At 45.5% G+C, this 503,462-nt stretch overlaps 11 protein-coding genes, 1 long non-coding RNA gene, 1 other non-coding gene and 4 pseudogenes across 62 annotated transcripts, besides 51 other annotated features; 7 read left to right on the top strand and 10 right to left on the bottom strand.

Annotated features, from left to right (window-relative positions):
* Positions 1,529-1,823: a silencer, noted in NCBI's record as "tiled region #385; HepG2 Repressive non-DNase unmatched - State 21:Repr, and K562 Repressive non-DNase unmatched - State 20:ReprD". NCBI's record gives its function as "represses a minimal TATA promoter and a strong SV40 promoter by Sharpr-MPRA in HepG2 and K562 cells {active_cell/tissue: HepG2 | K562}" and the evidence as "EXISTENCE:reporter gene assay evidence [ECO:0000049][PMID:27701403]".
* Positions 15,820-16,649, bottom strand: FAM204DP (family with sequence similarity 204 member D, pseudogene; annotated as a pseudogene).
* Positions 24,741-102,438, top strand: TMEM63C (transmembrane protein 63C). The gene is made up of 24 exons (NM_020431.4): positions 24,741-24,837; positions 56,389-56,451; positions 61,744-61,906; positions 62,441-62,520; positions 62,949-63,030; positions 68,367-68,404; positions 74,531-74,673; positions 76,395-76,443; positions 79,567-79,675; positions 81,637-81,710; positions 82,355-82,435; positions 82,546-82,669; positions 83,418-83,551; positions 85,290-85,412; positions 85,846-85,999; positions 87,292-87,398; positions 88,883-88,969; positions 89,552-89,617; positions 91,290-91,452; positions 91,710-91,815; positions 92,234-92,401; positions 94,732-94,841; positions 96,248-96,319; positions 99,469-102,438. The coding sequence occupies exons 3-24, from the start codon at positions 61,757-61,759 to the stop codon at positions 99,667-99,669; spliced, it is 2,421 nt and encodes an 806-aa protein (NP_065164.2). The 5' UTR covers positions 24,741-24,837; positions 56,389-56,451; positions 61,744-61,756; the 3' UTR covers positions 99,670-102,438.
* Positions 25,062-25,191: an enhancer, noted in NCBI's record as "active region_8796". NCBI's record gives its function as "activates an Ori minimal core promoter by ATAC-STARR-seq in GM12878 lymphoblastoid cells {active_cell/tissue: GM12878}" and the evidence as "EXISTENCE:reporter gene assay evidence [ECO:0000049][PMID:35858748]".
* Positions 42,968-43,482: an enhancer, noted in NCBI's record as "H3K27ac-H3K4me1 hESC enhancer chr14:77666368-77666882 (GRCh37/hg19 assembly coordinates)". NCBI's record gives its function as "activates a minimal SCP1, AML or CMV promoter by ChIP-STARR-seq in primed H9 embryonic stem cells {active_cell/tissue: H9 hESC(primed)}" and the evidence as "EXISTENCE:reporter gene assay evidence [ECO:0000049][PMID:30033119]".
* Positions 56,259-56,488: an enhancer, noted in NCBI's record as "active region_8797". NCBI's record gives its function as "activates an Ori minimal core promoter by ATAC-STARR-seq in GM12878 lymphoblastoid cells {active_cell/tissue: GM12878}" and the evidence as "EXISTENCE:reporter gene assay evidence [ECO:0000049][PMID:35858748]".
* A 323-nt stretch (positions 102,439-102,761) lies between the features above and the next one.
* Positions 102,762-106,770, top strand: LOC124903351 (uncharacterized). Its single transcript, XR_007064276.1, has 2 exons — positions 102,762-104,085; positions 106,333-106,770. It is a non-coding gene; the product is annotated as an uncharacterized LOC124903351 (long non-coding RNA).
* Positions 106,771-108,425: 1,655 nt separating this feature from the next.
* On the bottom strand, positions 108,426-114,149 carry NGB (neuroglobin). The gene is made up of 4 exons (NM_021257.4): positions 113,792-114,149; positions 112,158-112,269; positions 111,409-111,528; positions 108,426-109,613 (listed from the first exon to the last, which is right to left on the bottom strand). The coding sequence occupies exons 1-4, from the start codon at positions 113,878-113,880 to the stop codon at positions 109,479-109,481; spliced, it is 456 nt and encodes a 151-aa protein (NP_067080.1). The 5' UTR covers positions 113,881-114,149; the 3' UTR covers positions 108,426-109,478.
* Positions 109,161-109,233, top strand: MIR1260A (microRNA 1260a). Its single transcript, NR_031661.1, has one exon. It is a non-coding gene; the product is annotated as a microRNA 1260a (primary transcript).
* Positions 117,899-163,826, bottom strand: POMT2 (protein O-mannosyltransferase 2). 12 transcript variants are annotated; one of them, XM_047431312.1, is made up of 23 exons: positions 163,377-163,826; positions 154,892-154,976; positions 149,280-149,384; positions 147,635-147,743; positions 145,778-145,886; positions 144,033-144,192; positions 142,398-142,504; positions 141,632-141,714; positions 139,107-139,216; positions 134,257-134,323; positions 131,705-131,774; positions 130,176-130,214; positions 129,687-129,765; positions 128,424-128,575; positions 127,893-127,984; positions 126,740-126,816; positions 123,335-123,406; positions 122,964-123,023; positions 122,627-122,871; positions 122,480-122,529; positions 121,672-121,812; positions 121,337-121,451; positions 117,899-120,424 (listed from the first exon to the last, which is right to left on the bottom strand). In XM_047431312.1, exons 1-23 carry the CDS (start codon positions 163,622-163,624, stop codon positions 120,319-120,321), a joined length of 2,481 nt encoding a protein of 826 aa, XP_047287268.1. In that variant the 5' UTR covers positions 163,625-163,826; the 3' UTR covers positions 117,899-120,318. The 12 variants fall into 12 exon arrangements, with proteins under 12 accessions (XP_047287268.1, XP_047287270.1, XP_011534977.1 ...); XM_047431314.1 differs by lacking the exon at positions 154,892-154,976; XM_011536675.3 differs by lacking the exon at positions 130,176-130,214.
* Positions 144,135-144,194: a silencer, noted in NCBI's record as "silent region_5968". NCBI's record gives its function as "represses an Ori minimal core promoter by ATAC-STARR-seq in GM12878 lymphoblastoid cells {active_cell/tissue: GM12878}" and the evidence as "EXISTENCE:reporter gene assay evidence [ECO:0000049][PMID:35858748]".
* Positions 145,941-146,442: an enhancer, noted in NCBI's record as "H3K27ac hESC enhancer chr14:77769341-77769842 (GRCh37/hg19 assembly coordinates)". NCBI's record gives its function as "activates a minimal SCP1, AML or CMV promoter by ChIP-STARR-seq in primed H9 embryonic stem cells {active_cell/tissue: H9 hESC(primed)}" and the evidence as "EXISTENCE:reporter gene assay evidence [ECO:0000049][PMID:30033119]".
* Positions 146,443-146,942: an enhancer, noted in NCBI's record as "H3K27ac hESC enhancer chr14:77769843-77770342 (GRCh37/hg19 assembly coordinates)". NCBI's record gives its function as "activates a minimal SCP1, AML or CMV promoter by ChIP-STARR-seq in naive and primed H9 embryonic stem cells {active_cell/tissue: H9 hESC(naive and primed)}" and the evidence as "EXISTENCE:reporter gene assay evidence [ECO:0000049][PMID:30033119]".
* Positions 150,209-150,503: a silencer, noted in NCBI's record as "tiled region #2495; K562 Repressive non-DNase unmatched - State 23:Low". NCBI's record gives its function as "represses a minimal TATA promoter and a strong SV40 promoter by Sharpr-MPRA in K562 cells {active_cell/tissue: K562}" and the evidence as "EXISTENCE:reporter gene assay evidence [ECO:0000049][PMID:27701403]".
* Positions 163,313-163,362: a silencer, noted in NCBI's record as "silent region_5969". NCBI's record gives its function as "represses an Ori minimal core promoter by ATAC-STARR-seq in GM12878 lymphoblastoid cells {active_cell/tissue: GM12878}" and the evidence as "EXISTENCE:reporter gene assay evidence [ECO:0000049][PMID:35858748]".
* Positions 163,593-163,972: a silencer, noted in NCBI's record as "silent region_5970". NCBI's record gives its function as "represses an Ori minimal core promoter by ATAC-STARR-seq in GM12878 lymphoblastoid cells {active_cell/tissue: GM12878}" and the evidence as "EXISTENCE:reporter gene assay evidence [ECO:0000049][PMID:35858748]".
* On the top strand, positions 163,979-174,540 carry GSTZ1 (glutathione S-transferase zeta 1). 7 transcript variants are annotated; one of them, NM_001312660.2, is made up of 10 exons: positions 163,979-164,126; positions 165,490-165,675; positions 167,813-167,864; positions 169,781-169,848; positions 170,415-170,495; positions 170,855-170,980; positions 172,066-172,144; positions 172,698-172,750; positions 173,253-173,302; positions 174,012-174,540. In NM_001312660.2, exons 5-10 carry the CDS (start codon positions 170,445-170,447, stop codon positions 174,136-174,138), a joined length of 486 nt encoding a protein of 161 aa, NP_001299589.1. In that variant the 5' UTR covers positions 163,979-164,126; positions 165,490-165,675; positions 167,813-167,864; positions 169,781-169,848; positions 170,415-170,444; the 3' UTR covers positions 174,139-174,540. The 7 variants fall into 7 exon arrangements, with proteins under 7 accessions (NP_001299589.1, NP_665877.1, NP_665878.2 ...); XM_024449551.2 differs by lacking the exon at positions 163,979-164,126 and adding an exon at positions 164,210-164,506; NM_145870.3 differs by lacking the exon at positions 165,490-165,675.
* Positions 164,053-164,322: an enhancer, noted in NCBI's record as "active region_8798". NCBI's record gives its function as "activates an Ori minimal core promoter by ATAC-STARR-seq in GM12878 lymphoblastoid cells {active_cell/tissue: GM12878}" and the evidence as "EXISTENCE:reporter gene assay evidence [ECO:0000049][PMID:35858748]".
* Positions 164,053-165,061: a biological region, named in NCBI's record as "H3K27ac hESC enhancer GRCh37_chr14:77787600-77788461".
* Positions 164,200-165,061: an enhancer, noted in NCBI's record as "H3K27ac hESC enhancer chr14:77787600-77788461 (GRCh37/hg19 assembly coordinates)". NCBI's record gives its function as "activates a minimal SCP1, AML or CMV promoter by ChIP-STARR-seq in naive H9 embryonic stem cells {active_cell/tissue: H9 hESC(naive)}" and the evidence as "EXISTENCE:reporter gene assay evidence [ECO:0000049][PMID:30033119]".
* Positions 164,593-164,642: an enhancer, noted in NCBI's record as "active region_8799". NCBI's record gives its function as "activates an Ori minimal core promoter by ATAC-STARR-seq in GM12878 lymphoblastoid cells {active_cell/tissue: GM12878}" and the evidence as "EXISTENCE:reporter gene assay evidence [ECO:0000049][PMID:35858748]".
* Positions 172,545-173,744: an enhancer, noted in NCBI's record as "CDK7 strongly-dependent group 2 enhancer chr14:77795945-77797144 (GRCh37/hg19 assembly coordinates)". NCBI's record gives its function as "activates an origin of replication core promoter dependent on BRD2, BRD4, P300/CBP, MED14 and CDK7 cofactors, with strong dependence on CDK7, by STARR-seq in HCT116 cells {active_cell/tissue: HCT116}" and the evidence as "EXISTENCE:reporter gene assay evidence [ECO:0000049][PMID:35650434]".
* A 3,423-nt stretch (positions 174,541-177,963) lies between the features above and the next one.
* On the bottom strand, positions 177,964-220,037 carry TMED8 (transmembrane p24 trafficking protein family member 8). Of its 5 annotated transcripts, none has more exons than NM_001346134.1 (6): positions 216,634-216,852; positions 194,616-194,694; positions 189,292-189,421; positions 186,640-186,766; positions 186,121-186,426; positions 177,964-184,931 (listed from the first exon to the last, which is right to left on the bottom strand). In NM_001346134.1, exons 3-6 carry the CDS (start codon positions 189,412-189,414, stop codon positions 184,714-184,716), a joined length of 774 nt encoding a protein of 257 aa, NP_001333063.1. In that variant the 5' UTR covers positions 189,415-189,421; positions 194,616-194,694; positions 216,634-216,852; the 3' UTR covers positions 177,964-184,713. The 5 variants fall into 5 exon arrangements, with proteins under 5 accessions (NP_001333063.1, XP_016876713.1, NP_998766.1 ...); XM_017021224.2 differs by having other exon boundaries at positions 186,640-186,781; positions 189,292-189,423; NM_213601.3 differs by lacking the exon at positions 216,634-216,852 and adding an exon at positions 219,879-220,037 and having other exon boundaries at positions 177,972-184,931.
* LOC100422225 (ATP binding cassette subfamily G member 2 (JR blood group) pseudogene) lies at positions 202,359-202,942 on the top strand (annotated as a pseudogene).
* Positions 215,400-215,449: a silencer, noted in NCBI's record as "silent region_5971". NCBI's record gives its function as "represses an Ori minimal core promoter by ATAC-STARR-seq in GM12878 lymphoblastoid cells {active_cell/tissue: GM12878}" and the evidence as "EXISTENCE:reporter gene assay evidence [ECO:0000049][PMID:35858748]".
* Positions 219,615-220,044: a silencer, noted in NCBI's record as "silent region_5972". NCBI's record gives its function as "represses an Ori minimal core promoter by ATAC-STARR-seq in GM12878 lymphoblastoid cells {active_cell/tissue: GM12878}" and the evidence as "EXISTENCE:reporter gene assay evidence [ECO:0000049][PMID:35858748]".
* Positions 220,095-220,304: an enhancer, noted in NCBI's record as "active region_8800". NCBI's record gives its function as "activates an Ori minimal core promoter by ATAC-STARR-seq in GM12878 lymphoblastoid cells {active_cell/tissue: GM12878}" and the evidence as "EXISTENCE:reporter gene assay evidence [ECO:0000049][PMID:35858748]".
* SAMD15 (sterile alpha motif domain containing 15) lies at positions 220,322-235,106 on the top strand. Its single transcript, NM_001010860.4, has 3 exons — positions 220,322-222,050; positions 223,326-223,424; positions 233,951-235,106. Exons 1-3 carry the CDS (start codon positions 220,362-220,364, stop codon positions 234,185-234,187), a joined length of 2,025 nt encoding a protein of 674 aa, NP_001010860.1. The 5' UTR covers positions 220,322-220,361; the 3' UTR covers positions 234,188-235,106.
* Positions 223,438-223,618: a silencer, noted in NCBI's record as "fragment chr14:77846838-77847018 (GRCh37/hg19 assembly coordinates)". NCBI's record gives its function as "represses an EF-1alpha promoter that drives an FKBP-Casp9 reporter gene in an ReSE screen in HepG2 liver carcinoma cells {active_cell/tissue: HepG2}" and the evidence as "EXISTENCE:reporter gene assay evidence [ECO:0000049][PMID:32094911]".
* Positions 233,225-233,425: a silencer, noted in NCBI's record as "peak2207 fragment used in MPRA reporter construct". NCBI's record gives its function as "represses an SCP1 promoter by STARR-seq MPRAs in K562 erythroleukemia cells {active_cell/tissue: K562}" and the evidence as "EXISTENCE:reporter gene assay evidence [ECO:0000049][PMID:32103011]".
* Positions 233,227-233,371: an enhancer, noted in NCBI's record as "145 bp enhancer 277 fragment used in the MPRA reporter construct; PK_construct_490". NCBI's record gives its function as "activates an SV40 promoter by MPRA in HepG2 cells {active_cell/tissue: HepG2}" and the evidence as "EXISTENCE:reporter gene assay evidence [ECO:0000049][PMID:23512712]".
* Positions 233,292-233,305: a transcriptional cis regulatory region, noted in NCBI's record as "HNF1 motif; enhancer activity is reduced when this motif is scrambled". NCBI's record gives its function as "necessary for full MPRA enhancer 277 activity {active_cell/tissue: HepG2}" and the evidence as "EXISTENCE:site-directed mutagenesis evidence [ECO:0005528][PMID:23512712]".
* Positions 235,107-236,963: 1,857 nt separating the features above from the next.
* On the bottom strand, positions 236,964-268,956 carry NOXRED1 (NADP dependent oxidoreductase domain containing 1). 6 transcript variants are annotated; one of them, XM_011536428.4, is made up of 7 exons: positions 267,114-267,148; positions 265,678-265,849; positions 256,877-257,070; positions 250,408-250,588; positions 249,667-249,818; positions 248,856-249,078; positions 236,964-237,748 (listed from the first exon to the last, which is right to left on the bottom strand). In XM_011536428.4, exons 2-7 carry the CDS (start codon positions 265,830-265,832, stop codon positions 237,574-237,576), a joined length of 1,080 nt encoding a protein of 359 aa, XP_011534730.1. In that variant the 5' UTR covers positions 265,833-265,849; positions 267,114-267,148; the 3' UTR covers positions 236,964-237,573. The 6 variants fall into 6 exon arrangements, with proteins under 6 accessions (XP_011534730.1, XP_005267387.1, NP_001381909.1 ...); XM_005267330.5 differs by lacking the exon at positions 267,114-267,148 and adding an exon at positions 266,414-266,466; NM_001394980.1 differs by lacking the exon at positions 267,114-267,148 and adding an exon at positions 266,401-266,466.
* On the bottom strand, positions 269,618-300,544 carry VIPAS39 (VPS33B interacting protein, apical-basolateral polarity regulator, spe-39 homolog). Of its 21 annotated transcripts, none has more exons than NM_022067.4 (21): positions 300,438-300,544; positions 300,038-300,308; positions 296,953-297,045; positions 296,242-296,344; positions 294,130-294,276; positions 292,657-292,695; positions 292,236-292,300; positions 291,437-291,493; positions 287,192-287,284; positions 286,062-286,095; positions 285,503-285,605; positions 284,009-284,036; positions 280,751-280,824; positions 278,787-278,862; positions 278,202-278,336; positions 277,205-277,246; positions 276,785-276,874; positions 272,624-272,710; positions 271,949-272,038; positions 271,313-271,417; positions 269,618-270,579 (listed from the first exon to the last, which is right to left on the bottom strand). In NM_022067.4, the coding sequence occupies exons 3-21, from the start codon at positions 297,043-297,045 to the stop codon at positions 270,559-270,561; spliced, it is 1,482 nt and encodes a 493-aa protein (NP_071350.2). In that variant the 5' UTR covers positions 300,038-300,308; positions 300,438-300,544; the 3' UTR covers positions 269,618-270,558. The 21 variants fall into 21 exon arrangements, 20 of the variants coding, with proteins under 20 accessions (NP_071350.2, NP_001387255.1, NP_001387256.1 ...); NM_001400326.1 differs by having other exon boundaries at positions 300,038-300,356; NR_174476.1 differs by lacking the exon at positions 300,038-300,308 and having other exon boundaries at positions 278,109-278,336.
* Positions 300,342-300,864: an enhancer, noted in NCBI's record as "H3K27ac hESC enhancer chr14:77923742-77924264 (GRCh37/hg19 assembly coordinates)". NCBI's record gives its function as "activates a minimal SCP1, AML or CMV promoter by ChIP-STARR-seq in primed H9 embryonic stem cells {active_cell/tissue: H9 hESC(primed)}" and the evidence as "EXISTENCE:reporter gene assay evidence [ECO:0000049][PMID:30033119]".
* Positions 300,342-300,942: a biological region, named in NCBI's record as "H3K27ac hESC enhancer GRCh37_chr14:77923742-77924264".
* Positions 300,483-300,942: an enhancer, noted in NCBI's record as "active region_8801". NCBI's record gives its function as "activates an Ori minimal core promoter by ATAC-STARR-seq in GM12878 lymphoblastoid cells {active_cell/tissue: GM12878}" and the evidence as "EXISTENCE:reporter gene assay evidence [ECO:0000049][PMID:35858748]".
* On the top strand, positions 300,810-312,415 carry AHSA1 (activator of HSP90 ATPase activity 1). Of its 2 annotated transcripts, none has more exons than NM_001321441.2 (9): positions 300,810-300,925; positions 302,559-302,749; positions 305,103-305,185; positions 305,585-305,702; positions 307,541-307,629; positions 308,482-308,610; positions 311,026-311,127; positions 311,400-311,451; positions 312,020-312,415. In NM_001321441.2, exons 4-9 carry the CDS (start codon positions 305,636-305,638, stop codon positions 312,190-312,192), a joined length of 612 nt encoding a protein of 203 aa, NP_001308370.1. In that variant the 5' UTR covers positions 300,810-300,925; positions 302,559-302,749; positions 305,103-305,185; positions 305,585-305,635; the 3' UTR covers positions 312,193-312,415. The 2 variants fall into 2 exon arrangements, with proteins under 2 accessions (NP_001308370.1, NP_036243.1); NM_012111.3 differs by lacking the exon at positions 300,810-300,925 and adding an exon at positions 301,036-301,212.
* Positions 300,865-301,387: an enhancer, noted in NCBI's record as "H3K27ac hESC enhancer chr14:77924265-77924787 (GRCh37/hg19 assembly coordinates)". NCBI's record gives its function as "activates a minimal SCP1, AML or CMV promoter by ChIP-STARR-seq in primed H9 embryonic stem cells {active_cell/tissue: H9 hESC(primed)}" and the evidence as "EXISTENCE:reporter gene assay evidence [ECO:0000049][PMID:30033119]".
* Positions 301,113-301,292: an enhancer, noted in NCBI's record as "active region_8802". NCBI's record gives its function as "activates an Ori minimal core promoter by ATAC-STARR-seq in GM12878 lymphoblastoid cells {active_cell/tissue: GM12878}" and the evidence as "EXISTENCE:reporter gene assay evidence [ECO:0000049][PMID:35858748]".
* Positions 312,416-317,336: 4,921 nt separating the features above from the next.
* ISM2 (isthmin 2) lies at positions 317,337-341,759 on the bottom strand. 2 transcript variants are annotated; one of them, NM_199296.3, is made up of 7 exons: positions 341,596-341,759; positions 327,620-327,862; positions 327,266-327,508; positions 325,265-325,610; positions 321,518-321,658; positions 321,185-321,268; positions 317,337-319,055 (listed from the first exon to the last, which is right to left on the bottom strand). In NM_199296.3, the coding sequence occupies exons 1-7, from the start codon at positions 341,734-341,736 to the stop codon at positions 318,538-318,540; spliced, it is 1,716 nt and encodes a 571-aa protein (NP_954993.1). In that variant the 5' UTR covers positions 341,737-341,759; the 3' UTR covers positions 317,337-318,537. The 2 variants fall into 2 exon arrangements, with proteins under 2 accessions (NP_954993.1, NP_872315.2); NM_182509.4 differs by lacking the exon at positions 325,265-325,610.
* Positions 320,357-320,526: an enhancer, noted in NCBI's record as "experimental_36801 CRE fragment used in MPRA reporter constructs". NCBI's record gives its function as "activates a minimal promoter by MPRAs in K562 erythroleukemia cells, with activity observed for both the introgressed and non-introgressed 14:77943842 variant alleles {active_cell/tissue: K562}" and the evidence as "EXISTENCE:reporter gene assay evidence [ECO:0000049][PMID:34662402]".
* Positions 327,505-328,005: an enhancer, noted in NCBI's record as "H3K4me1 hESC enhancer chr14:77950905-77951405 (GRCh37/hg19 assembly coordinates)". NCBI's record gives its function as "activates a minimal SCP1, AML or CMV promoter by ChIP-STARR-seq in naive H9 embryonic stem cells {active_cell/tissue: H9 hESC(naive)}" and the evidence as "EXISTENCE:reporter gene assay evidence [ECO:0000049][PMID:30033119]".
* Positions 333,601-334,102: an enhancer, noted in NCBI's record as "H3K4me1 hESC enhancer chr14:77957001-77957502 (GRCh37/hg19 assembly coordinates)". NCBI's record gives its function as "activates a minimal SCP1, AML or CMV promoter by ChIP-STARR-seq in primed H9 embryonic stem cells {active_cell/tissue: H9 hESC(primed)}" and the evidence as "EXISTENCE:reporter gene assay evidence [ECO:0000049][PMID:30033119]".
* Positions 334,103-334,602: an enhancer, noted in NCBI's record as "H3K4me1 hESC enhancer chr14:77957503-77958002 (GRCh37/hg19 assembly coordinates)". NCBI's record gives its function as "activates a minimal SCP1, AML or CMV promoter by ChIP-STARR-seq in naive H9 embryonic stem cells {active_cell/tissue: H9 hESC(naive)}" and the evidence as "EXISTENCE:reporter gene assay evidence [ECO:0000049][PMID:30033119]".
* Positions 341,243-341,302: a silencer, noted in NCBI's record as "silent region_5973". NCBI's record gives its function as "represses an Ori minimal core promoter by ATAC-STARR-seq in GM12878 lymphoblastoid cells {active_cell/tissue: GM12878}" and the evidence as "EXISTENCE:reporter gene assay evidence [ECO:0000049][PMID:35858748]".
* Positions 341,343-341,552: a silencer, noted in NCBI's record as "silent region_5974". NCBI's record gives its function as "represses an Ori minimal core promoter by ATAC-STARR-seq in GM12878 lymphoblastoid cells {active_cell/tissue: GM12878}" and the evidence as "EXISTENCE:reporter gene assay evidence [ECO:0000049][PMID:35858748]".
* Positions 341,823-342,012: a silencer, noted in NCBI's record as "silent region_5975". NCBI's record gives its function as "represses an Ori minimal core promoter by ATAC-STARR-seq in GM12878 lymphoblastoid cells {active_cell/tissue: GM12878}" and the evidence as "EXISTENCE:reporter gene assay evidence [ECO:0000049][PMID:35858748]".
* Positions 342,383-342,442: an enhancer, noted in NCBI's record as "active region_8803". NCBI's record gives its function as "activates an Ori minimal core promoter by ATAC-STARR-seq in GM12878 lymphoblastoid cells {active_cell/tissue: GM12878}" and the evidence as "EXISTENCE:reporter gene assay evidence [ECO:0000049][PMID:35858748]".
* SPTLC2 (serine palmitoyltransferase long chain base subunit 2) lies at positions 348,940-459,580 on the bottom strand. Of its 2 annotated transcripts, NM_004863.4 has the most exons (12): positions 459,391-459,580; positions 440,129-440,323; positions 421,898-422,052; positions 419,710-419,858; positions 413,327-413,451; positions 405,339-405,432; positions 399,984-400,089; positions 398,243-398,462; positions 395,039-395,165; positions 364,389-364,524; positions 360,981-361,110; positions 348,940-355,346 (listed from the first exon to the last, which is right to left on the bottom strand). In NM_004863.4, exons 1-12 carry the CDS (start codon positions 459,520-459,522, stop codon positions 355,227-355,229), a joined length of 1,689 nt encoding a protein of 562 aa, NP_004854.1. In that variant the 5' UTR covers positions 459,523-459,580; the 3' UTR covers positions 348,940-355,226. The 2 variants fall into 2 exon arrangements, with proteins under 2 accessions (NP_004854.1, XP_011535686.1); XM_011537384.3 differs by lacking the exons at positions 348,940-355,346; positions 360,981-361,110; positions 364,389-364,524 and adding an exon at positions 378,543-378,948.
* Positions 385,497-385,998: an enhancer, noted in NCBI's record as "H3K27ac hESC enhancer chr14:78008897-78009398 (GRCh37/hg19 assembly coordinates)". NCBI's record gives its function as "activates a minimal SCP1, AML or CMV promoter by ChIP-STARR-seq in primed H9 embryonic stem cells {active_cell/tissue: H9 hESC(primed)}" and the evidence as "EXISTENCE:reporter gene assay evidence [ECO:0000049][PMID:30033119]".
* Positions 390,509-390,801, bottom strand: RN7SL587P (RNA, 7SL, cytoplasmic 587, pseudogene; annotated as a pseudogene).
* Positions 397,291-397,550: an enhancer, noted in NCBI's record as "active region_8804". NCBI's record gives its function as "activates an Ori minimal core promoter by ATAC-STARR-seq in GM12878 lymphoblastoid cells {active_cell/tissue: GM12878}" and the evidence as "EXISTENCE:reporter gene assay evidence [ECO:0000049][PMID:35858748]".
* Positions 397,821-397,880: an enhancer, noted in NCBI's record as "active region_8805". NCBI's record gives its function as "activates an Ori minimal core promoter by ATAC-STARR-seq in GM12878 lymphoblastoid cells {active_cell/tissue: GM12878}" and the evidence as "EXISTENCE:reporter gene assay evidence [ECO:0000049][PMID:35858748]".
* Positions 426,795-426,995: a silencer, noted in NCBI's record as "peak2208 fragment used in MPRA reporter construct". NCBI's record gives its function as "represses an SCP1 promoter by STARR-seq MPRAs in K562 erythroleukemia cells {active_cell/tissue: K562}" and the evidence as "EXISTENCE:reporter gene assay evidence [ECO:0000049][PMID:32103011]".
* Positions 449,155-449,654: an enhancer, noted in NCBI's record as "H3K4me1 hESC enhancer chr14:78072555-78073054 (GRCh37/hg19 assembly coordinates)". NCBI's record gives its function as "activates a minimal SCP1, AML or CMV promoter by ChIP-STARR-seq in primed H9 embryonic stem cells {active_cell/tissue: H9 hESC(primed)}" and the evidence as "EXISTENCE:reporter gene assay evidence [ECO:0000049][PMID:30033119]".
* Positions 450,469-450,970: an enhancer, noted in NCBI's record as "H3K27ac hESC enhancer chr14:78073869-78074370 (GRCh37/hg19 assembly coordinates)". NCBI's record gives its function as "activates a minimal SCP1, AML or CMV promoter by ChIP-STARR-seq in naive H9 embryonic stem cells {active_cell/tissue: H9 hESC(naive)}" and the evidence as "EXISTENCE:reporter gene assay evidence [ECO:0000049][PMID:30033119]".
* Positions 450,748-450,837: an enhancer, noted in NCBI's record as "active region_8806". NCBI's record gives its function as "activates an Ori minimal core promoter by ATAC-STARR-seq in GM12878 lymphoblastoid cells {active_cell/tissue: GM12878}" and the evidence as "EXISTENCE:reporter gene assay evidence [ECO:0000049][PMID:35858748]".
* Positions 450,858-450,917: an enhancer, noted in NCBI's record as "active region_8807". NCBI's record gives its function as "activates an Ori minimal core promoter by ATAC-STARR-seq in GM12878 lymphoblastoid cells {active_cell/tissue: GM12878}" and the evidence as "EXISTENCE:reporter gene assay evidence [ECO:0000049][PMID:35858748]".
* Positions 450,971-451,470: an enhancer, noted in NCBI's record as "H3K27ac hESC enhancer chr14:78074371-78074870 (GRCh37/hg19 assembly coordinates)". NCBI's record gives its function as "activates a minimal SCP1, AML or CMV promoter by ChIP-STARR-seq in naive H9 embryonic stem cells {active_cell/tissue: H9 hESC(naive)}" and the evidence as "EXISTENCE:reporter gene assay evidence [ECO:0000049][PMID:30033119]".
* Positions 458,837-459,046: an enhancer, noted in NCBI's record as "active region_8808". NCBI's record gives its function as "activates an Ori minimal core promoter by ATAC-STARR-seq in GM12878 lymphoblastoid cells {active_cell/tissue: GM12878}" and the evidence as "EXISTENCE:reporter gene assay evidence [ECO:0000049][PMID:35858748]".
* Positions 459,227-459,426: a silencer, noted in NCBI's record as "silent region_5976". NCBI's record gives its function as "represses an Ori minimal core promoter by ATAC-STARR-seq in GM12878 lymphoblastoid cells {active_cell/tissue: GM12878}" and the evidence as "EXISTENCE:reporter gene assay evidence [ECO:0000049][PMID:35858748]".
* Positions 459,227-459,907: a biological region, named in NCBI's record as "NANOG-H3K27ac hESC enhancer GRCh37_chr14:78082775-78083307".
* Positions 459,375-459,907: an enhancer, noted in NCBI's record as "NANOG-H3K27ac hESC enhancer chr14:78082775-78083307 (GRCh37/hg19 assembly coordinates)". NCBI's record gives its function as "activates a minimal SCP1, AML or CMV promoter by ChIP-STARR-seq in naive H9 embryonic stem cells {active_cell/tissue: H9 hESC(naive)}" and the evidence as "EXISTENCE:reporter gene assay evidence [ECO:0000049][PMID:30033119]".
* Positions 459,567-459,616: a silencer, noted in NCBI's record as "silent region_5977". NCBI's record gives its function as "represses an Ori minimal core promoter by ATAC-STARR-seq in GM12878 lymphoblastoid cells {active_cell/tissue: GM12878}" and the evidence as "EXISTENCE:reporter gene assay evidence [ECO:0000049][PMID:35858748]".
* Positions 459,947-460,006: a silencer, noted in NCBI's record as "silent region_5978". NCBI's record gives its function as "represses an Ori minimal core promoter by ATAC-STARR-seq in GM12878 lymphoblastoid cells {active_cell/tissue: GM12878}" and the evidence as "EXISTENCE:reporter gene assay evidence [ECO:0000049][PMID:35858748]".
* Positions 485,279-485,358: an enhancer, noted in NCBI's record as "active region_8809". NCBI's record gives its function as "activates an Ori minimal core promoter by ATAC-STARR-seq in GM12878 lymphoblastoid cells {active_cell/tissue: GM12878}" and the evidence as "EXISTENCE:reporter gene assay evidence [ECO:0000049][PMID:35858748]".
* COX6CP11 (cytochrome c oxidase subunit 6C pseudogene 11) lies at positions 495,648-496,073 on the bottom strand (annotated as a pseudogene).

Consider the following 503,462-nt stretch of genomic DNA (forward strand, 5'->3'; position numbering starts at 1 on the left):
CTCCTCCTTTTTATTTATTTATTAATTATTATTTTGTAGAGACAGGCTCTCACTATGTTGCCCAGGCTGGAGTACAGTGGCTATCAACAGGCACAATCCTCAAGCCCTGCAGTCTCCAGCTCTCAGGCTCCAGCCATCCTCCCACCTCAGCCTCCTGTGTAGCTGGGACTACAGGTGTGTGCCACCTGCCCAGCTTCCAGGTCCTTTTTAATGAGTGCATGGTCCTCCATCATGCAGATGCGCCATAACTCCTGTGATGTGTCCTACTGACTGACCAGATTGTTTCCAGCTGTTCACTTTGTTGCTGCTACCTGGCGTCTTTTTTTTTTTTTTGGAGTCTCATTCTGTCACCCAGGCTGGAATGCAGCAGCACAGTCTTGACCCACTACAACCTCCATCTCCTGGGTTCAAGAGATTCTCCTGCCACAGCTTCCCAAGTAGCTGGGATTATAGGCACCCACCACCACGCCCTGGATATTTTTTTTTTTTTTTTTTTTAGATGGAGTCTTGCTCTGTCGCCCAGGCTGGAGTGCAGTGGTGCAATCTCAGCGCGCTGCAACCTCCACCTCCCGGATTCGAGCAATTCTCCTGCCTCAGCCTCCTGAGTAGCTGGGATTACAGCATGCACCACCACGCCCAGCTAACTTTTGTATTTTTAGTAGAGACAGGGTTTCACCATGTTGGTCAGGCTGGTCTCGAACTCCTGACCTCAAGCAATCCAGCTGCCTCAGCCTCCCAGAGTGCTGGGATGACAGACGTGAGCCCCCACGCCCAGCCTGCTACCTGGGGTTCTTTCATGAGTGTCCCTGCCCGTACCCTTTAGCCCACGTGGGTGTGCGTATCTGTCAGAACTGCATGTGAATGAATGGCTGGCCCAATGACTTGGCCTCTCATCCCTCACGTTCTCAGTTTGTGGATGACAACAGTCAGAGCGCTGGCTTCACGGGGTGAGGATGAATGAAGTCCTACCGTAGTGCCTGGTACACGGGAACCCCCATCAGTGTTAGCTGGGGAGGGGAAAAGCAGCTGGAATGGGGAGGGGGAGAATAAGGGGCCTGTGCAGCCAGGGGAGGCTGGTCAGCCCCCTCCTCAAGGCCACCAAGGAGAGATCACAGGGGCCTCAGCCCAAGAAGTCCCCGGCTCTTGCAGTTGGGACCAGCCAGTGTGGCTGCCACCAGGAGGGGAAGCAGGGGACAGGGAGCGGGCGGCAGCTGCATCACAGCCAGAGTGAGGAGCAGGCCAAGCAGGGGACAGGGAGCGGGCGGCAGCTGCATCACAGCCAGAGTGAGGAGCAGGCCCGGCTTCCCTGCTGAGTCATCCCCGCTGGAGTGAGAAAGGGAGGGAGTGAAGGAGTGAGAGAGGGAGGGAGGGTGTGCGCCAGCACCGCACATCACACACACGCACACATGCGTGCACACATCACACACACACATCACATATCACACACACATCACACATCACACACACATCACACACACATGCACACACACATCACATACATCACATATATCACACACGCACACTTACACCACACATACACACTCACACATGCTCACATGCTCACACACCTCCTGATTTAGGGAAAAGGAGCCCCTCCCAGCAGAAAGAGGCTTTGTTCCCCACAAGATGTGAAAGCCGTGGAGACAAAGGAGAGGCGGCACTCTCTCCTTTGAGGCTGTTCCCAGCTGCGGTCTCTCCAGCCTTGCTCTGTCCTCACCCCATGCCGACCAATCTTCTCCTCTGTCAGCCCGAATCCTGCTGCCAGGGTGACCAACCCTCCTGGATGGCCCAGGACTGAGGGCTTTCCCCAAATGACACGAGGACGAGTTGGGCACCCTGTCTGCCCCTCTCCAACTCCACCCTCACCTTCACCACCCTGCTGGCACCAGATCCCTGCAAATCACCCCCACCTGGCTTCTCCAGGGAGGCACAAAAGCTTTCCTGGCTCTGCAGTGATGTTTTGATGCAACAGACATTTATGAGACTGGTTCCTGAGCTGCACAGAACAGGCATGAGTGAGGCTGCGTGCCACTGGATAGGGGCTGCCCATCACTGGCAGGGGTCCAGAGGAGATGGAGACTCAGGGGGCAGGCTGGAGGGAGGGTAGCACATCTCCCTTCATTAAAAGCCACTTTTTGTCTTAGTACAAAATCCCAACACCCAATTGGTGCCTAACGCCCTGCTCTAATTCCTTCTGAATGTATTTCTATTCACATGGAACTGGCTTTGGAAAAGTCTGAATTTAACAGGATTCAAACAGGAAATATTTTTGCTCTGTCTCTAATCACAGCCTTCGACCATGCTTTGCCAAATCTCCTTTTCTGACCCTGAACAATATTCCTGGCAGATTCCTAGCTTTCTGGTCACCTCCAGTTATTAAAAATCCAGGTTAGTCTAGTTCAATTTAAAAGTTCAGGCCAGAGGCGCGGTGGTTCATGTCTTTAATCCCACCACTTTGGGAGACCAAGGCGGGCGGATCACCTGAGATCAGGAGTTCAAGACCAGCCTAGCCAACATGGTGAAACCCCCATGTCTACTAAAAATAAAAATATTGGCCAGGCGCGGTGGCTCATGTCTGTAATCCCAGCACTTTGGGAGGCTGAGGCGGGCAAATAACAAGGTCAGGAGTTTGAGACCAGCCTAACCAATATGGTGAAACCTCGTCTCTACTAAAAATACAAAAAAAATTTAGCCGGGCACGGTGGCATGGGCCTGTAGTCCCAACTACTCGGGAGGCTGAGGCAGAAGACTCGCTTGAACCCGGAAGACAGAGGTTGCAGTGAGCCGAGATTGCGCCATTGCACTCCAGCCTGGGTGACAGAGTGAGACTCCATCTCAAAAATAGATAATTGAAAATAAATAAATAAATAAATAAATAAATAAATAAATAAATAAATAAAAATATTAGCTGAGCGTAGTGGCGCGCACCTGTAATCCCAGCTACTCAGGGGGCTGAGGCAAAAGAAATGCTTGAACCCGGGAGGCGGGGGTTGCGGTGAGCTGAGATTGCACCACTGCACTCCAACCTGGGTGACAGTGGGAGACTCTGTCTCAAAAAAAAAAAAAAAGTTAAGGCCAGGCGCGGTGGCTCACGCCTGTAATTCCAGCACTTTGGGAGGCCGAGGCCGGTGGATCACTTGAGCTCAAGAGTTTGAGACCAGCCTGGGCAACATGGTGAAACCCCATCTCTACAAAAAATACAAAAATTTACCAGGAGTAGTCGCATGCACCTGTAGTCCCAGCTACTGGCTGAGGTGGGAAGACTGCTTGAGCCCAGGAGGTCAAGGCTGCAGTGAGCCATGATTGTGCCACTATACTCCAGCCTAGGCAACAGAGTGAGACCCTGTCTCAAAAAAAATAAAATAAAATAAAAGTTAAATACCATGTTCAGCTAGGCACGGTGGCTCACACCTGTAAACCCAGCACTTTGGGAGCCCAAAGCAGAGGATTGCTTAAGGCCAAGAGTTTGAGACCAGCCTAGACAACATAGCGAGACTCTGTCTCTACAAAAAAAATCAAAATAAAACATTAGCCAGGTGTAGTGGTGTGTAGCCTGTAGTCCCAACTACTTGGTAGGCTGAAGCAGGAGGATTGCTTGAGCCCAGGAGTTCCAGGCTGCAGTGAGTTATGATTGCACCACTGCACTCCAGGCTGAGTGACAGGGCAAGACCCTATCTCTAAAAATAATTTTTAAAAATCATGTGCAATTATAGGACGACTGCCGCCGCCCCATGTCCATCAGCATCAAGCAAGGCTAGGAATGGGGGGCAGAGGTTTCTCTTCCTCCCCTCCCGCATGGAGTCCTTTCATTTCCAGGATTTGAGGTTGGTGTGTGATGGGTTGGGGGATGAGAGCTGGAGAGGAGCAGCCACAGATCTTGTTCTCTTGGCCACCACTGCCTGATAATCAATGCCTTCTGCCGCAGGCTTCCAAGTGGGGTATGTGGTTGAGTTGTCTAGGGAGAGGGTTACTCTGGCTAGATATCTTCCCTCTCAGCTCAACCTCCCAGAGGCCCACCAGTGAAATTCCTCCCCAGCCACCTCCCCAGTGTTTATGGGGCCCCCAGGAAACTGATGCACCCTTACCTGGCCGAACAGGGCATGCGGGCCCCTCCATTGCTGCTGGCTCTGTGTGGCTGCCTCTGTCCACTCTCCTTCCCATTCCTGCCCCCCTTGGGCCATGGGATGCCAGCCTCTTCCTTTACAGGCACCCCAGTTTCTGTGAGCAAGTCTCCAGGAGTTCACCCCTACTTCCAGAAAGCGGAGGGGGAAGCAGAGCCCCTACCCTCGGTTAGGAACAAGGGCAGTTTCAGGGGTGTGTGGTCTGTGCACTTCCATGAGGCCTCAGGTCAGAAGTGCTGGCGGTTGGTCCAATGCTCTTCTGTCTTGAAGTCTCTTAATTTTTAAATTAGGGGCAACTTGTTTTCATTTTACACTGGGCTCCAAAAATTATTTAGGCGGTCTTGACTGTTCTCATCCGCTTATAGAAAGGAGGAGGGTTTCTGGCAATGGTGGGAGTGGAGAGCTGGTTCTGGAGGCTGTTGAAGCCCCAGGAGGTACACAGTGGTTTTCACCTCTCTTTAGAGTGGAAGATGCTCCACACACATTATCCCGCTTTGGGTTCCAGTCATCAGCTTCCAGGCAATAGGATCGAAATGCATCAGCATCCTCCTGCAAATACAAACATCCCTCAACATCTAAACACTCACTACCCCCAAATGGGAATCGAATAGATTCAGATCATCTGCTTTTGTTTTTTGCAACAATGAACTCGTGTTGCATTCATTGTTTTATAACTTCTTTTTTTTCACTTAACAATATGTTGTAAACATATCTTCATGCTGAAAATATTAATCTACAATCTAATATTCAGCATCTGTTTCAGGGATATACTGCCTTGTAACAAACCACCCAAGAAACCAATGGCTTAAATCAATGATGATTTATTGTTTCTCACTCTTCTATGGGTTGGCCAGGCAGTTCTGACCATCCACAAGAAATACAGCATCTTGAGAGAGAAAGACTGGGTTCCGGTCTTTGCCAAGCCTCTTCCTGCTCATGTGGTCTTGGCCAAGTTATTGAACCTCAGTTTCCTCATCTATAAAGCATTACAAATTATAATAATGATGTCTCCCTTACCTGTGATATTTTGAAGATTAATTGAGAACTATAATAATAGTATATACCTGTATCTATCTATCCATGTAGATAGATACACGTGTTAATGTGTGTGAGGTATAACAAATATTAGAGATTGCTGTTACTGTTGTTGTTGTTTGGAATGCCTTGGCAAGGGCTAGGCTAGTAAGGAAGTTGCTGGGGCAAGGGGATAGCTGGCTTTCCAGCTCATCACAATGTGAGGCATCAGAGAGAGGGAGGATCCCTGCTCAGGATAGAAAGATCTGAAAGGAAACAATGGACAGAGCTGAGAATATTAAGCATTGCTCAGCCAAAAGGGTACTGAAGGCGAGGAAAAATCATCTCACTGTAGCCTAAAGGCACTTAGTAGTTAGCTATATTTTCCTACAACTAATAATATGCTGGCAATAAAGTCAGGATAATATATGCTCAAAAGCGGGTAGTGCCAGCTTAGAGGCATCAGACTTAACAAATGACCATGGGCGTCCACAGCCTCTGTTCCTGCCCACTCCACCAAGAGCCCCTTAGGCTGTTCCAGGATACAGAGGAGCATGCAAGGACCAAGGGAGCATCTTGGAAGGACAGGAGAAGCGGTATCAAGGAGCCCAAGTCTAGACCCTGATGATTTCCTGATATCTTGTTTCAATTCCCAAACATCCTATATTTCAGTTCTTTCATTTTCACTTTCAGAGATTCCAACATGTAGAGATTCATGTCTTTGTGTCTTTTGAAAAATGAAATATTTAAAACAAACAAAAAAATATAAAAAATAACCCATCAAAAATCCATGCTCCTATGGCTCAAGGTTGTAAAAATAAAAATAAAAATAAAATCCATGCTCTTGCCACCAGCATAAGAAAGAAAACAGTAAATTATCTTTGATGTACTTCCTAATCCCCTCCTCCTACCTTCCCTCAAGAGGCAACCACTCTCCTGAACCCTGGCATTGACTATGCATGGGCACTCTTTTTAATTTTTTAAATATATAAATAAATCTGATAGGAAAATTGAATTGCTTTACAGCGATTTGAGTCCCTGTGAAGGGCTTTTGGGTACTCTGCCAGGGTGTAGATGACGTCTGAAGAGGCTACAAGGGAACCAGAGAGAAAAAAGCCTGATGAAAGGAACAGAGCCTACATGATCGGTGACAATATCAACTGGAATAACATACATGTAATTAGACTTGGGGGGCATGAACTTTTTTTTTTAATAATGGCTAAATTGTTTTAATCCAAAATAATCTAGGAATTATTAGAATTACTAAGAATTAATAAGAGAGTTTAGCAAAGTTGCTGAATTAAACAATCAATATATAAAAATCAACCAGCCTGGGCAACATAGCAAGACCCAGTCTCTACAAAAAAATACAAAAAAATTAGCTGGACAAGGTGGTATGCACCCGTTGTCCCAGCTGCTTGGGAGGCTGAGGTGGGAGGATCTCTTGAGCCTGGGAAGTTGAGGCTACAGTGAGCCAAGATCACACCACTGTACTCCAGACTGGGCGATGGGAGTGAGACCCTGTCTCAAATAAATAAATAAAATAAATTAATAAAAATAAAAATCAATTACACCCTATATAGCAGCAACAAATAATTTGAAAATGAAAAAAATTCAATGTATAATTTATATAATATAAACGTATTAGAATTTGGAAATATATTTTTTAAGGGCTATGCGAGACCTTCATAGAAAAAATTATAAAACTTTACCATATTCTTGGTATGCCAATACACCATATTCTTGGACCTGAAGATTTAATAATTTAAGGATATCAATTCACCCCAAATTATTTATAGATTTAATCCAATCTGAGCCAAGATATCATCAGGTTTGTTTTTAGAACTGGGCAAGCTGATTCTAAATGCAAAGAGCTAAAAAAGGACAAGATATTCTAGAAGTTGAACAAGGTAGGAGAACTTGCTCTCTCAGATTTTAAGTTTACAGTAAACTTACAGTAATGGTGGTTTCAGGCATAGACAAATAGGCCGGAAGATCGGAGAGCCCAGAAACAGACCCCACTTATTCAGACAGTTGACTTATAACAGAGGTGGCGCTGCAGAGAGGTCAGGAAAGATAGTATTTTCAATAAATGATGATGAAGGTCCACAGGTAAAAATTGAAATTGATTCCCTATCGCCCATATACACAGAAATCCACTCCAGTTGTACTTTTTTGTTGTTGTTGTTTGTTAAGACAGAATTAACATAAAATTCACCATTTAAGCCACTTTTTTTTTTTTTTTTTTTTGAGACGGCGTCTTGCTCTTGTCACCCAGGCTGAAGTGCAATGGCACGATCTCGGCTCACTGCAACCTTTGTCTCCCGGATTCAAGCGATTCTCCTGCCTCAGCCTCCCGAGTAGCTGGCATTACAGGTGTGTGCCACCACACCCGGCTAATTTTTTTGCATTTTAGTAGAGACGGGGTTTCGCCATATTGACCAGGCTGGTCTCAAACTCCTGGCCTCAGGAGGTCTGCCCGCCTCGGCCTCCCAAAGTGCTGGGATTACAGGCGTGAGCCACTGCGCCTGGCCTTAAACCACTTAAAGAGTCTTTTGAAGCATAAAAAAAAAAAAAGAAGAAGAAATGTCATTCCCACTTCCCACTTCCAACCTATTACTCCTGAATCCCCAGAAACAGCTTCTTTAAGTGCTCAGTTGTTTTATCTGGTACTTATCTGCATATTTCTAGAGACAATACCATATTTATGCTGCTATTTCTCTATATATCCATTTCTAGATATTACTTTTCTATACCCTATTATAATCAATTATGATTTAGCTCTCTTATACCACCAGTAGTAATACATCACAACTTCTGTTCCATATTTCCAAAAAAAAAAATGCAATTCAGTGTTTTTTGTGTGTGTACTCACAGAGTTGTGCAACCATCACCAGTAATTACGGAAAGCTTTCATCACCCCAAAAAGAAAACCCTACAGCCATGAAGCAGTCAGTTCAGTGCCCCCTTCACTATCACCACCACCATGACCACCACCCAACACTTCAGCTCCTGCCAGTGAACAACCTACTTTCTATCTCTGTGGATTTACCTATTCTGGACATTTGTATAGACAGAATCATACAATATGGGGCCTGTTGTATCTGGCCTCTTTCACTCAGAATAATATTTTCAAGATTCATCCATGTTGTAGAACATATCAGTACTTCGTTCCTTTTTATGGCTGAATAATAGTTCATTGTATATCACATTTTATTTATTCATTTGTTGATAGACATTTGGGTTGTTTCCACTTTTCGGCTGTTATGAATAACGTTGCTGTGAACATTCATGTACACATTTTGTTTGAACATGTTTTCAATTTTCTTGCATATATATCTAGGAGTGAAATTGCTGGGACATATGTATTTCCATATTTAACTCTTTGGAGAACCACGAAACTATTTTCTACAGTGGCTGCACCATTTTACATTCCTATCAGCAATGTATGAAGGTTTCAATTTCTTTACATCCTCACCAACGCCTGTTATTTTCCATTTTGTGTCCATCCTAGAGGGTGTGAAGTGGCATCTCATTGTGGTTTTGATTTCTGTTTCCCTAATAACTAATGATGTTGAGCATCTCTTCATGTGCTTATTAGCCACTTATATATCTTCTTTGGGAAAACGTCTATTCAAGTCCTTTGCTTGTTGTTAAAAATTAGGTTGTCTTTTTATTGCTGAATTGTAAGAGTTTAAAAACAATATATTCTGGATACGGCCGGGCACAGTGGCTTATGCCTGTAATCCCAGCACTTTGAGAGGCTGAGGCGGGTGGATCACGAGGTCAGGAGATCAAGACCATCCTGGCTAACACGGTGAAACCCCGTCTCTACTAAAAATACAAAAAATTAGCCGGGCGTGGTGGTGGGCGCCTGTAGTCCCAGCTACTTGGGAGGCTGAGGCAGGAGAATGGCATGACCTCGGGAGGTGGAGCTTGCAGTGAGCCAAGATGGTGCCACTGCACTCCAGCCTGGGCGACAGAGCAAGACTCTATCTCAAAAAAGAAAAGAAAAAAAGAAAAAAGAAAAAAAATATATATATATATATTTTTTTTTTCTGGATACTAGTCCCATATCTAATATGTGTTTTGCAAATATTTTATTCCATTCTGTGGGTTGTCTCTCCTGAGAGTGTCCTTTGATACAAAAAAGTTTTAAATTTTGATGAAATTCAATTTTTCTTTCATTTCCTGTACTTCTGGTGTCATATTTAAGAAAACGTCTAATTCAAAGTCACAAAGATTTACACCTATGTTTCCGTCTAAAAGTCTCAGGGTTTTAGGTCTCTTATATTTAGGACTCTGATATGCCCTGAGTTAATTTTTTGATATGGTAAAAAGTAGGGTATCCAAATTAATTCTTTTGCATATAAATATTGAATTATTTCAGGACTGTTTGTTGAGAAGACCATTCTTTCCACCATCAAGTGGTCTTGTCACCTTTGTTGAAAACTAACTGACCATAGATGTATGGGTTTATTTCTGGGTTCTCAATTCTATTTCATATAGAAATGGAATTGAGATTATACCAGTACCACATTGTTTCAATTACTGAAGCTTTGTGGTAAATTTTGAAATTGAGAAATGTCAGTCCTTCAACGCTGGTTTTTTTTTTTTCAAGACTGTGATCGGCATTCAGGTGTCTTGTAATTCCATAAAATTTTAGAATTAGCTTGTCTATATCTACAAACAAGTCAGCTGTAATTCTGATAGAGATTGCACTGAATCTGTAGATCATTTTGAGGAGTATTGTTATCTTAAAAATATTAAGATTCAGCCTGGGAAACATGGTGAAACCCCATCTCTACAAAAAATACAAAAATTAGCCAGGTGTGGTGGTCCCAGCTACTTGGGAGGCTGAGGTAGGAAGATCACTTGCACTCAGGAGGTTGAGGCTGAAGTGAGACATGACCAAGCCATTGCACGCCAACTTAGGCAATAGAGAGAGACCTTGTCTCAAAAAAAAAAAAAAAAAGTCTTCCAGTTCATGAATGTGGGATGTCTTTTATTTATTTTGGTTAAAAATTTTTTTTTAACAGTAGTTTTCAGTGTACAAATCTTTTTTTTTTTTTTTTGAGACAGAGTCTCGCTCTTGTTGCCCAGGCTGGAGTGCAGTGGCGCAATCTTGGCTCACTGCAACCTCTGTCTCCTGGGTTCAAGCAATTCTCTTGCCTCAGCCTCCTGAGTAGCTGACCTCAGGTGATCCTCCCTCCTTGGCCTCCCAAAGTGCCAGGATTACAGGCGTGAGCCACCACGCCTGGCCTCAGTGTACAAATCTTATACTTACTTGGTAAAATTTATTCCCAATTATTTTATGTTTTTCAGTGCTACTATTAATGAAATTCTTAATTTTATTTTTAGATTTTTCATTGCTAGTGTATGGAATTACAACTGATTCTTGTACACTAAAACTTCACTAAACTTGTTTATTAGCTCTAATAGTCTTTTCTTGTAGATTCTTTAAGGGTTTCTATATAAACGAGTATGTGATCTGCAAATAGAGATAGTTTTACTTTTTCCTTTCCAATCTGATTATCTTTTATTTATTTATTGACTAATTGCCCTAGATAGAATTGCCAATGCGTTGTTGAACAGAAGTGGCAAGAGCTGACATGCTTATCCTGTTCCTGATTGTAGGGGGAAGGCTTTCAATCTTTTATTATTAAGTATGATGTGAGCTGTGGGTTTTTCATAGATGCCTGTTTTCGACTGAACTGTATCCCTCCCAAATTCATGTATTGAGGCTCTAACCCACAATGTGATTATATTTGGAGACAGGACCTAAAGGTTAAATGAGATCATAAAGAGAGGGCCTTGGTCTGGCTCAGCAGCTCACTCCCACAATCCCAGCACTTTGGGATGCCAAGGTGGGCAGATCACCTGAGGTCAGGAGTTCAAGACCAGCCTGGCCAACATGTGAAACCCCGTCTCTATTAAAAATACAAAAAATTAGCTGGGCATGGTGGTATGCGCCTGTAGTTCCAGCTACTTAGGAGGCTGAGGCATGAGAATCCCTTGAACCCACAAGGCAGAGGTTGCAGTGAGCCAAGGCCACACTACTGCACGCTAGCCTGGGTGACCGAGTGAGACTCCATCTCAAAAAAAAAAAAAAAAAAAAAAACAGGATCTTAATTGGATAGAACTGACATCTTTATAAGAAGAGGAAGAGAACCACCTGTGGTGGCTCGTTCTTGTAATCCCAGCACTTTGAGTGTCGTTGTTGAGTGGAGTGCTCCATAAATATCTGCTAGGTCTAGTTTGTTTATAGTACTCTTCAAGTCTTCTATATCTTTGATGATCTTTTTTATTTTTTCTTTTTCTTTTTGAGATGGAGCTTTTACTCTTGTTGCCCAGGCTGATGTGCAATGGCACAATCTCATCTCACTACAACCTCCACTTCCCAGGTTCAAGTGATTCTCCTGCCTCAGCCTCCCAAGTAGCTGGGATTGCAGGCACCCGCCACACTCCTGGCTAATTTTTGTGTTTTTAGTAGAGACAGGGTTTCACCATGTTAGCTAGGCTGGTCTTGAACTCCTGACCTCAGGTGATCTGCCTGCCTCGGCCTCCCAAAGTGCTGAGATTACAGGTGTGAGCCACCACGCCTTGCCTCCTTGATGATCTTCTGTATAGTTGTTCTATTATTTAAAGTGGAATATTAAAATCTGCAACTGTTATTGTTTGTCTATTTCTGTCTTTAATTATCTCAGGTTTTGCTTCATGTATTTTGGGGTTCTGTTGCTGGGTGCATATATCTTTATAATTGTTATGTTTTCTTGATGAAATATCCCTGTTATCATTATATAATGTCATTCATTGTCTCTTGTAACAATTTTTGTCTTAAAGTCTATTGCTTCCAATATTAGTATAGCCACCCCCACTGCCTTTGGTTACTGTTTTCATGGTATACTTTTTTCCACCCTGTCATTTTCAGCCTATTTGTATCTTTGAATGTAAAGTGAGTCACCTGTAGATAGCACATAGTTACATCATTTTTAAACACTCATCTGCTATTATCTGCCTTTTGATTGGAAAGTTTAATTCATTTACATTTAAAGTAATTGAGGAAGGACTTACTTCTGCTGTTTTGCTATTTGTTTTCAGTGTTTCATACCATTTTTGTTCCTTATTTCCTTCATTACTGCCTTCTTCTGTGTTAAAGATATTTTTTTTTATTTTATTTCAGTTTATTTGAGACAAGGTCTTTCTCTGTCACCCAGGCTAGAGTGCAGTGGCACAATCTTGGCTCACTGACACCTCCACCTCCCAGGCTCAAGTGATCCTCCTGCTTCAACCTCCCAAGTAGTTGAGACTACAGGCGCACACCACTGTGCCAGCTTAATTTTTGTATTTTTGTAGAGATGGGATTTTGCCATATTGCCTATGCAGGTCTTGAATTCCTGGGCTCAAATGATTCACCCACCTCAGCCTCCCAAAGTATTGGGATTACAGGCGCGAGCCACCATGACTGGCTGATATTTTTTAATATACTATTTAATTTCCTCATCTTTTCTTTTACTATATATTTTTAGTTATTTTCATAGTGGTTGCCCTGAGGATTAAAATTAATGTTTAATTTATAACAATCTAGTTTAGATTAATACTGTTTCAGTATAAGAACTTTGCTACTATATAGTTCTACCCCCATCTTTATGTTGCTTTTGTCACAAATTCCATCTTTACACATTTGTGTCTATCATAGATATATATCAGTAATTTTTATTTATATAGTTGCCTTTTAAATAATATGGGAAAAAAGAACAGATACAGACTAAAAATACATTAATATTGACTTTTATATTTACCTTTACCAGTGTTCTCTATTTCTTCATGTGAAATCAAATTGCTGCCTACTGTCCTTTCATTTCAGCATGAGAGACTCCCTTTAGCATTTCTCGTAGGGCATTAGTGACAAACTCTTTTTTTATTTGGAAATTTCTTAATTTCTATTTCATTCCAGAGGGATAGTTTTGCTTGATATAGCATTCTTGGCTGACAGCTGTTTTTCTTTCAGTCCTTTTAATGTTCTATCCCATTGCTTCCTTACCTCCATGGTTTCTAATGATAAATAAGCTGTTAATCTTATTAAGCATTACTTCTACGTGATAAGCTGCTTCTCTTTTGCTGCTTTCAAGATTCTATCTTTGTCTTTATCTTTGAACAGTTTAATTATAACGTGTCTCAGTGTGGACCTCTTTGAGTTTATCCTACTTGGAGTTTCTTAGATGTATAGACTAATGTTTTCCATCAAATTTGGAAAGTTTTTGCCCATTATTTCTCTCAAGTATTCTTCCTATTAGACCCCACTACCTCCTCTGGCACTCCCATTATGCATATGTTGTGGTATACTTGGTGATGTCTTTTAAAGTCTGCTCATTATTCTATGTCTTTCTTTTTTATGCTCCTCTGACTGAGTAATCTCAATGACTTATCTTCAAGTTCACTGATTCTTCTGCCTGCTCAAATCTGCTGTTGAGTCTCTCTAATAAATTTTTCCTTTCAGTTATTCTTTTAAGCACTAGAATTTATATTTGGCTCTTTTTTATAAGTTTGGTCTTTTTATTGATATTCTCTATATGTGAGACATCATTCTCATGGTTTTCTTTAGTTCTTTGTACATGGTTTCCTTTAGTTTTTTGAGCATATTTTAAATGGTTGAATTAAAGTCTCTTAAAAGTAAGCCCAATGTCTGGGCTTCTTCAGGAATAATTTCTATCAATTGTCATTTTTCTTGTGTAGGGGCCATACTTCCTTGTGTTTTTTCCATGCCTTGTAATTTTTTGTAGAAAACCGGACATTTCAAATATTATAATTTGGCAACTCTGGAAATCAGATTTCCCTAGGGTTTGTTGTTCCTGCCTGTTGTAGTTGTTGCTGTTTGTTTGTTTAGTGCCTTTTCTGAACTAATTTTGAGAACTCTTTGTGTGTGTGTGTGTGTGTGTGTGTGTGTGTGTGTGTGTGTATGGCCACAGAAGTCTCTTCCATTAGCTTCACAATCAGCTAGTGATTGGACAGAGATTTCCTTAAACACCTGGGACAAAAAACAGTAAAATTGCCCTGTCTTTATAGATAAGCCTGTGTATGTGTATTGGGACATGCCTTCAGAGTTCAGTTAGGCAGTTTATAACTCTGCCTTAGTCTTCAATTTCTTCTTGCTTAGAGACTGAAGGTCATGCAGAGGTGAGAGCTTAGGGCTTTCTCAGGTTTTTCTTGAGCATGTGCTTATCCTCTAGATTCCCAGGAATATGTCAGGGCTTTTCAAAATCCTTATTTTGAATAGAATCTCACAAAGTGCGAGAGGAGACATCTTCCTGGAAAGGGATTCTGGATGAACAAATAACATTTAGAGGCTTTTAATAGATTACCTGGCTCATAATCTGTGAGTGAACTGAAGGAGAATGACTGACCCCTCAGAAGCAGCTGCCACATTACAGTGATACTGACCAAAGTAGTAAAGAAGTAAGGAAGCAAGTCTGAAGAAGGGAAGAGGGAGTTTTCCTAGTACTACTTCCATACCATGTGTTTTTTATGGGGCTGGAGTATGAAAAGGAAGGTTGCAGAATGAGGTGTATCAAAACCATCTGGAACCAACTTGTCCCCATTCCAGGGAACCCTCACCCACAGCTCCAACCTGCTCAGGCAGTAACCAAGATGGAAAAAAATTTTTTTTAACATTCGGCCCCTTTCTTTATTGTAATAGTTTATCTGGAAGTACACAAAAATTAATAAATTGCTTTTACTATGCAATTCTGAAATATCAGGTCTACTGCCGTCAATAAAAAAAATTAGTAACTACTTTTATGACATTAAGGTCAAGTCATCATTTGTAGACAGAATCAATTGAGACTCTTTGGCACTTACGACTAATCCATTGTAAACAATTATCAATCTTAAAAACACAGCTCCAGTAAACGTGTAATTATACTGGGTACAGATAAGGAAGTACAAGGCCGGTATGATCGCTTATGCCTGTAATCATAGCACTTTGGGAGGCCGAGGCAGGTGGATCATATGAGGCCAGGAGTTCAAGACCAGCCTAACCCACATGGCAAAACCCTGTCTCTACTAAAAATACAAAAAGAAATTAGCCAGCCATGGTGGTGCTTGCCTGTAATCCCAGCTTCTCAGGAGGCTGAGGCATGAGAATCAGAGAATCACCTGAACCCAGGAGACAGTGGTTGCAGTGAGCCAAGACCATGCTACTGCACTCTAGCCTAGGTGACACAGTGAGTGAGAATCTGTCTCAAAAAGAAAGGAAGTACAAGAAGCTCACTGGCTATGCTAAACCAAATAAATGAAAAGCAGCAAAACTGATTTTTTTTTTTTTTTTTTTTGAGACAGAGTCTTTGTCACCCAGGCTGGAGTGCAATGGTGCGATCTCAGCTTATTGCAACCTCCACCTCCCGGGTTCAAGCCATTCTCCTGCCTCAGCTTCCCTGGTAGCTGAGACTACAGGCATGCGCCACCATGCCCAGCTGCTGGGGTTTCACCATGCCAGCCACGCTGGTCTCGAACTCCTGAGATCAAGTGATCCACCCACCTTGGCTTCCCAAAGTGCTGGGATTACAGACATGAGCCACCGCGACTGGCTGCAAAACTGATTTTATACTGTGGGTTTATACAAATAAATAAACAAAATCCTTTCCTTTTTTTCTATATTTTTTCTTACATTTCTTATAAAAATAACAGAATGCTTCATTTTATTCACTTCAATGGGACAAAGTCCTTAGAGAAAGATTGAAAAGAGCTGATAATCAAACTCCCAAATTTTATGCTTATTTCTTTTCTAGTGCTCTCAATTTTCTGACATTTAACACAGGCAGGAAAACGTTCTCGGTAAATTGAGCATTTGAGTCTATAAATGTCTTCAAGCACTCTGGCAAGTTACATATATCCCATTGCTTTTGGTTGCCCATCTCTTCTTTGCTTCAAACCCCCATGCGAGTTTCTTCTTTTTTCAGGCAGCCCTGTGAATTTTTAGTCTCCATTTTTGGCTTTTACAAACTTGTGGCAGACAACTGCTTTGGCAATTTTTACACCAAGCTCTCGAGTAGCTAGCTAGTTGCTGAGTTCTTCAGCCCTCTCAATATTCCACTCCTCCACAGCCTGCTCTATCCTCTTTTCGAGGCCTTCTCAGTGGTTTTCCTTTTAACAGGGGGGTCAAACCTATCATTGACTCCAACATACTGAGTAAGCTCCTTCCACTGGGCTGCATTTGAGGACTGTTCAATTCCACATATCTAAGGGAATTCCAGAAGGACTCTCTTCTTAGGCATTTACATTTGACTCTGCTTCACTTTTTGCTTCATCTTTTGAGAAATCTATGATTTCTGCTTTTCTGTTGCTCCCATCCTCTTTATCTTCCTGTAAGTTAAGCCCAGAGCTCTCCAATGTAGCTTCATCTTCAGAGTTTGACTCAACATCACTTTCATTTAGGCCAGGAGGTACTAGCCCACTCAACATCTTTTCTTCTGTCAGGATGCAGCCGCCCGGCAGCCATCTTAAGACCCTGTCAACCAAAAAATTTTTTAAGAAATAATTTTTGTGTGAAATCATTGTTGTGTATTATTTCAGTGTATTATTTCAGGGCTTTGTATAAAATAATGTGGACATTTTACTTCTATTTCTATGCTCTGGAACAGTTTAAAATGATTGAGTTCTTGCTTGACCATCTTTTTCTTTTTCCTTTCTTTCTTTTCTTTTCTTTTTTTTTTTTTTTTTTTTTTTTTTTTTTTTTTTTTTTTGAGACAGGGTCTCAGTCGCCCAGGCTGGAGTGCAGAGGTGTGATTTTGGCTCACTGCAACCTCTGCCTCCCAGGCTCAAGCAATCCTCTCATCTCAGCTTCCAGAGTAGCTAGGGCTGCAGGTGCATGCCACCATGCCCAGCTAATTTTCGTATTTTCTAACAGATGGAATCGCACTATGTTGCCCAGGCTGATCTCAAACTCCTAGATTCAAACAATCTGCTGGCCTCAGCCTCTCAAAGTGCTGGGATTATAGGAGTGAGCCACCGCACCTGGCCTATATTTTTCAATTAATTAATTTTGGAGGAGACAAAAAACATTCAAATCATAGCACTCACTATTAAAAAACTGGAAATAAAAACAAATGCCAAACAAACCAGGAAGGATTAATTTATGGCACAGTCAAACAATAGAGTAATGAAAATGAATAAACTCCAACTGCATACCACAGTGTGGATGAATCTTAAAAACACAATGTTGAGGCCAGGCATGGTGACTCATGCCTGTAATCCCAGCATTGTGGGAGGTGAGGCAGGCAGATCACCTAAGGTCAGGAGTTTGAGACCAGCCTGGCCAACATGGTGAAGCCCCATCTCTGCTAAAAATACAAAAATTAACTGGGCGTGGTGGCGCACGCCTGTAATCCCAGCTACCCGGCAGGCTGAGGCAGGAGAATCGCTTGAACCTGGGAGGCAGAGGTTGCAGTGAGCCTAGATTGTGCCATTGCATTCCAGCCTGGGCGACAAGAGTGAAACTCCATCTCAAAAAAACAAAACAAAAAACCAATGTTGAGTTTTAACAGCCCAACATGAAAGTATATTTATACTCCAATTCTCTTAATGTACACTCAAAATACAGACCAAACCAAACCATATTGATTAGGAATGAATAATCAGGTGGTAAAAGTACAAAGCAATGCAAGGAAAGACTGAAGTCAGGATAGGGCTATCTCTGTGCAGGGAAGGGACTGAAAGAGAAAGGGGTGGATTGGGAAACGATACAGGGAAACTTCTGGTGATAATGTTCTATTTATCGACTTAAACAGTGTCGCTACACAAGACTTTGCTTTATGATTATTCATTATCGTGCTCACTTGCGTATGGTATATGCTTCTCTGTATATGTATTATATTTCACAAAGTTAATAAAGCTTATACAACAAAGAAAAGGTTCATTACTGAAAACAGACACCAACTCCCAGGGGAAGGAGTACAACGGAGCTGATTTCAAGAGCCTGGACATGAGGCCCTGAAGAGGAGATCTTCACTTTCTGGCCCAGAAGAAACCCATATTTCTGCCTCATGAGTATCATCTCGGGGAAGCAGGGGAGTTCTATAGCCTCAATAAAATATCAATGCAAGGACCCGTGCGTGTGTGTGTGTGTTTTTTTTTTTTTTTTTTTTTTGGAACAGAGTCTTGCTTTGTCGCCCAGGCTGGAGTGCAGTAGTACGGTCTTGGCTCACTGCAACCTCCGCCTTCCGGGTTCAAGCAATTCTCCTGCCTCAGCCTCCCGAGTAGCTGGGATTACAGGTGCCTGCCACTGTGCCCAGCCAATTTTTGTATTTTTAGTAGAGACGGGGTTTTGCCATCTTGGCCAGGCTGGCCTCGAACTCCTGACCTCGTGATTCACCTGCCTCGGCTTCCCAAAGTGCTGGGATTACAGGCGTGAGCCACCACACCTGGCCAACCCATTTATTCTTTAAGGATCTAATTCTGCAGGGCATCAGCCAGGCTCAAGATAGAACTGAGGTGAGGCTCTGCAGGCTTCAATCCCCAGATCTGTCTGAAAATGCTCAGTTGCGCTCAATCCTAGGTGAAGAAATGGTACCAGAATCCCAGAGTTCCAGCACAACACAGTGGTGTTTCTTTTGTGATGTCATCAACACCTGCTTCTGACCTCACCCGCCCAGAAGTTTCCAATATCATTCAGTGATAGTGGCGGTGGATAACAATGACCTCCTACCAGCTGTGAATTTCTCGTCTTCCACTAGTACTAGTAAAAGAGATTGCTGCTGGCTAAGAATACCCACCGGTGGGGTCTTGGTGAGTGGGGCCCAGTCTGAGGCCAGGGGTAAGAGAGGGCAGAGGGGCCAGGGTTGCCCCAGAAGAAGGGAAGCCTGGATTCTCTTCTGTGGCAGGGCTGAGTGATCATAGGGCCTGACTCCTCCACTGGGGAATGCCAGCTTCCAAGTAGAGACAGTGCTGTGTGTCTAGACCTAAGCCTGAAGTCTTCCTCTCTCTAGAAATCCACAACCCTGTGTCTGGTCAGGCAGAAGACACTGGAAAAATGGTTTTCCATTCCAATACATTTCCCCACTACTTTCTGCACAGGAAAACAAATTCACTTCTGTCTGGAAAGGCAGATTAGAGCATGTGATAGGAGCTGAGCTCCCAAAATGTATCCACTTTCTTAGAGAGTTTTTATTTGGCTCTTGGGATCAGGGATACCCTAGAGTATGTGGCTTGCCACTTAAAGTATAAATAGTGTCTTGGCTTTGCCTTGAAAATACTGTCCCTGTCAGTGGCATATGTTTATATTCTGGGTCTTGTAGTAAAATCTGTGGTCTGACTCCCATCATCTCCAACCCCATGGCCCCCTGCTTACCCTCTGCCTAGCAGCCTCACCCAGCACCAGGCCTTGGGGTCATAGGGACACTGGTGTGTGGCTTTCACTTCCTGCCTTTTCTCTCTCATTTTGATTTTTCCTGAACATCTCACCTGGGTACCACAGAAAACCCATGTACATTTGCGTAGGCTGTGCACAGTTGTGAGGTTTTTTTAATTGTTACTGTTGTTTTTGCAATTGCAAACAATTCTGCAATGAGCATTCTTGTGTGTGTAGGTCTTTGTGAGCTTGAGTGTTTATGATGGAAATTATTTCTAAATAGCAGAGACAAGTTCCCAGGGCCACCATAGGCTCAACAAAACTATGAGGGTTGGGTCCCTGCAGTTGTTCACTGGGCTGGTTTAAGATCTCAGACAATTTCACTGATCAATCAATACAGGCAGTCCAACTTACAACGACTCTACTTACAATTTTTTGACTTTAAAATGGTGCAAAAGCCATATGTATTCAGCAGAAATCATACTTCAAGTATCCATACAACCACTCTTTTTCATTTTCAGTATTCAATAAATAAAATCCTCTAACACAAAGCCCATTTTATAATAAAGTGTTGAAATATGCAACATTTTATTATACAATAGGCTTTGTGTTAGGTGATTTTGCCCAACTATAGGCTAATGTCAGTATTCTGAGCACATTTAAGGTAGGTTAAGCTATGATGTTTGGTAGATTAGGTGGTGTGTTAGTCCGTCCTCATGCTGCTGATAAAGACATACCTGAGACTCGATAATTTATAAAGAAAAGAGGTTTAATTGACTCAGTTCCACATGGCTGGGGAGGCTTCAGGAAACTTACAATCACGATGGAAGGGGAAGCAAACCCATCTTTCTTCACATGACAGCAGGAAGAGAAGTGCTGAGCAAAAGGGGAAAAGCCCCTCCTGAGTAGTTGGGATTACAGGCGCCCGCCACCACACCTGGGTAATTTTTTGTATTTTTAGCAGAGACAGGGTTTCACCATGTTAGCCAGGAGGGTCTCGATCTCCTGACCTCGTGATCCACCCGCCCCGGTCTCCCAAAATGCTGGGATTATAGGCGTGAGTCACTGCGCCCGGCCTTTTTTTTTTTTTTTTTTTTTTTAATCGTTGTTCTCTCTTCTCTTGCTCTTGACTTTTGCCCTTTTCACTGTGCTTGCTTTCTTATTAGTCCTTTCCCCTTCTAACATGCTCCTGCTCATCTGCTGTGGTTTTGAAAATCAGGAAAGTGGCTTCTCCTTTAGGCTATTGGTTCAGCTGCTGCAACAGAGACCAGACAATAGTGACTTTACAAGGTTATTGCTCTCCCGTGAGAAAAATGCAAGGTGGTCAACATTGTAGGGCACTTCTCCAGGTCATCTTGTGACTCAAGTTCTTCCTGCCTTGATGCTTGACTGTCTCTAGGGAGTTGTCCTGGTCAGCATCATCAAAGCTGCCCTCCCCTCCACCCCATGTCCACATCCCAGTCTTCACAAAGAGGAAAGAGGAAGTAGAGAACAGCCAGCTTCCTTTTAAGTATGTGGCCCAGAAATTAAACCTATTACTTCCACTCATATCTCACTGGCTAGGACTTAGTTCATACTTCCACCTGGCTTCGAGGGGTTCTGGGATATGTGGTCTATAGTAGGAGAGCCATAAATCCAGGTTTTAATCTTGGGAGCTCTACTGCAAAAAGGAAGAGGGAAAGAAAAGGGGCTCTTAGCAGTCTCTGCCACACTGGATCTATTGAAATTTTGTGTGGAGTAAATAAAGGTGGGCACCAATTGAAGACACAAGGTGATCTGCAGAAAAAGCCCCTCCCCTCCCCTCCTCTTCCCTCACCTCCCCTCCCCTCCTCTTCCCTCCCCTCCTCTTCCCTCCCCTCCTCTTCCCTCCCCTCCTCTTCCTTCCCCTCCCCTCCTCTTCCCTCCCCTGCCCTCCCCTCCCCTCCTCTCCTCTCCTTTCTGATGTAGATCTCTCTATATTGCCCAGGCTGGTCTCAACCTCCTGGCCTCGAGAAATCCTCCTGCCTCAGCCTCCCAAGTAGCTGGGATTACAGGTGTGAGCCACCACACTTGGCTTCCATCCCCCTTTTCTGTACCTCTCTCTCTGTCTATTTTTTTTTTCTTTTGAGACGGAGTCTCGCTCTGTCGCCCAGGCTGGAGTGCAGTGGTGCCATCTCAGCTCACTGTAAGGGTTACTCAGAGTCCTTTTGTTTCTTTTATATTGTTCTGGATTATGTTCCCAGACCAGACATTGGAGGTTAACAACGCGGTCATGAAGACAATAACAGGCATAATCTTTCAGATTTGACAACTCAGGCCAAAGGCACTCCCACCCCAATCCACAAGTGAGAGCATGATAAGTGTTTTCAGTGTCACAGACCAGAAGGGCCTTTCTTTTGAAAGCCTCAGTTATTCATACCCATACACCTTTACTGAGAACCTTCTACAAGCTGACACTCATCTAGGTGGTTGGTTGGGACATTGGGGTCATCTCTTTCCCCACCACACAGCCCACCTGGCATCTCCATGGGTTCTCCTCCTTCCATGGGTTCTCCTCCCTTCCTTCCCTTCCCTCCCTCCCTCCCTCCCTTCCTTCCCTTCCCCTTCCTTCCTTCTTTCCTTCCTTCCTTCCTTCCTTTCTTTCTTTTTCTTTCTTTCTTTCTTTCTTTCTTTCTTTCTTTCTTTCTTTCTTTCTTTCTTTCTTTCTTTCTTTTTCTTTCTTTCTCCTCTCCTCTCTTCCCCTCCCCTCCCCTCCCCTTCCCTCTCCTGCCCTCCCCTCCCCTCCTCTCCTCTCCGATGTAGGTCTCTCTATATTGCCCAGGCTTGTCTCAACCTCCTGGCCTCAAGAAGTCCTCCTGCCTCAGCCTCCCAGGTAGCTGGGATTACAGGTGTGAGCTACCACACCTGGCTTCCGTCCCCCTTTACTGTATCTTTCTTTTTTTTTCAAGACGGAGTCTCACTCTGTCGCCCAGCTGGAGTGCAGTGGTATGATCTCAGCTCACTGCAACCTCCGTCTCCTGGGTTCAAGTGATTCTCCTGCCTCAGCCTCCCAAGTAGCTGGGATTGCAGGTGCCCGCCACCACCCCCGACTAATTTTTGTATTTTTGGTTGAGACTGGGTTTCATCACATTGGCCAGGCTGGTCTCGAACTCCCAACCTCAAGTCATCTGCCCGCCTCAGCCTCCCAAACTGTTAGGATTATAGGCGTGAGCCACCACACCTGGCCTCTCTTTACGGCATGACCTTGATGCTTATCAGGTTTCTCCTCTAGGAGGTGGAGTGGGTTGGATATGGGCTTACAACAGCTTCTGTGATGATGAAGCAGAGAAGGAAAAGACGAACTGCTTTTGTTGAGAATTTATGCTGTCCCACCAGACTGTGAATAGCATAACTACAGCAACAACAATGAATATTTGCAGAGCATTTATTTTGTACATGGTATTTCATTTAATCCTCACAATCACCCTTTAAGCTTATGATTATTGTTTTCCCCCATTTTCCATATGCCAAAAAAAAAAAAAAGCACAGAGAGGTTAAGTCCCACATTTAGGTGGCCCAGCTGGGACTGAAATGCAGGCAGCTAGCGTTCCCAGCACTATTCTTGTATTGATCTGATTTGTCTTTGTACCCGCCAGCCTTTATCCTAGAAGAGAATAAAGGTGTCAGAGCAGAGGGGTGTGAGACCTCAACTAGCCCAGCCCTCTCAGAATTACAGATGAGAGGGAAAAACAAAGAGAGATCAAGTGAGCTACCCAAGGTTGCACAGCATGATAGCCGCTAAGCAAGGGCTGGAACCTAGACCCTGATGCCCTGTTGCCACTGCAGAATACGTGTTCAAAAGTCTTCCCGTCCCGTGAATGAAAAAGATAATGAGTGGGCCGGCGCGGTGGCTCACGCCTGTAATCCCAGCACTTTGGGAGGCTGAGGCGGGCGAATCACGAGGTCAGGAGATCGAGACAATTCTGGCTAACGCGGTGAAACCCCGTCTCTACTAAAAAATACAAAAAAAAAAAATTATCCGGGCGTGGTGGCGGGAGCTTGTAGTCCCAGCTACTCGGGAGGCTGAGGCAGGAGAATGGCGTGAACCTGGGAGGCGGAGCTTGCAGTGAGCCGAGATCACACCACTGCACTCCAGCCTGGGCGAGTGAGTGGATAATGGATAGACTTCGACAGAGTCTGTCTATGTGGCTCACCCTTGGGTCTTCGTGGGGTGGTTGGGTCATGAGAACCAGGGGGTCAGGGGAAGAGGGAGATGACTAGAGTGCGCCAGCCTGATACGGTTGTGTGGAAGGGGGTGCTGTGCTGCTGGTTATGGGGAAATCAACCCATGAAAGCATAACCAGCCTTTGACCCCCTCCTCTGGCACCTCATGACCTTGTGTTCACAGGGCTTCCTCTATGGCATTCTTATCATATTGTTAACAGCCCTAACTGGTGAAAGGGAGTCACTTTCAGAGAGCATTGGGCAGTGGCTTCTTTCCCATCAGCTATTGTACTGCAAGTGCCAGATAATGTCGATGACATAAATGTGCCTAGGCCCCTGCCTGGGAGGGAGAGGCTGTTTACTACTGCCCCTTGTTTTGCACACTGGTCTTTGGGGGTTGCAAACACTGGCACCTGTCCTCGGGGTCAAAACCAGTGTCTATAGCAGAGTGGGCAGGACTTTGATGAAACTCTGATACCTGCAGGATTGTGGCCCACCGCAAACCGGAAATGACCCAGCTCACTCCCTTGGCCCTCCCTGGTGGGGCTGTGGCCAATTGTAGATCACTCCTTTGCTGTAGAAGGAGTCTGGGTAGCAGCTGGGTACCAGCCACTAGGCTGGTGCCAGGACCTGGTCCTTGGGCGGGGCAGAGGGCTATCTTTGTGGGAGTGGAGTGGCTTTTCTTGCTTCTGGCTGATGGGACTAAGGAGACTGGGAAAGGCGACATGCCTCAGGGAGGGCGAGGGGAGGTGGCAAAGGAGCTGCCAAGGCCCAATGCATCAGGGCAGCTGGAGCAAGCTGGAACCAGGGACCGGCAGCCTTGTGTGTTTGAGATAGTAATTTGCAGATGGTTCCTGGTAGCGACAGGGTCTCTGAGGCGGAGCCTGGGTCTTCGCGTAGGATCTGCCAGCCTGGGTTCCCCGGCAGGTCAGAGAAGCTTTGGGGCGGGGCCAAGGTTGGCCCCTGCTTGGGAGGAGCCGGGATGCCTCTCTCACAGTGATGCAGAGAGGAATTTGCTGACAGTCCCTTGCCAGGTGGGGCTGGCTTCGCCCAGCCGGCGAGGAGGAGGACCCGCTGGCAGTCTCCTCCCAGGTGGGGAGCGTGGAGCCTGTCACTGCAGCCTGGCGGCCTGAGCGCCGAGCCTGGGGCTGGGGCCGCGGTGCTGAGGACGCAAATGTGGTGAGCACGCGATGCGGGTGCGGTGACCGGGGCTGGTCGGGCCGGGAAGAAGGGGCGCCGGATCCAGGTCCCGCACGGGGAGGGGGCGGGGAAGGATTGCTTGTTTCTGTGCTTTCTGAGACCTTGCATTGGGAGGGATGGGGGTAGGGGAGACTGCGCCACAGTCCCTTGCCACGCTGGCTGTCTCTAGCTTGTACCCAGGAAAGGGTGGCCTGAGCCGCCCACCCGGGAGGGCGTGGCTTTAGTAGACCGGTCTTCACTGGGTTGGGGGAACGGAGGTGGGTAGGAGGTTTGCTTGGGGGGTCCCCGGCCTCCTGCCTGACAGCCAGGTGGGAGTTACCGCTCGGGGCTACCCTCTCCCCCACCCAGGGATTCCCCGGGGCTCTGCCGCCCACTCTCTGGGCTGGGACGGGAGGGGGCAGTCTGCTCCGCCGTTATGGGTTATGACAACGTCACTGCTGCGCTGCTGCCTGGCGGGCTGGGCTCCTGGGCCCCCAGGGGAACAATGCCACCCTTTCCCCATGTGCTTCCAAAGAAAGGCTCTTGCCTCCCTACTCGCCCTGGCCTTGAGAGAGGAACGTTGTGTTTGGATGAAGGCCCTGGGGAAACTGAGGCCCAGGGGTGCTGTGGCTTGACCAAGGTCACTGAGCAGGCCCTACAGAGCTGGCCTCCCAGGCACTGCCTTCACCGAATGCCCTCTGGAGGGGCAGGGGCCCTTCTTCCTCTCTAGACCCCAGGACCTCCCCCCACCCCAGCACCCCATTTCCTCATCCCTGAGAATGCAGGGAGTTGCAACTTCCGCATGGGGCTCCAGGGTATCATGGGTGTAAGCAGCAATTAGATTGTCTGGGGACAGGAGAAAATTGCTCATGAAAAACACCTAAGTGAGCAGAGGGGGTGTGAGCGTGTGCTGTTCTTGTGGGTTCAAGGAAAGAATGAGAGTTGGCTTTGAGGAGAGGAAGGCCCGTGCTGATGGGAATGAGGAGATGAACTTTCTCCTTCAACAGCCTGCAGCGCTCCAGGAAGATGTGTTTTCCCTCAAGAAAGGGTCCATCTCTTAGCACCACCCTCTGTTATCACCTTATCCTTGTTCTCTCTCCGGCCCCTGTCCCTGGGAGAAATGGGCTACATTCCGTCTATTGCCCTTAGAAGTGAACTTTCCCCTTAGAAGTGAATTCACCTTGTTCTTCTCCCTGGGACAGATGACCTTCCCTGGAGGGAAACTGAGGCAAGGAGAGAGCGACATTTTAGAGCCAGAGCCAGATGAGGAAACTGAGGCACAGAGGGTGGAGTGAGTTCTCCAGGTATCTTACCTACATGCAGGTCTTCTGACTCCCCAGCCACCAAAGGGCAGACTGGAGGGGCCTCTTCCTGTCTTCTCTTCGCACCCCACAGTCCCAGCGCTGAGAAGCTGAGGCTGCAAGGGCCTCCTGATGGGTGTGGAGGAGGTCGGTGACAGGGAACAGCACCAGCATTTTCTCCTCCTTTAAGATATGTTTTCTAGTTTCTTGGGAAGGAAGCAGCTTGAAGACGGGAAGTGAAGTCTCTTGGTTACCTTCCCATCATGCCCCCACAGGGATACACAATTTCTGTGGGCCTATCGGAGCCAAAAACAGGCATCCCTCCTGCCCGAGTGCCAGCAGCTGTGAGCATAGCCAGGGAGTGGGGATCCACAGGTAGAGGGACTTCATTTATCTCCCTGACAGCATCTCCGGATCGGGGGTTTGGGCCAGCACCGGTTTACTCCAAGTGAAAGGAGTTGCCATGTGCCTGGCTCATGAATTGCTCCTTTTCAGACACCCTCTGAGCACAGAACCCCTGACGCTGGCCCCTGCTGGCTTCACAGGAGCCTTGGGTTGCATGATGACCACCAGGAGCTGCTGGGGTGACCTGTGGGAAGGGATGGGGTTCCCAGTAAACCAGATGAGAACTAGCTGCTTGTGGGGTGACAATATAGCACCAGAGAGGAGAGGGCCCACCATACTGGAGGGAAACCACATGGTATGTGTCCCTCCCAGCTAGCAGAGAAAGGGTCAGGCCTCAGAGAGGCCCCGTGGTGAGAACCAGACTTAAAGAGCAGAGAGCTGGACCGAGTGCCTCTATCGGCAGGCACTCTGCCCTCAGCATCTCTACCTGATAGCTAGGCATGAAAACACCTTCTCCAGATGGGTGGGAGGGCTTTGGAAACTTGTCAAGTGTTTATTACAAATGGGAAGTATTATTCCTGGAGTCTCTGGTCTAGGTGGAAGCCATCTGTTTCCTGCCTTGATGGGGGAAACATGGTCATTTCTTCTTCAGAGGATGCTCTCTCCCTCTGCGGCCAGCCTAGGGCATCCTTCTAGGCTGGGAAGGCAGGTCAGCCCTCCCCAGCCCGCTTCAAGTTGTGCTTGGGCCCTTGAGGAGTTTCATCCCCTCCATCCCCAGCTGCCCATTATAGTTAACATATTTAACAGGATGTTCACCCCCGAAAATGCAGGTGTCTAGTGGCACCGTGGAGCTTCCTACAGGCCTGTACCCTCCCCACTGCCTCAACTCTCGAATTCCACGACCTCTGCTCTGATTCTTCCTGGGAAGAGGCGGGTGGAAGAACCATAAAGATAATGGGTGTAAAGTGCTGGGAGCTGTTTGCACAGAGCGTCCAGTTTGCAGGAACCCACGTGGTGCTCAGGCCATGGGCAGGCTCACACTGGGAAAGGCTGTAATGAAAGTGCTCAGAGGAAGTGCTCAGCTTCCAGTGAGATCAGCAGCTTTTAGTGCCCTGTTTTGCCTGAGGTGGGGCCCCAATGCTCACTCTTCTTTCCTCTCGTGGGAGAGCAGTGGTTTTCACAGCTTACACATCAGCATGGGTGGTGTAAATGGAACTCCACATTCTTGCCCATGAGTTGGCTGGTGCAACTCCTGCAAGGTAGGGTTACAGGAGGAGCTGAGATGAGAACGTGGGCAGCTCACGAAGTATGGTGTGTCCTTGCTCTAGATCTGTCTGCATTGCTTAGGCCCAACTGAGGGTGGCTCTTAAGAAGAACAACGTGTGGCCAGGACTCCATGTTCTGTGTTTCTAGGGCAGGATATGTACTCAAGCTGCCACATTCCTTGCCAACACCCCTGGGGCTGGTGCTGAGACATGCAGAGGCAGAGTGGGCGGGGAAGGGGCGCCTCATTGTCACCTCCTGCCTCCTTGTAGTCATTAGTAATGCTCCCCAAAGGGAAACCGAAGCATAGACCTGCTTAGAAAGCTAGGACTAGGACCCAAGTGTCCTGGGCTCCCACCTTCTGCTTTTCCCAGCCTTTCACTCTGCCATTTGACACGAGCACCCTCAAGATGAGATGGGAAGAGCTGGGCTGGAGGTGAGTGAGTCATGCCCAGCCCTGTGCCTGTAGACCTTCATTCCTGCCAAGCCAGGGCCTCTGGTGTCCTTAGAGGATCAGAGGCAGAAAGATCAGCTTCCAACAGGAAACCAAACTGTCCCCTCCCCATTACTGAGTGGCCTGGCCAAGGAAGGTCCTGGAGGCAGAAGCCTTCTCCTCACTCTGGCTGAGTCTTCTCAGAGTTGTGCCCAGCAAGGTGCATGCTGGCCTCAGGCCATCGAGTCCCAGCAGAAGAGCAAGTGACCCTAAGGTCTTTGGAGAGATAGGTGGGCAAGATGGAGCTGTGGCCAGTCCGCTGGGATACAGCTGTCCATTGGGTTTTGGGTGTTGAGGACTCATTGCCTTAGGGTGTCTGAGTGGCAGTGATTTGGCCATAGGGTAGAAACACTACAGAGGGCAATGGAACATGCACCCAGGGCCCTGTGGGGAAATCAATCCTGCTTTGATGGGGGACATGGAAGCACAGAGGACCTGTCATACATGGACACGCTGCCTGGGGGAGTACTTGGGAGCTGCGTTCCCACCTATTTCATTACCTGCTCACTTCACTTCCGTGAGTCTTCCATTTGCAACATGGTGAAGCAATCCCCTCCACACAGAGCCACTGGAAGGATGAATGGGAGGAAGCGGAAAGGTGCCCAGCTTGGGGCCTGGTGACCAGGAGTCCCCTTCTTTCCATTTGCTCGTCCCTCTGCTTGCTGAGTGGCCAGCTGTCCAGGGACCCCTGGGATGGCGACCATGTTTTGTTGTTGTTGTTTTTTTTTTTGAAACAGAGTCTCGTTCTGTTGCCCACTCTGGAGTGCAGTGGCACTATCTCGGCTCACTGCAACCTCTGCCTCCCAGGTTCAAGCGATTCTCCTGCCTCAGCCTCCCGAGTAGCTGGGATTACAGGCGTGCGCCAACACGTCGGCTAATTTCTTTGTGTTTTTGGTAGAGACAGGGTTTCGCCATGTTGGCCAGGCTAGTCTCAAACTCCTGACCTCAGGTGATCCACTCATCTCAGCCTCCCAAAGTGCTGGGATTACAGGAGTGAGCCAACGTGCCCAGCCAGACCATGCTTTTTTGATGACACCAAACAATGTTCAAGAATGGCTGACCAACAATGTCGACTGCTCCAGGCACTGTTAGAACTGAACTGTCACCTTCAAAAATGCTTCAGGCCATGCATGGTGGCTCATGCCTATAATCCCAGCACTTTGGGGGGCCTAGGAGGGAGGATTGCTTGAGCCCAGGAGTTCAAGACCAGCCTGGGCAACATAGAAAGACCTTGTCTCTACAAAAAAGTGAAAAAATTAGCCAGGCCTGTAGTCCCAGCTACTCAGGAGGCTGAGGTGGGAGGATCACTTGAGGCCAGAAGGTTTAGTCTGCAGTGAGCTGTGATTGCACCACTGCACTCCAGCCCAGACGACAGAGCAAGACCTTGTCTCAAAAAACAAAACAAAATAAAAAATCAAAAAGGCTTCTCACATCCCTGAGGACCTGGCAGAGGGGGAATCTTCTCAGAACCAAAGGGGTGTGTGTGTGTGTGTGTGTGTGTCTGTGTGTGTGTGTGTGTGTCTGTGTGTGTCTGTGTGGTGTGGGCAGGGAGTGTCCTTTCATACAATGAGCAAGCTGTTGCTGGACCAGGGATCCTTCCTTGGCTGGCGCCTCATGTGCCCAGGCGTGTCAACTAGGCCTGGCTTGGGGAGACCTTCTCAGGCAGCAGAAGAACAACAGCCTGAACAATAAGCCTGGCTTGAGGCCCTGGAGCCACTCAGCAGCCTCACATTCTCTGTCATTACTCTTTAATCCTCTCCACGCCTTGGGAGAGAAAGCAAGTCTGAGTCACCCGCTCAATAGGTAAGAAAGCTGTGGCTTGAGAGGTTGTGACAGCTGCAACCACACTCACACACCAAAGCAGCAGAACCCAAACTGGGGCCATGGCCAGTCTGTGTCCAGGGGAGCCATCTGTGTGCCGTCCTCCCAAGCACAGCTGACACATCCTGAGCTCACCTCTTACTGCTGGGGCTGGTGGTTTTGCTGAAGTTGCTTGAGACGAAAAGACTTGGAAGAGAAGGTCGTGCGTTTCTCCCCTTCCCCTCCACTCTGGGCAGGGCGCCCAGAACCAGATTCTGCTGAAGGACATCTCGAGTCACGGGAGCAGGGAAGGTAGAAGGCTAGGATTCCCACCCCGCCCCCACCAGGTTCCGAGGGGCTGAGCCGAGGCAAAGGAAGGGGACTCGGCAAGGCCAGGCCCAGGCTCCACACTCCATGGAGGGGCTTCTTGGGGCCCTGGCCCAGGCACATACATGCAGCTTGTGCTGCACGGAGCAGCCAGGGAGGAAGGGACAGGAAGCCCCTGGCCTGGGTCACAGAGCTGCCAAGTGGAGGAGCAGAAGGAGCCCCAGTCCCAGCACCCTCCTGTGTGGCTGGGGAGAGAACCCAGACCATCGCAGCCCTGATCTGTTCCCAGAGACAGAGGAAGGGAAGTGAGTGGGAAGAGCAGGCTTTCTGACCCAGCCCTATCCCAGGGCCTGGTGTCCCCGTGACTCTGCCTGCTTCCCCTGGGAGTTACCTTTGAACCCAGCTCTGACCCAGAGCCTGCCATTGAAGGCTCATCTTGGAGTAAGCCCAACCCATCTTCTCCAGTGAGGCTCCCTTCCCACATGCTCTGTTCCCACTCAGGGGTTATTTGTGTGTGGGGCGGGGGGATGTGTCAGATGCCCTTGAAGTTTTTGCAAAATACACATGCCTGGCTTTTCTGCCCCATCTCACCCCAGCTCGGCTAAGAACCATTGCTCTGGCAAATCAAACGTGCCCTGGACTGTCTGAGCCACTGCCTCTCCCCATCCCAGTCCTGGTCCTTATCCCTATCCTCATCTGTTCATCTTCCTGTCCGTCAAAGCCCAATTCAAATGCTACCTCCTTGATGAAGCCCTCCCTGGATCTCAGCCAGATGAGATCTTAACAGCCTTGAATGCCCTTAACACTTTGAGTCTATCTCTTCTGCTAGAAAGGACTTCATCCTTTCACTTTTCAAGTGTTCTTTGAGTGCCAGTCACACACAGGTCCTCCAGTAGTTCATGGGGAATGGTGTGGGTAAACAAGGAAATGGCTTAATGACAATAGCTTGAGAAAAATAATAACATTCTGTGAAAATAGCAATACAAAGCTCCATGAGACATTCTGGCAAGAATGCTAGTAAAGCCAAATGTGTATATGCTTTATGACCAACGATTTCACATCTAGGTATACATTACCTAGAGAAACTCACACATGTGCATAAGGAAACAGCTCCAAGGGTATCTAGGGCAGCAATGCTTGAAATGCAAAAAAGAGGTCTTGGCTGGACTCTGTGGCTCACGCCTGTAATCCCAGCACTTTGGAGGCCCAGGTGGGAGGATTGCTTGAGCCCAGGAGTTTAAGACCAGCCTGGGCAACATAGCAAGACCCTGTATCTACTAAGAAAAAAAAATAGCCAAGTGGGGTGGTGTGTACCTGTAGACCCAGCTACTTGGGAGGCTGAGGTGGGAGAATTGCTTGAGCCCAGGAGTTTGAGGTTTCAGTGAGCTATGATTGTGCCACTGCACTATAGCCTGGGCAACCAAACAGAAAAAAAAAGACAGACCTCAACCTCAATATCTGCAAGAATAGAATAATGAATAAAACTATGATACTGTGCAGCAGTTAAACTATGTGTAACTGGGGAGTTTTATTTTTTATAAATTATACCTTAGCAAAGTTGATATATGTGTACATACACATATGGATACATCCTGTATTAACATGAATAAATTTCAAAAACAATGTTGCAAAAAAAGGAAATTGCAAAATAATACCATTAAGTGAAACTTTAATTTTCTTTTTCTTTTTCTTTTTTTTTTTGAGACAGGGTCTTGCTTTGTTGCCCAGGCTAGAGTGGAGTGGTGCGATCTTGACTCATTGCTGCCTTCACTTTTCAGGCTCAAGCGATCATTCCACCTCAGCCTCCTGAGTAGCTGGGACTACAGATGCACACCACCACACCCAGCTAATTTTTTTTTTTTTGCATTTTTTGTAGAGATGGGGTTTTGCTATGTTTCCCAACCTGGTCACAAATTCCTGGGCTCAAGTGATCCACCCATGTGGGCCTCCAAACGTGCTGGGATTACAGGTGTGAGCTACTGTGCCTGGCTGAAAATTTAATTTTCGCAAAAAACACAAAACTGTACTAGCTATGATTTATGGATTTACTAATTTCTGTTGCAATGCCTACCAAGATCATGTGTGTAGTGCCTTGGAGAGAGTAAGAGCTGAGACTGAAAGGGGAAAAGGAAGGACTTCTAACTTGTCAGTAACACTTCATTTAACAAAGAACAGCTGAAGCAAAAATGACGGAATGTTTACATTTGTTAATTCAGTTGGTTTAAATGAATTGTTCAAAGTTGAAGAAAAGTAATCTGAGATGTCTATGGAAAGGTGCTGACATCTCCCTGGGGAGTCAGGAAAGGGTCCAAGAGGAGGTGACAGCTGGGTGTGAAGGACTCAGGGAACTGGCAGGTTTCACTGGGGTGGGGGAGTTGGGAAAAGCAGCCGTGGGTGCTTAAAGCCAGGGAATACCTGTGCCGGCTCTTTGCACGTCTGAAATGTTTGTTGACTGACTTTGTATCAAGCTGTCCCTCTGCTGCCCTCTCATCCCCTTCTCTGATTTCAGCTGTTCTATTTCTGAGTTGTGTACATAGTAAATAGGGTCCTGGGGGGAAAATCATGTGTCATTTTATGATTTTTTAGAGATGAGATAATCTAATAGGGGTTAGGAGAGGATTAGAGGCAAATATACAAAATTGAACATTAAAATGGGGAAATAGTCACTGATACAGAGAAAATAGAATTATGATTATTATTATTATTATTATTGGTACTGTGTTTGGCCATATGTAAATCCAGTTGAAAACTAGCTGAAACTGATGATTTTTTGGGAAAATGTAAATCATCAGTTTGACATCAGGAGAGGTAGAAAGTCCCAACAGACCAATAATCACTGAAGAAACTGAGTTTTCATAAAATTCTCCTCCAAAAAAACTAAGGTTCAGATCACTTCTAGTTTCTATCAAACCTCCAAGGCACAGATAATGCCAATGTTATTTAAACTGCACCAACTACACCAAATCACAGAGAAAGAGAGATTCTAAATTATTCTATGAAGCACGAACAACATGGATACCAAACCTTGACAAAGATAGCACAAAAAGAGAAAAATAACTAAAAAATCTTATGAATAGTGGTGCAAAATTCATAAATAGCAATAAATGGACTCACAGCATTATGTTACAAAAATGAACATACCACAAGCAAGTGGGGCTGTATTCCAGAAATATAAATTCCATAGTAGAAAAACTATTAATGTAATTGAACAAACTAATAGCTCAAAAGAAATAAAAAATCATACAAGGAACTTCATAAGTGCTAAAAATGTCTAAAATGCATTTGATAAAATTCAACATGTCTCTGATTTTAACTCTTACTTCATAGGAATAGATGGATATTGCTTAACATGATTTTGTGTATGCCTATGTGTGCTTGTGTGTGTATTCAGACATAAACACACACAAGGAAAGAATAATCATGACTGTAATTCTTTAATACCACTCTAGAGGTACAAGCCAACACAAATTTTGGAAATGTAAGTTATAAAAGTGCTAAATTTATCAAAATTGTAGACGGTAAGATTGCCAACCTGGAGAAAAAAGAACAAGATTGTCAACTGAAAAAAAATTAGAAATAATAAAAGAATATACCAACATGATTGGTAATAACTATTAGAAGCAAAAATATATAGCTTGTTTGTATATAAACAGACTTTAACCTTTTAAATATAATGGAAGAAATTGAAAATATCAGTAAAAGGGCTAAAATAACCAGTACTAAGTCTAACCAGAGGTGGCAGGAGCAGCTCTTAAGACTACTTCATTCTTGATTCCCTGGCACTTGGAATAGGGCCTGACACATAGTAGTAGATATTTGTCAAATGATGGAACGGCTTCACAGACTGATAAACAAAGCACACCTAATATGCAATAATAATAGTAGTAAACACCACCATATAGTAGTTCCTCTGTGTGGCCACTGTCCTATTCTTTACCTGTAGCCTAAGGTGTGAGCTATCCTGGAGAATGTTCCGTATGTGCTTGAGATAATGTATATTCTGCTGCTGTTTGGAGGAGTTTTTGCATATGTCTATTAGGTACAATTGGTCTATAGTGTTGCTCAAGTTCTCCATTTTTTTTTTCTTTTCTTTCTTTTCTTTTTTCTTTTTCTTTTTTTTTTTTTTTTTTTTTTTGAGACAGAGTTTCGCTCTTATTGCCCAGGCTGGAGTGCAATGGTGCAATCTCGGCTCACCACAACCTCCACCTCCTAGATTCAAGCATTTCTCCTGCCTCAGCCTCCCAAGTAGCTGGGATCACAGGCATGCGCCACCAAGCCTGGCTAATTTTGCATTTTTAGTAGAGATGGGATTTCTCCATGTTGGTCAGGCTGGTCTCGAACTCCCGACCTCAGGTGATCCGCCTGCCTCGGCCTCCCAAAGTGCCGGGATTACAGGCATGAGCCACCAAGCCTGGCCTAGTTCTCCATTTTCTTAGTGATATTCTGTCTGGTTGTTCTATCCATTATTGAAAGGAGTACTGAAATCTCCAATTATTATTGTGGTGTGGTCTATTTCTCCCTTCAGTTTTGTCAATATTTCTTCATATATTTGGGTGCTCTGCTGTTAGGTGCATATGTATTTATAGTTGTTATATCTTCCTGGTGAATTAACTCTTTATCATTATGTAATAGCCTCCTTTGTCTTTTGTGGCAGCTTTTGACTGATATAAATACGGCCATCCTTGCTCTCTTTTGGTTACCATTTGCATGGAATGACTTTTTCCATCCTTTCACTTTCCACCTATGTGAGCCTTTACATCTAAGGTTCAGCCTCTTGTGGGTAGCATAGATTAGTTGCATCTTTCTACACCCTTTACCTGTAATAACTCATTTAATCCTCACAATAACTCCATGCAGATGGCGTTACTGTTACCTCCATTTTTAGATGAGGAACCTGAGGCACAGAAAGGGTAGGCAACTTATCCTAGGTCCAGTAGAGTGGAAATTTGAACCAAGCACTTCACTCTGAGTTTATGCTCTTTGTATCCATCCTCCTACATAGTCAAATCGGAATTTTGAATTTAGAGGGAGGATTGTTGGGTAGGGGAGCAGGAAATGGATTATTCAAACATGACTTTAGGACAACTGTGTAGCCCTTTGAAAAAAATAATAAAGTTGGGCCCTACCACAATCCCTACATCAAAATAAATTCTAGAGGGGGCAAAGATATTTTAAAAAGAAAGAAGAAAGCCAGGGGTGGTGGTGCGTGCCTGTAGTTGCAGCTACTCGGGAGGCTGAGGCAGGAGAGTCACTTGAGCCCAGGAGTTCAAGGCTGCAGTGAGCTATGATTGTGTCACATAAGTACTCCAGCCTGGGCAACAGAGTGAGACCCTGCTTCAAGAAAGAATAAGACAAAGACGAAGGAGGAGGAGGAGGAAGAGGAAGAAGAAAAAGAAGAAGAGGAAGAAGAAGAAGAGGAGGAGGAGGAAGGAGAAGAAGAACAACAACAACAGGAGGAAGGAGAAGAAGAAAAGGAGGAAGAAACCTTTAAGAATACAAGTTGAAAATATGGGCAAATACTTTCATGATTCTCAAATGGGAAAGGCTTTTTAAGCAAGTCCAAAGGATGCCATAAATAAACTCAAAAAGAGATGAATGACAATTTGCAATACACATGACAAGAAGTAAGTTGCCTTAATTTAGAAAAACTTCTTTAAAAATCAATAAGAAATTAGAAAGGATGGACACAGACAAGTCACAGAAAAATAAGTGCAAAGGCCATTCAGTCAATAAACATGAAAATACGTCTGTCTTTTTTGACAACCGAATTACAAATTGAAACAAGATACCATTTTTAAACTCACTGTAAAAATCCAACAATCTGATAATGCACACTTGTGAGGGTATGAGTTGCTGGGGCAGAGCAAACTGGTTCACCCTCATTGGAGGACAATTTGGCAAAATGTTAGGTTCACATAAGTTTTGACCCAGGGATATCCTCTAGCTGGCCTCATATATGTGCACAAAGATATAAAGTCAAAGATGTAGGCTGGGCACGGTGGCTCATGGTTGTAATCCCAGCACTTTGGGAGGCTAAGGCAGGCGCATCACCTGAGCCCAGGAGTTTGAGACCAGCCTAGGCAACAAAGTGAGACTTCATCTCTACAAAAATTAAAAAAAAATTTAGGCCTGGTGAGGTGGCTCACGCCTGTAATCCCAGCACTTTGGGAGGTCGAGGCGGGCGGATCACCTGAGGTTGGGAGTTTGAGAGCAGCCTGACCAACATGGAGAAACCCCGTCTCTGTTAAAAATACAAAATTAGCCGGGTGTGGTGACGCATGCCTGTAATCCCAGCTACTCGGGAGGCTGAGGCAGGAGAATGGCTTGAACCCGGGAGGCAGAAGTTGCAGTAAGCAGAGATTGCGCCACTGCACTCCAGCCTGAGCAACAAGAGCGAAACTCCGTCTCAAAAAAAAAAAAAAAATTAGCCGGGCATGGTAGTGGGCACCCGTGGTTCCAGCTACTTGAGAGATGGAGGTGGAAAGATCACTTGAGCCCAGGAAGTTGAGGCTACTGTGAGCTGGGATCGTACCACTGCACTCCAGCCTGGGCAACAGAGTATGACGCTGTCTCAAAACAAATAAACAAGAAAAAACAAAGATATTCATTACAGAGTATGATGCTGTCTCAAAACAAACAAACAAGAAAAAACAAAGATGTTGATTACAGCTTTGCTTGTGCAGCAAAAAATGTAGAAATAACCTAAATATCAATCAACAAGGACAGATTCACAGAAAGTGTAGTGCATCGGTTCAGTGGAACACTATGAGCTATGAAAAGAATGGAGGGATCTGTCTGTGCTGGTATGCAGAGATGTGTGATGTATGTTAATTAGCAAAGCAAATATAAGTACTGGGAATATGTTCCTGGTTGGGTTTAAAATAAAGATGCAGGCATAGATATATATATATGTGTGTGTGTGTGTGTGTGTGTGTGTGTGTGTGTGTGTGTGTGTGTATGTTCATATTTCTGAAAAAAATTCTCGAGGAAAATTTAGGAAATGATACTTATGTTGGAGAGTGGGGCATAGATCTGAGATGGCAGGGACATCCATGCCATATTTCTTTTTTCTTTCTTTCTTTCTTTCTTTCTTTCTTTCTTTCTTTCTTTCTTTCTTTCTTTCTTTCTCTTTCTTTCTTTCTGTCTTTCTTTCTTCCTTTTTTTGGAGACAGGGTCTTGCTCTGTCACACACGCTGGAGCGCAGTGGCACTATCATGACTCACTGAAGCCTCAACCTGCTGGGTTTAAGTAATTCTCCCACCTCAGCTTCCCGAGTAGCTGGGACTACAGGCGGACACCACCACATCCAGCTAATTTTTTTTTTTTTGTACTTTTTGTGGAACCGGGTTTTTGCCATGTTGCCGAAGCTGGTCTCTAACTTGTGGGCTCAAGTGAACCTCCCACCTCGGCCTCCCAAAGTGCTAGGATTACAGGTGTGAGCCACCATGCCTAGCGTGGATTTCGTTTTCATTGTGTATTATTTTGAATGGTTTGATTTTTTTCCCCCTAAGCATGTTATTTTCAGAATTTAAAGAGCATATTTAAAGCTGGGCATGGTTGCATGTGCCTGTAATCTTAACTATCTAGGAGGCGGAGGCGAGAGGATCAATTGAGCCCAGGCATTGGAGACCAGTCTTGGCAACATAGTGAGACCCCATCTCAAAAAAACAAAACAAACAAGAATATTTAAGAAGAAACAAATTATAAAGGGGAGAATACCAGTTAAAATGCCTCACCCTGAACTTTGTTTTTAAATTCGTTTCTCAGTGGGTTCACCTCTCCTTGCATTCACAATTTCAGATGTGGGCGGGCCCAAGAGTTCACCGCCAATCTTTATTTTATCCATGAGGAAAATGAGAGCTAGAGAGGATTGAGCAAGCTGCCGGGGCTCCCTGGCTAGCTGGCTGCAGAGACTGGGCTCCTGTGATGCTGCTTTCAGGAAAGGGACCGATGATCCCTTTATGTGGATTATAAAATCATCCTTGGACTTTTCTGCCCTTTCCCAGTGTGTCATCTACTGAGTCTTACTTCATGGGCACCCATGTGGGGAACTTGTTAAAATGCAGGTTCCCAAACACCCTCCTGGAGATTCAAGTTCAGTGGGTCAAGGTAGCGCCCTTCCACCTGCATTTTAGCAAACCCTCCCCTCCTCCTGCAGATGATTCTGAAGTGGGTGATGTGTATGACCCCTTTGACCTCCCCCAGCTCAACCCTGCTGGCATTGTCTGTGCATCTAGGCTGAACACCCCCACAGCAGCAAGGGAAGGTGGGGTGCTCCAGCTCAGCAGGGGAAGTGACAGAGCTGGTGCCTGGACTCCCAGTGCCGTGCTGTCTCCATGGCCCGCTCCCCACAGCTGCTGCTCAGCTGGGTTGAATGGTAGCTCCCAGCTCACCTACCTCAGGGGTGGGCACTGGCTGGCCTGGATTTGGAGCTGGGGCAGGCTGGGGGTCATGGATGCTTCCGGAGTACCCCTCACCCCATCACAGCTCCCCAAGGCAGGCCTTGTGGTAGATACTGACAAGCACGTTGGAGTTGGGAGGGGCTTGGCCAGCCTGGGCTTGGGAAGGAGCTGCAAGGAGGCCAGGGAGGACTGGGATGCATGCCCGCCTGCACTGAGAGGGTTCTGTTGTCCCTGTGCTATAGAGCCTTGGAGGAGCCTCCCTCGGGGTCAGGAATCGAGCGGGGACACCGCTGGGCCACTCAGAAGGACCGTTTCCTGGGGACTGATCAAGAGGAGGGAAGGTCCTATTACAGCCCAGAGGCCACGTGGGGCCTGAGCCCCAAACCTCAGCTGCTGTTCCAGGTAGGTGCCCCGGCATCATCCCATCACCCATCAGGGCTAAGCCCTAGTGCCAGCTCCCCACTTTGAGCCTGGGAAATGTGGCCATCCTGGCCGCCCATGGCCTGCAGCTCTCTAGCCAGCACTTGGGCAAAGACCCTCCCTAAGCCCTCCCAAACCCACAACCTGCCAGGAAAGGGGCAGAACGGCCTAACCCCATTCTGAAGGGCGCTGTCCCAGGTGACCCTGCCCATGAGGCCTGGGAAGGGGCAGAAGATGCTCTGGTTTTGGTTAGGATGTCCTCTGTCCCCTGGAAATTCCCCCGGGGCTGAGCTGCTAGCTGGGCCTCCTGGTGGTTCTTTGCCCAGCTGACTCTGGTTTGGGGCAAGCCTAGAATCCGGCCAGATGTGGCTCTTCCAAGAGTTCCCTAACTCTTGACACTTTATCCTCTAGGAAAGGATTAAGACAGATGGTATCTTCATAGACTGCTAGAGCTAGGGATCTTAGAGGCAGAATCCAACCGCAATCTCTTTTTACTTCTCAAGTATTACTTGTATCAATAGTGTAGTTTCCAATGTTGTGGTTGAACATCTCAGAGGAATCAGGTGTAATCTTGTCAAAACAGCGCGGGAAGCCCTTTGGCTTCAGACAGCCCTTCCTGGGCTCAGTGGCCTCCCCTTGCCCCTCAGCCCAGCCTGTGCCCCACGCTCCTCTTCCTCTCCTTCCACCTTCCCAGTTACCTCCAGCAACTCCTCCCCACTTTGCAAAAGGAACATTGACAGTGACTGGACATCCCAAGCTAGAAGGTATTGAAGCTAGGTTAGCATCTAAGTGAGGCTTTCTTCCCTATTTAAGTAAGTAAATACATTAATAAATAAATCTTTGAGGAAGGATTAGAGAGTCCAGGAAGCTTTCCAGAGGAAGCTCTAACTGTGTTAAGATTTCTCTATTTGAGAGTGTCTCAAATCTCTCTTACATGAAAGAAGATACTATCCTGCATGGGGTGTTGGCCAAGAGCATCGTGATTGTTGCTGTTACTGATAAAAATAATCTTAGATATGGTTCTTTATGTCCCCTTTATAATTTCCTGGTCCTTTCTTGGGAGAGCCCTCCAGGGCAGGGAGCCTTAGCCACAGGCAGTGTTTCACTTCTGTTCCTCTGGCCATTCCCAGGGCCCCAGCCCTACGCCAGACTCTTGTTCAAGATTATTAGAAGAGGCAGCAGTGGAGCCAGATGGGTTCACAACCCAGCTCAACCACCTACTGGCCTTGTTATCTCTATGAACTTCTGTCTCTTCATCTGTAAAATGGGGTTAACAATAGTACCCTAGGGTGAAGATTAACTACGGTAATATCTGTAAAGTACTTGAAACAACATCTAGCACCCAGTAAGTGCTTAACACATTAGATCCGATCACTGCAAAAGTCTGTTCTCTCCCAGCCATAGTCTGCTGCCTGATCAACCTCCCTAAGACACAGTGCAGTCATCCAATTCCCTGGCTCTACAACCAACCATGACTCCCCATTGTCTAGTTAATGACTGTGCCCTAACTTCACTTTAAGGGCTTGAAGGCAGAGAAGAATATCATTTGCCTTGCATGTAGTAAGGAATCAGTAATGTTTGTTGGGAGAGGGTTTCCGCTCTCAGAGTGGGTGAACTGAGTCCCTAAGGAATGGAAGTGCAGTCACCTACAGCCCACATCTGGGGGTTTGATCCAAGCTCTTCTGCCTCCCCAGCCATAGCCTGGCCAGGAGCGGACCTGGATCTGGGGCCCTGCATCCGCACACAAGGCTAGGGTTGGTTTCCCTTGGATCCACTGGGCCTGCAAATGCAGTGAGCCCTATTTTGAGCTCCAGCCTTGGTCCACATCAGAGTCAAGAGAGGACACTTGGCCATTGCCCAGACAGGCAGTGACCGCAGTTATAATGTGTACTCTGATGAGTTCAGGCCAGGCAGCAGACGTGACGTCATGGTCCTCATTCATCATGGGGCTGTGGCCAAAACCTTGGCTCCCATGGCTCAGGTGGGAAGCCTGAGGCCAGCAGAGACTACCCATGATCTGGCATCTTGGGACAGAGAACTCAGCTAGCTCCATCCTGCATCTCAGCCCCTCTGGCGGAAGAGAGGCCACACACTGTGGAGGAACAAGCCCTGGGCTGGGGCAGGACAGAACAGCATTTGAGACCAGCCTCCTTATCTGGTGGAGAGACCTTGGCCACATCAATGAACTTCTGTATTTTCCCGTCTGTGAAATGCGGAGGATAACACCTGCTTCGTAGAGTCAGGGTGAGGGCAAAATGGAGCAAAATGCCCAGAGCCACTGCACGCATGGAGAGGGCACTTGGGAATTTGCCGCGATTCTGATCAGACCATCAAAGTTGTTCTCCAGGCTGCCAAGTGGAGCTGTTTCAGTCCTGCAAACTTCTAGCTTTCCTTAGGTGGGGAAATTGTCCTCGCCTGGCCTCCGCTCTGAGATACAGGAAAATAGTGGTGGTTTTTGGCAGGAGCAGGAAACAGTTCAAATGTTTCCTGGCAAGGATGGGAAGTGCAGGAGGGAAGCAGCGCAGCTCTGCTTGGTTTTCTCAGAGATTTTTCCACTTGGAGGCTCGGTGCTGCCAAGCCCAGGAAGCCAGCAGTAAAGGGACAGGGAGGGGGCAAACCAGAGCATGCTGGTTCCCGCAAGGTGGTATTTTTCTCTTTATCCACTTGAAGAATGAATGAATCTGTTGAGATTCCAGACACTGGACTAGGCAGCAGCAAGTAAAACAAACATGACCCTGCTCTCAGGGGGCTTTCATTCAAATGGGGCAGATAATGAACAGCATATTATGGATGATGTATGTTAGAAGGAGATAAATGCAATGGGGGAAATAAAAAACACAGAGAAAGAAAGGGAGGGCAATCAGGGGTGCCGGAGGAGCTGCGTTATTAAGAAGAATGGTCAGGACAGACCTCACTGGAAAGGCAACATTTGAGACACACAGATTGTTTGCTCCCCTTGGGGATTCCTGAGAGGCCCGGGGGCTCAGAATCAAGGCCAAATGCCTTTCATGAGATTCTAGGATAGGAGCAAAATCTAGAAGCTCTTCTAGTCCCAGCCCAGATAATGCCATGCCCTTCCTCCAAGACCTTCAATAGCTCCGCACTGCCTACACAGTCAAGTGCAAATCATTCAGCCGAGATTCAGGGCCTCATGATCTGGTCCCAACTTGCCTGTTATCTCACCAGACCCTTCTCATCCCACCTCTTCAGCCAAGCTAGTCTGCCTGCCATTTCCAGAACAGTCCACTCTCTGTTTCCCTCTTCCTCTCATTTGTCCCTCTGCCTGGACTATCCTTGTTCCCACTGGTTTCTGTCAGTATGGAAATCTCGCCCAGTCTCCAAATGCCACCTCTCCGAGGCCTTCCTTGACCCCCCGGGCTGTGGTCTCTGAGCCCCACAGCTTGGCTTGTTCCCTTCTCAGTGTGCGGCTCTTACTCTGCCTTGGGTGTAGGCACCGGTTTTCCTGTCTTGTGTCTCCACCTGGCTGGAAGTGCTCCGGGCAGGGCCTGGACTCCTTCACCTCCAGCAGGTGTGGGACTCATCGAACACTGGCTGAATTGTGTCCCTGCTCAAAGGCTCCCAGCGACACTGTGATGAGCCGGGCCCACTCAGACAACGAAGGCAGAAGTGGAGGCGGGCAAGAAAGGAGGGGAAACTAAAATGTAGGTGAGAGATGAGAGAGGAGCCGGTGAAGGACGAGGAGAGAGAAATCCCCACCATCCTTTTTCCAGAGAAGCAGATTGTCGCAGACAGAAGGAGGGATCCCTCTCTTCCCCCAGAAATAGCTAGTACTCCCTTCAGTCTCCCAGGCCAGTGCCTCCTTGTGTCTAACTGAAATACCTCTTGCTGCAGCTGTAGTTCACTTTCTCTTTTTCCATCATCTGGCTTCAGGTCTCCATTCAAGTCCTCATTCAGCCTGGATCAGTGTGGCTTTCCTGATCCCCTACCCAAGGGGCAGGAGCAAGTTCAGAGGAGGCTGGCTCCTGCCCTGGAGTTTGTGCTCTAGTTGAGGAGGCTCTGATGATCCCCAGAGCCACATGGAGACTGCCAGGGAGCTAAGATGTGGATCCACCACGAGTCATGGAGGTTGTGCCAGCCACCACCCCTCAGCCCCTCGGCACAGCCTCCCTGCAGGGCTAACCTTCATCACAAGCAAACCTGTGAATAGAGAGCTCCCACTATGGTAGCAGGGATTCTCAGGTCCCTCATGCCCCCCAGGCCCTGTGAGGCCCTGTGAGCCAGACCCACAGCCTCTGCCATCTGCCTCCCACCCATCACTGGACCAGCTGTGCTCAGAGAGCACACGAGGCAGCCAACGTGGCTCTGGCCCTATTTAGACAGATGGCGCCAGAGCCCAGAAATAGGCTTCAACCTGGCCCCCATCCTGGCTCTGCTGCCCCTGAGGGGTGGTGCATTTCCATCCAGGGGACCTGAACTAGGCTCACATCTTGTCCTGCCCCCGCTCCCCATCTGCCTCTCGGCTTTTATGCATGCCCAGGTCTCCTCCCGGAATGTTCTGCCCTGTCCTCCACATGGTAGGAGGCCCATGTGTCCTCAGGCTAGAAATGTGATGCCTTGAGGCCAACTGGCTAGGCTCAAATCTCACTCAAGGACAATAGTTCCCCTCTTGGTGGTGATGTGAGGACACAGGTGCTCTCGTGCTTCCAGAGTCTTAGCACAGCAGCTGGCAGGTAATAAGTGCTCAGTTAAAGTGATCTAGTGCTGTTTGTCTTTTTTTTTTTTTTTTTTTTGGTAACAGTTTAATAAAGTGTTCATAAAATGTTCCCAATAGGCTGGCTAAGAGCAAGGTAGCAGATAGAAAACCAAGTGGGAAACGTTTTGTGGCCACACCCACAGCAAAAGAGAAGCTATCCATCTTCTAAGAGTTGCCTTGGCTGGCACCTCCTCCAGGCAGCCTTTGTGGATTCTCCAGGACTGAGGCAGGAGCTCCTCCTCTGTGCTCCCAGTACTCCTTGAACAGAGCTCCAGAGTGCAGCTATGCGGTCTTGTTATGGTCTTCTTAGGGGTCTGTGTACCCACTAGAGCCTTGTGTCTTGCCTGTAGGCACCTTGAGTTCAGGGAACAGAGTCTGGACTGTAATTTGCTGAATAAATTATTTTGTGAATGACAGGTGGGAGAGACAGTGAGACGGAAAGAATCAGCTTGAGGCTGCCTTTTCCAGGGCCTATCCTGAAAACACGAGGCTGCCCACACCAAAGTCTGGGGGTCAGATGAGGGAGCTGAAAGAGGAGCCTCCCTCTCCTGTTCTATGGTCTAGGATAGTGATTCTCAGTGTGAGGTCCCTGGCCCAGCGGCATCAGCATCCTTCAGGGACTTGTTGGAGACAGAGATTCTCAGGCGCTACCCAAGACCTGTTGTGGCAGAAACCCTGGGGCAGGGCCCAGCGATCTGTGATGTAACAAGCCCTGCTGCTGATTGTGACCCACCAAAGTGTGAGACCCATTGCTGTAATGTTTCAAGGGTGTGCGTTCACTTTCCCATAAACTAACACCAAAGAGGAGAGGAAGTAGAGTGTCTCTGGGAGTAGCGGGGGCGGTTTCTTCTCTGCTGAAGGCTTCCAAGAAGGCCCTGGGGCTGGGCCCCCAGGACATGGCTCCTACTGGACCCCCACTCCTGAGGCTGAGATCATTGCACTGACAGGGCAGGTGTGATGGGGACACTTGAGATGCCCCTGCCCTCTCCCAGGTGGCCCTAGACCAGACAGGACGCTGCTCCCACCTGCTCTTGAGTCCATTCCATCCCCACTGCCATTGCCCAGCATCCCTTCTAGGTGCTCCCTGCAGCAGGGGCCCCAGGGCAGACTTCTGGAATGACACAACTAAGGGAGACCCTGGAGATCATTGGCTAAAAACACATAAATTCACACAAGCGCCAAAACACACAAGTGTATACAACTCAACATGCACACATATGAACACATAAATATGCATGCAACCCAAAACACAAGCATCTAAAACCCAAACTATAATCACAAACACATTCCTAAGCACAACCAAATACCCCTCAAAACATACTCAGATACACACACACACACACACACACAAACACATTGACAGACACACCTCAAAACACACAAGCACCAATGCATAGACCCACTGTATTGGCTTCCCAGGGCCCTGCAACAAATTACCACAAACTGTGTGGTTCTGAACAACAGAAAGTTATTCTCTTCCAGTCCTGGAGGCCAGAAGTCTGAAATCAAGGTGTCAGCAGGGCCGTGCTCCCTCTGCAGGACCTAGGGGAGCATCCTTACTTGCCTCTTCCTAGTTCCTGGGGGTTGTCAGCAGTTCTTGGCATTCCTTGACTTGCAGCTGTCTCATTCCAGTCTCTCCCTTTGTCTTCTCATGGCCTTCATCTAAGGACACCAGTCGTTGGATTCAGGGGCCACCCTCATCATGTATGACCTCATTTTAACAAATTACATCTGCAAAGACTCTATTTCCAAACAAGGTCACATTCCATGCTTCCACGTGGACATGCATTTTGGGAGGATACTGTTCAACCCAGTAGCGCTGCACATCCCAAACACATAGCTACAGAGGCAGACAGGCAGGCGCACACACACACACACACACACACACACACACACACACACACGCACACACACCCCTCTACCTGGCACATGGAACTGAGCTCCTGAGAGGAGAGAGAGTCCCTAAGTGTCAGAGCTATCCACTCCTCCTCTCTGGGTGTCCAGCACTGAGAAGCCCACATCCTTATTACAACACTTACCCAGTGATGCTGCTTTTCAGTTTGGTTTTGTTGTTTTGTTTTGTTCAAAACGGTTAGGTATGCATATAGTACAAAATTCAAAAAGCAATAAAGACGCTGGGCGTGGTGGCTTATCCCTGTAATCCCAGCACTTTGGGAGGCCGAGGTGGGTGAATCACCTGAGGTCAGGAGTTAGAGACCAGCCCGGCCAACATAGTGAAACCCTGTCTCTACTAAAAATACAAAAATTAGCCGGCCGGGCATGGTGGTGGGCGCCTGTAGTCCCAGCTAATCAGGAGGCTGAGGCAGGAGAATCACTTGAACCCGGGGGGTGGAGATTGCAGTGAGCCAAGATCCTGCCACTTCACTCCAGCCTGGGCAAAAGAGCGAAACTCCATCTTGAAAAAAAAAAAAAAAAAAACAATAAAGAGAACAGAGTGAAAGGTAAGTCTTCCTCGCCACCTAGTTCCCTACCCAGAAGACAAGCACTGGCAACAGTTTCTTGTGCATCCTTCTAGAGGAAATGGAGACACACAGGAGGCAGCATTCTCCATGTGCCGTCTGCATCTTGCTTTTCCTGCCTGGCCATGCACCCATTGTTCTTTATTCTGGCTACTTTCACACCACTTGGATCTCCTCCACCTGACTGTGTGCTTGCTGAGGACAGGCCATATGTAATGGATCCCTGCCTCTTCAGCACCTAGCTCGGGGCTGGCCCAGAGCAGGTGTTCAGTGCAGGGTGGCTCTATCTAGACAGTAATAAATTGTCAACAGCTGGTTGGATCTGAGTGTGACTGGCTGCAGAGCTTTGGTTGATCAGAGCCCACCCTGGCAGCAGCAGGAGGTGGGGTGTGATGGCCCCAGTAGGCTGCTCCTGCTGGTAGGCACCTCCCCATTGGCAGCCTCCAACCCGGCTCTAGCTGGAGCTGACTCTGGGGTCAGAGCCTCTGCTGCTATATCCCTATGGCTGCTTCACCTCCTTCTCCTCCTTCCTGCCCCCTCCAGACTCCTGCAGAGGAAGCAGTCAGGGGAGAGGCTGGAGGGAGAACCATGCTGGCTGCCTGCCGGCATCTTAGCCCAGGGGCCCTGCAAAACAGGAGCTGAGCTGAGCCATTGCCCAGCCTTGCTGGCTGAAGACTTAGTGGGGACTTGTTACCACGGAGACAAGAATTGCAGCAATAACTCAGGGTCAAACTGGATCCCTCAGCTTCACCCAGTTGTGGTGAATGTATTTGCTCCACAACACTCAAATATGAGATGCGCCACATTTTTTTTTTAAATCAAAACAGAAACAGATGCCTCAGTCTGAGATTTTGCCATGATAGGCTTTGAGCAAAGCCCTAGGGGGAGACAGAGGTGGGCAAGGGCTGCTCAGCCCCCTGAGACTGGAAACCCAGGGAAATGCTCACCAGCAGCTCCCTTTGTCCCTCTGTGGAAGGAGGGCTTAAGTTAGATGATTTGTAAGATCTCCTCCAGCCAAAACACTCTCATCACGGGGGCCAAATGAGTCCTACCCCAACCCACTGCCAATCTTTCCTTTCTTCTGCAAATATTTGTAAAGCACTCAACCCTATCCAGCACAGCAGAGGAAATAATCAGCAAACACAGCCAAGGGCTCTGTTGTCAAGGAGCTTCCCTTTGCGGGGAGGTGTGGGGAGTCAGCCGTCTGCTACGTCATCCCGTAAACAACATCGAATGTACTAGGTACAACAAGGAAAATTATACTTAACTTTATTGAGCCATTGCAATGTGCTAGGCACTGCTCTAATGTTTCATGTGAGTTGGCTCTATTAAACCTCACATCTACCCAATAAGTAGGTGCTATTAACATCTCCATTTTACAGACAAGGAAACTGAGGCATAGGGAGGTTAAGAAGCTTGCCCAAAGACATGGGGCTAGTAAGTAGCAGAGGCAGAACTTGGGCCCAGAGAGTCTAGTACTAGAAATCCACATTTGCTGCATACATGATGCCTGCCTCCCAAGATGCTCAGAGGCACAGGACTTGGGGAGCTGGGCCTGGCCTGAGCTCTTCCCTAAGGAAGCAAAAATGGAGCTGAGATTAACCAGGGGGAGAATGAATCAAGTAATGGGAGAGAGAACCTTCCAGGTGGTGGGACTGGCATATGCAAAGGCCCTGTGGCAGGAGGGAAGGTGGCATGCTCCAGGAACTGAGGGAACAACCTAGGAGGCTGGAGATGGAAGTGAGGGGGAAGTTTGACATGATGAAGCCAGAACACTAGGCAGGGCCCCACACCCAGGCCTTGCTGGCCAAGTTAAGGAGAGCGAAGAAAGCCCTTCTAGCTGATTCCATCACAGCCTGGTCCAGGAGGCCTCCCCAGGCACTGCAGATTGGGTTCGGTTCATCTGTGAGCCCTTCTCACACTGCGTTATCACTGCCTTTCAGCCAAGGCCTTTCTCATTCACCTAGAATGAGCTTGAGGAGGGGAGGAACACATCTCATCCTCTTTAGCAACCCCTATCCAGTAGAGAACTCAGGAAAGAATAAGTGAGAACAGTAGGATGGAAGGGAGGGTGAGATCAGCAAGACCAGGGGGTGTACCCAGAAGGCTCCCTGAAGAAAGCAGAGTTGAACTGGGCCTTGCCAATGGAGCATTCCCGTTGGGGGAGGATCAAGGTCCTCCACAGAGGGGAGGAATGGAGGGGGCAGAGACAACCAAGGCCTTTGATGGGCAAGGGGCCTTCCATCGGCTGGAGCTGAGATTCCTCGTGGGGAGCTGGGGGAGGTGAGACTGGAGGGGCTCCTGGGGCCAAGAGGGCCTCCCCTGGTCCCAGCCTCTGCCCAGGAGCAGGCCAGGAGCAGAGAGCTCAGATGTCAAAAGGAGCAGGGAGCTGTGCAGAAGCTCGGGCCTTGGCTTTAGATCTCCACCCCTGCTGTTCAGCTGCTAGCTGTATGACCCTGGGCAGGCTACACACCCACTCTGGGCCTCAGCATCCTCATTTGTAAATGGGGACAGTTGCCACCTCTTCTCTGGCAGGACTGTTGGGGGCCAGGTGAGATGACTTTGTAAACATACTTTGTCACCTGGAGGAGAGTGCACATAGGCCCTCCGTCAGGCTCAGAGGTAATCCAGAGGCCAGGCCCATTCAGGACCCCGCCCCCTACCTCCTGGAGGCTACCATTTCTCTTTTGTTCTCTTCCCTATAGGAGTCTAGGTTTAGACCACCCCAAAAAATGACTAGAGGGGCCTCAGTAGCTACCATCTTCCACTGATCCATTGAGGGGGTGGGGAGGTGGGAGGGGCAGGGCAGGGGGCTGGGGAGGCTGCCCCTGCCTGCCCTAGTGAGAGCTGTGCCAGGGAGGCCTCCAAGTCCTCTTCCTGATCTCTGCCCCTGGGACTTGATGCTGTAGTCAGCACAGTACCACTGCTGTCAGGAGGAGCCACTGACCTGGGGTGGAGCAGGGAGGGAGGCTTGCCTCTGGCTTTCAGGCAGACGCCCAGGGACCTGGTGGCCACTTTGGCTTCGATGATGCACCACCTTGGCTTCTTGATCTGCCTGCCCATGGCCCAGCCAGGCCCTGACAGGGGAGAGAGAGGAGATGGCATTGGATTCAGGCTTTGATTCTTCTTTCTGAGTAGGCAGCCTGCACAGGAACCACTGGGCTGCATGTCACTGTGAGAGCTCAGTCCCTCCACCCTCTCCTCCCCATCAACAAGTCTGAGTGGGAGCTGATCAGAATGAGGGCATTTGAGGAAGGGAAGAGGGATTTGATGCAGGAGGAAAGCTTGATTACATGGATATCTGTCAATCTCAAGCCTTCCTTTTAATATATGATCTTTTTCTAATTAGAAGCAACAATACATGTTCATATTAAATAGTTTTTCAAACTCAGAAAAAAATGTTAAGGACTGTTAAAAGAATGTGATATAATTTTAGTTTTTTTCTTTTATTTTTTTTTAGAATCCAGATCATTTCATTTAACAGCATTGTATCCTGCTGTTTTTATTTCCTATTTTACCTTTTTAACACAGGCATGAAGTCACCTGTCCTCCTCCCCGTGTCTCCCTGAGTCACTGCCCAGCTCCCAGGGGCCTGGGTGACTGTGACAGCCCCACAGCTGCCTCTGCCTTCTGTCTCCAGCACCCCCTGGGCACCATCATGGCTGCTCACTTACTCAGGGGCATAGGCAGAAAGCCATGGGTTGGGGTCCAGGGTCTGGAGGACAAGGAAAAGAAACTTCCTGGCAAGGAGAGGCATCTCTGTGGGGGTCCCAGAGGTGAGATGGATGGGGTGGGGAAGCCAACACACTCAGCTTCCAGCCTGAGTCCAAGTGGCCACCTTCTCCCCTGATGGCGTCCCAACTCCATCTGCCACCCACAGAGGTGTTAAGAGGATAAGTTTCTTAACCTCTCTGGGCCTGAAATTCCTCATTCATAAGATGGGATAAAAATAGAAGCTGCCTGGTCCTTCTCTTTAGCTGAGAGTCCCTTAGATGTAGTACAGATGTGGGAGGCCATCCTCCTGTACCCCAGAAATACAGTCCTCCTGGAATTGGGCAAAGCTGCTCTGTTCCTTCAAAGGCTTGTGCCTTCGGAGGCTGCGTGATGTAGTGGAGGCAGACACTTAGATTCTAATCCTGCCTTTGTCTCTCTCCAGCTGTGTAACTTTAGGCCAGTTACTTAACCTCTCTGAGCCTCAGTTTCTGTACGTGTAAGATGGGGATACTGACTCTTACTTCTTAGGCTGCTACCTCTCATGTTGCTTGTGAGGAATAAACGATGTTCAGTGGGATAGCCATAAGAAGGCCTGGCCCATCACAAATGCCCATGTCCTTTCCTGCCCCTTTCTTCTCCTGAGGCCCCCTCAGGGGCTACACCCATAGGAGCCTGGAGTGTGGTTCCAGTATTCTCTATCAGCCTTTCCTTTTTTCAGTGTACTTCTGTCTTGAGCCTAGCAGCTTCATTCCTGCTTGTTGGAATCAGCGTTCTCTGCCTCGAGGGTGGCACATAGCAAAGTGATCAGGAGGGGGCTGTGGAACCAGCCCCCCAGCTCAGGCCCTAACTTCACGGTACTAACTCCCTGATCTGGGCAAGTCTTTTAACCTCTCTGGGCCTGAAATTCCTCATTCATAAGATGGGATAATAATAGAACCTGCCTGGTCTTTGTACAGGAAACAAAAAACACTCTAGGAATCTTAAGCAAAACCAGGACTGGGACATGATGCTGTAGTCAGCTTGATTCATACAGGGAATCGCAGGGTCTCGAAATCACTGGAAGAATTAGAAGCTGGGTCTTCAGAACAGAGCAGAACTGTCCCTCCAGACAAATTACTCCTCACCCAGTCAGGAGGGCCATTACTGGAGCCACAGAGTTCACGTCCTTTCACCTGCTATCTAGGGATGAGAAAACTGCTGCAGCTTTTGCCACAATTGCCTCTCACACCACCCCCTCCCTGGGAGCCAGAGACTGGGCATTGAACTTCCTGCAGAGAATCCCTTCCTGTCCTCGGCATGGCTTGTCAGCAGAACACGGCCTGAGCACCAGGGAGATCGCCTCCTCCTCCCTCTCCTCCCTTCAGCCTTGTAAATCTATCTCCAGCATGTCTAATTGAAGAGCTCTAATCTGTATCCAGAACCCCAGCTGCAAGGGAGTGTTGGAAATGTACCTTTTAACTTTCCAGCTTCTGCAATATAGGAAGGCACAGAGGTGGGAATGGATGCTGAGGGTATCAACCGTGTCCCATATGCAACCTGATAGGTTTAACCCAGTCGACACCTGAAGAGACTTGGCACAGGGCCTGGCATATAGAACTCACTCAATAAGTGTTAGCTGTTATTCTTATTCTTGGGCTGGGGCAGCAGCGAGAATTGCCTGGCCCTGCCCACGAGCCCTGGCAGAGAGCAGCAGAAGCAGAAATGCCTTTGCCCAGCATGGTGCTGTCCATGGTGCTGAGAGCCCAGCTGGACCCAGCCAGGGGCAGCGGGATCATTGCTCTGCTTGCATCGTGGGCCCAATGGAAGGTGGAACTGCAATCCTCTCACCCCATGCTGAGGCTTCAGGAGTGACTGCAGCGGAGGGACGTTTGGGGACCTCTCGGGGAAGGCTGGCTTCGATCCTATGAAGAGGACAGCAAAAGCAACAACTTAGTTTGTGGCACAGTTTACAGAAAGAGTCTCCATGCACTATGCCCTTTAACTAACACTCATAATCACCCTGGTATAGGCAGGACAGATATGATCTTTAAGAAAAAACTGAATAGCAAGAGGTTAACTAGCAGCTGATAAACAATAGAGCCAGATTCACACCCAGTCTCCTTACCTGCAGCTGTATGCTCCCTCCACTCCCTGCAGCGACTGCTGGAGGGAAACTTGGTAGCCAATGTGCGCTATGTGGGGGCAAAAATTTGGGATTCATGTACTCTGTGCACTGTGCAAATGTGTACAAACCACCTACATTTTATTCTTTCCTACCCTTGAGTGTGTCTCTGGGTAAAGGGCCTTCTGTCTCTCATTGAGGCCTACTACGTGATGGTCTTTGGGAGAACCATGAAAAGTATAAGAGAAAGATATGGTCCCTACTATCAAAGAGCCCATGGATTTGTTGGTAAGCTGGCTGCTCACGTGCATGGGAAAATGAGAGGATGGTCCCAGGCAGTGGTTGCAAGGCCAGCTGTGTAAAGAGGGTGGGAACAAGGTTCAGACAGGGCTGGTAATCTGAAAGAGGGTTCAGAGGAGTACAATATAAGCTGGACTCAGGGGCTTTAAATGCTGATGAGACCAAGGCTCACCCAAGTCCAGGAGGAAGTGGCTCAAGCTGTGTAGGGGTGGGGCAAGCAACTCTGAATAAGGGGGCTAGTGGGGCAGAACAGAGGGTACCATGAGGAAGTAGCCAGGCCAGTGGCCTCTAGGGTAATGGGAGGAATACCAGAGCCTGGAACTTCCAGTGAAGAGGTGGTGTGGGCCTCTGTAGATCTTCAGCCAACTCTCCACAGATTCGGGACCAGCTGGGGGTGGGGGCAGAGATTGCATGGGAGGAGAATATAAGGACCAGCCTCACGAACTGCCACACTGTGACATGGTTTAAGAGGCACTGAGGTATCATCCTTTATCCCCAAATCTCTCCACCCTCTCTCCTTATTTAGGAGGAGTGACAAAACTTTTTGGATCATCAAGAACTCCTTCTCTAGGTGCAAATAACCCTGGAAATCTCAGTCTGGTGCTTTTATGTCTTGGCTGCACACAATAATTGGAGATTCTCATGCTTAATGTCTGGGGTGGAACATGAGTATCTAGATGTACTAAACACTGTCTAGGTGATTCCAGTGACCCCCTCCCAGGCTAAGGAGTCACTGAAAGCACTGAGTGGGGAGCCAAAAACCCCCAGTTCTATCCCCAATCCACCACTTTCCCCAGCCTTAAGCAAATCTCCATGTCTGCTGGAGACTCAGTTTCTCCATATGTAAAGCTGAGCAAACCACTCTTTGTTGTGAAGAGTTGAGGAGTTTGAGGATGGTATGGGGCAGGGAAGGGCTTACTGATATTTAGGGAAAGATTTATGGCCAGCAGACATGTCAGTGGTGAAGGACGTGAACCAGAGCCCTTCATTCCAGTGACACACCCTTCCTCTCCCCACACTTCCTCCAATAGTAACCAGCCCCCTAGCCATGAGAGTAAACCTCACTGAGAGGGGGTCCCTCCGTGAGAAGGGGCAAGGGGTGGTGGGGGCAGGGCAGGAGACCTGGAGAAGAAGGAAGAAGGGGAGGTGGGAGTGGATGCCCATGACCAGGAATCCCAGCTTGTTTGTTTAAGTCCAGAACCATGGGAGATAATCTTACCTGTTGTTAACAAAAAGATGATTAATTATTGAAGCTACTGAGAAGGCTAAATGGCAAGGGGGCAGGGTGGGAGCTGTGGCTTTGTGCACTCTGGGGGTCATGGGGTTGGAGAGAAGGTGGGGGTGGCTCCCCAGCCATAGCACCTTTTCCTAGGGCATGGCTTGTGGCTATAGTGATTCTCTAATCCAAACCAAAACACATGTCCTATGGACCAGTTCCTGAGAACTCATGGGGATGGTGGAGCAGACTGGGCCCTGGGCTGTGCTGGGAAATGCAGGCGTAGTGGCTGCAGATCCAGCCTGGGTTCCTGGCTCAGCCCACTCTGCTCTCCGCTGCATCACCCTAAAGGCTAGGGAAGCTGCTGTCCCTGGACTAAAGTTTGAGCAAGGTCATCCCCTTCCTCTGCCCCCTGCTCAGCATGTCCAGAGCAGCAGAGGCTCAGGGGCCAGCAAAGCAGAGGGTTACAAATGGTCTGGCTTCAGGGCCAGCTCTGCCATTCACTAGCACCGTGACCTCGGGCCAGTTAACTTCTCTGGGCCATGACCTTGAGCCAGTTGTTTAACCTCTCTAGGCCTTAATTTTCTCTTGCATTTAGGGATGGTTCTCATACCCTAGGGTACTTATGAGAATTAAATGAGCTAGTACTTAAATAGAAAATATTTAGCTCATATTACTTGCTCTGTAAACGTTAGCTATTAATAAAATTTGTCCCTCCCTGGGCCCTCCTGGACCATCCTAACTCTGGGGTCATCCCTGAGATTTGGCTTTGGCCTTGAGATGTCTAACTCATCTGGAAGGGGAAGTGGGAAGCAAAGTGCTGGCCTTGTTAGTTAGGGCAGCAGTGGATAAAACCAGGCTAGGTCTGGAGGCCTGGGAGTGAGCAGTAGGATGGGGCAGACAGAAAGGCAAAGCTAGCCCTTTTTGAAGCCTTTGCCCAGTTGCCAAAGACAACTTTGCCCAAGCCTAGAACAGCTGAGCTGCCAGCTTTTGGCATAGGAACCCAGGATGGAGGAGAAATGGGACAGGAAGAGGGCCACACACTCTCCCATCAGATAAGATATGCAGCTAGGAGGGGCCCTGAAACCCTGACTCACCAACCAGAATTCACATCATCTCCCACTGCCCCTCCTTGGCCCACAAAGCAAGGCTGACATTTATTTTTTATGCACAGGAAGGACAGAAACAACCACCACCTACCAGCTGCAGTCTGTGGGATAGTGGATGGACCTTTCCATCCTCACATCTCTCCTCTTGCCTGCCCCAGAACAGAGAGGCTGGAAGGAGGAGTGTAGGGACTGTGCAGTCTGGGCCCCTCACCACAGCCTTACAAATAAGCTGAGGAGGAGGAGGATGGCAGCGCTGGCGAATTAAGCAGTCATATTTCTCAAGCACTGTGCAAATGGATTTATGTGAATTATCTTACTTCCCCTTTGCAATAACCCTGTGAGGCAATACTGTTATTATACCCATTTTCCAGATATGGGAACTGAGGCTGAGACAGATGAAGTCACTGCCCCTGGTCACACAGCTAGCAAAGGTGGGTCTGGGATTAAGTCCAGTCAGTGGCTTCAGAGAGCCTGATCCTTCCCATTGCCCCAGACAGCCTTTGTCCTATACTGTGAAAGTGATGTCTAAACAGATGAGTTCTTTGATGCCCCCGCTACGCCCTGCTGGGCTGGTGGCCCTGCTGTGTTTTCTGTTGACATCCTAGAGTTTCTAGCTTCATTCTTTCCAGTGCTGGTGCTTTAGTCTCCAGTAAGCCAAAATCTGGATTTTCTGCCTGTCTTCTTCACACCCAAGAGCTAGCTCTCCCTCCAGAAAGAAGTATGGTCCAGGGAGGGTGAAGGGATGCAGAGAAAAGGCTTGGTGCTGCTTTAGGTTTCCATGGCAACAGCCTCCCTCATTACTGCCTCTGCTTGCTGCCTGGGAAAGCTGAGGAGGGTGGTGAGGTGGGAGAGGGTGAGGATCTTGTCTCCTTTCTTTTCCTCCCTCACTGCCCTGCAGGTTGAGCAGCCAGGTTGAGCTGAAAGCCTGCACCTGACCAACCTGCTGGATGGAATTCCCCACCTCCTGCCCAACTCCAAGCTTAGTGGCTGGGGCCTTGTAACTAGGGGTCCTCCCAGGCAGAAGGGCCACCTGGTCCAAGCCGCCCAACAGCAGTCCTCTCCCTAACCCCAAAGGCTGGGATGTGAACTCCCTAGAGAGGACCTCATGTTTGTACTTCCAGGGGAAATAGATACTCAATGAATTCTTGTTGAATGAATGAATGAATGAACCAATAGTGGTCTATTCTACACTGTAGCCACTGCCATTCATTTTCATTTCCTCAAAACGTTATATTCAGCCTTCCCTCTAGGTCTTTGCCAACACGGGTGCCTCTGCCCACGCTTGCCCATTGCACAGGACTAACTCCTACACCCCTTTCACATCTCAGCTTGGAGGTCACTTTGTCAAAATTCAAAACTTTTACACTTCAAAAGACACCATCAAGACAATTAAAAGAAAAGCAATAGGCCAGGGGGAAACTATTTGCAAAGCAGAGCTCTGATAAAGGACGTGCATTTGAGCATAAAGATGACCAAAGGGGCCCTGAAGGAGGGTGCTGCCAGCAAGGGAGTTCCTGGGTCTGTAAGTCTTGTGGTCTCTCCACCGCGTGTGTTCTTTTGCAGCAGCCCCGTAGCTGGGTGGAGCCTCCGGGCCTGACGTGGACCTTCACTGGAGAAGTGACTCAGGTGGGAAAAGTCTCCCCGGGCCTCTCCACCTGCAGGATCGCCTTCCTACACCTTCCCCCGCCCGCTTCCTTCGCGCGGGCTCCTCCCAATGACCACCAGCAGAACTGCAGCCTCCTGCCTTAGCTGACCTGGAGCCCGAGGTAGCTCAGATGCCAGCTCCTTCCTCCAAGAGACCCTAGAAATGCCATTGGCTGCTACTCTGATGCTCTGGCAGAAGGCATGCCGTTGAAGTGTACTGTGTTCGATGTAAACTATTATGAGTTTGCATCTGGCTAAACGTGCTAGTGAGTTAATTAGCCACCTGGGGTAGAAACAAGAAAACTATGGGTGGCCTAGGCAGAGCTCGATGGAGCAGGAATTAGGGGAACTGAGAAAGACAGGCAAGAGACTCCCGGATCCTGCTAGATGCTAATCTAGAGGGTGGGAGTGGGAGGAGTTTTGTGCACCCCTTCTGTTTCCAGGACTACTCTCAGGCCCTCCATCGCAGGTTCTGGGAGTGAGCACAAGCAGCCCAGACTCCCAGGCCACCTCCTGTCCCCTGCTTCAATCCCTTTACCTTCATTCCTTCTCCATCCCCATCTCTCAGCCCTCCCCAACTCCTGAAACCTTTCCATGGTGCCCCCTGGATCTCCATTCTTCATTTTGCAAATATTTATGTGATGCTCCTTGTGTTCCAGGCATTGTTCTACAAGATGAACACATCCTAACACTCCTCTTAAGAGCCCTGTGAAGTGGGTACTAATGGCTGTTGCCATTTCCACTTTACAGAGGAGTAAAGTGAGGCATGGGGACTGTAAGTGCCTTGCTCAAGGTCACCCGATGAGCGATGAGTGAGCGTTGGAGCTGAGATTCAGTGGCACGGAACCTGTAATCCCCAGAAGCATCCCCAGCTCCTCGGTCTCCTCACCCTCCGACTGGGAGACTCCCCAGTCCAGCTTCCCTTTCCACCCTCTCAGAGGGTGGTTCCTGCTTCCCCTCCAACACCACTGGCCTGGGGATGGAGACGTGTCTTTCTTGTTCCCCTTGGCAACATTGAGACTCTTCCTCCCTGCTTTCTAGAGCCCCCTGTCTTGGACCCACAGGTGTCAACCTAGACATCTTGCTGCCCATCGTTGTTAGTCATCAAGGAGTCCCCCAGGCCACTCTCCCCTTCCCCCCTCACTGTCTCCCCAGTTTTTTTCCTGTCTTCATTCTTGCTGATGTCAATGTCCACATCTCCACAAAGATGATCCTTCTGATACTCAGCCGCTCGCTCCCACGGTCATGTCCTAGACCCGATCACCACCGATAGCCGGAATCTCTTTCATTTCAGCACCAAACATCCCACTTTCAGCATGCCACTCCCTCTGCTCTACACTTACTAGCCGTCCACAATTCTTCTACCTCCCCTTGGAACTCCAGTAGCTTTCCCTGGTCCTCACCCATCTTGCATCTTATTTCTCTCCTGGCTCAAATTCCACAGCAAATCATTACAATTATTCACCTGCTACACCCTCAACCCTCTTGTGTTATGCTCATACTTGCTGGGGGGAAGCCTCTACCCCTACTAAGTCTTCCACACCTGCAACCATACAGGTGAATCCAGCACAGCAAGTCTGGCTGCTCTCGTCAATTCAAGATCATGAGCCTCCACAGGCCCCATTGTTGCCTGGCAATCCTGCTCCATTTCCGTAATCCATCCTCTCTTATTCCCCTAGACTTCTATTTCTACCTTTTTTTCCTGTCACCAAACATCCAACATCCGCCCACCACCACCACCTCACACTGGGCTGAGACCTCATTCCTTCTTTTACTGAGAAACCTGAAGCAAGGCTGGGCATGGGGGCTCGCACCTGTAATCCCAGCACTTTGGGAGGCCGAGGTGGGTGGGTCACCTGAGGTCAGGAGTTTGAGACCAGCCTGGCCAACATGGTGAAACCCCATTTCTACTAAAAATACAAAATTTAGCCAAGTGTAGTGGTGGGCACCTGTAGTCCGAGCTACTCAGGAGGCTGAGGTAGCAGAATTGCTTGAACCCTGGAGGCAGAGGTTGCAGTTAGCCAAGATGGTGCCACTGCACTCCAGCCTAAGCGACAGAGTGAGACTCTGTCTCAAAAAAAAAAAAAAAAAAGAAAAGAAAAGAAAAAGAAACTAGAAGCAGTAAGGACAGAACACTCACTGGCTGCCGCCGCCACTCCTGGGACCAGCCAGCACCTGAGCATGTGTGCTGCCTTCCCTCCCACTCACCCAGCCAACAGCCTGACTCTCAGTAAACATCTCCACTGTGCACTAGTTCCCAAGCCTCCCGCAGTCTCACTTTGCTCCAGCAGTTCCCCCCTCCTCCTACTTCTTCTACTGAATCATTCCCACCACTATACAATGTGTTATTTTTCCCGTCTTAACCACTTTCACCTCCAATTACTCTTCCAGAGAGCTGTTTTTGCCCACTGGCTCCAATTCCTCTCCTGTCATTCTCTCTGGAGCCTATTCCAGTCTGGCCACCTGCACATGGCTTAAACCATGGCTAATTTGGCTGGGCGCAGTGGCTCGTGCCTCAAGTGAAAGAGAGATAGAGAGGGAGATAGAGAGAGAGGAAGGAAGGTAGAAAAGAGAGAGGAAGGAAGGAAGGAAGGAGGGAGGGAGAGAGAGAGAGAGAGAGCAACCATGGCTCATTCACAGTTGTCATCTTTCTTGACCACATCAACACTGGTTCCTCCCTCCTCCTGGAAACATTGTCTTCATTCAACCCAGGACACCACCCTCTCCTGCTTTTCCTCCTTCCTCACTGGCTGCTACTTCTCAGTCTCCTTCTCTGTTTCCTCCTCCCCTGCCCTGTAGATATTGGCGCACCCCGAGGCTCCCACCTTGGATCTCTCCTCTCACTACATTCTCTTCTGTAATTCAGGGCTTTGCCTCGAAGAGTTGTCGCTATGCCAGTGGCTTTTGTCTCACATTTATGTCTCCAGTCTCTTTTCTGAACTGCAGACTAACCTATCCAAATCCCTGCTCCCCGTCCCCACTTAGCATGTTCCAAACTCAACTCTTGGTTTCACCCTTGCACGCACTCCCCCTCCACCTCTACTGTCCATTTCCATCCTGCACTTTCTGCCTCTCCCATTCCATAACAGCAACTCTATCTTCCAGTGGCTCAGGCCAAAAACCTGAGAGTCATCCTCGACTCCTCTCACTCTTTCACATCCCCTATCTAATCTGCCGGCAAATCTTGTTGGCTCCACATTCAGAATATTTCCAAAATCTGAGCACGTCTCTCACCTCCACTGCGCCCATCCCAGTCCAGGCTACCATTGTCTCCTGCCCGGACCCTGGCCGAGCTCTCCGCATCTACTTCTCCACTTGTTCACCCCTCCTGCTCCCCCACCTAGTCTCCATATGAGGATCAAAGAGATCTCATTAAAGCCTGTAATCCCAGCACTTTGGGAGTCCGAGGCAGGAGAATCACTTGAATTCAGGAGTTTGAGACTAGCCTGGGCAACATAGTGAGACCCTTGTTTCTATCAAAAAATTTTAAGAATTAGCCTGGTGTGGTGGCATGCACCTGTAGTCCCAGCTACTCTTGAATATTGCTTGAGCCCAGGAATTGGAGGCTACAGTGAGCTATGATTGTGCCACCGTGACAGAGTGAGGCTCTATCTCTCTCTTAAAAAAAAAAAGTCATTTTAATTCACTCCATGGCTCACTCCCCATGCCCTTTGCCCTGCCCTGTGCAGCCCACTGGTCTGCTTGCTTCCCCAACTCTCCGGGCAAGCTCGAAGCCCAGGGCCTCTCCTCCACTTAAAGTGCTCTTTCCCCAACAGCTGCATGGTTCACTCCCTCAAGTCCTTGCTCAGATGTCATTCTCTCAGTGAGGAATTCCCTAATCACCCCTTTACAATTCTAACCTCACCCTCATCCCTCCACTTTGTCTCCCCAGTAGAATCCCACAAGGGAGGGATTTTTATTTATCTTGTTCACTGGTGCATTTGTCTAGCATAAAGCAGTTGCCCACCAAATATTCAAATGCATCAATGAATGGATGAATGAGTCTACTTTTCTCGAATGGAAGTGAAGGGTTTCCAGGTAGAGGTGAGGTCTGAAGGCAAAATGAATGATCTTTTGAGAGAACAACCACCTTGCAGATAAGTTCAAGTAGCTACCGGACACCTCCCATTTTCACCTGCCCTTCCCACTGTTATCCATGCCTGAGGAATGTGATGCCAGGGACGGCAGGCTCTGCATTGGTGTCTCACCAAAATGTTCAGGCTCACGGAGTTGGCTCAGGTCCCTGGGCAGGTCCTGGTCTCCCTAGTTCAAATGCCTGGAAGACAGAGACCTTTCTAAGCCAGGCATAGAAATAACAAACTCCACATATTTCCAGCTATTTGTGGGGGCAAAAAAATTAAAACAATTGAACTCATGGAGATAGAGAGTAGAAGGATGGTTACCAGAGGCTTAGAAGGATATGAGGGTGGTGGGGAGTGGGGATGCTTAATATGTACAAAAAACAGAATGAATAAGATCTAGTATTTACTAGCACAACAGGGTGACTATAGTCAAAAATAATTTAATTGTACACCTTAAAACAACTGAAAGAGTATAATTGGATTGTTTGTAACCCAAAGGATAAATGCTCGAAAGGATGGATACCTCATTTATCCTGATGTGCTTATATCTCATTGCATGCCTGTATCAAAACATCTCAGGTACTCCATAAATATATACACCTACTATGTACCCACAGAAGTTAAAAAAAAAAGAGGGGGGTGTTTCTTGAGTCACTGCACATGCCAGGCACTGCATTCCCTAGGAGCTATGGCCCTTACCATGGCTGGATGGTGACTGCATCAGAGATTGCTGAATGCAGAGATGATTGTCATTGAGCCCCGTCTGCATGGGCGTTCCGTGAACACAGCGGTTTTGACTTCCAACCTGAACATTTCCACACTGGGGTCTGACCCACATTTGTGAAATTTGTTCATTTATATACAACAAAAACTTCCCAAGGTAGAACTGGAAAAATGCACATTTGGATGTGCATTTTACAACTCTTGTTTCAGGGATCCAGTGGTACAAAATAAGAACTCTCCCAGGAAACGAGAACCAGTCTGTCATCCCGGCCTTGGGTTTGAGGCAGCTGTTCTCTTGCAGGACAGGGCTGTGTGCCGTCTCGTGGGCTGGCCCTCCTGTCTTGGGTCTGAAGTGGCCTAGCCTGGCCGAGGCACTCGGTGCCCATCCCACAACTCCCCATCGGGCTTCTGTGTTTTGCAAAATGCAAGGGAGTCTTTGCATCTGACCTGGATGCCCTCTGTTTCCCAGGGATCCTCCCAGGATGTCTGCCTCACCAGACGACCTGAGTACAGGGGGAAGGTTACAGAACATGACAGTGGATGAATGCTTCCAGTCTCGGAACACCGTCCTCCAGGGGCAGCCCTTTGGGGGTGTCCCCACCGTGCTGTGCCTCAACATCGCCCTGTGGGTGGTGAGTCCTGGGCACTGCAGGAGGCAGACAGTAAAGCCTCAGACAGGGTCGAACTTTCACAGGTGATGCAGTGGGGGACCCAGTTGTCCAAATGGACAACAACAACATTGATACAAACTGCCTGAATGTCAGTCCTGCCTAGGGTGGCCCCGGTAGGTGGGCCTCAAAGAGGCTGGAGGAACAGGCAGAATTCCTGGGATTCTTTTCTGTGCATCATTGTCCAGAGGTTCACCTGGCCTCCTTCCTCTTTCTCATTGCTGAGGTCTTCAAGGCACATTCTGGTCCCATAGATCTGAACATGCCTCCAGCTCCATTCAATGAACTCTGAGCATCCACTCTGTGCCCAGAAGCTGCTGGGCGCTGGCAACCTACAGTTGAAAGGAATGGCCCCTACTCCAACAGAGCTCACCTTCTAGTGGAGGAGCTCCCTGGGGACCTCAGGGACAGGGTCTCCCCCAAGGGAATGCAGGGGGCCAGCCAAGGGGAAGGGATCCATGAAGTCTCCCACCCCACATTGCTTTTCCTGGCCTGTAGCTCGTCCTTGTGGTTTACTCCTTCCTCCGGAAAGCTGCGTGGGACTATGGGCGCCTGGCTCTGCTGATACACAATGACAGGTGAGGAGGGGTCGAGATGGGTGAGCCGTTGCCCCCTTGGGGAAAACCTGTTGCCATGGCCAGGACGCAGCTCTGCCCAGCGCCCGAGCTGCAGCAGGTGTCTCGCCAGCAAGTGGCCTCTGCCCCTGCTCTGCCCTCCCTGCAGGAAGGGGACTTGGAGGGCAGCCATCCCTGGGCACAAGGCCGTGTTTTTCTCTGGTCTTAGACTTTCTGGATCACGTGGCTGAACTCCCAGATGCCTGGTGTACCTGGCACAGGGGCGATTGCTGTCTGTGCCCAGAGCTGTGTGCTCAGCAAAGGAGCTGAGGAGCGCCTGCCCGTGGCAGAGCAGAGGGCAGCCCTCAGCCAGGGAGTGGGGAGGGAGCAGGGCAGGCAGCTGAGAACTTTTCTCTCCTTTCTTACCTCCCTGCCCCTTCCCTGGCTGGCAGCCTGACCTCGCTGATCTATGGGGAGCAGAGCGAGAAGACATCTCCCTCGGAGACTTCCTTGGAGATGGAACGCAGAGACAAGGTGAGTGCTGGGAGCGGTCTGGGCGGTGGGAGTCCCAGCACTGGGCAGGCAGGCGTGGTGTGCACAGGAAGAAACACGGCTTAGACCTTGGGGCTTTGTAATCAGCCAGCCTCAACCACTCTGGCAGTGTGACCTTGAGCAAATTCCTCAGCCTCCCCCAGACTCAGTTTCCCCACCTGAAAGATGGAGTTATTGACCATACCTACTACTAGGGTGCCAAGTAAGTGTTAACGAATTAAGATATCTTAGAGAGATTTTTAACATTAATTTGTCTTCTCTGCTCAAATCTCCAACCCTTCTCACAGTCCCGTCCTGCCCACGTCCCTACCTCTGACTCTGAATCAAGGCCTCACCTCCCATTTCACATAGAAGATTCTAGTCATGTGGTAGGGATTCCCTCAGCCTCAGGCTTCCCAGCCCTGTTTAGTGGAGCGCAGTCTGCTGTTTCCTCCTCTTCCCTGGTGAAGGCCAGCCCTCCACCCGACTCATGCATTCCTTCAGCCACTTGCTGTGTGCCAGCCACTGGTCTGGGAGCTGGGGACCAAGTCCTGCCTCATGGCGCTGTCTTCCCCAGGCAGGGGAGACGACCAGACAGAGGCATGGTGGAGAACGCCACAGGAGGAGGTCAGAGATGGTCTCGGGTAGTGGTGACATTTCGGCGGGGCCCTGAATACTCTGAGAGGGAGCCCTGAGAACGTCCTCCCTCCCCACCCCCACACACAGCTGAACTGACAGTGGCCCATGCTGCTGTCACCACTTCCTCACCTCTCACTCACGCCCCGCCTCCCACTCACGCCCCGCCTCCCACTCACGCCCCGCCTCCCACTCACGCCTCCTCTCCCACCCACGCCTCCCCTCCCACTCTCGCCTCCCCTCCCACTCTCGCCTCCCCTCCCACCCACGCCCCCTCCCACTCTCGCCTCCCCTCCCACTCTCGCCTCCCCTCCCACCCACGCCCCCTCACACTCACGCCTCCCCTCCCACTCTCGCCTCCCCTCCCACTCATGCCCTGCCTCCCACTCACGCCTCCTCTCTCACTTACACCCCACCTCCCACTCACGCCTCCCCTCCCACTCATGCCCCACCTCCCACTCACACCTCCTCTCTCATTCACACCCCGCCTCCCACTCACGCCTCCCCTCCCACTCACGCCCCACCTCCCACTCACGCCCCGCCTCCCACTCACGCCCCCCTCCCACTCACGCCTTCCCTCCCCCTCTCGCCTCCCAATCACGCTTCACCTCCCACTCACGCCCCCTCCCACTCACGCCTCCCCTCCCACTCATGCCTCACCTCCCACTCACGCCTCCCATTCATGCCTCCTCTCCCACTCACGCCTCCCCTCCCCACTCACCTCCCACTCACACCTCCCCTCCCACTCACGCCTCCCATTCACGCCTCCCCTCCTACTCTCGCCTCCCCTCCTTCTAGCGCCTCCCCTCCCCCTCTCGCCTCTCACTCATGCCTCCCCTCCCACTCATGCCCCCCTCCCACCAAGCCTGCCCCCCACTCACTCGTTGCCTCCCACTCCTCCCACTCTCACCTCCCCTCCCTCTCACACCTCCCCTCCCACCCACGCCTCCTCTCCCACTCATGCCTCCTCTCCCACTCACGCCTCAACCTCCTCAAATGTGAGCTCCCGTCCCTCACTCCACCCAGACAACCCTGAAGGTCAGCAGTGGTTCCCCCCACCGCTAAATCCAATGGACTTTTCTCAGTTCACATCTTGCCTGCGTTCTCTGAAACGTCTGACCCTGTAGACCGTCTTTCTCTCTTGCACAGGTGCTCTCCGTTGCATAGGTGATGTCACATTCTTTGGGTTTTCCTTCTGCCTCTCTGTCTGCTCCTCCTGTGTCTCCTTAGCAGACTTCTCCTCCACACCGGGAGTCCCCCCAACCAGCTGATCCCATATCCTTCCCCTCACCCTGACTCCTGGGCAATGACACCCACACTGACAACTTCCTTTGCCATCTCTACACATAAACTTTTAAATTCCTGTCTCCAGCTAATCCTCTCCCACTGGGCCCCAGCCTGATTATTCAATGCCTTTCAAAATACCTCCATATGGATATTGTAGTCATTTGGGGTTCCATTTGTCCAAAACATTTCATGATATCCCACCACACACCCACCTGTTCCTCTGACCTTGGTCTCAGACCTCCCACCATTCTCCCCAGGGTCTCCTCTCCCTCTTACCCAGGTCCCCAAGCATAGCCAATGTGTCTCCACGTTGTGTTGCTTTGACCTTCCCAGCTTTCTTTCTCTCCATCACTCCTACCATCCCCTGGTCCAGGCCTCCATCAGCCTCTTGCCTGGACAACTGCAGTAGCTCTAACTGATCCCTTTAGGTCCACGCTCTAGGGCCCTTATCCATTTTCCACCTGCATCCAGAGAGATTCCCCTGCCTGGGGACATATATTCTGCTGCAGAGACCTTCACTGTCTTCCTAGGGCCTGTGGAATCAATTGCAGATGCTGTGCCGTGGCCTGGTAGTTTGGTCCATCCTCCCTTACTCCTCCCAACTCCCCTATCCCTGCCACATGAGTCCACCGTTTAGCTTCTCAACAGGGCCACCTGCTTCCCTCCACCAGCCCTTTCCCAGGCTCTTCCCTCTCCCCCTTCCGCAGTGGCCCTTCTCTGAGTCACTCACCTTTTGTTGAGATTTCAGCTTAAGCACACTTCCCCAGGGAGCCCTGACCACCCCTCCTGGGTCCAGATCTCTTGTTATATAGCCACAGAAAATGCATTCCTTTTCTTCAACATTTTTAACCCTGTCTGTAACGATCCCTCATCTGCAAGATCAGTCTAGTGTGTCTGCTTTCCGCAGGCCCTGAACTTGGATTTGCTCACCACTGCACCCCACATCCAATCCAGCCTGCCATGTACTTAGCATCTGATGCATATTTGTCAGTTGCGCTAAGTAAGCGGAGCCAAATTCCTTCCATTGTCATCCCTCGAGAGGCGGGGTCCTTCACTTGCTAGAATCTGCCCTCTCCAAAGTGCAGAGCCTCAGACAAGTGACTTCATCTCTTGAAGGCTTCCTGGATAGAAAAAAGGCAGCAACATCTACCTTGCAAGGTGGCTCGCAGGTTTATTCTTGGAAATATCACTTTGATTTTTTTTTTCTTGTTACAATGACAAAAAAAGTTTTATTTTTAAAAATCTAAGAAGATAAATCCTTATGGCAGCAGTGAGGGGGACAAACTGAAGAGGGCGTAAATTAAATTAAATGGAGAACAGAGAGTTCAGTGAGGTGGCCCCCACAGTGTCCAGCCAGGATGGGGAGCCTTCAGCCAGAGCCAGGTGGTGTGGGTGAAGAAAATGGGTCTCACCATGGTTCCCTGAGCAAGTTGGGTCAGGTACTGTTACCCCCAGGTGGCGGGGGCTCAGATAGGTGAAGTGAACTGACAGCTGTCACTCTGTCACGTCAGCTGAGCTGGCTCCTGGGAACTGCAGCCCTGTATCTGCCTCTCATGTGGCTGTTCAGCTGCTGAGCTTTCTGAATGGTTTATGCCTTCAGAGCGATAATGTGTACTCAGGGGAGGGAGTGTGTGTGTGTGTATGTGTGTGCACACACACATGAGAGAGACAGAGAGAGAGAGAGAGATCCACACAGGATATTCATGGCCACGCTTCTACTCATGACCTCTGCCCTTTCCTGGATGACCCATCCTCTGTCTATTCCAGTATACACCTGTGCACCTGTAGTGGAAGGGGCAGAAACACATTCCCAGGAAGATGTGTCCCCAGTGGTACCTAATCATGAGGGACCATCAAGAAAGCTACTTGTTCCCTTAGTCAGTTGCACCCTGTTTGCCCAGCTGAGCCATGGAGACAGACTCTTCATGCAGGAGGGGTGGCTGGACCTCTCTCGGCCCAGCTCTGCTTTGCTAGTTACCCCTCCCTGGGGATGCTCCCCACTGCTGCTGCCACCACCATGCTATTTCCCTTCCTTGCTCTGACTCACACCTGAACATTTATCCTTAATTTAGCTCCCCAGGGCATAGCTGGAGGAATGTCCTGCTGTGAACACCCTCGAGTGGCCATTGTCACCATCAGCCAACCCAACACAGGGAAGGGGACTTAGAAGGTGGGACTTATGCCGAGGGGAGCAAGGGACTTCTATTTCTTTTGTGCCTTCTCAAAAGGAAGCAACGAGGACAGGCAAAAAAGAAACAGATGTCCTTTGCTCCCCTCGGCATAAGGCCCGCCTTCTAAGTTTCCTTCCCTGTGTCAGGTTGGCTGATAGTTGCTTCCTTTTGGGAAGTACCTCTTCCCCAGTCCATGTGGTTCCAGAGGACTATCAATCAAGAGGTCTGCCTGGTTCACAGAAGTGCACATGACCCAAATGGGGCCAATCTAGAGCTGTAACCTTGTGCAAGGTTTTGCTAAGTCCTCTGGGATCCCAGAAGGAAGCAGGCACCAGAGTAACTTCACCAGCTACCAGAGCTGGCAGCTTTTAGAGCTGCAGGCCCCAGCCCCCTCTCTTACACACCGTTCCAAAGATGACTCTCTCTCTAGTCCCCCACCAATCTCCCCATGGCTAAGGCCACCTTTCCCCACCACCCAGAAACTCCAGACAGCAAGACCCCAAGAGAAAGGCCTCAACCGGACAGGACCCTCAGCACATGGCATCAAAGATGCCACCAAACCACGCCAGGTTTCATGATGTTTACTGAGGTGCAGGAATTCAGAGGGAAAGAGACCTTCCTCCTTGCAACACCCATATCAATCCCCTTAAGGGATTTTTTTTTTTAATTTTAATAAGTGGGGTCTTGCTGTGTTGCCCAGGCTGGACTCAAACTCCTGGGCTCAAGTGATCCATCTGCCTCAGCCTCTTGAGCTGCTGAGATGACAAGTGTGAGCCACCATGCCTGGCTTCCTTAAGGAAATTTTAATTGGCCCCACTTGGGTAAAGTTCCCATTGGCCAGTCAATCACTGGAGGCAAACTCCCACTCGGACAGAGTAAGAGTAGGAGCCCACTGGACCACACGCATCCAGTGAAGGACATTTCCAGAAGGAAGCATGAAGGACAGACAGAGAGCAACAGACGTTCACCCCAGAAGCAGTCACTTCTCCCCCTCCAGTTCAAGGGTCACCTTCTAAACCCCATTTCCTATAACAGGAGGGCAGAGATGTCCACTCATTTCCAGGGAAGCATCTCCCTCCACAGTCACCACTGGTTCCCAGCTGAGCCTTCAGACTCTTTTTCCCAGGAAGGAGGCCCCGGACGCTGCCGCGGCTGCCTCAGATGACCTGGCCGCCTGGGTTCCCAGAGCTGGGCAGGGCAGGCCAGGACCTGGGTTTTCTCACAGTTTCTCTCCTTTCCCCGCAGGGATTCTGTTCCTGGTTCTTCAACAGCATAACAATGAAGTAAGTGCCCGGGCTCTGTGAGCTTGTGACCGTGTTGCCTTGGGGGTGGGGGGTGGAGGCTCCTGGAAAAGTTAGCAGCCCCCAGCCTGGGAAGACAGGGCCTGAGCTCCGTATCCTCCCCGCCACCTCGGCCCATTACCAGTGAAGGATGCTTTCCTGGGGTACAGTTGGTGACGTGAGAACTGGGCACAGCCCACTGCCCCTGTTATCTCTGCCTCAGTCCTTAGGGAAGGACCACTTTTAATAGCTGAATCATTACTCGCGTGCTTATAGAAATGCTTCTGTGAACTCCACACCAGGAAAAAGAAACCCTTCCTTTGTGCTATCTGCTTGATTTCTGTGAACATCATTCAACATATCATGTGTTCGCCCTTCTGCCCAAGCAAACATCGGGCAGAAGGGCAGGCCTCGCTCGGCCTCAGTGCCTGGAGAGCAGAGGGGCAGCCCTTGCCCACCTCACCTTGTGGGTTTCTTGAATGCCAGACCCCACTTTGCAAGCAAGCAGCCCCCAAGTCACCTGTTTTCTCCTGCAAGCTGACCTCAAGTTACGTGTTTTCTCCTGATTCCCCAACACCAGCCAGACGCTTCAGCAGAGCAGACACTTACCGGAACTCTATGTTCCCACTGCGTAGGCATACACACATGCACACTCATACATACACGCACACACACGTACACGTGTGCACACAGCTCTGCCTCCACCTCAGACCCCACACACTCATGGGCTCTCCCTCAGTGTGCTCCACCTGTCCTGTCCTGCCCATCCTTTAAACCCCTCCACCCCACCCCTACCCAAAGACTCCTATCACAGAGGCCCCTCTGTCAGGGACCCAGCATCTGGGAAAGCAGGAAGGCAGGGCATTGCACCGTGCATCCAGCAGCTCTTGAGAGCAGTGTCATAGAAGACAGCTTAATGCGTTTACTGAGCAGCAATAAGTCAAGTAGCGTCCCCGTGCACAAACCCATGCGGTCTGGTTGGAGAAACAAAGGTGAACAAGACTCCCTTCGTAGCATTCAGAATGGGAGGGTTATAATTGCTGTGCAGACGGCATGTGGGGAAGAGAGAAATTAATTCCAACTGGAAAAGTATAGTTTTGAGCTGGGCATTGGAGGACAGGAAGAGTTTCGACAGGCGCGATGTGGGATGTGGAGGGCACATCAGAAGTAAAGGACCGTGTGAGCCAGTTTGTTGCAGAGATGAGTAGGGTGTGCACAGACATGGTAAATCTGGTGTGACTAGAAGCAAGGTTTCATGGTAAGTGTGGCGGGGGAGGGTAAAAGATTGGGCTGGAAGGATCAGTTGGGATTTTTTTTTTTTTTTTTTTGAGACAGAATATCTCTCTGTCACCAGGGTGATGTGCAGTGGCACAATCTCAGCTCACTGCAACCTCCGCCTCCTGGGTTCAAGCAATTCTCCTGCCTCAGCCTCCCGAGTAGCTGGGATTAGAGGCACGTGCCACCATGTCCAGCTAATTTTTGTATTTTTAGTAGAGACGGGGTTTCACCATGTTGGCCAGGCTGGCCTCAAACTCCTGACCTGAGGTGATCCACCTGCCTCAGTCTCTTAAAGTGCTGGGATTACAGGCATGAGCCACCGCACTGGGCCTCAGCTGGGACCTTGGCTGGCATACTGAGAATCTTGGGCTTTCATCTAGAGACAGTAGAGAGCCAATTAGTATTTTTAAGCTGGAAACTCAGAACAATATATGTGTGTAGGCAGAAGTATGGAGAGTGAATGGCATTAGAGAAAGTCCAAAGTCAAGGTGAGCAGTTAAGGAGGCTATTCCAATGGTCGAGGTGGGAGGTGCTAGTGACCTGAACCGGGGCAGTGACTAGAGAAACAATGGGAGGGGAAGATGGGAGGGAGATCATAAGGCTACAGTCAGTAGGTTGTGGCCTAGTTAAGAAAGAGGGAGAAATTGAGGTCTGGTTTCTGGGGAGGGTAGTAATGCCATTAGGTGGGAGAGGAAACACAAAATGATGAGATGTAGTCAGGGCAAGTATGCAAGCTGACAAAGGAGCTGTTGAAAAAACAAGATTGAAGCCTAGGAGAAAGGTCAGAGTTAGAGATTTCAACTTGGGAGATGGTGCATGGAGGCTGTAGTTGAAGTCATGGGAGCAGATGGGTCATCCAAGGATGTAAGACCAGAAGCGGCCCAAGGGAGTGCCTCATCGAGGCGGGAGGAAGAGGCATCCTCTGGGCTGGACTCAGTGAAGCCAGGCCAGGACAAGGCTCCCCTCTAGGGTGGGGCGACCCAGAAACCTCTAGTGCTACAGAGGTGGAGTAGAATGGGGGTTGAGGAAAGGACATTGACTTTGGTGAGTTGGGTCTCTGTTGGGAGGGCAGGCCGAGGATAGGATGTCCAAGACACAGAGGCAGAGAAGGAAGGTCACCTTTTTCCAGAGGTGCATGGAAGGAGGGAAGTGAAGCTACTGGAAGGAGGAGGGAAAACAGGTCAGGGAACAGATCAGAGAGTGGATCCTTGAGGAGCTGTTTTATTACAGAGGAACCAACAAGCACTTGAGCCTGGTTGTAGTTTACAGGGAAGAGGTGTGGGTGGACGCAGGTGCATGCAGAGAGAGGAGGATGCCGAAGATGAGAGAGCAGAACAATGGATCCAGCACGTCTTCAGAAAGAGGTGGAAGGAAGGGAAGCAATGAGAGCAGAGACAGAGAATTAATTGTGAGTAGGAAGAAGGGCGATTGGCTGGAAGGTCAGGGTGGGGCACTTACAAGAAAGATGGAGAAAGGAAACAGGCCTAGTGGTGGAGGCAGGAATTCCTGGCCCAGGAAGAGAATTCTAGTGCTCTCAGTGCCATCCAGTCCTGTCCAGCCCTCTGCTCTCTCCACCTGATTGGAGGCTCCTGGACCTCACCCCGCCTCAGGCAGTGCAAGAGGACCTTCCCCCGCTCTCCAGAAGTTCTCATCCATTCCACTTCTGGCATTTCATTCTCAAGTCCAGGGAGGGAAACGTTTAGCCGCTCAAAGTTAAAAAATCAAGAGCTCTAAATAATTCCTCAAATGAGAACATTGAAAACCTTGAAGGTGTGCCTTTTGTAGTATTGTTTAAAAATAAATCTTTTTTTTTTTTTTAAGACGGAGTCTCACTCTGTCGCCCAGGCTGGAGGGCAGTGGTACGATCTCAGCTCACTGCAACCTCCGCCTCCCACGTTCAAACAATTTTCCTGCCTCAGCCTCCCAAGTAGCTGGGATTACAGGCACGTGCCACCATGCCTGGCTAATTTTTATATTTTTAGTAGAGACAGGGCTTCACCACGTTGGCCAGGCTGGTCTTGAACTCCTGATCTCAAGTGATCTGCCCATCTTGGCCCCCCAAAGTGCTGGGATTACAGGCATAAGCCACTGCACCCGGCCTTAAAAATAAATCTGAATCCCAGACTGGATGCTAGTTTTGCATACAACCTACAATCCTGACAAGGGGGCAGGGGTGGGTAAACCATGGTGTGTCCACCAGTGGAGTGGGGAGGCCTGCATGGTGCTGAGCATGAACCAGTGCTCCATCAACAGAGGCCACTGTCACCATTACGTAAAACCATCGGAAAATGCTTGAGATTAAATGCCAAGCAAAAGAGCAGTGCATCAAATGCTTTTTATAACTATAATCACCAAGTAAAATGAACACAACAAGAAAATAAAGGAGGTTGGGCATGGTGGCTCACACCTGTAATCCCAGCACTTTGGGAGGCCAAAGCGGGCAGATCATTTGAGATCAGGAGTTTGAGACCAACCTGGCCAACATGGTGAAACTCCGTCTCTACTAAAAATACAAAAATTTGGCTGAGTACACACCTGTAATCCCAGCTATTTGGGAGGCTGAGGCAGGAGAATCACTTGAATCTGGGAGACAGAGGTTGCAGTGAGCCAAGATCATGTCACGCACTCCAGCCGGAGCTATAGAGTGAGACTCTGTCTCAAAACAAACAAACAAACAAAAATTAAGTCCAAATGCTTATTATTATCATTATTATTATTTTGAGACAGGGTCTTGCTCTGTTCCCCAGGTCACCCAGGCTGGAGTGCAGTGGCATGATATTGGCTCACTGTAGCCTCAACCTCCCAGGCTCAAGCGATCCTCCTACCTCAGCCTCCAGAGTAGCTGGGACTACAGGCACATGCTACCACACCCAGCTAATATATATATATATATATAGTAGAGATGGGGTTTCACCATGTTGCCCAGGCTGGTCTCGAACTGCTGGGCTCAAGCAATCCACCTGTCTCTGCCTCCCAAAGTACCGGGATTACAGGCGCAATCCACCATGCCCAGCCACAAATGCTTTTTAATCATTGTCTTAGGTTCAATGAGATTGTAGATGAATTATTTACTTCTTTTTCATATTTTCCAAAGTTTCTATGAGCACTTGTTGCTTTTAAATTGTTTAAATTGAAGTATAGCATGCACATGGAAAAGTGCACACCAAAAAATGTACAGCTCGGCCCGGCATGGTGGCTCACGCCTGTAATCCAAGCACTTTGGGAGGCCGAGGCAGGCGGATCCCCTGAGCTCAAGAGATCAAGATCATCCTGGTCAACATGGTGAAACCCCGTCTCTACTAAAAAATACAAAAAATTAGCTGGGCGTGGTGGCGCACACCTATAGTCCCAGCTGCTCGGGAGGCTGAGGCAGGAGAATCACTTGAACCCGGGAGGAGGAGGTTGCAGTGAGCCAAGATCGTGCCACTGCCCTCCAGCCTGGGCAACAGAGCAAGACTCTGTCTCAAAAAAAAAAAAAATGTACAGCTCAGTCATCACAAAGCTAAGGCTGTGCCACCATCATCCTGATCCACAACTAGAACATCGCCAATACCCAGCAGCTCTCTTCCTGTCCCCCAACCTTCATCCCCATCCCATTCTAACTCTATAGCTCAGTATTGCCTATAGCTGAACTTTATGTTTGAAACCACACAGTATGTGTTGTTTGTGCCTGGTAACTTTTACTCAGCATTGTGTTTGTGAGGTTCAGCTATGGGTCATTCATTTTTATTGCTGTGTAACAGGGGTCCCCAACCTCCAGGCCACAGATCGATACCTGTTAGGAACCTGGCCCCGCAGCAGGAGGTGAGCGAGCATTACACCTGAGCTCTGCCTCCTGTCAGATCAGCGGCGGCATGAGCTTCTCATAGGAGCACAAATCCTATTGTGAACTGCACATATGAGGGATCTAGGCTGCCTGCTCCTTATGAGACTCTAACTAATGCCTGATGATCTGAGGTAGAACAGTTTCATCCCAAAATTATCTGCCCCCCCACCACCCCACACCCAGGTCCATGGAAAAAATTGTCTTCCACAAAACTGGTCCCTGGTGCCAAAAAGGTTAGGGACCACTGCTGTCTAGTATTTCATGATTTATATATCACAGTTCTTGTGTCCATTTCACCTTGATAGACATGTAAGTTGTTTCCAGTTTGAGGACGTTACAAGTAATGCATCTGTGAAATTTTTATACATGTCTCTAGGTACACATGTCATGCATTTCTGTTGGGTATAAACCTAGGAGTGAATTGCTGGGTCATAGAATGTGCATGTATTCCATTTCAGTAGATAATACCAACTGTTCTCCAGTGTAACTGGGCCAGCATATACACCCATGAGAGCAGGAGAACTCCCAGCGCCCCACACTCTCACCAGCACTTAGTGTTGTCCAACTTTCCAACTTTGGCAAATCTGGCAGTGTGGAGTGATAGCTCATTATCTCGTCATGGGTTTCAGGTGTTCCTTTTTTCCTAAGAGTGCCTCTCAGTACCACAAGTGCTTTATCTGGTGCCTGCACCATAGCAACCACTCAAAATGTTTGAAGAAGTAATAAAAGGATGAATGCATGCTCTATTTCAAGAGTGTTTCTGGATTCCTGAGTGTGTATCTGTAACAGAGCCCCTATCTTTGATATGTCTGTGAAATTCAGTTAAAGTATACTTCAAGGATAACCGAGGCTTTGAGATATAGGGCAATTTCGAAGTTGCCTTATATATGAGATATAGAGATAGTAAAAAAAAAAAAAAACTTGGGGAGGGGGTGATCATTTTCTGCCCTTCCCTCTACCTCCCCGCAACAAGTGGTGGCCACGCTGGCTCCTGAGGCACGTCCTTGTCTGTGTGTCTCTTCCAGGGACGAGGATCTGATTAACAAGTGTGGGGACGACGCGCGCATCTACATCGTGTTCCAGTACCACCTCATCATCTTTGTGCTCATCATCTGTATCCCCTCCCTGGGCATCATTTTGCCCATCAACTATACTGGATCTGTTCTGGGTAGGCAAAGCTCAGCTGGCCCTGGGGCAGCAGCTGGACCTGAGAGGCAGCCAGGCAAGCCAGTCAGGGCTGGGGTTGAGGGTCTAGACATCTATTTTAATCCTGCCTCTGGGAGTTTGTTGTTGTGTGAACTTGAACAAACCATGCTTCGCTTCTCTCATGTGGAGACTGGAGACGATTCCTCCTTTGTCACAGGTTTGGCCCAGAGCCTGACACACAGCAGGCACATAGTATTAATTCAGTTTGGAACTGAGTGTTCATTCATGGCCCCACTCTGGCTGGGCGTTCCTGGAGACCCTTTTGTGACATGTGACCCACTGCAAAGATCCCTGAACCCACTCTGTTGGACATAACACCATAGGTGCAGAATTTGTCTTGTAGGACCTCTACTCCCACTCATTGGAACAGGGTGAGCCCTTTGGAGGGAACAGCATTGTGGATGAGACCTTGGCTTCTAAAACAGAAAAATCATGGCTCCACAATGTTTACCCACACCTGCTCCCCAGAAAATACCTTTGCCTAGCTAATATGTTATTTTATTTTATATTTTATTTATTTATTTATTTAATTTATTGAGACAGAGTTTTGCTATTGTTGCCCAGGCTGGAGTGCAATGGCGCGATCTCAGCTCACTGCAACCTCTGCCTCCTGGGTTCAAGTGATTCTCCTGCCTCAGCCTCCTGAGTAGCTGGGATTACAGGCACCCGCCTCCACACCCGGCTAATTTTTGTATTTTTAGTAGAGACGGGTTTTCACCATGTTGGCCAGGCTGGTCTCAAACTCCTTACCTCCAGTGATCCGCCCGCCTTGGCCTCCTAAAATGCTGAGATTACAGGCATGAGCCACCGCACCTGGCCACTAACATGTGATTTAACCTTGTATATGGCAAATCAGTCTCCCGAGCTTTACTTTCCTCAACTGTCTTAGGGATTGGGAGATCACATGCCACATACCTATACAGTGTTTGATATACATAGTAGGTGCTCAATGAATAGCAGCTAGTATTTCATTTAGAATCATGAAGCTGAATGGAGCTGTATGAAGACTGTACAACTGGGTGGTGCAGAATAGCACCGTAAATGCCCCAGGGGCAACCAGCTTTCCCCTGATTCCTCAGGTTTCTACCTGTTCATCCTTGGCCAGAGGTAGACCTTAATTAATTCAGTTTAGCACACTGAGTGTCCATGCCACCAAATGCCACTACTAGAGTAATATCTGAGTCTTGTCTCATCCCAAGAGCTGGTATGTTGGCAGTGATAATATCATGCAGGATTTTTAGACACATTTTATAAGGGGGTGTCTGAACCGTCAAACTAATGCACATAGCCAGAAGGATTTCCTCTGAATGAGGCAGTGTTGCCTTTTCTGGACGTTGCCAGTGGTAATAGTGTTGCTAATTTCATCATTCTGCTCGTGGCTGGATGGCTGGTGCCTCCAACAAGCATTCACTGGGTGTCCATTATGTGCCAATTATGCCCTGGAGATACCACACAAAGAAGTGTTCTCGCTTTCCTCCCGAGAGCCCCAGTCAGCAGTGCCAGGGAAAAGAGGCCTCTGATGTCTTTGTTAAAAGTTGGGGAGAAGCTCTGGGGAACCAGAAGGAAGAGGAGGTCAAAGGCAAGCATCTCCAGACCCCACGCATTTGTCCAGGAACCTTGAATTCTGGCGCCCCCAGCAACTGAGGAGCCAGGCTCGAGGTCAGCAACTTCTTTCTCTTTCAGACTGGAGCAGTCACTTTGCTCGGACCACCATTGTCAATGTCTCCACAGAGTAGGTACCTGATCTTAACCTCCCATTCCATTGGCTGGGGGTGTTGGTGTGGAGAGGAGGTCTAACATGTCAGTTTGCAACATGGGCAGCGTTTTGCTGATAAGAAAGGCCTGGTTTCCCTGGGAATCGGGTCCTGAGTGAGATGCCAGAAGCTGCATCCTCTTGGTGGGGCAGGACTCTTGGTGTGAGATGAGGCCCTGTGTCCTCATCTGTCATGAGTGGAGCTGCCCAAACTGGCCACTCATGAAGACGTGGAGAAATGGTCCTATTTGCTTAGTGTACCCAGATCCCAAGAGGCAGAGACCATGTGCTGAAAGAGATTGAAGATTGTTTTCCTGCCACCAATAGGTTCCAGTCAGCCGTCATATACCCGAGTGAATCATGTGCCTGACAGTCCCCCTCAGAGTCCCACAGCAGACTCGTGCCCCACCTCTGCCATTAACTGGCCCTAGGTCTGAAGCAGTGCACCCCCAACACTGAGCTTCAGTCCTTATTCATGTCCATCATTGGGGAAGAGCTGGTGGACATGCTCTCTAAGCTCCTTCCCCTCACAGGCCAAGAACCTGTGGGTTTCAACTTCAGCCAACCTGACTGGAGGCCATATCAATTTGCCCCGAGCCAAATGTGGCCCCGTTGGTCCATGCCATGGCCCAGGTGTCTAGGCCAGCTTGGCTGATTCCTGACAAAGCTGCAGAAGCAGCTCCAGCAAGTGTGAGTGGGGTTCACACACCCCTGCCCCACCTCGCCTCCCCCAACCCCTATCCCTCTGCCCCTGCTCTCCTGCAATACACCTTGGAGCAGACTGGCTTAACCCAAATTCTGAAATGAGCGGAAAGGGGCTATGGCATCCTCTCACCTCTGCTTTGACCATATCCTCCCCTGAGGATGCCAACCAGAGCAGGGATATCGGCTCCTTCCCGAGGCCCATTGCTGGCCCGAGGTACCTACATCTTCCCAACAAAAAGTGAATTCTAGTAGAACAGCAAAAAGCCATCAATCTCCATGAATCTATCCTGGCAGAGAGCTGGAACATTCTGTAGAGACCATGTAGCCTTGCCCTTCTGTGGAAACTGAGGGTGGAGCAGCATGGTGGATCCACCATCATAGCAGATGGCAATGGCGTGTGAGGTGCCAGGCACCAGGGGTATTTTGAAACAAGGTGACCTTTCTCCCCTCTAACCATGTAGAATAAAGTGGGCCCTATTTCTGAGTAGCAATCCTAGCCAGGTGCTTTGGGATGGCATCATGTGGGTTGAAAGCAGGGATGGCAAACATGGTCCAAGTGCCACGACTCTCCTACCCCAGGGGCGGTGCTGCAAACCGTCTGGTCCTCCTCCCCCGAGGCCTGCAGGTAACACAGGTTCTTCCTCACTTGGTCTGCTGTGCAACCATGGGGGCCTGAGCCACAGCAGTTGGCAGGATGGCGTAGCAGTGATGAATCTAAGTACTTCAGCAGCTCTGGGCTCACCTCCCAGCGCACCATTGCTACAGTGACCTTGAGAGGGGCACCGACCCTCTCTCACCCTCCTTTCCCTATGAGTGAAGTGAAGATAACCACATGCATGGCTATGTGTGTGGTTGAGTCTAGTGAGAAAATGCACACCATGCACTAAGTCCCACTTGGATCTGGCTCAGAGTAAACACTCAATAAACGTTCCCCCCATGAGCTGGAGCAAGACCCTTTCTCACCACTGATGCCCCTTCCAAGGCACCTGAGTGTCTGGACTCCAAGAAGGTGTTCCTGGAAAGACTGCATGTGGGCTGGGAGAGAGGGGTCCAGGGAGATTGTGATCGGTGGGAGGGGAGGGTCTGAGAAGACTGCAATGGATGGGGAGATATTTGGGGAGACTGTGATAGGTGAGAGGGGAGGATCCAGGGATACTGTGATGGGTGGGAGGGAGACCTGGGAGACTGTGATGGGTGGGGAAGGTGTCCAGGGGGACTGCAGTGGGTGGGGGTCTGGGGAGACTGTGGTGGGTGGGGGGTCTGGGGAGACTGTGATGGGTGGCGGTTATGGGGAGACTGCAATGGGTGGGAGGATCTGGGGAGACTGTGATGGGTGGGAGGGAGCAGGGAGCCCTAGGAGACTGTGATGGGTGGGGAAGGTGTCCAGGGGGACTGCAGTGGGTGGGGGTCTGGGGAGACTGTGGTGGGTGGGGGGTCTGGGGAGACTGTGGTGGGTGGCGGGTATGGGGAGACTGTGATGGGTGGGGGTATGGGGAGACTGTGATGGCTGGGGGTATGGGGAGACTGTGATGGGTGGGGGTATGGGGAGACTGTGATGGGTGGGCGGTATGGGAAGACTGGTGGGTGGGGGGTATGAGGAGACTGTGGTGGGTGGGGGGTATGGGGAGACTGTGGTGGGTGGGGGGGTATGGGGAGACTGTGATGGGTGGGAGGGAGCAGGGAGCCCTAGGAGACTGTGATGGGTGGGGGAGGTGTCCAGGGGGACTGCGGTGGGTGGTGGCCTGGGGAGATGGTGATGGGTGGGGGGGTCTGGGGAGACTGTGATGGGTGGGGAGTCTAGGGAGACTGTGATGGGTGGGGGTCTGGGGAGACTGTGGTGGGTGGGGGGTATGGGGAGACTGCGATGGGTGGGGGCATGGGGAGACTGTGATGGTAGGGGGAGTCTAGGGAGACTGTGATGGGTGGGGGTCTGGGGAGACTGTGGTGGGTGGGGGGTATGGGGAGTCTGTAATGGATGGGGGTATGGGGAGACTGTGATGGGTGGGGGTATGGGGAGACTGTGGTGGGTGGGGGGTATGGGGAGACTGGTGGGTGGGGGGTATAGGGAGACTGTGATGGGTGGGGGTATGGGGAGACTGTGATGGGTGGGGGTATGGGCAGACTGTGGTGGGTGGGGGGTATGGGCAGACTGGTGGGGGGGTATGGGGAGACTGTGATGGTAGGGGGAGTCTAGGGAGACTGTGATGGGTGGGGGTGGGGGATACTGTAATGGGTTGGGGTCTGGGGAGACTTGGATGGTTGTGGGGGTCTGAGGAGACTGTGATGGGCTGGGGGGCCCCAGGAGACTGAGGGTAGGAGGAGGCCCAGGGGTCTCTGTGCAGTGGGCTCTGGGGAGCTCACAGGCTGACCTCACTGCTGCTGCCTCCCTCCCTGCAGGAGCAAGCTCCTGTGGCTGCATAGCCTGCTGTCCTTCTTCTACTTCATCACCAACTTCATGTTCATGGCTCATCACTGCCTGGGGTTTGCACCCAGGAATAGCCAAAAGGTAAGTAGCCTACAAAGCTGCTTCCCACTGTGGGAAGCTGGGGTCCCTCCCCACTGGGCTGACCACTTCCAACCCTCAGAGAAGCCCTCAGAGGGTCCAGGGAGACTGTGATAGATGGGAGGGGGCGGTTTCACCTGAGCAGGGGCCAAGCTTCCTCCCTTCAGTCCTAGTAACAATCACCTGGCCCCCACCTCTCACCCTTCTCCACCCTCTCACCCTCCTCCACGCTGCTCCACCCTCTCACGCTCCTCCACCCTCTCACCCTCCTCCACGCTGCTCCACCCTCTCACGCTCCTCCACCCTCTCACCCTCTCACCCTCCATCCTCTCACCCCTAATGAAACTTTCAGACTGGTTGGTAAATAGCTGCTGCCCAGGTACCTCCTATCCCTGCCCCTCTGCTGCCCCGCCCCTCCCCAGGGACTCTTGGACTTCCCACCATCTGAAAACTAAAGGATTAACAAGGCCCAGTGGACCAGCGGGGGCCTCCATGCTAAGTGGTCTGGGCCCTGCTGAGCTGCTGCTACTTAGTGTACCTGGCCCTGCCCACCCCTGCTAGGCCCGTGCCTCGCCCTTCTGCAGTCTCTCGGAGATCAGAGACCCCCGTGTATCCCCACCGTCTCAGTTTGGGTGACCCCATCCAAGCAGACCCTGAGACTTGGAATGAGTAGCGCTTGTTTATGGGAGGTGATCCCAGGAAAGGCCAGTAAGGGAGTGAGGATGCAAAGGCAACCAAAAAAAGGGAGCATGGAGGGGCAACTTACCCCTGTGGGCAAGTGGAGCTTCATGACCAGGGAACTCTGGGAGCTGGTGTAGAGCACATGCCCCAGAATTTTCCTGGAGGTGAGCAATCGTGGGTATTTTCCACCAGCTCCCTGTCCACCGTTCATTGAGGGTTGCGCTTGGGGGCTTTAACTCCTCCCCTACTTGGCCCTGCACAAAAGCTGAACATGCCCCAAGGCCGGGAAAGAGCAGTCGCAGTATTTGAAGCATGCTGCAGGTGTTGGTGTGCAGAGATGACTGACGGGGGGCCACGGGCAGGCACCAGCAGTGCCACCCATCTGGACCAGCACCCATGCTCTGCTGGGGATGGGCAAGAGTGAGGAGCATCCTTAGTTCCCGTCCTCAGCCTTTCAAAGGTTCAGTGGTGTGGAATCAGCTCCTTCCAGGCCGTCCATTCAAAAGGACTGATTCACTTGAACCCACCCCAGAGTGCAAATCCACATTCCCTGAAAAGTGAACCCAAATGCTTCAGCCTGCCAGGCATGGAGGCTTGGTCACCCTTGACCAGTCTGGTGTCTGCTACTTCAGCTTTCCTTCTTGTCACCAGAAGCCTCTTTCAAGACCCCTGATTCTTGCAGCACAATTACCAGACTGTCATCTTAAAGGTGACGACCCAGGAAGATATTTCCCATTCACAGAATAAAGTGTGAAGTTTAGGGAAGCTTCCCTACCCTCTCCCCAGAGTCTTGTTTACTTCCCAACTCCCCGGCCCAGTCTCACGTGAGGGATTTCCCTAGAGATGTGAGGCTTTACGCTGGAACAGTGGAAGCTACAGGGAGAGCAGAAATCACTGTGGGGTCGCTCTGGCAGCTCTTTCCAATCATGGAGCTCTGATCCTCCACCCCAGCCTGATGGCAGCTTTCCAGTCCTTCCTCCCTTCACCACAGCAGTCCGGAGCAGGGCACCCACAGCTGGGCACAGAGGAGAACGGAAGCACAGTTGACCAACCTCAGAGCTGCCTGGCTCAGCTGGGACGCTGTGGGCTAAGGCAGCTGGCACTTCCTTGGCCCACAGTGTCCCAGCTTGGCTCTGGCTTTCTTGGCTCTCTCAGCAAGGAGGCACTGGCATCAGCAGCCTGCTGTGAGCAGAAGGCCTGCTCTGAGCCACCAAAAGACTGAGGTGTCTGGAATTCCTATGCAAGCACAGTCTTCTTTCTCCATTTTTATTTTTCCCACCCAGGTCACAAGGACACTAATGATCACCTATGTGCCCAAGGACATTGAAGACCCAGAACTCATCATTAAGCATTTTCAGTAAGTGGGTTGGGGTAGGCCAAGGCGTGGATTGCTTCCTCCCCATAACCCCGCCTGGGTCCTCAAGTGGGTAGTGAGTTGGTGCAGGATGGTGGGACTGGGACACCCCGGGGTGGCTCTCCCTGGACTCAGCTCAGGATCAGCTTTTTAGAATGGGGAGGGCCGCTGGAGCTGGAGCAGGGTGTCTGAAGTCAGGGACTTCCTGCATGGCATGGCTGTGATATGGGTGATGGGAATTTTTCTTTCTCCTGTTGCTTCAACTACTGAGCACAGGGAACCTTGGATCACAGCTATTTAGAGAAGATCATCTGGAGACATCCTTTGTGACCCCAAGTTCCCAGCCCCAAGGACACTGTTCACTGAGCTAATTATCTCTTCGTGAACAGCTGTCTCCTGGGTTCCCCAGTGGGTGGAGCTCCGCCCTTTTGCCCTGTTCTGAGTTGTGTAGGAAGGATTTGGCAGCTCTCAGATTGCCAAGGTTCAAACCCTGAGGTTCAGCTTTAGGAGCAGAGATGGAGTATCCCATCCAGGAACACCAGGCAGCTGAGCCACCCAGCCCTCAGGGCCGACATGCTGGGCAGGGGGTAGGGGCAGCACATCCCCAACCCCACAGGCCGACTCAGCACCCATGTTTGTGGCTGCAGCGAGGCCTATCCAGGCAGTGTCGTGACAAGAGTCCACTTCTGCTACGACGTCAGGAACCTGATCGACTTGGACGATCAGAGGTGAGGCTGCAGCGGGGCCTTTTGGGGCCCGGGGTGGGGGTAAAAGGGGAGGATGGGGCTCTGCTGGCCCCTGACCTGCAGGTCCTTCTCCTGTTGCCCACCGCTGGCAGGCGCCATGCCATGCGGGGCCGGCTTTTCTATACAGCCAAGGCCAAGAAGACTGGGAAGGTGATGATCAGGATCCACCCCTGTGCCCGCCTGTGCTTCTGCAAGTGCTGGACCTGCTTCAAGGAGGTAACTGGCTTGAGCGTTGGGAGCACAGCAAGGGAGCGGTGGGGTCCTGGGGCTCTAGGCTCTGTGCCTTTGCCCGCACTGTTGGGCCCCAGGCCTCACTCAGGTCTGCTCTAGTGCTCCCCACCCAGCTCCTTCCTCCCCATCCACCATGTCCTGCCTCCCTGTTGAGATGGGAGCCTTTCTGGAGGCCACCTTCAGAACAATCCAGGGAAGCTTGCTGCTGTCTCCTTTCTGGTCTTGGATGGGAGAATGAGAGAGAAGGACCAGAGAAAACACAGCAGGCTACACGAGGCTGCCAGGCCTCAGGCTCCCAAAGAGATAGGACAGAAACATTTGAAGGCAACAGCTTGTCTTATCACCTGACCACTGTGGCTCAAAGAGGGCGTCGAGACTCAGACACCTGCTTCAGGACCATGCCGAACTTCTGCCAGCCCAGAGATTCACCCTCTCTCGTGGAAATGCGGCAAACACATTCTCTCACCTCTCTGGGGTCCACCCCAAGCCTGAAAGCCCCCGGGTACCCCTAGCTATGCCTCACTTTCCCCAGATCTAAGGGCAGGGGTGAATGGCAGTCATCGCCTCTTCTTGTTCTAGAGGTGGGACTTTGGAGGCCAGCCAGGGTCCTGGGCTCCTTGAGGTGCTTCAAGGCCACCACAATCCAGGGAGGCTTGAGTGGGGAGGAACCTCGTGACCAGGGAGGCCTTCCTGGGGCTCTGGCCCCAGCCCTGAAGGCTGCCTGCCACCCCAGGTGGATGCAGAGCAGTATTACAGCGAGCTAGAGGAGCAGCTAACGGACGAGTTCAACGCCGAGCTCAACCGCGTGCCGCTCAAGCGGCTGGACCTGATCTTTGTCACCTTCCAGGACTCCAGGATGGCCAAGCGGTGAGCACCAGGCAGGCGCCCCACCCAGCCCCAAGCATACTCCTGCTTCTCGGCACTCTCCTCCCTCTCCACCTCCAGTTTCCCCTTCTGCCTCCCCTGGGCCCTCCATGCTCGTCACAGGCAGCTGCCATCTGGCTCTCCAGTGGATGAGATGGCCATACCTGCTTCCCCCAGCTGCTGGGGCCCAGCTGCTCTCAAGGGGTGCCCAGGCCGGGGCTCCTCACTCCCTGTCCTTGCTTTAGCACAGAGGTGGTCAGAGAAGCCTTTGACCTCATGGTCCCTCTTCTGCCCTTGACAAGAATGACATCCCTTTTCCCTTTTTCTTTTTTTTTTTTTTTCTTTTTTTTTTTTTTTCTTTTTTTGAGAGAGTCTCGCTCTGTCACCCAGGCTGGAGTGCAATGGCACAATCTCAGCTCACTACGACCTCTGCCTCCCAGGTTCAAGCGATTCTCCTGCCTCAGCCTCCCAAGTAGCTGGGATTACAGGTGCCTGCCACCATGCCCGGCTAATGTTTGTATTTTTAGTAGAGACGGGGTTTCACCATGTTGGCCAGGCTGGTCTCGAACTCCTGACCTCAGGTGATCTGCCCACCTCAGTCTCCCAAAGTGCTGGGATTACAGGTGTGAGCCACTGCGCCCAGCTGACACACACATCACTCCCTCCTCACCATAAGAGAGCGTCAGGATAGAGCAGCTCTGTTTGCCCTTCTCCTGCCGCAGGCCTCCCCTAATTCATAGCTCTACAGTCCCCTCTCTTCTCTGCCCCAGCCTCTGGCAGCCCATGCGTTGACAAGGAGTGAATTCAGTCCACTCTGGAATGTTCCAGAAGGATCCTTAGGACTGGGCCAAAGTCCTAAAGGAGCTCCAGAATTTATCTCTTAAGAACTGTGGGGGGCAGGGGGGCTCTTCTTTCTGGGGGAGGCTGATCCTGTACAGCACATTGTTCCCACCTACCCCAACCCTACAAAGGAAGAGCAGAACTACCTAGATTTTGCTCACAAACAATGGTACACAATTTTGCAAGTTCCTTACACTCTCAACTTTTTATCTGGCAAATTTGGTTACTGATATCTGTCCTGTTCACCTCCCGGAGGGTTGACAAGTGATATGCCTTCTATTCAGTTTCTGTGTTGTTTAAAGCAATACACCTACCTAAGGTTATATTGTTCATTCTTTGAGACATTGCCATTTGGTAGAGAGGATCCGGGGCTTAATTACAGCAGAATATGAGCTAGCAAGCCAGAGGTGGGGCTCCAGCACCTGCTCCTCTTTGGTCACATCTCTAGGCACCTCGATTTAGTCATCTGTGCAATGGAAATGATACTGGTCATCAATTAGCACAGTGTCAAGCACACAGAAAGAACTCAATAATTAGTAGCTATTGATATTAAGATGAGGCTAAAAGTAGTACCTCCCTTATCAAATCTCAAAGAAAGAGTGTGTTTATGTGCTGTCACTGCTGTTAAGGGGAAAGGCAGAAACAGAACCACGTGGCACCTCTGCCCTGCCTGGGCAGTCTAGGCACCCTCAAATGCCCTTTCCTCCAGATACTGGGCCTTAGGAACTGTCCACCTCTAAGGTCCTGAAGACATATCCAAGGCTTCAAGAATCCCCAGGAAGGGGATGAGCCCCCATCTGTAGGACCACCATAGTGGCCCTGAGCTCCTGGCATGAGACCCTCCTAAGCCCATCCCCCCACCCCCAGACCCACATTTCTTCCTCTTCTCCCCTCTCTGCAGTGTCCGTAAGGATTACAAGTATGTCCAGTGTGGTGTGCAACCCCAGCAGTCCTCAGTGACCACCATCGTCAAATCATATTACTGGAGGGTCACTATGGCCCCACACCCCAAAGACATTATTTGGTAAGCCTCCTCCATCCCTCCCCTCTCCTCTGAGCTCCTCTGAGACTGAAGAAGGCAGCAGGACAGGGCCTTCTCTCCCCATGTCATTGCCCAACAGAGACTCCAAGGGGACTAAGTTCCATGCTCTCCTAAGCACCACAACCTGTGTGTATGCCCAGACTCATTCCCACAAGTGTGGGTGGCATCCAACCCTTAGCAAAAAGGCTTTTCCTGCAGAGGGAACTCAGGTCCATTTTTTTTTGGCTCTATGCTCTGGATCCTTTATAAATGGTGTGACAGGGGACGGTCCAGGGTCCTGTTGCATGCAAGTCTGGGCCCAGGAGGCTGGATTAGACCAGGGCAGGCTGGGTCCACAGCTGGCCTGCAGCAAACAGCACGTGGGCTCTAAGAACTGATGTCTCTAAATGTGCCTCCTTCTTCCATCCTTCCCCAGGAAACACCTGTCTGTCCGCCGCTTCTTTTGGTGGGCCCGCTTTATCGCAATCAACACCTTCCTCTTCTTCCTCTTCTTCTTTCTCACCACGCCTGCCATCATCATGAACACTATCGACATGTACAACGTCACCCGCCCCATCGAGAAGCTGCAGGTGCCTCCTCTGCTCAGGCCAGGCCTGGGGACCCCAGGGAGATCAAGGAATAATTCAGGCGAGGATGGGATGGGGGGAGCCCCCTGGGAGGGGGCTGTGGAGCCCATACAGTGCGAACATTGTGGAGGTGGCCATGGTGCAAATGGCGGGGTAGGGCTTGCTTTGTTCTAAAGGGATGAAGGTGGGTGACTGCCAGTCTTAGGGACCAGGGCTAGAGTGGGAAGGGAGAGTGGGGAGTCCACAGGCAGGTCCTGGGGTGAGTTGGAGGGGGTGTCGTCCTGTCAACATGGGCTCAGAGGTCTTCATGAACGGGGTCATCCCAGGCCAGCTTGGGGTCCAGAGGGTGTGGCAAGTGTGAGTGGCTCTGCTCTCTGCAAGTTGTCCGAGGCAGCAGGCTCCTGGTTTGTGTAGTAGGGTTAAAGGTGAGGAAGAGTGAGGTAAGCCCCAACGCAGCCCTCTCAGAGAAGTGGGAGCTCAAGATCTGCCTCCACCTCCCTCATCTCCAGACACCTGCACTCCAGGCTGGGAGCCCTCAGCCCTGGAGGAACCATCTCTGAAGTTAGGGGATGCCTCCTGCTGATGGTGCAGGTCAGAGGGATCCTAGCCCATTTCCAAATTCTTTAGCCTCAAGACTGTTACTAGGAGCCTAGAAGGTCTCTTCTTCCATATTCTCGCCATCCTCATTTCCAACAACACACATGTGCATGCGCACATGCACACACTCACACAAAGTCAACACACACGCATGCACACACACGCACACATGCACAGTCAACAGACGTGTGCATGCACGCACACACATACAGTCAACATGTGTGCATGCACACACGTACACACACACACAAGTCAAGCCACACCACTTCTGCTGCTGATTTTTGTTCCCCTTTGTCAACTTTGTAATAGGCCCCAGACCCCACGCATCCTGGGAGGGCCACAGCTCTCCCTGGGGACTCCTCCATCCTCCCCTCCTCCCCCGCTCACATGTCATCACAGCAAAGGCAATTTGCTGGGGTTGCACTCCTGGCTAGCTCTGGCCTTAGGAGGAAGTCACTCAAGAAAGCTCAGGCTGCCGCTCCAGTGACCTCAGCATAGAAGGCCTAGCTGCTTGGGGACTCCACTTGACCTTGGGTGTCAGCCTCTGCCTGGCCAGGAAAGCCAGTGAGAAGGGCCAGGCCCCTTGCAGCCTCCAGGAGAGCAAGCCAGCCCTGGGAGTGAGTGGGAGGAGAAGAAGCAAGGGGAAGAGGATGCTTGCATTGACGTCTCTCCTGCCGTCCTCCCCTCTCCCCCTGCAGAACCCAATTGTGACCCAGTTCTTCCCCTCTGTGATGCTCTGGGGCTTCACAGTGATACTGCCTCTGATTGTCTACTTCTCCGCCTTCCTCGAGGCCCACTGGACCAGGTGACCTGGGGGCCTCCTCTCGTAGCCCTGTGGTTTCTCCAGCCTCTTCCCCTGCCCTGGCTTCCCCGCCAGCCTGGCACTTGGGCCTCCCCTCTAGCCTAAGAAGGAGAATTGATAAGGGATGGTTTTGATACCTGAAACCATCCCCAAAGACCAACAGGTGTTCTGTCTTTGGAAGGAGGGTCTGGGTTGACTCTGGGCCCCTGGGTTGCTGAGATAGAGCCACTGTCTAAGAGTGTGGGGCCAAAGCCAAGCCCTCCTTGAGCTTCTCCCTCAGCCCCCAGCCATATCCTGAAGGCATGGAGCTGTAGGCATGAGCTAGGCAGTCCCAGGCATTCCATGCAGAAGGCACAGGAGGAAAGACTTGTGTGGGAATGTCAATAGAATGCTTTGGCCACACAGAGGGGCCCACAAACTCACTATGACTGTCATCACATATGGCCCACACCATGCCAACCTTTTACCCAATCAGGAGCGTTCCCATTTGTTAGCCTTGATGGTTCTATGGTGGCTGCTCACTGGGTAGAAAGTATTTGCCATACCCTGGGCAGGTGGCAGTACTTTGGCTTGAAAGCTGCATGCATCTCAAAAGTTATTTTCCGCACCAAAAGTTCCTACTATTCCACCAGGCAGCAGCCAAAAGGTTTGTCCTAACGGAAATCCTTCCTGGCCTTTTCCTCTGGCCAAGAACAAGACTTATATTGATGACTGAAACTGCAGGGATTTTTAGTATTCTTGGTAATGTCTCTTTAACACAGAGACATCAACTATATGGCACATCTGTGCCTTCCCATCCCTTCCCATGCCCAGCACAGACATCACTAGTGGATCATGCTGTTCTTTCCTGATGCTCCCAGATGCAGCACAGCTCACAGTGGTGTATGGAGATGGCATCGGTATGCACAATTAAACCAATTTCCCAGCCCAGACCTCTACTCTGCGTATGTCTGTATTAGCCAGTTTTCACACTGCTGATAAAGACATACCCGAGACTGGACAATTTATAAAAGAAAGAGGTTTCATTGGACTCGCTATTAGTCCATTTGCACTCTGCTGATAAAGACATACTCAAGACTGGGTAATTAACATAGGAAAAAGGGTTTATTGGACTTGCAGTTCCATGTGGCTGGGGAAGCCTCACAATCATGGTGGCAGGCAAGGAGGAGCAAGTCACATGTTACGTGGATGGCAGCAGGCAAAGAGAGCTTGTGCAGGGAAACTCCCCCTTGTAATACCATCAGATCTCACGAGACTTATTCGCTATCATGAGAACGGCATGGGAAAGACCCACCCCCCATAATTCAATCATCTCCCACTGGGTCCCTCCCACAACATGTGGGAATTATGAGAGCTACAAGATGAGATTTGGGTGGGGACACAGAGCCAAACCATATCAGTGTCTCTCTTCCTCTCTATTACATAGTTAGGCCTTTGGTTCTTATTAGGCCACGTCCATTGATGAATATCTCTCTGTTTCCTTCTAGATCAAGTCAGAATCTGGTCATGGTGCACAAGTGCTACATCTTTCTGGTGTTCATGGTAGTCATTCTGCCCTCTATGGGACTGACCAGGTACCTCACTTCCAATTATCCCTTCCTTCTTAGCCAGGCTCTCTTAGAGTTAAGACCTCCTCTTTCAGATACTGTAGACCTGCCTGTGATTGCTGCAAACCCACTCCTCAAAGACAGCCCCATGCCTGTCATGGGTGTAGCATGAGCCGGGCTTCCTGCAGACACTAACGTGTCAGCCGTGAGTTCAGCCCACATAGAGCTTATCATCTGGCTGGGGACACAAGGCGTGCTTACCAGTTGCCTGACAGCCCCACATGGGAACAACACAGCCAAAAAGCAGTGGAAATTCAGAAGAGGGAGAGAGTACTGTGAGAGAAATGAGTGAATATTGTGAGAGAAATGTCTGCTTACAGTTTTGCAAACTGGCCCAGGTTTGCTGGAGGAGGTGGCCTTGAGCTGAAAGGCCAAAGGGCTCGGGGCCAGGACAGCCCAGCACTAAGAAGGAAGAGGGGAAGTGTGGACTGGCCAGCTGGAATAAAGCAAGGGTCTTTCTTTGGAGATTGGGCAAGGGAGGATGGTTGAACCCTCAGCCTTAGCTCATAGGTTTGCTAACTAACAGACCTGCCTTGTTTTTGCTTCTAGTTTGGATGTCTTTCTCCGCTGGCTCTTTGACATCTACTATCTAGAGCAAGCATCCATCAGGTTCCAGTGAGTACTCCCATGTGTCCACCAGGGCTGCTGTGTGTGCACACAGGAGTGGTTATATGTGCTCTTCCCTGAGTCCAGCACCTGAATTTGCTCACAGAAGTGTAGACAAATGCTTGTGAACACCCTCACTGGGCAGACTTGTTACCTTTCCTGTGCTGGGATCCCTTTGGCAATCTAGTTAAGCCCAGGGACCCCTTCTCAGAATGATATCTTTGAAATAATTGTATAGTCACAGGAAGTTGCCCCCAAACTGTATGCAGGGTGGGTGTTCCATGAGCCCTTTATCCAGTTTCCCCCAATGGAAGCACTGTGCATAACTATAGTGTAATATCAAAACCAGGAAATTGACACTGGTCCATCCACAGAGCTTATTCTGATTCTGCCAGTTTTACGTGTACTCTGAATGATGTCTTTATGTGCACAAAATACATGGATTACAAAGAAAACCAATTATACAATTATACTGAATTACAGTTATCAAGATATTTTAAAAATCAAATTTTTGACATAGTCTTTATAAACACAAGATATTGCTTTTTTTTTTGAGACCAAGTCTCATTCTGTCGCCCAGGCTGGAGTGCAGTGGCGCAATCTCGGCTCACTACAACCTCTGCCTCCCAAGTTCAAGCGATTCTCCCACCTCAGCCTGCCGAGTAGCTGAGATTACAAGCACATGCCACCATGCCTGGCTAATTTTTGTATTTTTAATAGAGGTGGGGTTTCACCATGTTGGCCAGGCTGGTCTCGAACTCCTGGCCTCAAGTGATCTGCCCACCTCAGCCTCCTAAAATGCTGGGATTACAGGCTTGAGCCACCACACCCAACCAATATTGCATTTTTTATATAAGCAAGCTAAAGTTACATTTTACTGTCTTAAAAACATCAGTATAAAAACTGATATTACTTATTGGAATAAGAATATTAAACTAGGGGGGATCATTGACAAAGCAACATGCAGACCACGTGGGACATTCTGCCAATTTCGATTTTTTTGTTTTAGTGATAACAAGTGTTGAGAATCCCAATTTTCAAAGATATGTTGCAAATGACATGCAAACTTCCATAACTTGCTCTATAAGGCAAGGACCAGAATCCTTCAAGGTATTTTTTAGTAGAGATGGGGTTTCACCATGTTGGCTGGGCTGGTCTCAAACTCCTGACCTCAGGTGATCTGCTCACCTCGGCCTCCCAAAGTGCTGGGACTACAGGTGTGAGCCACCATGCCCTGCCGTATTGCCCACATTCTTAATGCAAGAAAATGCTAAATTTCAGTTAGAGATTAGTGAAAATAAAGATGTTATTTTTTCCCATCCTAGTTTACAGACCCCCCAGAAACCCACTCATGGATTCTCCCGAGTCTTTGGACCTGGCTCAGACACCCTTGCTTTGGATCAAGCCAATGCATGTATCCCCTAACACACCCATGCTTTATGTGGTCCCTGCCCCTCCCTGCTCAGGGGACTGCTTGTTAACTTCATTGGGTTGGGGACATATATATTATAGGAGAGAGACAGAGAAAAAGAAAGAGAGGAAATGTTATTCTCCTTGTCTGTATCTGTATCTCCACTCCGATTCCCATTCCCTCTGCTGCTCTCCTCTCTCTCCTCCCTTTTAACATCTCTCCCTCTCCCTGTGGCTTCTGTTGCCACCTTCCCTCTCCCTCACTGCCCAGGTGTGTGTTCCTGCCAGACAACGGCGCCTTCTTTGTCAACTACGTGATCACGGCAGCTTTACTTGGCACAGGCATGGAGCTGCTGCGTCTGGGGTCACTCTTCTGCTACAGCACCCGCCTCTTCTTCTCTAGATCAGAGCCAGAGAGAGTCAACATCAGAAAGGTACAGACTGGCTCTCCGCTGAGCACAGCCCTCAGTTTCCTTTGGGAGGGTGTCAGGGATAGAGCCTGCTAGAAGCACCAAGGGGGTTGAGGTGGGAGGGACGGTGTGGATGGGTGTTGGTGGGGCACCTTGGTCTACAGGGTTGGAAAGGAGGCTGCCTCCAGGCCTGAGCTGCCAGGAGGCTGATGAGGAGCCACAGAAGTAGTCAAGCCAAGGGGACTGGGCCACCTCAGGGTGACACCTGCCTTCTGCCCCAGAACCAGGCCATAGACTTCCAGTTTGGGCGTGAGTATGCGTGGATGATGAACGTGTTCAGCGTGGTGATGGCGTACAGCATCACTTGCCCCATCATTGTGCCTTTTGGTGAGTCATCTCCAAGGCATGCCCAAGGGCTGCACATCCGCAGATGGGGAGGAGGAATTGAGCCTCACAACATCAGTCCACCTCCTGGAGCATGGGGAGACCTGTGGTAGGGAGGGGTCAGGGCCAGGGCCAAGCTGGGGGTACAGGGCAGCTGAGGTTGGATGGCTGCCGATGGGGGATGTTTGTTGAATGAACGCATGAGAGAATGACTCTTCACCAAGCTGAAACAGTCAGTTCTCGGGGCTCAAGGGAAGCTGCTGGCTCCGGAGGTCAGTACCACGGAGCTCCCCCAACCCATCCTTGGTTGTTGTGACTCTGACAGCCGTGGATCTGGCTTCTCAGGCCTGTGGAGACACTGGAGCCACAAAGGTCCAGACTTGAAGGGGCCACTGAGTAAGTTTCCACCTTTGTCCCCCAGGGTTGCTCTACCTGTGCATGAAGCACTTGACGGATCGCTATAACATGTACTACTCCTTTGCACCCACCAAACTGAACGAGCAGATCCACATGGCTGCCGTCTCCCAGGCCATCTTTGCGCCACTCTTGGGTCTGTTCTGGATGCTGTTCTTCTCCATCCTGCGGTTGGGTAGGTACCAAGCCAGCCTGGAGACCCCACCTCCACCTGCCCCACTGTTCTGTGAGTCCCTTAACACTGACCCTGTTAGAGGAGAAAAGCCCAGGCAGGGCAAGACGCTGCTCACCAGACCTGGCCACACCCAGTGACTTCTCTGGGCCTAAAGGGCCTACATTAGAGTCTCAGCTGAGCTTCAAGGCTAAGAGGAGGCCCTGGACCAACATGGTCCCCAGGTGTGGATTTGGGTTTCCAGCGCTCAGGGAAGGAAACCTCATATTCCTTCTTTCTAAGTCTAGACGGGTGGAAAATAGAGTATCAGCTATTGGGAGGCTCAGTTCCCATGACATTTCCTCTGGGATCCCATAAGATGCCTGGTTTTTTGTTTTGTTTTTTAATTTTATTTTTTGAATCAGAATCTTGCTCTGTCGTCTAGACTGAAGTACAGTGGCGCGATCACGGCTCACTACAGCTTTGACCTCCTGGTCTCAAGCAATTCTGCCACTTCCCCCTCCCCAGTAGCTGGGACTACAGGCGTGAGCTGTCATGACTGGCTAATTGTTTTTAATTTTGTAGAGATGAGGTCTCACTATGTTGCCCAGTCTGGTCTGGAATTTCTGGGCTAAAGCGATCCCCTGGCCTAGGCCTCCCAAAGTGCTGGGATTATAAGCGTAAGCCGCCGGTGCCTAGTGGTAGATGCCTGGCTTTATGGGTTGCCAAAAAACCTGGAAGAGGAAACAGAGCCTGCAGTAGGGGCCAGCTTTTTCCTCACTCTTTAGCTACACACAGCTACTGCTCCTGCCCAGGGGAGCTCAGAGACACCCTCCCAGAAGCAGTCCCTGCAGGCCACAGATTAGAAATCTCTCAGCTTTCTCCCCGTTGGAGGCACCTTAACCCCCAGCAACCCCCAACCCCACTGCCCTTCCCTCAGACACCTGACCTTAACCTTCTCAGTGGTGGGAGAAGGGAGACGCGGTGTTTTCTTTCTTTTTTTTTTTTTTTCTTTTGTTTTTAGAGACGGAGTCTCGCTCTGTCGCCCAGGCTGGAGTGCAGTGGCCTGATCTCGACCCACTGCAACCTCCGCCTCCCGGGTTAAAGCTATTCTCCTGCCTCAGCCCCCTGAGTTGCTGGGACTACAGGCGGGTGCCACCACGCCCCGCTAATTTTTTGTATTTTAGTAGAGACAGGGTTTCACCATGTTGCCCAGGCTGGTCTCGAACTCCTGAGCTCAGGCAATCCGAGGCAGTGTTTTCTTTTCTCTCCCTGCCATGGTGGCATCCATACGGTCGACTCTCAGTCATTTATGTGGCTTACCCATTTGCCATCACCCCCAATTGCTTATCCCGCTAGCCTTTCCCTGCCACCCCAGAGACTTCATTTTTTCCATAATGCTTTTTTTCTAAGAATAAAGGACTGCATGTTTATCATCAAAAATAGAAAAAATATAAAGACCAACATGTAAATGACCCATCATCTTACCCAGAACCTGATGTCTTTTGTTCCCAGCCCCCTTTCCAGGCATGCGCTTTGGGGCTTTGGGCATGGGAACATTGAGAGGGAGCAGTTGGTCTATTGTTACTTTGCAAAACTGCGATAGTCCATATTGTAACATTCAGTCCTGTACCCTGAGGTTTTGTACTGAACACAATGTTCTGAGCAATTTCCTAGGTTGTTAAAAGACTGAACACGTAGGTGCCTTTCAGCGGTTGCATGAAAGTCTACCAGTTTTAGTCAGTTCTCCGTGATTGGATATTGAGGTTTGCCACTTTTTGCTACTATAAAAACACTGCAGTAAGCATCATTAAGCAGTGATTTTTGGCTGTAAAGCATAATTTAAACAACATTTACCTAGTTAGAAAACTGCTGCCGTAAAAAAGGGATCAAATATTCCCAAATGTAATGTAGGTGACTTTTACCTTCTAGATTCCCTCTCTGTGCCATCGGTGCAGATAACTGAGCATGCTCACTTCAAAAGGGCTTGCAGGGAAAGGTGTAGGTCAGAGATGGCGTTGGGGGCACTGGCAGAAATAGTCACTCAAAGATACTTCCCAGGGACGATGGTGTTGGAGGTGACCAGCAGGTCAGGAAGGACACATTTAATGGGCACTGCAGTGGGTACTGAAGTCAATTAAAACATTTTTTCATGGACTCCACAGATGCCAAATTCTAACAGAGCAAAGGGATGATGTTATTTTGTCAGACTCCTAGATGCCAGTTGTTATCAGAGGAGGACTGGCAAGGTCAAAGCCCTTGCAGTGGTGCTGTGACGGTCCCTGGCATCTGCCAGTTGGGGTGGCATCTCGGCTGGCAGACTCCTGCCCATGACTTTTTCTCCTCCTCGGCAGGTTCTCTCCACGCCATCACCATCTTTTCCCTGTCCACCCTCCTCATTGCCATGGTGATTGCCTTTGTTGGCATTTTTCTGGGGAAGCTTCGGATGGTTGCCGACTACGAGGTGAGTTGCCAGCCTGCCCCTCCTCCTGGTTCTCTTGGTCCCTGGGGGACACAGCTGTAGGATACTCTCCAGGTCTGGGCTCCCATAGCACCACAGGATGAAAGGGTCTCGCCTTTGTCTCTGACTGTAGAGCGTGGAGCCCAGTGTGCATGCGTGCATGCATGCGTGCATGCCTTGCGTGCATGCGTGCATGCCTTGCACTAGCTTAGGCTCTGGCCCCCATCCAGAAGACAGCTATCCTCTCCTTTTCTGCCCTCTGACACCTCCTCCAAACTGCAGGCTGCTGCGATGTGAGTCCAGTGCAGCCACTGAACTGTGAGCCTCCAAGGACTGGAGGCCAAGAGAGAGGATGGAGCAAAGGAGGTTGCGGGGGGAGTTGCTGATGATTCAAAAAGAGGGGGGATTGTCATTTTCTCTCCTTTAAGACCCCAGGCTATTGAACTTGAGGTGGCCATGTTTGGAGGTGGCCCCTGCCCCACATGACTCCTTTGGTTGTTGGCAGTGGGCCCAGCCTAATCATTAGGAGAGGGGAGCCAATCCATGCCCTTTTAGAGCCATGCCAACAACTGTGTGTTCTAGCTCAGCATTTCCCAGAATGGATGTCTATCCTGGGGCACTGGAATGATTTCCAGTGGATCACAACATAATTTTTCATTTTTCATGGTTACGTATTTAACATTAACTTTCTGCCTATGGCAACTGAAATACAGTTTTCTGTTTATAATAGTGAATTGTTTCCTTTTTAAATGAATGTATATAAAGAAAAGAAAGCTGATTTTAAGGACTGACACACTACTGAGCCTGAGGAGGGACTCGGAGGAGGATCTCTTTGCTTCTGGTGTCTCTGTCTGTGTCCAGGGCTCTGGGCACAGGTGCCCACTGCCCTCTCCGCCCAGCCTTCCTTCTCCACGCCTGGCTGGAACACCACACTAGTGAAGGGTCTCGTGAAGGACCCCGCTGACTCTGTCTAATACAGCAGCATTATGTGATTGGGTTGGCCAGGTGTCCACTCTAGAGAAGGAGAATGGCCAGGAACCTAGGCTGTGTTGGTGTAGGACACTTTCCAAATTAGAGGGGAAGCCACAGGAGGAAAGACGACAGTGCTGAAGTCAAGGCTTCTCCTGGAGTCAAAGCAGGCTCATCTTTGAACTTCAATTCCAGCTCTGCTTACTTCCCCCAGTGATGGCCCTTGGGAATAGAACATTCCAGAAGGGACTCCCTTGCATCCCAGCCTTCTCTCTGTCCCCCTGGGTCTCAGTCTTGCCAGGCTGAAGGTCTGGAAAGACAGAAGATGAGTTGAGTTCCAAGGTGGTGAGAAGCCCAGGTGTGGAGTTGAGGCTCCTCTGGATGAATGGGGAGGGGCAAAGAGCAGGCCTCCTGTAACCCACCACCTCTCCCTGCTGCAGCCCGAGGAGGAGGAGATCCAGACAGTGTTTGACATGGAGCCAAGCAGCACCTCCTCCACGCCCACCTCCCTCGTGAGTCCTGAGTCCCAGGGACAGGTTGGGAGGGTGGTGCTTGCAGGGATGGTCTACTCTAGTGGCATTGTGGGGGATGCCAGCTTTGCTGCCCACTCTGGGTATGGGGAAGGAGATGGGGGACCCCTGGGCTCCCTCCTCTAATGGAGCAGGACTTGGCCCAGGTCCAAATGCTGCCGTGGTCCTGGATGAAGAGTGAGAAAAAGAGAAGAGCCACCGTGTACTCGGCATTGTCTGGAAGGCACCTAGAGAGGAAGTACTTGGTCAGGGAGGCCGAGACCACAGCGACCTCGGTCATGTAGACGCAGGGGGGCCTGCTGAGGATTGGCCTCGGGACCAAAGGCTGCCCCTGAGGCACAGGTGCAGGCAGAGCGACACAGACAGAGCTTCAGGGAACTATTAGAAGTCTGCACTGATGGTAAGGCAGGGACGCCGAAATGAGCGAGCCTGTCTGCGTGCAGAGAGGCTGGCTCAGAGTGCAGAGTGCAGGGCCTGCAGGCTGGGTGCTGTCTCTCACACAGTGGCTCGGCCTGAAGGGGAATGGGCACAAGCACCCACCCGCATCCCTGCCACAAATGCAGCTTCAGAGCCACCAATGCACACACTGAGGTGGGTACTGGGTCAGCCTGTGCCCCAAGGCCAGGGCTCCTGGGAGGAGCTCTGAAGAAGGGTGCCAGGCTGGCACTCGGTGAAAGCATCCCAGAGGAGGGAGCATTGAATCTGACCCCAGGAATGGGCATACGGGGTGCCAGGTGAAGTAGGGTGTGGGGCAAGAGTTTTCAAGGAAGAGGAGCAGCCTGTGCGAAGGCCTGGAGACAGACCGGAGCTTGGGGGACTCAAGACAGTTTTCGGCACGGTGGAAATGCGGAGTGGGCGGCAGGGCCCTATGGGAGACAAGGCTTTCTTTAGTTGTGGGCAGAGCTGGGAGTGAGTGCACGGTGACAGAAGCACAGACAAAACACCAGCAAGTGGACAGAAGTCACCGGAGTGCCAGGTTTGCCTCACTTTGAAAAACCCTACACACAGGCACAGATTATCTCTGAGAGGGGACAGGAGTAGGTGCTTCCATAATGAAGAGACCACAAGGATTTCAAAGCAAGAAAGTCTCTCTTTTCTTGGGACCCTTCCAAAAGGACCCCTCTTGGAATATTGTTAGCAATAAGTTTTTGAAATCTTCTTATGAGCCTGGCGCTTTGCTGTTTTCGCTCTTAATCTTTTGATAAACCCACACAGTAGGGATTTTCATCCCCAAATGGAGGCTCAGAAGTTCCGTCAATATAGAGTCCAGGGCACCAAGCAAGGGAGTGTCAGGACAAAGGTCGAACCAGGTCCATCTGACTCTAAAGCCTATGCTTTTAAAAAACACGACTAGGATTTATTTTTTAAATCTTGCCTTATTACCACAGGGCTATATGAACATCGCACATCATTATAGGGGGAAAGGATAAGCAGAAATAAGAAAATAAAAAGTCCATATTCCCACCACCCAGAGATGACCACTGATAGTGTATTTTCTTGCAGATATTTATATACTATGTATCTCTTCCAGATAATTATGTATGATTTACATAGTTTTGCTAAAATGAAATAGTACTGCACATACTGTTTTATAACCTTTTTTTGTGGGGTGGGGAAACAGAATCTTGCTCTGTTGTTCAGGCTGGAGTGAAGTGGCACCATCTTGGCTCACTGCAACCTCCATCTCCTGGGTTAAAGCAATTCTCCTGTCTCAGCCTCCCGAGTAGCTGGGATTACAGGCACATGCCATCACACCTGGCTAATTTTTGTATTTTTAGTACAGATGGGGTTTTACCATGTTGGCCAGGCTGGTCTCGAACTTCTGACCTCAGCTGATCCACCCGCCTCGGCCTCCCAAAGTGCTGGGATTACAGGCGTGAGCCACCACGCCAGGCCTATAACCTGCATTTTTAGTTAACAATCTTTTTCCATATATATAAATTTTTTATCTCTTTGAACACCCAGCCGGTATTCAAATTGCCTTAATTGTTCCAGAAGTATCTTTTAGAGCTTGTCCAACCCAATATCAAATCTAGCACATGTGCCTCAGGTTTTCATGTCCCTTTTATTTTAGCACAGTGCCTTTTAAATGACTTGGAGAGACCAAGCCAGCAGTCCTGCAGAATGTTCCACCTGGATTTTTCTGGCTGTTCATGATGTCTTATGACAGGTTCCATGATCTCCTGAATGCTGGAAGTTAGATCTGATGGCTTGATAGATGCAAGTTCAACATGGGGCTAGAACACATTACAGGTAGTGCTGCAATTTACACTCAGAGAGATGTAACATCCTGTTAATTCCCATTCATTAATGATGCCGTCATGACCTTCTAATTAGGGGAATGACAGGTGGATTTTTCCATGGTTCAGTTGACATTTACCCCTTTATGACCAAAAGGTCATCTAGATGGCTTACTTTGGCACCACGCAAATGTCTAGATTCTTTTGTAGGAAAACCGTTCCTTCAACCAGGGCTGTTTGGTTTCACTGAAATAAACTCCTATGGGAAAGGTTTCATTCCATTCCCTAATAACCTATTTTCTAAGTAAGGAGATGGTTTAAGAGCCACTTCAGAGGATGACAATTGCTCTTCTTCCTAGTACATCCTGTGTTTTTCTATCTGCTGCCGTCCCAGGCATGGGGACCATTCCTGGGTGTGACAGGTCATGTGACCAAAGTCTCCGCTAGCAGTTCCACATCTTGAGGACAGGCCAAACCAGTGACAGATCCCGAGGGAGTTCTGAATGTGCTGCTGAAGCTGTATTAGAAGGTGCACTAGCTCAGGAAAGAGGGTCTCTCCAGACCTCAGCTGAGGGGAGCCTCATGTCACCTCCCCTGGATGCAGCTTGACTTGGAACTGAGAGTGAATGGGACATGTTCTAAAGGAGCAGTGGACTAGGAGTGGGGAGTCCTGCCACTGAACCAGCCCTGGGAGCACCTAGATGCTCATCAAATGATCAAGAACAATTAGGTGGGTGGGACAGACAGGACCCAGGCTGCTGGGGAAGAAGGCAGGCTCCAAGGTCTGGAGGAGACAGAGGCGATGGGGGTGGGGCATGAGGGGAGAGGGTGTGCCCAGGGCCTTGCCCCCAACGTGACCTTGCTCCTGTCCCCTGTCTCTATCCCAAGCAGCTGTATGTGGCCACCGTGCTGCAAGAACCGGAGTTGAATCTGACCCCCGCCTCCTCCCCAGCCAGGCACACCTATGGCACCATGAACAACCAGCCGGAAGAGGGAGAAGAAGAGAGTGGTCTGAGGGGCTTTGCGAGGGAGCTAGACTCGGCCCAGTTCCAGGAAGGGCTGGAACTGGAGGGCCAGAACCAGTACCACTGACCGGGACCTGAGGCCTCCACTGGCGACTTGTTGAGGGGTCAGGGGAGGGCCTGGCAAGGGGAGGCAGGAGGGTGGCCTGGACCTCCCCACTACCTCCTGCAGACTTTGAGAAGCCCACAGTGGAGACATCCACCACCCCAGCCATGGGCCATACGGGGGTCCTGACCTGCTGCCCGGCTGGAACTGGGGGTGCTCGGCAGTGCTGAAGGAGCCTGGGAAGGGATGGGAGGATACAGGCAAGCACATGTCTTGAGAGAGGTGGCTGGAGCCCCGGCACAGAGACTGAACGCTGGGGTCCCTTCCTGGGACCAAGATGGAGAAGGTGTTCCTAAGGGAGGAGACAGAAGGAGGCTGCCGAAGGCTCTGTGGGGTCATCACCACTCTGCATCAGCTGCCCTTCCAAGGAGCTTCTGCTGCTGCTCCTCCTCCCAGCCCCGGCCCATTCCTCCCCTGCAGTCTGAGGAGGCAAAGGTATGTGCACGGGGCACATTGACAGGACACGGAGGACCACCTCATCACAGGGTTCCCTGCATGGGGATCTGTAAAGAGAAAGTTTCTGCACCCACCAGAGCAAGAGCCAACTGAAAGCGTAGACCTGAGAAGAGGTAACTCAGCCCCTTCCTGCTCCTCTGCCCTCATCAGATGTCCCCAGGAGCAGCAGGGCAGAGGCCCTTCTTTCTATTCTTACAAGGGTAGCTAGAGCGTGATCACTCAGGGCTCATCAAATGAGACTCGTGTGCATTTTTCAGAAGGAAACCTTGGTTAGTCCTTGCTGGGTAACACAAAGTGGGGTGAGACGACAGAAGCCGAATTCATGGAAGGGGGGTCTTCTCCCCAAAACTCTGTGTGGTGGGAAACCAGCTATACCTCCCCAAGCCCCAGGGCCTAAAGAGAAGACCCCCGAAGCCAAAGATGTGGCCACTTAAAAGCGTCTCCTGCCTCCTACCCAACTGAGTGCCTGGGCCCCCAGCTTGGCCAAGATGGGCAGTACGTTAGGGTAAGAACCCCATGCTTCAAACTTAAGGACTGACCATCACCTGCGTCCCAAGTAGGACCCTTCCTCCCTTCTCGGGGCTGCCCCTGCACCCTGCCTTGAAGACCACCCAAGCGGCCTCCAGTGTGGGCCTGGTCCAGACATTGCAGATGCTTCAACCGTGATGTCGCCCCAGGCCTGCCAGGGGTGTGGTGGAGGGGAAGGCCACGTGCTCCAGGGAGAAGCCCTTTCTGGAGAAGCAAGGCTGTCCTCCCAGGGCTGCCACTACCAGAGACCTGGGGGAGCTGAATTCCGAACAGTGATGGTGACACTCAGCACCTTTGCCACAGCCGGGGGGAACCGGCTTCTGCCTCTGGGATGGGCTCTCATCAGGACCACCGTGCAGCCCAGCCAGGGAGGACATGAGAAGGGCCAGTGGGGGCCTCAATGAACCAGAACAAGCCAAGCTGAATGGGGTCTGTGTGCTCCAGGGCCCTCTTCAGCCCCCTCCCCCAAAGGTCTGGGTCCCTGCCACCAACCTACTGAAGGCCGGCCCCCGGCTCACCTCACCTGAGCACCTGCACCAGGCCCCAGGCACATGGCTGCCCTGAACTCAGATCACCTAGACCTTGTCCCTGCCCCACCTTTGCCCCATCCTAGCCCCAGAAGCTCCAAGCTTCACCGCAGGTGAGAAATTGTGCTCAATGGGCAGAAACTGCTATACCCCCAGGGCATGGCCCACATTTTGGCATGAGGGTGTCTTTCCAGAGAGCTTGGGTTGGCTGGAGAGAGGCTGTCTTTCCCATTCCTTGTCCAGCTAGGAATAAAGGGGAAATGGTCCTAGCCTGGCCCCTACACACCCAGGTCCCACAGGCCCCCTCCCCACTGGAATTTCACCAACCAACAAGGGGAAAGTACGCTGTTACAGCATAGCGGTCAGGCCCAGCAGGAGCTTGGCACATGATGGGGAGGTGGCCAGCTCCAGGCCCTGCCCGACCCCATCATGTGTATTTGGTGTATGGGGTGTGGGGGGTCACACCAGAAGCTGGCCTGGGGTCTCTTCTTTGCTGGACACAGCTCCCTGGCCCCTGCCCCCAGCCCCTGCAGCCCCTGCCGGACTGTGGAAGCCACATATGGGAAAAGTCCTGGCAGACAATGTGGCGGGATGACTGGGGGCTTCTCCCTCTGAACCTGGGTCCAGTGTAGCCTGGCTCTGAGAGAAGGTGGTGAGCATGTGGAGAAGGTTCCATAGTCCACTCTTAGGGGAACCAGCAAAGCCTCATGGCAGTTGGCTCCATCTGGACCTCCCATGGTCACTACAGGATGGTGGAGCAGGGGGCATCTTTTAGCCTCCCCCCGCCACCACATCCAGGCCCTCTCAGGCACCTCCTGCCTCAGCCCACACCTGCCTCACCCATTGCCCCCCTCCCCCCACCTACTGCCATCCCACTCCTCTGCCAGCCACTTCCCAGCCGCCCCACCCCACTCCATCCACCAAATCACCTCCTGACTTAATCCTTTCTGGAAGGAGCTGCCGCCCAGGAACCGGTATTGCCTAGAGCCTCCAGGAGGGGCCCTCCTCAGGCCTCCAGTGGCCCCATGCCCACCTGCCTGACCCTCCACTGCCCCTGGAAGCAAAGTGCCTATCAGCAGCGTTGCGTCCTCTGGGGCCCCCGGTCGGGGGGGAGGGGGTGTGGGCTAACCTTGGCCACCACCACAAAAGGAATGTGCCAGAATGCTGAACCTTCTTGTTAATGCTATGACCGTGCCTTGAATAAACAAGTCCTCCCAACCTCTCCTGGCCCCTGCCTCTCTGCCTGTGCATCTGGGCCAGCCTGGCCTTGCTCCGCTGTGCAGTGGAGAGAACTTTCTGGTCCTTGAGCTACCCAGGAAGCCAGCAGGGCAGCCCCGAGGAGCAGCAGAAGTCTCTGGTGAGTGCTGAGCCCCATGAGCAGGCCACTGGGCTAGGCTAGTGGCCAGACTTCAAAACACACAGATTTCAGGTGAGGCCCCAGGAAGAGCGGCAGACAGGGCTCAGGTCTGCAAGAGGATGAGGGTGGGGGACTTGGGGGATGGGGGAGGTGGAGGAGAGGTTGGGTGGAGGAGAGGTTGGCACGAGGGAAGTGTGTGGGGCAGCCAGGTGGGATAAGAAACACCCGTTAGCAAAGGCTGTTATAACTGTGGCAAGGAGACAACAGTTCCCTGCCCTGGCGGACACATCTCAGGGTCAGGAGACTGGTTCTGTCCCTTCCTCCAGCAGCTGCATGACCCAGGCTGGTCACCTCATCCAGACAGTAGGGCTGGGAGGACATGAAGCGGACTGTTCTGCTTCGTGACTGAGCAGAGCAGATTTGAGGGCAGAAGATGGGAATCTTGTGGGTGTGTTGAGTAGGGGGAGACTTCCTCCCGCAGTGCTCCCTATGGGGACAGAGGATGACAGTCTCAGGGTGGCTGCCTAAGGACTCTTTCCTGCATCATCCTCGCTGGGTCCTCTCCGCAAACTTCTACGGTCCATCAGTGGCCACTGACTCAAAGTCTACCAAGGTGTGGGCCTGGGCGTGGGATCAAGACCCGTCCACTTGTCCCCTCTCCCCCTCAAAACAATTATTTTCCAAGTCAAGTCAGCCCTTAAAATCCACAAGGGCTGCTTCGCAGGAGAGAAGCCATGAAGACTCCCTGACTGGACGGGACGGGGCTGCGCCCTGCTGCTGCCTCTCATGGTCCCCTCCCAGGGGCCGGCAGCTCCAGGGTCCCCAGATGGCAGGCCTGGGACACTCTGTGGTTCAGCAGACCTTTCGAGGGCCTTTTATCAGGCAGAGACTGAGAAAGAGACAGAAAAACAAGCCGAAGAGGGAGGGCGGTCTCCCCAAGGATGGAATGTCCTCCAGGGAGGTTAGTGTTGGTCAATCCTCTCTCCACTCAGCAGGCCAGGATGGACCGGAGGCCTGAAGGTGGATTTACCTGGGCTGGGGACGGGACTGGGGCAGGGCAAGAGGGAGCCCCAGGAGGCTGGCTCCACTGGGCTGTGCCCAAGAAAGGATTGGAGCACGTGACCGAGTGCTGCGCAGGGAGGAAGCAGCGGGGCCTGAGAGTGCCCCATGCCTCTGCCCAGAAACCAAGCCTGGGGCTGCACGGGGCCCCGCCAGGGAAGCCTGAGGCAGCTCACTTCTGTCCTGAGGAACCTCCTTGCTGGCCAGATTCCAGGTTTCTAGGTCTGCTCTGTGGAAGGCCTTGCAGAGGCGAGGAGAGCCTGGTCTATGGGGAGACAGGTTCCCAGGCTTTCTGAACAGAGGCTGCTTTCAGAACATCTGACAGTCCCTCGGCCTGGACAAGTGGCAGCCCGGCAGCTCTCAGCCTCAATTCCCAAGGTTCTCCAGCCCAGCTGCAAAGGAGAGTCACTCTCAATGTCCAGGCCCCATCCCTGAAAAACCAAAATTTCTCAGGTGGGGCCCAGTACCCTGTATTTTACAAAAGTCCCCCAGGTGATTCCAGTGTGCAGGGAGGGGTGAGTGGATAAGGAAAACAGTCCCAACCTCAGGCACTGCATGCCCTGGGTGGCCTCAGCATCTCACCATCGCCAGCTTAGAAATGACAACTCCCTAGCTCAGGCACGCTTCTGCCATCTTTATCTTCTTTTGCAATAAGTATGAGTACCATGTGGGCCCGAGGGCCACACACCAGGTGTCAGGGGCACTTCTGGCTACCTTGTCATCTTCAGCAAGGGTTCAAAGACTGTCCCTCTTCCCTCCCCTCCAAACACAGAGCCCAGTGGCTTCCATGACCGCCTGCCCATTTCCGTGCAACAGAACGTGACAAGTGCAGTAAACAAATAGGCCTACATAATGGGGTGTCAGGGAGAGACAAAGCCGGATAGGGGCAAGGGGTGCCTGTAGGTGGGGAGAGGATGCTTTGCACTAGAGAGGCCAGCACAAGCTCTGTGGAGGTGAGACATGAGAGCCAGCAAAGGGTCTGTGGGCACACATGCGGAGCCCAAAGAACCAGGCAGAGTGAGCGAGGGGAGGAGAGGGTGGGGCGAGGTCTGAGTGGGCAACAGGCTGTGCAGGCCACGCTGGGACTCCAAGTTTCACTCATCATCTGAGAAACTATGGGAGGATTCTGGGTAGGAGTATGATCCCCTTATGTGTTTGTTTTCCAGGTTTTTTTGTTGTGGTGGTGGTGGTAAAGTACACATAATCATATTCACCATCTTAACCATTTATGGGTTTTTTGTTTGTTTGTTTTGTTGTTGTTGTTGAGACAGAGTCTTGCTCTGTCACCCAGGCTGGAGTGCAATGGCGTGATCTGGGTGCAGTGCAACCTCCGCCTCCCAGGTTCAAGCAATTCTCCTTCTTCAGCCTCCCAAGTAGCTGGGATTACAGGCATATGCCATCATCATTTTTGTATTTTTTAGTAGAGATGGGGTTTCACCATATTGGCCAGGCTGGTCTCGAACTCCTGACCTCAAGCAATCCGCCCACCTTGGCCTCCCAAAGTGCTAGGATTATAGGCGTGAGCCACCGCGCCCGGCCACCATCTTAACCATTTGTAACTGTCCTGTTCAGTGGCATGAAATACATTCGTAATGTGCAACCATTACCACCAGCCATCCTCCACAACTCTTTATCTTGCAAAACTGAGACTGTATACCCATAATCAATAATTCCTCATTCCCTCCTCCCCTTAGCCCCTGGCCACCACCCATGTAACTCTTATGTGCTGAAATGGTCACTGTCACCAGGGTAGGACAAGTAGAAGCAGAAAGCCCAGCTGGGGCCAGGTGTGGTGGTGCACACCTGTAATCCCAGCATTTTGGGAGGCTGAGGTGAGAGGATTACTTGGGGCCAGGGGCTTGAGACCAGCCTGGGCAACAAAGCAAGACCCTATCTCCACAAAAATTTTAAAAATTAGCTGGGCATGGTGGCATGCACCTGGAGTCCCAACTACTCGGGAGACTGAGGCAGGAGGATTCCTTGAACCCAGGATTTCAAGGCTGCAGTGAGCAATGATCATGCCACCACACTTCAGCCTGGGCAACAGAGTGAGATCCTGTCTAAAAAAAAAAAAAAAAAAAGCCCAGTTGGGACTGTGTCAGAGGCATTCAGGAGAGAGAATATGGTAGCTTGCACCAGGATAGGGAGTGAATAAAGAAGCAGTTAAACTTGGAACAGAGGTTGAGGATTCATGGATGATTAGATGTGGGGTCTGAGGGAAAGCAGGAACGCAAGGATGACTCCCAGATCTTCAGCATGAACAACTCAGCACACTCTGGTTTGAGGTGGAGAAAGCTGGGAAGAAAAAGGCCAAGGGAAACCCCAAGAGTTCCATCTTGAGTGTGTTCTGGTTAAGATGCTATGTGGGGATGTCAAGAAGGTGGCTAGATACAGGAGTCGGGCTGGAGATGTCATCAGCACCTGGGTGGTGATTAAAGCATGGGACTGGCTGAGACTTTGATGGGAGCAGGTGCAGGTGAGGAGGTCTGAGGGCTGAGCCAGCACAAAGAGATGGGAGGAGAACCGGCAAGGAAAACCAGGAGGGACTCAAAAAGGAAGGAGGGTGTCCCCAGCTCTAACCACGCTTGGCAGTAAATGCGGTGCATAGAGGAATAAGTCAAAAGATGCCACGAAGCAGCTTCAGCCAAGTGGAGAATGCTGAACAGGCCATTAGACAAATGACCCACTTCTCCCACACAGCAATGGTGAGGGGAAATGGCAAGAGGGGCCAGGCCAAAGTGAAAGAGTGAAGAGACACAATCAAATGCGAAGTGTGCATCCTGAGTTGAACAAACCAACTGCAGAGAGACGTCTGGGAAATCTACACGTGGATGAATGTGGGCCATCAGGGAATTTGAATTAGGTGATGATGAGAAGATACCGTTCATCTTGTTAGATGTATTGATGGCGTGGCTTCATATGTGAAATAAAGTGCCAGCTAGAAATTCATATGGAAGAATTTACAGGTAAAAGAACATGAAGTCTTGGATTTGCTTTAAAACTCTCCAGCAAAAACAAAGAAACAAAAACAAAAATGGGAGGGGGGTGTGGTTGGGGGAAGAGGTGCATGGAGATTCCCTCATCTCTTGATTCTTGTGTATGTTAACATTTTTCCATAATAAAAAGTGTAAAAATAAAGGCATGACCAACTTTTTCGAGTGCTGCTGAGCAGGAGAGGAAGATAAGGACTAAGATGTGACTCTACATCTGGCAAGATGAGGGTGGTTGGTGACCTTGACTGTAGTAGATTGAAAGTGGGGGCAAAGCCTGGTTGAAGCAGGTTCCCATCCTCCCATAAGAAGTGAGGAGATGAAAACAGCAAGGAAAGACTGCTCTTTCGAAGGGTTTTGCTATCAAAGGAAGAAAAGAACCAAAGGGGTAGCTGGAGAGGAAAGGAAGTGAGGGGTTGTTCTTTGTATAGGAGGGGAGATGTGGGCTGATAGAGGAGGGATGCAGGAGAGAGGGCTGAGCCCTTGAGCAGAGGAGGAGGTAAGGGATACTCTCCCCTGATACAGACGTGCGTGCATACACGCACACGTGCACACACACATGCATACACACGCGTGCACACACACCAGTGCATGCCCATGCACACACGCACTCACACCTAAGTAGAAGAGTGGCTTTCAAAAAAGGTGAAAGCATCCATGCTTAGGATGACTCAGACACAGGTCAGAGGAGGGCATTAGACCTTTCCAAAGCCAGGCCACCTAGAGAGCTGTGGGCCAGACATGGACACCTGAGCCTGACCCATTAATAGGTCACACAGCAGATGAGGCCCTCACTCACTGCAGCCTGTAGGGCTCCAGAAAATGCTCTGGGCACCACAGCGGCCAAGGCGTTCCTAACATGCTGCAGACCCAGTGCCTGCAGTCACATAGCCTGGCAGGCCTGGCATCTGAGCTTAAAGAAAATGAGGCCCCATCTGGGAGCTGGCAAGGCCCCGTGGGCATCTGCTACATTCAGTCTTGGCTGAGAAACTGGAAGCCCAGGGCGAGGACAGCCAGCCCAGGCACAGGCCTTGCAGCCATGCGTGGGCTTCGGGCCCGCCGCCGAGGCTGGAACACATGGAGGTAACCCCAAACCTGCTCCAATCATGCCTACTCAACACAGCTTCTCTTCCCCACGTCCCTGGCTGGCTTTCTAGCCCACAGCCTGTGGGGTCCCAAGCCCCCGACCAATGACCTGCTTCAGACCATGGATCAGTGCGGGTATGGGTTTAACTAACCCCAAAATGTGTAATGGCATAAACACAAGAGAAGTTTGTCTCTTTCATATAAAATTCAAAATGGGTGATTCTGATTAATAGGCACCTTCCTCCAAGCAGCGATTCAGGGTCAGGACTCCTTTCACCTGTGGCTCTGCCATGTTCAACACGTGGCCCTCATGGTCTCTGTGAGGTCTGTATCACACCAGCAGAAGGATGACAGAGCATGGAGGAGCATGCAGGAGTTTTGGGGGACCAGGCCTCGGAGTGGCACACACATCTGCACGGTCCAGCGGCCAGAGCCCAGTCACATGCCCCACCTAATTGCAAGGGTGGCTGCATGACATCCAGCTGTGTGCCCAGGAGGAAGAAGAGCTGGTTTGTGGTCTGCCAGCCAGTTTGGGCCACAGACCCCACAGATGTCTGCCACTGGCTTCCCAGAGCTTCCTCCCAGGCCCCTCCCTCCTGTTCCACCCACTCCAGCCTTGGCCTCCCTGACTCCATCCTCCCATCCTGTCCTGAGATCCACTGCCCTGCAGCTTCATCTGGCACAGGCCAAGACCCAAGAAAAGATCAGGCCCGAGGGTCAGAGAGGCACACAGAACCAGTTTATTTCTCATGAATTTATAGGACCACAGTCAGCACAGAGCAAATGGTACAAGTGCAGATGGCTGGGGTGAGGGCGGGGGCCTCTGCTGCTGCCTTCTCTTCTCTCCAGCTGCCTGAGTACTGGCACACAGCGGGCAGTGAATCTGAGGAGCTGTGGCCTCACAGTCGCTGCAGGCTGAGCCAGAAAGGAGGGCCAGGGGAGGTAAGACTCACTCCTGCAGGAGCGGGTTGGTGATGAAGGGCTGGGGGAACTCGGGTCTCTCTGGGATGAAGTCACCCCTCCTTCCTGGCCGGTCCCCAGCCCCTCCCCACCTGGCCAGCTAGCTGGGTTCCTGCAGCAGCGGAATAGTCAGGGAGTTCCCAGCAGAAGTGCTGAATGAGGGAAAGGGAATGCCGCCAAAGGAAACCGACTCTGTCAGGGCATCTGCACAGCCCGCGAGACTCAAATGAGACCCATTGAGACCCAGGTCCCCCTTCCCTTCCCTGGCAGTTCTGATTCTGCTCCCACTGCCTGGGATTCCACCAAGAAGGCTAAAGCTGCTCTTTCTCTTTATTTGTGAAAAGCAAGCCATCTTGGGGCAGGAAAGCAGTGAAGGGACTGGGCAGGCAGGACAGAAGGCGCTGGAAGCTCAGCCATCTCACCCCCGCCTTGGCCTGCACTCACCTGAAGAAGCAGGACAGACAGAAGAGCCCCATCCTCTCCCACCTCCATACCTTTCCAGCTCATCCCACCTCTGCCACCAAAACACTCATCGCGGGGTCAGAGGGAGTGCCAAAAAAGGTAAAAAGAAACGCAAGAAAGAGGCTACTGGGGATGAGGGGACACCCAGAAGCCCCTTCCTGGAGGAAAAGCCACTCCTTCTGCAGCTGGACTCTAGGATACTGAGACCCAGCCCTGCCCCATCACCTCTCCAGTGTGGCCAAGGGGACAAGGACCAAGATGCAGGGAAGCTTGGGGAGCCTGGGCTACAACAGATACAGGCCAACAGACAGACACAGATGGATGGGGGCTGCCGGGCGGGGTCGCCTCTTACTCGCCATCCCAGCCTCGACTCATGGCCTGCACTACGGCCCCGTAGAGTTGGCTCCAGGCAGCCCGTGTGGCTGGTGTGAAGGCAGGGCCCAGACACTTCTCCAGCATGTAGAGCAGAGACTCACCCACTGTCTGCAGAGGCAAGGGGCACCTTGTCACTTCCAAAGGCAGAAAGGCACTGCTCCATTCCACAGGTGAGAAAACTGAGGCCTAGGACTGATTAGGGCTCCTGGGCCTTTTTTCCTCTCCTGCATTGAGTCCATGCTTCCTGAGCAGGGTCCTACCCAAATCCTTGGGTATCACATTGTGTCTACCTTTCCCTCTAAATGTGAGGCTTTATATCCTCACATTTTTCACCCCTGTCTTGGTCTTGCAACCACCCCATGAGTGGGGCCAAGACATTGCCTGGGACCTCCCAGCTTAGACCAAACCAAGTCATTGCTCCCAGACTTGAGTTTCCTCATCTGCAAGGCAGCAATGATGGGGTTAAGAGCCTGGGCTCTGGAGCCAGATAGACCTGAGTACAGATTCTGACTCCACCCTTCATCAGCTGGGTGACCTTGGGTAAGTTATGTAACCTCTCTGAGCCTCAGCTGCTTCATCAGTGATACAGGGAAAGTAGAAGCTCCAACTCCTGGGCCTGTTGGGATGATTAAATGGGATAATCCAGAAAAAGCTCTTAGCACAGCATCTGTATACAGGAAACCTACAATGATAATAGGCCAGGTGCAGTAGCTCACGCCTATAATCCCAGCACTTTAGGAGGCTGAGGTGGGCAGACCACTTGAGCCCAGGAGTTTGAGACCAGCCTGGTAAACATGGGAAAACTCCATCTCTACCAAAAATACAAAAATTAGCTGGGCATGGTGGTGCATGCCTGTAGTCCCAGCTATGAGGGAGGCTGAGGTGGGAGGATCACTTGAGCCTGGGAGGTTGAGGCTGCAGTGAGCTGTGATCACATCACTGTACTCCAGCCTAGGCGACAGAGCAAGATTCTGTCCCCAGAATAAATAAGTAAGTAAATAAATAAATAAAGATAATGGCTCTCATTTGCCATTATTACTCATAATAAAATAAGGTTTATTTATCTCACAAATATTAACTGAATATCCACTGTAGCCCTGGTAGATCAGGCACTATGCTGGTGCTGGGGATGGAGAGGAGGACAAGACCAACACAGCTCCTTCCTCAAGGTGCTCACCATCTGGCAAGGTGACTGGACTGTGTGGTGTACTGTCATATCAGTCGCCCCCAGTGGGCTACACCTCAAGGATTCATGCCCTTGAGTAGGGTCCTCCCACATTGACACTGGGCTTATCCATGTGAGTGGCTTTGGCCAATGGGACATTAGCAAAAGTGATGCAAGCAGAGGCTTTATAGGCACTTTCACACTGGGGCTTGTCCTCTAAAAACTCCCCCTTGGAACTCAGCTGCTATTCTATAAAGAAGCTCAGCTAGACTAGTGAATGACAACAAATCACAGGGACAGAGCTCAAAGGCTGACAGGCCTTGGACATTCTAGCCTCAGTTGAGCTCCCAGCTAAACATAACACACAAGTAACTCCAGCTACACCATGTGGAGCAGAAGAGCTGCCCAGCTGAGCCCAGCCATGAGAAATCGGAAAGCATTGTCATAGTTCTAGGGTTGTTTGATACATAGCAATAGAAAATTGAGCAGACCAGCTGATCCCAAAAGCTTGTTAATTTTTATGGTTTTAAAAGAAGCCATATCAGAAAAGAGAACTTGGAAGCTCAGAGAGGTCAAGCCCATGTCAGGGCCACACAGCAGGTAACAGATGCAGGCCCGCAGCCCTGGTTATCTAAGGATATGGGAATGGGAGAGAGAACAGGTGGCAAGGGGAGGTCTGGGAGAGAGAAGTGGCCCCAGGCCAGGAGCTCTGGAGAGAGTCAGAGCTCCTTTACCCACCGAGAAGGAGCTGAGCTTCACACCCACTGCCCGGTGCTTCCTGCCCAGGCTGGCAAGGTACTCCTCCAGTGAGGACAGGTCTTCCACATTGGTCACTGCAGCATCAATCACGAGCATCACCTGCCAAGGCCAAGGCAGCAGTGAAACAGAGAGGCCAGAGCAGCCCCATCTGCTCACAATCACAGCCCAAGGCATGAGGGTCCCAAAGCAAGAGAGGCCAGTAGGACCCTCAGTTCTCCAAGATCAGGGGTCAAAGGCAGCCTGTGTCTACTACATGTAGGGGGCACCCGATACGTGGTGGCCAAACTACTAATGTTATACCCATGAAGGAAGCCTCTCTCCTCTGAGAAATTCACATCTCTAAACACACCTACTGGAGAGTGTTGTCTGCTGGGACAAGGAGAAACTGAGGCCCTTTGAGAATCATGAGATTCTAAGAAAATCTCAGCCTGATTTTCATAGGCAGATAGTTCCCAATTACCAGGATCTGTGCTAACACAACCTATGGGAGCCAGAGGACAAAGGCAATGACACAGGCTGGGACCAGCTCTCTGAACGCAGGGTAGGGGAAGAGGCTGATTCTGATGTCCCAGACCAATCCAGCCCAGAGGGAAAGGAGCTGTACCCTGCTTGGGGGAACTGGAAGGGAGTAAGACTAGACCTGGGGCAGAAAGTCATTTTCTCCATTCTCCACCAGGGAGGTGCTCTGCTGGATCCCAGAGGTCACAGCAGCTCTGCCTCCCTCTCACCTTCCTGATGTGGTCCAGGAACTCAGGCGAGGAGAGACAGTCCTCTGGGCTGGAGAACTGGCGGCAGTTGTACTGGAAGAGGGGCAGCAGGTCAGGCTCCAGGGCAAACAGCCTGTGGGAGTGAGGCCCAGGTGTTAGCCCTGGGGTGTGAGCTCCTGCAAGCCCCAGCAAGCCTGGCTGTCCTGCAGTCAGCGGGCGGGGGTGCCAAGCCAGGTCTCAGCTGCAAACCACAGCTGACTCTCCCACCTGGCACTGCTCCCCCGCCAGCTTCGGTAGTGCCCTCCTCCTCATGCCTTCTACTGGCTCTGGGCAGCATCCTAGAAAGGGCAAATGTGTCCCAGGGCCTCTGGTAAGCAGGGGTCCCTCGGTGAATAGCTGAGGGGTGTGATTTGGGACAGGAAGAGGTCCCCAAACAGGAAACCTGGAGTTACGTTGTGTGGAGAGGAAAGCCCTTTCTCTCTCTCTCTCTCTCTCTCTCTCTCTCTCTCTCTCTCTCTCTCTCTCTCTCTCTCTTCTCTCTCTCTCTCTCTCTCTCTCTCTCTCTCTCTCTCTCTCTCTCTCTCTCTCTCCCTCTCCCTCTCCCCCCCCCCCCCCCCCCCCCCCCCCCCCTGCGCTGAGTACTTTCCGTGTGGTTAACTTTTAACTGTATTCCTCACTGTCCTAAGCAGTGGGTACAACTGTTATCCCAGTTTTATAGAGGAGAAAACAGAAGCCCGGGGAGGCTAGAACTCGCCTAAGGTCACACAGCTTGGATGTAGTGCAGCCACAGCGGGTGCCTGAGAAAAAAGTGAGCTGGGGGGAGTCCGGAGGCAGAAGCAGAGGCCCTCCTCGGCATTTGGGAGGTCTCACCGGGTAACTGAATGTTTTCCCCTTTTGTCTTGGGGGTGGTTTTGCGGAAGCCTGGGTAGAAGTTCTGGACTGTCCAAGGGTGCCAAGGATAGGTAACACCACGGTGAGGGAAGCAGTGCCCGGTTGGTGATAGCGGAAGGGTTACCAAAACTGCGAGCTGAGGTTGGAGACTGGCCTTCCCTTCCCACCCGGCCTGCACACCCCCCACCCCTCTCCCCTGCGGTGAGGCTCCCGCATCTGTCACCCCTTCCCCGGCTGCTCTCTGGCTCTTTCCTCGGAAAGGTTTGTCTTGTTGGTTGTCAGGGATCCACACACCTGGAGCCAGACCGCTCACACGCGGGCGCAGGAGCTCGCCCCACACATCTCCCTTCCCCGGCTCTCGGGGCACCCCAGTACCCTGATACCGGCAGCGGGGTGCACCCCTGCAGTCGCTACCTAAGGAAGACGCAGGAGGCACAAGGCGGGGTGGAGGCGCCGCGCAGGGACGGAGGTCCACCCGCCCAGATGTGGGGAGATCCGCGGGAGGGGATCCCGCCCGGCCCGGTGAGCCCCGCTGGGAGAGTGGTGTGCGGCGCTGGTTGGCAACAGGCGCCCACGGTCGAGAGAGAGGCAGAGGGGCTGTGCCACCCGTCGCCGCGCCCCGCTCCTCTGGCGCACATCTGGCAGGCGCCCCAGCGCCCCGGCAGCGGCCAGTTTTCCCTCCTTCGGGGCCGGTCCTGCCGCGTGACCCCTTTCCCGCCGAGGCAGCCTCCACCCGCATCCCCGGGCGCTCGTGTAGCCCTCACCTGGCAAACAGGACGGTGCCGTGCTCCAGCGGGCTGCGGCTCACTGCCCGCCAGCTCTGCCGGATCAGCTCGGGCTCCGGGCGCTCCATGCTGTCCCGGGGACGCGGAGCGCGGGGCTGGGACCCTCAGGGCTCGGGTGCCGTCACCGCACGTGCCGCGCCATCTCCTCCGCGACGCGGTCCCCTCCGCCCCTCGTACGCCCCCCGTGCCTCCGCCCGGCGGGGGCCGCAGCCGCTCCTTCCCTGGCGCGGGAGAGAAAAGGCGCGCGGCCAGTCGTAGGTGGAGACACCCCAGCTGTGCTTCCGGGGACCCCGCTTGGCCGCTGCGCCCTGCGCCCCGCAGCCGCCAGAGCCGCCCCACCCCGCGACGCCTGGGCTGGGCGCTTTAAAGCCGCCACGGCCCCCGCCCCCTCCAGGCCAGCAAGGCGCGCGCTCCCTCCGCCAGCCGCTATGGTGGCCTGGGAAAGGCCCGGCCTGCAGAACGTAACTGACATCGCGGAGGCTCTCTGGGCCTCAGTTTCTCCTCCCGAGCCCCGAGGGCACTGTGTTGAATTTGGTCGCCTCAGGTAGGCGCTGCATGCGCCCCCTCTCCACAGGCCCCTCAACTCACGCATTGCCAGAGGCATTTGAGTTTGCCACCCACCTGGCCTGCAGGTCAGGCCTGGGGAGGCGGCCTAGGGGCCTAGTTCTCGGTCTGACTAGGGCACCAGCACACGTTGGGGGCCACCAGGGCTTTCAGCCGTAGGGACAGGGCCAAGACCACAGCCATTCCCAGCCAGGCCTGGGTTTTTTTGAGACTCCATCTTTAGAAAGCCGTGAGATCCAGTTCTAATCCCAGCTCTGCTTGGCCAGGGTGGAATCTTGAGGGAGTTCAGCTCTAACATTCTACCGTTCCATGATTTAATTTTAATTTTAATTTTAATTTTTCACCTCTTCCCTCCCTGGGCCTTCCCCACTTCCATGATTTTTCATCTTTTTGTTTGTTTGTTTGAGACGGAGTCTCACTCTGTCGCCCAGGCTGGAGTGCAATAGCGTGATCTCGGCTCACTGCAAGCTCCGCCTCCCGGGTTCACGCCATTCTCCTGCCTCAGCCTCCCGAGTAGCTGGGACTACAGGCGCCCGCCACCACGCCAGGCTGATTTTTTGTATTTTGAGTAGAGACGGGGTTTCACCGTGTTAGACAGGATGGTCTCGATCTCCTGACCTCATGATCCGCCCACCTCGGCCTCCCAAAGTGCTGGGGATTACAGGCGTGAACCACTGCGCCCGGCCTTTTTTTTTTTTTTTTAACGGAAGTACTGTTTAATTTTTTCAATAGAAGTTCAGATAATAGAATCCATGCTCCCCACTCAGGGTGTGCAATTGGCCACCTGCCAATTACAACTAAACTTTTCTCTTTCAAGCAGAAAGTTCCTCAAGCCCCAGCCCAGTGCTGGTGGCCCAGGTTTGGGAGAGCAAGCCCGTTTTCACCTTTATTTCTCTCTCATTATTCCCTCAGGGGTCTCCGAGCCTATCTCCTCTGTCTGTCCACGCCTCTCTGGCCCTGTTTCCTCAGTTGTGCAGCAAAGGGGTTGGGTGGTGAGGTCTCTGGGACCTTTTAGTCCACCTCCTTTAGTTCCATGGGTAGAAGGTGGGTGTTCTTGAGCCCCTGGTTATGAACAGCTGGGGCTCCATGCCCAGCCCTGTGCTAGACATGGAGTGGCGAGTCCTGGTCTTTAAAATTTCTCCTTCTGGCCCTGAATCAGAACTGAGTGCCTCAGCAGAACTTTTCTTTCCTACTCCTAGCCATGCCCCAGGAAATCATCTAGCTGTTCTCCCTCTTCCAAGGACTCAGGAGTTTGTGGTAACCCCTATTCTATTTCCCATTTCCTCACAAATCTCTGGGCTGGAGCAGGAGAGCAAGGCTATAAGGCAGCCTGGAAAAGCTGGTGTCCTAGGGTCCAAGAGGTCTCCAAGCAAGAACACAAAGTGATTGGGGCTGAAGGAACAAGACGTGACTAAACTTCCAGCTTGGGGTCCCGTGGACCTGCAGCCAGGTGCAGCAGGTCACAGGGCAAGGACACGTGTCATTGGTGACCTTCACTATTCAGTGCCCAGATGCTCAGTGCTCTGTGCAGGCCACCTGGCTGGTCTCAGGTACCCCACTCTACCCAGCTCACGCTTCTTGCCAGCAATCTATACTTAGGACCCATCTTGCTTCCTCTCTCCTCTGGCCAGGGTCTGGAGTCTGATGAGGTAGTGGGAGTTAACGGCCCTAGCTAGTAAGTAGAGTCAGTACTCAAACCATGGCTTCACTCTTTGTCTTCCTAGAGCCAGGAGATATGTGCTAAGATAAGCCAAGGTAAGTGCACTCTATCCCTGCTCCCTTCAAGAAAGGCCTGAGAATCTGGATGGGCCTAAGCGATGAGAGTGATGTATTCCCATCAGTAGACCAAGGGTCCAAGCCCACATTTGAGGGGCTCAGTAAAAGTCACAGGAGTCTCCTCCCTGTGGGTCATCCGCCCAGGAGGTAAGAACCTAGAGGAGAATTCAAGTACTGTCCCAGAGCCAGTGCTGGTCATTGAGGTTCATGTATCATTAATAATACAGAGCTGGCATTTATGTCTAGACAGTGTTCCGGGCACCTTACTTCATTTCCTCTTTTCATCCTCACAATAACTACGAAGTAGGTGCTATTTATCATACCCTCGTTTTACAGCTGAGGAAATGGAGGCAAAGAGGTTAAGTAACTAGCCCAAGCTCACATAGGTAATAAGCGGTGGGGCCAGGATTTGACCTCAGGTCTCTCTGGCCCATCCTGTAGGCCTCCATGCCTCCCTTGCTTTAATGGGCTGTGGCCAAGAGCCCCAGCCATAATTCAGACCAAGCCATGGTCACTGGGTCTGGTTCAGCGGTGTGCTGGAGCCAGCTTTCATATGGCTTTCAAGAACCAACTGTATGCATCTCTTTCCAACTTCTCATTCAGTGACATCAAGTTGGTAGCTTAAAAAAGAACATGTTGGGAATATTTACACCATGGAAATTGGCAAATGCTATACACACCAGTTTTTCCTCCCAGAACACCTGTTGTTAAACATCTACCAGCACACACTGATCTGGGTGCACCTGGGGGAGCCAGGAAAACCTGGGCCCTAGATGAGCGGCTGCTGATGCATTAAGCAGAAGGCCCACGGGAAGGTGCTGCGTCAGGGACCTCGGGCTGAGTGCTCAGGCCTTCTCCCCAGGGTATCTAGGGCTGCAGCTGTTCTGGGAAGGTGCCTCTAGTCCCAGGACAAGACTAGAGAGGCAGAAAAACCCAAACTTGGCACTGAGTCCTGGCTCTACTATTTACTTGTTGTGGGACCTTAAGACAAGTCATTTAATCTCTCATGGGTAGAATGGGAACAAAAACATCATTGACTTCACTGGGCCTTTATGAGGATTAAATGTCAGAGATGTGTTGAGACTTTGTAAACTAAGCTGTGCCACTCAAGGAAGAGTGACTTGGCCCCTTCCTAAACTGCCTGTCGTAGGCATGTTCCACCTCCTGAAGATCCACATGCCCCTCTCTCCCCACCAGCCCCTACCAGAGGGTGGCTAGGCAGCCCAGAAGCCCCCCAGTTCCACAGCACAGTGCTACTCCCCTCCCCCATCCTCTGTCCAACACTCAGGTCAGCTCCTGCTGCCTTCAGCTCCTAAGCATCACTCCTGATAACAGGAGACACCTGTCAAGATGGGGACCTCTGTTAGGCAGAATGGCAAGTTGCTACAGCACTGGGATACTCGGCTGTCTGGGAAGGGGACAACTTCTTCTTGCACTCCTTTCTATGCCATGTGAACAGGTTAAAAGAGGACAAATCAGAGGTCCAGCTTCCTACTTATTTTGGAATCAGTTTAAATATACCAAAATGACGACCAACATTACTCAAGTAACTGTACACATGGGGAGATCCAAATGCCTCCTGGAGTAATCAGGCTCACCTGCCCAGCCCAGGTCTTCTGCTGGAATTAGATCAGCCTCAGACATGACACACGGGGTGGTTCCTGCACTCAAAACATTCTTCTCAGGGAGGCCTTTCTGGGAGCAGAGGGCAAGTCGGATTCAATTAAGTACAAGGACAACAAGGCATTCAAAACAAGTGTTATTTATTATAAAATCAGTGGCTTCTGATTAGAAGACTTTTTTTTTTTAAACCAAATAGGCTCAAGAAGCTGGCTGGAGGTTGAATTGGCTGACGAACATCTTCTTCCTCCACCAGCAGTTTGTGGGACACATCACGTTTCTGCCAAGTGCTACAGCTGAAGCCCATATTCATAGAAGCACCCTGACAGCCCTTCTCCAGCAACTTCCAGAAAACAGAACCTGAGCACTCAAAGCTGCATCAGCCCATGTGGCCTTGCTCCCAGAGAAGCATCTGCCAGTTTGGGCATGGAGGAACAGAAAGTGGGCAGGGAATTCTCCTTGGCTCCTTAGAAGGCAGTGGGAGCCCAGGGAAGCGTTCGGCCCCAGTGCAGCCTAATTGGGAGGGAGGGATGGGTAGAGGCTGGCTGGGCTTCTCCTTCCTCACCCTCATGCAAGGTGGCTGCCCCTCTGGCTCCTTCAGAGCTCTTCCCTTCCAAGTTCCTACTGAGAAATAAGAAGGCACAAAGGAAAATCAGCCACCTCCTGGAGGTCACTGTGGGCCACCTGCTTTGCTAAGAGCCAAGCACAGACCCCTGCATTCTCCCTGCAGGAGAGCCCACCCGGCTCAGAAGAAAGCAATTCCGCCTGTGGGGAGGAGAGGAAGGGAGGGGAGGGGAGGACACACGGTGAGGTGGAAGCAGCGAGCAGAGCTTCTCCATCCCTCCTCTCCTTCCCTGCCAGAAATGCAATTAAGCAAGTGGCCCAGACTCAGCCGCACAGACAGCGCTTCCTGCTGGGGGAAGTCAAAAGGGCTGTAGCAGTGGGAAAGGGAGGTCATCGGGCCCCAGATCTAATTAACCAACCTGCCTTGCTTTTGACGTTGCTGCATTTCCTCTATTAACATTAATGATGGTTGGTCTGAATGCCCAAGCATGGCCAGAAGCTTCCCTCCCCACCACCCAGTAGGTAGCACAGCCTGTCCCTGGGACCAATATCCAGTCTCCGTGGCAACCGCCTCCTGAAGATGCTTTAAAGAGATCTGACCCTGTCAGAGTTGTTGGGAGCTTCAGAGGAGGGAAAATGGAGTGTGGCGGATTCATCATTAAATATTGAAGCATCAAAGTCCTCTGAGACAAAAGAAATATTTTGTCATGCACCAGGAAGGTGGAGGCAGGCTTAAGGGCTGGCCTTGGGTGGTTTGGTTCTACCACAGGGTTTTCTTCATCCCTTTTGGGGAGGAAGTGGAAGGGGCAGCTCTGAGCTTCTTGTTTGAGCTGCAGAGTGGTAGACGCAGGAAGCTGGCATGCATTTCTAGGTGCCATGGGTCTTCACTGCTGAAGCAGTGACAGAGAGAAAGGGAATTGCCCACGGAGTGAGGGAGGGGTGAGCAGAGGAGGACTGCAGAAGTGACACTGGGAAAGCTCAGCAGGTGACAGGAACATTAGTCTGGAGAGGCCAGAGTCCCCACATCCCAGCACCACGCAGATTCCCTGCCCTGTCTCTCATCTACCTTGGGCGCTAAGCAAGGTTCCCATGGGCTCTCCCAGCAGCCAGGAGAATGCATCTGCCTTGCCCTCCAGGCCAGGCTAGATGCACTTGGAGAGACCTGGCCTCTGGCACACAGGGCCTGGGAACACTGAGCAGCCCAGGATAGGACATCGTTCCTCCCGAGTGTCACAGTGTGACAATCCCAAAAAACGAGGAACCAAGGGCTAAGGCAGGCTGACGCTCCGGAGTCCGCTGCTCTCTGTGCGTCACAGGCAGGAAGTCCAGCTACCTGCAGCCACTGGGGGGCATGGTGGGAGCCAGGCCCTCCAGCTCGGGGCGGCGCGCCTTCCTCCACGCTGGATTCATTTGTTTGTGGGAGGGAGGGCAGCACAACTTTGACAGTCCCATCTGCTCTGCCTTTGGTGACATCCCAAGGTGAGGTCAGTATTCTCTGCCCTCAAGGCCCTCTCAGAGGTCTGAGAATTTTTGATGGATCTTACAAACCAAAACCAAAGAAATCCAACAGAAAAAAATACCAGAAAATATTACTATAGCCTGGACTATTTTAGAGTTTATGACACTCAGCTGTCCAGTTACACGGTCTGTATTCCACAGGGATATGGACAACATGCCCTCACATACACACACGCGCACCCACTCCCACCCTCTGGCACCCATCCTCCCCTGCGCTGTGCACGAGGGAGCAGCCCAAGAGGCGCTGTCCTCTCCGTGGTGCTGTGGACGGAGCTGCGGCTCTCTCCCGGCTCTCTCCAATGCTGGGTTCCATTCCAGCTGCACTCCCAGAGCTGGGTCCTGGTGAGCAGCAGAATTCTTCGGGCTCCTTAGGCAGCTTCCTCATGGCCGGATGGTCCAGTACTGCTTCCCAGCTGGCTCTCCTGGGAAGTTCCTGGACCCAGGCTGGAATCTTTGCAGTGGCCTCAAAAGTCCCATGAGTCCAGCCACCTTAGTCCTGCCATTGGACTTTGGGGGTCCTGGGCCAGGGGACCAACCATCCCGTAAGCCAGAGGGTGGAAGAGGTAGAAGCTGTGAGAGAGAACCAGTAGGAGGCAGTTGGCACCCCCAGTGCCTCAGCTGAGGGGCTTTGAATTCCATTCCTCCTGCTGGAGCTCCAGAGAAATTCCCCATCGCCAAGCCCGGTTCTCTTTCACGGCCTTGTCTGTCTGAGTCCCACTGGGGCACACTGTAGCTGGAGAGCTTAGTAGATGCTGACTCAATGACAATCATGGAAAGGGCTCTTCCCAAGAGGCCCAGGAGGGCAACCCTTCTAGGGGTCTTGTCATGGGCTATTTGGCCAGGGGTGTTTGTCAACATGTGAATGTAACCCTCTTAGGCAGGCATGTGCTCACAGGCCACAGGCCCAGCACCAAGGCCAGGGACTGGGGAAGCGGGGAGCCTTCCAAACAACTCTCCCTTTCAGCCACTCAGCCACACACTTCCCATTCCCACCCTTCCCACCCCACCCGTCGAGAGCTCTTCCGGCAGGGGGCCACAGTGACTAAAGAGGGGTGCCCTGTCCCCCATTGCCCCCCGGTTCCCCCCTCCCTCACCCGGAGAGCTGTTCTGACAGGGGGCCATGGTGACTAAAGAGGGGTTCCCTGCCCCCCATTCCCACACTCCCCCTCTGAGAGCTGTTCTGGCACAGAGTCACTGTCACTAGAGGGGTACCCTTCCAGGTGCGCTGGGATGGCACAAAAGCTGAACCACCGGCAGAAGGGGAAAAGGCAGAGTTAAGCCCTGCTTCTCCTACCTGGCTGCACATTAGGATCACCTGGGGGACTCTGGAAACCACGGCCCCACCTGGGCTTGGGTGACGCAGAACCTCCAGGCATGGGCACTGGTGGTGTTAAAAGCACCGCAGGGGATTCTCGAATGCATCAGGGCTGAGGCACTGCTGAGCCCACACTGGGAGGGCATGTGAGGTGCAGAGATGCTCACCTGTAGGCAGTTCCCAGGAGCAGGCTCAGGATTCCCGCCACATGTATGCCCCTCGCCAGGGGCCATGAGGCCAAGCCCCAGGCACAGAGCCGCAGGAGGGTGTCCCACAGAATGCCTAGAGGAGAGGAGAGAAACCTGGAGTCAGCCAGGCAGGGGGTGACTTCTGGGCTACAGAAGAAGGAGGCACTCCAAGTCAAGGAGCAGAGAGTCACTCCCAGCACTGCTGCCCCACAGTGGCCTCCCGTCAAGGAGCAGAGTCACTCCCAGCACTGCTGCCCAACAGTGGCCCGCCCTCCACCTGCTCTGTCTCCCAAGTCCAGGTGGGTGGCACTGACCTGTCAACATGCTTGAGAAGAGCATGGCTGGGAAGTAGTGGTGGAAGTAGAGGACCCGGCCCATCAGGAAAAACGGGAAGTAATGGAGTGTCCAGCCGAGCAGGACCTGGCCGCCTCCTCGAAGCAGGACCTGGGACAACCCTGGGCCCAAGCAGCACAGCCCAGTCAGAAGACAAGGAGCGGGCAGAGATTCCAGGCTCTGGTCCAGCTCTGCCCCTTCCTTGCTGTGTGACCTTGAATATGTCATATCACCTCATTGGACCAACCCAAACCACGCTACAGAAACTGGAGAGGAGCAGCTGGGGCTCGAGAGCTCTGGTCAGGGCCCAGCCTAGTGAGGCCTGGGCACCAATGGCAGGTGCACCAAGCACCAGCAGGAGGCAGCCCAGCCTCTAAAGAAACCCTTCTGCGCCTGCAGACAGCTTCACTCCCTACTTCCACCTCCCACATCTTTGCTGCCACACAGATCTTTGCAGCGGCAGACAGGCGCTAAGGTGAGGTTACAGGTGAGGATGGAGTGAGGAGGTGTCTGGGACTATGACTGTTCAGACAGAGAGCTGCAGAGGCAAAAGGGCCTGTGTGACTGTCTCAGGTGCTGTGGCCCATGGTCTGGCAGCCAAAGTTACCAAGAACAGCACTGGGATGGGAACTCAATAACCCTGGAGGCTCCTCTCTAGCCCATGAGAGGACAGGGCCATGGAACAAGGAGGTGGCAGAAAAGATGGGCAGCTCTGTACACAGCATGGGGCTAAAAGTGAGGGCTGTGGAGTCAGATTGCACGGGTTTGAGCCTCAGCTCTATCACTTACTAGCTGTATGTCCTGGGGCAAGTTTCTTAATCTCATGGTTCCTTGGTTTCCTAATCCATAAAATGGGGGTCATAATAGCCAACGCTCTAGTGTTGTTGGGAGGAAGTAAAGTGTTTAACACAGCACTGGGTACTTGGGGGTTGTTACCTTTCAAAAGCAAAGGATAAGGGAAGGTGTGGGGTGGTAAACGCAAAGGATGGCCCATCAGCAGGCAGCCGGCCCTCCCCAGGGGTGCAGGTGCCCTGCTGCCGCCAGGTCAGGGGAGGGAGAGCCCAGAGGACCTGACCTGCAACCTCCGCTGGCAGCCGTGCCCCTCTCTGCATGGCTACAGCAATGATGCTCCCTGAGAGGAGGTAGAGGGCGATGCTCAACAGATTCAGCCACCAAACCACCTGTGCAGAAATGGGAATGGGCAGATGAGAACGCAGCCGCTCTCCACGGGCAAGTGCTCCAGGGCCTGAGCCGGGAATGTTTAGGCACTCACCGGGTTGCCAAGCAGATAGACTCGGAAATCTGTGTCATTGACCCCTGAGAAGCGTAGGCCCTGTGGAATAGAGACCACCCTGCTGACCCAGGCCCAGCCCATCCTCGGCCACACCCATTAGGGGGAGGAAGATGGTCACCTTCCACAGACAGGGAGCCTGGACACGAACCTCAGGCTGGCAAATTCTACACGAGCTCTCTGGGAAGCAGGGTCAGAATTAGGGCAGAAAACAGATACTCCCACCTCTGGCCAACCCATCCCAGGAGGCCCCTCGCCCTGCCGCCCTAGTACACCCACCCCCGCCTCCACCGGTCTCCCTGCTCTTGTTCTTGGCTCCATTTCCTGGGAGGAGCCCCAGCCTTGGATCCTACCTGATAGTTGATAGGCCAGTGCCAGGGTTTGGACGTGAACTCATTGTCCTTGGGTTTGAGGCCACTGTTCCCCTGCATGAAGGTAGCAAAGAAAGCTAGTCAAGACAGAGATCTAGAGGGCTGACAGAAATGTGGGGCCCAGGTTTTTCTGATATAGGGCCAAGCGCCGAGCAGAACCTTCTCTCCTTCCCTTCCCTTGCAGGGAAGAATCAGGCAGCTGCTGTCTGCCTACCTACGACACTTGCTTTACTTCTCCCAGACAAGCCTCCATCTCCCATAAGGGGTCCATTCCAACCTTCTAGGGAAAAAGAAGGGAAAGAGGAAATTGTTCCAATGGGCACAAAATATATACCCATCTGCCAAGCTAAGGACAAGGTGTGAAAATGGTGGGAGAGAGGGGATATAAAATGAGGCTTACAGCCGGGTGCAGTGGCTCATGCCTGTAACCCCAGCACTTTGGGAGGCCGAGGCGGGTGGATCACCTGAGGTCAGGAGTTCAAGACCAGCCTGGCCAACATGGTAAAACCCCGTCTTTACTAAAAAATACAAAAAATTAGCTGAGCGTAGCGGTGGGTGCCTGTAATCCCAGCCACTTGGGAGGCTGAGGCAGGAGAACCACTTGAACCCAAGAGGCGGAGGTTGCAGTGAGCTGAGATCATGCCATTGCACTCCAACCTAGGCAAAAAGACCAAGACTCAGTCTCAAAATAAATAAATAAATAAATAAATAAATAAATAAATAAATAAATAATAAGGCTTACTTATTTGTTCCCTTCAGGGGCCAATTTCAAACAGAAAAGCAGAAACTCTCATGCGTGCCTAGACTTGGAAGAGGTTGCTTTAGCTTAGTGCTTCTCCACCTTTTTTTTCCACTACTGCCCCTCTACCAGGAGCCTTTGTAGACAAGTTTCTCCCTAAACACACTCCATGACATTTTAATACTTTATACTGTACATCTTACTTGTGCTTTATACATAAAAAATTAGATATTTTGCCCTCCAAGAACACATTTCATCTATTGGGAGAGAAATCAACCCTAATGCATGCTTTGGTTTGAAGGACCCAGACTCAGCCTCCCTAATCCAGCAGCCAAGAACATCTGCTAACCTTTCTCTACAGGGCAAACCAGGTCTTTGCTAAAACAGGAAGGAGTAGGGTCAGGATCCAGGATATTAACCACTAGGACTGGGTTCTGCCTTATCACTGGGACAGACTGAAAAGGCATTTCCCCAGAAGGGGAGTCAGCTGCCATGACTTAGGCCGGAGCTTCTCCACCTCAGCACTCCCAACATTTCGGGCTGGATGAGTCTTTGCTGTGAGGACTGTCCCGTGCATTGCAGAGTGTTTAGCATTCCTGGCCTCCACTCACTGAATGCCCGTAGCACTCCTACCCTCAACCCCTCAGTTTCCCAGCCAAAAATTTCTCCACAGATGGCCAAAAGTCCCGAGAGGCAAAATCACCCTCAATTAAGAACCACTGGTATAGCCTAAGAAAGACCCAGAAAGTTCAGTGGACTGCCACCCAGTGCCTTATGAATCCAGTTCAGCAAGGGGCTGGGAATAGTTTACAGGCCTCTACATGGTGGAGAGGTTGTGCCTCCAAGGTCAAAAGTGCATCCAGGGCATCAGACACAAAGGGGACAGCTGCACGGCCCCAGCGTCACTGCGGCCCTTTGAAGGACCTGGGAATGAGGAATGAATCATTCTGGACCCCTGCGGCAGTTGCTGAGGGAAACCAATTCCTTCAAATTGTACAGTTTGGTCCCAAACCCAAGGACTCCAGCCAGAACTGTACCAAGCCAAGGGAATCTTATTCACTACATTAAACTCTGAGAAATCCTGCTCTGTTGCTAAACTAAAAGAGGAAAGAAAAATCTGCAACCATCACAGGCATATGTACTTGTAAGTTGTTCTCTATGGCTGAAATCTGGATGGGCTCATTCCTGTAACTGCACCAGGCAAGGCAGCCTTCTCCTCCAGGTCCCGGGCCACTACTCAGCCAGCGGAAGAGCCCTGCCCCTGCAGTTTCTATAGTCTGGACTCACTGTTTTCATCTCTCTCCCCTCCCTGACTCTTTGTTGGCTGAATAAGAAAGCTCTCATTACTTCCCTTTTCTTCTCTGACTCTACTTCTTAGATAATGAAAGACAAAATGAAACTCGTAGATTTAGTCTTAAAATTTGACCCAGGCCCAGAATGATATTCTGACTGACAGGCACATGTTCAAAAGAGCTATGTCATCAGGCCACAGTGACAGCTACAAGCAGAGAGTCAGAAAGGAAGTGACCCAGAGATGCTTAATGTCAACTTATCACCTCCCAATGCGCAAAAATGACAAAATTTGAATTTTTAAAATTTAATCTGGTGAAATAAGTCAACTATATGTACTGAGTACTGCTTACATAATCACTTCCAGGGAAGTCCACTTGACAATGGCTTACCAGGGGAAAAATAACAAGTGCTACACCTCCCTGCAATGCTGTGGGTAGAGTGATAATCACATATCTGGCTTGAGATAGTGATTCTTAAACATTATTCCTGCAGAACACAGGTTTTCCATAAGCCAGAATAAGGGGGTCTTCCACTAAACAGCAGGACTACAGCAGGGGAAAATTTAAGCTAGTGAGTAGAATTTTCTCAATTTAAAGATTTCTTCTCTGAATTTTTCTTAAACCTTTGATGCTACAACTGCTGTCAGCTACTAATGATAGAGAGTGCAAACAATGTCTTAGAAAACCTTAAAAAGAATCAATCATGCCCTGCCTAAGCAGTTTCTGTCCAGGAATATGAGTGGGCTCGTGGCTGGGATTTCATGCTGCATATAAACAACACACTCAAATTAGCTATCCATCCTAACTGATCCTGATTTCATATGATGGAATGAACTATCAGTATCTCATGATCTTCAACCAAGAGCACTATGATTTTCAGGGGCTCTGCCACTTGGGCAGATTCACAAATCACTTAGAGGTGAAGGAGTGTAGTGGTAACTAGCAGTAACTCTAAAAGCCTACCAGCCTGGCTCTGAGGGCTGGATCTACCTCTTACACTTAGCTGTGTGACCCTGGGCAAGTTCCCTGACCTCTTTGTATGTCAGTTCCCTCTCCTGTAACTGGGAATGATGGCAACCTCCATATGATTGTAATAAGTATCAGATGAGTATAGTGCTTAGCGTAGTGCCTGGCACATGAGCTGTACAAGCAGTCACTGGTATCACCATCATCACCACCATCCTCATTCTGTGGTGAGGGAAATGCCTTTGAGGATCACAGAAAACCGTAGTAAAGATGCTTTCAAATTCCTCCACAAGGGGGAATGGATCTGTAGCATGGCATTGACTTGTGATCCAAATTCATGGCTGCCCAAAAGCTCTTAGAGACGCCATGAAATGAGAAGGGGACACATACCCGGATCATGACCATGTGGGATTCCAGCAAGATCTCAGGAAAACTGGGCTGTAGCACATCCAGGCTGATGTTTGGCACTAGGGGAAAAAAATGCAGGAGAAAAGCCTTTGTCATACATTCTTTCCTCAGTCTGTCCATGGTGTCCACATTCCCACCAGAATCCAAATGCAGCCTTGCTGACAAGTTCACAACTGTTGAGGAGACAGAAGAAAGCTTGGCCCAATTCTTGATCATTTACTTAGCTGTATGAAGAACTCATCAGGCATTCTAAGAAATGCAAAGGAAATAGACAACAAGGTTTCACCTGCTTGGTGCTCCAACAGCTCCCAGCACCATTGCTTTTCACTGTGGTACTGGCTCAAATGCTGCTCTCCTATTAGGCATAAGGGACAGCTGCACAGCCCCCGAGTCACTGTGGCCCTTTGAAGGGCCTGGGAATGAGGAATAAATCATTCTGGACGCCTGGAGCAGCTGCTGTCGGGATGGGGACCAAGTCTGTCTCCTCGCCAATATGTCCACAGGGCCCCATGTGGTTCCTGGCATACTTGATAAAGAGTTGTTGAATTAGTTGATTAGTGGGTTTGGCTAGATTAGGTGGGAAGAAGAACAAAATGAAGGCACACATAAGCTTGAGGTGGGTAGTTTAGGAAAACAGATGATGAATCCAAATACTTATTGAGTTGAAGCTGACAACGCAGTGGAAATATCAAATTGGAGCTTGGGTGTAGAGATGTGGGGCACAGATCAGGGCTGTGGCAGTCACTTTCTATAAAAGCATTGGCTGGATATGTGGGGGGGCGGGGGAGCGACTCTACACTGAGGCATAAAGGGAAAGTAGCAGCTTGCTCCAAGCCTGGAGGCTGGGGAGGTGCCCATGGTGCAGGGGAGAGAGGAGCCCAGAGGAAGACGAGACAGATGGATCTGCAGATGGCCACTGGCCACTTTAGGGAGAGGAGTTTACGGAGGGAGTGGATGAGAAGGAAAAGGAGTATGCTATGTAGGTACAGACAACTCATAGAAAGAGAGTGTTAACAAGGAACAAACAGCAGCAAGTTGAAGGGATAGCACAGTTTACAAACGCTTACTTTTCTAAGATAAGGGTTTCTTATAAATGCTTCCCTCCAGAGCCAGCCCAGAAAGTGACCTCACTCACACTTGGGATTGATATGGTCCTCCACATTCCAGATGGAGTTGAGGGTTTCTTTCAGGTATGGGGTGCAAGTAACTTCCAACTGCTCCCAGCCCCTGTGAAAAGCAGAAGTCACAGATGTCTCTCAGAAGACGTGAAATCCACCAGAGAGTGACACTGTCTTCTGCTCTTAAATCCACAGGCTCCTTCTCTTTTCCACATGGTGGCCATTATTTCTTCATGTTCCATGTTGGACAACTATCCTAGGATAGTCTAGCATACAGTATTCCCATTTTAGAAAAAGACATAGACCCAGAGAGTTATTAGCACCAGCCAGATGTGAAAATGTTGAACTATCAGAACACATAAAACACCGAAGCTCCCCCGGAGTTCTGTGCTCCATAATACACCTGATATCTACTCTCCCTCCATCTGCCACTAAGAACAAGCAGACAGCAGGTGAACACAGGAAAACAAAAGCTTCTGGCATACTCCTTGTAGAGTGAAAGGAAAATCAGGACCCTCGATTGGGACAGCAAAACCCTAGAGACTTACCACTTGGGCAGAACCTTTCCCGAGGAGCCCAGGACACAACCTGTGACCAAATGGATGAAGCGAATTCGACTTCTCAGCACTTTGATCCGGTTTCCAAATTTCCTGTTTACGACCTCAATCCGCCAGAAATCATTTGAGTCCCCTGTTCCATTCTGCCATAAAAGCCAAGAAAAAAATACAAAGAAAGTGAGGGGACTTTAGAGAAAACGTGTCAGAAAGGGAAATGGCCACCCAGATGCCACCATGTTATGAAGGTCAAAGACCAAATTAGGCTCAATGATAGAGATGGGCAAGGTTACAAGAAGGCCAAAGAAATATCCCAGGTGATTGGCATTGTCCCAAAACTCACTATTACAACCAAAAAACAGTAGTATGACTCCTGGAACCAGAAGTCCAGGAGTCCAACTCTTCACTTCATAGAACTAGAGTTCAAGTTCTAAATACCTGTCTTTGCCCTTCAACCAAACTCAAGACATCACTCTGAGCCAACAGAAACAGATCTGGGCCATTTGCATCCATTACCTTGGCTATCTAGGTATTCACTCATCTAAGCCAGAAAGGTCTGGCCTGGCTATTGCACTTTGGAAATTAAGACATGTATGTCTAATTCTTCTCAGAAGATGCCCACAAAGAAGATTAGAATGTTCACAGTCTTGACCTAGCACAATGTGGAATGAGCAAACAGAAAGAGGGCTGGGAAATCCACCTGAAGGCCAGAATCTGTATACAGTTTTCCACTAGTAGTTTTTGTCTTCAGTTACTCCCAAAGCCATAAGTACTCATAGAGCTTTTATTTATTAGCTGCATCTCCTTGAGGTAGTAAAATACAAAAGCTATGGATAATATCCCTCTGCAGAACAGGGAAATGATACTTAAAAATAAAGCTAATGAGAATTTGGGATCTGGCAAAAGATAAACATACATGTTGTTCATCTGGGGTCATATTGTGGGTCCTTGGCTTCTATGTCCAATGTGATTTTAAAAGAGATCCAAATAGTATTCATATTTGACATTTATTAAGTATCAGAGCATGTAAATGGCATGGTTATTATGTGAGGAGAGAGATGGAGACAAACAGACTTCATAGGCTGCTTTTCCCAGAGCAGGCCTAGCCAAAAAGTGCCCAAATGTTAAGAGAGTCCCTGTGCAGCCTCTTATCCTCAGGAACATTCCAGAATTCTGGGGAGGAGATATCCCACCACACAGCCCTGAGCCAAGGCCCATAACTTTTACGTCCTACTCACATCCCCGTTGCTTACTTACTATGCCATAGCCGGTGACCTGATAGTGCTTCCGGGTCATGGGGGCCTCATGATAGTGACTGTGCAAGTTCCGGGAAGTTCTAGAAGTTAGAAAAGAGAAGTGTCATTATCCTATAGAAAGATGATGTGCAACATTTCTTCTTTTACCAAGGATGTTCAGAGTCAACTGTCAGGATAAGAAAAATTAGAATCTGAACTATTAAATCCAACATATCAGGAACTGGTTTCCTATTTACTCACAAGAAATATCCTGAGAACTGGAGAAGAGATGAGCCCAAACCAGGAGAGACAGATGGTAGGAGCACTGGACGGCATGCCAAGAAAGGGGCTAACTTTAGGTGCTGGCAGGGAGGTGGGGGGCGACTTTCACACATTTAGTAGCTTTGAAGCACTTAGCTTGCCTGACTTAGGAGGCAGGTTTGAGGAGAGGAAAAATTAAAACTTGTAATCTGCATGGCCTGAGCTAGGTAACCTCCTCACTGCCACTTACTCTTTCTGCTCCCATCGCCAGATTTTTTTAAGTGGACATCTGTGGAGGATGAGAGGGGTTTAATTTAGCTTTTATTTAGTTTTATATAACAACTCTCACTTTTATCTGGAACAAATAATAAATGTTCATTATAAAATTTCTGAAAATTTGCAAAAGTAAAATTTAATTACAATAAATTTTTATTAATGACAAATGAAATTTATTTAATAAAATAAAAATTTTAAGTATTCAAAATCCAGCTGACTCAAAAAAAAACCATAGCTAATTGCTTCTCTCTCTGTCTCTGTCTCTCTCTCTCTCTCTCTCTCTCTCTATATATATATATATATACCCACACACATACACACCTCTGATTTTTAAAAATTTGTATCCGATAATTCCAGTCTATGAAATGTTTACGGGGCTGCTCCTGCTGTCTGTCGTTTCAGCTTGTTCTTGCACACAGTGCCCTATTTCCTTGTGTGCTTTGTTACTTTTGGGTGTGTACTATTGTCACTAAAAAACTATGGGAACAAATGACAACGACTTTCCCCAAAGAGGGCTTACATTTGCTTTTAGCCATGCACCTAGGAGACACGACCAATCTAGGATCATGTTCATTTAAATTCATGTCTTGGAGATTCTGAGATCACCCAGGCAACATGAATTTGAGCTCCAAGTTCATGTGAGGATCAAATGGTAGTTCCAACTTCTCAGGAACTAAGGACAGTTCACCACCCAACCCCCAACACTTAGCTGGGTCCTAAAGTGGACCTGGGCATAAGTGGATAGGGCAGATTTACCCTTACCCCAAGCCTTTGGGGGTTCCAAATATGGGGAAGGATAACTTAATAAATTTACCACTTTGGGTGAGCCTAGGTTTGACTTTAAAACCTCTTCTCTCAAGAGACAGCCAAAAGTCAAGATTGTGGGATCAAAGCAAAAGTGGCTTCAGTGTCTCACTTATTTCTCTGGATTCCTCATTTCACTTAGGCTTTGGCCTGGTAACTCTTTAATATCTTGTCAGCCTTTTTATGCTCTTAAGAAGTCTTTATATTATTCCAGCATTTTTAGTCATTTTCAGTGAGAACACTGGTTAAATAAGCTAGCTTGCCATATTCTCAGAAACAGACTCCTACGTCTTTCTAAAGGCAGCCACTTAAGAAGAAGCTTTGGGAGCTGGGTGTGATGGCTCATGCCTGTAATAGCAACCATTTGGGAGGCTGAAGCGGGAGGATCGCTTGAGCCCAGGACTCTGAGGCCAGCCTGGGTAACATAGTGAGACTCTGTCTCAAAAAAAAACAGCAGCAGCAGCTTTCAGCAACTCAAATTTTCCTCTAGGAAATGGGAAATTGAAAGGTCCCCAGAAGGCAGGCAAAGGCTGGCCTGCAATTTCATCACCTTCATAAAATGCTTCTCCCATTCTCGCACTGTGGCCTTGCTCCATTGACCAGAGCCTCATCAAAATCTAACTTCTGTTTACTTCTTAAAATAACTCCCTCCCCTTGGTGCCCGTACCATTTATTTATCCAAACTGCAAATTGACTTACTCTTTGTGTTCTAGTCGAATAATGTCTCCATGTCTTACAAACTCCACTGGGAAGGAAGGGTCTAGGGGATCTGCCAAAAAGAAACAAGCATTGATATCCAAAATCACTCACCAGGCTAGTATTAATCAAGGGCCTACTGGTAAACAGTTATAGTACCATGTGGTATCTGCTAGAGGTACTAACCAGGTACTCTGAGACCAAAGAGGAAAGACCCCTAAATTGCTTCAGGGTATTAGAGAAGGGTGTCCCAGAGATAATGCTCGAAAAGACTCTTAAGGGAAAGGGAGAATTTTGTCAGGTGAACAAGCAGGAGAAAGGCACTAGAAGTGTGAAAGAAGAAAACTTCTGGCCGGGCACAGTGGCTCACGCCTGTAATCCTAGCCCTTTGGGAGACCGAGGCGGGCAGAACACCTGAGGCCAGGAATTCGAGACAAGCCTGGCCAACATGGTGAAACCCCATCTCTACTAAAAATACAAATAATAGCCGGGCGTGGTGGTGCACGCCTGTAGTCCCAGCTACTCGAGAGGCTGAGGCAGGAGAATCGCTTGAACCCGGGAGGCGGAGGTTGCAGTAAGCCGAGATTGCGCCACTGCATTCCAGCCTGGGTGACAGAGCAAGACTCTGTCTCCAAAAAAAAAGAAGAAGAAAAACTCCTTCGATGAATAGCAAATGGGTTTCATACTGTAAGGGTGGGTGGGGTGGGGGAGAGTGGGAACAGATGAGGCTATGAACGAGTGTGGCCAGACTGCATATTCCAGGCTGGAATGTGGCCTTTACCCGATGAGGCACTGAAGCCCCCACTGGAGCTTAAGCTGGGAAGCTAAATAGTAAGACTTTAGTAGTAATAACAGCCTTCTAAAAAGTAATTCCATACAAATGACCACTTGCCCAACTCTCCTCAAAATCAAATAAACCCTGACAATCTTGCCAGCGAGTATCTTGTCTCTGGCAATAAACTTGCTAAATGTGAGGTGAATAATGATGAAATGATTAAAGGACTACTTCTGTATCATCTCAAAATCAAGACCAATCAGGATCTAGAAAGGTGATGACATGGAAAAGGAGCTGGCAGTAATCATAGCAACACAGAATGGATCCTTGCAAATTTCTGTCCCAAACAGTGAGATACCAACACACTATAAATTGATCAAGGTCAGGAAAGATAAATTTGCCAGTGCAAATCACTGGCTCTCAAGAGAATCAGAGAACTCAACCGCAGAGACACCCATTTCCATGCTGCCTGTTAGGGTCTCTTAAAAGCATTAATTAGCAAGATGACAAATCAACTAAGTCAATAGGGAGGGAGGTTTTATTTCATATGCATTTGGTGGGGAGGGGCATTTATAGCCTTCAAGAACACAAAGACCCTAGTCTATAAAGCTCCCACAAAATCCTTAATCACTTCGATGAAATGCAACCATCTTAACTCAGAAGTCACAATGGAATAACAGACTAGGAATGTTCAAAGACTTGGTTCATGACCACATGACGGAAGTAAAACTGGTCTTCCCTCGTAACTCCTCACTGTGATAGAACACTCACGTTTGGCCTGCTGAATCAATCAATATCCATTATAAAAGTATAGAAACAGACTCTGCCCAATGGTGTCGTAATTTATCCCACTAAGGAGCAGGATGTAGAAAGTGGTTGTATACGCCACGTTTCTAGCCTACACAGCAATAAGAGGAGGTGGATTTAGGTGAGCAGCTGCCCATTTCTCTACAAAGGCCTAGGAGCAGCTGAGCTGGGATAGGCTAAGCCAGGTGGGATTTGCTGAGGAGTCACAGAGATACCTGTGGCACAGGACTGTCAGCAGAGATGACAGGCTCGGAAGGTGAGTGGAAGATGCCCTCTGTTCTCTTAGCTGCAGCAGAGGCACAGCCTGCAGGTAGCTAGCTGTCTGACCAAAGAAAGGAAGATCTGGCTCTAGCTCTTGCTCTGTCATAAAGCCCTGAGAGCCTGATAGGTGTGCTTCAGAGCGCCTTCACCCAGGCCAGTTAGAAGCAGATCAGCAGGCATCGAGTCACATCTCAGGAATTAGCCTAGACAAATTCCAGTCACAGGACTAGTAGCCCCTCAGATCAACTGACTGACTCAGGCCAGGGCTGAGCAGTGGGCAGGATTCTATCTTATCAAGACGACTTAAGCTGCACCACATGCTAGAGTGTGCAATGTTTGGTGTGCTCTATGTAAGAAATGAGAGCAGCAGCCAGGTGCCCTCAGCTGGGGCCACTCACCAGCCCCTAGTGGCATGCTCAAGTAACCTCTACTTAGATTAAATCTGGGCTCCGCTATCTGTCTTCAAAATGACAGCTCTAAGAGCAAGTTCTTACCTGTTTTGCTCAATGCTTATCCCCTATGCCAACAACAGTGCTTGGAACACAGTAGGTGCTTAATAAATAATAATTGAAAGGATAATTGAGATAAGTAAAGGTGTCAAAGATGCTCAGCAAAGCCCATCTCAGGATCATTCTTTTGCAGGCATGAGAAATCTTAAGGAGGGCTCAGAGGGAGTAACAGCACAAGAAGCATCAGTCTCTGACCACATTACCTGAGTTTGTGTTATGTTTCTTGATAATCCACAGGTTGTTGTAGTCCTTGTGCAAATAGGTGGTGACCTGGGTGGGGGGTGGGGGCGGAGGGAAGAGGAAGCAGGAGGGAGAATACCATCACTATCAGCACAGCTGGCCAAGGACAATCAACCTCAAACCAATGTTGCTTAAGCCAATTTCAGAATCCCCAGCCACCAACCTGAGGGGCCATGTTTCCCAATGGGGCTCATATGTAGCACTGGTGAGTGAGATTCTCTCCTTCCTTCTGCATTTAGAAGCTTTGTCCCACAAGAGCCTTTTTGTTTCTTTGTATCTTTCTGCATCTTGTCCTAAAAGTTCCATCCAGCCTTCTAGAGGGAGGAACCATGAGGCCTTATATAACTGACTCCAACACAAAAACAGAATGAGGATTTAAGTGCATTTTCAAAGTAATTAAGGCCGGGTGTGGTGGCTCATGCCTGTAATCCCAGCACTTTGGGAAGCCAGAGTGGGCGGATCACCTGAGGTCAGGAGTTTGAGATCAGCCTGGCCAACACGGTGAAACCCCGTCTTTACTAAAAATACAAAAATTAGCCGGGCATGGTACGCGCCTGTAATCCCAACTACTCAGGAGGCTAAGGCAGGAGAATCGCTTGAACCTAGGAGGCAGAGGTTGCAGTGAGCTGAGATCGCGCCACTGCACTACAGCCTGGGCAACAGAGCAAGACTCTATCTTGGGAAAAAAAAAAGTAATTAAGATCATGCCTCAAACTTTCTAAATGAAAAATTCATGCTATTATATTTTCTATAATGTGGCCAAATGAAACGAAAAAGCTCCACAGATATCCTGTCCTAGAATTTAACTCACGTTTTATACAAAAAATCTGGAAACAGTATGACTGTCTAGTAATAGAAAAATAGTTAACATGATAGTATGTCCTGGGATAGAATATTATACAGCCATAAAAAATGTTTCAGAGCATTTTTTTAGCAACATGGGAAAAGGCTCATGAAATGCTGATGCTGAAAATGGCTACCATTTATTACCAGGCACTGTTCTAAGCATTGGGCAAGTCTTATCTCATTTAACCATTATTACAGCTCTATGCCATAGGTACTATGGTTATCCCCACATTACTTACAAGGAAACTGAAGTTAAGTAATTTGCTCAAGGTCACACAGCTTATGCGTTGGGGAGACAGAATTCAAACCAGGGCCGCAAAATAAATGCTCCCAGGATAGAGACTATATACGTCCAATTATGCCAATTATGTAGACAAGTAGAGAACTCTCACAAATGAGTTTTTATAACCCCAATTGGATAAAATATGACCAATTTATAGTCATATGCCACATAAAGACATTTTGGTCAACAACAAACTGCATATATAATGGTTGCCCCATAAGATTATAATACCATATTTTTACTATACCATTTCCATGTTTAGATATGTTTAAGTTAATACAAATACTTACCATTGTGTTCCACTGTGTTCCAACTGCCTGCAGTATTCAGTACAGTAACATGCTATACAGGTTTGTAGTCTAGGAGCAATCAGCTATACCATGTAGCTTAGGTGTGTGGTAGGCTGGACCACCTAGGTTTGTGTAAGTACATACTATGATGTTCACCCAACGATCAAATCACCTAATGACCTGTTTCTCAGAAGGTATCCCCCCGATGCATGACTGTACTTACAAAGAGATTTAGAATTAGCATTTAGGGGAAAAATTATTTTGCTTGCATTATGGCTGCTTCTTTTGAGTGGTATTTGCTTTGTTCCTCAGGAAAAAAAAATTAGGGATAATGTTATTAAGAATATACAAGAAGCTAAAAAGTTTTGGTGCTCATAAAGAAATTAAAATGAAGTCTACATTCCTGAGAAAAAGCTCGATATCGTCCATCCAGCCTGGATTTGCTCAAGGAAGTTAAGGTTCTATGATGCTCGTGTGTGTACTCTGTGTAGATGTGTGGTAGGAGAGCAGTCTTTGTGTGTCTGTTTTACAAGAGCAATTATGATTAAAATTCCTACAAGAAAAATTATTTATTTATCATGAGTACAGTCCATGGCCCCTTTTCCCACTGAAATGTTTGTTTTGACAATGGAGATTTTTATACCATGAGATTTCCTAAGAACACAAGTATCCAATTATAGCAGAATGTTGTACATTAAAACATTCAGATAAACACTTAATCTTCTGGGATTACATGTAGCTTTTGTTTTCTTTTTTATACTTTTCTACATTTTCCAATTTTATAAATGCTATGCTTTAAAAACATTCTAAAATAGAGACCTAGACATGTTAACAAGACATTAAACTGCATGGCAGGAAGGGCCACTGGAGATTATTTAGTCCAATCCCCTCAATTTACAGATGAGGAAACAGGATGAAAGGCTAAAAGATCTGGTCAATGACAAAGCCAGACACTTTCGTCCCTTGGCGCAATGCACTTTCCCTATACCACCATCACGTTTCACACCTCCACACATGGGCTCTACGTACATAACACTAGCTTAACAGAGCCTTTCAGAGTTTGGCCTTTCTCTCCCTTTGCACAGTGTAGATGTTCTGGTCACCAGGTCTGTAACTGTAGTGTCTTCTACATGACACCTGCAGCAATTTATCAACACATGAGAACACAGAACATCTAGTTTTCTCTGCCCTGGGTGTACATGACTTAGAATAATTTGGACAGCTTAAAACCAAACCAAAAATGCATAATGCATGGGCCTCATCCTAGATCAATTAAATCATAATCTCTGCAGTGGAGTCCAGGCATCAGAATTTTTAAAAATCTCTCCGTTGATTCTAAGTGCAGCCAGGGCTGAAAACCACTGGGCCAGACATGAATGGAGAATTAAGGATAAGAAACTGATACTAAAATCCAATACCCTGTAATATGGTTTGGCTTTATGTCCCCACCCAATTCTCATCTTGTGGCTCCTCTAATTCCCACGTGTTGTGGGAGGGACCCGGTGGGAGATGATTGAGTCACGAGTGAATGGGTCTCACAAGATCTGATGGTTTTATTTTTTTATTTTTTGAGATGGAGTCTCACTCTTTTGCCTGGGCTGGAGTACAGTGGCGCAATCTCAGTTCACTGCAACCTCCACCTCCCCGGTTCAAGTGATTCTCCTGCCTCAGTCTCCTGAGTGGCTGGGATTACTGGCACGTGCCATCAAGCCCGAGTAATTTTTTTGTATTTTTAGTAGAGATGGGGTTTCACCATGTTGGCCAGGCTGGTCTCAAACTCCTGACCTAAAGTGATCCGCCCACCTCGGCATAAGCCACCGCACCTGGCCAGAGATCTGATGGTTTTTAAAACCATTTTTAAAATGGGATTTTCTCTGCACAAGCTCTCTCTTTGCCTGCCGCCATCCACATAAAATGTGACTTGCTCCTCCTTGCCTTCCACCGGGGTTGTGAGGCCTCCCCAGCCATGTGGAACTTTAAGTCCAATTAAATCTCTTTCTTTTGTAAATTGCCCAGTCTCAGGTATGTCTTTATCAGCAGCATGAAATTGCACTAATACATACTGAGTCACTTTCTAGCAACTAAAAGGGAAATAAAAATAAAGCATTTGGAGAGAGACAACTTTTTGCAAAGAACAAATCTTTGCAAAGTAAAGATTCCATGCTTTTTGCCTCTGTTCACTGTCCTTTGTCATAATTATTGCCTCCAAACTGGTTCCTTGTGAGCTATCACATTTCCACTAAAGTTACCTTTCTAAACTAGAGATCTAATCATAATCATAATAATTTTGATTGCCTCCCTAATGTCTATGGAGCAAAGTCAAATCTACTATAACACAGGCCTCTCCCCAATATGGCCCCACCAACCTCTTCAGCATCCTGCTTCTCCCTCTCAGGCACCATCCACTGCAGCCACACAAACACTCCTTAACATGGACACAGCATCGTTCACTCATTCAGATGATACTCACATGGCTAATCTTTCATAAGCACTTCACATTGTTATCTCATTTAATCCTCACAACTGCCCTTTGATGGAGAGAGGTACTACTCATTTTCCCCAACTTAAAGAGGAGGATACAGGCTGGGCGCGGTGGCTCATGCCTGTAATCCCAGCACTTTGGGAGGCCGAGGCAGGTGGATCATGAGGTCAGGAGATCGAGACTATCCTGGCTAACACGGTGAAACCCTGTCTCTACTAAAAATACGAAAAATTAGCCAGGCGTGGTGGCGGGTGCCTGTAGTCCCAGCTACTCGGGAGGCTGAGGCAGGAGAATGGCGTGAACCCGGGAGGCGGAGTTTGCAGTAAGCTGAGATCACGCCACTGCACTCCAGCCTGGGTGACAGAGCAAGACTCCATCTCAAAAAAAAAAAAAAAAAAAAGAAGAGGATACTGAAGCACAAGAAGATGAACTTGTCCAAAGTGACACTCTATATGAAAGCAGGCTTCACACCCCGATCATCTAGTCTGGTTCCCAGGTCTGTGTTCATAAATACCACACTTTATTCATCACCCATCCCATAGCAGGCACCGTGCTAGGCAATTGAGCCTTCCAGGAGCTAGCAATCAAGTACCAAAGAGACGGCGGGAAGTAAGCATGCACAGTTCAATATGAGAAGGTTTACCACGTAGGCATGTGGAAGGTGCCACCAAGCCTCTCATCAGAGGGGCACCCCACCCAGCACCATGGAGAGGTGGGACATGGTTGTCACTAAAGAACACCTATGCTGATGCCTAGAGAAGCTGGGGTTAGCCAGAGAAAACAGAAGGGTGCAGGGCTAGGAAGAATGTTTCAAGCAGGGCGAACAGGATGAGCAAAGGATAGGAGGCAAGAGAGTGAACTGTCATGGCGAACAGCATTGCTGCCGTACAAGTGCACAAAAGGCTCACTGACCTGCTGCTGACGGGCACCAATGCCCTCGGGGTAGAGGTGCCTGTGGGAGTGCAGATAGCCGATGGCCATCCGGAGGTTCTTCACAGTGATCACAGAGCCGTAGGCCAGGTCTGGGAGGAAGGGAGACAGCAGAGGGGTGAGCTGGCACAGTGCCAGAGGCTGTCCGTGCCTGCGAGGAGCCTCGGAAGCCACAGGGCTCACTAACCCTCTGCGAGACTCCCCTGGGCCCTGGACTGAAGCCCAGCTACCTTCTCACTCCCATGGAGCCGACTCAAGACAGAGTTCACCACAGGGCCCACTTACTCCCCCGCCTCCTGAGGGCTTCAGAAGAAGCTTGTGTTAACACTGTCATTATCAAAGCACTACGTGTAACAGCAAAAGACGAAAAACAACTTGTCCTTCTCAAGGTCTCCACATGGATTCAATGGAATAAAGAAGGAAGTATCTTCTGTCTTCGCCTGGAATGTTCTCCAAGATACAGCATTTTGACAAACCATTTTTTTCACTCTATATCCTTTCGTGCCTTTTGAATCTAGTACCATATGAAATAACTGTTCAATGGTGTTTTGTTTTACTCTGAATTAAAAAACAAAAAACACAGAAAACCACTTCTCAAGAGCATCCCCTGCTCCTATAGGCCCTGAGTTATTGAGAAACCTTTTTTCCTTAATACTGTCCTTCTTCCAATCCGCTGGAATGACCTGCTCCTGTTTTTCTTTGTTCATTCAGTGGACCAGAAGAATTACACACTGGATCCAAAGGTGGAGGAGGCCTGCCTGTGGCCCTGGAAGAGCCCTGTCTACAAGGAAGATGGCTTCACACACTGACAAGTATAGGACAGTGGGCAAGTGCCCCACAAAGGCGTGACAATGTGTGACATGGTGGGAATGGTGGGAACTCGGAACAGGCCAAATTCTCTCCCAAGGATTAAAGAGAGGACGACTTGATCGAAGAGGTGACAGCTGAACTAGGCCTTTAAATAATGAGCAGGAATTTGCTAAACTCCACAGCTGTGTTCTTCTGAGTTCTCAGGCAGGCCAACCTCGGCAGCCCTGCACATGGCTGACCACCTTTATTTCTTGAAATGCTCTCTGTTCCCACTTCTCGACCGCACACTCTCTCAAGGGCTGCTCCTCCGCAGTCTCCTCTCCTAATTCCTCCTCCTCTTGCATTCCCCAGTGATCTGACCTCAGCTCTATTCTTTTCCTCTTTCTACAGTTTCCTTACAAATCACAGCTACTGCCACAGCATCAATTACCGTTTTACTTGTCTGATTCCTCCTTTGAAAGCATCAGCCCCAAATCCCACTGGCCCCATGGCAACAATTTCCCCAAGCAGCTCACTATCAACCCCTCTCGCGTGGAATTCAGTATCTGCCCTTCCAACCCAACTTCTTCTCCTGCTTCCCTATTTCTCATTCTTCCCAGTCTGGGAGAGTCCGCTGTATTTTAGGCACTGTGCAAAGTCCTGGAAAGACTAAAATGAGTAAGATGCAGTCTCTGCCTCCAGGAAGCAATCACCTGCACTCAAGTCCTTAGTGACATCTTTCTTCCTCTCTTGCTGTGTCCAGATCTCCCTTGTATATGCCCATTTGCCTTACCCTGTGGCTGCCCCACCATACCCAGCTCAGGTTCCTGCAATAGCTTCCCAGAGGGTTTCTCTTGCCTACAATCCTGTCCCCTCCCCAGCCAGCCTCGACTCTCCCACCCATGTCATCTCCCTATAGCACAGCCTTCCTGGCCTCCTGGCTGCTCAAAGACCTCCACTAGGTCTCCACGGCCTGTTTTAGGAAGTCAAATACCTCATCCAGACACCTCAAACCCTCATAGTCTGGGCCCAACCTAACTTTTCACATTTATCTTCCAGTAGTTTTCTGCATATACCTGTGCCTCAAGTTTTACTCTGTCCTCAGCTTTGATCATGTCATCCCTCCTGCCTGAGATGCCCTCTCCTCTGTTGAAAGCCACACATTCTTCCAGGGCCTGACTCCAAGGCAACCCACATCACGAACCTCTGATGCCCTTAACCGCCCAGCAGCCATGCTCCTTCACGCCTGTCAATCCCCAGAGCTGTGCTCCCTCTTTACGTACTTAACGCTTCCAGCCACACCGTGTGGAGCTCCTCTACACCAGGCTCCATCTCTGGAGGGTGAGCACGCGCTCCACTACCATCTGTCATAGATGAACGAATGCAACACTCAGAAAGCGGTGCGGGAAACCAAAAACTGGCTCTGAAGGGCCTGGTGCTGTCACCATATTCTCTCTGAGTGACCTTCCCACAGAGCTGGCTTGGAGAGCCACCAAGGAGAAGTCATTCTTTAGGGTCAGAGAGCTTGCTGCTCAGGATGTCTTCCTCTCCTCTGTCCTGATTCACTCTCGAGTATTTTCACCAGATCTATCTGGGTCTTTCTCCCACCGTGCCATCACAGGCTAAAATAACCCAAAGCCATCATATTTGTCTTTTCCAATTCAACTCCCAGGACACCCCTCTGCCTTCTACCTTTGTAATGGCCCAGAGACACTCACGTTCAGGGATGGAAGCATTGTGCAGGTTGTTCCCTGAAAGCCGGGCCTGGAAGGCAGAACTGAAGAAACCGTCACCAGGGCCACTGTGGGGAGAGGAAGAGCAGAAGAGAGTCAAGTTAAAGGAGTGAAAGTGTGATTTCCCAGGAGCGCTGGGAAGAGCTCTGCTCAGATAGTTTAAGGAAAGTAGAATCAGATCATGGGACAGAGGTGGGTGATGGAGTTGGAGAAACTGGGGTCCAAATCCCAACTCAGCCACTTACTAGCTGTGCGACCTTGGGCAAGATAACCTTGTTTAGCCTTAGTTCCTCATTTATAAACTAGAGATTTAAAGAAACCAAGAGAAGTCACAAGTGATTCTGATTAAATGAGATAATGTGTACAAAATGCGGAACACAGTTCCTGATTCTCAGTAGCTACTCATTAAGTGGGAGCTGTTGCCGCCGGAGTTACTGTTATTGTTACACTCACTCCTACTGCACATCTTATTGTGGCCTATCCTTGCTAAGTACAGGGGACTCTGTTTAGAGATAAGGGACAATTTGGCTATAACGAAAATAGCTTCTTCCTTCAGGTTAGGGTGCTGGCCTTTCTGAGCCCTTAGCATATACCCAAAGGATAGAACATAGCAGGAAAGAAACAGGAAAAAGCCCCTGGGGTCCCTCACCTATCATTTTAACCACAGACCCAGAAAATCATCCGACCCCTCCACAGGCTTAGGAGCAAAAGGAAAACCAGAAGCAAGATGCTGCAAAGGCTCTGTCTGTACCTTTTACTCAGCACCATGAAGTGAACAGCAAAGGTGGCTGTATAGAGAGCCAGGGGCAGCACTATGAGGCACAGGACACGAGCAGTCAGGTGTTTTCCCACAGTCACCTGCAAACAGAGGCCAGCGTGGGGTGCTAGGCATGTGAGACCTCATTATTCCTTAGGCACTATGCATGCATTATATATAGCTTTTAATATATCAGTCATAATCATAAAAAATGGCCAAGAGGAGAGAGAAGAATATGTGGAAACCCTAAGCCTTTCTGTAACACCCACCACCCAAGCACTACACAAGATAAACATGGGCCAGCCCTCTGCTACCTCTCCAGGCTCTACACCCAAAACCCCAGGATGTTACTGTGCCAAGGACAAGGCACCTGCATCTGCAACACAGTTGCTCACCAGTCCGCTCCATGTTCCAGGTACACTAACCTCCTTGAACTTTCCCAGTGCTTCCTCTACTGTCCCAGCCCAACCCATCACATGGCTAATGGCTCCTTATCTTAACTTCGCGGCTTCCTTCCAGAGGCCTTCCTGGATTGCCTGGGACTGGCCGAGTGCCCTTTTCTGTGCTCTCCCAGCACTCCTGGCTGACTGTAACTGCCTGCTTCCTTATTTCTCTCTCTCCATTGACCACAGAGGGTGGGGACCATATTATATTCATCTGTATATTCCAGCACCTCACACACAGTGGCTGGATGATCTTTACACATTTTCTGAATAAATGAATGAATGAATGAATAAACTTGTTAGGAGCTGGTTTGGAGGTGATGGAGCAGCACCACAGCAGAGTGATGGCCTGGGGCCAACCTAACCTGGTTGTGACTCCTAGATACACCTCTCACTCCCCGATGGCCTCGGGGAAGTCATTACCTCTGTAGGTTTTGATTTCCTCATTTGAAAATCAGGGTAATAACTCCCTACCTCATAGGACTATTATGAGGGGTAAATGAGATAATGAAGGTAAAGCGTTTCGCATAGTGCCTGGCATAGAATCAGCCCTTAATAAATAATAAACTGTAAAGGCCCTTACTGGCCTCCAAATATGGAGACCGTGGGTCAGGAAATGAAAATTGTGAGTTCAGACCGGGCTCGGTGGCTCATGCCTGTAATCCCCGCACTTTGGGAGGCCAAGGCGGGCGGATCACTTGAGGTCAGGGGTTTGAGAACAATCTGGCCAACATGGTAGAACCGCATCTCTACTAAAACTACAAAAATTAGCTGGGCATGGTGGTATGTGCCTGTAATCCCAGCTACTTGGGAGGCTGAGGCAAAAGAATCACTCGTACCCAGGAGGCGGAAGTTGCAGTGAGCCAAGATCGGCCCACTGCACTCCAGCCTGGGTAACAGAGTGAAACTCTATCTCAAAAAAAAAAAAAAGACAGACATTATAAAACAAATGCAAAAAGAGACTTCCAAGAATGTTAATCTATCCTCTCCCTTGAACCCTATCCAGTCCTCAGCCGGGCCCACTCCCTGATGTCCTGCTGTCTGCGGAGGTTGGGGGGTCCAGCCCACCTGGGACCCAGAACACAGCCACTCTGCCACCTGCAGTAGAGACAGAGAAGGCCACCAGCTCCTACTCAGCAACATCAGGGAGCAAAAACATTTCCACAGCAAACCCTTGGGTGCTCACCAATGAAAGACTGAGGTCTCCGAACAGGTACCAAAGGTCTGCAATGGTGTTCAGCCCCACTTGAAGGATGATAAAGAGGCCAACAAACTTGACCCCTAAAGCACCAGCAAGACTAACGCCAGTCAGGCTGAGCCAGAACCACCAGGGGGCAGAGAAGGGCCTGAAAATCAACAAGACGGAGTTCAATTTGGCAGCTGGAACCAAAGCCAAACGCAAGCGCAGCAGGGGACAGGGCAGTTCTCAGACTTGGAGCGGCTGTGCTGTGCCCTGTCTTGGGGGCTCTTAGCCTCAAGGGACCATGGCGTGGCTCCATGGAGGAGGCGGCCTGTGAAACCCCTGGAACGGCAGGAAAAGCACTGTCTGAGGGCGCAGGGTATTCTTCAGGGGAGAGTGTCCATAGTGCTCCTGGCTAAGTACAGGGCTCAGGGTAAGTGGGGGCTCCTTCTTCACAAGTGACCAGTCAGGCAGGAGTAAAAGGAGAATCCTTAGGTGCCCCTGGACTCAGGCAGCCCTCTCCTTTGTGTCACCTCTGCCCTTGTCGAAGGCAGCATTTACCGAGTGCTTACTATGTATGCGTCACGCATCATTCCAAGTACGATGCATATATTAACTCTTCTAGCCGTCACTACAGCACACAGAGGATCCTGTCACTAGGTCCTCTTTTTGCACAGGAGGAAATCAAGATACAGAGAGGTGGAGTAATACAGCTAGCAGGCAGTGGGGCACAGTTTTAACCCAGGCAATTGGGTCAATGTTAGTGCTCTTAACCATTTTGCTATTCGTATAGCACCTAGTACTCTACACTATGATTCTCTGGCTCTCTGGCTGCCTCCTCTGCCAGAGTGAATATTCCTTAACAGCCAAGCCCAACAGAGCTCAGTACCTCCAGCTCCCCGCATAGTACCTGGTACACAGTATGTACTCAAGAAATGGTAGATGGAAGTGGATGTGGCATAAGCACAACAACCAAAGCCAGAGTGGGCTGAGAGTCACTGATCAGGTTTGATTAGCACAATGGAGCTTAATGAGCCTGGCTGTGCAAAGTTAACTTCCAGAAAAGCCTACGAGGGGCCAACTCTTCTGGTTTGAATAGAATGAATGACTTATTCTACTTTCTCAGAAGTAGAAGGATGATCTGGAAAAGACTATTCTGCAAGTAGACCGGACCCTCCAAGTCAGCTTTAGAACTGACCAGGACCTGGAAGGATCCTCTTGGCTGGTATGGACCATTCAAGCCAACCTTTACATATGCTATTCCCATCATTAGGTCAGGACTGGATGCAACCACTGACGAAAGGGAGATAGTTTCCAGGCAGCATCTACCCTGGTGCCCTCCCTTCTAGGACAGAGTATGTGAAGGACAGCCCTGTCCCGGGATTTCCTAACCAGCACTGGTTACAAGAGGTGGGTGGGGAAAGTATTAGGACCCCCCATGATATCCCAAAACCCCTACCCAATTGTACTCCATTGTAAACATGATAATAATAATACGCTTGAAAAAGACAACTGACATTTTCTCGGTCTTGAATATGGCAAAAATAAAATCACCTGTAGAAAACTTTTTAAAATCTATTTTTATGATCTAAAATGGACAATCTAAGTTAAAAAAACAAACAAAAAGTATGCTTGCCTTAAAATCAGCTTCAAGACAAGTCTCTGGGCACCCGCCCTGGCCCTGGCCATTACAGAAATTTTGGAGTTGCCACAGCTTCCAACCCTCCCCTCCCGGGGATGGAGTTTCTGACCTGTCGGCGCAAGAGTTGTACTTGACCATGCTCAGCATGGCAGCCATGATGAAGAACATCAGGATGGGGTCAAGGAGGATGTACTGGGACAGAGTGAGGCATCCCGTGTCTGAAAAACATGAGCTCGCTGGTGAAAAAGCGAGGTAAGAGAAGGGCCCCCTGAAAACCAAGCACCCCAGTAGTAGGAAACAGTCCCTCTTGCCACTTAATTGAGTGTAAGCACTTGTGCAGTCAGGACTAGAGTCAACACTGAGTCATCAGGGAGGTAGAAGGCCACAGCTCTGGGAGACATCAAAGCCCAATGACAAGAAGCAGTAACTCACACTGCCTCTAGGCCCTCAACCCAAGAGAGGATCATGTCATTCGCTCCCTCAGACCAGCCCTGAGACAAGGTGTCATCCTCATTTCCACCATCAAAAAGGGAGTCCTACCACTCTGCTCATGTAACCGCAAACTATCTACACCTATGATAGAATCTTATCATTTTACATGAAGTCTCTCTTGGGGGTCGATTCTCCAGACAGATGGCAGAGTGATGTTTTTTAATTTAAATCCTTAAATCTCATTATGTCATGCCCCTGCTTAAACCCTCCAATGTCTTCCAACCTCACTCAAAGTAAAAAGTTCTCATGACAACTGCCAGAGTCTGTGCGGTCTCCCTACCCATCTAACCTCATCTCCCAACACCCTCTGCCTCACTCACTCTGCCCTTTCCACGCCAGCCTTCTTACTGTGATTTGAACCCACAGAGGTCCACACCAGAACTACAGTACATGCACTTCCCTCTGCCTGAATGCTCTTCCCTCAGATCCCTGCAGGGCCTGATCCTTTGTCTCACTCAGGTCTCTGCTCAAAGCTCCCCTCTCAGAAGCTCTTTCCTGACTATCCTGTCTAAAATAGTACTGATCTCCATTATTCCATCCCTTACACTGCTTTATTTTCTACACTGCACTTGTGGCTTAGGACATCACATGACAGACTTATTCATTTACTTGTTTATTTACTGTCTGCCCCACGATGAGGTAAGCTCAATGAGACCAGAGTGACTCATCAGTGTATCCTCTCAGACTAAGAAAAGTGGCCGGGAGCTGGGTAGGTGCTTGAGAAATAACTATTGAATGAAAAGTACATAAATGACTAAATGAATGAATAACTGAAGATGGAAATTCAAGATACAAGGAAAAAGCCACCAGTCCTCTATAGAGAAAGCCAATAATCTTGCAATCTATCTGTCAAAACAAAGCAACATATCTGTCAAAGCAAACCCCTAAAGTACCCCATTTAAATTGGTCTAGACTTCTTTAAATGTTAAGCTCCACAAGGTCATGAATTCACTTTCATAGGAACAAAGCTAGCAACAGGATCAACTTCTACGATGAACTCTCATTTATCCATGTGAAGATTATTATCCAAGTTCCCATTTTGCTATCTCTTGCCACCCAGCTACTTCTGCATTTACCTTTATATTCAGTTGAAATTAGTTAAGGAATGCAAACTAATCTTAACTTAAGAGAAGCAAAATTAGAATTATAAGCTTCCTTCAAAAACACACATACTCACATACAAATCTATCTTATTACCCATTCCAAACTCAACCGTGAATAACGTGGAGGTAAATCTATTCCTTGGGATTACCCACGCCGATTCTCCCCTCCAATAATATAAAGGCTTGTTATATATAACTATTGATATACATTAAGTATTACTAGTGAATGAGATTTGTAGTACATTTTACCCAATCCTAAAATTAATTGAACTGGACCCACATATAGGGCCCTTGAATGTACTGATTTTCAGCTACATTCACGGAGTGGCAGCCCATTTCCCAAAAGCCATGGTATGGCTAAGACAACTTACCAAAGGTGAGGAGGGCAGCTGTGAGCAGTGCTGCCGAGAGGGACTTGGACAGATCCAGTACAGTGAGGTAGGCAAAGGGGACCAGCCAGGAGCCAAGGAATGCACAGAACTGTGGGAGGAATAGAGAAGCTGTCAAATAACAAGCTGAGCTAGGTCAGCGACCTACTGGACTCAGTACAACCTAACATTTAAGACAGGGGACCTGATGAAGGCATGACTTTGGTGACCTAAAGTCACCTAGGATATCTATAACTAAGAAAAGAGTATTGTAATAGTGAAGAGCCAAATCAAGCAATATATATGTTCCCATTAAGCAGCAACTTGTGCACTGACATGAAATCAGCAAGTTCAGCCAGGAAGGTGTGGGTAGGAGACAGGGAGAAAAGCAACCAAGTAGCTACACACCAGGAATAGAGAGAAGGGAAGAAAATGAGTGTTATTAACACACAGATAGTAATTGATAGCCATTAGCTTCTATTACACAACTGTAGGTACAAGTTGAGAAAGACCCCTCTGAAGGTATTTCAGAGAATTTTAAGGAACCCCTAGTTCTTTTCTTCATTTACACCAGAAACCAGTCTTTAATCTACACAATGTATGTATTTTGATTTTGGGAAAAGGGATTGCTTGATACTTCAGTAGCTGGATACCTGTTTGGTTTTTTGTTTTTTTAAGCTGCTGGCCCTCTTCCATCCCCTACCTGTCCATCAAAATAAACAGACAAGCCAGAAGAATGGGAAATTCTCACGTTTGGTTGTCACATCCAATTATGTATGGTATGTGGTGTTCAAAAGTTATTAGGAAGACACAGAATCACTTAAGAACAAGAACTTGAGGGTAGGATATACTCCTTGTTTAATATACCACGATATAGCCATGCAAATCATCTAACGATGAGGCCAAATAAGCACACAGCCATTTATTTAAATGCTGTGAAATCCTCAAGGAAAGGGGCTTGTAAATGCAAACTTCTCTGAGAGGTCCACACTGGAGGTCAGCTTCTGCTGGCTTCATTCAGCCACACGTTCAAGGTTCCCAAAGAGTTGGGTGTTAAGGCCCTGCCATGTTCCATCAAGGCTGGTGCTGTAAATCAGGACACAGAGGGACTGCAGCAGACATTTGGCCTCCCTTCAAATAAGGCTGGAAAACTCTTTCTGTGTGCCTGAAACCTTCATGGGGAAAGACACAGGAACATGGTGACAGGGTGTGGGGATGCCAAAATCTTCAGAAAAGGCTCTGAGATGTAGGCAACACTCCAGCAGCTGTGGCTGTGAGGGGAGGAGCAGGCAGCGTGCCAGTGCATGGAGGCACTGCTGGGGCTGCAGGAGACTCCTGATTGCCCGGGTTCCAGGCTGTTCTCCAACCTGAGGTCTGACAGTATACCGGGGCAGGGCAGCAGGTGACAATGCGTGCCTGCTTCTATCTATGTCATCTCTGTATTATTTGCAGCCTCCTCTTCCCTTCTTCCTCACCTCAGTTCTGAGTATCTACACCACAGGGGAGGGTCTGATCATCCTCCCCTCTCCTCACCACCCAAAGTCCCTTTATTTGCACCTGCCACCACGCCAGGGCTGCTAACTATAACATTTCTGGTTTAGTGTGGCCCCAGGGTTCAGTCAGTCCATTTCAAGTCAGGAAGCCTTACTCCTCTCATTCCCATGTAGCTGTGATGCTCATATTTATCCCCAGGCTTCTGGAACAAAAAGGTACCATCATATCCACTCAGGTAGCCAGCAAGACCTATCAGCATCTGAGGAGAGAAGAACAAACAAAAAGATGAGAAGCCTTTGGGAGAAGATTCCTCTGTCCTCTGAACTTCCCTCCAGCTGCACCCACAGACTTTGGGTTCCCTTGACAACTGTCCATAGAAAATGTTGCCAATGCAACATTTTCTCCTGCAGCTGCCACAGAGCAAAGAATCTTTTGTCTACAGAGCTCACTGCTTGAAACAAATCCTCTCTTGTATTATGGCCGAGGTCTAGGAACAGCACAACCTAAACACTCAGGAAGGAAAAAGAGCCCCACAATTTGAAGGGTAGAGTCAGTAAGGGGCTCTCTGATTCCGCTTTCCTTCAGATGGTATAAAATAAAACACGGCAGCTCTTGGACAGAGGCTGATTCCTGGGGAATTGGCCTTTTGAAAGGAAAGTGAGATTCCAAGTCACAGTGAGAGAGAAAAGAGACCAAGGAGCTACATACCAGGAATAGAGACAAGAGAAGAAAATCAGACAGAGGAATGCAAAGACAGATGCTTTGCCCAGAGGGGAAGAGAAAAACTGCCAAAGGCCAGAGGCTGGTTTCTCCCATTCCTAATATTCCAAAGGAGGGCATCCTTGGTACCTCCCAAGCCAGAACAAATCAATTAGAAACTGAGACTGTGAGTCATGAATCCTTCAAAACCTTTGACAAGATCGGCCGTGTCTTTTGTATATTTCCTTGGCCATCAACATTATAAAATTCTATTTTTCACACAAGCAATCAGAAGCAGCTGAAGTATAAAAACTGCTGGCAAATGCCAACCATCTGGGACAGCCCCAGGCTGCTCCAGCCTGACCCCCGAGCTCTGGCAGGCTGTGTTGGGGGAGGGAATACACTGGCTGTGTGGGGAAAGTCCCTCCCAGCCACACTTGTGGGACATGGATTTAGACTACTAACCAACCCACTTTTTTCTCTAAGTAGTTCTAAACAGAGCCAGTCTCTATAGCTCCAGGTCAAGGTATAGAAGCCAAAGTCTGGCAGTAAAAGACAACAAAGACTTGTTTTTAAAAAGGAAGGCAGGGACCCCAGGGTTCAGACAGGGTCATCCAAATAGCTAGATGAACTAAAGCTGCCAAGTGGCAATCAAATGGATCCCTCTTCCCACCTGGGATCTCGCAGGACAAGCTCGCCTGGTATTGGTCATACATTTCCAGACTGCTTGGCTGGTCTAGAGAGAAGAAATGTACAGATGCTTTGGATCTCAGTACCCTATATTCTAGTTCTCTGATCACGGACAATATTTAGTATCTCTGAGCTATAGGTAATAAAAACTTCCTCACAGGGGGCATGAGGATTAGAGGTGCTATTAAGTAAACACCTAACACTATACCAAGCACTTGGAAGACACTCAAAATTCAATTCTCTCTCAGTTCCCTTAAGGTTAAAAGTAGCCCCAAGTTAATTTCTTCTTTTTTTTTTTTTTTTTTTTTTGAGACAGAGTCTCGCTCTGTCACCCAGGCTGGAGTGCGGTGGCACAATCTCAGCTCACTGCAACCTCTGCCTCCCAGGTTCAAGCAATTCTCTGCCTCAGCCTCCCGCATAGCTGGGATTACAGGCATCTGCCACCACGCCCGGCTAATTTTTGTATTTTTAGTAGAGGCGGGGTTTCACCATCTTGGCCAGGCTGGTCTTGAACTCCTGACCTCATGATCCACCCGCCTCAGCCTCCCAAAGTGCTGGGATTATAGGCATGAGCCACCACGCCTGGCCCCAAGTTAATTTCTTAACTAAACAACTCTTTCAAATCAATAGAAAAAAAATGAATTACTAGAAAAAAATGACAAATTCATAGAAAACAAAATACAAATGGCTAACATATGAAAAAATGTTCAACCTAACTCATACAGTCATGCAAATGAAAACAGTGATATGTCATTTTTTACTCTCCAATTGACAAAGTTTTTTTGTTTTTTTTTTTTTTTTGAGATGAAGTGTTGCTCTTGTCACCCAGGCTAGAGTGCAATGGTGCGATCCCAGCTCACTGCAACCTCCGCCTCCTGGGTTCGTGTGATTCTCCTGCCTCAGCCTCCCAAGTAGCTAGGATTACAGGCACCTGCCACCACGCCCGGCTAATTTTTGTTTTTTTAGTAGAGACGGGGTTTCACCATGTTGGCCAGGCTGGTCTCGAACTCCTGACCTCAGGTGATCCGCCCGCCTCGGCTTCCCAATGTGCTGGGATTACAGGCGTGAGCCACCGCGCCCGGCCAACAAAGTTTTTAAAGTATGATCGTACCAGTGCTGGCAATGATGTGGGGAAGAAAGCACTGTCATACACTGTTGGTGGGAGTATATATGATTACAACATCTTTGCAGGAAAACTTAGCAATATCTAACTCAATTTTAAATGTGCATATTCTTCGATTTTTTAGCTTGGCTGCTGGGAATTTTTCATATATACCTGCGCAACTATACAACGATATATGTACAAGGATGTTCACTGCAATATCTTTTGTAATGACTAAAAACTGGAAATAACATACATGCTGCCCACCAACTGAAGAGGGATAAATACTTACGGCACATCTACATAATAGAATGACACACGGCCATTAAACAGAATGAAGCGCATCTTCATGTGCTAATGTGGAAAGAAGATATATCATGTTTCAAACACAAGCTGCTGAACAACTGTAGACTTATCCCATTTGAGTTTTTAAAAAGAATTGTGTGTATATATAATGTGTTGTTCATGTGTACATATATAAAAACATACACGCTTGTATTTGTATAAAAGAATTCCTAGAGGAATGTAAGAAACTATTGACAAAGATGACCGTGGTTACCTCTGCGGACTAGAAATGTGGTGGATGAGGCTTCTGACCCTGTACTTCCTTCTGTCTACTACGTGCAGGCTTTTTTATGTTTTAAGTTCCTGTCTTATGTTTTAAGTTCCTGTTTAAGTTCCAGGTGCCCAGGGTTGGTAGGCAATGTGAAGTGGCAGGTCTTGGCCTCAGTAGCAAAGGAGAAAACTTCCTGCTTGCTACTTGGAGGGGTTTTGATTCCTTGACTGGCTTGGCCTCAGAACCTGCAGAAGCTACTGCACCCTCTCACAGGTTTCCAGTTTGCTCATCACTCTCTTTCAACCAGACAGAACACAGAACCATCAGGAGCTAAATTAGGGGTGCAGATGGGCCGCATTCCCTGAGGGCAGCCTTAGAAGCCTCACACTTCTCCCTTCACACGGGCAACCAGATGTGAGGAAGGCAAGGCTTTGATATAATATTATTATATTTATTTATTTATTTATTTTTGAGATGGAGTCTTGCTCAGTCGCCCAGGCTGGAGTGCAGTGGCACGATCTCAGCTCACTGCAACCTCTACCTCCCAGGTTCAAGCTGTTCTCCTGTCTCAGCCTCCCAAATAGCTGAGACTACAGACGTGTGCCACCATGCCCAGCTAATTTTTGTATTTTTACGTGGAGTTTCACCACGTTGGCCAGGCTGGGCTCGAACTCCTGACCTCAGGTGATCTGCCCACCTCAGCCTCCCAAAGTGCTGGGATTACAGGCATGAGCCACCACGCCTGGCCTAAGGCTTAGGTAAATTAAACAAATCAGCCAGTCCTGTGCACATGTCCACAGTGCGCTGAGAACCAGGAAAACTCCAAAAAAGAACGGGCAGTCCCCACAGAAAGACTGGGCTGGGTTTCCTATGAAAAATCTTCATCAGAAATCTGGTTCCCAGGCGAGCTCCATGCAAATACTCAACATGTTCTGTTGTTTAATTCTATGGTAGTAACAGATGTAGTCTGAGGAGTGAGCCAAGGCAAGCTTGTGAGGCACTGTGGTGTCATGATTAAGAGAGAAGGCTCTATGCCAGCCTGACCCTTGAATCTGCCACTTACTAGCTTGGTTCCCTATGACGAACTACTTATCTTCCTTCAGTTCCCCATCTGTGTAATGGGGATGAAACAATACCTACTTTATAAGGTTGTTCTGAGGCTTACATGAGATAATGCCTCTAAGGTGACTAGAACAGAATAAATGTTTTTAATTGTTCTTGTTATTGTTGTTATAGTATAAAAGAGATAGGAAGAGGCATAATATGTTCTACACTTTTCTTGGGCTCAGAGCCAATTTTGAAATAGGCTACCTGTTCTACCTCGCTTCCCATCCCTCCACGCTGTAGGGCCCCCTGCTCTCATGCTTCCTTAAGCCCAACCATAGGTGATCTTTGTGATCTTTGATAAAAGATTACACTCCCTGCCTCCTCCTGCCTTCCCTGCTCCTGCCTTTATCCCCCAAGTACTACCTGCTCCAAGATCCCTCCCCACTTAATCACAGGAAAATTCCTGTCCCCTTGGTGCCCAAGATCTAAGTCTCCAGTTAGGAAGAAAGCCTTGAGTGAATTCCAGGGCTAATCCGAGAGCCTTCTCAGAGGTTTTTGTTTTTAAAAGACTAAAATGGGCCAGGTGCGGTGGCTTGCCTGTAATCCCAACACTTTGGGAGGCCAAGGCGGGTGGACCACCTGAGGTTGGGAGTTCAAGACCAGCCTGGCCAACATGGTGAAACCCCGTCTCTACTGAAAATACAAAAATTAGCCAGCGTGGTGGCGGGCGCCTGTAATCCCAGCTACTTGGGAGGCTGAAGCAAGAGAATCACTTAAACTTGGGAAGCAGAAGTTGCAGTGAGCCAAGATTGTACCATTGCAGTCCAGCCTGGGTGGCAAGAGTGAAACTCTGTCTCAAAAACAAACAAACAAAAAAAGAGTAAAGTGAATTCTAATTGGTTGAATTTCTAATGGTAAAACATGTGAGAGAAACAGATCAAACCATGTGTATGCTGGGCATGGGAAGGGAGAAAGAAGTCAGCCCCATATGGATATCAGCCTCGTAAGCTATTTCTGCTTCATGCAATGTATTCCTATTTCTTTTTTCTTTTTTAAAATTCAGACAAATTCACATAACATAACATCCACCATTTTAAAGTGTGCAATGGGTGGTTTTAAGTATATTCACAAGATTGTGCAATCATCACCACTACCTAATTCTGTAACATGTCATCACCCCATAAAGAATCCCCACACCCATTTGCAGTCACTGCCTAATCCTCCCTGCCCTGAGATCCTGGCAACCACTAATCTACTTTGTGTCTCTGCGGATTTGTCAGTTCTAGATATTTCATATAAGTGGAATCACAGGGTATGTAACCTTTTGTGTCTGGCTTCTTCCATTTAGCATGTTTTCCAGGTTCATCCATGTTGTAGCATGTATCAGAACCTCATCCCTTTTTATGACCAAATATTATTCCACCATATGGCTGTGCCACACTTTGTTCATCCCTCCCTCAGCTGATGGGCCCTCTTTCCATTTCTGAGCCCAGAGGACCCTTAAAAAACACCAGAGATTTTCCATGAAAGTAGCTGGTCTGAAATGTCAGAAAATTCTTTCTACAAGTCCCAAATTCTTTCTAGAAGCCCCAAATCCAAAATCAAGATGTGGCTCCAGCCCTTAGGAACAATCCTCTGGGACCAGAGAGCTGCTATTCACCACACTGCTCACCTTTCCCAGGGGCGGGTGCACATCAAAGAAAAATGTACGGTTGATATAGTAACTTCCCATTTTTCCAAAGTGAGTCTCATCCCAACTAAAGGAAACACAGAAAGAGAAACAAGAATTTTAAAATTATCATAAAATCCAAATGGCCTTCATAAAGCATGGTTAAAATTAAAGGCTATGCATTTCAAACAATTAATGCAAAAGTCTGGATTTAAAAAAAAAATATTTTGACACAAGTGATTTTAGGAAGAAAGACATCAAGCTGGCCACTGGTCTTCATTTAGATAGATGAGAAAGGCGAGCAAATATTCACTAGCCAGTTACCAATTGAGTTAAATATACATATACTTACTCTGTATCTTGAGTTTCTATTTATTTTAAAAGGACAAGATGTTTTCTCATAATATGGAAAGGTTTGTAGTAAGAGTTTTCTTCTGGCCGGGTACGGTGGCTCACACCTGTAATCCCAGCACTTTGGGAGGCCGAGGCAGGCGGATCACGAAGTCAGGAGATGGAGACCATCCTGGCTAACATGGTAAAACCCTGTCTCTACTAAAAATACAAAAAATTAGCCAGGCATGGTGGCACGTGCCTGTAATCCCAGCTACTAGGGAGGCTGAGGCGTGAACCCGGGAGGCAGAGCTTGCAGTGAGCCGAGATCGCGCCACTGCACTCCAGCCTAGGCGACAGAGTGAGACTCCGTCTCAAAAAAAAAAAAAGTTTTCTTCCTATCTTCAAGTAGCTAGTGTAAACAAAAATTTAAATTAAAAAAAGTTTCTTCCAAGTCTGCTAACTTCTGAGACAACATTTGCTATTAGAAGGTCCATTACGACGCTGTTGGGCTGCTGGTCAGAGTTGAGTCTATAAACCATGAGTGTCACAGGAGTCTCATTTTGCTCAGCCACCCTGTGACAAGTAAGCTGCTAACTGTGATCTGGCTGATCTTATACTAACTAGTATATAAAAGTTGAAGGCTTTCTTACTAAATTAAGACCACATCTAAAACCTATCCTCATTGCTTAAGTTATTTTGCAAGTAAATAAGTGATTTGAATAAACAGGCTTTCAAACACAATGCAAAGTCCTCTTTTATACAACCACATACACCTTTCTACACCATACATGAGGGCTTTGGGAACGCAGCCAAGTCATCCAGCAGAGCCTGGCCTTTTCTATTTGTAATTTTCTCCCTGTAGCTCAAAAGAAGGGTTACTTTCTAGTAGTCATCAATCCCCAGGTCATGAGCAGTCATTATTGACCTACTACATAAGGGGAAAACATGCTTTACCTAAGAATCTAAGGTTCTTTTTATATCTTACTTGGTGGGTCCAAGATAGGCAAAAGAATAGGTCTATTTCAGCATCTGCTAAACACCTTGACAGGCAGTGAGGACATTGGCATGGTGAGGTCGAAGACAGAAATAACTTCAAAGCAGGGTAATGAAACTGATTTGCAGAAAGAGAGATCCAGTCCCAGCTCCACCACTAATTAATGGCACAACCCGCCAAAATCACTTATTCTCTCTAGTCCTCTTATCTCATCTACAAAATGAAGACAATAATATTATCTGCCCTGCCCACCTCCCAGGGAGGCCTTAGGGCTCAACTCAGATAACACATGTGAAAGAATTCTGTAGATTATAAAGTACCATCCCTGCTGGGCCCTCCTTAAACTGTCCTGACATTTGTGGTTAGTTTTTAAATCTGTTTGGGAACATACTAACAAAAGGATTCCAGTTTTTTTGTTTTGTTTTGTTTTGTTTTGTTTTTGCTTGTTTTTTGAGACAGAGTTTCACTCTTGTTGCCCAGGCTGGAGTACATGGACACAATCTTGGCTCACTGCACTTTTCACCTCCCGGGTTCAAGCGATTCTCCTGCCTCAGCCTTCCAAGTAGCTAGGACTACAGGCGGCCGCCACCACACCTGGCTAATTTTTGTATTTTTAGTAGAGATGGGGTTTCACCATGTTGGCCAGGCTGGTCTCGAAACTCCAAACCTCAGGTGATCCACCTGCCTCAGCCCCCCAAAGTGCTGGGGTTATAGGTGTGAACCACCGCACCCAGCCTGGGCTCCAGATTTTTACTTCAAAAGTTTCCCAAGTAAAACCAGTTGTAACATTCATATTTCCTCCTGGCTTTTATTGCTTGTGTTAGGAGAGACAGTCCTCCGTGGCTCTCTTGTGCTCCTCCAGGCCTTGCAAGGTATGCCAAGAATGCTGTTTGCAGTAAACAACCTTGAGGGAAGTTAGTGTCTCCCTCTGAGACAGAGGGCTGTCTTGTTTATTGCTTGCCATAAAACAGCAGATTCCCTAAGCTTAATATTACTCAGCTGTGATGCAAGCTACTGCATGTGCAAGCATTCATCCAGTCCCTCAGCACCACGTGGGACTTAGGGGCAAAGGAAACTGATGCCAACATGCTGATGCACATCCCACTTGCTGTGCCATGAGAAATAAAGTCCTCTGTCTCTGACCCAAGACTTTGTCTTCTGTCAGCATGCAAAAAACAGTGACAGGCTAACTTATTAGCTAATAAGTAGGCTAAGATAAAATCACAGCCCCTGACAGTGTGGAGACAAGCATAGGATGAGGAGAGACATAGTCTTTGGTAAGAGAAAGAATGAGGGCCTCCATGGGCAGGCAATGGGGTAGTGAGAGTCCCCCACTGTCCCACTATTAGAGAGGCTGATGGAAAGAGGTAGGATTGAAACAAGCCACTGAATGTCACCCTGGTTACTGCCCTGTCCTCTGGGCAAAAGGAGGAAGAGGAGTGATCATGACAATGGCAGCAAGCCCAGCAGCCCCTGCCAAAAGGCAATATGGATATGGCTGCTCAATCAACAAGTCTCCAACGGTGCGGCAATAGGACCCTGCTATATAAGATAGAACTTTGAGTAAAATGAAACACTGAAAGATCCTTGGGGGAGCTGTGTACTCAAGCCAAAAGTAAATATAAATATGACTTGCTTTGTGGCTCGGAGCCACTCTCTCCCTTTATGTCCCAGGATCCCTCCCACTCTACCACAACCTCAGCTGCATTAAAGACTGAGATGATTAAAGGTTGGGCTGAGGTTTCCATGTCCCTAAAGGGGACTGAAGGTCATACACACCCATCCTAGTATGCTGGAGAGCCCCAGGGAGGAGAGGGGCAAACTCAGGGCTCTGCTGGATATGAGGTCCCACATCTCCACCCTACCATGTCTCATGGGGGGAAGGATGTACTACACACAGAGGTTACTGCAGACACTCAGGACTGCAGGGACAGCCATAGCAGTGCGCACAAGGACTAAAGGGAAAAGGGCCCCTAACCCTGAGGGAGCGACACTGGGGAGGTCGTGATGCAAGCCTAGTGAAGAGCTAAAGGAGCAGAAAAAGCTTCTCCCCACTCCCTGCAGCCAGCACCGCCACACTCTCCGACTGGGAAATGGCAAAATCTCTGGCTGGCTGTCACCATAGCCCCTGATGCAGGCCTTCTAGACGCATTAGTTCGAGGGGAAAAAGTGTCCAGATTAAACTGGTAATGTTTGAGCCACGCTCCCTGTAGGGAAGGGAAGTTAAAGTGACATTCCAGGCAGAGCTCTTTGGGCCTCTTCAATGTACTATTCCTGTGGCTTCCAGTGCTGAATGTATAGCTGATACTGATCCCATAAGTGTCGAAGAGGATTATCCTGGGCAAGGGCTGCTGTGTGTAGACAGGTGATCCTGTCCTCTCCTGGTGGTCCAGAAGAAAAAAATCTACATCCCTGGAAGGGAAAGGAAATAAATCACAGGCTTAAAAACTTCGTGGCGGCTGGGTGCAGTGGCTCATGCCTGTAATCCCAACCCTTTGGGAGGCCGAGGCGGGCGGATCACCTGAGGTCAGGAGTTTGAGACCAGCCTGGCCAACATGGTGAAACCCTGTCTCTACTAAAAATACAAAAAGGTAGCCAGGCGTGATAGGGGCGCCTGTAATCCCAGCTACTCGGGAGGCTAAGGCAGAGAATTGCTTGAAGCCAGGAGGCAGAGGTTGCAGTGAGCTGAAATTGCGCCACTGCACTCCAGCCTGGGCGACAGAGCGAGAATCTCAAAAAACAAAAACAAACAAACAAAAAACAACTTTGTGGCTGCTGGAGTACTGAGAGCCATGCACCAGAATCACAGTGCCACCTGCTGGACATAGGTACCAAGCACACCCTTTTTAAAAGGACAGCTATTAACTCCTTAGTTAACTACTCAACACTTTGAAATTGATTGCCAGACCCATAAAGGCCTCAGGACTCCCTGGCCTAGTATTCCCACTTTGGGGTGGGTCAATGGGAATCTACTGATAACAAGGGAAGGGTTTAACAAGCCTCACTGATCCTATGGAAATAGTACATTCAAGAGTACAGCTGGTAATCCCAGCTATTCAGGAGGCTGAGGCAGGAGGATGGCTTGAGGTCAGGAGTTCAAGACCAGCCTTGGCAGGATAGTGAGAACTCAGCTCTTAAAAAATCTGTTTTAATTAGCTGGACATGGTGGCACGTGCCTGTAGTGCCAGCTACTCAGGAGGCTGAGACAGGAGGAGCCCAGGAGTTTGAGGATGCAGTGAGCTATGATTGTACCACTCCACTCCAGACTGGGCAACAGAGTCAGATCTCATCTCTAAAAAAAAAAAAAAAAAAAAAAAAGAGTATAGCTAGCCTGGCCCTAGAGGCATCTTGGTTTTACGTGAAGAAGTGGCAGCTCCCACTCTGGGAGAAACAACCTTCTCTGCTACCTGAAGCCGAGCTGCTGTTCAGTAGGGCCCTTGATTCACAGGGGTTCCTGTAAATGCTTAGGCCTGGCTCACCAATGATTAGGCTGAGTTAAAAGCTGATGTTGCCCACCAAGCAGCAGCAGGCACTTAGCCCCAATGATAACTCTGGATGGCTGATGGCAGTAAGGATTGAAGCATTTGGTATGCCACTTGGAAGACTAAATACTGAGAGATGAAAGCTGAGAAGTGTGGAAACACATCATGGCTGCCTGCCAATAGGACAGACTGGATCACTCACGTAGGTGCCCACACTAAGGGCAGGTACTCTCGTAAGACTGACTGGAATCAAACTGCTGATCCAGCCTGCACCACCAAGACTGCTGCCATAGCCACCTGGATTCATGCAACCGGTGTGGAAACATCTACCATCATGGGCTAGGCACAACGTAAGGGACTACATGTTTCTGAGGCAGAAGCCACCACTGCGTGCCAGACTTGTGACTCCTGCCAAAAGTTGGCCTGCTTGTCTTGCAGTAAAGGAAGCCACATTGCAAGGGGCACTGACCACACCTGCTCCTGGGAGATTGACATTAGGACTTTGTTCCCTTCTCTAGGCTCTCATCAGTACCTTGCTACTGCTGATACTTTTTCAGTTTACAGTGCTGATGTTGCTTTTCCAGTCCAATTATCTGACTCTGTGTATACCACTGTGGCCCTTGAAACTAAACTGCCAGGTTTTCTGCTTTCCAAACCATCTACAGTCTGACACTGGCATATCTTTTTGTCGCAATGGCCACCCAACAGTGTCAACAGTCAATAGCCAAGGTATTCGATGGACCTCCCACACTCCCTACCATCCACAGGCATGACATTGTCAAGTACTGAACAGTTCCCTCAAAGATCAACTCAAAAAGATTTTTGATTCTATGTTTTTAACCTCCTCCTGGTCTGCAAACCTTACTGAAGCAGTTTGGTCACCTAAGGCAGCCATTCTCAGAAATGGGTCATCTCCTTTTGCCTACCAACTGGGTAATGATCAGGAAAAAGGGGTGGAGGGTTATATAAACCTATTTTGAAAATGTGAGATTCTCCCCTGACCATTTCTGGCCATGATTCATCTTTCTTCCCCCTTACAGAAAGCCCAGATCAGCTGGGAGGAGGAGGCTATCTATGTAATTCAGACTTAATTCTAGTTCAGTCACTAGATTGTCTTGTTGGAATGGCCTGGTGCCAGAACATAAAGTTAATGATCATTTGGTTGGGTATAGTGCTTTTAAAGTCCCCCTACAGTGGCCCACATGTGTCAAGGTAGAAGACATAATGGGCCTCTGTCAATTTTCTAACAATTGGATATTAGAAGGCCTGCGTATTGGTAGGGGATAAATGGAGAAAAGGTGAAGTTATAGTTACTAGGGTAGGACACACTCATTATGTAGCAATGGAAGGAAAGAAACAATCCTGGCATCTGGGGAAGGAACACCACAGGACCCTGGAGATGTAAAGAGAAGGGAAACAATGTTCTCTTTGTCCCTATCCAGCACCAAAGCCTGGCAAACATTCACATGGTCCATCTAGGTCAAGCAGCAACTGTGGCTGGCAATCTGACCTGTGGCTGAGTTTGTCATCTCACTATGAAAACATAAAAACTTTATCTAGCAGGTCAGTATAAAAAAGAAAATAAAAAAAGAAAACAAAAACTCACATGGACACGGCCAGTCTTGAACTATTCCCACGTGCCTGATGACATCAACACCAACTCCCAAACGCAGACCTCCCTCATAGGTGTGCAAACACACAGATCAGCACCACCTTCTATCAATGCGGCTGATACAAATCACATGCTTCTCCTGAGATCCTAAGGGCCTTACTTAGGTTATGCCTTGTCTAGTGATTGAGGCTGCAACTGTTCAGTGACACTGCCCATGTGGTTTAAACCACTGTAATGGTAATCAAATTTGATGGTGATCCAAATAAAAATCTAACAAAAATCCTGGAGTGGCCTGCACTCCTCCAAGTAATATGTTAGTGTAAGGAAGAATGGGTCACAAAATATCTTTCCATTAATCATGGTAGTTAATTTTTTTTTTTTTTTTTTGAGACAGAGTCTGGCTTTGTCGCCTAGGCTGGAATGCAATGGTGCGATCTTAGCTCACTGCAACCTCTGCTTCCCAGGTTCAAGTGATTCTCCCACCTCAGCCTCCCGAGTAGCTGGGATTACAGGCACCCGCCATCATGCCCGGCTAAGTCTTGTATTTTCAGTTGAGACGGAGTTTCACCATGTTGGCCAGGTTGGTCTCGAACTCCTGACCTCAGGTGATCTGCCCGCCTCGGCCTCCCAAACTGCCGGGATTACAGGTGTGAGCCACTGCGCCCAGCCTGGTAATTACTTTCTTAAAAAAATTTTTACAAGGGTAGTGGGCTATTGTAATTACTGGTAATGACACCAAAGATCAGAGATCAATCTGAACCCCTGTGCACAGGTCACAGTGGTTAATAGACTGGTCTTAGACTGCAGCCCAGATGTCTGAAATAAGATTCCTCGGTGCCCCCAGGACTTATTCACAAGTGGCTGAATCCAGGACCCTGGAGGGCATGGTTGAGGTAAATACTGTAAGCTGGCCTTATTCTGCTGCTTAGAGTCCCATTGACAACAACCTTAATTAAATGCTGTAAGGGACAAACTGAAAAGATGTGAGTAGCCAGGGGAGTTGTATATTCATGTGAAAATCTGCTAGAAGCCAAGACCATAGAATCGAGGAGTGAGAGAGGCTGTCAGATTGCTCGTGCCTCTACACATCATTCTGGGTATACCAAGAATGCAAGGCCCTGACTGCATCTCACCTGGGCCATTTCTCATGGTTGTGTTTGCAGCAAGCAACTTTGAGAGAAGAGGCAGTGTCTCCCTCCAGGACAAAGAGGAGGTCTGCGTACTGCCTTCTATAAAACAGCAGATTTTCCAAGCTTGTCGTTCCTTCACTTGGATGCAACCCACTGCCTGTGCAGTCATCCATTTAAACCCATAGCGTCACCCTGTGGGACTTGGATGGCAAGGGAAACTGCTTCTAACATGCATCCTATTTCCTGTAATAAAGTCCTTTGTCTCTAACCCAGGAGTCTCATCTTCTGCCAGCAGTCACGACACAATAACAAGCTAATTTATTAATTTCTAAATAAAGCAACCCTGACAGTCTGTTTTCTTGCCTGCTTTTTGCTTAAAGAATTCCATTTCTGACACCCAGTATCTGGATAGTACAAGCTAAAACCTTTAAGAAAATAAATCTCTTCTCACAAGAAGAGTTCTGCCTCATAAAATCCTTTGGTCACCATACCTGAACACCCAAACTGTCCTTGCCCTATAGGATAAAGGTACACAGTTAGGTATTTTCTCCTCTGTTGATGCCTGAAAATCCTGCAGACATAGGAACTCAGGCCTTAGAAAATTCTGTACCCAAAAATTTGCAATTCTCTTTGGAAAGTTGAAAGCACCTTTAAAAGCCACAATTTGCAAGCCAGGTGATGCACTGTAGCATAACCTGGAAGACATGAGGGCTGCTTCCTCAGATACTAAGAATCCCACTGCCCCACCACCAGAGCAAAACGATCCCCCTCCCAGAGAATGCACCTCGCCAGAGGCCAACCCACCCGATACCTCAAGTTCCCCTCCACCGTGGCCCTCCTCCTATAGATCCCGCCCCCTCCGTACCCTCGGGCCAATCAGAGGGCGGCGTCCCGTCGCGGTTGCCATGGTGCCCGCCGAGTCCCTCCCATCACTCACCAGATGTGCGGCGGCTCGTCCAAGCGGTGGAAGCGGGTGGCGAAGGACAGCAGCGTCACCAAGGCCAGCAGGGCCCACCAGCCGACCGCCTCGAAGCGCCGTGAGCCCCAAGCAGGCCGTTTGGGGCTTCGCGCCACAGCCTCAGCGGCCACGTCCCGGCCTGCGGCCCTAGCAGCCTGGGGGCCACAGCGGCCCCTCCGGGGACGCAGCTCGGACTCTGCCAGGCCTCCGCCCGTGGCCGGCGGCATCTTCCCCCTCCTCTGGGTCGCCCTCCGGCCCGGAGGCACACTTTGTCTGACCAGCCGCCCCGCCAAGGAGTCACAAGAGGGCAGCTCGGGGTACCCCGGGAAATGCAACGCCCTTCACTGCAGCGGAGCGCGGGGCCCCGGGCTCGGGGCGGGGCGGGCAGCGTGGTCGCGGCCCGGGCCGCTAGGAGGCGGCAGGAGGCGCAGAGCATGTCGGGACCGGGAGGGCCGGCCGGCCCGGGGCGGGGGGGACTGGGCAGGAGGGGTCGGGCTCAGGGAACTGCAACTCCCAGCAGCCCCCAGGTACGGGGCGTGGCGGGAGAGCTGGGCGAGCCAGAGGCGACCGGAAGGATCTTTCTAGTCCAGCCCCTCGCTTTACCCGGACGAAAGACACGGGCCTGATTCGTCGAGTCTCACTGAGCCTTAGTCGTCGGCAGGTCCCAGGCGCGAAGTTTCTCGGCCTGGAGGAGGGGGTCGCGCGAAGTGCCAGATGCAGGCGGGGAAGGTCTGTGACGCGCACCCGGGTGGAGGGAAGCTGGTTAGACACCTGGAGACCCTGGGGGGCGGGGTCAGAAGTGAGCTGCACCGCCCGCCCAGGCCGACAACGACTCCCGGCATGCAGTGCTTTGCGCCGGGCACGCTCTGCGCCTGCGTGCTGCGCGCTGCCCGCTGGGGCTCGAAGTTCCGGGAGGGTTGGGCCAGAGGAGGCGGTCCTGGTAGGGAGTGCGTAGCAGGGTGGAGTCGCTGTCCGGTCGCGCTTCACTTCTGCTCCGCCCTCCCTGCTCCCCATAACAGACCCCTCCCTCCACTAAGGCTTCCAAACGTCGCCCCAAGCCTCCCAATTTCTCGCAGCCCTTCATGCTCTTCTCTTGGCCCTAGCAGGAGGTGACCTTCCAGTAATGTTTGTATTTTAAGAGTCCCCGGGCCGGGCGCGGTGGCTCACGCCTGTAATCCCAGCACTTTGGGAGGCCGAGGCGGGCGGATCACAAGGTCAGGAGATAGAGACCATCCTGGCTAACACGATGAAACCCTGTCTCTATTAAAATACAAAAAAATTAGCCAGGCGTGGTAGCGGGCGCCTGTAGTCCCAGCTACTCGGGAGGCTGAGGCAGGAGAATAGCGTGAACCCAGGAGGCGGAGCTTGCAGTGAGCCGAGATCGCGCCACTGCACTCCAGCCTGGGCGAAAGAGCGGGACTCCGGCTCAAAAAAAAAAAAAAAAGGCCCCGAGCGAGGAGAGGCAGTCATGACAATCACCTGGGGAGCTTCACGGCTTTCACATGTTCTTCCCGGGGCCTGCTCCAGAGCCACTCTGTTCATCTCTGGTGGAACGGGCTCGAGAATCTGCATGTTTTTATAAGCGGTCTAGATGGTTCTTAACGTGCCATGAAGTTTGAGAACCACTTTTGTGGCACTAAGGAAGGTGGCACGTTAGATGGGACTTTGCGTCACGTTAATAATGTATAGTCCTCCCTCTTCCAAATGGGATTTTAGGAGTCTTTTTCTCAAATCATGTGTAAGACATGGTTTAAAAATAAAATCTGCTAAAGTAATCAGAATGCATATTTGAATTGGAAACACAGGTCTTCTAGGAGTGCTGATGAGATGGATACTTGGGCTTAAAGTTTAGTTCTACAAGTGCAGAAAGGAACGGGGCATGGTTTACATAGTTATCACTGGTAAGAGAAGGCAGAAATTGCCTAAGAGATTTCAGGTTTCCTGCTTGTGGGTCGTGACGGAGGGCAGCAGCATTTACCATGCTTCTGGTCACTCGTAGTACAGATCCAAAGGTGTAATCCAAAGGCATTTAGCCATTAGGTAAGGCATTTCTTCAGGGATTCTAAGCTAATTAATGTCTGCCACACTCTAGTGGTCACCAGCAGTCCCTGTCCCTTGGCACCAGGAGTCCCTGTAGCCTGGCTAGGTAAGGAAAGGGAGTTGCATCTCCAAATAAGGAAGATCCAGTTGTGGCCACCCAATTCCTCCTCTTCGAAAGACACTTTCTGCCCATCACCTGCTTTCTGTGCCAGGACCATCTTTACTTTCTCCACAAAAGGTACCTTCAGGACAGGCTGGGACTGCTGGGCTTGGGAACCATCTTGGAAGGGCCTAGGTTCCCACTTACACCCTTGCCATCTAGCAGACTGAGTTGGTAGTACAGGGATGGCAATAGCAAGTTCAGAGAGCAGCTTAATATGCTAGGGGTGGCAGAGGGGAGAGGGAGCTTTGGTGAAATGTCTATAGTCAGAGGGGTAGTAAACAGGGCATCTGAGAAGTTCTTTCAAGTTCTCCCCTATCCATAGGGATACACATGTTTTGGTGGGAAGATTCATGAGTGCTAATCACTGGCGAGTCTTTCCTGGGTTCCACTTTGAAATGCTGGCTCCCGAAGAAGTACCAGAGAAATTAACTTTGAGCCCCTTAAACCTTGGAGTAGAGATCGCACACCCAGCTGCCCCCAAGGGCCCAAAGGTAACAAAAATGAGAAAAGTGGGCCAGATATGGGCCATGGCAGACCTGAGAGCGCATACGCTGGTTGATGGGGGCCATTAGTCTGTTCCCATCAATTGCTGCTATTTAGGAACCCAAATCTGTCTCCAGATTTTTTTAAAGAAAAAAAACAAACAGGTGTTGTATATAAAATATCATGATTTTTATTTTTATTTTATTTTATTATTTATTTATTTTGAGATGGAGTCTTGCTCTGTCCCCCAGGCTGGAGGGCAGTGACACGATCTTGGCTCACTGTATCCTCCGCCTCCTGGGTTCAAGCAATTCTCATACCTCAGCCTCCCAAGTAGGTGTGATTACAGATGCACACCACCACACCTGGCTAATTTTTGTTTAGCCATGTTGTTTCGCCATGTTGGCCAGGCTGGTCTCGAACTCCTGACCTCAGGTGATCTGCTGGCCTCAGCCTCCCAAAGTGCTGGGATTACAGGCATGACCCACCATACTAGAATGAAATGTCCTGATTTTTAAACATTGGCAACTACTTGAAACATTTTAAACTACTGTGTTGAGCAAACAGAAATTCTGAGGGCCAGATAGGGCCCCAGTGAGCTGCCAGCTTTTGACCTCACCTTTGGGGTGAGTGAGCATATCTGCCAGCTGTTTTTATGGGGACAGCCGAGAGCCCGGAGGACTGCTGGGAGGTGGGGTTGAAGGAGATATGTACCAAAGCGTCAAAAAATTAGAATTCCTTGTCTTGCTGCATTGCTAGAGGATGCCCTGCCATCATTTTAGGGCAACCTTTGTTTTACAAATGAGGGAGCCGAAGATTTAAAAAGGCAGAGGTTTGTCCAAGGTCATGCAGAGCTGGTTCCTGCACCAGGTCCAGACTCCAGATGCCAGCTCCCAGCCCGCTCCACCACTCAAAATACTGCATCAAAACCAGGCCACGCTCTGTTGGGGGGACACCAAACCTGGCCCCAGCAGGAGCGTAAGAAACTTCCTGCGAGTTGGAAAAAAATGCCTTTTTTTTTTTTTTTTTTTTGAGACGCAGTCTCGCTCTGGAGTGCAGTGGTGCGATCTCGGCCCACTGTGACCTCCACCTCTCAGGTTCAAGCTATTCTCTTACCTCAACCTCCTGAGTAGCTGAGATTACAGGCACCCACTACCACACCTGGCTGATTTTTTTTTGTATTTTCAGTAGAGACAGGGTTTCACCATGTTGGCCAGGCTGGTCTCAAACTCCTCACCTCAAATGATCCACCCACCTTGGCTCCCGAAGTGCTGGGATTACAGGCGTGAGCCACTGTGCCTGGCCAGAAATGCCCTTTCTGACCAGAGTCAAAGTTCCCCCAATGCCTGGGTAGCCCAGCTTCCCCATTGGCTCCTGAAATCCACCCCTTTAGGTTTCCTTTCCCTGCTCAGAAGCTGTGCCAGAGGGGACATTTCCTGGGAGGCTGAGGGTCACCACGATACCATGACAGAGTCTGGCAAGGTATGGAAGGCACTCTCAGGCTAGCTGCCCCTTTGGGGGCCTCTTGGACCTCAGGAGCTCAAACCAGCATAATTTTGGAGCCAAGGGACCTCATGAGCCTCTCAGAGAGCTTGGAGTCTGCCCTGATTTGCACAGATGCAGGCCTGAGAGAGGAGGCCTGGCAGGACAGGAAGAAATGGTTGACTCCTCCCAAGCTGGAGCCCACCCAGCATGGGTTAACACGCGCCTTCATCCTCTCTCTCCTCAGCCCATCCTCTATTCCTATTTCCGAAGCTCCTGCTCATGGAGAGTTCGAATTGGTAAGAGATGTGCCTCCTCCAGGATGAGTGCTGGAGTGGGGTGGACTGGGGCGGATAAGCCCGGGTGCAAAGCTGGCCTGGGATGGAAGGGTTGCTCTGTCAGAGAGGACCTCACCCCCAGCAACCAGCATCCCCCGGCTCCTAGAACCCCCATCCCTGCATGGCATCTCCACCCCGGAAACACAGGGTGAGGGTGGGAGGAAGGGGGTTGTTTTTTCCCTTGGGACTGACACTTCTCCCAACACTGCTCTCCAAAGCCCCTTGGCAACCATGTTTAAAGCAGGGTCACAAAATCCACATGCCCCTGGTAACTGGCAGGGGAACAGCTGGCCCTTCTCAGTTCTTATTTTATTTGAACTGGCAAAGCAAACAGAACGGGCCAGCATCAGCCTCGGAGGCTTCAGAAAAGCAGAAACAAGGGCCCTGTGGCTAGTCCTTGTTTGACCCTTCCCTCCCTTGGCTTAACACAGCCTTTGGCAAAGGTCATAACCAAAGCAGCCTGTACTGAGGAAAAGCTCTGTGCTGAGTGCTTTTGTGTGCCTGATTCCATTTAAACCTCAGCAACCCTAGGAGGGAGGTACTATTATTACTGTCCCCATTGTATAGAGGAGGAAGCTGAGGCACAAAAAACAGGCAACATTCAGTAACTTGCCCAAGATCTTTCAGTTACTAAGAGGCAGAACTGGAATTTGAACCAGGTAGTCTGGCTCCAGAGGCCCATTAAGTTACTTGCCCAGGGCCACACAGTTAGCAAATGACTGTGATGAAATTTGAACCCAAGAAGCTTGCCTCCAGAGTGTGGAGGCAAAGCCATCCTCCGTGACCCCTCCTCCATCCCATAGTCACTTGGTATTTGCTGGGATCAGTAAGCAAGAGCACTGGGTGCCAGGAGAAACTTTCCTCCAAGAAGATGAACCCATCCCTGGGCGCCAGTACCTCTGCCCTGGCTGAGCCAGAAGCCGGAGCAATATAGGTGCTGTCTGTACGGCCTGTGTGCTTTGGCCTTCCCTCCTCCAGGTGTCTCCTCCAGCCCCAAACACTGTCACTCCCCAGACTGGAGCTGACCAACACTAGGAGGAGCCTGGTATTGCCCAGGCTCTCCACACCATGACATGTCTGGTCCTCCTCCCCTCATTCCTTTGCCCTTCCCTGAGATTGGCCATCACCATACTTGAATGCCCAAGTGTGTGTAATACACACATGCATGCACACGCACGCAGTCTTCTCCACTAGTGTTGACCCACCCAAGTTTTTTTTACCCTCAGCTTGCCAGGGGAAATTATCAAAAGGGATGGAGAGGAAATCTGGTGACTGGAGTCACGGCAAATGCTCTGAGGCCACCAAAGAGCCTGATGCCTGTCTAGAATCTCTAGTAAACAGCCCTGAGAACAGAGAGAATAGATTGGAAGAGATTCTTCTCCAACAGAACAAGAGTGCCATCTGTCTGTGTGTGCTGTGTGTGGCCACCTGAGCTCCTTCCCTTGGCCCTTAGTTGCCTTCTTGAGGGAGTAATTGCATGTCTTCAACCAAGACACTGGTCACCACTGTTTAAGGCCCTGGGGGGGCAGAGTTAAACACAACACAGCCTTGCTGAACTCCAGGAGCCCACAGAGTGCCAGGGCATACACCTTTATCACCATCCAGGGGGCATGAGGGCCCCATTGGGGGGGTCCAGATCTTGAGGTCTCTAAGAGTTCAGGGGTGAGTGAGGCAGAGCATCGTGCATCTGGGGTAGGGAGCACGTGGTGACAAGGAAAGCTGAGAGAAGGGGATAGTGCCACGGTGAGCCTTGACCACCCAGAAGTGTTAGAGAAGCCTCCCCCTCTTTGGCCTTAATGTCACCTTAGAAGGGCTCTTTCCTTTAAGAGTACGGCGAGAGGCTGTTCTTTGACTCCGCTATGTGCGGTCTCTCCTAGCTCTGGCCTTGAAAGGCATCGACTACGAGACGGTGCCCATCAATCTCATAAAGGATGGGGGCCAACAGGTAAGAAGGCTGTGCCCAGACCACAATGTGGGAATTGGAGGCCTTGAACAGGCACCAGGCAGGGGAAAAAGGGGAGGCTCTGCCCCAGAGAAGTGAACCTGTGTCTTGTGGACTATCACTGCAGGAGGCTGCTGGCTCTCCCTTGTGGGACAAGGTGGCAAGGTGTGCAGTAGCAGGAGGCCTGGGAAGGGCCCAGGTCCAGACTGTGTACCCTAGCCTGGGCTCTCCAGTGCCTGACCCTGGGAGGGTGGGTGGCTAGTGGGTCCCCACCCCATACTGGGCCCTCTGGATGGCTGACTAGGGTAGGAGCTGCCTTGGTGGCCACGGTGTGAGATGCAGGGAAAGCCCATAGCCAGGCTGTTAGGATGAAGCCTATGGCTCAGCAGCAGCTGGGCTTTGGGAGACTGCATGGATCCCCCAGGGATTACCCTGGGCCTAGGATTTAGGGCCTTCCCAGGGAAGGGAGATGGGGGTGGGTGGCAGGCCTGGGGTTCTCCTGCTTGCTTGGCTTTCCTCTGGCCAACTCAGGCCAGGCCACCCAGCCCACCAGGGCCTTGTCTCCACAGTTTTCTAAGGACTTCCAGGCACTGAATCCTATGAAGCAGGTGCCAACCCTGAAGATTGATGGAATCACCATTCACCAGTCAGTGAGTGCAGGGCCTGGGGGAGGGCCCTCATGAGAGCAGTGCCCTGAATGAGAGCGCCTGACATCTCTTCCTCGCCTGTGTACAGTCAAGGTGCCTAGCACATAGGAGAGGCTCAATACAAGACTCGTGGGGAGGGTGCGAGGTTATTTAGGAAAATAAGGGAAGATTCAAGCACATGGAGAACCAAGTTCTGCATGATAAGGTCCAAAAAGGCTTATAGGGCTTGAGCTGAGCAGAAGCAGGGGGGAAGAGGTGTAGTGATGGTGCTGGAAGAGGAGAAGGAGGAGTTTGCTGGCCCTGTCCCCTCTGGTCCAGGGGTCCTGGGCCCTCTCCCTGCCTCACTGCTCCCCTCTGGACAGCTGGCCATCATTGAGTATCTAGAGGAGATGCGTCCCACTCCGCGACTTCTGCCTCAGGACCCAAAGAAGAGGGCCAGCGTGCGTATGATTTCTGACCTCATCGCTGGTGGCATCCAGCCCCTGCAGGTGTGGCACTTGTACACTTGCACCCTTGCACACCTGACACACTCTTACACTCACACATTGGCTGTGAGCTGCCCAGTGTGGGGGCGGGGGTGTCAAGGGAGGGAGGGGGATTCTCAGGGCCTCTGACCTGGACCATGTGAAAGAAGGGGGTGAAGATCGCAATCTCAGAATTCAGCCCCCCAGCGGGTCCCCCGCTGCGTTCCGAGAAGCTCTAGTTTCCAAGGACGCATGTACAGGTGCTTGGGGTGGGGAAAGGGCCAGAATGGCAGGGGAGAGACTGAGCAGGCCCCAGTCCAGGCCTCCTGCCTTTAACCAGAGCAGCTTCCGTTTCATCTGTGCTATCTCAGTCATATACTGGGATACTTGTAGGATTTTATTTTTTAAGTGTCACTGTTAAAACAGACAACTAAGTATTAAAAACAGTTCATCTGTGCCAGCTTCTACTCTGAATGAGGAAATAGCCCCAGAAAGGTGGAGTGACTTAGGAGTCCCACAGGTAGGTCATAACAAAGTGGGGACTAAGTCAGAATCCCTGCATGCCTATGCCCTCTACCCGCATGTCGCTTTAACAAAGGATGTTGGAGCAGACAGACATCTCCATTTTATAATGAGGAAACAGAGGGAAAATGGCTCCAGGGGTGCCAAGATGGAGCCAGGCTGGAAATCTCTGGAAGCCGGTCTTGTGGACCTCCCTCATCCCAGCCCCACCCTCTTTCACACTCCCTCTCCTCACAAGGGACCATGCAAGGGAGAAGTGAGGGAGACAGGCCTCGAGTTGTGGGCACACCTGCCACAGCCATGGCCGCGTCCTGTGTCACATGAATAGGGATTCTTGCACATCTCTGACAGAATCACGTGGCTTTTTGAGGCCACTGGGGCAGCCTGCAAAGGTGGCTGCTGGGATGGCTACCTCCCTCCAACCTCAGGGCCCTTGGTTGAAGGAAGGGGCTCATGGAGCCTGGGGGAGAAGGGATAGACATCCAGCCAGGGGCAGATGGGAAGTGAACTTCCCTGAGGGGGTTTGGCGAAGGGGTAGCCCCCACCCAGCTGTCAGCGCAATCACAGATTTTCTTTGGGCTGCACAGAACCTGTCTGTCCTGAAGCAAGTGGGAGAGGAGATGCAGCTGACCTGGGCCCAGAACGCCATCACTTGTGGCTTTAACGGTGAGTCCTCACCTCTGTGAGCTGCCCCACAGTGGCCTCTTAGAGGTATGGCCCTCGCACACAGGGGCCTGGGTATCTGAACCAGCCTCCCAGGCTGCTTTGGGCCTGACAGTTGCATGGATGAGGGCAGGACTGGGGAGGCAATGGGCTGGGTGGGCATCCAGACCTTAGCTCCAGCACTTCTGGGAACCTCGGTCCCTGAGCCCACAGCCCTTCATAGCTGGATGGCCCAACTTCAGCTTCACTGCCTACTCCAGCTGGGAAACCAAGGCCAGCACAGCGCCAGCCATCAGAGTGAGAGCTGTCACCGTGGCCAGTGGCAGGGCTTGTCCACTCGAGTGGGGAAATGGTGATTGTCTGTGCGGAGCCTCAGGAAACAGCAGCTCATCCCTAACAGCTCTCTCGAGACCTGGCTGCCACATTCTCACCAGCAGCCATGCCCAGTCTGTCACTCAGTTGGGCGCCCATTTCATAACTATGGAGGCCAAGGCCCAGAAAGCTTTGTGTCCCCTCCCTGCGCCCAGAATAAGATGTTTATGTGGCCTCCCCACAGCCCTGGAGCAGATCCTACAGAGCACAGCGGGCATATACTGTGTAGGAGACGAGGTAAGCTGTCCCCAGACCTCCCCAGGCCCAGCCACAGTGGCTGCCTCCCTCATGCTGACCTCCCTCAAGCTCAGAGCTTCCTGAGAAGGCGTCTGCAGGGGGATCTCTGTGCCATGGGGCACTCCTCAGCTCACTCCCACTAAACCGTCTTAAGAGGGAGTTACTCAAGGTAGAAGACTGGCTGTGAGAGGATGAGGCGGGCCAGCATCAGTTGAGGGATTGTGCTAGATGATGTCTGCGCAGTCAAGGCAATCCATCTTCTCTGGCCCTCTCAACCCACAGAGTTGGTTGTCAGGGCAACTGGAGCATGGCCTGGGAGGGCACTTCAGCTCCGGGGGACAGACTCATGCAGGCCTAGGGCAGACAAGAATTGGAGGTGGGATGGGTGAAAGAGCCGAAGCAGATTGTTGGTACCCCCAGTAGAGTCGCAGTGGACACACCCAGTCCAGCCACTGACTCTGGGGTATGCACCCTGATGGGAACCCACCGGGACCTCTTTCAGGTGACCATGGCTGATCTGTGCTTGGTGCCTCAGGTGGCAAATGCTGAAAGGTAAGAGAGAGCCCCGCCACCCTCCCTTCTCGTGGCTCTGCCCACAGTCAGGCCCCACTCAGCTGGCGAGATAGCATCTCATGCAGACGCTTCGCCAACCAGCCAAGGAGCCCACCATGCCAGGCCACATAGCCACTTCTGCCTGGAAGAGGGCAGAAGAAATTGGGGCAGTGCTCCTACTACGCCCACCACAGCCCAGATGAACCTGTATAGATAGCCCCAGCTCCTAAGAGGAGGTGGCTCACCTGGTGGACCCCCAAGAGCACCTGCCTGATGTCCTCAAATGTGGTGTGTCTGTGAGCAGTAGTGAGCTCTACCTCTGCATCCTTCCGTGAACCCTTTGGTAGGGCACAAATGAGCACCTCTCTGGAAGGCATCATGCTAGGCGTTAGGGATATGGAAACGTATGGCACATTCCCTGCCCCCAAGAAGCTTACAACATGGGGGAAGAGAGTCTGTATATATAAATGCCTAGCACTGGGCCTTACACATAGCAGGTTCACAAAGAAATAGGAACAGTAGGTAACAGATGCCAAATGATACTGCACAAGACCTACCCATCCCCTGTGAATAAGGGCTGCCCCATCGTCCTTCCCTGGACAGCTCCCTCGACCTCATCCAGCCCTGCCTCTCTGCTCCCCCTGCTGCATCAGGGCAGTCTCCCTGTGTCCCTGAAAACCTTAGCTTAGCAGGTGTTTCTCTACTACAGATTCAAGGTGGATCTCACCCCCTACCCTACCATCAGCTCCATCAACAAGAGGCTGCTGGTCTTGGAGGCCTTCCAGGTGTCTCACCCCTGCCGGCAGCCAGATACACCCACTGAGCTGAGGGCCTAGCTCCCAAATCCTGCCCCGTTGGCACAGGGCCACAGGAGCAGAAGCTGGGTGGGCTGAAGAGGCCTGGAAACGAGAGTCTTAATTGAGGAGATGGGAGACTCGAACTCTAGCCCTGGATCTGCCTTCCTGCTGAAACTTGTTCCACCTCAGTCCCCTCATCTGTCACACGCATGTGGGGTGGAGTAGGGAGATGCGGGGAGCAGGGTGGGCAGGAATACTGTTATCTATGTGACGGGGCAGTCGTGAGGCTGAGATGAGAATGCGGATTAAAATGCCTGGCGTGCTCACCGTAACACCACGGGGAAGGCTGTGTGCCTTTTCTCATCCGCTTTTGTTGTGTGTGACTCCAAAGAATGCCCGCGCTGAAATTTGGCGTGAATTAAACTGAAGCCCAGGCCTCTACCTTGTTTGTCTAAGACTGAGCTAGGTTCCAGAAGATGAACACTGTCCCTAGCTGGAATCCCCTGTGCCTGGACCAGTAGAGGAAGTCAGTCAGCCACTTGCCTACCCTGTGGCAGGCCTGGCCCATGGGACCTAAGGGCAATGATGAGAAATATACCCAAAAGCCTGCCTGAAAGAATCAGACAAGATCCAGGGAGATAACAGATAGAAGCAGGAAAGCATCTAGTGACTGGCTGAGTTCTCAGGGCTAGGAATGGTACCGTTGTTAAATGTTCCACTCCAGGCTGGGCGCAGTGGCTCATGCCTATAATCCCTGCACTTTGGGAGGCCGAGGCAGGTGGATCACTTGAGGTCAGGAGTTCAAGACCAGCCTGGCCAACATGGTGAAACCCCGACTCTACTAAAAATACAAAAATTAGCCGGGTGTAGTGGCAGGTGCCTGTAGTCCCAGCTGAGGTGGGAGAATGGCTTGAACCTGGGAGGTGGAGGTTGCAGTGAGCCGAGATTGCACCAGTGCACTCCAGCTTGGGAGATAGAGTGAGACTCCATCTAAAAAAAAAAAACATATTCCACTCCAGCACTGAGAGGCCATTTGGCCCTCTCAACCAGTCCCTCGTCTTCAGGGCCAGCATTCTCCAGACCAGTCCCAGGATTAGGCACTCGGGGTAAATCCAGTCACAGATGGTGCTGGGAATGGGAGGCAGGCTCCCCCGTGGGCAGTGTGAGCAGCTACTGACCAGGCCAGCTTAGGAGACCAAGCAGGTAGCAGTGTACCACAGGCTGCCCTGGAGGGAGCAAGTTCCCATGCTTGGCAGTGTTCAGGCAGAACCAGGACCACCTCTGGGCAGAGATGCCGTACAGAGATTGGGGTAGCTTCTGGGGATGAAATGAGATGACTTTTTAGGAGCTTTACCTCTTGAAGGCCCCACCTCTGAATACTGTTGTATTGGAGATTAAGTTTCAACATGAATTTTAGAGGGGACATAAACATTTAAATCGTAGCAAAGACCATCACCTTTTTACAGGACATTTTCCAGTAGGGGCTTCTCTCAAACGGATGAGTGGTAAGTCAAGTCCTTCCTTTCCATATCACACTCAGCAGACACCTGATCCTGATATGCTAGAGGCACAGGGAGACTAGATATGTACGTGGTCTTCCCAGAGTGGGAGTGGCCACAGTGAAGGAAGAACAATGATGGAGGGGCCTGATACTGGTAATTCCAACTCTATGGAAGTAACAAGTCCCCAGAAATACTTCAGGAGGAGGAAAGCAGTAGGGAGGTGCTATCAGGAAATACCTGAGAACAAAGCAAAAATTATAGGCTGTGTTCCTCAGAAATTTTACATATCCATTAAGGAAAGTGGCAAACTTACTGGATAAACAGGTGATACACATACTCATACTATTTTTTTTTATTTTTATTTATTTATTTTTTTTTTGTGATGGAGTCTTGCTCTGTCATGCCCAGGCTGGAGTGCAGTGGTAAGAGCTCAGGTTCATTGCAACTTTCCACCTCCTGGGTTCAAGTGATTCTCCTGCCTCAGCCTCCCGAGTACTGGGATTACAGGCGCGTTGGTTAAGCTGGTCTCGAACTCCTGACCTCAGGTGATCTGCCCACTTCGGCCTCCCAAAGTGCTGGGATTACAGGCGTGAGCCACCACGCCTGGCCAAGATACGGCTCCTCCTAACTTTTAGTGTTTTGTTTTTGTTTTTTTTTTTTTTTTTGGAGACAGAGTCTCACTCTCTCGCCAGGCTGGAGTGCAGTGGAGCGATCTCGGTTCACTGCAACCTCCGCCTCCCAGGTTCAAGGGATTCTCCTGCCTCAGCCTCCCAAGTAGCTGGGACTGCAGGCCCACGCCACCACACCCAGCTAATTTTTGTATTTTTAGTAGAGACAGGGTTTCACCATGTTGGCCAGAATGGTCTTGATCTCTTGACCTTGTGATCCACCTGCCTCGGTCTCCCAAAGTGCTGGGATTACAGGTGTGAGCCACCACGCCCGGCCTAGATATTTTATTTAAAAAAAATTTTTTTAGAGATGGAGTCTCACTGTGTTGCCCAGGCTGATCTTGATCCTCCCGCCTCAGCCTCCCAAGTAGCTGGGCCAGCTCTTACTTCTAAACATAACTTATTTAGCTCTTGCTTCCAAGGTCACAGCAATTCTACTTTCAGAGAATACTTTGAACTAAGGATAGCTGCTGAGTTTAAGCCAGAAGTGCACAGGTTAAAGAACATCAAGGCTGAATGTCAAGAGCTGTAATGTGTGAGCTGCCTTTTGTAATCCTGAGCTATGTCAAGGTCAATGATATGACACATATGAATGCTTTTAAAAGTTAAAAAATAATCTTAAGGCCAGGTGCGGTGGCTCACACCTGTAATCCTAGCACTTTGGGAGGCTGAGGCGGGTGGATTGCCTGAGCTCAGGAGTTCAAGACCAGCCTGGGTAACATGGTGAAACCCTGTCTCTACTAAAATACAAAAAATTAGCTGGGCGTGGTGGCATGTGCCTGTAATTCCAGCTACTCAGGAGGCTGAGACAGGAGAATTGCTTGAACCAGGGAGGCGGAGGTTGCAGTAAGCCGAGATCATGCCACTGCACTCCAGCCTGGCGACAAAGTGAGACTCCATCTCAAAAAATAATAATAATCTTAAATATATTATGTGTTCACAGTGACATATTACATCCAGCATACCCAAACATGAATCATTAATGATCTCCAGCTACATGGAATCTGCCTGGGCTTTTTGTTACTTGTAGGGTAGTTTGGTGATTACATTCAACTGAATTGTTTCAGATCCCTTCTCTTTCATGCTTCAACCTCTAAAATATGTTGCAACAGAAAGCAGAGAATGATCTAACAGGTTCATTTTAGCATCACAGATATCACTGAAGGAAATATTTAAATGCCACCCTTCCCTGCTCAGATGTGAGTCCTTATTCTGCAACAGACACTAGGGATGTGGAGAGGCAGTGTTTTAAAAGACAGCAAAGATATATTATGGTGTCACTTTTTGTAAATGAAAATAGGCTGAATTCATATCACCCAGATTACGTTAATGATTGGCCTGGTATCCGAAGTCGAGGTTCCAAATTTGAACAGAATATCTTCATGGGGAAACAGGCCTCACTGGGACCAAATGCTGACATAAAACTCAGAACTTATTAATCATCACTATAAACCCAGTTTTTCCATTCCCAGTTCCCAGGTCATGATACTCTGCCATGAATTTAAATGCAGATGAAAGATCTATTATTAATCTTATTCTCAATTTTTTTTCTTTTTAGTTCTTCTTAACTTTCACAATCTTAATAGATTATGAAATAATTCATATGGGCTTATAGAATACCTTTCTTAAGGAAGATACATGAAAGACAAAGAATTTAAAATGTAAATCAGGTTCATTAAAATATAACTCAGATGTTACCAGGTGCATAGTGAAAAAGTTTATTTATGACAGATTCGAAAACTCAGAAGAGATGACAAAGAATGCACAAAAGCATCACAAAACTGTTACCTAATATAAAACGCAAGAACTGAGCTACTTGAAGAAGCACAGCTCAGAATCATCAGTGTAATCGCAGTAACACACCCAGTGCCACAGGGTGATAAAAATGGTATTTTAAAAGAAAAACCACTCAGCAGGACACAAGAATTAAAGTAACAATTTGGTAAGACTCTTAGAAATCACAGATGTTGATAGCATTTCTCATGATAGGGGACATGTAAAACAAGCTGACCATAATAAATGATTAGTTGGGATACTTTTGTATTTTAAAGAAAAAAGATAAAACAGTGACACGGTTTCCCTTCCAGACCCTTTTTGTAATGTCAGCAACAGTACATGATATAGAACAGTAAGAAAATAATGTCTTTGTAGTTGCCAATTGCTTAAATCTTTACGAAGAAAACATGATCATCTTTCAGTCAACTGACTGATCTGAGTACATGGCACCAAAGAAAGCCCTTCAGAAAATAGAAGCTAAATGACATAAAGTAGTTTGGAAAATCTTCAAGCACCTCCCTTTATTCCAATTATCCTTTTCCAAAGTCTGGCTTTCTTATAATCCATCACTTTGATTACAAAACAGCTCTCTTCTGGGAATTTCAAAACACTTCCCGTTACGTTAAGGGAAAATGGGTACACCAGATTCATGGGTTACAGGATTGCTTTCTCTAGACTTGGCTTCTCTTTAACATGGCTAAATGGAAATAATTTAGCTTGGTTAAATGAAAGCTACTTCACTTACAGGATAATCTCAGGAGACATGAGTGGAGTTTTTCATATGGAATTTCTTAGTAAAATGTACTGTTTAGGATATGAGAGACGGAATTAAGATAATGTTTTCCAGATGATTCTTGGCCTGATCCTAAGAATCAACAATAACAATCAATAGCAAGGAACATTACACATTCAACCCTGAGTGATGAAGAGAGTTCAGGAAGAGAGCCCCTTAAACTCTGAATTAAGGGCTCTTTGGTAATATCATATACTATAATATTTCAAACCAAAACTTCAGAAGGGTTCATGATCCTATTTCAGGACTTTAGAAAATATACTTTGTCCTCTGGAAGCAATTTCACATATATTATTTTGCCCCCAGATAAGCCACAACTACCTGCTTAAATTTTTTTTTAAACTATGGAATTAAATAAACATGCATCTCTAGATTTCTAGGGCAACTTTTCATCATATCTTTGAAGAGTCATGACATTAACTCTGGTCCACATACCTGGGGCCTAAAAAAATCAGGTACATATAATAGGAATCACATCATGAGCCTAATTTCAAAGCCAGTGTCTTGCCTTTGGACTGTGTGTGTGAGGCATGCCTATTTGTAAATGAGCTCCACTATCATTGGTTTTAGGCAATAGTGTTTTCTTAGCTTAGAAATTTCTTACCTTAAGAATTCAAACAGGAGGGGCTTTGTTTAGCCTTCTTGGTTTAGGCAGGGACAATGCAACACTTGAGAGGCAGCAGTGATTTCTGAGCAAAATTCTAAGATATATTCGATAGGTTTGCTCTCCCCTCCCCCCATACTCCTACCCTTTGCCCCCTAATTTTATTTTGTTTTCCCTCGTTGTGATCAATTTTAAAAGACAGTTCTCAAGCAGCACAAAACGGTGTAACTTATGCCCCTCCCTTATGCTCCACTAAAACAAGTCTCTTATGTAAATATTAGGGTCACTCAATTCCACACCTTAGAACCACTGGGGTTAAAAGGCAACCTTCTGCAGATAAGTGGTCTTAACAAACAAATATAAAAGCAGACTTTAGAGTCTGGGTTTCAACTAATTCTCTCAAAGAGGGACTGAGCAGGACTCATAAACATAAACTCATATTCCCTACAGATTAAGACTTTTTATGATAATACCTAATTCTACTGCTTAATATAAGACAGCGTTCAGATTTCACTCTTCCATATACATATTATAATGGGACAATATACACTTTTTTAAAAGTCTGAGTTTTTCTTCCCAAAATAACAAAAATATTTTTTAAAGTGCATGTATCAATTCATTAAGAAAAAAATAACTAAGAATGGTCTAATTCCAAATTGCTACCTACTTCCATGATAAAGCTACCTGTTATCTAAGGATTGAGTTTTAATATCAGAGTCCTGAGGACATGTCATCAAGCAACAGAGGTTAGCATAAAGCCCTTCCGGAGCAGCTTCACAATCACTCTTGTACTGACATGCCAGTTAGTAAGGAAAACAGCAGAGATCATGGCCTGAGGGAAGGGGAAAATACAGCACAGATGTATTTTCTTGAAAGATGGAGACCAAGAAACAATTTTTTTTTTTTTGAGACGGAATCTTGCTCTGTTGCCCAGTCTGGAGTGCAGTGGCATGATCTCGGCTCGCTGCAACCTCTGCCTCCTGGGCTCAAGAAATTCTCCCTGCTTCTGCCTCCAGAGTAGCTGGGATTACAGATGCCCGCCACCACGCCCAGCTAATTTTTTGTATTTTTAGTAGCGACGGAGTTTCACTATGTTGGCCAGGCTGGTCTCGAACTCCTGGCCTAAGGTGGTCTGCCCACCTTGGCCTCCCAAAGTGCTGGGATTACAGGCGTGGGCCACGGCGCCTGGCCTCCAAGAAACATTTTTATGAAGACCACCTCCTGGGTAACCCATGTTGAATGAAACAGGTCTGCTAAAAATCAGGGGCTCTCCAACAGAGCCGATATGCAGGGGACATTCTCAGCATTCTCTAATTGGACACTTGTCAAAAGGAACAGAATGTTAGAATCATCTTTGCCTAGGAATTGGTAGTTTAAAATTTTTACATTTATGCGGGGAGTGTGTGTATACATATATATACAGCAAACCAAAAATAAATTCTAAATCCCCCAACCGGCTGAATGGACCCCTGTCTTGGCCCAGGGGATCTCAAAGGAACCTGAAAAACTAGTCCATGATGGGAAGACAGGGTGCCTCATATTATGGTCAGATTACAGGGTGCCTCATATTACCCTCTTCCCTTTGGAATTTAAATACAACTGACCAGCATTAACATTAAAACAGAGATCTTAAGACTAACCAAACAGACCCTTTGTGGCAATAAAATACCAAATCCCAACCTGACTCTGGTATAGCATCACATGACAGCAGGCCCCAAAGGAAATTTACCCCCCAATATATTTATTTGACGTATTTTGAAATGGCCCTACAAAGCTGTCTCTTGTGGGGGAAACTGCATTCTGTAGAGAATCTCCTTCTCTTATTAGGTCTTTTCTGGAGAGTCTGACACCTTTTAAGGCCTAAAAAGAAAAATTCATCATCTGTTCTCTCTGAAGCCTGCTACCTGGAGGCTTCATCTACATGACTTAAGCCAAGCCTCCCTTACTTTAACTTAAGCTGACTTCATCTTTTCAGGTAAAGTTTAACTCTCTCAACCAACTGCCAGTCAGGAACTCTTTGATCTACCTCTGACCTGGAAACCCCCATCTTCAAGATGTCCTGCCTTTCCAGGCCAAACCAGTGTATACCTTACATGTATTGATTTATGGCTTTGCCTGGACCTTCTGTCTCCCTCAAATGTATAAAACTGTAACCCGACTACCTCGGGCACATGTTCTAAGAACCTCCTGAGGCCCCATCATGGGCTCTGAACCTTGGCAAAATAAACCTCTAAATGTATTGAGACCTGTCTCAGATACTTTTTGGTTTACAATATATTTATATTTCTTTTAAGCTGTTTGCTGAAATTTTTTCACAATAAAACACTGGGGGAAAAGAAATCAATACTTTAAATATGTCTTCCTTTCTAAAAGGCCCATCTCTCAACAAAGTGGCAAAACTAAAACTAAAGAAATTTAAGAACTCAGTCACTATAGAGAATTCCAATCTCTCTCCTACTATGAAGCACTTTCTTTCAATTGTTTGTTACTATTTGTTTGTGCTCTAGAGAACAGGGTGAGGATCAAAGCAAACGGTTTTCATTTCATTGTTTGGGTCTATAAATTTGGACTGGGAGGGGCTGAGGAAATGACTGTCTCTTAGAATTTGCTGGGCTGTGGGTTCTCAGTAATTACCTGTGCTTCAGTAAGTAGTATCTTGCCCCTAAAGTTCAATTATTTCAGAAATGTAACATGAAAATAGTGAATTAGACAGTGAAAATATCTTCTTTTAGCTATTTTGTGCTAATGGAACACAGAAACCCTGACAGTTGGTGAAAAACCAGTATGAATGAAATGTAACCATGCCCAGGACTTCAAAAGTGACCAGACCCTAAGAGGCACACAGAGGTGAGGGGAACAAGTCCCTTAGGCTTCCCTGATGCAACAGAACTAGGATTCCAAAGAAAATAAGCAGAGAATCTCATGGTGAAAATAAATAATAACAAGTGTTATCCTTGGGAGCTTGCTGTGTATGGCCTGACTGTTTCAATTTGAGAGAAAGGCAGAAGTTAATAATAAACAGGAAAAATAAGCAAGGCTTTAGCTGACTAGAAAACAGCTCAGTAGAAAATTATTTTACAAAGATTATATTCAGTTAGCTAAGGCATGATTCAACTTCAATGATGCAAGAGCGGTCACTCAGCTATCCAATGGGATGACACACAGCAAATCAGCTCTTCACTGCCTCAACAGACAGTCACTAAAATAATTTCTTTAAAGGTATATAAATGTTGGCCAGTGTAATCCTCTACAAAACACATTTGCAAATATAAAATAATGGAGGTATGATGCTGCTCAGAGAATGGGAATGCTCTGGCAGTCCCCAACATCCTATCCCACTTGGGGCTTTGCTCCGAGGGGAAGAGCAGGTGCAGGATATATTGCCCTTTGATGTGATGTAGATGCTACTAGGGACCCACTGGGAAGAGTCCCGTTCCTTGAGTTATGCTACTGTAGGGATAGACCCTTGGTGTGAGGAATCTAACAATGAGTCAAAGGAAACATCACAAAGAAGGTGACACCTCAGAGGAGACAAAGGACTCTGAAATCCTGGAATCACGGGATATCTCTGATTGGTTAGGGAATTCCTCTGCACTCAATCTCCAGCAAATGGGCAGATTCCCTCACAACTTAGAATTTTTCATGGGGAGTGCTGGACTGTACCCCAAACATGGAGTAAGGTGGCATCATCCATCTCTGAAGGGCCATACTCCTCGCAAAGCCGTCACAGGACTGACCTACAGAAATAAAACATCATCGCTTCCCAAATTCTCCTAAAAATATCATCTTTAACTCCATAAAAGAGGGGGCTTCAGTGGCTCAGAACAGATGGGAAGCCTTCTGAGAAACAGATGGAAACTGTTTCAAAGGCAAAATGAAATGTGCTAAAAAAATAAATACAGTAATAAATAAATCTAATTATTCTTCAGAATTCGTAGGCAGTAACAGACATAACACGAGGAGTAAGAGACAGGGAGGTACAAACACAGAGACTGCTGAGGTCCCATCTCACCTCCGTCTCCTCCTCCGCCTGGGGGCCCAGCAGCTGGTGCTCTGGTGACCACTGGCTGCAGCACTACCTGCACTCTGTGGCACTCCTGAGCCTCAGGGGTGACACAGTAGGAAATGCTGTCACCAGGGAAATGCAAGCTTTGGTCAGGTAAAGAACAAATACAATCAGCAGCAATAGTGAAGCTTCATTATCACCTAAACTAAGGGACTTTGAACACCAAAAGCTTTAAGCCCTCAATGCAAGAAAGCTAAATGCAGAAACTTTGGAAACCTGATTGGGTTTCACTGCATTTGATTCCAAAGCAACATTTCTAAACAGCACTCCTACTCTAAAGACAAAAAAAAGCGGTGGGGACTCTGGAGTGTTTTTTGTTTTTCATCTTCTCTGTCAGATGATACCATTCCTTCTTTGATTATACCAAAAAAAAAAAAAAAAGTAACACGACTTTCAAATATGTGGGTTCTGACATCAATTCAGTACCTAATTTCCACTCTCTCCACTTTGACTGCCAGTGCCCATAGTAAGGGAAACCAGCTCTTGGAATAGGAAATAATGGGGGCAGTTTTTCTTCCCACAAGATCTTAGGTTACATTGATCATCACTTGAGATTGCATGAATGTTCTTGCTGTAATGGCAAAAACATAGACTTAGGAAAGAGAAAGGAGGGGGTGTCTACCATCAGGAATAGTAATAGCCCTCCAAAGGCAGTGTGGTCTCCCAGCTATGCAGAGACCAAGAATAACCAGCAGGCAGGAATATGGCAGTGGTGACAGGCTGGATAGAGCTTTCTCCAACCAAAAGATGGGGCTCCTTCATGGGCAATGTGCTTTTCCCTCTTCTGGCACCTCAACAACTGAAGAGAGTGGGTGCCACTAAATGCACTGGCAATAAGGGCTGTGGGAGAGGAGAGGGCAGCAATCTGAATGATAAACCTGTGCCAAGATGAATCTATTTTTAAAAAACATCGCCCTGCTTCCTTTTAGGCTTGTGCCCCATAGGTGCCTTCAAGAGGGAATTTGCTGGAGTCTGAAGCAAGAAGGGTATGAGTCAGGGACTACAGAACAGGGGCACTACACCACCACCTGCAGAAGCCAAGAAGGGGAAAAAGCTACGTGGGCCAACAGTCAGGCATGCCAGACAGGGTGTGAGGCTCAGCAGCCCCCCATGAACCTTTGGCTCTTGCCTATCCCAAACAAGAGGCACCAGCTGGCAGCCTGCTTCAGCCAGCAAATACAGCCTGCCCCTGTCCCAGCAGTCCTTCAGCTGGTGTAGTAGATGTGGAAGTAGAGAGTCTTGTTGCGCAGCAGGGAGTAGGAGTTGTCGAACTTGAGCAGGTAGATGCCCTCACCAGGGTAGTCATGGCTGCCAGCCTGCACGTCTCGGTGGCTGTCCCGCCGGTACACAGGCATGACCTCCCCATAGCGACCCCGCAAGGAGCTCCTGGAGCCTCTCTCCACATCTCCAGCTGGAACGGGTTCTGCGTGAGCAAAATGGCAAAGTGTTCAGAGACTGCGTAAGTCCTGCCTGAAGGTGAGCGGAAGGACCAGGTGACCCAGTGGCTTTCACAGAGCGGGGAGATTATTGCCCTCCTACAGACATTTGGAAATGTCTGGTGATCTTTTGGTCATCACAGTGACTATTAGGTGATATCTGCATTTAGTACCCAAGGGTCCAGGAGTGCTAAAATCAGGATAGTACCTACACAACAAACAATGTCCCATCCCAAATGCCAATAATGTCTCCACTGAGAAAATGATTTAGCCTGAGAGGAGCCTTCCTAGCTTCAGAAGTGTCTGGACATTTCTGAGAGGGAGAAAGAGATATTTAGAAGAAAAGATCCCGATATTCTATCATTTAGTAGGTGAAAGGACTAGCTAACGAAGATAGGAATTGCAGATAAACGTGCTATAAAGTGACCCTAGGATTCCTGAAAAGCAGCAAATAAGATACAAGGTTCTCCGCTTTCCCAGATACCTGTAGGTTTCCCTGCCCGCTTGCTGTTCTATGAAGAAGCACGTTAAAGGACTGACTTTAAGATTATATAAGAAAATCAAGGAATAAGAGGAATAAGACTAATGCTTAGGACCTACTCTTACGTTATCTGAAAAATGCCTCTGGGCCATCCTTTGTGTAGTGTGTAGACACTACAAATAACAGCCGGAATGGAGCCCGGAGACCCTTTTAAAACTTGTCTGGGCATGAAGTAAAGAAGTAACCAATAGCCAGCTATGAGAGTTTGGGATAAGGAGAGAATGGATACCTTTAGCAAACTGTAATCACTCACTTTGGTTCCAGGCCAAGAATAAATATCTACAAACTAAGAGAGAGATGTAAAATAATCTCTGGCTTACATGCGACCTGAATGACCATCCCTCTAAACTGCCGCATGACTCACCCTCTCTCTGCTCCTGCCCCATCCCTGCCCCCAGGAAGGTGTTGGGAAAACAATGAGGTACCGATAAGGAAAAAGAGGCTTTCTTTCAATTAAGGCAGCAGTATCAACCCCACCAGAATGTTCTCTTTGGCCTGTACCACTCAGCTTAGCTTGTAATGCTGAGTTTCTCAACTGCATTCAAAGGAAGAGGAGGACTGGTACAACCCACAAAATGGTCACCAGAAATCAGATTAAGCCAGAAAACTGCAAATTAGGTTAAAATTAAATTTACCTTCAATCTCTTCCTCCTCTTCCTCTTCTTCATCCTCATCGTCACTGGAATCACTGACCTGCACAGTTATGTCAGTGCTAGTTACAGGGGTCCAGTCAAAATAAACTCCAAAGCCAATGTCATAGTCATCGGTCGCAAACTCCCAGCAGACACGCTTCCCCTCTGGATGAGTAGGTACCCGGATGGTCACCACCTCACCACGCTTCACCACCAGACGGCTGTTCTTCTCTTTGCCCAGCTTGCTTTTGAATTCCTTCACCTTGGCAAAGGTCCAGATGCATGGAGGAGCCATCAGAGGTGGGGAGACTGAAAGGACAAGCAGCTTAGCACTGAGAAACCATGAGGAAACATGAGTACCCCGGGCATTTTGCTAAGAGAGGCTGGCACAGTCAGACATTCTTTCTACTGGCTTGACTTCCTTTCACAAGTCATTTTCTTTCCTTCCATTTGTCTGTCTGCCTGCCTTTCTTTGAGTATCTACTGGAAACAAACCACCTCCTTTACTCCCAAAGGTCTCACCTTTCCTGTGGTCCCCCAGAAGATCTGCAGATTCCAAATCAGCTGAAAGAACATCTATAGCTCCTGTATGTTCAGACTGGATCATAACGATGTCCCCAGACCTCTGTGGAACTTGATACTTAGCCATCTGCACAACAGAACTCTGGTTAAAGGAGTATTCGAGTGGCAGATTCTAATTAATCTCTTTTTGCATGAAGGCTGCCCCACCCCTGCTCTATTATCTCCACTATCCCCACTCAAAGCTTAATGTACTAGTCAATGTTCCTTCTCTTTCTTCCAAATAGAAGTTGCTAATAAATTCTACTAATTTTTTAAAGCCATCAAAATATTCCATTGTTTAAAGACTGTTTCCTACCTTTTGCAACTTTCCTGCTCCAAACCCTTTATAAGGTCCTTGTCCGCCAACACCCTCGCAGGTTGTTAACAGTATTTGCATTGACTGTGATTCTGGGCCATGCCTTGGTCTTACCTCACCTGCACAGTACCTCCCTGTGGCTCCTCTCATTAATAGCTCTTGCTCCTAGGGTTTAGTTTGACTCCCACTCTGCCACACATCCTCCTGCTACAATTCCCACTCAAGGGTTACTTCTACATTACTGTCAATCAGCTCTCCAAAGCACTGCAGAGACAGAATCTGGTTTATAGTCTTTCTCTCTCATCCACAGCCCACCTCGGGCTACAGATTGTCTCAGTCTTGAAGTCACTAACAGTGTTCTATCAATAGTTACAATTTCACCTTAGACCAGCCCCAGGACTTGCATTTAAACAGTACATTTGCTGCCAGACGTCTGACTTACATGGAAGAATGCAAATGGCATTTGATACTCAAAGCCCTCACTAACCCATGCGGGAGCTTACAATGTCTCCCTGGTGAGTTTCCCTTCAAATCACTCAGATTAGTGTTCCTGGTTTCATGCTATTATACCTTAATTTCTGCCCCTTCTCCAAACAGTTGGCAGGCAACTCAACAAGAAAACTATACCTATTGCCCACAGGGGAGAGCACATCAGTGAGTCAGCAATCCAGTTAAGAGGCTGGAATTGTATTTGTGAGAAATAAATAAATCAAGTTTGTAATCCTCCCAGGCTGTATTCTCATAATATCTGTTTCTGGAGAATAAGCCCTCCAGTTCTCATCTCCTTTGCTAACTGAAATGAATCAGACTTTGGCTAGCGTGCTTAAATAAATCCTTCCTTTTCTAAAATGCTAAATAAAGGATTAGGTTGCAACATATTAGCTACATAGCCTTAGTAAAGTCTCTAACAGCCCTCAGCCTCAGTTTCCTCATTTCTTTCTTTCATTCCTTTTGAGACAGAGTTTTGCTCTTGTTGCCCAGGCTGGAGTGCAATGGCACGATCTCAGCTCACTGCAACCTCCACCTCCCAGGTTCAAGCAATTCTCCTGCCTCAGCCTCCCGAGTAGCTGGGATTACAGACACCTGCCAACACGCCCAGCTAATTTTGTATTTTTAGTAGAGATGGGGTTTTTCCATGTTGGTCAGGCTGGTCTCGAACCCCTGACCTCAAGTGATCTGCCTGCCTCGGCCTCCCAAAGTGCTGGGATTACAGGCATGAGCCACCGGGCCCAGCCAGTTTCCTCATTTCTTAAATGGAGACACAATGGCACCTATCTGACAAGGTTGTTCTCAGGAGTAAATGAAGTGTTACAGATACAAATGCTTGTAAACTGTAAAGTATTATACAAATCTAATTATAACGCCTGGTGGTGTCTTCATTGACACTAATACCAACCATTATTCTAACACATATGCTAATAAATGATAGAAACAACCCCATCCCGCCCCCATCCCTCCATGGCAGGGGCACCACTACACCATCACTTCCATACAGCTACTTGGAAGGCTGAGGCAGGAGGATCACTCGAGCCCAGGATTTTGAGGCTGCAGTGAGCCATGACTGCACCATCGCACTGAAGCCGGGTGACAGAGTGAGACCTTTGTCTCAAAAAAAAAAAAAAAAAAAAAAAATCAAGGCCAGGCACAGTGGCTCACATCTGTAATCATAGCACTTTGGGAGGTCAAGGCGGGTGGATCACCTGAGGTCAGGAGTTCGAGATTAGCCTGACCAATATGGTGAAGCCCTGCCTCTACTAAAAATACAAAAATTAGCCGGGTGTGGTGGCATGTGCCTGTAATCCCAGCTACTCGGGAGGCGAGGTGGGACAATCACTTGAACCCAGGAGGTGGAGGTTGCAGTGAGCCAAGATCGTGCCACTGCACTCCAGCCTGGGCGACAGAGGGAGACCCTGTCTCAAAAAAAAAAAAAAAAAAAAGCTTCTGTGGAATCTTTATCATAAATACTAAATAGATCTACCACAAGAAAAGTAAGAGCAAAATAGTCCAATGACTTCAGGCTCCTCAATGAAGAGGATTTTAGAGAACACATGAACATTCACTCTAACACTTCGTTTTCTGAATCGGTGCCTACTGGGTGCCAGTACAATGATGGGCCCTGTGGAAGATACAAATAATCATTCTCCAAAAAATAATGAAGACCAAGATGCCCTAAATTAGAGGGCAAAGAGAGAATTCCGGGAGCCACCCTCGCAGTGCTTTCTAATTCCAACCCAACCACTATGTGTCCACATTCTGGTGCCTCCTTTCATAAGAAAGAGCCAGAATCTGCCCCCTACCTCATTGAGGACCTGGGCCTGGTCTGCAGGCAGCAAATCCTGTTTCACCAAGGCCTGAGCCTCCAAAGGACCAGTTGCTTTCCGCAGATCTTCCGTGGCATCCTTACTCACTGGAGATACCATCTGTGGCCTCTCAGAGGAAGAGAGCATGTTAATTCAAGGACTCTTTGAAAAGACTCAATCATCCTGGAGAAACTTTGAAATAAAACAACATTCGAGATACCCCCTGCCCCACCTGCCCCTGGCATTTATTTAGCTCTACTGTCACCTTAGCCGACCACTGCCCAGGGCTGAATTGGTCCACAGTAAAGTGTTGACAGTGTGAAAACAAAGACTAACAAGGCCAGGTCAAAGGCTAGGAGAACCATGGAAAACACACAGCTCCATCATCTGAGATGGACTGCTGGTCTGGTTTTTTTTTTTTTTTTTTTTTTTTGTCATTGTTGTTTCTTTTATTTATTTATTTTAGTTGACAAAGTGTATATATTTATGGTGTACAATGTGCTGTTTTGATATATGTACACATTGTAAAATGATTAAATTGAGCTAATTAACATATCCATCCCCTCACATACTCCTTTTTGTGGTGAGAACATTTAAAATCTACTGTCTTAGCAATTTTCAAGTATACATTGTTATTAACTATTGTCACCATGTTGTACAAAGATCTCCAGAACTTGTTCCTCCTTCTAACACCTTATACCACTTGACCAACATCTCCCCATCCCACCCCCTGGCCCCAACACCTATTAACCACCATCCTGCCCTCGGCTTCTGTGAGTTCCAATGTTATTCCTCACTCTGCGGCCCACAGGGCCCACAGAATTTTAACCGAGGAATTGGTAGAATCTCAGTTCAGTTCTACACACAAAGCCACTGGCTAGAAGCAAAAGGAGGAGGTCTGCCTAAGGGAGACTGGGCACCAAAACAAAGTACAAAATGATGATCAAGGCAACCCTCTCTGCAGTTATCCCTGAGGCAGTCTTTCAGCAGATCCGTTTCATACCCTGTCCCCGTTCAGTGCTAGGGGTCATCACTTTCTCTCCTTTTTAAAGCACATTAATCAACAATCCCAATGGCTTCAAACACAGCTATGTGAATAGTTGTTTGTTTTTTGGCAGAGTGCACCAGTGATGCATCTCACCACAACCTCAAGCAATTCTCCTGCCTCAGCCTCCCGAGTAGCTGGGATCACAGGCATGTGCCACGACACCCGGCTAATTTTGTATTTTTAGTAGAGACAGTGTTTCTCCATGTTGTTGGTCAGGCTGGTCTTGAACTCCCGACCTCAGGTGATCTGCCTGCCTCGGCCTCCCAAAGTACTAGGATTACAGGCGTGAGCCACCGTGCTCAGCCATGAATAGTTGATTATAAAGATGCAAGGGAATGATTTATGCTCTCTTCCATTTCCCCTGGCCTCACAAAAACTAGAAAATTAGTGCCACGGTTGTAGCAAAATAACCCAGGCCTTTTGGGAATCTGTTGCTGATAAAAGGTGACATGGATTTTTTTGAATGGCAGTTATCCAAGTATGGTCTAGGGGCCCTTCGGGGGAGTCTATGAAGTTCAAACTGTTTCATAATAACACTAAAATGTTATTTCCCTTTTTTCATTCTCATTTTCTCAAGAGTGTGCAGTGGAATTTTCCAGAGACTATATGACATGTGATACCGCAATAGAATGAACTCAGAAGCAGAGCTGAGAATCCAACTGCCTTTTATTAAGCCAAACATTAAAGAGATTTATGTCTCTCTTTGTACTACATTCTTTGCTTTGAAAATTAGTTGTTTTTAAGTAAAAACATGTTTTATATATAGCATGTCATGAGTTATTATTTTTAAATGAACAAATAACCATATTCTAATTTTTCAGTTTTAATTTCTTTTTTTTTTTGAGACGGAGTCTCACTCTGTCGCCCAGGCTGGAGTGCAGTGGCGCGATCTCAGCTCACTCAAGCTCCGCCTCCCGGGTTCACTCCGTTCTCCTGCCTCACCCTCCCGAGTAGCTGGGACTACAGGCGCCGGCCACCACACCCAGCTAATTTTTTTGTATTTTTAGTAGAGACGTGGTTTCACCATGTTAGCCAGGATGGTCTCGATCTCCTGACCTCGTGATCCACCCACCTTGGCCTCCCAAAGTGCTGGGATTACAGGCATGAGCCACCGCGCCCGGCTGTTTTAATTTCTAATATAGTAAATATTGATAGATATAACCCACACAAACAAAAATTCTTTGGGTCCTTAATAATTTTTAAGAGTATAAAGGTCTGAGAATCCCTGCTTGAGGGCATCATTTCCTCAAAGAGGTTGAGTAAATGACTGGAAAATGGTAGTATACACCTCATGGGGGAAACGGAGGCTTCATTTTAGAGTTTATTAGTTTGTTTCTTTTCTTTTTTAACATAAACAAGAAGAATCACTCCTTCAGATAAAACAGAGCCATCTTTTGGAATATCCAAAATTACTCCAACCTACCTCAGGACAGACAAGAGGAGGTCACTCCAAGAATCAGAGCTGTGGGATTCTGTTGATCTTTATAGGTTCACTTGGGTAATTCAGTGTAAGCTGTAAACTGGCCTAGGCTGTGGGTCTATTTTAATGCTCTTCAACCCAGAAATTATAGTCCATTTCTGTTTCTTGACACTGTGTATCATCTGCCTCCTCTACTAGAAAGTAAGCTTGGTGGCAGGCACTGGGTCTCACTGCCTCTGTATGCACAGCACTGGGAACCAAGCCTGCCACCTGGAACTCTAAGGCCCTTTTTTTTTTTTTTTTTTTTTGGAGACAGAGTCTTGCTCTGTCGCCCAAGCTGGGGTGTAGTGGCATGATCTCGGATCTCGGCTCACTGCAACTCTGCCTCCCTGGTTCAAGCAATTCTCTTGCCTCAGCCTCCTGAGTAGCTGGGACTACAGGTGTGCACCACCATGCCTGGCTAATTTTTTGTATTTTTAATAGAGACGGGGTTTCACCATGTTGGCCAGGGTGGTCTCAAACTTCTGACCTCAGATGATCCACCCGCCTCTGCCTCCCAAAGTGCTGGGATTACAGGCGTGAGCCACCTCGCCCAGCCCTAAGGCCCTTTGCACTCTGACCTCACCTCTCAGAATCCTCACTCTGCCCTGGTCCCTCCAGCCACAACAGCCTCTTCAATCCTTGATAGTCCTCAAACACCCCAAGTACTCTCCCACTTGAGAGCTTTTGCATTTGCTGTAATCTCTGCCTAGAATACTCTTCTAGGACATTAACTCTTCTTTAGTTAACTGAAGACTTCCTTCCTGCAGGTTTTCTGCTGAGAGGTTTCTCAGAGGTCTGTATATAAAATGTGTGCCCCTTCCTGGCCTTGTCACTGTTTCTGCCCTTACCCAGCTTCATTTTTCTTCACTGCACCTATTACTGCCTGACATGATATGGAGCATATTTTGTTGATTGCAAGATGCACACTGGCTTTTAGATTTTAACACAACTGAAAGATAGGATGTCTTAAAAATTGATGATATCTTAAAAGTGCCGTGGGCCTGGATTGACATCAACTCTTTCCACGAGAGATTTGCATTTGCTTCTGCCAGTACTTAGGAATGCTACCAATCTGAGACTTCTTGAAATTAAGTTCTCTGTTTAGGGTTTTGTTTAATCCTCCTGGCAGAGTGAATTTAGACAAGACACTGGCTAATACCAACTGGTGGTTCCTATTCTCAGGGGAGATATTTTTTCCTCCTATGACACAGTGTCAAGTTTGAGACAATCAAGCTTCCTTGCTGTCCTTTTCTGTGTGGGGGATTTTTGTCTTTATATTTTCACTGAAGGTGCAGGTTTTTGGTATCCCAGTTGCATATGGGGGGTCTATTAGATGATCCATCTTAAGCATTTCTTCCTCTCTTGGTGGGACGTGAAAGCACAACTTACAGTTGACGGCAACTTAAGAGTCTGTGAAGTATGATGTGTAATTGTTTTCTGTCCACTTCCCCCACTAGAACATAAGCTCCCTGAGAGCAGTGATGGACTATTTTGTTCATTTGTGGTTTCTTTAGTACCTAGAACAGTATCAGGTACATGGTAGGCTCCCAACAAACATCTGTTGAATAAATATTAGCCCCAAAATATTTGTTGAATAAAAAATGAATAAGTTAATTTTTGCCTGGGAATAAAAGAGAAATTCTGGATCAGACTATCATTTATAATATTGGAAAGGTGAGACTACAACAGGCTATCTGAATCATTAGCTTGACTTACTGTGTGTGACATCTAAAATTGTCTCTTTGTCTTTGTGCATGCTACTCTGAAAAAACATGGTTCTGCTTATTTAAAAAACATATTTTAAGGCTCGGTGTGGTGGCTCATGCCTGTGGTCCTAGCTACTCACAAGGCTGAGATGGGAGGGTTGCATGGTCCAGGAGCTTGAGGCTGCAGTGAGTTATGACTGCCTACCGTGCTCCAGCCTGGGCAACAAAGCAAGACTCTGTCTCAAGAAATAATTAAATAATAAAATTATGTTAAACAGGATATGTGCCACCCACATAAATTTAATATTCACAATTAGCATTTTATGCTCTGGAGAATTAGAAAAGGGCATTTGGGGAAAGATTAATTTCAAATTATTTGATGCTGGTGATAAGCCACATAAAGGAAAAGCCTCCGCTTTAAGCTTCTGGTTTGTACTGACCTGGAGCAGGGAGGCCATCTCAAAGGAAGGGGAGAGCCTGGCCGGCAAGCCAGCCTCACTAGAAAAGATAGAAAGTTGTGCCGTTTCCATTTCCAATAGACACATAAGCATAAGAAGTAAGCCTCAGGCATCACATTCACTGGATTTTTATCTTCACTCAGCAAATGTTAGAAACAAAAGTTAAAAATTAAATCCCTGGCCCGGCGCGGTGGCTCACGCCTGTAATCCCAGCACTTTGGGAGGCCGAGGTGGGCGGATCACAAGGTCAGGAGTTCGAGACCAGCCTGTCCAATATGATGAAACCCCGTCTCTACTAAAAAATACAAAAATTAGCCAGGCGTGGTGGTGCGCGCCTGTAGTCCCAGCTACTACAGGCGTGTAGTCTGGCCACCACGCCCCGCTAATTTTTTTTTTTTTTTTTTTTTTTGGATTTTTAGTAGAGACGGGGTTTCACTGTGCTAGCCAGGATGGTCTCGATCTCCTGACCTCGTGATCCACCCGCCTTGGCCTCCCAAAGTGCTGGGATTACAGGCGTGAGCCACTGCGCCCGGCCCACATTCTTTACTTTAACTTGCCTCCCCGCTTAAAGTCACTACCTATTTCTTTCACCAGTTCCTCATCTCAGAAGATAAAACCTGTGAAAGCATTCTATCCAAAGTGGTTACCTGTGGGGTGAGGAGCAGGGTTCTGGATCGGTGGCAGAAGCCAATAAAGAGGTATCCTTGTTTTCTAGATCTTCATTCTCTAGAAAACCATAGAAAGAAAGAATTCAATATCTGAGAGGGAATACAATCATAATTATCTTGTACCTTTAAAAAAATCTAGCAATTTCAACCAAATTCTTCCCAAAAATATTCTGGTATGAACTTTATACTCTCAGAGGCCCAACACATAAATTATTCAAGTCATCACATCCAAGTATTCTCAGACAGTCATATCTCATTCATAAAAAATAAATCATTTCTAAAACAAGGCTCCAAAAATTAATCCTAATTTAAGAATCATATTTCTGCCAGGTGAAGTGGCTCACACCTATAATCCCAACACTTTGGGAGGCCAAGGCAGGAGGATTGCTTGAGACCAGGAGTTCAAAACCAGCCTGGGCAACAGAGCAAGACCCTGTCTCTAAAAAAAATTAAGGCCAGATGCAGTGGTTCATGCCTGTAATCCCAGCACTTTGGGAGGCTGAGGTGAGTCAGGAGTTCAAGACCAGCCTGATCAACACAGTGAAACCCCATCTCTACTAAAAATACAAAATTAGCCAGGCATGATGGTGCACACCTGTAATCCTAGCTACTTGGTAGGCTGAGGCAGAAGAATCACTTGAACCCGGGAGGCGGAGGTTGCAGTGAGCAGAGATCACACCATTGCACTCCAGCCTGGGCAACAACAGCAAAACTCCGTCTCAAAAATAATAATAATAAATTTTAAAAATTAAAAAAAAAATAGGGCCAGGCACGGTGGCTCACACTTGTAATCCCAGCACTTTGGGAGGCCGAGGTGGGCGGATCACTTGAGGTCAGGAGTTCGAGACCAGCCTGGCCAACATGGCGAAACCATGTCTCTACTAAAAATATAAAAATTAGCCGGGCATGGTGGCACGCAGCTGTAATCCCAGCTACTCAGGAGGCTGAGGCAGGAGAGTCACTTGAACCCAGGAGGTGGAGGTTGCAGTGAGCTGAGATCACACCACTGCACTCCAGCCTGGGCGACAGAGCGAGACTCCAACTCAATTAAAAAAAATTAATAAAAAGAAAGAAATCATATTCCTCAGAAAGCAGATGGTTAAATTAGGCAGAACATAGAGGGCAGAGTGGGATGTAAGATAAACTGAATTTAGCATCAAAGTATAAAGTGTCACTTCTACATTCAATAAGCTCAGATCAATGTACCCAAGGTCAGGTAAAGGACTTTTGTATTTTCATTTATTTATTCAATCACTCATTTACCAATGATTTACTGAATAACTAGGTGCCCTCAAGGAGTATATAGGTGAAATGCATAATGAAGGCCATGTTCTCAAGCTCAAAAGAAGCCTATGTATGGCTGGTCTTATCACAGCCATTTTTGCAGTAAGGAACTTAAGGCATAGAGACAGGATTCAAACCCAGGCAGTTGTGCCCTTAACCATCAGATGCTACTTAGTTTTGTGGGTTATTCATTTAGCCTTTCCTTGAACACCCAGATAGCATATGGTTTAGTGCATTTAGACAGCCCCTCATTAAACTCCCTCTGTGTAAGACAACAAGACACTGAAGACTGAAGTTTACTTCTCAATACAAAATGCAACTTAAGTAAACTTCAAACATTGAAAGTTTCAGAGTTTGGTAGCAAACTCAAAGTGAAAATGACAGGCAAAATTTTTAATCCAAGCTTAATTTAGTCTCATGTTTTATATGTGAACAAGATCTATTTTTCTTTTCTTTTCTTTGTTTTTTTTTTTTTTTTGGAGGGGGACAGGGTCTCCCTCTATCACCCAGGCTGGAGTGCAGTGACACAATTATGACTCTCGGCCTCTTGGCAACCTCAACCTTCCAGGTTCAAGCGATCCTCTCACCTCAGCCTCCTGAGTAGCTGGGACCACAGGCACACCCCACCATGCCAGACTGATTTTTTTCTTTTTTTTTTTGTAGAGATGGGGGTCTCACTATGTTGCCCAGGAAGGCTTGTCTTGAATTCCTGGGCTCAAGTGATCCTCCCACCTCAGCCTCCCAAAGTGCTGAGATTACAGGCGTGAGCCACTGTGCCCATCCAAGATCTATTTTTCTTTGGGTCAATTCAGTCTCACAGGCAGAAAGACCTTAGAGCTCCTGCCATCTAATTTTTCTCCCAACAAAGAAACACTGTTCCCCAGTCTCTGCCACTCTGTAAAGAGGCCCATTCACTGAGGGAAAATGCAAAGAGAAAGTTCTCCCCTCTGTTGACCTAAGTGAAGTGTGCTTTCTAATAAATTCTACTCTTTGACCACTACTCCCGACAATATCCTTTCCCATATTGACAGCTGGCTGTCACATTTCCACAAGTTCCTTCTCCTCAGGCTGGTCATCTTCACACTATATAGCCTGTGACCATGCTGGCTCCCTTTAGCCGCTCCACTTAGTTTGTTCCATTTAAAGAAAGGAGCCAAAATGAACAACTTTTCCAGGTGTGTTCCAATCCGTGCAGACTACACTGACAATAACCTCTTAAAAAGGACACAATATTTCTTGACATAATACCTTAACCAGGCACTAGATTTCTTAACTGCAAACTTACTGTTGGCCTAAATAAGTCAATCAAGATCTCCAGGGCTTATAAAAATAAACTTTTTCTAAGCCCACTCTCTCCTATGCTCTATTTTTAAAATAGACTTTTGGAAAATAATTGATTTTTTAACTTAAAACCAGGACTTTATATACCCTATTACTTATTTCAAATTAACTTTTTGAAATTATACTAATAATGCTTTGTTCATTGTAGAAAAAAGTACAGATAAGAAAACATTTTGCATCTACCCTTCCAGACTTTATTTCCTTTAAAATAATTTTTAATATACAGATAATCCATTGTTCACTGTAAAAAAAATAAATCAGGAAATACAGATAAGCAAAACAACAACAAACTAACCGTAACCCCACTAACCAAAGATTACCACTGTTAACTTTTTAAAAAAAGACACAAGGTTGGCTGGGTGCAGTGGCTCATGCCTGTAATCCCAGCACTTTGGGAGGCCGAGGAAGGTGGATCACCTGAGGTCAGGAGTTCAAGACCAGCCCGGCCAACACGGCAAAACCCTGTCCTACTAGAAAATACCAAAATTAGGTAGGTGTGGTGGCGAGCACCTGTAATCCCAGCTACTTGGGAGGCTGAGGCAGGAGAATCACTTGAACCCTGGAGGAAGAGGTTGCAGTGAGGTAAGATTGCACCACTGTACTCCAGCCTGGGTGACGAAGGAAGAACTCTGTCTCAAAAAAAAAAAAAAGACAAGAGGTTTCTTTATGTTGCCCAAGCTAGTCTTGATCTCTTGGGCTCAAGCGGTCCTCCCACCTCCCCTTCCCAAAGTGCTGGGGTTACAGCACAGCATCTGGCCAACTGTTAACATTTTGATGTATATCCCTTGAGAAATACATTTATACATATATGCATACAAATACAAATGTATATGTATTGTGTGTGTGTGTGTGTGTTTCTGAAAGGACATGCACTAAACACTTTTTTTTTTTTTTTGAGACATAGTCTTGCTCTGTTGCCCAGGCTGGAGTGCAATGGCATGATCTCAGCTCACTGCAACCTCTGTCTCCGTGTTCAAGCGATTCTCCTGCCTCAGCCTCCTGAGTAGCTGGAATTACAGGCACACACCACCACACCCGGCTAATTTTTTGTATTTTTAGTAGAGATGGGTTTTCACCATGTTGTCCAAGCTGGTCTCAAACTCCTGACCTCAGGTGATCCACCCGCCTCGGCCTCCCAAAGTGCTGGGATTACAGGCGTGACCCACCATGGCCAATAAACACTTTTAATGAACATTTTTCAGAGTCAATAAAGATAGGGCTATATCATAATTTTAAACGGCTACATATTATCCCATACGTTGTCCCACCAATTCTTAACCTTCTACTGGTAGAGCTAGTGCTTATTCCAAATCTTTCATTGTTACAGGCAATGATGCTGTCTATAACAATTACAGATTGTTATAGACTGTTAGAGATAATGATGTTCTATTGGCATTATCTACAACATTTTCTTAAGAACCTCCCCCCTCAACAGCCTTGGAAGTGGCAGTTCCTATGATCAAGGTACATTGTGTTGGCCATAGTTCATTGGTTTCCGGTGAGCACCTGCCCAAAAGTCAGTCCGATTCTCTTCCGTAAAATCTGGAGTTGGTATCCAAGACGGAAACAGACTGTGGAGAACTTTGTCAGTTTAGGAGCTGAGCCTGCCTTTTGGGAGAAGCCTTCACAGGCCACATAAAAGCAGATGACTAAGCAGAGAAGATAATTTTCAGAAAGTACAATGATGCATTCAAGTAAAGGGAAAGAAAAACAAGGGGACCTCTGAGTCTAGGAGAGAAACAGACCAGAGAGGCTACTTTGTAACACCATGAGGTTCAAGTGTGCTCCTCCAACTGGAGTCTGTAAGAGGCCTTACATAGTAACAATGAGCTCTTTTTTTCTTTTTATTGTGAAATAAACCACACATATGAAAGATTGCATGAAAAGAAGATACAGAGCTAAAATATTAATAATACAAATACCTGCATACCTACTAACTAGGTGAATTATTAGTACTTTAGAATTCCCCTACCCAATGCCCTTTCCTATCCTATATTCCCTGTTCCAAATTCTGAGTAAATTATTCCTTGCTATTCTTTATATATTTTAACTAATTACTGCTGTTTAAAAACCTTTATTGTAGAAAATGTTAAACATATACAAAATCACAAAATTAGATCACAGTAGAATGAAGACTCATGCACCCTACCTATGTTTTCAACAAGATTTTACTTGGCCTGGTTTCCTCCATGCCCTACCTTCTTGCCCCACTCACCAACAGATTATTTCAAACAAAGCCCAGACATCATTGTATCTACCATTACATTCATTTAGAACAAATCTCTAAAGAAGAAGACTTTCAACACAGGTACAACAACATTATCACTCCTACAAAATTGGCAATTCCTCAATATCATCTCATACCCAGCCCATGTTCAAATTTCTCCAAGTTGTCTCCCAGAATTTCTTCTTAGGAGCTGGTTTGTTTGAATCAGAATCCAAATAAAGTTCACACACTAAATTTACCTTATAATCTCTTAATCTACATCAATCCTCACCACCATGGGTCTGTATACAATATATTTGTTGACATTTTAAAAAACTGATCTGCAGACTTTTCAAACATTCTGAATTTGGCTGACTGCCTTTTCACGGTATCACTTAACAGATTATTTTATGCACTATATTTCCTATAAACCGGTCATAGATGTAGAGCTTCACTGTCCAGTATAGTAATTACTAGTACACGTAGCTAAATTTAAATTTAAAAGAATTTAAAATTCGGTCCACCCATCTCAACTAGCCACATTTCAAGTACTCAATAGCCATGAGTTGCTAATGGCTACTGTTGCCAGGGAGCACATTTTCACCATCAAAGCAATTCTATTGGACTGTGTTGATCTAGAGGCTTGACTCAATTCAGGTTCAGTTTTGTTCTTGCAAGAATATTCCAGAAGTAACATATGTAATTCCTATTGTATTACATTAAGAGGCACATAATCTATGGTTATTACAAGTTTAATGATAAAAAGATTAGGTTCATGTTTTCAGCCTAATCCACCATCAAGCTCCTCATTAACCCTGCACCTAGTGGCTTTAGCAGGCATTCATGATCATTGTCTAAAATAGATACAGGATTTCATTAAAAACTAGAAAATGACTTTTCCAATTCTAGCACTTTCTACAGTTGTTCTTAGTTGGAATTCTACTAAAAACAAAATTTCCCCTCATCAACTATTTGGCTACTCTGACACAGTCATAAGAGAAAAGCAGGATAAAGACTTGATCCTTCACCAACTGACTTAGAATCATAACAACCTCCAAAGGTAACCAATGATTTGTTCTTTGAAGTATCGTTAGAAACACATGAATTTTAGCATATTTTATGTGCTTCAAGTTTTCCTAATTTTGGCCTGTGGGAGCTCCTCAAAGTTGGCTCTTGTGTCCTTTTAAGATGACACCACTGGTCTTGCTTATAGCATAAGTTCTGAGCTTTAAAATCTTATAAATGCCTGTCCCACACTTGGAATCAACTATTTCTCTAAGGAGTCCTGGTTCTTTTTCATTAGAAATTGTCTTTAAAGGCTGGGCATGGTAGCTCACACCTGTAATCCCAACACTTTGGGAGGCTGAGGCAGGTGGATCACCTGAGGTCAGGAGATGGAGACCAGCCTGGCCAACATGGTGAAACCCCATCTCTACTGAAAATACAAAAATTAGCTGGGCATGGTGGCACACATCTGTAATCCTAGGTACTTGGGAAGCTGAGGCATGAGAATCGCTGGAACCTAGGAGGCGGAGGTTGCAGTGAGCTGAGATCGTGCCAAGGCACTCCAGCCTGGGTGATGGAGTGAGGCTCTGTCTCCAAAAAAAAAAAAAAAAAAAAGAAATTGTATTTAAAGACCACAATCAATGTAATATATCACACACACACACACACACACACGAATATATATATATCCTAAATGTCATATATTAATATCACATATAAAAATATACATGTAAAATGAATTCATGCAAATACTTCTAATTCAGATTACAGGATTTTTCTTTTTTTTTTTGAGACGGAGTCTTGCTCTGTCGCCCAGGCTAGAGTGCAGTGGCGCAATCTCTGCTCACTGCAACCTCCACCTCCTGGGTTCAAGTAATTCTGCCTTAGCCTCCTGAGTAGCTAGGATTACAGGCACATGCCACCACGCCCAGCTAATTTTTGTATTTTTAGTAGAGACAGGGTTTCACCATGTTGGTCAGGCTGGTCTCAAACTCCTGACCTCGTGATCTGCCCGCCTCAGCCTCCCAAAGTCCTGGGATTACAGGCGTGAGCCACCACGCCTAGCCCAGATTACAAGATTTTTAACCTAACTTTAATTCTATATTTGTATTTTTCGGTCTTGTTGTGGAAAATCCTGGATCTTAATAATATTCACATATATACATATTTGCTTTCTTCTACAATGTAAATATAATAGTTTTAAACGAATAACAGTATAACTAAGGATATGGATATTATAACATTCTTCTCCTTAGCTTTTAACCTTCCATTATTTGTTTTTGAAAACATAAGGAAATACATATACATATAGTTGTATGTTGCCCCCATCTTAGAAAAAAATACACATTCTTCTTCTGCAACTTTTTTTTGTTTGTTTGTTTGTTTGTTTGTTTTTGAGACAGGGTCTTGCTGTGTGACCCAGGCTGGAGTACAGTGGTGCGATCACAGCTCAATGCAGTCTCAACCTCCCTGGCTTAAGCGATTCTCCTGCCTCAGGCTCCCAAGTAGCTGGAACCACAGTCCCATGCCACCACACCTGGCTAATTTTTTAAATTTTCTGTAGAGATGGGGTTTTGCCATGTAGCCCAGGCTGATCTCAAAACTCCTGAGCTCAAGCAATATGCCCACCCCGGACTCCCAAAGTGCTAGGATTACAGGCATGAGCCACTGCGCCCAGCTACAACTTGTTTTTATCACTTAACAACACAGCCTAGAAGAGCTTTCAAGTTGGTGAATTTATCCACATTCAGTGGTGCAACCCAACTCCATGCAGACGGAAGCTCCTGCACTCAGGACCCTTCCAGGCCTCGCCCTATTTACCTCTTCATCTGGCTGTTTATCCTTTATAATAAACACTGGTTTATTATATAAAAACAGGCAGAAATTCTCCAGATGTCTCCCAGTAATGTCCAAGTTTTTATCCCAGTGTCACAAAGAAATACCAATGATGAAACAACATGACCTACCCAGGACAACCTACAACGACCTGAAGACATTTACTGGGGAGCTGTGTTGTTTTCATAATATCTGCTATCGAGTAAAACTGAAGAGTGGCTTTCTACTTGATCAAAAAACAGTTTAAAAAGAAATATTAATGAATATCAAAGGAGTAATGAAACCTGGCCTCAACGCCATTCTGGTACACACAGGTGGAGGCAAACCATGGTTGTTAGATGTCTGAGCTGCAAAGAAAAGATCCACATGATTATCTGGAGATGTTTTGATAAATGGAGTACCTCAATCTGCCAATTTCAAATGTAATTCACATTCTGTGGTACAGGATGATATCATCATGGGCACTCTGACAGTGAGAAAAAATTTACAGTTCTCAGCAGCTCTTTGGCTTTCAACAACTATGACAAATAATAGAAAAAAAAATTGAATGAATTAACATGGTCATTCAAGAGTTAGGTCCAGAAAAAGTGGCATTCCAAGATTGGAACTCCATTCATGGTGTGTCTGGAAAAGATTACACAGATCTTCCTCATTACTTTAAATTTTTAAATTGTATATGTTTAAGGTGTACAACATAATGTTTTGATATACATATAGATGGTGAAATGGTTACCATATCAAGCAAATCAACAAATCCATCATCCCACAGCTATCCTCTCTTTTTGTGATGTTGAACATCTTTTTATATACCTGTTGGCCATTGTATGTGGCAAAAGCACCTAAAATTTCCTTTTAGTAAAATTCCCAAGCAAAATATTATTAACCATAGTTCTCATATTGTACATTAGATCTCTAGACTTGTTCATCCTATGTATCTCTACTTTGTATCCTTTGACCTACACCTCCCCCTTTCCTCTACCATCACCACCACCACCACCACCTCTAGTAACCACTATTTTATCCTGTTTCTGTGTACTTGACTTTTTTTTTTTTAGATTACATATATAAGAGAGATCGAGCAGTATTTTTCTTTTTGTGTCTGGCTTATTTTACTTAATATAATGTCATCCAGGCTCATCCATGTGTGGTAAATGGCAAGATCTCCTTCTTTTATAAGGCTAAATAATATTCCTCTGTGTGTATGTATGCACACCACAGCTTCTTTATTCATTTGTCTGTCAACGGACACATAGATTGTTTTCATATCTTGGCTATTGTGAATAATGCGACAATGAACAGGTATCTGAGGCGGTGATTTCACTTCCTTTGGGTATATATTCAGAATGGGGGTTACTGGGTCATGTGGTAGTTCTACTTTTATTTAGGAATTTCCATACTATTTTTCACAATGGCTGCATCATCTACATTTGTACCAACAGTTGTTATCTCTTACCAAAGAGAAGTCATCCTAACAGGCATGAGGTGATATATCTCATTGTGGTTTTAATTTGCATTTCCCTTGTGACTACTGATGTTGAACATCTTTTCATGTACCTGTTGGCCATTTTTACGTCTTCTTTGGAAAAACACCCATTCAGATCCTTTGCCTTTTTTTTTTTTTTTTTTTTTCAGACAGAGTCTCACTCTGTCACCCAGGCTGGAGTGCAGTGACACAATCTCGGCTCACTGCAACAACCTCTGTCTCCCAGGTTCAAGTGATTCTCCTGCCTCAGGCTCCCAGGTAGCTGGGATTACAGGTGCATGCCACCATGCCCAGCTAATTTTTTTGTATTTTCAGTAGAGACAGGGTTTCACCATGTTGACCAGGCTGGTCTCAAACTTCTGACTTCAAGTGATCTGCCCACCTTGGCCTCCCAAAGTGCTGGGATTACAGGCATGAGCCACCACGCCCGGCCCATTTCCATTCTTTTGCATGTGGAAATCCAGTTTTCCCAGAACCATTTATTGAAGAGACTATCTTTTCCCCACTGTGTCCTCTTAGTGCCTTTGTCAAAAATTAGTTGGTCATATATGCTTGGGTTTGTTTCTAGGCTCTCAATTCTGATCTGCTGTTTTTATACTAGCACCATACTGTTTTAATTACTATAGCTTTTAATAGAATTTGAAATCAGAAAGTGTGATGCCTCAATGTTTTCTTTCTTAGGATTGCTTGTATATTCAGGGTATTTGTGGTTACATACAAATTTTAGAATTGTTTTTTCTACTTCTGTGAAGAATGTCATTAGAATTTGGATTGGGATTGTGTTAAATCTGCATATTGTTTTGGGTAGTATGAACATTTGAACAATATTAATTTTTCCAAATCATGAACACAGGATAGATCTTCCCATATGTTTGTGTCTTCTTAATTTCTTTCATCAGTGTTTTATAGTCTTAAGTGTCCAGATCTTTCTGGTTAAGTTTATTCATAAGTATTTTTTTTCTTGAGACAGGGTCTCTGTAAGCCATGCTGGAGTGCAGTGGCACAATCACAGCTCACTGCAGCCTCGACCTCCATGGCTCAAGCAATCCTCCCACCTCAGCCTCCCGAGTAGCTGACACAACAGGCATGGGCTACCACGCTAGGCTAATTTATTAAGTATTCTTTATGCTACTGTAAATTGGGATTATTTTCTTGATTTTTTGGATAGGTTGTTACTGTGTACAGAAATGCAACTGATTTTTGTGCACTGATTTTTTATCCTGCAACTTTATTGATATCATTTATTAATTCTAAGTTTTTTTTGTAGAGTTTTTGGGGTTATTTACATATAAGATCATGTCATCTGCAAATGGACATAACTTCTACCATTCAGCTAATTGTATGCCTTTTTTTTTTCTTGTCTGCTTGCTCTTGCTAGCACTTCCATTACTATGTTGAATAGAAGTGATGAGAGTGGTCATCCTTGCCTTGTGCCAGATCATAGAGAAAAAGTTTTCATTTTTCCACACTGATTATGACACTGGCTTTGGGTTTTTCATAAGCAGTCTTTATTACGTTGAGTAAATTTCTTTCTACATCTAAAGTTGTTGCCAGTTTAAAATAAGCTATTCTAACTACAATTTATTCTACATAAGCCTCATGGTAACCACAAAGCAAAAAACCACCCCAGATAAACAAATAATAAAGAGAAAGGAATCAAAGCTCAGCATTATAGAAAATCACCAAATCACAAAGGAAAACAAGAGTAAGAAAGGAACAAGGGCTCTACAAAACAACCAGAAAACAATTAACAAAATAGCAGAAGTAAGTCCTTCCCTATCAATAATAAGCTTGAATGTAAATGGATTAAGTTCTCCAATTAGAAGACACCGAGTGGGTGAATGGATTAAAAAAAACTAAGATCCAACCTATATGCTGCCCACAAGAGACTCATTTTAGCTTTAAGAACACATACAGGCTGAAAGTGGAAGAATTGAAAAAGATATTCCATGTAAACAGTAACCAAGAAAGAGCAGAGGTGGCTGTACTTAGACAAAATAAAGTCTAAAAACTGTCACACGAAACAAAGAAGGCCATTATTTGATGATAAATGGGTCAAGCCATCAAGAGGACATAACAATTATAAATACATATGCACTCAACATCAGAGCACCTAAAGGTATAAACCAAATTTTAATAGACATGAAGGGGGAAAATAGATAGCAATATAAGAATAGTAGGGGACCTCAATATCCCATTTTCAACAATGGATACATCAACTAGACAGAAAAGTAATAAGGAAATACTAGGCTTGAACTACACTTAGGACCAAATGGGCCCAATTTTCCATACAACAGTAGCAGAATACACATTCTTCTCCATTGCATATGTAACATTCTCCAGAATAGATCAGATGTTAGGCCACAAAACAAGTCTTAACAAATTTATAACTGAAATCATAACAAGTATTATTTCCAACCACAATGGTAAAAAAACTAGAAATCAGTAACAGAGGGAATTCAGGGAAAAATCACAAAGATGTGGAAATTAAACAACCTGCTCCTGAACAACCAATAGATTGGTTGAGAAGAAATCAAAAGAGAAACGTATCTTGAGACAAAAGAGAATGGAAATATAACATACTAAAACCTAGGGGATGCAACGAAAGCAAAAGCAGTTCTAAGAAGAATGTTGATAGCAATAAATTCTTACATTAAAAAAGAAGAGGCCAGGCATGGTGGCTCAGGCCTGTAATCCCAGTACTTTGGGAAGCTGAGACAGGAGGATCACTTGAGTTCCAGGCTGCAGTGAGCCATAATCATGCCACTGCACTCCAGCCTGGGTGACAGAGTCAGACCCAGTCTCTAAAATAATAATCATAATAATAGTATCTCAAATAAATAGCCTAACATTATTCCTCTTTTTTTTTTTTAATGTTGCCTAGGCTGTACTCAAACTCCTGGGCTCAAGCATTCCTCCTGCCTCAGTCTCCTGAGTTGCTAGGATTTAGGTGCATGCCACCACAGCTGGCTCATTACTTTTTAAACTGGCATACTTGACTGTGTGGATGTACACCATACTCATGTCCCTACCAATAGACATCAGGGTTATTTCCAGTCTATTAATATTGCAAACTGTGCTACAATGCCTTGTGCATATTTCATATTTTTGCTAGTGTATCTTTGGGATAGATTCCTGAGAGTGGAATTTCTGAACCAAATTCTCCACAAGGATCATCTATTTTACATTCACTGCATCAATATATGAGTGCCCGTTTCCCCACACCTGGCACATCAGAGTACATTGTCAAACTGTTAGAAAATTGGCAGAACTTGATATGTGAAGAATAGTATATTAATTTTAATTTGCACTTCTCTTATCTTTTAATGCATTAGACCACTTTCTTTTTTTTCTTCTTCTTCTTCTTTTTGAGACAGGATCTTGCTCTATCACCCAGGCTGGAGTGTAGTGTTGTGATCACAGCTCACTGCAGCCTTGACCTCTAGGGCTCAAGTGTAGTTTTGCAATCACAGCTCACTGCAGCCTTAACCTCTCGAGTAGCTCCTAGCTACTCAGGAGGCTGAGGCTAGGACCACAGGTATGCATCACCACATCTGGCTAATTTTTAAATTTTTCTGTAGAGATGGGGTTTCCCTATGACGCCCAGGCTGGTCTCAAACTCCTAGGCTCAAGCAATCCTCCCACACGGGCCATCCATAGTGTTAGGATTACAGGCATGAGCCATGATATTTTTTTTAAGATGGAGTCTCACTGTGTTGCCCAGGCTGGAGTCTGGTGGCATAATCAGAGCTCACTGCAGCCTCAAACTCTTGGGCTCAAGTGATCCTCCTGCCTCAGCCTCCCAAGTAGCTGAGAATACAGGCACCCTCACCACCCCCAGCTTGCATTTTGTTATTTAAGCCTTTTTTTACTTCATTTCTATAGGACAAGTCCCCAGAACTGAAAAACCTTGTCAAGGTCTACACATTAACACTTTTATACACATTGCCCAATTTCTCTCCAAAATTCACTTCTACTAGGAGTGGATATCCGAGTGTAACCATTTCCCCACATTCTCACTAACACTAGATATAATCATTCCTTATAACTGCTGCCATTCTATAGATAGAACACGATGAAACACTACTGTTTTAATTTGTCATCCTTTAAGAGCTCATATGGCTGAAACAAGCTCTTTTATGCATAAAAATCAGTTGCCTTTTTTGTTGTTTAATAAGGGAATTCTGACCACACATACTACTTAACCTACCTCTTCCACTCAACAATGATATTTATCCATTTAAAGCAGCCCACTGAATCTCCTTCAGATATCACTCAGCCAAATATTTTGCCAAAATCAAAATATACTGTATATACAGCAACCACATGAAAAAGGGAAATTTGAGTTAATGACTTTGCCTAAATTCAACAGAACTTTACTGGACCCCTGCTATATGTCAGGCAGTATATTCCATGTAGGGAATATACAGTTAAATTAGACATGATTTGTGCCCTCAAGGAACTCAGCCTAGTGAGGAAGATAAACTCATAAACAGACAGTTGTAATATAAGTGTGGTATCCTTTAGGATAGAATTATGCACTAGATGTCACAGATACACATATAGTTAACTAATTTAGGGAATAAAAGTATCAAAGGTTTCCTGAAAGAGATGACAATTGCACTGAATTCAAAAATGACCAGGACTTGGCCAAGTCAAGTGGAAAAGGGCACTGCAGGCAAAGGAGGCTGAATGAACAAAACCAAGAACACAAAAAAATACCACCGTGGCAGCTCAGTGTGGCTGGAGGCCACTGCACCAATGCAGAGAGATGAGCTGAGAGCCACAGGTCCCAGTGATTTAACTTGATACTTAACCAAATTCCTAGTAAGTGCCTGGCCACATCCTAGGTACTGGAGAGAATATCCAAAGCAGACACAGTTCTGGCTCTCATGATGCTTTCAATCTAGCAGGAAAAAGTGTGTGAAGGTCCTTTGTCCCAAAGGTGATGAATAATTTTAAGCTAGTAAATGACATGGTCAAACCTGTATTTTTTTGGTACAATTCTATGGCAGCCATAGGTAGGATGGATTTTACGAGATCAGATAGGAGGCCTCTGCAGAAGTCCATGAGAGAGAGAAAGGACCTAACTAGTAATGAAAGACTAGAAAGGCTATAATTAGAAAATAATTAGATAGTCAAATGTGTTTTTAGTTCGCCCATGCTGGCTCCTAGCAACACTTATTTTCTTTACATTCAAATGACATATTCTACTGAAAATCTGGATCAAGTTTAATGGTCTCCAAATTCTGGATTATACTCTTTCCCTTCAGGATAACTAGGTATGTCCATTTCTAGTCCCCGACATCCCTCAAAGATGGTGCACAAGTATATTTGCAAGTTATTTCAGGACCCCAGACGTAGAAGTCATCTGTCAATCTTCTGGCTTTCAAAAATACTCAACCTTTTCCTCCTTGGGGAGAACTGTCACTGACAATAGTACTCAGTGGAAGTCAAAATGGAAGATCCTTCTCTTCGCAGTACCAGGAAGTCAGGGAACAAGCACATAATCTAAAATATTCCCACCTGGAAAAGGTGAAACAGGAGTGGGACAAATGAGAGACAGAATTCATCTAGTGGCAGCCAAACAGCCAAGTTGTTCTTGCTGCTTAGCCTCTGGAGTCCTCCAGCCTTCTAACAATTTAGTGAGCCTCCTTTTTCCTTCTAATAAATCCTCTTTCTGCTTAAGACAGCCAGAATTAACTTATATGGCTTGTAAAAAGAACTCTGACAAAAATTCCTGGATAGAATTTCACTGGGTCCAGAAATCTGAACTTAATTAAAGTACCTAGCTATTCTACCTTTATTCTGATCATCTTTGTTATTATAACCAAGACTCAGTGGTCACTTACTATATGTCAATTATTTTCTAAGTTTTTTGTAGGCATCACCATATTGAATAGTCACTGAATTGCACTGAATTATAGAACCACTGAAGTTGATGCTATCATTACTCCCTTTCTATAGTTTAAGAAATTGAAGCTCGGAGAAATCATGATGCCCAAGATGACCAGCAAATACGAATAGAAGTGATATGCACTCAGGCAATCCAAGATCAAAGTCAGCATTCTTACTAACTACATTATACACTGACTCTTTTAAAAACCTTTTCTAGGCTGGGCGCAGTGGCTTATACCTGTAACTCCAGCACTTTGGGAGCCCGAGGCAGGCAGATGGCTTGAGGTCAGGAGTTCCAGAGCAGCCTGGCCAACATGGTAAAACCCCGCCTCTACTAAAAATACAAAATTAGCCAGGCATGGTGGTGTGTGTCTAATCCCAGCTACTTGGGAGGCTGGGGCAGGAGAATCGCTTGAACCTGGGAGGCAGAGGTTGCAGTGAGCCGAGATCACACCACTGCACTCCAGCCTGGGTGACAGAGCAAGACTCTGTCTAAAAAAAAAAAAAAAAAAAAAAAAAAACTTTTTAAATCTTTTCTATTGTGAAATATAACGCAAATGTAGAAGAGTACACAAAAGTGTATACCTCAATAAATTATCACAAACACCACCCAGGCCAAGAAATAGAACACTTCTAACACTCCAGAAGCACCACTCATGACCTTCCCAATCATTACCTGATCCTTTCCTCCTTAAGGTAAGAAAACCACTATCCCAACTATGGACATTATTTCCTTGCTTTCTTTATAGCTGGGCCACCTAAGTAAGCATTCCTAAACACTGTTGCTTCACTGGGCCTGTTTTCTGAATTCCATATAAAGGAAAATGAAAAAGAATGTTTTCTTTTGGGTCTTGCTTATTTCAGTCATTATTTTGATTGATGCATCCATCAAAATCTGCATCAAAAAATGCACCCATGTAATTGTAGGTAGGTTTGTTAACTTTCTTTCTTTTTTTTTTTTTCTGAGACAGAATCTCACTCTTGTTGCCCAGGCTGGAGTGCAATGGTGCAATCTCGGCTCACTGCAACCTCCACCTCCTCGCTTCAAGCGATTCTCCTGCCTCAGCCTCCTGAGCAGCTGGGACTACAGGCGCCCACCACCACGCCCAACTAATTTTTGTATTTTTAGTAGAGACGGGGTTTCACCATGTTGGCCAGGTTGGTCTCAAAATCCTGAGCTCAGGTGATCCGCCTTCCTCAGCCTCCCAGAGTACTGGGATTACAGGCATGGGCCACCGCACCCAGCCAGTTTGTTCACTGTCATTGCTGTACGTTATTCCATGAATCCACCATGAGCTATCTATCTATTGTTGATGATACTTAGGTTAACTCCAGTTTGGGGCTATTATGAATAATGCTGCTATGAATATTCTTGTGTCTTGGCTACAGTGCATACATTTATGTTGGATATAAATGTCAGAATGGAAACGGTTAAGTCATAGAAATTTGAATGTTAAATTTCAGTAGATAATGCCGAACTATTTTCTAAAGGGGTTGTACCAAATATAATGCTACCAGCATTGTAGCATCATTTCATTACTCTGGACCTTCTCTGACACTTGGTCATGTTAAAATTTTTTTGGGGGGCCATTCTGGTAGATGTATGCTAATTTAGTTTGTATTTCACCAATGACTCGTATTTCTTGGCCATTTAAAAATCTTCTTTTGTGAAGTGCCTCTCCAAGTCTCTTGCCAATTTTATTACTGGATTGTCCTTTTTATTATTTATTTATTTATTTATTTATTTTTGAGACGGAGTCTCACTCTGTCACCCAAGTTGGAGTGCAGTGGCATGGTCTCGGCTCACTGCAACCTCCGCCTCCTGGGTTCAAGAGATTCTTCGGCCTCAGCCTCCCTAGTAGCTGGGACTACAGGCACGTGCCACCACACCCAGCTAATTTTTGTATTTTAGTAGAGACAGGGTTTCACCATATTGGCCAGGCTGTTCTCGAACTCCTGACCTCATGATCCGCCCACCTTGGCCTCCCAAAGTGCTGGGATTACAGGCATGAGCCACCAAGCCCAGTCCCTTTTTATTATTTATAGGAGTTTTAGATACAAACCTTTTGTCAGGTATATGTATTATAATTACCTGCTTCCACTCTGTGACATGACTTTTCCCATTTAATGGTGGCCTTTGATGAACCAAAGTACTTTTGTGTACTCAAAATTTATCAAATTTGCCTTCCTTAGTCTTTGTATGTCCTGTCTAAGATGTCTTTCACTATATTGAGATCCGAAAATATTCTCCCATATCCTATAGGTAGGTGCTTATGTACTACCTTTCACATACTGTTCTATAATCTACCGAGTTGATTTTTTGTGTATGATGTGTGAGGTAAAGATTACGTTTCTTTACTTTCCTTTCTCTTAGAATATTCAATTGTCCCAGAAACATTTACCTTACCTTACCCACTGCTCTATGTTAACAATCTTTGTTGCAAAGCAAGTGTCCGTATAAACATGTTTCTAAGCTTTTGATTCTATTCCTAGAGCCTGACTACTCTTTAAAAACTTTAAAATAAGTCTTGATGTTGGATGGAACAAATCTTTCCCTGTTGTCTTATTCAAGAGTGTCTTTGCTATTTGTGGCCTTCTATTTCTATATGTATTTTAGAACCAGCTTGTCAAAGCCACCCAAAAATCCCAATTCATGAACTTAGCTGTTTCTGAAGCTGAGTTGCACTCCCTGCAATGACCTACTTTTAGGGCATGGCCTTTCATGGCCCTAACCCAAAGGAAATGGAGTTCACCAGGCTCCCCCTTGACGGGTCCTGAACACTAATCCATTTCCTGTTACTTTAGTTCAAAGAGGCACTTTTCATGACCTTGTCACTCAGCTTCCCCACTCAGGAATCCAGCATGTACCCTCAGGAGACAAAAGAGCCCCAAAATAGACTCTTGTCCTTGGATCTCTATAGCTCTCACATGGATCACAGCTAGGTAATTCTTCATGATCTTTCTATCTCTCCAGTATCTTCCAGCAGATGTTTATATTTCACCCATATTTTCTAATTGTCCCTGATGAGAGATAATTACCTAGTCTGCTATTACTGAAAACAGAAATCCATATTGCCTATTTACCCATATCAATCTGAATATACCTTAGTGAATAAAATAGAAACAAAAATAGTTCTGCCCTCTGCCAGGCACGGTGGCTCATGCCTGTAAGGGAGGCGGAGGCGGGAGGGCCGAGGCGGGCAGATCACAAGGTCAGGAGTTCGAGACCAACCTGGCCAGCATGGTGAAACCCCATCTCTACTAAAAATACAAAAATTAGCCGGGCGTGGTGGCACATGCCTGTAATCCCAGCTACTCGGGAGGCTGAGGCAGGAGAATCGCTTGAACCCAGAAGGCGGAGGTTGCAGTGAGCCGAGATCACACCACTGCACTCCAGTCAAGGCGACAGAGCGAGACTCCGTTTCAAAAAAAAAAAAAAAAAAAAAATTCTGCCCTCTCTCTGTCATTGATTAATAATATCAGTTTATCTACTATGTCTATCCCCCTTTGGCTTATCCTGTCCTTTGGATCGTAATGAAGACTTCAAAAAGGTTAAATTTTTAGACAGAAATGAAACTAGCACAAAAATAATGAAAGACAGTAGTGGATTTAAAGAATAACAAAATTAATCTCTAAGGAGACTTATAACCTTTTATAAAAAAATTCACTGAGAGAAAAAGGTCTAGAAAATGTCAGTTCCTGATGAGCAGAAACAGAATACAGACCTATAGAAAGGCTCTTATTTAGGATATAGACATAGTGAAGTCTCATGCCAAGTTTGTGTGTGTGTCTATCTATGTACACATATATTTATATATTTTAAAGACTATTTTTATTAACTATTTCTGAATAATTTATCCACATTATTCAAAATTCAAAAAGCATATAAGTATACAGTGAAAAATTTCCTCCCATGTCAGTCCCTACCTCCAAAAGCAATCAATGTTATTTGGTTTTGTGTAGTCTTCCAAAGATGTTTTATGCATATAAAAAAAAGTGTGTGTGTGTGTGTGTGTGTGTATACTTTTTCACTTTTTTACACAAAAAATGGGCATGCTTAGGCGTGGTGGTGCGTGCCTGTAATCCCAGCTACTTGAGAGGCTGATGCAGGAGAATCGCTTGAACCCGGGAGGCGGAGGTTGCAGTGAGCTAAGATCACGCCATTGCACTCCAGCCTGGGCAACAGTGCGAGACTCTGTCTCAGAAAAAAAAAAAGGTCGGGGGGAGCATGCTGGACATACTACTGTGTACTTTGTTCTTTCCACTTATATCTCAAAGACCTTTCCATAACTGCACATGAAAAGCTTCTTCATTCTTTTCTACAGCTGATTAGTATTTCATTGGGTGAATATTCCATAATGTATTACCATTACAAACAATGCCATAATAACCTTGTATCTATGTCATTAAACAGGAGAATAAATAAATCTATAATTCCTGGAAAGAATGAGTCAAAGGGGCATATATTGTAATTCTGATGGATATTGACAAGTTGCCCTCCACAGAATCTGTACCAATTTACAATCTCATTAGCAAAGCATGAGAGTGTCTGCTTCTGCACACCGACCAACAAAGTGAGTTAGCAAACTACCAAGTGTAGTTAGGATTTCCAATTCCCTTATTATGATTTAGGTTGAGCATTTTTCACATGGTAAGCACCACTTCTCATAGCATTTTAACAACTTAATGTATACTGGAAAAAAATATGCTTTTGATTTTTTTTCTTTCCATCCCATAAGGAGTTGAGCTTTTGATTTTTAACTTTAAAGGAATGCCCTAAATTATTTTTAATTTTAAAGAATGCCCTAAATTACATAAGAACTACTGGTAAAACAACTTATAATTGGATTCAGAGAGGCAGGAAGTAAGAAAAGGAGAAAGAAAAACATAACTTTATTTCCAGAAGTATAAAGTGTGGGAGATGCAGCGCTGTTTCAGTGAGAGAGAATTATGAGCACAGCCTTTTAGGTTTCCTGAAGTTCTTCAGTGAAATTTAAGCCACTATGCAGAAGAAAAAGCCAATTTTCCTATAGTATAGCTTTTATTATATTAGCCAAATATAAGCCAATTCTGAAAGTATTCCTAGAAGAGATCAGAGAAATCAGGCCAGACTTTGCAAATTTAGATGGTATGTGGGGAAATGTTTTTTATTTTTAAAAATATGTATTCTAGTATATATTAAGAAAAATGGATATATCAAACTAGTAATATCGTAGGTATTATTTAGAATGAAACTTTTAAGTGTCAATCAAAATGTCAATTAAATGTCAATGTCAAGAAAAAATAGTAAATAACTAATACTGTAACGGTATTCTCCAGTGTGGCAAAGTCATTACCATGGTTCCTCAGTGGCCGAAATCTCGGAAACAATGAACGGAGGAGGAAAAATGGAAGCTTAACAATAACTTAATTTATCATTGATGGCCACTAAAGCAAAGGTGAGAGAGAAAAAAGGAACTTCCTTAAAATAACTTATTTTATATTTGACAACTTTTTAAATGTGCATTTTCTTTCTACATTACCAAAGGGTCTGGTTTCAGACATTCTGATCATGCTAGGGATTCAAACTTACTGTGTACTTCGTACTTTCCCTACAAGGAGAACCAAAAAGCAGGTTTTTTTCAAAAGCATTTGAATATCAGGTCAGGGTTCTTTAGAACAGGCCTCAGAGGATTTCCCCCTCAGTAAACAGGCTGCAAAGAGATAATTAGCCTGTCATTTTAGATTCCAGTGCAGAAGAACTAAAAGCAGGCTATGTGGTTACAGACTCAAGAGGCTTAAACGAAAACAAATTAAGTGAGTTTATGTTCCAACCAAATCTAGTGACCATGTGATCCAATTTCTCTTCAGCCCTTGAGTGGGACATGCTCCTGAGAGGTCACTCAGATTGTGCACCTTTGGTTATACTGTTTAGACTGAATCACGACATGAATAATCAACTATCTGACTAATCGACTATCTGGACACTAAAAACACAACCACTGTAAGAAAAAGAAAGCCACAGGCAGACAAAATGTTAACATTTTGACATAAAACCACAATAGAAAACTAAAAAACATCAAGGCTGTTTGTCATTGACTCCCTATTATTCTTACCATTCAACATGGTAGCCACCAAATTTTGAATTTTAATTCATGCACATTGAAATAGCCACAGATATTATATATATATATATATATATATATATATATATATATATATATATATTTTTTTTTTTTTTTTTTTTTTTTTTTTTTTGAGACAGCGTCTCCCTCTGTCGCCCAGGCTGGAGTGCAGTGGTGCAATCTCGGCTCACTGCAACCTCTGCCTCCTGGGTTCAAGTGATTCTCCTGCCTCAGCCTCCTGAGTAGCTGGGACAGATATGAAATATTTTCATCACTGCAAAAAGACTTATTGTAATATTCTAACTTCTACCTTAGAACCATGAACAAGTTTACCTGACCTGTTTCCATCCTCAACATCTAAATGTATTGATAGCTCTGGGGGACATACACACCAAACTAAGTTCTACTGCTGACTTCAGGATCACAATAGAGTTTTATTTTCCTTTAAACTTAAAAAAAAAACAAAAACAAAAACAAAAAAACCTGCCTTTAAGTGATGCAACAAGTATGCCTCAGATAGTTTCATAATTAAAGAATGATTTATCTCTCCTCTGGGGAACTGAAGAACCCAGGTGCCTCAAATAAAAGACTATTAAAAACAATTACAATGCATAAAACAATAAGAACACCATGACCACTGGAGAGCTTAGTTCATAAGAACATAAATCCTTTCCTTCCTTTTCACCAAAACCTCAGCTAACAAACATGAAGACACTCAATAGGTATTCTCTGCAGAGAACACTTTTAAAAAACAAGTTATGGTTATTCTGGATAATGACACATTCCTGCTTTGAAGGAATAAGATACACCAAAAAACCAAAACCCTTAACTCAACAATACCTGATATGGCTTGGATGTTTGTTCCCTCCAAATCTCACGCTGAAATGTGATTTCCAATGTTAGAGGTGAGGTCTGGTGGGAGGTGACTGGATCGTGGAGATGAATCCCTCATGAATGATTTGGCATCATCCTCTTGATGATAAGTGAGTTCTCACTCAGTTAGTTCACCTGAGATATGGTTGTTTAAAAGAGTCTGGGACCTCCTCCCGTCTCTCTCTCTCTCACTCCCAACTCTCGCCATGTGACATACCTGCTCCCCCTTTCAGTATGATTCTAAGCTTCTTGAGGCCCTCACCAGAAACAGATACCAACACCACACTTCCTGTACACCCTGCAATACCATGAGCCAATTAAAACTCTTTTCTTATAAATTACTCAGTCTCAGGTATTCCAAATGGACTAACAGAACACCTGAATATCCAATTCCATTTCTTACTGCTGTTTTCTCTCTGAAAGGGTGAGAGAAATCTCATTAAATTTCATTCTTTCTTAGAGCTCTATTGCTTACTCATTGTATCATTTTCTAGAGGAAGATGGCAGAAGGATCCAATCAAACGAATTCCAAGTTTAAAGCAGTTTTTTGGGGTTTACGCCCAAGCCTCTGGTCCAGGCCAAATATAGTATTTCCACACTGCTTTGGAAGCCCAGCTTAACTCTAACACAGCGTTCCCAAAAGCAGCACCACTGACATCTGGAGCCAGATACCTCCTTGTTATGGGGATTGCCCTGTGCCTTGCAGGATGTTTAGCAAACATCCCTAGCCTATCCTCACTAGATGTCAGCAATAGCTGCCACCAGTTGTGACGAGCAAAAATGTTTCCAAACATTGCCATGCCCTGGGGATACAAAATCGTACCTGGTTGAAAACCATTGCTCTAACCCAAGGAACATTCTTGGTTATCTCAACCCTAATTCTTCACATTCATTAGATGCTCATCCAGATCTCTGCATTCAGACTTTCTCTCACCATCAAACTCAGCAAATATTTGCGAAACCTCTAAAACACAACATCAAGGGCTCTAGATAAATAAACAAGCAAGAGAGATTCCGTTCCTAACTCCAAGCAGGTTTCTTAGTAGATAAAGAATTGTAATAAAAGACGCCCAATTATATAATGTTTTGAATTGTTAATTGTTTCTCCCTGAAATGGATCTCTCATCTCATCAAACTGAAAACACCTTGAGGACAGAGACCATAACCTGTCTGCGAGTACCAATACTTGATTCATGGCCAATAAAAACAAACAATTATAGACTTCATCATAACAAGATGACAATTTCATCCAGACAGTAAAAACTTGCGCTAACTTGAACAGGTAAGTTAACCTTTCTCAGCTGTAGTTTGTTCCTCTGTAAAATGGGAAGAAAATGATTGTTGACATGACTAAATCAGAAAATATAAATTTTTTTCCACCTCTGGCACAGAATAAGCATTCAATATCTGTAGGTTATCATTACTATTATTTTATTAGCAACAAATCCTACCTCAAGAGGAAGAGCTTGCTCTGGGCTACTATAATAAACCCCTACATGACATTAAAAAAAAAAATTATCACCCTGCATTCTGAGGGTAAGAGGAAGGAAAGTAAGCATCTCTACCAATGTCCTGGGAGGAAGTGAATGCAGGAATGAATTAGATGTCAGGGGGAAAAAAAAACACACTCATCTATCTAAAACGCGTGGGTACGTTTGCCATAAACACATGAGAACCTAAAGGGGAAGTAAAAACATGCTTAATTTGTAAATACTGGCGCATGCAAGGGACAAGTGTTATAAGACTTACCTTTCTGTGTTTACTTGCTTAGTCTTTTAGACATTATGCTTAGAATTTCTACTGCTATGTTAAATATATGCCAACGATTTTTAATTTAATACAAAGCAGAGTTCGTAAGAAAAAAAGGCAAAATTTGTCAGGTGTTTTAAAGTAAAAGAATATAAAATCATGGGAAAGAGCTGGGTGAGTTGTGTGTGTGTTTGAATAAGGCAGCATTATGAGAGGGAAGATACTTGGGATCAGAGTAGAAGACAGAAAAAGGCACCATGTTGGAAGCCATACATCCAAGAACACCTCTGGCGGCACAGGAAGTTCAACTGAACAAAAAGAGACCTTACTGTCACAATGGTTGAGACGAGTATAGTGTGTACCATGGACTATACCCCAAATGCCTTAGACAAAGCAGCTCAAGTAATCCTCACAATAATCCTATGAGGCAGATATTTTTAGTAATCACATTTTACAGATGAGGAAACTGACGTTTCAGACTCCAATCCAGGCACCCTGGCTCCACAGTAGTGCCTCAACCATTATACTTTATGGTGTCTATTTTAATTTCAGACCTAGAAAATTAATTTATATTTGCTACTTAAATAAGACAAGTTCTCTCCCCTCTACCCTTTCGTATTTCAAAAGAGCATCCTTTCAGTTGCATCGTGTGTGGTGTTCAGGAGGCTGAAAGAAGAAAGTGTGATGGATGGACTCTTTTGTCTTTGGACACTGAAATAATACACACGGAGGAACTCGCGTTAGTAGAAATGGAGACGTCGTCCTGGACAAGAAGAGGATGAGGGTCTTGAGAATGAGGGAGGTAGGCCAAATTTTTAATTCCTGCTCTTGCTTTGGCTACTGTGTTCAAGCAAAAGACCCCAGACACTACCTATTTCAACTCTGCTTTTCATTTTTCCCACTCTAAGCGATGGAGAGGATGGCAGCAAGGCCAGGGGGCCTATGTGCAGGAAGGCTAGGGCGCAGTGGGCTTCTGGCAGAGGAAGGCAAGGCTGCCAACCCGGGTGGGGGCCGAGAGGCGCGTGGTAAGGCTGGGGCAGGGGACTGAGATGGGGATAGGGTGGGGAGCCAGAAGCAGGGGGCGGCGAGGCCAGTAGGGTTCGGGTCGGCAGTCTAGATGTGATTAGCAGACGGAGGTGGGACCCGAACCCCGGCTGAAGCTGAAACTGAAGCTGAAGAGGCGCCAGGGGCAGAGCCACCCTGTCACTACCATTTGGGCAGATCTCAGAAAGGAAGCGGGGCAGGAATCAAGGCATTTCGAAACAGGAGTGAGTAGAAAATAACCTCGAGCCCAGGGCCCGGGTGGTGGCAGCGGCGGGGAAGGGGCCCCGCGCGCGAAGGGGCTGCCGAGGTGGGTCCGCTCCGCGGGGAAGCCCAGGACAGAGCGCGGCGGAGGCTCGCGCCGTGGTGCGGGGCCCTGAGGCCGGGCGGCACCCACCCGCCAGCGCCCCGGCCTTGCGTACCTGAGGCGGCCGCCTGGCTCCCCTCCACTCCCTGGCAGTCCCCGACGCCGCCAGCCGACCCTGGGCGGGCTGTGGGGCTCCAGGAGCCCGGCCCCTCAGCCGCCTGCAGGTCAGACATCTGCAGCCCGCGCACGGAGCTCTCCGCTGCCAGCCGCGAGTGGCTCCGGAAACAGCCGAAGGCCGAGCGAGCGCCGAGCACAGCCGAGCGCAGCCTGCAGGCCGGAAGAAGCGGCGCGGCGGCCGCTTGAAAAGCTAGCTGACCCAGGGGCGGCCACAGGAGCTCTGGCCCGCTGAGGCTGGCGATGAGGCCGCAGGGAGGGTTACTGCGTGCTTGTGACAGACGATTTTTAAAGTCAGGGCTTGAAAGAACAAACAAAACCTGGGGAAGAGTCAGGAAGACACTGCCGGAAATCGTGGTATCCATAGAGACGCTATCGGAAGTTGGGGTTGCTAGGAAGCCGCGGCGCGTCTGCTAAGCTGCAAATGGCTGAAGTCCCGGAGGATTATGATTCCGGCCCAGATGAAGATGGAGAGCTGGAGCCTGAGAGGCCTGAACTGCCTGGACTTCATAAATTGTATGAAAATGCCGAACCAGACACCATGGCAAAGGCAGACTCGAAGCTACCAGCAGAGATTTACCAAGAGCCACAGCCAGAGACCGAGGAAGAGGACTTCAAAGAGGGGGAGCCAGACAGTGCTAAGAACGTGCAGCTGAAACCTGGCGGGACGTCCCAGGAAGGAATTGCCAAGGAGTCCAAGAGAGACGTACCAAGCGAAACTGAACCAGGGATACACCAAGAGGTAAAGTCGGAAACATCCAGAGAGATGGGAGAGTTTTTCAAAGATTTGGAGGCCCCTATGGATGAAACGCATAAAGAGTCAGACCTAGAGCCACCAGAGGAGGCTAAACCAAATGTTACAGAGGATGTGTTCCTAGAGTCAGCTATGGAAACAGATCCAGATCCAGTGCCACCAACGGAAACCATGTCTGAGGTTTCGGGGGCCACAGTCAGAGAGAGAAATTTAGAATTACTAGAGGAGGAGACTGAACCGGGGGTTCCAGAGGAATCACTTAGAGTGCAACATGAAGAGACAGGTCTAGAGCCTCCAGAGCAGACCAAACAAGATTTTCCAAGTGAGAAACTAGGAGAATCACTTGAAGAGACAGATCTTCAGCCACCAAAGATGACCAAACCAGAGACTCCAGAGGAGACACAAAGAGAGTCAACTGAGAAGAAAAGGACAGAGCCACCCGAGCAGGCTAGACTGGAATTTCTGGAGAAGGAACCAAGAAAGTCTAGTGAGGAGGCAGGTCTAGAGCCTCCAGAAGAGACTCAACCAGAGGTTCCAGAGGAGATGCAAAGAAAGGCAACTGAGGAGAAAGGGACAGAACTACCTGAGCGGACTAAACCAGACTTTCCAGACCACAAGCCAAGAAAGTCTACTGATGAGAACGTTCCTGAGCCACTAGAAGAGATCAAATTAGAGTTTCCTGAGGAAGAATCAAGAAAAACAAATGAGGAAACAATTCTAGAACAATCAGAAATGATGAAACCAGAAAGTCCAGAAGAGATAAGAAAGTCAAATGAGAAAAAAAATCCACAGCCACCAGAGGAGACTGGTCCAGTGCTACCACAGGAGATCAACCCACAAGTTGAAGAGAAAACACAAACAAAGCCAACTGAGAAAATTCTAGAGTTACCAGATGAAACCAAACCAAGGGAGACACATGTAGAATTTTCCAAGGAAGACAGGCCAGAACCAATAAAGTCTAAGTATTCTGTAGGAAACGATGAGCTAGAGCACCGTGAGCCTAAAAGAGGAAAGTTGTCACTAAGTGACAAATTTAGAAAAGAATATTACGCATTAGGATCTCTCAGAGAAAGTGAAGAATCAATTGGTACACATTATGAGTTTTTGCAACCACTCCAAAAATTGCTTAATGTCAGTGAAGAATGCTCATACTCAGATCCCTCAGAGTCTCAGACAGAATTAAGTGAGTTCGTTCATGAAAAGGAAGTTGTAGATTTGTCCCAAGAGTTGAAGGAACGGGTCTCTGAAGATGACGAAACCCAGCCAGAAAAAGGGACTGAGTTACAATTTGAGCATCTTAATTGGGATCCAGAGGAAGTTGCAGAGTGGATTAGCCAGCTAGGCTTCCCTCAATACAAGGTATACAAAAATAAGATGTTTTGAAATCACATGCTGTCATCCGTCTACTTCTTATTCCTTCTAACTTGGCCTGAGCTCTTACCTCTTTACCGGAAGGAGTATCAAAAAGTCCTAGACTGTGGTAGAGGTAACTTGGATTTTAATTTTGGCCTTGCCACTGATGTATATTTGTATTTTGGGAGAGGAAGGGAGGGTCACATCGGTTTGTTTTTCCTCTTCCAGTGATTACACTTCTCTGCAATCCTTGAATAAAAGACCAAGAAGAGTATATAGACCTCCTTTCTTTTTTTTTTTTTGAGACACAATCTCGCTCTTGCCAAGGTTGGAGTGCAGTGGCACGATCTCGGCTCACTGCAAGCTCCACCTTCCCCAGGTTCACGCCATTCTCCTGCCTCAACCTCCTGAGTAGCTGGGACTGGGACTACAGGCGCCCGCCACCATGCGCGGCTAATTTTTTGTATTTTTAGTAGAGACGGGGTTTCACTGTGTTAGCCAGGATGGTCTCCATCTCCTGACCTCGTGATCCGCCAGCCTCAGCCTCCCAAAGTGCTGGGATTACAGGCGTGAGCCACCGTGCCCGGCCTTAGACCTCCTTTCATAGAAAACTGTATTTTTAAGTAGACTTTGTTCAAGGTAGGCTTTTTGGTACTTTGTCAAGTTATTTTAGTGGCAGCTCCCTTGCTTTGAACTTGTGCTATTACTTTTTAAAGTGTCTGCCCCAAATATGTCACCTGTATCATGAGCACTTAAGTGTATTAATTCAAGTTAGCCAGTTAACCAAAACTAGTTTTAGTAAAAAGTCAGTGTAAACCTCTTGTTTCACTGATGCCAACTAGGTTTAAGGCTACCACAAAACAATACAAGATCTGAAACCTTTTGTACCTACTATACTTACAAATGTAATTGAGACATGAAGAAGCACTGGTTGTACCATGCCCAAAAAAACAGTTAAAGAGCAGTGTAAAATTTAATAAAGAGCTTACATGGAAAAATTGTGCCGTTATTGGGATAGAAAGTAAATTTAAGCTACTCAGGAGGCTGGGGCAGGAGGACTGCTTGAGTCCAGGAGTTCGAGGCTGCAGTGATCTATGACTGCAGCACTGCACTCCCGCCTGGATGACAGAGTGAGACCCTGTCTCTAAAAAAGAAAAAACAAAATAATATTTTTTTCTCAGGGTAGAACAAACACGACTTCTTCCCTTCCTCCCCCTTCCCTCCCTTTCTTCCTTCTATTTGCAGTACATTTTTTAAGTGATGTCCTTGTTGTATTGACAGGAGTGTTTTATCACAAACTTCATCAGTGGCCGAAAACTCATTCACGTCAACTGCTCAAACCTCCCTCAGATGGGGATAACAAACTTTGAGGACATGAAGGTGAGTTGTGTCCAAAGTTTCCCTACAGAGCACTGTTAACAGTGCCACCATCTGTCTCAAACCAACCTTTTTTTCCTCCAGCCTGGCCTCCCACTTCTGTCAATGGTGTCATCATAATTCCAGTTCCTCAGGCTCACGGTGGTTGCCTCCTCTTTCTCCTTTGATCCCCATAAATATTCCAAGAACTGTCCATTGCTCCTGTGGCACTTACACCGTCTGGCTTTCTTCATTCCCACTTTTCAGACCTTATGGCCTCATGCCTAGAACACCACAGTGGCCTCCCGCTTTTAGCCTGTCTCAATGGACCCTTTGGATTCAAGGGCCCTGCTTTTATGCTCTCACTTTCCACCTACTTATGTACTATTCAAAAACCTTCTTTGGATCCCTTCTGCTTACCAAGATAGTCTCCACTCCCTAGTTTAGAATTTAGGGCCCTCCACAAGTTCTCTCCCCTACCACTCCTCCACATGAATTTTGTGCTCCAGCCTACCACCAGGTCTAACACCTTCGCAAACCTGCCTGGTGCGTTCTTCTCTCTATGTCTTCGCTCAGTTCCCCCATCCTCTGTATTACTAATATGAATCTTAATCATCCTTCAAGACCAGTTCCTCATTTGCATCTCCCCAAGAAGTCTTTTGTAACATTCCCAGCCCACAGTAGCCCCCATCCCAAGTTCTCATGACATTTTGTGTCTCTGACACCCATTTGGCACTTATATAACACCATATGTATTTTGCCTGCTTTGCTGCCTAACTTTGAAACAAGCTACATTAACCACTCTGAGCATCAATTTTCTAAAATCTCCAGCACCAACAGTTCATGATTATTCTCCTTTGCATAACAGTACCCTCCATTTGTAGTGCTTTGCAATTTACAAAGCATCACAAACAATCTCACGTGTAACCTCTCCTTTAGTACCCCACCCCAATAACCCTCCAAGAATGGACAGTTCTTGGCATAACCATGGTTTTGCTCAGCACACCCATGCCCAGAAATGTACCACCTCAGTGGTTTCCAAACTTGGGTCGTCTTCAGAATCAAATGAGATTTTTTGAAAAAGATACATTCCTAGGCTTCATCCTCCAGAGATTTTGATTCATTAGGGCTGGGTAGGCCCTGGAATCTCTTCCCTAGATGACTCTTCAACAGGCCTTATAACCCTAAAATTCCATAAGTCATATGGTTTAGAAATAAGAAAACTATGCTTGTTAATACCTGAGTCCTTTTACTAGCAAGAAGATATAACGAAACTTTTTAAATTATTAAACATACAGTCCTAACTGAGCGTTTACTTTCTTAAATTCTGCTAATAGCTATGCTTTGCTGAGAGCTTACTGTGTTTGGGGCCTCTTATATGTATTATTTCACTAATTCCCATTTTATAGAAAACTGGGGCCCAGAAAGGTGAAACAACTTAACAAGCTATTCAGATAATACGTTTTTTCTGTTTTTTGTCTTTGTTTTTGTTTTTTTTGAGACAGGGTCTCGCTCTGTCACCCAGGCTGGAGTGCAGTGGTGTAACCTTGGCTCACTTCAACCTCCATCTCCTGGTTTAAGCGATTCTCCTGCCTCAGCCCCCCAAGTAGCTGGGACTACAGGTGTGCGCAACCATGCCCAGCTAATTTTTTCTTCTTGTTGTTTTTTTGGGGTTTTTTTTTTTTGAGACCGAGTCTCACTCCGTTGCCCAGGCTGGAGTGCAGTGGTGCGATCTCAGCTCATTGCAACCTCCACCTCCCGGGTTCAAGCGATTTTCCTGCCTCAGCCTCCCGAGTAGCTGGGACTACAGGCGCGTGGCACCACGCCCAGCTAATTTTTGTATTTTTAGTAGAGATGGGGTTTCACCGTGTTAGCCAGGATGGTCTTGATTTCTTGACCTCGTGCTCTGCCTGCCTCGGCCTCTCAAAATGCTGGGACTACAGGCGTGAGCCACCGCACCTAGCCTAATTTTTGTATTTTTAATAGAGACAGGGTTTCATGATATTGGCCAGGCTGGTCTCAAACTCCTGACCTTAAGTGATCTGCCGGCCTTGGCCTCCCAGAAGTGCTGGGATTATAGGCATGAGCCACCACGCCCGACTTATATTCAGATAACAAGTTTAAGAGCCAGGATTTAAGTCCATCTTGTGTGACTTCCCAATCCATGTTCTATTTAACTGTATTGCCTAAGTGAACATTTTTGTTACCATAAACTTCCATGTACTATAAACATTATGATGTGGAAATGATCCTTTATTTATTTTATTTATTTTTTTGAGACAGAGTCTTGCTCTGTCACCCAGGCTGGAGTGCAGTGGCTCGATTTCAGCTCACGGCAACCTCCGCCTCCCAGGTTCAAATAATCCTCCTGCCTCAGCCTCCCAAGTAGCTGGGATTACAGGCACGTGCCACCATGTCTGGCTAATTTTTGTATTTTTAGTGGAGCCGGGGTTTCACCATGTTGGCCATGCTGGTCTCGACCTCCTGACCTCAGATCCACCCGCCTCAGCCTCCCAAAGTGCTGGGATTATAGGCATGAACCATGCCCAGCCTGGATCATTTATTATATACTTGTATTTCCAACCATGCCCTCACTTAACTACCAAGTACTGCCAGATAAATATCTTGTTCTTTTTATGTTCAAAGATAATACAGCTGTTTTTATGAACTCTAATTTCTACTTAAGGTATAATGAATTTTCTAGATAAAAATAAGGAACAGGCTGCTCTGCCTACGGAGCAGCCATAGTCCTTGACTTTCTTAATAAACTTGCTTTCGCTTAAAAAAATAATAATAATAAGGAACAGAATTAGCAAAATAGTAACCTGTCAAATTCCTGGAACATTTAAGTACCAAGAATTTCAGCTTTTTATCATGAGAAGGCATTTTTAAGAGTCAGACAATTCATTCAGCTCCCTTGGTATTCTAATTCCAAAAGTACAATATCAACATGCAGTAATAAAAATTCTAATTATAGTTTTTCTTATCTTGCGAGACACAAGAGGTTTTAAAAATCTTCTGAAATCCTCAAGAGTAAATGACGAATCCAGTGGTCTGTCCTTTTATCTAAGAAATTTGAATAAGCAAACTTTGAGATACTCATTATCACAGTCACCTCAGACAAATGTGGCCTTCCCTTGAGGTCACTAGAGTAACATAAAGACCAAGACATCCAAAGGTTACGTTAGATAAGCTTTGCTTGACACTTAGACCCACATGAAAAAGCTGATTATGGCCAGGTCTGGTGGCTCACGCCTGTAATCCCAGCACTTTGGGAGGCCAAGGCAGGTGGATCACCTGAGGTTGGCAGTTCGCCTGGCCAACATGGTGAAACTTCTTCTCTACTAAAAATACAAAATAAAAAAATTAGCTAGGCATGTTGCATGCCTGTAGTCCTAGCTACTTGGGAGGCTGAAGCAGGCGAATAGCTTGAACCTGGGAGGCGGAGGTTATAGTGAGCCAAGATTGTGCTCTCCATGAACTGCACTCCAGCCTGGGTGACAGAGCAAGACTCAGTCTCAAAAAAAAAAAAAAAAAAAAAAAAAACCTGATTATGCTCTAAGACACAGGGTAACTTCTAGGAGGTCATACATGCTGTAGCTGTCTTCCTTACTGATATACACAGCTTTTAAAATGTCTCCATTGTACTTACAGCACCTAGTTCACCCACAATTTATCCCATAACAACAGTTAAATAGTATAGTTATCTTTTTCATGCTGAGTCTCCCATATCATCATTTATGGACTTTTGGGAGAATAGAAGGAAGGAAGAGCGAGCAGATTGCTTGAGAGTGTGGAATTCTGGACATGCTGCTAAGAATCTGAACAGCATTGCCACTGTGCACCTCCTATACAAGCCTTGCAGTTAATTTATGGCCATTTTCTGTTATCTTCTCAGCCCTTCTATGTTTAATTGGAATTCTTCTGTAAGGAATTCTTCTACATTTAATTGTCCCCTTTCTCCCATTTTTTAATCCATTCAGTCATTGATATTAGTGTGGACTTATGGATATTTATTTTTGGGGTTATAACCCAGTTCTATTGCTATTTATTTTGTTGCTCAAATTGTGCCATCTTTCACCATTGGGGGCTCTTTTAAATTGGCTCTTGTGGCCTTTTGACATGTCCTCCCTTTTTTTTAAAGCATCTCCTTACCTTCTGGCAATATAAGTTGCTTCGGACTCATCTTATATTTTTCCTGCTGCAGCCCCAGAATCAGCCATGTTTCTAAGGAGCCCTGGTTGATTTTATCAGAGGATGGTATTTAGAAACCAAGACGTGGACACTAGTTGTGCTTGTTGCTACTGAGTGTCACTGCTTCTATGCACTCTTAACAGAAAGATCTAGGAAATAAATGTATATATACTAACCCATGTGTACACAAATATCTATCTTATTTCGTATCTATCTGTGTATATACATATGTATTAAAATAAGCATGGGGGCCGGGCGTGGTGGCTCATGCCTGTAATGCCAGCACTTTGGGAGGCTCAGGCGGGTGGATCACCTGAGGTCAGGAGTTCAAGACCACCTGACCAACATGGTGAAACCCTGTCTCTACTAAAAATACAAAAAATTAGCCGGGCCTGGTTGTGCGCACCTGTAATCCCAGCTACTAGGGAGGCAGAGGCAGGAGAATCCCTTGAACCTGGAAGGCAGAGGTTGCAGTGAGCTGAGATCATACCACTGCACTCTAGCCTGGATGACAGAGTGAAACTCCATCTCAAAAAAAGATTGATCTCTCTGATATCTCTAATCTAACATCACAGAGTTCATTCTAGCCTTCCTTCCCATCCTTCCTATCCCCAACCCCACTTGCCTTTTTTTTTCTTTTTTCTTTTTTTTTGAGATAGAGTCTCACTCTGTCACTCAGGCTGCAGTGCAATGGCGCGATCTCGGCTCACTGCAACCTCTGCCTCCCAGGTTCAAGCAATTCTTCCGCCTCAGCCTCCCGAGTAGCTGGGATTACAGGCGCCCACCACTGTACCTGGCCAATTTTTTTTGTATTTTTAGTAGAGATGGGGTTTCGCCATGTTGGCCAGGCTGGTTTCAAACTCCTGACCTCAGGTGATCCGACTGTCTTGGCCTCCCAAAGTGCTGGGATTATACCCCCTTGCCTGTTTATAACTACTTTTTCTGACATTGAGAAACTTGGCTCTCCTTATATGTAAATATGTTTCCCTATGAAAGACAGATTTACCCAATAGAGTTCAGTGTTTGTGTACAGCTGTTTCTGTCTCTCGCCTTACAGTATCTAGACAAAGCACTGTTTTCTTAAAGTTACAGGTCAGCACCTTTCTTCCCCACCCCCTTCAGTGAGATTATGTCTTACTCTATAATACAGTTAGATTCATTTGTCCACAGCCTTTATTCCACCCCAACATCCTGGATTTTTTTTTTTTTTTTTTGAGGCAAGGTCTTGCTCTGTCACCCAGGATGGTGTGCAGTGGTGCAATCTCAGCTCAGTGCAACCTCCACCTCCTGGGCTCAAATAATCCTCCCACTTCAGCCTCCCGGGTAGCTGGGACTACAGCCACATGCCACCACACCCGTCTAATTTTTTGTACTTTTTTGAGGAGATAGAGATGGGGTTTCGCCATATTGCCCAGGCTGGTCTTAAACTCCTGAGCTCAAGCAATCCACCCACCTTGGCCTCTCAAAGTGCTGGGATTACAGGCATGAACCACTGCGCCTGGCCTCTCTTCCTGGCTTTTTAAAAGTTTGCATGCAGTAAAACCATTCTTTGTTGTGTGTAGTTCTGTGGGTTTTGACAAATGCATGCACTCATGTATCCACCACCAAAGAACCATACAGAACAATTCTGTCACTCTAGAATTTCCCTTTGCAGTCAGCCCATCCCTTTACCGTAATCCCTAATCTGTTTTTGATGTCACATAAGTGGAATCAAATAATGCACATTCTTTGGGTCCGGCTTCCTTTCCTTAGCAAAATGCATTTAAGATTAATCCATGTTGTTAGATGAATCAACAAGCAGATGTTAAGGAGACTATACATCTGCTTTAATAATGCTGGTATAGGCTGGCTGCAGTGGCTTGGACCTGTAATCTCAGCTACTCCAGAGGCTGAGGTGGGAGGAATGCCTGAGCCCAGGAGTTTGAGGCTGCAGTGAGCTATGGTCATGCCACTGCACTCCAGCCTGGGCAACAGAGGGAGACCTCATCTCTGAAATAATAATAATAATAGTGGTATAGATGGTTCATATTTTAACCACAACAATTATGTCTTTGTCTTTAGGTTTAGATCATATAAATTATAGATTCCAATTATACAAATATGCATAGTTACATACTATGAGGTAATAACCAATACACAATAAATTGGTGATGAAGCAAAACCATCAGTAGTTTACAAATAAAAGAACAGCAGCCTTTGAAAACAATGATCAACACAAGTTACAATGATAATATAGTAATAATTGTCTTCTTGAAAACCACAGGCATTGCAGGTAACTGGTTGAGGCCATGTGAAGTAGGTGTTCTGCCGTGATGCCACGCACTGAGTATAAGCTATCACCTTAGAATGTAGAATTATGAATCCTTAGAAAACTAATCATCCTCACAAATACCTATTTCCAATAATCCTTACTAACTCAAGTAATTTGCCAGTAAGTTGCTCTAAGTCATAGGCAAAAATAAAGTCTACTGCTTGTTGTTTGTTCATCAGAACTAGAGAGGCCGGGCACAGTAGCTCACGCCTATAATCCCGGCACTTTGGGAGGCTGAGGTAGGAGGATCGCTTGAGCCTAGGAATTCGAGACCAGCCTGGGCAATATAGTGAAACCCCAGCTCTATAAAAAATATTTTAAAAGTTAGCCAGGTGTGGTGGCACATACTTGTAGTCCCAGCTACTCAGCATGCTGAGGTGGGAGGATCACTTGAACCCAGGAGGTCAAGGCTGCAGTGAGCTATGATCATGCCACTGCACACCAGCCTGATTGACAGAGCGAGACCCTGTCTCAAAAAGAATAATAACTAAAGAAAGAAACTGCAGTTTTAGTTCAATCTTTCACCTGTCAGAGGACTTCTTGTTTCATTGATGAACTTCAGACACACTTTTAAAAATCACTGAATAGGAGGAGAGATAGTCAGATTGTATTTATTGATTTCAGTGCTAAGTGTAATGAATTGCTTTTTTTATGAAATTATTATTTTTATTAAGAAACCCCTAAGCACCAAGAGCCATAAAAAAAACCCGTATCATTTGCTGTTATAGCCCACAGAGGGAATATGAGTAGATTATATATATATACTCCCTTCCCAAAACAAAGAAAAATTCCAAAAACACATGAATGTGGCTGAGCAGCTGGCTCACACCTGTAATCTTAGCATTTTGGAGGCTGAGGTAGGAGGATCACTTGAATCCAGGAGTTTGAGACCAGCTGGGGAACATGGCAAAACCCCATCTCTACCAAAAAAAAAGCAGGGTATGTTGTCATGCATCTGTTGTCCCAGCTACTTGGGAGGCCGAGGCAGGAAGATGGCTTGAGCCTAGGAGTTCAAGGCTGCAGAGAGCTATGATCACACCACTGTACTCCAGCCTGCATGACAGAGCAAGACCTTCCTGTCTTGATAAATAAATACACACGAATGTGTAGGGAACACTTTTAATTTCTGCATTACAATACTGTGCAAAACAGTAGTGAACCCTCTCAGCCCACAGTGGGCACACAGCTCTTTTTGTTAATAATGTGTATATGACTGCAGTGTACCTCCTGGGAATACAATCTGTGAACCTTAGGGAATTTGTGAAATAACCTTTTCTATTCGGGGCATTGGAAAGGAGAATCAGGGTACTTGCTTTGGCAGCACATATACTAAAAGAGAATCAGGGTGAGATGCCTACCAAACAAGGTGCACACGTAGAAGCATGCATCACAAACAAGAAGTCTTAGAAGCCACCTGTTCGTGTGTGTGTGTGTGTGTGTGTGTGTGTGTGTGTGTGTGTGTGTGTTTGCTTTTGGAGACAGGTCTGTTACCTAGGCCGCAGTGCAGTGGCATGATCATGGCTCCTCACTGCAGTCTCAAACTCCTGGGCTCAAAAGATCCTCCTACTTCAGCCTCCCAAGTAGCTGGGACTACAGGCATGCAACTTCACGACTGGCTTTTTTTTTTTCTGTAGCAATTTGTTTTTTTTGTTTGTTTGTTTTTTGAGATGGAATCTCTCTGCATCACCCAGGTTGGAGTGCAGTGGTGCGATCTCAGCTCACTGGAACCTCTGCCTCCCAGGTTCAAGCGACTCTCCTGCCTCAACCTCCCGAGTAGCTGGGACTACAGGCGTGCACCACCACGTCCAGCTAATTTTTGTAATTTTAGTAGAGACAGGATTTTGCCATGTTGGCCAGGTTGGTCTCGAACTCCTGACCTCAGGTGATCCACCTGCCTCGGCCTCCCAGAGACATAAGCCACCTCACCTGGCCTTTGTAGTAACTTGGATCTCAGTTCTTAGAAGCCCCAACTGATAAAGATCTCAATTAGAATTCTCACTGGACAACTCAGGAGGCTGAGGCAGGAGGATGGCTTGAACCCAGTTGTTCAAGGCTATAGTACACTATAATTGTGCTTTTGCATATCCACTGCACTCCAGCCTGGGTAACACAGCAAGACCCCATCTCTAAAACAAAACAAAACAAAAAACAAAAACAAACAAACAAAAAAAAACAGAATCCTTACTCGGAATGCCAAGGCAACTATACCCATAAATCATCTCTAGAGTCAACAAAACCAGTTCAAGTAAGATCTGAGAAACATGGCATCTTGCCTATCTAAAAGGCATTGCTAATGGGCAGTTTTATATCAGGTTTAGCATTGTCTGTGGCACAAATTTTACAGTCTTATAACTCTGACCAGTAGCTTTAAATTAAAAAAAAAACAACAAAAAAGTCCATTCCAAATACCCTTTGGCTGTGTTCTAGCAGCAATTCCATGGACTGTCGTCTCATCCAGAGGCAGAATATGAATTCAAACAGTGGTATTATAACTGACCTAGGATTAAAACTAGAATTTGAAAAGGCAATCACAATTTTTTTTTTTTTTTTTTTTTTGAGACAGAGTCTCTCTCTGTCACCTAGGCGGGAGTAGAGTGGTGCGATCTCGGCTCACTGCAGCCTCCGCCTCCCAGGTTCAAGTGATTCTCCTGCCTCAGCCTCCCAAGTAGCTAGGATTACAGGAGCATGCCACCACACCTGGCTAATTTTTGTATTTTTAGTAGAGATGGGGTTTCACCATGTTAGCGAGGATGGTCTCGATCTCCTGACCTCGTGATCTGCCTGCCTTGGCCTCCCAAAGTGCTGGGATTACAGGCGTGGCGTGAGCCACGGCCTGGCCAGCAATCACAATTTAAGCTAGGATATCAAGTGGCATGGTGCTCAATGAATACAAATTTTGTTTTACAGATGCTGAAAATTGTGGCAAAAGATATTTTAGAATACACAAGTATAAGTACTAATAAAACAGCTCGAACTTTAATGTCTGCTTTTTAGTGTTTGAGTTTTTTAGTTAAATAAATGAGGTAACTATTTGTTATGATTTTTTTTTTTTGATGGAGTTTCGCTCTTGTTGCCCAGGCTGGAGTGCAATGGCATGATCTTGGCTCACTGCAACCTCCATCTCCCAGGTTCAAGCGATTCTCCGGCCTCAGTCTCCTGGGTAGCTGGGATCACAGGCGTCTGCCACCACTCCTGGCTAATTTTTGTATTTTTAGTAGAGACAGGGTTTCACCATGTTGGCCAGACTGTTCTCGAACTCCTGACTTCCGGTGATCTGCCCGCCTCTGCCTCCCAAAGTGCTGGGATTACAGGCTTGAGCCACCATGCTCGGCCCTGAGTTATAATTTTTTTTCTTAGTTACACATTAACTGAGCCCCATATAGACAAGTTATTTAATAACCTTCCCAGAGACAGTCATGGCTCCTAATCTGAACATATTATCTGCTCTTATGCTTGGTCAGATTGCTCAGCAAAAACAAAGAAATGAACCCATCCATGGCCATCTGATGCAAGGGCCTAGAAATGTCTTAAATGGTACTTTGAAAAGGATAATCATGACATTTAAGAAATTGGTTTTGGTAAGGTTAGGCTAGTAAGCCTGTGAATTTGTTTCATTATTTTATTTCCCCATAGAAATAAGGAATTGGCAGGGTGCAGTGGCTCACGCCTGCAATCCCAGCACTTTGGGAGGCCAAGGTGGGCGGATCACCTGAAGTCAAAAGTTCGAGACCAGCCTGGCCGACATGGTGAAACCCCATCTCTACTAAAAATACAAAAATTAGCCAGGCGTGGTGGTGTGCGCCTGTAATCCCAGCTACTCAGGAGGCTGAGGCAGGAGAATTGCTTGAATCCAGGAGGCAGAGGTGGCAGTGAGCCAAGATCGCGCCACTGCACTCCAGCCTGGGCGACAGAGCAAGACTTCGTCTCAAAAAAAAGAAAGAAATAAGGAGTTAATATTCAAGAGGCTTAGAAAACTAAATAAACCTTCTTTGATTTGGTTGTGTTTTCAGGTTAGTCTAATTAAAAATTTATCCTTGCGTTTCAGGCAATTTCTCGGCATACGCAGGAGCTCCTGGAAATTGAAGAGCCATTATTCAAACGCTCCATCAGCCTTCCCTATAGGGATATTATCGGCTTATATTTAGAGCAAAAAGGTCATACTGGGATAAAATCTGATTCCTTGACTTTATCTGAATTTGTCAAAGCAGCAGGATTACAGGATTATGCTCCAGAAATAACTGCCCCTGAAGAGAATGAGGAATTACCTTGCACTGAACCATAGGGGAAATCCACTTCACAGAGCTTGAAAGATCAAACTAAATTACTTGAGGGAAGAGGTATGGTCTTTTTTGGTTTTCTTTTTCTCCTTTTTTTTTTTTTTATTTTTTTGAGACAGAGTCTTGCTCTGTCGCCCAGGCTGGAGTGCAATGGCACAGTCTCAGCTCACTGCAACCTTGCGATTCTCCTGTCTCAGCCTCCCGAGTAGCTGGGATTACAGGCATCCGCCATCATGCCCAGCTAATTTTTGTATTTTTAGTAGATATGATGTTTCACCATGTTGGCCAGGCTGGTCTGAAACTCCTAACAGTTGATCTGCCCGCCGTGGCGTCCCAAAGTGCTGGGATTACAAGCGTGACCTACCGCACCTGGCCCTTTTTCTCCTTTTCATTAAGGATCAGTTAGAACTGCTGGCTTCATTCCTAGTTGTGTCTCTGACTTATGGTACCCTCCCTTTCTTTTTGCAATTTAACCCCTTGTTAAAACAAAGATAGTCACGCTTATCTTTCTGGGTAATTATAAGAATTCCTGAGCCGGGCAAGGTGGCTCACACCTGTAATCCTAGCTCTTTGGGTGGCTGAGGCGGGCAGATCACCTAAGGTCAGGATTTCAAGACCAGCCTGGCCAACAAGGTGAAGCCCTGTCTCTACTAAAAATACAAAAATTAGCTGGGCATGGTGGCACATGCCTGTAGTCCCAGCTACTCAGGAGGCTGAGGCAGAAGAATCATTTGAACCCAGGAAACAGAGGTTATAGTGAGCTGAGATGGTGCCACTGGACTCCAGCCTGGGTGACAGAGTGAGACTCTGTCTAAAACAAACAAACAAAACAAAGCAAAACAAAATTCCTGAAAAATTCTAGTAATGCACCTTGTAATAGGAACATGTTGGGGAAATATAATTAAAAATAAAATCTCCTGCCAACTCCGGAGAGATAATTCTTTCCACAAATGCAGAAGAGAAACATTTTTATTCTTGAATAAGCATTAAACTGTGATGCACATCACAGGCAAGCTGCTAAAGAGATTGCAAAGACAAATCTCACCCTTGTAGATGGCAGAGCAGATACAATACACGACATACATGTTAATTATCTGTGTCCAAAGGAAAAATAAAACTTCTATCTTGACAACAGACAGAAGTTACTACTTGGAGCCAGGTACCTAAGCTAAACTCCCACAGAGACAGGGAGACAAGGTACCAACCTCCTCAGTGCTCACATTTCAAAGAGATGTCTCCGTGGCCTCCAAAAAAGAGACTGTCCTGAGGTATAAAATGGCTAGAGATATTCAGCTTTTTAAAAGATTTACATACATCTCAAAGACATAGTAAAAGGATTTGCAGTGACAAGTTCTTTAAAGGAAATGGTGGTTTTTTGTTTATTTTTTTGAGATGGAGTCTCACTCTGTTGCCCAGGCTGGAGTGCAATGGTGTGATCTCAGCTCACTGCAACCTCCACCTCCCGGGTTCAAGTGATTCTCCTGCCTCAGCCTCCTGAATAGCTGGGATTACAGGCATAAGCTACCACTCCCAGCTAATTTTTTTTGTATTTTTAGTAGAGACGGGGTTTCACCATGTTGGCCAGGCTGGTCTCAAACTCTTGGCCTCAAGAGATCTGCCTGCCTCGGCCTCCCAAAGTGGGGAGATTACAGGTGTGAGCCACTGCGCCTGGCCTAAAGGAAATGTTTTGCAAAAAAAAAAGTGGGGAAGTTCTCTCTTCCTTTTGGCATCAGGAAAAATTTAAAAGAAAAAAATTTTTTTAGATATGTGTGTATCTAAATATGTAAATATCTAAACATGGCTTACCACTATGAAATAGGTTCTGTGGTTTGCTTACAGGCTTTTTTATGTGGTACTTTCCAGGTCTTTATAATACAAAATTTAGGCTAGAGTCTACCCATGACTGCACTTCTCAAAAGAAATTATAGGCCGGGTGCAGTGGATCATGCCTGTAATCCCAGCACTTTGGGAGGCCGAGGCAGGTGGATCACTTGAGGTCAGGAGTTTGAAACCAGCCTGGCCAATGTGATGAAACTCTGTCTCTACTAAAAATACAAAAATTAGCCAGGTGTGGTGGTGTGCGCCTGTAATCCCAGCTATTCGGAAGGCTGAGGCAGGATAATCACTTGAACCCGGGAGGTGGAGGTTGCAGTGAGCCAAGATTGCGCCATTGCACTCCAGCCTGGGCAACAGAGTGAGACTCCATCTCAAAATAAATAAATAAATAAAAATAAAAAAAGAAATTATAAAATATTTCTCGTTACCTGAATGGCTCCAGTTCCCCTCTAGTTTTACAGATTTAACTGCTCATTCTCTTCCTGGACTCATATTTTAATTCTGAAAACAACCATGGGCTAACACAGTCCTGAAGGACAGTGATGAAGCTCCAGTTCCCTACACCAGAATGAATAGTAAAAGATGTTTTTCTGTTTTTCCACTGAGAAAAGCAAGAGTGCCTCAAATGAATATTCATGCCAAGTGTTAATATTTGATGATGAACCTAATATTTTCCCAAATTGGACTAACAAAATTGTATCAGAAACCATTCTAACACCATACCATTGCATTTGCCTGGCTCACGATTATGTAAAAAAACAAAAGGTAAATGATTAACCTAAGACCATAGTGATTTACATATATAGTGAATGGTTTTGTTCAAAAGCCCTTTAGCATTTAGCAAACAGTAGTTATGTTCTATGACAGAGCATAGTGACATCCCTGTTGTTTTCAACTCTTATAACTGACAAAAAGTATTTGCAAAACATAAAGGAAATCAACAAATTTGCAGTATAGATCTATATTTTGCAAAATTAGTTTTAGCCATTAAATACCAGTTTTTTAAATGGTTTAAATGGGAACAGCTGTAAATAAGATAGTACCAGAACAGTCATATATAGTCAAAATAAGCATGATACAAGCCATAATTCAATTAAGATGGTTTACCATACCTTCACTTCTCTGTCCAAAATTGTGAGAAAATCAAACTGTATCTTTTTCCAGCTACCTACTGCTGGCAAATGGATTGAAACTTGATTTATTGGAAAAGAAGCTGCAGTATGTAATTGTCTAAAACTTATAACATTATAACTTCTTTAATTTTAGAAGAGAAATAATTTGTATTAACAAGACTTTTCTGCGGGAGCAGCTTACTTAAGTTAGGTTGTGTAGTTTCACTAGTTGCTTCTGAGAGCCAGATACATATTGATGGATAGGACCACTTGTTTTATTCTACATTTTAAAGAGTCATCAGTACAGTTTTATAATTCCTGATGTCTATCATGTGGCAAACACAATACAGCCACAAGACTCCCACAGTCAATTGTGATAATCAGGGCACAACTATTATAGGGAAAATCTGTGAGTGGGAAAAAATCCTGATTCCTGAGTTCTCTTATTGGGATGGAAAGCCTGTGGAAATGACTGGCTGTTCTTTGGTTAGGGAGATGCCAAATGAAGCACAGTATAGATGGGTAAGGTGGTCTTGGAGAACAGGACTACTTGAGAGATGCTGGCTAAACGGAGTTTCCTTGAGTTGCACAGCAGTCAGATCAAACCAGGGGAAAGGCCTGAGGTGAAAAAAATATTGTTACTTTTTTATGTCTGTTCAGTATATCTGATTTGGCTGTTAAACACATCTTTTAAAGAAAGTTTTCCTCATTACCTTTTCATAAACTAGAAACATTAATACCTTTTCATAAACTAGAAATTCAGCTAGAACTAGTCAATGTGTAGATTTAAGTGTACTTAATGGTGATTTCTCACACTTATGTACATTTCTCTAAGTGCATTTGGAGAGGAATTCATTGTTAAAGAATTATTATAATATTAACATTGACACCCTTTGCAGAAAATTTTTCTTTTTTTTCTTTCTTTTTTTTTTTTTTGAGATGGAGTCTTGCTCTGTCGCCCAGGCTGGAGTGCAGTGGCGCGATCTCGGCTCACTGCAAGCTCTACCTCCCAGGTTCATGCCATTCTCCTGCCTCAGCCTCCCGAGTAGCTGGGACTACAGGCGCCCGCCACTACGCCCAGCCAATTTTTTTGTATTTTTAGTAGATACGGGGTTTCACCGTGTTAGCCAGGATGGTCTCAATCTCCTGACCTTGTGATCTGCCCGTCTCGGCCTCCCAAAGTGCTGGGATTACAGGCGTGAGCCACTGCGCCCGGCTGCAGAATATTTTTCTCGAATTTAGAAAGAACATATATAAGATCGTGGACATTAAGCAAGGAAGAAGTCTAATTGCTTTTAAGATATCCTCTTTAGCTGTATAGATTAAAAAGTAGGCTGGGCACAGTGACTCATGCCTGTAATCCTAGCACTTTGGGAGGCCAAGGCAGCAGGATCACTTGAAGTCAGGAGTTTGAGACCAGCCTGGACAACATAATGAGACCTCATCTGTACAAATTAAAAAAAAAATTAGCTGGATGTGGAGGGACACACCTGTAGTCCCAGCTACTCAGGAGGCTGAGGTGGGAAATTGCTTGAGCCCAGCAGGTCGAGGCTGCAGTGAGCTATGATCACACCACTGCACTCTAGCCTGGGCTACAGAGTGAGACCCCCATCTCTAAAAAAACAGAGAGGAAAGTTAATATGCAAATGAATACCTAACGGGGCAACATTAAGTATTAGTCTATAGTGTAATTCAAGTTAAAAAGCCTTAAGACATAGGGTTTCAATATTTTTCAAAAGATCAGGAGAGACAGGCATGATGGTGCGCACCTGTAGTCCCAGCTACTCAGGAGGCTGAGAGAAGAGGATTGCTTGAGCCCAGGAGTTCAAGGCCAGCCTGGGCAACATAGTGAGACCCTGTCTGTTAAAAAAAAAATCAAGAGTAAGGCTAAGGCAAAGATACCTGCTCTCACCAGTCTTATACAGAATAGTACTAGAAGTTCTAGGCAATGCAATAAGGCAAGAAAAGGAAATTAGAAGGCATGGACATTGGAAAGGAAGAAATGAAACCGTCTCTATTTATACATGACATTATTATCTATGTAGAAAACTCCAAGGAATCTTTTTTTTTTTTTTTTTTGAAATGGAGTTTCGCTCTTGTTGCCCAGGCTGCAGTGCGATGGTGTGATCTCAGCTCACCACAACCTCCGCCTCCTGGGTTCAAGTGATTCTCCTGCCTCAGCCTCCCAAGTAGCTGGGATTACAGGCATGCACCACCATGCCTGGCTAATTTTGTATTTTTAATAGAGATGGGGTTTCTCCATGTTCATCAGGCTAGTCTGGAACTCCTGACCTCAGGTGATTCACCTGCCTCGGCCTCCCAAAGTGCTGGGATTACAGGCATGAGCCACCGCACCCAGCCCAAGGAATCTATTTTTAAAACCTCCTAGAACTAATGAATTCAGCAAGGTTGCAGGATACAAAATAAACATACAAATATCAATTGTATTTATATACAATAGTGATAAACATGTGGACACCAAAATTGAAAATGTTTTTTCATTTATTGTCACTCCAAAAAATGATATACTTAGATGTAAATCCAATAAAACATGTACAAGACTTGCATAATAAAAACTATAAAATGCTGATGAAAGCAAAGAATATCTAGAGAAACATACTATATTAATGAGTGGGAAAACTCAACAAAATTAAGATGTCAGTTTTCCAAAAATTGATCTATAGATGTAATCACAAAATAAAAATTATTGCCAACACCAGTTGCTGGTGAGGATGCAGAGAAACTGGATTATACATTGCTAGTGATAATATAAACTGGTACTACTGTGAAAAACAATTTGGCAGTGTCTTAAAAAAATAAATATGCAACTACCAAATGACAATAATTACACTCCTGGTCATTCATTCCAGGTAAGTGGACACTTATGTTCACACAAAAGCCTGTACATGAATGTTCATAACACCCTTATTCATAATAGCCAAAAACTGGAATCAACCCAGATGTCCTTCAACAGGTGAATGGTTAAACAAATTGTGATACAGCCATGCCGTGGAATATTATTCAGCAATAAAAGCCAACTATTAATACACATAACAACTTGGATGAATCTCCAGAGACTTGCTGAATGAAAAAAGCCAGTTTCAAAAGGTGGCATACATATGATTCCACTTATATAACATTCTTGAAATGACAAAATTATAGGAATGAAGAACACATTAGAAGTTACCAAGTTTGCAGCTGTGAGGAGGCAACATGAAGAATTCGTTAGTGAAAGAACTGTTCTATATCTTAACTGTATCAATGTCAGTATCCTGGCTGTGATATTGTGCTACAGTTTTGCAATATCTATTTCCATTGATGGAAAATGGGTAAATGGGTACATGAGATTTCACTATTATTTCTTAACAATTTCATGTGACTCCGTATTTATCTCAAAATAAAGAAAAAAATTATCTTGGCTGGGTGCGGTGGCTCACACCTGTAATCCCAGCACTTTGGGAGGCCAAGGCAGGCGGATCATTTGAGGTCAGGAGTTCAAGACCAGGCTGGCCAACATGGTGAAACCCTGTCTCTACTAAAAATACAAAAAAGTCAGCCAGGCTTACTGGCTGTAATCCTAGCTACTCAGGAGGCAGAGGCAGGAGAATTGTTTGAACCTGGGAAGCGGAGGTTGCAGTTAGCCGAGATTGCACCACTCACTCCAGCCTGGGTGACAGAGCTAAAACTCCATCTCAAAAAAAAAAAAAAAAAATACTTGAATTCCAGTTTCTGGTCTGACATGTAAGAAGCTAGAAGTTGCCACTCTATCCTAACAATAATTAAAAAGCTGAACTAAAAAATCAATAACTCTTTTAGATGTGTAAGAGAGGTAGGGTCAAGGGCAAACTACTCTCCCTAAGACTGCAGGGACCAGAACACAAATGCTCAGAAGTAGCTTGCTGGAGGAGAAACCCATGAGCTGAAACCTCTATGGGAACCCAGTGCCAAGATAGGGAACCCGGAACTGTAACTGACAAATTGCTGGAGGTTCAGAGTGGACAAGTCTGAGAATAAAAATGTCAGACTTGGGGGACCCAATCACTGGGGACCCTCACACTTATGATTTTTACCTCTAGGAGCTCAACCAGGTTCTCAGTGATATCTGAGAAAAATCCCCTTGTGCTTCCATCAAAGGGAGAGGAAAATAAACCATTTTGAAATATGGCAGAGCATTCTGTTCTTAGCAAGGTCTGCCCTTGGGAGAAACTATTTAACCAGAGCCAAACCTTCTGGGGTTTTATCTGAGCCTAACTGACCTGGGGGAAGAGAAATAGCCAGTTCCAGTCAGGTCTACCCTTCCACGTGGAAGGAGGAATGGGCTCCTCAACTCCAGCCCACTTTAGCCATCCTGTTCCACTGAAGAAGGAGAAAAATCCTGAGAAACACTTGTGAAGTTCACAGTCCAGAGTACAGGCTCACTCAAAGACTGAGACCTACCCGTAGGACTATAGAACACTTCCCCTCCTCAACTCCTTACTACATTATTAAAGACCTATTTACAGGCCGGGTGCGATGGCTCATGCCTGTAATCCCAGCATTTTGGGAGGCTGAGGCGGGCAGATCATGGTGTCAGGAGTTCGAAACCAGCCTGGCCAACATGGTGAAACCCCATCTCTACTAAAAATACAAAAATTAGCTGGGTGTGGTGGCGGGCACCTGTAATCCCAGCTACTCAGGAGGCTGAGGCAGGAGAATCGTTTGAACTCAGGAGGCGGAGGTTCCAGTGAGCCAAGATCGCGCTATTGCACTCCAGCCTGGGCAACAGGGCAAGACTCCGTCTCAAAAACAAACAAAAAAAAGCCTATTTACAGCAGTTCTTTTTACCTGGTACATCATGTCTGACTATCCAGAAAAAGTTAACAGGCATACTAAAAGCCAAAAAACAAAAAACCACCAAAACCCACAATTTGAAAAGGTAGAACAAGCATCAGAACCACATATGAGAGGAATACTGGAATAATCAGACTGGGAATTTAAAATAACTATGACTGAGGCCAGGTGAGGTGACTCCTGTAATCCCAGCAATCTGGGAGGCCGAGGTGGGAGGATTGTTTGAGCCCAGGAATTCAAGCTTGGGCAACAAAGTGAGACCCCAGTCTCTACAAATAATAAAAAAAACTAGCCAAGCATGGTGGCATGTGCCTGTGGTCCAGCTACTCGGGAGAGGTGGGAGGATCACTTGAGCTCGGGAGATTGTAGCTGCAGTGAGCAGTGATCATGCCACTGCACTCCGGCCTGGGTAACAAAGCAAGACCCTGTCTCAAAAAATAAAATAACTATGACTAATATGCTAAAGGATCTAATGGATAAAGTAGACGGCAGACTACGGAAGCAGAAAGATGGAAGTTCCAGGAACCAAAAATAAATACTACTCATTAAAAACACTGTGACAGATATGAAGAATATCTTTGAGGCCCCTATTAGTAGACTGTTCATGGCCGAGGAAATAATCTCTGAATCTGAGGATATCTCAACAGAAACCTCCAAAACTGAAAAGCAAAGAAAACAAAGACGAAAAATACAGAACAAAATATCCAAGGACTGTGGGACAACTACAAAAGATGTAACATGCGCATAATGAGACTAGAAGGAGGAGAGAAAGGACACAAGAAATATTTGAAACAATAATGACTGAGAATTTCCCCCAAATTAATGTCAGACACCAAACCACAGATCTAGGAAGCTCAAGAAGACACCAAGCAGGATAAATAACAAAAACACACAAGAAACTATACCTAAACATATCATTTTGAGACTACAGAAAAACAAAAAATCTTGAGATAAGCCAGAGGGAAAAAAAACACCATACCCATAGAAAAACAAAGATAAGAAAGCTGATTTTTAGGATCATGCAAGCAAGGAGAGAGTGCAGTGAAATATTTAAAGTGCAGGAAGAAAAAAAATCACTAACCTAGAACTCTGTGCAAAGTTATCCTTCTAAAGTGAAGGAGAAATAAAGACTTTACCAAACAAAAATTGAGGGAATTTGTTGCCAGTAGACCTGTCTTGCAAGAAATGTTCAAAGAAGTTCCTTAGGAGGAAAATGATATAGGTCAGAAACACGGATCTACATAAAGAAAAGAAGAGCACTGAAGAAGGAACAAGTGAAGATAACTTTAGTTTTTCTTACTCCTAACTGATCTAACAGATAACACTGTAAACCAGAAAGTATCTGAGACAAGCATCAGTCAATTTAGAAAGTTTATTTTGCCGAGGTTGTGGCTATGTGCCCGTGACACAGCCTCAGGAGGTTCTGATGACATGTGCCCAAGGTAGTCGGGGCACAGCATGGTTTTATACATTTTAGGAATACAGGAGACATCAATCACTATATGTAAGATGTACATTGGTTTGGTCTGGAAAGGTGGGACAACTTCAAGTGGGGCGGGGGTTTCCAGGTCATAGGTAGATAAGAGACAAACGGTTTTATTCTTCTGAGTTTTTGATGAGCCTTTCACTGAATACACAATTTACAGGAATAGTCTCTTATGACTTAGAATGGCTTAGTGAAGCAATAGGGCAAATGTTTAAATGTATGTTGCAAAGTTGTAGGATACAAGATTAATATGCAAAAGTCAGTGTCTTTTCTATATACCAGCAATGAACAAGTGGAATTTAAAATTAAAAACACATTACCATTTATATTAGAACCCCCAAAATGAAATACTTAGGTATAAATCAAATGAAATATGTGCAAGATCTACATAAGGAAAACTATGAAACTGATGAGAGAAGTCTAAAAACAACAAAATAAATATAGAGATTTCATGTTCATGGAGAAGAAGACTCAATACTATAAAGATGCCAGTTCTTCCCAACTGAACTACACATTCAACGCAATGCCAATCAAAATCCCAGGAAATTATTTTGTGGATATTGAAAAATTGACTCTATAGTTTAAATGGGGCCAGGTGCAGCAGCTCATGCCTGTAATCCCAGCACTTTGGGAGGCCGAGGTGGGTGGATCACGAGGTCAGGAGTTTGAGACCAGCCTGGCCAACATGGTGAAACCCCATCTCTACTAAAATACAAAAATTAGCTGGGCATGGTGGCGGGTGCCTGTAATCCCAGCTACTGGGGAGGCTGAGGCAAGAGAATTGCTTGAACCCAGGAAGCAGAGGTTGCAGTGAGCCAAGATGGCGCCACTGCACTCCAGCATGGGCAACAGAACAAGACTCCACCTCAAAAAAAAAAAGTTTAAATGGAAGAGCAAAAGACTCAGAACAGGCTGGGTGTGACGGCTCATGCCTGTAATTCCAGCACTTTGGGAGGCTGAGGCAGGAGGATCACTTGAGGCCAGGAGCTTGAGACCAGCCTGGGCAACATAGCAAGATCCCATCTCTACAAAAAAATATAAAAAATCAGCTGGGCACAATGGTGTGCACCTGTAGTTCTGTAGTTCTAGCTACTCAGGAAGCTGAAGTGGGAGGATTGCTTGAGCCCAGAAGGTTGAGGATGCAGTGAGCCATGATCGTGCCACTGCACCCCAGCTGGGGCAGCAGAGCAAGACCTTGTCTCAACAACAAACAAGACTCAGAATAGCCAACTCAGTATTGAAATGGAAGAACAAAGTCAGAGGAGTAACACTACCCAACTTCAAGACATCCTTTAAAGCTACAGTAATCATGACAGTGCAGTATTGGTGAAAGACAAATAGAGTGGAATAGAATAGAAAGCCCAGAAATAGACCCGCATAAATATAGTTAACTGCTCTTTGACAAAGGAGCAAAAGCAATATAATGGAGAAAAGACAGTCTCTTCACAAATGGTACTGAAGCACTTGGATATCTACATGCAAAAAAGAAAAAATGAATCTAGACACAAACCTTACACCCTTCACAGAAGTTAAGTCAAAATGTGTCACATGCAGAACTATAAAACTCCTGGAAGATAACATAGGAGAAAATCTAGATGATCTTGGCTTTGGCAGTGACTTTATAGTTGTTAACACCAAAGGCATGATCCATGAAAAAAACAATTGACAAGGTGGACATAATTAAAGAATTTAAATAACTAAAACTAAAAGTCTCTGCTTTGTGAAAGACACTGTCAAGAGAATGAAAACATAAGCCACAGACTAGAGAAAATATTTGCAGAAGACAGATAAAGGACTGTTTTCCAAAACATACAAAGAACTCTTAAAATTCAACAATAGGAGCCGGGCGCCATGGCTCACGCCTGTAATCCCAGCACTTTGGGAGGCCAAGGTGAGCGGATCACCTGAGGTCGGGAGTTCAAGACCAGCCTGACTAACATGGAGAAACCTCATCTCTATTAAAAATATATAAATACAAAAATTAGCCAGGCATGGTGGTGCATGCCTGTAATCCCAGCTACTCGGGGGGCTGAGGCAGGAGAATCACTTGAACCCGGGAGGCAGAGGTTGCGGTGAGCCGAGATCGTGCCATTGCACTCTAGCCTGGGCAACAAGAGCAAACCTCCGTCTCAAAAAAATTCAACAATAGGAACACAAACCAATTTAAAAATGGGCCAGAGACCTTAACAGACACTTCACCAAAGACAATATACAAATGGTCAATAAGCATATGAAAAGATGCTACACATCAGGCCAGGCATGGTGGTTCATGCCTGTAATCCCAGTATTTTGGGAGGCCAAGGTGGGCATCACCTGAGGTCAGGAGTTTGAGACCAGCCTGCTAACATGGTGAAACCCCATTTCTACTAAAAACACAAAAAATTAGCCGGGTGTGGTGGTGCATGCCTGTAATCCCAGCTACTTGGGAGGCTGAGGCAGGAGAATCGCTTGAACCCAGGAGGCAGAGATCGCAGTGAGCCGAGATCACACCATTGCACTCCAGCTTGGGCAACAGAAGTGAAACTCCGTCTCAGAAAAAAAAAAGAATACAAGGAAAATTTGACAGGAAAACTATATAGTTTACAACATTAATTAAATATTACAATCTTAAAGGAGAGGAGAAACAAAAATCTCATTAAATGCTTAAAAGGGAAACTGATAAAATTTGAAATAGATTTTCTTAAAACTTGAGAAGAATAAAATTGGGATGAGTAAATTAGGGTTGACAAACTACTAGAAGGAAACCTTTTGTTTTTATTATGGAAATTTTAAAACAAAATAGAATGAAACATAGAATAGTATTAAGTAAAAAAGAATATAACAAAAAATAGTATAACGAAACTCCATATGCCTATCACTCAGATTTAACAATTATCAATTTATAGCTAATCTTTTCTCATACAAAACCCCACCCCTACTCCTTTACCCCCATCTATTGGATTATTTTGAAGGCAATCCCAGACACTATATTGCTTGATAGACTTATCACTAAAAATACAAAAATTAGCCAGGCGTGGTGGTGTGTGCCTGTAGTCCCAGCTACTCGGGAGGCTGAGGTGGGAAGATCACGTGAGCCCAGGAGGTGGAGGTTGCAGTGAGCCAACATTACACACCACTGCATTCCAGCCTGGGCAGCAGAGTAAGACCCTCTATCAAAAAAATAAAAATAAAAACAAAAAAGTTAATGGAAATAACAGGCCCACCAAGTGCTCAACATTTAATTAAAATAGACCTACATCATGGCACATCATAAAATTTCAAGATACTGAGGTCAAAAGATCTCATAAGCTTCCAGAAAGGAAAGAAACAGGTTTCAGACAAAGGATTAAGAATTAGAATGGCACTGTAACTCTCAGTAGCAACTCTAGAAGCTGAAAGACAATGAAGCAATGCCTCAAAATTCTCCCATCCAAGTACTAACCAGGCCCGACCCTGCTTAGCTTCTGAGATCAGATGATATCAGGCACGTTCAGGGTGGTATGGCTGTAGATGCAATCCCTCAAAATTTTAAGGGAAAATTATTTCCAACCTGCAATTCTATACCTGGCTATGTTCTCAATAAAATAGAACGCTAGAATAAAAACATCTCAAAGAGTCTCTGAAAATTATTTCAATGCACCCTTTCTCAGGAAGGTACTACAGGACATGTTCCCCCCAAATTAAGAAGTAATTCATGAGAGAGAAACAAGAGATGTTTCCATGACAGGAAACAAGAGATCCAATACAACAGAAAAGTGAGGGGAATCCCTGGGATAATGAAGAAGAAAAATCTCCAAACCAAACGTGAATCACAGGCATAGAGAATAAACTGTCCATTGATGATTGATTGGAATACGAAAGATGAGGAAGAAGAATCTAGGATTACATCTAGGGTTCTGACTTGAACAACTTGGTGAAGCAGCATATAATTAGGTAAGAAACATCAGAAGAGCAGGTTTAAGAGCAGGTATGTTTTTGGACATGGTGAGTTTGAGTGGAGATGGTGAATACACAGTTACCTAGGCACAGCATTGACATTTAGGCTAGAGATACAGAGTTATATGCTGTCAGTGAAAAGATGGGAACCTAAGTCCCCAAAGTGGAAAAGATCACCGGGAACAAAGTATAGAATGAAAAGAAGTATAGCATGAAAAGAAAAGGGCCTAGGATAGAGCCCTGAAAACACCCAGATTTAAGGGTGAGGCAGAGGAGAAGCTAGCCAAGGAGGGGCCGGGGAGTCAGGAAGAAAATGAGGAGAACGGGAGGGATCATGACAGCCTAGAGAAGAGACTGCTTCAAGAAGGATGGCATGTTCAATAATTAAGGAAGAAAAAGAGTTTAAAGCATCCAGTGGATCTAGTGACATGGAAGTCACTAGTAATAAGAGCAATAATCTTTGCATATTAGATTATCAAAGATCAAAAATATTTATTTGATAGTTATCAGATATTAAAGAAGTGGCACCCTCATATGCTGTTGGTAGAAATGTAAACAAGTACCACATTTTTTATAAGCAATTTGGGAACACCTATCAAATATAAAATATGCATAAACTTTGACCCAGAGCTTCTTTCACATATGCCACCGAAATACTGGTACAAGTGCACAAAGTACAAGAATGTTCAAAGCAGGCCAGGCGCACTGGCTCACACCTGTAATCCCAGCACTTTGGTAGGCCAAGGCGGGCGGATCACTTGAGGTCAAGAGTTGGAGACCAGCCTGGCCAACATGGCGAAACCCTGTATCTACTAAAAATACAAAAATTAGCCAGGCATGGTGGCACATGCCTGTAATCCCAGCTACTCGGGAGGCTGAGGCACTTGAATCACTTAAAGCCGGGAGGCAGAGGTTGCAGTGAGCCGAGATCGTGCCACTGCACTCCAGCCTGGGTGACAGAGCAAGACTGTCTCACAAAATAAAATAAAATAAAATAAAGAATGTCAAAGCAGCCCGTAATGCAAAATTGGGGATGAGAGGAGGAACTACATCTCTATCAAGTGGAAAAGGAGTGAATAAATTTAATGGAATAAATGTGTCCGGTGGACACCTAGGTAGCTGCTCATAAATGAAGTAGCTATGATTGTACTAACATAGAATGGTAGCTGTGATACAGTAAGTAAAAAAGCAGAATATATAGTTCCCATGTGTCTAACACTGTATATATAGGAATAGATATGCATATACATTATAACAATATAAATGTTTGTAAATGCATAGATAAAAATATAAAAACTGTTAGAGGTGAAATCTATGAAATGGGATTTGGAAGGCAAAGGATGGCATTTACTTTTCCACTAGTTGAAATTCTTTACAAAAAGGTATAATTTTTATCAATGTTTAAAGAGAACATGAAAGGATAAAAGAAAAAAAGCATTAACTAAGAGAAGAGTCTGGGAGAAATGAGAATGGCCAGCTGTCCAATGCCCTTACCTTTCCTGAGACAAATTCTTGCCATAGGCTTTGCTGACAAAATCTGTTAATTGCAACTTTGGGCAAGATGCTGTGTCTTTCCCACAGTCTTCAAAGTGCACGGAGAGAAAGAGTTCACTCAGAAGCTGCAGCACTTGGGAGTGGGCCATGTTTCTTGCTGTGCATATGTTTAGGGCCGCATAGAACACTCCCTCCAACCACTTGATATTGAGGATTATTCCCCCTACACATCAATGAGAAGGTAAATACCAGTTAGCACCACCAAAAATGAGTTGCAGAAAACCTAGAATAAACCCCTGACAGTGAATAGCCGCCTTTTTTCCAAGACAGATTGGTAATATGAACCACAAGATAAGCAAACATTCCTTCCTGAGCCACAAGTGCTACTTGTGCCCTTTATAACACATCATGTGTTGACCATCCCAAAAGTGGACAGATACAACTAATGTAGACATTGCTAATGGCAAAAAGTGTCTCTGGAATAGTCGTTGCTAATATGGAGAAGGAACTGGGGAAAACTACAAGATTAGAACAGGGAAAAGCCATTTTAGTCCAACATTACATCCTCCTATTGAAATAAGCTATCTCCTCTTTTGGTTTTAATTTGTCCTTAAGAAGTCCAAATGATCAAGCTTCTCAGCTCTTCCTAAGTAGCTCTCCTGCAGTACCTTGTGCCTTACACACACACACACACACACACACACACACACACACACACACACAGAGAGAGAGAGATTGATTTAATAAGATAGCAATGGGCCAACAGGAAAGTAATTTTCAAAAGAATGCCAGAAATATGTTGAGCCGTGACCAGCAGGACTGTAGGGACAGGTAGCTTGAAGAATCGTAGGATCTTGGAGAGCAGCTATGACTCCCTTATTGGCCCCCCAGACGCTGACAGAATCTTCATCATACTGATACTGAGGCCGCAAGATATTGGTGTGGTTCAACAGTAGTTTCAGCCTGGAAGTAAAGCCAAGACAGGGAGTGCAATGCCAGGACTGGAATAAATGACGACATAACCCACTGTGTTTACATCCAACCCCATCAACAGACTCCCCCACACAGCTCAGAGATAAATGCGGGTCTGGGTCTGTGCTGAGAGCACTAATTAACTGGACTGTTCATCCACCTAACAAATCCTTACTTATTGAATGTTATGTGCTAGGCACTGGGCTAGAAACTAAGTGTGCAGAAATAATATTTGACACATACTTTCAGTAACTTTTCATGTTATTGACCGATGGTTTCTCTTCTCATTGATGCACAAGGAGAATACTTCAGTGTTCAAGTAATGGGAATAAATGTTCTATTGCAATTTTAAACCTTTGTACAGCAACAAAAATGGTTTGTGGTTACTATTTGTGGGTAAGTAGGGAAGTTACGAGAAAGATTGGCTAACTATGTTCTTCTACAGATAAAGCTGCTTCCTCCTTATTACTGGAAACAACCAACTCTAAGAGATAGGGGCTACAGTGGAGGTGGGAGGCAGAAGTCAGAGATAAGGAGACAGAGCAGTTGTGCCAGTTCCATTCTCACCCTAACAAGATACCTGGGTAGTGGGATGGCAGCTACAAAGCTGTACACAATGCTGGCCTTCTCAAGGCTGGTGTAAATTTCTACGCAGATATTAGGCAGCTGAGACGGCAAGCAGCAGAGGAATATCACATCGGCCCAACTCACCAGATCAGCGTTATGGTAAAAGCATTTGATTCCCAGCTTCTGGAGCTCACCTGGGAGGGATAAAGGAAGACAGGAAGAGCACAGTACTAAAGAGTTTGACCTGAACATCAACTATGGGGAGAGGGTGATCATTATTTTAGCTCAGTAAATCAACCCATCTTATTGCTCCATAAATCAGAAGATATTCCTTCCTACAGACCTTCTAAAAGCCACGCAGCAATGCCCTAACTCTATTACTAAAGCAGCAGTAGTACTTGAAATTATAATTCATCTTTTTTTTTTTTTTTTTTGAGACGGAGTCTCACTCTGACGCCCAGGCTGCAGTACACTAGCGTAATCTCGGCTCACTGCAACCTCCGCCTCCCGGGTTCAAGCGATTCTCCTGCCTCAGCTGCTCAAGTAGCTGAGATTACAGGCATGCGCCACCATGCCCAGTTAGTCTTTGTATTTTTAGTAGAGACGGGGTTTCACTATGTTGGCCAGGCTGGTCTCAAATTCCCAACCTCAGATGATCCGCCCATCTCGTCCGCCCAAAGTGCAGGGATTACAGGCGTGAGCCACCACGCCTGGCCTATAATTCACCTTTATCTTACTTTTAGATCAAGTGCTGGAATTTTTCCAATTTTTTTTTAAGACAGGGTCTTGCTTTGTCACCTGTGGTGTGATCATGGCTTACTATAGCCTCAACTTCCTGAGCTCAAGGGATCCTCCCGCCTCAGCCTCCCAAGTAGCTGGGACCACTGGTGAGTGTGACCATGCCCAGCTAATTTTTTTATTTTGTGTAGAGACAAGGTCTCACTATGTTGCCTAGGTTGGCCTCAAACCCCAGGACTCAAGTGATCCTCCCACCTCCGCCTCCCAAAGTCCTGGGATTACAGGCATGAGCCCTATGTGCTGCCCAGACTTTTTTTTTAGGAAGAAAAAAAATCTCAGAGAAGTCTTTTACTCCAATGTACTGCAGGATAACCATGTGTCAGATAATGTACAAAGGACTTTACAGTTTCTAAGGTGTAACCCCCACAAGGACCTTATGAAGCAGAAACGAGTAGCAGTCCCATTTTACAGATGAGACTGAGGATTCAAGAAGTTATATGACTTGTCCAAAGTTACAGAGCTGCTGGCTTGAGGTGGTGGAAAAGACTAGGAGAGTGGAAGGTATAAATCAGAGGCTGAGAAGGGTTTGCAAAGATTTAACAGTTTCTGTAAAGTATATACAAATTAATTTTATTAGGATATCTATAAATGAAGAAAGACTGATAACTCATGTAGTTGCATAAAAACACTCACTGGTAGTTAATTTTTTTTTTTTTTTTTTTTGGCTAGCGATGGGATCTCACTGTTATCCAGGCTGGTTTCCAACTCCTGGCTTCAAGTGATCCCCCTGCCATAGCCTCCCAAATGTGCTGGGATTATGGGCATGAGGCAATATGGATTTTCAAAAGTATAAACCTAAAGTGTTCACTCACATCTGGTGGTATGTCATAAATGTCATTGGAAAACAGAATATAACAGACATTGGAGAGTGACTTCTTATGTTAACCACTGAGAGTACATGGCAAATGTAATGCTAAGGTTATCTAGATACTGATAAACCTGGAAGAAAGACAGATGATTTGGTTTGGCTCTGTGCCCCCACCCAAATATCATCTCGAATTGTACTCCCCACGTGTTGAGGGAGGGACCTGGTGTGAGGTGATTGGATCATGGGGGCAGTTTCCCCCATGCTGTTCTCATGATAGCGAGGGAGTTCTCATGAGAGCTGATGGTTTAAACATGGCACTTTCCCCTGTGTGCTCTCTCCTGCCACCTTGTGAAGAAGGTGCCTGCTTCTGCTTCACCTTCCACCATGACTGTAAGTTTCCTGAGGCCTTCACAGCCATGCAGAACTGTGAGTCAATTAAACCTCTTTTGTTTATAAATTACCCAGTCTCAGACAGTATCTTTATAGCAGTGTGAAAACAGACTAATACAACAGGACAAAGTTTAGAAAACAGGCCTATCTATCATTCTCTCCTGTGTTGTTCTCATTCTTTTCATGTGCATAGAAGCTGATGTTGAGCATTTTGAATTATTGTTTCCTTACACAACACATAGTGATATTTTACAACTATAATTTTATTCTAATAAATATATTGCTTTGCAAAGAATATATATACTTTGTTGAAATATCACATATATTAGTCCTATTGATGGGATAAAGATATATACCTTGAGATTTTTTTTTTTTTTTTGAGACAGAGTCTTGCTCTGTCATCCAGGCTGGAGTGCGTGGTACAATTTTGGCTCACTGCAACTTCTGCCTCCTGGGTTCGAGCAATTCTCATTCCTCCCCTGTAGCTGGGATTCGAAGGTATGTGCCATCATGCCTGGCTAAGTTTTGTATTTTTAGCAGAGATGGGGTTTCATCATGTTGGCCAGGCTGGTCTCAAACTCCTGGCCTCAAGTGATGCAGCTGACTCAGTCTCTCAGAGTGCTGGGATTACCGGCATGAGCCACCATGCCCAGTTGGTAAGATTTTTTTTTTAGTTTCCTTAGGAATATAGGAAAAAAAAAATGGCCAGGTGTGGTGACTTACTCCTGCAATACCTGCACTTTCAGAGGGTGAAGTGGGAGGACTGGTTGAGCCTAGCAGTTTAAGACTAGCCTCGGCATTAGAGTGACACCCTGTCTCTATTTATAAACCAAAAGAAAAAAAGAAAAAAACATTACAAATCAATAAGAAAAATAAACCTGGGCACTGTGGCTCACACCTATATCCCAGCACTTTGGGAGGCTAAGGCAAATGGATCACTTGAGGCCAGGAGTTCGAGACCAGCCTGGCCAACATGGCAAAACCCTGTCTCTACTAAAATATTATACAAAAATTAGCTGGGCATGGTGGTGTGTGCCTGTAATCCCAGGTATGTGAGGGGCTGAGGCATGAGAATCACTTGAGCTTGGGAGGCAGGGAGGTTGTAGTGAGCCGAGATCATGCCACTACACTCCAGCCTGGGTGACAAAGTGAGACTCCATCTCAAAATAAATAAATACATATATACATAAATAAATACATAAATAAAGTAAGTAAGAAAAATACAGGCACACCAACAGAAAAAATGGTCAGAAGCACCTCAGAAAAAATGACATAGTAATAAACCTAAGAAAATAAAACTCTTCTATTGATTAATGAAAGACATATTAAAACAAGAAAATAATTTAAAGTATATTAAAATGGTGATGTTAAAAATGATCCCAGCACTGACCTGTGTGTAGTGAAATGGGTGTTCTTATGCAATGTTGGTAAAAAAGTATACCTGAAAACCTTTTGGGAGGTCAATTTGAAAAAATACATTAGAAGTTTCTTTAAATTTTAAAGATATACCTACCACATGACCCAGCCATTTCACTGCCACATATTTACCCAAGAAAAATGAAAGTAGTTGCCTACATGAACACTTATATACATGTATTCATGGCAGCTTTATTTGTAATAGCCAGAAACTGCAAACAGCCTAAGTCAACCAAATAAATAAACTGTGGAATAATCATGCAGGGAAATACTACTCAGAAATAAAAAAGGATATTGATACATTAAAAACGTGGATATATTTCAGCTGGGCATGGTGGCTCACGCTTGTAATCCCAGCACTTTGGGAGGCTGAGGTGGGAGGATCACTTGAGGTCAGGAGTTGGAGACCAGCCTGGCCAACATGATGAAACACCATCTCTATTAAAAATACAAAAAATTAGCTGGGCATGGTGGTGAGCGCATGTAATCCCAACTACTTGGGAGGCTGGGGCAGGAGAATCGCTTGAACCCGGGAGGCTGAGGTTGCCGTGAGCCGAGATCACACCACTGTACTCCAGCCTGGGTGACAGAGTGAGACTCTGTCTCAAAAAAAAAAAAAAAAAAAAAACTTGGATATATTTCAAACAAATTATGCAGTGTGAAAGAAGTTAGACTAAAAAAACACTACAAACTGTATGATTCCATTTAGATAAAATTCTAGAAAATGCACACTAATCTATGGTGACAGAAATCAGATTGTTGGTTTCATGGGTGGAGAGCTTCAGGGAAGTGGACAGAAAGGGATTACCAAAGACAAGTGGCAACTTTTGGGGGTGATGGGATACGTTCATTACCTTGTGATGGTTTCACAGTTGTATACGTGTCAAAACATCAAATTGTACTCTTTTAACTGTGTGCCATTTATTGTATAGAAATAATATTTTAGGGGCAGGTGCAGTGGCTCACGCCTGTAATCCCGGCACTTTGGGAGGCCGAGGCAGGCAGATCACCTGAGGTCAGGAGTACAAGACCAGCCTGGCTAACATGGTGAAACCCCGTCTCTACTAAAAATGCAAAAAAATTTAGCTGGGTGTGGTGGCGTATGCCTGTAATTCCAGCTACTCAGGAGGCTGAGGCGGGAGAATCGCTTGAACCCGGGAGGCAGAGGTTGCAGTGAGCCGAGATCGTGCTCTCCACGATCTGCACTCCAGCCTAGGTGACAGAGCAAGACTCAGTCTAAAAAAAAAAAAAAAAAAAAAAAAAATTTAATAAAGCTGTACCAATTCTTTGGCCTAATAACTTTATTTGGAAAATTATGTACAAGGAAGTTCAACTAAATAAGGCATAGTTACATAAATTATGGTACATCCATACTTTGGGATATTATACAACCTTAAAATCTATTTTTTTACATTAATCTCTTACTAATATAATTAAAATTTTAAATCCTGAGATGAAAACAGAGAAAGGAAGAATAGTGTAGGGTGTCTAGTGGTCTTAGCCACTGCTGGGCACAACTACATAGTCTGTGCATCCAAACACCAGGTACAGCAAGCACACCCTGCTAGGGAGATGCAAGAGACTGTGCTCAAAGCCTGCTGGGGTAACCTTCTACTGTGGGAAAGTGGAGGGGCTTAACATCATTATTTCTTATTGATTGATTAATTGAGACAGAGTCTTACTCCGTTGCTGAGGCTGGAGTGCAATGATGTGATCTCACCTCACTGCAAGCTCCGCCTCCTGGGTTCAAGTGATTTGCCTGCCTCAGCCGCCTGAGTAGCTGGGACTACAGGAACCCACCACTACACCTGGCTAATTTTTGTATTTTTAGTAGAGACTGGGTTTCACCATGTTGGCCAGGCTGGTCTCAAACTCCTGACCTCAGGTGATCTGCCCACCTCGGCCTCCCAAAGTACTGGGATTACAGGTGTGGGCAAATCATTATTTCAAAAAATGTTAAACGATACGAGAATATGCTCATGATACATTATGTAAAAAAAAACAGAATACAAACAACTGTATACAGTGTCGATTACTGATATAATTAGAGAAAAAAAAAACACGGGAAGGAAATAACCCGAGTAGATTATAGGTAGTTGTATCCTTCCTTGTAGACAAATTTTCTACAATATGCATATTATTTTACATTTTTTATTATTGAAGTATAATTTACATATAATGCAAAACACAGATATGAAGTGTACAGTTTGATCAGTTTTGACAAAAGCATACACCCATTTAACCCATACCTCTCTCTCAAGATATAAAACATTTTCATCTCCCCAGAAAAAGTTGCTTTGGGACTTTCTCAGTCTATCTCCCCAGAAGAAATCATTGTTCTGATTTCTATCACCATAAATGGAATCATTACAAAACTTTTTTTTTTTTTTTTTTGAGACGGAGTCTTACTCTATCTCCAGGCTGGAGTGCAGTGGTGTGATCTCAGCTCACTGCAACCTCTGCCTCCTGGGTTCAAGCAATTCTCCTGCGTCAGCCTCCTGAGTAGCTGGGACTACAGGCACGCACCATCATGCCCAGCTAATTTTTGTATTTTTAATAGAGACAGGGTTTCACTATGTTGGCCAGGATGGTCTCAATCTCTTGACCTCGTCATCTGCCCGCCTTGGCCTCCCAAAGTGCTGTGATTACAGGCGTGAGCCACCGCGCCCGACCACAAAACATTTTTTTAAAGTCAGTAAATGTCATTTTTAAAAATATAAGGCCAACTGCAAATGCCTGGAACTGTTTAACACCCAACCAGACCCTAACTGATTCAGTTAGAAGATCTGAACTCTGTATGGAAAGCTTCCCTGTATCAAAGATCTGGAAAGATACTTCACCACCAAGGGCACAGGGAGGAGACATGGATATAAAACACATACATGGAGAAAAAAAGTCGCTTTAAAGAACAGGAGAAAAGGCCATGCTTCTAACCTTTCTTAGGGCTAGCAAGCTGAGAACTCCACACGCTGTATGCAAGGATTCCTCTTTGGAGGACCCTTTCAAAATGGCTTTGTTGACACCTACACAGCACAACCAAGCCCCCTTTCTACCACACACTGCTCCTCACCCAGAGTCTCTGGCCTCCGAGTGGAGATCCGCAGGCTTTCAGCAGGGATGGGGCCAAGCTGCAGCAGTGTGCCAGCCAGCTGCTTCCCAAGGTGGCCACCTCCAATGATGCCCACCTTAAACTCTTCAGGAGTGGCTGAATTAAGGGAGCCAATTGAGAGATGTCTGGAACTTTGATTCTTATTTAATGATGCTCTGGAGAATGAACACACAGACACGTACATAAATACATGCACACACTAGTTTTTCTTTTTTTTTTTTTTTTTTGAGACAGAGTCTTGCTTTGTCGCCCAGGTTAGAGTGCAATGGGGTGATCTTGACTCACCGCAAGCTCCGCCTCCCAGGTTCACGCCATTCTCCTGCCTGTCTCCCGAGTAGCTGGGACTACAGGTGCCTGCCACCACTCCCGGCTAATTTTTTGTATTTTTAGTAGAAACAGGGTTTCACTGTATTAGCCAGGATGGTCTCCATCTCCTGACCTCGTGATCCACCCGTGTTGGCCTCCCAAAGTGCTGGGATTACAGGCGAGAGCCACCGCACCCGGCCTAGTTCTTCTTAACTGTCATTCTCTGACATTTTCTGCTTTGTCATTTAAGGTGCTTGGTGGCACCTTAAGTACTTCGGAGATAAGACATTTCAACTGTGTGTCATTTATCCAGCCTCACTAGGGAATGAAATGTTCCTCCTGAGTTAATTTTCCAGAAACAAAAGTATAACCCTTTTCAAGGGACCAAAATTTAAAATGTTTTAAATGAACATACTTTGTTACATGTATTATGCTTGCCTGGTTAAACAGTCTGAATATTTAATCATTTCACTGGCTCAGGACACCACTGTGAACAGCCACTATTATACAGCATACTGTAATGTCTATAACACATTGTGGGCCAGTCCCCTCATGTTTTGTTTGTTTCTGTGCAGACAGCTTTCAATTTTTTTTTTTATTGTGGTTAAAAAACACATGCTGGGTACGGTGGCTCACATCTATAATCCCAGCACTTTGAGAGGCCAAGGCAGGCAGATCACTTGAGCTCAGGAGTTTGAGACCAGCCTGGGCAACATGTAAGACCTCGTCTCTACAAAAAATACAAGAATTAGCCAGGTATGGTGGTGCACACCTGTAGTCCCAGCTACCCAGGAGGCTGAGGTGGGAGGATTGCTTGAGCCCAGGAGTTTGAGGCTGCAGTGAGCTGTGCTCGTGCCACTGTACTCCAGCCTGAGTGACAGAGCAAGACCCTGTCTCAGGAAAACACACACACACACACACACACACACACACACACACACCATGAACTTCACCATCATAACCATTTTTAAAGTGCACAGTACAGTTGTGTTAATTATATGCACATTGTGGCTAGGCATGGTAGCTGATGCCTGTAATCCCAGCACTTTGGGAGGCCAAGGCGTGTGGATCACTTGAGGTCAAAAGTTTAAGACCAGCCTGGCCAACATGGTGAAACCCCATCTCTATTAAAAATATAAAAATTAGCCCAGCATGATGGTGTAAACCTGTAGTCTCTGCTACTCAGAAGGCTGAGGCAGGAGAATCTCTTGAACCCGGGAGGTGGAGGTTGCAGTGAGCCAAGATCCACTACTGCACTCCAGCCTGGGCAATAGAGCAAGACTTGATCTCAAAAAAAGAAAATACATATAGATAGATAGATAGATAGATAGATAGATAGATAGATAGATAGATAGACAGACAGACAGACATATAGATATAGTTGTGCAACAGCTCTTTAGAACCTTTCCATCTTGCAAAACTGGAACTCTATATGCTTTTTTTTTTTTTTCGAGACAGTCTCCCTCCATTGCCTGAGCTGGAGTGCTGCGGCACAATCTCAGCTCACTGCAACCTCCACCTCTCACATTCAAGCAATTCTCTGCCTCAGCCTACTGACTAGCTGGGATTACAGGCGCGTGTCACCACACCCCACGCCCAGCTAATTTTTGTATTTTTAGTAGAGATGAGGTTCTCCATGTTGGCCAGGCTGGTCTCGAACTCCCCACTTCAAGTGATCCGCCCACCTCCGCCTCCCAAAGTGCTGGGATTATAGGCATGAGCCACCACACCCGACCTGAAACTCTATACAATTTTTCTCTCTCCCCAGCCCCTGGAAACTACCATTCTACTTTCTGTTCCACTACTTTAGATACCTCATATAAGTAGAATTATGCAGTATTGTCTTTTTGTACATGGCTAATTTCACTTAGCATAATGTCCTCAAGCTTCATCCATATCAATTTTTGGATTTTTTTTCTATCTTCATGAAAAATGTCATTGGGATTTTGATAAGGATTGCAGTGCATCTGTAGACAGCAATCTACAGGGTCATAGGACAATAGCGTGGGAAGGTCAGCAGATAAACAAGTGAACAAAGGTCTCTGGTTTTCCTAGGCAGAGGACCTTGCGGCCTTCCACAGTGTTTGTGTCCCTGGGTACTTGAGATTAGGGAGTGGTGATGACTCTTAAGGAGCATGCTGCCTTCAAGCATCTGTTTAACAAAGCACATCTTGCACCGCCCTTAATCCATTCAACCCTGAGTGGATACAGCACATGTTTCAGAGAGCACAGGGTTGGGGGTAAGGTCACCGATCAACAGGATCCCAAGGCAGAAGAATTTTTCTTAGTACAGAACAAAATGAAAAGTCTCCCATGTCTACCTCTTTCTACACAGACACGGCAACCATCCGATTTCTCAATCTTTTCCCCACCCTTCCCCCCTTTCTATTCCACAAAACCGCCATTGTCATCATGGCCCGTTCTCAATGAGCTGTTGGGTACACCTCCCAGACGGGGTGGTGGCTGGGCAGAGGGGCTCCTCACTTCCCAGTAGGGGCGGCCGGGCAGAGGCGCCCCTCACCTCCCGGACAGGGCGGCTGGCCGGGCGGGGGGCTGACCCCCCCACCTCCCTCCCGGACGGGGCGGCTGGCCGGGCAGAGGGGCTCCTCACCTCCCAGTAGGGGCGGCCCTTTCTTATTTTTAACGTAGGCATTTACCCCTATAAAGTTTGCTCATAGTACTGCTTTTGTTGCAACCCATAAGTTTTGGTATGTTGTTTTCATTTTCACTTAAGATATTTTCAAATTTTCCTTGTGATTTCCTGTTTGATTCATTGGTTGTTCAAGAGTTGTGTTGACTTCCACATATTTGTGAACTTTCTAGTTTTTCTTCTGCTATTTCTAGTATCATTCTATTATGGTCAAAAAAAAAAAAAAAAGACGGTTGGTATGATTTGAATCTTCTTAAATTTGTTAGGACTTATTTTGTGACCTAACGTGATCTATCCTGGAAAATGTTCCATGTGCACTTGAAAAGAACGTGTATTCTGCTGCTGAGTGGAGTGTTATGTACTTGTCCATTAGGTTCTAATTGGTGTGTCATGTTGTTCAAGTCTTCTGTTTCCTTACTAACCTTTTGTCTGGTTGTTCTATCCATTATTGAAAGTTGGGTATTAAAATCTCCTACTATAATTGTATACCTTCAGTTATGTCAATATTTGCCTCATATATGTGGATGTTCTGATGTTAAGTACATATATAATTGTTGTGTCTTCCTGGTGAATTGGTCTTTTTATCATCATGTCATTCTTTGTCTCTCATGACAGTTTTTGACTTAAAACCTATTTTGTCTGATACAAGTATGACTACTCCTGTTCTTTTTTGGTTACCATTTACGTGGAATTATCTTTCTCTATGGTCTGACTTTCAGCCTATATGTGTCCTAACATCTAAAGTGAGTCTCTTGAAGACAAGATATACGTTGGATCTTGTTTTTGTTTTTGTTTTTTATCCATTCAGCCACTCGGTATCTTTTGATTGATGGGTTTAATCCACTTACATTTAAAATAATTACTGATAGGGAAGGACTTATCACTGCCAGTTTGTTTTTTTCTCTGTGTTGCAGTTTTGTTCTTCTTTTCCTCTCTTGCTGCCTTCTTTTGTATTTCACTGATTTTTTTTTTTTGTAATGACATTATTTTCTTTTTGTTGTTGGTATTTTCTTTGTAGTTACCGTAGGAAATTGCATAAAAATCATAAAAATAGTTGTAACAACCTATTTTAAGATGATAATGTCAATCATATACAAAAACTCTACTTCATCTTCCCCTACCCCTGCTTTTTGTTATTTATCTCATGAATTATATCTTTTGGATATTTTGTATCCATTAGCATGGTTTTATAGTAATAGGTTTTTTTTTAGTATTTTTATTTTTGAGACAGGGTCTCACCCTGTGGCCCAGGCTAGAGTACAGTGGCGTGAACACAGCTCACTTCAGCCTTGATCTCCTGGGCTCAGGTGATCCTCCCGCCTCAGCCTCCCAGGTAGCTGGGACTACAGGCACACACCATCATACTTGGCTAATTTTTGTTATTTCTAGTAGAGACAGGGTTTTACCACATTGCCTAGGTTGGTCTCGAACTTCTGGAATCAAGCGATCCGCCTGCCTTAGCCTCCCAAAGTGCTGGATTACAGGCGTAAGCCACCGTGCCAAGCCTATTTTTAATTTTTATTATTTATATTTATACTTATTGATATTTATAATTTTATTTTATACATTTTATTATTTCTATATTTACATTTTTATATACATTTTATTTATCTATTTATGAGACAGGGTCTCGCTCTGTCACCCAGGTTAGAGTGCAGTGACATGATCATTGCTCACTGCAGCCTCTACTTTCCAGGCTCAAGCAATCCTCCCACATCAGACTACCACGTACCTGAGACCACAGGTGTGTACCACTATGCCCAGCTAATTGTTTTTTTTTTTAAGAGATGTTGTCTCCCTATGTTGCCCAGGCTAGTCTCAAACACCTAAGCCCAAGCAATTCTCCTGCCTTGGCCTCCCAAAGTGCTGAGATTACAGGTGTGAGCCATCACACTTGGCCAGCTTTTATCTTTAAATCCTATACCACAATTAAAAATGATTTATGTGCCACCCATCACAGTATTATGTATATGGCTATATATTCACCTTTGCCAGAGAGCTTTTTATTTTTGTATACTTTTGTGTTGTTGACTAGCATGTTTTCATTTCAACTTAAGGATTCCCTTCAGCATTAGTTGTAAGGCAGGTCCAGGAGTGATGAGGTTTTTTGTTGTTGTTTATCTGGGAAGCTCTTTCTTTCTCTTTTTTTTTTTTTTTCTTGAGATAGAGTTTTGCTATTGTCACCCAGGCTGAAGTGCAGTGGTGCAATCTCAGATCACTGCAACCTCTGCCTCCCTGGGTTCAAGCAATTCTCCTGCCTCAGCCTCCCAAGTATCTGGGATTACAGGTACCTGCCACCATGCCCAGCTAATTTTTGTATTTTTAGTAGAGACAGGGTTTCACCACGTTGGCCAGGCTGGTCTTGAACTCCTGACCTCAGGAGATCTGCCCGCCTCGGCCTCCCAAAGTGCTGGGGTCACAGATGTGAGCCACCATGCCCAGCTTCTCCTTAGTTTTTGAAGCACAGGTTTGCAAGAGATAGTATTCTTGGTTGACAGGTTTTTTTTTTTCTTTTTCCTTTTTTTTTTTTTTTTTTTTGAGACAGAGTCTCGCTCTTTCGCCCAGGCTGGACTGCAGTGGTGCAATCGTGGCTCACTGCTACCTCCGCCTCCCGGGTTCACGCCATTCTCCTGCCTCAGCCTCCCAAGTAGCTGGGACTATAGGCGCCCGCCACCACGCCCGGCTAATTTTTTGTATTTTTAGTAGAGACGGTTTTTCACCATGTTAGCCAGGATGGTCTCGATGTCCTGACATCGTGATCCGCCCCCCTCAGCCTCCCAAAGTGCTGGGATTACAGGCGTGAGCCACCACACCTGACCAACAGGTTTTTTTTTTCTTTCCCCTTTCAGCACTTTGAATATATCAAGCACTCCCTTCTGGCCTGTAATGTTTCTGCTGAGAAGCCACCAATAGTCTTCTGGGAACTCCCTTGCATGTGATAAGTTGCTTTTTCTTTGCAGCTTTCAGTATTCTTTGTCTTTGACTTTTGATGGTTTGATTATAACGTGTCTCTGTGTGGTCCTCTTTGGGTTCATCCAAATTGGAGTCCTCTGAGCTTCTTGAATTTGGATGTCCATTTCCTTCCTCAGATCTGGGATGTTTTTGGCCATTATTTCTTCAAATAAGCTCTTTGCACCTTGCTCTGCCTCTCTTCTCCTTCTGACATTCCCATAAGGCATATATTGACCCACTTGATAGTATCCTGTAAGTCCTCTAGATTTTCTTCACTTTTCTTTTCTTTTTGCTCTTCTGATTTCATAATTTCAAATAACTGGTCTTCAAATTTGCTGATTCTTTCTTCTGTGTGATCAAGTCTAATGTTGAACCACTCTAGTGAGTTGTTTCAATTCAATTATTGTGCTCTCCAGCTCCAAATTTTGGTTCTTAGTTTCTCTTTATGATATTATTTTATTCATGTATTGTTTTCCTGATTTCATCAGTTTTTTTTTGTTTTGTTTTGTTTTTTCAGAGACAGGGTCTCACTATGTTGCCCAGGCTGGTCTCAAACTCCTGGGCTCAAATAATCCTCCCACCTCAGCATCCCAAACTGCTGGGATTACAGGCCTGTAATTTGTAATTTGTAATTTGTAATTACAAATTACAGGCCTGTAATCTGTAATCTGTAAACTTTGCCCAGCCTAGTTGTTTTTCTGTGTTTTGTAGCTCATTGAGCCTCTTTAAGATTATTACTTTGAATTCTTTGTTAGGTAACTCACAGATCTGTTTCTTTAGGGCTGGTTTCTGCAGTAGTTTGTTCTTATGGTTGAGCAATATTGCCTTTTTAATTTTTGGTGGAATTTGGGCATTTGAAAAAACAGTCAGGCCTCTCCCAATCTTTACAGACTGGCACCATACAGGGGAAGATCTTTCCCAATCAGCCCAGCTAGAGATTCTGGGGCCTGTCAAATCTTTCCAGGAATGTGTCTTCTCTGGGCTTGAGTTTGGAATTTCCCAATTAAAGAGTTTTGCCTGTTTCTATTGCAGGGGCTGATAATCTTTTCCTCACTTTGGTATCTATCTGCAGTACTGCAGGTTCTCTGTACTGCAACAAGCCACTGAGTGATCCTTTGTTTTCATCCAAAATATGTTGGTTCCTCATCAGTGCTCCAAGTCATGTGAGACAGAAACCAATCCCTCAGGCAGCCCCCAAAAAGGCAGAACAGTGGACAAACATTCCATTTTTCTTTTTCCCTCCAAAGGAGAAGCCACAAATTAGGCATTTTCTCCTGATCACCTGAGGCTGGCTTGAGGAAAGGGATATCTTAGGTGAACTGCAATGGCTTTTCTTACCCCTGTAAATGCAGCTGTTCTTGGATTTGTACCTCTCCAGGGCACTACAATTTCTTAAGTGCTTGCTGGAGGTTTCATAAAGGCTTTTTGGACCATATATTGTTGTTAAGTTAGTGTCTCGAGGTTACAGAGTCTGGAGCTTCCTATTTCTTCATCTTACTGATACCAATCTGAGACAGATGTCAATTTTTATTGCTATTAGATGTGAGTGCATTCCTTTCCTACGATACACCCACTCTTTCTAGTTTGCTATTTCAAATCTGCAGACTTGAGAAACCAGATAACTTGGCTTTTTAAGAAGGTTATGACTTATACACATAAATGGTTTATAAAAACAAAACAGTGTTCATTCAGGGTACAACTTTAAACTACAAAAACAAAACAAAAAAGAACAGAACTGAGAAACTAAGGATGAAGATTTCAGACCACTATTTCCAGAGGTTCACTTACTGTTGGTGCTGGATGTGTTTCCTTGGCGCAAGATTAACAAAGTCAGACTTCTGAATACATAAGGTATACTTTCGTTGCTATATGACAGCCTTATATTTGTTCTGTATTTCTGTAAAAACCAGTGTCTTAAAGCTCTGGATTTTGCTTCTAAGCAACATAAGTCACTCTCTATTTAAGCCTTCTCTCCTGGTTGAAAGAGCATTTTCTCTTAGTGCCTGATCCTTCCAAATATAAAATGCCACCTGCAAGTTTCATATATTGTTTTCTCCCAGTCATATTGAGTACCACCAATAGGTTTATGCATCCTTATCAGTAAGCCAGTCAGTAAATTCACTGAGAAGCCTGCCTCCTTGGACATGTGCTGTATCTATAAACATGTTCAATTCAAATTTGGTCCCACCATCTAGGAATTAATCTAACTTCAGAGAAAAACTAAGAAGTAGAGTGAGGAGGTGACATATGCTCCCAGAGTGACCTGGAGTTGCAGAATTCAGAAGCCTAATTATAGGTACCTGCTTCACACACATTTCCTATTTAAGTGTCTGAAGCCATATTGTAGAAAGATATCAGAATCAAGACTGGACTGACAGCTTTTCTGCAAATCAATATTCCTGGTTTCAAGGAAGTCACTGGCACAGGGCCTGTGAAGTCCCGGGTAGCTTCCTGTAAGGGAGCATTCCACTATTACCTCAGCCCCAAAAGAAAGAACTGATTCCATTTGCATTCCTTGCCAATAGATAAGGAATGGCTAGACATTAGCAACTGTGGAGGGCAAGCTGGTGGTCATGATGACTGAGTGAATGGATGAATAAATGATCATTTAATCAATCCATCCACTAAAAGGTAATCACTACTAATCCATGCTTTATTATGTAACCACAGCCAGGGGACCCTGGTATAGATTTTCCTGTCCTTTTAGACCAGGAGTCATTGACTCTGGGTTGGAAAAGATAGGATGACAATCCACCAGCCAAACTTACCCTCCAATATAAAAAAAATTTAAGACATTTGAATTCTCAGCAGTGAGATTCTTGTCCATCTTCCTGAATTTGGATACTCGGCTTACCTCAAATTATATAATAGTTTGCAGAAGAAGGTTGCATGGGCACAAGCCTCGATCATCAGTCCCCGAGAACGGCCCTGCAAATACAGCCAGATACGATCTTCCTCTGGAACCCCATACTCAAACTGCAGGGACTCAAGGTCCTGGAGCATGTCCATTTCCAAGCCACTATTTCCTGCAGTGATAGACACTAATCAATTTGGCTCCCTGTCCCGGTAGAAGAGGGGTCTATGTAGGAGGTGTGTGTATGATGGTGTGTGTGCCCAGGTCACAAGCACTCATGATGATGGGCTTCAGCACCTCTCTACTCCCAGATTCTGAATTTGGAATTCACCTCTCTTGAATTCACACTCTAGAGTGTGAGTGTTTGAGGATTCCTAATCACTGGCTGCCCATGAATCCTGGACTCATGAAAAACCTGTACAGAAACCCAAAGTATTGTTTCTCCACACAGGTTACAGGCACTGTTTTCGGCAGATGAATTTACAACAGCAATTGAGTTTTACAGGTATTCTTGGGCCAGGACGTTTTCCCTTCCATTCCCTCCTGCGTTTTGGAAATAGGACTGAACACATAGAACCACATTTCAAAGAAATGCTTCCCTTTCACTAAACTCTGTTCTCCACAGGGTACAAAATAACCCAAACTAAATATCATTGTCCCCTGTCTAGGGCAGGGACATCTAGATTTTACAAACTAAACTCAAAGTCATATAAACCCATCTACATATATCTATCACCAAACAGAGAAGATTGGCTCTGCTCCTCAGTACTTCTGATCCTGGAAGGTAAGAACTACATTTCTAAGGAGAATTACCAAGAAACTTGTGATTATGACTCCTTAACTACCAGATTACAGTCTCTAAGTCTTAAAGAGGCCAGCCCCACTTAGAGGTTTTCCTGAGCTGCGTATCAGGACATGAGTTCCTTCCACTATTTCTAGGAGTACTACACTAGAGCAGTATGAGACCCTCCTTTTCCCAACAGAAGATTCTGGATTTCTAGGGGTTTTTTTTGCAGACTAGAATATCTTACAGATCTTAGCACTACTTGAGTTAGTTTACAACTCCTTCTTTTTGTGTTCAAGAAACCAATAAAATTTTTTCAGGTGAAATCCACATAACATAAAATTAGCCATTTTAAAGTGAACAATTCATCAGTACATTCAGAATGTTGTGCCACCACCTCTATCTTGTTGCAAAATACTTTCATATTCCCAAAAGGAACGCCTACACCCATTAAGCAGTTACTCCCTATCCCTCCCCACCCTCAGCCTCTGGAACCACCAATCTGCTTTCTGTCTGAATGGATTTACCTATTCCAGATATTTTATATAAATGGAATCATACAATATGTGACCTTTTGTGTCTGGCTTCTCTAATCCCTTTTATAGGAAGGCTGTTATATGACGACACCATCTCTTTAAAAGCAAAGTCTCACCCTGGCGTGGTGGCTCACGCCTGTAATCGCAGCACTTTGGGAGGCCGAGGCAGGCGGATCGCTTGAGGTCAGGAGTTTGACCAGCCTGACTAACACGGTGAAACCCCATCTCTACTAAAAAGCTGGGCATGGTGGCAGCTACTTATTAGCTGGGTGTGGTGGCACGTCTGTAATCTCAGCTACTCAGGAGGCTGAGGCAGGAGAATTGCTTGAACCTGGGAGATGGACGTTGGTTGCAGTGAGCTGAGATTGCGCCATTGTACTCCAGCCTGGGCGGCAGAGGGAGACTCCATCTCAAAAAAATAAAAAATAAAATAAAGTAAAAGCAAAGTCTCTGCACTTGAAATGAGGGGCATGGACGTTCTCATCAAACCTAAGAAACATTTTCTTACACCAAAACAGTCAGTAGGTCATCCTAATGTTGCCAAGTAATGCTTCCTGCTCCGAAGGAAAAAGAAGCTCAAAACCTAGATTAGCATGACCAATGCAGCATACAAGTTGTACAGACATGAATTCTAGGCCTATCCTTTACTTATGCATTCTCAAAAGTGGGGATCAGTTGTTATATTTTGTATTATGTCACCTTGGCTAGGCTGAACTGCAATTTCCAGAATGTCCTTCCCTGTATGTTTCCAGTTAAGGTGGACCACCAGAGATATTTCTATGCAAGATCAGGAGGGTGGAAATGAACAGTAACCAGTCTGTGTTTCAGTGTGCATAATCAGGGGAAGTACTTTTGTAGTTCACACATGTTGTTGTTTATCTGCTGAGTACCTTGTTGGTGAGGGGCAACAGTTGGGCCTGTAACTGCTACATCTTCCCTGGTTCCTTCTTCAGTTGCTCACTCCTGGGCCAGGTGTTTTTCATTTCCATGACAAAGGCCACTAGCTTTTCCAGCAGCGGGACACCCACCTCATCAAGGTTTGAGGCTGTGAGAACTGACATGGGTCCCAGTCCCTTCTCATGGTTTCTAGCTTGTCCCTGCTCACTCACTTTATAATGATCTTCCCTTCTTCACGGCCTTCCCTATGGATTTCAAGCTCTACCACTGGACATGAAGACAACTACGTTAAACACACCCTCCAGCTGCCATACTTGAGTGGAAGTACTCAAACAGAAAAGACAGGCTCTACTCCTCGGTACTTCTCATCCAATTTCTCTAAACAGGTCAGAGAAAGGTCAAAATTCTCTAACAAACAGCAGATATAGATTAGATTAGATTAGATTAGATAATGCATATATATGCCTAGTGGTTCTGCTTCTCTAAATGAACCCTAACCAATATACTAGTTAATAAAGTAACCACTGTTTGTTTGAAGATGAACCAATAATTTTAGTACAATCTAGCAAATTAAACTCTTGTTTCTTCAATAGCAAGAAGGATGATCAAGAAAGGAACTAAATATGAGGTTACCTGGAATTGCAAAGTGGAGGAGCAAAAGATGGAGTCTGATCCCCTTAAAGCAGTTTCTCAACACTGGTGTTGCTAACATGTGGGCAGGATAATCCTTTGTTGTGGGGCTGTCCTGTGGATTGTAGGGCGTTTAGCAGCGTCCCTGACCTCTACCCACTGGATGCCAGTAGCACGCCTAGTGTGGCAACAGAAAGCAACTTCGAACATTGCCAAATGTCTCTTGAGGGGCAAAACTGCCTCCAGTTGAGAGCCATATTGCCTTAAGGCATGGCATGTGCCTCTGTAGGAGCATCTTCTCTTTGCCTTCTATGACTTCACCCACTCCACAGTCACAGGAGCACAGAACTCTACAAAATGTTAGCTGGGTGTGGTGGCACGTGCCTGTAGTCCCAGCTACTCAGGAGGCTGAAGCAGGAAGATTGCTTGAGTCTGGGATGTCAAGGCTGCAGTGAGCCATGACGGTGCCGCTGCACTCCAGCCTGGGTGACAGACCATGTCTATTTAAAAAAACAGGCCGGGTGCGGTGGCTCATGCCTATAATCCCAGCACTTTGGGAGGCCAAGGCAGGCGGATCAACTGAGGTCAGGAGTTTGAGACCAGCCTGGCCAACATGGCGAAACCCTGTCTCTACTAAAAATACAAAAATTAGCTGGGCGTGGTGGCAGGTGCCTGTAATCCCAGCTACTTGGGAGGCTGAGGCAGGAGAATCATCTGAACCTGGGAGGTGGAGGTTGCAGTGAGCTGAGAGCGCCACTGCACTCCAGCCTGGGCGACAGAGCGAGACACCATCTCACAAACAAACAAACTCTACAAAATTTTAGATTATCTAATGAATCCAGAGAAAGAAAGGGACTCACCCAGCATCACATAACTATTTAGTGGTAGAGCTGGAAAAAGTCAGGTCTTGTGTCTCCCAGCACCGTGCTGTTTCTGTTAACCACACAGCCCTGCTTTGCCATAGCACTGTTACTCTATAACCTGACATGTGCCGACAGGCTGCTAAATGCAGTCACTGAGGAAGACTTGTAATGATCCTAAGATCCTGAGCAATTATTTCATCATTCTACACAAAACCACCAGGAGCGGGAGAGAAGGCACCAAGGAAGAAATACCTTTATTAGGAGTCTAGGCATGTCAGAAAAACCCAGTTCAGTCACAGAAAAGGAGGCAAATATTGGTACAGAGCAAGAATCCAAGTGTGAAAATAAAACCTCCATCTAAATATCCTAACAGAAATGCTGCTGAATTTAGCCCAGGTGAAACTTCTGAAAGCTCCTGGTGAAATGAGATTTTTGCATAAAGAGAGAGCTCTCCAGCACTGCTGCATCTGAGCTTCTTATAAAGTGACGGGTCTTGGCCAGCAGTAGAGGAAGAGATAAAGGGGATGTCTCATCACCCAAGCAAGGTCGTCTGTGTTCAAGTGAGAGAAGAACCTTAGGGTTTTGGACAGAGTAAACTGGGGCAGCAGAGGGAAAATGGCTGAGGAAACACAACGTCTAGGCCATGTGTGGCATAATGTGGAGGGGTCTGTGCAGTCTGGTGTGAGTGCATCTCCAGGAGGTCTTGGGAAACACTGGCATTCCTTCCTGAGGCCATTTTGGTTCTGTTCTGACTTCATTCAGAGCAGAACTGCCAATGTCCAGCGCCAAGTCCTGGATCATAATTAGCTGAGTGGAATGCAGTAGCCACCCTATGACTCCCATACCTCTTCCTTTCTGGAGCAGTCACTTTTCTCAGACCAAGTGAGATCTTACCCAGTAGGGGCCCAATCTAGAAATCACTCCCACCTTCATATGAGCACCAGGTGGAGAGAATCATTCTCATGACTCAAAGCTTTAGATCTCGATCCTCAGATGATGTTCCTTGGACAGAAGATCAGTCTGAAGTTATCTGTGTCAAGAGTAGCTGGCACTGCCCATGGGTAATGGGCCCAAGCGATGTGATGCCGCAGCTCTCCCAAAGAAGAGCTCTCTCTGCTTTCACAGGCAGGAGAGGAGGAAATGAGGCAGGCTTCAAGGTAGTCAATGCCACTTAATTCTTCCATCGAATTTGCTGTGGAAAGAGGAAACAATGAAAGTGTGTGATCAGTTTTCACTTATCCCTACAGCAAGGCAGAGAAAATGCAACAAAACAAGGCTCAGCTAGATAATGTAAGGAAAAGAAAAAGTAGAATCAGATCAGGAGGTGGGGGATGTTGAGAAATTTTTTAAAATATATGGGGGAGTTCATTTATTCAAAGATGCATTAAACACCTATTTTGTATTTTACAAGCCTAATTTTGGTCATTTGACCCTAAGGTAGGTTCCAAAATACCTAACAGGGAACTAACTTTCATATTAACAAAGAGCTCAGTAATTTCCTGCTGTGAGAGACGAACCAGCTGTGCTCCCCAGGTAGCTAACATCTATTTCACCCACTTCTTATTTTCAACTGGTAGGTCCCATCCATCCCCACGAGACCATACAGTTTGGATATTCTGAATCTGTAACATGTTTTCATACTTTCAATATTTAGTTTCTCCTACATGCTAGGTTTAACTATTATCACAGCATTACAGTTAAGTCTTAGCTTGAGGTCCCCAGATTACCCCCCTATCATACCGCATCTCAGGAGTAATTTCTGCTATTCAAAGCAGTGCTTTTGACATTGTGGCCAGAGGAGAGCCTTACATCCATGTGGCTTAGCCAACTGCAATCCTTCCAGACCTTGGGAACATACATTTGGTACTATTTTGTGAACTGTCTGTCTCCTGAGCCTGCTGGAGGGGTGAACTGTAGCTGCTCACCGAGCTGCTGAGAAGAGCATCAATCTTCTCCTCCTCTGCTGATCCTTTATCTACCTTACTCCTGTATGCTAGCAACTGTTGACGATCCTTCAGGTCCCGGTAGGTCTGTGCATCAAAACAAACAATACAAACCTCCAATCAGCCTCTGTACAGGGTTCTTTTTGCCCAGGATGGTCTCAAACTCCTGGGCTCAAGCAATCCTCTCTCCTTAGGCTCCTGAGTAGCTGGAACTACTGGTGTGTGCTACTGTGTACACATGAGGGCTTATTTCTTTTTGTCATTATCACTTTGACCCAACGCTCAAGGAGAGGCTAAGAGGCTATAGTGGGATAACAGTGGGGTCCAGTGCCCACAGAACTCCATGTTGGAGAGAAGACTACACAGCTTGTATAGCTTGATTTAGTTCTATGAATTCTCCAAGTACGACAAGTTTATAAAAACACAGAGAAAGCAGTCAGAGGGCTGGGAAAATAATACAGGAGTGCTGGTCTCCAAACAAACTCTTGCCAGATTATTCTGTCCATTCAGTCAAACCTGGTGGGAGCACCTCAGGATCTTGGACAGAGAATATTATAATCCCCACCCTGCTTCGCCACTGAGGATCTAACGGAGGACTCCCATTTCTTGGGGACTCACATCAATGACGACATCATGGCACTTGAACTTAGTGGCTAAGTTCAACTTCGTGTCCACATCTTCCACCAGATTGACATACTCCTGTAATATCTGTGGGAAGAGGTACTTCCGATTAATGATTCAAACACCCATAAGGCACAGAGCTCTACAAGGTAGAAAAGAAAGTCCTGAAGAAGGCAAAAGAGTTCAATAGCTAATGTTTCCAGTTTCCATCATCAACCACAGGACTAGTTCTGCAATGGGAATGAGGTAACGCTACACAGTACTTCCATGCTGCCTCAGTAAGCAGGAAAGAGCACACTTCTCCTGATCCTCGAGCCAGATACACATGCCAGCAATGAGTGCTCTAGCTGTGATCCAGTGCTCTGCTCATTTCTCCCTGATGTCTTTTCTCCACGAGTTCTCCTTTTCTATCATTTGAACAGTACATCAGTATTCCACTTGGGCTAACACAGTAGATGCTACTCAGAGAGGACAGTTTGGAATTGTTTCTAAAGGGGAGAAAGGGAGAGAATTTCACTCCCTGGCCTTTTCTGTCTTGAGGCCTATTGCAGCCATTGTGCTGCCTTTAAGGGAAAACAAGAGCAGATCGGGTCTCCCATCACTGACCAGTAAGAGGCTTAAAGTTAGGTCTCCAAGAATATCCTGTACCCAACTCTCTTCAGGACCCATTACCTGCACAGGGGCATTGTTCTTGTGCAAAATTTCGACAACCCGATGGAAGCCAATGGGTGCTCTCTTCTTGGTATAGCCCAGCCAGTTCTGAAAGAGGAAGATGGGGTAGCGGCAGGTAGGCCAGGCACACTCAACACATTCTAGGTTAGTCTATGTTTTACGATCAGACCAGAATAATGTGGTGGGTGAGTGGGGGTGCTGAGGGATACAGAAATAATGAGAAATGAATTTTTCAGAAAAATCAAGGGATTTGAGAGAGTGGAAATGAATCAGGTTTGAAATAACTTCTTAGATCTATAGAAACGAATGCAGGGAAAAGTCTTGAAATACTACTAAATGGGATAAGTAACTTACTTAATATTTGTAGTATGAACTTATCAATGTAGAAAATAATTCCATCTTCCATATCTTTGTAAGTACAGATGTTTATTTGCAAATTCATGAGGGAAGGTCTGGAAAGCTACCCATTAAACTTTTAACAGTGTTTGCCTTGAGAAAGGGGGTGAGATAGGAGTAGGTAGAAAATGAAAAAGGAACTTCACTCTTTCTATACTTTAATACAGTGTTTGATTTTGACAACAGACACATATTGCTTTGTTAATATAACTAATTAAATAATTAACAAATAGGAAAAACAGAAAATTTTTAAACCCATAATGGAAAAACAGATATTTAAAACGTAAACTAATTCATATTGAACCGCCAAAGATCCCACATAGCCAAAGCAATCAATGTTAAAGAAAAACAAAATGGAGGCCAGGTGCGGTGGCTCATGTCTGTAATCCCAGCACTTTTGGAGGCCGAGGTGGGCGGATCACTTGAGGCCAGGAGTTCGAGACCAGCCTGGCCAACATGGTGAAACCCCATCTTTACTAAAAATACAAAAATTAGCCGGGCAGGGTGGCGCATGCCTTTAATCCCAGCTACTCGGGAGGTTGAGGCAGGAGATTCAGTGGAACCCTGGAGGCAGAGGTTGCAGTGAGCTGAGATTGCACCACTGCACTCCAGCCTGGGTGACAGAGCAAGACTCTGTCTCAAAAAAGAAAAAAAAAAAAAAAGGGGGGGTAGGGGTAGGAGGCAACATGCTTCATGATTTCAAATTATATTACAAAGTTACATATATTAATCAAAACAGTACGGGGCTGGCATAAAAACAAACACATAGACCAGTGGAATAGAATAGAGAGCCTAGAAATAAACCCAAGCATATATGGTCAGCTAATTTTCAACAAAAGCACCAAGAGGACCCAATGGGGAAAGGATAGTCTCTTCAATGAGTGGTGCTGGGAAAACTGGATTTCCACATGCAAAAGAATGAAATTAGACCTTTATCTTACACCATACACAAAAATCAACTCAAAATGGATAATATACCTAAGCATAAGACCTGAAGCCATAAAACTCATAGAAGAAAACATGGGAAAAAGCTCCTTGACATTGGCCTTGGCAATGATTTTTTTGGATATCACACCAAAGGCTCAGGCTACAAAAGCAAAAATAAATGGGATTACATCAAACTAAAAAGCTGCGCATGGCAAAGGAAACAATCAAAATGAAAGGCAGCCTATGGATTAGAATATTTGTAAACCACATATCTGATAAGGGATTAGTATCTAAAACATATAAAGAACTCACACAATGCAATAGCAGAAACAAAAATTGCCAGATTTAAAAATGGGCAAAAGACTTGAATGGACATTTCTCCAAAGAAGACATGGAAATGGCCAAGAAGTACATGAAAAGGTGATCAGTATCACTAAACATCAGGGAAATGCAAATCAAAACTATAATAAGATATCACCTCACACCTGTTAAGATGACTGTTATCAAAAAGACAAATGATGTGTTAGCAAGGGTGTGGGGAAAGGGAACTCTTGTACCCTGTCGGTGGGAATGTAGATTGGTGTAGCCAATGTGGAAAACAGGCTGCAGTGAGCTACGGTCATGCCACTGCACTTCAGCCTGGGTGACAGAGTGAGACCCTCTCTCAAAAAAGTAAAAATAAAAATAAAAATAGAACTATCATATGACCCAGTAATCAATCTTTCTTTTGGGTATATGCCCAAAATAAATGAAATCATCACCTCATAAAGATACTTGCATTTCCACATTCATTGTAACACTATTCATGAGATGTTAACTATTCATGAAATGTAACTATTATAAATTATTGCTGAGAATTTAAATATCTGTAACTTACAAAAATAATAAACAAATAAATAATTCCCTCTCCCTAAAAAATAGCCAAGATAAGGAAACAACTTAAGTGTCCATTGACAAACAAATGGATACAGAAACTATGGAACTATGGTATATATATACATACATGCTGGAATATTAGCTTTAGAGATCTAATTACAAGATGAGGACTGTAGTTAATAGTACTGTACTGTAATCAGGAGTTTTGCTAAATGAGTAGATTTTAGCTGTTTTTGCCACAAAAAAATAATTTGAGATGATAGATATGTTAATTTGCTTCACTGTAGTAACCATTTTACTCTCTACATGTATCTCATAACATCTTATCGTATAACTTAAGTATATACAATATATAATAACATTTATCTTAAAAAAAGAAGAAAGATAACAAGTGTTGGCAAGGGTATAGAGAAAAGGGACCCTGGTACACTGTTGTCGGTGGGAATGTAAATTAGTGCAGCCATCATGAAAAACAGTATAGGCGTTCCTCAAAAATGTTTAAACAGAACTACTATATGATCCAGCAATCCCACTATTGCATATAAATCCAAAGGAAATGCAATCAGCATCTCACAGAGACATCTACACTCCCATGTTTATTGTGGCATTATTCACAAGAGCCAAGATATGGAAACAACCTAAGTGTCCATTGATGGATGAGTGGATAAAGAAATTGTGGTACATATATACAATGGAATATATTCAGAACTTAAAAAATAAGGAGATCCTGACATGTGACAGCATGGATGAACCTGGAGGACATTATGCTAAGTGAAATAAGCCAGACAGAAAGGAAAATAACCTCATGATCTCACTCATGTAGGATCTAAAAAAGTCAAACACATAGAAAGTAGTTTCCAGAGGGGGAAAAAAGTAGGTCAAAGGATACAAAGTTGTAGTTATGCAGGATGAATAAATCTAGAAATCTAATGTACAGCATGAGGAATACAGTTAATAATAGTGTAGTGTATACTGGAAATTTGCTAAGAGAGTGAATTTTAGGGGTTCTTACCACACTCACAAAAAATGGCTAACTGTGAGATGATGGGTTAATTGGCATGACTGTATAATCATTTCACTATGTATATGTAGATCAAAACATTATGTTGTACCTTAAATATATACAATAAAAATTAATTTAAAAAAAGGTAAATCAGTAAAGACATGACAACCAAACTCAATCCAAGGTCTTTGATTGGATCCTGATAGAAAAAAATACAGAAGCAAACCAAAAGTAGCTATAAATAACTAATTTAAATATGGACCATGATTAAATATGTATTATTATATTAATGTTAAATTTTTTTAGTGATAATTATATTGTGCTTCTTTTTTTTTGAGACAGGGTTTTGCTCTTGTTGCCCAGGCTGGAGTGCAATGGTGCAATCTTGGCTCACTGCAACCTCCGCCTCCTGGATTCAAGCAATTCTCTCGCCTCAGCCTCCTGAGTAGCTGGGATTACAGGTGCACACCACCACACCCAGCTAATTTTTGTATTTTCAGTAGAGACGGGGTTTCACCATGTTGGCCAGGATGGTCTCAAACTCCTGACCTCAGGTGATCCACCCGCCTCGGCCTCCCAAAGTGCTGGGATTATAGGCGTGAGCCACCGCGCCCAGCCCAATATTGTGCTTACGTAGTATTAAAGGAGAGGTGTTAAGATGTCTACAACTTACTTTCAAATGATTCAGAAAAGAAAAACACATAGGTATAGAAAAAGAGAAAGCATACATGGCAAAATTGTTAATAAATTAGTGATGTGGATAAAGACTATTATACTATTATAGTATATATTTGATTATTATATGAACTATAAAATTCATTCTTTCAACTTTTCTTTAGGTTTGAAATTTTGGAAAATAAAAAGTTGGAGGAAAAATGTAAACCGGTAACTAGAACTTATAACATGATAGAACCCTTCTGTCTCCCAAGGCCTCAGCAGCACAGGGGCAGGGCACACACCTTTGTGGTGAATAGGGCATCTACATCATTCCAGGCTCGAAGCTTGGCACGAGCAGCCAGGGCTGTCAGCACATACTGTTTATCTGGGATCTGGAAAGCAGAGACCGAGAAAAATTAAGGGGAAGTAGAAATACATCAATGGGGGTGCTTAAGAATTTTAGAAAAGACAGACATTAAATATTTCCTGATATTGACTCTGCCCCTTAAAAATCAAAAAATTTCTCAGTTCAAGAACTTCTTAATTCCCAAGCCCCAGCACTGCTATAGGCCATTCAGTCTTCTCTCACTTTCCCAAACTCATTCCTTTCCACCTTTAACCTTGAATATCAAAGGACACACTGTACAGGGTTACAAAGCAACATCCACTCCATGTAGTTACCCTGATCACTAGTTTCATAACACTGACCAATTTGTATCTACCTTAAATGTCTTCTTCAGGTTGACGGGACTGCTGAATGTCCCCTAGGATGAAAGTGAAAAAGGAACTTTAGTGATATTGACTTTCCCAAGTACCACCCAAGCTCTCATTTTCTTTCCCACTACAGAGACTTTCTACATCTTACTCTGCTGCCATTTAAACATAGAAATTAATTTCAGGGAAAAGCTCCATTGGGAATAGTCAGATACCACTATAAGCTGGCTTATCAAGAACTGGAGTAATAAGTATGGTGCCTTTTCCCATTTTCTGCTAATCCAAATAAGGAGAAAATGTCTGCCTGTTATCATGGAATCCATACTTCTTTGAAAAATTTAGAAAGAAAAAAAGAGTAGCCAGGCGCGGTGGCTCTCACCTATAATCCCAGCACTTTGGGAGGCTGAGGCAGGTGGATCACGAGGTCAGGAGTTCAACACCAGCCTGGCCAACATGGTGAAACCCTGTCTCTACTAAAAATACAAAAAAAAAAAAATTAGCGGGGAGTGGTGGCGCACACCTGTGATCCCAGCTACTCAGGAGGCTGAGGCAGGAGAATTGCTTGAACCCAGGAGGCGGAGGTTACAGTGAGCCAAGATCGCACCACTGCACTCCAGCCTGGGCGACAGAGCAAGACTCCATCTCAGAGAAAAAAAAAAAAAAAGTATCCATAGCTACTTGCCACCCTACTGCTTTTCTCCACATCATGCTAATCCATTTGATATTGTGGACCTTTGAACAGAGACTTCTACAGGTAACAGCACCAGGGACAGAACTTGCTATGCTAGCATGCCAGCTCACTTGAAGCTACAAACCTTACAAACCTCTTTTCCCTCCTGGCCAGATGAGGCCCTCTTACCCCTGGTGAGGGCCAGGAAAGCTTCCAGGTGGATTTCTGAGAACTATACATACCCATTATTAATAGAGTACATAAAAGTACTGGATTTGAACTATCTTCTTTTTGTGCAATGAGAGTTTGTGGAATCTTCCATATTTTGCCTGTACCTCAGCCTCTGTGTAGTGATAGAAGCAGGAGTAGAAAAGTGTTGTCACTAGTGGCATGTTGAGGATGGAGGCTTTGCGGGGGTGCTTTCGGAAGATCTCAGTCTGTCCTGCTGATTCTAGATGGCGATCATTTGCCTGTGGTGGAGTGAGCCAAGTGAAAAAAAAAAAAAACAATGTCCATGGAGTAGAGGCAGGAGAAAAATCTTTTAATACTACAGCAGTTGTGTTTCCCACCCTAGGAGAGAAACAAAGAACAGAAAAAGAAAGAAATTGCCTAGGATATCCCCAGAGTAGTTTAAAATCCATCAAATGATCATGAATCCACATTGGATGGAAACAAATAGAAGTGGGGAGGACATGGGAGATTCGGGATGAAGAAGAAATACTTCCAGGTTAACAGCTGGTAAGAGGAAAAAGGATCCTAAAAACAATGGAGGAAGGGGGCTATTGTGTACAGGCAGAAAATGAAAGGCTTTTAGAAACCAGTAAGAAATGACCCACGTGCAGAGCATAGAAATCTCCTAGATGCTGAACGGCACTGAGCCTTGGCACTGAAGCAAAAGATATAGAGATGAAGAGTCTAACCTCAATAATGATCTGACGTTCCAGGAGCGTGTAATGGTCCTGTATGTGTGCGGAATCTTCTGCTGAAAATGGCAAACTGGTAGAGTGCCAGAAGGTTAGTACCTTTCTCTATTCAAACAAGGAAACAAACCCAACTAAACCAAATCGCCAGCATAAGTATAAGAGGCTCACGGTGCCTCACAAGTCTGATCTCAGTTCACCTTTAGAGCGTCCCTTAAAGAAAGACATCGCATGAATGGCGTGAATTTCATATTAAAGGTTTTGCCAATTCAAGAGGGATCCTGAGAGTCCACAAAATACTTATAGTCACTCATAATTTTGCTGATAAATGAATTAGAATCCTCTCATTTTGAGAGTTGGAATATTTGGTGAATGAGTCACAAAGCTAATGAGTGAGCCTAGGCAACTGCCCATCATCCACATCCCAGTGAAATTCTGTGGCTTGTGCTTAACTTACTGAGGGGACACCTAGATTTGTTAGCCATTTTTTTATGGCAGAGTACAAAAGGTAAATTAAATTACATGCCATGGTGGTATGTTTATAGATCAGCAAATATCACAAATGTCAAGGGTCCCATCTTCAACACTGCATTATGTTTTTTGTTTGTCTGCTTGTTTTGAGATGGAGTTTCTCTGTGTCACCCAGGCTGGAGTGCAGTGGCATGATCTTGGCTCACTACAACCTCCACCTCCTGAGTTCAAGCAATTCTCCTGCCTCAGCCTCCAGAGTAGCTGGGACTACAGGCGTATGCTGCCACGCCCAGCTTATTTTTGTATTTTTAGTAGAGACAGGGTTTCACCATGTTCGCCAGGACGGTCTTGATCTCCTAACCTCGTGATCCACCTGCCTCAACCTCCCAAGGCGCTGGGATTACAGGCGTGAGCTGCTGCGCCCGGCCACATTATTGTTATACATGAAGATGCTGAGGGACAGCGTCTTGCCAAAAAGTCATGTGGTCAATGGGGAAGGCCAAGAATAGAAGCCAGATTTTAAATGCCCAGTTCACAGATATATCTTTTAGAAAGTGCTGCATTATTCCCCATACTCTGCTCACTCCAGGAAGAATTCTGAGTTTTAATTACACTATTCCAGATAAGTTTTAGCCATAGTGAATTTTTAGAAGAGATAAAGAGAGATGCTATAAATTCTAGTTACTTCACTATTTTAACTTTTCTCCTTGTTTTCCAGAGGCCATATAACATATCTCAGTATTTGGTAACATTAAATGGATTTCACTGATATAATCAAATTTCTAAACATGAAGCCGGGAAATCATGTCACATGAGGAATGGTTGAAACAACCATGAGTACTGAACCTGAAGAAGCAAGGACTACTGGGTAGACTCTACACCTGTCTTGAAAGATACAGGGAAGCAAATTTCAGCTTAACGTAAGGAAGCACTTTCCAATAACGAAGGTTGTTCAAAAACAAACTGAGCTGTTTCAAGAGCAACGGGCATCCTGTCACAGGAATATGTGGAGCTGGGTTTTGCAATAAGTTAAATTCTGGATGAAAGCTTGCCCTGGATCAGTGGTTCTTGGACTTTGGGGTTTCAAGGACCAGTAACACTGAAAAAATGCATCAGGTCCCTAAAGTATTGCTATCTTTTTATTACCTAAGGTCATAAAAAAAGGTACAGCTCATTTTAGTACCAAAGAAGAAGAGAAGAGTGAGGACAAAATCCTACAATAAAAGATAACCTTTCAAATTAAATAAATTTAGCTTTAGGAAAAAAAATCTCTCTACATTTGTCTTTTTTTTTCCTCAGTTTACCATCAAGCAGTGGAAACTCTGCTGGGGACTAGTGTGTGAACACCACTGCATGAGGTGACCCTGAATGATGCTGGTATGATTCATTGTTAGCCCTCCCCTTCCTGCCTATCCATTCCACCCTTTTTAATTTTCTTCATTCCTTCTGGGTAAAGGTATTTATACTTAAAATCATTTTTCCCCCATACTTACCCAACACAGGTTTTAAGAAATTCTTTTCGTTTGTCAGGGTCCTGAATGTTCAAATGCTCTCGATAATGAGATAGCTACAAAAAGCAGAAAAAGGCTTTGAGGTATTTTGTCTCCTTAGATGAGGGAGATAGCTGATTAACTGAACTTCCCATGCTTTAAAAAAACAAATTCTTCATTTCTGGGTATAGATGGTTATTGGAGGCGGGTGGGGGGATAGGCAAAGAGTGACTAAGTATCATTAGTAGGTTTATCTATAACTGCACTGTACGATACAATAGCCACTAGCTACAACTGTTTCTTTAAATTTAAATTAATTAATGTAAAAATTCACCTCCTTAGTTAACACTAACCACTTTTAAAGAACTCAACAGCTACATGTGACTAGGAGCTACTATATTGGACAACACAAATATGGAAAATTTTTTTTTTTTTTTTTTTGAGACGAAGTCTCACTCTTGTTGCCCAGGCTGGAGTGCAATGGCACAATCTCAGCTCATTGCAACCTCTGCCTCCCAGGTTCAAGCGATTCTCCTGCCTCAGCCTCCCAAGTAGCTGGGATTACAGGTGCCCACCACCATGCCTGGCTAATTTTTGTACTTTTAGTAGAGGCAGGGTTTCACTATGATGGCCAGGCTGGTCTCGAACTCCAGACCTCAGGTGACCTGCCCAACTTGGTCTCCCAGTGTGCTGGGATTACAGGCGTGAGCCACCACGCCCGGCCCAAATATGGAATATTTCTATCATTGTAGAAAGTTCTATTGGCCAGTGCTGACCTATAATGAAGCACTGAGTAGATAGAGTACCAAGCTTTACCTTTAAGTTTCACTTTAGCCTCAGTATTTAACCAAAAATGAATATTTTGCTTCAGCTTTAGATTTTGAAAAGTCCAAGAGCTAAATACCTATTTCAGTGTTATTTTTGGCATCCTTGACCATGTACATGATCAATGGTAGTATGATCATGTAAATATCTAACAATTAACATCAGTAATATAAATAGGGCATGTCATTCTGACTCACTGTTCATAAATATTCTCAGATTGAGCCAACAGATGTATACAAAAATGTAAATGTATATAAAAATGTAAATGTAAAAATGTAAATAACATAAGACAGAATAACAGAAATTACATATCATAATCCAATCTTCGTAAAATAGTTCATATAAAATAGTTGGTATACAATCATTCCTAATATTAAAGAAAGTAACCTTTAAGAGCTATAGTTAATTTTTTGTTATTCAATTCCATTTCATCCTTAGGTCTTTCAAGAAAAGTTCTACATGGGAAACCTTCATATTCTGTGGGCATACACTAAAAGTGTACTATCAGCTTTGCCACTTCCAAAGTTTACAAGGTTGAAAAACTCAAAATCTATATACAACAACATGCATGATAAATCATCTTCAATTCGAACATAATGAGTATAAAGAAAATAAAGTTTTAGATAAAAATGAGTTACCCAAAACACATTTATTCTCACTAATGAAAATCAAAACAAAAAACTTTATAAGAATGCTGTAAGAAGAAAAATCCTTATAGTTTTGAACTTACAGAGATTTAAAAATATAAACAAACAGCTTTTCAAATGATTACTACAGGCTGCCAATCATTTTTAGTTGATTAAGAAAATGGATTTTTCAGATTCTCTCATGCTTTGAATATTAAGTACAAGTTCCTTTCAGAAAACATGTTACTGAGCCAGGTGAGGTGGTTCACATCTGTAATCCCAGAACTTTGGGAGGCCAAGGTGGGAGGATAGCTTGAGGCTAGGAGTTCAAGACCAGCCTGGCAAACAAAGTGAGACCCCCGTCTCTACAAAAAGATTTTTAAAAATTAGTCAGGTGTGGTCGTGTGCACCTGTAGTCCCAGCTACTTGGGAGCCTAAGGCTTGAGCCAGGAATTGAGAGTCTGCAGTAAACTATATGATCACGCACCACTGTACTCCAGCCTGTCTCGAAAAAAAAAAACCATGTTTCTGAAAAGCATTTTCAGTATTATATATATAATTATGCTGTTCAAAGGTTAACAATATTTAATGTGCCAACTGAATGTCTGTATGGATATCACAAATGTGTTGTACAATAACTAAAAAAGCAATCCTGCCATCGACAGTGCTGAGAAATTCTTTGAGACAAGGTCTCATTCTTTCACCCAGACATGACCTCCCAGACTTAAGCGATTCTCCTACCTCAGCTTCCCAGGTAGCTGGGACTACAGGCATGCGCCACCATGCTTTGCTAATTTTTTAAATTTTTTTTTAGAGATGGGATCTCACTATGTTGCCCAGGCTGTTCTCTAACTCCTGGACTCTAGTGTTCCTCCCACCTCAGCCTCCCAAGTGCTGGCATTACAGGCATAAGCTACCGTGCTTGGCTGGAAATTCTTATTCCTGCCAAGTTTTTTTTTTTTTTTTTTAACATGAATTGCTGAAGTTTTAATAATACAACTGAGTTTTTGGTAAAATTTCAGATTTATTCTTGTATTCCAGGAGTTCATTCCATGATTGTGAAAATCTGCCAAAATTTAATCTTAACACCTGGCCATTGAATTCTCAGCCAAAACGTGTATTGGGTGTATCATCAACTTGACCTATCTTCCTTCTTGACCTATATCTGGTTTCTTATCCTCTTAGCCTTCAACATTTTCTTTGTGAGAAGCCAAAACCCCAAAACTCCTAACAACCAGGACCTGAAAACAACCGAAAAACAAATTACAAATTGACCAGGCCAATTTTCACATGTTTATTTTTTAAAATTTATTCATAAGCCCAACCAAAAGAGCATATAAAAAGAAAGAATACATCATTTGGATTAAGTTTTCAGGTTTTCCAGGTGCCTCTCTCTTCTGTATATAATCAATATCAAAGGAAATAGTTCAATCAGTCTGGGATCTTGGAGGCGGGGGTTTGGCTTAGATTTCTGGGTTCGTGAGACAGAGTCTCACTCTGTTGCCCAGGCTGGAGTGCAATGGCACGATCTCAGATCACTGCAACCTCCCCATCCCAGGTTCAAGCAATTCTCCTGCCTCAGCCTCCCAAGTAGCTGGGATTACAGGTGCGTGCCACCACACCCAGCTAATTTTGTATTTTTAGTAGAGACAGGGTTTCACCATGTTGGCCAGGCTGGTCTTGAACTCCTGACCTCAGGTGATCCACCCACCTCGGCCTCCCAAAGTGCTGGGATTACAGGCGTGAGCCACTGTGCCCAGCCTAGATTTCTGTTAAACAGGTACCCAACTGAAACAAAGGCCACACTTACCGCAAGCTCTTCTGTTCTATCTAGGAACCTGGGAAGAAGCAGAAGGGAGCAGGGCATTTGTATCTATTGATGTGTGGCAGTATAACCTCACAAAATCGAGTGCCTCCTCTAGGAGAAACACAATTCAAACTCATTTCCCTCTATACACAAGATAAATGGTTGATCAGATATCATTGTTCCCCTGGTCTCTCTGGCTGAACAAAAAGCAAGGACAAGAAGGTACTGCAAGGAACTAATAACTTTGTTAACAGTTCTGACAGGGAGGCTCAGAGCCACCTACTCTAGCCCACAGAAAACTTGGTTGTTGTTTTTTTTTTTCCTAAGATTAAAGCACTATTCTCTGTCAATACAATCTTGAAAACAGATTTTCTATATTGTTCTTTACTGTTTTCATGGACAGAGTACAATGTGTTTTGTCTCCCCCAGACCTTGGAGCACCAGGACTTTTGTCTTCTGATTCTTCTTTACTCTGAATAGACCACCATAATTAACATTACCATTTTGGCATGGAGGTGATGCCTGATAAAGCCCTGTTGGTTGGGAAAGAGTAAGGGAGGGAAGGAAGGAGGGAGGAAGCAGCCAGCCTCTGTGACCATGTCTTCTTTTGCAAATTCCTGGCTAACATCTGTAATCTTGACCCTAACCAGGTAACCTGCTTTTCCCCACCTCAGTCTTTTGGGGAGCTCATTGCTGTGCTGGAGTCACTGGATATCAGTCACCTTGGGCCACATGTCAGTCTAAACAGAGGTTCTAACCCTTTCTCTGACACTGAAGAAAAGACATCATGTGCACATATTTTAATCCAAAGGTGGGAAATAGTCCCCACTGACTGGAATTAGAGGGAAGAAAAACATGATAGAAGACCTCAGCCCTCTTTACCCCCAGCAGACATGCCTACCTCTCACCTATCAGAATCCTACCTAGTTTCATAGGCCCATGCAAATCCTAATCACTTCCATGAGGCTTTCCCTGGGTATCCTGACTGAAAATATTTTCTTCTTCTCTTCTACTGTACTTCCCACTGGTATCACTTAGAATCAAGTAATAAAAGATACCTTTATTCTAGGTCTTTTGTAAGAAAACACTTAATAAATACTAATACTACAAACTAGGTATTATGCTAAGTGCTGGCTCACATACTAGCCCTTCATCTTCATAATAACCCTGTGGGTAGGTGTCATCATCTCCATTTGATCGATGTGAAAAACTCATGAAGAGGGTTGATAACTTGGCCAAGGTCACTCAATGAATGATGTGGGAGACCTATAATAGCATTCAACCCAAGTGCATGTGACTCCAAAGCCTGGTTCTTAACCAACTTGCACCTTATCATAAGCTATGCTGTACTGCTAGTTATCCCCTCACACTTCAATAGCTTGTCTTCCAAGCACTTCCAGGAAAAGGGCAGTTGGCGTCTTCTATTCCTTTGTATCCCTCAGAGTGCTTTGAAACAAGTACTTACTAAACTTTATAGACCAGATGATCAGTTCTTACCTGAAGAGGTCTAAAAGCAACTTTTGATCCCCTATTTCCTTAAGGAAGTGAATAAGATGTCTCAGGGCAACCTGTCGCACCTCCAGCTCTCGGAAGAGGATCTCTGTCAGACAGTCAGGAGTTAAGTTGAGAAAGATTAAAGCCAATTAGTCAAGTGTGAAATTGGTCTCCCTACTCACACATTCCAAATATTATCTCATCAAACCCTAACAAAAGCTAAGAATGGTTTACCCCTATGTCTTAATTCACCATCAACACACTCAGCTCATAGCCATTAAATCAGCTTTTCATTTCACACCAACCCAAACAGCAGGCACTTAGCATGGACTCTGACTTCTTCAAACCAACACAGCCATCTGAGGGGGCTCTGTGGTTAATGTAGTCATCACCCTAAAGGACGCCCTCAGAGATGTGATTTGTGCTCTGAAGTCTCAGGCCACCCCACTTGTCTCTGAAATAGACTTGACTAATGAATTCTGGTATGAAAGGCACATGGCATTCTCCCCTCGAATGTGGCAGACACCTTGCTGACTGAAGATTTCCTGCAAGCCATTCTCACCTTTGCTCAGTGTCCTCTTCAGGAAAATCAGAACCTACAGGAAAAAAGAACAAAGACTGTGCAAACTTTCCAACACAGAGTCATGCCCTGAGCACTACAGACACGGGGCCAGCAACTCATTAGCAATCTCTGAAGGTATAGCCAACAGCTCTGTATGTGATGCAAGGAAAGCCAATGGCTATCTGGAACTGAGCTGTGTCTTGAGAGTCCACACACCCGTGCCCATGCTGCTGAGAGACACCTCCCTCTGAAAGAGGATACGCTCACATCTCTTCTCCCTCAGATTGTTTTATATAACACATAGTAGCCAACCTTGTGTGTCTTGGTTACAATCAACGGTTTCACATAGGCTGGGCATGGTGACTCATGCCCATAATTCCAACACTTTGGGAGGCTAAGGCAGGGAGATTACTTGAGCCCAGGAGTGTGAGATCAGCTTGGGCAACATAGCAAGACCCTGTCTCTACAAAAAAATTTAAAAATTAGCCAGGCAAGGCCAAGCGTGGTAGCTCACGCCTATAATCCCAGCTCTTTGGGAGGCCGAGGCTGGTGGATCACCTGAGGTCAGGAGTTTGAGACCAGCCCAGCCAATGTAGTGAAACCCCATATCTACTAAAAATACAAAAATTAGCTGGGCATGGTGGCCCACGCCTGTAATCCCAACTACTTGGGAGGCTGAGGCAGGAGTATCACACAGTGAGCCAAGATTGTCCTACTGCACACTAGCCTGGGCGACAGAGTGAGACTCCATCTCAAAAAAAAAAAAAAAAAAACTAGCCAGGAATGGTGGTATGCACCTGTGGTCCCAGCTACTCGGGGACCTGAGGTGAGAGGATCACTTAAGCTCAGGAGGTCGAGGCTACAGCGAGCCATCATCACACCACTGCACTTCAACCTGGGCAACAGAGCAAGACCCTGTCTCCAAAAAAAAAAAAAAACAGGGTTCCACGCTTAGTGCATGTGGCACCAGCTAAGCCCTTAAAGCACAGATTACTTAGAATCCTACACCTCCAAGGGGAATCCAGGATCTTTACTTAACATTTAACACAAAATGTTAGTCTATTTGATTGGATTTTCAGAAACTAGTGAAAACAATAATTAAACAAACAACAACAAATCCGACAACTCACTGCAGTAATGACGTTTCCATCATGCATGCTTACTGCCTCTTCTAGGAGTTGTAGTTTGTCCTGTAAGGAGCGGAATCTCTCTAGTGAGCAAACCTGGCAGAATAACACTAGAATTAGTACACAAGAAGACAGTTTTCTTTATTCCTTTGTTGCTGGATACTAAAGAATAAGCAATAATGAAACAAAATGTCCCCAAGGAGAGTCTCTTTATTTTTACCCTATGGTCCCCAGCACTTATAAAACAGTTGGCTCCCACCACCCTCTCTAGTTCAGCCTGCTGCCCTATAAGATGCTAATGTCCTGAAGTCTTGATAAAGTCAACAGAAATCACTTGTTCTTTTTGAGACGGAGTCTTGCTCTGTCACCCAGGCTGGAGTGCAGTGGCTCAATCTCGGCTCACTGCAAGCTCCGCCTCCCAGGTTCACACCATTCTCCTGCCTCAGCGTCCTAAGTAGCTGGGACTAGAGGTGCCCGCCACCATGCCCGGCTAATTTTTTTTTAGTAATTTAATTTTTAGTAGAGACGGGGTTTCACTGTGTTAGCCAGGATGGTCTCGATCTCCTGACCTCGTCATCCACCCACCTCAGCCTCCCAAAGTGCTGGGATTACAGGCATGAGCCACCGCGCCCAGCCAATCACTTGTTCTTTTTTAAGAACCCTTATTCATAATTTGCATACAGTAAAACATACCCTATTTAAGTATATAGTTCAGTGATTTTTTTTTTTTTGAGACGGAGTCTCGCTCTGTCGCCCAGGTTGGAGTGCAGTGGCGCAATCTTGGCTCACTGCAAGCCCCGCTTCCCGGGTTCACACCATTCTCCTGCCTCAGCCTCCCGAGTAGCTGGGACTATGGGCACCTGCCACCACACCCGGCTAATTTTTTTGTATTTTTAGTAGAGACAGGGTTTCACCATGTTAGCCAGGATGGTCTTGATCTCCTGACCCCGTGATCCACCTGCCTCAGCCTCCCAAGGTGCTGGGATTACAGGCGTGAGCCACCATGCCCAGCCAGTATCTCATAGTTTCAACTCACATTTTCTTGATAACTATAATTTTAAGTATCTTTTAAAGTGATTATTGGTCATTCATGTATCTTCTTTTGTGATGTGTCTGGTCAACTCTTGTGCCAATTTTTTTATCAGACTGTACTTATCACTAAGCTAAGAGTTTTGTTGTTGTTGTTGTTTTATCTGAGACAGGGTCTCACTGTATTGCCCAGGCTGGAGTGCAGTGGCATGATCATGGCTCAGTGCAGCCTCGACTTCCTGGGCTCAAGCAATCCTCCCACCTCAAGCCTCCTGAGTAGCTGGGACCATAGGTAAGTGCCATCACACCTGGCTAATTTTTATTTTGTAGAGATGGGGTCTTGCTATATTGCCAGGTTTAATAAAAGTTTTATATATATTCTGGCCAAGTACAGTGGCTCACGCATATAATCCCAGCACTTTGGGAGGCCAAGGCAGGCAGATCACCTGAGGTCAGGAGTTTGAGACCAGTCTGGCCAACATGGTGAAACCTCCTCTCTACTAAAAATACAAAAATTAGCCAGGCATGGTGGCACACACCTGTTAATTCCAGCTACTCAGGAGGCTGAAGCAGGAGAATCACTTGAACCTGGGAGGCGTAGGTTGCAGTGAGCTGAGATCGCACCACTGCACTCCAGCCCGGGCGACAGAAGGAGACTCCATCTCAAAAAAAAAAAAAAAAAGTTTTATATATATTCTGGATGAAAGTCCTTTATAATATACGTGTTTTGAAACTACTTTCTCTGAGCTATGGTGGTCCTTTCATGGCTTTAACAGTGGTTTCTAAAAAAAAAATAAAAGTTTTAAATTTTGATGAAGTCCATTTTATCAATTTTTTCATTTATGGTTCATGCTTTTTGTGTCCTAGGTAATAAATCTTTGCCTAAGTCAAGATCATAAAGATTTTCGTCTATATTTTCTTCTAGAAGTTTTATAGCTTTAACAATTAATTTACATTTAGGTCTATGATCCATTTTATTTATTCATTTTTTCATTCCCAATCCTTAGAACCTGTGAAGTATAATCCATTTTATCTGCTTTTTTTTTAGAGAGAGGGTCTCGCTCTCTCGCCCAGGTTGGAGTGCAGTGATGCAATCACAGCTCACTGCAGCCTCAGCCTCCAGGGCTCAACTGATCTTCCTGCCTCAGCCTCCTGAGTAGCTAGGATTATAGGCACAAGCCACCACACCTGGCATTATGATCCATTTTGATCCATTAATTATTATGATCATTGCCAATTCTACCAAAATTGATCTGTACATTCAAGGCAATCCCAATAAAAATCTCAACAACTCTTTTGTAGACACTGCCAAGGTGCTACTAAAATCGATATGGAAGTATAAAGGATCTAGAACAGCCAAAACAATTTTGGAAGAGAACAACATTGAAGGTTGAAAGCTTCAACAAAGTTGAAGTATCTTGATTTCAACATTTATATAATAATCAAGACTGTAGTATTAGCTTAAGGATAAATAATCCAATGAACTAGAATAAAGAGTCCAGAAATAGGCCTACACATATATGATCATTAATTTTCTTCTTATTTTTTTCTTCTTGAGACAGGGTCTTGCTCTGTTGCCTAAGCTGGAATGGAGTGGCACAATCTCGGCTCATTGCAGCCTCGACCTTCAGGGCTCAAGCAATCCTTCCATCTCAGCCTCTCAAGCAACTGTGACTAAAAACATATCCTGCTATAAGATTATAAGTTACATTTATATATTTATAATTATAAATTATAATATACATTTATATTATAAATTAGCCACACCTGGCTTTTTTTTTTTTAAGATGGAGTTCCGCTCTTGTTGCCCAGGCTGGAGTGCAATTGCACAATCTCGGCCACCAGGTTCAAACGATTCTCTTGCCTCAGCCTCCTGAGAAGCTGTGATTTACAGGCATGTGCCACCACGCCCAGCTAATTTTGTATTTTTAGTAGAGACGGGGTTTCTCCATGTTGGTCAGGCTGGTCTTAAACTCCCAACCTCAGGTGATCTGCCTGTCTTGGCCTTCCAAAGTGCTGGGATTACAGGCATGAACCACCGTGCCCGGCCGCACACCTGGCTAATTTTTTTTTTTTTATCATTTGTAGAGACACGGTCTCACTATGTTGCCCAGCCTAGTCTTGAACTCCTGGGCTCGACAGATCCTCCCACCTTGGCCTCCCCAAGTTCTGGGATTACAGGCATGAGCCACTGTGACTGGCCCGATTTTCAACAAAAGCATCAGCAGGATAATTCAATGGGGAAAGGATAGTTTTTTCAACAAATAGTGCTGGAACAAATGGAGATCTACATGGGGAAAACAATTAAACTCAAACCCTTACATCACACCATATGCAAAAATGAACTCAATGAATCACAGATCTAACATAAAAGATTGTTCTCACTCTCTTTTTTTGGGCAGGGGGGCGGAGTTTCACTCTTGTTGCCCAGGCTGGAGTGCAGTGGCACGATCTCAGCTCACTACAACCTCCACTTCCCAGATTCAAGTGATTCTCCTGCCTCAGCCTCCCGAGTAGCTGGGATTACAGGTGCACGCCACCACGCCCGCCTAATTTTTTGTATTTTTAGTAGAGATGGGGTTTCACCATGTTGGCCAGGCTGGTCTAGAACTCCTGACCTCAGGTGATCTGCCTGCCTTGGCCTCCCAAAGTGCTGGGATTACAGGCGTGAGCCACCATGCCCGGCTTCTCTTTTTTTTTTTTGAGACGGAGTCTCACTCACCAGGCTGAAATGCAGTGGTGCAATCTCAGCTCACTGCAACCTCCACCTCCTGGGTTCAAGTGATTCTCCTGCCTCAGCCTCCCGAGTAGCTGGGACTACAGGTGCCTGCCACCACACCCGGCTAATTTTTTATATTTTTAGTACAGATGGGGTTTCACCATGTTGGCCAGGATGGTCTTGATCTCTTGACCTCGTGATCCACCCTCCTCGGCCTCCCAAAGTGCTGGGATTACAGGCGTGAGCCACCACCCCTGGCCCTGGCCTCTCACTCTTAAATGTACTTTTCCCTCTCATCCATCACTCTTTCCCCACTACCCCATCAAAGCAACAGTAATGGAGAATCAGAAATTTTGCCACTGACTTTCAACCTTAGTGGATTTATTTTCCCCCTGAAATTCATTGAACAAATGAGAACTGAAGAGAGGTCAAGAAATCTTCCCTGTGTGAACAAGCTGCCCAGCTTCCCAAAGAACCTCACAAAAATTCTCTGTCCTTACCTTGCCCTTCCGGAGACGTCGCACTGTATCACTGGGGCTCCAGTCATTGCTGTAATCCTGGAATATTAGCAATACGTGAATCCCAGGAAGTTAAGGAATCAAATTTATCAGCATACCCGCTCCTCAACTCAAACTCAGTCTTAGTGTCTAAGGGGGAAATAATTTGTGGGAGGGAATGGATGTGAAAAAAATGAAGAAATGGGACGGTTTTGTTTTGAGTTTCTGAAGGAACTAGAGCAGGGGCAATATAGATAGGAGGAGATGGATCAAAGAGGGAGGAGCCAATTGACAAAGCCAGTAGCCCCATGCCTACCAGTTCAGGACTGCAACCTCTAGATGAATTAGAATCACGTTTTAGGATTCTAACAATTAATGCCTTTGGCCAACAGAAGGAAAGAGAGAGATGTTGGAGACATGTTCCTTTTCCGACCTTAGGATATGGTTTCTTCCTTATGAATCAATTTGCTTTATTTGTTTCATGGGAATATGAGCTCTACCAGGCTTCCAGACTGCAGTGATGATCACTGGGTTTCAAAGTACAGCCTTCAAGTGGGAGCATAATGAGTAAGCAAAGTATGGCAGAGCTGAGTCAGAATATAGAGATTATAAGTCTAAGTTGCACCCTTTCCCAGCTCTGAGACCCCAGGTAAGCCCTCATGTTTAGAAACCCAGTTTTCTAATCTATAAAACAGGGTTAAAAAAATATCTACTCAAATAGTTGGGAAAATCAAGCCAGGTAACATATGTCAAGGTACTTTATACTGTGGAAAGTGTCACACCAGTGTATGCTGTAACTCACCCTATACTCCCCTTTGGGTCTCCCCAGCTCTGGAGCATAGCTTTTGGCAGGTGTGTCTGACAGAGCTGAAAAAGAATAAGCAGCTGGTTCAGAAGGGCACCATGAATCCTGCTTGTCATTCCTTCCCTCTACTTCTTCGTTCTCACATTTTTTTGACTTGTGGGCTCCCAATGTTAACTTTATGGCCAAAAGCAGATCTCCGTTCTTCCCCAAAGACAGCATCCCTAGAAGTCACCTTTGCCCCTGTAGCTAGAATGATTTCTACCTCCTTAGTCAGTATCAGAAAATTCCTCTAATAATGACAGTAGATGCAGAAGAAAGTTCATCTTGTCATCTAATTACTACCTGTCCCCATAACTCCCCAGACTGTACCAGATCAGTAACATTTCCCACAGCAATTAAAAGAGGGTTCAATGCCTACCATCAGAAAGGGACTGGAAACTTCCAGGTCTAGTTCTACCTAAAGGTAAAGAACACAAGAGGGAAAAGGTCAACAGTTTCAATCAGAGCCATCCAGGCTTGGTTAAAGACACAATGTGTAACCAACTCAATAACGCAATATAGGAACTTAAGGCTTAAAAAAGGTTTTATTCATCTGTAGAAATCTGAAGTGCCATTAAAAAATGGAGCAGGGAGAAAATTTTTTTTAATTATGGTAAAATATACATAACAAAATTTACCATTTTAACCATTTTTAAGTGTATAAGTCAGTAGCATTAAGTACATTCACACTGTTGTACAACCATCACCACTATCCATCTCCAGAACTTTTTCATCATCCCAAACTGAGACTCTCTACCCTTTAACCAACTCTACACCCTTTAAACAATAACTCTCCATTCCCTCCACCCCAGCTCTTGGTAACCACCATTCTACTTCCTGTCTCTATGAATCTGACTATTCTAGGTCATACGTAAATGGAGTCATACAATATTTGTCCCTTTGTGCCTCATTTTATTTAGTATCACATCCTCAAGGATCATCCATATGGCAGCATGTATGGGAATGTCGTTCTTCTTTAATGCTGAGTAACATTCCGCTGCATGTATATGGCACATTTTGTTTATCCATTCATCCATCAATGGACATTTGGGTTGTTTCCATCTTTTGGCTATTGTGAATAATGCTACTATCAACATGGAGGTACAAATATATGTTCAAGTACCTGCTTTCCATTCTTTTTGAGATATACCCAGAAGTAAAATTGCTAGATCATATGTTATTTATTTATTTATTGAGATGGAGTTTTGCTCTGTCACCCAGGCTAGACTGCAGTAGTGCAATCTCGGTTCACTACAACCTTTGCCTCCCAGGTTCTAGCAATCTGCCTCCCTCAGCCTCCTGAGCAGCTGGGATTACAGAAGCCCCCACCATGCCCGGCTAATTTTTGTATTTTTAGTAGAGACGGGGTTTCACCATATTGGTAGGCTGGTCTAGAACTCTTGACCTCAGGTGATCCACCTGCCTCAGCCTCCCAAAAGTGCTGGGATTACAGGCGTGAGCCACCACGCCTAGCCAGTTATATGTTTACTGTTTAATTTTTTTTAAAAAACCACCATACTGTCTTCCACGGTGGCTGCACCATTTGGCATTCCCACCAACAAGGTTTTCCAACAGCAATGCACAAGGAGTAGGGAGGAATTTTGATCTAGGCAAATTTTTTCAGTACCAGTCACAGGGTTAATGTCAATTTCATTCATCATGCTATAGAAAACCAGTCCAACTCCTCTGAATTTCTCTCATTTATCTCGCTCCTAACACCCAGCTGCCACCTCCAATGAGAATGCTTTACCCTTCAATAATCTTTTTCTTACAAAGTAAATGAAAATTATGGCCTAAGATTTTTCTGGAAAAAGAGAAGGACTTCCCTATCCATTTAAGCATCTCTCTTTACCTCTAAAAAAGCTGCTCAGGGAGTAGGTAGAAGTAGGCTTGGGTAGTTGTGCATAGGAGGAGAAGCTGTTTCGGCTCTTTAGCTGTTCACGCCCCTCGTGGGTTGAGCCGCTATTACCAGCAGTCTCTCTGATGGACCATGAGATACCTGTGAGATAGTAAGAACTACATCAGCAATTCTCATCCACAATAAAGCCTTGACATCCAACATTCAATAAACTCTAAAAGCTTTTCACCAGAAGCCCTGGTCCCTTGGCCAACTTGGGGCAGGGAGAAAAGATAGAATCAAATAGACTAATCAGCAGAAAAATGGACCAAGGACATGAATAGGTGGATCACAGAAAATTCAAATGGCTCTTCAACATATGAAAAGATGCTCAACCTTACTCTTTTTTCTCTTTTTTTCTTTTTTTTTAGAGACAGGGTCTCACTACATTGCCGGAGCTCTGGAGTACAGTGGCTATTCACAATCATATCTAACAGTCATGTCTCACGTCAGCCTCAACTCCTGGCCTCAAGCCATCCATCGCCACTACCCTCCAGAGGCACACACCACCTGCCCCCAGCTTTGCTAAGAGTACTACAAATTAAAAATATAATGAGAAACCATTAGTCCCCTATAAGATGGGGAAAGATCCAAAAGCTTGATAATACCGTGTTAGCCAGGCTATAGGGAAACTGGAACCCTCCTCCATTGCTGGTGGTAGTATGAATTGGTACAACCCCTGTGGAGGTCAATTTGGCAATATCTACCCAATACAGATGCAAACATCCTATGTGAGTAATTCCACTCTAAGAATTGCTCTTTCATTTATGCATCTATGGTCAGAATATAAAGTCAATGATAGAAATATAAAGAGCAAAAGATTGAAAAATCTAAAATTCAACAGTGGGCTGGCTAAAAAATGATGGTAAACCCATACAATTTAATACTATGCTGCTATTTAAAAAAAAGAAAGAGAAAATGAGAACACTCTTTATATACTGACATGGAAAGATCTCCAAGCTATATTAACACATAAAAAGAGCAAGGTATGAAGCATGCTACTGCTTGTGTAAAAATGGGATAAGAATACATGTTTCTATATACTTTTCCAGATGCAAAAAGAGTCTTTAGATGAATACACAGGAACCAAGCAACGATTGTTTTTTGGGAGGACATGAACTGAAAACTGAGAAGATACATAACAATATGGAACGGAAACTTTTCACTGTAGACCTTTAATTTTTTTTTTTTAATCTTTAGTCACATTATAGTATGGCCTATTTTTTAAAAACTTTCAATTAAAAATATTTCTTAAAAATCAGATGGGGACCAGGGATGGTGGCTCATACCTATAATCCCAGCATTTGGGAGGCCAAGGCAGGCGGATCACTTGAGGTCAGCAGTTCAAGACCAGCCTGGCCAACATGGTAAAACTCCATCTCTACTAAAAATACAAAAATTAGCCAGGCATGGTGGTTGGCACCTTTAATCCCAGCTACTAGGGAGGCTGAAGCATGAGAATCGCTTGAACCTGGGAGGCGGAGGTTGCAGTGAGTCAGGATCGCGCCATTGCACTCCAGACTAGGCAACAGAGTAAGACTCCATCTCAAAAAAAAAAAAAAAAAAAAATCAAATGGACTCTGAAAAAGTATTAAGTGGTATCATATACAGCTAAGCAGTGAGACTTGGTGGGTAAGGAAGTCCGTTCTGTCAATCAGTTATTAGTATACTGAGTCAAGTCAGTAGTTCCCAAATATGGCTATATATCAGAATCACCTGCAGTGTTTATTAAAATTTGAGACCCCCTCTACTCCGCAGAAGACCTAATGAACAGAATCTCTGGGATAAAGCCTAGGAGTATGTCATTTTAACAAGCACCCCAAATGAGAATGAAATAGCCAGCTAAGAGTCAACCCCTGAAGAGCAGACCTATATAGCCATGTGGGAACTCCTGCTGGATTTCCCAAGTATCTTCTCCTGGAGTTAAGTTTCCAGATGTATGCTTATCTGAAAATAGTCTTATCCTAGTCCCTCTCCTAACTAGCATTGAAGAAACAAACAAGTAGAGCCTTTATCAGTGATAAGAATCCTCAACATCTATCCCTGCCTAGGGACTCTTCTACTTACTTCCCACAGGTTCCCCACTCCAGCTGACTCGCTCCAGGTCATCATCGTCATCATCATCCACGAAGTCTCGGAGGCTGTTCACCGCCCGCTTGGACTCCTTTAACTGCAGAGGGACACAAGGCTAGGGTGCTCAGGCAAATCATCATTTCCCACCTCTCTTCTGACAATCAAGAAGGCTGAGGAATTGGGGCCTGAAGGTGGCCAACACTCGCCCTGTGCAATCGAAAGCCTAGCATACTACATATTTGCCAAGAAAACAAACTGATTTTTAGCCAACACTACAGTCCAGTGATAAAAGAGTTAGGAGGAATCAAAGTCACTTTTGAATTCTCATCATATTCCTGGCAGTGACTTGCTATGTAAACCTGAGTGAATTTATTCACCTCTCTAAAAATAAATGATTCCTCAATTGCAAAATAGACACAACAAAGATAAATCTTCCAATCCAGTTCATCTTTCAAAAATAAAAAAATATATATCACATAAATAAAAGACTTGGGGTTCTTCAAAAGAAAAAAAAACCTGTAGGAATAAATCATCTTAAAAAGGTAAAGTAAGAAAGGCAGTGAGCTGGATTTTACAATCCTTCTGGCTCTTTTCTGAGCCTAATGAAGACATACATGGTCAAAAGCCTAGTTACCCAGAATGCAAGAGGAAGGAATTTTATAGTGGCACTGTGGAGAAGAGTACAAACTTCAGCAGTTGACCTACCTGTGAAAGCTCATCGTCTTCATCGTCAAAGGTAAAAGCCTTGAACTTGGAGCTGTTCCAATACTCCTCCTCATCACCCTTTGTCCGATTCATCTACAGTGACAGGAAAACATACATTGCCCCTTTCTGGGTCTCTCCCTAAAGAGTTCCAAAAGCTTTAGTTTCCTGCACCACTAACTGATCCCAAAAATCAAGGATGCAGAAAAGAATCTGGTAAAACAAATATTGAACCTGCCATATAAAACCAGATTCTTGGGTCTCCAACTGATCAAATCATACTTCTAATCTTCTAATTACCCATAAGTAGTCATCCATTCTTAAGAGCATCCACTTTGTCCAGGGCACTCTCTCAGGTGTTGTAAGGTATATAAAAAAGTGCCAGAGGCTGGGTGCAGTGGCTCAGGCCTTTAATCCCAGCACTTTGGGAGGCCGAGGCAGGCAGAACACCTGAGGTCAGGAGTTCGAGACCAGCCTGACCAACATGGAGAAACCCCGTCTCTACTAAAAATACAAAATTAGCCGGGCATGGTGGCGCATGCCTGTAATCCCAGCTACTCAGGAGGCTGAGGCAGGAGAATCGCTTGAACCCAGGAGGCAGAGGTTGCGGTGAGCAGAGATCGCACCATTGCACTCCAGCCTGGGCAACAAGAGCGAAACTCCGTCTCCAAAAAAAAAAAAAAAAAGTGTCAGACGTGGGGACCCTACAACAGAGCTAGGGCATTCAGCATAGGTATGTATTAAAAGCAACAGTGCAAGGCAGGCAAATGTTATAAGAATCTATCAAAAAACTTTGCTGAATACACAAGGAAGAGCAATCAGAACATGCACAAAACAGACAAAAATTGCATTCACATTTTCAACAAATACTTATTGAGCACCATCTCTGAGGCACTGTTCTAGGCTCTGGGAATACTACAGTGAATGAACAAATATTCCACCCTCATGTATGCTTTTTAAATGCCTGAAAGAACGGAAAGCAAAGCAATTAAAAGAAGCAGAATTATCTCACCTAAATCTTCAAATTATGACTATTTTATTAACAACTGTTGGCCAAAATTTGAGAAATGAGGGGATGGCCAAGAAAAGCAAGTATATAAAGAAGTAGTCAAAAGACCACAAGTCCCTGTTATAACTACTATAAAATTCAATTTTGCCCTGCAAAAACAAGTTTTGCCCTAGAATTACAAACTAGGCAGGGCACAGTGGCTCATATCTGTAATCTCAGCACTTTGGGAGACTGAGGTGGGAGGATCACCTGAGCCCAAGTTCAAGACTAGCCTGGGCAACATTGTAAAACTGTCTCTACAAAAAAATTTAAAAAACAAAACAAAAAACTAGCTGGACATGGTGACGTAGTCCCAGCTGCTTGGGAGGCTAAGGTGGGAGGATCACCTGAGCTTGGGACGTCGAGGCTGCTATGAGCTGAGATTACACCACTGCACTCCAGCCTGGGTGACACAGTGAGACCCTCCCTATCTCCAAATAAGGAAACAGAATTACAAAGTAAACTATCAATGCCAACAGGATTAGAATGAAAACTATGATTTAAGCCAAGGACTGGGTATAAAACTCCCACAGCACCAAAAATAACTGTAAAGGCTAAACAGCATCAAGTTCTAAAAGAACCATTTGCTTTTCCTTTTAATAGCACCTTCATCAATAAAAGCTTGAGAAAAGCCTTGTCATGGTAGTCCTGTTGAGGCTTTTGATAGCCCTTAAAGATACTCTACTGTTACTTCCTGACTTTGTTTTCAACTCAGGGGATATAGGGATAGCAAGGGTATTGTGGGGATTTTCTACTATCTGGTCCCTTCTCACGGCAGACATCACTAATTGATTTCTACTGGTACAGGGTTGTTTAAAAATCCTTTTCTGTATTTAATTTTAGGGAGATAAACCAAAAATGCTGGCAGACACCATGAAATCATCCCACACAGACATTGTAGTCAGGCAACCTTGAGTTCAAATCCTGGTTTCTCTTAATTCTGAGCAAAGTGGATAAATGACTTTACTTCTAAGCCTTGGAGAAAATTATATCCTATCTCACAGGGTTGCAGGGAACATCTATAAAAGTGTCTAGCAGAAAGTAAATACTAAATGTTATTTCCTTTTAATATGGAATATCATACTGACATTTTTCTGTCTTGGTTTTCCCGTCTGTTAAATGGGCATAACAGATGACCTACCTTAGAAATGGTTCTGAGGAGTAAACCAGTTAATACATGTAAAGTGCTTAGTGCCTGACCCAAAATTAACACTCAATAGTAACTTTTATTATTAATACATCATCCTGGTACCTTGGGAAAAGCTAAAAAAGAAAATATTTTTTAGCAATCCTAAAGATTAAAAAAAATACAAAAATTCTGAGTAGCCACAAATGCTGAAGATGTGTATAGAACATATAAATGTCTCTGGCACACATGTCAGTTCATAAATCACTCTGTCATTCGTTTGATCCTCAGAACAATCTTGTAAGGTAGGCCTGGGAGATTCCATTTCCATGTTACTCATGGGGAAAGTGAGGCACAAAAGAGTTCAGTATCAAAGCCACTTTGTTAAATGCTCCTATTTCAAATTACAATCCAGGCTTTCTGGCTCCTAGACCATTTCTAGTGTCTTGCATGGTCCTTCTACCTATTTTTCACTTTCCAGAAAACTAGAGATCATTCCTTCACTATAGTAATTATCTACAGATAGACATAGAATGTGTCTAACAAACACAATAATCTACCAGAGGATTTCTGGAATCTTTTTAACCATGCAATGGCAGTAGACAACTGCCATCAATTTGTATTTATAACGCCAAATGAGAAGCTAGGTTTACTTGGCAAGTATAGATAATGATCTAGTGGCTCTAGAGTTATAAAGTAATCAGGTACGATTGTCACTCTTAAGAGTGACAGGTGCTTCAACATGATTTAAAATACTTCAGAGGTTTGTCTTTATCGTCTCTTGTTTACTGACAGCCCACAAGGCAGGGTGAGAGACCTCAGGGGAGAACAGGAACTTTACAAAGGAAAACAGAAGAATCAGCAAGAAAACCACAACATGCTCCCTGCCTCAGAAAACTCCAAAAACCACCTACTGAGAAGTCAGACTTGGTTTCAATTATCTTCCGAGCCAGGAAGATACAGGTGAGGCTTGTGAACTGAGACCAGGGAACAAGAGTTAAGCTAGGATGACTCTACGGGTGAACGTCCAGGAAGCCATGGATCTACCGCAGTCGTCAGAGCCCAGCGGATCCCTGGCAGAGTTAAATGCTCGTTCTGAACCAAATGTCCGCTTCCGAACCAATCGCTGGTGCTCACTCGCAGCCCCAGTCCCAAGCGTACTCCAGCGCCCAAGGGTCGCCCTGACTGAAAGAAGAGAATCAGGCCTGTAGTCATAGGGTGTAGGGATGCCTCCTAGAAGAGGGGAAAAGATCAAGATGCGGAGAGGCTGGATCCAGCCAGATACGCGACCCAAGGGGCTTGGGACACCCTCACCTCTTCCGCACAGAGCCCTCCCTCTCAGGACAGCGCCAGCCTCCGCCGCCGCTGGACCAGCCCTTCTATTCAGGCTGTGCAGCTTAGAGAAGGGGGCGGAAGGGAATAATCGTAGGGCGGAGAGAAAACACGAATAACGAGACCGCAGGGCATGCTGGAAGTCGTAGTTTCTTCTGCCTCTGCTGTCAGGCGCTGTCCCGACGAACCACAAGGCTTCTTGACTACAGCCCCCAGAAACCCCAAGCACCGTGCTAGGTCATTTCCTCTCCTTTCCGCGAGACCTTCCGCGGTTATCCAGCGAGTCACGTAGCAAGACTACAATTCCCATGAGGCTCAGCAAGGGCGATTTAGGGTCCAGGGAAGCAATGAGACGTGTTCTTTGTTTTCCTATGGGTGAGGAATGGTTGTATGAGCAGTTGGGTTTCGGGACGCTTTTTGGGGAGAACCCGATGGAGTCTGAAGGATCTCTAAATCAGGCGGAACCCACGGTGCGGCGAGTTGGGACGGAAGTAACCGGTGGGAGTGGGGAGGAGCCGGAAGTTAAGGAGGGGAGGGGGTGGAGGGAAAAGCAAGCCAGGAGGTGCTTGCGGCCGCTTCTAGTAGTTTCCAGGCGCTGCCGGGCGGCTGGCACTAAGCGGTCCTGAGGCTGTGGCTACGGCTGCTCCGGAGCTGGTGGCGCCGCGATAGGAGAGCCGATGGCCAAGTGGGGTGAGGGAGACCCACGCTGGATCGTGGAGGAGCGGGCGGACGCCACCAACGTCAACAACTGGCACTGGTGAGGGCCAGAAAAGCAGGCCGGCCTTGGGAGACCTGCGGCCGGGCCAGGGTTTCAGGGTTCCTAGAACCTCGGCCCGGACAGAGCTGGGGCTGAGGTAGCCCTGTCCGGAGATGGGGGTGGGTCCTTCCTGTGGCAGGGGTCCGTAGCCCCAGGCCTCTCCACTCCGCGGTCACCTTCTCAGTGTTTGAGGGGAGGGAGATGGACGTGGAGGGCTGCGCCCCAGAGGAGGGTTGTCAGAGAGACTAGGAGATAACGCCCTGGCTGCTGCATCCAGCCCGAGCAGGGAGGTGCTTATTACACGTGGCCAGAGGAGTCACTGAGACTGGAACCTCCTTTGATTGTGTTGGGAGATAGCTGTGAAAGGCCTAAGGCCAGGGGTCTGTAATTCCTATTTTGCGGCCTGCGGTAAAATTAAAAGTCATTCATAGGGGACCGCTGCAGCGGTCCCGCGGGAGATTGAGAACGTGTTGTGCAGGTGCTCAGAGCTCAGATAGCTGCGGCCTCTCACCCGGAACTATCAGGTCGGGTGTGTTGGAACTCCAGGTTGCCGAGCAGCCGTGGTTTTATAACCTGACCGTTCTTAAAATAACTGCCCTCCTTCATGAAATCTTCCCAAAGTAATATTAGTTTCCTTATTTTTGAATTCCACTGAACTTTTTTCGTAATGTTTGTATTGTACCGTTACTTTGTTGCAGCCTTTTTTGCTGTTGTTTTCTCTAATAGTTGATAAGTAGGAAGGCAGATAGTGATGTTTCTTTTCCATATCTCACTTTGTATTCTCTCTTCTTAACATGCAGAGTACTTGACCTAATTTTTGTTGTTTGTTTTGAAGCCCTGGACTTAACGTTTTTGTGGCCATCTAGGGGACAGTGAATGTGTAGGAAGTTTATAATGCAAGTGCGAATCTGATAGGTCAGAACACCGTGCCAATGAGGTCAGGGTTATTGGTTTAATCCTTTCTGGGCCTTTTAGCTAAGTACTATTCTTTCATGGTCCAGTCTGTGTTCCTGATCTCAGCAATATGTGCAGTTTTCCACTTGGTCAAATGGGGGCGCCATGTTAAAGTATCAAGTATTCCCCCGCACCATCATGCCGAGAAAGGAGAGCATAATTTTCCATTGAGTTTATACCATTTTCTACAGCAGCTGTCTTTGTTGACAGTGTGCAACCCCTTGTCTTCCTAAAAAAGAATGACATGTTTGTGGACATACTGGAGTGCGACTGGGAGTTTTTGTGTTCTTTTCAAACTATTTGTCAGGCCTCCTTTAACCTCGTATTCTCTTGCATAGAGCAGCGTATCCTCCGTTTGACTGCTGGTTCATAGCTCTGTTTCTGCTTTGCAGGACGGAGAGAGATGCTTCAAATTGGTCCACGGATAAGCTGAAAACACTGTTCCTGGCAGTGCAGGTTCAAAATGAAGAAGGCAAGTGTGAGGTGACGGAAGTGAGTAAGCTTGATGGAGAGGCATCCATTAACAATCGCAAAGGGAAACTTATCTTCTTTTATGAATGGAGCGTCAAACTAAACTGGACAGGTAAGTCTAAGCTGGGCTGTCAGAGAGATTAACTGTGTTTTGTTTAACCTGTTAAGTAGCTGGAGAGAACAGTTTTGAGGAGTTACAGACCTTGAAGGGAGAAGGCAGATGTTGCTGCTTTGGAGTCCTATGTAAAGCAGTATCGAGTCCTGGAATTTCTTTGCCATTGTGGGATGCTAAATGGATTTCCTGTGTCTGGGTCTCATAAGTCCCATCCATGAAGTGGCCGGGCCACTGCATCTTTGGGCCTTGGTCTTTGTTGGGACACCTACGATGATATTTCTTCAGACTAGCTACATGTATCTTGTGAGTGATTTAAAAGGAGGAAGGAGAGGATTTTTTTGGTCTTGATCTTTGTGCACTGTCTTCAGTGTGAATCTTAACAGATTAAACCACTGCGCTAATGAAGCTTGTGTGTGACAGTAATTTGGGGCTGTTTTATCTATCTTCTAGTTTTATGTCCCTTGTGTATGACATTAGGAAAAAATTGAGGTCATGCGTATGACCGTTTTGGACAGTCCTGACTGTCGGGAGCCTGAATGTAAAAAGGCACTAAAGCTAAGGGAGTATGAGATAGCTACTGTCTGTGTATGGGGCAAAGCATGAAATTTGTGCTTTGATAAACATTTCCGAAGTGAACAGTCATATCATAAAGAAGGGTGCAAGTAGATCTATCTGTCCATGATTTTTGTTAATTTGTTTTTAAAGTACACTCGAAGCATAGTAGTGTGGAAGGAATCTTCGGTGTCATCTTGCTCAGACCTCCTTTTTTTTTTTTTAGACAGAGTTTTGCTCGTCACCCAGGCTGGAGTGCAGTGGCACGATCTTGGCTCACTGCAACCTCCACTTCCCGGGTTTAACCAGTTCTCCTGCCTCAGCCTCCCAAGTAGGATTACAGGTGCCCGCCACCACGCCCGGCTAATTTTGTATTTTTATTAGAGATGGGTTTCACCATGTTGGCCAGGCTGGTCTCGAACTGTGTCTGGCCGACGCTTTTTTTTTTTAATATAGGGACTAAAAATTGGTAGCATAGTTTTGTGCACATTAAATGGTAAGAAATAGATAAATATAGGCCGGGCGTGGTGGCTAACGCCTGTAATCCCAGCACTTTGGGAGGCCAAGGTGGGCGGATCACGAGGTCAGGAGATCAAGACCATCCTGGCTGACACAGTGAAACCCCGTCTCTACTAAAAATACAAAAAATTAGCCCGGCGTGGTGGCATGTGCCTGTAGTCCCAGCTACTCGGGAGGCTGAGGCAGGAGAATCGCTTGAACCCAGGAGGCGGAGGTTGCAGTGAGCTGGGATCGCACCGTTGCACTCCAGCCTGGGCAACAGAGTGAGACTCCATCTCAAAAAAAATAAAAAATAGGTGAATACTACAATAAATATGGTGCTTTACCATGAAAAAGACCTGAAGTTTATTTGTGAAAGTGGGCATCAAAGCCAGGCGCGGCGGCTCACGCCTGTAATCTCAGCACTTTGGGAGACTGAGGCAGGTGGATCACGAGGTCAGGAATTGGAGACACACCTGGCCAACATGGTGAAACCCCATCTCTACTAAAAAATACAAAAATTAGCCGTGTGTAGTGGCACGCACCTGTAATCCCAGCTACTTGGGAGGCTGAAGCAGAAGAATTGCTTGAACCTGGGAGGTGGAGGTTGCAATGAGCCAAGATCATGCCACTGCAATCCAGCCTGAGCGACAGAGCAAGACTCTGTCTTGCGGGGGGAAAAGGTGGGCATCAGAAGGGTTGCAGCTTGAGGACTACTATGGAATGGTAGAAGGAGAGTCATCCACAATCAGAGGGAACATTACACTCGTTGAGGATGGGTATGGCTCACAACACACGCTGTAAACTGAGGTCATTGGCAGATAGGTGTTTGAGATGTGTGTGTTTTATGTATCCTGTGTAGCTGGGTGAGGCTTTCCGTATTCACCTAGTGTTTCTCATGGATGGAGTCACATATAAGCAAACATGAACTTCTCATTATAATCAAATTGTTCCCTAATATTTCAGTTGCACTGAAATAAATTGATATTTTCAAAACAAGTATTCTAGCAGAACTACTGGCTTTTGACCCAAGTTCTCATGGTATAACTCATGCTAGTACCAAATCTGTAGCTCTTTGTCTCACATTGTAATAACATAGTTGGTTTCCAGTAACCTGGTGAGGAAAGACATTTCTTTTGGGGGTGCGGGTGTTGATTGCATCTGGCATGTGGCATTCTCAGAATAAAGAGGATCAGTTCAGCCATCCAAAAGCAGCAGAAGTGAGGTAGCAGTTAGGACCCTGGAGCAGAGACCTTTCCTGCCAAGGAGTGGACTAATGACATTGCATTGGTTTTGACAGGTACTTCTAAGTCAGGAGTACAATACAAAGGACATGTGGAGATCCCCAATTTGTCTGATGAAAACAGCGTGGATGAAGTGGAGGTTTGTGCTTCATAACTCCTAATCCGAGTCCTCTATATCCTCTTATTCTCAGATGAGAAAAGTGACCTGTCATTCAGGATTCATAGCCCAGGCTTGGTCCAAGCATTCAGAACCCTAGCCTGCAGATAATTTTCTAGGCATATGGTGCCATTGGAAACTTCTAGAGCAATTTGCACTTCTTTAATTTCTTCACTTTAGCTAGTGACATGGGTTCTAACTAACATTAGCCACTTGACAGAGAGGACTCAAGAAGGAACACTAATGGGGATTGTACGAATACCGCAGTACTCATGCATTTCCTTTGGAAATGTCAGCAGTCACCTGATTGCTCAGCCCCCACATTCCATAATGAGGGTGCCCCTCAAGTTATTTACCACCTACTTCTCATCTTTCACCCAGATTAGTGTGAGCCTTGCCAAAGATGAGCCTGACACAAATCTCGTGGCCTTAATGAAGGAAGAAGGGGTGAAACTTCTAAGAGAAGCAATGGGAATTTACATCAGCACCCTCAAAACAGGTATCCCTTGAGTAGTTCTGTATGCCTTAAGGAGGTAGTTTCCACCTGTTAGACTCTGGTTAAGGGCCTGGACAGTCCTTTCTTTGGCAAATGGGTAAAGATTTGGGGGGAGGGGGCTTATTTCATCTTAAAGTCAGTCCATAAGCTCGGAGTAAGGGAAAGATCTGGAGCTGTGTTGCCTAATAATGATGGTTGAGCATTTTAGATGTGGCTAGACCAAACTGAAATGTACTGTGATGGCCTGGCGCGGTGGCTCACACTTGTAATCCCAGCACTGTTGGATGCTGAGGTGGGCTGATTGCCTGAGCTCAGGAATTTGAGACCAGCCTGGGCAACATGGCGAAACCCTGTCTCTACAAAAAATACAAAAATTAGCTGGATGCGGTGGCCCATGCCTGTAATCCCAGCTACTCGGGAGGCTGAGGTGGGAGAGTGGCTTGAGCCCAGGAGGCAGGGAGGTTGCATTGAGCTGAGATCATGCCACTGCACTCCAGCCTGGATGACCAAAAAACACAAGAGATGTGCTGTGAGTATAAATTACACTACGGGCTGGGCACAGTGGCTCACACCTATAATCCCAGCCCTTTGGGAAGCCGAGGTGGGCGGATCACCTGAGGTCGGGAGTTCGAGACCAGCCTGACCAATAGAGAAACCCCATCTCTACTAAAAATACAAAATTAGCCGGGCATGGTGGTGCATGCTTGTAATCCCAGCTACTCAAGAGGCTGAGGCAGGAGAATTGCTTGAACCCAGGAGGTAAAGGTTGCGGTGAGCCAAGAACGCGCCATTGCACTCCAGCCTGGGTGACAGAGGGAGACTCCATCTCAAAAAAAAAAAAAACAAAAAAAAAACTGTATTTGAGGCTCACATTATATTTCTAATGGACAGCGCTAATCTAAAGACTTGGCATCTCTGGACTCATTACTTGAATACAGTCTGGACTATCTTTGATATGCACTCTCCAGGGATATTTAGATGCTTAGAATAGAAGTCAGCTCAGCTTTCCCCTGGGATTCCATTTCTGCCAGTGTATTCTGATCTTGGTGTTGGAATATGTATAATAACCATCAAAGAAGGTGATGGAAGGTGATAGACACCTTTTTGGGGAGGACCAGTACACCAGTGCCATAACTAGTTGTGGCTTTTCTGCAGAGGTAAGGCAGAGTGGAGGAAAGGCACTAACCATGCATCCATAGGTGCTGGGTAGATTACCCACTCTTGAAGTCATCAAAGTGCCACGGCGTTCACGCCATCCTTCCATAGTAGACCTCACATGCACTTAATATGTTATAATGTTTCCAGTTGAGTCAGGATAAGCTTTTAAAAATAATCCCAGTGGCCAGGTGCAGTGGCTCACACCTGTAATCCCAGCACTTTTGGAGGCCGAGGCTAGTAGATCACAAGGTCAGGAGATCAAGACCATCCTGGCCAACATGGTGAAACCCCGTCTCTACTAAAAATACAAAAATTAGCTGGGCATGGTGGTGCACGCCTATAATCCGAGCTACTCAGGAGGCTGAGGCAGGAGAATAGCTTGAACCAGGGAGTCAGAGGTTGCAGTGAGTTGGAGTGCAGGCTGCACTCCAGCCTGGTGACAGAGCAAGACTCCATCTCAAAAAAAAAATAATAATAATCCCAGTGAACATACTGTATTCTATAGCATATACCCAGGTACCAGTCTGGCATAGGCCAAAAGTAAAGATGTAAAAATAGCCTCTTCCTTTTCTGGTCATAACCTCATTCTGTGGTAGGATGGCTGTGTTTGTCAAGCTGTAATGAAACTCCAGATCTCAGCTACTAAGAAGTAACTTCCATGAGCTGGAATTTTATCTTTTCAGAGTTCACCCAGGGCATGATCTTACCTACAATGAATGGAGAGTCAGTAGACCCAGTGGGGCAGCCAGCACTGAAAACTGAGGAGCGCAAGGTAAATGGTTTTCCTGGGGTGGGAGACTGTCTGCAAAGGAACTTGAGAGACCGCCTTCTTAATTCCACATATCAGCTCTCTGTGTCCCTAACCTCTAAGCCAGACCAGCCTGCGATCTGCTCATGGTGCTTTTTCAGAGCGCCTGCAATATGCATTCATTCACCCATCTTTAACCTGGTTTTAATTCATTTATCGCAGACCTTTAGAGCAAGTAGGAGCTATCAGACAGTTAAAAGTCTGACTCTTGATTGCATTTAGCACCAGTTAGGAGGTTATGAACAAAGGATGGACTTCACCTATATAAGTCTTCAGTCTAATTGGTGTGTTGATATTTCATACTTTGATATTAGAGGTCCCATCAAGAAATGGAGTTACATCCCTGTCTTCACCCAATCTCCCCAATTTTCAGGGTGAGCAAGTACTTTATCTAGAGATGGAAGTTTGTGGTTCAAGCTCAGCACTTGGTTTAGAGCCCTGTTGCTCTTTTGTCAGCATAGTGAAGTGGATACTCTGGAAGTGGGGAGAAAACCGCTTCCAGCTATTTAAACATAGAAATTGTTTGAGAATTACACTGAGCTCTTCAAAAATATCTCAATGATTTGATTTGTTATTTGACTATCAGGGTCTTCCTTGTAGAGTGGTTATTTTTACTGGGAATTGAGGAGGTTTCCAGAATCATTACCCTCATGACTGAAACACCTACACACTCAAATTCCCTTCAAACCCCTTGGAATAATTACCCTTGGAGGTGAACATTTTTATGAGAATGAATGGTACAACTGTCTCTGAAGCCACGTTGATTGAGGTTGTATCATTACTCTGTATTGATCATTTTCACTGCCACCTTCACAGGCTAAGCCTGCTCCTTCAAAAACCCAGGCCAGACCTGTTGGAGTCAAAATCCCCACTTGTAAGATCACTCTTAAGGAAACCTTCCTGACGTCACCAGAGGAGCTCTATAGAGTGTTTACCACCCAAGAGGTAAGTAAGTCTTGTCCTTCAGGCCTCATGCCATCTGCCCTTCTAGGTGACTTGAGTTGGGGGCATATCCCTTCAGCAGTGTACAGAAGAGGTACTCACAAACTCACAACTGGAGCCATGAGGCCTTCATCAAAGTGAATTTTTCCCTCCCTCTATTCTCTTTTTTTTTTTTTGAGACGGAGTCTCGCTCTGTCACCTGCCCAGGCTGGAGTGCAGTGGCACAATCTCAGCTCACTGCAACCTCTGCCTCCCAGGTTCCAGCAATTCTCCTGCCTCAGCGTCCTGAACAGCTGGTACTATAGGCACACGCCATCACGCCTAGCTAATTTTTATGTTTTTTAGTAGAGATGGGGTTTCACCATATTTTTTAGTAGAGATGGGCTGGTCTGAAACTCCTGACCTCAAGTGATCTGCCTGCCTCAGCCTCCCAAAGTGCTGGGATTACAGGTGCAAACCACTGTGCTCGGCCATATTTATTTATTTTAAAAACAAAAGACCTGGTCTTGCTATGTTGCCCAGACTAACGTTGAACTTCTGGGCTCAAGCGATCCTCCTTCCTCAGCCTCCTGAGTAGCTGGGACTACAGGTGCACACTACCGTGCCTGTTCCAGTTTTGGGTCATATAAGTAGAAACCACTGAGTGAATCTTACTAGAAAAGTGAATGGCCATTCTTGGTTACTCTGTAGCACAGAAGAATTCCTGGCTTCTTTGTGTTGCACAGCTGACTTGTGCCATTCTGCTGCTATAGTGTGGAGTTGAGAAACATGACCGTATTCAGCTTTATTATCTGATAGTAAAGGTGGTTAGGATATGTGGAAGTTCCCATATACTCTGGGACAAAATTTCAAGATCTTATTTTTTAAACAAAAATGTAAATACAGCCATAAATTAAGAGGTACCATGTAGTATATGGGTGTTAGTATGTCTGTGCGCCTGCACCCAAAATACTCTCGTGATAAGTTCTCTCCCCCTTAGAAAACCAAGAACTGGAGAAGCAATTAAATGGACTGGGTTTTCTAGAAATTTAAAAAGATGTGTATAAACAAAATTGTACTGTACTTCAGAAAGTTATCTTAGTTGACTCCAGAGATGTGTTATGACCTGGCTATGCCAAAGACTGCATTCGATGGCTAACTTGGTTCTACTTGGTGCCTGCTGCCTTGAAGGACTTAGCAGCATAGCTGTGGTCTTCATGTGAATTGAATTTAGCACTTCAACACAGACTTCAGTTGAATCTCTGCTTCCAAACTAGCTAAAGTTTTCAGAGTTTTAAAATACTTTTGTATGGGAGGATTCCTAACATTTTTAACCTTCTGTTTATTTTTAATTTTGTACCATGTATTCGTATTACCTACTTTAAAAAATAGTAAAGTCTTATTAAAAGTAAAAGCGGCACCGTTGGGTAATCGAACACAGCAAAATGATACTGATTTCATATATATGGAGTAGGCCAGGCACAGTGGCTTACATCTCTAATCCCAGCACTTTGAGGGGCTGAGGCGGGTGAATTACTTGAGCCCAGGAGTTTGAGACCAGCCTGGCCAACATGGTGAAGCCCTGTCTCTACAAAAAATACAAAAATTAGCCAGGTATGGTGGTATGCGCCTGTAGTCCCAGCTCCTCAGGAGGCTGAGGTGGGAGGATCACCTAAGCTTAGGAGGTCGGGGCTGCAGTGAGCCATGATCATGCCACTGCACTTCGGCCTGGGCAACAGAGCGAGACCTATCTCAAAAAAAATAAAAGGGCTGGGCGCGGTGGCTCACGCCTGTAATCCCAGCACTTTGGGAGGCCAAGGTGGGTGGATCACGAGGTCAGGAGTTCAAGACCAGCCTGGCCAAGATGGTGAAACCCCATCTCTACTAAAAAATACAAAAAGTTAGCCAGGCATGGTGGCATGCGCCTGTAATCCCAGCTACTACAGAGGCTGAAGCAGAGAATTGCTTAAAACCTGGACGGGCGGAGGTTGCGTGAGCCGAGATCGCGCCACTGCACTCCAGCCTGGGCAACAAAGTGAGACTCCGTCTCAATAAATAAAAAAATAAAATAAAATAAAAGATGGAATAGATCTATTTTGGGACATGTTCTCAGAAATGATAATAGAAGTCTCAAACATTTACTTGAGAATTTTCTTTCATAAGCTCATTCTTATATCTTTCTGAACCATATACAATTTCAAATAAATAAAAGTAAACGGGTCCAAAGTAATGGCATCATCAGATCAGAAAGAATTCCCGAAGTCAAGTCCTGGCTGGTATTAAAACAGAATAGAGGGACACCCTGGACCCGCCTGTGGGGCAGACTGGTGGAAATGAGAGTTGAGGCATGCAGCCTTCAGCTGGCATTTGTCCTTGGGTCCCACTGAAAGCCATGTATCTTCTGCCTCTTTTTTTTTTTTTTTTTTTTTTTCCCTGCAGCTGGTGCAGGCCTTTACCCATGCTCCTGCAACATTAGAAGCAGACAGAGGTGGAAAGTTCCACATGGTAGATGGCAACGTCTCTGGGGAATTTACTGATCTGGTGAGTACCTGCCGGCCCTAGACTCAGGTTATTGCCTCTGGTCAGATGAGTGACATTTCTCTTTTTCTGAACTCTATAGGTAAAATGTAAGGCTTTAATCTCTTTGTTAATAAAACATTTTGTTTTTCAAAAAAAGGCTGTGATTTGAACTGTCTTGCAAGTAATATAATTGCACAGATGGTAGACTCCGTATGAAGGGCAGATGACTGATCCTAGCTAGGATTGGGTACATTGTAGTATATAATATAGACTGAGCTGTTTGATTATTTTAGGTCCCTGAGAAACATATTGTGATGAAGTGGAGGTTTAAATCTTGGCCAGAGGGTAAGTAAACATATTTATTGCCATTACCCCCAGAACTTTTTCTCTTTGCTGTAATTTTTTTTTTTTTTTTTTTGGAAACAGGGTCTCACTGTCACTCAGGCTAGAGTGCAGTGGCATAATCACAGCAAACTGCAGCCTTAACCTCCCAGACCCAAACGATCCTCCTGCTTCAGCTTCCCAAGTAGCTGAGACTACGTGTGCCACCATGCCAGCTTTTTTTTTTTTTTTTTTTTTTTTACTTTTTTACTTTTTTTGTAGAGATGGGGTCCTACTACATTGTCCAGGCTAGTCTCGAACTCCTGGGCTCAAGTGATCCTCCTGCCTCAGCCTCCCAAAGTGCTGGGATTACAGGTGCATGCCACCACGCCCACGTAATTTTAGTAGAGATGGAGTTTCACCATGTTAGCCAGGCTGGTCTGGAACTCCTGACCTCTGGTGATCCGCCCACCTCAGCCTGCCAAAGTGCTGGGATTACAGGTGTGAGCCACCACGCCCAGCCAGGTTGCCCCAGTCTTAAACTCAGATGGAAACCTAGATATGAAACCTCCGTCCCCTCTGCCTTTCCCAGGACACTTTGCCACCATCACCTTGACCTTCATCGACAAGAACGGAGAGACTGAGCTGTGCATGGAAGGTCGAGGCATCCCTGCTCCTGAGGAAGAGCGGACGCGACAGGGCTGGCAGCGGTACTACTTTGAGGGCATTAAACAGACCTTTGGCTATGGCGCACGCTTATTTTAGGGCCAGCGGCAGGGGACTCCAGCCTGCTGGACACTTCAGTCCAGCTCTCTCCTGACTGGGGCTTGCGACTCACAGGATTGCATCGTCCCAGCTGCTAACTTGGGGCCGGGGCCCCTCCCTTCCACATATACCTTGGGTTTGTGCATGTTTTCTGCTGGGTGGGTTCAGAGGGCAATTTCTCTTTTATGTGTACATATGCTAAATAAACATAATTTAAAAAACATGCGTGTCTGGAACCTATGTTGATTGAGTGGCTGGTATTGAGAGCTCCCTTGAAGGTTTTGAATTCAAAAAAGAAGGACAGGGTGGACAGCCTTGTCTCTATTCTGGGTAAGTGTAGGTAATTAAGAGGCACAGAGCCTGCTTCTCACTACCAGGCATTCCTGAGCTAGTCTTTCTTACTAGTAAATAGTTTCTGCCTTTTTACCCATAACAGTAGGGGAGGGTTGGTACTTGGGTAGGGAGTGCTAACACTATGCCTCTACTGCCAGTGCAGTTGACTTCTCACTTTGCACTGCCCATGGCCTCTTACCCTCTTGCAAAGATAAGTGATCACCAGATGCTGGTTTGGGATATGGGAAGGTGGGAGATTCCTAACTTGTGGCAGCTTCTGTTACATTGCAGTTACTGAGTACTAGACACTACACTGTTTACTTGCATTAACTCATTTGATCTCTATAATACGCAGTAGGTACTGTTGTCATTTGTTTTACAAGAACTTAATTAAGCCTTGGCTTTTAAATACATGTATTTTACATATAGCCAGGCGCAGTGGCTCAGGTCTATAATCCCAGCACTTTGGGAGGCTGAGGCAGGTAGATCACTTGAGGCCAGGAGTTCAAGACCAGCCTGGCCAACATGGCGAAACCCCATCTCTACTAAAAATACAAAAATTAACTGATGAGGTGGCACACGCCTGTAATCCCAGCCACTCAGGAGGCTGAGGCACGAGAATTGCTTGAGCCCAGAAGGTGTGAGCCAAGATTGCACCACTGTACTCAAGCCTGGGTGACAGAATAAGACTGTCTTGAAAAACAAGTATTTTACATAACATATTTGCTACAGGTGAGCCTTGGATTTCTTAACACCCAGATCCAACAAGCAGAGTTGAGATTTGCAACAAGGACTGTAACTGCAGAGCCCATACTCAGCAAATTGTTGTCTTTATTTAACAATATGTGGTACCATTAAGTTTGCTGGGCACTGACCATGAGCCAAGTGTTGGGGATATAGTGGGTTCAGACTGCCACATTGCAGGAAGAGGTAACAGTACCTGAACAGGGAGAGTCACTCCTGGACAAGCCTCGCCCTGACTTCCTGCACCCCAGCGGGAGTCAGTGCTCTCTAAGCCAGACGCTACCTCCTGCAGCTACAGCTATTTCCTTCGTCTGTTTATTGCCTGTTTTATTGGGTGGCAGCAAGACTTTGCAGGCTAAAACTGGTTAAAGCAGAGTTCAAGATCTGGTTCATTTACACTTCCCAAAGCCATCTTTGGCTTGAATTACAAGAGTGCTGGGCTGAACTAATCCACATCTAGTTTGACATTACATCTGCCTCCTAGGGGTGCAAAATGACGCCTTTTGATGAAGAACCTGGAGTCTAGCTTGAATCAAATCAACAGGCCCTTCCTAACAGACTCCTAACAGAGACGATTAAAAATGAGACTTTGGGCCGGGCGCGGTGGCTCACGCCTGTAATCCCAGCACTTTGGGAGGCCGAGGTGGGCGGATCACGAGGGCAGGAGATCGAGACCATCCTGGCTAACACGGTGAAACCCCGTCTCTACTAAAAATACAAAAAATCAGCTGGGCGTGGTAGTGGGCACCTGTAGTCCCAGCTACTCGGGAGGCTGAGGCAGGAGAATGGCGTGAACCTGGGAGGCGGAGCTTGCAGTGAGCCGAGATCATGCCACTGCACTCCAGCCTGGACGACAGAGCGAGACTCCGGCTCAAAAACAATTTAAAAAAAAATTAATTAAAAAAAAATGAGACTTTGGCTGGGAGCGGTGGCTCACGCTTGTAATCCCAGCACTTTGGGAGGCCGAGGCAGGCGGATCACAAGGTCAGGAGTTCGAGACCAGCCTGGCCAACATCGCAAAACCCTGTCTCTACTAAAAATACAAAAATTAGCCGGGTGTAGTGGCGGGCACTTGTAATCCTAGCTACTAGGGAGGCTGAGGCAGGAGAATCGCTTGAACCTGGGAGGCAGAGGTTGCAATGAACCGAGACCAAGCCACTGCACTCCAGCCTGGGCGACGGAGACTCTGTCTCAAAACAAACAAACAAACAAACAAACAAATGAGCCCTTTCGGCCAGGCGCAGTGGCTCACGCCTGTAATCCCAGCATTTTGGGAGGCCAAGGCGGGCAGATACCTGAGGTCAGGGATTCGAGACCAGCCTGGCCAACACGGTGAAACCCCATCTCTACTAAAAATACAAAAATTAGCTGGGCATAATGGCAGGTGCCTGTAATCCCAGCTACTCAGGAGACTGAGTGGGAGAATTGCTTGAACCTGGGACACAGAGGTTACAGTGAGCCAAGATCACGCCATTGATTGCATTCCAGCCTGGGTGACTGAGCAAGTCTCAAAAAACAAAAAAAAAGAAAAGAAAAAGAAAAAGAAAAAGAAAAAATGAGCCTTTTCACACACACCTGGCTGGAAAGTTACCAGTTCCAGAATACTTAGAATCAATCAAGTAGAGATGACCAATATGTTCATTAAACCCAAGGCACCAGGCTAAGTGCCTGCCATGTGACATGTGCAGTTGCCATTACGTGCCAGTATTGATGGCTATTCAATTCTTACCATTGCCATTTTACTGATAACATTTTGGTAAGCCATCTGGACCTAAAAAGCAAATGGCATAGCTAGAAATAAAACTGTGGACTTCGACTTTGTGTTTGAATAGTAAAAGTTCCACTTCCTAACAAATTGGGTGAATATCCTTATCTGTAGAATGTGCATAATAGGTGTCTTGTGAGAGCGTTCGAGATGATACATGTAGAAACGCTGGCACCTGGTGTCATTTAGCAAATAGTCGCTGCTGAATCCATTCAAAAGCCCAAGTGTTTGCCCTTAAGCCAGAATGCTATTTTGAAAAGCTGGCTAATTTTAATCCAAATTGCGTATCTTGGGCTAAGAGCTCTCCATGCCTGAGAGGAAGAACAATGCACAAAAGTGGACTCCACTCCTAAAGATTCTTACTCAGTGGGTGTGGGGTGTGGCCCATAAACAGAGTTTAATAAATACCCCAGGTGATTCTAATATCAGGGATGCACTTTGAGAAGCATCTCAACATATTAACAAAACAAAACCTCATTGTAAAGGAGCCACAGCAGCACATTTGGGTCCCTTTTGTGACTAATGGGGCAAAGGATCTAATCATTCTTTCTCTTTAAAGACCTCTTGACAGAGGTCAGCAGACTCTATACTGCTGGTTACCTAAAACTCTAGGAAGCATTCAATCTGACCAGTCTTGCCTAGCCTAGGGCCATTTGTGAGGCTAACCAGAGGGGGTAAAATTGGGCAAAACCATCTTGGTTGCTGGGGTAGCTGTTAAGGTAGAAACAGTCAGTGGTGTTCATGCTGGATTCATGGCCATGGATGAACTCCTGGTGTTGGGGACAGGAAGAACAGCTAGTCAAGCCAGTGATGTGACTGACACTGGAACAGAAAGGAGTGGAGGGACCCTCTGGTTTCATGGGCTTCCTCTGGGCTCTGATACCAGCTGCTCTGGAAACCCTCCCTTCATCAGGCTCACTGCTCCCGCCGTTGGCGCTGCTCCTCACACACAGGTGCTCCTAAAGCCTGCAGCCACCTGCGCAGTGTCTTTCTCCTTTGCATTGCTCGAATAAATGTAATTTCATAGCCGACCCACTCCCCAGCCCCTTTTGTTTAGTTTCTCTCATCTGTGGCCTGACACGGTAGCAATTTAGCATGCCACTTTAAATGTACAGATTTAAAATGGGGTTGGCTAAATTCAGTATGGGTAATAGAAAACCATTAAATATAGATTAAGACAGTACGTTTAAGTGCCAAAGTGAGTTATATTAGAAAGGAGGGGAATTAGCAGTTTCCTTAGAAAGCAGACTCTGGGATTACTCTGTCTTGTTACTTTTAAAAGTTTCTGCTGAAAAATAATTAGCCTCGAACTGGGCGCAGTGGCTCATGCCTGTAATCCCAGCACTTTAGGAGGCCAAGGTGGGTGGGCTGCTTGAGCTCAGGTGTTTGAGACCAGCCTGGGCAACAGGGCGAAACCCCACCTCCACCAAAAATACAAAAAAAATTAGCGGGGGTGTGGTGGCGTGGGCCTGTGGTCCCAGCTACTTGGGAGGCTGAGGTGGGAGGATCACTTGAGACCGGGAGGCAGAGATTACAGTGAGCCGATATCGCGCCACTGCACTCCAGCCTGGGTGACAGAGGGAGACCCTGTCTCAAAAAAAATAATAATTAGCCTGTGCTAATCTTACTGAATTCCTCAGACAAGAGAAAGGGAGTGAGCATGGCTCCTGTCTGGCGGCCTGAGACACTGCCCTCTCTAACCCTCTCATATTTCTAGTTGCAGGTAGAGTATTTTTAGACTATGGTTCAGGACAGACTAATAAACTTACCTCCGGCAGTGATGGTCATTGGAAATGTCTGACTCTCCGAGTGTCTCCAGTGGTGGCTCTGGACACACCTTCCTTTACTGCGCTTCCTGATATATCCCTGTCCTTCCCCACGTCAGGAGTGACAGTGGAGTGTCTAGTTGGGGTGCCCACTGAGGCAGAGCACGGATCCACCTCTCATCTTAGAGCTGTAGTTCTTTGGGCAACTCTTTGTTGGATCCCCTGACAGCAAATTACTTCCTGGTGGAGTAAAAGTGATTTACCTCTCTGACAAAGCTCAGAGTGAATGTGCCCCTGAGGTCCAGCCAGCTCCTCGTCCATCTCCTAGGCAGTGTGAATAAGGATAACTGATATTTAGAGTCTAACTCCTGCATGCCACAAGCTCTGCCTGCCCGGCTGGTCCAGGAAATGAAAAGGAGCCTGCTGTGGGTTAAGTAAGTTACAAGCACACCCATGGGAGTTTGACTTGGACCATAAGCAAGGGTTCCTTACACTCCTCCGCTCTGCCGGGGCCCGAAAGTCTTCATCAGGCAGAATTTGAAAATAAAGTGCTTTATTGCTGAGGAGCCCAGAGAGCTTCAGGGCGGCCATCTGGGGGCTAGGACTGAAGTCCCCTAACTTTTGGTGGCTCTTGTGAACAGAGACAGTTGAGACTTCAATATTTCAACCCCATAGAAGGCAAGGAAGTGCAGCCAGGGGAATGGGGAGGCAGGGAAGAGGCATGAGGTGTGCCGGGAGAGCGATTATGTGCATCTCTTCCCAACTCTGAGTTCAGTGCATTCAGTGATGCTGGCAGCATGACATGGGACACTGCTGGGAGAATTTACACCACAGAAGCTGCCCAAATGCAATAAATCAGGGCTTTTTTCCCCTCCCAGAGAACTGGTTTACTATAGACGTGTGACACACCGTCCCGAGCTAGTGCTGAACCCACCCAAGCCTGGCTACTGTGACAAGCTGTCACCTCCCCACTCGGGGGGAGTGCCAACTCCCAGCCCTGCACATCCCTACAATCAGCAGAACAGAGGGGGCTGAGCAAAGGAAAGGGACCAGAATTGGGCAACCCATTCCCTGCCTGGAGTCCACTTCGCCTCAGCTGGGCTGGCTTGCAGCCCAAGACTAAAGTTGGTGTCCAACAGAAAGGCAGCTTGGGGCTACAGATAGCCTCCTGTGCAGTGGCTCGTGGCAGGGAGTGGGGAAAGAAGGGCATGTGCACCACCCAGAGATAAGGAGGGGTGGCCACCCAGGCTGGATGCCCCCCCCGGCAAAGGATGGCTGTGCCCATGAGAAGAGTGGCCCTTCCTCTGCTGGCCATCAGGGTGGAGTAGGAGTGACTCGTGGCAGATCCCGGGAATCGGGATTTTTCTGGAGCTGCTGGCTAACACTTATGTGCAGAGCCAGGGCAGAAGAGCCCAGCTCCCAAGGAGGAGAAAAATGAGTGGCCAGGGTCCCAGCAGGCAGCAGAGGGAGGCCCCGGCAGACACATGCACATATGCACATTTCCAGGGCTCCCAGGGACACCCACCCTGGGCCCTACATACCCTTCAACCTTCTCACTAACCCCACTGAGATATCTGCTTCGGGGTCGCTGGCAGAGGGCACACAGCCTCGGACCAACCTCACTGGGGGAGCCCTTTCCTCACCCTGTCTGGGCAGGGGCGGGTGAGGAAAGTTCTCCCGTGCAACAGCAGCAGCCGCCTGCCCTCTCCCTGCAGTGTCTGTTCAGCAACCCCGTCACTAGTACTCCTTGGCCTCCTGCAACTGTGCTAGGTACTCCTCCTCCAGGGGGTTGTCGGTGCAGGCTCGGCCGTTGTTGGGAGGGAGCACAGCGTGGAGGCGGCTCCAGTCCCCCTTGCACAGGATCCAGGGCGTCGTGTCGAACTTGAAGTGCAGCTTAGGTGAGAAGTCGGTGCTGATGAGGTTGGGCATGCCGGCGCCCTTGCCACGGGTCAGCAGCCGGCTGTCCTCGTCATAGCAGCAGTGCTGGGCGGCCAGTGTGCTGCTCTCCCCAGACAGCATGGAACGCAGGCAGAAGCGCGCCGTGGGCTGGTAGATGTCCAGGCGCTCGCGAGGGCCACTGGCATCCCTCCACCGGAAGCTGCGGCCCTGGTGCTCGTCCTGTAGGCTCACAGGGCTGTCCATGGCCTCCAGTGGGTAGGCACACGGGCAGCTGGGCAGGTCCCGCAGCATCTGGCTCAGATACTTGATTAGGAAGTCGCTCTTGCAGTTCAGCCACTTCTCACAGCTGTCCACATCTGCAAAGGGCCACAAAGTGCAGGAGGGAAGCCAGTGACAGAGCCAGGCCCGTGTGGGGCGGGGACTGATTAAGGGCCAGTGCATGGGGAGAGAAGGCCCAGGCCCCAGCTGGTGCAAAGGCGTGGCTTGGTAGGGCCTTGGGGATGGAGAGAGGCTACCCCACACCATCCAGACAACCTGAAGCAAGAAGCTCTTGCTCAGAACAGACACAGGCCAAGGGGCTGGAGCAATGACCCAGATGTCCTCTGCGGTGCCATATGTCACATGCTGAATGGTGGGAAAGGTTTAGGTGTCATGTGCTGAATGGTGGGAAAGATCCTGAGATCTTGGAAAAGGATCTGGGGTGAGTGGAGACAGGTACAGCAGCTTTTCACCAACTGGTAAGAAGGTTTCATTATTTTAGCCACTGGACCATTCTTGTTCTGAACGCTGCCTTTCTCAGGCAATCTGGCCTGGGGTGAGTCATTTGGCCACTTTGGGCCTCCTGTGGCCCCCTCTGTCTATGCTGCTCTCCTCCCCATCTCCACCTCGGGAAACGTGGCCTTTTTTTAAACTATATTTTTATTTAATTTTAAAATAAATTATATCCCTCAAAACAAAAACCTGAGGCTAAAGTACATCTGACTGAGGTTCTCTTAAATAGAAGAGCTGGGGGGCCAGGCGCGATGGCTCACGCCTGTAATCTCAGCACTTCTAGAGGCCAAGGCAGGAGGTAGGAGCTCAAGACCAGCCTGGCCAACATGGCAAAGTCCCGTCTCTACAAAAAATACAGAAATTAGCCGGGCTTGGTGGCGCATGCCTGTAATCCCAGCTACTCGGGAGGCTGAGACATGAGAATCACTTGAACCCAGGAGGTGGAGGTTGCAGTGAGCTGAGATCACACCACTGCACTCCAGCCTGGGTGACAGAGCAAGACTCTGTCTCACCATTTCACCCGGTCCCCATGGCACAGTGCAGCAGAGGCCAGGAGCCTTCATAAACCAGAAAGAGGTGCCCCCCAGACTCACCAGAGCCCTGCAGCGAGCAGGGAAGGGGAAAACACTGCAGTCACCAGGGAACAGCAGAAAGAAGAAAAATGGCCTTGGGCGGCTGGCCACGTGGGAATGTGCAGAACCTTGCTCCTCACTCCCCAGAATCTGCCTGAGTGGATGCTGTTAACCGGGTCTTGTTTCTCATTTTCCCTTCTGTGCCCTCATCCTAATGGGATGAGCTGTCCAGCCCCGGACACTGGGGGACTGACTTTGATAGTTTGAGGCTCTGCACATCTCCAAGGGACTGGAACCTTCCCCAGGATCCAGATGCTGGGATTTGGGTTTTGACTGGGAGTGAAGGAGGAGCCTGGGAAATGGTAACACAGGAGAGGGGAAGAGACACACATTTCCCAGGCCCACCCCTGTACCAGAAAACAAACTGCTCCTTCCTCTCTGCTCCCAAATCTTTAGGGCCTTCTTTGCAGTGCAGTGCTCACATGGGTTATGCGTGTCTTTCCCCCATGGGACCTGAGCTCCTTGAGGACATGGACCAAGCCTCAGGCTGCTGACATCCCCTGTGCCAGCACCATGGCCAGGCACATGATGCAGGCTCAGTAGGCTCTTGCTGTGCTGAGTGCAACCCTTATCTGCAAGGTTGGTCTCCCTGCCTTCCTTGCAGGGTGCAAGTAAGACCAACAGACACAGACTCAGAGTGTGCAGGTGGACGCCTGCCCCATGCCCAGCTGCCTGGAGGAGCAATGCTGGAGTTCTGCACACTGACCCATTTCTGACTGCACTGCATCCCCCTCTCCAGACAGAGCCTGCCCAGGAGCCTCCCAAGAGTAACCAAGGAATGGAAGTCAGAACGTCCCCACCCTATCCTGCTGCCAGGGAGGATAGGATATGCCCCCACCAGATGATCTCTAAGCTCTGCCGCTCCCATTAAGACCTTCCCAGTAGGAATACCAGTCTGAGAAAGGCCAATGAGCTGGCTCAGAAATGCCAGGGCCCCCTGTTGGAGAAGCAAACCTTCCAGATGGAAGCTGTGCTCTCTGCCTAGTGGAAAGAAGCCAGGTTCCTGCCATGGAATAATACCCCACCCTCCCCTGAGAGCTCGTTCCCCAAACCACCAGGGGCAAGCCTAGCCCCTCACTCACCTTGATCATGCATGTCCGTAGCATTGCGGGCCAGGAGCTTCCACTCCTCACTGGGGAGGCCCAAGGTGTCCTTGTCCTCAGTGCCTTTGGGAGGAAAGGAGGCCAGGCTGGTGGCTCCGCAGGCCACCTCAGTGCCGCTGATGGGGAAACCCCCCCACCTCAATAGGCTCTCAGTGCCCACAGCAGCCAAAATAGGCCTGGGACAAGGCAGGACCACCATGTTTTTGAGCTTCCTGCATCCCATCTCCCAAGCCCACCCACATTCCCAGGGGACCAAGCCTCCAGCCTAAGCCGCACCAGCCACTCCTATGCAGGGGTAGGGGCTCATCTCACCAGGACAGGAGGGCAGGTCACAGGTACGGGTCTCGGTGGCAGTGCAGCCATAGCCACAGGGCCGAGTCCTCTGCTGCTTGCCAGTGCTGCAGTTCCCACTGCAGGGAGACCAGGGACTCCACTCCTTCTGAGGCTCATAGTCTGGGTTAAGACAGGGAGTTGGGGGTGAGTGCATATAGCTCACAGGGCAAATTGGTACAAATCAGCACAGGGCACCCTTTCCTCAGGTGGATGCAGCCCATGCCAGGGCTTCCAGCCTCATGAATGAAGCTGGGCTGGATTTCAGCTTCCACCTGCTCCCTCAACTGGATTCCCTTCTGCAGTGAATAACCTGTGCAAATATATCAGGTGGCTCTGAAAAGACAGTATAACGCCTAGCCACTTGCTCTGTGTCAACACAGTATAAAGAGGAAATGATACCTAGGGCTGGGAGCTATCTGACCACTATTGGTATGACCTTGGGCAAGTCCCCCTACATCTCTGAGCTATAGGTTTTTTAATTTCTTTTCTGTGTCAGGGTCTTACCCTGTTGCCCAGGCTGGAGTGCAATGGTGTGATCATAGCTCACTGCAGCCTTGACTTCCTGGGCTCAAGCAATCCCCCCACCTCAGCCTCCCTAGTAACTGGGACTACAGGTACGTGCCACTAGGCCTGGCTAATTTTTTCTTTTTTTGAGAATCTGTCACCCAGGCTAGAGTGCAGTGGCGTGATTTCGGCTCACTGTACCTTCGCCTCCCGGGTTCAAGTGATTCTCCTGCCTCAGCCTCCCATGCAGCTGGAATTACAAGCATGCGCCACCATGCCTGGCTAATTTTTTTTTTTTTTTTCAGATGGAGTCTTGCTCTGTCGCCCAGGCTGGAGTGCAGTGGCGTGATCTCGGCTCACTGCAACCTCTGCCTCCCGGGTTCAAGCAATACTCCTGCCTCAGCCTCCTGGGTAGCTGGGATTACAGGTGCCCGCCACCACACCCAGCTAATTTTTGTATTTTTAGTAGAGACAGTGTTTCACCAAGTTGGTCAGGCTGGTCTCGAACCCCTGACCTCATGATCCATCTACCTTGGCCTCCCAAGGTGCTGGGATTACAGGCGTGAGCCACTGCATGGCTAATTTTTGTATTTTTAGTAGAGACGGCGTTTCACCATGTTGGCCAGGCTGGTCTCGAACTCCTGACCTCAAGTGATCCGCCTGCCTTGGCCTCCCAAAGTACTGGGATTACAGGCATGAGCCACTGCACCCGGCTAAGCCTGGCTAATTTTTAAATTTTTTGTAGAGACGGGGTTTCACCATGTTGCCCAGGCTGGTCTTGAACTCCTGGGCTCAAGCGATCCTCCAGCCTCAGCCTCCCAAAATGCTGGGATTACAGGTGTGAGCCACCCACCTGGCCTGAGCTATAGTTTCTATGTCAATCAAAACCAAGGGTGACAATATTTCCCTTGCACTGGAGATATTTAATAATTTCCCAGGCTGGGCATGGTGGCTCATGCCTATAATCCCAGCACTTCGGGAGGCTGAGGCAGACAGATTGCTTAAACTCAGGAGTTCGAGACCAGCCTGGGAAATATGGCAAAACCCCATCTCTACAAAAAATGTTTAAAAAGCTACTGTGGAGGCTGAGGCAGGAGGATCATCTGAGCCAGGGAGGTTGAGGCAGCAGTGAGCTGTGATCATGCTACTGCACTCCAGCCACAGCCACTGTGTCTCACTCCAGACACAGTGAGACACTGTCTCAAAAAAAAAAAAAAAAGAATTTCCCTGCTACCCATATTAGGGACCCACTTCTGATCTGAGGGAGCTGAAATACACTGTGGCTGGGCCCAAATCCTCAGGGTGTGCAGGGCCTGAGACCCAGTGCTTTCTGTGAAACCCCCAAAATACTGAGAGCTGGTTCCACACTTCACAGGCAGGCCAGCACTGGCGCCAAGAGTTTAAGGAAAATTAATGGGAGAAAAGCTGAAAAACACGGAAATTTTTTCCTTTTTTTTTTTTTTTTTTTTTTTTTTAGAGACAGGGTCTCGCTCTGTCACCCAGGCTGGAGTGCAGTGATGTAATCATGGCTCACTGCAGCCTTGACCTCCCAGGCTCAAGTGATCCTTCCACTTCAGCCTCCCGAGTAGCTGGGACTACAGGCAGGCGCCGCTGTGCCCAACTAATTTTTGTGTTTTTTGTAGAGACAGGGTTTCAACATGTTGCCCAGACTGATCACAAACTCCTGAGCTCAAGCAGTCCACCTGCCTTGGCCTCCCAAAGTGCTGGGATTACAAGGCATGAGCCACCATGCCCGGCTGTCATGAAAATTTTCTGTGAGTTTACATTATTTTAGTGAATTGGGAAGAGCCTGTCACAAGTTAGTCTTAACAATAGGCACCTCTGTCCATTGACAAGACACCAGGGCTCCAAGGGGAATGGCTGCAACTATGCATAAAACATGTCTGCACCCAGAGGAAACCTGAACCACAATACGCAAAAATAAAAATCATCATCATGGCCGGGCACGGTGGCTCATGCCTGTAATTCCAGCACTTTGGGAGGCCAAGGCAGGCAGATCACTTGAGGTCAGGAGTTCAAGATCAGCCTGGCCAAGCTGGTGAAACCCCATCTCTACTAAAACTACAAAAATTAGCCAGGCGTGGTGGTCCACACCTGTAATCTCAGCTACTTGGGAGGCTGAGGCATGAGAATCGTCCGAACCTGGGAGGTGGAGGTTGCAGTGAGCCGAGATTGTGCCACTGCACTCCAGCCTGGGCAACAGAGTGAGACTCCACCTCAAAAAAATTAAAAAAAAAAAATCTGTCATCATGAGAGGCTGGTAGGCTTAAGGTAATATTTTCTGAACAGTTTGTGCTGCTGTTGTGTCTTTTTCTAACAAAAATAATAAAAATAGCCAATACTTTCTTTACTCCATGCTGGCACTGTATATGTCTTAACTCACTTAATACTCTCTACAGCCAACTCCATGTAGTAAAGATTATACCATTCCCCATTCTATAGAGGAAGGAACTGAGGCACAGAGAGTTGAAGAATCTTGCCCAAGGTCATTCAGCTGGTAAGCAACACAGTCAGGAGTCAAAGTCACACACACAATCTGAAAATAAGGTCAGTCATGAGTGATGGAATTTATAATTTCTCAATCCTTGGAAACTCACAGATGTAAATAAATATAATAGTAACAAATGTCTTTTGCTTAGGGGATATCAGAGATTTTTGTGAGGGTCAAATGTTGTTCAGAAAAAAAGAAAAAAAAAAGGCTGGGCACAGTGGCTCATGCCTGTAATCCCAGCACTTTGGGAGGCCGAGGTGGGAGGACTGCTTGAGCCCAGGAGTTTGAGACCAGCCTCTGCAACATAGGGAGACCTCATCACTACTAAAAATAAAAAAATTAGCCTGCCCTGGTGGTATGCACCTGTGGTTCCAGCTATTCGGAGGCTAAGGTGGGAGGGCTAAGGTGGGAGGATCGCTTGAGCCCAGGAGTTTGAGGCTGCAGTGAACCATGATCATGCCACTGCACTCCAGCCTGGGTAACAGAGCGAGACCCAATCTCAAATTAAAAAATTAAAAAAAAAAAAAAGGAAAAACTCTGCAAGCTATTGTCAATGTTACTTTTGAGTTGATGATGGTGTTTGAACAAGGCCTAAGCTCCTGGCTTCCTCAATGGTCTTGCCTGGGAAGCCTCCACCCTCTCCCTCACCCCCATTTCCACTCAGTACCTACAGGGGAGCAGCCTGGGGATGCCAAGATGGGGGTGCTCACCGTAGCTGACAGAATCCTTGAAGACCCAATCCCCGGGGGCCAGCCAGCCCTGGTCCCAGTTGTCTGTAGTTCCATTGAACCAGAGCGCCTGCTCTTCCTCATCTTCCTCTTTGTCCTCTTGATCCTCACCCTCGATATCCTCTGAAGGATAGTCCTCGTCTTCCTCCTTTTCCTCCCCCTTCTCCCCTGGGGCCCTGTCTTTTTCCTCTCCTTTGTAGTCTCCCCAGAGGAAGGACCAGAGGGCGGGCAGCCAGCTAAGGGTATCCTGGGGCGGGGGATTGCTGGGCTCAGCCAACAGGTCTATCGACACCTCGGCCTGGGGGTCCTCCACCACCTTGATGGTCACCTGCAGGAGACAGGCCAGGCCGGCCAGTGAAGGAGGTCTTAGAGCTGCATTCCAAAGAGACGAGGGATGATGGGGTCAGGGTCAGAGGTGAGAGGCCCAACCTTTCCTTCAAACCAGCTGTCTTCTCTTGGCTGACATTTTTGGCTAACCTTCCTGGCCTCTTAGGGCACAAGAATCACAGCTTACGGCCTGGAGGTGCATTAGAATCACCTGGGGACTCCTAATTCGCAGATGCCAGGTATGGACTGAACTGGTCTGGGCTGGGGCCAGGTATGGCGGTTCTAACACATGCCAGGGTTGACACTCACTAGCTTAAGAGAAGCTGGCTTTGAATCTCGGCTCTGCCAGCATGCATCTGCTGGACCTGGGCAGCTCTGAGCCTCCAATTCCTCATGGTAGGGCTGGAAGCTGAGTGCTCCCGACACAGCAGCCCTTGGAGGAACTCTCTTGCACCACATTATGGATGGAAAATAAGTAAAAGAAAATCATTTATGTGAAACTGAACTTCGGAAACATTAGGCTATTCAATAAAGTAACATGAGGTTCACTGAACAAAATTTGGAAAAAAACAGCAAACTATGAAGAAGAAAATGAAAATCGCCTATATTCTGGCTGGGCTCAGTGGCTCACGCCTGTAATCCCAGCACTTTGGGAGGCCGAGGTGGGCAGATCACGAGGTCAAGAGTTCGAGACCAGCCTGGCCAACATGGTGAAACCCCGTCTCTACTAAAAATACAAAAATTAGCCGGGCATGTTGGTGCACCCAGCTACTTGGGAGCCTGAGGCAGGAAAATTTATTGAACCCAGGAGGCAAAGGTTGCAGGGAGCTGAGATCATGCCATTGCATTCCAGCCTGTGCAACAGAGCGAGACTCCATCTCAAAAAAAAAAAAAAAGAAAGAAAAAAGAATATCACCTATATTCTATCACTGACATTTCTGCCTTCCAGTTTTTTGCGTGTGCGTGTGCGTGTGTGCGTGTGTGTGTGTGTGTCTGTGTGTGTGTGTGTAGGTAAGTAGAGAAAAGAAGAGAGACACTTTTAAATAATTTTAGAATTGTGTTTTATACTTTTATGGTCTTTTTTCCCCTTCTGGGGAAAGTGTTTTGTAAACTATAGCTGCTACACAAACATGCAGAATTATTATCATGAAGGACTCACGCCAGGCAGTGGAGCCTGAAACTAGAATTCTGCCAGCTGCTCTAATTTCCTCTCCTATAAAGCCCTTCAGGTGGCTGTCCCCCATGCCACCAGCCTACTCCATTCCATACTGAACCCCTTCTTTAGGGGATCAGACCTGCAGGTCTTTTCCAGGAGGCCTCCTTAGATTCCTGGAATCCCTTGTAGCCTACAAAGCATTTCCCACTCACTGGTGCTCACATAGCCCTGCTGGGTTGGTGCTGTTTGTCTCTTGCCATGGTCTAGAGAACAAAGGCTCAAAGAGTCAAAAGACTTGCCCAAGGCCCACAGCTAGAAAGTAGAGGGGCAGGTCCTCTGCCCCCTACACCACAGGGAGAGCATGGGGAGCCTGCCCTCTGACCCCACACAGCAGCCCCACCCTCCACGGAATCCAGGATATAGGGTATCCTGAGCCCACCTTGTCAGCCCCGCTCCTCTCCGGGTGTCTGCAGGGCTGCTGGCCCTTCTGTAGCTCTCACCTGGTTATCAGGGTTAGGGGTACTCAAGGTTGCGTGGACCAATTCTGGCAGCTTCTGCAGCTCCAGCAGCAAGGGAGTAACCTCCTGGGTCCTGGGAGGCGTGGCATTCCCTGGGGTCAGGGCTGCTGGCTCAGTGACAGTCCAACATCCATGTTGGTGTAGCTCTGCCTGCAGGTGGGTTCTGGGGAGCAGTCGTGCCTCCTCCTCTTCCCTCAGAGGCCTAGGATCTGGGGAGGCTGAAGCCTGAGGAAGAGAGAGGGAAGGTGAGGTGACAGGTTAGGGCTTACCCAACAGGGACCCAGAAAAGGCTGGCCAGGCAGAGCCAGGAGCTGCTGGCCCTTCTGTAGCTCTCACCTGGGTATCAGGGTTAGGGGTACTCAAGGTTGTGTTGGCCAATCCCGGCAGCTTCTGCAGCTCCAGCCGCAACGGAGTAACCTCTGGGGTCCTGGGAGGGGTGGCGTTGCCTGGGGTCATGGCTGCTGGCTCAGTGACAGTCCAGCATCCATGTTGGTGTGGCTCTGCCTGCAGGTGGGTTCTGGGGAGCAGTGGTGCCTCCTCCTCTTCCTTCAGAGGCCTAGGATCTGGGGAGGCTGAGACCTGAGGGAGAGAGAAGGAAGGTAAGGTAACAGGTCAGGGCTCACCCCACGGGGATCCGGAAAAGGCTGGCCAGGCAGATCCAGGAGCCCTGGGGTCTGACCGGGTCATAAACTCACCCTGTGACTTACATCTCTCTGGAGTGTGTATCTGTAGTGTAAAATCTCCACACTGCCTGCTTTAAGGCCCTCAACGGGTAAGTGAGGGTGTAGCTGGTCAGACAGTGGACTGTATCCACAAAGTGCTTTCACAGAGGATGCCAGTGTAAGGCATGAAAAGGAGGGTCATTTCACAGATGAAGAAACCACAGCCCAAGAAGGGGAGAGAGTTGTTTCAGAGAGTGGTGTCCTTTGCAGACAATGTGCCTCCCACTCCCCAAGGCCCTCACAGGCCAGAGGAGAAAGGCCCCCAGGGATGCACCTGGTCCTATCAGGGAGTGGGCAGCAGGCCTTGGCCTTTCCCCTCAGCCTGCTCCTGTCCGCTAGGCCCCACCCAGGCCATCCACATGAGGGCTGTGTTCCTCCGCCTGCCTGCCTGGGGCCTGGCTCCTTTTTCTATTCCAGGCTGCTGGCATGGCTGACTCAGCCAGTTCATCCCTGCCAACAGCCACTGGCCATGGTGTCCTCACCGGGACAGTCCTTGCTTCAGATCAGATGGTAAGTGAAAAGCAGATCCATGTCATCTCTGACTCCTGTTCAGCATTCATCTGCCCAGACAGTGGGGCACTAGGGGCTCAGTGGCTGCCACCTGCCTCCAGGCTATAGCCACTGCCCAGGTCTCTATGCCAGGGCAAAAGGAGCACCTCCCAGAGCTGCCTTATGAGTCTCCGGGACCTGCCACCTGTGGACCCTGCTTCACTCAGGCCACACCCTTGCCACCCCTCCCGTCTCATACCTGGGCAGTATGGTATGGCTGACAAACACTGGTTGTGAGAGTCAGATAAGCTTGGGTTCAAATCCCATCTCTGCCTCTTACTAACTTCTTCAACTTGACAATATCCTCGTCTGCAGAATGAAGATAATCATTCTTCCCTGCAAGGACTGTGAGAATTTTATTTATCAAACATTTCCACAGCATTTACTGCACACCAGGCACTATTCTAAACACTTCATCACTCATTTCATCCTCCCTGTCTTACATCCTCATTGTCATGCCTGTCTTACAGTGGAAACTAAGGCACAGAGAGGGCAAGTAACCTGCCTGAGGTTGCACAGACATTTAGCGATAAAGCCAGGATTTAAACCAGGCAGTCTGGGCCTAGAGCCCATTCTCTTAACCTGCAAGCTATAAAGTGATAGTATTGTATCCCCTTCAAAAATCAGGGGCTTAATCAGCCTAGTTTCTCACTCTTACTTTTTTTTCTTGAAAGTTTGGAAACAGATTCAGAATCTTCTGTCTCTCCCTCTTTGACCTCCCCTTCTGCGGTGTCCAAACACCTGGCTCCAGGGCTCCTGCACTAAACGCCTGGTCCCAGGGCAGCCGTGGGCCCATCTCGGCCCCAGCCTGGAGTCTCTTGCTGAGTCAAAGCCCTCTAGTCTAGACAGCAGGGTGGATGAGTGGAAGGTGGAAGGGTGAGTAATGGAACAACTCAGCCCCTTCACTGACCAATGAGGGAGGCCTGGAGCATCCCTAAGTGCTGGCTTCCTAGCAGCTCCCACCCACAATTCCACCAAAGCCCTAACTGTGCCTGTGACTTTGCTCAGCATCTCCACTGTCTGCAGTCTCTGGGGCATAGAGACAGGCAGTCTCGGAGCAGCAGGTGTTCAGGGCTGTGCAGCCTTTTGGCTGATTGGGATACCCTAGCCTGGTGGTGGCTGGGCCTGCCTGGGCAGGTGGTACAGTGGTTATGCAGTGGTTCTCATCTGGGGACATGTGGCACTGCCTGGAGAAATTTGTGATTGTCACAGCTAGAGGAGGTTTCTACTAGTATCTAGTAGGCACAGGCCAGGAATGCTGCCACATAGCCTGCAGTGCACAAGGCCATCCCACAAGAATCATCCAACCCACATGTGAATAGTGCTGTAGTTAAGAAAGCATGCTCTAGGCCAGGCACGGTGGCTCACGCCTGTAATCCTAGCACTTTGGGAGGCTGAGGCGGGTGGATCACTTGAGGTCGGGAGTTTGAGACCAGCCTGGCCAACATGGTGAAATCCTGTCCCTACTAAAAATACAAAAAAAATTAGCTGGGCATGGTGGCAGGTGCCTGTAGTCCCAGCTACTCGGGAGGCTGAGGCAGGAGAATCGCTTGAACTGAGGCAGCAGAAGTTGCAGTGAGCCAAGATCGCATCATTGCACTCCAGCCTGGGCAACAGAGTGAGAATCCATCTTAAATAAATAAATAAATAAATAAATAAATAAATAAATAATAAAAAGAAAAGAAAAGCAAGCATGCTGTAGATTGGGCTGCCTGGTCTGAGTTCTGCTGGCAGCCTGGCTTCTAACCTGTGGGGCCCTAGCAGGAGAGAAGCCTCTGTGAGCTTCTTCATCTGCAAAATGGGAATGACAACAGGACTAAGCCTAGCCCAGGCCCTGCTACCCAGTAGGTGCTCAAAATGTTCCTTTCCAGACCTCTCTACCCACTCCTCTCCCTGGTGCCCAGTCAGACCATAGGGTGGGCAAAGGCCAGAGAGGTTCTGGCCAAGTGTCACAGCCACACGTGCCGCCTTTCCTCTCTGGAGCTGCTCTTGGGAGTCTCCCTCTCTGTACGTCAGCCCTTGCGGAACTCCTGGGAGTGGAAAGAGATGTGGGGAACGTCTCATCTTAGTTTGGGTTCTCTTGAAGCCTACCCCAAGACAAGGGTTCCAGTGTAGGTGGTTCCACTGGGAGGTGGCCCCAGGAGATGCCAGAAGAGGGTAGGGGAGCGAGACAGGGAAGGGGAGGCGGCAGTCAAGGATGCAGTCAAGCAGCAACCATGATGGGCACCTGCAGCCAATCCCCCTGGGCTCCTCCGATACCCCTCGAGCAGGGACAGAGCTGGGGATTTATCTGCCAACTCCACCAGTCCTGGTTAAAGGCTCTGGGGCTAGAAGGGAGGATTTGCTCTCCAGGCACTTCAAGTGAGCCACGTACATCTCCCAGAAGGGCTGAGGGGATCAGGGCCGGGCACCCAGAGGCCCAGCCCATAGCCAACCTCTGGACACATCTTACACACCAGGCCTTCCTAGGCAATTTCCATGCCATCTGTCACTTTTTCCAACTCAAAGGTAAGTTCTGTGCAGACAGGAATTGTGTCTGCTTTGTTCACTGTGGGATACTGTGCTGAGCACAGTGCCTGATACATTATAGGAGCCCGATAAATCACTGCCACGTAAACAAATGAACACCAGCAACCCTGAGGGGCGAGCGTGATCACCTTTATGTTAAAGATGAGGCTATGGAGGCTCAGGGAGGGTAGGGACTTATGTAAGGTCTTAAAGGTTACAATAAGAGAACTGGGATTCAGCTCAGCCCAGCCTGATCTCAACACCTGCGCACTGGTGCACACTATGCACGTGTGGACAGACACTGGTGACAGTAACCCCTTGTGGGCCACCACCTTCTGTCTTCACAGAGCAGTTCCACTTTCATCTCAGCTGAATGTGGTGGAAATGAGTTCAGGCTGGAGTCCACATGACCGGGGTTCAATCCCAACATGTACACCTACTAGCTGCATGACCTCCGGCAGGTTACTTAATCTGCCTTAGTTCCTTCCTCTGTAATTTAGGGAAACACCAGCGCCTGTCTCATAGGGTTGTTGAATTAGAATAGTACCTTGTAGGTGCTAAGCATGCAATGAACGTTACCCAGAGGTGGCGACAGATGGTACTCAGAAGGCAGACAGAGGAGCCATCAGGGGCACCCCCCTCGCCAGGCAACATGCCAGTTCTTCACACCTCATTCAGGTCCCCCGAACACTGCTGCAAAATCACTCGGCAGGTGTATCCTCATGGCATTCTGAGGGGAATTCTGAGACTCCAGGTTGTTGAAGAACTCCAGTCCTGTCTCACAAGACCACCTCTCTCCATCTTCTAAGCTTACATGTGGAGTTGCATGCATGTACAAACACACAAGGCCATTCTTTTGGGGGGTGGTGTCACTGCCCAAATAGAGATACATCTGAGGTATATCTTTACCAGTTCTCTCTCTCTCTCACCCCTATGCTTACCTTCCCAGGCTTGGCCGGGCAGCCCCTGACCCACGTGTTTCCAGTTAACACAACAGAGTCCCAATCCCCACAGACCCTTACTGCATTGCGTGAGCCCGCCTGCTAACCTGTTTCAGCCCCTTCACAGTTCCCTGTTCTCCCTTCTCCTTTGTGCCTCAGGGGTCAGAAACTTGTTCTGGATAATTAAATTCAGTCACCAAGTGCAGGTCCCGCAGCCCTAGCTCCTGAAGCCCAGGCCCAACCACACAGAGCCAGGCTGCACACTAAGTCATGCTGGTGGGAGGTGCTGGAGACCCAGCACACAACAGCAATTGCCTCTTTAGCCAGGCCTGAGACCCTGCATACAACACAGCAATTGCCTCTTTAGCCGGGCCTGAGACCCTGCCTACAATAGCAATTGACTCTTTAGTCAGGCCTCTTTAGCCACAGGCAGAGGAATAGGGCTGGATTTCATTCTCCCTCAACTACCTTCCTGATTGGTAAGTACTATTCTTTTTTTTTAAGACTGGGTCTTGCTATGTTGCCCAGACTGGCCTCGATATTCCTGGGCTCAAATAATCCTCCCACCTCAGCCTCCTGAGTAGCTGGGATTAGGTATGTACTATTCTAAGCCAACCCACCCTGGCACCCAGCGGAGGCTGCAAAGCTCCTCACTGTAATAAGAGTAGTGCTGACCAAGCATAGTGCTCCCCGCACAGGGCCGGCTTCATGGTGTGCAACCTGTGTCTTTGCACTGAGCCCCATATTTAGTTTAACGCTCTGCTGTTGCCCTTTGGAAATAGCTAAGAAGCCTCATATTTTCTTTTTTTATTTTAGTTTTTGAGATGGAGTCTTGCTCTGTCGCCCAGGCTGGAGTGCAGTGGCACGATCTTGGCTCACTGCAAGCTAAGCCTCCCGGGTTCACGCTATTCTCCTGCCTCAGCCTCCCAATTAGCTGGGACTACAGGCGCCCGCCACCATGCCCAGCTAATTTTTTGTATTTTTAATAGAGATGGGGTTTCACCGTGTTAGCCAGGATGGTCTCAATCTCCTGACTTCGTGATCCGCCCTCCTCGGCCTCCCAAAGTGCTGGGATTACAGGCGTGAGCCACCACGCCCGGCTAATTTTTTGTATTTTTAGTAGAGATGGGGTTTCACCATGTTAGCCAGGATGGTCTCAATCTCTTGACTTCGTGATCCGCCCGCCTCGGCCTCCCAAAGTGCTGGGATTACAGGCGTGAGCCACTGCACCCGGCCAAGAAGCCCAACATTTTCATTCTGCACTGGGCCCCACAAAAAATGTGGCCAGTTGGCTTTCCCAGGTAAAGGCAATAAAAAAAGAAAGAAAAAGAACGGAGCCAGTCTTGCCGATCACCCTATATGTACAGACTCACTGGATTCTCACAACAACACTTTAGGTAGGTGTGAGCATCATCTTCACTTCATAGACAATGCAGCCAAGGATCAGAGAGGTAACGTAACTTGCCTGGAGTCACACAGCTAGGGGCTGGCAGAGTGGGATTTGATGTCAGTGGTATGGCTGGAGTTTGTGCTCTTAAGCCTTGTGCTTTGCTAACTCCAGGCAGTGGCTGCACCTTCTGGTTTGCCGCCTGCTGCTCTGCGGTGCTGAATGTGCTGGATGAACAAAACACTATACAGGATGTTCAACTCTCCACGTCCATCCTTCCCTTTGATCCTCGTAACAACCTGAGACTGAGATCGGAGAGGCTGGAGACTTGCCTGAGGCCTCTGGGCAGCCAAGCTTCCAGGCCTCATTCCTGTCCTTCTCTCTCTCCCTCCCTGGGGGCTTTTCCAACCCTTTAGAGACTGAATGGTCTGGAGGGATAAGGAAGGCCATAGCTGAGGTCCAGGAAGGTGGCCAGCTGCAGGAGAAGGCTAGCAGGTGAGGCCACAGGCTTGGCACCACACAGACCTAGGTTCTAGTTCTCCCCTGGCACTCACTCACTGATTGGGCTAGAAAGACCCCACAACCAGATAAAATCAGCCTTTAGGAAATACATCCTTCTCATTGCCACCCACCTGGCAGGTGAGACCTTGCAAATCTCCGGCAATCCAGCCCCTGCTTCCAGGCAACTGGCTGGACAATGGACCGGGACTGAAGTGCTGGGGGGGCACCCCCACCATGTTCATGACACTGCCTCAGGTTTCTCAGGGACCCCAGGCTCCTTCCTCTGCCCTTTGTTCTGTCTCAGCCTATACCCTCAACAAGCGCTTCTTTCATGGCCATTTAACCCCTGCTGCGGCAGCACAAACCACCCCCATCCCGCTCCAGGTGGGACAGTCTTTGCAGACTGGAAGAACAGTCCTCTCTCAGGTCTCCTCTGTTTATTTATTTATTTTTAAATAGAGATAGGGTCTCACTCTGCAGCTTAGGCTGGAGTGCAGTGGCATGACCTCGGCTCACCGCAACCTCTGCCTCCCGGGCTCAAGTGATTCTCCTGCCTTAGCCTCCCAAGTAGCTGGGATTACAGGTGGCTGCCACCATGCCCGGCTAATTTTTTTGGTATTTTTAGTAGAGACAGGGTTTCACCATGTTGGCTAGACTGGTCTCCAACTCCTAACCTCAGGTGATCCACCCGCCCTGGCTTCCCAAAGTGCTGGAATTACAGGCATGGGCCACCGCGTCTGGTCTTTTTTTTTTTTTTTTTTTTTTTGAGATGGAATCTCACTCTGTCACCCAGGCTGGGGTGCAGAGGCACAATCTCGGCTCACTGCAACCTCACCTCCTGGGTTCAAGCGATTCTCATGCCTCAGCCTCCCGAGTAGCTGGGATTACAGGCCCCTGCCACTAAGCCCTGCTAATTTTTGTATTTTTAGTAGAGACGGGGTTTCACCATGTTGGCCAGGCTGGTCTTGAACTCCTGACCTCAGGGGATCCGCCTGCCTCAGCCTCCCAAAGTGCTAGGATTACAGGCGTGAGCCACCGCCCAGCCCCCCACCTTTTTTTTTTTTTAAATAAAGACAGAGTCTCACTCTGTAGTCCAGGCTGGAGTGCACTGGTGCAATCACAGCTCACAGGAGCTGTGAACTCCTGGCCTCAATCCTCCCACCTTGGCCTTCCAAAGTGCTGGAATTACAGGCATGAGCCACCACACCCAGCCTCTCTTGCCTAATTCTAACCCCCTCAACCCCTTTGTGGCACCAAGTCCCCAGCTCTTCTTTCTCCCATGCCAAGGTCTTCCCTTGCCTGCCAGGGAGGTGGTGGGTGCCAGGTTTAGGTGCCCAGGGGCTCTGGAATTAAGCAAAACTGAGTGGGGATCCTGGCTCACCACATACTAACCTTGGGTTAGTTACTGGGCCCGCTGTCAGTTTTCTCATCCCTAAAATGATAATAAGACAAGGAACACACATGGCGGCTGTTTGAGTGGTGTTCTCATCCTAACTAGAACAGAAAATACCCAAGACAGAGCTGGGTCACTCTTTGCCTGTCCAGCACTCAACAAACTGGCCCCAGCCTTTTTTTTTTTTTTTTTTTTCAAGACAGGGTCTTGCTCTGTTGCCCAGGATGGAGTACAGTAGTGTGTTCACAGCTCAGAGCAGCCTCGAACTCCTCGTGATCCTCCCACCCACCCTCCAAGTAGCTAGCACTATAGGCATGCACTACCCATGCCTGGCTTGGCCCAGCCTCTTTTATTTAATTAATTTATTTATTTGAAGACAGGATCGGCCAGACATGGTGGCTCGCGCCTGTAATCCCAGAACTTTGGGAGGCTGAAGCAGACAGATCTTCTGAGGTCGGGAGTTCGAGACCAGCCTGACCAACATAGCTACTAAAAATACAAAATTAGCCGGGCATGGTGGAACATGCCTGTAGTCCCAGCTACTCAGGAAGGCTGAGGCAGGAGAATCGCTTGAGCCTGGGAGGCAGAGGTTGCAGTGAGCCAAGATTGTGCCATTGCTCTCCAGCCTGGGCAACAAGAGCGAAACTTCATCTCAAAAAAAGAAAAAAAAAAGACAGGGTCTCATTCTGTCACCCAGGCTGGAGTGCAGTGGTGCAATCAATCACAGCTCACTGTAGCCTCAAACTCCTAGGCTTAAGCAATTCTCCCACTTCAGCCCCCAGTAGCTGGGATTACAGGTGCATGCCATCAAGCTTGGCTAATTTTTGTATTTTTAGTAGAGACAGGGTTTCTCCATGTTGCCCAGGCTGATCTTGAACTCCTGAGCTCAAGTGATCCACCTGCCTTGGCTTCCCAAAGTGCTGGGATTACAGGTATGAGCCACCATGCCTGGCCCACAACCTGTTTTTATGACGATGTCACCATCCATGTGTCTGGTGCTTTTTCACCCAGCACTGCATCTGACAGAATGGGTTCTTATTTTACTGTGGGAGTAAACTGAGGCTCAGCAACAGGCCTGCCCAGAGAAGCAGGGGCCATATTTTGTTCACAAGGCTAATTATTTATTATTATTTTTTTTGAGAGGGAGTCTTGCTCTGTCACCCAGGCTGGAGTGCAGTGGCACGATCTCAGCACACTGCAACCTCTGCCTCCTTAGTTCAAGCAATTCTCCTGCCTCAGCCTCCCAAGTAGCTGGGATTATAGGCGCCCACCACCACGCCTGGCTAATTTTTGTATTTTTAGTGGAGATGGGGTGTCTCCATGTTGGCCAGGCTGGTCTCAAACTCCTGACCTCAAGTGATCCACCTGCCTCGGCCTCCCAAAGTGCCGGGATTATAGGCGTGAGCCACTGCGGCCAGCCGAATGATTCTTTTCTTTTCTTTTTTTCTGAGATGGAGTCTCGCTCTGTCGCTCAGGCTGGAATGCAGTGGCGCGATCTTGGCTCACTGCAAGCTCGGTCTCCCGGGTTCACGCCGTTCTCCTGCCTCAGCCTCCCGAGTAGCTGGGAGTACAGGTGCTTGCTACCATGCCCAGCTAATTTTTTTTTTTTGTATTTTTAGTAGAGATGGGGTTTCACCGTGTTAGCCAGGATGGTCTTGATCTCCTGATCTTGTGATCCGCCCGCCTCGGCCTCCCAAAGTGCTGGGATTACAGGCGTGAGCCACCGTTCCCGGCCCTGTGATTCTTTTCAAGACTTCAGATGAGCAGACTAGAACATGACATGCAAAGATGTACCATAAGGTCCCAGACCTGGCTCCTGGCTAGGCTTAACTTTTCTGTGCCTCCATTTTTCATCTGGAAAATGGAGATCATGCCCATGTCAAAGTGGTGTAACAATGAAATATTCTCATGTTAAGTAATTCATATGGACTCTGTAAGGCCCAGAAAATGCTCACTTCCCTTTCAGCAACCTTTACTTTTAGATTCAGGGGTTTGATGTTCTTTAGCTTCTTCATTAAGGTCTTTGGGCTGGTCAGTTATTTCTTTTTTATTTTTCAATTTTTTTTAATTTTTGAGATGGAGACTCACTCTGTCTCCCAGGCTGGAGTGCAGTGGCACAATCTCGGCTCACTATGACCTCTGCCTCCTAGGTTCAAGCAATTCTTCTGCCTCAGCCTCCCAATAAGCTGGGACCACAGGTGCCCACAACCATGCCCGGCTAATTTTTGTATTTTTAGTAGAGATGGGGTTTCACCAGGTTGGCCAGGCTGGTCTTGAACTCCTGACCTCAAGTGATCCACCCTCCTCAGCCTCCCAAAGTGCTGAGATTACAGGTGTGAGCCACTGCACCCAGCCTGGTCAGTTATTTGTGACACGCCACCCAAGTCCCTAGAATAGCAATCTGCATTCTCTCAACATGACTCCTTAAACTAACACCTTTGCCATAGACAGCTTTAACACAAATCATGAAGACTCATGGAACGATGTCAGAGCTGGACAGAACCATAAAGATGACTTAGGCTCTCTCAGCTCTCTTTTTTCATTTTATTTATTTATTTTTGAGACAGGGTCTCGCTTTGTCACCCAGGTTGGAGTGCAGTGGCGCGATCTCAGCTCACTGCAACTCTTGCCTCCTGGGCTCAGGAGATCCTCCCACCTCAGCCTCCAGAGTAGCTGAGACTACGGGGGGCGCACCATCACGCTCAGCTAATTTTTGTATTTTTTGGGGGGTAGAGATGGGTTTTCGCCATGTTGCTCAGGCTGGTCTTGAACTCCTGGGCTCAAGCAATTCTCCCACCTTGGCCTCCCAAAGTGCTGGGATTACAGGTGTGAGCCACCACGCAGGCCCCTCTTTTTAAATGTGAGGAAATCATCCGAGGTGAGTCACACATGCATTAATGACCCACTGGGACCAGAACTCCAAGGCCTAGACTCTAAGCTCTGCTTTTTCATTGTGGCACTAATTTGTTTTCACATGTTTTTGATGACTCTGCCAGGCTTTGTACGGGAGCTGAGGATATGATTTTGGCTCTGAAATAACTCATCCTCTAGGGTGTTCTTGTTAGGGGAAGATTTGGCAAACATGCTAAAAATAATTACAATACAAAGCAGTAAGTACTAAAATAGAAAGTATTCATGCCAAGTGAGCAGAAACAATGCCAATTTAGTTAATTTTATTATCACTGTCATCTCCATGTAGGAGGAGGGACTGGCGAGAGGCCTCATCTGTCTACAACAGTCATTCTCCACTACGGGCAGTGGGGATAGGGTGTCCCACAGGAAGCATGTGGAGTGTCTGGGCCTCGTGAGGCGGCAAGTGCTACAGGCGCCTAGTGGGTAGAGGCCAGGAATGCTGCTAAACGTTCTATGAAGCATAAGACAACAGCCCCTACCACAAAGAATTATATGCCCCAAAATGACGAGGGTGCCGAGGCTGAGAAGAGCCAGTCTAAAGGATGCATTCTCAATAGGGGCAATAACTAGATCTTGTGAGGGACCAAAAAGTCTTAAGATATTACAATGGTTTGTGACATTCCAAAGGGCTATAATACATAGACAGTGTATCTATGGTATTAAAATGTCATGGGGAGGTCGGGCGTGGTGGCTGACACCTGTAAGCCCAGTACTTTGGGAGGCCAAGGCAGATGGATCACTTGAGGTCAGGAGTTTGAGACCAGCCTGGTCAACATGACGAAACCCCATCTCTACTAAAAAAATACAAAAATTAGCTGGGCGTGGTGGCAGGCATCTGTAATCCCAGCTACTCTTGAGGCTGAGGCAGGAGAATCGCTTGAACTTGGAAGGTGGAGGATGCAGTGAGCCGAGATTGAGCAAGACTCCATGCCAAAAAAAAAAAAAAAAATTCAGCCGGGCATGGTGGCTCACGCCTGTAATCCCAGCACTTTGGGAGGCTGAGGTGGGCAGGTCACCTGAGGTCGGGAGTTCAAGACCAGCCTGACCAACATGCAGAAACCCCATCTCTACTAAAAATACAAAATTAGCTGGGTGTGGTGGCGCATGCCTGTAATCCTAGCTACTCGGGAGGCAGAGGCAGGAGAATCGCTTGAACCCAGGAGGCGGAGGTTGTGGTGAGCCAAGATCACGCCATTGCACTCCAGTCTGGGCAACAAGAGCAAAACTCCGTCTCCGGGAAAAAAAATAGCCGGGCGTGGCGGCTCACACCTGTAATCCCAGCACTTAGGGAGGCCTAGGCAGGTGGATCATAAGGTCAGGAGTTCGAGACCAGCCAGTTCGAGACCAGCCTGGCCAACATGGTGAAACCCTGTCTTGACTAAAAATACAAAAATTAGCCGGGCGTGGTGGCGTGAGCCTGTGATCCCAGCTACTGGGGAGGCTAAGGCAGGAGAATTGCTTGAACCCGAGAGGCGGAGGTTGCAGTGAGCCAAGATTGTGCCACCGCATTCCAGCCTGGGTGACAGAGTGAGACTCCATCTCAGGAAAAAAAAAAAAAAAAAAAAAAAAAAAAAAAAAAAAATTCATGGGGAGTGGGGACAGGAAAAAAACCTAAAAGACTCCTTAAGGGGGCAGAAAAAAAGGTAGCAAAACTGGTCTACAGACACATCCTCAAGTGCAGCCAGTCTCCCCATTCCTTCCCACGGCCTTTGGAGGGTTTCAGCAGTCTGGACAAGTTCTGGCTCTCACTCTCTCACTCACTCACTCACAATCTCCCACACCCTGCATGCCTATATGGACCCTCAGTGTCGTCATCTCAAAAATGGGAAGAATGGCTGGGTGCAGTGGCTCACACCTGTAATCCCAGCACTTTGGGAGGCCGAGGCAGGTGGATCATGAGGTCAGGAGCTCAAGACCGGCCTGGCCAAGATGGTGAAACCCTGTCTCTACTAAAAATACAAAAATTAGCCAGGCGCGGTGGCAGGCGCCTGTTATCCCAGCTACTTGGGAGGCTGAGGCAGGAGAATAGCTTGAACTCGGGTGGCAGAAGTTGCAGTGAGCCAAGATCGTGCCACTGCACTCCAGCCTGGGCAACACAATGAGGCTCTGTCTCAAAAAAAAAAAAAAAAAAAAAGGAAGAAGAAGAATGGCTGGGCACCATGGCTCATGCCTGTAATACTGGCACTATGGGAGGCTGAGGCAGGAGGATTGCTTGAGGTCAGAAGTTCAAGACCAGCCTGGGACACACAGTGAGACCCCCCCATCTCTACAAAATAAAAAATAAAAAAAATTAGCCAGGTGTGGTGGTGCATGCCTGCGCTCCCAGGTACCCAGGAGGCTGAGGCTGGAGGATCGATTGAGTCCGGGAGGTTGAGGCTACAGTGAGCTATCATCACACCACCGCACTCCAGCCTGGGTGACAGAGAGAGATCCTGTCCCAAAAATAAAATAAAAGAGAGGGAGAAAGAAAAAGTAGGAAGGAAGGAGGGAGGGAGGGAGGGAGGGAGGGAGGGAGGGAAGGAAGGAAGGAAGGAAGGAAGGAAGGAAGGAAGGAAGGAAGGAAGGAAGGAAGGAAGGAAAAACGGCAAGATGGGAAGAGCTATTCGGGCCTCCTACAGCTTAGTACATGGAAGGACCCAGGACCCAAGACCTAAGACCACCTGCCACATAGGACTGCTCCTGCATACCCTAATACAAGTCTGGCTGTCTTTGTCCCCATGGGAATGAACGTCCGCTGCATTCCAGGGGGCAATAAGCTGGACTGTAGACCCCTCAGTGACTGGAAGACACAGGGTTTGACAGACCATGGCTTCTCTCCATGGCCAACACCACTCTTCCATCTCATTCCTGTTTTATACCCCAATGCCCACCCACAGGCCACGAGGACAGAGCCAGTCTCAGGCTGGCCACCCCTGCCGGCGGCTGGAGAGCCCCACTGTGCCTCCGCTTGTCTCATGGAAGGGGCTCACCTGACCGTTTGAACCTCAGCGGCCCTGGCCCGCCACTCCGCAAAGCGCCAGATTCCTCGCACCGGCGGGACTCCTCTCCGAGCTAGCGCGCACCTGGAAAGGGGGCTGCAGGCGAGGTCCGCTCAGGGCGAGGAAGCCCGGCCACCGTGGAGTGTCGGCCACCTCACTCCGCACAGAAGTCAAACTTGTCACCCGGCTGGTCCGCGGCAGCCCGGCTCGCGGTCACGCGCGAGGAGTGGAAGCCCCGAAGTCCGGCGCACCTGGGCAACGCCCGGTGTCCGGGAGCTTCCGGCCGGCCCCGGCCCCTCTCTCCATCGGGGGGTCGCTGCCTGTGTGTGTCCCGGTCCCGCTCCCCGCACGGCTGGAGCCGGCGGGCTGGGGAGGTGGGACCGACAGCGCGCTCCGCAGCCCGGTGCCGCCGCCACTCACCTCTGCGAGCCTCGTGAGGCTCCCAGGCCGTGGTCCGCGGAGCCGCGGCTTCTTCACGGGGAGCCCTAGCGCCGCCTCCAGCAGCGCCGCCAGCAGCAGCACGCAGAGGAGGAGCCCGGCTCGGTCGCGGAGCGCACGCATCGTCTCGGTTCCGAGGCTGCTCTGCCTGCACCTCTGCACGCGGCCGCGAACCCAGTCGCGCCCCGCCTCGCCTCCTCCGGGGGCGGGACCCGGCGATCCTGAGGGGCGCGCGGGGCACGGGGCCGCGCGGGGCGGGGGCGCGCAGCTCGCACAGCCTCTCTGGCCCCGGCTCCTCGCGTGGGCGCCCGCACAGCTCTAGGGTCCGCGCACCTGGACGTCCCCCACCCTCCTCCGAGGGGCCCCTCGGCGCTCCCCGACCCGTCTTGACCCTGTGGGCGGCTCTCTTTGATCTGGCCGCCTCCCCGCCCTCAGTCCCCGCCGCTGTCGCCGTCGCAGCCCCCAGCGAATTCCTGTTCGCGGGAAGCTGCGGCCCGGCGCGCTCCGGCCCTGCGCTGCGACTCCTGCGGGGCCCTGAGGGTCCGACGCCACCTCTGCCCTCCCCGACCGCGCTCCAACTGCGACCTGGACCGGCGGTGCCGCGCGGGCGAGGGAGGCGCAGCCCGACGGGAGAGTGGCGCGAGTCTTCGGATGCCGGGCAGATGTTTGGTTATGCCTCGAGGAAGGTTTGCTGGGGAGGAAGCCTAGAAGTAACTCCCCCAGGGCTCTTCCCAGTCTACTGCCGGAGGTGGAGACCAGAGCAGAGGCACAAGCCAGCACCTGCCATTCTGCACCCAGTGTCCTCGGAATGTTCTCAGAGCACTTTTAAAAACCGGAGAGTCGGCCGGTGGCTCACGCCTGTAATCCCAGCAGTTTGGGAGGCCGAGGCAGGAAGATCACTTGAGGTCAGGAGTTGAGACCAGCCTGGCCAACAAGGTGAAACCCCGTCTCTACTAAAAATACAAAAATTAGCCGGGCGTGGCAGCGCGCACCCGTAGTCCCAGCGGGTGGGAGCCCCGAGGTCCGGCGCACCTGGCCCACACACAGGTGGGAGAATCGCTTGCACCTGGGAGGCAGAGGCTGCAGTGAGCCGAGATTGCACTATTGCACTCCAACCTAGGCGACAGAGTGCGACCCTGTCTCAGAAAACAAAACAGGAGAAAGTTGAGACTCAGATGTGAGGATAAAGTCCCAGAAGGACAGCCGGGAGTCTGGTCGTCGCCTAGTTGTATCCTGGGTGAAACAGTGAAACTGCCCACTTCATCCAGTGGGACCCTTGGTGCAGGGATCCTCACGTAGGCCACGAGGGTCACCAAGATGGCCTGCCTCTGAGCAACCGACACAAAACCTTAGCTTGTGGCAAAGATCAGGAACTCTTGAGAGGCAGTGCCAATCTGGATGGGGCAGCTTGGGAATGTGAACGCAGTGACACCAGGTAGGGGGAGGGGTTGGGACAGGTCGGTGAGGAGCAGTCACAAGGCACTGGGGACATGCCCACCCAGGGGTCATAGCAGGGCGCACAAAGGATGACTCAAGTTTCAGGGCAGGGTTGGTGGATCCCCAGGGGTGGTAGAGAGGATGAAGAGCAAGCCCAGCTACTGGTGTAAACTGCTGGGTCTGGGTCAAGTTAGAGTAAGACTGTGGGGGGACTGTGTGCTTTTCTGGAACTACTCCTATTCCCAGGGGCACAGCTGCAGGGTTTTGAATGGTGCATCACAGGGATGACAACCTGGGTCTGGATTCGGCCATGGGGACTGGAATCTTTCACCATTTACCAAGTAGGTGATATTATTGGACAAATTATTTGACGTCTTCGTGCTCTTGTCATCTGTAAAAGTGTGGGGGCCCGGGAGCAGGAGAGGTTACCCCTCTCACCTGGGCACCAAGTGTGAGAAGTGTGAGTAAATGAGAAGTAAATGTGAAGTAAATGTGAGTAAATGAGAAGTAAATGTGAGTAAATGAGAAGCCAGGTTTCCATGTTGAGAATTTGTATTAGAATGAACTATATGAAGTTGCCATGTTTTGTTCAAAAGGTCGAATATTGGCAATTTCATATGGTGCAACCTAATAGGGTGCCTGGTACATGGTAAACACTCAAATGTTAGCCTAAAGAAACCCTGTTTATGAGCACCTGCTAGACCATATTGCATTTACTAGACTAAAGGCAAGGCCACCTTGTTCTTTTTCAGGAATTTTTTTTTTTTTTGGTATAAATATTTTTACATCCTGCCTATTATTTTGTCTTTTTACCACACTCCTGCACCTTCCACCAGATGAAAGGAGACTTGGAAGACAATGAGTTCATTCATTCATGAGCACCTGTCTCCATGAAGAGCATCACCACTGGACTCCAAGCCACGCCCCCAACTATAAATAGCCTAATTGGTCCTGCTGCACCCACTCTTGTTTTTACCCTCCCCCACTCCCCATGAAGCTGATTATCTTTTCTTTTTTTCTTTAAGATGGAGTCTCGCTCTGTCGCCCCGGGCTGGAGTGCAGTGGCGTGATCTCGGCTCACTGCAACCTCCGCCTCCCAGGTTCAAGTGATTCTCCTGCCTTCAGCCTCCCTAGTAGCTGGAATTACAGGCACCCACCATCATGCTCAGCTAGTTTATTTGTATTTTTATTTATTTATTTTTGAGATGGAGTTTTGCTCTTGTCACCTAGGCTGGAGTGCAATGGTGCAATCTCGGCTCACTGCAACCTCCACCTCCCGGGGTTCAAGCGATTCTCCTGCCTCAGCCTCCCGAGCTAGCTGGGATTACAGGCGTGCCCCACCATGCTTGCCTAATTTTGTATTTTTAGTAGAGACAGGGTTTCACCATGTTGGCCAGGCTGGTCTTGAACTCCTGACCTCAGGTGATCTGCCCACCTCGGCCTCCCAAAGTGCTGGGATTACAGGCGTGAGCCACCGCAACGAAACTTTTTTTTTTTTTTTTTTTTTCGGTAGAAATGGCTTCACCATGTTGGCCAGGCTGGTCTCCAACTCCTGACCTCAGGTGATCCACCCACCTCGGCCTCCCAAAGCCTGGGATTACAGGTGTGAGCCACTGCACCTAGCCTTTTTTTTTTTTTGAGACAGAGTCTCACTGTTGTCGCCCAAGCTGGAGTGCAATGGCATAATCTTGGCTCACTGCAACCTCCACATCTGAGGTTCAAGCGATTCTCCTGCCTCAGCCTCCCAAGTAACTGGGATTACAGGCAACAGGCACCCATCACCACTGCCGGCTAATTTTGGTATTTTTAGTAGAGACAGGGTTTCACCATGTTGGCCAGGCTGGTCTTGAACTCTGGACCTCAGGTGATCCGCCCGCCTTAGCTCCCAAAGTGCTGAGATTACAGGCGTGAGCCACTGCGCCTGGCCGGCCTATTTTTCCTTTTTAAAATAAGCTTCATTGAGATATAATTTACATATAATAAAACACACCCATTTTAATTGAACCATTTAGTTTTCGCAAATGTATACATCTGTGTAACCACCACCACAATCATGATGTAGAACCTTCCCACCATTCCAATTTCCTTCTGTGCGCTGTAGAAAAAAACTGTGCACCAGTGGAAAACTGCATTGTGTACATAGCGTACATGCTTCCAGGCTATTTGATTCTAGTCTTTCATTGCCTTTGAACTACTGCTCTGTAGGTTGTAGGTTAACTGGTAGCAAAAACAAAATTCTTGTCCATAGAAACGTGCAATCTGTCCTGTCCTGTAGAAGTTTGATTGACTTCCTTCTCCCAGTGTGGAAGAAACAAGTTTGCCTTCATTTGGACATTAATTTCGATATTCCTGATTTATAAATGTTGGTTTTTCAATATCTCCTTTGAATTGGTTTTAATGCCCTTACCAGTTTCCTCATTAATAAGTAAAGTCTTTAACACGTGTTCATTGTTTTTTTTTTCCTCGAGATGGAATCTGCTCTGTTGCCCAGGCTGGAGTGCAATGGCGCAAGCTCCGCTCACTGCAACCTCTGGCTCCTGAGTTCAAGTGATTCTCCCGCCTCAGCCTCCTGAGGAGCTGGGGTTACAGGAGTGAGCCACCATGCCTGGCCTAACACGTGTTCACTTTTATATCCATAAGAGACATGACTTCATGCTTATTTTTTTTATTTTTATTTTTTTGAGACTGAGTCTTGCTCTGTCACCCATACTGGAGTGCAGTGGCTTAATCTTGGCTAACTACAACCTCCATCTCCAGGGTTCAAGCGATTCACCTGTCTCAGCCTCCCAAGTAGCTGGGACTACAGGCGCACATCACTATGCCTAGCTAATTTTTGTATTTTTAGTAGATTTAGTTTCACCATATTCGTCAGGCTGGTCTTGAACTCCTGAACTCAGGTGATTCACCTGCCTCGGCCTCCCAAAGCATTGAGATTACAGGTGTGAGCCACCATGCCCCGCCGATTCATGCTTTTTGGAAAATTACATTTTAATAGTCCCTTTGTATAGTTAATCCCTACCTCCTTCTACCCTTGGCTCCTGGCAACCATTGATCCTGCTGTTACCATAGAATAGTTTTGCCCTTTGTAGAATTTCGTATCAATGGAATATTTATGTATTCTTTTCTTTGGCTTCTTTCTCTCATCATGTTTCTTTCCCCCATACACCACGTGCACTAGCATCAGCATGTGGCCGAGATTTGTCCATCTTGTAGGTATCAGTAATTTGTTCCTTTTCATTGCTGAGTAATATTCCATTTTATGCACATACTACAATGTGTTTATCCATTCACCATTATGGTTTTTTGTTTCTGGTTATGCATAGTGACTGTATTCAAGTGTAAGTCCTCATGCAGACATGCTTTCATTTCTCTTAAGTATCTATAAGTGGGCCGGATGTGGTGGCTCACGCCTGTACTCCCAGCACTTTGGGAGGCTGAGGTGGGCAGATCCCTTGAGCGCGGTAGTTCAAGAGCAGCTTGGCCAACATGGCGAAACCCTGTCTCTACCAAAAATACAAAAATTAGCCAGTCTCATAACTCAGTCTCAAAATAAATAGATGAATATTTTAAAATAAAAAATTTAAATTTATCTATGAGTGGAATTGCTGTCTCAAACCTGCCAAATTATTTTCTCACGTGGATGTACCATTTGTATTCCCACCAGCAACTGATGAGAGCTCCAGTTGCTCCACATCTTTGCCAACACTTGATATTGTAATTCTTTTTAATTTCAGCCATTCTGGTGGGAGTGGTGGTAGAATTTTTGTTTTTTGGTTTTTTTTTTTTTTGAGACGGCGTCTCCCTCTGTCGCCCATGCTGGAGTGCAGTGGTGCAATCTCAGCTTACTGTAAACTCCGCCTCCCGAGTTCGCACCATTCTCCTGCCTCAGCCTTCTGAGTAGTGGGGACTACAGGCACCCGCCACCATGCCCAGCTAATTTTTTGTATTTTTTTTAGTAGAGACGGGGTTTCACTGTGTTAGCCAGGATAGTCTTGATCTCCTGACCTCATGATCCGCCACCCTCAGCCTCCCAAAGTGCTGGGATTACAGGCATGAGCCACCACGCCAGGCTTTTTTTTTTTTTTTTGAGACAGTGCCTTGCTCTGTCTCCCAGGTTGGAGTGCAGTGGTGTGATCATAGCTCACTGTAGCCTTCAACTCTTGGGTTCAAAGGATCCTCCCACCTCAGACTTCTGAGTAGCTAGGACTCCAGGCATGCACCGCCATGCTTGGCTAATTTTTCAGTTTTTTAGTAGAGATGGGGTCTTGCTATGTTGCCCAGGCTGGGGTGGTAGAATCTTATTGTAGTTTTTATTTGCACTTCCCTGATGACTAATTATGTTAAGCATTTTTTCATAAGCTTATGGGACATTAGTTTACCTCTTTTGTGAAATGTCTTTTCCATCTTTTATCTATTTTTTTATGAATAGATTACTAAATTTTAAGGGTTCTTTATAGTCTGTATAGAAAGCCTTTATCAAATACATGTATTCTGAATCTTTTACTCCAGCCTGGGGTTTGCTTTTCATTTTCAGTCTTTTGAAATTTTCATTTTGATCAAGTCCAACTTATCAATAATGCTTTTTGTGTCCTCAGAAATCATTCCTAAAGTCACAGATTTTCTCTTCTGTTTTCTTCTAGACATTTTATAGTTTTAATTTTTGTGTTCAGGTGATTTATTTTGAATTATTGTATATCTATGAGTTAAGGGTTGAAGGTCATTTCTGCCCATATGGATATTTAGTTGTTCTGGGACCATTAGTTGAATTATCTGTACTTTCCCCACTGGAACTACCTTGGCAACTCTGTTGAAAATCAACCAACCTTCTATGTGTGGGTCTATTTCTGGACTCTAGTATGTTTTACTGATCTACATGACTATCTTAATGCCAACAGTAGTGTCTTGATTACTGTAGCTTTACAGAAAGTCTTGAAATCAGGTAGTGTAAGTTCTTTTCCAAAATCGTTTGGACTATTCTAGGTCCTTTAGATTTCCATATAAACTTTATCAAATTGTCCATGTCTACAAAAACACTGAGAGTTATCTGTTTCCATACTTTAAACTCCTCACTGGGCCGGGTGTGGCAGCTCATGCCTGTCATCCCAGTATGTCAGGAGGCTGAGACGGGAGGATTGCTTGAGGCCAGGAATTCGAGACTGGGCAACACAGTGAAACTCTGTCTCCACTTTAGGTAATAATTTAAAAAATTTTTTAAAAACCCAGCCCTTTCACTAGTCTGACCCCCACCCCCTGCATAAGAGAAAGACCTCACCAAGATCTACAAAGCCCAGTGAGTCTGCCTCTACCACCTCCCCACTACCTCACCTCCCCACACAGTTTTTAATCAAGCTCCAACTGTACTTTATTTCAGACCCTCCACGTCCTCAGTTTTCTCTCTCACCCCTGTCTAAACCAGATCATGGTTACTGTCTTTTTTTTTTTTTTTTGAGACAGTCTTGCTCTATTGCCCAGGCTGGAGTGCAGTGGTGTGATCTTAGCTCACTATAACCTCTGCCTCCAGGTTCAAGCGATTCTCGTGCCTCAGCCTCCCAAATAGCTGGAATTATAGGCACGTGCCACCATGCCTGGTTAATTTTTGTATTTTTAGTAGAGACGGGATTTCGCCATGTTGGCCAGGCTGGTTTCAAACTCCTGACCTCAAGTGATCCACCTGAAGTGCTAGGATTATAGGCGTGAGCCACCGCGCCCGGCCTGGTTACTTTTACCAAGCTCTTTACTTTTCCTCCATAGCACTTAACAGTTTGTAAAATGACATGTATGTTCATGTGCTTATCTGTTTACTAGCAAGTAGGAACCACAAAGCTCAGTGTGCTGCCCATCAGAGAGATAGCACTCAATATGTATTGGTTGAATGAATAAAGGCAGATATATCTTTCTGAATATTTTATTAGGGCAAAACAAGATATTTGCATGGGATGCTTCTTAAGTCATCTCAAGTAGTTCCCCTTCAGTTCTTAACATGCACTCTCAAAATCAACACACCTACCCCAACCCAATACTCATCGCTTCACAGTCATCCAGTAAAGTACAAAATAAAAATAAAAAAATCATCATCTGGCAAAAAAGGGAAACAGGGTAAGAGAGAGTGACATTTTAACACATTACTAAAATGTTTAAGCTTTTATTTACACATCCCCTTCTCTCAGTTTCCCAGGTTATATGAACATTACAGCAATAGAAAGGGGTTATCATCACAGCATCCCCTTGCAAATTCCAGTTTACAGGTAACTTGGTCAGGGGAAAAATATGGGTCAACGAAGTAAGATCTCAGCTCTCCCATAAGCTATTGCTCTCTTCTTCTCTTTCCCCCTTCTCTTAATGTTAGCTGCCTGTTACAGAGAGGGATCATCAAGACTGTGTGGACATGCTAGCTGAATTGACAGGGTGGGTTCCAGTGTCCTGTGAAGAACCAGCAAGGATGCTTTTTATAATTCCAACCATTGGCTTCACATCACTGAGGTAACAAGACTTAATGTTAAGGGTAAAGACACCACGCCACCCTAGTCAGTGACATGTACTCCACTTTCCAGGAAGACCTGGGCCAAATGACCAAGCTTTGCAAAAGAAACCTGGGAAGAGCGTTGGAAAAAGCAGACTCTGAGTTGGCTTGAGTCTCCTCGTGCATAGAAGCATTCACTCATCCATGCAGATGGCAACAAGGCAGGACACTCAGAAAGCATAAGATCAAGGTACTGCTCTTATCTGCACCTTTCATTCAAGCTCCCCTCAAGTGCTCCAAAAGAACAGAGCTTTGGGTATTGCTTCATTAAGAACACAGTAACTGCAGTTTAAAAGCCATTGCATTCTTTAGGGTCAGTTTATTATAACTTATCCTACCAGAAAGAATCACAGTTTAAGGCCATTTATCATGTGCACTATGTAGTAAACAAAACCTTGTCCCCAGCTCCACCAAGCCACTCCCAAGGGTGGACTGTGAATGTGACACTTCCAGACTCACCAGAGATTAGAAAAAACATTTCTATTAGGGTCTTAACCTAGCCCCTTTGGTTTCCTCCCTAGAAAAGAGCTGCTTAGAAAACAGATGTCACTGGAAATGACAAAAGGAACAACAGTATTTTCTATACATTAAAAGCAAAGGGATCATTGGCTAGCACTAGCATTTATTCTGTGTGATAGGGAAGCCAGCCCTCTAATTTGGCTCTCTGGCTGGGCACATGGCAATGGCTAGGGGCCTGGGCACACCTTTTTTTTTTTTTTTTGAGACAGAGTCTCCCTCTGTCGCCAAGGCTGGAGTGCAGTGGTGTGATCTTGGCTCATTGCATCCTCTGCCTCTTGGGTTCAAGCAATTCCTGTGCCTCAGCCTCCTGACGTAGCTGGGATTACAGGCATGTGCCACCATGCCCGGCTAATTTTTGTAATTTTAGTAGAGATGAGGTTTCGCCATGTTGGCCAGACTGTTCTCGAACTCCTGGCCTCAAGCAATCTGCCTGCTTCAGCCTCCCAAAGTGTTGGGATTACAGGTGAGCCACTGCGCCCAGCCATGGGCACATATTTCATGTGGATAAAGTTGAGGCGAGAAAAAGACATGTTTTTCTCCACATGGAAGGTATTTTTTAAACTGGTTTAATGTATTAAGATGGCTGCTGGGCACTGAGCATCCACGTGAAGCAAGTAGCAGGGTATCTGTAGGTTCTGGGACTGAAAAAAAAAATCCCTGTAAGTTCTTGGCTTAGTAGCCAAAAAATAATCTTTGCTTTTTATACCTCCCCATTCACAACCCCTTTGGGCTAAGCTGATTTAAAAAACATTTTTTTCTTAGATGGGGTCTTGCTGTGTTGCCCAGGCTACGCTCAAATTCTTGGGTTTAAGCAATCCTCCGGCCTCAGCCTCTCAAGTAGCTGGGATTGCAGGCTGCATCCGCACCCAGCTCCTAACAATTTTTTTTCCCCCTCTTATTGAGCCAGGGTCTCACTCTGTCACCCAGGCTGGAGTGCAGGGGTGCAATCATGGCTCACTGCAGCCTTGACCTCCCAGGCTCAAGTGATTCTCCCACACAGGTGGGACTACAGGCAGGCACCACCATGCCCGGTTAATTTAGAAAAAAATTTTTGTAGAGACAGGGTCTATCTTGCCCTGGCTGTCCTAACAATTCATAATCTTCATGAATGTGGACAGTTTGAAGGAAAACCACTACTCTCACCTCTTTTTCTAAGCACACGGTTATAGCAAGTAGAGATTAAAGCTCATTGGCTTACCTAGAACACCAAGAGAGGAAAGATACCTTGGGAATTAGGTCATAGCAATGCTTCAAACAACAACTGCCCATAACCCTACAAATCCTTGCAAAACAACAGTTACTCACATTCTTTCTTCACGGCCTACGGCATGACTGGCAGTTCTGCACTGTTGCCCAATCCCGGATCACTAGGAACCAGAAATCCTTATCAATTTGGAAAAAGGGGAAAAACATAAAAGTAGTGGTAAATGTCATCACTTTTTTCCTCCCTGAGAAATCAGGAAATCTCTCCATGGAAGCCACTCATCCCCCTGGTTTTCACCAATAAGAAGGAAGCAAAGTGTATAACACACTAGAAAATTCAGCTAGGCTGAACTAGTTGAGAAATTTAGATGCAGGCTCCCTTAGGTAATGAAGAAATTTGAAAAAAAATTTTTTTTAAAAGCCAAAGGAGCTAGCTTAAGCCCCTAATGAAAAGCCTCCTCCTGAAATGTAAGGCTAAGTGTACAAACAGAACCAAGGCGTCTGATATGCTATCTTCAAAGCCCAGCACCACCATATATTGGTTTTCTCTAGAGTTGGAATTTTAAAAATCAAGAACTTGAAGGTACAGAAAGAAAGAAAGGCCAAATAAAGGAAGAAGGCATTACGGAGACAAATCACTGGAAGCATGTTCAACTCCTTGGTGTTTGAAGAGGCATGACACAAACATAGAGCCCTTAGTGGTTGTGTAGGATGCTTCTGTTCACCTTGATGACTACAGAAGCAAGAATCCTGTTTTAAAATCCTTGCCCTATCATGAATGTTTACGATAGTGACTAAAGCACTACGATGGCTGGATTCTTCAAACAAATAAGCAGTACTTTGGGGGTTATGGAGACTAGAAGCTTTTTTTAAAGGTAAGGATTTCTTATCCAAAGCAAAGCAAAAAGTTGAAAAAGTGCTATAAAGTCCATGCCCCTGCTAAGTTAAAGCTTAAAAAAAAAAAGATGCGAGGAGAAACCGCCACTGCTGCTTGGTCCACTCCTCATATGGGCTTTTGACATCTCCTAGCTATGCATTTCCTGGCTTCTGATGTGATCTGCTGAAAGAGGTCTTATAAACCTGAAATAGGTAACAGCAATGCTGAATAAAAAGAGGAATGAGAAAAAGTGCTAAGGACTAGTCACACCTCTATCAATCGACTCAGATGATCAGTTTTGGTAGTCATGGTTAACCGGTATCTGTTTGAATCCTATCAGAGTCTTGAATCAGGCCGTGTTAAACTGTGTAAGAAACTACTCTTGTATGCCTCAAATCGACTTATTCTCAATGACTGTATTTATATATACTTGTATTCCTCCAAGTACTTGGATAAATGATGATACCTAGGATATGACTGGACCCTAGATTTACATTACAGTTTCAAGAAGAGACAACCAACCATGTATAATGTCTACATAACATTTTGTTCTTTAGAAAGTACAGAGGTCCTGCATAGATCACAGGAGATTTGTCTCTTCAAAATAAACTTGTAACAAAATTACACTTATCTTGAAATAACTTTGTACCAACAAAGTGATATAGATATATTTTAAATGCCGGTACTGACATTTGAATTTGCAGTGACTTCATGCAAGCCAAAATAAAAAGACTAGCAGGTAAGTTCATTGCTTATAAGTTTGTGACTTTTACAAACCCTACGTTTACATTAGTAAATAGTAACTGCAGTGCAAAAGCTATGTGGTATTCCAGTGGGATTCTATGGTAGGAAACTAGATGTGCAGAAAAGGTTGACAATGTATTTGATTTTATAGGACTCCTATTTAGTTACCACAACCTCCTTCTTACTTTAACCTATACATGCTAAATATAGTCTCTGCATCTCTCCTTGGTTCTTTCATTCATCTTTTTCTGTTCTTTAAAAAAGTAAAATAAAACTTTGGAATATCTCAAGGGCTTATTAAAGTTCTCAGATGCTGACAGTGACTAAACATAACTCATACTCAAGACATTAAAAACAAAACTTCACAAACAATAATATTGCTTACATCCTCTGCTATACGTAATGTGCACAAACATATCACAGCTGATGACAACACACCCAGGAGAATTTGGATTGAGAATCTTTACCGATAAAAGGAGCAATTTCAAAAACTTAAATGTGTAACATGACTTTTTTTTTTGAGACACAGTTTTGCTCTGTCACCCAGGCTAGAGTGCAGTGGCACAATCTCGTCTCACTGCAACCTCCGCCTCCTGGGTTCAAGCGATTCTCCTGCCTCAGCCTACCAAGTAGGTGGGATTATAGGTGCCCGCCACCACGCCCAGCTAATTTTTTGTCTTTTTAGTAGAGACGGGGTTTCACCATGTTGGCCAGGCTGGTCTTGAATTCCTGACCTCAAGTGAGCCACCTGCCTCAGCCTCCCAAAGTGCTAGGATTACAGGTGTGAGCCACCGCACTCGGCCTGTAACATGACTTTCATACACTGTTTTTCCATTCTGTTCCCAATCCTTCTCCTGTAATACTTGATGGATACAAAAAGACAAACTGATCCTGGGTATAATATGCCAAAAGTCCTCTTCACTTAAACTTTGGTTCAACTGAAAAAATAACTTTAAAATGGTGATTTTCAGATTTGTTCTTTGGTCAGGCAGTATAAAGCTCTCTGAAAGAAGTCCCTTTACCTGGTTATAGTATGAAAACAGTCAAAATAGAAAATGTCAGTTTAGGAAAGAGATCTATGTGTTCAGAATTTCTCAGAAAAAAATAAAAAATATGTAGACAGGCAGACCCTAGCCCCAGATGCCAGATTCAATTGACTTAGGACATCAAGAATAAAAGAGAACTAGCATTCAGAAGAGTAATATTTAAGTGGGTTAGCTTCTAAGAGGCCTAAATTAATAAACCTAATCCTTAAATAGGAACATGATAAATGCTTTCTGAGCAGAGGATTTACCAACAGTTTCCTTTATCAGTTTAAATCCTAATCTGGACCCAGACCTAGCCAGAGACTGTCATAATTTTCAAACGTAGAAAGCAGTAGGAAATGCAAGCCACAGGCTCTGCAAGGAGTAATCAATTCTTTGCACACTGCCACTGCCCCTGCCCCTCACCCACCAGGAGTGCACATCACTCTACGGAGCAGCTTTGTACCCAACACTCAGATGTGAGAGTGGCCTTCTCACCAGGGTGGGATATGGGTGCTCTGAAAACAGTAAGTGCTTTAAAAAGGGGGTGGGACGTGTTACGGTTAGAGCTTGGGAAGAACCAGAATTTGCGCACATCCTCAGACTGTGACCATTATGAAGAAGTATTTGATGGTAAAGGAAGAAATCATCTGGTGACCAGAAGAAAATGGAATAAGACCAAACCCTTGGGAGATTACACAATGAGCCTTTCAGCAGTCATCGCTTACTGTTTTTCTTAAAAGGCTAAACTTAAGATTAAAGGGTGAAAACTTCCGTTGATTACTTGAATGGTTAAATAAGGATTCCAAGGTTGGCCTTGAGACCTCTGAGACCTGGATGGGAAGTAAGTGGAAGGCACTTGCTCCCTAGGGAGGAGGGCCAGGTAAGTATCCAGGCTGCGGAGCCAGGGCCAGCAGTAGCTCTTGATGGGCCCAAGTCTGCAAGGTGCTGGGAGAGGGGAATGGCCTGTGTGGTTAGCCAGAGACAGGCTAGGGTCAGCGTGATTTCACAAGTAGAATGGTTGCAAAATAAAATGTTTTTTTAATGGACTGAAAAAGCAAAGTGAGTCACCTTCGTTTTTAAAGGTGAGATTTAGCAAAGGAAGGATTAGAAGCAGTTTTTTACTATTTACAAAATGTCATTTAGAGTGGAGGTGGCCACCTTCAGTAGCTGAGGCAATGTCTTTCACGTGAGATGGCCACAGAAGTGTGGTTCCTGGAACTGGCTCACAAAGGCCACAGGCTGTCCTGGGTGAGGGAGAGTTCCTCTGAGGGAGCACCAAAAAGGCTCAGTCTTCTGTTTCTTCATACGTCGTCTCGTCAAAGGGCCTGTCCAGTAGAGGTACCAACCGATGACGGGAATACTTCAGCTGCAATAGGTCCCCAACTTCATCTATCTCCTTTAAAGCCTAAAATACACAAGACAAAGTAGAGGTCTGTCAGAGCCAGTAGGATGCAGGCATGCCTGGTGTTTTACTTTGCTAAAAACAATCATGGCAAGATTATCCTTCGGCAGGACTTATGTCTAGTGCATTTACAAGATCAGACTACAATACAGCTGTGGAAGGAGCTGCTTTTTGAACAAGGCCTTCAAGCTCACCATGAATAATGGGTTGTGAATAGCCAGGTATGCAGAATAAAGGCTATAATTCAAAGTATGATATGCTTGGTAGAAAAAGTTATATGCACTCTGAACTTACAAAACCGAATACAATTTGTCATCTCTCCCTTTTGTTTTTGAGATGGAGTATCGCTCTGTTGCTCAGGCTGGAGTGCTGTGGCGCCCTCCGAGCTCACTGCAACCTCCACTTCCCAGGTTCAAGTGATTCTCCTGCCACAGCCTCCCAAGTAGCTGGGATTACAGGTGCCCGCCATCATGCTCAGCTAATTTTTGTATTTTTAGTAGAGATGGGGTTTCACCATGTTGGCCAGGCTGGTCTTGAACTCCCAACCTCAAGTGATCCACCACCTTGGCCTCCCAAAGTGTTGGGATTATAGGCGTAAGCCAACGAACCCAGCAACTTTTTTTTTTTTTTTTTTTTTTTTTTTGAGACAGAGTCTTGCTTTATTACCCAGGCTGGAGTACAGTGGCACCATCTCGGCTCACTGCAGCCTCTGCCTCCTGGGTTCAAGAGATTCTCTGCCTCAGCCTCTTGAGTAGCTGGGACTACAGGCATGTGCCATCACACCCAGCTAATTTTTGTCCAGACAGGGTTTTGCCATGTTGGCCAGGCTAGTCTTGAACTCCTGGCACCAAGTTACCCACCCACCTCTGCCTCCCAAAGTGTTAGGATTACAGGCATGAGCCACCACACCTGGCATCTTAAACTTCATTTTTTTAAAAAATCAGTGTTTGGAGAGAGAAAACCACCAGTATTACTGATGTATTGTAGCACAAGAAAAAATATTCTTCATTTCAAAATGTGAAAAATATAAAAGCAAATAAGAGCTGAACGTCAATGTGCTATCACAACAGCGGTACCTCTGAGAAGAGGTATAAGTGAAAGCTCCACATGGAAACAATTTAAGTCTGAAATTAAGCTGGGAGAACCCATCGACCATTTATTCACCTGACCTCTGTGACAAGATGTAATAATTTAAGACAAAAGTCAAAGCTGGCCGGGCGCGGTGGCTCATGTCTGTATAATTCCAGCACTTTGGGAGGCTGAGATGGGCAGATCACCTGAGGTCGGGAGTTTGAGATCAGCCTGACCAACATGGAGAAACCCTGTCTCTACTGAAAATACAAAATTAGCTGGGCGTGGTGGCACATGCCTGTAATCCCAGCTACTCGGGAGGCTGAGGCAGGAGAATCGCTTGAACCCAGGGGGCGGAGGCTGCGGTGAGTTGAGTTCATGCCATTGCCCTCCAGCCTGGGCAACAAGAGCAAAACTCTGTCTCAAAAAAAAAAAAAAAAAAGTCAAGGCTGAACACGGTGGCTCAAGCCTGTAATCACAGCACTTTGGGAGGCCAAGGCAGGCGGACTGCTTGAACCCAGGAGTTTGAGACCAGCCTGGGCAACATAGTAAGACCTCGTCTCTTAAAAGAAAAAAAAATTGGCAGGCATAGTCCCAGCTATGCTGGAGGCTGAGGTGGGACGATCCCTTGAGGCTGGGAGATGGAGGCTGCAGTGAGCCAAGATCATGCCACTGTACTCCAGCCTGGGTGACTGAGACCCTGCCTCAAAATAATAATAATAAGACAAAAGTGCACATGACTAAGATCACAAAGTAATGGACATTTATAAACTTTAGAAGAATCTAGAATTTTTTCATCAATGTAGAAAAGTAATCATTAGATAGAAAAAGAAATCCTCAGTAGCCCAAGGGGATCTAGATTACAAGATTTCCTTTGATCCCACTCCAAATATTTCAGACAAATCGGTGTCATGTGAATATAAGATGACATTCTAATGAGTGCTGACTCTTGTGTGGGGTATTTGGGTATGTTAGGGACAGGCAGCCATTACATGCATCGCCATTCATTAACAGTCTACACAGAACCTCTAGATCACAGGTAAGGTGGGTTTCTAGGAGAAAAACATGTATTCATTATAGAGCTGAGTAACCGAATCCTCTAGGACAGCCATCCTGCCGCTCCCCTGAGCCAATATCCTTGCGCTTCCCATTTTAAAAAATAACAAAATTATAGCTTTGAGATACAATTCACATTCAGCAAAATTCACTTTTAAAGTATACAATTCATTGCTTCTAAGTATATTCACAGAGTTGTGCAACTTTTGTCACTATCTAGTTTTAGAGTATTTTTATCACCCTAAAAAGCAACCCAATACTCGTTGTCTCAATCCTCACTCCCCCTCCTCTCAGGCTGGCTGCCACCAATCTATTTTCTGACCCTATGATTTGCCTGTTCTGGACATCTCTTATAAATGGAATTGTAAGTTATGTAGTCTTTGTTTTGGCTTCTTTCATTTAGCCTAATGTTTTCAAGGTTTATCCATGCTGTAGGGTTAAAACTTCACTCTTCTGCATCCAGCTGACCTAGTACTGTTTGTTGAAGAGACTATTCTTTTCTCATTGACTGGTCTTGGCTCCCTTGTTGAAAACAAATTGGCCATAGATGCTTGTGCTTTATTTCTGAACTCTGAATTCTACTTCACTGGTCTATACGTCTATCCTTATGCTAGTACTCGACTGTTGTAATTACTGTAGCTTTGTAGTAATTAGCTTTGTTTTAAAATTAAGAAGTGTGAGTCCTCCCACTTTGCTTTTCCTTTTCAGTACTATTTTAGCTATTCCCTGCCAGTTCCATATACATTTGAGGATCAGCCTTTTAATTTCTGCAAAAAAGGGCCAGTGGCTTAGGGTCTCCCAGTCCATTTTTTTCTGAGAAATGCTGAACACAGGATCTGTAGGTTGCTATACTGCCATCTTAACAATATTAAATCTTCCAATCCATGAACACAGGATGTCATTCCATTTCTTTAAGTCTTCTGTAATTTCTTTCAGCAAAGTTTTATAGTTTTCAATATACACATCTAAAAATACAGTGTACAAGTGTAAATTAGCCAGTGTACAAGGGAAAGGCTTTTTTTTTTTTTTTTTTTTTTTTTGAGACAGAGTCTCGCACTGTCGCCCGGGCTGGAGTGCAGTGGTGCGATCTCAGCTCACTGCAACCTCCGCCTCCCAGATTCAAGTGGTTCTTCCGCCTCAGTCTCCCGAGTAGCTGGGATTACAGGTGCCCCCCACCATGCCTGGCTAATTTTTTGTATTTTCAGTAGAGATGAGGTTTCACTGTGTTGGCAAGGCTGATCTCAAACGCCTGACCTCCCAAAGTGCTGGGATTACAGGTGTGAGCCACCGCACCCAGCCAGGAAAGGCTTTCTTAAGTTTATTACTAGGTATTTTCTTCTTTTGAAAATTGTAAAAGAAATTTTCTTTTCATTTGTTCATTGCTGGTGTATAAAAGCACTAATTTTTTGTGTGCTGATCTTTTACCCTGCAACTTTGATGAATTCATTTATGAGCTCTAGCTGTGTGTGTGTGTGTGTGCGCGCGCGCGCATGTGTGTGTGTGTATTTTACAGCACTTTCTATATACAGAATCATGTCATGAGGCCCATTATTAAATGAAAATTAATTTGTATCTCATAATGGTCTAGTACACGTTTAGTTCCATAAAACATCATAAGACAAAATGACTTTAACAAATCCATGGTTTCAAAAAATGCACTTTATGCTTTAAAAAACTAAATGGGAGGCAAAGCCCAACAATCCCTCAAGAGAATCTTATGAAAAGGATTAGAACTCTCAGTTGGCAAACATACTTGTTGGCAACAGAAATCTCCTTAGATATCCTAAGGAGATATCCTGGTTACATCTAAATTCTTTCATGAATGTGTACAGTTCTCAGAAGTCAAAGTTGTGGTCAGAAGGCATGGATTACTGCCATAGACACTGGTTATAGTTACACAGACTTTTTTTTAAAGGCACATTGAAATTCTGAGTTAACAGGTGAACATGAGAAAGAAAAAAGAAAATTCTTAAAACATCAATAGAGTAGGAAGGAAAGAAAAGCTGAAATCTCTAGGTTAAAAAAAATCATCACAGAAATTCACCAGTAAAATTTCTGAGAAATGAGAAAAATCCATTGGAAAAATCTGACAGGCATAATCAAAATAAAGAAAAAAAAGATACAATATCAAAAAGTTGAATCTAATTGGATATTGTCAGAATGTAATTAAGAATATGCTCACAACACTGTGCCTATAGTTAACAATACTGTATTCGACATGGAAAAATTTGTTAAGAGGACAGATCTCATGTTAAGTGTTCTTACTACAATTTTGTTTTTTAAAAGGGAATACACTTATACTCATAGAAATTTTGCTGTGTAGAAACAGAGAAGAAAAGTCAAGTCTTCGGCTATTCAGGAATACAAAATGTCCATCAAATTGTTATAATTAACTTTTATAAAGAAGCATTCATAATGTTCTTTAGGATTAGTAGCTCTTGCCAGGCAGTGGCTCACGCCTGCAATCCCAGCACTTTGGGAGGCTGAGGCAGGCGGATCACCTGAGGTCGGGAGTTCGAGACCAGCCTGACCAACATGGAGAAACCCTGACTCTACTAAAAATACAAAACTAGCTGGGCATGGTGGCGCATGCCTGTAATCCCAGCTACTCAGGGGGCTGAGGCAGAATTGCTTGAACCCAGGAGGCAGAGGATGTGGTGAGCTGAGATCACGCCATTGCACTCCAGCCTGGGCAACAAGGGCAAAACTCTCTCTCAAAAAAGAAAAAAAAAATTAGTAGCTCTCTAACTCATTAATGGATATTTCTAGCAACTAATTTTATGCAAATGTCATGTTCTAAAGCTTTATAAACTCCCAGATGGCAATAATGATTTAAACTCTGAAATCTTAGACTTGCAACAATAACATATTAAGAGAATATATAGAGATGAGAATATCTTGAGATAATAAATAATTAAGCTTAGTAATAATGATCCCCAACTAGATGCCTGGCAGTGTGGTGGGTGCTGGGATATAGAATCAGTAAAACAGACTTATTCCTATCCTCAATATTTATCTAATGGAGAAGACTGCTATTAAATAATTATAGGTGTGAAGAATTTAGTAAGGGAGAATCTCAGGATTCCAAGGGAACACAGAGCAAGAAGGTGTGGGGCGCCCCTGAGCAATTTTCCTTTAAATGGAGATGTGAAGAATGAGTGGCAGTCAGCCAGGCAGAGGGGAGAGAAAGCTCAAGAGAGAAAATTTTAGACAGAACAACATATGAGAAAGCTTAATGTAGAAATAGCTAGAGTGGAAAGAGAATTGTAGAGTCCATAGTGAGGGAGACAGTAGAGCAAGACAAAGCCGGAAAATTCTCCAGAGCTCTCATGATGCAGGTGTGGTGGGTGACAGTTTTTTTGTAAATGCCAATGTTTTTGGTAGCACTGTCACCCCCTCTGTCTTAGGTGCTCACAAGAACATCAAGATCAATATATTATGAATTTCATCTAATATACAGGCCCTTTTAATAAAAGGCATATTTATATCAAGGTGAAAGTGCCTACTTACAGTATCAAGTATTTCTTTGGTATGAGCTGCTGACAGGCAAAACCTGGCTCTGGACTCAATAATTGGGGTGGCAGGAAATCCAACCACAACGACACCGATGTTCCGCTTCAGCATCTCCCGTCCAAAGGCGCTGCAAAGGGGAAAACAAGAACAGAAACCAGGAGGAGTGAAAAAGCACTCATTACAGAGGACCTGCTGTCCTCAAAGATTTCAACTCTTTGGTGATGCAGGCATTGGAGACTTCTAATAGGAGTTTCCTTTAACTCCTTTTAAAGTTAAAATTGACAGCTCACAAATACTTTTAAAGTCAATCCTAAAGCAGTCTTCTCCTATATGGTGTCCTTCACAAAACTGAAATAACCAGCCTGGGCAACATGGTGAAATCCCGTCTCTACCAAAAATACAAAAAATTAGCTATGTGTGGTGGCATGCACCTGTAGTCCCAGCTACTCAGGAGGCTGAGGCATGAGAATCTCTCGAAGCTTGGAGGCAGAAGCTGTAGTAAGGCAAGATCACACGACTGTACTCCAGCCTGAGCAACAGAGCAAGGCTCTGTCTCAAAAAAAAAAAAAAGTGTCCCTGATATGTAATAGTGGTTCAGAGGCTTCAAAATGAACCTGTATTTAATTAAAATCTGGTCCTTGAAATGTTAAGCTTGGCAGTTTAACATTAATCCGCAAATTCTGAGGATTCTGCAGCTGTGGGGGATCTGCTGTAACACGGCACATCTTTTCTGCTAGCAGAATGGCTGACTGGCATGAGCTCTCCAGATCACACGTTTCTTTAATTGTCTTGGGAACAACACTGCTTCAGAATTCAGGGCTTCCTTTGGTGTCTGTCAGGCCAGTTCACCCGCTGGCTTCAGCTGATTACTCAGACCACACAATTCGTATTTAACAATCCCCCACCCCTATCGTAAGCCAAATTGGAGGCCCTGTGGCCTTACTCCACATCTGTATCTTGTCTAAATAACACATTCTAACTTTTAGTTAATTTTGTCTACTAAATTATGTGGGTTTTTTTTTGAGTCTCTCGCTTTGTCGCCAGGCTGCAGTGCAGTGGCACGATCTTGGCTCACCATAACCTCCACCTCCCAGATTCTAGCAATTCTCCTGCCTCAGCCTCCCGAGCAGCTGGGATTACAGGTGTGCACCACCACACCCAGATGATTTTCGTATTTTTAGTAGAGACGGGGTTTCACCATGTTGGCCAGGATGGTCTCGATCTCCTGACCTTGTGATCCACCCACCTCGGCCTCCCAAAGTGGGATTACAGGTGTGAGCCACTGTGCCTGGCCCAAATTATGTTGCTTTTTGTCTTTTCCTCTTATTGACCTCCCTTATGTTTCAACTTTTCCTTTAAGCTGTTTACAGCATTTGTTTGAGAATAAAAAAATGTGGCCGGGCCAGTGGCTCGTGCCTGTAATCCCAGCACTTTGGGAGGCCGAGGCGGGCAGATCACCTGAGGTCAGGAGTTGGAGACCAGCCTGGCCAACATGGTTAGACCCCATCTCCACTAAAAAATACAAAAATTAGCCAGGTGTGGTGGCACACATCTGTAATCCCAGCTACTGGGGAGGCGGAAGCACAAGATTTGCTTGAACCTGGGAGGTGGAGGTTGCAGTAAGCCGAGATCACGCCATTGCACTCCAGCCTGGGCTATACAGATCCTGCACATTTGGCATTACATTAATGCCAGTCTTTTCACAGCCTTTTCCCACTCTCTGTAGTACCAGTACATCTTCCTCAACATACCTCCTTTGTGTCAGCATGAACCTGGGTGCCCTGTATCTTCAGCACATGCTCCCAAACTGTCTAGTGCCTTATTCTAATTCTTTACCTTCTCTAAATCTTTTTTTTTTAACTTCTTAAATGCACAAATTTATTTTTTCTCAACAAACACACATCTTAATGCCTTTACAACTTTTATCTCCCCAAATATACCTTGCTTTTCTTTATACATGCTGTATACAGAGTTGTTTTCCTTATATTTAGTAGTTATTGCTTTTTTGTGCCCTTTTGGGTCCTGTACCTTCTCTAAATCTTTCCTAATTAAAGTGTACACAGTCAGTTGCACCTATGTAGAATAAAGGAGACACAGCCTTCTTTAAAGAGAGCTCTAGACTGAGTCCTTTGGATCTGATAACTCTTCATGTTTGTTTATGAGAATTCCACTTAAAGAAGAATGAAGAAAATCCTTCCCCATCCCCTCTGAAGCCATAATACCAACTGCCCATATGACTTCATGTTGAAACCCAAATTCTTCTTTTTCTCTCAGGGAGCACCTTTTCCTTACTTCCCTTTCATTCTCTTTGAATCACATTACTTCCAGGTTCCCTGATTTAATTTCCTCTCCCATATTCATTTCAGTAAACATTTACTGAGTGTCGGAGACTGTGGTGGACACTGGGGATTCAAAAATTTACAAAAATTGCTCCTTCAATGAGTTCAATCAAACTGGAGAAATGCTTTAAGATCCAGCTCAAAACTCACCCATCCAACAAGATGTGCCTTTCTTACTGAGCCTATACTAAGCAGGTCACTCCTTTATTCTACATCTTCAGGGCCACTTTGCATATAATAAAATTTGTTCAGTATAATTACTGTTCATTTGCTTTTCAAATGTCTTCTGGTTTCATTATACATCTGGACTTCTCAAATACATTGAAAGCTATCCTAGGGCAGGGCTTTCCATTATGTATGCCTCATACAAACCAAAGAAGCTGGTGTAATCTGCACACCTGGTAAGTATCCAATAACACACTCTGATAAAACCTCTCTGACCTCATGGCCCACTGCTCGCCCTGGGGCACGGTGCTCCAATTCCAGGGACCTCTTTGCTACTCTTCCGTCAGCTAAGCAAGCTCGCTTCTGTACTGTGGCCTTTGCACAGATGCTTCTTTCTCCAGTGGCTGTCAGCTCCTTCAAATCTTTGCTCAGATGTCATTTTCCTTCCCAAGGAGGCTTCCTTACCCTGACCACCCTATTTAATAGTGTTATCGGCCCGCCCACAGGGCACTCTCAACTCCCCATATAGGTCCTGCTCTATTTTTTTCCATAGCACTTGACACCTTCTAACATCGTACACAGTTCATTTGTTTATTATGTCTGTCTGACTGTTGCCCCCTACTAGACTGTAAGCTCCACAAGGACAGAGATGTTTGTATTTTATTCACTGATCTATCCCAGGCCCCTAGAGAGTACATGAAACTCAAATGTTTAATGAAAGAAGAACAAATTAACATACTTTACAATTTGGAATCCACTATTTGATCTATGGCATATGTACCAAATGAAGGTTAACACAGTAAGGACAAGACCATTTTCCCTAACAAAATACATAAGCCCTGGTCTCACATCACAGATAAGGATAAGGACAGACTGGTCTGTGATCTGCAACAAAACGTACCCAATTTTGGCAGGCATGTAGAGCATCAAAGGCACTACTGGAGAGTCTTCATTTCCATAGATGATGAAGCCCATCTCTTTCAGGCGTCTCCTGAAATACCTGGTGTTTTCAGCTAACTGTTGTACACACTCTTTACCTGGAAAGTCACGGTGAGAGAAAACAAAATAATCCTAAGTAAAAAGGAATGGAAAAAAGACAGTAAATCTCCTCTATCTCCATTCTATCTAATCAGTTCTGTTTCGTTTTTTTCCATTTCACCATAAAATATTTTACAGAGTAAACCATATGGAATATAAATGTAAAATGTCTCATTTTGTATTCTGTCATTCTACCTGTTAACAGCAGAAGTTATAATAATGTAAAAAACGTTTAATGGAGCGTTAGCATCCTCAAAGAATTTCAGCCATACCCCCTCACTGAGCACTCCACAAATCCCTTGACAGTAGGCAGGATATTTATGATTATCTTCATATTATAGGTGGGGAGACTCTCACCAAGGTAGTGACATGCCTACAGTTGCACAATAGTGTGTGGCACATTACAAGTAGCAAGTGGCATAGCTGCAACTAGAATTTACATCTTCTAACTTTAAGATTCATTCTAATTAACTGTGCTGCAAATAAATTTTACACATAAGACCAGAGATGAAGCCTTTAGACCCCCAAATTTTCATCTTCTGAGTTTCATTTTGTTGTTTCCTTACAATTCTTTTTTTCTTTTTCTTTCTTTTTTTTTTGAGACGGTGTCTCACTCTGTCGCCCAGGCTGGAGTGCAACGGCACGATCTTGGCTCACTGCAATCTCTGCTTCCCGGGTTCAAGCGATTCTCCTGTCTCAGCTTCCTGATAGCTGGGGTTACGGGTGCACATCACCACGCCCAGCTAACTTTTGTATTTTTAGTAGAGACAGGGTTTCGCCATGTTGGCCAGGCTGGTCTCGAACACCTAACCTCAAGTGATCTACCCACCTTGGCCTCCCAAAGTGCTGGGATTACAGACATGAGCCACCGCGCCTAGCCTGTTTCCTTAAAATTCTTACCAGACAACAGTAACATATCTGTAATAGTATAAAATCGTATCTTTAATCCTATTTTGCTCATCTTCCCTAAAACACAAATAGATTAAAACACACGTTTCTGTCTGCAATTGCCAACTGACTAAATATTTGGGCAGGTTTTGACATTATGGTAAGTCAATCTTTGAAAAGATATCCAAACAACTGTTCTGTTATACAGAGCAAAGCAATAAATTTAAAAGATCTGCTTGGAAAGGGCTAAGAACTGTTTTAGAATCTTCTCAACCATGAATACTCATGAATAGAAAAGGCTGCAGTAATTTTCATATATAGATTATAAAATCAGCAAGTTCATATTTTTAAAAGTCCAAGCATGATACATGACATAAGTTCTTATGACAAATTAACCAGACATACAGATAGCTAACAATGTCCTTAGAATCAGAATACTAACATATCCATCATTCATGGGAAGCTACTCTATATAAGTTGGCCACAAATAAGTCAAAATTAATACTCTTTATGTAGATAATTTCAAGTTGATCACAGAAAAACACTCAAGCTTAGATTAGCCTAGTGTGAGCACTGAAGAGCATCATTTATGTCATCGCTTAAGTTACAAAGAAGAAAGCAGACATTAAAGTGTGTTATATTTAAGTATGTTGGGAACTGATGAGCCAAGTCCCCTAACTTCCCCCTAGAAGTATCAATACATGCTTAATTTACATTTAGAAGATGAGACTTCTTCTGGCCATGGAGTACTAGAGGCTGGATTTATCTTCCTGCTGTAAACAATAGGAAACTGGACAAAGTACATAAACAATGACTTTTAGACATTGAACCACGGGGAATGCCAGACTGTGCTGCCTGAAGGCAGGTTGCAGGCTGCTGCACAGGGAAGGAGGGCCCAGTCTTGCCAGCTGAGGACATCTGAGATTGGAGTGGAGAGTGGTCAGTTGAGATCAGAGCTGGGGAGGCTGCGGGGGCTAGAATTTGTTGGGCAGTGTACAGGAGCAGGGAGGTGGGGTGCGATGAGAGAGCTTTAGAGATCTGCTGAAGGGTCCCTTTGAACTTTGGGAAGGGTACTGATTTCTATACGCATGAAAAGAAACTAGCAGAGGCTGGGGAAAAGATCCATCAGAAAGCAATAGGCCAAACAATTCCTGCACTCACATGGAGCTGGGAATAGTTTGTATTTTTGTCCACCAAAATATAAAGATCTTATAATATGTGGGTTATCTAACAGAGTCCTCAGAAGGGGACTCTACTCCTATCACCTTAGTAGTGGAGATAAATGAACCCTAGACTAAAAATTGGTCTGAACCCACCCTAACCTTAAAAGCAAGCTTTGAAAGGATCCTACTGATTCCAAGAACAAAGTCCAACATTACCTAAAGGAAAACAACAAGATATAGAAACTAGCAATGTAAAATTAATGTCCAACATATAATTTTAAAATTCCAGGCATTCAAAGAAACAGGAAAATATGACGTACAACCAGGGGAAAAGTCAGTCAATAAAAACCGACCAAAAATAACGGAGTATTAGCAGATATGGATGTTAAAGGCCATTATAAATATGATCTATATGTTCAAAAAGGTAGAAGAAACATGAGGAGAGAAAGGAAATATATGAAAAGGAACAAATGATTGCTAAGGCAACAATGCTGATGAATCTCAAAATATAATGTTCATTGAAATAAGCCAGACATGAGACTGCACACTGTATGAATTCGTTTGTATGAAACTCTAAAAAGACATACTGTAATGACAGAAAACAGATTCATGGTTGCCAGAAAGTATGGGAAGGCGGCTGATAGCAAAGGGGCAGAAGGGAACTTCCAGGAGGGACGATGAAAATATTCTAACCTTGATTGTGGCATGGGATTACAGGAGTGAGCCACCATGCTGCCCAGCCACCACCTTTAAAAAAAAATCACAAACCTTTTAGCTATCTAATCACAAATTAACTAGCCTCTGTTAAAAAAAAAAAAAAAAGTTTTTTCAAACTAAAAATGGAACTACCATACAATCCAGCAATCCCACTACTGCTGTTTATCCAAATAAAAGGAAATCAGTGTATCAAAGGGATGTGTGCACAGCTATGTTTACTACAGCACTATTCACAAGAGCCAAATACGGAATCATTCTAAGTATCAGCGGATGAATGGATAAAGAAAATGTGGCAGATGCACACAACGGAATACTATCCAGCCATGAAAAGAATGAAATGCTGTCATTTGCACAAGATGGATGGGACTGAAGGTCATGATGTTAAGTGAAATGAGCCAGGCACGGAAAGACACGTATCGCATGTTCTGACTCATGTGGGAGCTAAAAAAGTTGATCTCATGGAGGTAGAGAGTAGAACAGTGGTTACCAGAGGCTGGGAATGGTAGGGAAAGGGGGATTGAAGAGAGGTTGGTTAATGGGTACAAACATATAGTTAGATAGGAGGAATAAATTATAGCTTTTGATAGCACAGGATGACTACAGTTAACAATAGTTTACCGTGTATTTCAAAATAGCTAGAAGAGCTGAAATGTTCTAAACACACAGAAATGATAATGTTTGCGGTGACACATATCCAAAATACTCTGATTTGATCAGAATATTTGATACCGTATGCATCTATCAAAATATCATATGTACCCCATAAATATTATGTATCAATTTTTAAAAAAAGGAAAGCCAGGCACAGTGGTGTGATTCTGGCTACTTGGGGGGCTGAGGCAGGAGGATCTCTTGAGTCAGGAGTTTGGGGCTGTAGTGAGCTATGACTGCACCTGTAAACAGCCACTGCACTCCAGCCTGGGTAACATAGTGTGAGACTCTGTCACTTACGAAAAATGAGCCAGGCACGGTGGCTCACGCCTGTAATCCCAGCACTTTGGGAGGCCCAGACAGGCGGACCACCTGAGGTTGGGAGTTTGAGAGTAGCCTGACCAAATGGAGAAATCCCATCTCTACCAAAAATACAAAATTAGCCAGGTGTGGTGGTGCATGCCTGTAATCCCAGCTACTCAGGAGGCTGAGGCAGGAGAATTGCTTGAACCTGGGAGGTAGAGGTTGCCGTGAGCGAGACTGCGCCATTGCACTCTGCCCTGGGCAATAAGAGTGAAACTCCGTCTCGAAAAAAAAAAAGAAAAATTAAAAAAATTTAAAAAGGAGGGCTGGGCATGGTGGCTCACGCCTGTAATCCCAGCACTTTGGGAGGCTGAAGCGGGCGGATCACAAGGTCAGGAGATCGAGACCATCCTGGCTAACACGGTGAAACCCCGTCTCTACTAAAAATGCAAAAACAAAATTAGCCGGGCGTGGTGGTGGGCGCCTGTAGTCCCAGCTACCTGGGAGGCTGAGGCGAGAGAATGGCATGAACCCAGGAGGCGGAGCTTGCAGTGAGCCGAGATTATGCCATTGCACTCCAGCCTGGGTGACAGAGACTCCATCTCAAATAAATAAATAAATATATAAAAATAAAGTGGCCTGTTATCCTTTAAAATTGCTAGGCTGAACCATCAAACTGCCAACATGCTACCATTTTTGACCTTAAAGCAGGAAATTTCTTATGGTTTAACTTACTAATTTCAAAGAGAATAACAGGAAAATAAAAGCAGTAAAATAAATGTAGACAAATCAGTAAGCCCTGGCATTTACACGTTAGAAAATAGTTATCCTTTGCTCTTAAAGTGAAACTGAATCTTAACAGACAACATAGTTACCCACTTTGACTTGAGTATCATATAAAATAGCAGTTAATATTTATGCAAGAAGACCAATTGCTATTTAACGCCAGTGTAGTAGCTCAGTCCCAAGGATTTTTCACTGCAGAGTTTCAGCAAGTATCTGGTCTAATACAGACTTGAAACAAAGAAGAAAGTTTAGCACTGTTTAAAAAAATACTGCTCTTAAGAAGTTTTTATCTTTGGCTCCGAAAGAACACAGATGGAAATATAAAGAGGTCAGAATTCTTTCCTACTTTTCAAACATAAATCTTTACTTTTAAGGGTGATAAAAAGCATAAAAGCAATTTGGAGGAGAAAAATCTGTACTGACTCTTGAATTTTACAAATAAACTTAACTGTGTGGCTGTCCTTTTGGACTTCAATATGGTTTGTTAGAATAAAACTATTTTTAGGAACTCTACTGTAAAAAAATCTACAGCTTGGCATGGAAGAGACAGAGAAAAGTAAATATGTAGTTAATTTCTTGGAAAATGTAGATAACTTTAACAGGTCATTTTTAGTCTTCAACCTCTTTACAATAAATCTTATTCTCAGGAAGGAAGGAATAGATATAAAAGATCAATATGCTGTAACAGCATCATTAGATTATTTAGTTCTTTTTTTTTTTTTGAGACAGAGTCTCACTCTGTTGCCCAGGCTGGAGTGCAGTGGCGTGCTCCTGGCTCACTGCAAGCTCCGCCTCCTGGGTTCACGCCATTCTCCTGCCTCAGACTCCCGAGTAGCTGGGACTGCAGCAACCCGCCACAACACCCGGCTAATTTTTTGTATTTTTAGTAGAGATGGGGTTTCACCATGTTAGGCAGGATGATGTCGATCTCCTGACCTCATGATCCACCTGCCTCGGCCTCCCAAAGTGCTGGGATTACAGGCGTGAGCCACTGCGCCCGGCCTCTTTTTTTTTTTTTTTAATTGAGATGGAGTGTCACTCTGTTGCCCAGGCTGCAGTGCAGTGGTGCGATCTCAGCTCACTGCAATCTCTGCCTCTCAGGCTCAAGCGATTCTCCTGCCTCAGCTTCCTGAGTAGCTGGGATTACAGGCAAGTGCCACCATGCCTGGCTAATTTTTTGTATTTTTAGTAGAGACAGGGCTTCACTTTGTTGGCCAGGCTGGTCTAAAACTCCTGACCCTCAACTGATCCATCGCACCAGGCCTAGATTTAGTTCTCTTAAGGAACTAGAAGGCCTTGAAAAGGATGGAGGGTAGAGGTTGAAGGAGCGCCACAATTATCTACCTACTGATAACCACTAGATATTGATAACCTTCAATCACGTTTACAAAACAGAATTAGATTTAGGGAACTACATTAATCACTGCCAAACAGATTTAAGGTGTACCAATTGCTTTTCAGTCATTTTTAAAAGGAATATTTTATCAAGTCTTAATCCAAATTTCTCAAGATTCTCAGCCATGCATGTAATCTTAAGGTTAGAAGGAACTACTATATTATTACTGAAATAAACTCCATAAGCCCTCCTAGATAGGTGTGACTTAGAACAGACAGTGTTCTATAAATTTTCTGAACGCTCAAGACTGCTTTTTTTTTTGTTTTTTTGAAAGCCAGGAAAAGATCCATGTAATAAAGTAAGGAATATAAAGGCAGCAGACATTTTTGTCTTAAACTAGTACTATTTAGCATTATACTTCAAAGAATAGAGCATGCACTCAGCTGCTTCAGTAGTAATATGATTTCCAGTTTAGCTGATGAGCTTTTATACAACTTATACCATAACCAACAAAAACATGTTTGAGCCTGCAGCTTCAAAAATAACATTTCTGTTGTTAACTGAAATCTTTCAAAATAAAGGACACAAATATTAAGGATGTTCAGCCAGAGTTGATCTCCTAACTCATATTATACTTCATTACACAGCTCCTAATCTTCTTAGATTTCCTGAATATGCTGATATATAATCTGTCTTCCTGGGGAAAATAAAATAAAATTACTGCTACTCCTCCAACTTATACTTTCCAATTAATTACAGTGCACTGAAAGAATTTGAAATTGAAGAACTTCCCCACCCCTCTTTTCCTCTTCTTTTTTTTTTGAGATGGAGTTTCACTCTTGTTGCCCAGGCAGGAGTGCAATGGCGCGATCTCGGCTCATAGCAACCTCCGCCTCCCGGGTTCAGGCAATTCTCCTGACTCAGCCTCCCGAGTAGCTGGGATTACAGGCATGTGCCACCATGCCTGGCTAATTTCGTATTTTTAGTAGAGACGGGGTTTCTCCATGTTGATCAGGCTGGTCTCGAACTCCTGACCTCAGGGGATCTGCCCGCCTCGGCCTCCCAAAGTGCTGGGATTACAGGCATGAGGCACTGCGCCCAGCCCCCCCTTTTCTTCTTAAAGGTTATATTCTCAAAGCAGGTAAAAGTTTTCTATATCAGCTCAGGGTCCCTCAAATAGATAGCTCCAAGAATGGTTTCAGTTAGTTTTCAGCATTAACTAGGAATTAATTGACATAAAGCAGGATAAAATATGGAAAAATACTACCCATCATCTAGCTCTAATATATACTATAATAGCAAATTGTGGTTATTTCATATCTCTTTCATTTAACAATTTTTTATAAGAATTGAAGCTAACTGTCAATCTTTTACTTTAATCATCTGTTTCAAAGGTCTTATTTTTGTTATTTTTTGTTTGTTTTTTGAGACAGAGTCTCACTCTTGTCGCCCAGGCTGGTATGCAATGGTGCAATCTTGGCTCGTTGCAACCTCTGCCTCCCAGGTTCAAGAGATTCTCCTGCCTCAGCCTTCTGAGTAGCTGAGCTTACAGGCGCCCGCCACCATGCCTGGTTAATTTTTTTGTATTTTTAGTAGAGACAGGGTTTCACCATGTTGGCCAGGCTGGTCTTGAACGTCTGACCTCAAGTGATCCACCCACCTCAGCCTCCCAAAATGCTGGGATTACAGGCGTGAGTCACTGTGCCCAGCCTTATTTTTATTATTTGGAAGTACACCTTTTCTCATATTTTACTTTGGTTGGATTATACTATAGAGAGAGAAAGAACACATTTCATTCCTGTGAAGTTTCTCTTTGAAAACTTCTTCTTTTTTTTTTTTTTTTTTTTTTAACAAATATGCCTTTTCTAGGACAGTTTAAACCAGGACATGACAAAGTATGTTCTCCACTGATAGAAATAAACTTACATACCCTTGATGTTTACTTTGCCTGCGTTGTGTGTCTCTATTGAAATCTAAAACTGGAACTTATATCTTAAAGACCTCTTACACAAGTGTTTATAACATCAGATAAGTCAAAGCAAACTACGTTTTCAAAGGCTATTACCAAAGTAATTATGGAAGCTCTCAGTACTGACTCCCTTTAAGCAAAGTGAGTAAAGAAAATAGCACAGTGCTAGGCCCAATTAATGTTTGCTTTTTTTCACTTTTTCTAGGAAAGCAATTTCTTTCTTTCTTTTTTTTTTTTTTTTTTTTTTGAGACAGAGTCATTCTGTCGCCCAGGCTGGAGTGCAGTGGTGCAATCTTGGCCTACTGCAACCTCCACCTCCTGGATTCAAGAGATTCTCGTGCCTCAGCCTCCCAAGTAGCTGGGATTACAGATGTGCGCCACCATGCCTGGCTCATTTTTGTATTTTCAGTAGAGATGGGACTTCACCATGTTGGCCAGGCTGGTCTCAAACTCCTGGGCTAATGTGATCCACCTGCCTGGCCCAGTAAAGCAATTTCTAAGCAGGGGAATATTACATTTTGCTTTGGTTACTACATCTCTAAATATTACCAAGTCAACTGCTAGCCTGCCTTATCTCCTGATAAGACAGTACTTTATAGTCTATCATAAACAAATGAAAGAATATGTTGATTTATATTAATTTAAATTAAGAATTCTCTTGCATTTATGGTGCTACAGCTAACTCCACATGTTAGAACAACAGCTTAATCTCATCTCAGCTGAAGGTATCTTGGACTTATGTGGAGGAGGAGATAGGAGTGACTATTGTTATTACATCATTTCCAAGAACTCCAAATAGTGTGCATAGTAGAAAATCTCAGATGAAATCAGGTAATGCTTTCAAAAAAAGATAAGCAAACCTGGGTTAAAAACATTTCAAATTTCCATCATGCTCAACATTTAAACCACAGGATCTTTTTTAAAAAAAAAAAATATTTATTTATTTATTTTGAGATGGAGTCTTGCTCTGTTGCCCAGGCTGGAGTGCAGCGGCACGATCTCAGCTCACTACAACCTCCACCTCCTAGGTTCAAGCGATTCTCGTGCCTCAGCCTCCTGAGTAGCTGGGATTACAGGTGCCCGCCACCAGACTTAGCTAATTTTTGTATTTTTAGTAGAGACAGGGTTTCACCACGTTGGCCAGGCTCGTCTCAAACTCCTGACCTCAAGTGATCCACCAGGCCTAAACCACAAGATCTTTCAATACACCATATAAGTAACTTCTGAGAGGAAGAACAGACTTAGTAGGCTTTCCCACCTCTCCCTTTTAGAAGCAAGGCATATTTAAGAGTTATGTTACAGCTAAGAAACTAAACTGATGCCCAGTGAGGTTACATATCTTAAAATAGAGAAACCAAGACTTGACTCCCTGGTTCTTCTGGTTTCAAAGACTGGACTTTGAATGACTCAATGATGTATTCTAGCTCCTGTATTGCTAGGATTGACTAAAAGGGAATGTTAAGTATTTAACGTAGGAATTTAGAAGAGGAATAAGTGAGTAACTTTGTTGCATTACAAATAATCAACAATGCACGTTGGCCCACCCTGTTGAGACTCATCTACCTACTGTGAATTCTTCCCTAACACCGCCTCCGCCACATCACACTGCTTCTCCTTCAGTCTACTACATCATGCAGAATCCCAGGGAAAGAGGTGGTGCCCACAGATTTCCTTCCATCCTGCATTCTCCTTTCCCATTTTAATCTAGGATTTCTGCCATCCTGCATCTTCCAAAGAGGGCACCCTGCAAAATTTCAGTCAACCATTTCCAGAGTTTCTCAGTAAGATTGTTGTTGGCATTTTGGGCAAAACAGTTCTTCATTGTTTAGGCTGTTTAGTGCCTTGCACAACATTGAGCATCACTGGCCTCTGGGCTGTGCATGCCAACAGTGCCACAGCAACCTAGTCTGTGACCAAAAATACCTCTAGACTATTCCATATGCTTCTCAGGAAGATGGTACTCTTCCTGGTTGACTGTTCTCTACCATAAGCCCTGAAAGTTATTTCTTCACAGGGACCATGACTTTCTTCTTCTTCTTCTTCTTCTTCTCCTCCTTCTCCTCCTCCTCCTCCTCCTCCCCCTCCCCCTCCTCCTCCTCCTCCTCCTCCTCCTCTTCTTCTTCTTCTTCTTTTTTGTGATGGAGTTTTGCTTTTGTTGCCCAGGCTGGAGTGCAATGGCACAATCTCGGTCCACCGCAACCTCCACCTCCCAGGTTTAAACGATTCTCCTCCCTCAGCCTCCTGAGTAGCTGGGATTAAGGCAAGTGCCACCATGCCCGGCTAATTTTGTATTTTTAGTAGAGACAGGGTTTCTCCATGTTGGTCAGGCTGGTCTTGAACTCCCAACCTCAGGTGATCTGCTGGCCTTGGCCTCCCAAAGTGCTGGGATTACAGGCGTGAGCCACTGCACCCAGCCTGGAATGTTTTATACTGCAATCTGGGTGGTGATTAGATGAGTATATTTATGAAAACTGTATGTCTAAGATCTGTACACTTCATTGTATGAATGTCAATACTTCAATAAGAATAAAAATAAAATTTAAAATACTTGGAAAATCACCCAAAGTTAAACAAAAATGGAATTGAGGTTAAATTTCTCATCTCTCTATTGATGATTTTAAATACAGCCAACTATTATTTAATAATACCCCTTTTACTTAAAAACAACAACAACAACAAAACAGAACCATCTAAATATTACAGGTGTGGGCTCAGGAACTCTCCTCTTAACCTTTGGTTTTAAGACAAATCTGGAAAAATACTGAAATTTTTGGTGCTGCATATTCCGGGAATTTGTATTGTAAGATGGGGTAAGTGTTAGGAAAACAGCACTTCAAACTTAAATGTCCTGAGGCAAGAAATGAAAGCTGGCCTTCCCTTCTTTCCCTTTCTCTCTTTAAATGCTCACGTGAATGAATACACAGAATAGAAAATCCTGGTAATAAAAATATTCGTTTTTTATCTGTGCATTTGCTTTAATTCTCATGAAGACATTTTCCCTAGATATTTTACTATTAGGTTTTTCTTCTGCATACCCTGCCAAGATGGGGAGGCTGATGGACGGCTGGCACAAAAAATTAGTAACTTAATATAAAAATCTGATTCTGGGCTGGGCGCGGTGGCTCACACCTGTAAACCCAGCACTTTGGGAGGCCGAGGCAGGTGGATCACGAGGTCAGGAGATGGAGACCATCCTGGCTAACACAGTGAAAGCCCATCTCTGCTAAAAATACAAAAAATTAGCTGGGTGTGGTGGCAGGCGCCTGTAGTCCCAGCTACTCGGGAGGCTGAGGCAGGAGAATGGTGTGAACCCAGGAGGCGGAGCTTGCAGTGAGCCGAGATAGTGCCACTGCACTCCAGCCTGGGCAACAGAGCAAGACTCTGTCTCAAAAAATAAAAATAAAAATAAAAATAAATAAATAAATAAAATAAAAAATCTGATTCTGACTGCTTTTTTTGGAGGGCTATGGGACACTACAATTGAAATTATGAGGATACAATGGAGTACAAAATTATTCAGCAAAGAAAAAGTTAAAATGACACCACCATAGTAGCAAAGCATGAACAAATGCTTCATGTTAACAGAAAAGGTCAGTTTCAGATTAAAAAATTTAAATGTCAGCTGGGCACAGTGGCTCACGCCTGTAATCCCAGCACTTTGGGAGGCCAAGGTGGGCAGATCACCTGCGGTTCGGAGTTTGAGACCAGCTTGACCAACATGGTGAAACCCTGTCTCTACTAAAAAAATACAAAAATTAGCTGGGCGTGGTGGTGCACGCCTGGAGTTCCAGCTACTTGGGAGGCTGAGTCAGAAGAATTGCTTGAACCCAGGAGGCAGAGGTTGCAGTGAGCCAAGACTGTGCCATTGCACTCTAGCATGGGTGACAAGAGCGAAACTCCGTTGCAAAAAAAAAAAAAAAAAAAAGTAACTGTCTCTGGGTGAGTATAATAGCAATGTATAACAAAGTCCTCCTAAAACAGTTTTTGTAGAAATAATATGCTCTCTAGGATGACTGGAATCTGAAATTCTGAAAAGCAAATACGGTAATATTGACAAAGTAATAATTTCTCAGGACCTAACACCTTTACCAAATTAGAATGTTTTGACTTCATTTTAAAAGGGGCGAAGCTGAGCAGGGAGTGTACACGCAAGCAGTTAGTTTCGGGAAGGCTGGACTTGTACCAGGGCTTACGATGTTCCAGAGCTAAATAAACCTTAGGTAAACAGACCCTTCTTTACGTGTGCAAGCACGTCCTTTAACAGTAAGAACTGCTGGGATTCCTGACTCCATTTATTCAGGAAATTTCCAAAAGTAATTTTTACTTCTTTCAAGAAAGGGGAAGTAGGTTGGGCAAATGAACGTTTAGATTCGATAGCAAAAGTAACAAAAAATATTCCTAAGTCTCTGGGGTTTGCTGGTGCCAACTGAATTTTGAATTCCTGTTATAACCTCTACTTCTTTCTTTTAGAATAAATATGGGCTGGGCGCAGTGGCTCATGCCTGTAATCCCAGCACTCTTGGGAGGCCGAGGCGGGAGGATCCCTTGAGCTCAGGAGTTCAAGACCAGCCTGGGCAACATGGCAAAACCCCGTCTTTACAAAAAATACAAAAATTACCAGGTGTGGTGACGCACGCCTGTGGTCCCAACTACTTGGGAGGCTGAGGTGGGAGGACTGCTTGAGCCTGGGTGGTAGAGGTTGCAGTGAGCTGAGAGCATGCCGCCGCACTACAGCCTGGACAACAGAATGAGACCCTGTCTCTCTCTCTTTCTCTCTCTCTCTCACACACACACACACACACACACACACACACACACACACACAAATGCATATCTATAAAAAGTCTCAAAGGGAACATGTAAATTTGTTCCACTTCATATTATTTACTCCATATAAATAATAGGTTTCATCAAATTCAATATTACCAATTTTTTAAAAGTGCTCATTTTGAGAAACATGACAAATTCATATTGATAAATTCACCAAATAAGTGTTAAAAGAAACTGTATACATACAGCGGTTGTGGATATGTTTCAGGATTTCTGAAAGAAACTTAAACACTAAAGAAGTCAAATTAGGAGGCTACTAACATTTCTGAAGCCTCAGGGCAGTCTAACTTTATGATATAAAAAATTTTTAACACAGAAATCTGGTATATAAAATTAAATAATAAACATTTCACATATTTCAGTACACACACACACACACATATGCTAAACATAGAAGAAATAGAAATTGATTTCACCAAAGGCAAAATAAAAAAAAATTGATTTCACCAAAGGCAAAAAGAAGACTACACAAAAAGGGGAGAACATATTGTGCACTAGGGAAGCAGATGTCATTAAAAAAACATATGCTGAGCACTCATGATGCACCAGATATTGCTCTAGACCCTGGACATTCTGCAGCAAATGAAACAGACAAAACTCCTGCCTTTATGCAGCTTACATTCCAGTGTGGGAGATGGACAACAAACAAAATTAATACTCACTAAAGAAGTGTTTCAGGAAAGACCTGATGCAGCCAAGTGCTATTTCTTTTTTTTTTTGAGATGGAGTTTCGCTCTTGTTGCCCAGGCGGAGTGCAATGGCGCCATCTTGGCTCACTGCAACCCTCCGCCTCCCGGGTTCAAGCGATTCTCCTGCCTCAGCCTCCCGAGTAGCTGGGATTACAGGCATGCGCCACCACACCTGGCTAATCTTGTATTTTCAGTAGAGACAGGGTTTCTCCATGTTGGTCAGGCTGGTCTCGAACTCCCAATCTTAGGTGATCTGCCCGCCTCGGCCTTCCAAAGTGCTAGGATTACAGCTGTGAGCCACCACACCCAGCCCCAAGTGCTATTTCTATAAACTGCCAAGACCCGGAGCAAAAAGCACACCCAGCATATGCAAGAAATATGGAACAGCGAGTGAGGGGAAGAGTGGGATAGAGGAAGTCAACAGACAGATAGATCCCAAGGGCCCACAGGTCTTCACTGACTTTAGGCGGGATGAGAAGGCCTTTGGGGAGGGTTCTTAAACAGAAGATAGATATGATCTCCCATCAGGATCACACTGAGAGCTATCTATATTTAGAATAGATGCAAAGAGGGAAGCAGAGACACCACAGGAGGGAAGATGGTGACTTGGATGAACACAGTAGCAAGTGGTAGAAAGTGGACTGAGGATACATTTAGAAGGCAGACAGAAGTGTTACAAACAAGGTATGAAACAAATATTTAATGAATGAATGAATCCTGCATATGAGGTATGAGACCAACATGGACCAGACTGCTTAGAAAAGGGGTCGTGGACTCATAAAATTTTACTGGAACTCTCTGTACGGATATCTACAATTCCTGATGTTCAGCATTGCTTATTTAATTCTTCCAAAGCATTTTTGCTTGACTGATTCCTCTACTATTATGACTGGCTGGCTATTAAAACCAGGTGAAAGTGGACAGAAATCTAAGTCAAGTAAATAACAATGAGATATGGAGAAGTAGACAGGTTCAAAGATATTAAGGAAGCATGATCCATAGGCACTGGTGACTAAATACAGGGGATAAAGGAGAGAAACGATGATAGGTATTTCTTGTTTGGACAACTTCATGAATAGTGATGCCATTACCTGAGATAGGAAACACAAAAGAAAAAGTTGGTTTGAGGGGAAACCAGCAAAAAGGCTAAAAACTGTGGAGACACAACTCAATTTTGGTGGAGCAAGTATTTCTAGAGCCTAGATTTTGAAATGCAGTAGGTCAAGACTACTGCTTCCAAACTTGAACTAGAATATTAAAAATTATTTTCTGAGATGATGAAAAGGTTCTATAAATGGATAGTGGTGATGGTTGCACAGCACTGGATGTATGTAATGCCACTGAATTGTACCGAAAAATGATTAATTTTGTTATATATATTTACCACAATAAAAAAGTTTTAAATTTATTATAGGTGACACTGTTTGCTCACTGTAGGTCAGGTATTTTTTGGTTTTTTTTTTCTCTTTATTTTATTTTTGACCAATGGATTCACGTCACCAGGTGATTTTTTAAACAGCTTTATTGAGATATATATCACGTGCCATAAAATTCACCCATTTAAAGCACACAGTTAAATGTTTTTTAGTATAGAGTTCTGCACCTCTTATGACAATAAATGTTAGAATATTTTCATCACTCAAAAAGAAACCAGTATCCATTAGCAATACCCCTTTTCATCCTAGTCCTTCCAGCCTATAGGCCGAGTTTAAGCAAAACTTTTGTGGGAGGTGGGTCAAGTAATATAATTTATTCCAAAGCCACACTTTTCTATGTAAACAAAAGACAAGTGATAACTTTTAAAAAGAAGAAAAAAAAACCTCTCTTAGAGCTCTATTTCTTTTTCTACCATTAGATCAGTGGTAAAGATAAAATACTACTAGTAAAAACTCCTATGGACAATTTTCTGCAGTTTAGGTGAAAATCATGCAAATCAGTAAATACAAGCAATTTGTAAATTTTAATTTTGTTTTTGTTATTTTCTACCAATGTCTATGTATTCCCCCACCCCCCCACTTCTTTTTTTGAGATGAAGTCTCGCTCTGTTGCCCAGACTGGAGTGCAATGGTGCAATCTTGGCTTACTGCAACCTCCGCCTCCCAGGTTCAAGCAATTCTCCTGCCTCAGCCTCCTGAATAGCTGGGACTACAGGCACCTGCCACCACACCCAGCTAATTTTTGGAATTTTAGTAGAGATGGGGTTTCACCATCTTGGCAAGGCTGATGAACTCCTGACCTCGTGATCTACCCGCCTCTGCCTCACAAAGTGCTAGGATTACAGACGTGAGCCACTGCACCTGGCCTATGTACTTCTTATCTTTAAAAACCCCAAAGAAACCAAAGAACACTATGAAAGATAAAGGGCAGAAGTTAAAAAAAAAAAAAAGTTATGGAAAGATTCCCTATGGCACATTTTAAGACATGTCTCTACTTTGTAATTCATTAATTTGCTCTTGTTTATAAGTTCCTGTTACTGTACTTATGCCGTTTATGTGTGGTCTCGTGTTGCCAGAACAAACTGCAAACTCTGAGGACAAATACTGTTATATTTTTTTCCCTAGTAACTCCCCCAAGAACACTGAGCAGATAAGCCAAGTTGAAATACGCTGGGAAAATGAAAACACGTTATGTATTCGAACTAATTTAAATTACAAAGCAAAATTACCTATATAGTCAATTACATTAAGGCAAACAATCATCTAATACATTAATAAATATCTAGTACACAAAAAGCATTCTGGAACTGGATCCATGAGTTCAAACTGGCTCCAACACTAGTAACTATGTGTCCTTGGGTAAGCAACTTAACCTCTTTGTTTCCTTAACCTCTCAGCTTCCCCCTTTTGTAAAAGAGGGAAAATAATGTCTAACATTTAATACTTGTTCTGAGAATTTAATGAAAAGCAGTTAGAACAGTGCTAACTACATGGTAAGCAGACAATAAACGGCCACTGTTATTTCACTTGTTCATGTATTCTTCTCTTAAAATCATGCTGTTCCTATCTTCCATACAACATGTTCCGACCCTTCGGCTTAGCCTTAACTTTGAAAAATGAAATGAACGACTATCTTACTTCCCTTGTTGTTTCCAATTCTCCATTTTCTATTTCCTGTGCACACTCTTATTAATTTTAACACATAACACAAGGACACAGCTGATTTTACTAACATATAATCACTTCATTCTCTAATGCTCTGATTTATAGTTTATAAACAAGCTTCATATATTTTACCCTCTACGATGCTATGAACTTTCCAAAGCTTTTGAGGTTTTCCTTTATTCTCCAATTTAGAGTACCTCTACCATCACATCACCCAGTAATTATCATCCAGGTGAGGCAAATTACCTTTGCAAATCTGAGTGTTCAAGATGGCAAGCAGACACCGTCCTTTTCTGAAAACTACCACTCATGCACACCCCATCATAATGGGGATGGGATCCTGTCTCTACCTGAGCTAATTTTATTCTCACATCTAATAATCTAGAATAGGCACAGAGATATGCTTGCATGGAGGACATTTTAAACTTGAAATAATAAGACAGTCATTTTGGATGTCATACATCAAAGCAGTAATGCAGGTCTCAGAAAGAAAGAGAGAACTAATAATTTCACCATCTTCCTGAATTTCACTTATTAGTAGTTTTAATTTGGTTCTATATAAACTTTTTTTTTGAGACAGAGTCTTGCTCTGTTGCCCAGGCTGGAGTGCAGTGGCTTGATCTTGGCTCAATGCTACCTCTGCCTCCCGGGTTCAAACTATTCTTGTGCCTCAGCCTCCCAAGTAGCTGGGATTACAGGCATGCGTCACCACATCTGGCTAATTTTTGTATTTTTAGTAGAGATGGGGTTTCGCCATGTTGCTCAGGCTGGTCTCAAACTCCTGACCTCAGGTGATCCACCTGCCTCAGCCTCCCAAAGTGCTGGGATTGCAGGCATGAGCCACTATCCCCAGCCTGTGGTATATAAACTTCTGAAGTCAGACTATCTACGTTTGTATCCTGGCTTGAGCATCTAGTAGCTGTATGGCTACAGCCAAGTCACTTAACCTCTGAGTTTGGTTTCTTCATCTGCAAAATGGGAATGGCAATGGGGATGATGATGATGATGATAACTACCTACTAGATAAGGCTGTTTTAAGAAAATGGGATACTCCATTAAAGCACTTAATGAAATGCTTAAACAAACGGTCTTTAAAAACTTATTTTATATTTACATATGTAAGATCATTTATATTATTTTCTATTTTTGTTATTTTACCTATAACAAGACCTATAATATTTTAAGGCCTATTCTTCTATCATCAAATTGGGAAAAAACAGAAACAAATGGGCATATATCCTTTTTATCTTCTAGGGAGATATTAAAGACCTTGAGGAAAAAGAGAAAAGGCAAGCCAACAGGAGACAGTTATTTTCTAACTCTAAGGCCCACTCAGACACCAAAAAGAGAAAAAATTAATTAAAAAAAGAAGGATCTAAGTGGTATTAAGAAATAATTGTAATCTAACACTAAGAAACTGTTGTTTATTCTGAGAATTCAAAAAAATGAAAATTTTATCTTAAGAGGCTTTTTTTTTTTTTTTTTTTTTTTGGAGATGGGGTCTCGTTGTGTCGCCCAGCCTGGAGTACAGTGGTGTGATCTCGGTTCATTGCAACCTCTGGCTCCTGGGCTCAAGTGATCCTCCTGCCACAGCCTCTCAAGTAGCTGGGATTACAGGTGCCTGCCACCAAGTCTGGCTAATTTTTATATTTTTAATAGAGATGGGGTTTTGTCATGTTGGCCAGGCTGGTCTCAAACTCCTAACCTCAAGTGATCTGCCAGTCTTGGCCTTCCAAAGTGCTGGCATTACAGGCGTGAGCCACTGTGCCCAGCCGCTTAAGAGGCTTTTGAAGCTATATGTTATTTTTTTGTAGCTGGCACGTGGTTAAGTAGTCAAAAACAGATTGCTGACTGAATAAACTTCTTATTGTGGCTTGAACTAATAAAAAAACACAATTAAGCCAGGCAAGGTGGCTCATGCCTATAATCCCAGCACTTTGGGAGGCCGAGGCAGGCAGATCACCTGGGGTCGGGAGTTCTAGACCAGCCTGACCAACATGAAGAAACCCTGTCTCTACTAAAAATACAAAATGAGCCAGGTGTGGTGACACATGCCTATAATCCCAGCTACTCGGGAAGCTGAGGCAGGAGAATCGCTCGAACCTGGGAGGCGGAGGTTGCGGTAAGCAGAGGTTGTGCCATTGTACTCCAGCCTGCCAGCATGGGCAACAAGAGCGAAACTCTTGTCTCAAAAAAAAAAAAAAAAAAAAAAGTAATAAGAAGGTCCTCTGGATATGTTTTGAAGATCAGACAGCAATAAAGGAATAATATGCCTTAAAAGGCCTGAAACATACAAAAAAAATGTAATGGACAGAGTTCTTATCTGCTAATAAATTTAACACCACATTCTCAATTAGCTGTGCATATGCAGGAAGAGGAAGGCACAGCAGCCCAGATCATCAAGAAATGGTCTCCATTTGATTTTGAAATGCATTTTATTTATTTTTACTTTTATTTTTTAATTTTTTAAATTTTTTGAGACGGAGTCTTGCTCAGTTGCCCAGGCTGGAGTGCAGTGGTGTGATCTTGGCTTACTGCAACCTCTGCTTCCTGGGTTCAAGTGATTCTCTTGCCTCAGCCTCCCGAGTAGCTGGGACTACAGACGGCCGCCACCACACCTGGCTAATTTTTGTATTTTTAGTAGAGATGGGGTTTCGCTATGTTGTCCAGGCTGGTCTCGAACTCCTGACCTCAAGCGATCACCCACCTTAGACTCCCAAAGTGCTGGGATTACAGGCGTGAGCCACCGCACCCAGCACATTTTATTATTTTAAAGGTAGATCTCTCTCATTGCTAACATTTAATTATGGCATAAGTCCATATATACCAGTTCCACTGAGGGGAAATGAGTGATATAATGCATGTTTAGTTGCAGAAGTAGTTTAGAACTACAAATATGCCATATATAATCTGTTCACAGAACCAAAAATATGTGTAACATGTAAAATCTAAGAATAAGGCAAAGTGTAACTGTACTCAGAAGGTATGCTTGCAAAACATTTTATTTATTTATTTATTTATTTATTTATTTATTTTGAGTCAGGGACTCACTCTGTCACCCAGGCTGGAGTGGTGTGATCTCAGCTCACTGCAATCTCCGCCTGCCAGGCTCAAGTGATCCTCCTGTCTCAGCACCTCAAGTAGCTGGGACTATAGGCATAAGCCACCATGCCTGGGTAATTTTTGTATTTTATTTTATTTTTTTGTAGAGACAGGGTTTCACCATGTTGCCCAAGCTGGTCTTGAACTCCTGGGCTCAAGTGATCCACCCGTCTTGGCCTCCCAAAATGGTAGGATTACAGGTTTAAGCCACCAGGCCCGGCCTACAAAATTTAAATATAAATAACAAACTAATTCTTACCAAAAGCAGCACATTCATCTATCAAGAGTAACCTCTTCCTAGCAATGCCTTATGATGGCCTACTTTCATTTAAATTACTATTTTGAACTTAGAAATGCAAGGACTCTGTGCACACAGACTGGATGATCTGGATATACACCCATTTAGAAGCGGGGGGTCCATGTGGAAATGTGTTCTAACAGTAGGTCATCAAATTTTCTTTTTTAAAAAAGAAGCAGTCTTTCCTTTGCTCATCTTTTAAAATGATCAATGGTCACTTTCTTTGAACAGCTCTAAAGTGGGGGGAGAAGGCAGCAGATAACACTTTAAACTCTTGTCACACTTTCCAGATCAGTAAATTATATACTCATCACAAGCATCTAGATGGGATGCATCATGAATATATCTAAGAATATCTAGGCCAGGTGCAGTGGCTCAAGACTGTAATCCCAGTGCTTTGGGAGGCCAAGGCGGGTGGATCACCTGAGGTCAGGAGTTCCACACCAGCCTGGCCAACATGGAGAAACCCCGTCTCTACTAAAAATACAAAGAGTAGCCAGGCATAGTGGCACGCGCCTGTAGTCCCAGCTACTCAGGAGGCTGAGGCATGAGAATGGTTTGAACCTGGGAAGCGGAGGTTGCAGTGAGCCAAGATTGTGCCACTGCACTCCAGCCTGGGCAACAGAGTGAGACAGACTCTGTGTCCGGAAAAAAAAAAAAAAACCAAGAAAAACCCACAAAGAATATCTGAAAGTACCAAGTGAAAAGTGAAGAAGGAAGTAGGGTGAGAGGGAGAGTAGAGCATGTAAAGAAAAAAAAAGTCAGTGAAGATATTTTTAAAAACCAGAGTATACTGGTATTTGAATTTATTTCTTTTGTGTTTTTTTTCACATTATCTCACAGAAAGATAAAGAATCTTATCTAAAAGCTCAAAATGAAAATAAAAGAAATATTAGCTAACAGGACAGATTGATTTTAACAACATGTTTCCCGTAAGTCCTAACTAAATGGCACTGGAAAATCTTTCTGTTAAGAAAAGGAAAATAAATGGACCTTCAACAGGCTCTTTATAAGCAAAGGCATTTTCGTGCCCCAGAGAACAGTCTTGTAAAAGGGAGATTTATAAGGGACTTCCAGGAAGCAAGAGTTCAGTAATTTTCTAACACTGAAGCAAAGCAACGGGAACTAGGTTTACCATCTCCAAGACACAACCCCTATTTTGCTAGACTGGCGACAAATATCAAAGTGCTCAGCCGGGGCCACTGTCAAGCTAAAGAACATCAAAGCAGACAGATCTGCGTCTTCATATCCTAGGGATGCTGTTCTAAAGCAGCCCCTTGGTTTCCTATCTCCCTGTAAGAACTAGAACTGCTTTTGCTAACACCAAGTACTGCACAGTAAATTCCTCTTAAAAGCACAGTTTATCACCCCCACCCTCTTGTGGCTTAATCCTTTAATTCATTTCAATGCCAAAAACTAGGATTTCCTGAGGACTGCCACAGGATGTATGACAAGCAGCAGGGGCAAGCTTAAAGTTGCTGATTCAATATAATCAGAAGTTTAAAAGAATGGTTGCTAATGCACAGCCAGAAACAGAGGGCCCTCCACAAAAGGCAGAAAAGAGGCCAAGTGCCTGTGAAAAATCAAGGAACTGAGTTTTAACGGGTGCCAACCCACAGGCAGGACAGAAAGTCTTTTGTTTGTTTGTTTTTGAGACCAAGTCTCACTCTGTTGCCTGAGCTGGAGTGCAGTGGCACGATCTCAGCTCACTGCAACCTCCACCTCCCGGGTTCCAGTGATTTTCCTGCCTCAGCCGCCTGAGTAGCTGGGACTACAGGCGTGCACCACCACACCCGGCTAATTTTTGTATTTTTAGTAGAGACACGGTTTCACTACTATGTTGGCCAGGCTGGTCTCCAACTCTTGATCTCGAGTGATCCGCCCACCTTGGCCTCAGAAAGTCTTAATGGACCATTCTACTGTCCTCTGTTGGGGCTGGAACATATCACAGGCTACTCTGAGACAAAGAGATAAGGAACGTAAACACTGTAGTAATGTATCTACCCACAGATGAAGACAGCTAGCAAATAAAGGTAATCTCTGGTAAAGGCTTGGCTTGGATTTAAGTTAACAGTTTTAGAGGTAGAAGGCAATACAATAAGACAATCAGAGTTTTACAAAACGGTTAATACTAAACATTTTAACAACTTTATAGTGGGCAAGGCCATTTGTAGGTTATGTACTAAGTAATTTGAGGATTAATAGGTTATAAAAATACAAGCAGCCCCCCCCAAAAAAAGTAAAACAAAAATAATTAATTCCAACTAGCCTTAGGAACCATGACCACAGATCTCTGAATGCTTAGTTCTGTTTTCCTGCTGCACCTAACTGGTTTCTAACTTCTCCACCTATGCCACTGATTCAATCAGCCAGAATCATCAGCTGTTCAGAAGGGAGTGTCAGCATCCCAGGCATTTAGAGTTCCAGAAACAACCAAAAATGGCAACTTAGCTCTGCCAGCAAATGCCTGTCTTACAAGCCAAACATCTCCCTCATTTGTATCTTGACTTCCAGTTTCTTTTCCTTTTTCAATTACCATCAATCAGTAGAGCTGCTTTGGTACTGAGGTAAAAAAGTTAAAAGGAAAAAAAGAGGATTGTCAAAAAGACAATCCTCTTTTTTATTTTCTAGAGATAGGGTTTCCCTCTCTCATCCAAGCTGGAATGCAGTGGTGTGATCATAGCTGGGTTTGTGCAATCCTCCGCCTTGGCCTCCCAAGTAGCTAGGATTACAGACGTGTACCACCACACTTGGCTAATTTTTAGAATTTTTTGTAGAGACAGAGGCTCACACTATGTCACCCAGACTGGTCTCAAACTCCTGACCTCAAGTGATCCTCCAGCTTCAGCCTCCCAAAATGTTACGATTACATCCCAAAATGTCAGGATTACCATATCCAGCCTAAGGTTTTCTTTTCAATGCATATTCTAGGGCCTCATCCACCAAGACTCAGTAGGGTGGGTGGAACAAACTAGAATCTTCATTTTTAACAAGCAGCAGTGGTTCTGAAATGGGGCCTTACATGAGAAGCATCTGGGGTGCTTTTAAATAACACCATGCCATGGCAGGGAGGCCTCGCCTTGAGATACTCAATGGGTCTACAGAAGGTCTCTAACACTGGCACTATTTTTTTAAGCTTTCCTGTGTGTAAGCAAGGTATGAACCACTGTACTAAAAGTACCTCTGATGCAGGTGGTCCATGGACAAAGTCTGAGAACAGGGGCTTAAAGAGTTCATGTTAATGAGGTCATTCTGAACCTGACAAAGACTCTCTCCTTTGACCAAACTTGAGTCAGGCTCCTCTTGGAGTCCTTTCTGATAAAGTCCTGACGTTGCGCCTCCTTCTCCATTCTTGCAGAATCCAGTTTGAGCAATAATCCTGCTAAGTCAGATTAGAGAAAATCCCCTACATGACTACCCCTGGTATCTTATCACCCTGGCCTACCTTCAACAAGAATGCTGAAGGCAAGCATCCCCCTTACCCCTGATGTTTCCTCTTAGTATTTTTCTATCTACTCACTCCCACCCTGTTCCTTGGCTGTAAATCCTCATCTGTCCTTATTGGAGTCAGACTGCAGCCCACCCTCTCTCCCCCACTGGAAGACCCCATTGCAGTCATCCCTATGCTTATTACCATGGCCCCCTTGAAGGAAGTCTGTCTTATCATGTTTCACAAGTGACAGGAATAATTTTTTCTTTAACACCTCACTCTACTGCCAAAGTAGATAGCAGGGAGGTAGATACAAATAAAATATTTAGATAATTAGAAAAACTATAGGTGACAATTAAAAAAAAATCAATTCCTTTTTGGAAAGCTTTCAAATCCGGCAAGCTCTTAGTAGGGTATCGGGCACTTTTTTTTTTTTTGAGATGGGAGTTTCACTCTTGTCTCCCAGGCTGCAGTGCAATGGCGTGATCTCGGCTCCCTGCAATCTCCACCTCCCAGGTTCAAGCCATTCTCCTCCATCAGCCTCCCAAGTAGCTGGGATTGCAGGCATGCGCCACCATGCCTGGCTAAATTTTTTTGTATTTCAGTAGAGACAGGGTTTCGCCATGTTGGTCAGGCTGGTCTCAAACTCCTGACCTCAGGTGATCCACCCGCCTCAGCTTCCCAAAGTGCTGGGATTACAGGCGTGAGCCATCGTGCCCGGCCGGGTATCAGGTTCTTACTTTGAGCAGATTCCATCTATCAGGTCACTGGTTTATACATATTAAGTATCTGCTATAAAGTTGGGGAACAGCTAGGATCAAGTCTATTTGATGAAAAATAAAGCCCTCAGACATAATTCTGGGGGGAGAAAAGCAATTCCAATTATGTGAAGGTTTAGAAAGTTAGAATTATTCTTCAACAAACAATAGACACTGGGCATCCTAATTGCTAGCTTCAAACTAACTCTGAAACGAGGCACAAAAGGAGAGAATGTTCTTGTTGCAAGAAACTTTTAATAGCATTTGGATTTGGAAGAAAAAGATAGCAGTGGAATAAAAAATAGACACACCATGTTGCAAAAGCTCTTGAGTATTCAGAATCCATTTCTGAAGCAGAAAGGTGGGGAAAGGGCTACTGATCCATGGAGAGAAAACAGGGAGGCAAATGCCCAAAAGAGCTTTCATTTGTTGGGCTGATTACTCACAATTAAACTTTGGAAAATTAGCAGAAAATTAGAAACAGATTATAAAATAGTCTGTTTTAATAAAATGCTAACTATCATCATGCAACCTCAGAAGTAGAAGCAGATGGAGTTAGAAAAGCTACATTCTAGTTGGAGACAAGATATTGAGAAAACTTGTTCCATACATGAGCTCAAATTTCTCCACCTGTAAGGTGGTCATATTGCTTGCTGATTTCAGAAGGCTTAAGCCATTGGTTAAAAGGCCTTTTGTGCTCAATAATCAAGAAGCTGCTTTAAAAAATAATCAAGAAGCTGCTTTGATTGCTGATAATTTACTAGAGTGACAGTATCCACAGAAAAATTTCATTTATATAGAAAGTTATTATATAAGAAATCTAAAATATGAGTTTGCTTCAAAAACTTAGCTGGTTTAAGGAAGTTTAAGGTTTTAGGGGAGTGGGAGTGAGTGAAGGAGGAGGTTGTAGAAGAGAATGGAGGAGGAAATTGAGAAAAGACAAGCTGAACAAAGGAAGAATTTATCTGTGCCTCTGAGACTAGTTCTTCCCGGGAATCTTACCCCTACCACTGGACTGTTTTTTCAAAGGCAAAGATCACCTATTGTTCAACTCTGCATCTCCCACACAGCATATCTACCACTATGTAGAGAGTAGTTGCTTGTTGCTTGATAAGTGTTTAACAAATGGTAAAACACTTTTTTTTTTTGGAGATGGAGTTTCGCTCTTGTTGCCCAGGTTGGAGTGTAATGGCGCGATCTCAGCTCACCGCAACCTCCTGTGTTCAAGCAATTCTCCTGCCTCAGCCTCCCAAGTAGCTGAGATTACAGGCATGCGCCACCACGCCCAGCTAATTTTCGTATTTTTATTAGAGACAGGGCTTCTCCATGTTGGTCAGGCTAGTCTTGAATTCCCGACCTCAGGTGATCCGCCTGCCTTGGCCTCCCAAAGTGCTGGGATTACAGGCATGCGCCACCACACCCAGCTAATTTTCATATTTTTATTAGAGACAGGGTTTCTCCATGTTGGTCAGACTGGTCTTGAATTCCCGACCTCAGGTGATCCGCCTGCCTCGGCCTCCCAAAGTGCTGGGATTACAGGTGTGAGCCATCGCACCCGGCGGAAACAAGTATTTTTTTTTTTTTTTCCAAACAACAGCATTCTAGGCAGAAAGTCACAAAACAGGAGGAAGCGAGTCTGATTCCCAGCATCAGATAAACTGCTAAACTCTACTGTGGGTAAGAACAAAACTGTGCTTACCAGAAAACTTAATTTTTATTTCGATGAATTTCTAATAGTGAAATAAATTACTTTAAAGCACAACAAAGAAGAAAGTCAACACCCAAACGTTCTTGGGCTCAGGAAGTATGGTGCTTGACGGGAGGGTTAAAAGCTGTCAGCCCTGAAGACAGGCAGGAAAGTCTCTCTTTATGACCCCCTCCCAGCAAGGCTGTGTTTTTTCAACACTTCTAACCCTTCTGCATGGGAATCTTGGAATGTTTTTTTGTTTTGTTTTGTTTTAAAGAGACAAGGTCTCGCTATGTTGCCCAGGCTGGAGTGCAGTGGCTATTCACAGGCGTAATCCCACTACTGATCAGCAGGGGAAGTTTTAACCTGTTCGTTTCCAACCTGGGCCAATTCACCCCTCCTTAGGCAACCTGGTGGTCCCCTACTTCTGGGAGGTCATCATACTGATGGCTGAACTTGGTGCAGACACGTCTCTGGCACAGTGTGCTACAGCCCAGGACTCTTGGGCTCAAGCGATCCTCGTGCCTCAGCCTCCTGAGTAGCTGGGACTCCAGGCATGTGCCACTGCATTGTCCTGGAATGTCTTTTTTTTTTTTTTTTTTTTTTTTTTTAAGTGTCTCAGTTCTCTTAGTTTTTGACAGTTCCCCGGTATTCTCAAGGTGATCATTTAACACCTAATTAACAAGTCTATTACTGGAATTAATTCAAATGAGCCAAACCTAGTTTTAATTAAACCTCAATCTGCTCAGGGTAGTCTTTTTTCTCCTACATCAGTAGCTGCCTGCAAGGACCCAGTTCCTTTCAAAACAAAGAAGTACAAAACTCTATAAAGCGTTCTGACATTATTTAAAAATGTATCTATTAAAATGTACCTATCTAGTTAATTTGGTTCCATAATTTGGTCATTCTGGCTTAACATTCAACTATTCAAGCAATGTTACAATAAAGTACTTGAAGAACCCACTGATTTTCTGGTATTGCCAATCATGCGTGCATTCATTCAGTCATTCAATAAATTTACTGAAAGGATCCTAGATGTCACACACTAAGCTGGGTGCTATGCATGTTATTATTAACTACACCTTTGGACAGAAATAAAATACATCAAAGCACAGCTCTGGAAAATGGAAAAGCAAAATTTTAGTTGATTTGGTCAAACACTTTGCCTTGATTCGTATGTAGATACTACAGCTAAATTTCCATTAGTGGACACGGATTAGTGATGTGTAAAGTAAAAGTTAGAATTTCAAATGTCTAGTGGAATTTAACAGAATTTCCTAGGCCTCATTTTTTCTACTCCCTGGCCTGTGCTCAGTATTCCCACTCCAGGTACAGGCATCCTGGCAGCACAATTCCCATTCATTATTATCTCACCTGAGATCCTAGTGAAGTTGCCTTTCAAGATCTGTCAACCTAGTCATATGTCCTGTTCTTCCTTGGGAAAAGGATAGAAACTGGAGGGGAAATGCGGAAAAAGTTGGGAGGAAGGGGAAAGGAGCGCTCACAAAGTCGTGTGGAAACTGGATCTCACCTTCCCTTACATGCTGCAGCTTTTCTGAAGGCTCTGTACTCTCACCAAAGAGCAACATTTCTTCACACAAAAAGATGAAAACATTTAACAATAAGCAACCACATATACATGTTTAAGCCTTACTTTCAATACCAGGTACTTAATGTACTCTGGAATCCAACAATAACAAAGTTTTAATGATAAATGTAATATATTCACTGACATGGTTTGGATGTTTGTCCATCTCAGGATGGAATGTGATCCCCAATGACGGAGGTAGGGCCTGGTGGGAGGTGTGTGGATCATGGGGAGGATCCTCGTGAATGGCTTGCTGCCATCCTTGGGTAATGAGTGAGTTCTCGCTCTGAGTTCTCCCAAGATCTGGTTGTTTAAAAAAGCATGGTACTTCTCCTTGAGACTGCATCTCAAAAAAAAAAAAACCAGCCACAAATTCTTTGACATGCCTCCACTGGGGAGGTGGAATCTAGTTCCCCACCCCTTCAATCCGGGATGGCCTTAGTGACCTGCTTGTTAACAACAGGTCAGAAAAGGTCATGGGGTTTCCGCCAGGTTCTTTGGAATGCTTGCTCTCTGAAGCATCCTTTCTGGGTACACAGTCACGATGTCATGAGGAGCCTAAGCCACATTGAAAAGATACATGCATGAAGGTGCTCTGGTCAACAGCCTCAGCTGAGCCTGGCTCCAAGTCACTCCAGCCCAGGTGACATGTGAGTGGAAAAGCTTCCAGATGATCCCAACCACCAACCATCTCAGTCTTTCCAGACACTTGAGTCTTCCAGGCCAGCCCCAGACAACAGAGCAAAGACAAGTCATCCCTGCTGTGCCCTGACCGAATTCTTGACCTGTGGCATCTGTGAGCATAATCAGATGGCTGTTGTGTCACATCACTAAGCTTTGGGGGTGGCTAGAGGCAAAAACTAGAAAACTTGTGCTGATCCAAAGCCTATATATAATTACCATGTTTCATTTTCTCACTACTAGCACAGCCCAGATTTCATCATTTAGTACAGATAAGTCATTTATCTGGGGGTAATGTGTCACACAGATCCATGTTCTGGAACAGGGCAAATAAATTATCCAATGTTAACTTTGATAGCTCTTAGCCATTTCTTAGTCACCTAAACCTGTGTGCTGAATCAGTAAGGTAAGTGTGCCTATGTGAAGTACCTAGAGAAATGCTAGCTGTATGTATATATATGTGTGTATATATGTCTGTCTCTCAGATTCACACACAGTTTCCACTAACACCACATCAGAAGGAGAGGAGATATAGCTGTTATTAACAGGGAGCTATTCACAGGCTCCACTATGTGTTTGCAACATTAATAAAACAACTTCTTCAAGGAATTAATTCACAAAACTGAAAATGATCACATTTCACTATTTCCAAAAATCTCTCATTAGAGATAACAAGGATCTAGCACAGATCAGAAAAAATGTTAAGGTAAAATTCTGATTTAAGAAAACAGTCGACTGGGCGCGGTGGCTTACGCCTGTAATCCCAGCATTTTGGGAAGTCAAGGCAGGCAGGTCACCTGAGGTCGGGAGTTCGAGACCAGCCTGACCAACACGGAGAAACCCGGTCTCTACTAAACATACAAAATTAGCCGGGTGTGGTGGCGCATGCCTGTAATCCCAGCTACTCGGGAAGGCTGAGGCAGGAGAATCGCTTGAACCTGGGAGGCAGAGATTGTGGTGAGCCAAGATCATGCCATTGCACTCCAGCCTGAGCAACAAGAGCAAAACTCCATCTCAAAAGAAAGAAAAGGAAAGGAAAAGAAAAGAAAAGAAAACAGTCAGCTGGGTGTGGTGGCTCACAGCTGTAATTCCAGCACGTTGGAAGGCCAAGGCAGGCAGACTGCTTGAGCCCAGGGGTTCAAGACCAACCTGGGCAACATGGTGAAACCCCATCTCTACAAAAAATACAAAAAAAATGGCCAGGTGTGGTGGCAGACTCCTGTGGTCCCAGCTACTTGGGAGGCTGAAACAGGAGAATCATGTGAACCTGGGAAGCGGAGGTTGCTGTGAGCTGAGATCGCACCACTACACTCCAGCCCGGGAGACAGAGCAAGACTCTGTCTCAAAAACAAAAACCAGAAAAAAAAAAAAAGAAAGAAAGAAAACAGTCTTAAACCAACCAAAATCAGATGTGCCACTTTATTCGATGCAAGCCAAATCAATCTTACAATAAAGTATTACATAACTGTAGAGTGGAGAGCTCATGGCTGATAATGTGAAATCTTTTACAAATGCCAAACTGACTTTACAAGCATTAAAAAAGCAACAACTGGGCCGGGCACGGTGGCTCACGCCTGTAATCCCAGCACTTTGGGAGCCCGAGGAGGGCGGATCACGAGGTCAGGAGATCGAGACCATCCTGGCTAATGCGGTGAAATCCCGTCTCTATTAAAAATACAAAAAAATTAGCCGGGCGTGGTGGCGGGCGCCTGTAGTCCCAGCTACTCGGGAGGCTGAGGCAGAATGGTGTGAACCCGGGAGGCAGAGCTTGCAGTGAGCCAAGATCACACCACTGCACTCCAGCCTGGGTGACAGAGTGAGACTCCGTCTCAAAAAAAAAAAAAAAAAAAAAAAGCGACAAGTGAAATTATTGTCTCATACATGCAATGAAAATATTTTTTAAAGTAAAGACAGACACCCAGTTGCTCCCCTTTTAGTACCACTGTTCTGCAGTCAATACTGCCCTCTGGTGTTGCAGAATAAAAGTCAAATGTCAGAAAGTGAACACTGAACTTCACTGTTCACAGTAGTATGTTTAAATCAAGGCATCTAGTTGGGACTACAAATCCCATCAAAGACAAAATAAACTGATTCAGGATGTCATTTATTATCTACCGTATATGAAAGTAGAAACTCTTTAAAAAGGCATTAAATCAGGAATACTAATTTATGAAAACAGCAGCTCTTAACTATGCTGTTAATGAAACATCACTAACAGTGAATTATACCTTCACATAAAATTATGTAATTCAAGAAAAACCTCGAAGGTATATTACCTCTGAGTTAAGAGGGTATGTAGGATAGTAAGAGTAAAGCCTCCCATCTATAAACAAGAAAATTCCATAGAAAGTGAGCCAGGGTCGTTCTCATGGCATATGTATCAAACACACTAAAAAAGTGTCCATGGAAACCACACACCAGCCAGCTCTGCCTATTAGTAAACCTGACTATTTATTTTAGGAAAAAAGCTCAAGAAAAACAGCACGTTTGGCTGCTAGGTGGACTTATGCAATGTTTCAAGAAAAGAAAGACTTACCAAGGCTGGTGCCATCCTGCCCCATGATGCACTTCATGGAGGTGATGATCTGCTCCACTACAGGAGGTGACAATGACGTGGCATACACTGCACTATGAGAATGTGTTCGCAGGTAGTCTATCAGCTCCTGGGGAGTTCACAGAGGCAGATAAGTAGAGACAATTCTTGCATTCACCGGCAATGTCAGTCCTTTCCTTCTAAGTTCTAGAGGACTCCTCACTTCAATGGCACTGGAATAGGGACACTAATCTGAGATACAAGGTCAACCAACATGGTCGAAGCATACCGCTGGCAACAACTGGGTCAGAAACATGGCAAAGTTCTTAGGTTTGGTTTTGTTTTTTAAACATGGAACAACATAAGAGAAAAACTAGTTTTAAAACAACCCCTCTAAATTTGGAGAATGTATCATTTAAAGTTAGAAATATGGCCGTGCATGGTGGCTCATGCCTGTAATCCCAGCAGTTTGGGAGGCCAAGGTGGGTGGATCTACTGAGGTCAGGAGTTCAAGACTGGCCTGACCAACATGGTGAAACCCCATCTCTACTAAAAATACAAAAATCAGCTGTGCGTGGAGGCGGGCACCTATAATCCCAGCTACTTGGGAGGCTGAGGCAGGAGAATCGCTTGAACCTAGGAGACGGAGGTTGCAGTGAGCTGAGATTGCGCCATTGCACTCCAGCCTGGGGGACAGAGTGAGACTCCGTCTTAAAAAAAAAAAAAAAAAAAAAGTTAAAAATAAATGAACACAGCTGAATTAAACAAGGTGTTTGGATTGCTTTTTAGATATAATGATTTAATTCCAAGTATCACAGAAAATGTCATCTGCAGCTCTGTGTGCCTATAAAGCCCATCCTTCTACCCCTAAATAACAGTTCTCTAACATCAACTTTAAGAGCATTAGAACTTCCTCCAGATATGCAGAAATGTATAAAATGATATAAATGTGAAATAGAAACTTACAAGGTATTTTATTAAAATGCCAATGACATCTCACTGAATAAAGTAAAACTCTGTCATTTACAAGGATTTCAAAAAAACTTAATTGTATATCCCTATTCTCTGATATCTTTTAATTTCACCAAATCTTTAAAATGCACACACAAGAAGCTTATGTACCAGAACAAATTAGGGGGACACAAATGTGGCTATGAAACAGTTTTATCTCAAAAATATTAAAAATTGTACTAAAAAAACCAAAAGCACAAATATATTGTACTTTAATGATCTCCCAGAGTATTATTTTTCTATCCTTTGGTTCACAGCCACAAAGCTTACTAAAAAACAACTCTCCAAAGTGAGCCTGGTCCCATTAACAAAAAGGTAATATTTGAGATAAAAATCTATCAAACCTGGCCAGGTGCAGTGGCTCACACCTGTAATCCTAGTACTTTGGGAGGCCGAGGCGGGCAGATCACGAGGTCAAGAGATCGAGACCATCCTGGCCAACACGGTGAAACCCTGTCTCTACTAAAAATACAAAAAATTAGCTGGGCATGGTGGCACGTGCCTGTAGTCCCAGCTACTTGGGAGGCTGAGGCAGGAGAATCGCTTGATCCCAGGAGGCGGAGGTTGCAGTGAGCCAAGATTGTGCCACTGAACTCCAGCCTGGCAATGGAGTAAGGCTTGGTCTCAAAAAAAAAAAAAAAAAAAAATCTATCAAAGCTGATTAAAAGTCACTGAAAATGAGTTCTCTCTAACAGGCAATCAAGTATTAAAAGAATGACCTTTTTTTCTGTGATAGGGTCTTGCTCTGTTGCCCAGGCTGCAATGCAGTGGTGTAATCACGGCTCACTGCATCCTTGATCTCCCAGGCTCAAGCAATCCTCTCATCTCAGCCTCCCCCATAGTTGGGACTACAGGCATGTGCCACCACCACACCCAGCTAATTTTTTTACTTTTTTGTAGAGATGAAGTCTCACTATGTTGCCCAGCTGGTATTGAACTCCTGGGCTCAAGTAATCCTCCCACTTCAGCCTCTCAAAGTGCTGGGATTACAGGTGTGAGCTACTGTGCCCAGCATAACCATTCTTTAATACTCCGAATATTGAGTGGTGAAGCAAAATTAAGAACATTTATGAGCACCTCCTCTGTGCCATATACAAATACCTGACATACATTATTTTTTCCCTAACATTGCAATCAACGTTTAAAAATAACAGCTTCATTGTGATATAAGCCACATACACAGAATTCACCGTTTTAAAGCACAATTCAGTGGTTTTTAGTATATCCAGAGTTGTGCCACTTTTACCACTAATTTTAGAACATTTCCATAACCCTGAAAGGAAACCTCATACCCATTAGCATTCACTTTCCATTTCCCTATCCCCTCCGCCTCCGGCAACTACTAATCTACTTTCTGTTTCTATGCTTATTCTAGGTATCACATATTTTAAAACATGCAATATGTGACTTTTTGTGACTTTTTTCACTTACCATAATGTTTTTAAGGTGCACCCACGTTGTAGCATGGACATATATTACTTTTTAAACCCTTACTACAATCTTACAAGCTGGGCATATTTATCTCCATTTTACTGACAAGGAAACTGGGAGGTTAAATGTTTTCCCTGAGGTCTAACAAAGTAAGCCGAGAAATATTCAGACCCAGGCCTCTGTCTTTATGGTTCACCATTTCGACCACACCACAGATTCTTACCTGCATCAAAATTCACCGTATGATTTTTTTCTGACTACAAAGACCCAGAAAAGGCAACTTCATAGTTTAAAAATTGAAAAATACAATGCTTTGTAGTACCCCACAGCTGGCACAACTTTTTTGCTTCCTGTCTCCATGTTCACTCATGATATATTTGTGTCCAAGGGCAAGGTGACCTGCTATTCCCATGGGCTCCCATGACAACCCCACTGTTTTTGAAACTGTGAGCACAATGCAAACCCAACAGAAGGCTGGGGCGGGCAGGGAGCACCACTGTGTGTTCTTTCACACAAGAGGGTATTCTATATCTCAGATCAGCATGTAGCTTAGAAAGAAGCTCAAATAAGAAAACAACAAACAATGAACAGAACCAGCCTTTAGTTCAGTGAGGAGACATTAGAGTCACTCACTGGTATTATGAGCCTAAACCAGAGGCAAATTTGCGGACATCCCAGTTCAGGGCCCCATCTGCTAGGCCTGAGGTACCAAATCTAATTGCCAGTGACTTTATCTCTAATCGCTCATTCTCATGGCTCGTTTACCTTCTTGCCTCCAATATATCCTCCAGAAGCACCAAAACTCTTTGTGAACGTTCCCATCATAACATCCACATCCTCGGGATCCAGGCCAAAGTACTCCACCACACCCCGGCCTGTGGGGCCCAGGGCGCCAATGCTGTGAGCCTCATCCAGATACAAGTATGCCTTGTATTTCTTCTTGAGGGCAATCACTTCAGGAAGACGAACAATAGATCCCTCCATGCTGGCAAAACATGAAAAAATATATATATACACATATACACTGAGACTTTTTAAATCAAAATTGGGAGTTTGGCACTTCATTATTATTGAGTTTACTGCTTCTTTTTTTTTTCTTGGGACAGAGTTTTGCTCCATTGTCCAGGCTGAAGTGCAGTGGCATAATCTCGGCTTACTACAATCCCTGACTCCTGGGTTCAAGCGATTCTTGTGCCTCAGCCTCCCAAGTAGCTGGGACTAGAGGTGCCCGCCACCACCACGCCCAGATAATGTTTGTATTTTTAGTAGAGATAGGGTTTCCTCATGTTTCCCAGGCTAGTCTCGAACTCCTGGCCTCAAGTGATACACCCGCCTTGGCCTCCCACAGTTCTGGGGTTACAGGAATAAGCCACCCTGCCCGGCTGAGTTTATTGGGTTTTAAATGGTCTGACAACTGTATCTGTGGCTTAAACTGACAAAGGTAGATGAAGCCATGGCAAGGCAAAAGACTAGGGGAAAGAAAACTGGACTTTTAAAACAAGCACTGGCTGGGCGCGGTGGCTCACACCTGTAATCCCAGCACTTTGGTGGGCTGAGGTAGGCGGATCACTTGAGGTCAGGAGTTCGAGACCAGCCCGGCCAACACAGTGAAACCCCGTCTCTACTAAAAATACAAAAATTAGCTGGGCTTGGTGGCACACACCTGTAATCCCAGCTACTCGGGAGGCTAAGGCAGGAGAACCGGGAAGCGGAGGTTGCAGTGAGCCGACATCCCGCCACTGCACTCCAGCCTGGGTGACACAGCGAGATTCCATCTTAAAAAAAAAGCCACCCAAACCACCAAAAAACAAAAAACAAGCACCAAACACAAGCAATCTTAATTCACGACAAAAATAATTAAGGTCACAGCAGATTCTTCTAAAGCTTGTAATTACAGGCAACATGAGACTTTGCATCACGTTGCACAGGCAATTAAAATGACACAAAAGAACAAAAAAAATTAGGTGGTAAAAATACGTGTAAAAGCTGTAAAGGTTAACCAAAATAAAATATTTCTTTTTAATTTTTATTTATTTTTTACAGAGACAGGGTCTCACTATGTTGCCCAAGCTGGTCTCAAATTCCTGGCCTCGAGCGACCTCCCACTTTTGCCTCCCAAAGTGTTGGGATTACAGGCGTGAGCCACTGCACTCAGCCTAAAATAAAATATTTATTAAAATTAAATGGTGTGTAATTTGTTTTGACATATTAAAATATATATTCCAATTCTTGCCCCTACATATAGGTTCCCTCTACAAACTAGAAAAATAAAAGACTCAAATAGAAAGGGGATTTGGTGACCATGTAGTATTATGGAAAGAATAACGAAGAACTAGACAAAAAGACTTCTGTTCTAATGCTGACTCTGTTTCCAGGTATTTTAGCGACTTATAAACACTGTCTCCTTAGTTTCCAGAGGGGGATAGACTAATGTTCCCTTCAGTTAAAAAATTCTATGACTTCATGGGGCCAAGTCACAAAGGTAAGAATAATAAAGCAGGATTACCTATATATTCCTTCCACAAGGATGAGAATTTTCTTCCAGGGCCTTCGTGTCCGAGGCTGACCATAAACAATGGCATCTTTCAATAGCTTCTCTAGGCTTTGCATATCTACAGAGCACAAAAAAGAACAGTTATACCGCATCTTCCTCTTTCCTAACTTTATTCCGGAAATGCAGAGATATATTTCTCATTCAGAAACCATGCCTCAGATAGCAAAGGACATAATTAGAGTTGGGCAGAAAAAAGCAGGGCAAAATAGGTGAATTATTGCCACCTTGAATTGAAATCCAAAATGTAACAAATGTTCAAAACCATCGAAACTTGACTAAAGGACGGTGGTGGCTAACTCAGTTCATTAGCTTCCTTATAAAATGACCAGTGTCTCATGTTAAATACCCTGCCATTAAGTTAGCTTCTGTGTGTTTATCGAAAAATACAGAATCAAACTGTATCTCTAATCCCAGTGAGTCATTCGGAAATAAATGCGTAAAAAAGACAGAGCGAGAGAGTGTGAATAAACCATCACAGACACATACTCCTCCTAAAAAAACAAACGCAAGGCGTAAAAAAACTTCACAGTGCGTGCTCCATTTCCTTTCACCCAGGACGTACTCAATAAACGCTTGTTAAAGAGTTTTATTTTGGTACTGGGTTAAAAATACACCCGTCTGGGGCATGTATAAGTCTGTGTGTTAAGCAAGCCTGACAATCAGTTGAAATTGTTCCATGTTTGACTTCATCAGTTGTCCATAAACAACCAAGTTCTTGTGGCTCTGTTGGTTCTTATGGTGGTTAATGGGCCTGGAAACAACTTGGCTGCTACTGCCATTAATGATGATCATAATTTCCTTGTTAAAGACAAATGCTTTGAAGACCATTGTTGCCACACTACAGATTTCATACTTAAAATACCTGCCCTGAAATGAAGTCCTTAAAAAAAACTCCCCCAAATTTAAGCAACATTAAGTCTGGGGAATACTTAATAGGGGTGGGAGACATCCTATCATAAAATCTTTTTTTTTTTTTTGAGATGGAGTCTCCCTCTGTCATCCAAGCTGGAGTGCAATGGTGTGATCTCTCCTCACTGAGGCCTCCACCTCCAAGGTTCAAGCAATTCTCCTGCCTCAGCCTCCCAAGTAGCTCGGATTACCAGCACCCGCCATCACGCCAGGCTAATTTTGTACTTTTGTAGAGACGGGGTTTCACCATGTTGGCCAGGCTTGTCTTGAACTTCTGACCTCAGGTGATCCGCCTGCCTCGGCCTCCCAAAGTGCTGGGATTACAGGCGTGAGCACCACGCCTGGCCCTATCATAAAATCTGATTTTGTATTCTGTATTGCTTGTAACTGGAGGAAGGAGTTATAAAAGTACATGATTTTGCTCTTTGCAGAAAACAATTTTGACAGAAAAAGAGATAAGGTAATAAAAACACAGAACACAAACACAAATAAGATAGTCTAAGGTTGTGACTGTGCTTACACATTCAGTAATTTCTAAGAAAAAAATCTGCATACGACCTAATCAAGATTCAGGAGATGTTCCCTACAGAAGTAAATTACGTCCTGACTCAAAGCCTCCAGTTTTTTTGTTTTTTTTTTTTTGAGACAGAGTCTTGCTCTGTCGCCAAGGCAGGAGTGCAGTGGCGTGATCTCTGCTCACTGAAACCTCCGCCTCCTGGATTCAAGTGATTCTCCAGCCTCAGCCTCCTGAGTAGCTGGGATTACAGGTGCATGCCACCACATCCAGCTAATTTTTGTATTTTTAGTAGAGGTGGGGTTTCACCATTTTGGCCAGGCTGGTCTTGAACTCCTGACCTCAGGTGATCTGCCCTCCTTGGCCTCCCCAAGTCCTGCAAAGCCTCCAGTTCTTAGGCAGAGAGCAATGTATGGCGATCAGCTGAAGACAAGTAAAAACACAGGAATTATTTTAGTTTTCTCTGTTTATATATAGAAGGAGGAGAAAAATAATACTGGTCAAAATTTTAGATAAAAGAAGCATCAGCCAGGTGTGGTGGCTCACGCCTGTAATCTTAGCACTTTGGGAGACCGAGGCGGGTGAATCGCTTAAGGTCAGGAGTTCGAGACCAGACTGACCAACATGGCAAAACCCTGTCTCTACTAAAAATACAAAAAAAATTAGCCGGTTGTGGTGGTGGGCACCTGTAATTCCAGCTACTTGGGAGGCTGAGACATGAGAATCGCTTAAACCCAGGAGACGGAGGTTGCAGTGAGCCAAGATCACGCCACTGCCCTCCAGCCTGGGTGACAGAGCAAGACTGTTTCAAAAAAAAGAAATACCTATAGCAGAATGCTTAACCATATTATCTACTTAGAAAAAAAAATTCAATCTCTCCAATGTTATGCCCCCAAATTCCACATAAATTTAAATAAAAAATATATCGCAAAACTCCCAGAAGAAAACATGAAAGAATAACATTATGATCTGAGAATGAGGAGGGTATTGTGTAAAATCCGAAAGTCGTAAAACAGTAAGTGTGGCAACAAAAACATTTTCATGAGTCTGTACAGGAAGACACTGAAAACAAAGTCAAAAATATAAAAATAGTGCAGTCTGGGCATGGTGAATCACTCCTGTAATCCCAGCATTTTGGGAGGCTGAGACAGCAGGATCGTTTCAGCCTAAGAGTTCAAGACCAACCTGGGCAACACAGCGAGACTTTGTCTCTATAAAAAATAAAAAACACTAGTCCGGCATGGTGGTGGATGCCTACAGTCCTAGCTACTCAGGAGACTGAGGCAGGAGAATCATTTGAACCTAGGAGGTCAAGGCTGTGGTGAGTTGTGGTTCTGCTACTTCACTCCAGCCTGGGTGATGCAGCAAGACCCTGTCTCAAAAAAATAATAATAAAATAATGCAACATAAAGGAAAAGATAATTAATATAAAGGGCTCTTATAATCAGTAAAAAATAGAAACAATTTGAAAATGGCCAATTTATAAAGAAATACAAACACATTAGCTTACAAGTAGAGTTAAAAAAACAGTAAAAATGCAAAAAGTTGTTCTATATCTAATAAGCAATGAAATAAAAACTAACATATTATTTCCTCATTAGATTTGGAAAGATTTAAAATGATTCACCATAGCCTATGTTGGCCAGTGAGTAGGAACAGTCAATCTCATGTTGTTGAGGAAAAATTCATACAAGATGCAAGCATGTGTATGTTCATTGTAGCACTATTCACAACAGCAAAGACATAGGATCAATCTAAATGTCCATCAACAGTAGACTGGATTAAAAAAATGTGGGCCAGGCGTGGTGGCTTATGCCTATAATCCCAGTACTGGGAGGCCAAGGTGGGTGGATTGCTTGAGCCCAGGAGTTCAAGACCAGCCTGGGCAACATGGTGAAACCCCATCTTTACAAAAAATACAAAAAGAAAACACAAAAAACAAAAAACAAAAAACTTGGCCGGGCGTGGTGGAACACATCTGTAGTCCCAGCTACTAGGGTGGCTGAGATGGGAGGATCGGTTGAGCTGGGGAGGTAGAGGTTGCAGTGAGCTGAGTTCATGCCAATGCATGCCAGCCTGGGAGACAGAGCAAGACTCTGTCTCAAAAATAAAAATAAAAATATATATATATATATGTACATATACACCATGGAATACTATGTAGCCATAAGAAAGAATGAGATCATGTCCTTTGCAGCAACATGGATGCAGCTAGAAGCCATTACCCTAAGCAAACTAATACAGGAACAGAAAACCAAATACCACATATTCTCACTTGTAAGTGGGAGCTAAACACTGAGTACATACAGACACGACTAAGGGAACAACAGACACTGGGGTCTACTTGAGAGTGAGGCAGGGGAGGTTGAGGAGGGTAAGGTTCGAAAAACTACCTACCTATCAGGTACTATGCTGATTACCTGGGTGGCGAAATAATCTGTACACAAACCCCCGAGACATGCAATTTACCTATATAACAAACCTGTACATGTACCCCTGAACCTAAAATAAAAGTGAAAAAAAAAAAGTTCATATAATGCTTAGAGGCAATTTGGAAAAGTATTAAAAATGTATACTCTTTTAACCATGCATTCTGAGACTGCTAGAAATTTATCCTAAGGCACTAACCAGATGATGGTACAAAACTGTAACTGTAGTGCTGTTCCCAGTAGAAAAATTTAGAAACAGCCCCGATGTCCAATTGAGGGGGCAATTAAATGAGGGCACACCCAGGCACTAACTGCCACACTGGTATTTAAGAATGAGATAGAGTTACATGTAATGACAAACAACAATCACCGTGTATTGTAAAAAGAGGCCAGGCATGATGGCTCACACCTGTAATCCCAGCACTTTGGGAGGCCAAGGCGGGAGGATCAACTGAAGTCGGGAGTTCAAGACCAGTCTGGCCAACACAGTGAAACTCCGTCCCTACTAAAAATACTAAAAATTAGTCAGGTGTGGTGGCGCGCTCCTGTAATCCCAGCTACTCGGGAGGCTGAGGCAGGAGAATCGCTTGAACTCGGGAGGCAGAGGTTGCAGTGAGCCAAGATTGAGCCACTGCACTCCAGCCTGGGTGACAGAGCGAGACTCTAGCCTCAAAAAAAAAAAAAAGAAAATAACAGGTTACATAGTGATATTTAATAAGATCTCATTTCTCACTGTAAAACATTTTAGACAAGACAAAAACAAAAACAAAAACAAAAATGATGTTATCATCTATGATCCTTCCATCCACGGGTACACACCTAACATTTTGGTATACATTCTTCCAAACTTTTGTCTGTGCCTGTACACATTTTGGGAAAAGATGCTATTAACATACAGTTTGGTCACCTTTTCTGCCTATGTGTGTGTTTTAACTATGAAAGTTACGCATTTTTATTCTAAATAATCATTTTAATAATACACAAAGATATTTCCACTGAGGGAGGAAAGGTCTGGCTCAGGGCCACCCTCCTCTGTGCTCCCACAGCATCTATTCATAGCTGTACTTCAGCACCTGTCCACTATATTGTAAGGACTGGCTTATCTATTAAGTCTCTTCGTTAACCAGTCAGAGATCTTGATTTATTCACTTAAATACTGTTAGTCTTATGGCAAGATACACTATAGTCATCGAGTAAATGTATTTGAGTAACGGATCTGTAAACAAGGAAATGGGATGGAAAACTTCATGGTCAAATAAAAGGATAGTATTATATTTGTACAAGAGGCTTCCATCAACCTCTAATTTTAAAAGACTGGACCGGAAGAACATTTTAAATGTTGCTACTTTGTCTTCATTTATACTTTCAAGTGCTAATATAACTAATGTTAACTCCCACCATGGATCGAAAGAATAGCAAAACCAAGGCCAGCAGTGAATTCTTCAGCAAACTCACTGTTGTGTTTGAAGATTCTAATGGTTGCTCCTGACAGTCTGGCTCCCAGAACCAGTGATGCATGATTCAGTTCATCACTCAGAATCAGGCAACCCTGCAACATCACAGGAACAGAAAGGTAAGAAGCTGGAGGGGAAAGGGTTAGTTACACAAATCACAAAATGCCACAAACACTAATAGCTGTATCTTATTAAGGAAATTGTGCACAACAGCACAGTGATCAATTTTAAGAAGAGGAAAAAGGTGTACACGATCATTTGTTTTTTGTAAAGACACCTTAAAAGTAGATGCAAAATTCTAGCCTTTTAATTTAATATCTTCAGTCCCATGACTGATGTAAATACTCAGATATATGGCAACAGGTCTTTATTTGTATCTAAAACATGACACATCCGTCTCTAAAACGTTTTGGTTTCTTTACGTGAGAGAATTCCATGTAGTTTTAGTATCATGTTCTGTTTATCTGTGGGAAATGGCAGCTGATGGGGTCATGTCTGTGGAAATGGTGCATTCTCTCACTACTACTCATATCCAGAGTCCAGGGAAGATCCTACTTATTAACTTTTTCCCCACATAGCATGGACTGTAGGCTTCAGTTTTGTCTTAAAAATCCCCAAACAAGCTTTGCTTTAACACACAAACATCAGTTTCTGCTAAGGCAACTAAGAAAAGGTTGAAGATCTCGGTTTGGTTTTTTTTTTCACTGCAGTTCTTACTCTTCCATCTCTCAGGGGGCCCTTCAACCTGTCAGATCTCAACTCAGAAAAAGGTTTTTCTCTGTCAAAAATAGCCTCATAATATCCAATTAGATGAAAAGGGTGCAGAAAGTATATAGCATGCTCCCACGAGAATAAAAAGAAGAGAGAAGATACAAAGACACACAGTCATCCCTCAGTCTACAGGAGGACTTGGTTCCAGAACTGCCTCACCCTCACATTTATCCAAATCCATCCATGCTCATGTCCTGCAGTTGGCCCTGTGGGACCTGCAGGCCCTCCATATACTTGGGTTTTGTGTTCCATGAATACTATATTGTGTGTATGTGTGTGTGTGAGATGGAGTCTTGCTCTTGTTGCTGGAGTGCAGTGGTGCGATCTTGGTTCACTTGCAACCTCTGCCTCCCAGATTCAAGCGATTCTCCTGCCTCAGCGTCCCAGCTAGCTGGGATTACAGGAGCCCACCACCAGGCCCAGCTAATATTTGTATTTTTAGTAGAGATGGGGTTTCACCATGTTGGCCAGGCTGGTCTTGAACCCCTGACCTCAGGTGATCCACCCGCCTCAGCGTCCCGAAGTGCCAAGATTACAGGTGTGAGACACTGTGCCTGGCTGAAAACTGTATTTCTGCTCCATATTTGGTTGAAAAAAATCCACGTGTAAGTGGACCTGCATGGTTCAAACCATGTTGTTCAAGGGTCAACTATATATATACATGCTTATTTATTACAGAATATTCTTAAAGGAATACTTAAGAAACTTGTAACAGTAGTTGTGTTTGAAATTTTTATTATGCACATAGTATTTATTAAGATAAAAAAGCTACCTGGTTAAAAATGTACAGATTAAAAATGAAGTGGCCAGGCATGGTGGCTCATGCCTGTAATCCTGGCAATTTGGGAGGCCAAGGTGGGTGGATCACTTGAGGTCAGGAGTTCGAGACCAGCCTGGCCAACATGGCAAAACCCCATCTCTACTAAAAAGAAAACACAAAAAAATTAGCTGGGCGTGGTGGCAGGCGCCTCAAATCTCTGCTACACAAAAGGCTGAGGCAGTGAGGCAGTGAGCCGAAATTGTGCTGCTGCACTCCAGCCTGGGCAACAGAGGGAGACTCTGTCTGGGGGGAAAAAAAAAAAAAAAAGGAGGAGGAGGAGGAAGAGGAGGAAGAGGAGGAAAAGGAGGAAGAGGAGGAGAAGGAGGAGAAGGAGAAGAAGGAGAATAAGGAAAAGGAGAAGACTAGAGCCGGCAGTATCAATAGACTCCTGGCTTTCAAATCTTTATGCATGCATACACACACACACACACACACACACACACACACACACACACACACACACACAGATGTGTGTGTATGCATGAGTTCGCATATATACATACATTTTCTAGCTCTAGTCACTGAGAGGTGAGAAGCAGTGATACTCCTTCAGCAATAAACACACCTAGTTCCCAGACCTTGGTTTCTAAATATCATTCTCCAAAAAAAAGAACCAGCACTTCTTGGAGAACTGGTTAATTCCAAAACTGGGATAGGGAAAATATAAGATGATCCTGGAGCATTTTATCATGCCAGAAAGTATAAGAATGCTTTAAAAAAAAAAAGTTATTATATATTCAAAGGACACAGGTACCCACCTGAAGCAGCTCCCAATGGCCAAAACTAAAACTCGAGCAACAAAAAAGAAGCAATTGTGTTGAATTATAAGCCAAATAATAAAAATATTCACAAACCCACAACGACAGAAATAAATAAGGGAGAAGCAAGAACTCTTCCTTACACAAAAATTCTAATTAGTAAGTATAGAAAGAATGAGAAAAATAGAAAAATCACCATTAGAACACCAAGGTAAGCCGGGTGCGGTGGCTCACGCCTGTAATCCCAGCACTTTGGGAGGCTGAGGTGGCTGGATCACCTGAGGTCAGGAGTTTGAGACCAGCCTGGCCAACGTGGTGAAACCCCATCTCTACTAAGAAATACAAAAAATTAGCCGGGCATGGTGGTGGGTGCCTGTAATCCCAGCTACTCAGGAGGCTGAGGCAGGAGAATTGCTTGAACCCAGGAAGCAGAGGTTGCAATGAGCTGAGATGGCGCCACTGCACTCCAGCCAGGGCAACAAGAGCAAAACTCCATCTCAAAAAAAAAAAAAAAAAAAAAAAAAAGAACACCAAGGTAATAACTGCCACAGGCAAGATCACAGATGCATACTAAAGTTAGTGGGTGAAAGTTTAATCCAAAATGCTATATACAGTCCCAAAGTATCTCTGCCACAATATATGGTGATTACAAAGAGAAAAGCAGTAAGTTGGTAGTAGAAAATCCCCGCTGACACCTGAGACAAGCGATTAAGATTTACATCATCAGTAATATGTATCAAAACCACATAGTCTCTCGCATGATTCACTGAGAATGGTATCACTTCTGTGGTAGCTTTCTCAATAACGCACGGACTCAATCAAACCATAACAACACAACAGACAGACCCAAATTGGAGACATTCTACAAAATAAGGGACCAGTACCCTTCAGAAGTATTAAGGTCATGAAAGACAAAGAAAAACAGGAACTATCCCAGATTGGAGGAGACTGAGGAGCTACAACAGCTAAAGACAATGTGGATCCTCACCTGGATCCTGAAGCGGAAAAACTGGTGAAAACCAAATACGTCCTGTACTTTAGTTATAGTATTGTGTCACAGTTAATTTCTTAGCTGTAAGAAACAGTTCCACTGTTATGCAAGATGTTAACATAAAGGGAAGCTGAATGAATGGTATACAGGAACTCTCTGTACTCTTTTGTAACTCTTTTTGTAAGTCTAAATTAAAGTTTCAAAAAAGTGTTAAAATTGAAAAAGCGAAACTGGGGGAGAAAATAAAGAGAAGTCAGATTTCTCTTCAGCAAGTCAAATTCTTTACTTACCACTCTTGGCATTCAACTCTATCTTAAAAAGAACCCTCCCTTCCCTTCCCCTCCGCACAAAATTTTATTTTCTTCTCTTTCCAGCTAAATATTTTTCTGGCAAACCTGCAAAAGCATTATGTTCTTTTTTTCTGGCAAAAAGGAACTCTTTTTAGACAGCCTTTTTTAGACAGCCTTATTCAGCATTTCAATGTATCAATCTGTCTTTTTCCCTTAGAACTTATTCTTAAGCTTTATTAAATCTTTGGTTCAAAAATAAAAGGTATTCATACTAGCAGTTAACATCTAAGCGCTTAATGTTTCAGGTATCATGTTAAAAGATTTAAAAGCATTATTACTATTAATCCTCACAATAATTCTATGTAGCAGACACTATTATCACTCCCACTTTACATATGAGGACACTCTTGTTCAGGAGTTTAGAATCTTGCTCAAGGTCACAAGCACAGTAACAAAATAATAATAGCAATACTAATTATTGCCCAGGCTGGAGTGCATCGGCGCAATCTCGGCTCACTGCAAGCTCCGCCTCCCGGGTTCACGCCATTCTCCTGCCTCAGCCTCCCGAGTAGCTGGGACCACAGGCGCCTGCCACTACGCCTAATTTTTATATTTTTAGTAGAGACGGGGTTTCACCGTGTTAGCCAGGATGGTCTCGATCTCCTGACCTCGTGTTCCACCCGCCTCGGCCTCCCAAAGTCCTGGGATTACAGGCGTGAGCCACCGCGCCCGGCCACAAAATAATTATTAAATAAGACAAGTGTCTGCTTCCAGAACCTATGCTCTTAATCAATATACTGCCCCACCCTGCCATCAAACTGAGCAATTAACCACCTCACATGGAAATTCAGTATCAGATTCAAAGGATCATTAAAACTGGATAAGTTACTGTCTTTAACAGATTAAACAATATTTAATAATATTTCAATTATAGTTTGATTTGGAATATAAATCTTTTTTTTTTGAGACGGAGTCTCGCTCTGTCCCCCAGGCTGGAGTGCAGTGGCCCGATCTCGGCTCACTGCCAGCTCCGCCTCCCGGGTTCACGCCATTCTCCTGCCTCAGCCTCCAGAGTAGCTGGGACTACAGGCACCCGCCACCACGCCCGGCTAATTTGTTGTATTTTTAGTAGAGACAAGGTTTCATCCTGTTAGCCAGGATGGTCTCGATCTCCACCCGTCTCAGCCTCCCAAAGTGCTGGGATTACAGGCGTGAGCCACTGCGCCCGGCCCTGGAATATAAATCCTTATGGTTGTATCTTCCAGGTCTGTGTAGAAAACGTCTAATTCTAGATAATCCTCTGATAGAGCTTGTAAGCATACAGAGAGAAGAGCAAGATGAGATTTTCTAATCCTCTAGTGTTAAAAATTCTAACAAATAAGAATCTCAGGCTTGTACTTCAAAATGCAGGACAGCAACGTATTATAACGTGAAGTCAAAGAACCATACATTTATGTCTTACAAGGAATTTTGTGTATTTTATCTAAGTTGTTGAATATTTTGGCATGAAGTTGTTCTTAATACTCCCTTATTATCCTTTAATGTCCATAGGACGTGTAGTGATGTCCCCCTCTCTCATTCCTGTTACTGGTAATATGCACCTTATCTCTTCTTATCCTGACCATTCTGGCCACAGATTTATCAACTATATTCATTTTCTCAAAGAATCAGCTTTGGTTTCACTAATTTTCCTATTGTCTATTTTCTAATTCATTAATTTTTGCATTTATCATCATTATATTCTTCCTTCTGCTTAGTTTGGGTTTAATTTGTTTTTCTTTTTCTAATTTTTTAAGCTACAAGCTTTACTTTTTTTTTTTAAGATGGAGTCTGGCTGCTTTACTTTTTTTCTAATACAGGTTGAATATTCCTTATTCAAAATGCTTGGGACCAGATGTGTTTCAGAGTTCAGATTTTTATGGATTTTGGATTATTTGCATTATATTTACTGGTTTAGCACCCCTAAGCATTTTCTTTGAGCTGTCATGATGACACTCAAAATATTTACGAGTTTGAAACATTTTAGATTTCAGATTTTGGGATTAGGAATGCTCAACCTGTATAAACGTTTAATGCTATACATTTCCATCTGAGCATTGCTTTAGCTTCATCCAACAAACTATAATAGGTTACATTTCCATTTAGTTCAAAATATGTTTATTTTCCCCTGTTTTTTCTTCTTTGGCCCATGGGTTATTTAGAAATATATTGTTTAATTTTCAAATATTCAAAGGTTTTCCAGATATCTTTGTGTTATCAATTTCTAATTTAAATTCCACTGTGATCACAGAACATACTTTGAATAATTTTAATACTTTCAAATTTACCAAAACTGGCTTAATGGCCTAGAATATGGTCTTTGGTAGTAAATGTTTTGCTGTTGTTGAGTGAAGTGTTTCATGACTCTCAATTAGGTCAACTGGTTGACAGTGTTTTCCAAACATTCTATATCATTACTGATTTTCTGTTTCATTCTTCTGTTAATTAAGAGAGAGGGGTTAGGGCAGGGCACAGTGGCTCACGCCTGTAATCCCAGCACTTTGGGAGGCCGAGGCAGGCAGATCATGAGGTCAGGAGATCAAGACCATCTTGGCTAACACGGTGAAACCCCGTCTGTACTAAAAATACAAAATATTAGCCAGGTGTGGTGGTGGGCGCCTGTAGTCCCAGCTACTCAAGAGGCTGAGGCAGGAGAATGGCGTGAACCCGGGAGGCAGAGCTTGCAGTGAGCCGAAATCACACCACTGCACTCCAGCCTGGGCAAGAGAGCGAGACTCTGTCTCAAAAAAAAAAAAAAAAAAGAGAGAGGGGTTAATGTCTCTAATTACAATTTTCTATTTGTCTACTTCTTTTAGTTTCATCAATTTCTGCTTCACGTACTTTGACGCTCTGTTAATAACCCATTTATGCCAGAGGTTACAATTTTTTGAATTGCAAAATCAGACCCTGGCGATGACCTTGAGCAGTAGGATATAAATAACTCCCACATGCTTAGCGTTCCAATAATGGAACATTAGGCATAAATGGGATAAGCACCTACACATTTAAAATTATAACCTCTTGATGAATTAATTCCTTAATCATTACACAATGTTCTTTATCACCAGAAATATTTCTTGCTCTGAAATCTTTGTTTATATTAATACAGGCACTTCACATTTCTTCTGATTATTATTTGCATGCTGTATTTTTTTTCTATCCTTTTCCTTTTAACCTCTGTGTCTTCATATTTAAAATAGGTTGCTATTTTACATTAGGAAACCTACTTAATTTTATCCGACAATCTTTGTCTTCTCATTGGAATGTACAAACCATTTATATTTAATGTTTATCAACACAGGTGGGTTTAAATCTCCTATCTTGCTGTTTGTTTTCTATTTGTCCCATCTGTACCTTACAGACCCATACACTGCATAACTAAAAAGGACTTTAGAGTTAATCTAGCTCAACCACCTCATTTTACAAAAGAAACTTGGAGGATCAGAAAGATTATTTGACATGCTCACAGTCACACAGCTAAGTGTGACCATATAAACAACCAAAAAACAAAAACTCAATTCTCCTGCTTGAGTTAATCCACCACGTTTTCAATATACCATTCCTAAGTGTCATGTTAAACATGAGAATAAATAACCTCAAGGGGCCTTTCAGGATGAGAGTACCAATCTGCTGAAATATAATTTACATTTACATACAGATTGTGCCCTCTCACACACACTACCCACTTGGGGATATATATATTATATATATAATATGTAATATGTAATATATATAATATGTAACATACATATATGTTATATATATATATAATATACAATATTATATATATGTATATAAATATATAAACACAGGCTGGTCTCAAACTCCTGACCTCAGGTGATCCACCTGCCTCAGCCTCCCAAAGCACTGGGATTACAGGTGTGAGCCACTGCGCCTGGCCACAAATTGTTTTTAATTTAAAAAATAAAATCAAATTGAGACGAGGCCTCACTATGTTGCCCAGGCTGGCCAACATGGTGAAACCCCGCCTCTGCTAAAAATACAAAAAATTAGCCAGGCGTGGTGGCACACAGCTGTAGTCCCAGCTACTTGGGAGGCTGAGGCAGGAGAATCGCTTGAATCCAAGAGACAGAGGCTGCAGTGAGCTGAGATGGTGCCACTGCACTCCAGCCTGGGCGAAAGAACAAGACTCCATCTCAAAAAAAAAAAAAAAAAAGAAAAACAATTTGTGGTAGAAATATCTTTGGCTAAACTATGTTTAGCCTAAAGTTTATAACAGCTTTTAGCTCACTCTGACTGCTTTTCAAAACAAAAGAAGATATACATGAGGGAGTTTTCATAAATGACAGAGTATCTTACTTTGCCAACAAGAGCAGGAATGTTCATTGAATTCGTTGCAAATCCCATGCCATACGCCATAGCAGCTTCTACTCCTAAGAACCTTGCTACAAGCTCCTCTAGTTCTTCATGCTTGTCCAGGTTTCCTGTGTGAAGAAGTTAATAAAGTCAGTATCACAAAATCCTGAATTTAAGAATTACTCATCACTTTATTAAAAGAAATCATAGTATATGTGTTGTGTCCTTTTCAGACTAAGATCTATGAAGGAGTCAATATTATGAAGAGTAATATTCTTCATAATATTGTGAAGAGTAATATGTGCTCATAAAGAACACAATAGTTGAATAAAATCTGATTCAGCACCTGCAGTGGAATTTCCCCAAAGGGGGCTGCGAAAAATTTCTCCCATTCCTGTTTGTGCATACTAGTTCCAGGTCTAGGCCTTAGGAGGCCTAGCAAAATCTGCTTTTACACTTTTGAAGTCAGCTGCTATGTAAAACAATCTAACTGGCCTGTTGCAAAAACAGAACATGGGCGGGGGGATGGGAACTGAGGGATAAGAGACTATGGAAGGAGGAGAGAAAGACGTAAGGAGAGGGGGAGACAGAGAGAAAGAGAAACAGAGATGCCCAGCCAGCCCTTAGCCCTTCCTGCCACCCAGCTGAAGTGTCAAACGTGAGTTAAGACATCTTGGATACCCTGTACACAGTCATAATTGCCTATCCAATACCACATGGAGCTAAGATAACATCAGGCCCTCCCTAAATTGCAGAATCATGAGCAAATAAATCTGTTGCTGTTTTAAACCACTAAGTTTTGAGATGGTTTGTTATACAGCAAAAGATAGGTAAAAACGTTTCTTCCTGGCAGGGTGCAGTGGCTCACGCCTGTAATTCCAGCACTTTGGGAGGCCAAGGAGGGCGGATCACCTAAGGTCAGGAGTTTGAGACCAGCCTGGCAACATGGTGAAACCTTGTCTCTACTCAAAATACAAAAATTAGCCAGGCATGGTGGCGTGTGCCTGTAATCCCAGCTACTCGGGGGCTGAGGCAGGAGAATCGCTTGAACCTGGGAGGCAGAGGTTGCAGTGAGCTGAGATCGCACCACTGCACTCCAGCCTAGGCAACAGAGCGAGACTCTGACTCAAAAAAAAAAAAAAAAAAGGTTCTTCCCTCACTGTGAACTGACTGGTAAATTTGTACCGCAATTTTATATTGGTACTCAAATCTTTAAGGACTAAATGACATTACAGAGAGAAAAGATGCGGGAAAGAAGAATGCTAAACTTGGATGCCATGTGTCCTTAAGGCTTGCTTAATCAAAGCCCTTAGGAACTCTCTGGGCTAAATACTTCTAAATAGCAATAATAATTTGCCCTATCTACCTCATGACATTGTTGTGAGGATCAAAAGAGATAATACGTTTGAGCTTTTTTTCTTTTTTTGAGAGAGAGAGTCTCGCACTGTCGCCCAGGCTGGAGTGCAGTGGCGCAATCTCAGCTCACTGCAACCTCCACCTCCTGGGTTCAAGCAATTCTCCTGCTTCAGCCTCCCAAGTAGCCGGGATTACAGGTGCGGACCACCACGCCTGACTATTTTGTATTTTTAGTAGAGACAGGTTTCACCATGCTGGCCAGGCTGGTCTCAAACTCCTGACCTCAAGAGATCCACCCACCTTGGCCTCCCAAAGTGTTGGGATTACAGGCGTGAGCCACCGCATCCAGCCGAGCACTTTATAAAATATCAAATGCCATAAAGGCATAATGTATCCTTACTATATGTCGCCACTGCACAATGCTCCTTTAACCACAGGATTAGATCACAAGGCTTGTCATTTCTGGAGTGCCAGTTAGAAACTCTGTTTTAAAGGCAGGGGGAAATAAAAATGTTCTACTCCCATCTTCCTCTTGAAAATCATCACAAAACAACTGGATAACCAAGAAATAAAAGCTAAAAGCTCAATTTTTTATTAATTAGTGGACATCTGTAATTCTGAACACAATTAATGAAAATGGAAAATATACAGAAGGATGATGCTACGGGTTCCATTGTGTCCCACCAAAAAAGATATTTTGACGTCCTCATTCCCAGAAGAATGTGACCTTCTTTGGAAACTGGAACTTTCCAGAGGTAATCAAATTAAAATGAGGTCATTCATTGGTTTCAACTTAAAATTAGCACCTAAAAGTAGGGTCAACCTGTCTTTTGAAGCTTTGAAACCAGGCATTGACTTGTCTCTAGCTGTGAAAGTTTTAGATGGTGTCTTCTTTCAATTTAAAGCTGTTTCATCTACATTGAAAATCTGTGATTTATTGTAGCCACCTTCATCAATTATTTTAGCTAGATCTTCTGGATAACTTGCTGAAGTTATCAGCATTCACTGCTTCACCTTGCACTTTTATGTTGTGGGGATGGCTTCTTTCCTTAAGCTTCATGAATGAACTTCTGCTAGGCTTAAGCTTTTCTTCTGCAGCTTCCTTACCTCTTTCAGCCTTGATAGAATTGAAGCGATTAGGATCTTCTTCTGGATTAGATTTGGGTTTAAGGGAATGTTGTGGCTGCTTTGATCTTTTATCCAGACCACTAAAACTTTCTCTCTACCAGCAATAAAAGGCTGTTTCACTTTCTTATAATTTGTGGGTTCACTGGAGTAGCACTTTTAATTTTCTTCGAGAACTTTTTTTGCATTCACAACTTGGCTAATTGCTTGGTGTAAGAGGCCTCGCTTTTGGCCTATGTCAGCTTTTAACATGCCTTCCTCACTAAATTTAATCTCATGGAGGTAGCGAGTAAAACAATACTGGAAGGATGTGTGTTGAGATGAGGTAGGGGGAGCGGGGGAGATGAAGAAAAGCTGGTAAATGGGTACAAATATAGAGTTAGAAGAAATAAGTTCTAATGTTTGATAGCAGAGTAGGGTGACTATAGTTAAAAACAATGTATTGTATATTTCAAATAGCTAGACGAGAGGACTTGATGATCCCAACATATAGAAATAATAAATGCTTGGGGTGACGAGTACCCTAAATACCTTGACTTGATTCTATACACATTCTATACATGTAACAACACATCACATGTACCCCACACAAATGTACAAATGTTATGTATCAATAAAAAATTTTTACAAAGATTTTAAAAATAAATAAATAAATAAATAAATAAATAAATAAAATGAGGCCATTAGGGGGATGCTAATGTCTTTATAGAAAGGGGAAATTTGGACACAGTGATAGACATGCACAGAAGGAATACAGAAGACAATGCTGTTTTTTTGTTTTTCTTGAGACAGAGTCTCACTCTGTTGCCCAGGTGGAGTGCAGTGGTGTGATCTCGGCTCACTGCAACTTCTGCCTCACAGGTTCAAGAGATTCTCGTGCCTCAGCCTCCCGAGTGGCTGGGATTACAGGCGTGCACCTTCCATCACGCCCAGCTAATGTTTGTATTTCCAGTAAAGACAGGGTTTCACCATGTTGGCTAGGCTGGTCTTGAACTCCTGACCTCAAGTGATCTGCCCGCCTTGGCCTCCCAAAGTGCTGAGATGACAGGCATGAGCCACTGTGCCCGGCCAGAAGACGACAATGTTTGACACACAGGAAGACAGCCGTGTGGTGGAGTGATGTGCTATAAGCCAGGGAACGTCATGGATTGCTGTCGACACCAGAAGCTAGGAAGGTTTCTCCAGAGCATCAGACAGCATGGCCCTGCTGACACCTAGACCCCAAACTTATAACCCACAGAATTATGAGACTAGACATTTTTGTTGTTTTAAGTCACTCTGTTCTGATATTTTGTTACAGCAGCCACAGGAAACTAATACAACTGGAAAATGACAGAGTTAGAAGAAGGTCATATCTATGCCCTTATAGAGTGGAATCCTTTGAAAACCAAGTAAATTCACTGTATGGAACCCTAGAGAAGCTTAAAAACCAGAGGGAACAGGTAGCAAAGTAATCAAGGGTTAAAGTTGGGCTACAAACAAGATGACTGGAAGATGATATAAAAATGAATAGGAACCCTCATACATCGATGGAGAGATTGTAAAACAGTACGGTCTCTTTGGAAAACAGTTTAGCAATTCCTCAAAAAGTCAAACACAGAGTTACCATACGACCTAGCAATTCCACTAGTAAGTATAAACCCAAGAGAAACAAAAATATATCATACAAAAACTTGTACACCCACGTTCACAGCAGCACTGCTGACAATAGCCAAAAAGTAGAAACAACCCAAATGACCATCAAGTGATAAGTGGATAAACAAGACGTGGCACCCTCACACAAAGGATTATTATTCAGTCATAGAAAAGAATGGAGTGCTGTTACAGGCTACAACATGGATGAATTTGAAAATATTGTGCTAGTGAAGGAAGCCAGACAGAAAAGACCAAATGTTATACAATTCCTTTTATATTTAATGTCCAAAATAGGCAAATCTATAAAGACAAAAAGTAGACTACTGGTTGCCAAGGACTTGTAGGGGGAAGGGAAACAGTATCCAATGAATGCTACTGAGTATAGCATTTCTTTTAGGAGGAATGAAAATATTTAAAATTAGATGGTGGGGCCAGGCATGGTGACTCACACCTATAATCCCAGTGTTCTGGAAGGCTGAGTTAGGAGAATCACTTGAGGCCAGGATTTCAAGAACACCCTGGGCAACATAGCCTCTTGAAAGAGATCCCCATCTCTACAAAAATCACATTAAAAAATCAGCTGGGCATGGTGGCGTGCACCTATAGTCCTAACTACTTAGGAGGCTGAGGTGGGAGGATGGCTGGAGTACCGAAGTTTGAGGCTGAAGTGAGCTGACTGCACCACCGCACTCCAGCCTGGGCAACAGAGACCCTGCATCCATCTATGCATCAATCTATCTATATATCCATGTATCTAGCTATCTAAATAAATAGATATAAAAATCTGCACAATTTTATTTTTTTCCCTGTCTTCATGTTGTTTTAAATTTCGTGAGCTGACAGAGTTGCTATGGAAGATTAAATATGGATGCAAATTCTTTGTTATTCTTCCCATTTGGAGGTGGAGGAGGGCAATCCCCACAACCCTTGAATCTGGGCTGACCTTAGCGACGCTTTGGCCAATAGAAGAGGCATAAATGATACTTTGGGACCTGTACAGCTAGGGCATAAAAAGCCTTCCAACTTTCAACTGGGTATCCTTGTTTTTGTTTTTTGACACAGTGTCTCACTCTGTCATGGGCTAGGGTGCAGTAGCACGATCATAGCTCACTGCAGCCTCAAACTCCTTGGCTCGAGGGATGCTCTGGCCTCAGCCTCCTGAATGGCTAGGATCACAAGCATGCGCCACCACGTTCGGCTACTTTATCTTTATTTTTTTAGAGAACAGGTCTCACCATGTTGCTCAGACTGGTCTCGAACTCCTGGCCTCAGCTGATCTTCCTATCTTGGCCTCACAAAGTGCTGGGATTATAGGCATGAGCCTCCGTGCCTGGCTTCAGTCAGGTATCTTTGCATGCTTGCTCTAGAGGCCTGCAGCCATGCATGATGAACAACTCTCCAAGACCACCATGGTATGAAGAAACCCAAGCTAGAAACATGGAGAGGCCACACAGAGCTCCAGCCACCGCAGCCTAGGTGAAACATGCGAATGAAGAAGGCTTCATGTCTCCAGCCATACAGCCACCACTGAGTGCAACCGTGAGAGGAACCTTGGGTAAGAAGCACCCAACTGTGCTTGCCAATCCCTAGAACCCTGAGAAATAACTAACAATGAACTGTTCTTTTAATCTACTGTGCTTACAGTAATAAGTATTTGGAAAGTTTTCATAACTTCCAGGGTTGTCAGTTCTCTGAATCAAATTGGAACAATCTGAAATCTTCCGCTGAATTAAAATAAATTGAATCTCTTTATATAAAGTTATTACTCTTTTATATTTTACAAACTTAAAACAATAATAAAAAGAGTTTATATTTATTGTCTACTATGTTCCAAGTACTCTACATGGATTAGCTTACGTAATTCTTAAAAGAGCTCTATAAGGCAGGAATTATTATTAGCCCCCATGTACCAGTATGAAAGCAGATTAACTCTCATATGCCCAACATCCTAATAAGTGGCACTCTTAACCACTAACATTTGCAAAAGCCAATGAAATCAACATTAAAGTTATAAATGAAACAAACACTGGCAGGATTTTTCGAGGGACATTCTATATGTATAACACATTGGGAAAGATAAACACATCTCAAAATGTGTTGAAAGCATTGAAATCATCCATCACACTTCAGAAAAACAAAGCATTCTTCACCTTATCTAAATGACATGACAAAGTGTAGATATTTAATACTCTAGGTCAATATTACTATTATTTGCCCCTGACTAAAACAATGTCAAAAACAGCAGCTGGCCAAATACAGCTTTCACTTACCAATTTCCTGCCGAGTACTGCACACTCCAGCTCCATACTCCTCAAGGACTTTGGCGGCTGCTTCTTGACATGATCCAGTATTCCGTGCAAATCCAAGATAGTTGTAGGAACCCATGTTTATAACACCCTTTATTATATTCCCTGTATACCTGTGCATCAATAGCATAAAACAATGAAACTCATGAGCAAAAAAGTACTTACATGTAATATTAAATGAACTGGTGACACAAAAGGAAGCAGAGAGAACAAAGTCTATATTAAAAAAATCTCAAACACACTACCAATTATGGAAATAGAAGTTAAAATAATCAATTTTCATTTATTAATAGTGATAAAGATTTTAAAACTAATGATATCCAGTGTTGGCCAGGACAATCACCTTATCTTACAGGACACTGTACATAAGAATATCAGGTTTGTTTTTTGGAGGGCAGTTTGGCAGTACTTATCCATTAAAAGATATACATACTCAGTAACTCCCGCACATGAGAATATATACACATGAGGATCCTTTGAGAGCCACTGCACAATTTGCCACATCTGTTCTTCAGATACAGAGACCAGTGACATTTCATACAATGGAAGCTGAGGCAGCCTGGGCCCCTAACTAAGGACAAAATGGTTCAAGGGCCCCACCAACCTAGGATGAACATGAAGTATCGATAAGGATAAACTGTTACTGTTTTAATTCCCTGAGATTTTGAGATTATTAACACAGCCCAACATGTCACACCATGGCACATGTATACTGTAAAATACAATGTAGTCACTACAAATAATAAACTTGCTGTGAATATACACATGAGAAGGGGTGTCACTGATATTTGACCAAGCTAAGAAGGCAAGCTGTAGGCCGGGCACGGTGGCTCACGCCTGTAATCCCAGCACTTTGGGAGGCCGCGGTGGGTGGATCACAAGGTCAGGAGATTGAGACCATCCTGACTAACACAGTGAAACCCTGTCTCTACTAAAAAACACAAAAAATTAGCCGGGTGTGGTGGCAGGAGCCTGTAGTCCCAGCTACTCGGGAGGCTGAGGCAGGAGAATGGCGTGAACCCAGGAGGCAGAGCTTGCAGTAAGCCAAGATGGTGCCACTGCACTCCAGCCTGGGTGACAGAGCAAGACTCTGACACTTTGGGAGGCCAAGGTGGGCAGATCACTTGAGGCCAGGAGTTCGAGACCAGCCTGGCCAACATGGTGAAACCTCATCTCTACTAAAAATACAAAAAGTAGCTGAGCATGGTGGTGCATCTCTGTAGTCCCAGCTACCAGAGAGGCTAAGGTGGGAGAATCACTTGAACTTGGGAGGTGGAGGTTGCAGTGGGCTAAGATTGTGACACTGCACTCCAGCCTGGGCAACAAAGCGAGACTCTGACTCAAATAAATGAATAAGTAAACAAACAAACAAATACAATGTTAAAAATACAAAAAGTTTTCCAAACTATTCAATCCATGTAAGTAAAAACACTCTACATATCATCCTTAAATCATTTGAGAAATCAAAATATCCAGAAATAAATTTGGATACTTGATTCTGATAAGTGGCATAATGGAAAGGATAGCTTTTCTTTTTTTTTTTTTTTAAAGTCAAGACCAAAAATAAAACAGACTAAACTTTTGTATACTGTTTCTTATCAATAGGAGTTATTTTTAAAAATAAAGAAGCCAGGCTGGGCGCGGTGACTCATGCCTGTAATCCCAGCACTTTGGGAGGCTGAGGGGGACAGATCACTTGAGGTCAGGCATTCGAGACCAGCCTGGCCAACATGGTGAAACCCCATCTCTACTAAAACAAATACAAAAATTAGCTGGGTGTGGCGGTGCATGCCTGTAGTCCCAGCTACTCGGGAGGCTGAGGCATGAGAATTGCTTGAACCTGGGAGGCGGAGGTTGCAGTGAGCTGAGATCACGCCACTGCACTCCAGCCTGGGTGACAGAGCGAAACTCCATCTCAAAAAATAAATAAGCCAAATTTTCTTCTGAACTATAATCCAACACAGTATCAAATGTAATAGAAAGATATATCTTAAAAAGCTCAACAATGAAGAATATGTAAGGAAACCAATCATATTGTATCCTCAGCTGCTACTCCTATTTTGAGAGAATACTCAATTTATAATAACATATTTTCTCAAATGAAGAAACCCTTTTGTAATTGTTGTCAAATAATTTCCCAACCAAGACTCACTTGAAGGACCAGTTATAATCATGAGACTGTCTCTCCATGATGTCCACCCTGGCTCCAGGCACACTACAGATTGGCCGATTCCAGTTGTCTCTTATCCTCATGTACAGATTCCTTGTATAAAAGTTTTCAAAATCTTGATACAATGACACAAAGTCCTGCCAAGAAATGGTGACATACCATAAATTTAACTGAGTTACTTTATTAAAAAATTTTTTAACAGATGACATGATCTTTTATTTATGTAAATTTATGGGGTATAAGGGCAATTTCATTACGTGCAAGATTGTGTAATGGACAAGTCAGGGATTTTACGGTATCAGTCATTCAAATAACACACATGGTACCCATTAAGTAATTTCTCATCATCCACCCTCACTCCCTCACCCTTCCAAGTCTCCACTGTCTATCATTCCACTGAGTTACTTTAAAAACAAACTTTACAACTTCCATTTTCATACTGTAAGAGCACCTGAGAATGAGAGGCCACTTATATTTAATTAACTGCTAAATCAGGACAGGCTTGGTGGCTCACGTCTGTAATCCCAGGACTTTAGAAAGCCAATGCAGGAGGACTGCTTGAGCTCAGGAGTTCGGGACAAGCCTGGGCAACATAGCGAGACTCTGTCTCAACAAAAACATTTTAAAAATTAGCCAGGTGCAGTGCACCTGTAGTCCCAGCTACTCGGGAGGCTGAGGCAGGGAGATCCCTTGTGCCCAGTAGATTGGGGCTGCAGTGAGCTATGATGGCACCACTGTACTCCAAGCTGGATAACAGCAAAAACAACAACAAAAAAAACCCTGATGTATCAGGAAAACATCTGGAAAGGCATCAATTCTCTATGATTATTTTAACACAACTCTTATCAGATAAAAGTCACTTAACTTTAATAGTTGACATATATTACATGGTTTCAAATAACTGACTTCATGAATGTAGAGCACAAGAATGTAAATTAACAAAGTAGTCCTCATAAAAATAAAATGTAGTCATACAATTCTGTCATTAAATGGTTTCCCTCCCTAATAATCTCAAAAAGACGGCTCTTCCCTCCCCACAAGCCTCCTCCCACATTAATAGATTAGGGGAAATGCCATAAAAACCACATAATTCCAATTTCAACCAAGAAAAACAATTCCAAAATTAAGATTCCATCCTTTGCATATTTTCAAGGATCAAAATGAAACAAATCCAAAGAGAAAATAATAAACAAGAAACACTATAAAATAGGATATAGGGGCCGGGTGTGGTAGCTCACACCTGTAATCCCAGCACTTTGGGAGGCCGAGGTGGGTGGGTGGGAAGATCACTTGAAGTCTCAGGAGTTCAAGACCAGCCTGGCCAACATGGCGAAACCCATCGCCACTAAAAATACAAAAATTAGCTGGGCATGGTGGCGGGTGCCTGTAATTCCAGCTACTCGGGAGGCTTGAGGCAGCAGAATCGCTTGAACCTGGGAGGCAGAGGTTGCAGTGGGCCGTGGTCACTGCACTCCAGCCTGGGCAACAGAATGAGACTCCATATCAAAAAAAAAAAAAAATGGTTATAGGAAGCCACCCACCTTAGGTTCTTTTCCCTTTAGAAAGGAATTTTTTAAAAAAGAAAAAAAAAAAAAAAAAAAGAGGCCAGGTACAATGGTTCATGCCTGTAACCCCAACACTTCGGGAAGCTAAGGTGGAAGGATCGCTTGTGGCCAGGAATCTGAAGTGACAGTAAGCTATGACTACACCACTGCACTCCAGTCTGTGCAACAGAGCGAGAACCTGTCTCAAAAAGAAAAGAAGGCAGGACACAGTGGTTCATGCCTGTAGTCCCAACACTTGGGAGGCTAAGGCGGGAAGATCACTTGAGCCCAGGAGTTCAAGACCAGCCTGGGCAACATAGTGGGACTCTGTCTCTACAAATAAATTTTTAAAAAGAAAGAAAAGAAAATACATTCCCAAAATGAATTCCTATGCTCAGGAACTTAACCCTTCCTCTGAGAGATTAAGTTGTACTAAAACTTAAGTCTGTAAAAAATCAAGTCACAGCGGAGCAGAAATGCTATGCCTGGTGTGGTATGACCACTACTCAGAACACATGTGACCAGACCATATGAGATCTACTTAAACTCTTGAATGTAAAGGGTAAACCAAACAACAAGAAAACGAAACTACAGTTTTTACTGTATCAGCCAACTACTGAGTTTATAACCATTAGATCTGGGCTTGGTGCCAATATAAATTAAGCTGTTAACTAAATCAGTCAAAAACATTGAAAAAGCTTAAGCCTTATTCTGTAAAAGATTTTCATTGCTAAAGAAGGCTGCATACAACTCTAAAATTAACAACTTTCTATGACACCGGACTCTCAAGTGCCTATTGAATGAGCCTCCCAGTAGATAAATCTTATAAATAAGGCTGAGCAAAGTCAGAAGCTACTCTAAGAATTTGCAGTACCTGATACCATCTCTCTTTTTTTTTTTTTTTTTTTTTTGAGGCAGAGTTTCACTCTTGTTGCCCAGGCTGGAGTGTAATGGTGTGATCTCGCCTCACTGCAACCTCTGCCTCCCAGGTTCAAGCGACTCTCCTGCCTCAGCCTCCCAAGTAGCTGGGATTACAGGACTCTGCCACCATGCCCAGCTAATTTTTTGTATTTTTATTAAAGACGGGGTTTCACTATGTTGGCCAGGTTGCTCTCAAACTCCTGACCTCAGGCGATCCACCCACCTCGGCCTCCCAAAGTGCTGGGATTAAAGGTGTGAGCCACCATGCCCAGCCACCATCTCTTTTACAACTGGTTCTAATAGTTAATTTTCCTCAGGACAGAAAATATTCATAAATAACATGTCTATCACAATTGGAAATTTTTCATTTAAATGGCATGTCCATTTTGATAGCCTTCCAACAAGTATACTGGTTGAATGAAAATAGGAATAGAGATATCCAATTCTAATTAAAACTTTTTATTTGGCTGTTATTATCCATGCATTTATTTCCCAAAGGAAAAAACAAAAAGTAGTCTTCAATCCTTTTCATTCATGTAAAAAAGGGTAACAGTACTAACGCTTCTAATGAAGGAAATGACAGTACTGATTATCTCATTTCTTTTTTTTAATTAAAAAAAAAAATTTTTTTTTGAGACAGAGTCTCACTCTGTCACCCAGGCTGGAGTGCAATGGTGTGATCTCGGCTCACTGCAACCTCCGCCTCCTAGGTTCAAGTGATTCTCCTGTCTCAGCCTCCCAAGTAGCTGAGATTACAAGTGCCCGCCACCACACCTGGCTAATTTTTGTATTTTTTAGCAGAGACAGTGTTTCACCATGTTGGTCAGGCTGGTCTTGAACTCCTGACCTCAAAGGATCTGCCTGCCTCAGCCTCCCAAAGTGCTGAGATTACAGGCATGAGCTATGGCGCCCGGCCAATCTCATTTCTTTATAATCTTTCTAAACACTGCACATTAATGTTCAAAGTATTAACTCCAATATTAAGAGAAATATTTCCTTACAGACAAATTTTTATTAGCAACAAAAGCAATATTTTTTGTTTTACTATATAAAACAGAAAAACCTTAGAGTCTGCTCCAAATACCAGAGGGATTATCAAACCCCAAGATAGAAAAAAGACTGCAGGCCAGAATGAAGTAGAGCTTCACCCCTCAGCCTTGGGCTAAACAAAGAAAACCAGAGGCACAGCTGTCTGGGATTAGGAAGGAAGCAATGGGTTCCAATTTCCTGAACAAAGAATTGTGCCTGCCATGGTCAGGCATTTCCATCTCTCCTTAACAAGTGATTAAGTCACAGTAGCACAGGGTAAAGGAGGAGAAGCTGTCACAACCAGGGATGTTAGGGACCAAAAGCGGGTGGCATAGAATGGTAGGAGAGAGGGACTTACGGCCGAAATCTCAGCTCCCCTTTACTCCTTAGCTAAGCTCCAGGGTAGTAGCTCTGATCTCAGTCAGTAGGTTCAGCAGAAAGATTTGATAGGCATGGCTGGGCGCAGTGGCTCACGCCGTAATCCCAGCACTTTGGGCTCAAGGCGGGTGGATCGCTTGAGCCCAGGAGTTTGAGACCAGCCTGGGCAATGTAGTGAAACTCTGTCACTACAAAAAATACAAAAATTAGCCAGGTGTGGTGGCATGTGCCTGCAGTCCCAGCAACGTGGGAGGCTGAGGTGGACAGATCACTTGAGCTCAGAAGGTTGGGGCTGTAGTGAGCCAAGATCGGACCACTGCACTTTAGCCTGGGCAATAGAGTGAAAAGCTGTCTCAATAAATAAATAAATAAATAAATAAATAAATAAATAAATAAAAATAATAATTTTAAAAAAGATGAGAAGGGCAGCAAACCAAACTCCCTGCAGCTTAGCCATGAAAAAAAGGAGGGGAGGGGTCACTACTTGCAGTTCCAGTTCTAGGCAATGGGAGTGTATTTCCAAAAATATCAGGTTAACTTTAAACACTCTAAGACCACAGTTAAACTAGGGGGGTAATCTTTTCATTCATTCATTCAAATATATCTTAGTGAGTACTCGATACATACTGGGTTGTATGCCAGACTTTCAGGATACGTTAAAGAACAAGACAGTTCTCTCCGCAAAGAGTGATAGCCCCACTATTCCGACCCTCATTCCCCCATCTCCACCACTCTCTTCCTCCTCCTCAGTTTGGTCACTGTGAAGTGACTTTAGTTAAGGCTTATGTAATACTCATCATCATTGACCTAATACTCAGTTATTGAACATTTACTGAGCAGTACCTTCCAGGCACTAAACTGGGCACTGGGAATAAAAATGAGTAAGAACAACCTCTACACTCCCTAAGAACTCTTAGTGTAGTGGAGAAACACACAAATAAATACAATATAATAAGTACTATAAAAGAGTGTTTGTCCAGAGAAGGAGCGAATACCTAACTGATAAGGGAGTGACAATGGTAAAGTCAAGTCCAAGCAGCCTTAAGGATATACTCATAAACATTCTTCCTGAAGATCCTCACAAATCCCATATCCTAGCACATGTAAGGAGAGGGAAAACAATACCTACTCGCGACTAAATGCTGGATCACTGGGCTTGAAATACTCCTCACTTAAGAGCCTTCTCAACTCAAGAGAACAACTCAAACTCTTGGATTTGCTGCTTAGAGATCAATGAAGACCTTATCAAAAGTAGTCTAGGGACATCTCAATAAGAAGCCAATAAATATCCTTTACTGGTTAAGCCTATTTAAGGTAAGCCTTCTAGAAAATATCCCATATTGTTTAATATAATATACATAAGTACCACCTATTGTAGCACCTATACAGGCATTAAGAACACAGGGGGCAAAGCTGGATGCTATCACTTTTTGAAGTCCACTTTCTAACAACTGTCCCTTTGTTAAGCATCATTCTGGTCCAACACAGATAGTCAAATATGTTTACATGATGATGATAAAGATGATGAATAATCACAACAGCAGCAAGAGTGCCCATCTACTGAGTATTTATGACATACCAGGCACTTGCCAAGTGCTTTACATGCACACATATTTATATACTTATATATGTAAGTATGTAAATATACATACTCTGCACACTCTTAAGGAAGATATTTCTTACACTTTCAGAAAGGCTAAATGGCTTTCCCACTTAGGAAAGCAGCCAGAGGCAGAGCCAGGAACTGATGATCCAGGCCTTCTAACTTTACTCTGTGCTCCCAACCCCAATGCCACACTGCCTCTTATTTGGTGATGCTACTAAATCAATCTGAAATACTTTGATAGCGTTCAAAGCACTTCAAGACCACTGTGCTATTGTCCTTCCCATTCTTTTCCTATGTTCTGCATATGACCAACACACACATAACAAACCCCCTACAAGACACACAGACACACACACACACACTTAGGAGATGGAAGGCTAAAAACTGTATTTCCTGGACACCCTTGTGATCGGGTTGCGGATGTGATGTAGGGTCTGCCAGTGAGAAGCACATACAACAGCTGGATGGCAGGGGCCACGCTTTGCACCAGCGTAGGAGGCAAGCCCCTGCAGACCTCAGTGCTGGGTCGGCACCAGCGCGATTCTATGTGCCACTGCCTATTCACCAGCCTCTGGCAGTGCGACAGTTGTGATGCCAGCACTCAGAGTACTCACGGCAGGAGCAGTTTCCTAGTTTGGGGTAGCTGCCCAGTTAGGGGAGGGAGGCCCTAACCTCACTGCTCTCGCCCCTCCACAAAGCCATAAATGCCTAATTCTCTGTTGGCTTGAATGACCTACAGTGTTTTTGGTAACTCTACCAATAATGTGACGATTTCAACAACGTGGTCATTATAATTATTGTTGAGAAATAGATGTTTAATAACTTATTAGATGTATTTTACAGAGTCACTGAATAAAATTTAAATTCTTTGTCCAAGTCACATAACAATGCAGTGACAAAGCCAAAACTGAGACTAGTATTATTCCAAACTAACACTATTAGTGGTAGTGTTACTACTAATTCCATTAAGAATTCTCAATGTCAGTTCTAATTTAATAACTTTTACTTATTTTAGAGTCTGGGGCACCAATCTCGATATAACAAAAGACAAAATTTCTCTCAAACATGAGCATTTGAGGCAAACAATCACTGCTTTGATGTTAGGATAAAAAGCTTGGAAAACATGCTTAGAACTGTCTCAGTGTCTTCTCAAGGTCAGGATGATTTAAAGTTCGACCCTTGACCTATGCATCCAGTGCAGGGAAAAAAAACTGGGACAAGTAAACCAACTCTAGCAGTCTTTAAGGAACAAATTTATTTCAGCTTTACTTTTATTCAAAACTTGCTAAGTAAAGGAAAACGTGGGAGAAAAATTTAAATCTACAAAACTATAAAGTATTTAGACCTTCACAGATTACTTTTAAATGCCATACTTATTTTAAAAACTTTCTCACTAGGACATCCACTGGCCAAAAAAATGACCCGACCTAAACCTCATACCTTATACAATTAACTCAAAAGGAGCATAGCCCTAAACGTAAAATATAAAACTATAAGACTCAGAAAAACCTTAATACATTCCTGGTGGACATGCAAAATGGCACAGCCAAGGTGGAAAAGTGTGTTGGTTTCTCAAAGGTACATGTAGACTTTGACAACGATGAACGTGATAAATTTTTTCTTTTTTCTTTTTTTTTTTTTTTGAGATGGAGTCTTGCTCTGTTACCCAGGCTGGAGTGCAGTGACGCAATCTAGACTCACTGCAACATTCGCCTCCTGGGTTCAAGCAATTCTCGTACCTCAGCCTCTCAAGTAGTTGGGATTACAGGTGTGCACCACCATATCCCGCTAATTTTTGTATTTTCAGTAGAGACGGGGTTTCACCATGTTGACCAGGCTGGTGTCAAACTCCTGACCTCAAGCGATCCACCCACCTTGGCCTCCCAAAGTGTTGGGATTACAGGTGTGAGCCATCACACCCAGCCAAAAAATAATTTTTTTAAAGGTAAATATAGACTTTCCATGTGACCCAGCAATTCCATTCTTAGGTACGTACCAATTGGAAACAGATACTCGAACAAGTACTTGTATGTGAATGTTCATAGAAGCACTATTCACAACAGCCAAAAGGTGGTAACAAAATGTGGTATATCCACATAACAGAATAGTATACAGTGATATAGGAATGAAGTACTGTTACTTGCTACAATGGTACATGAATCTTGAAAACACTATGCTAAGCGAAAGACAAGCCACAAAAGAGGGATGGTAGACGCAAAATACTTGTAGGATACATAAATATTTCCTAAAAACCACTTAGAAAAATACACAAACCCAGTAGAAAAACGGACAAAAGATTTGAACAGAGACTTCATGAAATCAGCACTTCCAATGGTCATTAAACATATAAAAAGCTGTTCAGCTTCACTGGGCAATAGAGAATTGCAAATTAAAACCACAATGAGACACTAGTACATATATACCAATTGAACTGGCAAAAATTTTAAATTCTGGCAATACTGAGTGTTAGTAAAGAGATGTGGAACAATTCTTGGCCGGGCGCAGTGGCTCACACCTGTAATCCCAGCACTTTGGGAGGCCGAGGCAGGCAGATCACGAGGTCAGGAGATCAAGACCATCCTGGCTAACACAGTGAAACCCGTCTGTACTAAAAATACAAAAACAAAATTAGCTGGGCGTGGTAGCGGGCGCCTGTAGTCCCAGCTACTCGGGAGGCTGAGGCAGAAGAATGGCGTGAACCCAGGAGGCGGAGCTTGCAGTGAGCTGAGATCACGCCACTGCACTCCTCCAGCCTGGGTGACAGAACGAGACTCAGTCTCAAAAAAAAAAGAATTCTCAAACACAGCCGGTAGGTGTACAAACCAGTACAATAACTTTGGAAAACAATTTGGCACTATCTAGTGAAACTGAAGACATGCATACTCTATAACTCTATAACTCAATAATTCCAACCCTGGAGAAACTCATATTTACATGCAGGAAATGCATATATCAGAACATTTATAGTAGTTTTATTCATCACTGACAAGAAATGAAAAAAGCCTCAATATCCATTATTATTAAAATGAAGGAAGGCCAGACACAGTGGCTCATGCCTGTAATCCCAGCACTTTGGGAGGCTGAGGCAGGTGGATCACCTGAGGTCAGGAGTTCGAGACCAGCCTGGCCAACATGGCGAAACCCGTCTCTACTATAAATACAAAAAATTAACCGGGTGTGGTGGCAGGCACCTGTAATCCCAGCTACTCGGAAGGCTGATCTCTTGAACCTGGGAGGTGGAGGTTGCAGTGAACCGAGATCGCACCACTGCACTCCAGCCTGGGCGACAAGAGCAAAACTCTGTCTCAAAATAATAATAATAATAATAATAATAATAATAACTAATGCTGTTTGCTGGTATGATAGTACTACTAAAAGATTTCAAGACATTTCATTATAAACATAATATTGCATATCAAAGACAAGATAGTAAAAAAAAAATCTATAACGTTTTGAATTTTTATTTGGGCAACATTTGTTGTTGTTGTTGTTGTTATTGTTAGAAACAGTGTCTCACTCTGTAACCCAGGCTGGAGAGAAGTGGCATGATCATAGCTCACTGCAGCCTCAAATTCTTGGACTCAAGCTATCTCCCCACCTCAGCCTCTCAAGTAGCCAGGACTACATACAGGTGCACACCACCATGCTTGGCTAATTTTTAAATTTTTTGTAGAGACAAGATCTCTCTCTGTTGCCCACGCCAGTCTAAACTCCTAACCTCAAACAATCCTCCTGCCTCAGTCTCCCAAACTGCTGGGATTATTGGTATGAGCCACCACACCCAGCTGGAAAATGTATTTTCTACTAAAGAAGGAAATAGCCTTATGAGATAGATTTAGAAGTAACTGAAACATGACAAAGTTGTTTCAAAACTTAAATTAAGAATTTTTAAATCCCAAATAATTCCCACCTGAGGAAGTGTTGAAAATGGAGTCATCACACAGTTAAAATTCATTATAGTTGGACGCAGTGGTGGATGCCTATAATCCCAGGATTTTGGGAGGCCAAGGCAGGTGGATCGCTTGAGCTCAGGAGTTCAAGATCAACCTGGGCAACAAGGCGAAACCCTGTCTCTACAAAAAAAAAAAAACAAAAATTAGCCAGTTGTGGTAGCGTGCGCCTCTAGTCCCAGCTACTCAAGAAGCTGAGGTGGGAGAATCACTGGAGCGTGGGAGGCAAAGGTTGCAGCGAGCTGAGATTGTGCCACTGCACTCAACCCTGGGCAACAGAGCAAGATCCTGTCTCTGAAAAGAAAAAAAAAAAATCTGGCCCAGGCACAGTGGCTCATGCCTATAATCCCAGCACTTTAGGAGGCTGAGGCAGGCGGATCACTTAAGCCCAGAAGTTCAAGATCAGCCTGGGGGCAAAACCCAGTCTCTACAACAAAACACAAAAATTAGCAGGGCATGGTGGTACGTGCCTGTAGTTCCAGCAACTCCGGAGGCTGAGGTGGGAGGATCACCTGAGCACAGGGAGGTCGAGGCTGCAGTGAGCTGAGATTGTGCCACTGCACTTCAGCCTGGGTGACAGAGTAAGACCTTGTCTCAAAAAAAAAAAAAAAAAAAAAAAAAAAAAAAAACACACAAAGAAAGAAAAGAAAAAGGGAAAAGGAAAGCATTATAAATTCTAAAAGTATTTTATAAACCAATAATTCTGTTTTTATCTCTACTTAATGAAGAAAAGTAGGTGAAATACTCAATGAAAGGTTTTCAGACTACAACTTTTAAACCTTTCAACCATGGTTAATTAACGACTTTCCTTACTGTTCATATAGGTCATACCACCGTCTGTCCTTTCCTGTTTTTAATGTTAAAAACAGGAAGCCACTTCCTTGCTGTTTCTATGCTGTCCATGAAAGCGCAGAATGAGATTTCAAGATAAAAAAACACTGGTTTTTCCTACATCTAAAACAGTCATTTGTATGTTTGTGTGTGCATGTGTGTACGTACACACCTACCTCGACTACAAATACTTCAAAATACTTTACATTGTTACTGTTACCACCACTCACAATACCATTCATATCTTAAACTTTTTTTTTTTTTTTTAGAGATAATGGCCAGGCACGGTGGCTCATGCCTGTAATCCCAGTACTTTGGGAGGTCGAGGTGGGCAGATTACCTAAGGTTAGGAGTTCAAGACCAGCCTGGCCAACATGGTGAAACCCTGTCTCTACTAAAAATACAAAAATTAGCCAGGTGTTATGGCAGATGCCTGTAATCCCAGCTACTTGGGAGACTGAGGCAGAAGAATCGCTTAAGCCCGGGAGGCAGAGGTTGCAGTAAGCCAAGATTGCGCCATTGCACTCCATCCTGGGCGACAGAGCGAGAGTCCGTCTCCACACACACACACACACACACACACACAAATACAAAAAATTAGCTGGGCGTGGTGGTGCACGCCTGCAGTCCCAGCTACTCAGGAGGCTGAGGCATGAGAATCACTTGAACCCAGAAGGCAGAGACTGCAGTGAGCTGAGATCATGCGATTGCACTCCAGCCTGGATGATAGAGCAAGACCCTGTCTCAAAAAAAAAAAAAAAAAAGACAAGGTTTCACTCTGTCACCCAGGCTAGAGTGCAGTGGCTCAATCACAGCTCACAGCAGCCTTGAACTCCTAGGTACAAGTGATCCTCCCACCTCAGTCTCCCAAGTAGCTAAGACTATGGGTGTAGGCCACCACACCCAGCTAATTTTTTAATTTTCTTGTTGAGACAGGGTCTTGTTACATTGCTCAGGTTGGTCTCAAACTCCTGCGCTCAAGCTATCTTCCCACCTCAGCCTCCCAAAGTGCTTGAAATTACAGGTGTGAGCTAACACGCCTGGCCTCTGGCCTTGTATCTTAAACATTTACCGAGCGTCTAATATGTGCCAAGCACTCTATAGTACAGAGTAGTAAACAAAAAGGTAATAATCCTTGCCCTCTTGGAATTTGTATTCTGGTGGAAGAGATAAACATATAAAATACAAAGTTTGCTAGTCCAGGCTCAGTGGCTCACGCCTGTAATCCCAGCACTTTGGGAGGCCGAGGTGGGCAGATAGATAAACATGAGCCCAGGAGTTCAAGACCAGCCTGGCCAACATGGCAAAGCCCTGTCTCTACTAAAAACACAAAAATTAGGTGTGGTTGCACATGCCTGTAGTCCCAGCCACTCTGGAGGCTGAGGCAGGAGAATTGCTTGAACCTGGGAGACAGAAGTTGCAGTAAGCCGAGATCGCGCCATTGCACTCCAGCCTGGGCAACAGAGCAAGACACTGTCTCAAGAAAATAAAAATAAATAAAAATAAAAATAAATAAAGTATGTTAGACAGTGACAAATACCAACAGAAACAAAAGCAAAAAGGAAAGGGGGAGACATGCTGCAAATTAGCTGGGGTGCCCTGGGTAGAACAGAGGATAAAATGGAAGTGAGGGAACTAGCCATGGGACTATTTGAAGGAAAAGCTTTCCTGGCATGAAAAACAGGGAAAACAGGTAACAGGGAAACTCTTGCAAACCTAACACTGGCACTAGTCCAAACGGATACAGAGGTAAACCTACTGCCACTAGTCCAAACAGATACAGTGGTAAACCTACTACACAAAGCTTCTTTGAAAGGTTTATTTTGAGTATAGTTTTTTACCAGTGAGAAATCCCTATAGTAAGTAGAGATGACTGCTCCATATGATGAAATATTATTCAGCAATAGGAAGCAATGAAGTACCGATACATGCTACAACATGAACTTCAAATACATTACGCCAAGTGAAAGGAGCCAGACACAGAAGAACATACACTGTATGATCCCATTTACATGAAACATCCATTTATATGAAAAGTCCCGAATAGTAAATCTACAGAGACAGAAAGTAGATTAGTGGCTGCCGAGGGTGGGGAGGGTGGATGAGGAAGGAGTGACTGCTAATGGTTCATGGTTTCTTTTTCAGAAGAGAAAAACATTACAAAATTAAATTGTGGTGCTGGCTGCACAACTCTGTAGATATACTAAAAACCATTGTATCGTACACTTTAAATAGGTAACCTTTATGATATGTCAATTATTTAAAAAGACTACTGCTGTCCTGTGCCCAGCAACTAACACAAAACAATGAAATACAGTGCTCTTTATTTTTTATTCTTCTTATTTTTTTTAGACAATCTCGCTCCATTGTCCAGGGTGGAGTGCAGTGGTGCAATCTTAGCTCACTGCAACTTCCACCTCCCAGGTTCAGATGATTCTGGGGGAGCTAAGTAGTGCTCTTCTGTATGTATGTATGTATGTATGTATGTATGTATGTATGTATTTATTTTTAGACGGAGTTTCTCTCTTGTTGCCCAGGCTGGAGTGCAATGGTGTGATCTTGGCTCACTGCAACCTCCACCTCTCTGGTTCAAGTGATTCTCGTGCCTCAGCCTCCCAAGTAGCAGGGATTACAGGCATGTGCCACCACGCCCCAGATAATTCTTGTATTTTTAGTAGAGACCGGGTTTCACCATGTTGGTCAGGCTGGTCTCAACTCCTGACTTCAGGTGATCCGCCCGCCTTGGCCTCCCAAAGTGCTAGGATTATAGACGTGAGCCGCCGTGCCCAGCCAGTTGTGTTCTTTTTAAATGTAGAATCATACACAGAATTAAAGAAGACAAACCAAACAATCAATCCCCTAGCTTAATGCACCAAAATGACAGGTACCAGAATATTCTTAGTACGCTACTTTTTTTTTTTTATTTTGAGACAGTCTCTATTGCCCAGGCTGGAGTGCTGTGACAAGATCTCAGCTTACTGCAACTTCCGCCTCCCAGGTTCAAGCCATTCTCCTGCCTCAGCCTCCCAAGTAGCTGGGATTACAGGTGCCCACCACCACGCCTGGCTAATTTTTGTATTTTTAGTAGAGATGGGGTTTCATCACGTTGGCCAGGCTGGTCTTGAACTCCTGACCTCAGGTGATCCACCCACCTCGGCCTCCCAAAGTGCTGGGATTATAGGTGTGAGCCATCGCACCCGGCTGTACGCTACTTTTTGAAGGAGGCCAAGAATAAAATCCCTCTGGGAATTCCTAGTAATGTATTTGAATTTCTTTCTTTCTTTTGTATCTTGAAAATAAGCCTATTGGGATATAAACATATAATGTCCCTTCGCCGTATCCTATCCCTCCCATTTTTAATCTACTTATTTTTTGTAACTTTTATTTTAGGTTCAGGGGTACGTGTGCAGGTTGTGCAGGTAAACTCGCATCACAATGGCTTGTTGTACAGATTATTTTGTCACCCAGGTACTAAGCCTAGCACCCAATGGGTTATTTTTTCTAATCCTCTCCCTCTTCCTACCCACCACAAGTGTCATTTTCCTCTTTGTATCCATATGTTCTCATCATTTAGCTCCCACTTATAAGTGAGAACAGGCTAGGCACGGTGGCTCACTCCTGTAATCCCAGCACTTTGGGAGGCCAAGGCAGGCTGAGGTCAGGAGTTTGAGACCAGGCTGGCCAACATGGTGAAACCTTGTATCTACTAAAAATACAAAAAATTAGCTGGGCGTGGTGGTGCATGACTGTAATTCCAGCTACTTGGGAGGCTGAGGCAAGAGAATCACTTGAACCGTGGAGGCGGAGATTGCAGTGAGCCGAGATCACGCCACTGTACTCCAGCCTGGGCGACAGAGTGAGACTCCATCTCAAAAAAAAAAAAAATTAAAAAAATTAAAAAATAAGTGAGAATGTGGTATTTGGTCCTCCCGTTTTTAAATATCTGATCATGAACAAGCTGTGGAGGCAAAATGTTAGTTTAAAATTTTGTCAGTGTGTGGTAACTACCTACCATAATTTACTCCTTACGTTCCTAGCTATTTCCTATCTAAATATTAGAATATTTTTTTCTGAATTAAATTTTTTCATTTTGTAGAGATGAGGTTTCATTATGTTGTGTCAGCTGGTCTCAAACTCCTGGCCTTGAGTGATCCTCCTGCCTCAGCCTAGAACATCTTTATTAATTCAAGCTTTTGCTGTATCTGTCACGTACGTGTTTCTGAACTACTAGCTTCACCTCACATCACAAAGAAATAATCCATAGATTGAGAAAAACAACATTCTCATCCAAAACACCACGAATAACAGAGGATTAAGGGGTAAAGAATTCCAAGAATTTTATGCAATGTATATAAAATAGAACAAACTCATGGTAACTCATCTTTATTGGTATGATCATGTGATTTAGTTGTATTCAAAGCAACATACGGTATTTCCTTACATCAAAGAATTAACACAGTTAAACTGGGCTCTCTTTTATAATGAAATGAGGAAGAAAACCAGGATGTGGTTATGAATACCACTCTCTCAGTGAAATGAGGAAGTAGCAACATTATGTTTGCATTTTATGATCCCAAGCAACCACTTTCCCTCACCTCCTTCCAGTTTAACACTTAATTTGCCTCCCTCTTTCCCCATCTCTAATCCAACATTAGAAAACAAACATGATCTATCACAGGAAAGGAATGACTTTTCCTTTCCCTCTAAAAGCTGAATTTTTGTAAGAAAATGGCAGAAGTTGGCTGTTTTAAATGCTAATGTTATCTACTGGGAATATTCTATTGAAATGAATTTGAATAATTTAATAAAATCCTCTCCATAAACTGCAGAGGCAAATGCTCTCCTCAGCCTCCCATTTCCTTGTATTACTTCCTCCAAGAATTGTTTCCTGATTAACCCTATGCTACTCAGATACTTTTTTTGTTCTATATCTTCATATAATCTAAGTATTATTTACTTGTATAATGGTTTTGCAAAGGCCCATAACTTTCAAATGTTTGTTTCCTCAACAAAATTAGAAACTACTTAAGAATAAAATCTGTGTGTTCTAATTCTTTCACACAAAGGATACACAGGCAGCTCCCAACACTTAAACCACCAATTTACTTTCTGTAAACATGAAACAAGTTCCAAAGATAATGTACTCACAAAGTAATTCAGATACATCTTGTTGGTTTCATTCATTCATCACACTTTGAGCACCAGCTGCACAAGCTGTATGAAAAATCCCCTGATCAAAAACTGCCCTTGGGGTCATGGTGGCTCACTCCTATAATCCCAACACTTTGGGAGGCCAAGGCAGGAGGATCGCTTGAGCACAGGAGTTTGAGACCAGCCTGGGCAACATGGCGAGACGCTGTCTCTATTTAAAAACAAAAACAAAAACAATACTCCTCATTGCCTACCAAACTTCTTACTTTGATTTTCAAAACACAATTTCTCTTCTGTCTACATTCCAGATTCTCCCAAACATTCTTCATGCCTTTGCCTATACTATCCCCTCATCCAGGAATGTGCTGTCTGCACCACAATCAGCACTTCCCTCACCACCAGCAATACACGTCAATTATCAAGTTTCGACTATGCATCTACACTAGGAGAGGTCCCTGCAGATAAAGAGTTTTTAGTTTGAATATTTAAATAAAACTTCAGCTACCATCGGTCATAACTGCCATCAACTCAGTCTAGTAGGAGGATACAGGCCTGTGAACAAGTAACTACAATACTGTACAACCTAGGAAGGGTATGGTAAGCTGTCACTGAGGGCTATACAAAATCAACGTACTGTAGATGCACTCTGAGTGGACATGCTCAGGGGGAGAAGGGGGATCAAAACGTATTAAAAATGTGGGCCAGGCACAGTGGCTCGCATCTGTAATCCCAGCACTTTGGGAGGCCGAGGCAGGTGGATCGTTTGAGGTCAAGGAGTTTGAGAACAGCCTGGCCAACATGGTGAAACCTCGTTTCTACTAAAAATACAAAATTATCTCGGGAGTGGTAGCACATGCCTGTACTCCCTGCTACTTGGGAAGCTGAGGCATGAGAATTGCTTGGACCCGGGAGGCGGAGGTTGCAGTGAGCCGAGATCACACCACTGTACTCCAGCCTGGGTGACTGAGCGAGACTCTTGTCTAAAAAATAATGATAATAAAATAAAAAATGTTAAAAATGTGTTTGGGTTTTAAAAGATAAAAATTACTTAGGGTTACTGGACCAACTTCTGAATGCAGGGCTTTGCATTCAAAAAACTTATTTACCTTCTTTGTGAAATTAACTTGCAGGGCAATGAGTAGGATGGCCAACTTGTGCTGGGGCTCGGATGGAGTACAAGATGGTTGAGATGAGAGAGAAAGGATGCCTAATCTTGAGTTCTCCCAGGAGCCACTTTTGAATCCATGTATCTACTGACTGGTTTTGTCTTCCTAGTAACTGACAATGTTTTCGTGATATACTCTTCCCATTTGCACATGACCACTATCCATTACCTGAATAATTGTTTCTTCTACAATCAATGTTCACTGGCTCGTCTCAGCGTTGACTTTGCTCACCCCACACCTGCCTCTTTTCCTCGGACGCACAGGAACCACAAAAAAACTCTAATGTCTTAAGTCCTTCTCTAATCTGGTACATTTGCCTGGGCTAAAAGACAACCTTTTGCCATGTGGGACATGCCAAGAACACACAGGTTTGTTTTATTTTTAGTAAAATTAGGCATCTTTAACCCTCATTTTATTTATTTATGGAGACTAGGTAACACATATGTAATGTATACAACTCCAGAAGTGAGCTTCAAGTCAATAACAAGTAAAAAAAACAAAAAAACTGGCCAGGCACAGTGGTTCACACCTGTAATCCCAGCACTTTGGGAGGCCGAGGTGGGTGGATCACAAGGTCAGGAGATTGAGACCATCCTGGCTAACACAGTAAAACCCCGTCTCTACTAAAAACACAAAAAAAATTAGCCGGGCACGGTGGCAGGCACCTGTAGTCCCAGATACTGGGGAGGCTGAGGCCAGAGAATGGTGTGAACCCGGGAGGCGGAGCTTGCAGTGAGCCGAGACCGAGCCACTGCACTCCAGCCTGGGCGACAGAGCAAGACTTGTCTCAAAAAAAAAAAAAAAATTAGCCGGGCGTGGTGGCAGGTGCCTGTAGTCCCAGCTACTTGGGAGGCTGAGGCAGAAGAATGGTGTGAACCCAGGAGGCAGAGCTTGCAGTGAGCCGAGATCGCACCACTGCACTCCAGCCTGGGTTGACAAAGCGAGACTCTGTCTCAAAAAATAAACAAACAAACAAACAAACAAAAAACCCTTCAGAGGTACAAAGGAACATGCAGAGAAAAGTGAAGTGAATGAAGAAGCCCTCTTCCCCAGACAACCATGCTCATATGTTTGCCATTCCTAAAACAAGAGTGTTGTTTACCGTAAATAGAATCGGTTGGCCACATTCTGTATTACAGCTTGTTTGTCTGGGGAGAGGAGCTGATGTGTGAATCACCCAACTATGTATAATGTATCTATGAGAAAACACATTATTAATTCCAAAGAATACAACCTTTTCAGAAAATGGTAAACACAACCTGGGATTCAGCATGCTGGTATGAACAGAAAGAGCAAGGCTTTTTCACTTCACAGTCCTCTGTCCACACAGCAGCTCTGACACCTGGCATCTTGGGAAACGTTGTTTAACTTGTGACTTTTTGATTTCTAATCCATAAAACAGGGATAGTGCCGCCCACCTCCTTAGGTTCTTCTTGATTAAACCCATGATGAATGCTTTGATATCTTTAACCTTGTTATTTTTCAGCTTTCTTTGTAGAATGTTTTCATTTAACTGCATCTGGAATAGTTTAATTTTAATGTGTACCCAAATTTCTGAGAAAAAGCTTTTGTGCAAAAATACTAAGATTTCCATAAAAGGCTTCTATTTACAGAATCAAAAACTCTCTAACAGTTACCTTTTGTTCTTCTCTTTCTGTTGCATGGTGACACTTTTCAATTCTCCAATACCTCAAGAAATCTCGAAGATATCCAAAGAGGGTGAGTACGCCATACCCCACATACGTGAGCACAGCAACCAGCATTGGTGTTTCTTCAAAAGCTTCATTAAACGGTCTTTTATATAGTCCTCCATTTTGTGTAACATGATGGATCTAAAAGAGAGGTTAAAAATGTTTATTTCCATCATGGCAAGAAAAACATTCCTACCTAAAATCTAGGTCCTTAGAGATTTGCTGAATTATACCTTAAGAATTTTCTAAGTTCCGCCGGGCGCACTGGCTCACACCTGTAATCCCAGCACTTTGGGAGGCTGAGGCGGGCAGATCACTTGAGGTCAGGAGTTCAAGACCAGCCTGGTCAACATGGTGAAACCTGTCTCTACTAAAAATGCAAATATTAGCCAGGATTGGTGGTGCACACCTCTAATCCCAGCTACTTGGGAGGCTGAGGGAGGAGAGTTGCTTGAATCTGGGAAGTGGAGGCTGCAGTAAGCCAAGATCACGCCACTGCACTCCTGCCTGGGTGACAGAGCAAGACTCCGTGTCAAAAAAAAAAAGGAATTTTCTAAGTTCCAACCTCACTGGAAACAAGAAAAAAAAAAAAAAGAATTTTAGGCCAGGCACGGTGGCTCACGCCTATAATCCCAGCACTTTGGGAGGCCGAGGCGGACGAATCACCTGAGGTTGGGAGTTCAAGCCCAGCCTGATCACATGGAGAAAACCCATCTCTACTAAAAATACAAAACTAGGTGGGTGTGGTGGCGCATGCCTATAATCTCAGCTATTCAGGAGGCTGAGGCAGGAGAATTGCTTGAACCTTGGAGATGGAAGTTGTGGGGAGCCGAGATCAAGCCATTGCACTCCAGCCTGGGAAATAAGAGCGAAACCCCATCTCAAAAAAAAAAAAAAAAAGAATTTTGTAAGCAACAGTCAAATCTAACACTAAGAGATAAGCAGGGCTACTTGTTTTCAATAGAAATAACTTATAAATTATATGCCCTTCAGATGAACAGTAAAAGAAGGGGAGCAAGAAGGACTGCATAAGAACACCACCTAACACTGATTTTTATCATTATTTGATTTTCTTAAATAGATTCTAAAATGCTAGCATAATTTCTTTTGTTCTAATAAAAAAAGCAAAAAATATAAATCAACAAAGAGAAAGCCTGTCCCAAAAAAGTACTATATTGGCCTACAGATGAAGAGATCAAAAGTTCAAAAGTAAATTCAGCTTTATTAGAATGTAAAATATTTGTAAATGTTTTACTACCACACATTCTTAAAGCCACCCAGCCATAGTATTCCAAATAATTATCAGCAGTAGGCCCCTGCAGAAACACGTAGTTCAAATTAACCTTTGTTGGTAGTGATAACACAAGTAAATCATGCAAAAAACTAAGATGTTTATATAAGTGTGGTCCAGGCTGGGTGCAGTGGCGCATGCCTGTAATCCTAGCACTTTGGGAGGCCAAGGTGGGCAGATAACTTGAGCCCAGGAGTTTGAGACCAGCCTGGGCACATGGCAAAATCTTGCCTCTACAAAAACAAAAAACAAAAACACTAGCTGGACATGGTGGCACATGCCTGTAGTCCCAGGTCCTCAGGAGATAGGTGGGAGGATCACCTGAGCCCAGAAGGTCGAGATGGCAGTGAGCCATGATCATGCCACTTCCCTACAGCCTAGGTGATACAGAAAAAAAAAAAAAAAGTGTGGCCCAGCATTATATAAAAGTAAAAAGAAAGTGAAACCCAAAACAAGGGGAAAAATTGTTAGTAACTGACATGAATTTTTCTGTCCCCCTTCATCTTAAGTATTCATTCCCAAACATCGTAAGATTATCCCTTGTTTTAACCTTTGGGATACTTGGATTTTAATACACAAAAACCAAGCTACTTTACTTTTGATCTCATAGATGAAAACTTTTTGCTTCTTGGTCAATTTTAATGGAAATCTTGCTTTATAGAAGATATCTGCTAGACAAGTTTGTGTGTTAACTTTAATCTTAACTTTGGAACAACTGCAGTGAGGATGGTTAAACAAAATTTACCAGGGGCATATCGTCAATTAAGCATTACAAAAGGTCCCAAAGAACTAAAAGATCCTTTCTTGCCCTCTCAGGCAATCTGATCAGAGATACGATATAAACAAATAAAAACAAATTAATAAAATTTACATAACTATACAATCAATTGTTATACATATCCAAGGGGTAAAGATATTTTAGAATATCCTATCCCCGTAATGTTAGTTTTGGAAAGCTGCTTCAGTGTTACAGACTGGAATAGTTCGGAAAGACACAGTTGTATGTGACAAAGGACAGGCATTCAGATAGGCATGGAAGATGGATGGAATCTGTTGGTACTGATTCAACTTGATGATCTAAATAACTTCTGAAAACTATTCACAAACTCATTTGGGTCTTCATCAATCTCTTCCACACAGCAGAAAAAGTTTGGTGTCAATATTTAATACTTAAACTTTTAAATGGGAGTAAGACTGTAATGTGTTTAGAACAGAATACCTAAAATTGAGCCAATATCTTAAGGCAGAAAATTGTTTAAAAATTAACAACATAACAATATAAAAAAGTTATTAAGCTGGGCAAAGCAAAATGAAAAGCAATTTAAAAGACAAGAAAAATTAACATTCTGATCATCTCTTTAAGAACTGTATCTGAAAATATTTTGCCTTAAGAACTCTGTTTAATACCAGTGCTGAACTCTCCCTAACTATGAAATTATTTAAACTATTTACTCTCAACTGTACACATCATTAAAAAGCCTGGAAATTACAGAGCCCCCCCACCGCAGTCTCAATCCAACATGCAGCGAGTTTACAGGTCAGGAATGCTATGGGTGGGTCTCTTTTAAAGATATCCGCCTTGATTTCAGGCACACCCACACAGGCAGGATCAGGTCAATTCATACTGTAGGCTGGACTCTCTAGGAAGGAGGATGCTAAACCATTATGAAGAACTGTGTGATTTTACCAAAGCCTTATTCAAAATTAAATGTATTTTAAAGAATTTAGGTTCAACTAGGAAGTGGCTGGGGTTTCTTTTTTTCCACCTTCAGAACCTGTGAAAAGAAGTGACTTTGGAATGTGGCTTCTGTCAAAACAGAGTGACTGATGATACAGGGAGGCAGATGGGCACGCCAACTGACACGCGAGCCTCTCCAAGGTGAAAAGTCTTTAAACTCTGAGAGAACAAAATCACTTCACCTTTAAGAACTGATGCTAAATCTTATCTTTCACATGATTCAAACAATAATGGTATTACTCTCTTATACATAGGTAATAATCCATGAGGAAAAACACCAGGTCTGTTTTGCTCATTATTGCACGTCTAGCACCCAGGGTAGTATTTATGAAGTCTTAATAAATAGTTAACACTTAATAACATTTCGTATCAGTCTGTTCACAGTCTGTTCACATTAAGCAAACAAGAATGTGACACTATATTAGCATTATTAATCAAGGAAAGATTTAGGAATATCAAGAAATGTTTGCTTGAACAGTAATATTACTGTTTAAGAAAATGTAAAAGAAAATAAAAATGCAAAGGAAGAAATTTTTTTCCGACAAGACTATAAGCACACCATCATAAAACACATTACAGAACAAGAGAAGGAAAAAAAATCAATCTAATGGGCCATTTTGTCCACATGCCTGTGGGCTGTCAACCATGTTTATTAAGCAGCTGAAAAGGCACTCCTAACCAAAGCAATAATGGGAAAGTATAATAAAAGATAAGCCATATGTGTAATACATATGTTTCCATAAGACTAAAATTGTCTCGAAGGAGACACAAGAAAATGTGGTAAGGAGTAGGGTGGGACAAGATGGCATATTTTTTGTTTATAACCTTCTAAACTGCTTTGATTTTTCTTTTCTTGTTTTTTACGAGTATATATTGTCAGGCCTCTGAGCCCAAGCTAAGCCATCATATCCCCAGTGACCTGCACGTATACATCTAGCTGGCCTGAAGCAACTGAAGATCCACAAAAGAAATGAAAATAGCCTTAACTGATGACATTCCATCATTGTGATTTGTTTCTGCCCCACCCTAACCGATCAATGTACTTTGTAATCTCCCCCACCCTTAAGAAGGTTCTTTATAATTCTCCCCACCCTTGACAATGTACTTTGTGAGATCCACCCGCTGCCTGCAAAACATTGCTCCTAACTCCACCGCCTATCCCAAAACCTATAAGAACTAATGATAATTCCCGCCCTTTGCTGACTCCTTTTTTGGACTCAGCCCACTAGCACCCAGGTGAAATAAACAGCCTTGTTGCTCACACAAAGCCTGTTTGGGGGGGTCTCTTCACATGCACACGTGAAACATTTGGTGCCAAAGACCAGGGTCAGCGGGACTCCTTCGGGAGACCAGTCCCCTGTCCTCATCCTCACTTCGTGAAGAGATCTACCTACAACCTCAGGTCCTCAGACCAACCAGCCCAAGGAACATCTCACCGATTTTAAATCGGGTAAGCGGCCTCTTTTTACTCTTTTCTCCAACCTCTCTCACTATCCCTCAACCTCTTTCTCCTTTCAATCTTGGCGCCACCCTTCAATCTCTCCCTTCTCTTAATTTCAATTCCTTTCATTTTCTGATAGAGACAAAGGAGACACATTTTATCCGTGGACCCAAAACTCCGGTGCCGGTCACGGACTCGGGAAGGCAGCCTTCCCTTGGTGTTTAATCATTGCAGGGATGCCTCTCTGATTATTCACCCACGTTCCTTTGGTGTCTGATCTCCATGGGGACGCCTGCCTTGGTCATTCACCCACATTCCCTTGGTGGCAAGTCAACTGCGGGGACGCCTGCTTTGGCTGCTCCCCAACCCCCTTCTCCGTGTCTCTACCCTTCTCTTTAAACTTGCCTATCTATAGCCTCTCTAGTGAATTCTCATCTACTTAGGAGTTCTCAGCTAGACCTCAGATGCTACAAGTAAGCTCAAGTCTACACTGCAATCCCAAATTCCTTTCCAGAACTCCACATTCGCATTTCCACCTGCCTTCTACATAGCTCCACTTAGACTTCATGGGCACCTCAAACTCAACAAGTCTAAAGCTGAACTTCTTCTCACCATCCTAACCCTCCCTCTCAGTTAAAACCTGATACTCCTCTTCTATTACCTATTTTGGTCAACAGCATCACCATCCAGTCTACCCAGTCTCCCAAGTTTGGAGTCATCTTTGGCTCCACCTTATTTTCTGGCTTCCAGATAGAATTAGTAATGACTTTCTGTGCTTTAGTCCAAGAGCTTCCTGTGGGGCACGAGAGAATTTTAAGGAGGTTGAAAAGGTTTGTTTCTTTTTTTTTTTTTTTTCTATTGACAGCATCTCACTCTGCCACCCAGGATGGAGTGCAGTGGTGTGATCATGGCTTACTGCAGCCTCTACCTTTCAGGCTTAAGTGATCCTCCGGCCTCAGCCTCCCAGGAAGCTGGGACCACAGCACAATAAGAGATTAACATAAGATAACATAAGATTAATACAATAAATATTTACTGATTTATTGTAGAGATGGGATTTCACTACATTGCCCAGGCTGGTCTCAAACTCCTGGGCTCAAGCTATCCTCCTGCCTTGGTCTCTCAAACTGCTGGGATTACAGGCATGAGCCACTGTGCCCAGCCTAGTCTACAAGTTTATTCAGATTTTGTCAAACGTCCTAATGATATCCTCTATAGCAAAAGAAAACCCTGGATTATATGTTGCCTTCTGTCTCTTAAGTTTCAGGAAAATTTTTTAAAAATAATTAAAATAAAACAGTTTTTATTGCACTGTAAACTGACTCAGAAGAAATGATCCTGAATAAAGGTTTCAAGAATCCCATGAAAGGACAGGGAGTAACTATGTTATAATCCAATAACAGTGAAGTAATTATTAGGAAACAGAAGCACACATTTCTGATATGAATACAAAATCACAAAAGCATAATTTCCTTAAGCAAATAAGCACATTCCAGCTGCATGCTACAGCAGGATAACAGAACCTGCCCAGCTGGTGAATGGTTTGGAACTTTATTTTTAAAAACTTAATGTCTAATGTGAACCACCCATTATTCTTCAGCAATCAAAGAACTGTTATCATGCTTTGTCCATTAAACGAACCCTATTCATTTTCAAGTGCTATGTTTCTGTTGCTCCTTAAAATCAGTTCTGCTGAAACTGTCCTTGCAATTTTACTGAAATGTACTGGCCTCTCCCTACTGCATATCACACATACTAGAGAGAACAGTTTGGAGCTTTACACAAATCACATAGGCTATACTGTGCTCTGAATGTGTATGTCCAGAAGTGTCTCCTTTTTTCAGCAGGGAAATTCTGAAAAGTAGAAGTCCATAGTTTTTCGTGTAGGCAGCATAAATTCCTTAGTTTTTGTCAGTAAGTATCTCATGTGGAATGGAATGAAAAATGTTTCCAAAACTAGCTGTGAAACACATTTATATTTTGACATTACCATTTTGCTATTGAAAACCCCCAAAAGGAGATCTTCAAGCATATATGGAGTGGAACATTTCCATTTCAGTTCAGTGGCATCCTGTACACACTGGGCACTGATGTCTGCCCAGGAGTTATCACACTGGCCACCCAAGCCTCCGCTGTAACACTTTTCCATCTCTAGATAAGCATCACGGTGTAAGAGATGCAAGAGCCTGAAGACTGGAGTACAAGTGCAGCTCTGCCACAAATTCTGCATCTTCATCTGAGTTCTCCTCCACTGCTGACACGTTCTGAGCCTGTAATACCATTCCCTCCACTCTGCCCCCACCACGTGCTCCAGTCTGGTTTTGTGGTGCACACCACTGGAGAGGCAATCCGGTTTGTGTCAACTTCCCTTCTCTGGGAATACTCCCTGATATGCAGGGATGCGCCCCTGGTGGTCACGTGTATGCTTTGTTGTGACTATATTTCCTGGACCATAACTGATTGATGCAGCACAGACACCTCTGCCGAAAGAAATCCAACAACCCTCTTTTATGGGGATTTAAAATGTCAATGGGGAGAGAGTCTGAAGGGCAGTGGGTCTCCAATGTCCTGAAGAAAGGGTTCACAAACTCCTGCCACTGAGGTCCCAAGAGCTGTGCCAATTCCTGCCTTTCTGAGACTTGTTCAATTTCATCCCCCATCCCATTTTTGTATACCTATCATCCTTCCAATAAATCACTCTTTGCTTAGTTTAACCAGACTCAGTTTCTGTTGCTCTCAACTAAAACAGTTAACAGATAATGATTCTATATTAAAATCTCTTAGAATTTCTTTTCTATATTTTTATTGGGTATTTATCATGTTAGCAGAGCCTGTAAACTTTAAGGGCTTCAAGAAATTTTTAAAAAATATTTCCCGGCCAGATGCGGTGGCTCACACCTGTAATACTAGCACTTTGGGAGGCCAAGGCGGGCGGATCACCTGAGGTCAGGAGTTTGAGACCAGCCTGACCAACATGGAGAAACCCCATTTCTACTAAAAATACAAAATTAGCCGGGCGTGGTGGTGCATGCCTGTAATCCCAGCTACTCGGGAGGCTGAGGCAGGAGAATTGCTTGAACCTGGGAGGCGGAGGTTGCGGTGAGTCAAGATCCTGCAACCACATTCCGGCCTGGGCAAAAAAGCAAGACTCTTTCTCAAAAAAAAAAAAAAAAAAAAGGTAAAATGACAAAGTCATGCACACACATGCTAATCTGGAAAGCTATAAATCAAACTGAAAACACTGGTTATCTTGTAGTGGAATGGCTGGCCACTTTGACTTTCTACTTTAAACATTTGGCCTATTTATTTATTTTAAAGAGACAGGGTCTCACTCTGTTGCTGCCCAAGCTGGAGTAGAGTGGCGTAACCATAGCTCACTGTAACCTCAAACTCCTGGGCTCATGTAATCCTCTCACTTCAGCCTCCAGAGTAGCTGAGACTATACAAGTGCCCGCCACCATACCTGGTTAATTTTTTTTTTTTTTTAGATGAGGTTTCCCTATGTTGCCCAGGCTGGTCTTGAACTCCTGGCCTCAAGGAATCCTCCCAGTTTGGCCTTCCAAAGTGCTGGAATTGCAGGCATAAGCCACCATGCCTGGCCCAGAACAAACTTATTCTTATGTCATGTTTGTGGCAACAAAAATTCAAAAAATAATGAGACTTCCAGGTTAGCTTTAATAGAGAGAGGCAAGCTAGTGCTTTCACAGTAACAACTAGATAAAACTAAATAGATTATTCAAATAAATAAATGGCTTTAAAGATTGAAGAGCTGTCTTCTATGCATAGCAAAGAGGACTAGCAGAATTAAAATTCCAGAGGGAGAAGAGGCCTCTCTAGGTGAGCTGAAAGTGCCAGCCATTTCCTCTCTCTACTTGTGGTACTTGTAGAGCTTTAGCGTGAGTGATGATAACTGGGGCTTGCCATAGGCAGAACTCCATCAAGAGAAAGAAAAACCAGCAGAACTTATGACAGCTATATGGGTTGGCATGACAGACTAAATTTCATAACAGCCCTAAATTTATGGCCAGTTTTCTACACAGGACATTCACCTCCAGGCTGGAGGCCTGAACTAGAAAACCAAAGTGAAATTAAGCACAATCTCACAGTGCTTAGCAGATAAAGCTAGAGGGAGTGGCCTGTAACAAACATACAACGGATCCCACTCTTGGGATACTACACCGAACTGAAGGACTTAAATCTTCAGCCCAGTCCAACTCAGTTGTTTGGATAGAGGTGTTTTATACCTCATTGTATCTGCCTAAGACTGCAAAATGCAAACATTAACTTTAGACTCTAAAGGTCTTTACACACATTGTCTAGAAATCGTCAAAAACTTCTGCTGCCTGGCGCAGTGGCTCACGTCTGTAGTTCCAGCATTTTGGGAGGCCGAGGCAGGCTGATCATGAGGTCAGGACTTCGAGACCAGCCTGACCAACATGGTGAAACCCTCTCTCTACTGAAAATACAAAAATTTGCCAGGCATGGTGGCGCACGCCCATAATCCCAGCTACTGGGGAGGCTGAGGCAGGAGAGCCGCTTGAACCCAGGAGGCAAAGGTTGCAGTGAGCCAAAACCGCGTGCCACTGCACTCCAGCCTGGGCAACAGAGCGAGACTCTGTCTCAAAAAACAACAACAACTTTTGCTTTCCCAGGAGGGAGGGGACTGTGTGTGTGTGTGTGTGTGTGTGTGTGTGTACAGAATACAGCAGTCTACATGTTCACCTTCTTGCATCAGCACTGCTGGCCTAGGGAATCTCTCACAACTTGATCATCCCTCCCTTTAATTTCACATGCCCAGAGAAGTGGAGATTTCTCATGTTCAATTTTTTAACATTTTCAAAACTACAAAAATAATTTTTCAACATTAAAGTCTCTTCTAGGAATCCAAAGCCCTATTCCACCGAGAAACTCAAAATCAACATAATCATTTCATTTTTTTTTCCACTCATTCTACAAATACTTAATTTCTATCTATATGTCAAGAACTGTACTCTAGGCTGGGCACAGGAGCTCACGCCTGTAATCCCAACACTTTGGGAGGCCAAGGCGGGAGGATTGCTTGGACCCAGGAGTTTAAAACCAGCCTGGACAACATAGTGAAACCCTATCTCTACACAACATTTTCAAAAGTTAGCCGGATGTGGTGGTGCATGAATGTAGTCCCAGCTACTGGGGAGGCTGAGATAGGAGGATCTCCTGAGCCCAGAAGGTTGAAGCTGCAGTGAGCCATGATGGCGCCACTGCACTCCAGCCTGGGTGATAGAACAAGACCCATCTCAAAAAAAAAAAAAATTGTACTCTATATTTCATGAAACAAATAAGAGGTAAGAGGTAATCCTTGTCTTCAAGAATTGTGCAGTATTTTGTTTGTTTGTTTTTTTAAGAGAAAATGGATGTAAATATAAAAGGAAGTAAGGAAATCATTTTAAAGAATATCACCTAAAGGAATTTATATTTAATATGTAAGACGAAAAACACATACAAAGTAATAAGCATTTCTCTTACAAATGTTTCTCAAGCTGTCTCTTCCTCCTCATTTGACTGACAAAATCAAGGAAAGTAGATTAAGCAATTTGTCAACAGTCATGGGAAAGCTAAATATCAAAGTTGGAACTAGAGTCCAATTATTTATAGGTTGGTGCAAAAGTAATTGCCATTAAATGGTTTCCGCCATTAAAAGTAATGGCAAAAGTAATTACTTTCAATGTCAAAAACCGCAATTACTTTTCCACCAATCAATACATTTTCCATTTGCCATTCCTTAGTTTATATTGCCTGAGATTTTCTTTTTTTATTTTATTAATTCCATGGCTTTCCAATGAATTGAGATTTTCTAAGAATCAAATTTTCCTTTAATTATTTCAGAGGTACTACAACTTAATCTGATTGTTTTAAAATAATCAGTGGCTTAATATTAGAATTTTACTGCAAATTCATCTTCCATACTTATTTTTGCTATTTAAATAATTAGCTATTTTTGTTATTCATGTTATTAGCTACACTTACATGGAGACAAATGGTTATATGGGTTTCCTCTACTAAGAAAATGGGTTTCTAGGAAATGAGGTTTCGCACCAACTAATTTAGTTGTCCTGGAAATAACCTGCTTGCCTATGTAAAAGTCAAGCTTATACAGGAGGCAATAAAGACACTACCCTTTAGCACAACCTGCAGAGCTCTCCAGCACATGGTGGACTGCAGTACAACCAGGATCACAAGCCCGGTTTCTCAGCCCAGCTTCTTGGCATTTGAAATCAATGTGAGAAAAGAGCAGAGGAAAGAGCTGACACGTTTCCCCTTCCTTGTAGCACCAACCGGCGTCTCACAGCTGAAGCCCTTGGTAAGACAATGGAGAGGGTGCCGCAAAAGTCACCACTGGCCCCACTGCCCTGTAGGGAGAGCTTAGGGAGAGGTGATGAAGCATATCAGAGTGTGCCAGACCCCAGGACCTTCTCTGGCCTCTTCCTACTTCTCACAAGCTCTCCCCTCACGCTAGTAAGAACATTCAGTAAACCGCTATTGTTTTAAACCACTTGCAAACCTGATACACTATAAATTAGGCTACGGGTTTCTTTAACAGCTTATGTGTCACCACAATCCATTTCTTACTTATGTCTGTAACATTATTTTAGGGAGCTAGTTTTTGTCAACCAGCAGAGTATGTATGAAATATGACACAGTAATTATCATCAAAAAAATAGAAATAAAACTGTATTCAACATCTAGCTTTATCAAAACTTAAGATTTAGCTTATATGCTTTAGATCTTTTTTCCATTAAATAAAACATTAAAGTTATTCATTCAATACTTATTGAGTCCCTGCTATGAGCTAGGCATGATCTGAGCACTAGAAATACACTCCTGTGAGAGAGGCAGACAACAGATAAGCAAATAGATATACTGTATCAGATCACACTGCTACAATCAGAATAAAATCGTGGAAAAAGAGCATTTTAAACAGGGTGGAGGTAAGGTGTAAGCAGATGGACTTGGAGTAGGGAAGAGAACTCTGTGAAAAAGCTTTCCAGGCTGAGGTAACTGTAAAGGCTAAAGCCCCAGGGACCCCAGGCGTGGTAGGTCACGCCTGTAATTCCAGCACTTTGGGAGGCTGAGACAGGAGAATCATTTGAACTTGGAGGCGGAGGTTGCAGTGAGCCGAGATCACATCACTGCACTCCAGCCTGGGTGACAGATTGAGGCTCCATCTCAAAATAATAATAATAATAATAATAATAATAATAATAATAATAATAAGGCCCCAGGGAGGGGTGCTTGATGGCAATGTGTTTGGGGAACATCAGAAAGCCCGGATTGGCTAGAAAGCAGTGACCTGGCAGGATATGAAGTCAGAGAGGGATGGGAAAGTTCATGGTGGGCCTTGTAAACCCCATTTTGTATTCTGTTATTAGTGACAGGAGGCCATCAGGACAGTGTCAAGATCTGACATGTTTAAGTAGTTCTCCAATCCTTTTAAGAAGTCTGTCCTGGGGAAATGCTATATTTCCTTTCCTCCTCAGAAGAATTGGGAATTTGGTGTTTATCATTCCCCTGTATTTTTAAATACTTTCACTATATAAACACATGGCCATAAACAATGTAGTATTCTCCTGCATGTATTAGTACTGCATTCCTTCAGTAGTATTGCTGAATAATATCCTTTTATATGGATATACCATATTTTATCTACTCATCAGTTGATAGACATTTGGATTGTTTCTACTTTTTGGCTATTATAAATAACGTGGGGCTAGACACAGTGGTTCACGCCTGTAATTCCAGCACTTTGGAAGTCCGAAGCGGATGGATCACTTAGGTCAGGAGTCTGAGACCAGCCTGACCAACATGGTGAAACCCCATCTCTACTAAAAATATAAAAAATTAGCTGGGCGTGGTGGCATGTGCCTGTAGTCCCAGCTACTCGGAAGGCGGAGGCAGGAGAACTGCTTGAACCAGTGGGGTGGAGGTTGCAGTGAGCCACACTGCACCCCAGCCTGGGCAACGGAGTGAGACTCTGTCTCAAAAAAAAAAAAATTTTGCCACTCATGGTGGCATATGCCTGCAGTCCCAGATACTTGGGAGGCTGAGGTGGGAGGATTGATTGAGCCCAGGAGGTGGAGGCTGCGGTGAGCCATGTCCTGCCAGCCTGGGTAACAGTAACACCCTGAATCAATCAATCAATCAATCAACAATGCTGCTATTATAATTAATATACAAGTTTCTGCAGGAACATATGTTTCATTTTTCTTGGGAGTAGAATTACTGGGCCACATGCTAACTCTATGTTTAACTGTTTCCTAAAGTGGCTGCATCATTTTATAATCCCACCAGCAATGTATCAGGATTCTAATTTCTCTATATCCTCATGAACACTTAATACCTGGTTTATTATTTTAGCAATCCTAGTGGTGTGAAATGGTATCTAACTGAGGTTTTGTTTTGTTTTGTTTTGTTGAGACAGAGTCTCACTGTCGCCCAAGCTGAAGTGCAGTGGCACCATCTTGGCTCACTGCAACTTCCACCTCCTGGGTTCAAGCGATTCTACTACCTCAGACTCCCAGAGTAGCTGGGATTATAGGCACACACCACCACACCCGGCTAATTTTTACATTTTTAGTAGAGACGGGGTTTCACCATGTTGGCCAGGCTGGTCTCAAACTCCTGACCTCAAGTGATCCGCCCATCTCGGCTTCCCAAAGTGCTGGGATTACAGGCGTGAGCCACGGTACCTGGTCATATACCTTATTATTTTTTAATTAAATAGAGATGGGGTCTCGCCACGTTGCCCAGGCTGATCTTGAACTCCTGGGCTCAAGCAATCCTTACACCTTGGCTTCCCTTAGTGCTGGGATTACAGGTATGAGCCACTGTGCCCAGCCCTTAATACCTATTTTTTGGAGTAAGACTGGATCACACCCATAGTATCAGTACAACCGCATATTTCACTGTACTTAGAAATTATCACAAAATAGTCTGCTACAGTGGCTGTAATCCCAGCACTTTGGTAGGCTGAAGCAGGAGGATGCTTGTGGTCAGGAGTCTGAGACCAGCCTGGGTGGCTGGGTGCGGTGGCTCACACCTATAATCTCAGCACTTCAGGAGGCCAAGGCAGGAGGATCGATTGTACCCAACAGTTTGAGATCAGCCTGGGCAACATAGTGAGACTCTGTCTCCCTCTCTCTCTGTCTCCCTCTCTCTTTATATATATATATTTTTATTTATTTTTGTTTGTTTGTTTAAGTAAAAAAGAGACTAGCCTGGGGAACATAGTAAGACCCATCTCTACAAAAAAAAAAAAAAAAAAAGGCCAGGCATGGTGGCTCAAGCCTGTAATTCCAGCACTTTGGGAGACTGAGGCAGGCGGATTACAAGGTCAGGAGAGCGAGACCATCCTGGCTAACATGGGGAAACCCTGTCTCTACTAAAAATACAAAAAAAAAAAAAAAATTAGCCGGGTGTGTTGGTGAGCACCTGTAGTCCCAGCTACTCGGGAGGCTGAGGCAGGAGAATGGTGTGAACCTGGGAAGTAGAGCTTGCAGTGAGCCAAGATCGCGCCACTGCACTCCAGCCTGGGTGACAGAGCAAGACTCTGTCTCAAAAAAAAAAATTAGCCCACTGTAGTGGTGCACACCTGTGGACCCAGCTACTTGGGAGGCTGAGATGGGAGGATCGCTTGAGCCCGAGAAGTTGAGGCCGCAGTAAGCTATGACTGTGCTACTGCAGGCCAGGCTGGAGCGAGACCCTATCTCGCCAAAAAAAAAAAAAAAAAGAAAGAAAAGAAATTAACGGAAAGTAGCAGATGGATTTACAATAGACCACATTAAAAAACAAACCTCCGGCTAGGCGTGGTGGCTCACGCCTGTAATCCCAGCACTTTGGGAGGCGGAGGCAGGTGGATCACCTGAGGTCAGGAGTTCGAGACCAGCCTGGCCAACACTGTGAAACCTTGTCTCTACTACAAATGCAAAAATCAGCCAGGCGTGGTGGCGCATGCCTGTAATCCCAGCTACTCAGGAGGCTGAGGCTGGAGAATCGCTTGAACCCGGGAGGTGGAGGCTGCAGTGAACTGAGATGGCGCCACTGCACTCCAGCCTGGGCGACAGAGTGAGACTCCGTCTCAAAAAAAAAAAAACCTAACGCAGAGATTATCTCAATGTTTTATGATCCCACATTAAACATGTATTATTTCTATAATGAGAAGTAAAAATTATTTTTTTAAAAAAGGAAGAATAGCTGCCTCAAGCTTTGCAATAAAAAGTAGTCTTAAAGACAAACTTAAGATAAATTTTCTAACAGTAAATGGGTCAAGAGCAAAGGACTTACTTTTTTATCGGTCACAAATTGTGAATTATATTACAGAAGCTTCTCAGAAACTACCCAGAAGGGAACTGACTTTGAGTCCACAAACCATTTATTTAATCAAGTATGGCACACCCACTCAGAATGCAAACAGTGCCTCTACCCATCCCTCTGAATTGCCTATTCTACCAATAAACACTGCTTCTTTCTTCCAAAAACTGAATCTAATTAAATCAACCAATTAACTGTCTTGCTCAAAGCGGTGCAAATTTCTATGGCACATGGGCAAACCCTAAAAAGTGGGCAAGTCTGACTTTTCTGAACATCCTAGTTCTAAAATACTATCTTAAGAACATAGCTGCTTACACATTTCCCAAGAATTCCTGTTAAAGAAAATTCCTGAGTATCTCAAATAACTCTGGAATTCTTCAGATGCAGCTATGTAAGAATCAAGATATGCTTCCCCTTAGAGTGAAAACTGAAATGAAAATCTTGTCCTCCAAGTTGTAAATTACATTATTTCTGAAAAGCCTTCAGGTATCTGAGGTATCTTATCAGGATCTGCTAAATCTAAATAGATATATGACTATTCTAACTATTTCTACTGTTCTAGCCTCATAACTATCGTCTCCTTTTCCTTAACTATCACATATAAACCCCCAGTTACTGTTTCTCCCTCAGTGGAAACAAAAGCTAGTAGCTATTTAGTAAACCAGCTTTATTAGTTATTTATTTGCCTCCTCCTAAGAAGCAAGACTAACACTTTGTTCTTTCTACTTTGCTTATTATTTAACATAAGAACACAACTTTTGCCCCAATTCCTTGAGATAGAATTTTTTATTCTGTAAGCCAGAGAGCTCTCATCCTTCTAATATCTCATTAAAACTACACCCAAAGGGAAAAAAGTTAGGGTCAAAACTGTCTCAAAGGTAGATAACTTTTTTTCTTTCACACTTATTAACTAACTCAGGAAAGTAAAAGGAAAACCTAAATCTCAAAACTTCTATAAAGAAATGGAAGCTCTTTTAAAAAGAGCTGTTAACGTGAAGTTTTAAAAACAAACACACAAACAAACTACTATATTTCAGGTGCAACCAAAACATGGCATTTATTTCATCAAATGTTAAATCCACAGGAAGAAATTTGGTAATTAAGATCATGGAATAATAATCCAATTTGCTATAGAGAAAAACTTGCTGCAAATCCCCTGGAGATCTTTAAAAACAGTACAGAATTTTCTATCAAGACTGATTTTAATAAACTCCTACAAAGAGATAAAGGACTGAATTAAATAAACTCCCAAAGGTTCTTTCCAATGCTAATGTAAAAGTTTCCCTCGGGCAAATTGCCACACCTTACCTCAAATAAAGGTTTGTGCTCCTCCCACTCATCTGAATAGCAGAGAGGAAAAATTACTGCTCTATTGTTCAACTGTTACTATTGTGAAAACTGTGTGTCTACTGTCATCACTAAACAGCAATGTGTGATTGTTTCATAACTCCTTAACACAGCATCTAGCTCATCAAATTCTAAACCCAAATCCAAGAGTTGTTCTTTTACTATACACATTCATTCATCTCTTCAAGCACAGAAACATACTCTTGAGAGTGTAAAGTGATCCTAGACGTTTCTGACTTCTCTCCTGTTCATTAAAAGACATGGTGGGAGATGTGAGGAAAAGAATTTACATCTCAACAATGTTATACTCTAAATTCATATTTTAGTAAAAGCATGACACACAGCTGTATGCGTATTTTTGATGGCACAGTTGGCAACATTTCCCCCCCAGAAAGAGGGGAAAGATAGGTAGAGGTTGGAGCACAAGCACATCGCTTTAATTAAAAATGAAAACAACTTTTAAAAAATGTTAAGATATTGTATTGCTCTCATGTAGTTACCAAGATCTCTCTTTTGTATAAGAAAGAAAAATATTCACAGACAATATTCCTCCATCTGAGAGTGTAGAAAGCTCCAGATCTGAAGTCTGTATTAAAAATACTGGTGAGAAGTAGTTTTCTAGAAGGGATACTGCAGCCCTCACAGCATTCCAACAGACCGTTCTTCCAAATGCCACCAATGTGCCTTGAGTGAAACTTTTACAAAACATGTCCCCAAAAGTCAACCAAATGTTATTCATACAGATTTTAAAATGTCATGTTAGTACCTTGATATTTCTTCACCTTATTAGTTGGCAAGCTCTGAAGAAATATCATTCTATAAATGCTAAATTGTTAGAGATTATGGGAGAAAGGTCCTTGATTTCCTACTAAATCTGAACATAACTCATAGGGATTGAAAGAAGCATTTGAACACAAAGCAACGCTGAAGTGTGAACACCTTTCTCTTGACTTCCTTTTTCATTTTAAAAAATCATACCGGCCAGGTGCAGTGGCTCACACCCGTAATCCCAGCACTCTGGGAGGCCGAGGCAGGCGGATCACGAGGTCAGGAAATCAAGACCATCCTGGCTAACACAGTGAAACCCCGTATCTACTAAAAATACAAAAAATTAGCCGGGCGTGGTGGCGGGTGCCTGTAGGCCCAGCTACTTGGGAGGCTGAGGCAGGAGAATGGCGTGAACCTGGGAGGTAGAGCTTGCAGTGAGCCGAGATCGCGCCACTGCACTCCAGCCTGGGCGACAGAGCGAGACTCCATCTCAAAAAAAACCAAAAAAACAAAAAAAATCATACCTCGGCCTGGTGCGCCTGTAATCCCAGCACTTTTGGAGGCCAAGGCAGGCCAATCACCTGAGGTCAGGAGTTCGAGACCAACCTGGCCAACATGGTGAAACCCCATCTCTAATAAAAATACAAAATTTAGCCGGGCGTGATGACGGGCGCCTGTAATCCCAGCTACTCGGGAGGCTGGGGCAGGAGAATCGCTTGAACCCAGGGGGTGGAGGCTGCAGTGAGCCGAGATCGCGCCATTGCACTCCAGCCTGGGTGACAAGAGCAAAACTGTCTGAAAAAAAAAAACAAAAACAAAAACAAAAAAAAAATCATACCTCAATGAAATTCACCTGCAAATGTATTTTCTAACTCCTACCCGTTAAATTTCCCTATTACATTCTATACCACAACAATTTTGTCTTATAAGTCGTTTACATTGCTAGGAAAACGACAAACTATTCCACTGCTTATAATGAGCTGACTGTTATCACTTCCTCCCTCACACAATTATTTCTTTAAAAGTGAAAACAAATCTTTTGATCTGTGTATTACTTCGCTTTGACACCTTACAACTTCAGGGGAGGTCAAGTCTGCTTTACTTATTTTTCCCCTCAACTCAGTCTCAATATCTCAACATGACCTGGAAAAATGCTTTATTTTCTGCTTCGCAGCAAACAGTAACAGACCTATCCATCATAACTACTCATCTGGGGAGTAGTTATGTTAAAGCCAAATTAAGATCACCATCCTATCAAACTGCAACAGTCACACTCCCGCTAAAGGGAAACAGAGTACTTTCTAAGCGTTCCTTAATATCTGTACAAGACTTAAACGTATTAAAGTCAACTGCAAAATTATCGCAACACTCTCTTCCAGGAACACCGATCTTGCATCTTTTTAACCAGCTCATCTTTAAAAACACATTTCAACAGAATATCTGTCAGTCCAGACCACTGTAAGGTTGATAATAAGCATTGTCTTGAATTTAGAACTTTTCAAAATATTTTAGAACTGCCTGAACTTGGTTGATGATTCAGCATGGTTAATTAGTATAGAGTCATCGCAAGTCACCACCAGGCTAAACAATCCCCTTGTGTGATAGCACTCGTGTTCAGGAAAGGGTCGAAGGGGCCACCTAATCCAACCTGGAGCCTGGGGTAGAGTCTCACCACCGGCAGAGTTAAGAGAATGATGCTTTCGAGGGACCAGCTTGGATTCCCTGCCAGATCTATGGACCAATGTCCTGGTTGGGGACTGAACGTGGTAGTCCAGAATGTGGTTGGGAGAGGCTGGGTGTGTTTCCATCTGACACCACCGCCTAATTTTCTTTGCTTCTTAAGGACCCCATGGGTGGTTTTCTTTGGACGACTGCAGGACTTTAAAAGGAAGCAATAACCTCAGGGGTTTGAGAAGGGACCCTCCGGAGCCCTTGGGCGGCTCCCACTGGAGTCCGAAGGGCCCCTCATCGCTTCCCCTGGGGACAGCACACACTTCTGGCAGAATGGGGCAGAGAAAAGTACCCGGAGCTCTGAGCAGAACCCAGAGCTCCGGGAGTAAGACCTCCAGGCGCGGAGAGGTGGGGAGCCCCCGAGCCGTCCTTGAGCCTCCAGGCTCGTGGAGGTCGGGCCAGCGGCCGGACACTGCCGCCCACACCTGCGAACGGCGCCCGCCCCGCGGATTGCCCAGCGGATGGCCCGGAGACCTCGCCCCGCCCGGCCGCCCCTCCGCCAGTCCACACCGCCACCCCGGCCCCGCCGCGCGGGCCCCTCGTACCTGGCCGGCGGCGGCTGCGGCTGCGGCTGCAGCGCTGCTCCTCACGTACCCGTTCCGTACTTCCCCGTTCGCCACGCAGCCATTCGCCCGCACCGTGCGGCGGCAGCAGCAGCCTCCGGGCTCCGGCCGCATCTTCCTGGCAGCACCAGGCGCAAGGCAGGCTCTGTAGGCGGTGGCAGCGGCGGCGGCTGCTCCAAGTCCCGCTCCGCACCCCACCCACCTCCCCGAAACCGGAAATGGCTGCAGCGCCGCCGCCAATTCCCGGGCGGGCCTTCACAGAGGGCGGGGCCCTCTCCGCAGAGGACCGGTCTCGGCCAAGGCCACGCAGCGAAGGGAAAAAGCGGCGGGGACCTGCCGAGAGGGATGTGGTCCTGAGGACCGCTGACCAATCTGGAAGAGAAGGAGGCGGACCCCATGCTGCTGCCTGGCCAATCACGGACGAGAGCAAAGCGCCTCGCCGGTGGAGAGGGGGCTTCTCTAGAGGGACTCCAGGGCCTGGCACCTGATTGGAGGCCGCATCCAGGTCCGGGGTAGGGCTTGCCTGTTTAATGGTCCAGACCGAGGAGGAGGCGGAGCCCAGGGAAAAGTAGCCAATTAGAGTGTGAGGAAATAAAAGGGGCTGAGCCGAAGTCTCTAGAGCGGGTTCCCAGGTTCTCCAGGACAGGTGGCGCCCTCTTTGCCCTTGCCTCGTGGGAAGTTTTGGAGTTTATGTCCTAGCCCAAGACAGGCAGCTCGCTTATTTAATTAGCTGATTCCTCTGTGAGTGTTTATAGAATAGATTTTTTGACAATCTCTCATCATTCTTCAATATGCGCCACACATTCACTATTTCTGAATTATTATAAGTAATAATTCAGATGCCTTTTCACGTGCCCTTCACATTTGCCCTTGGCAGGGTTTTCTATACAGTCTCCTTTAAATTAAGTCTTTCCTTCAAAGTTAGAAAACCTGGTCTAATTCCAACTCTGCCAATAACTGGAAGCTAAAACTTGAGCACTGTGTTTAACCACTTTAGAAGCCAAATTCTTTAAAATGGAGTTAATACTTCCTGCTTCATAGACTTACAGCAAGAATTATATCATTAACCCATTATGCACCTCTTATAATACTAGGCTTATAGTAGGAGTATAATAAATATTATTTTCTCACCCTTTTAGTTCCATCTTCCCATGGGGTTAGAAAGCAAGGAAATTGATCTACATTACAATTAGAGACTTTCTGTTATCCATAAAGAATTTAGTATCATAATTGAGAGTATGGACTCTGGAGTCGGTCTGGGTTTTAAATCCTAGCTGCGCCACTTACTAGCTGAGTGACCTCTATGTGTCTTCATCTGTTCAGTGGGGACAATAATAGTTGTCGTGAAGATTGAATAAGTTTATGTATGTAATGTATTTTGTACAGGACCTAGCAATTAGTAAGCATTCATTAAGTGTTGGTTACTAGTAATTGCTAAATGCACCTATGAGAATCCGTGCATTCTTTCCCCACCCTGCAGGAGCTTTAGAAAGGAGGTCCACAAGGTATTGGTTTTGCATGACTTAGGAGCTGAATAATCTAACAGAAGGTGGGATCATTCATCCCACACATCCTATTTGAGTTGACAAACACTATTGATCCCAAAGTGAATATACATCTGTATGTATAAGGCTAAAAAGGAAACATGTGGCTGTGCTTCATGGAGCTTACATTTCAGTGAGAGACAAGATATACACATAGAAAGAAAACAATAGTTAAAGACCAACCTAAGGCTGGAGAGATTAGGCAACAGGAGTTCTGATGAGGGAAGCTGAATGGCAGTGATGAGTCTAACCAGGTAGAAAGTTTTCAGGGCAGGAATCTGGATGGAAGCAGGGCTAAGGGATTTAACTGAAGCTTAGGGAGTGAGCTGAATGACTCTGGAGAAGGCTTGCGAGGAAGATGTGCAATGAGACAGATCTTGGAAGATGAGCGGGACTTGGAGAGCTGGAACTGAGAAGGATGGGGAGGGTGTTCTGAGGAAACCTTCAGAAACTCGGGTGTCGAGTCTAGAAAGATCAAAGCCTCACCTGCAGGCTAAGAGGAGTAAAGGAGTCTGGCTAGATTTGAGGAGTCCTGTTAGCCGATCCCTCCTCAGGGGGCTGGCCCCTTGTCTTGTTCCGCCACTTACTCACTATGTATAGTCTTGGACAAGTAATGCAAACTCAGCCCTGGTTTCCTCACTCATCTTACAAAGTGTGTACCTGTACTACTTACCTTACAGGCTTCTGTGAGCATCAGTGATATACAGATGATCTGATTACTTCACATGCCATTGCTAAATCACAAAAATGATGCTGCAGTAGGCAGTAGGAAACACCCCAGACTCCATGTAAACAGGAAAACAACTCCTTCCAGAAACATAAGCCGCTTAATCATCATTTTACAGTGTTCATATGCAAAGTTCTGTGCTAGGCACCAGGAAGACAACCCTTCTCTTCCTTCAAGATTGCTCAAACCACTTCAACTGTGAAGCCTGTTTTGAACCCCAACCTCCCCACAAAATTAGTTGCTTTCTCCTCTGTGAGCTTTATACACACCTGTGTAAGCATGTATCACACTGCTTTGAGATTCTTTGAGAGGGAGGTTACACAATGCTTAGAAGCAAGAGCTCTGCAGTCAGATATACCATAATTGAAGACCGGTTTCAGCACCTAGAATCCTTATGATTTAGGCAAAGCTGCCTAACCTCTCTATGACTCAGGTACTTCTTCTGTAAAATGGGATATACCTCATAGAGTTGGAGAATTAACAAAAGCATTTAGTGCCAAGACCTGTTACATAATATTAAATGAGTGTTGGTAATTATTCATTGGATAAATGAAGTACTTATTAAGTGAATGAATGATTGATTGAATACATTTATACTTACAATTAGGCAACAAGCTTGGTGAGTTGAGGGGATTGTCTAATTTATCTTTGGGTTCCCAGTACCTACCACGTGTCTGTCACATAGCAAATGCTCAATAAATGTTTGATGAATGCATAAATGGATAAATGAATTAAAATTTGGCCTTGGCTGGACATGGTGGCTCACACTTGTAATCTCAGCACTTTGGGAGGCCGAGGTAGATGGATCACGTGAGGCCAGGAGTTCGAGACCAGCCTGACCAACATGGTGAAACCCCGTCTCTCCAGAAAATACAAAAATTAGCCGGGCGTAGTGGCACATGCCTGTAATCTCAGCTACTTGGAGGCTGAGGCACAAGACTTGCTTGAACTTGGGAGGCAGAGGTTACAGTGAGCCGAGATTGTGCCACTGCACTTTAGCCTGGGTGACAGAGAGAGACTCTGTCTCAAAAAAAAAAAAAAAAAAAAATTTTGGCCTTGTCTCCAAGGAACCTTCTATCACATGGAGACTGTGTTAATTGAGGTTCTTTGGTTGCAGATAACATAAGCCAATTTTAAAAAACTTATTCAAGAAAGGTAAATTTATTGGAACTCTCCTGAAGACAGGGAAGTGTTGGCACTCAGGAAAATCCTAAACCTCAGCAGCAGAAAATTATAGACCTTCCTTCCTCCTAACCAAACCACTTCTGGTGCTTAGCTCTCAACAACCTACAACTTTCATATTCATGAGGTCAAACTTCTACACTCTCAGGAAAAAGAAATCTGATTGGCCTAGCTTATGGTGAGGATGGGTAAATCTGACCAATCGCAATGGCCAGAGCACAAGGTCAAACTGCTGGAGGGGAGGAATCAGTTATAGACAAGGAAGAATCATAGCAGAGAAGGGAGGAACAACCCTAACAGTGTTCACTACAAGGAGATAGAACCCGGGAGTGAAAAGGACAAATAGCAATAGCTTAGAATGGATGTTAAAGAAGGAGGCTGGCGGGTGCAGTGGCTCACACCTATAATCCCAGCACTTTGGGAGGCCGAGGGGGTCGGATCACCTGAGGTCAGGAGCTCGAGACCAGACTGGCGAACATGGTGAAACCCCCATCTCTACTAAAAATACAAAAATATTATCCAGCGTGGTGGCGGGCGGGAGGCTGAGGCAGGAGAATCGCTTGAACCCGCGAGGTGGAGGTTGCAGTGAGCCGAGATCGCGCCATTGCACTCCAGCCTGGGCAATAAGAGCAAAACTCCGTCTCAAAAACAAAAACAAACAAACAAAAAACCCAAACAAGTAGCCAAGCCTCAGGCAATCACAGAAGCCATACTTCAACCACTCAACAGGCAGCCAACTGTTCAGTGTTCAAATAAGGCAAATGCCAAGCTATAACCATTCCAACTGTTTCTGTGTCTCACTTCTGTTTTCTGTATGTTGCTTTCCTTTTTCTATTCATAAATCCTGTCTCACCATGTGACAGTGCTGGAATCTCTCTGAACCTTCTGATTCTGGATGGGGGCTGCCCAATTTGAGGATCATTATTTGCTCAGTTAAATTCTGTTAAATTTAATTTATTTCTTTTTTTCTTTTCTTTTCTTTTCTTTTCTTTTTTTTTTTTTTTTAGGATGGAGTTTCGCTCCTGTTGCCCAGGCTGAAGCGCAATGGCACGATGTCGGCTCACTGCAACCTCTGCCTCTTGGGTTCAAGTGATTCTTCTGCCTTAGCCTCCCAAGTAGCTGGGATTACAGGCTCCCGCCGCCACACCTGGCTAATTTTTGTATTTTTAATAGAGACAGGGTTTCACCACATTGGCCAGGCTGGTCTTGAACTCCTGATTTCAGGCGATCCACCCACCTAGGCCTCCTAAAGTGCTAGGATTACAGGCGCGAGCCACTGTGCCCGGTCTAAATTTAATTTCTTTGAATTTTTTCTCTTAGCAACACCCCTGCCAAAATAAATGACTTCTAACTACCCCTTCCATTGTTGGGTCACTTGGTCAAGAGTCAAATACTGGAGAGAATATCTGCTTGTTTGAGTTTACGTCGCACTGGTCCTAAAAGGTGCAAACAAAAGGAAAAAGTGTCCTTCACCTTTCATGATGGGAGGTGCTTACCAAGACACACCCTCTTAAGAAGAGTACGTTAAATGAGAAGAGATGATTTCCCAAAGGGAAATGGGGGACTTAATAGAAAAAGGGAATGGACACTGGGCAGGCAGAAATGGCCAATGTCCTTTATATCAGTCAAGGCTGCAGATGAATCACAAGATAGAGTTGTGTATTGTGGTAGGCACATGTAATCTTAGCTCTTCAGGAGGCTGAGGCAGGAGGAACACATGAGCGCAGGAGTTCAAGACCAGCCTGGGCAGCATAGCAAGACCCCATCTCAAGAAAAAAGAAAAAAAAGAAGAACCACAAGATGGAATGGAAAGGGCCCTTCAGAAGTAATCTGCTTTTGCACAAAAACCAGAGATAGATGATGCAGAGGTATTATTTGAACCTGACTCTGAGAGCATCATTTGGTCTTCCCTTTTCTTTTTCTTTCTTTCTTTTCTTTTTTTTCTTTTTTGAGATGGAACTTCACTCTGTTGCCCAGGCTGGAGTGTAGTGGTGTGATCTGAGCTCACTGCAATCTCTGCCTTCTGGGTTTGAGCGATTCTTGTATCTCCCAAGTAGCTGGAATTACAGGTGCATGCTACCATGCCCAGCTAATTTTTGTATTTTTAGTAGAGACGGGGTTTTGCCATCCTGGCCAGGCTGGTCTTGAACTCCTGACCTCAAGTGATCCACCCACCTTGGCTTCCCAAAGTGTTGGGATTACAAACATGAGCCACCATGCCTGGCCTGGTCTTCCCTTTTCAAACTTTTCTTGCTTCATTCATTCATTTATCTATTAGGCCAATCACACAAGTATTTTTTGCTGGCCATCATGTTGGGTACTGCAAATACAATGACAAATAGAAAGAAACATGGTATTTGCACTTGTAGAGCTTTCAGTCTTGATTTACAAGAAATGCGTCTGCTCTTTCCCCTTTCATTATTCCTAATCTAATAGAGTAAGTGAAATAGACTAATTCTCTCCCTGGGTTTCTGATCCTACTTTTGTGGAAAATCTTGGATGCTGTTTTTGGACTATTTTCAGTGGCAATATTTGCATCCACAAAACTGGGCAGGTCCTGGGACAAGAGTTTAGAATTGCATTATGACCCTGAGGCCTGAGCTATTTAAATGAATGTTTGCATGCAAACATGAAGCTTTAAGAGGAATGATGGTTTCTGATTATACACCTCCAGGGTGCCAGCTAAGCACTTAGTAGAGATTTTAATCTGTACCCAACAAAGCGTTTGCAATGGGAGTTCTGCAATAATACAGATGAGTGCTCCAGGAATGGGCAGCCAGAGCTTATGTCTCAATGGCAGGTCTCTGCCCTTGAGTTACCTCTGCTCCAGAAGCACCTGAGAGCTTCCTCCACCACACCCCACACTGCCACCCTGGACTTCCTCTGGGCACTCACCTGGCTGAATGTTGCAATCATTTCAGGTTCTGCTCCAGGAAGCAAGTGGACTTTTACTTCTGGCTTCAAGAGGGAGGAGAGGAGATGGTGATGCAGATTAATGGTGGTGGTGTTAGCCAAGACTCTGAGTTGCAAGTTTTGAAACTGAATTTAAATTGAATTAAGCATAAAGATGATTTATTGACTCACATAACCAAAAACTAAGGGTAGATCTGATTGGATCTAGGTACTCAAGCGATATCATCAGAAATCCATCTCCAAAAAAAAAAAAAAAAAGAAATCTGTCTCCATCTCTGGCTTGGGGTCCCTCTGAATTAGCTTTATTCCCAGAAAGGCTGCCAGCATGTGATGGCAAAGATGGCTTGTGGTGGGCAAGCTTCCATTCAATCAGCTTTAAAACTTCAGCTGAAAGACACTGCCTGTTTTCTGTAGTCTTCTCGAGATTCCTAAGTAGACTTCTGTTGGCCCAGCTTGGGTCACATGCATCAGGTGACTGTTGAATTGATTGGCCAGGCCTGAATCTTCTGCCCACCCACTCCACCAATTCTGAGCCACAGGCTCAGAGAAGGGGAGACTATTGGTTTTCCTCTGGGAGAAGATGGGTGCTGTTGCCAGAAAAAAGGGTGCTGAGTAGGCATAAGCCACAGATGTCCATTGCACTGATCATGTTAAATATGATGACAACAGTAAGAAGCAGGAAGTGGGAATGCCTTGGAGAGTCTCAACATTTTCAGATGATATTACAAGAAAGACTGCATTTAGACTCTCCCTCCTCCACAAATCTGACCTACAAAAGTTATCTCAAATTAATCCCTCCCTATGGTAACTGTCTGTTCTGTGTGTTTATTTAACTGATTTAAGTGATTGATATCTTCATCTTCATCAAATCATTATCCTAAAGCCATTAATAAACATTCTTTGTATATGTAGCTGTATAAGAAAAACAGAAATACAGACAGAGCATTAACTCTCTAAGAGAGCAATAAAGGGTGGGGCACAGTGGCTCAGGCCTGTAATCCCAGCACTTTGGGACACCAAGGTGGGTGGATCACCTGAGGACAGGAGTTCAAGACCAGCCTGGGCAACATGGTGAAACCTCATCTCTACTAAAAAAAAAAAAATTAGCCAGGCATGGTGGCGCACACCTGTAATCCCAGCTACTAAGGAGGCTGAGGCAGGAGAATCACTTGAAGTGGGGAGGCAGAGGTTGCAGTGAGCTGTGATGGTGTGACTGCACTCCAGCCTAGGCAACAGAGTGAGACTGTCTCAAAAAAAAAAAAGGAGCAATAAAGGACTCATAAGACAACACACCACCAACTCTGAATATTATATATTGTGAACTCAGAATGGCGAAAATTGAATTGTACTGAATGTGAAGTATATCTCAATTAAAAAAACAAAAAAAATTGCCTTTTTAAAAAAAGAAGACATAAATAAGAAGTTGCATATGTTCCTAGGCAATGTGACATACGCATTCAATGGTGTGATGGAATTTGCATATTTAAACAGAATAGGTGAAAGGTAAAGCTGTCATTCTTTTCCACTTCATCATAGAACCCTTAGAAGATTTAGCTATTGTCGCCATCACTTTCTTTATATTTACTGTGCAATGTTACATATTCATGGACAACATAACTTCTTTTAAAATGGTCTTTGGGGTTCTTCCTCTACCCTCAATATTTTGCTAACTTTTTCTCACATTTTTTCTCTATCGTGTACCACTTCCAACACCAATAATTTTTGGTGCCTAATATCTTGGGGGGCCATTTTAACCTATATCTAGAAGAAGACTATTCTGTTGTTTATGCTCCCAATGACTCTAAAGCCACATGACAGCTTCCTTCAATGAATGTCCCAAAAAGTATGGGAATTAGAATAGGCAATGGGAATGCAACAGGGATGCCCAAAAGAGTTGACAGGGAAAGAACTTTTTTTTTTCTTTCAGACAAAATCTCACTCAGTTGCTCAGGCTGGAGTGCAGTGGCACAGTCTCGGCTCACTGCAGCCTCCACCTCCTGGGTTCTAGTGATTCTCCTGCCTCAGCCTCCTGGGTAGCTGGGATTACAGGCACTCGCCACCACGGCTGGCTAATTTTTGTATTTTTAGTAGAGATGAGGTTTCACCATGCTGGCCAGGCTGGTCTTGAACTCCTGACCTCAGGGGATCCGCCTGCCTCGGCCTCCCAAAGTGCTAGGATTACAGGCATGAGCCACCCCTCCTGGCCAGGAACTTTCTTCTATTGACATTTGAACATTTCAAAATATAGTACATTTCTCTTTTATATCAACAGCATATTTTAAGGCATAAATGACAACTTTAGAGTCATCTTTTATTTTAATCCAAACCAGCCTTTCCCATGCTGACCGCCCCATCCTTATCTACCGGTCCATATTCTGCATTTCAGGTGGTTGCTTCTCCAGCAACTTTTCCACACTTCCTTCACTGGTGAGCAGTCATTTATTAGAGGGTTGACTATTTCCCAGTCCCTGACAACAGGGAGTGGTTCATGGACAGACACAAGAGCGTAGTTGATTCAATCATGCTTAAGACTTGAGATTTTGGTTCAATGACTGGGGGAAGGAAACGTATCTGTTTTCCCAGAAGGTGTGGTATGTGAATGTGAGACCTACAACTGCTACAGCCATTTGGTTACCACGAGAAAAACCCCACTAAGAATAAAAGCAACATCAGGAAGTGAGCAGAGAAGCTCACAGACACATGGAGCTGGTGCTCTGATCAAACTACGCATGAGGCCCACACTAGACATTTCAATTATGCTGAGTCAAGAAATTCTCTTTAGTTGTTTATGCAGGTTGAAGTTTTGTGTTTTTTAAAAATTGGAACTTAAAGCACCTTAACTGTTACAATCCTTCAGTACAATATTTTTCACAGCATTATTGAAGTATAATTAATAGTAAGTAAACTGCATATATTCAAGTGTATGATTTGATGAGTTTTGACATATATATATCTACCTGTGAAATCATCTCCACAATCAGAATGATGAACATATCCATCATCCTCAAAAGATTCCTGGTGTCCTTTTGGAATCCCTCTCCTCCTTCACTGTTCTTCCAGACTTCCTGTCTTATAGACTAGTTAACATTCTCAAAAATGTTATATAAATGAAATAATGTAGTATATTCTTTCTTTGGCTTTTTTCATTCAGCATAATATTTTGAGATTCATTCATGTTGTTGCTTGTATCTTTCTTCCTTTTTGTTGCTGAGTAGTTTTTTTTCTTTTTTTTTTTCTTTGAGACAGAGTCTGGCTCTGTCACCCAGGCTGGAGTGCAGTGGCGTGGTCTCGGCTCACTGCCAGCTCCGCCTCCCGGGTTCGCACCATTCTCCTGCCTCAGCCTCCCGAGTAGCTGGGACTACAGGCACCCGCCACCATGCCTGGCTAATTTTTGTATTTTTAGTAGAGACGGAGTTTCACCGTGTTAGTCAGGATGGTATCGATCTCCTGACCTTGTGATCCGCCCGCCTCGGCTTCCCAAAGTGCTGGGATTACAGGCGTGAGCTACCGCGCCTGGCTGTTGTCGAGTAGTTTTAATTGTATGGATGCACAGTTTATTTATCCATCCACCTATGATGGACATTTGAATTGTTTCTAGTTTGGAGCTATTACAAATAAAGTTGCTATAAATATGTGTATACAAATCCTTGTGTGGACATAAACTTTCATTTCTCTTGGTTAAATACTTAGGAGTAGGCCAGGCACAGTGGCTCACGCCTGTAATCCCAGCATTTTGGGAGGCTAAGGCGGGTGGATCACAAGGTCAGGAGATCAAGACCATCACGGTCAACATGGTAAAACCCTGTCTCTACTAAAAATACAAAAATTATCTGGGTGTGGTGGCACGCACCTGTAATCCCAGCTACTCAGGAGGCTGAGGCAGGAGAATTGCTTGAACCTGGGAGGCGGAGATTGCAGTGAGCCAAGATTGTGCCACTTCACTCTAGCCTGGGCAACAGAGCAAGGCTCCACCTCAAAAAAAAAAAAAAAAAAGAAAAGAAAAAGAAAATTTTAGGGAAGGTGAACAGGATGAGCAGTGACCAAGAAATAAAACAACCTCAAAGTAGGCAGACAGCACACCACTCCTGAGCAGAGTCCTAGAGGGGTAGTCCACTTTCTGCAGTCCCATAATGAGATTATAGCACTCAATATGTGCCATTTTATATTCAAGCTATTTGTGTACCTGTTTGTGTTTGTTTTCTCACACACTAAGTAGGAACTAGTGAAACATGCTCAGTTATTCCTGTGAGGTTATTTATGTATCTTTTCTTTTCATGTATTAGGTTCATACAAAAGTATTTGCGGTCGTTGCCATTACTTTCAGATGCAAAAACCACAATTACGTTTGCACGAACCTGATATTTGTATCCCAAGGAATCAGACCCGAAAATCTTGTGTTCAGGTTGTAAATGGTTCAATGTCTTCCTGCCTTTTGGTACTTCCCAGTTTTTTAAATGAGGTATCTATTTATAATTACAATAATTAAAAACCTCAAGTTGACAGAGTGAGACTGTAGGTTGTTTTAATATCCAAAAACAATGTCATCTTAATAGAATTAAGGACAAAAACTACATAGTCATTTAACAGACACAAAAAAGGCATTTGATTAAAAAACTAACACTTCTTTGTGATAAAAGTCCTCAACACACTAGGAGTAGAAGAGGAGTTCCTCAATCTGACAAAGGACATTTACAAAATATGTACAGCTAACATTATTCTAAATGGTAAAACACTGAATGCTTTCTTCTAAGATTAGGAAGAACACAAGGATGATCACTTTCACCACTCCTATTCAACATTATACTAGGCTAGTAAGGAAGAAAGTAAAATAAGAAGCTTCCAGATTAAAAAAGAAGTGAAATGATCTCTACTCACAGATGACGTAATCTTTTACATGGACTATCCCAAAGAATCTACTGAAAGAATGATTAGAACTAATAAACAATTTAAACAGGTTAAAGGATACAAGATTAATATACAAAAAGGAGTTATATTTATATTTATATTTTTTATTTTTATTTTATTTTAGTTTTTGAGATGGAGTTTTACTCTTGTTGCCCAGGCTGGAGTGCAATGGCATGATCTCAGCTCACTGCAACCTCCGCCTCCCGGGTCCAAGCAATTCTCCTGCCTCAGCCTCTGAGTAGCTGGGATTACACGTGCACACCACCACACCCAGAAAATTTTTGTATTTTTAGTAGAGACGGGGGTTTCACCATGTTGGCCAGGCTGGTCTTGAACTCCTAATCTCAGGTGATCCACCCGCCTTGGCCTCCAAAAGTGCTAGGATTATAGGCATGAGCCACAGTGCCCAGCCAAGAGTTATATTTTTATATACTAACGATAAACATTCTGAAAATGAAAGTAAGAAAACAATCCAATTAGCAATAGCATCAAACATAATAAAATAGGAAAAAATTAACAAAAGAGTGCAAGATTTGTGTACTGGAAAGTATAAAACATTGTTGAAAAATTAAAGGGGATCTAGGCTGGGCGTGGTCGCTCACGCCTGTAATCCCAGCACTTTGGGGGGCCGAGGTGGGCAGATAACGAGGTCAAGAGATCAAGACCATCCTGGCTTACACGGTGAAACCCTGTCTCTACTAAAAATACAAAAAAAATTAGCCAGACGTGGTGGCAGGTGCCCATAGTCTCAGCTACTTGGGAGGCTGAGGCAGAAGAATGGCGTGAACCTGGGAGGCAAAGCTTGCAGTGAACCGAGACTGAGCCACTGCACTCCAGCTGCGCGACAGAGCGAGACTCCATCTCAAAAAAAAAAAAAGAAAGAAAGAAAAAGAAAGAAAGAAAAATTAAAGGAGATCTAAATAATGGAAAAACATCCCATGTTCAGTGATTGGAAGACTTAATATTGTAAGATGGCAATACTACCCAAATTGATCTACAGATTCAGTGAAATCTGTATCTAAACCAACCCGCCTTTTTTGTAGACATTGCTGATCCTAAAATTTATACAGAAATGTGGGACCCAGAATAGCCAAAAGAATCTTGATTAAAAAAAAGAATAAAGTTAGAGAATTCACACTTTCCAATTTCAAAACTGACTATACAGCTCTATACAGCTGAAGTAATTAAGACAGTATGCTATTGGCATAAAGACAGACATATAGATCAATGTAATAAAATTGAGAATCCAGAAATAAACCCTAAGATTTATAATCAACTGGTTTTGGACAAGAATGCCAAGAAAATTAAAGGAGACAATGAATGATCTTAATTGCAAATGGTGCTTGTAAAACTGGATCACTACAAGCAAGAATAAAGTTAGACCCCTACCTCACACCATATACAAAAAAACTAAGTTAAAATGGATCAAAGACCTACATGTAAGAGCTAAAACTTTAAAATCCTTAGAAGAAAACGTAGGTATGAATCTTCATGACTGTGGATTGGACAATAGTTTTGAGATATTTCACCAGAAGCATAAACATCCAAAGAAAAGATAGATAAATTGGACTTCATTAAAATGAAAAAAAAATTTTTTTTCAAGGGACACCATCAAAAAATGAAACAATAACCCAGAGAATGGGAGAAAATTTTTGCAAATCATATATCTGTTAAGAGTCTTGTATCTGGGGCCGGGTGTGGTGGCTCATGCCTGTAAACCCAGCACTTTGGAAGGCTGAGGTGGGTGGATCATGAGATCAGGAGATCCAGACCATCCTGGCCAACGTGGTGAAACCCAGTCTCTATTAAAAATACAAAAATTAGCCAGGCACAGTGGCAGGCGCCTGTAGTTCCAGCTACTCAGGAGGCTGAGGCAGGAGAATGGCATGAACCCAGGAGGCAGAGCTTGCAGCGAGCCGAGATCATGCCACTGCACTCCAGTCTGGGTGACAGAGCGAGACTCTGTCTCAATAAAAGAAAGAGTCTTGTATCCAGGATACACAAAAACTCTTATAATACTTAATAATAAAAGGATAAATAACACCATTTTTAAATGCGCAAAAGAATTGAATAGACATTACACCAAAGAAGATATGCAAAAGGAATAGAAGGAGGGAAGGAGGATGAAAAAGGAAGGCATTGATATGATTATGATATTTTGGGGGTTCAAAAGGACCAAATAAATAACACTTCCTTCCTCACCATGCTAGCAGTGGCAAATCCAAATGAGTCTGTAGCAACCTCAATTCTTGCCTCCTCAGAAGAAAGAATTTGAGCAAGGGGCATAAGGCAGAGGGAGAGACTGAGGCATGTTTTAGGGCAGGAGTGAAAGTTTATTAAAAAGTTTTAGAGCAGGAATAAAAAGAAGTAAAGTACACTTGGAAGAGGGCAAAGTGGGCAACTTGAGAGATTCAAGTGCGCAATTTGACCTTTGACTTGGAGTCTTATATGTTAGCATGCTTCCAGGGTTGAGTTACATCTCCCCTGATTCTTCCCTTGGGGTGAGCCATCCACATTGCAGTGGCCTGCTAGCACCTGGGAGGGGCCAAATGCACACTGTATTTACTGAAGTTACATACATGCTCACTTGAGGTGTTCCTCTCTTACCAGTTGGGTGTTCCTAGAAGAAGGTCATATAGCAATTAAAGTCTGCCATTTTGCCTCTTAGTGCACAAGCTTGAGTCCACTCGCCCAACTCCTGAGATCTTATCAGGAAGCTGCTGATCACCAGTTTCTGGTGTTTCTATCTATTGGGAAACTGTCTTTCCCTGGTGCTGGCCTGCCACCACACTTGTCTAATATATATATATATACATATATATATATATATTTTTTTTTTTTTTTTTGCAATGGAGTCTTGCTCTGTTGCCTAGGCTGGAGTGCAATGGTGTGATCTCAGCTCACTGCAACCTCTGCCTCCCAGGCTCAAGTGATTCTCCTGCCTCAGCCTCCCAAGTAGCTGGGATTACAGGCACCCACCACCACGCCTATCTAAGTTTTATATTTTTTAGTAGAGAAGGGGTTTTATCATGTTGGTCAGGCTGGTCTCAAACTACTGACCTCAGGTGATCCACCTGCCTCAGCCTCCCAAAGTGTTTGGATTACAGGCGTGAGCCACCGCACCCAGCCCAGAATTAGAATATTGATCAAGATTTTTGCATTACCCATTCCTCTGTGTTTTTCTGAGCTGCAGCCAGAGATCACTGGTTGGTTCATAGGAATAAGCAGTGTTAAACTAAATTACAGACAAAAACTCAAAAGCAACTGATGACCCTAGAATATAATAAAAGGTGTACCATAGTTCTTGAAACATAATTTTTCTCTCTTCAGTTCTCATTTTCATTAATAACATATCATGATAGGACTGATTTCTTTGCAAAATAAGCTTTAGTCTTTTATACTTGGCCAGATTATTTGCACAAAGCACAGCAAGAATAATTATTTGACATACAGGCTCCTTTTTAAATTGGCTTTGATGGAACTTCATTCCATAAGGAATCTCACATATGACTTTTTTTTTTTTTTTTTTTTTTTTTTTGAGACAGAATCTCACTCTGTCACCCAGGCTGGAGTGCAGTGGAAAGATCTTGTCTCACTGCAACCTCTGCCTCCCATGCTCAAGCAATTCTTGTGCCTCAGCCTCCCGAGTATCTGGGACTACAGGTGTGTACCACCATGCCCAGCTAATTTTTGTATTTTTAGTAGACAAGCAGGTTTTGCCATGTTGGCCAGGCTGGTCTCAAACTCCTGACCTCAAGTGATCCGCCTGCCTTGGCCTCCCAAAATGCTGGGATTACAGGTGTGAGCCACTGTGCCTGGACTCAGATAAGACTTTTCAAAGCGTTACTCCCAGCCATGGGTTGATGCCAGTAAATACCTGTATGAGTTGGGTAAATTTCTCTCCTCTTGAGATTGCAAGATAATTTGGGGCTCCTGGGCCTGTTAGAAAGTGATATTCTTTACTTACCACAGGTCAAGAATCCTATACAGGGACTGTGTAGACAAGGTATGAGGTCTGTTTTACCAAGGAGCTTTATTGGTTCTATAAGTCAATTTTGATTCCTTAAAGGAAAGCATGACATTTCAGTCAAAGCCTTGATAAAATAACTAGTTTCTCCAATTGTGTCCTGTTGCAAAAGAAGCATATTCTTACTGCACTTATATAAATAATCATATTGCCATAAGTTAAGAATACTCACAAATCATTTCCAAATTCTGGAGAAATCAGGTAGAGAGAAACAAATATCCTCCAAATTTTGTTTACAGGAGTACTCAATTTTAAAAGCTGTAAATAGCTCAAAAGAACAGCTTTCTTGACTTTGAAAAACAAAGGATTAGCAATGTTTTAAGCAAAAAGGTAAAAAAGATTACTTCAGTCAATTAATTCCAGTTTTGCTTGACATTTATGAACACATTAGTTTTCCAAGACAATCTTGAAAGTTCTTTCTTCTTCATTTTAATGTTAAAATCTCCAAAGAGCACCTGTTCTATAGCTTATTATAAAACCACCTTTTTTTTTTAGATAAGATCTCATTCTGTAGCCAATGCTGGAGTGCAGTGGTGTGATCTCAGCTCACTGCAAACTGCAACATCTGATTCCCAGGATCAAGCCATCCATCCACCTCAGCCTCCTGAGTAGCTGGGACTACAGGCACCCACCAGCACATCTAGCTAATTTGTTTATGATTTCGTAGAGATGGGGTTTCACCATGTTGCCCAGGCTGGTCTCAAGCTCCTGCACTCAAGTGGTCCTCCTGCCTCAGTCTCCCAAAGTGCTGGGATTACAGGCATAAGCCACCATGCCCAGCCTGTAAAACCACCTTTTAAAAAGAGTTAAAACAAGACAATGATTGTCTGTGGATGACAAAAAGTCTTAAGGCCACCACAGTCAAAGACACAATTGACAAGGAAATGTGTTACCTCTGTGGTATGCAATAATTTAACATAACAATTACAATTATTACTGATAGCATATACTAAGTTATATCAGAATTACAGGAGTTTCACACAGTTTTGGAACACATACCAACAACCTATTTATACAAATACAGTTCAAAGAAAGCCAAATTTTACCTTTGCATTAGAGTACTATTGATGTTAAACCCAATTCTTAATAAAACCTCATAGACAAATCTATCCAATCTTAATTCATTTAACCATAGGTAAGATTCTCATAAAACTTTTATGACCCTTTATAGTTTTCTGTTAAAGAGCAGAACAATGCTCTAAGAAAACTATGTTATGCTTTTATTCCAATGTTCAATTTATGGATAAACTGAATAATATACCCCTTTAATTTTAGCCAATATGTTCACATACAGATTAATCTTTTGCAATCCTTCCACAATTTGCTCAAACCTTTGGCTTTATTTCAACTTAAAACTATCCTTTAACCCTCTAAACGAAGCAAAAAAAATTCACATTCTCATGCCTTCTCTTTTTTGTATTACTTATTTTGTTTTGTTTTGTTTTGCTTTTTTGAGGCAGGGTCTTGCTCTGTTGCCCAGGCTGGAGTGCAGTGGCATGATCTCAGCTCACTACAACCTCCGCTTCCCAAGTTCAAGTGATTCTCCTTCCTCAGCCCCCCGAGTAGCTGGAATTAAGGGTGTGTGCCACCATGCCTGGCTAATTCTTTGTATTTTTAGTAGAGATGAGGTTTCACCACGTTGCCCAGCTTGGTCTTGAACTCCTGACCTCAAGTAATCCACCTGCCTTGGCCTCTCAAAAGTCTAGGATTACATGCATGAGCCACTGCACCTGGCTTTCATGCCTTCTTGTAATCTTTTACCAAAAGCACATTCTACTTTTCTTATACACCTTGCATGGAAAACTGTTTTCTCCAGTAGTCTCAAGTGAATGTTACACAGTTAACTCTTTTTTTTTTCTTTTATTTTTGAGACAGAGTCTCACTCCATCACCCAAGCTGGAGTGTCATGGCATGATCTCAGCTGATTGCAACCTCTACCTCCCAGGTTCAAGCGATTCTCCTGCCTCAGTCTCCTGAGTAGCTGGGGCTACAGGTGCATGCCACCAGGCCCAGCTAATTTTTGTATTTTTAGTAGAGACAGGGTTTCACCATATTGGCCTACACTGTTAACTCCTAGCAACATTTACTTTTTATGAAAAACCTGGTAAGAAAACAATTCTAATTATGTACTAGCTTTGGAGTCTAGGACACTAGACGGAAGTGCAGATAAGGTCTGACTTTTTCCAGCATAGTTAGGGGGCATGACTAACTCTGTATGTGCCCAGGCCTTACCTAGAATTTAATGGCTTTTTTTTTTTTTGAGATGGAGTCTCACACTGTCACCCAGGCTGGAGTGCAGTGGCACGATCTCGGCTCACTGCAACCTCTGCCTCCCAGGCTCAAGTGATTCTCCTGCCTCAGCCTCCCAAGTAGCTGGGATTACAGGTGCCCACGACCACACTCACTTAATTTTTTGTATTTTTAGTAGAGACGGGGTTTCACTATGTTGGCCAGGCTGGTCTCAAACTCCTGACCTCGTGATCCATCCACCTCAGCCTCCAAAGGGCTGGGATTACAGACATGAGCCACTTCACCTGGCCAAATTTAATGGCTTTAAAGAAGGCAAGTTGTAAATTCCTTTCACGAATCTTTTCACAACTTATACAGACCATCTATGACATGGTTGGACTTTCTGACTTGTCCTAAATGTCTGTCTTTTTAAACAACCAGTTATTTTATTTTAGGACAAGAATTTACCATACAAGATCCTTTTTCATACAAAGTCTCTTTTCTTGTAACACTCTTTACCAAAAATACCTCTTTACCTTTATAACTTTTGAATTAGACAAAAGTTATTTTCTTTCTGTTAGGAAGTTATGGTTTGTTGCTGTGCAAGTCCTGTAAAATGGGAGCAGATAAAGAGGTTACCTATATATGGTAGAAGTTATCCCCCACTAAAGTGATTGCTCAGTTAGATTTCTTGTTCAGGCTTGTTTGAGTAAGTGTGGGCTATTTTTTTTTTTTTTGAGATGGAGTCTCGCTTTGTCGCCCAGGCTGGAGTGCAGTGGCGCCATCTTGGCTCACTGCAAGCTCCGCCTCCCGGGTTCACGCCATTCTCCTGCCTCAGCCTCCTGAGTAGCTGGGACTACAGGCGCCCACCACCATGTCCGGCTAATTTTTTTGTATTTTTAGTAGAGATGGGGTTTCACCGTGTTAGTCAGGATGGTCCCGATCTCCTGACCTCGTGATCTGCCCGCTTCAGCCTCCCACAGTGCTGGGATTACAGGCATGAGCCACCACGCCCAGCCAGTGTGGCCTATTTTTAAACCCCTAAGGTAGGACTGACCAGGTTAAAGTTATTGGTTAAAGATTTAGGTAGCTTTTCCATGAAACACAGGGCTATTAGAGAGAAAGATGAATTCAGACGTTGGGTAAATATTAAGCAGGCACCCATCTTGCTCCAAGTAAATGTGAATCTTTTCTTTTAGGGGGTGGGTGCCATTTGTCGCCATTACCCAATAGAATTTGGAGAGTCACTCAGAGAAGGAGGTTAGCATAGAGTAGGCAGCTCTTTTAAGGGGTGGCCTGCCCCTCCACACCTGTGGGCATTTCTCGTCAGGTGGAACGAGAAACTGAGAAAAGAAAGAGACACAGAGACAAAGTATAGAGAAAGAAAAGTGGGCCCAGGGGAACGGCACTCAGCATACGGAGGACCCACGCTGGCACTGGTCTCTGAGTTCCCTCAGTATTTATTGATCATTATCTCTACTATCTCGGAGAGGGAGATGTGGCAGGACAATAGGGTAATAGTGGGGAGAGGGTCAGCAGGAAAACATGTGAACAAATGTCTCTGTATCATAAACAAGGTAAAGAAAAATGTGCTGTGCTTTGATGCGCACATACATAAACATCTCAATGCATTAAAAAGCAGTATTGCTGCCAGCATGTCTCACCTCTAGCCCTAAGGCAGTTTTCTCCTATCTTGGTAGATGGAATATATAATCGGGCTTTACACCAAGACATTCCATTGCCCAGGGACGAGCAGGAGACGGATGCCTTCCTCTTACCTCAACTGCAAAGAGGCCTTCCTCTTTTACGAATCCTCCTCAGCACAGACCCTTTACAGGTGTCGGGCTAGGGGACGGTCAGGTCTTTTCCTTCCCATGAGGCCATATTTCAGACTATCACATGGGGAGAAACCTTGGACAATACCTGGCTTTCCTAGGCAGAGGTCCCTGCGGCCTTCCGCAGTGTTTTGTGTCCCTGGGTACTTGAGATTAGGGAGTGGTGATGACTTTTAACAAGCATGCTCTCTTCAAGCGTTTGTTTAACAAAGCACATCCTGCACAGCCCTAAATCCATTAAACCTTGGGTCCACACAGCACATGTTTCTGTGAGCACAGGGTTGGGGGTTGGGTTACAGATTAACAGCATCTCAAGGCAGCAGAGTTTTTCTTAGTACAGAACAAAATGGAGTCTCTTATGTCTACTTCTTTCTACATAGGCACAGTAACAGTCTGATCGCTCTTTCTTTTCCCCACACTCTTGAATGCAAAAGGGAAATTTGTAATTTCACTTGCCACCTCTGGAGTTTCCCTTGGCTTTCTCCTATTGAAGACAATGTCTGATTTGTTCCTAGAAGTGTTCTTAGAGAAAGGTCATATACCAGTTAAATTCTACCATTTTGCCTCTGGGCATATGTGGGCACATGCTTGAGCCCACTCACCCAACTCCCAAGGTCTTATTGGGAAGCTGATGAACACCAGTTTCAGGTGTTGCTATCTATCCAGAGACTACCTTTCCCTGGGCTGGCTCTGACCGATTATTATTTTAGAGAGACAGTTAACAACTGCCTGACCAACATCTGATGGTCTCCTGACACTCCTGGTTGGTGGAGGCCCTCTCCTGCCCCACTCATGTCTGACCAATTACCTACTGTAACAACCATAGATATGAACCAATTGAGAAATAAGACATAGGCTTTAATTACATCTAAAAAAGAGAGAGAAATAAGACAAAAGGGTCAGCATATGCAGAACTAAAGTGCACGGCTGAATTCATGGGCGTGGGACCTGTGTGAGTTGCATAGGGCCCTGCACTTGGTTTAATGCTCTGTTGTTGCCATCTTGAAATTCTTGGTAATTTTTATTTTGCACTGGATTCCACAAATTAAGTGCAGACAAAAATGTCACCTGATAAAATGTCATCTTTATTATGGATATAAGTGGTCTGGGAGAATGTGGCTTGAGTGTGAGGTTAATTTCTGATCTCCAGACTAGACCTTGATGAAGCACACCTAAAAGAAAATTTGAAACCCAACAAGTACATATGCTGCTCTCCCACTTGTCCTGGTAGAAAAGAAATAAGAGACCAGATCCTCCAAGCCAGGACCATTGATAGATCATTCTTATCCAGTGGAGGAACATGTCCCACACCAACCAGGCACCCCACCCCCCTCTCTGGTGAGGAGAAAGACATTGGGCAGAGGTCAAGAGTGATTAAGTGAGCCTGAGAAACATGGAAAGAGGTAATTCTCTTTTTTTTTTTTTTTTTTGAGACAGAGTCTCACAATATCACACAGGTTGGAGTGCAGTGGTACGATCTTGACCCACTGCAACCTCTTCTTCCTGGGTTCAAGCGATTCTCCTGCCTCAGCCTCCCGAGTAGCTGGGATTACAGGCACCCATACCATGCCCAGCTACTTTTTGTATTTTTAATAGAGACGGGGTTTCAGCATTTTGGCCAGGCTGGTCTTGAACTCCTAACCTCAAGTGATCCACCTGCCTCAGCCTCCCAAAGTGCTGAGATTACAGGTGTGAGCCACAGTGCCTGGCTGAGTCATTTCTCTTTAACAGGCATCCTTAGTCAAAGTTCTTTTGGTTACAAGTGACAAATATAAGTAAACTAGCTTAAATGGAACAGGAAGTTTTGGGAAGGTGTGCCAGATACTGTTTTCTATGTATCACCTCTCCCCTCTTTCCCTGCTGATTTTGTTCAAGGACAGGGAGGAAATTCACTGATTTCAGAGAAGCAGATGTCCTGCCAGCCCTATGAATCATAATTGGCCTAAGGTAATCATGGAAACCAAATTTTCCTTTGCCAGGCACTTACTCTTCCAACCTCCCTTGCAGGTAGTGTAGATAAGTGACACAGTTCTATCCAATGAGATAAGGAAGTCTGTGGGGCCTCTGAAAATGAGGGATTTTCCTTTAGCAAAAATTGAGCCCTTTTACTCCTGCTGCTTTCCCAGTGACTTGATGCAATGAATGGAGGACATGATATCTGGAGCCATGGCAGCTATTTTGAGACCATGAGGCAATAAGCAAAATAATGAAGAGTCAACATGCTGAGTGACCAAAAGATGGAAAGAGCCTGAGTCTTTGATGACATAGCTGAGCTGATGAAACCCTGGCTCTACCTAACTCCAGACTCTTTTTCTTTGAGATGGGATCTTGCTCTGTCGCCCAGGCTGGAGTGCAGTGGTGCAATCATGGTGCAATCACAGCTCACTGCAGCCTTGACCTCCTGGGCTCAAGTAATCCTCCTGCCTCAGCCTCCCTTGTAGATGGGACTACAGGTGCCCACCACTGTGCCTGGCTATTATTATTATTATTATTATTATTATTATTATTTTTGTAGAGCCAGGTTCTTTCTATGTTGCCTAGGCTGGTCTTGAACTCCTGGGCTCAAGTAAGCCTCCTGCTTTGGCCTCCCAAAATGCTGGGATTACAGGTGTAAGCCACTGTGCCCAGCCCAGACTTCTTAAGGAAACAACATGTGCTAGTGGTTCAAGTCACTATCATTTAGACTTTCTTACTTGTAGGCAAGTACATCTTAATTCATACAGACTGTAACACATCCATTGTGAGTCTCAAGGGACCCAAGGGCAGCTCCTCCTGAAGATCAGGAGGCAGGAACTAGAAAGCAGTAATACCCCTAAGGAATTCCTCTTTCCTCCAGCCTCATCTCTGCTTCTGGGAATCTGGATCCTTTGCACTTTCTACAGACCAGTTTTCACCAATCCAATATTCACATGGCAAAGCCCTCCCTATCTACATTTCCTGCATCCAAGAAACCAACCAACTCAGGCTGCAGCCAGCTTCTCAAGCCTAATTCTAAAGTCCACAAAAGAGAATATGCTTGACCCAGTTGTGAGTCATGTACACTCTGTCTCAGTTAATGCCATAGGGGCAAATCACACGCCCAAACATAGCTGCCTGGGGCCCACCACTGCAGGGTATGCGTCTGTGTGTAGGAAATTCTCAGAGAAAAGGCATGCATGGTCTAAAAGATAACCCTAAAATGTCTACTATATTTCATGAGGCAGAAAGGAAGGGAGATGAGTCAGGTTAGGAATGCTAGGGAGTGGGTGGGAAGGGGACATTAAGCTTGAGAAGAAGGAACAGACTCTTTTCCTTTTTTGAGGTGGAGTCTTGCTCTGTCATCCAGGCTAGAGTGCAGTGGCATGATCTTGGCTCACTGCAACCTCCACCTCCCTGTCTCAAGCGATCCTCTTGTCTCAGCCTCCCAAGTAGCTGGGATTATAGGCACATGCCACCATGCCTGACTAAATTTTGTATTTTTAGTAGAGAAGGGTTTCATCATGTTGGCCAGGCTGGTCTCGAACTCCTAACTTCAAGTGATCCACCTGCCTTGGCCTCCCAAAGTGCTGGGATTACAGGCGTAATCCTTCTTGCCCCCAGCAAGAAGGAACAGATTCTAACAGCAGGTGGAAAGCCGAGAGAGGTAACAGGTAGGTAGGAGGTAGCTGAGAAATTCCTCAGTTAAGAAGTCAAGATTCTGGAGGGTGTGGTGGCTCAAGCCTATAATCCCACCATTTGGGAGGCCAAGGTGGGCGGATTGCTTTAGTTCAGGAGTTTGAGACCAGTCTGGGCAACATAGTGAGACCCTTCTCTACAATAAATAAAATACAAAAACAGTAGCTGCCTGGCACAGTGGCTCATGCCTGAAATCCCAGCGCTTCAGGAGGCCGAGGCAGGTGGATCACCTGTCAGGAGTTTGAGACCAGCCTGGCCAACATGATGAAACCCGTGTCTACTAAAAATACAAAATTAGCTGGATGTGGTGGTGCACACCTGTAGTCCAAGCTACTCGGGAGGCTGAGACAGGAGAATCACTTGAACCTGGGAGGTGGCAGCTGCAGTGAGCCGACACTCCGCCACTGCACTCCAGCCTGGGCTAGACACAGCCAGACTACATCTCAAAAACAAAACCAAAAACAGTAGCCATAGGCTGGGCACGGTGGCTCACGCCTGTAATCCCAGCACTTTGGGAGACTGAGGTGGGTGGATCGCGTGAGCTCAGGAGCTCGAGACCAGCGTGGGCAACAGTGGAACCCCATCTCTACAAAAAATACAAAAGTTAGCCGGGTGCGGTGGCATATGCCTGTGGTCCCAGCTACTCGGGAAGCTGAGGCAGGAGGATCGCTTGAGCCCGGGAAGCGGAGGTTGCAGTGAGCTGAGATTGCACTGAAACTGCCTTTGCAAAATTATGACTGAGACAGTGAAAGAGATCTAACTTAACCGACTTTATCTTGCTTCTAACCTCCAAGTTGTCCTTGTTCATTCCTGGGCAAACTAACTTTGGGAGAAACTTAGTTTATAGTTTAAACAAAGATGGTAACAGCCTTTCCCAAAGCAGACCTCCTTCTTGCCTGGGGACTAGATTGCCTTTGTAGGAGTAACATTAGCCACAAGATTAGAAATTATGGTTTAGGCCGGGCATGGTGGCCCATGCCTGTAATCCCAGCACTTTGAGAGTCCAAGGTAAGTGGATTACCTGCAGTCAGGAGTTCAAGACCAGCCTGGCCAACATGGTGAAACCCATCTTTACTAATAATACCAAAAAAAAAAAAAAAGTTAGCCGAGAGTGGTGATGCATACCTGTAATCCCAGCTACTCGGGAGGCTGAGGCAGGAGAATCGCCTGAACCCGGGAGTCAGAGTTTGCAGTGAGCTGAGATGGCAACACTGCACTCCAGCCTGGACGACAAGACAAAACTCCATCTCAAAAAAAAAAAAAAAAAAAAAAAGGAAAAGAAAAGAAAATAAATTATGGTTTAGGAGTCATGCAGCTGAAAGCTACAAGAATCTGACCCTCCCTAAACTGCTCCTAAGATCAGTGCTTGAGATATTTTGCAGACCCTGCGCTTGATGGATCAGCTGGCACCACCCAGCTCAATAAACTGGCTCATCTCATCCTGTGGCCCCCCCCATCTAGGAACTGACTCAGCCCGAGAAGACAGCTTCCAGTCTCTATGATTTCTTCCCTGACCAATCAGCACTCCTGGCTCACTGGCTTCCCGCCCCGTCCCCTTCCGCCCCCCACCACCAAGTTATCCTTAAAAACTCTGCTCCCCCAATGCTCCGGGAGACTGATTTGAGTAATAATAAAATTCTGGTCTCCCGCACAGCCGGCTCCGCATGAATTCCTCTTTCTTTATTGCAATTCCCCTGTCTTGATTAATGGGACTCTGTCTAGTCAGCGGGCAAGGTGAACCCCTTGGACAGTTACAGCACCACTGCACTCCAGCCTTAGTGACAGAGTGAGACCCTGTCTGAAAAAGCAAAACAAACTAATAAACAAAACAGTAGCCGGGCGTGGTGGTGTGCGCCTTTGCTCCTACTTGGGAGGTTAAAGTGGGTGGATCCTCTGAGCCCGGGAGTTCTAGGCTGCCAGTGAGCCGAGATCGTGCACCTGCACTCCAGCCTGGGCAACAGAGTGAGGCCCTACCTCATTATAAAAAAAAGAAAAAAAGCTAAAGTCAATCTCCTAAGGCCTTTTCTTGAATTAGGAATGAGGAAGTGGTGAGAAGAGAAATAAGGAAGGAAAGTAGTGGCCCTAGAGAAGAAAAGTTGTCACTGAGGAAACACTGGGTAGGATTAGACCATCCCCCATTCCCTCCTCTCCCCGCCCAAAGACTGAAAATCAGGCCGTCCGGTTATTTTAGGCTGAAGTCCCAAAGAGAACTGTGTTGGTGTGTGTGTGTTCCCGGCAATCGCTGGCAACAACCTTTCTCTCTAGAAAAAGGTCACTGAAACAGATTGGGGTCGGCCTTGATCCTGGTTCCCCACGGGGGTCAGAAAACTGTACTGGAGGCCAGAACGTCGCCCTGAGGATGGCCGGGTTTCCACGGGGCCGACCCTGATAAGGATCGCAGGAGGATGGCAGGGCGGTGAGGGTGGGCACGGAGTCATTCCGAGAAGGGAGAGCGGGAGCCGGGGTCAGCGCGGGGAGAAGGGCGTGATTTCCACCCTCTTTCCCCGCTCCCTCGTGCAGGGAAGAGCCAAGGGCGGGGAGGATGCGCGGGCGAGAGGCTAGCCCAGGAAACTGAAAGATGTGTTTACAGAAAGCGCCGGAAGGAAGTCGGAAGCAAGATAGCGGGGGCTTTGGAGGAATAGCCGGACAATTCTGGGAACCCAGGAGCTGGGGTCTGTCTGGATCCAGCTTTCCCTCCCGTCCTCCCTCTTTCCTCGAGCTCCTGGGTGGTTCAGGCCGCAGCGCTCGGCGCGGGCACCTTCAGCCACTTCTGCGCCTGCGCCGTCTGCTGCAGAACATCCAGTCCTGGCCCCGCTCACCCGAGGCGCTCAACAAACGTTTCCATCATGAATAAGCGAATGAAACTTGGAACTGAAAGGACCCAAGACACAAACAAATGCACTGACGGTCAGGAAGGGGTTGCTCAAGGAGGACAATAACTTTCACACCTATTTCACCTCTGCCCCATGAAATGTTATTGATGGAGGCAGGAAAAACCGTTGAACCCCCGGACTAATTGGCAATTTCCCAAAAGTATTTGTAGGAAGAGTACTTTTTGTTTAAATGGAATGTTAAGGCTGGGAGCGGTGGCTCACGCTTGTAATCGCAGCACTTTGGGAGGCCAAGGCTGGAAGATTGCTGGAGCCCAGAGTTGGAGACCAGCCTGGGCAACAAAGGGAGACCTTATCTCTACAAAAAAAAATTAAAAATTGGCCGTGTGTGATGGTGTGCACCTGTAGTCCCAGCTACTCGGGAGGCTAAGGCAGGAGGATCACTTGAGCCCAGGAACTTGAGGCTGTAGTGAGCTATGATTGTGACACTGCACTCCAGCCTGGGCAACAGAGTGAGACCCTGTCTCAAATAAATAAATAAATAAATAAATAAATAAATAAATAAATAAATGTGTGTGTGTGTGTGTGTGTGTGTGTGTGTGTGTGTGTGTGTGTGTAGGAATGCAATTTTTGGCCAGGTGCAGTGGCTAACACCTGTAATTCCAACGCTTTGGGAGGCCGAGGTGGGCGGATCACCTAAGGTCAGGAGTTTGAGACCAGCCTGGCCAACATGGTGAAACCCCATCTCTACTAAAAATACAAAAATTAGCGGGGCGTGGTGGTGAGTGCCTGTAATCCCAGCTACTCAGGAGGCTGAGGCAGGAGAATCGCTCGAACCCTGGAGGCGGAGGTTGCAGTGAGCCAAGATCACGCCACTGCACTCTGGCCTGGGCAAAAGAGCAAGACTCTGTCTCAAAAAAAAAAAAAAAAAAAAAAAAAGAATAGAATTTTACCTGTAAGTCTAAACAGATAAAAGAGATGAAAAACAATAAAACTACAAAACCAACAGCTTCCCTCTTGTTCCTCCCTTCATCCCATTCTTACTGATGATCTGGTTTTGAAAAACACTCATCTACTGCCACTCCAGAGTTACTGGTAAAGAACTGAGGCCCAGAGAGGCTAAGTAACTTAGTGTCACACAGCAAAGAAGGAAAGAAAGAGGGGAACAAAAAGAAGACAGGAACTTGAGCAAAAGCCAACCGAAAACTATGACCTGCCAGCCAAATCCTGCTTGCTGCCTGTTTTTGTACAGCCTGAGAGCCAAGAATGGTCTTTACACTTTTGAATGGTTAAAGAGAAGTCAAAAGAATAGTAATAGTTCATGAAGTGTGAAAATTATATAAAATTCAAATGTCAGTGTCCAGCAATAAAGTTTCATTGGTACACGACCACATTCATTCATTAATGGCTGTTCCACACTGCAAAGGCAGAGTTGAGTAGTTACAAGAGAAATTATAAGCGGCCTGGAAAACCCAAAATCTTTACTGTCTGGCCCTCTACAGAAAAAGTTTGCTGATTTCTGGTCTGGAGTTCTCAGCAGTTCTTTTGGTTTTAAACGCTGGGGTCTGAGTCGGGTATGTGAGGGGTGAGTGGGGAGAGGAGACAGGACTCCGCAGATACTGGAGTCCTTTGATTAAAGGCCCAAAAACTGGTGGGTGTGGTGGCTCACACTTGTAATCCCAGCGCTTTGGGAGGACGAGGCGGGCGGATCACTTGAGGTCAGGAGTTCAAGACCAGCCTGGCCAAAATGGTGAAACCCCATCTATACTAAAAATACAAAAATTAGCTAGGTGTGGTGGTGCACACTTGTAATCCCAGCTACTTAGGAGGCTGAGGCCGGAGGATCACTTGAACACTGGAGGCAGAGGTTGCAGTGAGCCAAGATCGTGCCACTGCACTCCAACCTGGGCGACAGAGCGAGATTCCGTCTCAAAAACAAAGGCCCAGAAACTAAGGACAAGATCAGGGCCAGCTTTAAGCAGTATAGGAAAAGGGGGGGCCTAATGTAAGGTATTCTGTGGTAATTACAAAATCAAGAACAAGCCAACTTTCTGAGGCTCTCCTATGTTCTAATCACTGTTCTGGGCATGGTAGGGGATTATAAACAAGTTTCTAGGATGCTACACAAGAGCTTACAATGCTGTACAATGCACACACCATAAATTATGAGAACAGTCTGGGAATTACGGTTGACACTGTCAGCTTCTCGCAAGCCCCTGATCTTCCTCCTGTTATATTAGCTAACACTGAACACTTACTCTGTGCCAAGCACTATGCTAAGTATGTTTCAAGCACTATTTCCCCTACGGGCTAGATTTTAGTATTATCCTGATTTTGCAGATGAGGGAACTGAGGCTAGGAAATGGTTGGAGTCAGGATTCAAACTCCAGTCAGCCTACTTTTAGAATGAGTTTCATATGCAGCACACTGTATTACCAGTGACTAGAGCTAGATATATCATAGGACATGTAATGTCTGCAAGAATTATTTAGAGAATCATTCAGGGGTCAACCAGGAAAGGGGAAACCACTTTGAGCACTTGAAACAGAGAATGTTTAATGCAGAGAATTAGTGATAGAAAAGCTGAGAAGGGCCAGGTGCGGTGGCTCATGCCTGTAATCCCAGCACTTTGGGATGCCGAGGCGGAGGATCACTTGAGCCCAGGAGTTCAAGACCAGCCTCGGCAACATAGTGAAACTCCATCTGTACAAAAAATACAAAAATTAGCTGGGCATGGTGATGTGCACTGCGGTTCCAGCTACTCTTGAGGCTGAGGTGGGAGGATCCCTTGAGCCTGAGAGGTCAAGGCTACAGTGAGCCGTGATTGTGCCACTGCACTCCAGCCTGGACAAGAAAGAGAGACTCTGTCTCAAACAAACAAACAAAAAATAAGTTCTCCAGCTCTATAAGTCACACCCATAGCTCAGGCTGTCATTACTCATAGGCTATGTGGATTGTCTACCAAGCACTCACAATGGGTTAAATTACATTTCTAAAATTGGCTGGGTATGGTGGCTCACTCCTGTAATCCCAGCACTTTGGGAGGCCAAGGCGGGCGGATCACCTGGGGTCAGGAGTTTGAGACCAGCCTGGTCAACACGGTGAAACTCCATCTCTACTAAAAATACAAAAATTAGCCAGACGTGGTGGCAGGCACCTGTAATCCCAGCTACTTGGGAGGCTGAGGCAGGAGAATCCCTGGAACCTGGGAGGTGGAGGTTGCAGTGAGCCAAGATCGTGTCATTGCACTCCAGCCTGGGCGACAAGAGCGAGACTCCATCTAAAAAAAAAAAAAAAATTCAAGAAGGCAATGGCAGAGCATTAAATGAAGCGCGCACAGTCCTTCTGAGTGCGGAGCCTGTGTGACTGTATCGGTAACACTCCCGCGAAACTGGCCCTGATAAGAAATTCCTCACATAATTACTTCTGAGAAGTGGCACTGCGGGTTAGGGAAGGGAGAGATAATTTACTTATCACGTATCTCTGGTATGCCTTTTTTGCTATGTACATGTATTACTGCAATAATTTTAAAATATTTCACTCACAGTGGATTTGAGCAGAGATACCCATCTATGTTAAAGAGGTAGAATGGCTTCCAGGTTTGCAGTACTTGACACAGTAGGTGGATCAACGCTATGGACCTACTTCAAGAAAAAAGTTCATTGGAAAGGAGTTGACTGGCAACAAATGCTTAGAAAAGGAGACACCAATAAAGCCAACAGCTTTTTTGATTGACAGCTCTCATCTGAGCTTTGTTTTGGGGGGGATCTGCCCCATAAACACCAGAATTTTGTCCTGAGAATTTAATGATTTTTACAAGCAGAACTTTGTTTTCAAAAATTTACAGAGACTGGCTGGGCGCAGTGGCTCACGCCTGTAATCCCAGTACTTTGGGAGGCTGAGGTGGGCGGATCATCTGAGGTCAGGAGTTCGAGATCAGCCTGGCCAACATGGTGAAACCCCGTCTCTACTAAAAATACAAAAAATAAAATAAAATTAGCTGGATGCAGTGGCACATGCCCGTAGTCCCAGCTACTCGGGAAGGTGAGGCTGGAGAGTCTCTTGAACCCGGGAGGCGGAGGTTGTAGTGAGCTGAGATCGCACCACTGCACTCCAGCCTGGGCGACAGAGCGAGACTCTGTCCCAAAAAAAAAAATTTATAGAGACTGTATATATGTATATGTGTGTATACAGTAGTCCCCCCAATATCTCCCGGGGCTACATTCCAAGACCCCCAGAGGATGCCTCATACTGCTTATGGTACCAAGCTCTATATACGCTATGTTTTTTCCTATACATACATAGCTCTGATAATCTTTAATTTCAAAATTAGATACAGTAAGAGATTAACAATAACTAATAATAAAATAGAACAATTATAACAATATACTATAATGAATGTGATGTGAATGTGGTCTCTCTCCATCTCTCTCTCATCTCTCTGTCAAAATATCTTACTATACTGTACCCTGAGTAACTGAAACCATGGAAAGCAAAACTGTGCAAGGGCGGACTACAATATATGTATGTATGTATATATTATGTATCATATTATATAGAGAATTTTATTAGTATGTAATTATTTTAGAGTTTAAATTTACAACACTTACCTCTCAATCAATGAGAACAATTAGATCATGTTAATGATTAGGGAAAAATGAAACTGGGTTTATTGCAATCTCCTGTCCTGTCAGCTTCAGTATCAGAGTTAATAGTTTTGGTTTGCTTGCATACATCTTGGTCAGGATAGGTTAGGTTATGCCGCTGTAACAATTGGTCCCAACATTTCAGTGCCATGTAACAACAAAGGTTTATTTCTCGCTCATGCCCTGTATCCATCTGGGGCAGCCACAGCTCTGCTACAGGTCGCCCTCCTGCCAGGGCCTGGCTGTCCTTGCTGTGCCAGAGGGAAGAGAGAACCATGTAAAACCACTGCTGGCTCTTAGAGCTCTGGCTCTAACATTAACACACATCGCTCTGCTCACATTTTTTGGCCCAAACAAATCACATGGTCAAAGCCTGATGTCAACAAGCAAGGAAATATGATCCTATTCAAGAAAGGAGACAAGAGGGCTGGGCTGGTAGCTCATGCCTGTAATTCCAGCACTTTGGGAGGCCAAGGCAGGAGGATCACTTGAGGTCAAATGTTCAAGACGAGCCTGGCCAACACAGCAAAACCCCATCCCTACTAAAAATACAAAAATTAGCTGGGCGTGATGGCGCACGCCTGTAGTCCTAACTACTCAGGAGGCTGAGGCAGGAGAATTGCTTGAACTCAGGTGGTGGAGGTGGCAGTGAGCCGAGATTGTGCCACTGCACTACAGCCTGGGCAACACAGCAAAACTTCATATCAAAAAAAAAAAAGAAAGAACGAAAGAAAGGAGTAAAGAATACTCATAAACAACAATAGAGTCCACCACAGCAAAATACCGTAGAAATCTGCAGTAACAGAAAAGTTGTTAGAAATGGTAAAAGCTAACCTTGCAATCTTAAGAAGTCTCTATTTAAATGAATTCCCAAGCTCAAAAGGAAAAGGAGAAAGTTTGTTTCAAAGTTGAATCCCTAAGCCCTGAGATTCTTACTTATCATAAGTTAGACTACAAGCATCTAATCTTAAAATGAGTATTAAAACAACCTGTATTATTTATCACCATGTGATATGATAAGCATTCACTTTTTATTGCACAATTGACTCTTAGTCTGTGATAAGAGTGGGTCCCTAGGAGATACGCCTGAACTTTGATCAGCATTCAAATGAGGGCAGGATGCATGCACTTCATTGTGCACCCACTTGGATAATTTCTTATAAGCCGATGTGCCTAGGCCTGGAATCTTTTTAAAGGAACCAGAGCTACAGTCTTCCTAATCAGTGACACATTTCCAAGGTGTCCAAATACACTCACAGACATGACAGACAAATCCACCCCAAGGTGGTCTCCAAAGTCTAGCTGCACTGGTTATCATGTTGTGGTTCCAAATAAAAAAGTAGAGGCCGGGTGCGGTGGCTCATGCCTGTAATCTCAGCAGTTTGGGAGGCTGAGACAGGCAGATTGCTTGAGCTCAGGAGTTCAAGACCAGCCTGGGCAACATGGTGAGACACCATCTCTACTACAAATACAAAAATTAGCTGGGCGTGGTGGCACGCACCTGTAGTCCCAGCTACTCGGGAGACTGAGGTGGGAGAATTGTTTGAACCTGGGAGGCAGCGGTTGCAGTGAGCTGAGATCATACCACTGCACTCCAGCCTGGGTGACAGAGTGAGGCCATGTCTTGAAAGAGAGAGAGAGAAAGAAAGGAAAGAAAGGAAAGAAGAAAGAAAGAAAAAGAAAGAAAGAAAAGAAAGGAAGGAAGGGAGGAAGGAAGGAAGAAAGGAAGGAAGGAAGGAAGGAAGGAAGGAAGGAAGGAAGGAAGGAAGAAAGAAAAAGGCCTTGGGCTTAGAAATCCAAGAGGTCAGGCCAATAACTGGAAATCCAAGATCCAAGAGGTCAGGCCAATTACTTACATGGGTTAGGAGGATGACAAAGAGCAAGTGACCCTCAGACACACAGTCCACAGGCTATAGGGAAGGGAGGACAGTGATCCAGTGATTAATGAAGCACCTGCCCCACTTCCAAGAGCAGTAACAGCCAAACAAAACACTTTTGTAGGCTGTGTTTGGAGTTATCAGTCTGTAATCTCTGAGATAGTAATGAGGGTAAAATTCTGGAGGAAGGAGGAGAAGTCTCAGATGAAGCAGAGGAAGAGTTCAAAAGGAAGGAATGGGCCAGGTGCAGTGGCTCACACCTATAATACCAGCACACTGGAAGGCCGAGGCAGGAGCATCACAGGAGGCCAGGAGTTCTAGACTAGCCTGGGTGACTTGACGAAATCTTGTCTCTACTAAAAATACAAAAATCAGCCAGGTGTGGTGACACATGCCTGTAGTCCCTTCTACTCAGGAGGCTGAGGTGGGAGGATCGCTTGAGCCGAAGAGTTTGAGGGTGCAGTAAGCTAGGATCACACCACTGTACTCCAGCCTGGGTGACAGAGCTAGACCTTGTCTTTAAAAAAAAAAAAAAAAAAAAGGAATGAGTGGGATGAAGTAGAGAGAAGGTAGAGGAAGGGCTTGTGGACAGCTGCTGGAAGAAGGAGGACTTTGGGGAAAAGATGTTGAAACAAAATGCTTAGGATGTTTTGTGATGTGTAACCTCTTGGCTCTTTCAGAAAACCTTTGGGAAAATAGACTTTTGGCACAGAGGCTTTGGGAGTCAGATTTGCGCTTTGTTTGTGGTACATTGTTGCGTTGAGACTGGCTCCAAAAAGGCTCAATTACGTCTGAGTTGTGTTTAAGAATCTCCACCTAATTTAATGTCCCTTCTTCTGAGTCCAGATTACAATCTGGTTTCCCAGATGGGAAGAGTTACCATAAGTGAGCAATTCAGAGCTTGGGTCTTGGTGGCAGGCAGAACTGAGTTTGAATTCTGGGTCTCAACTTATTTGCCCTAAACATTTCTGAACCCCATCTGCAAAGTGGGGATAAAACAGTACCCACTCAGCCTGGCCAACACAGTGAAACCCTGTCTCTACCAACAAATACAAAAAGTTGCTGGGCATGGTGGCGCACACCTGTAGTCCCAGCTACTTGGGAGGCTGAGGCAGAATTGCTTGAACCTGGGAGACAGAGGTTGCAGGTGAGCCGAGATTGTGCCACTGCACTCCAGGCTGGGTGACAGAGTGAGACCCTATCTCAAAAAAAAAGAGAAAAAGAAAAGAAACAGTACCCACCACATAGTGTTGTAGAGAGATTTAGATGAGAAAATGAAGATAACAGGCTCAGCCCAGTACCTAGCACATAGCATGCACTCAACGAAGAGTAACTCTTATTATTATCATTATATTATATACATTATTATTCTCATTTTTAATTATAAACCTACAGGAGAGAATATGATCAGTAAACAAAAGTAGCCAATCTTTTTTTTCTTTTTTGAGACAAGTTCTCACTCTGTCATCTGGGCTGGAGTGCAGTGGTACAATCATAGCTCTCTGTAGCCCGGAGCCCCTGGGCTCAAGTGATCCTCCCAATCCAGCTTCCCAAGTAGCAGGGACTACAGGCACGCACCACCATGCCCAGCCAATTTTTAAATTTTTTGTAGAGTTGGGGTCTCACTCTGTTGCCCAGGCTGGCCCACCACCGACCTCAAGCGATCCTCCTGCCTTGGCCTCCCAAAATGCTGGGATTCCAGGTGTGAGGCACCATGCCTGGCCCGTTTAAAAGTTGTATCTCCAGGCTGGGCATGGTGTTTCACACCTGTAATCCCAGCACTTGGGAGGCCAAGGCAGGTGGATCACAAGGTCAAGAGATGGAGACCATCCTGGCCAACACAGTGAAACCCTGTCTCTACTAAAAATACAAAAATTAGCTGGGCGTGGTGGCAGGCACCTGTGATCCTAGCTGCTCGGAAGGCTGAGGCAGAAGAATCACTTGAACCTGGGAGGCGGAGGTTGCAGTGAGCTGAGATCGTGCAACTGTACTCCAGGCCTGGTGACAGAGACAGACTCCATCTCAAAAAAAAAAAAAAAAAAAAAAAAAGTTGTATCTCTTATTAGTAAACAATGTAACGGCTCTCCCAGTTTTTAAGCATCAAGCTCTCATGAGTCTAGAAGTGTGTCACAGTAATCATTGCTCTACCCATGTCTGGCATTTTACCCTGTATTGAGTACTTTACCCTTGATGCCGCTGGCACTCTGTGGAGAAGACGCATTATTCTCATAGCCTGTGAGCAGGAACCGCGTATTATCATTGTTTCCTCAGCCAATGCTTGTGGAATGAATAAATGAACGTCTGCTAAAGTGAGTCCCCGCTGCCTCCCAGTACCCTGCCATCCTCTGCTTTGTTCTGAAGGGAAGCCAGCAAATTACCTGAGTATGGTGATATTTTATTATTACAGGGGGAAACGTGATGCCAATGGATCTCTTAGTTTTGGTAAATATGAGTAAATAGAAGTCTTGTTCTGGGAAAATGGTGTAAAAAGACTTTCCCATGAGTTAGAAAAGGCCATTTTATATGTAGAGTTTTTTCGTCTTGTTTTGCTTTTTTGTTTGAGACATAATCTTGCTCTGTTGCCAGGCTGGAGTGCAGTGGCACGATCTCGGCTCACTGCAACCTCCGCCTCCCGGGTTCAAGCGATTCTTGTGCCTCAGCCTCCTGAGTAGCTGGGATTACAGGCGCCCGCCACCACGCCTGGCTAATTTTTGTATTTTTAGTAGAGATGGGGTTTCACCATGTTGGTCAGGCTGGTCTCGAACTCCTGATCTCAGGTGATCCACCCGCCTTGGCCTCCCGAAGTGCTGGGATTACAGGCGTGAGCCACTTCACCCGGCCTATATGTAGAGCTTGTATGACTAGTTGCTCTAAGGACCTTAGGAGTCCTCTGGAAGGAAAGGTTCCAATACTACCTTGTCTGATTCCTCCCCAACTGAAACCAGAGCATTCTGTCGGAATGATTCTGGGTGGCTTTTGACTAAGACCTTGTAGCAGCATTGTGATTTCAACCTAGGGCTGCTGGAATAAAATTACCGTGAGAGAGAGAGAGAGACAGATTTTCATTTATGATTCAAATTAAAGTAAAATGACAAACTAGGCTGGGCACGGTGGCTCACACCTGTAATCGCAGCACACTGGGAGGCTGAGGTAGATGGATCACTTGAGGTCAGGAGTTGGAGACCAGCCTGGCCAACATGGCAAAACCTGTCTCTACCAAAATACAAAAATTAGCCAGGCATGGTGGTGCATGCTTGTAGTCTCAGCTACTCGGGAGGCTGAGGCAGGAGAATTGCGTGAATCCAGGAGGCAGAGGTTGCAGTGACCCGAAATCCTGCAACCACACTCCAGCCTGGGCAACAGTGCAAGACTCTGTCTCCAAAAACAACAACAACAACAAAAAAAAACGTAAAATGACAAACTCATACACACACATGCTAATCTGGAATGCTATAAACCAAACTGAAAACACTGGTTATCTTGTAGTGGGATGGCTGACCACTTTCACTTTCTACTTTAAACATTTGTGGTTTTGTTTGTTTGTTTGTTTGTTTGTTTTTTGAGATGGAGCTTCGCTCTTGTTGCCCAGGCTGGAGTGCAATGGTGTGATCTCGGTTCACTGCAATCTCCGCCTCCTAGGTTCAAGTGATTCTCCTGCCTCAGCCTCCTGAGTAGCTGGGATTACAGGCATGGGCCACCATGCCCTGCTAATTTTACATTTTTAGTAGAGATGGGGTTTCTCCATGTTGGTCAGGCTGGTCTCAAACTCCTGACCTCAGGTGATCCGCCCGCCTTGGCCTCCCAAAGTGCTGGGATTATAGGCATGAGCCACCGCACCTGGCCTGTGTTTCGATTTTTTAAAAAATATGTTGTTTCTTTATCAAGAGAAACTATTTCTTAGCCCACACATTCATGTTTCTAGTTCAAGAACACAAGTCAGTGACAAACTTCTAGGTGATGCAACTCAAATAAATTTTTTATATTCCCAAATCACTTTGCACTCTGAAAGATACCAGCCTTCCTCATTTCCTCAAAAATCTTTCATTGAACTCATAATTACTGTAGAAATCTGTGTATGTCTTTTTTCTTGGTTCAGCCACAGCAAACTTATAGAGAGCTGCGACCCCCGCAGATACAATGAGTTCTCAAACAAGATGAAAGCACAGGTGCTTGGCCAGAAGGCCACGCATCGGGTTTCGTCAAAGCACCGGAAGCCATGGCAGTTACTGTCCTTGATAGGTATGCCAGCCTTAACAACAACGTCCTTCTTGGCTGATGGGAAAATGGACGGCTGTGTTTGAATTTTTTGCAGGAAAACCATACTACTGTCATAATCCAGAAGAACAAAGAGACCTTGTATTTCCACTTTGAAGAAAAGGAAGAAAAGGGCTGGGTGCAGTGGCTCATGCCTGTAATGTCAGCACTTTGAAGGCTGAAGCAGGTGGATCACCTGAGGTCAGGAGTTTGAGACCAGCCTGGCCAACATGGTGAAACCCCATCTCTACCAAAAATACAAAAATTAGCCAGGCGTGGTGGCGGGCGCCTCTAGTCCCAGCTACTCAGGAGGCTGAGGCAGGAGAATTGCCATGCCGAGATCACACCACTGCGTTCCAGCCTAGGCGACAGAGTGAGACTCCATCTCAAAAAAAAAAAAAAAAAAAAAAAGAGGAAACGGATGCAACTTAGCAAATGAGCACTCCAGGTGAGCCAAAAAGGAGTTTATTTAATGCATGTTGCCTAAGTTAAAGTGAGTGAAGACAGAAGACAGGAAAGCGGCAAGAAAGGAAGTAAGGAGAGGGGACGAAGGCAGGCTGCTCCCCCAGTGGCAGGAGGAAGGGCAGCAGGGACGGGGCCCTGGGTCAGGGAGGCAGCCCTCTGGGACACGCTGGAGTCCTGAGGGAGCACCTGGGGATGAGTGCCAACTCCTGGCTGGTTTGGGGCTAATTAGGTTAGAGGTGGGGAATGGAGGATCAGCTGTTTTGATAACTAGCCCCAACTTATACCTTGTCCTTACACTGCAAACTGTGCCCACAGCTTCTGCCTTCATTTGCTAAGTATATCTGACTGGCTCTGTGCAGGGAAACAAGATTTTTGGCTGTAGGTGGGAGATTTAGAATCAGGGTTCAGACACGAAGGGCCTGAGAAAGATGGTAGTAGGCAGAGCTAGCTCTTCCTGCCTGCCATTCAATCCAGGAAATGCGTGGTGGGTCTAGCAGGCTCCAAGCACAGGGCTGTGGTGCTTCATGCTGGGCATTCAGAGGCAGGAGAACAGGCCTCTCTCTGAAGGGGCTCTCAGCGGGCAGGAAGCAAGGGCGCCTGCTGAAGAGCCCTGGCCCAGGGAGCACGTGGGCACCACACAGCTCTTGCTCCCCGGGTCACCTCGGGCCCATGATTTAGCCCCTCTCTTCTCCTTTGCCACATCTGTAAAACGAGGATGACAGCAGCGCCTGGCGTTGAGGGTTACTGTGAGACCACATGAGGTAATCCCTGTGGAGCCTTCAGCTGGCGTTAAGGGCTCAATAGATGTTAGCGATTGTTCTGCACAAAAGTGCTTCAGGAACCAGCAAGGAGCCACTGTTAACTCTCACAGGGGCTGGAGCAAGCCACAAAGAAGCTGTTACGTGAGTCTTTATGGAGGAGTCAAGGTTTGTTTGATTGATGGACAAAGGTGGGTGGTTAATTGTCAGCAAAAGAGAGGCACAAGAATTGCTTGAACCCAGGAGGCGGAGGTTACAGTGAGCCAAGATCGTGCCAGTGCACTCCAGCCTGGGTGACACAGCCAGACTCCGTATCAAAAAAAAAAAAAAAAAAAGGAGGCAGGGAATCTATGGTGTGTTTGGTGTGGCAAACAGTGTGGCAGTGGAGGATGACAGTGTGTGTGTGTGTGTGTGTAGCAGAGCGGGTGGGAGAGGGGTTGCAGAATTCAAACGTGTGTATGTGCACTTTATGTAGCAGAGATGACGTGTATGTGTGTGTGTAACAGGTGGTGGACAGAGGTCTGTGTGTAACAGGTGGTGGAGGGAGGGGTGTGTGTGTGTGTGTGTGTGTGTGTGTGTGTGTGTGCTGGAAGCTGGCTCTGAGCCATCCTGGAGATATAGGCTGGCTTAAACCTGGAAGGGCCTCCTGGCTGGCCCTGGGATAACATAAAGCAGGCTAAGGGACTTAAAGGCATGTGGGAACACAGGGAGCTTGGGAGGTTTTGCTCTTTGCTTTTGAGGTTTCTAAGCCAGGAACAACAGGATCAGATCTGTGTTCTGGAAAGCAGGTTCTGGAAGAGGTGCAGGAGAGTAGCAAAGAGCCTCTGGCTGTTGTCTCCCGACTGGTCACTAGAGGGAGGCCTGGGCTCAGAAGTGACACCACACCCACCTATTGTTGAGGGGCTGGCTGCTAGTCTTGGGCTGTGAAGAGGCATGCAGCCCCTGCATACACTTGCTAGATTACAGGTAAGAGGAGGAAGGAAAGGAACACCCCGATGTACTGTGGAGACCTAGACCTCTGTGCGTCATCTCCTTTCCAGGAGGTGAGGCCTCCTTCTCCTCCTGCCCTGCCTCAGACCCACACCATGAGTGTGGGCACTCCACAGCCCAGCCTGCAGGGCTAAGCTTTGGCCAGTTCCCACCAAGAGCTGCCCTGGGCTTGGGGGTGTGTACACAGGCGGGAGGATGAACTTGAGGATGAGGCTGCAGAGGCTGAGAAGCAGGCTCGGGGCCACTTGGGAAGAGGATGTTGGGGTCCTGGGTCCTCAGAGCGCAAGGAGGCCAAGGTCTCTGGGCAGGCACTTCCCTTGGGCTGATAGGGAGGGCTAGAGCAAAGGAGAGCGTCTCTTAAGGATGTGTTCTCTCACTCAGACCTCGAGCAAAAGAATCTTGTAGTATTTCTGCCTTCACAGGCTACATCCCGCACAAAGCCGAGCAGTTAGCGGGTTTTCAGTAAGAGCTGTTTGAAGGAATGGCTTTTTTTTTTTGGAGACAGAGTTTTGCTGTTGTTTCCCAGGCTGGAGTGCAATGGTGCGATCTTAGCTCACCGCAACCTCCGCCTCCCAGGATCAAGTGATTCTCCTGTCTCAGCCTCCCGAGTAGCTGGGATTACAGGCATGCATCACCATGCCCGGCTAATTTTGTATTTTTAGTAGAGATGGGGTTTCTCCATGTTGGTTAGGCTGGTCTCGAACTCCTGACCTCAGGTGATCTGCTTGCCTCGGCCTCTCAAAGTGCTGGGATTACAGGCATGAGCCACCGCGCCCAGCAGGAATGGCTTCTCTTTCTCCAACTCTGGACCAGCTTCTTGTATGAGAGCCCAGTTACTTTTCCTTTATCGAGGTCTCTGTGGTTTTAAGAAAGATCTGCAAGTTCTTTGCTGCTCTCCTGAAGATGGGGAGCCTAATTCTTCTCCTGGGGTAGACTCAGAGACTGGCTTCTAAAAACATAAAGCAAAAGTGATGGTGTGCAACTGCAGAAACTAGGTCACAAAAGGCACTGGAACTTCCTGTTCTTTCTTACTTGGATCATTGCTCAGGGAAGACCCTTGCCATGTCATGAGGACATGCAGCAGCTCTGTGGAGATGCCCACGTGTGTGGAACTGAGGCCTTCTGCCCTCAGCCAGGTTGGAAGCCGATGCCCCAGCCGCATCAAGCTTCAGACAACTGCGGCCTGGACCAACGTCCTGCCTGTAACCTCCTGAGCCTCCCTGAGCCTCACCAACCACTCAGGCAAGCTGCTCCCAGAGGCACTGTGTGAGAACATAAAGATTCATCGTTTTAAGTAAATGTGGCCATATTTCCAGCAATAAACAACTGATACAGGCTTCAAGAGGACACTCTCTTATTTTTTCCTGGGTTTTGCAGCCAAGAAATAAAACAAAAAGTAAATATGGAAGGTGAAATAGCACTTTCATTAGTGATAAGAGGCCAAATTGCAGGATGTGACTTAAGCCAATTGAGCCTGACAATCCCAAACCCCAGAATTTAGGTGGATACCCACACAGACCCAAGGAACACTGGGTGGAGCAGAGACCTCCCCTTGCAGAGTAGAAGCATGAAGAAGGGGAGAAAACTTCTCAACAGGTGGAATCATGCCCAACAGAGACAAAAGTATGGATCTGAGCCAAAGATACCCAGGTATTCTCAAAATTAACAGTGGGAACAGGCTGGGCATGGTGGCTTACACCTGTAATCCTAGCACTTTGGGAGGGTGATGTGGGCAGATCACTTGAGCCCAGGAGTACGAGACCAACCTGGGCAACATGGTGAAACCCCATCACTACAATAAATAGAAAAATGAGCTGGGTGTGGTGGTGCATGCCTGTGGTCCCAGCTACTCGGGAGGCTGAGGTGGGAGGATTGCTTGAGCCCAGGAGGCGGAGGCTGCAGTGAGCCATGATCATGCCACTGCACTGCAGCCTGGACAACAAAGCAAGAACCTGTCTCAAACAAACAAACAAACAAACAACCTTCCTCCCCTCCCCACCAAAAAACCAGTGGGAACAGTCACTGCTCCTCCCCCACACCCACCAGGAGAGGAGGGAGCAGTGGGGCAGAGAGAGTTCCGGAAGTTCCACTCATTAAGCTTCCTTTGCAGGAAGGAAACATCAGAAATGAGGAAGACGGTTCCCCCGTCATATCCTTTCCTTACATCAGTGGTCCTGTCCTCTGCCCATGACATCTTTCTTCCTTGTGGGGTCAGTGACCAGATGACTTCTGCATCCCTGGTGTTTTTCTGATCGTCTTATTCTTCTGCCTGTCCCTACTGTGTCCTGGGAACTCTCTGTTAACTTGAGGCTTTCCACGGTGCTGCATATAGACAAGGCCCTGACTCAGGACACAGAGAGAATCATGATGCTTCCAACGAACTTGCTATTTTGAGAATAAGGTTTCATTTTCTTTTTTCCTGGCCGTCTTTGTCCAAGCCTTTTTTTTTTTTTTTTTTTTTTTTGAGATGGAGTTTCACTCTTGTTGCCCAGGCTGGAGTGCAATGGTGCGATCTCGGCTCACCACAACCTCCGCCTCCCAGGTTCAAGCGATTCTCCTGCCTCAGCCTCCCCAGTAGCTGGGATTATAGGCATGTGCCACCATGCCTGGCTAATTTTGTATTTTTAGTAGAGACAGGGTTTCTCCATGTTGGTCAGGCTGGTCTCGAACTGCCGACCTCGGGTGATCCGCCCGCCTTGGCCTCCCAAAGTGGTGGGATTACAGGCGTGAGCCACCGCGCCCGGCCTTGTCCAAGCCTTTGAGGCTATTGTTTTGTTAAATCATCCATGCGGATGGAACAAACCAACTTTGCAAGAATGTTGTATGAGTGTGAAATCTTCACTTAAAAAAACAAAACAAAACAAAACAAATACTTTCTAAGGGAGGATCCTTTTGTTTTATGGGTGGGAATGTGGTTCTGGAATTTACTTAATGTCCAGCAAGAAGAGGCAGTGAGCCAGCAGAAAATGAAAAACCTGCCATCCATTTTGATAGCTTGGTGATAATATATACATCTTCTGCATATGTATAGCTATTTCAAAGGCTGATTACATTTATTTCCTGTAAAATGGGAATCCAGTGAAATAGCTATACTTTCTTCTGCTGCTCTTTAAAATTCATGCTTCTCACCCACTGAATCACTAGTCAATGTCGTTGCATCTCCACCCTTGGATATTCCAATCCTCTCTTCTTCACAGTTGATTTGAAAAACAAAAAGCTTGCTATGAGTTAGTATTCAAGGCTGGTAGCCTTTAGGTCATCTTTGATATTTCTATCTAAATTATGTGTCTACAAAATCCTCATCATTCTTGCTTTTCTCTCTTAGATTCACTCTTCCACTTATTTTTTTCTTCAAATTTACACAAGGAAAACCTGAACGCAAAGTACAGAATTGCATAGAGTAAAAAGTGAGAGGTGCCCATGACAGTTGTTTGTTTCATGGCTACAGATTCTCCCTATCCCAATCCATAGGCCCTTTGGCAACGTAGCTGTGCCATGCATGTCACCAAGAGTTTCAGTCTGTTTCCTCATCCCTTGAAACCGGGCTAACTTCTGACTTGCCTTGAACAGCAGAGCATGACAGACATGATATTGTTGAGTTCTAGAGCCTCGGCCTTCAGGACTCCTGCTGCTTCTGCTTTGGTGGTCTTGGACTGCTGTCCTGGGACACCACAGAAGCCACTCTAGCCTCCTGGGTGATGAGAGGCCATGTGGGCACCTGGGGAAGCCCAGCTGGCAGCCAGCACTAGGTGAATGCAGCTGCATCAGTGAGTTCAGGGGAACCTAGTCGAGGAGCTACCAAGCCAACCCACAGAATCAGGAAAAATAACAAGTTATTGTTCTAAGACTCTAAGTTTGTCATGCAGCAAAGGACAACTGAAACTGTCACCATCACCTCTCTGTTGATCCCACTCTTCTTAGACCTTTTTCTTTTTTTAAATTTAATTAATTTTTTGGGGGGATAGGGTCTTTCTCTGTTGCCCAGGCTGGAGAGCAGTGGCACGATCATAGTTCACTGCAGACTCGACCTCCCAGGCTCAAGCAATCCTCCCACCTCAGCCTCCCAAGTAGCTGGGACTACAGGTGTATGCCACCATGCCTGGCTAATTTGTTATTATTATTATAATATTTTGTAGAGACAGGGTCTTGCTATGTTGCCCAGGCTGGTCTCAAACTCCTGGGCTCAAGCGATCCTCCCACCTGGGCCTCCCAAAGTGTTGGGATTACAGGTGTGAGCCACTGTGTCCAGCCTTCTCAGACCTTTTTCTTCACATTATCAATATCCATGTGTATATACTAAAGTTAAAAAAATCTTAGGAGGCTGAGGCAGGCGGATTGCCTGAGCTCAGGAGTTCACGACCAGCCTGGGCAACATGGTGAAACCGTCTCTAGTAAAATACAAAAAATTAGCTGGGCGTGGCGGCGTGTGCCTGTAGTCCCAGCTACTTGGGAGGCTGAGGCAGGAGAATTGCTTGAACCCGGGAGTGGAGGTTGCAGTGAGCCGAGACTGCACCTCTGCACTCCAGCCTGGGCAACACAGCAAGACTCCATCTCAGGAAAAAAAAAAAATCGGTGGGATCACACTTTACATACTGACATATTTTCACATGATACACATGGATTGCATAATTCTTTTAAACCCCATAGAGTCCATCATTATACAGATGAGCCACAGTGTATTTAGCTAGTTCCTGTTAACGGACATTTAGGCAATTTCTATTTTTTCACTACTATAAACAGTGTTGCAATAAATGATCTTGTGCTTTCAAGTTTCTCTTCTCTGATCCATCCTGTTTACCACTGCCTGGGTTAAGGGAGGGGCAGAAACAGAATATCAGTAGGCACTTGGGGGCTTCTGGATAATTACTGCAGGGATTTGGTCCTTGTACCTGACCCCTAGAGGCTAACCTCTGCTCTCAAGAAAACAGAGATTTGTGCACCGCTGGCCACCACTGCTCCTCTCCCTCATTACCATCCTCTTGGGCATGATTAAAGGATTGGAGATGACACACAAAGATTTGTAAAGGAAGACGGAGCTACAGTTGCATATTAGGGATGCTGAAGAAGCACAGGGACCCCAGCAGCCTTCGTGGTGTGGGCCTATTTAAGAGGGTCTGCACTCACAGAGCACTCAAAATTCCCTGGAGTGGCCAGGCGTGGTGGCTCACACCTGTAATCCCAGCACTTTGGAAGGCTGAGGTGGGTGGATTGCCTGAG

This window comes from Homo sapiens, chromosome 14 (assembly GCF_000001405.40).
Source record: "Homo sapiens chromosome 14, GRCh38.p14 Primary Assembly".
Classification (NCBI taxonomy): Eukaryota; Metazoa; Chordata; class Mammalia; order Primates; family Hominidae; genus Homo; species Homo sapiens.

Coding starts and splice junctions, on each gene's coding strand:
- TMEM63C (NM_020431.4), top strand. CDS start 61,757: ATGTCTGCCTCACCAGACGACCTGAGTACAGGGGGAAGGTTACAGAAC. Junction 82,436..82,545: donor ATCGACTTGGACGATCAGAG/GTGAGGCTGCAG, acceptor CACCGCTGGCAG/GCGCCATGCCATGCGGGGCC. Junction 86,000..87,291: donor GCCCCATCGAGAAGCTGCAG/GTGCCTCCTCTG, acceptor CTCCCCCTGCAG/AACCCAATTGTGACCCAGTT.
- NGB (NM_021257.4), bottom strand. CDS start 113,880: ATGGAGCGCCCGGAGCCCGAGCTGATCCGGCAGAGCTGGCGGGCAGTG. Junction 111,529..112,157: donor TCCTGGACCACATCAGGAAG/GTGAGAGGGAGG, acceptor TGGCCTTGGCAG/GTGATGCTCGTGATTGATGC. Junction 109,614..111,408: donor TGAAGCTCAGCTCCTTCTCG/GTGGGTAAAGGA, acceptor TTGCCTCTGCAG/ACAGTGGGTGAGTCTCTGCT.
- POMT2 (XM_047431312.1), bottom strand. CDS start 163,624: ATGCCGCCGGCCACGGGCGGAGGCCTGGCAGAGTCCGAGCTGCGTCCC. Junction 121,813..122,479: donor TGCCCCAGGACATACAGCTA/GTAAGTGATAGA, acceptor GCTTGGGCCCAG/GGTTGTCCCAGGTCCTGCTT. Junction 121,452..121,671: donor CTTCTCAAGCATGTTGACAG/GTCAGTGCCACC, acceptor CCTCTCCTCTAG/GCATTCTGTGGGACACCCTC.
- GSTZ1 (NM_001363703.2), top strand. Junction 170,496..170,854: donor GAATCACCATTCACCAGTCA/GTGAGTGCAGGG, acceptor CCCTCTGGACAG/CTGGCCATCATTGAGTATCT. Junction 172,145..172,697: donor CATCACTTGTGGCTTTAACG/GTGAGTCCTCAC, acceptor GCCTCCCCACAG/CCCTGGAGCAGATCCTACAG.
- TMED8 (NM_001346131.2), bottom strand. CDS start 219,996: ATGTCTGACCTGCAGGCGGCTGAGGGGCCGGGCTCCTGGAGCCCCACA. Junction 189,422..194,615: donor CCCTGCTCCTCACCCCACAG/GTAACCACTTTG, acceptor TTCCTCTGAGAG/GCCACAGATGGTATCTCCAG. Junction 184,932..186,120: donor AGAGGAGGAAGAGATTGAAG/GTAAATTTAATT, acceptor TTGCTCACGCAG/AACCCGTTCCAGCTGGAGAT.
- SAMD15 (NM_001010860.4), top strand. CDS start 220,362: ATGGCTGAAGTCCCGGAGGATTATGATTCCGGCCCAGATGAAGATGGA. Junction 222,051..223,325: donor TAGGCTTCCCTCAATACAAG/GTATACAAAAAT, acceptor TTGTATTGACAG/GAGTGTTTTATCACAAACTT. Junction 223,425..233,950: donor CAAACTTTGAGGACATGAAG/GTGAGTTGTGTC, acceptor CTTGCGTTTCAG/GCAATTTCTCGGCATACGCA.
- NOXRED1 (XM_011536428.4), bottom strand. CDS start 265,832: ATGGACATGCTCCAGGACCTTGAGTCCCTGCAGTTTGAGTATGGGGTT. Junction 250,589..256,876: donor TCGGAGGCCAGAGACTCTGG/GTGAGGAGCAGT, acceptor TATCCCTCCCAG/GTGAGCTCCAGAAGCTGGGA. Junction 249,819..250,407: donor GCTGCCATCCCACTACCCAG/GTATCTTGTTAG, acceptor CTTTACTTCCAG/GCTGAAACTACTGTTGAACC.
- VIPAS39 (NM_001193315.2), bottom strand. CDS start 297,045: ATGAATCGGACAAAGGGTGATGAGGAGGAGTATTGGAACAGCTCCAAG. Junction 294,277..296,241: donor GAGTGGGGAACCTGTGGGAA/GTAAGTAGAAGA, acceptor ACTATCTCACAG/GTATCTCATGGTCCATCAGA. Junction 272,039..272,623: donor AGAACAATGCCCCTGTGCAG/GTAATGGGTCCT, acceptor CTCTTCCCACAG/ATATTACAGGAGTATGTCAA.
- AHSA1 (NM_012111.3), top strand. CDS start 301,133: ATGGCCAAGTGGGGTGAGGGAGACCCACGCTGGATCGTGGAGGAGCGG. Junction 307,630..308,481: donor TGAAAACTGAGGAGCGCAAG/GTAAATGGTTTT, acceptor CCACCTTCACAG/GCTAAGCCTGCTCCTTCAAA. Junction 311,452..312,019: donor GTTTAAATCTTGGCCAGAGG/GTAAGTAAACAT, acceptor TGCCTTTCCCAG/GACACTTTGCCACCATCACC.
- ISM2 (NM_199296.3), bottom strand. CDS start 341,736: ATGCGTGCGCTCCGCGACCGAGCCGGGCTCCTCCTCTGCGTGCTGCTG. Junction 321,269..321,517: donor TGACCTGCCCTCCTGTCCTG/GTGAGATGAGCC, acceptor TTCCTCCCAAAG/GCACTGAGGACAAGGACACC. Junction 319,056..321,184: donor TACGGACATGCATGATCAAG/GTGAGTGAGGGG, acceptor GGCCCTTTGCAG/ATGTGGACAGCTGTGAGAAG.
- SPTLC2 (NM_004863.4), bottom strand. CDS start 459,522: ATGCGGCCGGAGCCCGGAGGCTGCTGCTGCCGCCGCACGGTGCGGGCG. Junction 440,324..459,390: donor CCGCAGCCGCCGCCGGCCAG/GTACGAGGGGCC, acceptor CCTCTCTTTTAG/ATCCATCATGTTACACAAAA. Junction 419,859..421,897: donor GATTATAACTGGTCCTTCAA/GTGAGTCTTGGT, acceptor ATTGATGCACAG/GTATACAGGGAATATAATAA.